The 545,966-nt window shown below is 38.7% G+C and overlaps 9 protein-coding genes, 2 non-coding genes and 1 pseudogene across 19 annotated transcripts; 2 read left to right on the plus strand and 10 right to left on the minus strand.

The window, feature by feature from the left end:
• The first annotated feature begins 74,331 nt into the window (after positions 1-74,331).
• Positions 74,332-274,151, plus strand: LOC132130318 (teneurin-2-like). Its single transcript, XM_059542002.1, has 28 exons — positions 74,332-74,464; positions 163,753-163,962; positions 177,572-177,797; positions 190,086-190,324; positions 220,600-220,722; positions 225,469-225,674; positions 227,909-228,104; positions 231,688-231,789; positions 240,932-241,126; positions 241,495-241,695; positions 244,836-245,021; positions 245,776-245,922; positions 259,435-259,645; positions 259,723-259,842; positions 259,936-260,197; positions 260,530-260,797; positions 261,146-261,289; positions 262,225-262,477; positions 263,014-263,034; positions 263,342-263,574; positions 264,411-264,565; positions 265,149-266,023; positions 266,963-267,138; positions 268,534-268,769; positions 269,046-269,342; positions 269,448-271,068; positions 271,181-271,311; positions 272,233-274,151. Exons 1-28 carry the CDS (start codon positions 74,332-74,334, stop codon positions 272,968-272,970), a joined length of 7,905 nt encoding a protein of 2,634 aa, XP_059397985.1. The 3' UTR covers positions 272,971-274,151.
• A 1,590-nt stretch (positions 274,152-275,741) lies between these two features.
• Positions 275,742-282,919, minus strand: LOC132130345 (cysteine-rich and transmembrane domain-containing protein 1-like). Its single transcript, XM_059542033.1, has 3 exons — positions 282,659-282,919; positions 276,532-276,779; positions 275,742-276,307 (listed from the first exon to the last, which is right to left on the minus strand). The coding sequence occupies exons 2-3, from the start codon at positions 276,770-276,772 to the stop codon at positions 276,201-276,203; spliced, it is 348 nt and encodes a 115-aa protein (XP_059398016.1). The 5' UTR covers positions 276,773-276,779; positions 282,659-282,919; the 3' UTR covers positions 275,742-276,200.
• Positions 282,920-283,756: 837 nt separating this feature from the next.
• On the minus strand, positions 283,757-289,807 carry mat2b (methionine adenosyltransferase 2 non-catalytic beta subunit methionine). 4 transcript variants are annotated; one of them, XM_059542032.1, is made up of 7 exons: positions 289,661-289,807; positions 286,779-286,973; positions 286,526-286,640; positions 286,299-286,445; positions 284,779-284,972; positions 284,525-284,638; positions 283,757-284,257 (listed from the first exon to the last, which is right to left on the minus strand). In XM_059542032.1, the coding sequence occupies exons 1-7, from the start codon at positions 289,688-289,690 to the stop codon at positions 284,081-284,083; spliced, it is 972 nt and encodes a 323-aa protein (XP_059398015.1). In that variant the 5' UTR covers positions 289,691-289,807; the 3' UTR covers positions 283,757-284,080. The 4 variants fall into 4 exon arrangements, with proteins under 4 accessions (XP_059398015.1, XP_059398014.1, XP_059398012.1 ...); XM_059542031.1 differs by having other exon boundaries at positions 284,779-284,975; XM_059542029.1 differs by lacking the exon at positions 289,661-289,807 and adding an exon at positions 288,887-289,139 and having other exon boundaries at positions 284,779-284,975.
• Positions 289,808-290,100: 293 nt separating this feature from the next.
• Positions 290,101-290,173, minus strand: trnav-aac (transfer RNA valine (anticodon AAC)). Its single transcript has one exon. It is a non-coding gene; the product is annotated as a tRNA-Val (tRNA).
• Positions 290,174-291,054: 881 nt separating this feature from the next.
• On the minus strand, positions 291,055-291,127 carry trnav-cac (transfer RNA valine (anticodon CAC)). The gene has a single exon. It is a non-coding gene; the product is annotated as a tRNA-Val (tRNA).
• Positions 291,128-291,457: 330 nt separating this feature from the next.
• On the minus strand, positions 291,458-396,258 carry LOC132130534 (collagen alpha-1(XXIII) chain-like). Its single transcript, XM_059542257.1, has 30 exons — positions 395,606-396,258; positions 395,138-395,207; positions 329,702-329,737; positions 315,199-315,206; positions 314,467-314,493; positions 305,959-305,985; positions 305,798-305,824; positions 302,960-302,986; positions 302,769-302,795; positions 300,913-300,972; positions 300,136-300,243; positions 298,402-298,428; positions 298,243-298,269; positions 297,442-297,495; positions 297,300-297,362; positions 297,129-297,164; positions 296,965-297,039; positions 296,849-296,884; positions 296,704-296,748; positions 296,541-296,630; positions 296,404-296,457; positions 296,260-296,316; positions 296,111-296,137; positions 295,956-296,024; positions 295,796-295,858; positions 295,666-295,692; positions 295,530-295,583; positions 294,854-294,940; positions 292,831-292,869; positions 291,458-292,677 (listed from the first exon to the last, which is right to left on the minus strand). Exons 1-30 carry the CDS (start codon positions 395,888-395,890, stop codon positions 292,675-292,677), a joined length of 1,635 nt encoding a protein of 544 aa, XP_059398240.1. The 5' UTR covers positions 395,891-396,258; the 3' UTR covers positions 291,458-292,674.
• A 1,252-nt stretch (positions 396,259-397,510) lies between these two features.
• Positions 397,511-405,667, minus strand: LOC132130354 (dual specificity protein kinase CLK4-like). Of its 2 annotated transcripts, XM_059542044.1 has the most exons (13): positions 405,553-405,667; positions 404,652-404,809; positions 401,234-401,453; positions 400,718-400,808; positions 400,358-400,424; positions 399,642-399,758; positions 399,391-399,557; positions 399,196-399,290; positions 398,718-398,847; positions 398,545-398,627; positions 398,367-398,446; positions 398,146-398,236; positions 397,511-397,835 (listed from the first exon to the last, which is right to left on the minus strand). In XM_059542044.1, the coding sequence occupies exons 2-13, from the start codon at positions 404,807-404,809 to the stop codon at positions 397,689-397,691; spliced, it is 1,446 nt and encodes a 481-aa protein (XP_059398027.1). In that variant the 5' UTR covers positions 405,553-405,667; the 3' UTR covers positions 397,511-397,688. The 2 variants fall into 2 exon arrangements, with proteins under 2 accessions (XP_059398027.1, XP_059398028.1); XM_059542045.1 differs by lacking the exons at positions 400,718-400,808; positions 404,652-404,809; positions 405,553-405,667 and having other exon boundaries at positions 401,234-401,372.
• Positions 405,668-409,630: 3,963 nt separating this feature from the next.
• On the plus strand, positions 409,631-422,230 carry LOC132130985 (rho GTPase-activating protein 24-like). 3 transcript variants are annotated; one of them, XM_059542913.1, is made up of 8 exons: positions 409,631-410,362; positions 412,184-412,300; positions 415,947-416,154; positions 419,152-419,281; positions 419,430-419,503; positions 419,667-419,788; positions 419,950-420,943; positions 421,397-422,230. In XM_059542913.1, exons 1-8 carry the CDS (start codon positions 410,311-410,313, stop codon positions 421,632-421,634), a joined length of 1,935 nt encoding a protein of 644 aa, XP_059398896.1. In that variant the 5' UTR covers positions 409,631-410,310; the 3' UTR covers positions 421,635-422,230. The 3 variants fall into 3 exon arrangements, with proteins under 3 accessions (XP_059398896.1, XP_059398895.1, XP_059398897.1); XM_059542912.1 differs by having other exon boundaries at positions 409,633-410,362; positions 419,149-419,281; XM_059542914.1 differs by lacking the exons at positions 409,631-410,362; positions 412,184-412,300 and adding an exon at positions 414,592-415,652 and having other exon boundaries at positions 419,149-419,281.
• On the minus strand, positions 422,224-443,627 carry LOC132130986 (mitogen-activated protein kinase 9-like). 2 transcript variants are annotated; one of them, XM_059542916.1, is made up of 12 exons: positions 443,358-443,627; positions 433,378-433,529; positions 432,831-432,960; positions 432,110-432,168; positions 430,203-430,341; positions 429,132-429,297; positions 428,967-429,038; positions 428,522-428,704; positions 428,307-428,431; positions 428,103-428,166; positions 427,752-427,823; positions 422,224-425,154 (listed from the first exon to the last, which is right to left on the minus strand). In XM_059542916.1, exons 2-12 carry the CDS (start codon positions 433,491-433,493, stop codon positions 425,015-425,017), a joined length of 1,266 nt encoding a protein of 421 aa, XP_059398899.1. In that variant the 5' UTR covers positions 433,494-433,529; positions 443,358-443,627; the 3' UTR covers positions 422,224-425,014. The 2 variants fall into 2 exon arrangements, with proteins under 2 accessions (XP_059398899.1, XP_059398898.1); XM_059542915.1 differs by having other exon boundaries at positions 422,224-425,157.
• Positions 443,628-478,102: 34,475 nt separating this feature from the next.
• On the minus strand, positions 478,103-499,885 carry LOC132130519 (glutamine--fructose-6-phosphate aminotransferase [isomerizing] 2-like). Its single transcript, XM_059542240.1, has 19 exons — positions 499,739-499,885; positions 498,078-498,185; positions 497,697-497,792; positions 497,479-497,604; positions 495,682-495,740; positions 494,351-494,485; positions 491,455-491,516; positions 487,016-487,095; positions 486,457-486,574; positions 486,075-486,238; positions 484,575-484,670; positions 484,073-484,170; positions 483,603-483,723; positions 483,021-483,178; positions 482,167-482,281; positions 481,947-482,074; positions 481,680-481,847; positions 480,999-481,160; positions 478,103-479,162 (listed from the first exon to the last, which is right to left on the minus strand). The coding sequence occupies exons 1-19, from the start codon at positions 499,743-499,745 to the stop codon at positions 479,118-479,120; spliced, it is 2,046 nt and encodes a 681-aa protein (XP_059398223.1). The 5' UTR covers positions 499,746-499,885; the 3' UTR covers positions 478,103-479,117.
• Positions 499,886-510,333: 10,448 nt separating this feature from the next.
• Positions 510,334-517,740, minus strand: kiaa1191 (KIAA1191 ortholog). Of its 2 annotated transcripts, none has more exons than XM_059541765.1 (9): positions 517,565-517,740; positions 516,897-517,029; positions 516,521-516,630; positions 516,179-516,372; positions 514,699-514,810; positions 514,483-514,607; positions 514,267-514,370; positions 514,013-514,173; positions 510,334-511,333 (listed from the first exon to the last, which is right to left on the minus strand). In XM_059541765.1, the coding sequence occupies exons 3-9, from the start codon at positions 516,546-516,548 to the stop codon at positions 511,122-511,124; spliced, it is 936 nt and encodes a 311-aa protein (XP_059397748.1). In that variant the 5' UTR covers positions 516,549-516,630; positions 516,897-517,029; positions 517,565-517,740; the 3' UTR covers positions 510,334-511,121. The 2 variants fall into 2 exon arrangements, with proteins under 2 accessions (XP_059397748.1, XP_059397747.1); XM_059541764.1 differs by having other exon boundaries at positions 513,992-514,173; positions 517,565-517,739.
• Positions 517,741-519,998: 2,258 nt separating this feature from the next.
• Positions 519,999-527,060, minus strand: LOC132130322 (uncharacterized; annotated as a pseudogene).
• Between the last annotated feature and the right edge of the window lie 18,906 nt (positions 527,061-545,966).

Genomic DNA, 545,966 nt, shown 5'->3' on the forward strand with positions numbered 1-545,966 from the left:
CACAGTATTACTATTTACTGTATTTCTGATTATATATATGCAGCCTTGGAGAGCTCTTCTTTCAAAAACAATAAAAAGTCTAACTGACCCCAATCTTTTTGCATCTTGCCTTCCATAAAGAATGAATCACCATAAACACGATTTCCCACTCGGTCTAACTTCTTTTGCTGCCTTAATTACATCTTTTCTCTACTGTTTGCACTCACTGAAATGACTGCTTTTATGAATAATCTTCATCCATACATGAGCATCTGCTTTGTGTCCAGCTGTGTTTGTAATTAGCACACAAGTAGCAAAATGACGTTTTCGTAGCCACCTGCCGTCTCACATTCTTGGTGACACAGGTTCTTAACTCGGGTAATGGACACCTGAGTCACAGCATCCATTAAAGAAAAAAGTAGTTTAGTTTGATGCACTTGGCCTGTGGGCAGCATCGGTGGCCATTTTGACACTGTGAAAGACATTCACTGCAGTAAGCTGGGAGCAGCTTGCTGTTCACAGAAGAATCGGTTGCATTGTTTCCACTGCTGCTCTGAGCCACAGTCGTCAAACACCCTTGTGGTAGCCCACTGATCTTTGCTTTTCTCTTTCTTTTCCGTTCTGAACTTCCCTTTCAGAGCCACAGGCAGAAATTGAATCCCTCTGTCCTAAACTCCACCCTTTCTTCCACCTACTGAGACTGAAGTCTACGTCTGTGTGGGTTTCTTTAATGCACCAATGTTTAAGAAGAAAAAAAAAAGAAGTTTCTCCATTTGTGTGTATACTCAGGACTCTGACCACAAATAGATTTTTACCATGGTAGCTAATTAAAAGGGATAGTCACAGAAGTGAGTCCTGAGGCACTGTGTGCAGCCACTATGCACATGAAGAGCGTGGCATGGTGATATAATAAAAACGGCACCTTCAGGCAACACTTACACTCATTAACACTCACTTTTGTTGGCATTCACGGGTCAACTTTCAGCGTCAAAGAAACGCCCGTCCGACATTCCCGGGCTCCCTTTCCCAAGTCTCCTTGCTCAGATCTGCCCTTCTTCTGTTGTTCGCTGAGCCTTGGTTACTTTTACAGACAGTGGGTTCATGTCTGCGGCGGATTACAGCTAAATGATTAGAGAAGGGGTGCTCATTAAAATGCCACAGTTTGCTCATGGTGATGTTCGCATTTACCCATTAACAAGTCTAAGGACACAAACTTCATCTCTAGGGAGTCATTGTGCATGTTATGAGAACTTGTAGCAAAATCAACTGTGAAATGTGATAAAGTTTGACCAAGATGATTGCGTAATATGAGTATGCACATTAACCTTCTGATGCATGAATTATTAAGTCACAAAGGCAAAAAAAGTGTTTCTGTTTACTTTAAAACAAGTATATAATTATTCACACTCTTATTTGTTTGTACTATATTACTCTAATGCTCTCTTTTGCATTATTTGGCAACACTTTATCTTACATGTACTTATTATATTAATAACAGTAGATAATGCATAATAACACGTACCTAACCCTAAATCAAACCTAAGTACATGTTGTTTATTAATATTACTCAGTACTGAAATGTACAAACTAGGGTTGCCCCCTAATAATCGAGTAATCATAAGTTACCAGAAGATTAGTTGCTTAGTCGTATAAAAAAAAATAGCAATAAATTAATAAAATCCACAGGTGAAGTCACGCAGTTTGTAACTGACAGATCAATAACAGCTGGTCTTTGTGGTAATACAGTACATCAGGCAGGACATCCAAACACTTGCCTATCATTTTTCGATCTCTAATATGGCTAATCATATGAAATAAGTAAGTATTAGGAACTTTACATGGCTGCTCAATCTAATGTTAACTTAGAGAAATGTGCGCTATTATGTCTGTAAGGAGTGTAGAATCTGAACAGTAGTGTGTGCACTGCATGAAAGATTGAGGCACTGGTACACTTACTCTTAAAATAGGCTGCTCTGTAATTTTTTGTCATTAAGATAAGAGCAATACATCTTTCAAATCTATATAGACTCCGTTTATTTGTGTGCATGCTTTTGTAAAATAATGAAAGCATTTCAGTCTATCAACTTGATCACGAAACTCCGTGTATATACTGTATTTGCCTTACAGACATTTAAAATATATACTAAGGCTGATGGCAACTTTTTGAACAATGTCGTCGGGCAACTTTGGCTAATGTTGCCGTCCAAGGGCAATCAGGTGAGACCCAGGGCTGACGACTGATCTAAAGTATCCATATAGAAATTTGTTACCCTTTCTTAATGGGAAAGTGCCCAAGAAAGATTGCTCAAAAAAAGTTGCCAGGCAAAATTGCTCAGAAAGTTGCCCCATGTATCATAAGCCAGAGACAGGGAAATGTCTACTTTTAAATGAACCAATTCAAATGGAAAACAAATATTCTCATATTATGTAACCCATATGAAACAATGTGCATTCACTACTGCGGAGATGTTAGTGTCGCCGAGATCTCTTAAACCGAGAACAAATAAAGCACTAGTTTATCAATTTATTTAAATGTTAATGCAGTCTCCTTACTATTTTTATTTTTTATTTTTTGTTTTACTTGCTATTAGTCGACTAATGTTTTAAATTAATGACTACTAGTTGACCAGGAAAATCCTTAGTTGAGGCCAACCCTTGTACAAATACAATGTAACAATCATGGCCGTGTTCGTGATGGGAAGTTGGATTCTTTTCCGTGAATCGGTTCTTTCGGACGGTTCGATTCAATAAACCGGTTGAAAAAAACGGTTCAGCGGTTCTTTTACGCTCAACGTAATGACGTCATTGGCGATGTGTCAGGGTTCGGGGCTAATCAACTGCCTTTTGGGGTTGTGAATGTGTGTTTGGATGGTTTGACAGCTCACTACGTCTGCCTGTTTGATTTGAGTTTTCCCCGCCCTCCTTGTTTCTCCGTTGTTAACCTTAATTGTTCACCACCTGTTCTCAATGTTCTTCTTTTTCCCTTCATAATTCCCTGTGTTTCTCTGTTCATTGCCAGACTGTTGTAACTCTTACCAATAGCTCGAGCTGGTCTGTGTACTTTAGGCTCCAGTGTCTTTTGCTGTTTTGCTCTGTCTTTTGTTCTCACGAATACAGTACTCCAAGAAGATTCCAGCTCTCATGTCTCTGGTATTCGGCTATCGAACGAGCTAAACTGTGGAACGATACTCATCTGTCTGGTCTTATTTGCTTTCAATCAAGCTCAGTGTAACCCGCAACTGAATCCAGCCCGTTTCACCTGACACAATGACGTAATGGCGTCACGTCTATCAAACATTCACATATATAAAGTCAGTAATCATAACTTTAGTCAGTTAAAAACCTCATAATCATGAAAAGTTTACAATTAAGTTTTGCAACAACGCACCCAAATACAGTAACAGCAATAATTTGCATACGAGGATTTAAGTCTTGAAGATATAAAGTAAATAAATTAGGTGTCATCAGCGCAGAAACCATGATCCACTTACTATACATAATCCATTGCGATGTATTTGTTATTAAATGAACTTATGTTTCGCCAGATTGCCCTTCATTCAAGCTTTCGGTTTACCCGTGCTCATAACATTAGCACAGAATCAGTTTAGAATCAATCACCAAAGGAACCAGTTCGGTTCAGATGTGCTGTGAGTCAATTTGCTTCACACTGAATCATGCATGTGCAGTATCATCAGCTCCTCGGTTCTCGAATCGGACACGTCCAAAAGAAACGTTTTTCGGTTAAGTGTACTGATGATCCGAAAACCGATGCAACCGGTTCTTGACTCAAGAACGAGAATCGCTCTAACCGGCACGTGCTGCAGTTCAATATCATCAGCTGCTCAACTCGTGTTCATGTTCTGTTTACTACAAACTCAATTTGTGAATCTGTCATCATTAACTATAAATACAGTACAGATATTTCATAAATCATCCCTTATTCCAATTAAACATTTTAACGACTGGTGAAAGGAGTGGCAGGAAGCAATTGCGAGATAATGAATATTTAATTATAAGAATGACACAGTACATGAAGATGGAAACACAGATGATACTTGGCCGGGATACACAGTCCAGGAAGAGACAGGTGAGTGGAAGATCCAAAGTGCGGTGAAGAGTTGGCAGCAGGAGAGGGTGACACAGGAACTGCAGGGAAGCGAGCCGAGAGGTAAGTGATGATCCGATGGTGTGATGCGAAGAGTGGACGGGGTTCCGGGGAGACACAGGCATCCAAAACACAGAAACACACAAGAGAGCAAAAGATCAGACGAGTAACAGAAAACAACACTTTGACAAACACAAGACGCTAGACAGGGCAATATATAGGGATGAGTAATGAGTGACAGCTGTTGCTGATTACAATTAGCGGAGACGCCCACAAGAAACAATCAGTGCTGATGCGTAACACACAGACTTCACCCACATAGTGAAAAACCCTGAGATCACGGTTTAACAACCGTGACAAACATAGAGTCTTTAGAGTCTTAATTATTGTCTAACTTCCCTGAAAACCCCTTTGGCCTATACACAGTGTTGGGAAGGTTACTTTGAAAATGTAATAGGTTACAGATTACAAGTTACCCTGTTTAAAATGTAATAGTAGTGTAACTTTTTCAATTACTTTATTAAAGTAATGTAACTAATTACTTTTGAGTACTTTTTGATTACTTTTTTAAATTTGTGAAAATTAAAGAATAATAAATAAAAGCATATACATCAACTTAAATACAGTTATCTAATAAGCATGTGACGTATTCTTTGTACTAAACTCCTGAAACATTGGTGTTTTTTTTAAACTGCTGTCTCTTTGTATATGATTATAGTTTTCTCAAAATAAGTAAAATGCACATGAAGTGACACAGAGCACTTCTAGAAATTATGTTTATGTGCTCGTGTACTCCTATATTGAGATGGTAGAGGTTGAAAACACTGCGAGCTTCAGTAGGCCTATATATGTGTAGTAAATGAAACCATGTCTTTGCCATTAATTTACAGGAGGGGCGGACTGGGAAAAAAATTCAGACTGCAAAATTCAAACTCATACAAACAAATTCATGGACAAAAAATTTTTGTATGGACCTGACATAAAAAAGGTTTAAATCTTTAATTTGGGGACATGCAAAATAATTAAAAGTTCTCTCCTGAACTGCACCTTCACTTCCATTTTTCTCTTCAGTCTCTTTATTTTGCCCTGTTATCCATCTCTCTCATTACTTTAATACTTAAGATTGAACAAAACTATACTTTACAATACTATACTCTACAATACTACAATATCTTTATAGAAAAATCCTAATACTGTACACGAGTCATGTTTTTCCCTTACAAAAATTAACCTTGCTTTTATTAGCCTATATAAAAGTAAAATAACCTTGTTTTGTTTGTTTTGTTTTTTTGCAAATGGATTTGTATTTATTTTTAAGTAAATACATTTGTAAAATAATTTTACATTAAACAATAGTAAACATTTTCTCTGGATTTATAGTTAAATATTAAAATGTTAATTTTCGTAAGGGTTGTGTTGTTGTCTGTATAGCTCCCCCTAAACCTATAAAAAAAACGGATTTTTTTTTCAGCTAAATTCCTACTGTAACATTACAACTGATAATAATGATGTCCTTTATATAGTATTTTGAGTGATGACTGATGAGCAACGTGCTGCTGCTTGATTAAATAAATGAAAAAACAAAGACAAAAAAGCATCTTTACAGATGAATCTGACCTGAAACCCTGAACAGTAGTTCTGCTTCTTTGCTCCAGCTGTGCACTTCTACAGTCCACTCTCTCGCATTGATTACTCTGAGTCTGATCCAAACCGTTTGGCGGAGGCGTGGAGAGCGCGCGAGTCACGACTAACACTTCATGACTTATTAGAGATTTAATTCTCAAATGGCGGATTCGCAAATGATCGCTTTAGTACATTCGGCGTGCAATTATACAATTACAATATTAAAATAGAGGGCAATCCTTGAATTGCCCCGTTTCTCCTGGTGTCCAGTCCGCGCCTGATTTCCACAGACACGCAGAATGTGCAAGTCATATATTGCATTTTTGGGGCTTAATATTGACAGACACTAGTCCATGTCATGTTTTGATTCAAGTGTACTGACCTACTTTGGATTTAGTCATCCAAAATGTGCAAGGGCGTAGATTTGGTTTGAACATTGGGGGGGGGGGGGGGGGGGGGTTGAACGTTGTATGCTGCCCGTTTTTTTTATGTGTATTGTTATTGGATAATTTATTTCTTCCTATCTATCTATCTATCTATCTGGCAACATGCTTTAACTGATTACAAATTCAACATATACAAATATGAAAGAGACAACATTTAGACATTTATTTTAAGATTTTTACATTCCACCTTAATGCCTTTTAATTTTTTTTCTAAAGAAAAACACATCTTTAAAACATTAAAGGCATTAATGTATAGCCTAACTTTACAAAGCTGCTGTTTTTCTATATTGTTTCCTATTTTATTTTATTTTATTGATTGAATGGCATCTTCTTTACCTGATCACCTGCTCCTCCTCTCCCTCTGCTGACTTTTCTACCCTGCAGCTATATTTACCTCGAATCTGTTATAAAAACATGTTAAGAGATTATACACCTCATAACATTATGAAATTTGTGTATAATCCTCATTCATAAAATTCTAACATAGTAGAGATTATCAAAAGAAAGAAATTAAGTATTGAAACCCGCCAGTAGGCGGCAGTGTTTCACTGTTTTAATGAGTTAGCCACTTAAATCGTTAATTCATCCAATTCGTTCAAAAGTCAGATTAATTTAGGAATAAAACAAACACCGATGTGAATACTTTTGTCGTTGATAATTACAGACACTATCGAAAAATATACTAGCAAAACAGACAGCTGCTTTGGTAACTTGTTATACTGATAGTTATAGCTAAATATATTGCAATGGATTAGCTAGCTAAAATATATGTGGTGTGTACTAACTATTACACAATATTCTCATACCTCATTCTCAGTATATGCTTTTTATTTTCTTTTTTTTTGCATCCCTCTCTGACCAGCAGTTAAATATATCCGCTGTGCAGCGCTTCTCTTCATTTTTGGCGTTAACATTAACCGTGTGCTCTCCCATTCAAACACCACTCGCTTGTTTTGGTGAAAGTGCGACTCATTGGTTGGGCGTTACCAATCGGTTCAATGGAGGGGGAGTATTTTTTGTCTGATTTATTATGACATACTCATATTTGATTAAGAACAAAATAATTTTTTACTAAATAAATGAATTCTATTTTTTCATATTATATTTTTCATTTGATCTACTGTGATTTTCATGTTGAAATATTGGGGGGGTTGTAACTGATGGATTTGAATATTGGGGGGGGTTATCTCACCACCAGATCCCCCCCCCCCCCCCCCCCCCCACAAACTACACCCCTGAAAATGTGGCATATTCCGTCCGCGTTAGGCATTTCGTTTTTATGACTGGATCTACGAACCAGACTGTGTTTCCGCATCCCGGAAATTATTAGGGCGGTATGTCTCAGAATAGTCAGTGCAATTTGGGAAAGAAAACAGTTAAATCTGTATGTGGATGTGTGTAAATATTCAAATGTAATCCACTTTGTAATCGTTAAAATTTCATAAGTAACTGTAATTTAATTACTTATTTTTTCGTAGTAACTGTAACTAATTACAGTTACAATAATTTTGTAATTAAATTACATGTAACTAGTTACTCCCCAACACTGCCTATACATTATCTACAATATACAGATTAGAAACATTCATCTTTAAAAAAAAAAAAAATATATATATATTTATTTTATCCCACTTTCCAATGTTTAACAAAATACTTAAAAAAAATTACATGCATGCGCAGTATCATCAGTTCATCGATTCTCAAATTGGGCGCGTCCGAAAGAAACGATTCTCGGTTCATTGTATTGATGATCCGAAAACCGATGCAACCGGTTCTTGACTCGAGAAAAAGAACTGCTCCAGTAGTGGGCGTGTTCGTTCGTCATCTGGCTCGGCTCGGTGTTCATCTTCAGTTCGGTCTTCACAGCAGTTCAGTCAGTGTACTGTTTGAGTAAATAAATTACTCCGGGGTATTGGTTTATTCTGACTCAGAGGGAGTGTCAGTCACGTTAAAAACGTTAACAGCTTAAGTAATTTGTGGATTAATGCTTATTGGAGACGAGAACCGTTTCAAACGATACATGTGAACTGGTTCAACCGGTTCACTAAGAAGAACCGGTTAAATTGAATGATTCGTTCACGAATCGGACATCACTAGGCCGATGGAAACTAGGGGTGCTGAGGGTGCTGCAGCACCCCCTGCAGACATTTGTTTTACTGCACTGGAATCTAAGATGACACTGCTTGAATTTTTTTTCTATGTTTTTAATTTTCCACATTTGTTCATAAAATTACTCTAAAGATTATTTCATTTTTATATGTTGTTGAAAGTGGTTTATGACTTCTGGATCAGAGAGCTTTTTGGTCATGATATGATATTTATTGCAATATATATATATAAAAAAAGAAAAATGCAGACTTGGAAAAAAATGCCATAAATGTGGATTAAACTATGATTGAACAAAACAATGATGTACAAATTATCCGTCATATCCTGTCCTCTTTTTTTATTCTCTAGTCATAACTGTTGCTTAGAGGTATGAGGTATAGTATGAGATTGGTGAAATGACCTAAAACTCCCTTTTATAAAATAATTGCACCAGTCTGACCTTGGCAAAGGTAACGTCTATTATTTTTTATAACACTGGTTCCTTTATTTATTATTTTTGTCCCAGCTGGATTTTGAAGTGGCTCTTCGTGTCGGTTAGTTATATTATATTATTATATAGTCAGTTATATGTATTTCACTGCAGTCTGGCAGTGTCTGCATATCGTTTTTTTGTCTTCCTGTCACCTTTTCTCCTTTCTCCTTCCTTTTTTCTTTCTTTCGATGATTTCAAGACTATTTGCTATCGCAATACCACAATAGTTTATATGTATTTATATCTAGGGCTACATAGCCATGGCTACAGCATGGTATTGCAGATGATAAACGGTGCATAATTTAGTGGTTAATATTTAGTAACCCCCCCCCCCCCTTTTTTTATTTATTAAACTAAAACCACAAAAGCACAAATAGATATTCGTTCTCATATAACTCTGTCTTCATTCATTTGTATCTTCATCTATAAGTGTTTTGGCTTATTAATATTAGGATTTTGTTTTTTAAAAAAAACACCACGGCCCCACTCCCTAGCACCCTTAGGCACCCCCCCAGATAAAATATGTTCCTGCGGCTATTGTAAAAAGGACACCATAAAATAAAGTGTAACAATTATTTCTAAACAATCTAAACATCAGTTTATAAATTGTTTCAATTATGCATAATATTGTTTAATTAAAGGGATAAATCCCCCCAAAATGAAATTCTTTCATTCATCCTCGGTATACAAGATTTTCTCCTTTTCTGTTCTTTTTCATGTTGGTGGCAGAAATAACACTATAACACCTGTCATTTCTTAAATTGTAAAAGGAAATGAGTAATAAAACTGAAGACAGTTAGCATTTAATAAACACCCCACTCCATATATGTTTACAGGTATGCTGACAACAAGACCTTTTAAAGACTTATCGCAGAGCTTTGGTTTCCATGACAACAGGTGAAACCAAATAGAAGGAGTGTTTCGGTGGGGAGGTCAGCGTTGAATATGTGTGCTGTTTCTGATTTGTTTTCGAAAGTGTATGTTTTTGGGATAATTGGGAATGTTTTTATTTTTTAGCTGTAATTATTCAAAGATTCTGACCTTGATGTTCTAAAATTAATATTCCATTTTCAAAATGGAAATGTTGTTGGTTGGTTTGTTGTTGTTGTTGTGTGTAAAGGTCACATAGGCTGTTATGGGGATAATGATCCAGATAAGTACACAATTAAAATTAATCCAATATATACAAAATTAATGAACCAGAAAATATTTACCAAACATATCATTCTTTTCATGGATCGCAGAACGTACCAAAGGAAGGGACCCCCTTCTGGGTGATGGGGTTGCAAAAACTTCGCACACTAGATGAGAAACGGCACTATAAAGGCCCATTCACACCAAGCACGATAACTATAAAGATTAACTAGAAAGATAACGATATTAGCGTCCACACCAGCGAATGATATCAGCAGAATGGATTCTGATTGGCTGTCAGTATTTTAATTGTTCATCAGATGGAAAAAAATCGTTCTGATAGTGAATCCAATGATATAATTTTTTTCTGTGCCTTTATCATTATAGTTGGTGTTGACTCTGCTATTCTTTAATATTGAGAAATGTTTTTAGAACTATCTTTATCGTTATCCTTATAGTTATCGTGCTTGGTGTGAACAGGCCTTAATGCCTTATAAATGTACCAAATCCTTGTTGTTGTACTGTAAGTCTCTAAGATTGTACACTTTACATACTAGTCTACATTTTAATAGGCTATCAGAAACAGTAATAATAATAGGCTATTAGTTTGATGCAAGATATTATTTATTAAGCTATGACTCTGGATAATTTATTTTTAGAATAGAGATCACTGTTCTCCCTCGATTCTGAAAACAAAACATTAGACAAAAACAAAATAATATATAGGCTAATTCATTTAGGTTTCTTACAATTTTGTTTATTTATTGTTATAAATGAGTATAAAATGTTATAAATTAGCATATAAAATAAATATATATATATATTATTATTATAGTTTTTTTTAAATGAATGTAAGTGATTCATTCGTTTTTGAACGAATCTCTTGATTAAATGAATTAAACACTAACTGCATTTTAACAGTCACTGGTTGCTATCTACTGGCATAATGTAACATATAGGCCTAAAATCTTTATTTGAAGCGTAATGAGTTTTAAAGGTCAGTTTCTCATTTTAAATGGGGCTGTCACAGCATCAGCTATATCCAGACTATAAACTATTATCCCATGTTCGTTATTAGTAGTTAATGTGTGTGATGCGTGTGCAATCGCGATCATGATCTTTTAATGATTAATCCACATGAGCCTATAGCCTATGTATTTTTGTATGTCATCATTTGTACCAGACCTCAAAAGTTACCTGGGCCCAGGTCCGGAACAAGTGGCTCTACCTTTTGTATTAAGTGTTGTATAAATGCGTGTCCTGTCATTATTAATCTCTCCTTTCACTCAGCAACTGTGAAGGGAGCAGGACAATCTTGTTTTGGATACTCATCCACAGGCAACCCTTTTTGGGGGCGCGGGAAGGAGCTTTTTTTTGCGTGATAAATATGAGCAGCACAGCCCAGCAGTTTATATGTATATTTATCCATAAACGGGTAAATATTAAAACAAATAAAGAAACCGTGTAGGAGAGTAGTTATTATGTGCAAACAGTGAGAAACGTACTCCCTGAGATATGGAACGAGTACTGCGTATGGAGAAAAGCTCCTTTTTTCCTCGATACTGAAGCCTTTTTTCAATAACGCAGTGCAACTGCACTGCCATTGGTTTAATCTGTAAACTTTTTTAAACCAATGACAGCGCTGCGCAGCTGCGCGAGCCTGTGGCGATGCAGGGCACCAAAGCCCGCCAAAATGGGCAGGGTGAATGGCTATATAAGCAGGCAAATCGCCATAGGAAATCAGGTCATACAACTGAAGCGACGACACTGAAGCCACAGCCTTGTGGCATGGCATAAAACGCAGTATTCATTTCTCAGGGAACTGAGGTTACGTTCATAACCGAGTACATTCCTTTTTGATACTTCACTCATACTGCGTATGGGGAACGAATTCAACCACGCCGTGCCACGGTAGGGAATGCCAAACTTATCTTGAACACCTCAGGGTCCAGGGGATAAGTGAGAAGGCCGGAGTCGTCGAACCCTTAACGCTACACTGCTAGGGAGCTAGCTCCCTGGAGGTGGCATGATGACTAGGTCTGATAGAAGTGGACAGCGAGTGGACCAGCTGGCCGCCTCACATATGTCCTTGATAGAGACACCACTAGACCAGGCACAAGAAGAGGCCATCCCTCTAGTGAGGTGGGCTCTTACTCCTATGGGGCACTCAAGGCCCATGGAGGAGTAAAATAAATTGATAGCGTCGACTATCCAACTTGAGAGGCGTTGCTTTGAGACCGAAGACCCTTAATGCGGCCCCCAAAGCACACAAAAAGCTGGTTAGATTGCCTGAAAGGCTGGGACCGCTCAATGTATATCCTCAAAGCCCTCACTGGGCAGAGTAAATCCAGCTCTCGCTCACCTGACAAAGGAGGCAGAGCCGTGAGGGAATTACCTGTGCTCTGAACGGCGTTGAGACCACTGTAGGGACGTAGCCATGCTTGGGGTTTAAAGTGACCTTCGAGTCATTGGGCCCAAACTCAAGGCATGCAGTACTCACCAAGAGGGCCTGCAGGTTGCCAACATGCTTGACCGGTGCTAGAGCAAGTAGCAGAACCGTTTTGAGCATTAGGGGCCGAAGGTCAGCTGACCGCAGCGGCTCAAAGGGAGGTCTCATTTTGAGGCTCACTTATTTCTATAAAACTGCAGTTGTTAAGCCCCTCCTGAAAAAGAGAAATCTTGATAACACCATTTTGAGCAATTATAGACCAATATCTAATCTTCCTTTTATAGGCAAAATTATAGAAAAGGTATGTTTAGTCAGCTGAACAAATACTTAAACTCAAATGGATACCTGGACAATTTTCAATCTGGTTTCCGACCGCATCACAGCACAGAGATAGGTAAAATATCTGTGCTGGTATTGCTAGATCTCAGTGCTGCGTTTGACACTGTCGATCATAACATACTACTAGAGAGACTGGAAAACTGGATCAGGCTTTCTGGGATGGTACTCAAATGGTTCAGGTCATACTTAGAAGGGAGAGGCTATTATGTGAGTCTAGGAGAGCATAAGTCTAAGTGGATGTCCTTGACATGCGGAGTCCCACAAGGGTCAATTCTTGCACCACTCTTGTTTAGCCTGTATATGCTCCCACTAAGTCAAATAATGAGAAAGAACCAAATTGCCTATCACAGCTATGCTGATGATACCCAGATTTACCTAGCCTTATCTTCAAATGACTACAGCCCATTTGACTCCCTCTGCCAATGTATTAGTGAAATTAATAGTTGGATGTGCCATAACGTTCTTTCTGGTTGATAAAAAGTAAAGCCCAAAATTATGTTTGTAAAACACTGAAGGAGGAAACTGTTACAATTATAAGTTAGGTAGAGCACTTTCAGCTGTGAGTTGAAGTTTTCAAGGTGAATGCATACCTTGACTCTAGGGGTCAAACAACTAAAAATCAAGTCAGGAATCTTGGTGTGATTCTGGAGACAGACCTTAGTTTCAATAGTCATGTCAAAGCAGTAACTAAATCAGCATACTATCATCTAAAAAACATTGCAAGAATTAGATGTTTTGTTTCCAGTCAAGACTTGGAGAAACTTATTCATGCCTTTATCACTAGTAGGGTGGACTATTGTAATGGGTTCCTCACCGGCCTTCACAAAAAGACCATTAGACAGCTGCAGCTGATCCAGAACGCTGCTGCCAGGATTCTGACTAGAACCAGAAAATCTGAGCATATCGCACCAGTCCTCAGGTCCTTACACTGACTTCCAGTTACATTTAGGATTGATTTTAAAGTACTTTTACTCATTTATAAATCACTCAATGAGCTAGCCTATGACCGAAATATATTGCAGATATGTTCACTGAATATAAACCTAACAGGGCCCTCAGATCACTAGGATCAAGTCAGTTAGAAATACCAAGGGTTCACACAAAACAAGGGGAGTCCACCTTTAGTTACTATGCTGCCCACAGCTGGAATCCGCTTCCAGAAGATATCAGATGTGCTAAAACATTAGTCACATTTAAATCTAGACTCAAAACCCATCTGTTTAGCTGTGCATTTATTGAATGAGCACTGTGCAATGTCCGAACCGATTGCACTGTATTTAACGTATTCACTGTATTTTATGTAAAATCATTTTCTTTTTTTTAACTGTTTTAAATTCATTTTAAATAAGTCCATTTTTAAATAATTTCCAAAGTTTTAAAATTGCTTGTTTTTATTTTTGTTTTATTATTTCTTCATGACTATTTTACTTTCTTTTATGTTAATATTGTGTTCGAAATGTGCTGTATAAATAAACTTGCCTTTCCTTTCCTTATCTGTCCCACTTTCACATCATTGCTGTTATTTTATGATTGTTTACAAACCATTAGCATTTGTATGGCTCTCAAAAAAACGTGTGCACAACTATTCCATCGTCTCCTCACAAGGAGAAATAGACTGTGTGAGAAGTGTTAATAAATAGACAGTGTTCAGAGGTGTCGTCTGCATCTGAGTCACTGTACAGAGCATGCTACTGTGGTTTAATCTGTTCCCGCTTTTGCCACCTCAAAGCATTCACTTTGTAGAGTGAAGTTTCTAAGTTCCAGTTTGCTGCACAGTCTCAACAACAGCAGCAAAAGCTGATGATGCTAATGCCGGAGTTCATTTCCTATGCCTGCAACATGTAAAAGGTGCCCTAACATTTTTCTTTTTAATAAATGCAGAAATTTATGTTAATTTGATAATTATGTTTATGTAATGTTAAATTGGTTCTGTTGAAAAGAAATTAATACAATCAATGTAATTCTTCAGAAAGTAAACTGAAATAGCACCAAAATCCAAATACCAAATTTGAATGATGTGAAAGTTAAAATCATTATATATATACACTATCTTTCTTTATTTTGTACAGCCCCCGCACCTTCATTAAAACATTTCTCACGAATTCCCTTTTTTATGAGTAAAATAATGTCGGTAGTTAACATTGTAAAAAAAGGCATTTTGTGAAGAAACAAAGTGAGCATTTGTAGAGTGATTATTGAATATTAATTAAATATTTCCCACATAATATTTAAACTCTTTTCCACTGCTAATATACAAGCTTATTTTAAATATCAAGATAATATACATTGAAATTCTGTTTTCTTTATAATAACACATTTAATATTTAATAGTTTATACAAAACAATAATAGAGCCTTCAAATTTTAGAAGGGTCTCTTGCAAAGGATTCTTCATATTTGAGAGCCAATTGCATTAAAAACCACTGTAGAAAAAAAACTGATCTAGGTCTAACTATTATCAGATTTTATTTTGGTTATGGAAAAAATTAATATTTCATAAAATAAACCATGTTGGGGTGTGTGATAATGGCAAACAATGATGTCAATATTTTTTTGAATTTTGTCAATAACAATAATTAGAAAATATTTTGCTGAGCATGTTATTGTGTTTGTATTTTTGCAGGTTTAGGACTTGGATAGCTGATTCCCATAGCTTTTGATATTATTCATATTCTTTGCGGTGGTTAGTTTTCAGGAGTAAGAGGAATTAGCTTTTCCAATGAGTTTAAATAGATTTTTACCTTTTATGGGCATTTTTACCTTTATTGTGTATTGGGAAAAATTTAGTGTTTTGAGCATGGCAAGAAAATTTGTCCGTTTACATTCATGCTCTTATTCAGAGGATGCTCGTGCAGAAATAAACAGCGAGGACCTCTTTGTAGAAATGGTCTACGCAACAGGAGAGACTTAAGTCGTTGTAGCAGATAAAAATTCCACTTTGGTGGCTGAACAAAAAAAAGGCTTGACGCTCACTTTCCAAAATTATTCCATTGTCCACAGGATAGATTTCCAAACTGAAATAATATTTATTACAAAAAAGTATGTTTATACAAAATCAAAAAATCAAACTCTCATATAAATAAAGGATTGAAAAGATATAAGGTGGATTGAATCAATCTGTTTCCTATGGAGTCAGGCCGTGAGGTCAAAGACTGTTACTTCCGGTTCTGGCCACGCCCTCAGGTGAAGTCACAGGTCCTTTATTTCCATCTCCTGCTTCAACCCCTAGGTTGTGCCAACTCACATAACATTGGGTGCAATAGTTAATTATTTAACAAACAAAAATAAACCTTATTTTAGCTCCTACAGTCGTAATACTTACCCCATTCCAGTACAAGACATTTAGGAATTGTTGTAGATAGGCGCAAATTAAACAATGGCTGAATAAACAAAGAAAAAAGCATATTATTAAGACAACAAATACCGTACAGTGTGCTAGACAAAGCATATTTTACAAAAAGGAATAATGTGAGCAGCAATCTGTATGAGTAAAAGATTGTAAGCCTTTAATAACGAGCCTCAAAATGCCTCATTATAAAAGAGTTGTTCCAAACATTGAATGTATTAGTTTGACCAACATTTTAACTATGCAGTGCTAGTCTGCTAGATAAACAAACAATCACGCAACACCAAGCACTTTATCTTAAAGATAGAGACCGGCAGCCTTGTTTCCAACTGCAGGCCCAGAGAAACTTTGTGTGAGCGTACAGATTAATATTTTGTAGATTGAGACCGAGCAGCGCCGATGCGACAGCTCGGAAAGCACCAGCTTTGCCAAGTCTGCGTTTTTTCCACGGAATTGGGCTATTTTAACACTGCTGCGGGTTGCTTTTCATTTCCGCGGGTTGAAGCGACCCCAATAATCTTATACTTAGCACCTGGGATGTGACTTTTGCGACTGGGATAGTTTTGAGTAGCAATTGCGTTTTGAGAAAACCTGGCAACCCTGGAAAGCACTCGGAACTCCTCCTCCTCGGCAGTTCTTAAAAACTGAAGATTCCAAATGAACTCTGTTATTTTGACAGGAAAATACAACAAAGAATATTGTTTACATGTAGTGCGTCATTTCTACATGGAATGTAAGACTCTCTCGATCTGTCTCTTTTTTTGCATGTGCGTGAAATAAAGTGTCATGAGCCGTTACACTAGAGTTTATGGTGAGTCAAACACAGGTGCGCTGCACATCCATGCAGATGAACTGAAAAACAGCACTGATCACTTGACAGAGAATAAAACTCTGATAATTTATTAGCCAGTGGTTAATATTAGACATCATTTAGTCACCCAGAGTGAAGATAGTCGCATATGCGAGTGATTTACTCGCAATGAAGAGGGTTGTTTTAGTATTATTAATATGTAAATAACAGATCTTTGTTCGTTGTTGGCGGCTGTACTGCGTTTGAGCTCCGTCACTATATTCTTTTCATTGACTATTTTTAACTCAAAAATCAATTTTATACATCATCGTTTCCGTTTATATAACGTGTGGATATATCCTCTATTGTATTCTACAACAAAAACAATCAGAGCGCCTCGCTATCACTAGTTTTATTTTGATCTCCCGGGTCCGCTATTAGCTTTTAGCCCGTTAGCATCAGCGGCGTGGTTGCAGCTAACTGCGCTAACATTGCTAATACTCTATTCACACACATTACCACTGCTGTACTCACTGTTACTTGCTTTAATGGCGGATGAATGTCTCCACTCTGTGCAGCTCGAGCTCGAGGCCGTGGGAAAGCAGATTCGCGACCTGGAGGTGAGGCAGGCCCAGCTGAGAGAGCGGAGAACCGCGCTGGAATCATCCCGGGCTGACGCTCACAAGTCCGGGGTAAGTATACAGCGATCTGCTAACAGTCCCACCACGTCTACTCCGTGTGTTTCTCTGCACAGGCCCGGTGCACCCAGGACGCGATCTTCCCAGATGTCCTTCACTGCGACGCCGGGACACCACGGACCCTGGGTGCATCCACAGCGGAGGACGCGAGCCGGGTCCCGGGCGACGACTTCTCCCCCTCCTGCCTTTGACATCTCCATCCGGAACCGCTTCGCTCCCCTCCGCGAGACAGGACGCGACGCTGTGATCATCGGAGACTCCATCGTCCGACACGTAAGTGCTACGTTAGCCGAAGGTAAAGTGCACACTCATTGTTTGCCTGGTGCTCGTGTTCTCGATGTTTCTGCGCAGATACCCGCGATCCTGAAGGTCGACGAGAGCCCCAGAGCGGTCGTGCTTCACGCCGGGGTTAACGACACCACGCTGCGGCAGACGGAGACGCTGAAGAGGGACTTCAGCAGCCTGATCGAGACGGTTCGCAGCACGACGCCCGCGGCGACGATCGTCGTGTCAGGACCACTGCCCACGTATCGACGAGGACACGAAAGGTTCAGTAGACTTTTTGCTTTAAATGAATGGCTGTTGTCATGGTGTAAAGAACAGAAACTGCTATTTGTTAATAACTGGAATCTTTTCTGGGAGCGTCCTAGGCTGTTTCGCGCTGATGGATTACACCCCAGCAGAATCGGAGCGGAGCTGCTCTCTGACAACATCTCCAGGACACTTCGCTCCATGTGACTAGTAAGACAATTCTCTAATAACTATTATGATGAGTTTTGTTCCACCCGCTTAAATGATAAAAGTACTTGTGCTGTAAAAACTATTAAGACTGTGTCTGTTCCCCGAATAGTGAGGTCAAAATATAATGTAGGATCTAGAAAAAATCTTATCGTAATTAAACCAGAAAAATGTAAAGTAAATGAACAAAAACAATTTTTAAAGTTTGGGCTCATAAATATTAGATCACTCACACCCAAAGCAGTTATTGTAAATGAAATGATCACAGAAAATAGTTTTGATGTACTCTGCTTGACTGAAACCTGGCTAAAACCAAATGATTATTTTGGTCTAAATGAGTCTACTCCACCAAACTACTGTTATAAGCATGAGCCCCGTCAGACTGGTCGTGGAGGAGGTGTTGCAACAATATATAGTGATATTCTCAATGTTACCCAGAAAACAGGATACAGGTTTAACTCTTTTGAAATACTTCTGCTAAATGTTACACTGTCAGACATGCAAAAGAAATCTAATGTATCTCTTGCTCTGGCTACTGTGTATAGACCACCAGGGCCGTATACAGAATTCCTAAAAGAATTTGCAGATTTCCTCTCAGACCTTCTAGTTACAGTTGATAAGGCGCTAATCATGGGAGATTTTAATATTCACGTTGATAATGCAAATGATACATTAGGACTTGCGTTTACTGACCTAATAAACTCCTTTAGAGTCAAGCAAAATGTCACCGGGCCCACTCATCGTTTTAATCATACACTAGATCTAATTATATCGCATGGAATCGATCTTACTGCTATAGATATTGTACCCCAATGTGATGATATTACAGACCATTTCCTTGTATCGTGCATGCTGCGTATAACTGATATTAACTATATGTCTCAGCGTTACCGTCTGGGCAGAACTATTGTTCCAGCCACAAAAGACAGATTCGCAAATAACCTGCCTGATCTATCTCAACTGCTATTTGTACCCAAAAATACACATGAATTAGACGAAATTACTGACAACATGGGCACTATTTTCTCTAATACATTAGAAGCTGTTGCCCCCAGAAAAACGTACTGTGCCATGGTATAACAGTAATACTCACTCTCTCAAGAAAGTAACTCGTAGTCTTGAACGCAAATGGAGAAAAACTAACTTGGAAGTTTTTTAAATTGCATGGAAAAACAGTATGTCCAGCTATAGACAGGCTCTAAAAACTGCTAGGGCAGAGCATATCCACAAACTCATTGAAAATAACCAAAACAATCCAAGGTTTTTATTTAGCACAGTGGCTAAATTAACAAATTACCAGACGCCACCTGATTCAAATATTCCACCAACGTTAAATAGTAATGACTTTATGAATTTCTTCACTGATAAAATAGATAACATTAGAAATACAATAGCGAATGTAGATTCTACAGCGTCTAACACTTCAGTTTCATCCATCGCACCCAAAGATAAACTGCAGTGCTTTACAAATATAGGACAGGAAGAGCTAAATAAACTTATCACTGTATCTAAACCAACAACATGTTTATTAGATCCTGTACCCACTAAATTACTAAAAGAGCTGTTACCTGTAGCCGAAGAACCGCTTCTCAATATCATTAACTCGTCGTTATCTTTAGGTCACGTCCCAAAACCATTCAAGCTGGCGGTTATCAAGCCTCTTATTAAGAAACCAAAACTAGATCCTAGTGTACTGGCAAATTATAGGCCTATTTCAAATCTTCCATTTATGTCTAAAATTTTAGAAAAAGTTGTGTCTGCTCAATTGAGCACCTTCCTGCATAAAAATGATCTGTATGAAGAATTTCAGTCAGGTTTTAGGCCCCACCATAGCACAGAAACTGCACTTGTTAAAATTACAAATGACCTGCTTCTTGCGTCAGATCAAGGCTGCATCTCATTTCTAGTCTTACTTGATCTTAGTGCTGCATTCGACACCATCGATCATGACATACTCATAGATCGATTACAAAACTATACAGGTATTCAAGGGCAGGCTCTAAGATGGTTTAGATCCTACCTGTCCGATCGCTACCATTTTGTTTACTTAAATGGGGTGTCATCTCATTTATCATCAGTAAAATATGGAGTGCCACAAGGATCCGTCCTAGGTCCCCTTCTATTTTCAATATACATGTTGCCCCTTGGTAATATTATTAGAAAATACGGAATTAGCTTCCACTGTTATGCTGATGATACTCAGCTATATATTTCAACGAGACCAGATGAAACTTCCCAATTATCTAAGCTAACAGAGTGTGTTAAAAATGTAAAAGATTGGATGACAAATAATTTTCTCCAATTAAATTCGGATAAGACAGAGATATTAATTATTGGACCAAAAAACACCACACAGAATCTTGTAGATTACAATCTGCAACTAGACGGATGTACTGTTACTTCCTCTACAGTCAGAAATCTGGGTGTTATATTGGACAGCAATTTGTCTTTTGAAAATCATATTTCCAATGTTACAAAAACCGCATTCTTCCATCTTAGAAACATTGCCAAGCTACGAAACATGTTATCTGTTTCTGATGCAGAAAAGCTAGTTCATGCTTTCATGACCTCTAGACTGGACTATTGTAATGCACTTCTAGGTGGTTGTCCTGCTTCGTCAATAAACAAGCTACAGGTAGTCCAAAATGCAGCAGCTAGAGTCCTTACCAGGTCAAGAAAATATGATCATATTACCCCAATTTTACAGTCTCTGCACTGGCTACCTATTAAGTTCCGTATCAGTTACAAATTATCATTACTTACCTATAAGGCCCTAAATGGTTTAGCTCCTGCGTACCTAACTAGCCTTCTACCACGCTACAACCCATCACGCACCCTAAGGTCACAAAACGCTGGACTTTTGGTAGTTCCTAGGATAGCAAAGTCCACTAAAGGAGGTAGAGCTTTTTCACATTTGGCTCCCAAACTCTGGAATAGCCTTCCTGATAATGTTCGGGGTTCAGACACACTCTCTCTGTTTAAATCTAGATTAAAAACGCATCTCTTTCGCCAAGCATTCGAATAATGTATCTCTTAAATTGTGAGTGTAGTTGCATCTGCATTTTTATTCTTTAGCTTGGGTTAAACTAATTTTACTTTGTTGGATCAGCAGCTATGCTAATGATGTCTCTATTTTGTTTCTATGTTTTGCCACGGGATTTACATCCCGTGGTAACTAGGATTTACACAAGCTCCAGTCTGGATCCAGAACACCTGAGAAGAGATGATGCTGACCCTCAGAGGACCCCAGATGATGCTAACCTTGAATCAACAAACAGAACTAACAATTATTGCTACATGTGTGACTGCATCCTATAATTACTATTAATTAATAATATTGATAGTTCATCATCTAGCTGACTACGTCTTGTATTATTATTATTATTATTTTTATAAAATCCTGTCAAACGTGCACAAACTACTAGCTACTACTAAATATTGTAGAAACATAATTTTCTGTAAAGTTGCTTTGTAACGATTTGTATTGTAAAAAGCGCTATACATATAAACTTGAATTGAATTGAATTGAGATCTAACTCAATTTTGTTGTATTATGCTGGCGTAATTTGTTATTTGTTATTATGTGTTTGCAATGCAGAGGTGGCACAGAAACTGCATCTGAAGTGGCTTGTAGTTACACAGACTGTTTAATGCAGGACATGAATGTAGTTAACTTGCACCAATGCATAAATAATATTTTGATGTTTTAAAAACCAAACATTCAATAGTGATTTTTAAATGATTTAAAAAAAAAAGAAAATATACTTTAAATATAAACAGAAAAATGCCAGTAGGTGGCGTCAAATCACTGCATGAGTCAGTCATTGAGTTAGTCATTCAAGTGATTCGTTTAAATGGCTAATTGATTCAGTAATGAAACACCATCATATGTTGCTCAGAGATGCAAAACGGTTCTGCAGTGGATTTGATGGAAACTATTTTCATAAACAAAATAGAGCAAACATTTTATTTAATTTAATATCTGACTCAGTCATGAAACTGTAGATAAATTTAATCCTCCAACTCCCCCAGCTCCTGTCACAGTGTCTGGGTTGTGTCCCTGGGTTTCCACTAGATGTCCCCCTTTCTCACGGTGTCTGTCACCTTATCACTTCCTGTTCCCTTATTTTGTCACCTTCCTCCTTGTTGAGTAATTGATTGTTCCCCACCTGTCTCCTGTTCCCTCATTATCCTTCTGTGTATTTATACCCGGTCTGTCTGAGTCTGTGTTACGGAGTCCTTGTTTAATGTTGATGTTAATTCATGTCCGTCAGCAGTGTTGGGAAGGTTACTTTGGAAATGTAATAGGTTACAGATTACAAGTTACCCTGTTTAAAATGTAATAGTAGTGTAACTTTTTCAATTACTTTATTAAAGTAATGTAACTAATTACTTTTGAGTACTTTTTGATTACTTTTCTAAATTTGTGAAAATTAAAGAAAAATAAATAAAAGCATATACATCAACTTAAATACATTTATCTAATAAGCGTGTGACATATTCTGTGTAATAAACTCCTGAAACATTGGTGTTTTTTTGAAATTGCTGTCTCTGTATATGATGATAGTTTTCTCAAAATAAGTAAAATGCACATGAAGTGACACAGAGCAGTTCTAGAAATTATGTTTATGTGCTGGTGTACTCCTATATTGAGGCAGCAGGGGTTGAAAACACTGCGAGCTTCAGTAGGCCTATATATGTGTAGTAAGTGAAACCATGTCTTTACCATTAATTTACAGGAGGTGCGGAAGGGGAAAACAATTCAGACTGGAAAATTCAAACTCATACAAACAAATTCATAGACAAAACTATTTTTATATGGACCTGACATAAAAAAGGTTTAAATCTTTAATTTGGGGACATGCAAAATAATTAAAAGTTCTCTCCTGAACTGAACCTTCACTTCCATTTTTCTCTTCAGTCTCTTTATTTTGCCCTGTTAAATCCTTATCCATCTCTCTCATGATTGAACAAAACTATACTTTACAATACAATACTCTACAATACTACAATATCTTTATAGAAAAATCCTAATACTGTACACGAGTCATGTTTTTCCCTTACAAAAAATTACCATGCTTTTATTAGCCTATATAAAAGTAAAATAACCTTGTTTGTTTTTTTTTGTTTTTTTGCAAATGGATTTGTATTTATTTTTAAATAAATACATTTGTAAAATAATTTTACATTTTTGGTTATCACAGTTAAACAATAGTAACCATTTTCTCTGGATTTATAGTTAAATATTAAAATGTTAATTTTCGTAAGGGTTGTGTTGTTGTCTGTCGTAGCTCCCCCTAAACCTATAAAAAAAAATCGGATTTTTTTTTCAGCTAAATTACTACTGTAACATTACAACAGATAATAATGATGTCCTTTATATAGTATTTTGAGTGATGACTGATGAGCAACGTGCTGCTGCTTGATTAAATAAATAAAAAAACAAAGACAAAAAAGCATCTTTACAGATGAAACTGACCTGAAACCCTGAACAGGAGTTCTGCTTCTATGCTCCAGCTGTGCGCTTCCACAGTCCTCTCTCTCTCTCTCTCTCTCTCTCTCTCTCTCTCTCTCTCTCTCTCTCTATTCTCTCTCTCTCTCTCTCTCTCTCTCTCTCTCTCTCGCATTGATTACTCTGAGTCTGATCCAAACCGTTGGGCGGAGGTGCGGAGAGCGCGCGAGTCACGACTAACAATTCATGATTTATTAGAGATTTAATTATCAAATGGCGGATTCGCAAATGATCGCTTTAGTACATTCGGCAGGCAATTATACAATAACGATATTAAATAGTGGGGCAAAATCGGCTGCCAGGCCACCGGGAATTGTCCCGGTTCTCCCGGTGTCCAGTCCGTGCCTGATTTCCACAGACACGCAGAATGTGCAAGTCATATATTGCATTTTTGGGGCTTTATATTCACAGACACTAGTACATGTCATGTTTTGATTCAAGTGTACTGACCTACTTTTGATTTAGTCATCCAAAATGTGGCATATTCCGTCCGCGTTTTTATGACTGGATTCTACGAACCCGACTGTATTTCTGCATCCCGGAAATGATTAGGGCGGTATGTGTCAGAATAGTCAATGCAATTTGGGAAAGAAATCAGTTAAATCTGTATGTGGATGTGTGTAAATATTCAAATATAATCCCCTTTGTAATCGTAAAAAATTTCATAAGTAACTGTAATTTAATTACTCATTTTTTCTTAGTAACTGTAACTAATTACAGTTACAATAATTTTGTAATTAAATTACGTAACGCCGTTACATGTAACTAGTTACTCCCCAACACTGTCCGTCAGCTTGCCTTGCCTTGCCTTGGTGTTTTGTTTGGATTTGTTGGATATCGACCCCTGCCTGGACTGTTTATTCTTTGGATTGCCCCTTTAATAAATACATACCCGCAATTGGTTCTCTCTCCTGTGTTTTCTGTAACACCGATCGTGACAGAAGGACTCTGTCACTGCAAGAGCCAGCGGTATGTCGGCTTATGTCTCCTTCCCAGCCACAGTGCGGGAGAGGAATGGATGTGAAGGAACTCGCCTGGTGGTTTTCCGGGGAACCAGAGGAGGTCGCCGAGGAGGGAGTGGTCGAGAGGATACTCAGCACCGCTCTCAACCAGGGCCGCCCTTCGACCCGGGGCTCGTGTGGGATGGATTAGAGCCACCGTCTCACCATGGCGGACGGAGAGGAGAGAGGAAGCGCACGTCCGCCACGGTGGCGTCACTGCCCATGATGGCCGCTAGTCCAGCGCCACGAGGCAGGATGGACGCCAACACAGCACCACAACACAAGGCGATCACCAGTCCAGCGCCACGAGGCTAGATGGCCGCCAGCTCAGCGCCAACGCCCAAGATGGCCGCTAACACGTTCTTGGATTACTTTTCCACACTGTCAAGGATCTTAGAGTTTCCCAAGACTGTTCACGTCACAGCTGATGAGCCAGCGCCACAGCCCAAGATGGTCGCCAGCCCAGCACCACAGCACAAGATGGCCGCCAGTCCAGCGCCACCGCCCAAGATGGCCGCCAGACCAGCACTACAGCGCAAGATGGCCGCTAACCCGGCGCCAAGGCCCAAGATGGCCGCTCGTCCAGAGTCATGGCCCAAGATGGCCGCCAATCCAGCGCCACACCACAAGATGGCTGCCAGCCCAGTGCCACAGCGCAAGATGGACACTTACCCAGCGCAAATGCCCAAGTTGGCCACCTATCCAGAACCAAGGTCCAAGATGGCCGCCCGTCCCGAGTCATGGCCCAAGAGGGCCATCAATCCAGTGCCACAGGCCAAGATGGCCGTCAATCCAGCACCACAGCACAGGATGGCTGCCAGCCCATTGCAACAGCACCAGATGGCCACCTGTCCAGAGTCATGGCCCAAGATGGCTGCTTGCCCAACGCCGCTGCACAGGATGACAGTCACAGCTGATCCTCTGGAGTCGAGTCAGGTTCCAGTTGACCCTCCAAAGTCGAGTCAGGTTCCAGTTGACCCTCCAGAGTCGAGTCAGGTTCCAGTTGACCCTCCAGAGTTGAGTCAGGTTCCAGTGGACCCCCCAGAGTCGAGTCAGGTTCCAGTTGACCCTCCAGAGTCAGGGCTAGTCACCAATGACCTTCCAGAGTCAGGGCTAGTCACCAATGACCTTCCAGAGTCAGGGCTAGTCACCGCTGACCTTCCAGAGTCAGGGCTAGTCACCGCTGACCTTCCAGAGTCAGGGATAGTCACCGCTGACCTTCCAGAGTCAGGGCTAGTCACCGCTGACCTTCCAGAGTCAGGGCTAGTCACCGCTGACCTTCCAGAGTCAGGGCTAGTCACCGCTGACCTTCCAGAGTCAGGGCTAGTCACCGCTGACCTTCCAGAGTCAGGTCTAGTCACCGATGACCTTCCAGAGTCAGGGCTAGTCACCGATGACCTTCCAGAGCAAGGGCTAGGTACCATGGACTCTCCAGAGACAAGGCTGGTCACCGTTGACCTTTCAGAGTCAAGTCAAGTCACTGGTGATCTTCAAGGACTGAGTCAAGTCACCGGTGATCTTCATGAACAAAGGCAAGTCACCATTGATCTACATGAGCAAATACAAGTCACCAATGATCTTCATGTACAAGTGCAAGTCACCGATGGTCTTCATGAACAAATGCCAGTCACCAATGATCTTCGCAAGCAGAGTCAGGCAAGCACCAATCTTCTGGAGTCCAGTAAAGACACCAGGGGATTACCAGAGTTTCGTCATCCCGTTGGTCCGGCCGCATGGAGGTCTGCTCCGCCTTGGGGGGCTCTCGTGCTGACCACATGGCTGTGGTGGTCTTCTGCTCCGACCTGGGGGACTTCCGCCCTGACCACACTGTTGTGGTGGTCTTCTGCTCCGCCCTGGGGGGCTTCTGCCCTGACCACACGGTTGTGGTGGTCTTCCGCTCCGCCCTGGAGGACTTTGGCTTCGACCACAAGGATGTGGTGGTCTTCTGCTCCGCCCTGGGGGGCTCTCGCCCTGACTACACGGTTGTGGTGGTCTTCTGCCCCGCCCTGGAGGACTCTGGCCTCGACCACAAGGACGTGGTGGTCTTCTGCTTTTCCGCCCTGGGAGGCTTCATGTTGTTTTTAGTTTTTTGTTCTTGTTCACTCCTGTCCCTGTTCCTCTCTGTCAGTCTGGCCCTCCGTCCCTCCCCCTGAACCTCCTCGGGACCTCCTCCCTCCTGGTGTCCCTGTTTGGTGTTCACACTTCCGGTGTCTGTTCCCCATGTTTTTCTTTTCTGGCCCTCCGTCCCTCCCCCTGAGCCTCCACCTGTCCGCCTCCCTCCTGGTCTCTGTTTTGTGTCTGTCGTGGAGCGTCTGGGAGCCGCTCCGTAGAGGAGGGGTACTGTCACAGTGTCTGGGTTGTGTCCCTGGGTTTCCACTAGATGTCCCCCTTTCTCACGGTGTCTGTCACCTTATCACTTCCTGTTCCCTTATTTGGTCACCTTCCTCCTTGTTGAGTAATTGATTGTTCCCCACCTGTCTCCTGTTCCCTCATTATCCTTCTGTGTATTTATACCCGGTCTGTCTGAGTCTGTGTTACGGAGTCCTTGTTTAATGTTGATGTTAATTCATGTCCGTCAGCTTGCCTTGCCTTGCCTTGCCTTGTCTTTGTGTTTTGTTTATGTTTTGATTTGTTGGATATCGACCCTTGCCTGGACTGTTTATTCTTTGGATTGCCCCTTTAATAAATACATACCCGCAATTGGTTCTCTCTCCTGTGTTTTCTGTAACACCGATCGTGACAGCTCCACCTGTCTAGAACTGCTATGGGATTCATAGTTTGAATACCTATTGTTGGAACAGCAACATTGTAGTAATATGCCTGGCTAAGAACTTAATTTGGACAACTTAAAATTTTAAGCATCCTCTGATTCCAGATTTTCAAGTAGTTGTATCTCAGACAAATATTGTCCTATCCTAACAAAGTAAAAATATTACAGTATTAAAAAATATTCTGAGAGTTATCATGATTGAAATACCGTTAATTAATTTCTGTTGATTATTAAGCTAAACTTTTGTTGATTATTGAAGTAGAAAGACTTAAAAATTTAATTGGCTCTGCCAAAAGCCAGTTATAGAAAGAAAAACAAATTAGAAGTCTTCATGGGTCCAAAAATTCATGCCTGAACCCGAAAGAGACCCGTAATGTACTACACCGAACCGACCCGGACCCGTCTAATATTTCAAAAGCTGGACCCGGACCCGTGTAGATCCGAGAAATACCTACCCGGACCCGACCCGGACCCGTCTATTATTTGAAAGCTGGACCCGAACCTGTCGGGAGGACACAGACCCGACTGGACCCGATTGTCACATATTCCACCTTAAATTGCTATTACAAGTCAATAAACCTGTTGCGAAAAATACAGCTTTTTGTTTTACATAATTTAAGGAGCTGTAGTCTCTCTACCTGACTGCCTGTGATGCATTACAATCCTCCGACAAGAAAGTTATCCATGTTATTCCTCTCGTTATTCCAAGTCCAAGCTTAATCCACTCATTATTTCAGCTTCAAAAGTCCTCTTGATGTCACGGTGACGGATGACAAATGCAACTGTGCACATGTACATTCTGACTCGAGTTAACTCGCATAATAACCTCAACTGTTTGCCCTTTTGAACTATAGTAAGATAAACGATAGCTTGTGCAATGCCATGGCCACTGATGTTATTTATTTGCTAACATCTCTTTGCTCTCTGCTCTGCGTCGAGTCTGAATCTGACCAATAAAACTTTAAGATTAAAAGGTTCATTTATATTATTATAAAAATGGACGAAAATGTAAAGCGCGGTTTGGCGGTCAAAGTGTCCCTCACTGGTTGCCATAGAAACATGAAACGCAATCGAGACTGCACATGCGTGCTAGCTGTATCAACCTAAAATATGCTTTAACGCAATTTTAGCGTCATAGAAAACATTCATGTGACAGTTCACCTCAGATTGTGTCGCTGATTTTAAATATATTAAATATTAGTGTGTTAAGTCTGCAAGCATTATCACCATGCGTGCACTTGCATTAACTCTCAGTCTGCGCGCTCTGCTTCTAAGGGCAGAGAGAGAGAGAGAGAGAGAGAGCTTTTTTTTTGGCTCACTCTTTTCTTTTCCTAATTTTACAGGTTGCAAGTTACAAAAAACACAAGCAGTGTTTGATCACGGCTGGGTGTTCTCCGAGTCCGATGACTCCGATCACATGGGTATTACACACAATGTTAAACAGACCCGGGACCCGAGGTAATAGACTCGAACCCGACCCGGACCCGGCTGATCATTTAAAATATAGACCCGAACCCGTACGGGTCCCGGGTCAACGGGTCTCGGGTGCACTGTGAAGACCTCTAAAACAAATAGCAGGTCATGCGATAACAGACTAAGTAATATAGTATGTGCTGGTGATCCAGTGCTCTATTGATCTGTTCTATTTGCATGTTGCAATCTTCAGGTTGCCTCATAGACACACTATAATTACAGTTTCTGTGCTTACATGCTTTAGTCTACAAATAAATTACCTTTAAAAAAAAAAAAAAGAACTACTGAGATTTCTGTTTGTTATTAGTTCTTTGATTTTCAGGGTCTTATATTTTAGTTTATTCTCATGTGTGTGTTTGTGTTCTTTGTTTGTTGTTTGTTGTTTTATGATTTACTTGCCTTTTGAATTTGATTTTATTTTTTATTACAAGCATACTTTGATGACAAGGATATGAAGAACTGTTTGGTGATTACTGTTTAATTAAGCTACATATGTTGTCGTGTGTTTGCTGTGTGTGTGTGTGTGTACTGTATGTATGTGTATTCAAGTGATTTTGTGTGTAATGGGAATCACTAGTACCATAAAACATCTTTATTATTTTAATGTTTGTAAGAAAGCTTTGGTTTTGGGGGGGGGGGGTCTAATGCTATTTCATGCATTCTAAGTTATCAACACTGTTAAAGAGTTGTATCCTCATTCTAAACATGACCAAAGTATAAAAAAAAAATAAAAAAAAAAAGTGTAATAGGACTTTCTCAAAGAGGATGTCTTCAAATAAGTGTGTTTTTGGTTGAGAGGGATAGATGTTAAGGGACCAATGGATGCATTTTGTTTGACAGCAACGGAGTTGCCTAGGTGTTTGTTTGTTCGCGTCATTTCAGTAACAAATGTTTTATAAAAAAGGCCCAGTTCGACCCTGGATTTGCCGATTGTTTGATACTGAAAGATTAAGAGGTATAAATAAAAGATCATGAGTCAGAACCTCAGGCAGTGAGAATAAAATGCAGATGCAGGTGGTAAATCTAATTTCTGTTTTTTTGTTGGCAATCGGCACGTAAGTGCATTTAATGTAAACAACACTCCGCCCATGGCACGCCTCCAGGAGCTTGGCTGTTTTTCAGAGAGAAGCGTAAAGCAGTATCTTTCTTTTACCAATCTGGTAAAACTAAACTCTTAGGAGATATGAATAATGCAATATTACTTTGTAAGTACTCAAGATTAACATGAGATTGGCAGAAACTGTGTTTTCTGTCCCTGTAAAATTGTTTCCCCTTCTAGGGAACTTGCGCTGCATCCTCTAGTGGACAATATGGGAATGCTGCCAGCAGAACCGCGCCTGAAGCATGTAAGAAACATCTCCAACCTTGTTGGCCCACTTAGCCCATGACGTCACAGGTGGGCACCCAGAAGTGTAAGAGGGCACCTGCAGAACACGTCAACCACTTTTGTTGGTTTATCTCAGCTCACGGTGATTGCTTTGATCTGCGGGATCCGCATATGATCTGAGGATCTTAAGCCCCTTTCACACTGCACGTCGGACCCGGCATATTGCCGGAACATTGCCGGGTCGCCTTCTGTGTGAAAGCAAACACGTCCCGGGATTGATTCCGGCATTGAACCCGGGTCGGGGACCTAGTAACATTGCCGAATTCAACCCGGGACGAGCGCTGTGTGAACAAAAGCCAGATCTAATGCCGTGTCGAAGTGATGACGCATGTTATCGCGCGACTCTTTTACCGGCTGTTTTGAAGGAAGATTAAAGTTTGCGACGAAAAAATATGTGCAAACTGTAATTAAGCAGATATCAGTTAGTTCCTCATTTTCCGCGGTGACGCCGAGATCGTTTGCTTGCTTCAGTTAAAGTATAACGTGCCTAACGTTTTCGACTCGTACATTGCACGTCACACCCTGATGTCACGTGTCGTTATGGGATCTTTACGGGTTGTATGTGAAAGCACGCACATATCCCGGATAAAAGTGTGAAAGTGCAAAATCTAGCGACCCGGGAACAATTGCCGGAACACTTTACCCGTGTATTTGCCGGAATGGCAGTGTGAAAGGGGCTATAGACAGGGATAGTGAGCCAGCACTCTCCTGTTCCTCCCCTTTTTGGGAGTCAAGCAGAGAAGATGATACCTCACACCCCCTCCAGAGCATTTTCTCATGGGTAAAAAAGTTAGGCATTCTCCCCTGATTTAAGGGGAATCTTCCAAGCGGGGCGGTCCTCCTGAATCCCACATGCTAAGTATGGGCTTTCCCCCATTTGTTTTTTCAAGTGGATGGCCCATTGCTGGAACATAGTTGTTTGAAGACAGCTGTATTCCTAGTTTGATTTTGGGGAATGTCTCTTTCTTTGTTAAGCTGGTAGGGTTTAGGAGAGGGCTTTCTTCCCCAGGTCTCACTGTATTTTAAAGGGGGCGGTCCCTCTGAATCCTGCATATTAAGTTGGGCTAAGTAAACTGTTCCTTATTTGGCTCTGGAATATAGCAGTATGAGGGCAGCTGTGTTCCAGCCTGGTTTCTATGACTAGGTTGGGTTCCTCTTAGAACAAGCCCTCTAAAGCAGGTACTGAGTCATTAGCCGCATTTCCACTGTCGGGCCAGTGTGAGGCAGGGCTTAAAACGGGCCGGGCGGGGCTAATAGCCTCGGGCCAGTAGCACCAAGGCCAGAATAGCGCAGGGTTTCCACAGTCAGGGCCTGAAGCTCTGCTGTGCGTCACTAAAACACGCCCTTTACACGCCCTTTAGAATGAATGATAATATCTCTATTTTAATAAAAGCTCCCGAACAAAAACATTATTATATTTTTTATGATATGCTAAACTATTACTAAATTACTACTATTACTAGTTACTAAATAATTACACGATTGTGATAGAGAATAAGAAGCTGACGTCTGATTTCTTCAAGTGGTCATATTTACATAGTCTTTTACATCGCTTAAAATATTTCTGCCTTGTTTAGGTGATTATAATCCATATCGGATCAAGTTATTTCAAACACTCGCTGCTGACTGAAAGTGAGTTTTGAGCTCAACTTATTTTAAAGTATTTAATGCTGGTGTTAAAGCTGTTAGCTTTCTGAAATGATCCGCAGCGCAGACGCTCTATTTTTATAAAAGCTCCCGAACAAAAATCATTATTATATTTTGATGATATATGCTACGTGGAGCTAAACTCTCGAGACGAGACTTATGAAAGATAAAATATGTTAAATAAATACACAATCGTGATAGAGAATAAGAAGCTGACGTCTGATCTCTCCTGGTTGCATTTACCATGTTTACTATGGTAACGTTATTAATGTTTAGCGTGCATAATCTTTTACATCGCTTATAAAGATTTCTGCCTTGTTTAGTGATTATAATCTACATCAGATCAAGTTATTTCAAACACTCGCTGCTGAGTAAGAGTGATTTTTGAACTCAACTGATTTTAAAAAGTCTTTAATGCTAAAGTTATATAGCTGTTATCTTTCTGTAATTATCTGCAGCGCTGATGCTCTCCAGATGCAGAGAAACTCCTCTTTGTTCATAACCCCTCCTCTAGCCCCAGCTGGCCCGCTTTGGCCCAAGGTTTTCGTGTCCAGTGGCTTGGCCCCATTTGGAGGTAAGGTTAAGTGTATGTTTGTCCCTTTTTTGGTGCTCTTTCACAAGGTGGACAGACATGTACCGTGGAATGGCATAGTTGGCATTTAGTTCCCCACAGTTTCCACTAGAGGATGTAGCAAATTCCCTAGAAGAGGAACATCCTGGTGTACGCATGTAAGATGCTGTGTCCCCTTACCATGACTTCGGCCTGCTTGTTTCACATCTCCTTCAGACAACTAAGTTGGTGACATGTCCTGCAGGCACCCTTTTATACTTCCAGGTGCCCGTCTGTGACGTCACGGGCTACATGGACTAGTAGGATTGGAGTTATTTCACACTTGCTTCAGACACCAGTCCTGCTGACGGCAGTCCTCTTAGTGTCCGCTAGAGGACACAGTGTCTTGTTTCCTCTTGGTGAACCATGGTTACAGGAGAACCTTTTGTGTCAGTTGAATTCCTGTCTTCAAATCACCTCTTAACTGTTCATTTCTATCCCTGTTGAGAGCTGCAGTCACCATCTGACAGATTGCCGCCTTCATCATAAAGCTCTCATTAGAAACTTCATTAATCACAATGCCTTAAACAAACCCAAGGCCAATTAGCCTCACATGGCATAAAGCCAGTCTCTTCAGTCCATTTCTCTCAGTAACATAAGCAACTGTCTTTGAAAAAGTCCTTTTATAGTGACTTTTTGTAGACAACATTCAAAACCCTGGAAGGCATATTTCACAAATAAAATTAACCCATTAGATCTTTTGTCTCTGTGTGTGTATACTTTATGTTCCCTTGAATATGACTTTCAAAACACATGCTTTCCTGTGATTCTCGTATTAATAAAATTCTACTTTCCATATTTTGAATTCGATATTTGTTTTCTCACATTTAAACAAATTTCGCATTTGTCCTCAATATCAGTGTGAATGAGGTTATGAATAATATCCTTTCATAATGGCGTCTGAGGTTAGCAGTCAATTATAAAGAGATCTCAGTCTCATTATCACCCCTTCTACAGTGAGATTGTTAGGCACAAAAGCGAAATAGCTTCTTAAGTAGATTTAAAGAAACACCTGCTGCTTGCATCATCAAAACAGCAATTTCCTTGAAACCATTTTAAGTTAACTTACAGAATGCTCTTGTCAGCTGCTGACAGTATTCATTTACTAGAAGAAAAGATGCCTTCTGGAATGATGACATCTGCGATGTGCGAAGACATGATTAATGTTTGTCCTGATAAATATGTGAAATTAACTGAGAGCTGCAAGATCCAAAGAATCTTTATGAGCACACAATACTTCACCAACCATGATTACTTTAGAGTTCTCAAGCTATTTTGACCAAATCTGACCTTACTATAAAGTTGAAACAGTTAAAATGTATAAATAAAGCTTTGAAGAAATGGAGCTGCAGGGAGTGATTATGAATTACCAGAGAGATTTATGAAAGATACTGATGGCAGACATATGTTACAAAATTCCCACCAGAGCAGATTGGATTTGTAAGGGCCAATGAAGTAGAGTTTCTTTACTGTACACTGACTAATGCGCCATGTGATTCTTTGATTATATCTTTTTAATACGGTTTCGTATATGAAATATTTTCTCTGTTGCTCAGTTACCATCCTCCCTTTTTCTTGCTCTTGAGCTAACAGACACTCAGTGTATTCAAGCCCGAAGGTAATATGAAATGATAAAAGCAGGGCTTGTGTGACATACATTTTGAGTTCATTCTTCCCCAGTGTTATTGCCCAGGCAGCACATTAAAGGGTTCGGGAGCTGCACAGAAGCCACCACTGCATTCATCTGACTCCAAGCCAGAGAAAACATTAATTTGTGGGTTTAAATCTGTAGGAGGTTACGTAACATCTAAATATTCTATTTTGATATTTGTGCATTAGCCATCATCGCTTACACACTTAAAGGGATAGTTCACCAAAAAATGAAAATGTTATGTTTATTTGCTTACCCCCAGGGCATCCAAGATTTGTTTCTTCAGTAGAACACAAACAAAAAATGTTTAAACTTAAACTTAAAATTTAAATTTGTTGCCATCTGTCAGTCATATAATGTAAGTGGATGGGAATCACGGATTTGAGAGTCAAAAAAACAAACACAAACAAAACAAAATTAAATCCTCCAGGTCGTGACGATACATTGCAGACTATTAGTGCATTTCCGCCACCTATCTCTCAAATGACCATAGACACTCTATCTACAATCTCAATTAGGACTGTCAATGGTCCACTTGAGAGATAATGCACTTATAAGTCTGGGCCATGTGTGGCAATGACGGCACGGTGGGGATCCGGCAAACAACATGAGGGCCGATTGTTGGTGGGAGGAGTGTGGCCCAGATCAGTCCAGTGATATGTGGCCCAAATCAGGCTAAGATCTGGCAGCATATTATGTGACCCATTATAAACAAGATAAATACAATATTGCATGATAATGGTTAAATGATCACATACATTTTAATGGAGTGTAGTATTGTTAAAATGTAGTCTTTGAAATGGCAAGTCAAAACAGAATGAAACATTATCATTTAAAAATTAAGCAAATCAGTCAAGTGCATTAAACTGCACTTAATTATAATTTAATTAAATGTTACATTATTATTCTTGGTACAAATAATCTTAGAATTCTTACATGAAAAGAAAGAGAAAGAGAGAGAGTATTCCCTTACGCAACAAAAATATATTTCTCAATATATTACGTAACAATATATTTCATGTGTCTCCATATATTGTGAAATTTACATAGTAATATATCATATGATATATTATATAATAATATATTATATATATGCAAGTTATATATTGCAATATATGGGACAATACTGCAATTATTGCCGTTTTCATATATTGAATAAATACATATTATTATACTATTTAATATATTGTTATGTATATTGAAATATATCCCACATTATATGAAATTATATATTGGAAGAGGCATTATATATATGTAAATATATATGTAAAATTATATGGGATAATATACCTCAATGTACAAGATAATATAATCAGATTTATATGGGAACATGTCTTAAATATGTTGAAAAATATACTGATTTCTATTACCTAATATATTATATATAATTATCATATTATATATTGTATACATGGTAAATATGAAATAATCTAATGTACAATGTCTGTCATATATTTTAAAATATAATAGATTGAATAAGACATCAATATAGTTCACATTAACTGAATGAGGTTTATTTCAAAAGACCTGAGAACAAACAGAATGAAAGGCATGTCACCATGGTTCCATCTGTACATAATGTGCTTGACAAATGGCAAGCTGGTTTGCTGGTAGGGATGTGCCATATCATAATTAGTTCCAGGCTATACTTTTTTTTTTTATGTGAATAGATCCAATAGAAAACAACAACTATAAATGAACAAAAATACTTAAAGGAATTAATAAAACATTTCCTAAAGGACAACTGTTCCTCATTGTAATAAAATAAAGTGCAATCTTCAGTGCAACAAAAACAGAACAATCCCTCAGTGGAAAAAAACAGGACAACAATACTTTAGTGCAGTGTTATGGATCCCGCATGCTAACTTATCAAGACCCACTCTGATTGGCCAGCCTTGGCCAGTCTTTCAGTTGTCCATGGACTTTTTCTTCTCCTGGTGTCTTAACTCACAGATCCTTTTGTTTATGGCCGTTCGTATGTCTGGAATCTTCGCCCCTGGGTGTTGCTGAACAACTGCATCTGTAAATAAGAAAGACATCCATAATGTTAGCCTCTGATTGTTGCAAAAGGGAGGTGAATTGGTGCTGGTGCTGGGATTTTAAAGCTGCTACAGGGGATCTATTTTAATGCTAAAAAATGTTTGATGTGTTCTGACTAGATAGAGAAATCGCTTTATATCTAAAAGAATATCAAAGCTGTTAAAGCTTTTTATTCGTCCATCTGTTTTGCTATTAGTTGTGTACATTTCAGTCCTAAAGTGTTCGTTACCCTTTACAATAACTTTGCAAAATATATTAATCCATTAAAAATAAATACTTATTGTCTTACTGAGTAAAGCTGCAAGCTTCTTGGGGTCCAGAGGCTGGCGTCTCTCTGCAGATGGATCGACCTTGTTGACCCCTCCCGTCAGGTTGGACTTCATTAGGACATCAATGCTGAACAGGCCCAGCAGGAGGGTGCGGGCCATTCCTTTCGCTGTAGGTTGTGCTCTTGCAGTCTCCCAACAATGGGCAGACACTCTGGTGGAGTCATCATTCCCTAGTGGCACCTAATTAATTGTAAGAAGGAAAGACAAACCAGAATAAAAACAAAGAAAATCACCAGTGACACAATGTTTTATGTTTTTAATTGACCATTACAAAAATGTACTTACTGATGTTGGTTTGGGAGATGTGGGTTGAGGAGGTGATGGTAGAGCAACACTGGCCTCAAATTCGCTTTCACCTCCATTGCTTGAGCTCTCTGTGATCTTGTCCGAAATGAGGGTCCTCACAGCTGCTAAGAGTGATGGAATTTCTGGAAAATATGGCCCACCGAATTTACCACAACAGGACTCCAAACAAGTTGTAAATACATAACATGTAAAAATCTAAATACACCTCCGCTCATTTTTTGTTGTCTCAAAGTGTAGCAAAATGAGTTAGTGAGGAATTCTGAAAGCATTACAGGGTTTCTGCCAGACCAATTTTGCGTCAGTGGCGCTACAGTGTTTAGCCCTAGGCTAAGTTTTTCCTACAGGAAACCCTATACTACATCAGTAGATATCCCTTAAAAATGTTACATCTCTAACAATAACAACAAAAATAAGGAGACAGAGATTTATTCAATCTAAAAGAATCACTATTTTAATCTACAAGAGATAGTTGCCTTTAACTGCCATTTTGCGTAGCCTGGCGTTCTCCTTATGTAAAGCCTTGACTTGGGTCTCAAGATCTTTACTGGCTGCAGAAGATCCTACACTCTGCTGGTCCTGCAGTCTTTCATTCTCTTCCCTGAGGGCCCTGATCTCCTCCTCAAGTGCCTCTAAAGCAGTCCCCACTGGGCTGAGGATAGGTTCTTCTTGAGGAAAAACCTCTAATTCAGACTGTCTTGCAGCTATGAGTCTGTAGTTTTTCTGTTGGGTAAAAATGATCAAATCAATTATGTATGAAACAATACACACAAAAGTTAGGAAAATGAAACCAAAAACTGATTAAAATGAATCATTAAGTTTAATAGGTTCCATGGATAGACTCTGTTTAAATTCATAGCTGTAGTACTATAGGTCCTTTTTTTTTTTGCCAGGAACGTTCTTGTACAACCCAGCAGCGCTAACATATACAGACACACAAACACCTATGGGCAATTTAGAGTCACCAATTAACCTAACATGCATGCAACCCTTGGCCTGTGGGATGAAGCTAGAGTACCCAGAGAGAATAGCAAACTCCACACAGAAAGGCCCCAGCCAGCCAGCGGGTTTGAACCCAGAACCCTCCCAGCAAGCAATAGCCGTCATTTCACCGTCTAGGTTAACTATAGACCCAATATAGTCCGGCAATGATTAACACTTCTAGGCAAAATAACCTTGAATTTGGTTACATGTCGCTTCTGCCAAAATAACTTGTGATATGTATGATATTCCATTATGTACGCAAAGTCAACAGTGATTACAAGGTGTTTGGTTTCATTTGGTCTATTAAATTTTCACTGACAGCCCAAATTTTGCCTTGTTTTAGCCTAGACGTTTGGACTCTTTTAGCCTGTGTTTGGATGGCTATTAGACGTCTTTTAAACACAAAATTGCTTGCTGGGCTCTTGCTGTGAGGCGACAGTGCAAACCATTGTCAGAAATGTACAAATACAGACAGAAATGTAAAAATATATTATCAAAATAGCTGTCATGAAAAGAACCCTATTACCTTTTTTGGAACTTGTTCTACAGTTTCTTCCTGTGTGTCAAGGTAAAGTTTGTTGGGTACCCTCTTTCTCTTCTTGCTTTTTGGTAGGTCCTCTTGCAAGAGTTTCTGCTCAGCAACCTTAAGTGTAGACTCCTTTTCTGTTAGTAAGAAGTAGTAGCAAGACAGAATTTAATGGCTAGAAACAAAACTATGTGGCTTACATTACATCAAATACTGTATTTTACTGTCAAATTTTGTACTGTTTTTACAGTTTTTTGTATCGTTTTCCCCCTGTTTTTTTATAAGTTTAGACTGTTCATTTTAACACGTTAAATTTTGCTGTCATGTAACTTACAGCAGCTAACTGAATTTCCCTGACAATGTTGACAGTTAAGTATTCTTATTAACCCAAATCTCAGCTGACAATCTTCAATTTAGGACTTTTAAAGTATGTGTTTAATTAATGTTTCACTTCTAAATAAAAATTCATACTCATGTGACTATGGCCCTTTGGAAGTTCAAATTAAGCGCGGGACTCACGTGACGGCCGTTAGCTAGCTCGTCACTGTCCCGAAGCTAGCTACTAGCCTACAGCGAACGTTACTTGGCCAATAATGCAAAACCTCAACAGGATAATTGCTATCAATAATGTTGCATGACTAACCAAGTAAAACAATATAAAAAAGCACTGTACTTGCCTGCCAACTGCAAAATGTGTGCTGTTTCAACCGGCCACCCATTTGTAGGCCTCTTGCCACCGATGCTGCGGCACTCGATAAGATACTCCTTTTTAGAGTTTTCAGGATCGAAGTCTACAATCCAATTTACGGGGACTATACTGAGAGCATCTTTATCCTTCCCCTTTGACCAGCTCACTAGCGCAAACTTCATCTTTTTTTTTCTCCTCTCACCGCTGAGGCACGTACGCACAGACGCAGAATAGCGGTGGTTAAGCCGCTTAATAACGGATCGTGCAAGCAGAAAAGTGGTACCGACATTGATCGAGGGTTCCGTTCCAGAAGAAGAGAGGCATGGACGGAAGGAGAAGAAAATACACTGCCCCTGGTTCAGAATATGAGATTCCATCAAGAACAAGGAGATACTGGAAAAGGAGGTTTGTGTTTTACTCCAGCCTAGTTAAGTTACGTTATTAAACAGTTGTTCTGTATTTACTTCTTTTTTCTTTTTTTTTTTTACTAAATTTCGCTTTGTGAATATGATATTTCCCTAAAATGATCAATAGATTAACTAGGTATATTTCTTTCTGTTTTTTACTCTTGTTATCATGGAAGCCAAACAGTACATTTTTCCAAAACAAAGAAAAATCAGCAATAAGATTAACAGTAATGTATCGGGACAGATCTTTCCAGAATGTGATGGCATAGGGACATTGCCAGAACAGATGTACCATTGTTTCTGGACATATTCCACAAAAAGAACAGTTAACACATATGTCAAGCTTAAACCTAAGGAGATAATGCTTAGCAGGATAATACCTATGTATGATTTTGAAAGAGACTTCTCTTACTTTATTCGTAAGGAGATATTTGTAAGGAAGGTATATTCCCCCAATTCAGGTTGTTAACAAAGTTAGACCAATAAGGAACAACATTAGGTATGCTGGTAACATCTTTCTGGAAGTTGTTCTGTATTTACTGTTGTAGTTTCGTGTGGGTTTTTACAAGCTTGCGGCTAAACGTAGCTAGCATGTAGCACACTGGCTCGCAAATAGGGTTGTGCCGATGGACGATATCAACGTCGATATCACCCGATGACACGAGAGGTGAACTAAGTTACGTTAGGCCTAATCTGCAGCCTTAAGACCCAGCCAAGCAATTCATTATTTCTGTTTCTCATAATAGTTTTTTTTTAATATATATATATATATATAATCAACATTTGCATAGGTAGGTACTAGATGTGTTGGGGAATGTATCATGTAACATTTTATTTATATCCAGCTATAATGAACGAAATGACTTGAAAAAAGATTCGTTAATTTTGCTGAACGAGATTCAAAGATCCGAGTCAGTAAAATGATCCGAACCAATCACTGATTGTGCTGTAGTGACTGTCTGATACCCGTAAGATCCAATAGAAGAAGTGGCGCATTCAGATCGCGCCTGCGCCGCTGTCAGTGTGAGCAGGGTAGACAGTCAGATGAGAGCAGATCTGATGAAACAGCTGGCAGCAGCACGGAGCATTTCTTGGAAAGTTGGACTTTGGATGCGTTATCTGGAGTGTTGTCATCGGAGAGAGAGAAGTGAAGTGAAAGTCAGAGGAAGCGCTGTGAACAATCTTCCTTAAAGGGATAGTTCACTTTAAAATGAAAATTCTGTCATCATGTTGATTCAAACCTGTAGGAATACTATGGAAGTCAATGGGACAGAAACTGTGTGGTTACTGATATTTCGTCTAAATATCTTCCTTTCTGTTCAGCAGAAGAAAGAAATTCATACAGGTTTGAAACAACATGAGGGTGAGAATGATTCAGAATTTTCATTTTAAAGTGAACTATTCCTTTAAATGACTATATGATAATGTCGCTTTGGTGAGTGAAATTTCAGATATTATTCTGATGTCATTTGGGAAACATGTCAAAGTCTCTGAAACGATTCAGTACAAGCTGAGTTTGAGTATGTCGCGAAATAAAATAACGAAATTATAGTGAAGTAGAAAAAATATATATGTATGTAAATTAAAAAATGCTTGCCACACCCTACGCCCTGGACAGCCTCTGACAATAGATATTATTTAAAATAAGGACATTTTTTCATTCTTATCGCAGGAAACTGACTGAGGCCATCAACATGCATCAGTCAAACCAGGAAACGGTGAGTCATGAACATGACCTTTTGTGTGTATTTTGTAGACCTAGACAGTACGTTGCACTAAATGGCCACATTTTATAACCAGTTCATTGAAATGTAATCCTTCTTGATTACTATCTGTTAAGAAAATTGAGCAAATAAGTAGTCCTGGGTCAGACCAAATGTTGAGTGGGATAATTGGAAAGCCCTCCATTTGAGCCATTTGGTGGAAAAATCTTATCTTGCCATCCACTTTGCAGGCGGTCAGCATTGGACACTTATCGTCTTCCCTTTTTTAAGAGAGTTCCATAGAGTACATTTTTGCTAGGATTTATGAAATATTGGTATATGAAATACAGCCTAATTATAATGCATATCAAACATACACCAGCAGAATATATATATATATATATATATATATATATATATATATATATATATATATATATATATATATATATATATATATATATATAATATATAATATATGAAGAGTTATTTTCCAAAACACTATATTTCCATTTTCAAAAATATTCCAAAATGATGGGGTTTTTTTGTGCTTCTCAGTAAATATCAGTAAAAGCAAAGTTTTGTTGTCTGAATTGGGTAAGGACAAATCAGATAACATTAACCCAATTGCAATTGCTATTCTTACACAGCAGAACCTGGATCTGGATTCCTCCGACCACGACTCTGACAGTGGCTCAGAAGACGCACATGATGGTGGTGGGATTACTGTAAGGAATCTACTAATATTTGCTACTACAACTAATCTACTGTTTTCTGTGTTTGACTATTTCACTGAAAGCACTTCCTCTAAGACTTCTCTATTCTTACACAGCAGAACCTGGATCTGGATTCCTCCGACTACGACTCTGACAGTGGCTCAGAAGATGCACATGATGGTGGTGGGATTACTGTAAGGAATCTACTAATATTTGCTACTACAACTAATCTACTGTTTTCTGTGTTTGACTATTTCACTGAAAGCACTTCCTCTAAGACTTCTCTATTCTTACACAGCAGGACCTGGATCAGGATTCCTCCGACTACGACTCTGACAGTGGCTCAGAAGATGCACATGATGGTGGTGGGATTACTGTAAGGAATCTACTAATATTTGCTACTACAACTAATCTACTGTTTTCTGTGTTTGACTATTTCACTGAAAGCACTTCCTCTAAGACTTCTCTATTCTTACACAGCAGGACCTGGATCAGGATTCCTCCGACCACGACTCTGACAGTGGCTCAGAAGACGCACATGATGGTGGTGGGATTACTGTAAGGAATCTACTAATATTTGCTACTACTACTAATCTACTGTTTTCTGTGTTTGACTATTTCACTGAAAGCACTTCCTCTAAGACTTCTCTATTCTTACACAGCAGGACCTGGATCAGGATTCCTATGACAACAGATCTGAAAATGCACATGATGTTGATGACATTACAGTAAGTAATTTTAACAGTGCAATGATCTGATTTTCGTGTCTTCAAACTTTAACTATTTCGCTTTCCTAGCCTTTTTTTAAATTAACCTAAGCCTTATTTTTACCCTGTATACAACAATGCCACATCTTTAATATTTTTGTCAAGTTTTAATTTTGTGCAAAATTCCTAGTGTTTATGCTTGTCAACTATGCCTTGGACTTACTGTATTTTCCCATTACAGAGCCTGCACGCAGACCCTGAATCCAATGAACTACCACCAAATTTGAGCCTAACAACAGAGTCATCAATCTTCAGTTTTGAGGACAGTGTTGATTTTGGTGTGTTTGAACCACTATGGCAGTCTTTTACTGACTCTGAATCCATTGGCAGTGGAGAAGAATTTCCCATGGAAGACAGCACTGACAAGTCAGTAAATGAAGAATCACATTTGGGAGTAGGCATTAATGAAAGGTTTCCTCCAGTAAATGATGAGCCACTTTACACAGGCTCACAACTAACCAAAGCTCAGAGTTTTTTACTTATCCTTTCATATGCTTTGAGACACTCACTTACTGGTGTGGCCCTGTCTGATCTTTTAGATTTGATTAATATCCACTGTCCAGAAAATGTTCTAACTTCAAAGCATCTGTTCTTAAAAGAGCTTAAACCAATACAAGGTCACCTAGAATGTCACATATACTGTCCCAACTGTGAATATTACATCGGCGACCAAGTCACTGAAGGGCAGTGTTCTATATGTAACTCTACATGGGATAGAAACAGCTCACTGAAGAATGGAAATTTCTTCCTATACTTACCCATCCAAACGCAACTGGAACATCTTCTTCAAAGAGAAGATATTGCATCTTGTCTTAAGTCAGGAAATGGCACATGTAATTCAGACGATTATGATGACATATGTTGTGGTAAAATGTATCATAATCTGAACAAAGATGGCGGCCCACTAGATAGTCCTCATGCATTCTCCTTAACATTAAATTGTGATGGAGTTCCAGTATTCAAATCATCCCAGTATGGAATTTGGCCATTACAAGGGATGGTAAACGAGCTTCCTTATCTTGTCCGTAAAGAGAATGTTTTACTTTTTGGCCTATGGTTTGGTACTAAAAAGCCAAATGTTAATACATTTTTAAAACCATTCACAAAAGAGTGTCAGTCATTGTCAACTGTTGGCTTCAAGTTACACAGCAACAACATTGTGAATCATTGTAGAGTGATAGCAGCTGTTATGATGTGTGATTCAGTTGCCAGGCCCATTCTGCAAAACATGACCCAATTTAATGGTCATTATGGGTGCAGCCTCTGCCTACATCCTGGTGAACAAGTTCCAAAGGGAAATGGAACTGTTAGGGTTTATCCATACAAAGAAGTTCCCAAAAGGGATCATGCTTCAACCCTAAATGATGCAAGGGAGGCTGTGCGTACCACACAATCTGTGAGGGGCATTAAAGGGCCCACATGTCTTGTCAACATCCCACACTTTGACCTCATATCTGGAATGCCTCCTGACCATATGCATAATGTACATCTTGGAGTTGTTCGGCAAATGACAAGCATGTGGCTGGATAGTGAACACCATGAGGAGCCATACTATATTGGTAATTGTGTTCCTGAGCTCGACAAACAACTCTTGAGAATTAAACCACCTTGCAATATCACAAGAGTGCCCCGCTCTTTTCAGCAAAGGAAGTTTTGGAAAGCCAGTGAATGGCAGAACTGGTTACTTTTTTATAGCATCTTTGTGCTAAAGGGAATACTACCCCATGCATTTTACCAGCACTGGTTAATCCTTGTCACCTTCATGTTCTTGCTATGTAAGGACACTGTCACATCAGAGGGGTTAAAAAGATGTGAAAAACTAGTTGTTGAGTTTGTCAAACAGTTTGAAACACTGTATGGAAAGGAAAATGTGTCATTTAACGTACATTTATGTCTTCATTTGCCGGACTCTGTGAGAAATTGGGGACCTTTGTGGGCACATTCAGGATATATTTTTGAGTCTTTTAATGGGGAGATACTGAAGATGTTTCATGGCACCCAGTGTGTTCCCTTACAAATAATGAAACAATTCACATATAGACAAGTGTTGCCTCTTTTGAAAAACAATGCACTGAGAAATGCTGTGCCTAGATGTATACAGCTGTATAACAACTTGACTGGTGAAAAAAAGCTGAAACAGTTTGAAAGAGTAGCAGATCAAGTTGTGACGCTTGGTTTACACTATGTACGAAAACTTACTAACGAAGAGATACTGGCTATGAGAGAGAAACTTTCAGTCACCACGGATACAATTGTGAAAATATTCAGTAGAACTTTCGTCAAAGGAGAACTGTATTACTCAGAGCAGTTCACTAGAGTAATGAAAAGGAACAGCTTCACTGTTTTGTTGGATAATGGACACATAATCACTGTATATTATTACATTGTGGTAGAGAGACTTGATGACAGAAAATGTTTTGCTGTTGGAAGACAGTATGACAAATCACACAGTTCAGTGCTAAATTTAGAAAATGTAGTTTGCTTGAAAAGAGTGTTACAGGGCAGGAAAAAGGTTTTTGATGTGATGCAATTCAACAGGAAATGTATGTTAGTTGATCTGCCACATTATGCCAACCTTTATGCATGTATACCTCCACGTTGCAGTGTGGAGGACTGAAATGTCATGTGGAGGAATAAAATGTTGAGGATGAAATGTCATGTAGGAGAATAAAAAGTGGACTCAAAAAAAAAAAATGTTGTAATTGCTGCTGTTAATGATAATTTATTTTATAATACTCTCATCTACATTTTACAATATATGAATCAATACATAGCCATATATGGTCCATCCATGGATATATAATGTAAAATATAATGAATGTGAATGCAAAAATTTGATTTGGACTATTGTTAATCAACCTCTCTGTAAACCTATCCATGAGCTTGCTTAACTCATAAAAAAAATTCTTTGTTTCAATAAACATACATGCAATAATGTAATACAGTTTTGTTTGTATATCAATGTATTTTAATATATGAATCAATATATAGCAATAGGTTGTCCATCCATATATTGCTATATATTTTCAAATATATGAGGAAGTTTCTGATACATTGAAATATATTTTCTAATGTATTGCAATATAAATTCTAGTATATTGCAATATATTTTTGTTTCGTAAGGGATGTGCCCTAACCAGAAAATATGGTCATTTCTAATTACATGCCGTCACCAGTAGGTCATTAATCATTAATTCAACCGATTTGTTCAAATCACTGATGCATTTAGCAACACAAATAGTGACTGCTGTTATGAGTCATTGAGTCATTCATTATAACAAATAATTCAAAATGCTTATTCATTCAGAAACTACATATTGTCTTACATATTTGGATTCACATACTGTCAGGGCCTGGGCAGACCCGGTCCCAGCCAATCATCAATGCTCACACTCCCCTGAGTACTAACCACCAGCACCTGATCTCCATTACCCCGGCACTATAAAACACTCACCCATGCACCAGTTCACCGTCAAGCCTCCAACAGGAATCGACCTCACGATCTTGTCTCCAACTCACCTTGTCTTCACGGAAACACCAGCAGTAATGTATACTTCCATTTAAGAAGTTAACCTGTGTGTCTTTTTTCTCCTGTCTCCAGAGCACTATCTGTGATCTGAATTCTCCTACGTACCTCGATATCTCCTGAGTGCCCATGTGATTGTTCGAGCATTGAACTCCCACTGCAAAGAGAAGAGACAAGTATTGATATTCACGTATTGTGTGGCTTTGACGTCTCGACAGGTAACGAACTCACCTGGCTTTCACAGAAGCGAAATCACCTGGCTTCCACGGACACGAACTCCACAGAACTCGCACCAAGATTACACTTACTTACCTCTCACGAACCCTTGTCTAAATAAAAAAAATTCTAAATAAATGTCTAAATAAAATTCACTTACCTCTGCCTCCGTGTGCTATCCTGACATACTAATTCTTGTTTATTGCATTTTGAAATAGACTAAGGCTAATTACTTTTTGTCAGAACCTCTTGTCATGCTTTGTTGCATTTTCATTTAAGGTAATATATATATATTAGTAGTTGGAATAGATAATTTTTTTTAAAATCTAGATTAATCTCACTGTAATCTTGGAATTAATCTAGATTAAAATGGCTCATTTGAATTCTGCCAAAGGCATTTAGAATATGTGTGCTACCCAAATAAAATAATGACTAAAAGTAACGTTAAGTCTTTGAGAATGGGTTTCTCAATTCCACATTGCACAAGGTGCAAACAACCTTATGCCTGTTTCACACATTATCCGTCTGCAGTGCGTATGCGTTTCATATTTTTTTTACGCACCCATGTTAACGGATTCCAGCGTTCACGCAGTTGCGGCCCATCAGTGCATTCTAGGAGCATTGCGTTTGCAGTGCAGCGATCATTTAAGTACCGAGGAGCGGACTGCAAACGCATCCTGTGTGAAAGCACAATGAGTATGAGTCCGTGCTGCTTCAGCACCACATACATAACGCACACGGACTGCATAGGCACTGCAGACGGAGTATGTGTGAAACAGGCATGCGTCTTGTAGAGGTTTCCATTGGGAAGCTTCTTTAAAAAAAAAAATCCCTGAAGCAAACCCGGCAGCATCTTAGCTGCATCCATGTTAGCACGTCACCTTTGATGTGGTAATTTCACAGTAGGCATACACACAGGTTTTATATATATATATATATATATAATTTTTTTTTTTTTTACTGAACATATACTTGATTTTCTCAAACAATGCAAACATTGTACATACTTGTTGCTCACATATTTGTTGAAGAACCAATTATAAATAGTGTAAAAAAAAATGTGTGTACCTGAAATAAGTGTCAAGGGAAAAAAAAGAAAATAAAAAATACCCCAGACTCCGAAGGAATAAACATGGTGTAAATAAATGTTCACGGCCTTTCCAGATTTAATCAAAATTAAACTAAATATGTAAATCTGGTAAAAATAAACCCATTACTAAATTGCAGTCACCCGCTTGGAGATCAACACTTCTAGCCACATCTGAATCCAAATTAATTTATTGTGCAATGATGTTACAATGAATATTTAGAAATATATGAAATTATATTTTGTGAGCGAGCCTGTTTTTAAAGATGAGCATCTGCACCTGCGATCTTCTGACATCTGTTGTGTTTACAGCAAATTTGATGCCTCAAGGCCCTGTTGTTGTTTTCGTTCTTCATTTGGGGTAAAAATAAGTTTGAATAGGGTGAGCGATGGTATACTGTTTCCAAACATTCTGACAACCCTGCGGTGCTGGAGGCAGGGTGTAGATTAATGTAAACATGACTTGCGACGCTCGTGCATATGCCGTAAACACAACAACAATGAAATGGCTATCTAGGTGTGAGATGGGCACCAATGGTCAGACTATTATAGATAAAAGAATAATGATTAGCAGCAGTTCAGAGTCAAGTATCATGTTTGCAATACAAAAGAACCATTCTTTAATAATATAATAAAGTGACGTGACATATGGCGACCCATACTCAGAATTCGTGCTCTGCTTTTAACCCATCCAAAGTGCACACACACACACCGTGAACACACACCCATAGCAGCGGGCAGCCATTTATGCTGCGGCGCCCAGGGAGCAGTTGGGGGTTCAGTGCCTTGCTCAAGGGCACCTAAGTCGTGTTATTGAAGGTGGAGAGAGCATTGTACATGCACTCCCCCCACCTACAATTCCTGCCAGCCCGAGACTCAAACTTACAACCCTTTGATTGCGAGTCTGACTTTCTAACCATTAGGCCACGACTTCCATTTTCATAATCAGTCCTTCATGGGAAGTGTGAATGTCTCATAGTCTGAAAACTTTTGCATGATTGCATGAAAAAAGAATTGGAGTCAGTTTGTTACTTTTTTTGTCACTACTTTTTTAGTGTTCTTTTATTTTATTGAATTGAATAAATTGTTACACATTTTTATATTTTATGTGGTGTCATGATTTACTTTTGATAAAAACAAAGGTTTATTATTGTATGTTCGTTTCATTTATTGTCAACTCTTTAAATGTGCTTATTGAATGAACAACAGCAGCAGCAGCATGGTGTTACATTTATTTGAAACACATGTATTTGGTACTTGCTACCTTATATCTTTACTCTTTCCTTTCATTCTTTTCATGGCTTTTGAAAAATTGTCTCAGATGTTTCTCTGCATCGCTTTTTGCATAACTCCGGGTTGTCGACACCAAGCTTCGTTGCAATTTCTTTCTAGGAATTAAATGCTTTCTCTGAATCTTTAAAGACTGTCTTACAGGTGCGGATATATTTGTGCCAGCTCATTTATTCGACACTCCAGTGTGTTCATGTTGATAGTGACTAGGCCAGAGCTATTGTTCTCTTGTCCGAGATACTTTGAATGAGAAGCGAATAGGGAAAAAAAACGCACGTCAAAGAAGGTGGAGTTTCAGAACACACCCACCGACTGTGTGACCGTCATGGACCAATGAAAGCTCAAAGATGTTTAGGAGCCAAAATGAACTGTCCCAGAAAGTTCGCTTTGGTCAGCTGTTTCGAACTGCCAAAACAAACTCAAAATGAACTTCATTTAGGCCTGATTTTGTTCTAAATGACGTCATATCAGTTCATTCTTCAATTTGTTTTTAAGTATATTAAGGCCTAAAAGGTCTGAAAGGAATGTGACTAATAATGAAAGTTAGTAGCTATGCAAAATATGCTTTATGTGCAGTGGTTCTTATGATGCGCATCCTTCATGCTATTTTTCTTAATAACACCAAATGAACAATACCATCCAAAACAAAAAAGATAAAGTTATGTTGTTCTCTTTTGTTATAATGTGTACCAGCTCTCCAGACTCCAGTAGAACAAACAGCAAAGTTATTCATCAGATTTGCTATATAGGTCCTTCTGTAGAAAAATATCAGTTTAGACATCCACCTGATCGACCCACAGCTCTACAGGTGTGTCCGGCCATTAGTCAGCATCAGCCACCAGACAGAGAACAATGCTGCCTTCTTAAAGAGCTTGTCTTCTGAGGGGAAATTTATCCATTAATTGAATTCCCAGAGCTCAGCGCCACATAGAGCATGGGGTCTCACTCTTTACGCCTACATCCTTGGCACACATTTGATTTTTTCTGCTCAATCAAAAAAAACTGTTAGAAAGTAAAAAGAAAGAAAGTGCATTGATGATTGTTGTGAAAAATAAATAGAAGACAATGCATTTGATGGAAGATAATGAGAATGACTGGCAACCACCACTGTCATTTGGTGAAGGGCTCTCAAAGATCAATGCCACTTTGTCTGCAATGATAGGCCGGTGTATTGACAGGATAATCAACCAATCAGAGCACTATTGAGACAATGCCTACCACATGTGTTTTGCTGTTTGTTGTTATGACCCTTTCACATGTCTTATATCAGCAACAACTCAAAGTAGCGATGCATCATGTCAAACTCCTGTCTTTTGTTGTTTTTTTTTTATTCCAATTAAATTAAATGACACTCTTAAATGTAATATTTAACACACAAAAAAAATCTAAATGGATATCCATTTTCATACTGTATAATATACAGGTGCTGGTCATATAATTAGAATTAGAAAAAGTTAATTTATTGCACTAATTCCATTCAAAAAGTGAAACTTGTATATTATATTCATTCATTACACACAGACTGATATATTTCAAATTATTTTTTCTTTTTAATTTTGATGATTATAACTGACAACTAAGGAAAATCCCAAATTCAGTATCTCAGAAAATTAGAATATTACTTAAGACTACAAAGAAAATATTTTTAGAAATCTTAGCAAAATGAAAAGTATGAACATGAAAAGTATGAGGATGTATGGGGGTCCTTTTGCCTGAATTACTGCATCAATGCGGCGTGGCATGGAGTCGATCAGTCTGTGGCGCTGCTCAGGTGTTATGAGAGCCCAGGTTGCTCTGATAGTGGCCTTCAGCTCTTCTGCATTCTTCGGTCTGGCATATCGCATCTTCCTCTTCACAATACCCCATAGATTTTCTATGGTCAGGCGAGTTTGCTGGCCAAACAGGGATACCATGGTCCTTAAACCAGGTACTGGTAGCTTTTGCACTGTGTGTAGGTGCCAAGTCCTGTTTGAAAATGAAATCGGCATCTCCATAAAGTTGGTCAGCAGCAGGAAGCATGGAGTGCTCTAAAACTTGGTATATAGCTGTGTTGACCTTGGACCTCAGAAAACACAGTGGACCAACACCAGCAGATGACATGGCACCCCAAACCATCACTGACTGTGGAGACTTTACACTGGACCTCAAGCAACGTGGATTGTGTGCCTCTCCTCTTCCTCCAGACTCTGGGACCCTGATTTCCAAAGGAAATGCAAAATTTCCTTTGATCAGAGAAACATAACTTTGGACCACTCAGCAGCGGTCCAGTCCTTTTTGAAGTGAGACGCTTCAGACGCAGTCTGTTGTTCAAGAGTGGCTTGACACAAGGAATGCGACAGCTGAAACCCATGTCTTGCATACGTCTGTGCGTAGTGGTTCTTGAAGCACTGACTCCAGCTGCAGTCCACTCTTTGTGAATCTCCCCCACATTTTTTGAATGGGTTTTGTTTCACAATCCTCTCCAGGGTGCGGTTATCCCTATTGCTTTTACACTTTTTTTCTACCACATCTTTTCCTTCCCTTCGCCTCTCTATTAATGTGCTTAGACACAGAGCTCTATGATCAGCCAGCTTCTTTTTCAATGACCTTTTGTGTCCTGCCATCTTTGTGTAAGGTGTTAATGGTCGTCTTTTGGACAACTGTCAAGTCAGCAGTCTTCCCCATGATTGTGTCCCCTACAGAACTAGACTGAGAGCCCATTTAAAGGCTTTGCAGATGTTTTGAGTTATTTAGCTAATTAGAGTCTGGCACGAGGTGTCTTCAATATGATACCTTTTCACAATATTCTAATTTTCTGAGATACTGAATATGGGATTTTCCTTAGTTGTCAGTTATAACCATCAAAATTAAAAGAAATAAACATTTGAAATATATCAGTCTGTGTGTAATGAATGAATATAATATACAAGTTTCAGTTTTTGAATGGAATTAGTGACAAATCAACTTTTTGATGATATTCTAATTATATGACCAGCACCTGTATTGTATACTGTGCTATACAACATATTGTTTTAATATCTAATTCCACTTGGAACACAGAAGCTTGACATGATTTTTGTAAAATCTTTGAATTCACATGTTTTGGATTTTAAAAAGGCTTAGAAATATGACACAAAAATCTATTTAGTTAAATGTAACATGTAAAATGTTGATTTACAAAAGGCTAATGTTTTTGTTATTTTCCTACCATTTTTCTATTCTCTACTATTTTCTATAATAAATCATCCTAAAAATAAGAATAAAATTCACAAGATGGTCTTTTTAACAGCCCAGTACACCAATTTAGGAGCAAAATGGCCAAACATGATATATGCTATAAAAAAATAAAAATAAAAATAAAAACTATTGAATGTTTTTTGTTGTTATGTAACTTCTGTAATTCTGATTTACAAAATTCATATATTTTTGTTATTTTTCTTCCATAATTAGCCATCTTAAACTAGCATTACAATCACAAGCTGTCTTTTGTCTCCTTCTGCACTCCAATACTCTTTCATTTGCTTTCAATATTTTACATTTTTACTCTGTACACTCCCTGCTGTTTTGCTGGCTGGCATCCTCGTAAATTTATCCTTGCGTCATGCTCTGTGCACTGTTACATTTAATCATTTAGCAGATACCTTAACAAATACCTGCCACTTGTGTTTAGAAGTGCACTGAAGCCATGGTGCGAGTCATGTGAAACAACCTTTATATCTCACAATTTCAAAAATATTTTCTTATTATTGTGACTTTATACCTGTCAGGGTGTCAAAATGGGATTTTATATTTCACAATGACTTTATATAACTCAGTATTTCTCAGAAGGTGACTTCATTTTTTTTTTTTTTTTTTTTTTTTTTTATTAATTTGAAATTAAACTTTTTTTTACTACATACGGTATAAGCTATATGAAAATCAACATCTGGCATATTGTATCGGACTCACTTAGCTTCTGTGAATAAAATTAGCTGACTCTGAGCAGTAGAGGAAGTCTCTACACAGCAATGTCCTGTGGTCAGACCCTTCTCCTCTCCCAGAGTCCAATTAGATGATGAAGCTCCTGTGAGTTCTTTGCTGACAGCTTATGATAATGTGCCCTTGTAGCAGGTTCTTCTTCTTCTTCTTTTCGTTTTATGGCAGATTGCAACCATGACTATAAAGGTGCATACCGCCACCTACTGTATAGGAGTATGTAACATGAGAAAATATTATCATGACTATATCATCAAAAAAAAAAAAAAAAATTATATACTACCTAAATCCTATTATATATTCCTATATTTTTCAAATATTGTACAACTGCTTTCTGTGCATCCTTTACCCCATCTCCTGTTGTGCCTAACAAACCTTCAATATTCCACTTTCTTTCTACCTGACTTATCTTTTGATTTAGTCTCATCCTCTCATCCCTATATTTCTTACAATGCAATAATACGTGTTCAACATCTTCCTTGGACCTACATTCTATACATTCATCAGATTGGCTTTTACCCATTAAAAACAATGTTTTATTTAATCCTGTGTGATCAAACCTTCGCCTGGTTAAAACACTCTCCTCTCTTCTGTTACTTCTATTCACCCCTTGTGCATTAATAGATTTTTGCAATCTGTAATATTTCCTTCCACTTTTATCCACATCCCACCTGTCCTGCCATTTTTTCATCATTTCTTTTTTATTATTGCCTTAGCCTCTCCTTTTCCAAGGGGTATATTTATTGTATCATTTGTCCTGGTTGATTTCTTGTAGCAGGTTGATATTGGTCGCAATGGTTTCAATCACACTGATTGTAACAGGTTGATTGGTCGCAGTGGTTTCAATTACACTCTCTCTGGACCAATCAGGACTTGGCTGCATGCTATATAGGCAGGGGTTCCCTATGGACACTCCTTACTCTTTGTTGCCAGAGGCACATTTCGGCTCTTGACTCTTTGCGGTGCATTCACGGTAATTTGACAGGCAATGCAGGCCTTGTGTACGTTTACAGTGTGCAGTGTCTTTTTGCAGTGTCTCCTTGTTATAAACCCGATCATTCCTGTGACGGAACCGGTTGACGGTTGAGTTTTGCTGCTAGCTCAGTGTAGCTGTATTATCGTCACTATTGGTGTGAGACTCCTTGATTGGTACGTATGTATACTAGTTGGCATTACGTGTATATTTTAATCACAAACTGTTACTGACTTTGGTTTGTTTGTGTACATCAGCGTTGTAAACCGCTTCGCTTGTGCTGGTATCTGCACCAGCCCCTCCTTTCCCTGTCACGCTGCTGTTTTGTCTCAACTATTGTTTTAACTGTTGACTGCTTAACCAGTTATAGCTACAGGAGCACACTCCAAGCTCTGAACGCCGCTACGTGCCTTCCAGCACCAGGACCTGTTGCCCAATTGGGTGTCTGGCAGGGCTGTATTTGAGTGATTTGTGATACAGATGATAGCTTTGGCTATTTTTTGGACTGACTGTGCTCCTTAATGTGTGTGGAGATTGGGTTTTTTGTTAAATTACGATTAAGTGATTCTTTTGGTTAATTTATATTTAAGTTTTGATAAAGACTTTCATTTCTGCTGAAACTTTGATTTGTTAAACTTTGGTTCTTTTTGTTAGGCTCTAGGCAGCTATTAAGTCTTCTCTGCCAAGAAATTGTCTTAGACTGAAGTTGCTTTTTTTCATATATTTTTGGTTTATTGATTTATTTCCCCTTCCTCAATAATTGCTGAGTGCCGAAAGTGGTGGTGTCGGTGTCCTCGGTGGTGGTGTCTCTTTTCCAGAGGTGGAAAGTAACGAATTACATTTACTCGCGTTACTGTAATTGAGTAGCTATTTTGTGTACTAATACTTTTTAAAGTAATTTTTTAAATTTGTAATTTTACTTTTACTTAAGTGTATTTTGATTGAAGTATTGTACTTCGCTACATTTTAAAACACATTAATTACTGAGTAAAAAATAAATAAAATAAAAATAAAAAAAATAAATCGCTCCCTGGAAACTACGGCAGTAAATAATAGGCAGGAGGGCAAACTGGCGCTAAAATCACAAGAAAGATGCAGACGGACAAAACAGGCGTTAGTGGTGCAGACACCGCTGAAAACGAAACCCCGTCATATTCTGAAGTTGAACCCGAAGGAAATGAAGTGAACCCCTGGCCATATGTATGCTCTATTATGCAGTGTAAGCTGTACTTGCCTAGGAAGACCAAACTAGCAGCTTATAAAATCTCGACAAGACATCAACCCTTCGCAAGAATGTAGAGGTAAGCTAAATAATTGCATTGGTGGTTAAAATGAAGCTTTGACATTTTAGCAAGAGGTTTTGCACAAATTAGCCAAAAAGACAGTGGTGAGGAGTGTGCTATTTTTGTTTTAATGATGTGCGCGCGCATTTATAGTGCGTTCTTTCACTGTGTGATTCAGTCTCCTAAAATGCATTTAGAATGATCACAAAATTGAAGATATAGGGGCAGAAAATTCACATATTAATATAATTTCATATATTAAATCAAAATCACACAAAAAATGCCATCTTTTCCTCCAAAAATTATCATGAATATATACATACATATATATATATATATAACAGTTCAGTAAACAAGTTAATTAAGAGACTTGCGTTTTAGACACCATATTGCCTTTTTTAGCTCTATTTCTACAACAGAAAATAATTCCAAACACAGCCACCAAAGCACAGTTTTGCGTCTCTGAGCAACGTGACAGTGTTTCGTTTCTGAATGAATCAAACGTTTAAATGATTCGGTTCAATCTCAATGACTCACTTATTAACAGTGACTTGCTGACACATAGCCTACTGGCCATTTTAATTTCACATTTAAAGTAGGCTATCTTTTGATTTTTTTTAAAATTAATTTCTTATCATTTCAAATGAGTATTCAACATTTTATGTCTTGTATATCAAAACATTATTCATGCATTTGTAACTGCAGGTTAAATGCATTCTTGTCCAGCACTACACAGTGTGATACATCTAAATGCCACTTCCAATGAATCTTCTGCATTTCCTCTGCATTAAAAGATGAGTTTGTTGATACTGATTTCCCTGGCAACAGCCCAAATGTATTATTATTCTAAATAACTGATTCCTTTAATTAAAAACAACTACAACCCGAATTCCGGAAAAGTTAGGACGTTTTTTAAATTTTAATAAAATGAAAACTAAAAGACTTTCAAATCACATGAGCCAATATTTTATTCACAATAGAACATAGATAACATAGCAAATGTTTAAACTGAGAAAGTTTACAATTTTATGCACAAAATGAGCTCATTTTGATTTCTGCTACAGGTCTCAAAATAGTTGGGACGGGGCATGTTTACCATGGTGTAGCATCTCCTTTTCTTTTCAAAACAGTTTGAAGACGTCTGGGCATTGAGGCTATGAGTTGCTGGAGTTTTGCTGTTGGAATTTGGTCCCATTCTTGCCTTATATAGATTTCCAGCTGCTGAAGAGTTCGTGGTCGTCTTTGACGTATTTTTCGTTTAATGAAGCGCCAAATGTTCTCTATAGGTGAAAGATCTGGGGCCTCATTTATAAAGCGTGCGTACGCACAAAACGGGGCTGGAAACGTACGTACGCCAGTTCCCACGCAAAGGTTGTGATCTATAAAAAACAAACTTGACGGGAGAATGTGCGCACCTTTAAGCAAACTTTGAGCCGTGCGTACGCACATTCTGGAGACAAAGGGAATTGGCGACACCGATGGTGAGGTCGTGAACTGAAGTTAGATTGTAGAAAATAAATGTGAGAAGAACGATTATAAGAATGAATGACATTTAATTTTCACTCCATTTCATACGTTATATCCACATTATCATGAAGATTAAATCCAACAGTGTTATTTGTGCCGATTGTTTTAGGCTATATACATCTAGTAAAATCCAAACGTAATTCAAAATGTATTAAAAGTAAAATAAAATAATAATCAGCGCTGCCTTACAGTCACATTGTCCACAACGGGAGCACAGGAGGACATGGCGCGATACATGTGATAGCCTACAGAATAGCATGAAATACCCTTTTATTAGAGAACTGCAGAACACAGTGTAAAAAGGAAATATTTTCCTTAATGTACATAGCCTATATCATAAAATGTCAAAGTCTGCAAATACAGTCATGAAGCACAATCGCTACTCATCATCGGTCCTAACTATTACGGTGTTCATTACAAAACCGTCAAGAAGCATGTGTTCACTATAACATTTTCGTCTTAAATTTTCGCCCACAAATTAATTAAGTGATTTTGTCAAGGTGTTAACGATCAGTCTATTTGCTAGAAACATATAAATTCTCCGGTGACCCGGGTATGTAATGCTTCATGATGGCACTCCTGGCACTGTTGGAGGATTACGCTAATGGCAGAATAAGGAGAGAACGAGTTTTCAGGGACCATGATGATTTCCTGGCCCATGATGATGACTGGCTAATAAGCCGATTTAGATTCCCTAGAGCTGTGCTCTTGGATCTATGTGCTGAATTGGGTCCAGTATTAGAGAGGGCAACACGCCGGAACCATGCCATCCCAGTCCAAATACAAGTCCTCACCACTCTGGGGTTCTTGGCAACCGGCTGTTTCCAGCGGGAATTGGCAGACAGGTAAATTAATAATATAAAAAAACTATAAGTAATCCTCAAATTTGTCTCTAAGACCTTTTTGTATATGAAATAATTCTATTGGAATCTATCATCTCACCCTATAGGTCTGGTATATCACAGCCGTCCCTGAGTGCCATAATATCTGTCGTTTTAAATGGTATACTTAATATGGTTAGTCGATACATCAGGTTCCCCTACACTGTGCGAGAACAGGCCGAAATTAAAACGCAATTTGCAGCAATGTCTGGTTTCCCAAATGTAATCGGCGCAATTGACTGCACTCATGTTGCTATAAGGGCACCATCTGAAAATGAATTTGCTTATGTTAATAGAAAGCATGTGCATTCTATTAATGTGCAAATCATATGTGACTCCAACATGACCCTCACAAACATTGTGGCACGCTGGCCTGGTTCAACACATGATTCCTTTATCTTGACACATAGCAGTGTAGGGAACAGACTAAATGCAGGCGCAGTACGTGATGGCTGGCTTCTTGGTGAGTTTAACAATATTAAAAAGTAGAAACTGTAACAATTTTGTTTTTAATATAATTATAACCTGCAGGCGACAGTGGCTACCCCCTGAGACGCTGGCTCCTCACCCCATTTTTAAACCAGCAGAGCGCAGAGGAAACTCATTATAACGAGGTCCACTCTCGTGCCCGCGCAGTTGTGGAGCGTGCCATCGGCATCCTGAAATGCAGATGGCGTGCTCTGGATGCCTCGGGTGGCAGACTTTTATACCATCCAGCAAAAGTGTGCAAGATTGTCAGGGCGTGTGGTGTTTTGCACAATATAGCACTGAGAAACGGTATTCCTCTCCCTCCTGATCTCCCTCTACCCCAGCATTACGACCCCGAGCCACAGCCCCCTGGCCGACAAGAGGGATATCAACGAGGTGCAAGAATCCGTGAGGATGTCATGCGGCGTTTGTAAAGAAAGCCAAAACTCAAGGTTCATGTTTTAACTGCATCTTTTAATGATTGTGCAATTTCTTGCATCACTTCTCTCATCTGCCGTAGCTCATCTGCAACCCTGTTGACAGCGTTTATTGTCTCTCGCTGTAACTGCAGGACTGCGTCAGTGAGTACCCGACCACTTTTGGACGTGCCAGACGCAGAAGGGGCACTGCTTTGAGCCGGACGCTGTGCATCTGCATCTGAGAACCCCTCACCCTGAACCTCCTGTTCATTTACAGCTTCAGACTCCGGAAGGACTGGAGGACAAACAATTGGCAACATTTATCCATTTATCACCCCACACACTCAAATGTACAGCGTTAATGATTAAAAATCGGTTTAACCTTGCTCCTCTGTGGTTTCAGTCACGTCAGTGTCTCCCTCCTTTTCCGACACAATACCACACACGCTGACCTCCCCAATTATAGCCGCGATTTTGCTGTCCACTGATGTGAGATCAGCTGTACATGGGCCCCCACCAGTTGCAGCCACGCTCTGGCGGTGGGAGGACAGTTTTCTCTTTGCCTCCACCTTGAATGAATGAGAATCTTTATTTCACATATTTTGCATACTGTAAGCACATGTAAATAAAACTTTTTGAAAATCAATATTGCTATTTATATAGGTATATAGCCTAATAAAACACAAATGTAATATGTTGGTAAAAAAAAAATTTGTATACCTTCAGGTCGGACCATTTTTTCTTTAATTCTGCAACTGTCCGTTCTGTCCCACTGACACAATTGACGGCAGAAGCAATACTTTGCCACTCGCACTGCTTCTTTTTATTAGTGACCCCACTGCTGTGGCCACCAAATAACACAGTTTTCCGAGCCTCCACCTCCCCTACAAGTGTTTCAATCTCAGTATCTGAGAAATTACGTTTTTTTCCTCTTTTCTCACCTGTCGCCATTATTAAAATTAGGCTAACAGAAATGCACGTTTTCACTTTCTTGGATTAATTAATTGGCGGGTCGCATGCCAGTTTTCCAGGTATATATGGGATTCCACTCTCATTTACATGCTGATCAGCAATCATGAGGTGATTTGCATTGACTATTTATGGTTAAAAATGGGCGTGTACAGGGCGGGATATGAGGCTGGTTCACGTACGCACATCTGCGGGTGATCTGTGATTTATAAAGGGAACATTGCTTACAGGTGTGCGTACGCACGGTTTTATAAATCGGAATATTTTTTGGCGTACGCCATTTTTGGCTTTTGGGCGCACGTAAACTTTTAGTAAAGATCCTACGCATAGTTTTATAAATGAGACCCCTGGACTGCAGGCAGGCCAGGTTAGCACCCGGACTCTTCTACGACGAAGCCATGCTGTTGTTATAGCTGCAGTATGTGGTTTTGCATTGTCCTGCTGAAATAAACAAGGCCTTCCCTGAAATAGACATTGTTTGGAGGGAAGCATATGTTGCTCTAAAACCTTTATATACCTTTCAGCATTCACAGAGCCTTCCAAAACATGCAAGCTGCCCATACCGTATGCACTTATGCACCCCCATACCATCAGAGATGCTGGCTTTTGAACTGAACGCTGATAACATGCTGGAAGGTCTCCCTCCTCTTTAGCCCGGAGGACACGGCGTCCGTGATTTCCAACAAGAATGTCAAATTTGGACTCGTCTGACCATAAAACACTATTCCACTTTGAAATAGTCCATTTTAAATGAGCCTTGGCCCACAGGACACGACGGCGCTTCTGGACCATGTTCACATATGGCTTCCTTTTTGCATGATAGAGCTTTAGTTGGCATCTGCTGATGGCACGGCGGATTGTGTTTACCGACAGTGGTTTCTGAAAGTATTCCTGGGCCCATTTAGTAATGTCATTGACACAATCATGCCGATGAGTGATGCAGTGTCGTCTGAGAGCCCGAAGACCACGGGCATCCAATAAAGGTCTCAGGCCTTGTCCCTTACGCACAGAGATTTCTCCAGTTTCTCTGAATCTTTTGATGATGTTATGCACTGTAGATGATGAGATTTGCAAAGCCTTTGCAATTTGACGTTGAGGAACATTGTTTTTAAAGTTTTCCACAATTTTTTTACGCAGTCTTTCACAGATTGGAGAGCCTCTGCCCATCTTTACTTCTGAGAGACTCTGCTTCTCTAAGACAAAGCTTTTATAGCTAATCATGTTACAGACCTGATATCAATTAACTTAATCACTAGATGTTCTCCCAGCTGAATTTTTCAAAACTGCTTGCTTTTTTAGCCATTTGTTGCCCCCGTGCCAACTTTTGAGACCTGTAGCAGGCATTAAATTTTAAATGAGCTAATTAAGTGGATAAAAGTGTAAAATTTCTCAGTTTAAACATTTGCTACGTTATCTATGTTCTATTGTGAATAAAATATTGGCTCATGTGATTTGAAATTCCTTTAGTTTTCATTTTATTAAAATTTAAAAAACGTCCCAACTTTTCCGGAATTCGGGTTGTAGTTTGAGATTAATAGACCTATCCCAGGGGTGTCAAACTCAGTTCCTGGAGGGCCGTAGCCCTGCAGAGTTTAGTTCTAACCCTGCTCCAGCACACATATCATGTAGTTTTCAAATAAACCTAAATGATTAGATTAGCTGGATCAGTTTTGTTTAATTAGGGTTAAATCTAAACTGTGCAGGACTGTGGCCCTCCAGGAACTGAGTTTGACAACCTTGGCCTGTCCCATTTTTGACTCCCTCCCACTGTTAAAATGTAACTAAGTAATTTTTACTCTGAGTAAATTTTAAATGAGCTACTTTTTACTTTTACTTGAGTAGATTTTTAGACTGGTACTTTTACTTGTACTTAAGTAAAATTTCATTAATGTAATGGTACTTTTACTTGAAGTAGAATATTTTTGTACTCTTTCCACCTCTTGCTTATTTTGGGCTTTTTTTATCACTGTGTGTGTGTGTTCATGTGTGATTGGGGAATCTTCCCCTGAGATCCCACACCCCTTGACCCTACCTCTCCACTGGTAAGTCCTCAGTACTCATTTCACCTATTTTAGTGTATGGTATCTTATACTTTTTTTTTTTTTTTTTTTTTACTAATTGTATGAATAAAATTATCTTTTAACGCAACTACGTCTCTGGCTTCATGCATAATTCAAACCTGTGTGCTTTTTTGTATTTTGGTGGTTTAACTATTGATTTAGTCAAATCCTATTCTCGGGGTGAAATTCCCCGGGTGGCGTTGCCGGTAAAAGTTCTACTCGCCACAATCTGGCGTAGTCGGCAGGGTCTTGTGCATTTCTGAAAGCCACAGACGTTTGTTTTCCGGTTTTATTGTATTTGTATGGTGTGACTATTGTATTGTGGGTTATTGTGTTTAAATAAAAATAAACAAAAAAATAAAGTTAGACAAAACAGCAGCTGGCTTCACCCTTTTGCGGCTTTTGACGAACTGCTGTTACTTTCCTTTTCGGTTCCATTGTACCAGTAGGGCTTAGTTATGGGTGAAGAGTTACAGGAGTTGAGGGAGCTGGTTACACAGTTAAGAGCGGATAATGAGAGGATGCGCCAGGAGCAGAATGTTAACGCTCCTGGTCCCAGCTCTGCAGGCCCTACTACTGCCATGGTTAATGCCCCTTTTACTGAGCGACTTATTGTTTTACCTCAAGATCGAAAATGTCCCATGTTCCGGGGTAGATCAGGTATAGGGCTCATAGAGTGGCTTGATGAGGTGCAGGTCTGCATGAGGGCACGCCACCTGTCTGTTTCTGATCAGGCCTTTTTCTTGTTTGACCATTTGGAGGGAGAAGCGCGTGAAGAAATAAAGCATCTGCCCAGTACAGAGCGAGGTGATCCAACCAAAAATTATAGCGGCATTACAGGAGTTGTTTGGCTGTTATGAGTCCTACGTAGCCCTTCAGGAAGCTTTCTTTTCTAGACTGCAGCAGGAGGGAGAGACACTGCAAGAGTTTTCACTTGCCCTGATGAGTCTTATGGCCTCTGTAAAACAGAGTGCCCCCAGTGGCATGCCAAATTCCAAAGTATTGTTGCGCGACCAGTTTGTGGAGCACTTGGTTGAAGGTGCTCTCCGCCGTGAGTTAAAACAGTTTGTGCGCCGGAAGCCTACAGCGACTCTGCTTGAGGTTAGGGGCGAGGCCATCCGGTGGGAGCGCGAGGGTCTACCTGGGGGTGCTAGAGGCCGAAGTCATTCGGTCCCCTCTGCCTTGGGCATGCAGTTTGGAGTCCAGTGTGGTCCTCAGGGTTTGAGTACTTCCATCCAAGCGTCTGATCTGAGTGAGATGCGTGAAATGTTGAAGCTGCAGCAAACGCAATTAAACCAGCTTACTCGAAGCATTTCCCTCTTACAAAATTTCCAGCTGTGCAACCGGCCATCTTATAAGGGTTCTGTTATATGTCGGCGCTGTCAACAACCGGGTCACTTTTCCAGGGAGTGTGAGGGGATACGTGCCCCACCTCACACTCAGCTTGTCCTGCTTGCCCTCCAACAGTCTAGTATTCAACCGCGTCATCTTCCGGCTTCGGAAAACTAGCACCCACTGAATTGCAGAGTCACAATTTGGTGGGGGCAGCCACTGGCTCTGAAGTTATTCCAAGTGTTTTGGAGGAAGTTCCTAAGTTGATTTCCTCTTGTCCACATTTGGACATGACTATGGGAGGGGTTGATGTCCCTTGCTTGGTGGACACTGGATCCATGGTGTCTACAGTTACAGAGTTTTTTCCTCCAGCATTTTGAGCCGTGGGGTAGAGAGAAACTCCAATCTTGCCACTGGCTGCAGCTCAGAGCAGCCAATGGGCTGGCCATCCCTTATATTGGCTATCTGGAGTTGGATGTTAAACTTTGTGAGAAGTCCGTGGCAAGGTGCAGTGTACTGGTGGTTAAAGATCCCCCCCGGTGATATGACACTTCATGTCCCCGGTGTGTTGGGAATGAATATCATCCGCAGGTGCTATAGAGAGCTTTTCGGCCAGCATTGCCTGGCCTTGTTCAATCTGCCCTCAGTATCTAGGGCTCCAGAACCTGTTGTGAAGGCATTGCAACGGTGTTACCAGGCCAGCGAGCAGGCTCCCCACGTTTTAGGTAAGGTGACGGTTCGGGGTAGGAAGTCCTGCCGCATCCCTGGTGGCATGATAAAGACCATCGCTGCAACCTGTTCAGTGCAGTATTCTGAATGTACTGTACTGTTCGCGCCTTTGGACTCTGGTTTGCCTGCTGGACTACTGGCTTCTCTGGCCCTGGTTCAGGTGGTCGGAGGTACTGCTTATATACCCATTGTGAATGTTGGGGCCATCGATCTGGTATTGTACCCTCGCACTGTTGTGGGTACCCTGGATAAGGTCAGTGTTGTCAGCTTGCCTGCAGGGGTCACCGAAGTGTCATCTGTTGTTGCTGCGGTAAGGTCCCAAACTGTTCCTCCTGGGGTGCAAGACCAGATTGAGGCCATGGACTTGTCCTCACTGCCTGCTGAAGAGCAGAGCCGGGTTCGGTCCTTTTTGCAGGACTATACCCCTGTCTTTGCCACTCATGATGGGGAGCTGGGTTGTACAAACCTGATTTCTCATGACATCCCTCTTATGGATGATGTCCCTGTCCGGCAACGCCATAGGCGCATCCCTCCAGAGTATGAGCTGGTCAAGGACCACATCAACCAACTCTTGGAAGAACAGGTAATGAGGGAGAGCAGCAGTCCCTATGCCAGTCCCATTGTGTAGGTAAAGAAAAAAGATGGGAGCTTGCGTATGTGTGTTGATTACAGGCAACTTGACGACAAAACGAGGAAAGATGCTTTTCCTCTTCCCCGTATTGATGAGTCTCTGGATGCCTTGACGGGTGCCCGCTGGTTTTCCTCTTTGGATTTGGCCAGTGGCTATAACCAGGTCCCTGTTTCTGGAGCAGATCGATCCAAAACGGCATTTTGCACCCCATTTGGCCTCTTCGAGTGGAGTCGTATGCCGTTTGGGCTTTGCAATGCGCCAAGCACTTTTCAGAGGCTGATTCAATGCATATCTGGTGACCAGCAGTGCCAGTCATTGCTTTTGTATCTTGACAACATTGTGGTCTTCTCTTCCATGGTCGAACAGCATCTAGAGAGGTTGGATGTAGTGTTGGGGAGGCTTCAGCAGCAGGGCCTAAAGGCAAAGCTTAGCAAATGTGTATTTTTCCAACAGGAAGTGCGCTACTTGGGCCATCTCATTTCGGAAAACGGTGTCTCCACAGATCCCAGTAAGGTGCAGGTAGTAGCGAACTGGCCACCACCTACCACCATCTCAGAGTTGCGGTCGTTCCTTGGTTTTGCCAGTTACTGTCGCCGCTTTGTAGAGGGGTTTGCCAAGTTGGCGGCCCCGTTGCATAGGCTGGTTGCTGAACTGGGAGGCTCAAGGTTGAAGAGAAGAGCAGAGCTGTCTGTGAGGGGACATTGGATGGAGCAGTGCCAGTGTAGTTTTGAGGCACTTAAGCTCAAACTCATTACTGCACCTGTGCTTGCTTATGCCGACTTCTCTTTGCCATTCATCCTTGAGGTTGATGCAAGCTACGGGGGACTTGGGGCAGTGCTCTCCCAGGAGCAGGCAGGCAAGGTTAGACCAGTGGCTTATGCCAGTCGAGGTCTGAGGCCCACTGAGCGCAACATGCAAAACTACAGCTCTATGAAGCTGGAGTTTTTGGCGCTCAAGTGGGCAATGACTGAGAAGTTTAGGGAATACCTGCTGGGCCACAAATGTGTTGTCTTTACAGACAACAACCCCCTTAGCCATTTGTCCTCTACAAAGCTTGGTGCTACTGAACAACGTTGGGCAGCACAGCTGTCGTCCTTCGATTTTGTAATCCAATATCGATCAGGGAGGAGCAATGGAAATGCAGATGCTCTGTCCCGTCAACACCCACCCGGCATACAGGATCTAGAGGCCATGGTCCCTGGTACATTACTCCCAGATTCTTTACAGCATGCCCAGGTGAACCAAGTTGAAGCAGTTCAATCTGCTATTGTTGCCTTACCAGAATATACACCTTTTAGATCTCAGTGTTTTGCAACCGGCAGATCCGGTCATTAAAGAGGCTCTGGTCTTCTGGCGGAAAGGTAATCGTCCCAATCGTGAGGAGCGAAAGGCAGGCTCACAGCCTGCCTTGGCATTGCTCCGCCAGTGGGATCGGTTGATGGAAAGGGACGGGGTCTTGTATCGCCAAGCCTTCCGCCCTGATGGCATTGAGGCAGTGTCCTAGCTAATTTTGCCAGCTTCCTTAAGGGAAGAGGTGTTGACCAACGTTCACCAAGACCATGGTCATCAGGGTGTGGAAAGAACATTGGAGCTTTTGCCTCGGCGGTGTTACTGGCCGGGTATGTCCTCTGCAGTTGCACAGTGGTGTCGGGCCTGCGAGAGGTGCCAAGTGGCTAAGGACAACCAGCCTGCTGCTCGCAGCTTCAGGGGGCATTTGCTGGCTTCAAGGCCAAATGAGATCGTAGCTATGGATTTCACCATGTTAGAACCGACTTATAACGGGTTGGAAAATGTCCTCGTTATGACCGATGTGTTTAGCAAGTATACGCTTGCGGTTCCCACCCGTGACCAGAGAGCCTCCACTGTGGCTCAGGTTTTGGTGACGGAATGGTTCTCAAAGTTTGGTGTTCCTGCTTGTATACACTCGGACCAGAGCCGCAACTTTGAGAGTTCTCTGATCCAGCAGCTCTGTGGGCTCTATGGCATAGAGAAGTCCCGTACCACTCCATATCATCCAGCTGGTAATGGTCAGTGTGAACGCTTTAATCGGACCCTGCACAACTTGTAACGCACCTTTCCAGTGTCTCGGAAGCGGGACTGGGGTTCCTGTCTTCCGCAGGTGCTGTATTCTTATAACACCACCCCTCATCAGGCCACTGGGGAGGCCCCTTTTCTGTTGATATTTGGGCAAGAGCCCAGGCTCCCAGTTGATTTCCTGTTAGGTAGAGTACAAGATCCTCCCTGTGGCAGTACCCATGAATGGATCCAGGAACATCAGACCTGCTTACGGATAGCCTTTGAGGGGGCTGGGGAAAGGTTAAGGGGTGCGGCCGAGCGTCGCAAGAGGAATTTTGATCGGCATGTTCAAGACCACCCTCTGAAAGTAGGCCAGTTGGTGTGGTTACGGAACTTCAGTACCCGAGGTCGTCATAAGATCCAAGATCTGTATGATCCCGTTTCATATAGAGTTCTAAGGGCACCAGCCGAAGGTGGAGCTGTATATACCATAGCGCCTGTAGACAATCCGACTAAGTCCAGGCATGTTAATCGTGCCCTGTTCAAGGCTGTGGTCAGGCTAGACCCTTCTGGTGGTCCTGCTACCTCTCTGTCACCCCCCTTAGATTACTCTGAATTGGAGGAGGAGTACTTTGGTGACTGCGATCTGCTGGTTCTCAGACAGCAGCCTCCTTTTGGTAGTACAAACTCAAACCAACCTAGTGTCCCCTGTTTTGGACCTTGTTGGGGCTCCCAGCTCTGCGTACACGGTTTCATCAACTTCCTATTCTGACACCAGTGAAGTTGCGGTCCGTCGGACAGCCCGGCCAACAGCAGGCCACCATTCTAATATCTAGAAATTGCCTTAGACTGAAGTTGCTTTTTTTATTTATTTCCCCTTCCCCAATAATTGACTGTTCTCTCTCCCACCGTGCTGAGTGCCGAAAGTGGTGGTGTCGGTGTCCTCGGTGGTGGTGTCTCTTTTCGTGTGCTGTTTTCCCTTGTTTGCTTATTTTGTTGTTTTTTTTTATCACAGAGTGTGTGTGTGTGTGTGTTCACGTGTGATTTGGGAATTTTCCCCTGAGATCCCACACCCCTTGACCCTACCTCTCCACTCGTAAGGCCTTAGTACTCATTTCCCCTATTTTAGTGTATGGTATCTTATACTTGTTTTTTTTTTTTTTTTTTTAGTAACCGTATGAATAAAATTCTTTTAATGGAACTACGTCTCTGGCTTCATGCATAATTCAAACCTGTGTGCTCTTTTTTTTTTTTTTTTTTGTATTTTGGTGATTTAGTCAAATCCTATTCTCGGGGTGAAATTCCCCGGGTGGCGTTGCCGGTAAAAGTTCTACTCGCCACACCCTCTTTATGGAGGACGCAGAAACTGAGAAGTTGAAGGCACTGAATAAATTGGAAAATTGTAGCATAATGATTCTGTCCGCTGGCCTGTTTATGGGGCTGAGGGGACAGGAGAGAGGGAGAGACTTAACAGGCTTTCTCTAGAGAAGATATACTCCGTCCCCCACAGAGAAGCTATCCTGTCAGCGGCTCCCTGCGAGTCTCCGGCATTGTGTGAGGCCAAATAAAGCCATGCACAATTTGACGGCAGTTATTATCGAAATGGAGAAGCTTGTGAAAGATTAACTGGCGAAACTTAAACTTATCACCTCTTCCTTCACCTGAGTGAAGACTCCATGGGCTGCCCTGGTGCTCTGATTTCTGCCTTACATAAGCGGCCACCCAATTGCAATGGCCTGATAAGAGCCAGAGGGGCAGTTCAGGCCTCGTACTTGCTCTTCCAGGCCTGGCATTTGCAGAAAGATAAGTGTTTCCCCAAAAGAGCAGGAGGAGATGAAGGCCATAGTAGACACATTCCCTTCAACGGCATGATGTGATAAGCAACAGGATATTTTTTTTTTTTCACAGCTCGGTTTCTATTTCTGCAGCGTTGTGCTGAGTTGCCCCACCCAATGTGAAATTGCATTGGTCCAAATGCTTCCTTCATATAGCTGTGAATAAAAGTCACAAAAACCACCATTTCAGAACATGTCAAGTATCACCACTAGAAGCTGTGGAAAAAGATGCATTTTAAAAACATTTAAAAATATATTCAAATAGATAACAGTTCTTTTAAATTGTGATAATATTTCACAATATAATTTTTACCAAGATTTTGATCAGAAACATAAATCATTTATTAATCCAAACTTTATTATATATATATATATATATACACACACACACACTATTACTTTGAGTTTCTGGAACATAAAATATAATTTGAGAAATGTCTTTTTTTTTTTTTTTTTGTCCATACAGTGAAAGTCGGTGGTCACCACACTGTTTTGTTACCAACATTCTCTAAAATGTCATACAGGTTCGGATTGACATGAAGTTGTGTAAATGCGGCTTTTATTATTATTTATATAACATTCAAATATTTTATATAAAAATACATCTTAAAGGGACAATTCACCCAAAAATGAAAATTGCAGTTAGAAGGGGACTTCATTTTTTGTTTTCATTTAAATTTAATTATTTTGAAATGAAACTTTTTTTTTTTACTACATATGGTATAAGCTACATGAAAATCAACATCTGGCATAATGTATCGTACTCACTTAGCTTCAGTGAATAAAATGAGCGGACTCGGAGCAGTAGAGGAAGTCTCTACACAGTAATGTCCTGTGGTCAGACCCTTCTCTCCCGGAGTCCAAATAGAGGATTTTAGGTAAAATAACTGTTACATTATTACACAATGTCTGTCAAGTTCTGATCTATTTCTTGTGCAATTCCCCACTTGAAAAGGACAGTCTCTCCACATGAAGCTTTTAACTGGATTTCACTCAAACAGCCATGGGAACAGTTGTTTTTTTATTTACCATTCCTTGCAGGTGAAAAACCTCAAAAGAGATTACAAATACAAGTTATTATTTGAGTTGACAGCCAAATTAAACAATTCTTCACATTCACCCCAGATAAACACAATCCTGTCATTATAAAATACAAGGTTTCCACTTTTAAGAAGTATTTTCATAGTAAAGAACTATTCGAAGGCATCATTGTAGCCACACAACTAGATATGCTTTTCAAAAACAAAATAATTGGTATTTTAATTTTCAGAATGTTCTTATCTTTTAACCAAGTATCTTTAGCCAAATAATTTTAGACTACACATTTTTAACTGAATTAAGAATTTGGTTTATTAAGATTTCTACAAAGTTTAAATTACTTTTAACCATTTCAAACACATTCTTTGTCAAACAATGAATTTGGCTTTTCTTACTTTTCCTTTACAACCCACAAACAACATTTGAATTTACAAATACCACTGCAAAAGCCCTATCAAAGTCAATAAGATTTAAGAGTTTGTGTTTTCCAGAGTACCATTAGCACTGCACTGTTAAGTCAGTCTAGCCAAACATGGCTTACTGCCAATATGGTGCTTACCGGCTGTCCTTCACAGTATCGTGGAAGGCTTGGTCTTGCACAGTCACCTTGATGACAAAGATGGTTTCCTTGGTCTTGTGGTGCTTTAAATGCTCCTTTGACTGCGGTTTAAAGACAACAACAGAGCCAGGTACTGGCACACTCAGATTACCTGGAAGATTTGTTCCACCTGGTTCACCACTGATTGAAGGAGGAGGAGTTTCACCGCTGAGGAGCTCCCAGGCAGTTTGTCAGCACAATGTCATAATGTATATGCATGTGTATTATTAAAGCACCCAATAGTCATGCGAGTGTAGGAAAAGTGTATGTTTTACAAGCATTTAAAGTAAATTAACTAATCTTAAAAAAACTCACCTTTTTACATTAACCTTCATTTGATTGATCGGTTCATGGATGCTCATCAGTTCCTCGCTAGTCCAAACTATTTCCTCAGTTCATTGTTGGAGTAACTGAAGCGCTGAATGAGCTGAAAAAAATGGCCAGCTCGGAATGTCATGTTTTCTCATGTTATTTTGTTATCATGTTATTAAAATACTTTCTGAAATGCTGGGATTGTCCGACATTACACAGCAGTTTTTTATTCGCTTTAGACTGAGAAATAACCATTTGAATGGTGATGAAGCAAAATGAGTTTAAGGCCTAGTCCACACGGACAGGGGTATTTTTATAACCGGAGTTTTTCCTTCTGCGTTTAAAAAAAAAAATCCCGTCCACATGAAAACGCAAAAACATGCTATCAAGCGCTGTCAAGAGCATGCCACACCAGCAGGCGGCGATATAACCCAAATTGTAAAGTCACCTTGGCCAATCAGAAGCAGTCAGCGGCGCACAATCTGACGTCAAACACAGCGGATAACGGCGCACACTCTGACGTCGCAAGGCAAAAACCCTGGTTATACTGTCCACACGACAACACTGCAACCGGCGTTTCTGAAAATGCTCACCCTGGCCGTAGTTTTCAAAAATGTTCGGTTTCGGTGCCTTGAAACTGCGTTTTCGTGTGGACGAAAGGCGGAACCACGTAAAAAAGTCACGGTTATAAAAATACCCGTGTCCGTGTGGACAGGGCCTAAACCTCTACTCTATCATCAGCGTCTGGGCCTTCAGTTAATCACTTGATTTCATTGTTTAGCCCTGCCCACTGTGAAATTTAACTGGTCCAAAATTCCATATAACTGTATAATTAACATAAATATCTTCTAATTGACCTAGATTGTGTTTTTGTCCATGTGTGTGTGTGTGTGTGTGTGTGTGAGTGTGCACAGACAAATTGTTTGTCGCTGAAAACTTGTCGCATTGTACACAGTTATGTCACAGTGTAAGGAGACAGCAAGATTTGTGCAGTGTAATGTACAAATTTGCCCATTGCTGCTATGATGGACTTAATGGAGCATTACAGCAACATTTTACTTGGCAGCAGGACCAAGACAGAAAAAAATATACTCAGGATTACTCATGATGCAGATGAGCTGTGGTTACATAATCATCCTTCTTTCCCAATCTCAAATGAGGATCATTTTGACACTGTTTACTGTTTCCTTCTCTTAACATCTGTCATGAATTCCTCACATCCACAAACCCTGAAAGAAGATGGATTCCAAACAAGCTTGTTTAACTCAACTGTTTGCATTTGGGTGCCGATTCACAAGCCCATACGGACTTTGCATGCAGACTTTTTTTGCATTTCCTCTGCTGATTTTTTTGTGAAAAATATGTGGAGTTCAGTGGAATATATTCAATGTGTTAAAAAAGATATTTACCCAAAATTAAATACAGTAAAATAAGTAATAAACAGATAATAATAAAATGTACACTACAGTTTGGAGTCAGTAAGATTTCTTTTTACATTTTTTTAAAGAAGTCACTTATGCTTGCTTAGCCTGCATTCATTTGATAAAAATACAGTAAAAATAGTAATATTGTGAAATATTATTTCAGTTTATAGATTACTGTTTTCTATTTAAATATAATTTAAAATTGAATATTTTTCCCTGTGATTAAAGCTGAATTTTCAGCCATTTTAACAGTTTAACAGAAATGTACATCCTTTTCAATGTTTGTGCTGCTTTATATTTGTGTGGAATTTTTTATTTTTTTTTAAGATTCTTTGATGAATAGACATTAAAAAAGAACAGCTCTTTTTGCAAAGGAAATGTTTTGTAACAATTATGTTTATAATGTCACTTTGTTGACATCTATTAAATACAACCTTGCTGAATAAAAGTTTATGGTTATATGGTTTTGGATTAATTGCTCCTTCAAATACATTTAAATCCATGAAATTATTATTATTTCTCCTCATGTTATTTCATACCTGTATGGCTTTCATCATTCAAAAACAAAAGCTGAGTTTTTTTTTCTTTTTCTCTTTTCTGTATAGTGAAAGTGAGTGGCAACTGGATGTAAAAAGTACAACAAAAGTAGTTCATATGACTCATTCCCTATATTCAAGGGCCTCTAAAGCCATATGATAGCCTTGTGTGAGGACAGACAGAAATTAAAGTTTTCTACAGATTCCATGTATGGCTGCTGATCTGTAAGTGATGTGGTGCATAACCCTATCTCATCTACTTGATGTGGGACACAGTGGGCTGTGACCATGCAGTGGCCCAGATCTGCTGTTCAGTCAGTCCAGAGAAGAGACACAAGGATCCACAGGAGCATTTAAAGCCTCAACAAATGCGCTCTGTCCTGGGGAACATCTCACGATTCACACCCCATTGCTGATGTGTACCATTAAAGATAGTGCTGGTACAGCTTCATTGTGGAGAGCAGCCATATCAAACAAGCTGTGCACTTGAATCCTTATTTTTCTCTCTTTTCTCTCTCTTTCCATCTCACTTTTCTTTTTATGCCTGTATTTTCACTCACACCGTTTGATATGTCTGCCAAAACGCACTCTCTCAGAAATCACAGGGATCACAGGTAAAGAGGCAGTGGGAGACAAAAAAGTGTACTGCACACAACTGCTACCAAAAGCGTAATTAAGTCTCGCCAAACACTAGACAGTTTTTTTTTCCCCCGTTGATGGTTTTTTTTTTCAGTCTCAGTCTAATTTTAGTTGCTTTTTGAGCAAAAGGTTATTTTTATTCTTCATCACTTGTGCTGTTTTTCATTCAGATGCAAAACCAAACAGCTGCAGCTTGATTGTGCTCTTTAGAGTCTTGTGAATATGTACTGACATGTTAAAACAGTACGCTTCAGACAGAACTACACAGTGAGACATTATTAGGTTTGAACATCTTACTGAGGCACTTCAAATAACTGATTTAGAGCCAAACATCACTGAGAATATGCAGGACCATTTGTTTGTTTTATTTCTTTAAAAAAAGTGCATTGAAAATCTTCCTATTAATTCTTTCTATTTGTCTTTGACAATTTTCTGTCATTCAAATTAGTTTTTGTAGATTCTCTTTGTAATTTCAGCCTTACACCATGTTCTAACAAGGCATGAAGATAAAGTGAAAACGTATAATCTCTTCCATGTTCATTTCTATTTCTGCAACATCATGCTGGGAATCCCCACCCATCAGGAAATCTCACTAGATCAAACGCCCTAAATTAACAGACCACTTCTCGTGAATATTAAAAAAAAAATATTTAAACTTGATATTTTTTTTGCAGAATTTAAGATTACATTTTGAAAATCTCCAGTTGACTTACATCAATAAAATATTTGCAGCTTAATGTAAATTGCTAAATTTGCATACTTAATTTTTTGTTTTTGTTTTTTCAGTTATATGCATATTAGCTAGTGTTAGACAGGGTTATACTGTGACAATATCAAATAGAAAAAGAAACAGATTTGGGGGTGGGGGTGGTGGTATTACAGAGGATAGTCCAGTTAGCGTATGTTGTTGAATGGCCGTTGACTGATTTAATGATTTCCTGCTGTATATGCACATTTCACTGGTATGAAGAGCATTGCACATTCCCATATAAATAAAGACCTATATTAATCAAGTATATCCTGATTAACTGAGATTGTCACATCATGCAGCAGTTTGAACACAGTGTTGTCAGACAAATTACTTGCAAAGCCTCTTTAGCTTAAAGCATTGACCTTTTCTTTTTGAGCTTGCAAATCTAGTCTTGTTTTGCTTTCTCCATAACATTCCCACCACCGTCATATCTGAAGTTTGATTGTTGTCTGCATTTGAGAGGGTGAGATACATTAATGCTTTAGTAGATGGGTTGGTCATTAAGTGCTAAATGAAGAGTGATGTGTAGTTGAGTGCGAGTAGGTTTGCTGGTTGAACAGGGCCATGGAGAAGTGCATCATTATGATTGATTGAAAGCCCGTCTCTTTGTTGTTCTCTTTTTAAAGTTCACCGCACTGCGGAGGTGTAGCAGCCTCTGCTTTGAAGTGATTGATGACCGCTGCGAGATCTTATACCTGAGCTCCCTGTCACTCGCATGCCATAGGCCAAGAAAACCACCGTTTCCATGGATACTGTTCCAGAGTTCTGCTTGTTATACCCGACTGGTCGTGCCCTGCGCTGGGTGGGTTGTCCTTGCCATTCAGCCATCTGGCTGTGGTCCGCTGCTCGTGTTTGAGGAACCGTGGACACGAGAATGAGTCAAGTTCTCCGCAGGGGTCTCAGAGGAGCTTCATGGCTGCCTGTCACATTGCATCAAATCTCTGGATCTAATACCGAGCCAGTTGCAAGAACGCCCGCTCTCTATCAATCACCGAGATGCAAAGACAAACAGAAATGCATTGACAGAAGGAGCCAGAGGTCTCTGTTATGGCCTGTTGGTTTGAATCCTCCTGAAATATTTGTGCTAGCGAGAAGCATGGCAGAACTGTTTCCAGATCCCGGCAAGGTTCTGGTCTGGAAGTGTCTGGAACTTCAGCCTGAGGAGCTCTTAGTGTCACAGCGAGAAAGATGTCCTGTCAGTCAGCAATACCGCGAGGACACACCAGCACGTTTGCCTGAGCGTGCAGTGGCATGCACATCATTACGCAGGCAGGCGTTGATAGCAGGCATTTCTTCCTGACAAGTCTGCTTTCATTTTTCAGGCTGCTGCAGAAAGCTGGCTCAGCCTGGAGTTCGGCGTGCTCTCACCTTGACAACGGGCAGGGAAGAAAACTGATCGTTTCTGTCGTTCCAAACTGTCGTTTGGATTCATTGACTTTCTCTCTTTCCCTCTCATGTACACACAAATGTAGTTCTCTTACGAGAGCTCTCTCGTACTGCGTCTTAGCTAAGACGCTACGGGAAAAGTCTCTTTTCACGAAATACTGAAGCAAAAAATTATCCTTAGTTTTGTATTTTTGTAAAGCGCATTTGCAGCAGTACACAGCCATAGGCGAGACGGCTCGTTCGCTCATTGGCTTGTTCTGCGGCAACTGCACAGCCTATCGAGCGCGGGCTGATGCAACATCAGACCAATAAGGGCGCTTCGCGCCCTTCTTGCCACTTCCCGCCGAAACGGGTGTGGCCCAACCTATAAAAGGAGCTCGAAAAGGCTGACTCACCTGATTTTTCATCTCTTCAGCGAAGCTCACGCATCGCTGGATCACGGAGGAAGCAAGCGCCGTCTGAGAAAGCACATCAGCAGGACGAGCCATTCTGAAGCTGCTGGCATCGCCGCCTTCCATTGCCGTTCCTGCTGCGCTATCCGGCGCCTATATCCTTTCAATCCTGTTATATACAAGCTGTTCTTTATGTGTGTGTGTGTGTTCGCCCTGCGACACACACTCGTAAAAGAGCTCGCGTCTTTTTTAAGATGCCTTCCTGCGGCTCGTCAGAGCCCCACTCAGCGAGGGAGACCGGTACGTCATCTGTGTCTCCTGCCTGGGTGAAGATCATGCAGCGCTCGCTCGCTGACGGCGGATGCCCCCACTGCGAGCTGTTGCCATGGTGACTCTGAGGACTCGCCTGGCCTTTTTCTCTGAGCCTGCATTCTCCGCTGCGCTGAGGCGCCGTAAAAGCATCGCTTCCAGCGGATTCCAGAACCGTCTTCAGCTCAACCGAGCTCGCCGGTTCGCCCTGCTTAACCGGCCCCCCCTGCATCGCTTCCCGGTGGGCAGCGCCCGCTGTTTGCCGGCGCGTCGTCCGAGGAAGTCGATCTCAGGGCCGCGTCGGGGGAAGAGGACACGCGCTCTCTGCTAGCTTCGGGCAGTGAGGGCTGGGCGAGCTCCGAGGATCTCGCGCCTTCTGCTCAGAAGCCCAGCAGACGAGCTGACATCGAGAAGGAGCCGGGGCGAATGATCGTGTTGGCCGCGATGAGTCTCGGCCGCGAGTGGTTTGCACCAGCGCCCCCCCCTCTCGTTCCCGGCTGGATGGTATTTCCCTTTCGGATGAGCGTACTTCTCAAAGCCCGCCTCATTTCTTCCTGAGCTTCACGAAGAGGTGGCGAAGGCTTGGAATGCTCCATATTCAGCACGAACTCGTTCGTCTGTCTCACTAGCATTCTCCACACTGATGATGCTAAAAACAGGAACTACCACTCACTTCCGCCGGTGGAACAGGCGATAGCGACGCACCTTTGTCCGCCCTCTGCTGGACGGCGGCAAAAGCGGTGTTGCCATCTAAAGCCTCCTGTGTGACGCTGCGTCGGCGCTACTAACGATGGCTGCTTCATCGAAGCGCAGGTGTACGAGTTCCGCTGTGGCCGAGCTCTCACCCAAGCGCGCCGCTGTTTCAGTTCCAGGAATTGTGACTGTCTCAGCGTTTTCTGCAATGCGCAAGCCTGCACAGTTGCCCGCTTGCCTGCACACAAAAGCCGTTATCACAACAGCTTCAGCAACGCAGCTCGAGACCCCCGTTCTCGCTCTACTGGCCGTCGCCCCGCGCCGCGGGGACCGCGGCAGAGGATTACGGTGAGGCCGGGAGCCCCGAAGCCATCCTGGGAAAGCCATCTACGCATGCTGCATGACGCTGCGTCGGCACTACACACGATGGCTGCTTCATGGAAGCGCCGGTGTACGAGTTCCGCTGCGGCCGGGCTCTCACCTAAGCGCGACGCTGTTTCAGTTTCCAGAGATTGTGACTGTTTCAGCGTTGTTTGCAATGCGCAAGCCTGTACGGTTGCCCGCTTGCCTGCACACGAAAACCGTTATCACGGCTACCCAGATATTTCCCGAAAAAGGTGTAATTTCTGGTGTCCCGGCCACGGCCGATGGTGCTATAAATGTAGTGACGATGCCCACTGCTCAGTGCCCATCTCCGCATATAAGCACAGCCCTTCACACAGGGCTCGCGCCTATAAAAGCGACTCAAGTCGATCACGCGCACTGCATAGTAGACGTGCCCACTCCTCAGTGCCCACAATCACTATGTCACACGCGTCATGTGGTTTCTGTAAAAACGAAACCCGTGCACGTTCGTCCGGCCACGGCCGATGGTGCTATAAATGTAGTGACGATGCCCACTCCTCAGTGCCCATCTCCACATGTAAGCACAGCCCTGCACACAGGGCCTGCGCCCATAATGTCGACTCAAGTCGGTCGCGCACACTGCATAGTAAACGTGCCCACCCCTCAGTGCCCACTATTACTATGTCACACGCGTCATGTGGTTTCTGTAAAAACGAAACCCGTGCGTGCTCGTCCGGCCACGGCCGATGGTGCTATAAATGCAGTGACGATGCCCACTACCCAGTGCCCATCTCCACATATAAGCACAGCCCTAAACACAGGGCTAGCGCACATAAGATCGACACAGATCGGTCGAGCGCGCCGCATAGTAAACGTGCCCACTTCCCAGTGCCCACATACACTATGTCACATACGGCGCGGGGCTTCTGTAAAAACGAGGCCCGTGCACGTACATTCTGCACAGGCAGACAGCGAGTTTAAAGTGGTAAAAGTGCACACATGCAGCCCACGGTTACTCGCAGATATATCGAGTCCCACGGGACCCGCTCAGCCTCCCTCCAGTCGGTTAAGCGCCGGGACGGGGTCGAGGAAGAGCGATCTGCCCGCTGTGATCAGCGCGCTCCCCGCCTCAGATGCGCAGCACACTCGAGCGCCGCCGTTGCCCAGTCAACAGAGCGCGTTTCGCATCCAGCCCTTAGCCATTCATGCAAATGCATGGTCAGTGCTTCCAGGGGTTTCGGATTGGGTGCTAGGCATCATAAAGAGAGGCTACACGCTACAGTTTTCTCGACGCCCACCGTGCTTTTCAGCGCGCGTCGAAACTACGGTCAAAACAGAAGTAGCACACATACTTCGGGCCGAAATATCAAAACTGTTGAGCAAAGGGGCTGTAGAGCCTGTGTCTCAAAGCGAGGGGGGGCTGTACAGCAGATACTTTCTGGTGCCCAAGAGAGACGGGGGTCTCCGGCCCATACTGGATCTAAGACAGCTGAACAGGCATTGATGAAACGCAGTTTCAAAATGCTCACGACCAGGAAGCTCCTCGCGCAGATTCGCAGAGGGGACTGGTTCATGTCAATAGATCTGAAGGACGCGTATTTTCAAATACAGATAGCGTCAAACCACAGGCGATATTTGAGATTCGCCTTCGAGGGCCAGGCATACCAGTTTGCAGTCCTGCCATTCGGCTTGTCCGTAGCTCCTCGTACGTTTACGAGGTGCATGGCTGCAGCGCTCGCTCCTCTTAGACTCAGAGGCACACGAGTGCTGAATTATTTGGACGACTGGCTGGCTCTGGCCCGATCATGAGCGGAGCTCATGGACCACAGAGCCGTTTTACTCGATCACCTCGAGAAGCTCGGCCTCAGTGTCAATTGGGTGAAGAGTTCGCTGAACCCCAGTCAGACGATCCTGTTTCTGGGTATAGTTCTGAACTCGTGTTCCATGACGGCGCGGCTGTCATCACAGCGCGCGATGGGCATTCAGCGTGCAGCGAGTTCTTTCCGCTGTGGCGCGACTGTGTCGCTCAAACACTGTCAAAAGATGCTGGGTTTCATGGCCTCAGCATCTCCGGTTCTGCGGCTGGGCCTGCTCCGGATGCGCCCCCTGCAGTTCTGGCTGAAGGCTCGGGTGCCGCGCAGAGCGTGGGCGTCTGGCCGGCTGCATTTCAAGGTCGATCAGAGCTGTGTTGCGGCTCTAGCACCTTGGATAGCGAACGGCTGGTACCGATCAGGTGTAAGCCTGGGGACTTCCCCGAGTGTGAAAATGGTGTCGAAGGACGCCTCCACTTCGGGATGAGGAGCGCTGCTCGAAGGCAGACCGTCCTTTGGCCTATGGTCAGAATGGGAAAAGCTCCATCATATCAACTGCCTGGAAATGCTGGCAGTGGAGAACGCGCTGACGCGCTTTTGTCCCCATATCAAGGATCACCACGTCATAGTCCGTTCGGACAACATGTCCGTGGTGTCCTACATAAATCGCCAGGTCGGTCTCGGGTCCCGAAACCTGTGCAGGCTGACGGAACGCCTCCTGATTTGGGCTCAGCGCAACGGGTGCTCGCTGAGAGCAGTGCATGTGCCTGGACTGCAGAATCTGGGTCCAGACAGGCTGTCCAGAGGCAATGTTCCTACGGGCGAATGGTCTCTACACCCGCAAACAGTCCGGCTGTTGTGGCAGAGATTTGGCATGGCGGAGGTGGACCTCTTTGCGTCCCACGAAGACGCTCACTGCCCCGCGTTCTTTTCCAAGAACGAAAGCGCGCTGTCACGGAGATGGCCGTGCTGCCCGCTTTATGCGTTCCCTCCCGTCTCCCTCCTTCTGCAGGTGATAGAACGGGTGAGAGAAACGAGATGGTCAATACTGCTTGTAGCACCTCTTTGGAAGAACCAACCATGGTTCCCAGATTTGATGCAGTTAGCAGATGTCGCCCCGTGGCCGGTACCATTGAGGAGAGACCTCCTCTCGCAGGCCAGGGGCTCGATTTGGCACCCTCAACCGGAGTTGTGGTCCCTCTATGTATGGGCACTCAATGGTTACCCGCTGATCTCGCAGTGAGAGTGCTAAATACCATCACTCAGGCTAGAGCTCCGTCGACACGACGTCTGTATGCCTCGAAGTGGTCGGTGTTCTCCAGCTGGTGCACAGCTCGAGGTTATTCACCCCTTAGTTGTGAGGTGACGGAGGTCCTCTCCTTCCTTCAGGAGCTGTTGGATAAGGGCAGAGCCCCATCCACGCTCAAAGTTTATGTGGCTGCCATCGCGGCGTTTTCTGAAACGGCGTCCGGTCAGTCAATAGGAAGGAATGATTTAGTCATCCGGTTCCTCAGAGGAGCTAGGAGGCTGAATCCTCCCAGACCTCCGTCAGTCCCTATGTGGGACCTCGCGGCGGTTTTGGAGGCCTTGAAAGGTCCCCCTTTCAAGCCTATCCAATGGATTAGCCTTCAGCATCTGTCGTTCAAGACAGTATTCTTGTTGGCTCTCGCTTCTGTGAAGTGTGTGGGTGATTTGCACGCGCTCTCGGTGAGCCAGTCGTGCTTGGAGTTTGGGCCCAATGACTCAAGAGTCATACTCAAACCTAGGCACGGTTATGTGCCGAAATCCCTCAACACACCGTTTCGGGCTCAGGTTATTGCCCTGTCTGCCCTGCCGGTGTCAGGGGAGGATGGAGACTCGAGTCTTCTTTGCCCTGTCAGGGTTTTAAGAGCTTATGTGTCTCGCTCTGCTGCCTTTCGGCAGACGGAGCAGCTATTTGTCTCGTTCGGTGGGCGTTCCAAGGGAATGGCTGTTTCGAGACAGACTCTATCCAGATGGATAGTTGACGCCATAGCGTTAGCTTACGCTTCCAGGGGCCTTCAGTGCCCGTTGGGCGTCAGAGCACACTCCACAAGAGGCATCGCCTCGTCGTGGGCGTGGTCTACTGGGATCTCCTTGCAGGATATATGTATGGCGGCAGGTTGGGCCTCGCCGTCTACATTTATCAGGTTCTATAACCTGGACGTTCCCGCCTTGCAAGCAAGGCTGCTGTCGGTATAGGCGAATCAGGGCCCTGAGGGGAATTCTGAGTTCACGAGCGCTATGCGCTGCCGACTGTTATATGGGCAGTATTGCGTAAGACCCGCATTGCCACATTGGTCAGGCCTTGCCTCGGCTGTGTGACGTCATATTGCCGCATCTACGGATGCTGCTAGATATGGGACGGAGGGCTTTTTCCCTTTTCTGTCCTGGACTCTCTGTGAGTCCCTCAGGTGACTGTGCACTGTAAATCCTGGGCGTTGCTTCAGGTTTATTGGTGTGTGATCCCTGCGCGCACGGCGTTTTACACTGGGTTCCCGTAGCGTCTTAGCTAAGACGCAGTACGAGAGAGCTCTCGTAAGAGAACGTACTCGGTTACTAAACGTAACCTCGGTTCTCTCTAGAAGAGCGAACGAGTACTGCGTTCTCTGCCGTGCGCACGATTCACTCTGGTTCGCTTCGGCGATGAAATAAATCAGGTGAGTCAGCCTTTTCGAGCTCCTTTTATAGGTTGGGCCACACCCGTTTCGGCGGGAAGTGGCAAGAAGGGCGCGAAGCGCCCTTATTGGTCTGATGTTGCATCAGCCCGCGCTCGATAGGCTGTGCAGTTGCCGCAGAACAAGCCAATGAGCGAACGAGCCGTCTCGCCTATGGCTGTGTACTGCTGCAAATGCGCTTTACAAAAATACAAAATTAAGGATAATTTTTTGCTTCAGTATTTCGTGAAAAGAGACTTTTCCCGTAGCGTCTTAGCTAAGACGCAGTACTCGTTCGCTCTTCTAGAGAGAACCGAGGTTACGTTTAGTAACCGAGTACGTTTTCCATGTGGACGCCTGCATGCCTCACACAATAAAAATTGCTTGGATATGCAGAGTTAGTTTTAAAGTTGACACCTACAGCACACACTTGAACAGCAGAATATCGTAGCAGCCCAATTCAAAATAGAATAAGCATGAATGAGATTACTTTTACTGTAAATTATAGATAATTTATATCACTCTTTATGTTTGATTAGGGTGGACATCTAAACATGTTTTTTGAACACAAATTAGATTTTTCCATTTTATTAAGAAAATACAAGTGGTGGGGATATACGATACCACATATTTTCCTTTTTTCACAATGATAAAAGCCAAATACCGATAGGACAAAATCCGTTATTACAGACATTTAAAAAGTTATTAAAAAGGTCTTTGTCTTCCATTCATTGTCATTTGTAGAGCATGATAATTAATTCAAGATTTTCTGAAATTTTAATATACTTAGTATATTAGTATATGTTATATATTAGAATATGAGCCTGTTCACACCAAGAACAGTTTCTATAAAAACTACTGTAATAATAACTACATTATTTGTCTTTTTTTTTTTGTAAGAGCAAGCTGCAGTTACATTGTCCACTACATTAAATTCTTAATCTCTTTAAATTCAGGTGGATTTTTGATTCGCTGTCTAACGCCAAAAAAAAAGTTCTTTTACTGCAGTATTATGTACCTCCGTAATAAAGGCATGTTAATGCTTGCTATAAAGATTAAAGATAAGTGTTCTGGTAACTACATTTATTAGACAGACAGTACCTTTAGTTTTATTAAATGCATTCAGTAGGGTTTTTTAAAATGATGAATATTTTAGAAATCAATATTTATATGCCAGTATTAAAGTATAAGATTTCACAATAAAGTTTTAGTGGTGTCTGCCCAGCAAAACTCACCTGTTATATCATCTGCCAAGCAAAATTAGTAGATCTGATCAGTTCTGTGGAACATTTGCAGACCTGTAATGCATAAATACAACTTGCATTAATGCTCTCCTGATCTTTCATTGTTCTGTTAAATAACACTTGTGAATACAATCTCTTTTTTAGCAGTGCTGTAATGACAGTGCCTTCCACCATTTGACCTTGATGTGTTTCAGAGTGAGTGTGAAGAGGGGGAAGAGAAAGCTGGCTGATTATGTTCACAGTTTGAGCTGTAAGCAAAAAAAAAAAAAAAACTAAACTAAACTAAACAATAAAGACAATGTGAATAATCTTATTTGGTCAGCAGTAACTCTTTCTGTTTACAAAACACACAGCAGTGGCACATTATGCTATAGCTGGAGTCTGCAAAAGCACATGTGATAGATAGACAGGCAGATAAAATGACAGTCTTTATTGATCTTTATAATTTCATTTGCAATATGAAGCTTGAAGTGTAAGAATTAAACTCATAAACCAGAGCCCTAATTCACAAAACATTTTATCTTACCACTAAGAGTTGCTAAAATAGCAGTTAAAGTTTTTAGCTAAGAGTTTTCTCTTAAAACCTCTTCACAAGGCTGCCGAGACCAACTTTTACTTTGGAATAGACAAAAGTCTTAAGCTAAGAGAAAGGTTGGGGTAGACCTCGTGGCTATGGTTTATGTAAGCTTGCTTACTAACTATGCCCACAGTGATTAGCTGATAGTATCTGTCAGAGATTTATTCATAGAAATATTGAAATATTGAAGAATGCAATAATATGTTGTTAAATTCAAATAAAGGTTTAAAAATAAAACGAATTGCCACATTCAAATAAAGAATTTAAAATGCAGGCTGCGTGCCACTAATTAAACAAGTATATGTTCAGCTAATTGTCAGCCTCTTAAATTTGTGCTTCTCATAATTAGGGAATATGTATATAAACAGCCTTTTAATTAACAGAGTAGAATAATCATGACTGATAGTAAGGCATGCAAACGTAAAAGAAAGCCAAACTGGACACAGTTGTTACTTCTTGCCCAACTGGTTAATAAAAAAAATTATGTAATCAACCCAGACAGCAACCGGTGTCGGCCCAGATCCGACCCACATCTGACCCACATGGATTTCTGATCTGAACATTATGTTGCTGTCTAGGAAAGAAAAATTTGGAGTTGGGATAACCTTCAAAACCAAAGTTGATACCTTTTTAAAAGCTCATTATCGTCAAATGTGATATCGTCAAATGGTGAGGCGTGGCCAAAGCCAGTGAAAGTACTTAATTAGCTGTTTTGCAAGCACTTGTCAGAAGAAACAGTCGAGCAACAGAGAAGAACAGCAGCTTGTGAGTGTTTTGTGTCGTTTTCTCATTAAACTACTGTGTGATCGTCATTGCTAGGAAAGTTTTTGGTTTAAATTGTGTGTGTCTTACCCTGGTAAATACGTGCTGAAAGTGGCGCTTGGTTTTGCGTTTGACTATCACGCGACTGCCCAGTTTCGATCTGCTAAATAGTGAGGCGTGGCCATCTGACTTCAATCACAGGTAATAAGGCAAATACAAAAGCATTAGGTTTCACCACGGCAGCGGTCGCGGCAGCCCTCGTGTGAATCCTCCTCATGTGAAGACCGAAGAGTGTAAAGACAATCGACTCTACCTGCGCGACTCCACCGAGCAAGGACACCGACAGGGCACTTGAGTATTGCTTTTTTCCTCTTTCTTTACTTTTTGTATACCTTGTTCTCAAATATCTCTTACACTTGTAGTCACTATGTGCTTTCAGATCTCTACTATCACTACTAACACTCGGAGAGCACGCTATGTATGTCGCAGGAAGGCCTGTCTGACAAACCTACGGCCTGTCCCTCTGACCTCTACTACTACGCTCTCTATTCCAGTTGGTCTCTGGAACTGCCAGTCTGCAGTTAACAAAGCAGACTTCATTTCTTCTCTTGCTACTCATTCCGGTCTCAACCTCATGGCACTGACAGAGACTTGGATCAAACCTGAAGATACTGCCACCCCTGCAGCCCTCTCCACTAATTTCACTTGTTCCCACACTCCTCGTACCACTGGGAGGGGTGGAGGTACGGGAAATTCAAAAGAATGGAAATTTGATCTTCAGCCATCACCTACAGGTACTGGTTCATTTGAATCACATGCCATTACTGTAACCCAGCCTGTTAAAAACCACTTTGTGGTCATTTATCGTCCCCCAGGTCAATTGGGAAACTTCTTGGAGGAGTTGTATGTGCACACCGCAGACTGAGGACAACTTCACAACGACCGACGCACACTCTTTCTCCTCCTTCTCCCCACTCTCAGAGATGGACGTCTCCAAACTTCTCCTGTCCAATCATCCTACTACTTGTCCACTTGATCCAATCCCCAATTACCTCCTTCAAGCAATCTCTTCTTCAGTCATACCTTCGCTTACTCACATTATCAACTCCTCACTCTGGAACATTTCCCTCAGCATTCAAGCAGGCTCGGGTAAGCCCACTGCTCAAGAAACCATCTCTAAATCCAGCGCTTCTTGAAAACTACAGACCGGTATCCCTTCTTCCATTCATTGCAAAGGCACTTGAGCAAGCTGTGTTCAACCAATTTCTATGTTCCTTGTACAGAACAACCTCCTGGACAGCAACCAATCTGGCTTCAAAAGTGGCCACTCAACTGAGACTGCTCTGCTCTCGGTTACTGAAGCCCTGCGACTAGCAAGAGCAGCTTCAAAATCATCTGTACTCATCTTACTGGACCTGTCTGCTGCTTTTGACACTGTTAATCACCAGATTCTCCTGTCCACCCTCAGAAAGATGGGCATCTCTGGAACTGCACTCCTGTGGGTTAAGTCCTACCTTTCTGACAGATCCTTCAGTGTGTCTTGGAGGGGTGATGTTTCAAAGTCACACCACCTTGCTACTGGGGTTCCTCAAGGCTCAGTACTTGGACCACTTCTCTTCTCCATCTACATGACATCATTAGGATCTGTCATTCAGAAGCATGGCTTTTCTTATCACTGCTACGCTGATGACACCCAACTCTACTTCTCATTCCAGCCAGACGCCCCGACGGTAGCTGCTTGCATTTCAGCCTGTCTGAGTGACATTTCTAGCTGGATGAATGACCATCACCTTCAGCTTAACCTTACGAAGACAGAACTCCTGGTGATTCCAGCTAACCCATTGCTTCATCACAACTTCTCTATACAGCTGGGCTCATCAACCATTACTCCTTCTAGGACAGCCAGAAACCTAGGAGTTGTGATGGATCATCAGTTAAGCTTCACAGACCACATTGCTACAACGACCCGGTCCTGCAGGTTTGCCTTATACAAGTTAACGCTCTGCAAGTGAACGACGCCTTGTGGTGCCATCCCAAAGAAGTTCAAAATCACTCTCACGGACCTTTTCCTGGACTGTGCCCAGCTGGTGGAATGACCTCCCACTCTCAATTCGTACAGCTGAGTCTTTACTCATTTTCAAGAAACATCTAAAGACTCATCTTTTTTGCCTGCACTTAACCAACTAACACTAGCACTTTTCCTTTTCTTGTCTTTTCATTTATTTAAAAAAAAAAAAAAAAAAAAAAACCTGGCTATGTGTTCTATACTAGAATAATTGAGACTTGTCATGGCACTTGTATACTGTAGTTGTTCTCTTGTTGACCTGACTGATTCTATTGTTCTCATTTGTAAGTCGCTTTGGATAAAAGCGTCTGCTAAATGATTAAATGTAAATGTTTCTACATTTACATTACATTTATGCATTTAGCAGACGCTTTTATCCAAAGCGACTTGCAGTACATTCAAGCTATACATTTTTTTTTAAAAAATCAGTATTTCTAAAATGTTTACGTTCCAAGGCAGATTGCCGGCAACAGCCATTTTAGTATAGTTTGTGGTTTGGTCTTACTTAGGAGTCCTCTTCACTACTTCTAAGATTTCACAGATTTAGGAGCTAGCTTTAGTGTTAAAACACTTTGTGAAACACTCTTAGAGCAAGAATTTAGGACTGGCACACCCATTATTCTTAAGATTTTATGAGCTACTTTTAATCTTAAGATGTTTTGTGAATATGGGCCCAGGGCTGGTTTTCTTTGCTGAAATGGTGTACAGTTGTTTGTGCAAAGAAAAATTTCAGTCCCACTTTATACTGTGTACTTACATTTTAATTAATCATTTGGTGCAATGCATTTATTGTGTACATTAATTTTTTCATTGTACTTATATTTAAAAAAATGCCTGCATGTAATTACATCTGTAATTAATTTCTGTAATTACATTTAAAATTACACTGTTGACCCATCCCTTACACCTTAACCGACCTTTAAACCTACCCATACCACCAAACCAGTCCCTAACCTTACCCATATCCCACCTCAATAGTAAAAAGTGTTTTGTAATACAATATAATCCCAATAAGTACATTGTACTTTTTTTATGTAAGTACAGTACAAACTTTTTCGTATAATTTTCTGTATTTGCGAATTTCCATAATCATGTAGAAAAGTGGGTGCAAATGACACAAAGTTAATGAGACATCTGTGAGCTGATTACCCTGTAAAATCACATATTTTACCAACTCAAACACATCCAGCTAACCACCCCCTTGTGACAGTGGCACTTTCCCCCTGAAGTTGTTACTAATTAGGCATTTAATTACCATGTAAAATCCTGCGACACATGAAAATCGTTAAAAGTGCATTGAGAGGCTCTCGAATGTAGAATTGCGGGCCCGTGTTTTCCACGGTCAGCCCAAAGGCATGTAACAGATAGTTTGTCAGAATCACCGTCATTTATTGTGCTAACATATGGAGCATCTGTCAATTTATTTCAAAGACGAGACTGTTATATGATTATGAAGACACAAGGGATCTGGAATATGTGTAATTCCTTGATGCGTGTTCTATGATAAGCAGCAAAGTGTTTTTAGAATTTTTTTGTGGACATGGTGTTGCAAAGGACAAAGAGAAGTAGTTACTCTTGACATAACTGTTCATCAAAATATCATGCCAACACCAAAGTGCTCCAATCATGATGATTTAGCAGAGAAGCCAGACACAGCAGATTGTGATTGTGAAGCCAGACACACTTTTTAAAGTAAATGTTTTAGTTTGCTAAAGAAAAACAGTATGCTGAGATTTATGCCATTACCAAAAAGCCATTAAAAAGTCTTTATAACTGTTTTACATGTACACTACAAATCAAAAATTAGGGACAGTAATATTTTTCAGTATCTTTTAAGATGTCATACTCTCACCAAGGCTGCATTTATTTGATCAAAATTCATTAAAAACAATAATATTGTGTAAAAGTCATCCTTTAAAATAGTTGTTTCTACGTGAATATGTAATATATTTTAATATATTTTGAAAGTAATTTATACCTATGATCTAGTCTTTGGTGTTATTGTCAATGTTTGGATTCTTTAAGTTTGAAAGGAAAGCATTTATTTGAAATAGATTTGTTTGATGTAAAAGTCTTAACTGTAATATATCCTTCTGGATGAAGGTTTAACAGAAAAAATAAAAACATACATACTCAAATCAAACATTTAACCTGTTGTGTATTTAATTAATCTGTAGTGTAATTAATATGAAATAATCTCATTATTTTGCAATAGCAAATTTTTAAATTGCACTTATTTCTTTAAATTTTTTTACTAATTTAAAAAAATGCTAATTGAATCATTAATAAACCAGAACTGTTATTTACGATTTACATCCCTTGGCATGAATGACTGCCAATAACTTTTTCTTATTGGCCAATATAATATCATCCGTATATAGTGCCAGTTCACTGTTAAAAAATCTTATGTTTCTCACTCAGTGAAGCGGGGTAAATGCAGTTGCTCTTACTGCACCTTAAACTACAAGTCTGATTATGGCTCAGCTTTATCATTTCACAGGTAGCATTTCACCCTCTGCTACAGATCTTTTAACCCTCACAATGAAATGATAATAAACTGTCGTCATTAATTGATGAGGGCATTTAAAATGAGTTGGATATGGACAGAAGGATACAGTGTAGGCGAAGACAGAGGACCAAAATCCTGCTGATTTTCTACCACCAAGCTTCCCGCTAAATTGGCAATACCCAGATTAATGTCCTTTCAGCTCCAGGTTTCCACCACGATGGTCATTAAAATCTAGACGGTGCTCATTTGAAACGTAGGGGGTGACTTAATAAAATAATGTCTGAGCCCCTGGATGTTGACATTCTCTTATATGCAGGTAGATCACCCAGCAGGTGTTCTGAAATCAACACATCCTGTTTTGCAAGCTGTGCTGTGTACCTGCCTCCAGTGATGATGCTTTAGTATGGTTGAGCCTAGCATTTGTCGGCTGTAGCCATCCGTGTCCACATGCAAATGTTTCTTTTCCTCCCCTCACATGTTAGATGCTAATTAGCAAATATCTAATTAGTGTTAGAAGATTAATCACTCTTGGGAGAGACGGCTTCACTGATGAGACGATGTGATGTGACAAAGATAGTTTCAGAGCTGCTCCTTGCCAAAACACAAATGGAATAAATGGAATGAGCCATAATGTCTGATGTTCATGGATGTTCTTTAGTCAGTTTAAAGGTGAGGCCGACACACAGACTTTCCTTTAGCGTTCAGTATTGTAAGCCTCAGAAAAATATTATATTGAATCATCTTGATAGCATTTATGAGATAACTTATCAGAAGATAATGGTTAATGATGTTTATGTTAAAAGCATATTGTGCAGTCCTGTCTCAGTCCTAGCTATCAATTTCACAGGAAGTTCGGCAGTAGCGCTACAGAAAGCTATACGAACACTGAAGAAAATAGACGTTGCTATGGAAATTATACAGCATTGGTGTTAACTGGTAGGTAACACTACTAGTCAGATTGTGCAGATGAATCATTTGTTTCCTGTGGTCTTGTCTCGGTGGTTGTCTGAGACAAGGTCTTTACAGGGGATCTGTATCTGGGGCTCTAGATGTACTGGTCTCCGCTGTCTTTAATGGTGGTGGATGAGGAGATACCCCCAGACTATGTAAAAAGTTCTTTGAGTGCCTAGAAAAGCACTATATAAATGTAATGAATTATTATTATTATTATTATTATTATTTCAGGGATGTAGAGGTCCTTTCTAGGTGCCGATCCACCATCTGGTCTGGATGCGTATTGGATCCGGGTGACTGCAGTGACCCTCTGATCTGGATACAGACTGGATCTGGTGGCTACGGTGACCTCGGAATAAGAGAGAAACAGACTAATATTAGCGTAGATGCCATTCTTCTAATGATGTAGCAAGTACATCGGGTGTTATGGGAAGTGTTCCTGGTTCCGGTTTACCTAATTAAAGGGATAGTTCACCCAAAAATGTATATTATGTCATTAATAACTCACCCTCATGTCGTTCCAAACCCGAGAGACCTCCGTTTATCTTCGGAACACAGTTTAAGATATTTTAGATTTAGTCCGAGAGCTCTCAGTCCCTCCATTGAAACTGTGTGTACGGTCTACTGTCCATGTCCAGAAAGGTAAGAAAAACATCATCGAAGTAGTCCATGTGACATCAGAGGGTCAGTTAGAATTTTTTGAAGCATCGAAAATACATTTTGATCCAAAAATAACAAGACTACTCAGCATTGTCTTCTCTTTTGGGTTTGTTGTGAGAGAGTTCAAAACAAAGCAGTTTGTGATATCCGGTTCACGAACGAATCATTCGATGTAACCTGATCTTTTTGAACCAGTTCACCAAATAGAACTGAATCGTTTTAAACGGTTCGCATCTCCAATACGCATTAATCCACAAATGACTTAAGCTGTTAACTTTTTTAATGAAGCTGACACTCCCTCTGAGTTTAAAAAAAAACAATATCCTGGAGTAATTTATTTACTCAAACAGTACACTGACTGAACTGCTGTGAAGCGAGAACTAAAGATGAACACCGAGCCGAGCCAGATAATGAACGAAACATTGACTCGTTCTGATCTGATTGGTTACACCTCACGAGTAATAGCCTATCAACACTTGCGAGACGGTTGAAGCCGGTCCGCTGGGCAGTGGAGTTGCTAACTTGGCGTCTTCGCATAGACAGTAAAAGGAATGGACACAGCGACCCCATTGGATTCAACGGATACAAGTGAAGTCAATTAGAAGCACTTACTTCCTGGGGGTCAGGCGTACTGCGCAGACTCAAACTGAGCTTGATGACGTAGATGTCACGTGAGCAACCTGTAAATCTTCTAATCGCTGTGCCAAGAGAAATCTGAATCACCCGCCGAATCTTCCAGAGAAGACAAGTGTGAACTGGAGCAAAGTTTGGTAAGTATTCTGATTAATTATCTCCCTTGACTTCATGCCTCCACGTCCCCCCGATTGCCTCATAGACAGTAAAGATTGCCTGCGAGCTTCTCCTCCTGTACATATGGTAATTTCTCTACTGTGCGACAGAGAGTCGCTGGTTATGGCGCAATCGTTAGCCTATTTTTTACAAAAACTGCTTCTACGGGACCATACCTAAAGATACAAGGTAATGGAGCCTTTTATACATTTTCATGTTTCTTTAGAAATAATTAAGGGACAAATGGAGTCTTTAAACACCTCAGATGTAAAGTTATTCGCTGTCAAAGTGACGCCAAAATGAATGGGAGTCAATGGAATGCTAACAGCAGGTGGGGGTCCGTTAGCCAATGGCGGCGCCCAGGGATGCTTCAAAAAAATATGAAACCCTGACCCCTTTGTGTTCGTTGCTAGATTTAGCGAATTTTTTTATTTATTTATTTTTTTTCAAAAAGCGACTAGTGACAAATCTAGCGACTTTTTGGGCAATCATTATTTAGTCTCTGAGACTCTCTGGTGCTGCCGCACGAGCGTGAAGTCTCTCTTTCCCAGCGCGAGCCTCTCTCTCTGCTTCTGCTGTGTTCAGTGAGTGCAGAGAGGAGCAGTATTTCAGTTTAAAAAAAATAGATATTCTGTTGCTTCTAACTCTATTTTACAAGCAAGTATATATAACATCAGTCACAGCACAACCACTGACTTTATCGTATGTGTATTTGATTTCATTAGTGCAGATTAATGTTTGAGAGCTGGTTATGTAGTCTTAATGGACCACGTTTCAGTCATTATAATATTCATTCCGTTGGCTGACAACAGAAACATTAAAATATAGTAATAAAAACAGTTTTATTGAGAATTTAATTAAAAGGCTAAATTAAATTGCAGTATGTGAGCATAGGGAGGCAATACAATACGACGCACTTACGTAATAAATATGCTAATTAGTGCATGACGTCATCTAGTTCATGTTCTCATGATTTATTTTTTATGAATTAAAATGTTTCAAAACATTCCCCCCTCTGTTTTTTCACAAATCGCAAAACCCTGGTTATTCCAGAGTTTAGGCACTAAATAGGAAAAGGATCTGCCGCCCGCAGTTGATTTTGATATTCTAGGTATTATCAAATTGCCTGATTTTTGACAACGCAGCGGACTTGTAGGATTATAATGTAACAAAAGCTAGTTCAAATACTGACGTGCTAAACTATTCAGGGCTTTATAAGTAATAAGCAATATTTTAAAATCTATATGATGTTTGATAGGGAGCCAGTGCAGTGTTGAAAGGACCGGGCTAATATGGTCATACTTCCTGGTTCTAGTAAGAACTCTAGCTGCTGCATTTTGGATTAACTGGAGTTTGTTTCAGAACAACCACCTAATAAAGCAATACAATAATCTAACCTTGAAATCATAAATGCATGGATTAACATTTCTGCATTTGACATTGAGAGCATGAGTTGGCAGCAGGAGAGGGTGGCACAGGAACTGCGGGGAATCGAGCCGAAGGTAAGTTGTGATGCTTGTGGTGGTTGCGAAGAGTGGACGACGTTCCGGGGGAAAGACACGGACATCCAAAACGCAGAACACAACAGAAAGCAAAGCACGGTTAACCAACATGAAACAACGCGCTCACAAACACAAGACGTGAGACAAGCCATTATATAGAGAGGGTAATGAGTGACAGCTGCTGCTGATGACAATTGACGGAGATGCCCACAAACTAATCAGTGCAGACGCGTAACACACAGACTTCACCCACAAAGTGCAAAACCCAGAGATCACGGTTTACCAACCGTGACAGAAATGCCTAAAAATGTTGCTATTAAAACTCTACAGTACTGTATTCCATGGCAAATTCATGTCTATTTATTATGGCCAAATATGGACAAGTTGTGTAACATGGTCTCATCCTAGAAAATGTTGAGCAAAATGCCTAAATTAAAAAACACAACACATACTACATTGAAAATAGGTTACCTGGTTTACTGCTTGATGTCCAGTGTAAAACTTTGGTCCTAGAGGGACATGATCTCTTGTAGATATTCCTTTCTTCCGCAGAACATCACATACATGCAGGTGTACTGGAGGTTATTCTAATCAAACCAGTCTTGCTTTTATCGACACAATGAAAGCTGCTTCTCATGTAAAAGAGAATGCGAGAGCTGGACACGAAGCGAGGCAAAAGGACATAAGTAATCCCTCTGCCATTGATAGCCTTTGTTCTTCCTCTGCTGGAAGGAAATATCTGATCATGGCCACCTCTCTGAACCACATTCAATTCACCATCAGCCTTATAAACCCAAAATGTGTGCTATAATTAGTCTTCCAAATTAGTCTTGCTATAAAATCGTCTTCCAAGTCTCAATGTGATCTTTGAGAGAGATAAAAATGGGAAGGCAATTCATAAATATTGCTAATTTCTCAAGTAAGTATACATCTCAAGTTTGTCAGAACAATTTGACTGTCAAGACTGTCAAGTGAATGGCTAGTGGCATTTTACTGCTACATAGCCAAGAGCATCTACTGTGTAAGCAGCTTTACTGATAGCCGTTGGCTTCACGGCCTGGCAGGGAAGGTGAACGTCTGCATTCTGTTTTGTGCTTAATTGGGGACCTCGGCAGTTAGGCACCGTGCTGGAGGAAATCTTGAAAAAAATGTATGGTGGTTGCTGTGAGTCTGTCTGATTGGCTCTGAGCTTGGGAAGGAGTGTGAAATTACATCTGATGCTATTGGCACAAACCCATCCATGCAAAATGACACTGGGTTGGAAGATTCATTCAGCAGAGGCAACGGCATTTAAGATAATTAGCATAACGCAGTGAGCTGGATGAGTGACAGTCACAGGCAGACACCTGTGCAGTGATTAGCCTAAACCATGACAGACTGCAGAGTAAGAACAGAGATGCATGAGGGAATGAGCTGCTGCGTCTCAAGAGACGTCTTTTTTTTTTTACCTTTTGGAGAGTATTTTATGTGTGCAAAGCACATTTGCATTATGTGCTTGTGCTTATTTCTGACCTCATCAATAAAAATAATTATAATTTATATTACTAATAAAACTATCACTGATTTTCTCTATTAATTATCCTCAAAATTTCCCATTAATATTTTGCTCTTGCTTCTGTAACATGGAAGGAAAATTTGAAAAATCATTGGTCATTTCATAATATATGTGGTATTTTCCACTGTTTCTTCTTAGTCATTTGTCTGTATTTCTCCTGCTTTTCTTGAAATTTATCCCATAAAAAAGAGATGAATTGCTGACCCAATTGTGTCTACCTTGTGTCTAGCCTTGCATACAGAAAAAAATAAATGAAAAAATAAACACCTTACAGTGTTAGATATAGACCTTATATGTGTGGATGTTGTCAGACAAAAACAGGTGCTGTTTACATTGTATAAAATGTCTAAAATCTTGAGTGTAGTAAAGATTGCATATAAGGCAATAGTGTAGGGTAAGGTGTAGAGGTGACGACAATGAGAATTTTTTATTCAAATTATATCAAATGATCTGATATTTTATAACAGATAATAATGCTGATAATGCAGAGTTGATGATTATCATTTGATCATTTTGATATGATAATTATCTATTATTTTATGTAACCCCACCCTCCCCACATGGTAACTGGACCACATGACTAATTTGGCTTTTTCATATATACTGTATATATATGGATAGATGTGGACCCAAAAATGTCATGTCATTGACCCCTTAACTCTGTAGGTGACCTACAGTGGCTAAATATGTCTGGTAAAAAGCTAAGAGAAGCCATATTAGTCCATCATCTACTCACATACATACTGTACAAAGGCACCAGCCTCTGTAAGTACCACCACTTGGGACCATTGAATAATTCCACTAACCTAAGTGCTCCCTATTGGTTTGGAAATTGGACAGCTCTCATATATCCCACAAGTATTCAAGAATTGATCCTGCATTCTAGTTATAGACCATGTTAAAAGTGAAGTGCCAGCATTATAAGCTGTTAGATGGTATTTTCCAAACTTAGACTCTAGGCACAGGACTGGTATCTGTTCCTGTTCCTCTGGACGTTCATGGGCACTGGTCAGAGAGCAGCTTTACTCAGCTTTACTTTAGGCTCAGAGTCAGAATGGGATTTAGGTGAGCAGAACTGCTCATAGGTCAGCATTAAAGGAGGGGTTCTGTAGTAGGTTTTTGCACAGCAGGAACAGGAAGCAGACCCATATGGGAGAGGATGGAGAACAGCAGGCTTAGCTTGGCTATGTGAAACCAAGCAGGCACAGGGCAACAATGTGGCAGCTTGAAACTTCATAGGAGCATTGGACATCTAATGGTCAGTTATGCCCTTACGATCACCACCTGAACAAGACTTGATCCTTTTGATCACATTTAGTGACTGGTCTTTGAAAGCTATTACAGCACTTAGTGGGGTGGTTTTTTGTTTTGTTTTTGTTTTTTGTAGTCTAAGTCCGGGGTTTTCAAACTTTTTGATTCCAGAGACCCCCACTTAGCTTTTTATCATATATATATATATATATATATATATATATATATATATATATATATATATATATATATATATATATATATATATATATAAGAAATGATGTTGCTTTTATGTTATAAGTAATAAGCGGGTAATTATAAAGCTTTTTATGTTGTTTCTGTACTGAAGGTAAACATATTTATATATCATTTCAAGGTATTACATTTTCTGGAAAATACATACTTTCTGGAAAGTACATGATATGTGTCTTGTATGTTTTTATATTTTTTCCTACCCACTATAATTTTAGATGTACGAGCACAAAGAATTTTTTTTTTTCAATTCAATTATTGTTTTTTGTATAATACAAAATTTTTCCAAATCAGTTTTACGATACATGTAGATAGATAGATAGATAGATAGATAGATAGATAGATAGATAGATAGATAGAAAAGAAGAGACAAATATGTATCTAAAAAAAGCTCAGAAAGCACACCACACATTTTATGAAACAATCATTAAGGGAAAATTTTCTTTATATATTATACAGTAACTTATTCAAATACTTTCCGATAAGGAACTATTCACATCATCTATTAGCATATAGGTGTTAAAATGGTAACATAGAATAGTAACAGACTGGGTGTCTCTCTTTCATGCAAATACCATCCATGTAGGAGTTACATGAAAAATAATCGTGATATTTGACTAACGTGAGTAAAGCTATCCCTAACTCTCTTCTTCATGAACATTACGGCCACATCCCACCCCTCCCTTCCAATCTGAGCTGCAAGCATCTGCTTTGTGTGGAGTAGAGAGCAGGCACAGTTTCACTCTGTCTCTCCACAACTAGCTACATTCTTTTGTTCCAGGAATGCTCTCCTCTGTTATGCATTTTCATTCATGTAACGTTCTGAACGTTTACCACCAAAACGAAGCAAAATATAAGAAACGGAGATGAATGCGAGTGGCGTGTAGAACTGTCAACAGAACGCTGTTGCTGTGGGAAGATTTAATATATCGTTAAGTTTCGCTATGTGCAGATAGACTATCAAACCTTCGAAGTTTTAGGATCCGTTTTTCCCTGTTAAAGATTTCGGACTGACTTCACAGCCGATAGCAGCGGCATTACGAAAAGCCGGGGAGAGATGCACCGCCCGGACATACACAGGGCGAAAGCGCTCCACCACAATCCAGGTAAGATCAACCGATTCACTCTGTCACTCACATCAGCGCGTGAACACTCGGCAAAGACGGGCTCGTGAGGTGCGCGCCCCAGATGAGATTAACGTGGACTTTCTCTGTCATGGCCATGAGTAAATTAACTGGTATGCTGGTCTGTAAATATAATAAATATATATTTCACATATATTCCTGTATTTGCATATATATCCTATAAATGAAAACATACAGTTAACAAGCGGTAAACCCGCGTATCGTCAAACAAACCCATTTAAGCTTTTGAGTGAAATAGAAAAGGCTGTATCTTGGTTTATTGTAGAAGAAAATGTAAGCTTCAAAATTGAGTTAGTTGTTTTGTTTTTGTGAAAGACGATGTCCACGAATCATCATTTTATTTATCATAATTTTGTCATCATTCCTTAATTTTCAAGTTACAGAACACTGACCAGTGATTTATGGCACAAAAATCGTTTAATTATTGGTTTACTGAGACTTGGTTTTGCTAACTGTTTTTATTGAAAAGAAGACAAGGATAGTTCACCCACAAATATGTATTTTAATTATAATTTAATGCATATTGAATGTTTTTGTTGCTCTACTCTGTACAATGAAGTGTATTTGATAGGCTATAGACCTACTGTAAATTATATAGTGAAAAACGACCTGTTGAAAAGAAAAAAAGAATATATTATAACTTAAAACATTTTAAAGCTTTTGCTTTAAGGCAATGAACTGAATGATTTGAGTAGGCTGTAGCATGGCTAATTACCATGACTAAGCAATACCGTTCCCAAATGTGTTTTATTTTCATTCTGTATTTGTTTTAGCAGCATTAGTATGATTCATCCACATGCTGTGAACAGTGGCCAAGAAATAATATAGTTAATAATGTGTCACATTGAGCCATTTTAAACTTTCATTTTGATTCATGCTTGGGAGATTGGAAAATGAGCTTTTTATATGCCACAAGTCATCCTAAGCAACTTACAGTACATTATGAAGCACTGTTAAAATTTTATCGGAACTACAGTGCACATTGATTATAAACACTTACAGAGCAAAACTCAATAGATGTGAGTTGGATTCACTCATATTTAGTGAAATGATGGAGAGGCCACACACTGAGAAGACGGCTGGATAAATCGCCCAGAGGTCCAAATAGAAATTAAATGGTCTCCGCCAAGACAAGTCCAGCAGACGCTTTGGTCAGCGTATGTGTGTGTGTGCATGTGTGTGGTAAAAGCATGCTGTCTCCTGCAGAGAAAGGAATCCTTCTTCTTCATCTCTATATGAGAGCGTAGCTGTGCACTTTAGGGAGCTGGGAAGAGAATGTGAGTGTGAGCAGCATATCTCTGCTTTTGCAAGCTTCTTAAAATTAGACCGGCATAAAGCAATTTACCTCAGCACAGGCCTCTTAGCCCACAGATGCAGGAGAAAGAGAGAGAAGAGGGGGTGATTGAAAACCGTCCTGTCCAGAATATGTGATCAATGGCAGACAGTTCCACCCTCCCCTTCACTGCCTGTCTCTATCAATTCAGGGCTCAGTAGGCAATCACCCCTCAACTTCAGCTCCATCCACCTCTGTCTCTTACAGAAAGACACTGCAGTGTTCAAAGGCCTGATCCCACCTCATCCACACACCCCTGTTAGAGAAGGCCATGGCTATAGCATCAGTGTTCCTGTTTTACATCGTGTAATCACAAAGCAACACGAGCAGCTGCACTTAAAACACATGGTGGGGTAAGATATGTAGAGTTTGCAGGGGGAAAATAAATCCTAGATCAGTAAATATTTGTGTAAAAAAACCCTAGAAGTGTATGTGGAGCTGCTTGCCTGTTTTTGACAGTCTCGTTAAGCTCTTCTGAGCCGTCGCTGTCTAATTAGCAGTACTTTTTTATTGGTTCTTGAGCTAGAGGAACCTAATTTTTAAATAGAAAAATATGGAATCCATTAACCTTGCAGGCAAGGGCCACTTGCTGTCATCTCATTAGAGGTGAGGGAAATTGAGCAACACAGAAAAATCTATTATTGTTTGTTAATTTACAGGGTCTTAAGTGTAACTGCAATTTTTCATCAATATCAACTTAATGGATTAGGCACATTGGGAGCAGCTTAAAGTGTTTTGGATAGCTACAATAAACACTGTGCTGATAGATACACACATATATACACAGCTTGTGCTGTTTTAACCAGGTTTCTACTGCACCAGTGTACAGCCTGTTTCTGAGTGCCAGGTGATGTTTCTTCTGTTCTCATTTTTGTGGGCTGTCAACCACAGATATGAAAAATAAGGCTGCTTCAACCTCTCTCATTAGCAGTGATTGGCATCACTACTGACAGGTACGGATAAACGGATATGGATATTCTGGTCGCAAAAGATAACAGATTATGTATGTATGTATGTAATACACTGTATGTATGTACTTATTTAACAGGCAGCCAATAACTACAGTCTACAATTTTACACAAGTATTATAAATAAATCTATAAGATTAAAAAAAATCAAACAGGAAAAATGTTGATGCTTCAAATGACAGCAAGTACAATTTTAAAACAGATTCAACTGCAGAAAACAATTTCTTATCTTTCAACGTGATCTCATGAGAATACGTGTGCATTTTTACGTTTTTATTGAATTTATTGAAAGCAGTTTACTCATCTACTTAATGCTGCAAACTCCTTTCGGGGGATTACATAATGTTTTCTCCTATCCAATGACTGACAATACAACCATAGATACACAAAAGCACAGCATAAAACATCACATCCATTTTATTTGTTTGCTGTACTCCAGATCTTTAGAATCCAGATGTTTGCAAGGAACATATCCAAATTCAGCTCTTTATCAATCGATCTTCATCTTCATTCTCAGCAACAGCGACCGTCACAGTCAAAGCCCGCGCTCGTTATGATTCGAATTTGAAAATAGCGCCAGTGCGCCACCCTCGAGAAACGTTACGACATGGTTTACGGCACTGATATCGAAATCTCATTGGTTCTAACCTAATTCGTCACAGATTGCGACATGCTGTGTTTCAGTTGATAGACATTTGAAAGCCAGCGCCCCTTCACGGAGAGAAGACAGATACATAATTTCACGGATTAATAAATTAAATTCTGCTCTGTACCCTATAAAAACTTACCTCCAGAAAGGACTGCGAATGGAACTCATTATCATTTGAACTACTTTTGGTACCACTTTTGATATTTTCGCAAAAAATAAAAGATTAACATTACATTTGCTTGTCTGTTTTTTGTTTATTTATAACAGTAATGTTATGTAGTTTTAAGAAATGGTTATGGGTAGGTTTAGGTGTAGGATTAACGTTAGTGGCTCAAAATAACGTTTTAATGTTATATTTTTGCTAAAATTGTGTTTCATTATGTTTTATTCTTTTAACATTCTTTATAAAATGAGTAGGTTAAGGTTCGGGTGGGGTTTAGGGATCTTACATTTATAAAAATAATTATAAAAAGGGAAAATATACATAAATATAAAAAAAAAATAATCAGATACGTATTGAAAAGCAGCTTCATGAGCAAATTTCTATGGATAACTGACTGGTCAGAGAACACGTTCTATCTGTACATATTTGAGGTTGTTTTTACGTAAATTTAGATACGTATCGAACCTGTAATTACGTCCAGATCATACGTAAACGACACTGTAAATACGTAAAGGCACATACGTATTGGACAGTTTTAATTTACGTCTAAATATGTACGTTTTGATTGTGAGATCAGGCTGTATCTTTTGATAATTTATGTAGGCCTGTGTAAATTATACATGTCTTTTGGCCAACTTTCTTTCATTTTTGTTTAATAATAGGAGAGCCAACTATAAATTATGTGTAGTTCCATAAGTATTTAGGTCTTATTTACTGGCTTTTATATATGGACCAGTTGAACAATACCTAGTATGACTTCTGATACATTGGGGATCTGTATTGATAGCCTTATGGACTATTTTAAACACATTTGAGTGGCCACTGCATTTATTGTATACAGTGGATGTGCACTACTCAATGCTTTAATCTTGGTGTGACGATCACCATCCCATACCTCTGTCACTCAGTCTTGGACATTCATTTCCCATAATCATTTGCCCAGGACATATCAGCACTCACTAGCTTTACATAGAGAATGAGTCAATCTTTCGTTCGTTATCTGGCTCGGCTTGGTGTTCATCTTCAGTTCTCTCTTCACAGCAGTTCAATCAGTGTACTGTTTGAGTAAATGAATTACTCCGGGATATTGGTTTGTTTTAACTCAGAGGGAGTGTCAGCCACATTAAAAAGTTAACAGCTTAAATCATTTGTGGATTCATGCTTACTGGAGACGCGAACCCTTTAAATGATTCAGTTCGATTTGGTGAACTGGTTCAAGAAGATCCGGTTACATCAAGTGATTCGTTCGCGAACCGGATATCACTACACTGCAGTGAACGTGCTCACAACAGACCCGGAAGAGAAGACAATGCTGAATAAAGTCGTAGTTTTTGCTTTTTTTTGGACCAAAATTTATTTTAGATGCTTCAAAAAATTCTAACTGACCCTCTGATGTCACATGGACTACTTTGAAGATGTTTTTATTACCTTTCTGGACATGGACAGTATACCGTACACACACTTTCAATCGAGGGACAGAAAGCTCTCAGACTAAATCTAAAATATCTTAAACTGTGTTCCGAAGATAAACGGAGGTCTTACGGGTTTGGAACGACATGAGGATGAGTCATTAATGACATAATTTTAATATTTGGGTGAACTAACCCTTTAAATAATTGAAGCATTTCAATAGAGTTTATTTTGTGGCCATCTAGTGGTCATTAATTGAACGCCTTCCAAAGTGCTGAGTTCCATTACAGGCCATTTCCACATCTAATTCTACAGCTGATTTTTTTGTTTTATTTTATTGTATACACATAATGGTCATTGTCAAAGTCATCCATTTGTGTCTGTGTGCTGGTACTAAAATAAGTAAAATAAATGAAACATAAAATAATAAATTAAACCTATTTGAACTATTCCTCAGTCCTGTTATTTCATAGGCAAAGTTCATTTGAGCTAAATATTGAAAAAAAAAAACACAACAACAATGCTAACGCATTATAAAGTAATATAACGTAAAGGAAAGCGCTGAGCTTCAAACATCATAGATCATGTGCTTTTGGTAAAATTAATCAACCTTCGATACCGTGCTTTAATGTGAAATGTGTTTTTTTTTATACACGCTCCAGAGCTTCAGTGTCGAGCATAGTATCCCTAACTTCCTGCGTCTTGTGTTTGTTTTTTTTTTTTTTGTTTTTTTTGCCCCTTGTTCTGGATTAGTCTTTGTCTGTGTTTCTTGTTATTGTTTGGACTGTTTTGCTGGTTTATGACTTTTGCCTGTGTTTGGATTGTAATTGTGGATTACCCTCTTAATAAACACTGAATTTGAATCCTTAGCCTTCATGTCTTGGTGCAATTCATGAAATTTATTATTATTATTATTATTAATTAAAGCATCAGACCACAGTATGTATGTGTGAGTGCTCACCTGCACCTCTGCTGCTCTCATTGAGAAGTGAGTGCCAAGTTCATCAGTCCCATGGCTGGCCTTAATTAACACACAGATTAAGGTCTCACTGCAGCAATGCCATTGATTTATTGGATCAGTCATTTGGCAAACCCTCAAATTAATTTGGAACAATGGAAAAACTAATAGATTATTTAGGGTTTATTGATGATTTGTTGTCTTGACTCAGTGTTTTTCTTTTTTTCTTCTTTTTTTGTGCATTTTAGCACTTTAGCAGTTTTACTTCATATCAGATATCAATTTAATGCTTGTTGGACACTGAGAATAAATATGAGAAGTCATGAGGTGACAATAGGGATTCAGTGAGGGGAGAAATGACACCAGAACTGTGGGAAAGTGTATGAGAGCAGGCTCTGAACACTTATTGTGTTAAACTCGCACATTACAGCTGCTGTTGCAGGGTCAGACTGGAGAGGGTCAGAGACAGTAAGATGAGAGGGAAGAAAATAATAAGGGCTGGAGAGTTTTGTTGTGATGAATTGATGTAGTGTTTCTGTGTGTGTGTGTGTGTGTGTGTGTGTGTGTGCGCGCGTGCTCTCACGTCCTTGTAGAGTCTAGGATTGAGATGTAGAAGAGTGTTACATGGCTGTCATTCCTCTGGGACCTTTCCATGCTGAAGGACATAGCTGCAGTGTCAGTTGAAACATGGTCCAGTCTGCCCTGTATGTTCAGTCTCTTCCACCCATGTTGTCTTTCTCACTCTCTTTGCTTTTTTTTGCATTTGGAGAGTTCCTTATGAGACCTCGTCGTCTCTTCTTCTTGTCTCATTTCCTCTTCTTTTTTTTTTGCTTCACTCTTTTTCTTCTAATTTTGTATCTCCTCATTTTCTCACTTCTTTTTCTCTTCTCAATTTTGTCTCTTTTCCCTCCATCTTGTCTCCCATTTTCTTATCTCTTTTCAGTTTGTCTTTTCTCTAGAGAAGACAATTTGTTGTGCCTGGTGTCATGTTTTTTTTTTTTCTTCACATTTTCCTCTTTTGCACTCTTGCTGTTTTCACAAATTGTTATATAATTGTGTCTCCTTTTTCTTGTCTTTTCTTTTATTGTCCTCCCTTATTTCTCTGTTGCAGTATCGTTGTCTCATCTCTTTTCCTTTTTACTTCTGTTGTTGTATTGTCTTGTCTCATATCATGCTTTCTCTGCTCTTTTTCCCTAATTTTCAGTTCTCTTTTTTCTGCTCTCGTCTTATTGTTTCAAAATTCATCTCGTCTACACTTACTACACTGTTTTCTGCTATTGTCATTTTGTCTTTCTTTTTCATTTCTCTTCATTTCATTGCTCTTGTCTTCTCTATACCCATTTTTCCCTTTCTTTTCTACTTATCTTCTATTATATTTTTTTCTGGTCATTTCATCTTGCCTGGGGTTTTCTCTTCTCTACTTCTATTCTTCTGTCATATCATTTCATCCTTTCTTTGTTTTACTTCTTGTCTCATGTCTTTCTTTCTACTTTTAACTTTGTCATTTTTTATTCTCAATTTGTCTCTTTTCTTTCTCTGTTCTAATCACATTTTGTTTCTTCTCTTTGTTGTTTTGTCCTCTCTGTTCTTTTATTTTATTTCCATGTTAATCACTCTCAATCACACAGGTGAGAGCGGAGGTGAAAATTATATGCGATCATGTCTTTGCATGTTCTTTTCCTTAATGTTCATACGGTTGTGTATTCACTTGTTGAAATTCTGCTCTGGATTTGCCCGAGGACACCAACATATGAGCATGAATGTAAAGTGCTATTTATGGAAGAACAGATGAACATGTGTATTTTAATATCTGAAGTATATAACACTGTAAGGGCAGGTGGACGCCAGTGATAGTGAGATATTATATAGTACAAAGACTCGGGGCAGGACAACAAGCAACATGGATCAAGGAGCACATTAATTTTCAGATATTCCATCCAGCTTTCCCTGACTCTGGCACTGAACGCTCACTGCGACGAAGAGAGGATTCAGTGGCTGAATGATATTTTGTGTAGTTTTAGTGGCACCATCTTGTTTTGTAAGACAGAGATAAAGTGGGGCTTGATCCTGTGGTGAGAGCTCTGGCCCACTGATGACAATGACAAATAAGCAGCGGTAAACTTTGTTGGGGGGGTGAGGCTTGGGGTAGAGACGAGTGCCCTCCTCATCCATCACTGGCCTACTCACACAACAAGCATTCTCTCTCTATCTCTCTTTCTCTCTCTCTCCCTCACTCTCAAACACACACACACACACACACACATACAAACACTCGGAATCGTCACCTTTGGGAGAAAAGTTGTTTACATCTCTTCTGTCTCTGTCTCATTCATTTGTCACAGTGATGGAGACTGACCTTCATCAGACCCCTTTGTGTCTTCTTTTAGCAAAAACAGGAGTTTGTACGTGCACATGACTCAAATGATGCTTATATAAAGTGTGTGTTTGTGTGTGAGACAATCTCATATGTGGGCATCAGTAACTTTTTTTTTTTGGAAAGAAATTAATATGATATGTATGTGTTATTAGTGTCAATACTGTTTAGTTTAATAAAATCAAAGTTCAAAAGTAGAGTATTTTTATTCAGTTGTATTAATTAACCCATTAAATTAATTAAAATTAAAATGACAGTGAAATATATCATTTATAATGTTACAAAATATTTAGATTTTAATTTTCTAATGAGCAAAGTATCATGAAAAAAATCACAAAAATATTAAGCAACACAACTGTTTTCAACATTGATAATAATAATAATAATAATAATAATAATAATAATAATAAATGTTTCTTGCGCAACAAATCAGCTGTAATATATTGTCCACTGGAGGCAAGAGTAGTGAGAAATCAAGTGCAGTTTATTGAAATCCAAACCATAAACAAACAAAACGATGATGAACTCAACTTGGCAATAAACATATTATAACATAACATGAACTAGACTTGACCATGAACAGAACTCACAAAATGAGGGCTATATACACGGTTGCCCGGTTTTCACAACAAAACCCGCCCATTTGCTACTCAAAACTACCCCAATCGCGTTTCGAGTGGGGTCCCCCTTGAAAAATCGCATTCCGGGGGTAAAATACAGGTTCTGTAGTTCGGGTAAAATTCGCATTACAGTGGCTAAATATCACGTCATTGGGGTCACTTCAGCCCACGGACGTGAAAAACAGCCGGCTGAAACAGTGTTAAAATAGCCCAATTCACTTGGCAACACTGGCTATCTGTATTAAACAATATGAGTCACATGACACAATCCAACCAATGAGAAGCAAGACACATGACTAGCTTAAGAGGACATGACTGTAGAAGAACTACAAAAAAAGTTAAAAAAATAAATAAAATAAAATGCTACTGACCCCAAATTTATATATGTAATATTTACATAATTTGGTTATGATTTTATTGCTGATATCAAACTTGATAAGAACGGTTGTATAGAAATTTCCTGTATGTGCCATGTTTACATTTTGTCACTCCATTTCTATTTGTCTAGAAGTGACGTGGTTTGTTGATGATAGGTGCATGTGCTTTGGATTTCAAACAGATCAATGAAGAGAAAGTGAGAATTGAGAAGAGGAGTGAATCTTATGATATCTCTCGTTATGTCGAATGACAGCCCGTGTCTGGGGTTTAGAGTCAAACTGTGTTGCATTTTTCTCTTCTTCCCACGTAGGAGAAGAGCCCAGAGTGTCTGCTTTCACACAGACTTCAGAGCATCAGTGCCAGGGTGTCATTTTGCAGGAAAATCTGCCTGTGTCTGATAGTTAGAAGTGTAGACTCATGGGTCTGTGGGACTGCAAAAGCATTTCTCTTTGTGTCACACTGCGTTCTGTCTGCTCATGATGCTAACTGGGCATCAAAAATAGAACATTACACAAGGTGATGTCTATGGGTGCGGTCCAATTACTCAGCCCGGATAAGTGGGTGTTTGGCCATCTTAAGTGAGATTCCAAATCACAGGGAGAAAATACATCACTTCAGAAGGTGGAGAGGAAGATGTACCCACCAGTCCCTGCGCATCACCCAAGAATGCTGTGAAATTTGACTAAAACACAAACATATATATTTCATTTATTTGAATCATTCTAATATGCTTTTGTGCACAAGAAACATTTCTTATTATTATTAATGATGAAAACAGTTTATTATTATTATTATTATTATAGTTCACACAACATCCTTTATATAAAATAGAAACATTTTTTAAAATTAAATATCTTAACTGTCACTGTCACTTGATCCTGTCGTTATTTATAGAAGTATTTTACTATATTATATAATATATGTTATATGCATTTTTTTATTTATATCTTATAATGTATTATTTGATATATTATCTAAATAAGTAATTATATTATATTATATTATATTATATTATATTATATTATATTATATTATATTATATTATATTATATTATATTATATTATTTGTTTCAGGGTATTACATGTCAACTCATTTTATCATATGAACGCATTTCACAAGTGTGTAGTGAGCACTGCGTAGACTGAAACACAGCTATGAGTCTTTGCTTATAAATAACGTCATTTAGCTGTTCAATTCTCTTTTGCCTTGTGATGATTTAATGGTGTTTAGCAATAATGTAAGGGTTAATAGAAGCAGCCTGAACACATGTCAGTCAAAACAATGGATGATGGATGAGCGACACATAGGCTGTCATTCATGTCGCTGGATAATTATTCCTGTCATTAACTTAATGATTACTGACACGCTTCCACACCTCCAACAGGTGTGCTGTTAACACACACACACACACACACACACACACACACACATGTACAAATACATCAATCTTAATGCATCTATGATATCACAGTTTTAAATGTTATCTTTGCCTTTTCATTTTATAGTCTGTTGCTTAGACAAACCAGAGGCTTGTGGTGATGGGGGGCACATGCTGTCACATTTCCATGCCAACAGGGTACCGGGTCTCATTAGCTGAAATGTAGGGGGTTTCTCTTAATTATGATTGAACCCTTCCTTTCCCTGTGGTCTTCGTGATATGTCTCCACTTAACATTCTCTGTATGTCACTGTGGTCTTTACAGAGACGCTACACTTTGTTGATAAAGCAGATGGCTTTGTCCTGGTAAATACTTAAACACCTGAGTTGTCCTGAAAAACTGAGTGTGTGTACGCGGCAAGCAGTAGGCATGTGGTTCTGCCTCTTTGTCTTTGGGCTGCCCATGTCGCCCCCTGTCTGGGTCCAGGAGCAGGCACACGCAGGGGTCCCGGCCACTGCTTTCTTCTTTTCTCGTCTCTGAAGTGCGTTTAGAACCACTTAGCCTTGTGGGAAGCATGTGACACAATCGCTGTAATCTGCATTTGACTTCCAGGCGAGGGTGAATTGTGCCACACACACATAAGATAATTTCCCCATGGGTTGAGATTTGGTATCTGTGGGATCTCTCTGCCTGCTTTTAATGGTGAACTTTTGAATAAGAAAATATTTTAAAAGCATATTTTTTATATTCCAGCTCCTCTAGCCTATAGTTGTGCGCAGTGTGTGCAGTTTAACTGGCGGTATTGATTCTCACTAACAGCATGAATGGAGTTTAATTACCTGAGCTGCTTTGTCTGCCCTGTTTTTCCCTAAATGCCCTCATACAGTGATACAGCTGTATGTACTCCAGCCCATCTGCCTCTTTCTATATGTCTTTATGGGTTTCTGCCAGTGTAGGTCGGGCTTTCCAAATGCTTGCGGTTTACTATAAATTGATCCAGCCACTCATTTGTGCATCCTTCGGTGGCTCTGATATCAGAACATATGTATGGCAACTGATGTAATGTATATATAGAGACATGCGAGACCTCTTTTGGGTTCTGAAACATAATATAGCAAATGATGTGAGGCTGAGTCAAATGCTTATCCCTGACTCAGAGGCCTTACTCTAATTAAAAATGCACACTTGTAATTGCAGCACATATCTTGTTTAGTGCCTCTCCACTCGAGTTAGAAGAGGGCCTGATGTTTGATATTATGGCCAGTTAATGCCTGTCCAGCAATGTTATTTCTGGTACCTAAGAGTGATATCAAATGAGATGAGTAAACATCGCCATAAACATTTTGCAATGTAATGTGACTTTCTGCTCAGAAAAAAGTAGTTTGTTCAGTTTTTCTTTTGCACGTTTTGTGTTTAGATTGATTAAATTAAGTGCAATCCACTTAACTAACACAAGCGAAATTAACAACCTCACAAGTTCTACTCTTAACAAAACCTTCAACAACAGAAACTCTCCTAAATATTCAACACAATCTATATGACAGGGCTTCCCTATCAATCAAAAATGCATAAAGTAGCATCTTATTTCAACATTAGTGTTCCAAATACTTATACACTTAAATAAAAATGTAAGTGTAGTTCACCCAATTTGTATTTATTTAATTGTTATTTACTCACCCTCAAGTTGCTTCTATTTATTTTTCTTAATGTGGAACACATTTATATAACGACAGTTTATGGTGACCACAGCCCTCGCTATAAAAATACTATTAAAATATTATAAATGTATTCTAAATAATTTTTGCTCTATGTCCCAAATCATTTGGTAGCTTCATTTGAAAAAGTAAGATAATTGAGGCTATTCAAATGGCTTTCATGGTCTTATTTTGACGTGTGTGGAGCTTGCCAGACATTGAACTGTATAAAGACTCTTCATAATGTTAGTGGTAGAATTTAATTTTCTTTAACAAAATTTAATTTTTGATTAGCATTATAGATCCCAAAAATCATCATTTCATATAGATCCCTGTCATCGATTCATGTTATTCCAAACCCCTGAGACTTTTCATTTATCTTCAGAACCTAAATTTATTTATTCAGAAACTTTTTATTATTTTTTTTTTTATGGAACCTGAAAGATTTATGTCCTTTGTTTGAAAGTCAGTTTTACTAAAAGCTTTGAGGCTTCAAAAAACTCATAAAAACGTTTTAAGGTTATTAAACAGCTTGAGAGTTGCAATGGGGAGGATCATAAATCTTTAAAATATCTTACATTTTTTTAAAGATTGCATTAAAATATCTTACATTTATTTTTCAAAACAAAAAAACTATTTTAAAGCCTTTGAGTGACATGAGGGTGAGTAAATGATGACAGACTTTGTATCTCTGTGTGAACTATTCCTTTTTGTCCACATGATATTAAGTGGGGACAATATTGTATTGAACACAAAATGCTTATTGAAACCCAACAGCATAGCAACACTAATAGCACAAAGGATACTGTTCATTGCTTTAGGCTGCTAAGATAAACAAGTAAATCCTCCTTGTTGTCTCTGCATGATATTTAGTGTTTGTAGAAGAGATGTCGGGTGAAGATTCAAGAGATTGTAAAGTGTAAAAGTGTAAAGTGCAAGTCCTTTGATTGTAGTTTGTGTGTTGTTGTGCACAAAGATATTGATTTCTCTAGTCCGTGGCAAATTTAGATAAGTTGGGTCTTGCTTCTGCACAGGATGCTGATAAGATCTGAGCTGGAGACTGAAGACCCAGACTGTGGTTTGTAGCTGACTGCAAATGTTTTTACTTAGGATTTACGGTGTGGTGTGCCATTAAACTGCAACAAGTTGTTTTTAAGATTATGTATGTGTGTGTGTGTACCTATTATATTTTAATCCTTGCTGTGATTCACTAATTCCTGTCATGCAGAGCTCTACAGACAGTGCACACTGACGACTTTTAGTGAAACCACATAATGATTAAAGTAATGTAATGGTTTGTGTAATGTAATGTAACAAAATAATACAATATGTCATCTTTCAACAGAACAAATTTTGGCTTAAAGGGATAGTTGCCCTAGAAATTAAAACTCCTGTCATCATTTACTCACCCTCATGTTCTTACAAACTTATAAGGCTTTCTTTCTTCCATGGAACATAAAATAAAATATTTTGAAGTCTCAATGTTTTTGCATATAACATTAAAATCAATAAGAACCAGTGTTGTGTTAGGTGCAATGTTTGTGACCCAATTGACAATCCTTGTTGACAAAAACATCAAAATAACGTATTTTGTGTTCTGCAGAAAAAAAAGAAAGTCACACAGGTTTGAAACAATATTATATAAATTGTTAATGTAAATATTATTTGCTTATTAATTTGTTTTATCATATTTTTTTTACAGTTGTCCCCAAAAATCATCCATTTTTAAATCATCATAAAAGGTGCATCTACTAATTTTAAAGGCTATTCAGTTTTCGGTTTCAAAATATCTATCTGTTCATCCATCAATTTGCATCCATCCATTTATTAATGTTCATCTATATGTTCCTCCATTCATCCATGTTCATGCATCCATCCATCCATAAACTCTGTTTGTGTTCATCCATTCATGTTTATCTATCCAACCATCCACATATTCATTCATGTTCATTCATCTATCCATCCATCCATCCATCCATCCATCCATTTATCCATCCAAAATGTACTGTAGCTGTACACTATCCCAGAGTCTCAAGCATCACAGGACACCAGTCATAAGGAGTATAAAGTGAATTTCAACTAAACATAATATTAGGGTTAAATAAACTAACTTTCAATTTGTGTTCAAGCTTGTGTGCTCCAGAATGATATGGATGATTAATTCAAGGATAGTCACTGGGATATTACATGGAGGACAAGAGAGGATGAATGCATGGGAAAGTGGTTGAATCTCGGGCAGTTTAGTGTGTATGTTTGTGGGAGAAGGTTCTCAGCCCATCAGCCATCTCTCGGTTTACCCTTTTTCATTGCTGAAAACAATAGCTGATAATGTATACATATCATTCATGCCGTCGTAAGATGAATTCCAACATTATTCCAATCTCAAATAACATTAGGTTTTCTTCACTCAACCTGAAAAATCACTCAATTCAAACAGCCAAAGCACAGTCATGATGACATCTCTCACTCATGATGTGCAATGTGAGCCTCCAACACAGAAATCCTAATCCTATTTCTATTTGACAGTTATTGTCGTTTTGAGTAAAACATCTCATTTCAGTGGCCTGACAAGGCGAGATTTACAATGAATCCTCCCGATGTTTGTTGATTGTCTAAGCTGATTGGATGCCTTGGAAGAGCAAAGTCATCTTTGGGAGTGGTGCCATTCATCTCTACTGAGCTGTAGAAAGCCATATTGTTTCAGCCACACCCAATTAGCTCTCAGTTTGAGTGAAGAAGGCTTGTTTCACAGTCTGCTGCCTCTGCCACACTCATAAGAGTCTAACACGCACACTCATGCATGACAGCAAGACAGGAGGAGGAGGAGCTGCTCCATCAAAGAGTACTTAGCTGCCAGTTAGTATCCCCAGATTCCCAAAGCACAACCCACAGACTGATCTAAAAGATTAAAATAGATTGTAAATAACCAGAGTTAATTCAGTTCGCAACTGTAGTGTTGTGTAGGGCCAAATATGTGATGATTGATGTGGGTTTTATTGAGTTTGATGGTTGTGAACTGTGCCCACTGTAGGCTGTTACTGAGCACATCAACTGAAGCTCGTCTAGGGGGAAGTGAGACTCAGTAACTGGGATATTTTTTTCTCTGTTGGAATGATTATGCTTTGACAAGGGCTGTCAAAGTAACATTAATTAAATGTGATTATTCATATCACAGGTGTAGGCTATATACTACCATCAGAAAGATTTTAAAGGAAATTAATATGCTGTATTACATCAGGTGAAATTAAATGAAAGTAAAACCTTCAGTGTTACAAAAAAAAAATCTATATTGATTATTATTATTATTATTATTATTTTTAAGCTATCTGTTAATCACAAAATCTGTGTGTGTGGTGCTGGGGAGGGGGGGAGGGGGGTCATTTACACGTATCACGGTTTCCAGGGGAAAAAAAGACACTGTTGCTGTTTTTTCAGCAATGTTGATAATGTTTCTTGAGCACAAAATCTGCTAATTAGGATGATTTATGAAGTATCATGTGACACTTAAGTATATATATATAACTTTTTTTTCAGCAAATATTGTTGTATTTTGTAATATATATGAAATGGGACATATAAACATTTAGTCTCAATCGATTTGCAGCCTAACCACTAACTTCACTATTGATGAGCATGTCATTGATGAGTTCAGCAATCTTCCCTCCTGGAAATCACTTTTTGCATCCTCCTCTTGATTAAACCCTCTCTTTTTCCATGATGCAAACACTTTTCCAGCACAAACAGTGAGCAGCACGGAGTGCTAAGGCTACCAAACACACGGCAGGTGTAATTGTAATTCTCCTGAGGCAGGAGCAGGAAATGAATGTGACAGGATCAGAAGGCTGTGGCCTTCTGGAGCAATCTCAGTTACAAACAAGTCCCACGGGGGAGGGAAAACTCCTAGATACTGACATGAAATGGTAAATAAAAGATTTATGAATATAAGTAGATGAATAAATGAAATAACACAAAAACTCTTTTGAAACAATCACTACCATCTCATTCTGGGCCAAAGGTACAGCCATGTTGCTCCTGTGAAAAATACCACAATTGACCTCTTTTTAAATAAAAATGAAAAGGAAAGATTCAATCAGGCCCCATCTGGATTAGATGAACAATTGTGTTTCATGCAAATTACAGACACAAAGTCACAGATCGGTCTGAAATATGAAAATAAGAGAGGTCTCTTAGCGCACATTAGAAAGCCTCTCATTTGGAAGTGTTTGGTTTACCCCATTTCACCACATGGCTGAACCCTGAAATGAAGCATGATGGGAATATTCAAATGAGCCACAACGAAGGTGAGGCCAGCCTGTCAGGCCAGTGCGTTCTTTTGTCGAGTTCTTTTTTATGCCGCTCGGCGCAAGGGAAAATGGGGCCAATTCATTCCTTTGTTAAATACCATAATAAAGCTTCCATAAGGCTTATCGGTAAGACCCCGGTTTTGTTCACAATTATGACTAAAACGAATGATGAGTGAACTTAAAAGCCTTGTGGCCTAATTGTTTTTGGATGGTGGAACGTGTCACATTGAGAGCAGGGCGAGAACATTTGTTTTGAGTCTTGGAGATGCTAATGTGCATGTTTGTCACCCCATTGAACTGCTGAATTTGCATGCTAAACTTTGCATGCTAACCACTCCGAGCGACTGGCTCCCTCACATCTGTGAGTCTGTGTTGTAATCACCGCCTCTCCTAATACTCTTAAATCACGTCACATTAAGTTACAGCTGTCACTTGGTATAGTGACAATAATGACAACATCTCAAAGCAATAGCGAACTTACTTGTTACATCACAAAATGGATAGCCATATGCTAATGAAACTTGAGTCGTTTTAAGAATAATGTGCTGTTTATAAGATTCTCTCAGAATGTCATGTGGATCCAAAGAGCATTTGAATCCCAATATTTTTTTTTTTTTTTTATAAATCCATCAAAATGGATTGCTTGCATTTTTAAACCAAACTCTTCATCTATACAGGGTTTGACATTAACACCCACCAAATGCGGTTTGTCATATCACTAGCCAATTTGGCAGGTTACTTTTGTTCACTCATTAAATTCTTGTGGAAGTTAATGTAGGCCAAATTTGCACAGACTGTGGGCAAATATTAAACTCATGAGTCATCATGATATAATACAGCCTAATTGAGCATAAGTGCATATCTGCTGTAGCTTACTTGAACATACCCTTCACTACGTAACAAATAATGGCATACTGGTTTCCTTTGCATTAAAGCAAAAGTGAAGACTCAAAAAATGACTGAAAATTCAGACACTGTGATTTTCTTACTGTCCAGCTGAACTCTACTGATATCATGCACTTTGATCCCAGCAATGTCTTAAATTTAGTTATATCAAATTTAAGCCTAGCTAACAAAATTTCGTAACTGTTATGTCGTGTAAGCAGGGATGCATAATAGTCTTAAATGGTGCAACATTTAATAAAGTCTTAATTATGATCTCAAGAGGTCTTAAATTTGGGATATAGATTAAAGGGGTCATATGACGTTGCAATTTTTTAAAAATATTTTGTTAATTTGGTGTAATTATATTTTTTATGCTGTTTAAGGTAAAAAAAAACATATAATGTGAAACACGTAGATTTTTACAAGCCTCATCATTCTGAAAATCGAGGTTTACCCTGATTGGCCAGCTATCCAGTGCATTGTGATTGGCCAAATGCCTCAAGCGTGTGACGGAAATGTTATGCCCCTTACCATATTGTGATGCCGTGTCCTGGCGCAAAAAAAAGAAAAAAAAAAAAAGAAACATAAACTAGGCATTTGTTGCATCCAGTGGGGACATAATTACTGATTATAATAATGACTTAAACTGTCTTTTTATGAGTTGCATGCATCGTGCCACGTAAACATAAAACCATTTCTGCATTTGTGATTGGAGAAACAACAAAACAACAAGGGCTACTCTACACTGCTCAAAACTCGTGTTTGAATCATCAGTGGCAATTCTGTTAAATATGAAAACGTACTTACAGGCTGTGAGTCAGAACACCTGGCATTATAGGCTACTCTCCCAGTTTCAGGAAACAGTCCTCTGTAAAATGCTTTGCACACACACAAATATTTGATTTGACCTGTTCTGAAACGGTGTTGTAAATACAACTTAACCTCTGATTTTTAATTGTGTTCTATTTTGGAAGTTCAAACTAAGTATTTCCGCTTTCACAATGAAACACACATCATCTCCACAACATGGCGGGGACGTCAAAACTAAATCGAGAATCAAAGTTATGCCTTCTTTGCGTGAACATTTGGGCAGTGTTATGCAAATCTTCAAAGACAGTGATGTAGACATGTGGGGCATTTTAGGAGGGCGTGAACAAAGTTAGCTTTTAAATAGAATATATCTTTGGGTTTGAGACTTTAGTCTTTGCAAACTTGAAATCGCATCATATGACCCCTTTAATGTAATGATTAAACTTCAACATGCTATGATTTCAATAAATAAATATGAGCGCTGCACATTTCAAAGTCAGCTGCTGCACTGCTACATCCGTTACTGTGGAAACTGCTATATTCTTCGGCTCCAAAGTGCCACCTGCTGGCAGACAGGATAAATTTGCATTTTAAATAAGATGTTTTTGTGCAGACCATTGAGTAAATCATTGTAAATGTGAAATGCTATATCAACAAGAAGCTAATGCTAATGCACTTTAAAAATCTAAACAATTAAGCCATTAAGATATATTTATATGTTATTAAATTAATATAATAATTGATTGGTAATAATTGTTTAAACTAATGTAATATACTTTTACTCATGACTCATAATAATACTTTGACTCATCTCTTTTCTTAAAAATGGTTTAAAGGCTGAACTTTTAGCTTGTGGTACCTTTTTTGTGTGTGTTCTATCCACCATGAGAGTAAATAAATGATGATTTTAAGTGAATTGCCCCATTACATGTTCCATGTCACTGTATCATTTTAGAGTACACTTTTCATTTATTCATGGGCCTTGTTAAAGCAGAGTCACCATATAACTTAAACATCTAGCCACTGACTAGGCATGTGGTGATCAAATCTGACCTATACAATTCAAGCCTCATATTAAAAGGAACATCTGGCAGCTTTCCTTTTTCTGAAAAATTCAGTATACCTTGTTTAGAATTTGTCTGTAAGGGGGTTTCATCTGCTCTGACTGACACAAACTGGCATTGAGCAGCTCCTCTTCACAGCCGGCTTCACAGCGTCCCACTCTCCCTACATGAAGAGCCTCTTCTAAACTGAAAAACATGGGTCTGAGCACTAGCCACTGAAGTTATTTATACTGGATATTTTTCTCCTTTTGATGTGACTCACAACAGTAAATCTGGTGAGACTAGGGCTTTCCACCCCCAGCTGCTCTCTGTGCTGAGAAGAATAGCCCTCAAATCCTTTTGGGAAGCTAGCAGTTTTTGTTTTCTCATCCCCTGCTACATTTTTATGTTTACAGAGGATAATCCAATACTGTATATTTCCCTCTGCTTTGGAACGTACAAGCGATTTAGTGTCTGTCTTCTCTCAATTTTAAGTCAGCATATTTAGGTTGAAACAGTATCAAACATTACTCTTTTGAAATATAAGACTTTGATTAGGTTTGACACAAAGCTACTTCTCTAGCCCGCCTACAACACACAAAACTAAGCTGTACATAATCGTAAAGATTAATTTAGAAACTGTTATGGTTATGACATCACAAGAGCCCATTTAGGAGGAGGTATGCCAGTGATTAGCCTAAACATCTTCATATGTATATACAGTGGGTACGGAAAAGTATTCAGACCCCCTTCAATTTTTCACTCTTCTGTTATATTGCAGCCATTTGCTAAAATCATTTAAGTTCATTTTTTCCTCATTAATGTACACATAGCACCCCATATTGACATAAAAACTCGGAATTGTTGACATTTTTGCAGATTTATTAAAAAAGAAAAAACTGAAATATCACATGGTCCTAAGTATTCGGACCCTTTACTCAGTATTAAGTAGAAGCACCCTTTTGATCTAATAGAGTCATGAGCCTTTTGGGGAAAGATGCAACAAGTTTTTCACACCTGGATTTGGGGATCCTCTACCATTCCTCCTTGCAGATCCTCTCCAGTTCTGTGAGGTTGGATGGTAAATGTTAGTGGACAGCCATTTTCAGTGCCTTGTTTCTAAAACATTCGTCACTCAATGACCAGAACACACAAAGGCACTTGATACACTCCATTGCTGCCCCAGAAAAACAAACTGCATCCACTGTTCATGTAACGCTGGGTTCTTGGGGAAGCATTCATTCTTCAGTCATTCTTCTAAATTATTTTTTTAAACTTTGGCCATGTTTCAATTCAATTCAATTCAAGTTTATTTGTATAGCGCTTTTTACAATACAAATCATTACAAAGCAACTTTACAGAAAATTATGTTTCTACAATATTTAGTAGTAGCTAGTAGTTTGTGCACGTTTGACAGGATTTTAGAAAAATAAAAATAATAATAATAATACAAGACGTAGTCAGCTAGATGATGAACTATCAATATTATTAATTAATAGTAATTATAGGATGCAGTCACACATGTAGCAATAATTGTTAGTTCTGTTTGTTGATTCAAGGTTAGGATCATCTGGGGTCCTCTGAGGGTCAGCATCATCTCTTCTCAGGTGTTCTGGATCCAGACTGGAGCTTGTGTAAATCCTAGTTACCACGGGATGTAAATCCCGTGGCAAAACATAGAAACAAAATAGAGACATCATTAGCATAGCTGCTGATAAGTAAAATTAGTTTAACCCAAGCTAAAGAATAAAAATGCAGATGCAACTACACTCACAATTTAAGAGATACATTATTCGAATGCTTGGCGAAAGAGATGCGTTTTTAATCTAGATTTAAACAGAGAGAGTGTGTCTGAACCCCGAACATTATCAGGAAGGCTATTCCAGAGTTTGGGAGCCAAATGTGAAAAAGCTCTACCTCCTTTAGTGGACTTTGCTATCCTAGGAACTACCAAAAGTCCAGCATTTTGTGACCTTAGGGTGCGTGATGGGTTGTAGCGTGGTAGAAGGCTAGTTAGGTACGCAGGAGCTAAACCATTTAGGGCCTTATAGGTAAGTAATGATAATTTGTAACTGATACGGAACTTAATAGGTAGCCAGTGCAGAGACTGTAAAATTGGGGTAATATGATCATATTTTCTTGACCTGGTAAGGACTCTAGCTGCTGCATTTTGGACTACCTGTAGCTTGTTTATTGACGAAGCAGGACAACCACCTAGAAGTCCATTACAATAGTCCAGTCTAGAGGTCATGAAAGCATGAACTAGCTTTTCTGCATCAGAAACAGATAACATGTTTCGTAGCTTGGCAATGTTTCTAAGATGGAAGAATGCGGTTTTTGTAACATTGGAAATATGATTTTCAAAAGACAAATTGCTGTCTAATATAACACCCAGATTTCTGACTGTAGAGGAAGTAACAGTACATCCGTCTAGTTGCAGATTGTAATCTACAAGATTCTGTGTGGTGTTTTTTGGTCCAATAATTAATATCTCTGTCTTATCCGAATTTAATTGGAGAAAATTATTTGTCATCCAATCTTTTACATTTTTAACACACTCTGTTAGCTTAGATAATTGGGAAGTTTCATCTGGTCTCGTTGAAATATATAGCTGAGTATCATCAGCATAACAGTGGAAGCTAATTCCGTATTTTCTAATAATATTACCAAGGGGCAACATGTATATTGAAAATAGAAGGGGACCTAGGACGGATCCTTGTGGCACTCCATATTTTACTGATGATAAATGAGATGACACCCCATTTAAGTAAACAAAATGGTAGCGATCGGACAGGTAGGATCTAAACCATCTTAGAGCCTGCCCTTGAATACCTGTATAGTTTTGTAATCGATCTAGGAGTATGTCATGATCTATGGTGTCGAACGCAGCACTAAGATCAAGTAAGACTAGAAATGAGATGCAGCCTTGATCTGACGCAAGAAGCAGGTCATTTGTAATTTTAACAAGTGCAGTTTCTGTGCTATGGTGGGGCCTAAAACCTGACTGAAATTCTTCATACAGATCATTTTTATGCAGGAAGGTGCTCAATTGAGCAGACACAACTTTTTCTAAAATTTTAGACATAAATGGAAGATTTGAAATAGGCCTATAATTTGCCAGTACACTAGGATCTAGTTTTGGTTTCTTAATAAGAGGCTTGATAACCGCCAGCTTGAATGGTTTTGGGACGTGACCTAAAGATAACGACGAGTTAATGATATTGAGAAGCAGTTCTTCGGCTACAGGTAACAGCTCTTTTAGTAATTTAGTGGGTACAGGATCTAATAAACATGTTGTTGGTTTAGATACAGTGATAAGTTTATTTAGCTCTTCCTGTCCTATATTTGTAAAGCACTGCAGTTTATTTTTGGGTGCGATGGATGAAACTGAAGTGTTAGACGCTGTAGAATCTACATTCGCTATTGTATTTCTAATGTTATCTATTTTATCAGTGAAGAAATTCATAAAGTCATTACTATTTAACGTTGGTGGAATATTTGAATCAGGTGGCGTCTGGTAATTTGTTAATTTAGCCACTGTGCTAAATAAAAACCTTGGATTGTTTTGGTTATTTTCAATGAGTTTGTGGATATGCTCTGCCCTAGCAGTTTTTAGAGCCTGTCTATAGCTGGACATACTGTTTTTCCATGCAATTTTAAAAACTTCCAAGTTAGTTTTTCTCCATTTGCGTTCAAGACTACGAGTTACTTTCTTGAGAGAGTGAGTATTACTGTTATACCATGGCACAGTACGTTTTTCTCTAACCTTTTTCAATTTGATGGGGGCAACAGCTTCTAATGTATTAGAGAAAATAGTGCCCATGTTGTCAGTAATTTCGTCTAATTCATGTGTATTTTTGGGTACAAATAGCAGTTGAGATAGATCAGGCAGGTTATTTGCGAATCTGTCTTTGGTGGCTGGAACAATAGTTCTGCCCAGACGGTAACGCTGAGACATATAGTTAATATCAGTTATACGCAGCATGCACGATACAAGGAAATGGTCTGTAATATCATCACATTGGGGTACAATATCTATAGCAGTAAGATCGATTCCATGCGATATAATTAGATCTAGTGTATGATTAAAACGATGAGTGGGCCCGGTGACATTTTGCTTGACTCCAAAGGAGTTTATTAGGTCAGTAAACGCAAGTCCTAATGTATCATTTGCATTATCAACGTGAATATTAAAATCTCCCATGATTAGCGCCTTATCAACTGTAACTAGAAGGTCTGAGAGGAAATCTGCAAATTCTTTTAGGAATTCTGTATACGGCCCTGGTGGTCTATACACAGTAGCCAGAGCAAGAGATACATTAGATTTCTTTTGCATGTCTGACAGTGTAACATTTAGCAGAAGTATTTCAAAAGAGTTAAACCTGTATCCTGTTTTCTGGGTAACATTGAGAATATCACTATATATTGTTGCAACACCTCCTCCACGACCAGTCTGACGGGGCTCATGCTTATAACAGTAGTTTGGTGGAGTAGACTCATTTAGACCAAAATAATCATTTGGTTTTAGCCAGGTTTCAGTCAAGCAGAGTACATCAAAACTATTTTCTGTGATCATTTCATTTACAATAACTGCTTTGGGTGTGAGTGATCTAATATTTATGAGCCCAAACTTTAAAAATTGTTTTTGTTCATTTACTTTACATTTTTCTGGTTTAATTACGATAAGATTTTTTTCTAGATCCTACATTATATTTTGACCTCACTATTCGGGGAACAGACACAGTCTTAATAGTTTTTACAGCACAAGTACTTTTATCATTTAAGCGGGTGGAACAAAACTCATCATAATAGTTATTAGAGAATTGTCTTACTAGTCACATGGAGCGAAGTGTCCTGGAGATGTTGTCAGAGAGCAGCTCCGCTCCGATTCTGCTGGGGTGTAATCCATCAGCGCGAAACAGCCTAGGACGCTCCCAGAAAAGATTCCAGTTATTAACAAATAGCAGTTTCTGTTCTTTACACCATGACAACAACCATTCATTTAAAGCAAAAAGTCTACTGAACCTTTCGTGTCCTCGTCGATACGTGGGCAGTGGTCCTGACACGACGATCGTCGCCGCGGGCGTCGTGCTGCGAACCGTCTCGATCAGGCTGCTGAAGTCCCTCTTCAGCGTCTCCGTCTGCCGCAGCGTGGTGTCGTTAACCCCGGCGTGAAGCACGACCGCTCTGGGGCTCTCGTCGACCTTCAGGATCGCGGGTATCTGCGCAGAAACATCGAGAACACGAGCACCAGGCAAACAATGAGTGTGCACTTTACCTTCGGCTAACGTAGCACTTACGTGTCGGACGATGGAGTCTCCGATGATCACAGCGTCGCGTCCTGTCTCGCGGAGGGGAGCGAAGCGGTTCCGGATGGAGATGTCGAAGGCAGGAGGGGGAGAAGTCGTCGCCCGGGACCCGGCTCGCGTCCTCCGCTGTGGATGCACCCAGGGTCCGTGGTGTCCCGGCGTCGCAGTGAAGGACATCTGGGAAGATCGCGTCCTGGGTGCACCGGGCCTGTGCAGAGAAACACACGGAGTAGACGTGGTGGGACTGTTAACAGATCGCTGTATACTTACCCCGGACTTGTGAGCGTCAGCCCGGGATGATTCCAGTGCGGTTCTCCGCTCTCTCAGCTGGGCCTGCCTCACCTCCAGGTCGCGAATCTGCTTTCCCACGGCCTCGAGCTCGAGCTGCACAGAGTGGAGACATTCATCCGCCATTAAAGCAAGTAACAGTGAGTACAGCAGTGGTAATGTGTGTGAATAGAGTATTAGCAATGTTAGCGCAGTTAGCTGCAACCACGCCGCTGATGCTAACGGGCTAAAAGCTAATAGCGGACCCGGGAGATCAAAATAAAACTAGTGATAGCGAGGCGCTCTGATTGTTTTTGTTGTAGAATACAATAGAGGATATATTCACACGTTATATAAACGGAAACGATGATGTATACAATTGATTTTTGAGTTAAAAATAGTCAATGAAAAGAATATAGTGACGGAGCTCAAACGCAGTACAGCCGCCAACAACAAACAGGAAGTGACAGGACAGGAATGTTTAGCATGAGAATCCATCTCTTTAACACTGTGAACAACTCTGAATACACGAAACACCATTGTCAACTTTTAAACACTTATTATCATATTAATAATGCATCACAATATAAAGATCTGCTTTTATTTGTATGTAGGGATGTGCCGGTATTAGTTTCGGTAACGAATGGTTCCAAATGGAAGTGATCATGCCTATCCTCTTGGAGTTGGGACTTTGTAGTGAGAAGGACACGTGCGTGCCATTAAGTAGTCATTAGGAATGCACTTTACAAAAGGAGCGACAAAATTTCCTCATTATCTGCAGCTGGGATGTTCCCGTGACAATGCGTCCGTCAGCAGATGTCGCTATTTTACTGTCACAAATGTCTTTTTATTGTTGTTTGCATAACGGTTGCAAATAAACATACATTTTATATTTTAAAAAAGTTTAAAAAAAACGCTATATAATAAATAAAAACTTTTTATTGATTTTATGTCGGCGTCCATCAGCGAATCTGCTGACAGACATGTGCTGCATTGTCACGGGAACATCCCAGTTGAAGATAATGAGGAAATAATGTCGCTCCATTTGCCAAGTACATTCCTAACCACAACATAGTGACACGCACGTGCTCTGCTCACTACAAAGTCCCCACTCCAATGGGATAAGGATGATCACTTCCATTTGGAATTCGGCCAGGAACCGTTCGGTGCCTAAACTAATAATTTAATTTAATCCTTATTTGTATGCACTCACAATGAAAACAAAACGTTGTGCTTTTGTGAAATAAAGAAAACAAATAGGATGTTGCTTTCTGCCATTTGAGTTTCCTTTCCATGACCAAATTAAGCCTGTCACAAAAATTTACTGAAACCCGAGTCTTGACCGCAACACCACAATCGCCATCTTCCCGCAATGGAAACATGTCTCCATGACATCCATGAACGCAGTATCAGCATGCTTTAAGCTCAGGCACATGATACAATGATCATGACTGTCAGAGGGAGCCAGAAAGCAACCGCACCCAGAAACACACAGGTAGAATGACATCTTTAAAAAGACACAACCTCACACCCTTGCCACTCTGTTAGAGGAATTCTCTTTTTTATAGAAGCACTCAAGCGCACAGGGGAGGTCGCAACATGACTGATAGTTGTTTATAACTGCAGCATGCTCTGGCAGGGCCGGATTAACCATAAGGGCAACTGGGCAATTGCCCAGGGGCCCAAGACCTCTAAAGGGCCCAGGGAAGCAAGGGCACGAGCAAAATACTGTATCTGGTAATCTCGCTTTATATTAAACAAACTGTCAACACGGGCTTTTGCGCTGCACAGAGAGACGCTGCGCTGCCTATGACTTTGAACGTGAGTTGAGAGCGGTTGAGAGTCAGTCTCATGTGGAATGACCAATGAAGAGAGGGCCTCAAGTTAAGACCCTCTCCTCATTGGTCAGTCCGCATGAGGTGTGTCAAATGTTACGCCGAGCGGGTTACGTCAGGCGTTGCTACAACAGATAAAAATCTGACATGGAGAAGCTAAGTGGGAGCGCGAAGCGGAAATTAAAAAAGGAAAAGGACATCAGAAACGCAGAAAATTTTAAGTATATACCTAAAATAGGTCATTTCTTCACTCCTGTTAATGTTGCCGACAGTTCTGTTAAGTCAGCTTCCGTCAACGACGAGGACAACTCAGCTAGCCAGGACTTTTCTTCAAGATGCCAAATGAAAGCAAACATGCACTCCCTAATTATTTTGGATTAAAATTGTGTGTTTTGCCAGGTTTTGAAGTATTTATTTTTATCTTTCTATTTTAGCTATTGGACATGAACTTGTTAGTGGCCTTGATTTGGAAGATGTTATACACCAGTTTGCACAGTCAAAGTCCAGAAAAAAGCCATTGTAAGATGTGTTTGCCAAATGAAGGCATTTCAAATTCAAACATGCACTTCCTCATTATTTAGGACTAAAATTGTGTGTTTTGCCAGATTATGTAGCATTTATTTCTGTCTTGTCTTCTTCAGAGAAATTGACAGATTTCTAAATGTTTATGTAGCACTAAAATGTTTAACTGGTTAATTGTGCTGTGATATGTTGTTGTTCTATTTTAAAACAAGTTAAAATGAGCTTAGGATAAAAATGTTTATGAGCAGATAATAGTGATACTGCATTTTATTTATTTATTTTTTCCTTGAGGTGTCAGCTTTATTAAAATGCTGTATATTGTTTTGGAGGGATAACTGGCAGATTTCAAATTGTTTGTGTTGGACTAATAACTTGATTGCCTTGTTGAATTCTGAGGGGACAGGGTCACCCTGTCAGGGTGATTTCTGCTTAAAATGAGCTGAGGACCAAAATGTTTCTTGATGTGTTGTCTGTGGTCTTCTGTTATAGCTCTATCAATTCAATACATTTATATTGGGAATAAATGTTGTTAAATAAACAATGGTTTGAAAGTGGTTGCTTATTTATTCATTTTTGTGAAAATGGAGGATATTTCCCTCCCTCTCAATGTAGTGGGTCAATTTTACCAGATTATACAGATGCTGATGTGTTTTGTTTTCATAGCATTATATGTGAGTGAATGTCTTTGATAGGGGACATAGTAGTGCATTTGTAGTTCTATGAGCATTTAAATATTTGTAAATCAAAATACACCTGATGACAGTTAGAATTTGAAGTATTGAGTATATTTACTGTATATTACAGTAATATATTCTGTATATGACCATATTATGGTGATCCCGGGGTCGTGATGATGGGGCCCTTGAATATTGTTGCCCAGGGTACAACAAACTGTTAATCTGGCCCTGTGCTCTGGAGTTATCTCTCAAAAAGCTGCAGCAGCACTGGAACATGTGACCACCACTGACATGCCGTGACACAAACACTTGTTTTCTCATTCTGCTACTGACTGACTGTAGGCTTGAACACAAACATTCGGCTCCGAAACTAAAGCTAAATGTCTGATTGCATGCATTCTTCCTTATATACCCACTTTGCAGAGCAGAGTGCGTAATGCAAATCTTGCGCACCTATGTCCATTCGCCAGTCTTGCACGCCAATGCTTATTTTCATTACAATGATGTAACGCTGAACGTGACTCACTGAAAGGGAACATTCATATTCATTATAGAAACTTTTTAAGTAATATATTGTAAAAAATGTATTGTTCCATATATTGTATTATTTGGATTAATAAATATACAGCTTCTCAAACAATATCCATTATTTATAAAAGAGAGAACAGCATACAGAAAGAGCGGGGTAGAAAGAGAGAGAGAGAGCAAGGTGGAAGCCTCACTGTAAGACACCGTTATTGTTCTGTGTCTGCCTGGTGAATAGCACTTGTCAGAGGTGAGGTGGTTTTTTACTGCAGCTTTTCTCCGCAATATGTAAGCCTGGTGTGAGCAGAAAGTTATGCTGTGACTGAAACACTAATGAGGCAGCTCAGTCTCTCGCTTTCGTTCTTTTCTCGTTCCCTTCCTTTTCCCCTTCCTTTTGCCCCATCTTTCTCTCTCGCTTTCCCTCGCAGAGCAAATGAATTTCAGGTGTTAACATTATCTTGGCTTTTTCTGTAGCTCTGCGTCAGTAGAGAGCTTCTCTGCAGGTGTCCGCTGGGAGCGGTGTGTGGGGCATGCTTGCTAGCCCATAACCTTGGTGAGGTGTTAGGGAGAGAGAGTGTGGCTCTGGAATCTCATTAGTCCCGGTGCCAGGCTGGCTTTAATTGCTTAGCACATCCTCACAATGCCTGTCTGTGATGAGGCAGTGGGATAGAAGAGGGGAAAGAATAGGAGCATGTGGCGGTCAGTGAACTGAAAGGAATGATATGGCTTTGATTGTAGATGTACTTGTCAGGGCGAGTAAATGGGTTCCAGATATTACAAGATAGAACCCTTCGTCATCCCATTAGGATCTTCAGATCTTAACTTGAATGTGGGGTTGCTCACTTTCCACTAAAAAAAGTGTCAAAAGGTCTAGATCCACTACGTTCCTCGTATTGTAGTAGTGTTCATTAATGGCAAGGCATGTCATGACTGCTTTCAAATATTGTATTTGTCCTTCATTGTAGTTTCAAATGAATTTAAAATGAATATGTGAGTAAAATTTATTTCTGTACAAGGCTTTTCTAATTTGCATTCCTTTAAAAGGTAAAAGAATGTGCATGAAACACAAAAAGGTCACCAATATGATTAAGAAACAAAGCATTAAATATGATTAAAATATTGCCTTTAAACAAAAATAATTAACTATATTATTCTTTTAATGTATTATTTAATTATATTAATATATATAATGTATATCATTAAATAAATTATGTAATATAATTAATGTTATGTATTTAATAGATTATTTGTAAAAAGCAATTCAATTCACAAAGGAATTATATATTAGCAAGTAGAACAAAACATAAAAAAAATTATGATAATGGCATAAAAAAAGATAATCATTAAAAAGTAATTAAATCAGTCATCAAAGGTCATTTTAAAAATGTTCACTACGTCAGTGTGAGTGCTCAAACTCCCCAATTGCCGTCCTCAGACACGCTAGTTTTTCTTGGTTAAACTACTTTAGGGCCAATTGACAATTCCCACACTGCTCTGTAAGCCACCCCATTCGCTTCAAATAGACATAAGAGTCACTTTCTTTACACTGCAGTAAAATTGTTGATTTGCCAGCATTATTTACACTTATTTACACATGACCTCTAAATGGAAAAAACGCTGTTAAATTATAGGAAAAAAAAGTGCCTAAGGTGTTACTCATCAGAATAGTTATTCTTTTCATCTGATTTGATCAGAATGTTTTTAAATATATATTTTTTTATCTTTTTTTCTCTGCTCTTTTGTACTTTTTTATTGTTTCCCCACTCACTATGTATGTTTTCTTATTTACTTTCATTACACTGCAATTAAATTTGCTGTCAGTTTGTCTAAGATGTACCATCTTTTTTTAATATATATATATTTTAAGTCTTCTCAAAAGTAAAAACTTTCGTTTTTCGTTTAAATTCATATTTGAGTCAAAACACAGAATTAAATTTAGCAGACAGCACAAAGAGCGGTCAGATAATTCAGCTTCACCCATGTCACACTTCTCCATTCAGCTGCCCAGGAACAAGAAACACGAGTTAGGGATCCCTGTGGTAAAGCCCCACTTAAACCTCAGCAAATTAATTATTTCACTCTTTGACGGTGCTATGGAGGTGTTGTTGACACATAAACTATTCTGCAGAAATAGCCGTGCTGCTTGTTATTTGCAATTGCTCCCATTGGCTTTTCATTTTTTGGCCATATAGAATGATTTTTGAAGTGGCTGTTGAGTTTGAATGTGGTAAAAGCTCCAATAGCTTTAAAAGCTTCAAAAGCCCCAGGTTTATTAGATGATAAAAAAGGAAATCTGTTCTTTGATATACAAAACAATACTTCGGGATCTCTGACTATGCAAAGTCAAATACAGTCTCTGCCAGTGAAAAATCCAGTGAGCATTTCTAAAGCGGCTTCAGCTAGAAAATGAATCCTAGCTCTCTGTAAATGTGGTATTATCATATATTAAGATAAAAAATACCAAGCTTGTTACACATGCCAAGATAGGAGTAAATCCCTAAGAAGGGCTCAGTGTAACGTTTTAATATTCATTTTGCACTGCATTTTTTTAAGGCATTGTTAGTTCATGTTAGCTCTTGTCCATTAATATAAACAGATACAGCTTTTAATGTATATTTATATATATATATATATATATATATATATATATATATATATATATATATATATAGATAGATAGATAGATAGAGAGAGAGAGATAGAGAGAGAGAGAGAGAGAGAGAGTTAATTAGTTAATGTTAACTAATGTTAACAAATGGAAACCTATTTAACTTACTGTATTTTTTTTATCTTATTTATCATAATTTCTCATTATTTAGGTATTTTTTAAAAGCAGGGTTCTTTTGCCCTTTTTGTCATCTTTTTTTGTCATGTTTTCGTTTTCATCATCTTCTTGTTCTTCTTTTTTTATTGCCATCAACAGACCTACTGTTGTATAGTTGTGTACACATAATATAGATGTAATGAGGTTGTCAAAAGTAGGTGTTACTCCTGTAAATAACTAAACTCAGTGTTATAAGATCAGACATTCACAACTGGAGTGTTCAACTACCAACATGGCCAACATCTGTCACTGTTTGTCCTCTGCTCAACTCACCTCAGATGCATGAAGTTGCATGATCTAGACAAGTGGAATGGTAAAAGGAATGGTTGGCAGTTAGCTGTGGATTGACGTAAAACAAGCCTGGTCAGTGCTTACGAAAATGTTCACTTGCACTGTAGTATTTAATCTTTCTCCCCACTTACGATTTACCCTACTGTTGCAGGTAATTAATGTGCACTAGTTGTCTTTCTCCTCTCTGTAGTGTGTCTTTTTCTGTTTAGGTTACCTGTAAATGGTGACTGGGGCACAGTGTTTGAGACAGAAGTGTTCCAGGCAGATATTGTCAAATCATAAATCAATGGAGCTCTCTTTGGGATTTTTTCTGACAGCTCTCATTTAGACAGGATCAGGCCTTTGTTATGGTTTCACAGTCTCTTTCCTCAATATGTCTCAAAGAAGCCCCTATCATCCTCTTCCCAGCTCTCTGTCAGCCCTCTCACCTCCCTTCCAGATAATCGATAGGTCACCTCTCTCATTAGAGTGGGTATTTATTTTAGCCTTTCACAAGTAAGCAAGAGTGCGAGCTCTACAGCATCTTGTCTAGCTTGTTTTCTGATGTGCTGTCTTCTTTGCACATTGTTTTACCTCCACAAGTTCTTCAATGTTTGTCTCACAAACTTCTTTTGTCTCGCGCCGCCTTCTTTTTGAATGTCGCGTTTTTGTTTCTTGCTGTTATCCAAATGCACCATTTGCCTTTACCTCCTAAACACAATCTCTGACATTCTTCTCTCCCCTCATCCATCCTGAAAGGAAATAGGAATGTGTCACTGTATGAGATTGACAGTGACAACAATACCGATAAATATGTTTGGTTTGTGCAAGATATCTCATCATATTTCCTAGTTTCCCTTCTGTTACAATATTTTTGTGTGCAACAGTAACAATATTATTTCCAGGTAGAGAAGGATTTTACTGGATTTTAAGTAGGTGTTAGAAAGTCACTGGAAATATATATATATATATATATATATATATATATATATATATATATATATATATATATATTTTATAACTTTTTGTAGTTTTCTTTCTTAAAATCAATACAGAAGTTGAAAGCCTTGGTGCAGCAACTTGCGCACATGCTCCTGATAGATTGAGCTTTGGTTCATATTTGGGTAATATGGGTTCAAGCCAATGTTATTTTAGTATCAAGATACTGTAACAGTTTTTGTTAATATTTTGAATTAGTTTTTATTTTAATATTTTCCATTTTCATTGTGATAATAGTTAAAGTTGTAGTTTCTTTTCTTTTTTTTGATCATTTTGTTTATATCACCCTGCAGCCCAAGACGGGTTTCCCTCTGAAGCTAAACAGGGTTGAGCCTGGTCAGTACCTGGATGGGAGACTTCCTGGGAAAAATAGGTTGCTGTTGGAAGAAGTGTTAGTGAGGCCAGCAGGGGGTGCTCAACCTGTGGTCTGCGTGGGTCCTAACGCCCCAGTATAGTAATGGGGACACTATACTGGCTAAAAGCGCCCTCCTTCGGATAAAACATTTGAGGCAAGTTGTCTGCCTCCCCGCTAATTATCATCATCACCCGTCCCTTAATCACCACCCTTCACCAGGCTCCCAACAGGAGTGTGTGCGTGAGAGAGGAGGGGCGCTGAAATGACCTGGGCTGACGAGGTGTGATAAGGCACACCTGACGCAAATGGAGCCTCATCACTGCCACTGTTTAAATGCCGAGTGCGCCTCTCCTTGGGAGACTGGTCTCTTCCCCGTGCATTCATGCTGGTGTCCTCGTGGGTCCAGGAAGGGTGCGTAGAGGGACTCCCGTGCTGTTAGAGATATGAGCTGCCGGACCTGCAGTCCGGATGAGAACCACACCCATTACACAGTCTTTGGGCCAGGATGCCGGGCCATCTAGTCCCTTCAAGCACTGTTGCCAGCAAGATGGATGCAGCCTGTGGAAGAAGCTGCCACCCCTCACACCATGGACCGAAGAGAGGTGCACGTGCGGCCACCGGACTCCGCCCCTTACCTGGACCCTTCCTTCCAGAACACTACCTGTCCTTTACAAACCTCATAGCACAACAAGGATACCAGATCCCCTGTTTATTTTGAACAATTCCCACTTTTGACACTTTTATTCCCTGTTTTGGTTATTTTTCTGTTAATAAAAGCCTCTCCGAGGCCTGACACCACCCCCACTGTGTCTGTTGTTTGCTCCTCCCGCCACACATTAAACTTAGGTCCTGACTTCTCTGTGGTCATTAGGGGTGTACTCACACTAGGCATTATGAATCATGCCCGAGCAAGTTTGACCCCTAAAGCACGGTTCGTTTGACTAGTGTGTGAGCTCCATGCCATGCTCGGGCGTGGTTTGTTTAGCCGGCCTTGGCCCAGTTGGAGGGTGATAGAAGCCGTGTTTCCATTGTCGAGCTTAAACTGGGCGTGCTAGTGTGTGCCAGGGCCAGTCGCGTTTCCACTGTCACTTCCGGGGCTTGATCATGCCTCGTCGGGGCTTCCTCTGGGCCAATGGCCAGGGTTTTTTGCCCCGACGAAAACCTTGGGCCAAAGCGGGCCAGTTGTGGCTAGAGGAGTGGTTAAGAGCAAAGGCGGAGTTTCTCCGCATCTGGAGAGCGTCAGCGCGAATCATTTCAGAAAGATAACTCCAGCATTAAAGACTTTTTAAAATAAGTCTTAAGGGGGAGAGTTCATAAGAGTTAAAAAAAAATCAGAAGCGAGTGTTTGAAATGATGTGGACTATGAGCACTAAACAAGGCAGAAATATTTATAAGCGATGTAAAAGACTGTGCATGCTAAACATTAACGTTACCATAGTAAACATGGTAAATGCAACCAGGAGAAATCAGACGTCAGCTTCTTATTCTCTATCACAATTGTGTATTTATTTAGTAGCTAGGCCTAACATATTTTATCTGTCATAAGTCTCGTCTCGAGAGTTTAGCTCTGCGTAGCATATGTCATAAAAATATAATAATGGTTTTTGTTCGGGAGCTTTTATAAAACTAGAGAGCGTCTGCACTGCGGATCATTTCAGAAAGCTAACAGCTATAACACCAGCATTAAAAACTTTTTTAAATAAGTTGCTCAAAACTCACTTTCAGTCAGCAGCAAGTGTTTGAAATAACGCGATCTGATGTGGATTATAATCACTAAAGAAGGCAGAAATATTTTAAGTGATGTAAAAGACTATGCACGCTAAACATGTTATCATAGTAAACATGGTAAATATGACCGCTTGAAGAAATCAGACGTCAGCTTCTAATTCTCTATCACAATCGTGTATTTATTTAGTAACTTATATTATCTGTCATAAGTCTCGTCTCTAGTTTAGCTCCACGTTGCCTATCATAAAAAATATAATGTTTTTGTTCGGGAGCTTTTATAAAAATAGAGATATTATCAATCTTTCTAAATTTTACGTACTGTGCTACAGATAAACAGAAACAGGCTCGACTGAATAAGCAGGGTATTTTCATAAGCGTTAAAAATAAATAAAATAGAAATAAGTGTATTTCTGTGTGATTAATTTTGAGTCCTGATAAATTAATTAATTATGATCAATGTATAACTTATTCTATAGTAAAACATCGATGCTTTAGAATTTGAATATTTAACAAAGCATGCAAACAAATGGCCGCTTTTATCATGTTCGTGTGTGATCGTGCATGTTCCAGTGATTTATTTCTTATTAGTTTTCTGATAACTTCTCTTTGTTGGTGAAATGATGGGGTTGCATGACGTTGTTCCTGAGAGGCGTGTAAAGGGCATGTTTTAGTGACGTGCAGCGGAGCTTCTTGTCGACTGTGGAAACCCTGCGCTATTCTGGCCTCGGTGCTACTGGCCCGAGGCTATTAGCCCCGCCCGGCCCGCTTTAAGCCCTGGCTCGCACTGGCCCGACAGTGGAAATGCGGCTAGAGAGAGAGTCATAGAGGTAGTCAAGTGGATGATGATTATTAGGAGGCCATGATTGACAAGTGCAAGTGGTGGCAATTTGGCCACTACACCGGGGTTACACCCATGGGCGAGGCTAGCCCCTTTTTAGGGGTGCTGAAGCACCCCAAAAAAGGAGCTCAGCACCCCTAAAACTTGGAGTAAGAAATTTTGTTATTCTAAAATTTTTGTTCGTCTTTTACACGGTTAAATATTGTCCAAAACATACTCCGTAGTTTGTGGTTTAAAATGTATGTGTTAAGGAGGAAAATGAAAACATTCCCGCATAGCAAATGGTGTCAACTTCTTCTCTTCTTCTACTTCTGTGTACCTGCACCGCTCAGCACGACCGTCATCCAGCGCGAAACACACGCAGAGTGAGAACCCGTGATGTAGTGTTGTGATCGGTTGTGGTGCAACTAAGTTCTGAAACCATATCGGTGAATACTGGAGTCAGTATCCTGAATCACCATGGTGGTACATCTATAATAAGTGTTTATTTTCAGACTATTTTAGTCCGGCGGGTCGCCGCCGCTGTGGAGTAGCACAGGACCTGGGTGACTCGTCCATAGTCATAAACGGAGAGAAGTAACGCCGGTTACAATGTTCTTCCGCAAGACGCATGCAGTTCTGTTTATTAACTGCTAGAGCGTGAAACAAAAACAGAAGAGCGACAAATAAACTGCGTACCTGTGTACTGCGTACGTGTGTCTCTGTTGTTAAAGTTTATCGTTAATTTAATACTCGGGAGTCATGTAAACATGAAGTCACGTGCGTCTTTTCTCGTCAGTCGTCATGGAAACATGAAGCCCTGGCGTTTTGAGTGAAAACACGTATCACTGAAAACACTCACTGTGGCTTTTTAAAAGAATTGTTATTAATTCCTAGATTTATATCTGTTATTTTTCAGTTGTGGCTGACAATCAAACTAGACAAAAGAAAGTTTCATGTTTTTCTTTTGCTGTATTTATTCATTCATCACACACAGGATTTAACCTGAACCAGGCTTAACTCCTGAACTCCTAGCATTACTCTCTCTCTCTCTCTGTGTGTGTGTGTATGTGTGTGTGTGTGTATGTGTGTGTGTGTGTGTGTGTGTGTGTCTGTGGCCTGGCAGTGAGCAATGGACATACGACAATTCTTTAAAAGAAAAAAGACAGATTCAGGTGAGAGACGAGACCGTCCATAATGACCTCTGTCTTGTTTTTTTTTTCTTCTGCTGAAAAGAGTTAAGTTAAAGTAACAGATAATGCAAACCCGCTGCTTTTGTATCAAATTACTTATCTAGGCAATGGTCCCCTGCTTTTATTTTTTATTTATTTATTTCAAACTCACAAGTTTCTCTTGTGAAAGGAATTTGTCATTTAAAAAAAGTTTCTAAGCCCAATAATAATAATAATAAAGACATTTAAAATGACTCTTGATATGAAGCTTGTTTTATTATTATTTATTGATGACATATTGGTTTATGAAAGTTCAGACAGGTGTGCATCCAGATATGTTAGAGATGGCCATTTGTAAATAATTTACAGAAGATGAATTACATTTTGTTGTCCAAGTACCTGTTACTTTGTTCAATGACAATAAAGTTGAATCTAATGTAACCAATCTGATGACTGTTGATACAAAAGGAGGCACATGGAGTTAACGGTCAGGAAAACCAGCTGAGTGAAGAAGGTTTTGTGTTCGTTACAGGGGGCTGTCTGTGTGAACTCTCACAATTAAGCTGTTGTTTTGAAAAGGTCTCAAAAAAAATAAAAATAAAACTGGATTTTGGAGTTAGTTGAATCAATGTTAAAATTATAGTTATTTTTCAATAGACATATTTTTTGTTTTCGTGTGAAAAGAGGGTGGGTGGAGGCATTGGGGCTCATTGGGTGCTCAGCACCCCTAAAGCTCTGACCCTAGAATCGCCCCTGGTTACACCCCTACATTTTAAGAGAAGTGCCATGGGATTCTTAAGCTGTGTCTCAAACCTAAGTGCATGGACTCCGAAGTGCCCATTTGAAGTGCGAATGCGTCACAGGAGCGCGACGAAGGGTGTCCCAAAGTGAAGTGCGTGGACTCCGAGGTGCGGATGTGAAGTGCGATTGCATCACAGCGTCACGACGTAAGCTGTCCCAAAGTCAAAATGCGCAATTCGAAGACTGCATTTGAAGTGCGAATGCATCACCGCGGCGCGACGAAGGCTGACGAATTTCGAAAGCGACTTGAAATGCGCCCTTCAGTTCCCATGAAAATGAAGTGTACATCTATGGACACTTCCCACTCTACCATATCCCAGAATCACTTGCGTGCATATGACGACGGTGGCAGGTGAGAGGTCTGTGGAGGACTTCACATTTGATATGTAAGTATTTCCATTCACTCAAATACCTAGCGAAAGTGTTAAAAGCCAGTTTTTTTTTTCCATTTAATTTTTTTTTACATAAAGCCCACAAACAATAAGACAGTCGCTATATAAGAGTGTTTTTGAAGTGCTGTCATGCAAGAGATGTCTACAAATGTTTTAACCAAACTTAAGCACTGCAGTATTTTGTGTCATATTTTCTATTGGTAAGATTACAAACCTGTCTTTATATTTTTCATAAGTGTTTCCATTTTCTCTTGTTTTATTACTATTCTGGAGCGAGTGAGCCTGCTGGGAAACTTAAAAATACAAAGTTAATAGTACATTTTTTTTGTTGTTGCTGTAATTCATTGTGCTGTTGTTGTTAACAGGCATGGTTTATTTGCTAAAGTGTCCTGGGACAGGTGAGGGAGCGAATGGAGCTGCTCAGGGAGGACATCAAACTACAGAGAATGAGAGAAGAATGCACGTTTTCTCTTCTTAAGGGAATGCATAACAAATACATTATTCATTAGCCAAGAGATAACAGTAGGAAAAAATGGGTATTTTAAAGTTTTTCATTGTCTTTTTTTTAAATCATATTGTCAATGGAAAAACCTAATTTCTCTAGTTTATTTTTGTAATGCAAGTTAAAAATGAAATGCATAAGTTGTATTTTTTTTTTGTGTGTAATTTGTTCATACATAAACCTGAGTACTTTCTGTACATTTTGTATTTTTGTTTTTCATATTCATGTGTAAATAAAAGAGAAGTAGGCTACTCATGAACATTGTAATTTTTTTAATGCAGCTTATAATTTTTTTTCACAAAACATTCTTTTTTGTGTTTATTTTTTTGTCGTGTAAATATTTTTTTACACATTAAAACTAGGGATGCACCAAATCCAGATTTTTTGGGTTCGGCCGAATCCGAAACAGAATACCGAATCCTACTCGCATCCTCATTCCATTATAACACAGTAAAACACATTAATGAAGTAAACAACGTCCACAGAAGTTTATTGTTCATTTTTATTTTAACTGTAAAAAAAAAAAAAAGATTAGCCAACATTATGCCAGGATGACAAGTGGGAAAAACTACTTTGACAAGTACCATAACCCTATGCTTACCCAAGTACAAACCAAAACCTTTCAATAAATGTGCAACAATGCAAAGAAAAGTGTTATTCTTTTCTTTTTTAAACCAGGATATGTTTGGTGACTTAACTCAAATTAATGTTATTGAACATTTACTCAATAAACATGGATAGTTGGCAGTTTTTGTTTATAACAGTAGGCTAGGCTACGATTAGAACAGTAGCCAAATATTACGAAAAATATTACGGAAGATCACACACATCTCCTGCGTCATAATGAAATTATTGTAAAACCTCTAACCTTTCACATGAAATGTGAAATTGCCTTTCAAAAAAACAAGATGCTCTGCATTAACAGGTGACAGCCGGTAGCGAGTGTGGGAACGAATGACCCCAGCAGTACTGAAAAGTCTTTCACGTAATCAACGGCCGTGTGACGTCGACCAGCGTAGCGCAAGCCTAGGGTTCGGTTCGGCCGAAACCGAACCCCATCAAAAAGCCCAGTATTCGGCCGAATCCGAATCCTGGATTCGGTGCATCCCTAATTAAAACAAATTGTTCTAAACTGAAAGTACGTTTTACAACCATTTACAGCATAGCTTAGGTTTAACATCAGAAAAACACCCTCAGTTTGAGCCCAGCGCTGCCTCCATGTGTTCTGGGGTCTTCAGGAGGTGAGTCTCTTGGTGAATGGCCAGCACATCCTCAGAGACTCGAAGGACAATGCTGTGGCTGTGGAACGAGGCACATGTCAAACACTCTGGAGACCACTCTTTATGATGTACCACTGGCAGACAGAAGAGAAACACCAGGCCTTCACTTCCCAGAAGATCTAGCAGCACTGTCAGGGCCATTAAACACCTGTCCAACACTGGCACATTCAGCTTCATCCTGCAGTACAGGGGTCCAGTCTGATTTAGAGAAAGAAGGAAAAGAGAAATTGTTTAGCGCTATGACAACATAATTATTAGAAGAAATATTGAGATGCTTAAGTAAACTACTTTTAGTAACTACCAATACCATATTGGGTAAAATCCTTTGGTCATGTTTAATACCCCAATAATGCAAATTACAAACCTGGAACAACTTAAGGGTGAGCAAAGGATCACAGAATGTTCATTTTTGGCTGAACTGTCCTTAAGTAAATGTATTATCTTGCATACTCTAATATACTTAAGGCACTGAGAATAAAAGTAAAGGTATGTACAGTAGTATTCTGAAAAATAATTTGTCAGGATGATTTTACATTAATATTATTTCTGCACTACTGTGTATGTTGCAGTTTACTTCTATATATGTTCAATGCTATTCAATTTAAAGTTGCCTAGTAAAAATACTGTTGGGTAGTTTAATCTACAGCAATGTATCATGTTGCAAAAGACCATATTTCTGTAGTGCTGATGTCCTGTGAGAAAAACAAAACGTAGTACTTTATATTTGTATGAGTAAACTTAACTAATGTACTTCCTTACATTTATTGTCAGAATATTACATTCAAACAGAGCACTGCTCAGTTGTGATTGCTGCTGTTGAACATTGAGCTTTACTACTAACTTTTTTCAGTTTTATTTTTATACTTTAACTACTTAAAAAACGGGTTGTAAACCTGTCTACATATGATCACCTTGGTCAAGACAATAAACTATATAAAATCGCACCTTTGTAACGTATCAGTCATCATTTGAACTGCTATGTGTGTGTGTGCGAGTTTGTGTATTAAGTAGTTTTTCATATGTATCATTACATTATTCAAGTAAGCTCCGAACCAGTACCTGCATTTAAAGTTGTAATCCGACAAAGGATGCAGCAAACCAGTGTAATTTACCTGGACTCGGTCTTGGCTGAGTTCCATCACCGTCTCCTCCATTATGATGTAAAACATAAATGCAAAAACGAGCAGTTCTGTCTCCATTCTGAGGATTGACATCGGTGCCATAGCTTGTTACCCACTAACAAAACCCTTCACAAACTTCACTTATATCCCCACTCATCCACTAGCTAGAAGTACTTTAAATCACCATCTCTTCATGCCCTGTCTCCTGCAATATCCATGAAATCCTTCACTAGGCACAGGGCCCATTGAAGCCATCCTCATCTTGATCTGCTTGTTTTGAACCAAAAATCTCTCACACTCTGGCTTTGTCTCTTGTTTCACACTTCCCATGGTGGCGTGACTGCAGGTTTTAATTAAACTTCCACATCTGGCAAGGACACATCAGATCCTATCTCATCAGTCCAGCCTCTCGAACTCCATAGAGTCCTGTAGGACGCATCAGCCTGGTGATTCGCTCCAGAGATGCCCAGAGCTTCGCCACCATGATTTTACCAGCTCTGGAGTCAATGGACATACCAATAAAGAGCCTCGACCACTCTCTCCCTAGATATGAAGCTAATGTTTGATGGATGGCATTTGCCGTAAAGAGATGGAGCTTTTATGTCTCTGAAGGTTTGTCTTAATTGCAGCAGAGAGAGGACACACTGCAGTAATGGGATAATGGTGGAGCTGGACTGGAGTCTCGAGTGGGGCTTATCGGATTCTCTACACTGTGCTTCTCCTGATTGTTTCACAGATCTGAGCCAGGCCTCTGTAGTTCTCAGGTTGTGTACCAACAGAATTACGATCACTGTGACACTACATAACTTGTGACTATACATTACTGAAACAGGACTGTGATTTTCCATTTATCTTGGTTGCTCAATCTCACTCTTGGAGATCTAATTTCCTGCAGAGTTTAGTTTGAACTCAATCAAGCACACCTGATGTCAGGGTCGGGGGGCTTATCAAGGTCCTTGGGTTCATTTAAAAATTACTGTCAGGTGTGTTGCCAGATGAGTCCACAGTGCAGATGAAATACACTCTGCTGATTTGGAGGTGTGTCTGAGCACTTTCAATGCTAGGTTGAAAAAGTCCTCAAACTCAGGATTTGGTAAAATTCTAACTTTATTTACAAATATTTATATTTAAAATATGAATATCTCGCTGTTTAAATATACTAATATCTGATTGAAAAAAAAATAATTACAACAATATCAAGACATATATACAGATGGATCAAATTCTGCAGAACACGTGTCAGCTGCATTAATCATTAATAATCATACAAGTGTAATTCAAATTTCTAGTCAGAATTCAGTGTTTATTGCTGATGCTAATGCTATTGTATTAGCATACGTATGGATTTGTATGAAATTAACCCGACTGTGGGTAAAAAAACACATCTACTGGGATCAATTCACATATACAAAATGCTGAATTGGACATTCTAGAATCACACACAGGTTCTTAATATCCACCGCTATGCTCCTCATGCGAGAGTCCAGTATCTCTTAAACGTTTTATTAAATTGTGCTGGTTTCTCTTGGGGAATTATATTACTTAGCAACACTTTCAAAGAAAATTTTAACACAGTCGCCCTGAATTTGAGAGGATATGATTTACAGTTTTTTAAATAGCTCTTAGATATTTTTTACTTGTTACTCACCATGAAAATATCCAAGGAAGCTGGCATTGCGTTAAAACACCAAACAATCAGCCAACCTATTATGATATGTATATAAATATAGCAAAACTCCAGCACTGTTGACAGCAGTGTTACAACCTTGGCTTGCCTTCATTTCACAGATATTGGCTGTTGTTCAGAGTTATTTGCCTCCTATTTGCATAAAGATGGATGCAGCCTGTGGAAGAAGCTGCCACCCCTCACACCATGGACCGAAGAGGGGTGAAAAAACAAAACTCTTGTTTCTCCAAGTTCGTCTCATAGAAAATATCACAGCATGAAATATGAGTTCATATTCTCTAATGTGTAAAAAGGAGGAAGATATGACTGCAAGTCTGCGATGTTGTTCTCGTGTTCCCCAGGTGCCATGATAATTAATTAGGGTGAAGTCAAAGGAACACTGTCAGCGGTTTTTTTTTTTTAGTTATTTTTCTTTTTAACTTGGAAAGGTGAGGTGACTCTCTGTCCAATTAATGGTCTAATTGAATGCAGAGTCTCAATAGGAGGCATTAGACTACATCAGACTAATGACCCCTAGCCTTTCTTCTTTTTTATTTATTTATTTATTTATTTTATTTTTTTCATGTAGGGATGGTTGGTACCCAGTTTTACCCTTAGGCGCTGCCTCTCCTGCAGGGTAAAGTAGATGTAGAATGTTTTGGATTGGAAACTTAAATTTTGACCTCTTTTTTTAAATAAAGGGTATGTTTAAATTAAATATCAGAAACAAAGGACACTCAAAAGGTGATATGGTTAGAGTTTTATAACTGGTTCCTTATAAATACAATTACTGTAAACTAGTTGATTTTGATTCAGGTTTTGTGGAAAGAAATACAGTATAAATGATAGGTGAAAAAAATAAATATGAAATATTCATAGATAAATGAAAATGTAAGTGAACAAATAAAAGGAATAAGGAAAATAAATTATATGAACAATAATAATATGAACATTCATGTTGATAAAAGTCTTTATTTAAATAAATTACAAAATGTACACTGACATTTGAATATTTGGGGTAAAAAAAATAATATCTTTGAATAAAGTCTTATGCCCATTGAGACTGTAATTATTTGGTGAAAAATAAAGTAAAAGAGTAAAATTGTGAAATATTATTAAAATTTAAAATAAATTTATTAAAAAATTTTAATTTACTCCTGTGATGGCAAAGATTAATTTTCAGCAGCCATTACTGAAATCTCCAGTGTTACACAATCCTTCAGAAATTATTCTAATATACTGACTTGGTGTTTTAAAAAAAAGAAATCTCATCACATTTGTAAAAAGTTGTGCTTCTTAATTTTCTTCGTAAAATCAATGAAATATTTTTTTTCCATGATTATTTGATGAATGGAAAGTTAATTTCTTTCTTAAAAAAGTGCACAAATAGGTTGAAGGAGTCTCTACTTTTGTCAAGTCTAGCAAGGCAGTGCTAGACATGTTTTTGGTCAGGTTCTTAAAGCCTGTATGCAGCATTTGCGGTTGATTGTAGACTGAGTTTTGTGGACCTAAAAATGTATTATAGTCTAAATTGTAACATGAAAAAGAATTTGTAATTTAATATTCAACTCATATCAACTTATGCTAACATCTGTTGTTTCTCTGTAGTGTCAGTAATGCATTTTAATTAAGCTTAAGTAAGTTATGACTTGTTCATCATAACTTGCTGCACAAACAAGTGATCAGTGTGTTCAGAGAATTAGCATCATCAAAACAATAGCTCATAGTGTCAGAGAGGACTATCAACAACTATGCCTGAAAAAATACAATAAAGTGCATTGCATTATTGGTAAGTGCAAGTACTGGGGTGCAGTGGTGGCTTGCTAAGTAGAACTGTTGCCTCACAGCAAGAAGGTCCTGAGTTTGAGTCTCAGTTGAGCCAGGAGGCCTTTATTTGTGAAGTTTGCACACTATGAAAATAATAAGGTACAAAATCTTTTGCTGGGGTTGTACCTAAAGGGTCCATATTGGCTTGAGGGTGAGTAAATAATGGGGTAATTTTTGGGTGAACGATCCCTTTAAAGGTACATATAAGACCCTAAAACGTACAAAAGTGTACCTTCTGAAATGTTTATGCCCCAATGACAGCTTTGTATCTGTGCACATGCACTCTCAGTGTTAGTGTGGATTTCCTCCACATCAATAGATTGATGGATCTACAAAAAAGAGCTAAATGAGTACTTACTTTAAAGACATATAAGTTTACTTACTGTGTCCCAAAGCAGCTTGTCACTCCAGATTAATCAGGATAGTACACTTTTTTTTTTTGATGGAGATGGGAGTTTGGTCTCGTATCCTTTTTTGGTGCACTTCAAGTACTATGGATTATTCAGAATGTCTCTCTTCTATTCAGATGCACTCCAGAAAACTTTCCAATAATTATGTCCTGAAAAAAATAGGCTGGGAATAGGCCTACATTTTATTTCTTGGATGAGTATTGACTACTGCAATTCTTGGTGCAAACTGATGCCTGTATCTAACAAGCAGATCCAGGTGAGGTTTAGGATGTTTTTTCCACTGCCTCTCTTGCCATTGGCTAGCCTTCTGAGAATGGCCTTTTATGGTGTGTGTTTAACTTTACAGTATCAGGTCTCCATTGTGTCCTCTTCTACAGAGAGCACCACCTGTTCTGTAATCTCCTCCGCAGCCTAGCAGGCACTACACACACCTGCCTTACTGAATTCTCAGCAGGTTGCTTACACACAAATGCACAGTTACTCTCCTGTACACATTTTCATCTCTGGGGCTTTTTTGTTGGCCTGATTCGTTGTCCAGCATTCAGTCGCTTTCAGTATTTCTCTCTCTTTCTCCTTTCATAAGTCAGGAGATGTAGAAGCAGCTTGGCAGTGCTCAGGGAAGCACAGTCCCACTGGTCCCTCTCCGTTCCCTCCTTTTTTATGAGGGGACGGCACAACTTGGTGCCAGTGTCCAGGCTTGTGTTCCACAGCTAAGTGAAATCTAAAGAGCGAGGACATCCACTTTATGAGCAGAAATCTGGACTGGGAGTGAGGTCCCCAGGGGCATACAACAGAAGAAACAGAAAGTGCCTCTTTTACTCTCTGACATACTCCTTGAGGATGAACGGAGTGGGTTTCTATGGCTCCTTCAATTAGAGTTTCAGAATGTAACATTACTGCTCCTGTAATGATGTCTGAGTGTGCAAATAAGGTTTTGAAGATGTAGTTGAAGGATATAGGTTATTGCCTGAGCGTAGTTCAAAAAAAACTTTACTTGGATAGTTTTTTTGAAAGCTAGAGATAGCAATTATATTGTCTGACATCTCTTGAGTGGTCTGAATTAAAATGGATCATGTTGTTCCAAACCTGTCTGACTTACAGTACCTGTACTTTCTTCTGCAGAACACAAAAGAAGATATTTTAACCCAGGCTCATTGGAAAAATGTGTCTGTGGCGACATTTTTGCAAAACACTATGTTGCTCCTTGCATGTTTTGGGGTGATTTGAAATTAAAATGTTCAGTAGAACCCTGTTCGGTTTTATTCAAAACAGAAGAACATGAATCTGATGACATTTTTTATGTTGGTTGTTGTTTGCATCGCAGTAGTGCAGTAATTAAATTTCTGGTGAGTGCCACTATAAATGCTCTATGTCATTTGAAAAAAACATACCACCTACACTAAACAAAAGAAAACGTGAGATAATATTTTATTGTGATCTGTGTTCACGGGACTTTAACCAGAGCACACATGTACAAGGTGAGCTACAGTATACCTAGTAAGTTTACTACATCAGGAAAGCCATACATAAGGAGCTGACCAACATCACAATGTATTAATATACGAATCATGGACTATGGTGAAAGTGTTTTGAGGTAAAAGTGTTTCACGTAACAGTATTGTGCAATGAACCACACACACACACAAATCTCACGTCACGTCTGTTCATTTCTGCTGGAACTTGCAGTGAATTGGTACATTTATGGTGTAGGTATTTTTGTACGTGGAGGTATGTTTTTATGTATTTTATTTTATTTATGTATAATGTAGGTAGAGGTATGGTTTTTCAATGAGCATATGTTAAGATATTTTAAATAATGCTTGAATTGTTTCTGTCTATAAAATGAAAGTCAACCTTTTTTATGTCGTATTTGTGTTCGTAAATGATAGGAACTATATGGGGTGAGTAAATAATGAAGATTTTCAGTTTGGTTTAGTTTTCTGCACTCAATGCTCTCTTTGTTGCACATAATACAATTCATAGGCACTCGCAACCTCAAACTCTCCCAAGTGCGTCAAATTTGGAAAATTATTGAGCTTTCATTGCTGCTCTGGACCCGTGCACAAAGCAGTTTAATTGTTTTAAAAAAACAAGAATGAGAGATCTATTTGCATTCAGCAAAAAATGAAATAAAAATGGGCACATAGAGAATAATAACAGCATTTTATTAGCTTGGATGGCACAAAGGCTTGCAAAAGTCTACAGCACCTGGCAGCTTGCAAATTTGGTTCAGGCGCGTGGTTTACACAAACAACGCTGGCGTAATTGCTTTCTGCTCACTGTCATCACAAAAGAACTGTAACACACGGCAAATATTGCTGCTCTGAATGAAAAACTATAAGATGTTGCTTGAAAATGTCTCCCCTGGAACACAACCTATTGGTCTATTGTGTTCCTCTCTCATTTATATCATCAGTTCTAGATGTCCCAGTTCTTAAACCTAGAGCTTGTGTGTACGAGTGTGTGCTTTGTATGTGCACAGCACCCTGTTCCTTTATATCTGCTCTTTTCTAAAACATTACTGATAATTGCATTTTGACTTCATTATGGGACAACCAGTAAGAGTCCAAATTGGATCTGTTTATCTGACGCCCGGTAGTGTGGAAAGATTCCATTTAGGGAAAAAATTAGGTTTTCTAAGAGCCATTTTTTTATAGGGGAGTGGTTCCCAGCATGGGAGCTTTGACATGGCAGGGGTGGACAAAAAGGGGAAATTACTTCACGTAAACGGGCCAAGCAGAAACAAACGAATCTTGGGAAGGAACGAAATGAAAAGAATGCAGTTCACAGTAAAAGAAAAGACTCAAGGCAGATAATGTGAATTTAAACAGAGACTGGTGCACCTTTGGGAAAGACACTTTTAACAAACCAGTCGCTGCAACCACAGTGACTTTCCCTTTATCTCTTTTTCTTTCCTCTGCGTCTTTATCATCTCTTTCGTTTATGGAAGGTAATAGATGCTTTAAAAGGCTGTTCTTTGCAGTATAGCCATTGATGCCATTTTGACAGAAACTGCTCCTGGAATGTGAATGTGTTTGAGACTCATACGAGGCGAGAGGAGACGAGAGGATGTTGCCACAAAATAGGCCCCACTGCCAGGATCAGAAGCATGAGGAGAAGCCTTGGCATCCCTGCGGAGAGACGTAGTGTGTGTGGAGAGATGGCAGGCAGAGAAGGGAAGAAAAGGCTTCACCTTTATTAGTGTGATGATCTTTTCATCAGAGGCCAAAACAGCAAAAAGATAAGACCATCAGATGTAGCTTCTTTGTACAAATGAATGATGAACTTTAGGTGTAGATTTAAAGTGTTCCTGTAGCTCAATTGGTAGAGCATTGGTTGGGGGTTCGATTCCCTGGGAACACATGATATGTAAAAATTTATAGCTTAAATCCACTGTACGTTGCTTTGGATAAAAGCGTCTGCTAAATGCATAAATGTTTAATTATTTTTTTTTATTTTTTTCATTCCAAACCTAAATAAATGCTGTTTTGATATATAACTTCATATAACAGTGATGACAGTGGAGTCCAAAACAACACTGAACAACATTGAAGTTCATTGTGTAGACAATGAAGCATTTTTAGTGGTAAATAAATTATGACAGAATTTTCAGTTTTGTGCGAGCTATCCTTTTCAATCTCTGGAAAAGTCTTTAGACATTCTAAGTTACCTGGCACAGATATTGTATTTTTTGGTACCATTTATAATAGGCCAGCATGGGAAAACCCATTCATATAATTGCACAGCAGTGTTGTTCCCGCGGGGGGTGGCTGGGATAATCAGTCTGAAAAAAAAAAAAAAATGCACTTCATAAGGTCTTTTGCAAGTATTAGTGTTTTTCATGTACTTTAAGTACTGATGCTACAATGGCGCTAGTCACTGCACTGCCATCTACTGACATGGATGAGCACGATCATCTCTGAGTTTTATGTAAAGTTACACTGATAGTAATGAGTCTTGGAGAGCATTCTTCACAATAATTAACTCCATTACCTGTCCAACAAAAAAAAGAAGCAACTAGGGCATCACTACTCAGGATTTTCTCCATCACCAAATCTTATCACCTTGTGTATGCCATACAGATGTTTATGTCATACTCTCTTCTGGCTTCAGACCTTTTCTGCTTCTTCAGCTATACCGGTACTGATTCTCCTGTTGTATTCATGGTGAAGTGCTATAATAATTTTTTCCCATTGTCTTATGTTTGCTCTTCACATCACCAAGCCCTATGCAAATAGAATTACCTCTATACACCTTTGTCTAAAAAAATAAATAAAATAAAATAAAACAAATTTGATGCCACTAACACTAACACTAACACTCAAATGTGATGTTTTTGATCATGTACCTTGCAGGACTCCAGGAAATTTTGTAAAGCCAGCCAATCAAATTTGAGCTGGTGATTTCATTTCATTTTGTGTGCTAACATATCATGCATTTAGTGTACTGTCTGTGGGAGGCTATTTGTATTTGTGTGAATAGCCAATGCAGCATCATAATGAAACACTTTAATTTTATTATACTTTACCAAGAGCTAACTGAGGTCAAAAATTGTTTGTCATATCTTCTGTTTCTACGTTTCAGGCTTGGACAGACAGCCGGTTATTAGAGAGTGTGTATTGGGGCAAAATGATCTTCCTTAGCATTCTGGTCAGCTCAGAACACCTGAGTGGCTCATTAGAGTACTTAATGTTCTGGTTCCACTCTCTGCGTTTGAGCTCAGGAAGATTCTACCCACTCCGCATTAGATCTGCCTTTGACATTTCTGCACAACTTGAGTACAATATTGCTCTGCAGTTCATAAATCGCGGACAGAATGAAGCAGGGTATGGATTTAAAACCAACATTTCAGCCAAATGCTAATACTTTTTGCATAGTGTGGGGTAATTTTGCTCATCTACCACCCTTGGTAAGACATGTTACTGACATTTGACAAGAAATCATGTTGCATAGATGCAAATATGTGCCTGAAAAAAAATATTACTATTATATACATATATATATATTTTTATTTTTTATTATAAAATAATAAAATAATTAATATGTGTTAATGAATATTTAATAATAATAAATAATTGTTATTAAAATGATTTATTATTGTTATTATTATTATTATTATTACATACATACAGTAGATACACATTCCACGGATTGTTGATTTTAGATAAATTTAGGTCAACTAAAACTAGAGCTAATTTTTCCTTCATTTTTTTCCTCTCCTTGAGACAAAGTCTGACAGACTAACTCAAAGCAAAGTTGCATTGATGTTTGCATGGGCTTGTTATGCATTTGGGTAGGATAATATTGAAGAGTGAGACTAGATTCACCATGCTGATTGACACAAATATGGTTGTAACTTTAGTAACTCTTCATCTGTCGTGTGCTGATACCCACGATGGAGGTAAATGTTTTGAAATAACATTATAAAGGTCCACCAGGAACTCCATTTTGGCATGGAGGAACCTCCAGCTGTCATTACACAGAAATGTGAATTGCATTTAGACATCAATAAAAGATGAGGATGATAGTCAGTGATGTCATTCATAGCCGGTAATGTAATTTTAAACTGATGTCAATCCTTTTAAAATAATTAGTTTGTGAGGGTAAGTTTCACATTTGTCTTACTCTTGGGCCAAGGTCTGACAGTTTATTTGTTTAGTTTGTATGTACAGTGCCTTGCAAAAGTATTCATACCCCTTCTCTTTTTTTCCGCATTTAATGTTGCTGCCTTAAACTGCTTTAAATAAATTTTTTCCCCTCATCAAACTGCACTCCATATGCCATAGCAAAAAAAAAAAGCAAAAAAAAAAAAAAAGGTTTTTAACATCTTTGCAAAGAAAATAAAATAAAAAACTAAAATGATTCCATTGCCTAAGTATTCATACCCTTATCTGGGACAGTTGAAATTTAGCTCAGGAGCATTCATATTGCTTCAAGTGAAGTTAACATGTGGCAAATTCAATTGAATGGGCATGATTTGGAAAGGCACAATAAAATGTCTAACAGCTGATAAGGCATATCGGAGCAAAAACCAAGCTCTGAGGTTAAAAGAACTGCCTGTACAGCTCAGAAATAGGTTTGTGTCATGCCACACATTGGGGGAAACGTTCAGAAATTTTTTTTGGCTTCATCGAAGGGTCACAGAAGCATGTAATATCTGTTACCCTTCATGGAAGAAGTTTGAAACAACCAGGACTCTTCCTAAAGCTGGCCTTCTGGACAAACTGACCAACTGATGGAGAAGGGCTTTGGTTAGTGTGGTGACCAAGAGCCTAAACGTCACTCTAGTTGAGCTCCATGATCATATTTGGAGATAGGAGAAATCTACAGAAGGACAAACATCACTCCAACACTCCACCGATCTGGGCTTATATGGTCGTGTGGCCAAACTCAATCTTCTCCTCAGTTAAGAAACATGAAAACACACTTGGGATTTACAAAAAAGCACCTAAAGGACCCTCAGACTCTGAGACACAAGATTCTCTGATGAACCTCAATTCTAAGCATCATGTTTGAAGGAAACCAGCTCTGCTCATCACCTGCAGAGTGGCATCCCAAAAGTAAATTGTGCTGGTAGCAGCCTAATGCTGTGGGGCTGTGTTTCAATGGCAGGGACTGAGGGACTCATCAGAGTAGAAGGAATGCTCTGTGCAACAAAATATAGAGATAGCCTTAATGAAAACCCAGTCCAGAGCATTCAGAAGCTCAAAATGGGTAGAAGGTTGACCTTCCAACAGGAGAATGACCCTAAACACACAGCAAGAGTAGCTTATAGACAACTCTGCTGATGTAAAGGTTGTCGCATCATACCCAAAAAGACTTGTGGCTGATAAGGTTCTTCAGCTAAATATTTAGTTAAGCATATGAATACTTATTCAATGTACTTATGTCAGGGTTTTTTTTTTTTTTTTTTTTAATAAATTTACAAAGTTGTGTAAATTCTGTTTTTGCTTTGTCATTATAGTGAATGGAGTGTAGATTGGTGTGGGAAAAGGTAATTTAAAGCAGTTTAACATAAGGCTGCTTCATAACAAAATGTGACAAAAAAAAAAACGAAGGGGTATGAATACTTTCGCAAAGCACTGTATGAAATGATGTATCAGTATGAAAAGTTTTCTGAGCAAATTTGCTAATTGAAGTTAGATATTTATGTGTAGATTTTTTGAGAGTGTATAAAGATGTTTCTGTCCATAGCTATCAGTTGAAACTAACTTTCTCTCCCCCTAATGGAGACTCATGAGTTTGGAGAGCCATACACTTAGTGAAACAGAACCACCAATGTAACTAAGTATTTCTGAGCTGTCTTTCTCTGTGTGTGTGTTTCATCAATATCGTTTCCCTTGTTAGCAAGACAGAGTTAGTTTCATGTAGCTATAAAAACTGCAAAATACCCTTGTTGTCCTCTATACGTGACAATATTGCAGCCATTTGAGCAAGTATTCACCCACCATGCTAAATTTTCCATTTGTTAAGATTGACATGGTGGGCATACCTCTAAAACAGTACACAAAATGTATGTCACCAACCGTTCAAGACAAGGGTTTTCTTAGAGGAGCTTCATGCCATAGCAGTGCCGACACATCTTCCACTATTTTTTACGTGGGTTTGTGGCGATTGCATACACAAAGTTGAGCTTGCCCTACTCTCTTGCTCTTTTAAATCTACAGTGCGCAGTCTCTTCTAGAATCTCATTCTCGTCCATTGTTCCTCTCTTCCTCCATCTCTCTCTTTCTCTTGTTTGTCAGAGTGCTGGAGCAGCAGTACTTGCGTTGTCTCTGGGCGGTTGGCTTCTTTGTGAGTGTTGGCAGCAAGGCCCGTGGTGGGGTAATGAGGACGGATGCCCGCGCGTGGGAAGAGCCGGCTGCTTTGTAGTGTGTCACCACACAATGCGAAGGTTCTTGGAAACGTCTAGGCATGGCACCGCAACACACACACACAAAATCCCCACGCCAAAGGAATTTCAGTTTTAGGCGAGACAGTTTGTCTCTGAATTAAGCTCTAATGAGATCACTTCTTGTGTTTGCAGCCGGTGTCTCTAAAAGGGAGGTTTTGCCTTCAAACTTGTCTTGGAGGAAAGTGACACCACCTGGCAGTACTAGAGGTTATGCATTGGTAATGTTTTGTGCTCTTTAATAATGTCTAACTCACACGTAATGTATTATCATAATATCCAGTGACATGACTGAATCCATAACATTAAGAGCGCAAAGCTGACAAGCCCACAGCGAGGGCACTGTGACATCCTGGAAATGCCTGGGAACATCCCAGTGAAATTGATTCTGCTGTCACAATGTGACAGCAAACAGAGCTTTTGGTTTTATTACTCTTGATTCATTCAAGTGAGTTTAAAACAGAAGTTAATAAGGAAGACTGCATTTACATGATTGTTGTTAATAAGAATCAGATCCGATCAACTTAAGATTATTACCTCAACTGACCCAACCTATTCATCCAGTTTCTGTTCCAACTGCCATCGATGTTTGTTTCTGAACTACGCGAGGCAAGACAAGTTCCCATTTTTAGGTTGGTCTGAGTGGTCAAACAGCACTCATCAATGTTAAAATGATTAGGATGCCAGTCAAATTTAAGAAGCTGGGCTTTACCGTTCACAGAACCCAAACATAAATTCCAGTCATACACTTTGGTTTTAACAGTAAAAGAGTCTGAGGTAAGAAGCAAGTAGTTAAATGTTTAATATCTGACAACCGATGTACAACAAAAATGTAAAAAAAAAACAGTGATGCATGCCACTTGCTTTTTTTAGACAAATTTCGCTGTTTTGATATTGTATTTAAAAATATAGGCTATAATTTCACTGAATTAATAACTGAATGTGACGAGACAAGAAACATTAACAGAATCATTCGACATATTAAGCATTCATTGAATGTGGGTATATTTTAAACATGCACACGTCAGGTTAGACGCCATATTGAATATAAAATGGATAAAACCGAGGCTGCGGGTGATAGACTTGCAGCCTTTTCAGTGGCATGCACTATATACATGTCCTAGATCACATAATTTTCACAACTTACAACTTCAAAAATTGCATAATGGAGTTTTTGTTTTTACTACAGGAAATACTTTTTTTTAATGCATTTTTTCAAACTAGTTCATTTTACTCACCCTTATGTTGTTCCAAAACTATCCCTTTATGAGGGATGGAATAAAAGTTCAGATAGTTTTAAATATAGTAGAATAAACTACAATATGCAACAGGTAATATATTGTATATATCCATTAGTATTTATATATTAAATCGCTTAAGCCGGATTGTAAAATCTCGATTGTAAAATCTTAATTTGCCCGCTAAGGCTTGGCCAATAATGACATTTTCAGAAAGACATTTAGCCTACATGCTTAGACCTTACTTGAAGGCAGCAGGAATGTCAAATATGAATCTTTCAGAACCTGATTAATGAATAACGATCTCTGGAAATGGTGTCAGTGATTAAATATCGATATAACACCACCGCGTATCCGATGCGATCAGTTTTGGTTTCTGAGGCGCATGTCTCGACACCGAAGCGCTGAAGGCGAGTGCATATTTTGGGAGGAGAATTGCCGTGAGGGACGCGCAGGAGGAGCCCTGATTCAAAACAAGCTCAAGTGACTGTTATACACTATGAGCTCACCCCACCAATCGTTCATTCGTCCGCGCAGCGTCTCCGTGAACCGCCCGCTGTGGCGCATCCCTCCAAGTACCGCTCTTTTTCAGCAACTCACACACCTAACAGTCCGTCCGCCGCCTTACTGACAAACACAAAGACAATACAGCACATGAATTCAAAATTCGCGCCGTTGAGGGAAAAGCGCTCGTGCCCTGCAGAACTCTTGCGACGGCATGACTGAGTGAGAGTGAGAGAGAGGACGCTGTGCTAGCAGTATGAAGAAAAGGAAAGGTAAGAGATTCTCATGTGACAAGAGCCTCTGATTTTGTCAGTGTCAGCTCCATTCACGGCTTACTGACACAGAGAGTTTGACTTTTAGCGACGTTTTCTTCTTTTCCTGAGGAGTGATGAATGGAGACGCATTTGCCGAAAAGGATGCTCGCGCGAGCCTTAAAATAATGCATTCGGACTCTATGCTGGGATGGCATAATTTTTGGTTTCGTAATAATTATGCTGAGGTAACTCATGTAGACATAAACATGGGTAGCACAGTTTGAAATGGGCTATTCACGCAAGCGTCTGGGACTCATAACGGATATGTATTAATCTTCACGACAGCGTAAACATCTCAGTGAATTATTTAGTAGTTATTTTATGAGGGCGCATATGTAGGCCTACACGACTGAATTAGACAACAAAATCCTCTTTAGCTCTCCAAGAAATGTCTCCAATTAAATATAACTCATAATCAAATTACAGTTCACCTTAACTAAGCATTAGTGTCGCGAGAATAATCGCTGCCTCTACAGTTAGTTGTCAGTGTATTTCTATTCAGACAGAAATTGTTCATCTGTTAAATGCAATTATTGTTGTCTGATCAGTCTGAGATGTATGATAGGGATAATTTATATTTGTCAAATTTTGATTATGTCAGGAGACACACCTATAGGCTAAGTAAAGTTTGACTTGTGGCATCCTGATTGCAATCAAAGTTTGCATCTGTGATACTGTAATTATCAGGATATCTCGGGCAGCTTAGTAATTGACATTTTTGGAGCTTTTTTTTTACTGTTTTAGTTTTGTTTATCAAAATTAAACATGCCATTGGCTGCACCAGCTAAACATTTGTGCCTTAGATCTTGTGCTGCCATATTTCATGATGAAAAAGTCATAGAGTCATTACCTCTGTGGATCCTCATTTTCCTTCCTCTCTTCCCTGGCCTACATTTCAACATCCAGGCTTAGAGACAAGGGAACACTCCCTCTCCCATCACTGTTGTCCAGCAGCCTCAGTCTTCCAGGGATACACTCATCTCTCTCATCCCTGACTCACTTGCTCCTCCACATGCTTTGAGTATCATCACTGGTGCTGTCGAAGAGGAAGTGCGTGAGAAATGGTGCCCATTTTCCACACACACACTCCTCCAGCCTAATGGCCTGTGTCTCAAAGGCCCACTCCATCATTACTAATGGACAGGAGTTTAGTCCGTCTGCCGTGGTTTCTCCTTTGTACAAGTTTTAGTTTTGGTTCTCGATGAGAAATTTGAATGAAACTATTGTATGATTGGAAAGCCATTGGTGTCAGCTGCATCTGAACTTGCTGTTTTGATGTATCCAGTATAGCTATAACCAGATGCTGTCCAGAAATGCTATTTGAATAAGTAGGTCATATGGAATTAGTGTTTGCTGTTAAATCCCCAGTCTTTTCTTCATGTTAATTACAGCTACAGTATGTGATTTTTCTGTTTCAGTCTCTGTTGAATATATGGAGCTTTACATGCAGAATAAAGACGGATGGTTTTGTAGCACTTATCATTGTTATGCTAATGTACAGCGTTCTAACCATCATTTTAATTAAGCATCTTATAGAGCAAGATTTTTTTTATAATTTATTTTTTTTTATCTGGAAAGTAAAACATGACTCATTACAATATTACTATTTATAAAGCCATTTTCATTTAGACTTCAATGCACACTGTTTTTTTTTTTTTTTTTTGTTAATACTTCACTGTTCCCCAAATAGAAATAGAACATGTTTTGCTGTGTTTAAATTCTTGATTCTGTTGTGCATTTGTACATTGCGTTGTTTTTTTCATCAACTGACCCATCACTAAGCCTGCATTTAAAAATGTTACTGACAGTCATGCCTTAGTAACTGTTTCCATCCGCCATTTTCTCGAAATGGCTTTTTCTCTTTTCTCATGTAATTTATGGAGCATCTGTGCATTTGGCTTGTTTTAATGGCTTGTTTTGTTGCCAGGTCACTTCTAATAGTGCAACATGGTACCCAGAGAGGATATTATTATTTTTTTTCTTTAAATAAATCTTCAGAGGTTCATGCTGTGGATTAAACTATTTATGATATTAGAAAAAGCAAAACAACTACACTATTAAAAATAAAGGTACTTCACGATGCCATAGAAGAACCTTTTTGTCTAAATGGTTCCATAAAGAACCTTTCACATCTGAAAAAGGTTCTTTGTGGCGAGAGAAGGTTCTTCAGATTATAAAAAGGTAAGAAAGAGGAACTTTCACATAGCATATTTAGGTTATAATAACATAAAAAAAAATAAAATTCAGGTTTTGATTTTCAAAGATTTATTATATATATATATATATATATATATATATAAAATCCCCAAAATGCAATACATCCATTTAATCTATATGAAAGTTATTTTTCATACTGAAACTGATGAAAATACACAACATAGTACTGTAAGTTGATCCACATATGACAGCCTCTGAACTTGGTCAATACTAATGTTATATACAGGCACTGGACTAAAAACGGGTCTCCTTGTTAATGCTATAAATTGATTACATGAACAAGAACATGAACAACAATATCACATTAGACCACAGAAATTCCAAAATGACATTTCCTTTACATTCAACATCCAAAAGTGCATTCATCTTTGCCATGTTACATTTATTTAGTTGACTAGTGCTATGTGCTGTATTCACAAAAACATAAATTGCATTAATAAAAAAACTAAGAGTGACAAGCTACGCAATATCGTGTTTATAATCGAATGTGATTCACCTAATGAACACGATATAGTGTAGCTTGTCACTGATCTACGGCTCTGTGTAGTAAATGCATCTGATTAATTTCCATCTGAACTGTTAACTGATAAGATGTGCATGGCAATCACATGTGATTTATCGTGCAGCCCTTGTTTGTTGATCACAAAGTACAGAGTAAAAGAGGAAAATTAGGATGCCGTGTGTATTCAAAGCACCGCCAGTACTGTCTAGAGTGCGCAGAATGGTGCACTGTGATTGGTTGTTACTTTTTAAAGTCTGTGGAATGGTGCACTGTGATTGATTGTGCATATATATCGCATTCTGCAAAAAAGGGAGACTGGCGTTTGTCACGTTTTGGAAAAAAAGGAGAAAACATGACCTAATAACTCTGTGAATAACGCATTTTGTGTAAAATTTAAAATTTACTTTTCAATACCGACCAGATACACTGATTTTTATATATATATAAATTATTTTCAGGTTGTTAAAAAGATTTTTGGAGAAAGTACTATTTGTGAAATTTACTAGCAATGTCTGAATGAAAATAGTTTTTCATTTTGATCAATTTCAAGTTAAATTAATGTTACTAATTTTATTTCATTTTATTGTGTTGATTGTAACTGAAGAGTCGCAGTAGTGACAGCACATTAGAAATGTTAGGAACAGAGATGTTTTCGCTTTTAATTGCTTTTAAATGAAGCTTTTTTATTTGACTGTAAGAAGTGTTTACCTTGATTCTGATCTCCATGTTTCTGTGCAATTTAACAATTTATTTCAAAGAAACATGGCAGATAAAAATACTTTGAAGTACTCGATTCTTTCAAGCCCAAAAAAGCTAATCCATTTTATCCACTTTGTGAACACATTTCCTGAAAGTCACACTCTCCAGTTCATTCAGATCATTCATAGGATATTCTACAAACATTTTCTGAGTTAGCAGCAGTAACTAAAGTGGCCAGATCTAAATAAAATACATAATGTGCTCCAGAAAAGCATGCTTTGAAAATCAAAGCCATTTTTGCTTTGTAACTTTCTGTTTGATTGCTTTTTCTTTTTAAGTGCATGTGTATGTTATAATAGCTCCCTAACTGTACAGGAGTTGCATCACTCCCAGCACTGATAATCTATTGGGGAGCTGTGCTGAACAACAGCCACTTCTCTTCTCCTCAGGGTCTGATGATGCAAAGCATTGCCGAGTTTGCCTCAGTGCAGCGTTCCTCAAGGCACTCAAGGCTTTGTCCGCCTCACGTGTCATCTGTCACAGCCCCACTTTGTCCAGTCTGATACAGGGCCGACCACCCTGCCCACTACCTCTCCTCACTAATGACCCAAGACAGCTGTTCCCTTGGGCCCTTCTCATCGCCTCTGGACACTGGCACTCACTGCTGTCACATGTGTCAGCTCTGACTGACATCTGCCTCCCAGCTCTCGAACAACCCTCATCTCCATTAGATTAGGCACAGTTTATTTCAATAATTCATCACTTAGACAGCTCTTGTTTCTCCAGTCTTAGCAGCAGAAGTTTAGGAATTGTCCATTAAGTGTGTGAGTCTCTGTCGCTAATGCTTGTCTGTGATATTAACATAATATGTTCCAAATGACAATATTCTGTGTTTTTAGAGACAAATATTAATAAAGATGTTGCTGATAGTCTCATCCTGCAAAGCCGCCGATTCATAAACTCATTACCGCTGAGACCTGCTGTGCAGAACTCTGGGCAATATGTTGTGTCTGTGACCAAATCTAGTGCACTAACTTCAAAGGCTTCAGTTAAATTTAGTAATCCCTATTTATGGATTAGAAGTACCTAACCGTCTGCGATGCTGAGAAAATAAACTGCTCAAGAGATAAAAACAACGAATCCTTGTTAACCTATGAGACAATGTGAGAGTGTAGACTAATAAATCGCATTTTGTTATGCCAGTGATTCAGACAGACAGACAGAAAAAAGTATGAAAATGGTGCGAGCTGATTGGAACGTGCCAAGTGTTGTCATGCAGAAAGGCGCATTCTCATTGGATAAAACTCATCCCTCTTTGATCCCTGGCAAGGCTGCAGAGTTCTTAAGATTTGAGACATGGGAAGGCACATTTGTGGGAGGATGTTCTATGGAGGAGAGGGGAGGAAGCTTTAGAGAAAGAAGGAAAAACAGAGGACAGGGTGAAAAAAGTAGGGCACTTTTGTTCTGTTCACGACACCTTTTAAGAATATTGTCTGTTTGTTGTAGCAGACGTCAAAGGCAGCTGCAGTCAGTGGGTTGGTTCAGTGAGTAATTCATGCCCTCGTAGAAGAGCCAAAAGCTGATGACAGAAGAGAAGTCCTAAGTGCTGCTTTGTGTTATATGAGAGCAGACTCAGCAGTCCACAAGCAGACTCTCTTTTATGATAAGCCCATCCAGATTGAATGATAGGTACTGATATTACCATGTATTTTAATACAGTAGCTTGCTAATTTAATCAGAGAAACATACTTAAAAGCTTCGCTTAGACTACAAGAAAGAAGCCTGCTTCAGAGCATCTAGTAATTGGAATTTTAAAAGCATTTTAGTACTTTAACTACAGGGATGCACAATATATCGGCACCTGTTTTGGTTACTGTTTGGTTGTTTTTGGCATTTCGGGATTTTTTAATCCATAAGTATTGGCTGATATTGTTATTTTTACATTTAGATGACCTTTAGCGTCATCTAACACTCACTTAAAGTTAATCTAAAACAGTGCTGCTAATTTAATTAAACTTATTACAAATGCAATCTTTAGCAAAGCTGAAAATGAGTATTAATTTTTCATATTATTCATTATAATGTTGAAGTGCCTAAATTCACTTGTAGCACATACAATTACAGATTTTTGTTTTTTGTATTTAATGTTTTTATTTATACACTATAATATAGCATTTTAAAATTGGTAATAACATTATAGCTACATCCACTACACAGCCAGCTCCTCCAGTCATTTTAGAATGGATTTCAAAGACTATAAATTATTAAAGTGAGAACATCTAGTGACAAATACAGACTATACCAGCCAGACAGTGAAGGATGATTCACTGAATAATTGTTTTATATGATTGACTTAGACTATAAATCAGCCATAGTATTACACATACCATGCAATTTGATAATGTTTATCACATGCATTTACAGTAATATATGTACTTTGCCAGAGGAGTATGCCCCCCAATGCCCCCCACTCTGTTTTTTTTTTTTTTTTTTTTTCACAATCTCCTTTGACTTTATCTATGTGGCCATTAGGGAATGGTTTTCTGATTTGAAGCACTATGTATTGCACTATACAAATGAACTTGATTTGGCTCATTGTTTTTCAAGTTTGTGACTAGTCTTGCCGAGAGATGAAAACAGAATATAGACGCTAAGCCCCAGATGCTTGAAATCTGATTGATCTGCCTTCAGGTGAGCACCTCAAATAAACTGAAGAGCAACAATGAACAACAGCCATAAAAAATAAAAAAAATAAAAAATTTGAGAGAGGAAATAGTAAAAGAGGAGTATGTAGTAAGAGGGAGCTAAATCAAAATCAAAGTGAGTTTCCCCAAACACTATCTCAAATAAATGCAGCCTTGGAGAGCATAATAGACTGAGTCTTGAAATGTGCTCAATGTTGGCAGCTCTAGGTTGTGAAACAGAGCCATAATGTCATATTTTGTGTGCATTTTCCCCAAAATAGCGAGCCCATCCCATGCTGCAAACTTCCCCCAGGGGCTTTAAAGAGAAAGGGTCAAATCTCAGTGACACCAGTGTCATATCACATTATCGCCAACTATCGCATCCTGTTAGAGTTTATTAGATCTCATAAGAAGCAAAGAACTGTTGAAGATGTGGCCCTGGTGGGTGATGCATGAGCAGCGACATATTGCACAGTGTTAATGTGAATATATATATACAGGCGACCTGAGTTTGAATCCAGCTTCTGCCTATAATTTCCAGTTTGTTTTTTACTTTTATCACTGAAATGAAAGCAAAGAACAGAAAGAGTTAGAAATGCACCAATTGCAATTTTCTTGGCCAATTCCAAGTGTGACCTGCCGATACAGATTTTTGCCGTTTTCTATTTTCTTTGTAATTTTTCTTTATAATTGACAGCATATACAAACAAAAAAGATTCTGGAAAGATTCAGAAATAACAATTAACTGAAAATGAGTTGCTGTATATAACAAAACAGATGTAATTTATAAATGGTGATTTTCCCCCATTACTTTATTAAATGTGTCATCTTTCACATCAAATTCTTGCATTGTTTCAGTAAATTCAGTTAGAATAATAAGAAACTGTAGAGTTGTTACCATTCAAATGAATTTTTTTTTTTTACATACAAAAATAAGACATTTTGGGGGAAATGCAATTCTATTTTTAAATATGAAACCCAACCACCAGTAGTTGACGGCACATTTTAATGAGTCATTTAGTCAGTCATTCATTCAACTGATTCATTCAAACGGCTGATTCATTCAGAAACAAGGCAAGTGTCTGTCTTTATGAATGGGTTACTGCCTGATTGACACACATTCATTCAAAAACGTGGATTGGAACTGTGAATGTTGCTTTGATTGAACTATTTTCGTTTGCGAAATTGAGCAAAAATCTGTCAAATTGTGTATAAAAAGCAAGTCACTTAATTCTATCTTCTCATCTACTATTGTATAAAATCAGTGTCACATTGCAATCGTGTTGTTATTCAGGAAAACATTTTGGTTGTGTATTGTTGCTTACCAAAATCATACATTATAATATATTTTTTTTCTTTTTCTAACGCAGTATGTCTCTTTAACTTTCTGCGAGTTACATTGTGTGTACTATTGCACTCATTTGTTTTGATTTCTGCATGAGTCTTTCTCTCATACTCAGACAGGCTGTGCGAGCCTCACCTGGCACAACATAAATACATCACCAGTTTACACTGAATGCAATAAAATCACAAACATTCTCTCCCAAAAATTTTTGGTGTCCAAATTTCAGTGCTTCACTGGTTATTTTTGTTATTGATGTTTTAATCAGGCTTCTTGTACAGTATGTTTGGCCATTAGATTATTTAGGGACTTGAAGGATTTGATGGGAGTGCTGTTTGACTGTTATTGATAAGGGCCTTTTATGGATGTGTATTGGTCATTGAAATCTCCAGGTGTTTCGCAATGCCAAGGTTACCATACAGATGAGCCATTTCAACAGCATTTTCTATGGTATTGTTCAAGGCTGAGTGAGATTTATTACACAGAAAACAGACACTTGGGCAGTCAAGAGCTCTACTGCATCCCACAAAACTGAAATGGAGTATCACTGTAAGCAAACAGACTGAGAGAAAGACGGAGAAACACAGATGGGCCAAGACAGACGGTGAGATAAAAAGGTAACTCCCACACCTGTTTTTTTTTACCAAACTATAAAAGAAAAGAGAAATCCTCACATACACCTTCACAGCTCTTGATATTTTCCTGCATGTGTTTGGCATTCCATTTTTCCCCAGATATTCTTCAAGTTTAACAACTTCATAATTACCCCCACACACAACTTCACAAAGCGATCCAGGAGGCTAAAGCACCGCACTGCTTTGAACTTATTGCTTACAGGTGTTATCAAGGGAACGTACTGCGGCCCACTCCATTTCTCTCCGATTTATCTGCAAACCATAGGTGCCCAGTCACCATGGGAACTACTGCACTTCTAAAGAAGTTACCCCAAAATAATTCAGTCCAGCTGAAAACACAGCCGACTGGTTCTCCAGCTGACCAGTGTGTGCTTGCTAGCACTGACATTCAGATAGTCAATCTTAGAGATTTTGAGAGGACCCACAGCGTGTTTTCTGAAGTTCAATGCTTATAGTTTTGAAATGGTGCTCAATCACTGGCCAAAATTGCTCTCCATCATTCCTATTTGCTTCTTCCACCTACATTTCCACTTGCTTTTTATAGCTCTCCTATATAAAAAATTTGAAATAAGATCTGATTTGCCTAGACAGCAATGAGAAATAAAGACTTTTGCTTCAGTCTTTTGCTCATATTTTTCACCTAAGAAAAATACCCTATTAGGGATATACACAATTAAAATTTTTGGGTGAACTATTTAAAAAAACAAAAGATGGTCCACCAAAACAATACTGTATGTGTTGTAATGGTGGTACATAATCTTTTTTTTCCATTCTCACCCGTTTCTATAGGGCTCGGCAACAAAGTATTTAACACATATAAAACCATAAACTTGCAGTGCAAATCAAACTTAAGATCTATTTACACTTATCCAAGCTTCAAATTAAACATGATATTAAGGAGCGGTCACAAGACTAATACCAAACTCCTGTCCTTCTTCTTCTAATAAAAAAATATTCACTGTTGCTAATACATGCATAGTCATGTGATGCAGTATAATTATTCAAAATATGCATATATATATATATATATATATATATATATATATATATATATATATATATATATATACAATTTTTGTGAGATGAATTTGTTTTACATATTCTGATAAGAAGGAATACTTTAACACCAATATAATAATAATAATAATAATAACTATATGCAACCAATAAACTTCGGAGCTCTGTTTTAGTATGTTATTCCTGTGTTCTGAGCCTCATGGCATGTTTAGGTGCAATCTGAAGAATTATTTTCTGTCTTTGAAATCTGATATATATTACAGAAAATAAAATGTCCCTTTTAGTATTCGTTTAATCCAAATAATTTAGAAATTTATCAAGATAAAAGTTAGTTGCAGCAAAATTCCCTTTAAAGCACCACTGCTACAATAATAATAATAAATTATAATAAATAAATAAATACAAAATAAAGCTAAATATTCTGTCTCTATAGTCATTTCACAGTTGTCTCTTCTAGAGTTTCATAAGAGATCTAAAATGTAGAATTTTTATCAAGACACCATCAAGTCTACAATCAAACATCTGAAATTCCAATAGCTCTACAAATTTACACATTATTTTTTTCTATGGAACACAATGAAACAGTAACCTCTGATGATTGCTTTTCCTTTTCCTCAATAACTCAGATCCTATTCCATAACTCCATTTCATTATAGAGTTATTTGTGTTTCTTTCTATGAGCTGCAATTAATATTGGTAAGCAAAATGGCATTACTGAGGTCAATTAATCCGACCAATTTAATCACAACAACGTGTTTCATCATGTTAGAGTTTATCTGAGTAGAATATTGTAGTTATTTTGGGAGTTCGAAGGCTTTGATTGTGTTCTGCGAGAAAATCTTGGCAGTGACATTTGTTTTGTTTGGCTCGGATGATGCATGACTTATGATTCCCCCATTTTGTGCGGGTGACGCTCAATGTCTCCCCCCCTCTATGCTCACAGCCCTCCTTTGCCTTTGTTTGTTGTGTTGGAAACTGATATGATAAATCTCCGCAAATGTCACTGACCAAACCATTGTGAACGCAGATGCAGCAGATCAAGAGGGAAGATGAGAGAGAGAGCGTAACAGAGGAAAGGGATGAGAAGAAAGAGAGAGGAAAAATGGAGAATGAGTGATAGGGCTTGAAAGAGGGATTGTGCAGGAGTTCCACTGTTTGCTTGAGTGGATCAGTCCTGAAACAGAGCTAACCGCTGCACTCCAGCCTGAAGAGCTGCCAGCTCACACTCGCAGAGGACAGTCGCCTGTGTGTGGGAGTGTGTGGTTTGCAGTTCTTGTTTGTGTGTGCGTTGTGTGTGTCTCCTGGCCTGCCACAGGTGTCTGCTCTGTGTACACGGCAGACAAAGGAGAAAGGGCGAGTGTGGTGTGAGTGATAAATTGCGCTTGTTAGGGGGTGATTTGTCACTCTTTTTCCCACAGTCTGACTGCGTCCTCTCCCGTCTTTCCACCTTTGATGGTGGACAATAAAGTGATTTTCTTTTTCTCATTCACTCATCTAAAAAACTAAAAAGGATGTGAAATCATAATCACAGGGTGACTAGCTGTGTGTGCGCACATATTTGTCTGTACAAATGATTTTTCACAGAAATGAGTTACTTCTTTACTTAGGTCAATGATATGACACTCATTTGTTTTTGTTTTGTGTCTTTTCTGCATCTGTTCAATTAGAAATACATAAAACAATTCCATTTATATGCACAGTTGCTTGAATATACCTCTTCTAGGATTCTATGATAATATAATAGAATATATTTTAATAACATTATATCATATCTTCATTAAAATTCCTTTGATATTTATGTGGGCATAAAGTAAAAAATGTCAGGTTGATTTAACTGTTCTGATATTAGGTAACATTTTAATAAATTTATGCACAAAGTAATTTAGGAATTATTCGAATTACTTTAAAATATTTAAGTAGATAAAAAAGATTAAAAAAAAAAAAAAAATATATATATATATATATATATATATATATATATATATATATATATATATATATATATATATATATATATATATATATTATGAAGAAAAAAGCCTTATTGCAACAATGGAATTCCTGAAAAGAAAACATTATTTTGTAGTTTGACTTAATTGCTTATTATTATTTCTTAAAAAATATTTTATTTTTATTAAGCCAGGGTTTCCAAAATACGGGTTTGTAGTTGATGAAAAGTTAATAAATTAACTATGTAAAATCAAAATGAATAACTTCACAATAAAAATAATTAAACTAAAAAACGTAATAAAAAAGATTCAATATTTTATTTGTTTACCTGTATGTCGTGTGACCATTAACTGTAATCAAAGGACCATGAACATGTGAATGTGTTGTTAATTATTAAAATAAAAACTTAAATTCTTACAGAATACTTCAAAAAACATTTTAGGCTAATCCCTGAAATTAGAATTTTAGGAATCCCTGTATTAAATTACTGTTTGAGGTGTTTTACGCAGGTGTAAGAAAGAGCGCTTGTTCATAATTATTAGTGAATCAGAGCCATTACATCTGGGGTGTGTGTGTGTGTGTTTTATGTCCACAGTAGGGCTGGATGGTATCGTAGACACAGACAGAGGAATTGATTAAATTAGTCACTGTAGACATGACATGGAGAGCCCTGATGACACAGTTCCACTCCGCACAGCAGTTCTTTTGACTGTTGGCTGCACACGAGTGCGGGTGGCATGGGGTGGTAAAATGTCCAGAATATATCAGCTGGCCTTGCTCCCAATCACAAACCCAGCATGTGCTTGATGGGTTGATCGTGTATCTGAATCCCTTTCTGCTTGTGTCATCACCACCATCAGCCAAACGAAGAGAAAAACACTGCAGCTCGATGTTGTATGCATTGAAGATTCATAATATATACACAATGACTTCAATGGCAATATAAAATGAACCAACATCTTGAATTTTGTTTTGATTTGATAGTTTTTAGTGCTTTTTATTTGGTCATTAAGCTTGAATGGTGTCATTAGTCTAGTTTCACAGTCTGTCTAGGTAAGATGGAAATTAATATCATCTCAGCTTTAAACGTCACTAGTGAAAACAGTGTTAGCTTCATCATTAGCAAATATTTACTGGATCCCTGTGTAAAAAAAAATATATAATATAATATATATATATATATATATATATATATATATATATATATATATATATATATATATATATATATATATATATATATATATATATATATATATATATATATATAATTTTTTTTCCCTAAACATTGCTGCTGTGTGATATTAAATCATTATGCTGGTGCACATAACTGAAATTTAATTATTGAATATATTTAAATTATTACATATTATTTATTTTGTTTAGAACTTTTATTTAGTACAAAGAATGCTCAGTTTTACTTTCTAAACATAATTCTTAAATGCCACTACATTGGCTACAGTGCTTGTTTGGTTAAAATAAAGCTCCCATTGACTGAAAAAAATGTATAAAAACTCTTTAAGCTGTTACATAAAGAATACATTAATATTGAGGAATATTTCAAAATACTGAATATTGTTTTTCGCCATATCATGGATACCTACTGCATATAGAGAGTATATTATATATCTATTTGTACATAGCCTATTCATTAATTTAAAAGCCACATCAAAGCTGACCTCCTTTCAGACCACGGCTTTTAGAGTTGAAGGTCTTTTAGAGCATCTCAAAGCTTCACATTTCTCTCTTTTGAATGTGGTATTTATTATACAAGCTTCTCAATGCTCCATTTCTGAGATTTGATCTATGTTTTCTTTAGTTTGCCTGTTTGCCTGACTCATGTCGCAAGTTTACTTGATGGGGTTACTTGAAACAGATGTGGAAGAAAGTGACTTTGGTGACATAGTTCAGAAACATAGTGTATAGCCAACTGTTAAAATAAGTGCTTTTGGGTTTATGCTACAGCTGATTTTATAATCAAGAAATTATAAAAATTGCATTTTGTTACTGAATTTGCACTAATTGTCTTATTCAAAAGTTTCTTAATATCAAGTATCAGTGACTGTAACATCCTGCAGCAATTGATAAACGGAACTGTTACAAAAGTCTGCAAGTATAGGTAACCAAGAGTATCTACATTTTTTAACAGCATCAGTTGTGTAAATTTAATTATTTGTCTTGTGGAATATAAATGCTAAACATCTAAGATGAGTGAGGAGAATTTACAAGCAGCCGTGAATTGAATAAAATGTTTGTGATTCACTTTAGTTTGTTGGAATTTCATCAGTTAGCAACGGTTTCACTCCATAAAGTAACACACTATTCGCACTGTGTGTGTGTGTGTGTGTGTGTGTGTGTGTGTGTGTGTGTGTGTCCTTCAGGTCGCCCCCTCCCTCCCACGCCTTCATCCAGTCTGCTCCCCCCAGCCCCTCCTCCCCCTTCCGCCCCCCTGCATCAGGCCGCCACCTCCATCAGGGAGTGTCAAATGCCCCTTTTGGACAGTGGCTCATCCCATGCAATACTGGACCCCCCTCCCGACGACGAGTTCTCCCCCAACTCCTACCTGCTCCGTGCACAACCCCCCACCACCGGTAAGAGTGTCTCACTGCACTGCCGCATTCTCCATCATAACCAGCACCCTTCTGTTATCACTCTCAGCCCCTCCCTCCACCGACACTGACCCATCCTACATATGAATCCTGTCCCATTGCCATAACCCAGATTTTAGAAATAAGGTGTAAATTAGATTAGGGTGATCATTAGAATGTTCTTTAAAGACTACCTACAATAATTATTTATCATTTTGAAATATTCTTAAAAATATTTTGAAAAACATTTCCCCATCAAAATCAAATGATCAATCATGGTCAGCTTAACAGGGAGATTTATTTAAAACATTATAGGTTAAATTTTTCACGAATCTGAACTGTGCACAAAAATGATTCAGGTTTGATCCCCACCTGGTGCTGATCAATGACCTGAGCATTACTAAAATCACAGTGTTCTCTCAGTGTTCAGCTTCAGATTTCTCCAGGGGTTTGCGAAGTGTTACATCACTCAAGTGTAATTCAGAGTTCAAAGTGAAGTGTGGTAACGTCAGGGGCGTAGATTACGCGGGGGACGCAGGGGACGTGGTCCCCCCCCCCCCCCCCCCCCCCACTTTCAATATAAGGGAAATTCGTCCCCCGCACTTTTTCGGTCAAGTGTGTTCGCATAGAGGTTTTCAAGAGCTAATGTGAATAAATTATGATTCAAACTCAAAGAGACAGGACCGTCTGCGCATGAAATTATATTTTATTCGGACCCAGAAGGCGAGATGAACATCACTGAGCGCTAAACTCTCCTGCAGTGTGTGTTTCATTCACAGTCGAAGCCTGAGGGCGCTCTCGCGCAGAAATTCATACCAGGAAACTCCTAATATGGACAAAAGCGTCCAGCTATGCTGTATGAAAACAGTTGTTTTCACAGAAAACAGACAATTTTGGAAACACGAACACATTAAACATACGATTGTGACAATGTGGTTTTTCAAGTCATCTCCAACAGGTGATAAATAAAGTATATGTACAATGCAGTGCTATTACAGTATAGAAACTATTCTGCCTTGTTATGTGAAAAAAAGTGTTTGTAGTGTATAAACAAATCATTATTATTTGTTATTGTCCAGCAGTTATAGATTTCTAAGCCAATTAAAAGCTAGAAATTATAGAAAAATGTAAGTTGCCTATACACTACCAATCAAACGTTTTTGAACAGTAAGCTTGTTAATGTTTTTTAAAGAAGTCTCTTCTGTTCACCAAGCCTGCATTTATTTGATCCAAAGTACACCAAAAAATCTAATTTTTAAATATTTTTACTAGCCTATTTAAAATAACTGATTTCTATTTGAATATATTTCAAAATGTAATTTATTGAGATTTCAAAGCTGAATTTTTAACATCATTACTCCATTCACACGATCCTTCAGAAATAATTCCGATATTCTGATTTGCTGCTCAAAAAAAAAAAAAAAAAAAAAAAACACATTATGATAATGTTGAAAACAGCGGAGTAGATTTTTTTCAGGTTTCTTTGATGAATAGAAAGTTTAGAAGAACAGCATTTATATGAAATAGAAATCTTTTGTAAAATGACGTCTCTATCATTACTTTTGATCCATTTAAAGGATCCTTGCTAAATAAAAGTATTAATTTCCATATTTTTTTTCTCCAAAAAATAAAAATTATACTGACTCTAAGCTTTTGAATGATATAGTGTATAATGTTGCAAAAGCTTTTTATTTCAAATAAATGCTGATCTTTGGATCCTTCTTTTCATCAAAGAATACTGAAAAAATTGACTAATATGTTTTAAATATTGATAATAAGCAAATCAGCGTATTAGAATGATTTCTGAAGGATGAGACACTGAAGACTGGAGTAATGATGCTGAAAATACAGCTTGGATCATAGGAATAAATTACATTTTAAAATATATTCAAATAGAAAACAGTTATTTTAAATAGTAAAAATATTTCATAATATTACTGCTTTTGCTGTATTCTGGATCAAATAAATGCAGGCTTGGTGAGCAGAAGACACTTCTTTAAAAACATAAAAAATCTTACTGTTATAAAACTGTTGACTGGTATATTGTAATGGCAGCAAAATGGATATATATATATATATATATATATATATATATATATATATTTGTAATTTCTGTCCCCCTCACTTCTGAAAAGATGGCTACGCCCCTGGGTAACATACATTTCCTGTATTATCATGCAACAAGCAATTTCATATTATTTTCACTTTCGAATTAGACACATTACATGCACTGATTTTGGTAGCTGGAAAAATGGCATCCAGTGTTTATTTACATTTGCTTTAATTTATATAATAAGAGACCAGTGTATTGTATATATTATCTAAATGCTATATATATATATCTGTGTTTATAAATTGGAAGCTATGTGGCAACCCAACACAGTATCAAAATTGTTGATTGAAAAAAAATAGAATAAGTATATTTCTGTAAACAAAATGATGATTTTTTTTTGTTTGTTTAAACCATTTTAGAAGTAATTTTTTTTGTAATTCTATCTGTAATTTCAAAATGTTTCTTTCATTTGAAGGTTTTTTTATGCTCTCTGCAGCCGATAATTGCACAAACAGATTGTGTTCTGCACAAACAATGTTTATCCTTTTGCAAGCACAGTATATAACTTTTTTTTTTTTTGTAAGGATGAGGGCATGTCATGCAACCTGTCTGTGTTTGCATTTGTTTTATTCTGCTGAACCATTTTTGGATCACAAGTTCACAACCCTTTCTTTAGCTGAGAACCACAGGTGCACTTTTTGATGACTTTGAACACAAATATTTAAGCGGTTGGCTCATATTATTATTAACACCCATTCAGCTGTTGTAAAATTATAAATAACAAATGTCAATAATAAAGTGTAAATAAATGTTACATTTTGTTAGAAGGTGCTCTATTATAAAAAGTATGAGCGTTTGGGTGGGTGTTGAGGTTGTGTACAGTAAATCGTCTGTCACGGGAACGAGATCTGAGACAATTCTGACACCCTCGGCCTGCCACAGCGGTTTTGTGCGCTTCCCCCTGACTACTTCTCTCTCGTGCACTCTCTCTTTTTCTCCTTACGCTTGTATTAACAGTCCTCCTGTTCTACATAACCTCTTCAACTAAATGTAGCGCTACTTCTATTTTTAAATGTAGATGAAAGAGAACCATCTGATTACACTGATAATCTTTATATATTTTTATTTTTTATTTCTAATACTCCCAAATACCCTGTTGAATTATAATGCAATTATTATTTTTATTATTATTAAATGTTGTTGTTGCTGTTAATCTGAAGTATGTCTTTTGTTTTTCTTTTATTTTCCAATACATTTCTATAATTCAGAGTACTATAATTATATTTTTTTTATTTGCCTGTGCAAATTCATATGTACAGACATACTGTACTAATTCGATCATAATACAATATAATTCTCATATTAAAGACACCAAGAATAGATTTAGTGTTGTAGTTTTCTGAAGCTTTATATGTGTAAAACCTGTTTGGCAGAGTTTTTTTTAATCCACAGTTTTTCAGTGAATGCATGTGTGAGAAATGGCACATTATTTCACTGTGAATATAATTTTTACATTATTTAATGTGGTCTTTTTTCAAGTTTTTTTTTTATTTTTTTGGTTATTTTTATTTTTTGCTTTATGTTTATATACCATAGAAGAATTCTTAGTGCATCTATACATACAAAAAAATAAATAAATAAATATATATATATATTCTCAAATGGCATAGATGTCATTAACATAAATGTGTAAATTAATTTCTTTGTGTGTGTGTGTGTTTGTGTTTCCTTTTGATCAGTTTTAGCTGTGTATACTTATATTACGTTCAAAAATGTTTGTGTGTGTTTAATCAAGTGTACTCTGATCTGTTGTAATACTTATGTAGGTGCTTCGCTGAGACACATCCGGAGCAACTTAATTTTTAGAATAACGCTTTATAATTATATTAAAATCATGTTACAGTTGGGCAATAAATCAATGAGCTCGAGACATGATGCAAGATGCAAGAACCTAACATAAAATAGTTTAGTTAATTTTATGAAAGCTGTAGTGATTTCTTTTAAGCTCTGAAACCTTTAAGTTGCGAGTGTTATAACTAGGAGTCTTTGAAACTCTTTAAAAACAAGCATAATGATAAAAACCTTTGAAATTTACACCAGTCATGTTTTTATCAGTCATCGTAGCAGATATAAGACAGATCTTACACCATGTGCTGCACCTTCGTGAAATGGGTCAACATTTTATAGAAGTGGAATTATAGGCCTATCTTTGTTTGCCTTTTATATTCAGTAATCCTTTCATAATGAAGGCTCACTACATGACGCCAGGCAGTCATTGGCTCCTATGTGCATGTAAAACACTTAACATTTAATTTTATATTTAATATATGGGTGAACATGCTGAACAGTTATTCCTTTAAAAAGGTATATCACGGTCACCTAAAAGCATGCATGAATTATCATGATTCGCCATCAGTATCGACAGTATCATTACTGCGCAGACTATTCATTCTTAATGCTCATAATTTGGCAGATATGATAGCTGATAATTATTATTTTTATTTTTATGTTTTAGACGATAAGAAGTATAGTTGAAATTTAATTTTTTTTTTTTTTGAAAAATAACTGAACTATTGTTCAGCTGTACTCTTGCTTTATCTCTATTCTTATGCAACAATATAAAAATTATGGCCAATACAGTAGCTGTTAATTATTATTTCATTGTTAATATTAACTTTATTACGGCTATAATATTTACTATATTAAACTATAATTTACTATATTTGCTTTATTACTAGCTTTGAAGTTAGTATATTTATTAACTTTATTGTATTGTGGCTACACATCAAAAGAACGTTTTCATATGCAAATTCAATCAAATATATGTGTGATTTAAAAAACAAGAATTTTTATCATGCATATATTTTAGATATTTGCTTGAATATATGCATGAAAAAACGGCTAATTATATTTAGTTATTGGCTAACATCTAAAAGATCAGCTATTGTTTGTGCCAAATTTGCCTACATGCATTTAATGATTTATAATTTTGAAATGTGTATGCCTAGCACTGAAAAGGACTTTTTAAAATGAATGAATGAATGATTGAATTCTGTCCAATACTAGTACTACTTATAATAATGGTCAGTACTGATATGTTGTATAAGTAAGGCTGTGGCAAACAAGCTGTTCAACATAAATCACCGATCTGAGGTGGCAGCAATGCTCACTGTGCCCCGTTCCTCCCACCCCTGAATTGAGAGTAATTGGTATGCACTGATGTTCTTCTCCTCAACGTGTATGTGTGTGTGATTATTCTGCAGTGAGGCGGGTAGTGCTCGAGCCTCTCGGTCTCAGAGGGTGTCATCCATGCGGGCGAGGTGTGCTCGAGAACCAGAACTGAACGTGCGTCTGGGAGACCTGTCTTGTCAGTTCACTTGCTCTCCGTTCCTCTCTCCCTCAGCAGTTACCTCTATCGCTCTCCACCGTTCCCGTCAGAGTTTCTGTGGCAGTCTCGTACTTTCCTCTCCATCCATCCTTCCTCTGTCATCCTCCCCCTCTCGAGTCATTCTGTTCACCCAGTTTTCAGCCCTCTGTGAGGCTTGATGCTCGCTGCTCCTGGAAAGAGCTTCACTCTTAGCGTGCTAATGCCTCAGATACATTATTCATATCTAGTTTCTGTCTTGTTCTTTTCGCTATTTCTGGAGTGTTTTGACGGTGGGAAAAACCGGTAATAAGGAAATCGGTGGAAGTTTGTGTTATGGCTTGAATGTTTGAGCTCTACGTTTTCAGCTGTGAGGAGAATAAAATGGTTTCATTTGTGTCAGTCAAGCAACTGAATAAATAATATATTAGGGTACCTAAACATTAACAATATGATTAGTGTAATTGTGATGTATTTGCCAAAGTGTGGAGGATGCGTTGGGTAGCATTTGTAATCAGAGTAGGATGTCATTACTCCCTAATTAGTGGAGGCAAGTGTCTGAAACTGACCAAACTATGTGTTCAGAATACCTAAAATGGCTCGCTTTCTTGCTCATAAAGTTGCATATTTTATAAAATGAATAAAAAGAATGACACTTCCGCCATCAGCCATTGTTCAGGCTGACATATAGTCCATCCCCATCCCCATTGGTTGAGCTGCAGCTGTTATGCTTGTTTTGATAGTGATAATTAATATATTGATATATAATTAATTTATTGAAATTAAACTTTTCAGGATAATCAAAAGGACAATTTATCCTAAAATAAAGAAGATATTTTGAAGAACAATGATAACTAAACAATTTTGGTGACCATTGAATTGAATTGACAATTCAACATTGTATTGAGACAATGTATTGTAATTCCTTGTATTGAGGGATTTCTCAAAATAACTTTCTACTAACTGTTGGAGTTCACCCAAACATGAAAATTGTGTCATTAATCACCCTCATGTCGTTTCAAACCCGTAAGGCCTTTGTTCATCTTCATAACACAAATTAAGATATTTTTTGTGGAATCTGAGAGCTGTCTTACCCTGCATAGACAGCAATGCAACTGAAATGTTCCCAAGTCCAGAATCCTATCAAGGAGATCTATGAATTAATCAATTTGACAGCAGTGGTATACGACTCTACGAGAATACTTTTTGTGTACGAAAAAAACAGTTGCGTCTATGCAGGATCAGACAGCTTTCAGATTCCATTGAAAAAATCTTGTGTTCCCAAGATGAACGAAGGTCTTACAAGTTTGAAACGACATAAGGGTGAGTAATTAATGAACGCATTGGGTAAACTCACCCTTTAAACCTACAAAATGTATATGAAATATCACCTGTATATTAAACTGGAATGGGCGAAATATTTAAAAATGACACAATTCAGCTTTAAATCCTAGAACTAAGATGAAGAGGAAGGAAAGGCCAGTTGGTGTCCAGCACTGAGCTATTTTTGTCCATTCTGAATCCTCAGTTCTTCAGTAGCACACTGAATCACACTGATCTCAGTGTATCTCTCTGCATGCAGATCTGACTTTTACTGAGAATAAAACCACTTCATATGTCAAGACAGTGTACTGTAGGAAACAGTGATAAGTGGCATGAATGTGTGTCATTTGGTATTTTGTGATTTTGCTGTACAGTTTGTATTGCACAGTGGTTCTGCAGTCCTAGAAAAATCGGGTAACTTTAAAAGTGTGATTTACATAATTTTTTAAAATTACGGTCAGTTTTAAATATTGTTTATATTTTATTTATATTATTTCTTGAAATACTCTTAGAGAGTTTGTTCTGTTAAAAAACTAAAGAAACCTTATCTAGTCTTCACAAGCAATTGAAAAAAATATGGGGAAAATAATTTAAATTAATTGGTCAGAAAGTATGGGAACCCAGTTGGGAATGATGTTACACTTAACATGTGAAAGTTTAAGAAGTTATTATCCAAGGGTGTTGAAAAGCAGAACGTCAGTATAGTTGTTGTCACTTGCCAAACTGATGTAAGTCATGTGTGTATGTTTTTGTGTGTTGTCTGTATTAGTAAGCCCATGAGGCGTATCCAGTAATAATTTATCATATCTTTACTTTTCTGTTTTTTACTGATGCTAGACTGATCATTCAAAATAATTTTCGTTTTTTGATGTGTGTCCAGTGAATTCCAAATATAAAAATAAATATAATCAAATGAGATGAGGTCCTTGTCAAAAAAATTAATAAATTGAAACAGAAGCATTACCACATGGTAATTAAACACTACCATTCAAAGGTCTCGGTCAGTAAGATTTTTTACTGTTTTGACATTTTGAAATCTTATGCTAATCAAGTATAGATTTATTTGATAAAAATACAGTACATGTCTTAAAGGGTTACTCCACCCCAAAATGAAAATTTTGTCATTAATCGCTTGTCCATGTCGTTCCAAACGCGTAAAAGCTTTGTTCATCTTTGGAACACAATTTAAGATATTTTGGATGAAAAACAGGAGGCTTGTGACTGTACCATAGACTGCCAAGTAAATTACACTGTCAAGGTTCAGAAAAGTATTAAAAGCATTGTCAGAATAGTCCCTCTGCCATCAGTGGTTCAACCGTAACGTTATGAAGCGATGCAAATACTTTTTGTATGTCTCATCTGTGTCTCTCCACATCACCATAGTGTCATTTTGGAGAATATGAGCTGAATGCAGGATGGATGGGCTGTTTTCTTTCAAATCAAAGCATAAATACACTTAGAAAACATATTTTGGCTGGTTGCGTTCAGATCATATTCTCAGAAATGGCGCTACGGTGATGTGGAGAGACACAGATGAGACAAATTGTTAAATAAAGTTGTTATTTTTGTTATATTTGCATACAAAAAGTATTCTCATCTCTTCAAACTATGCGGTTGATCCACTAATGGCAGATGGACTATTCTGACAATGCTTTTCATACTTTTCCGGACCTTGACAGTGTAATTTACTTGGCAGTCTATGTGACACGTTTTCATCCAAAATATCTTAAATTGTGTTCCGAAGACGAACGAAGCTTTTACGGGTTTGGAACAACATGGGGGTAAGTGATTAATGACAAAGTTTTCATTTTGGGATGGAGTATCTATCCTTTTAATGTTATCAACATTGATACCATTGTGTGGATTAATATTTTTGTGGAAACTGTAATAAATATTTTGGATTCTTTGATGAATAGAAAGTTCAAAAGAACAGCATGTATTTAAAAAATAGAAATATTTTTAACATTATAAACTCTCACAATAGATCAAAGAAAACCTTACTGCCCACAAACTTTTGAGTGGTAGTATATAAACCATTATTGGTTGAATTTCCAGGAAAATACATTACACTCATATCATGGTATATTGTAACATTTAGTTGCACCAAAATAGGGCATTTCTTTTTGCCCAGCTCTGAAAACATTAGCTTCTGTCTTTCAAATGCATTGCAGTTGCACATTTTTATGTTTTTATTATTATTTTTTTTTTATTATTAGTTTCAGATATATTTGTATATTAATTCTGTGTTCATACCTTCCAGTGACAGTGTGAACATGTTGTTGACAAGGTTCCCGTACTCCCACTCAGTGAAGCTCTGAAATATTGTTGGTTGTCATATACTGTCTAGCCAGATCTGTCGAGCGACAGAAAAAAAAAAAAAAATGGCGGTTGGTGCATGAAGAATTAGTCTGAGGATGGATGAACGACAGAAGGTGGTTGGCCACCAATCATGACACCTCATTGCTCTCTCCTTCTCTTTCTCTTTCCCTCTCTTTCCGTAAACACTCCACTCTATAGCACAGAGCTCAATTACCCCCGCTCTGTCTCCAGGCTCCTCCTGCCACATTTAGATTGTGTCTTTTATCATTCCAAATTGACATTTATGCTTTTACTCCTATTGTTTTTCCACCGTTCCCACCGCTCATGTTGGGCAATTTATTTTAATCCCTGTCATGGCATGGCCTATAGCCTTGCAAAGCTTGTCTGCAGTAATTTCACCATTGCCATGCGCTGGAAACAAGAAGCCACCACGCAGAGCTGTTGTCCCACGTCTCTGCCTCCATTCCTTTGCCTGTCTAACCAGCACCAGCTCATTTCTTCTGGCCCGTTCACTCTCTCTTGCGTCTGTCTTTCTGTTCTTTTTTTTACACTCCTTTTAGTAATGATCTTACTCAAGTTAAAGCTGACGTAATTTTTTCAACTTACTGTACAGAGTCAAAAAAATATATATAGTAAATAATATAAAATAAACAAATTAATATAATACAGAATTATAAATAGTAATAACAAAATAATAAATAGTTTATACAAAATAATAATAATTATTAATAATAAATAAATGAGTACTACTACTACTACTACTACTAATAATAATAATAATAATAAATAAATACATTGTGAGCAAATAAAATAAACTGTCTGTCTGAGCAGTAGCAGACCAACAATCCATTTTGGAAATAATCCGAATCTGATTGTTACAATATAATTTGCAGATTATGTAGGTATTTCTTTTGTTCCCGGTTCTGTAGATGTAACTGAAACTAGCTAGATATAATCTGTGTGTGTGTGTTTGTGTGTTTGGGGACGGGGCAAGAGACACACCATCTATTTTATTCCACTTGATTTCCGTATATATAAGCGGCTTCCTCTTTCGCTTGTGTAGCCAGACAGAGGAAATTATTTTATTTTTTTATTGGTTTCAGATTATTTTTGTATATTAATTCTGTGTTCATACCTTCCAATGACAGTGTGAACATGTTGTTGACAAGGTTCCCGTACTCCCACTCAGTGAAGCTCTGAAATATTGTTGGTTGTCGTTTCTCGTTGATATGCCTTGAATGTAAATGCATCTTTGTTTTTGTAGAACGGGCTGGCAGGAAGAGCAGGAAGTTTCGATTTAGGCAAATAGGCCTTTTTTGAACCCACAGTGTCTCTTTCTCTGTGTTGCTTGTCGCATATTTTGTCTGCCTCTGCCGCTCGCTCACTGAATCAAAACTCAGTTATTCATAAACACTGCTAAATGGTGAAGAACGGAAAGCTGAGGGAGAAAGAAACGTGAAAAGAGAAAGTGATGGAGGCTGGTAGGAAATAAATGAATGTCTGTAACGGAGGACAGAATAGCTTCACAGCTGTTTCGTGTCCCAATAAATCGAGCATTATGAAGCCCGTGTTGTAAGCGGAAGTTTTGAGAGGGAACGAGCTGCAGGAGAGCGGAATCTGTCACCTTGAGTCATGAAAGAGTTTCTTTCCCTGCCAAAATAAAGCTCTTTAAGTTCATTTTACAGAACTCAATCATAAACCACACCAGGGTGAAATTTTGTTATTGTCTTTATTGCAAAAGAAGAAGACCAACTTTAGATGCTTTTATTATTATTATTATTAGATTTTTTTTATTATTATTAGATTTTTAATGTAGATTGATATATTGATTCTAATAAACAAATAAATAAAATAATAGTAGTTGGCACTTATAGAAGCTATTGATATTGACAAAAATCTGTGATGATAGTTGATAGTTTTCATTTTATTTCATATAAACCATGTTTTGCTGTGCACTTGAGGGTTTTACTGTATAACAACAATTAAAAAAACAAAAACAAAAAACACAACACACACCTTTTAACAATATTTTTATATTTTACATAAAACATAAACATGGTAAATTATATGAATCTCAAACATAGGCATGATATAACTTAGATATTAGGGCACATGGATATTCTGTGTAATATACAGAATGCTATCTAAAATGTTAACAAAAATGTTTTTAATTATATCAATTGTTTTCTCCCTCCCTTTCTTGTGCATCATTCATATATGTCATGACAATAAAATATAAACAATTGTTAGTGTCAATAGTGATAAAGCATTTTTACAAAACATCTTCATGGTTAAGCTATTATCCCGAACTATTTTATATTGAATGGGCTTTTTTAAATTCATGCTATTAATAAAAAAAACAACAACAACTGATTCATCTGTTATCAACCTATTCAGTCATCAGCCCCTTTTTAGTTATTGTTATTGGCAAAATCCACAGTTGGTTGACCTCCATTCCATAGTCCACTCATTTCTGTTCAGTTTAGTTGTCATATCATTGCTCTGAGTAATGTTCCAGACAGCAAATTCATAGCTACATACCCTGGCAATCAATACATCTTTCCACGGGCGTCTTAAACGACCCCCTGTCTTTTACCTCCTGCTTGGGTAAAATGTGCACATTACAGTGAGAGATTTTGTATTTAGGCTCTTTCACGTAACTTTGTACCAATAACAGTAGTCGCCTGTAATCTCTGCATTACTGTACTGACTTTAGCTCTGTTCTCAGGCTGTGAGCACCACATCCTGTATAATGGAAGCACAGGAGCGGCCCATTGTCCCTCTGTGATTCCAGCGCTTCACACTGAGACCCCTGGCGTGCCGTTCTCACATGTGAGCAAGAAGACAATCCCACAAGCGGCATTCTTTATTTGCCCATTGAAGACCACTGTCACAGCACCCATTCAGAAGGCGCTTCTTCTGCGCCTGTCGCATCAATTTTGGCCGACTATGCCAGGTCGCTTTGAAAAACAAGGATTGACGCTTCGTTCCTTCCTGCCTTTGTTCCAGCATATGAAAAGTGGCCGGCTTGGTTTTGATGGGCATGTCATTGGGCGATAATCCAGTGTTTTGAGCACCATTGTTGGAGCCGAAGAGTTCCTCCAGAGTTCCTCTGGCGCTGTTAGCTGAGAGAGCAGGGCTTTGTGCCCGGCTGGGTTTTGTCGCGCTCCGTTTTTAGAGTGCTCTGACACACTGCATGTAGAGAGATTACACAGCCCTGGCCCTCAGACCGTAGCCGATCTCCCGTTGGTCTAAAATCCTCTCTCATCTCGGAACCTCTTCTTAAGGGACACAAAGGCACTTTTGAATCCCTTGCTTTCCCCTCTTTACACAGGTTCCTGGAAGAATTTGCTTCCGTTTGACCTCATGCGCCATTGTTGAGAGATGCGGCGGAGGGTGTGAAACGCATTATCATATTCACTGTGTTATTTGCAACCGTTACGTTGAAGAAAAACAAATAAAGGTGGAATATATGACAGAAATAAACCCAGGCCTTTGTGGTAGTTCGTGTGGATAATTGAATTTTTATGTTATACTCTCAGGAACATAGACACATCTGTTAAACCTCTAGAGACGCTTGAATACAATATTTATTCAGAGACCGTCAGGTGCTGCAAAGATTTTTGTTTATTTTGTGCTGTGAAACCTGTGAAATTGCTGTGTATCTCAGTTGTTAACATGCTGAGAAGTTCGCACGATAAAACACTAAATGATGTCATTAAAAGTTTAGAAAATGAACATTTTTACATGTCTAAATTTTAAAAAACTGGACTAGGCTAATTCTCTTATTATTGCAATTTTTTTCTAAATTATGAAGGTTTATTATATAATATTATATTATATTTAGAATTCATATTATATATTGGTATATATTACATATTATGAATTAATATATTATAATATTATACTTTTATTTAAAAATTGTTAAATTGTTATATTTATATTCTTAGGTTTCTATAAAATAGTTGTAAATACGATATTGATTATTTTCACGTGTTTCTTGAAAATAAACTGTACTGTAATAAAATACAACTCTTTGATGACTTTTCAACATATATATATATATATATATATATATATATATATATATATATATATATATATATATATATATATATCACTGTATTAAACTATAAATGTCACTTTTTTTGTAGCAAGCATGTCAGAAGCTAGAAGGCGATACAAATGTATTTTTATTTTTATACTCTGAGATTTTAATTTAATAAAAAACAGACATGTTTTATTTCTCCACCTAACAATAGATTTGATCAAAGTCTTATTTTTTTGTGTCTGCTTAGATCTTATTAGCCATGATTGATCCTTCTCTCTGTTGCAAAATGTCTAGCATTTCCCCTCTCCTCCTTTCAGTTACAAGTGTTTCACGCATGACTACTGAACAGTAAACAGATTACGGCTCCATTGAATCAAAGTAACCTGAACAACTTGATGTTCGGAATTTTGGTCTAAAAAGCATTTTACAGACAGCATCCTATAAGGGACCATAAAAGAAGAGATGTTCTATGATTAATCTCCTTTTTCTCTCTCTCTTTCAGGTGCGTCCAGTCATCACAGTCAGACCTCCCTTCGACCTCCTCTGCCTCCCCTGCTCAACCACCACCAGTCATCAGCTAATTCCCTCAATCGCAACAACCAGGCCAGCCGGCGGAACCCGCAGAGCCACGCACCTACTGCCGCCCCGCCAGATGGACCCTCCACCCCTGAATCTGTCCAGCTCCAGGACAGTTGGGCTCTCAACAGCAGTGTCCCGCTGGAGACACGGTAAGTTTTACTAAAACACCAAAAGGCATCTGCTAGAGTTTACATTTTTTTTTTAGAAAGTTATAGAGCTTTTGTAAATCTTTATTGACTACATATTATGTGTTATGTCGATAAGCATACATTCTCCTTGTTGTTATAATCATTAATGATGATCCTTCTGTTGTGTCTTAATTAAGGGGATGGTATTGTCATATTTGTTTTAGTTTTTCATCTGCATATATTACAAAAATATGTTATAGAATAGGACTAAAATTATATAAAAATAATAAATAAAACAGTTATTATTAAAATGCATTATGAATTATAATTATGTTGCTATATTAATTATTTCATATAATCTATTTGTTTGGTGACTAATCATATTTTAATTGTGTTAAGTTTTTTTATCAAATAAAAATATGTACATCTAAAAGGATGGATATAAAAAAATAGTAAATGCTCACTTACTACTTATAAAAAAGCTTGCAGACTTTTTTTTTTTACAAAATGATAGTTTTACACAGTATATAATATATATACATTATATTTATTTATATTAATCATTATTTAAATGCATTATTTTCATTTATTCAGTTATTCAATTTTCATTACATTCAGTTATTTTTTTTAATAAAATTGCATACAATAAATATAATCTAGATTTGTTTTGAGACTAATTATACAGTACTTGTCTTAAATGATATATCCCTAAATAAAACTGCATATACATATGTAACCCTGGACCACAAAACCAAAGTCTTAAGTCTCAGAATAAATTTGAGAAAAAATATTATAATGTAATAAATAATCTTTCCATTGAGGTATGGTGTGTTAGGATATGACAATATTTGTCCGAGATATAACTTCTATAATTTCTGGAATCTGAGGATGTAAAAAAAAAAAAAAAAGAAATACTTTGAAGTTCCTAGCAATGCATATTACTAATCAAAAATTAAGTTTTTAAATATTTATGGTAGGAAATTTACAAAATATCTTCACGGAGCATGATCTTTACTTAATATCCTAATGATTTTTGGCATAAAAGAAAAATCGATAATTTCGACCCATACAATGTTTATTTGGCTATTTCTAAAAATATACCCCAGCGACTTTAGACTGGTTTTGTGGTCCCCGGTCACATATACTGAACAAAGTTAAAAAAACTAAAGTGAATGAAAAATTCCACACTGTTGTTTACTTAATGGTGTTAAAATGCAGTGACTGCCAAAATTGTATATATAAATGTGTATATACACACACGCACACACACACACACACACACACACACACACACACATATATATATATATATATATACTTTATTTTGGCAATCACTGCATGTAATTATAGCTCCCAGTCTACAGCGCACAGAAACAAAATACACAAACCCTTATTATCCACCCACCCAGAGCTAAACATTTAGTTACAGCCTGTCATACTCACACACATTGGATTGTTTCTGCTGGGTCCCCGTGGGTTGTATTTTTTTGTTTGTTTATTGTGTAGTATAGTCTATCTCTTTTTGCAGGACTGCAGGGATGCTCCCCTTGACTCAACAATACTCTCCTCTATTGCTGTACGCACTATTTATGACACACACACTCTTGAGTCTATTTCTTGTTCTCTTTCTCTCTCTCTTTCTCTCTCTCTATTCTTATTTTTTAGGTTCCCATCCCCCTATCGTTCAGATGTTTTATTCATCAGGTGCTCCAACACGCAACACAACCCAGGTCCTTTAGTACCCCACCCAACACCATGTCGCGTGTCCAATACCGTGTCAGCACATACGTCTCACCACAGAATCCATGAAGAGCCAAGCCACACATGCATAAACACACATTCACACACACTCCACATCCATCAGTGCCAGTCACCATCCATTTCCACACAGATCCCTTCCCCTCTCTCTCTCTGTCTCTTCGTCGCTCTCTCTCATAAAAAAATGAAATAAATAAATTGACACCCACTTTCAGATGAAGCAAGCGCCGCCTGAAAAATAGGTCATGCAATGGCACGCATGCAAAGCAGGGCTGCAATGCCATGCACGGGATACAAAAATTTCTGCTTTGACTGCTAGAGTAGTAGCGAGAGAGAGGAATAGGGCCATATGGTGACAGATTGGTTGAGAGTAACAGAAAGTGAGGAATGTGCAGCTGTCACATTAGATGAAGTGTCTCCGTGGTTAGGAGTCTGGACCCGAGGGGACCGCAGGTGGAGCAGGCAGGAGTTCGGAGAGAGTTTTTACCACCAGTGCATGCAGCTGCATCCCAGTTCATCACAGTTTTGAACTTAACAATTGATCGAAAATATTTTTAAACGATGTAAAATAATTAAAAATATAACAATATATATAAAAAATATTCAAAATATACAACATAAGCTGCTAATACAAAAAAGCTCAACACATTTAAGGCAACAATATATTTTATTTTATTAATATTCACCTGGAATATTTGACATGAAACTTGGTTTAGGATGAATGTTTAGGGTGGTAGAATCTTACATAAACTAAACTATTAAAATAAAATAAAAAATTACTGAAAATGAAAAACTTAAAAATTGATTATAAAATGGAAACTTTTTTTGCTATTTAACTTTTTTGCTATTTTACTGTTTGTTCAATAATATTCACTAAACATCAGTATTAAAATAATAATAAAAAACAGTTAACATTTCGTGATTATATTATTGAGGGATGGCTATTCAATAAGCAAAAAAAATGAGCCAATTCAGTGAGCTGCTTTGCTAAAAAAATTTATAAAAAAACAATGAAATAATTCAAATAATAATTTAAAAATAATAATAATTCCAACCCACCTACAAATAAAAAGAGGAGTGTTTCATTAGTCAAAGCATCACTTGTTGGAAAAATGAGCTTCTTTCTGAAAAAAAAAAATCCTATTTTGAAAACAGCTGAGCTACTTTCACGCAAAACCTACTGCACTAAAATATGTTAGTTACGCTAGAAGCATTATAAATTTTAGTTTCAATTAGTGCCAGGATTTTTTGTTGCATTGTTACTCTATGTGTAATCTTAAATCTCTTGGTAACTGATGAAAATAAAACATTTTATTGTGCTGGTTAATCTCACAAGTATGTAGGTCCACATTAACGAGTCTTACAAGGTTCTGCTGAGTTTCTGCAGCACAGAGAGAAAACTCCAGATGCTCGAAGGTTTGAAAAAATGGAGGCTCACAGTGTCTTGCTATGCAAGACTAATTATCTTATGAAATATGATCTCCATCGTTATCTCCCGTCAGTTCATAAGAAATTGCCCAGTTCTGAGGAGCAGCAGAGAGATGAAACATTTTTTATTCAGAATGTTTTCCTCCGGGACGCTGCACCACCTGAGCGTTAGCATGAGTGTGTGTTAATAGCGCACACAGTATCAGAATGCACTGAACACTTGAGCTCTGGGAACTCTCCTCCAAAGTCTTAAGTTTCCAGCCTCGCATTCAGGAAGCTCAGTATTTATCCATAAAAAAATCTGGGCCTGCCACAGAGATGGAGCCCAATTAGAGGTGGTTTACTTGGGCTAAAACTTCTGCAGTGCCCCCCCTGAGCTGGAGCTAATGACGGTGTGCTCCATCTTAGTGGACGGAAATGGGAGAAGATTCTCTATTAGGCACCAGGGAAGTGCTTGTGTGTCTGCCTGCTGTCTTTTTCTTTTCTTTTACGCTTCTATCGCGCTCCCCGTGGGCTTGTTTGAAACACCGATGTCATTTCTCTCACTTGTTCTGCACATGACTTGTCATCACCTAACAGGCTTCTAACTTCTCCGCACAAAAATACAGAGAAGAAATACCTGCTCTACTCTGAATCTCAGCCGTCGCTAACTGTTTTTTTTGTTACTAGATATATTTACATTTACATTTACATTTAATCATTTAGCAGACGCTTTTATCCAAAGCGACTTACAAATGAGAACAATAGAAGCAGTCAGGTCAACAAGAGAACAACAACAGTATACAAGTGCCATGACAAGTCTCAGTTAGTCTAATATAGAATTAATAGCCAGGTTTTTTTGTTTTGTTTTGTTTTTTTTTATAAATGAAAAGACAAGAAAAGGAAAAGTGCTAGTATTAGTTGGTTAAGTGCTGTCGAAAAAGATGAGTCTTTAGATGTTTCTTGAAAATGAGTAAAGATTCAGCTGTACGAATTGAGATTAGGAGGTCATTCCACCAGCTCGGCAAAGTCCAGGAAAAGTCCGTGAGAGTGATTTTGAACTTCTTTGGGATGGCACCACAAGGTGTCGTTCACTTGCAGAGCGCAAACTTCTGGAGGGCACATAAGATTTAACCAGTGAGTTTAGGTATGTTGGTGCTGTGCCAGTGGCCGTCTTGTAGGCTAGCATCAGTACATTGAATTTGATGCGAGCGGCTACTGGTAGCCAGTGTAACCTGATGAGGAGCGGAGTAACGTGAGCTTTCTTTGGCTCATTGAAGACAACCCTTGCTGCTGCATTCTGGATCAATTGCAGAGGCTTGACAGTACATGCAGGAAGGCCCGCCAGGAGAGCATTACAATAGTCCAGTCTGGAGAGAACAAGAGCTTGGACAGGAAGTTGGGTGGCTTGCTCTTACAGGAAGGGTCTAATCTTCCTAATGTTGTATAAGGCAAACCTGCAGGACCGGGCCGTTGTAGCAATGTGGTCTGTGACGCTTAACTAATGATCCATCACAACTCCTAGGTTTCTGGCTGTCCTCGAAGGAGTTGATGAACCCAGCTGTATAGAGAAGTTGTGATGAAGCAATGGGTTAGCTGGAATCACCAGGAGTTCTGTCTTCATAAGGTAAAGCTGAAGGTGATGGTCATTCATCCAGCTAGAAATGTCACTCAGACAGTCTGAAATGCGAGCAGCTACCGTCGGGTCATCTGGTTGGAATAAGAAGTAGAGTTGGGTGTCATCAGCATAGCAGTGGTAAGAAAAGCCATGATTCATAATGACAGATCCTATTGACGTCATGTAGATGGAGAAGAGAAGTGGTCCAAGTACTGAGCCTTGAGGAACCCCAGTAGCAAGGTGGTGTGACTTTGAAACATCACCCCTCCAAGACACACTGAAGGATCTGTCAGAGAGGTAGGACTTAACCCACAGGAGTGCGGTTCCAGAGATGCCCATCTTTCTGAGGGTGGACATGAGAATCTGGTGATTAACGGTGTCAAAAGCAGCAGACAGTTCCAGTAAGATGAGTACTGAGGATTTTGAAGCTGCTCTTGGTAGTCGCAGGGCTTCAGTAACCGAGAGCAGAGCAGTCTCTCGGTTACTATATAAATGGCCCAGGTGGAATCTGCAGACTTTTATGCACAGCTTTTGGTGGTGGTGGTGGGAGAGGGGATCTGTGGAAAGGATCAAACATGGTAAAATGTGTTAAGCTGAAAGTACTACAATGGTAGCAGAAAATATGTATACTCCTATTTAAAAGTTTGGTCCCTGTAAGATTTTTTGATGTTTCTGAAGTATACTATGCTCACCAAAACTGCATTTGTTTAATAAAAAATGCAATAAAAACAGGAATATTTTGATGTATTATATTATTAACATTTTAAATAACTGTTTTAATAATCTATTTTAATATATGTGACCCTGGACCACAAAATCAGTCTAAAGTGTACTGTACATTTTCTAAAACATAATTTGAAAGGTGAATAAATAAGCTTTCCATTGATGTATCATTGATATTTATCAGACAAAAAAAATCTAAATACTGAGAAAATCACCTTTGAAGTTGTCCAAATTAATTCTTAGCAATGCATATTACTAATCAAAAATGTAGTTTTGAAATTTATATGAAGAGTTCAGATGCAAAAGCCTCTAAGTGCCATCTGAAATTTTCATCTAAAATTAGGATTTTTATCAGGCTCCTATATATATGTTCAGTTATTTCACTTTAATAGCCTGGAAAAGGACCTGCACATTGCCATTAAAGTAAAATTACTCAACCTAAGCATAGAAGCTTGATAAAAATCTAAATTTTAGATAAAAATTTCAGATGGCACTTACAGGCTTTTGCATCCGAACTCTTCATATATATTATATTGTAAATATGGGTTTACATTTCATCTGAGCTGAGCATTATATCGTTTTGTGACATTGTTGTGTATTCAAAATGCATTTTCAGACTCACTTTAACTGCTGTTTTTCCCCACTCTCAGTGGCCAAAGTGTGGATGTTTCAATTCCCAAATGGTACAAAATGGAGACGTGTTGTTTAACATTTTTCTTTTTAAGTGGATAGGAATAGCTCTTATCTAGACACTTCACTAGCTAGAGACGGATATGAATAAAGTGTACTGAGTGTAACAAACTCAGTTTGAGGTTTCTGAATGCTGCCCACTGCATCTTATATTGAGTATGGCAGTAGATCGATGTGTTGAATGAGAGAGAGAGAGAGAGAGAGAGAGAGAGAGAGAGAGAGAGTCTCTAGCAAGCTCTTTCAAAGGACCTCAACATAGAACCACTTGTGGTTGGCTGGGCTTCCTGTAGACATTTATCATATTTTGAGTTTGTGCAAATAAACAGCAGACTTGCATCTATAAAGTGACCATATATTTTGGTCATTACATGCAAACAGCAAAGGACCTTGACCCTGCAAAAAAAACTATGTCACCGAATCAGAAATCCCAATTAGGCTGAATGTTTTGGACAGTTTGGACTGGAATACTATATTTGTGGAATACTAATTCACCTTCAGAAATGTTTGTGTTTGTGTTCTCTGTTAAAGCTCATGTTTGCTTGTTAATTGCTCTGGACCTTTCCTCCTCTCCCACAGGAGTAGAGAAAAGGTGTTTACTGTGAAAGTGAGATTTTTTGCAGCTTTGCCTTATTTTTGCTTATTGCCGTGTTTCTCGGCCATGCTCTGTTTGTGCTGGTTGGTTGCTTGGTGAGATGTCCCAGTAGGGCAGGCATTCCTTTATTGGCTCACTGCTGTTTATTCACTAACATGTTATTTATTTTTTTTTTTTTTTACAAATACAAATGTACAAAAACTTGACATTGGGAATTTTCTTAAAAGTGATTAGAAGCATCGTATGTACAAGAGGGACCTTTCAAAATTGTAATTCACTGTGATGAAGAAGCTCTAGAAATGACTATCCTGGCTTAAACTGTGATAAATAATGATAGACAAATGTAAGGACATCATCTTGAGGAATTATTGTGATTTTTATGGTAGATGTTGAAAAAAGCCTATCTATCTATTCATCCATCCATCCATCTATCCATCATCTGTCTGTCTGTCTCTTACAGTTTTTTCTGATTGCTTAAGCACATTTTTTGTAACTATTGGCTTTTTTATGCAAAACTCTACACACAAAAAAAGAAAACCTTTCACCCAATTATCAAAACATTGTAGTTCTCTTGCAAAAGCGAACACAGCTAGATTAACTCTTCACACCTTCGTAAAAATGGTGTTTTCGTATCAAATAGTAAACACAAGCCATCATCTACTAAGCACCCAATGTGCCAACTACACACTGATGGTATAAATACAAAACACATCTGGCTTTTGCTTTCTCTGTGTACAGATGTCAATTTGAGGTCATACTTTTGTCATAGTGTCATGTAAACATACAAGGATCCAAACTTCAAGTATTGGTGTTTATTCACACTCATCAAAACCAAGACAAAGTCAGAACACAAAATAGTAATTTCACAAAAAAAGAAGAAAAAAAAAGACAATCAGCCTACATCATGTCATCTTTCTGGGTCCGACCACAAAATTTCGTCCACATCGCATGCGATATCCTCCAGTCCAAGGCACCGGGGAAAATATCTCCTTGAATGCCGTATCCAGGCCTGACATGATGCTTGGTCAATATCTCCACATGCCTCCTCCATTGCCTGTAAAAGGGCTACCTGTTGATGAGGATGACGGTCGTACACTTTCCAAGCACCAGGCAAAGAAGTTTAAGAATGGAGAGTATGGAGGGAGGTTGAGTGCCATGAAGGATGGGTGGTCTGTAAACCAGTTGCGGACCAAAGCAGCCCTATGGAAACTAACATTGTCCCATATGATGACATATCGGGTATGCTCTGGTCTCTGAACAGTGAGCATTTCATGTAAGGTGTTCAGGAATGCAATAATGTGTGCAGTGTTGTATGGGCCTATGGTTGCATGATGGTGAACAACACCATTTTGGCTTATAGCTGCACACATGGTTATGTTACCACCATGTTGTCCTGGGACATTGATGATGGCACGGTGTCCAGTAATGTTCCTGCCACGTCTCCTGGTTTTTTACTGAGGTTAAAACCGGCCTCATCTACAAAAAGTAGCTCATGTCCCATGGCATTTGCTTTTAGTTCCATCACTCTCTGGACAAGACAAAACAAATGCAACACATCAGGCCCATGCACAGCACTGCAGTGTGCACTTCCAAATTCAGAACCAATGACTCTATAGCTTACCTGCACATAGTCATATCACAGTTGCTTTACACCTTCTGGGTTTCTCTCGAAAGGAACTCTGTAAATTTGCTTCATTCTTATTCTGTTGCGCGCAAGTACATGACTTGCATGACAGAAATGCTTACACTGTGTATATTTTGAAAGATGGTGTCTTTATCAATTATGCACTGCTGTATTTCGCGCAGTCTTATTGCATTATTGGCAATCACCATGTTCACTATATGGGTCTCTTGCTCTGGAATGAACATTCTTCCTCTGCCCCCAACATCTGGACGTCTAGCAATTCTGTAAAGTAACAATTTCAGTATTTTTGCATGTATGATACTGTTGTGTTTCTCATTAGAGTATGGCAGTGCTACAAAGTACTTACCGATTCTCATTTCGAAATGTCCTAATGATGCTTGCCGCAGTGTAGCGGCTCAAATTAGGCTGAACCCGTTGGCCAGCTTCCCTCAGGGTCATCCCATGGTTGATGACATGGTCCACTATTGTAGCTCTGATGTCATCAGTTATTCTATTTCTTACTCTTTTTACCCTTCCTCTTTCCCCTCCTCGTCCTCTTCTTGCTCTTCCTTGTCCTCTTCCTCTAACTTCCTCTAACCCTCTCGCTTCTTTACGTCCACGTCCTCTTCCTCCAACTTCTTCACCTCCTAGTCCTCTCCCTCGGCCTCCTCGGCCTCCTCTGATTCTCCCTCTTCTCACTCTTACTGCTCCTTCCATTGTACTCCACACAGACAGCTTACCTGTGGCTTATTTATAGTGCTTAGGCTGATGGCAAAGTGAACTAATTATCTAAAACAGTTTTCACATGTGAAAGTGTGCCAGACAGTTGGCAAAATAGTGTTAATGATAGCCATACATGTGTATAATTTTGCTAGGAGTGTGTTGGAAATTTGGTAATTGAGTGTAAGCAGTGAGTTGTGTTTAAAGTTCTGCAAAAAGAATGTTGTGCAGTGAATTGTGCCTATAGTTTTGCAAAGTGTGTGTTACAAAATTGCAAACTGAGTGCGAAGCAGTGTTTGTGCTTTTAGTTTTGCAAACTCAGTGAGTGGTTTTGCTATACGTATTAATAGTTTTAGAAATTGTGCTACAAGAATTACGATTAGCGCTTAAGCATTCAGAAAAAACTGTAAATGCTATATAATCTTCTTGTGAAAAGCACAACAATGTGTAAAAAAGAATAAGACCGAATACCAATTAATTTAGCTACTGCATGTATTTTGCAATTAGTGTCCGTAAGAGATGATGCAGATTTGAGTCGCATGCCTGATAGTCACAGGGTCTGTCCTGTCTGTCTTTGTATGTGTGCTCGTTAATCACTGTGTGTGTGTGTGTGTGGGTCACAGTATGAATATGTTGCTATTCTAATGCTTTTATGGGCCGCTTAGTTTTCCTTCCTTTTCGGTCTTTCTCCATTTATCCATCCCGTCTCTCTTTCACACATTTCTCTTCAGTCTAATGTATTTTGGCCTAGAGGGTCGATTATTCACATAGACCCCGATGTCTGGCTTTAACGCTTCTCTTAAGTTGATTTATCTAACACGTCTATCAAGCCATATGATGAAATATATTTGGACTTCAAAGCATTATTCTGGATATTATCTGCTCATTAAATATAGATTTTGAACTGCACTATTTATTTGTAGGGTTTTTACTTGTATAATATTTCAATACGATTCAGATGAATCGTAAAGGCTTAAATAAGTTGCCTTGAGCTTGTCCACAGATGACCGTGACTGCACGGCAAGATTGCACTGTTTAGTGTGAGGCCACACTCACAAAGTAAAGCAGCGGTATAGGGAGAGATTTTCTCTCTACCCACTTCACTGCTCTCATCCAGCTTAAAAAAACTGAAATGAGCAACCAAATGCAGAAAAGAGAACAATTCAAACTAAAAATTCTATAATTTTTTTCTCACCATCATGCCTTTCCAAATTCATTTGACTTTCTTTTTCTCTGGAACTGATCAGGAGAACTTCAGAAGAGCAGTTCAAAATCAGCTTTTTTCCACGTGTAAACTATAAAGGGCCTGACAAGCTCAAAAAAAAAAAAAGAAAAGAAAAAAATGCTATTGAAGTACAATAATCTACAACTTTCTAAATCCATACAATATATTTTTGTGAGAAACTGGTGAAAATTTAAATAATTATTCAATCTAAATCTTTTCAGTAGCTGATAAATCTCATTCACACTTCTAAATCACATTTGTTCTGACTGCCATAGGTTGGTAGTGTTAACCTGTCTTGTCCCACTCAGGGTCCAGTGCTTGTAGCTGCAAGTTTTTTCCCTGCACCCTTCTGTGCACTCAAGGTTCTCAGCATCCACCGTCCCTGGGTCTCTGCAGACTCTGTACCAGATTACTCTGCCTCTCGCTTGGATCAGTGAGCTGGCTTGCCAGCTTTGTCTCTGCTGCAGCAGTCACGGCTTCTGCCAGTTATTGTCTCCCACCCGTCCGGGTGGTTGGAAAGTCTACGTTTGCACAAACTGTCAGCTGAAGTGTCACCACTATAAAGCCTCAGTTATACCTGCATCTGAATCAGCCCTAGTTCCTGACAGGTTTCTACAATAATATTAAGCAGCACAAGTTTTCAAAATTGTTATAATAAATGTTACTTGAGCAGCAAATTAGCATATTAGAATGATTTCTGAAGGATAATGTGGCACTGTAGAATGGAGTAATGGATGCTGAAAATACAGCTTTGCATCACACAAATAAATTGCACTTTAAAACATATTAAAATATTTAAATTAAAATAATACTTCAGTATGTGTTATCAAATAATGCACTCTTAATGAGCATAGTAGACTTTAAAAAAATTGAAAAACTTATAGACTCCAAACTTTGAATAGTACTGTAGAATAACATGATCTTGAGTATGATGTCAGATGTAATTCTAGACTGTCATGCAAGTTCAGTTCAGATCTGCATGCCAGTGCTCATGGGTTGTTCTGGATGTGGGCAGCAGTGAGCAGTTGGATGCCTAGCAGGGGAGCGACAGAGAGGCCTGTTGGAGTCAGAGTGGACCGCCTGTCCCGAACAAGACACATGGACAAAGATCTGAGGCTGGTTTAACATAGGACCTCAGTTTGAGCCAAACCTAGTGCTCATCAAAGCTTCCTGGTCAACTGTCATCTGCTTTCATCCCCTTCCTGTCTGCCCCCTTCCCCAAACACGCTTTCACCATTTCAGTCCAACTTTGATCCCGTGCACTACGGATGAATTACCAGATCTGGCATTATTTGCAATAGCATTGCCCTCCACGTCACAGAAAAACTGTTGCTTTGCTGACCACTTTATCATCACCATGACCTTTCATGTTATGTCTGATGGTGATAATCTTTTAAATTATAAAGGTTTGATGCGGTCCAGGGTGCTCAGAACTGTTATTCAGTATCCTGCTGAGTCTTAGCAACCACAGGGATTTAACAACAAAAATCAATTCTTTCTGCTGACCATTCGATTTGAGTTGTCTGTATGATGAATTCAGTCTTCACTGCTAGTACACAAAGTAGTAGTCTAATGCCTAATACTTTTTAAATGATCAGAGCAGTGTTAAATGAGCCTAATTTAAAGCCATTATTGTACAAATTGAACTGGTTTTTAGAAAAACTACAGCATGAGAGCAAAAATGAACAACACGAGCTTCTGGAAAATGTGAATTAAACAAATAGCCTACTTCCCAGAGTAAGCCATTAAATAACCTTTAAATGGCTTTTTTTTTAACTCATTCATCTCATTAAAGAAGATTTTTATTAGATTTATCAAAGTCCAGTAAAGCCGTGGGCATATTGACAATTTTCAGAACATTTAGTCTAGAGATAAGATAAAGAGATTGTTCTTCTGTTGGTTAAAAAGGTGCTGACAAATGCTGTGTTATCTTTTTTTCTTTCTTCTTGTAGGCACTTTCTTTTCAAGACGCCATCTGGGAGCACTCCTCTGTTCAGCAGCTCTTCACCAGGCTATCCCTTGACCAGTGGTACTGTCTACTCCCCACCACCTCGGCTCTTACCCAGAAACACATTCTCCAGGAGCTCCTTCAAGCTGAAGAAGCCCTCCAAGTACTGCAACTGGAAATGCGCTGCTGTGTCTGCAATCGCAGCTGCTGTGCTGTTGGCCGTCCTTCTCTCTTATGTCATAAGTATGTTTTTCAAATCACCACCATCATTAATGCCATGGATTATTTTTTTCCCAAATAATATGCAGCTGGAATCCACTACAGAGAAAGAATCTCCAGTTGTTCAGGAGGTGTTTTTATTTCATTAGTAGATATTAAAATAAGTTGCAATCTGGAACTCAATTTTGTTTTGCTGAGTGATTAATTCAGTTTTGATCAGTGGCAGAAAAAGTATGTTCTGTACCATACACAGCTGTGCATCCACCTCCTGTTCATTTACTTGTCCCATTTCAGTGAAATCAAAAATGAGATAAATCTTAAATGAACCACGACCATAAATGTTTGTCCATAATCTTTGCACTGTGATGTCCTTGAGAATTCATGCTTCAAGAAAAAATAAAAAATATAACTTTTTATAAGCATGAAAGTAACTTTTTAAGCTATTTATCATGATGCAAACTGTGATGTTTAATTCACATTTTACAATTCAGTCATGCATAATTGGGTCCTGAACTGAATTCATGGATCCATGATGGATCATTTATTCCTGTCTAAACAATAAGTCAGCAACCACAGCATGATAAATCAATTAATTTAATTGGACACTCCTTAAATGTCATGAGCATGAGTTAGTGTAGTTAGCAGAGGGTTTGCCGGGCCGTGCTCAGTGTCCTCTAGCACACCATGGCCTTTTAAAGCTCAAAGAATGACCCTTAGATGACTCACTCAGAAGAATGACATTTATCACAAAGAACGAAGCGCTTCAAAGCGTCTTTGATAAACCACTGATGTGTGTTATTGTTGTGGTACAATTGCAGCAAAGTAAATACCCACGCAGAGGGGAGGAAGGAGCCTCAGCATGTGGACGTTTACTTCAGATGGCAACATGTGATTCATCTGCCGTTTGATATGAGCTGTGATTCGGATGTATTTGTGAAGGAGGGTTTTGTCTTATCAAGGCACCTCTCTGCAGGGAGTACTGCTTAGTTTCAAATCTTAAGATCCTCTGGTTTTATAACAACAACATTTAGGTTCAAGATTTAGGTTCAGTTCTTAGTAACTGATCAGCAGTTGTTCTGATCTATACTCAAGTGAATAAAATAAAAAAAGAAAAAAGATGAAACAAAAACACGTTTTTTGTGTATTTTCGTGGCTGAGAGTTGCACTTGAATAGTCAGAAAAGGTGGCACTGAAGGCGTAAGAGACTGCATGTAGAGTCCAATAAGAGTTGGATCGCTTCCAGAAACACAGTTGACGGTAAATGTCACCAAGCACTTTGAGTCCTTGCCAGTCTGCGAGAGAGTTGCACCTTTAGAAAGCAGTGAAGAAAACAACAGCCTGTTTTTTTCTGCTTGAATAATCCGCCCATTTGCAATTTCAATATCTCATTTTTTTTCATTGTTTATTTTGCTGGTGTACTTGGCTTCTGTCTTATTTTTGGATTTTTGTGCTGATTGCAGAACCAGGTTTTGCCTCAGTACTGTCCAACATTATTAAATGACGTTTTTATTAACAAGATTCGGGAGAAGCGCGTCAGATACTTAGCCTAATCAACACAGGTGGACCATAATCCCATTGTATAAATATCGCTGATTTACCTCTATCCTTTGATGGTTTATCAGCATCCCTCCTCCACCCCATCTTCTCACGTTGAGTTCACTTTATAGATAGACGGGGAAGGGGGGGTACTCTAGGTTCGGGCCATTCCCGAGCTCGAAGCCCTTCCCCGGACAGCACGCCAAATACGCATACCTCAGCTAATTATATGTAAGCGTGAACTAGTGAAATACACACACACACATACAGTACTCTCAATGTACACTCAAGGTACTTTTGATGTGAGTGAGATTTTAAATGAGAGTGCATTTATCTTATTTATCTATAGGTAACTAAGATGGCGGCGCGTCCACACGCAGTGGCTTTTCTCTGTCCCGACAGAACGGTGTTTTTGTGTTTTATGTCTTGTGAGTCGCAGTGTTTTTGTACGTCGTCATCGCCTACCTGTCTGTCAGCGCGCATACAGTCGCGAGTTTCTGCTCGATGTCAGCAGAACTGCATTTTTACAGTTAAACTCCATGCACGCGGAACAGCTACGGGATCTCGGTCTGCTACGGAGGCCTTCGCCATCACCGACCCCTACTACTGCATCTCGCCCACAGCGGAGGCGCCACAAGCGATGTGAGAGGAAGCAGAAGAGGGGGAAGCGCGGAGGTATCCGGGCTAGGCTAATGACTAACCCACACAAGCCATCTATCCCCACCATCGTACTGGCTAACGTACGCTCGTTGGACAATAAACTGGACTACATTCGATTACTATGCTCAACTCAGAGGACTGTAAGAGACTGTTGTGTTTTTGTGTTCACGGAAACATGGCTCAGCAACAGCTTTCCAGACAGCGCTATTCAGCTCAACCAGCTGACGTGCTATCGAGCGGACAGAGCTCTTGTCGCGGGAGGAAAAACCCGCGGCGGCGGGCATTGTGTTTACATCAATGATGCGTGGTGCCGCAATACTGTTTTGATCAGCATACACTACTCACCCCTGGTGGAGTTTATGATTATTAAGTGCCGGCCGTTCTATCTGCCAAGGGAATATACTGCTATACTGCTCATTTCGGTGTACATTCCCCCGTTCAACATTATCAGCAACAGGAACGACGCACTAAATGAACTGTACCAGCACATCAGTGAGCAGCAGACAGCACACCCCGATGCTTTTCTCATCATAGCTGGGGATTTCAACCATGCTGACTTAAAGAGTGTGTTTCCAAAAATACACCAACACATTAACTTTCCAAAACGAGGTAATAACATTTTGGACTTTGTTTACACCACACAGAGAGGAGCTTATAAAGCCCTCCCCCTCCCACACCTCGGAGCCTCAGACCACATCACTGTCATGCTAATGCCTGCATACAGACCACTCATTAAAGTCGCCAGACCAGTTCACAAACAGATTAAAGTGTGGCCATAAGGATCATCAGAGGTTCTTCAAGACTGCTTCAACACTACTGACTGGGACATGTTTAAGCAGGCTGCCACATTCAATAACACCACTGACCTCCTCCAGGAGTACTCGGAGACTGTCACTGCCTACATCAACAAGTGTATGATGATGTAACGGTCACAAAAACCATCACTGTCCGGGCCAACCAGAAGCCGTGGATGACAGGGGAGGTCTACAGACTTCTGAAGACACGGAACGCTGCCTTCAGAGCTGGAGATGAGGTGGGCCTGAGAACAGCCAGGGCCAACCTGTCCTGCGGCATCAGAGAGGCTAAGAGACAACACTCCAGGAGGATAGCTCATCAATTCAGCGACAGCAGAGACACTAGGAACCTGTGGCAGGGGATACAGACCATTACGGACTACAAGCCCCACCCACGGACAACAACATCTCTCTGCTAAATGAGCTGAACACCTTCTTCGCTCGCTTTGAGCAACAAAACAGCACCACTGCACAGAAGACTCCACCTCCTCCCGGCGACCAGGTGATAACGCTGACCCCAGACAGCGTGAGGAGATCCTTCAGCAGGAGCAAAGCTCCGGGTCCTGACAACATCCCTGGGCGTGTACTGAGAGACTGTGCAGCAGAACTCACTGATGTCTTCACAGACATTTTCAACATCTCACTGAGTCAGGCTGTTGTTCCCACATGTTTTTATACCACCATCATCCCAGTTCAGAAGAAGCTATCTCCATCCTGCTTCAATGACTACCGTCCCGTTGCACTTACCCCCATCCTCATGAAGTGCTTTGAACGGCTAGTCATGCACCACATCAAGTCTGCCCCCCCCCTCCCTGGACCTCTTCCAGTTTGCATATCAGTCCAACCGCTCGACCGATGATGCCATCTCCACTACCCTCCACTCAGCACTCACACATCTGGACAAAAAGGACTCATATGTCAGAATGCTGTTCATTGACTTCAGTTCAGCATTCAACACAATCATCCCTTAACAGCTCATTTACAAACTGATCCAACTGGGGCTCAACACTTCGCTGTGCAACTGGCTGTTGGACTTTCTGACTGGAAGACCTCAGGCAGTACGGGTCGGCAGCAACACATCCAGCACCATCACACTGAACACTGGGGCCCCTCAAGGATGTGTGCTGAGCCCCCTCATCTTCACTCTGCTGACCCATGACTGCACACCTTCACACAACTCCAACCTTTTTATTAAGTTTGCAGATGACATAACTGTGGTGGGTCTCATTAGCACCAAAGATGAGACAAACTACAGGAGTGAGGTGAGCCACCCGGCCGGGTGGTGCAGTGACAACAATCTCTCTCTGAACGTGGAGAAGATGAAGGAGATTGTTGTAGACTTCAGGAGAGCACACACTCAGCACGTTCCTCTGACCATCAACGGTGCGACTGTGGAGAGAGTGAGCAGCACCAAGTTCCTGGGTGTGCACATCACAGAGGACCTCTCCTGGACTGAAAACACAGCAGCACTGGCCAAGAAATCAAATCAGCGTCTCTACTTCCTCCACAAACTGAGGAGAGCCAGAGCCCAGCCCCCCATCATGTACACCTTCTACAGAGGCACCATCGAGAGCATCCTGTCGAGCTGCATCACTGTGTGGTATGGCGCCTGCAACGCGTCCTGCCGAAAGACTCTGCAACGCATAGTGAGAGCAGCTGAGAAGATCATTGGTGTCTCTCTCCTCTCCCTCCAGGACATTTATGGAACCCGTCTCACCCGCAAAGCCCTCTGCATCGCAGGTGATCCCACCCACCCATCACACAGCTTCTTCAGTCTGCTGCCATCAGGGAGGAGACTGCGGAGTCTCCAGGCCAGGACCAGCAGACTGAAGGACAGCTTCATCCACCAGGCTGTCAGGAAGCTGAACTCACTCCCGAACTTGCCCCCCCTCCCCTCTTCTGCCCCAGGCACCACTGAAATATGAACCCCCGCTCCCCCAGACCCCGCCTCCCCCACTAATATATGATGACATGCACCAGTCACTTTGTGCATCATTGGTCTGCTCACTACCTCATTCTCCATGGAACTGACATCATTCCACTACCTCATCAGTCAGTTAAATAAAATAACTGCTCTTGAGCCCTTTGCCACTTTAATCAGACTTAATAAGCTTTTGTTTTTGCACTAAATAATATTTTATCTGCACTGTTGTTCACTTCATTGATTTGCACTATATCTGCCTTTTGCCTTGCGCTGCTTTATTTTACTTTATTTTTAATCTTATTATGTCTTTTTTTAACATTCCCTTATTGTATCTACATTTTATATTTTGATCTAGATTTTTAGGCTTTAATGTTAATGTTATCTGTGTGCACCGGGGGTCTGAGAGTAATGCAATTTCGATTCTCTGTATGTATGTACTTTACATGTGGAAGAATTGACAATAAGTGGCCTGTAAAGTGTTCTGTCGACTATTCCAAGACGGTAAAATTGGACTCTTAATTCATATGTGTGGCTGGTCCACTGAGCTGTAACTACCCACTGAGCAACACTGTCAACTGCTTAAATCACATGCAGTATGTTCTTGAAAATTTTCCACAACTTTCCACACAACACTTTATTTTTGAACACACACTCGGACTGAAAGCTGCAGTTCTTCTGGTTCATACGGTAAACCACAATGGAACTTGATGGAGTATATTTATAATGATATATTAATTTATTTGAAACAAGTCTTTTGTAACATTATAATTTTCCTTAATGTCACTTTTGATCAATTTTAATTCATCCTTGCTGAAATTTTATTTATTTAAAAAAAAAAGACCCTAAACTTTTGAACGGTAGTGTAGCTTAAAATGTTTTGAAAATAAACTTTTCCTTTTTATTAGATGGTTAAAATATTTCTCAAAATGTCATACAAGATTTTCCAAACCATGTGAAACTACATTTAAAAAATACGTTTTTCTTTTATTTATAATGAACCCTCATATATTGACCAACTAGCAATCAGCAGAGTTGTTCTTTTCACATGTCAAGTCAAGTCACCTTTATTTATATAGCGCTATAAACAAAATACATTGCGTCAAAGCAACTGAACAACATTCATTAGGAAAACAGTGTGTCAATAATGCAAAATGATAGTTAAAGGCAGTTCATCATTGAATTCAGTGATGTCATCTCTGTTCAGTTAAATAGTGTCTGTGCATTTATTTGCAATCAAGTCAACGATATCGCTGTAGATGAAGTGACCCCAACTAAGCAAGCCAGAGGCGACAGCGGCAAGGAACCGGAACTCCATCGGTGACAGAATGGAGAAAAAAACCTTGGGAGAAACCAGGCTCAGTTGGGGGGCCAGTTCTCCTCTGACCAGACGAAACCAGTAGTTCAATTCCAGGCTGCAGCAAAGTCAGATTGTGCAGAAGAATCATCTGTTTCCTGTGGTCTTGTTCTGGTGGTCCTCTGAGACAAGGTCTTTACAGGGGATCTGTATCTGGGGCTCTAGTTGTCCTGGTCTCCGCTGTCTTTCAGGGTAGTAGAGGTCCTTTCTAGGTGCTGATCCACCATCTGGTCTGGATACATACTGGATCCGGGTGACTGCAGTGACCCTCTGATCTGGATACAGACTGGATCTGGTGGCTACGGTGACCTCGGAATAAGAAAGAAACAGACAAATATTAGCGTAGATGCTAATGATGTAGCAAGTACATAGGGTGTTATGGGAAGTGTTCCCAGTTCCAGTTTACCTAATTAATGCAGTCTAAAAATCCTTTAACGGATTTGGATATTAAAAGCATATTAGTATGTTATGTGTAAGCCAACTGCAAGAGTGTGTCTGCCTCCCGAACAATGTTAGGTAGGTTATTCCAGAGTTTAGGCGCCAAATAGGAAAAGGATCTGCCGCCCGCAGTTGATTTTGATATTTTAGGTATTATCAAATTGCCTGAGTTTTGAGAATGTAACGGATGTAGAGGATTATAATGTAAAAGGAGCTCATTCAAATACTGAGGTGCTAAGCCATTCAGGGCTTTATAAGTAATAAGCAATATTTTAAAATCTATACGATGTTTGATAGGGAGCCAGTGCAGTGTTCACAGGACCGTGCTAATATGGTCATACTTCCTGGTTCTAGTAAGAACTCTTGCTGCTGCATTTTGGACTAGCTGTAGTTTGTTTACTAAGCGTGCAGAACAACCACCCAATAAAGCATTACAATAATCTAACCTTGAGGTCATAAATGCATGGGTTAACATTTCTGCATTTGACATTGAGAGCATAGGCTGTAATTTAGATATATTTTTGAGATGGAAAAATGCAGTTTTACAAATGCTAGAAACGTGGCTTTCTAAGGAAAGATTGCGATCAAATAGCACACCTAGGTTCCTAACTGATGACGAAGAATTGACAGAGCAACCATCAAGTCTTAGACAGTGTTCTAGGTTATTACAAGCTGAGTTTTTAGGTCCTATAATTAACACCTCTGTTTTTTCAGAATTTAGCAGTAAGAAATTACTCGGCATCCAGTTTTTTATAGCGACTCTGCATTTCATTAGTTTTTCAAATTGGTGTGTTTCACCTGGCCGCGAAGAAATATAGAGCTGAGTATCATCAGCATAACAGTGAAAACTAACACCATGTTTCCTGATGATATCTCCCAAGGGTAACATGCACTTGTGATCGATATGATACATCTTCATTCACTGCTACGAACTGATGGCGGTCATATAAGTATGATTTTAACCATAACCATTTTAACTGTATTTAAAGTGCTAGAAAAGAGAGAGTCCATAGTTTCTGTTACATCATCAAGTTGTTCTGAGGTTTTGGATATGCTAAGGAATTTGGATACATCAGGAAGATAACTTAAAAAACAGTCTTTTGTGGTAGAAGTGATGGTTCTTCCATACTTGTAACAAGAAGTAGAATTTACAAATGTGGCTATATGAAGTTTGCACAAAACTAAATAATGATCTGAGATATCATCACTTGGCTGCATAATTTCAACACTATCAACATCAATTCCATGTGACAGTATTAAATCTAGAGTATGATTTCGACAATGAGTAGGTCCTGAAACGTGTTGTCTAACCCCAATAGAGTTCAGAATGTCTATAAATGCTGATCCCAATGCATATTTTTCATTATCAACATGGATATTAAAATCACCAACTATTAAAACTTTATCTGCAGCCAGAACTAACTCAGGTGTAAAAACATGTGTCTGTGGCAGTAATAAACTAGCTTCAAAACACATTTCCATTAATAATAGAAGTATCATGCCCTTTTGAGCATAGCATCCAGTCCCAGAATTCCAAGTGTGCTCCCATTAAAATCCAGCATTCCAGTGCTTTGTCCACTGCTCACCCGTGGCATCATTACATCGTCAAGCTCTTGCATGGCTGTTCCAGTGAATGTTTGTCTTGTCATTCTTGTGTCAGAGCCAGCATCCCTTGCCTGAGATCTGGATGCAGGTTGCTAGGAGACAGGTGCTTCAGTCCTGATGTGGGAGGGAGTGGGGAGGTGGGGGTTCAACATCGGGCATGGTGTCTGCGTCTGGCTGCCATAAGGCCACTGTGACTAATCTGGACTAACTGGTGAAAGATGATGAAAGAAGGAGATGAAAGAAGGAGAGATGTCTAAAGGCTAAGTCAAGGATTCTGCCCCCACTGCCTCCACGTGAACTTAGACGCAGTGGATAGCTGAGTGAGTTGCGTTCTGTGCTCATGAATATCAGTCGTAATGAAGAGTTAAGTGAGAGCCGCAGTCTAGATGACCTGAATCCCTCAGGGATTCAACTGCTTGATTAGAAACAATTAAGGACAATATGGAATGATATTCACAATGCATTTCTGTTCCATAACATGATGTGTTTTTGAGTGATAGTAAATGTTCATTGGCAAATGATGCAGGTGAGGCTAGTATTGGCTAATGCCGATTCACAATTCTTTAACGAATGATTTTGAATTGATCCACAAAAATGTATCTGAATGTAAATTAATTATTAATATTTTTTGTGCGTAAATCAGCCTTCAGATGAGGCTGAATACACTTTATTTTACAACGGACCAACCAAAATTCTGCATGGGGCAGACAGGAGAACATATAGCCTGTAGTCATGGAATCCACTGTCAGTCCCACTGCAGCTTGGAGTGGTAAGCCAAGCCCAAGCCTGGTTCTATGGGGGTGCTAAATAACCTCTAACGAAAGCAAAAGCCCCCTCAAATGAAGATCTGGCAAACTATCCAGTGCATATTTTTGTTTGTGCTCTGGACAGTGTCAAAAGCTACTTTTTATAATGTGTTTTTGCAGTTTTGAGCAGTGTAGCCAATCACAGACTTATCTATTGATTTCTTGAATGCATTGGCCAATCAGGAACATGGATCAGAATTCATGCATTTATTAAAAATTCCAGAGCTTTTGTTCAGTGCAGTTCAGCAGCCTTTTGAATCATCTCATAACAAACAAAGCGGAGATGTGATTTACAAATCTGTGTTAGTGAGCACTTCTCTTTTGTCGAGATAATCCATCCATTTCCCAGGTGTGGCATATCAAGATGCTGATTAAACAACATGATTATTGCACAAATGTGCCTTAGGCTGGCCACAATAAAAGGCCACTCTAAAATGTGCAGTTTTACTATATTGGTCCAGGGGGGTCCGAAAGTCACTCAGTATCTGGTGTGACCACCATTTGCCTCACGCAGTGTAACACATCTCCTTCACATAGAGTTGATCAGGTTGTTGATTGTGGCCTGTGGAATGTTGGTCCACTCCTCTTTAACCCTCTGGAGTCAATTCAGGCGTATACGCGTTATGAGGCATTTTGTCATGATAACCCAAGAAGAACTTAAATTACACTTTCAGTTTTGATCGTACAAATAAGAGCAATACATCAATCAAATCTGTAAAGGGTCTACTTTTTTTGTTTACAGACATAATAACAACAAAACTTTGTGCATTTATAAAATAAAGATAACAAACAAGGTGTGGTGTCTGTGATCTTCATTTAGAAATGCGTCATTAAAATGAACTGTAACTCAGTGAATACTCAACGAAGAGACATGAGATTGTAACGGATATGCAGTTCATCGATTCATTGGTTCTGAACTAATGAATCACGGTTTGTTGAATCTAAAACAATGCAAACCCAAAGCTTGTAGATTTTGAATTCAGGCATATAAACCCAACTCTCTCTAAACTAAATGCTTGGCCTGGTGCCAGCCTGGCTGGATTTAAATTATTTACGACACTCTGGACGAGAAACGTGAGCAGTTCCACAGTCACGTGAGCAGCCTCAAAGGAGAAACGAAACACCCACATTCCTAAACACACACACAAACTTTTCTTTACGCTCTTTATGTAAGTCCTTAATAAGATTTTTTTTTTTCTGATAGGTTTGTGTGTTGCATAGAATGGTTAATCCTGTTATGCGAGGATTATAAATTGCTGACTTGTAAATTGGAAATGCTTCTCCTAATTTAATGTTCTCAAATAAGAGTCATGATTCTGTAACCCTGCTCCTGACCAGCTCATAAAACTTTATGATCCCACTGGGAAAACAGGACAGTTAAGCTAACTCTTAGGAAAGAGAATAGTACCCTTTTATTTTCTCAATGTATTCTAAATGTATTGAGTATTGCCTTTTTGTGCAGTAGATGTTTTCCATAATCAAAAATTGGAGTATCTACAATTTTATCGTGTGTTAATCAAACTTTAAATGTGTGTAATTCTGCATATCAATGTAACGTCTTGTTTCTATCAGTTATATATGTCATTTTTGGTGTCTGTGGAATCGTCATGTTGTGACCAAACTATCCACCTATAGGAAAGGTGTGTAAAATGTATTAATCTGGAATTACGAACTTGCTAGAATATCACTGCTGAAATCTGATAAGCCATAATTTATTAGAGTGGGTGGTTCCCCAGAGACAAAGGAACGTTTTTCCCGCTTCAGATCGTGGACGTTCATTGGTTGTTCACGCAAACAGAGGCGTGAACCAGTCAAGCCATAAGAACTGACCCAGGAAGTCTTCTTCTTCTTCTTCTTCCTCTTGCTCTTCTTCGCGCTCTTGGTCCGCTCTTCTATCGTTTCTGATCTCAGCACGGCGGCTGAGAGAACAGCCTGTTCTCATGCCTTTTTCTTTCAAGAGTTACTGTCTGTGAGTTTGCATAACTGAGCGCGTAATTCTGTGATCACGCCTATTCTCTCATTCATCCTCTCTAACTCATTCTCTCTCTCTCTCTCTCCCTCATTTGGATTCCGTTATGTCTTGTACAAAGTTACTGTCTGTATTGTCGTACGTGTATTTACTCTGTGTGATTTGTAGTTTGATGTATTATTAGTTCAATTATTAAAAACCAATATATATTCATGATTGCCTCTGTCTAGGCCTCACATTAAGAGTAAATGAAATGTCTGATCTTTAGCTACAAGCTCTTTACTTTTTAGTCACCGAAATTTCATAATGATAGGATAATGTTTTCATGGCCAGAGAATATTTTTCCTTGAATTATAAGAAGTGATAACTTTATTGAAAGTTGATAAGTTAATCTTACTGCCGTTTGCTGGACAAACCACTGTTTGATTTGCGGTAATTTACAGTAAGATATATCACTATAATTGATATGAAGAATGTAATATTGACATATTAATGAGTAAATTACAGTGCCCTGTAATGAGTTATTGATATATACAATTGACCTACAACCCGAATTCCGGAAAAGTTGGGACGTTTTTTAAATTTTAATAAAATGAAAACTAAAAGACTTTCAAATCACATGAGCCAATATTCTATTCACAATAGAACATAGATAACATAGCAAATGTTTAAACTGAGAAAGTTTACAATTTTATGCACAAAATGAGCTCATTTCAATTTTGATTTCTGCTACAGGTCTCAAAATAGTTGGGACGGGGCATGTTTACCATGGTGTAGCATCTCCTTTTCTTTTCAAAACAGTTTGAAGACGTCTGGGCATTGAGGCTATGAGTTGCTGGAGTTTTGCTGTTGGAATTTGGTCCCATTCTTGCCTTATATAGATTTCCAGCTGCTGAAGAGTTCGTGGTCGTCTTTGACGTATTTTTCGTTTAATGATGCGCCAAATGTTCTCTATAGGTGAAAGATCTGGACTGCAGGCAGGCCAGGTTAGCACCCGGACTCTTCTACGACGAAGCCATGCTGTTGTTATAGCTGCAGTATGTGGTTTTGCATTGAACCTGCTGAAATAAACAAGGCCTTCCCTGAAATAGACATTGTTTGGAGGGAAGCATATGTTGCTCTAAAACCTTTATATACCTTTCAGCATTCACAGAGCCTTCCAAAACATGCAAGCTGCCCATACCGTATGCACTTATGCACCCCCATACCATCAGAGATGCTGGCTTTTGAACTGAACGCTGATAACATGCTGGAAGGTCTCCCTCCTCTTTAGCCCAGAGGACACGGCGTCCGTGATTTCCAACAAGAATGTCAAATTTGGACTCGTCTGACCATAAAACACTATTCCACTTTGAAATAGTCCATTTTAAATTAGCCTTGGCCCACAGGACACGACGGCGCTTCTGGACCATGTTCACATATGGCTTCCTTTTTGCATGATAGAGCTTTAGTTGGCATCTGCTGATGGCACGGCGGATTGTGTTTACCGACAGTGGTTTCTGAAAGTATTCCTGGGCCCATTTAGTAATGTCATTGACACAATCATGCCGATGAGTGATGCAGTGTCGTCTGAGAGCCCGAAGACCACGGGCATCCAATAAAGGTCTCCGGCCTTGTCCCTTACGCACAGAGATTTCTCCAGTTTCTCTGAATGTTTTGATGATTTTATGCACTGTAGATGATGAGATTTGCAAAGCCTTTGCAATTTGACGTTGAGGAACATTGTTTTTAAAGTTTTCCACAATTTTTTTATGCAGTCTTTCACAGATTGGAGAGCCTCTGCCCATCTTTACTTCTGAGAGACTCTGCTTCTCTAAGACAAAGCTTTTATAGCTAATCATGTTACAGACCTGATATCAATTAACTTAATTAATCACTAGATGTTCTCCCAGCTGAATCTTTTCAAAACTGCTTGCTTTTTTAGCCATTTGTTGCCCCCGTGCCAACTTTTTTGAGACCTGTAGCAGGCATTAAATTTTAAATGAGCTAATTAAGTGGATAAAAGTGTAAAATTTCTCAGTTTAAACATTTGCTACGTTATCTATGTTCTATTGTGAATAAAATATTGGCTCATGTGATTTGAAATTCCTTTAGTTTTCATTTTATTAAAATTTTAAAAAATGTCCCAACTTTTCCGGAATTCGGGTTGTATTTTTCATCTTCAATAATTTTAATGTAACTGTCATATGAGATATATATATATTAATCATATTCCTGATTAATTATTAAAATTCCCTATATATCATTTGAGTTAATTATAATGTACAACCCAGTGCGGCTACAAGATATATATCTATAGAAAGCCTGACATGTCTACTTTTAAACTAAAGTGCTTCCGAAAACAAATATTCTGTGATAAAGTAATCCATATGAAAACAACGCAATGTCCAGTCTCCCTTCATTATCTCTAATGTGACCACGTCCACGCACTGAACGCTATTCAGATTCTAATGTTTCACTGAAGCACGCAGCTTCAATACGCTCATACAACAGAAAACAAAGCAGCGAGACTGTTCTTCAAGTTTTTTATTTTACTGTTTGCTTCGCTATGAGAAGAATAAGACATAATTCATCCCAAGAAGATGTGATGAGGATTACCTACAGGATTTGAGATTTCCTCAGAAAAAACGAATGAAGCGCTTTATTCAGCTGAGATCATAAACATGAGTAAGTCTTTTTTATTTATTTATATACTTGTATTAGGTTTCACATAATGTTTAATCATTTTACTAGTTAGACTTTTTCCAAATATAATTCCTGACTAAATGTATAATCAAGTGAAACGTTATGCAGTTTTAATAATATACAATATACCATACAAAAGCTGGATGTAAATAATATAAATGTAACAAATAAATGTAACTGTAACAAATGTAACAAACATTGCTGTTCTTTCAATTTATCAAAAAAAAAACTGAAAAAATATTCTCAGCTCTTTTCCACATTAATATTTTTTTTTTTGTAGAAAATCAGTGTGTGGCTGGAGCAATGATGCAAAAAATTCAGCTTTAAAATTTAGCTTTGATTGTTCCTCATAAAATGTTTAACTGGACTCGCAAGTGAATATTTAATTATTTTGTGGGATAATTAAATATATTCTAAACCACAAACATAAAAAGCTATACATTTATTTTGTCCTCACATTCTTTCTTGTAACTCTTCCCTCTCAGTGACACACAGCTGACTGAAAGGCTCATTATTCGGCTCATTATGCAGCTCATTATGCGGGTCTTTGTCTTCTCAGGTGTAAATCACAACATAATGCTGATAGTACACGCCCTCTCGCTTAGACCCTTTCTACACAAAAAGTGTCTTAGAAAATGTAAATCAATATATTGTTTTCTGTGATTGAGTAAACAAGATGATTTTCACATAATTTAGTGTGAGTCCCGGGAACCAATGTTCTGTATTTTATGGCCTTATTCAAGTGATTTACAATTTTTTGGTTTTTCGGACACATACTGTACACACTGCAAAGTTTCGAGAATGACATCTTCATATTTATGCTGGATTTACTCTCAAAATAGCAATTAGATAGCAAAAAGAATGATTCACCATTCCAGCTCCTGCCAATGAGACAGCGACTTGTTTATGAAAACAGGTCAAGTCTCCGTCAGGTCTTCTTCGATATCATGCTGTATGTCAGTCAGAATGAGTCATTATGTGTCCACTTACCAGCGCTATCTGTCAGCAGGGGCTTTTACTGTCACCTGCCCATTTTATATCTGTCCTCACGCACACCCTGGCAGCCTAGTGGCACACTCTTCTGCCCATACGGTCATGCAAACAAACCCAGCAATCAGTCACACACCTACACACCCCGAGATGTTGGAGATGCTGTCTCGTGGAGATAATATGTTCGCCAGCCAATCTCTAAGCCCTGCACTGTCTGCCTGACTCAAATTGACACTCACCAGTGTACATGCCTGAAGATGATTTAAAATGACACTTTTCATTTTTTACTTTCACTTTTATATTTACTTTTTCCTTTATTCCATGTTTTTTCTGACATCTGCTTAATATTAAAGCCACTGAGTGACAGGAGAGCGAAATAGTTTGATTAAAGCTTTGTGAGCATACAGTATATGCTCGGATCGTGGGACAGAGATTGTGGGATCCTCGTTGTCACACTATACCTGCAATAAAAAATGCTGTCAGTCAAAGCATCAGGCTTTCTGCTGGTGCATAGGACTGAGAGAAGGAGAAGAGGAGAATTTGCTTGCGAATGTGTGTGCGTTTATACCATGGGGAGTGATTGTTGTGCTCTGAGTATTTGACAAGCCGAGTGGAATAGATTGGATCCATCTCGTCATGCCCATGCAGGAGGTTCAGGGAGCTGTGTTTGTGTTAAACTCATAGACCTTGCATGCCTGAAGCAATATCCATGATTTTTTATTTATTTATTTGTATTTTTTGATCACATATATGTGTGTGGCGTTTTGGGACCAGTTTTATCTAGGGATTGGAAGTTTTCCAGGGTGCTTTGAGAGTTTTTTTTGGTCAGCAGTCAAGACTGAGTGAACTGATGTAATCAAATGGAGCTGATCCTGGGGTGTGCTGGTTCACTGTAGCCTTTCATTTATATTCAAAGCAGCAGGACTCAAATCAAAACACACACACACACACACACACACACCACTCCAAGGAGATCAGCAGCAATTAAAACAACAGTTTCACCTTCAGCATATGGCTGATTGTGTGTGTGTGTTTGTGTATTTTTGAAGGTAATATGAAAGACGGGGTGTTTTAGGTTTTGCGTTCCTCTTACTTGGTCAGTCAGAAAGTTTTTAGGAAGACAGGAGGAGAGTAGGACTACATAATCTTTTCACAAATCATATTGTAATTGTTTTGCAGTAATACCATTCATTGTCTCAGTGTTGCAGTAATAAAATTGTCTCAAAATCTACAAGAAACATGTATTTGCTTTCATACCACCTGCAAATATACCCCTCCACCTATTCAGAAAACTGCTTTTTCACCATTTAAACAAACCCAATTTTTAGATACATTTACTCTTAGACTGCTACTTATCTGGAAAACAGTACACATGAATATTATATTTTTGTAATATTAGTTATGCCCAATACAACAGCATACTGTCTGTAGATAATAATTATAATTAATTAATTATTGTTATTATTGAATATTACAGTCACATATTCTATTTTATTCAATTTGATTTTTGGCTAACACATTTTATAATAATAATAATATTATTATTATTTTTAAGAATAAAAACAGCAATAAAAATATCAATACTTGTTAAAATTTAATTTTTATTGTCATTATTATCGTTGTTGTTGTTCTTGAATGTTAAGTCAATTATTTTTAAATGTTTTATTGTTTATTTTATATAATATTTATGATGACAAATCTCTTAGACTCTTTATTCTCTTTGCGAACAAACCTTTTGTGTGGAGATGTCACAAACTGAGAGTAGCTCTAAAGACTCATGAGCTCCATGCAGGTTTTAAGTGTGTAATGCACAACTGACAGAACAGAGTTCACTTTAAAGCACCCACGGCATGCAGACTATAGAACAATTTAATTAAACGGCACTAGACAGCAGTGTGATTATGATTGTATTTTGATGAATTTGTTCAGCTCTTGTGTAGACTTTAAACGAACCTTCTTTAACATCAGGTGAAGATTGCTGTGAAGTTGCGTCAGGTTGATTGAGATACAACTGTGTGTGTGTGTGTGTGTGTGTGTGTGTGTGTGTGTGTGTGTGTGTGTGTGTGTGTGTGTGTGTGTGTGTGTGTGTGTGTGAGCTCACGGGGACACACGTGCATGACTGTTTTCATTCACACATCTCATTCAGGTAGCGACTGCTCCCGGAAAAAGAGAGGGAACAATGAAGCTCTGGGGGTTTTTACCCTCTGGTGAGCTCTCTCATTGGGCTCACTGACCATCTCACTGTCCTCACAGCCTTTGTAGCTGCACTTTAAAGCTGCTTCTTATTGTGCGATTTATTTTCTTTTTGCTGGAATGGTGCCCATAGGGAGAAGCCTGTTTCATCCACTCATATCCTTTGTGGGTATAAATGCAACACCAGGCCTAATAAATAATAGAACGGTGGGCAAATATCAGTAGTTTTTGGTCTGAAGCGTTTGGCAGTGAGTCGTGTTCCAAAGGGGTGGCAACACAATAGTTAATGGAACTGGCTTTGCTGGCTGTGCAAACTGCACAAGTGTGTTTTTGACTTTATGGACCATTGGTGGACCACAAATCCTGGCGTCTCCCAAAATAATCATACGAGGCCCCGCAAACAAATTGTGACCTCATGCACAAGAGTTTGTTTTGAGGGTGGAACAGTTTTGCTAATAGAGTCAGACAGTTATGGTCTTTAGGGGAAATATAGCATTTGTTTGTTTGTCATAGTGCCTTCCTGAGTCTATTTCCTTCATTTTTAAATGTTTGAATGTTACTTTTCAAATGTCCTGCACACTCATCCTCATCAAGGTTAAAAAATAAAGTAGCATGTACTGTCAACTTTGATAATTCATGAACACATAGTTTTTCCTATTGTTTTAACCCTGAAGGGCAAAGTGAAAAGTGATTTTTTTTAAGTCTCTGCCTAAGTCTATGTAAATTCACCTACATTTTCTTCTGTTTGTAACAACAAAAAAAGGAAAAATATGTTCCTTTTATTGTTATTACACAAAGCAATAAAAAAAATCACTAGACAGATAAATAGATGAATAAAACAAGAAAATTATACAGTTATTTGAAAAAGCAGTTTTTTTTTTGTTTTTTTTTTGATGGCAATAAATATTTAATAATACCAATAATTATTATTATTTATTTATTATGTAATACATTGTTTATCCCATTGTTATTCGTTTGATTTAATCATTATGTTCAGGTGTGTGTGTCTCGTTTTCTTCACTATTTAAGTTCTGTTCAGTTTGAGTTCAGTGTTCAGGTCTGAAGTTAATGTAGAGTTGTGTTGGACTGTTTCTGTTTGTGGGTTCTGCTTTGTGGATTATTATTATAAGTCTGTTGGAAATTCATCTTCATCGCTGTGCGTTTGTTTACCCAAAACACTCATGATAGAAGTAGGTTAATGCTGGAGATGTACATTTAAATCTGTTCATTAAACATTTCTCTAAATGAGTGGAAAGCTATTCTAAAATGGAGCTCTGGTCTAAAATCCTTCCGTCACATTAGAGTAAGACAGGTTATGGACAGCTGCTCCATCATGTGAGTTAGCATGTGCTTTCTGTACATTGAGCACCTGACCAATAATTACCAGTCAAACACATGATGTACGATCTCCCTTAATTTGAATTCTATCCAGATACTTTTAGTGTCTGTGCAGCATCAGAAAATCTGTGTAAACACAACCTTTTGCTGTGGCTTCTGTGCAGTGCAAAATCATGATACTATAATGCACTCAAACAGACTTTCACACATGCTGTCAAACCTCCAGAGATTTTCTGCAGAGCACCTCACCAGACCCCTTATGGACAACCAGTGGCTTTAAACACCACACACATCTTGGCAAAGCAGTTCATTTTGGATGAGCATGTCAAAATAGGTGTACTTTGGTAACAAGTACAGTAATGTAAGGATATCAGTCTTTCTGCAGTATCATGAGTGCCAAGTACCAGACTGACCAATCTCAAAACAATTATCCATTTTTGTGATGCAAAAATTCACTTAAAATGAATTAATTATAAAATACTGACCTCAAAATATTTTAACAGTAGCGTTTATTTAATATATATGTTTTAACATTATATATTTGTATTAGTTATTAACCATAATATAAAAATAATCACAAGCTGATCATATCTGCCATAAGTTTTTGGTGCATCTCTAATGTAAATCCAGTTGGTTATGTCATTAAAATTAATGTAAAGATAAAAAAAATAATAATAATCTGAGTCATATCAAAATATCAGTTCATTAGACCCTCTTGTATAAGCAAGATCTCACCATGAAGCATCTCATCATTTGGTCAAAAATGCATTACGGTTCGAAAATGGATTGCTGAAGAAAGAGTTCCACTTTTGCAGTGCTGCTGTCAGCACCAACTCAGCTGTACAGCTCAGTGAAATATTTTGCAGCTCATGTCGGTTATAGATTTCATTTTATCAGTGTGCTTTTAAATCCAAGAAGAACTCAAGACTGAAGATGCATACTTACTCAGGTAAGACAAGGGAATACTGTCACCTGTATTCCTGTCTGTTCTCTCACTCTTTCTTTTTCTTTGTTTCTCTGTCTGTGCTTTAAGTTGGTAATATTATTCATCACTTTGAAGAAGTGAATTACACATAGAGATTACATAAAGTGAGATGCAGCATCTCATGAATTTCACATCTAACACATTTCCTCTTAATAATAAATGCTTCTTGCATGGACCGAAAATGAGTTCTCCTCCAGATATGATTAGCAAAAAAAGTGCAAACTGACACTAATGGTAATGCTAATTCTGCCAGACATTAGACTAGTGTGTGGCCCTTACCTGACTCATAGCCATGCCCATTCTTTCACAGAAGACCTACAATTTCAAGATATTTCCTGTTGTTCTCTAGATGGATGCTCAATAAACCTGCAGTATTAAAATTCATGTTTTAGTTATTTTAATAATATTTATTTATTCCACTGTTACTGTGGTTCCTGCTGTTACTTGAATATCCTCTGCTGACAAATAGTTGCATTGTTAACACATTTGCAGCAAATGAAAACTTGTAAACATGCTGTTGAATGGCTTAACACATTGAAATGCATGAGGTACAGTACTGGCATACTTTAAATGAATTCAGTAATTGAGTCAGAGATTTAAAGAGGTTTGCCTGAACATAAATACAGATTTCCTGCTCACCATGGTGAAAATAATTTGCTATGCATCCTCCACTTTGTATTGAAACCATGCTTTAATCTCTTTTTTGTTGGCCAAATTTGCTCCACTAGAAGAAAAACTGATACTAAAAATGCTATTCAGTGATATTTAAAAGTTGAGTGATTTTTTTATTCTTCTTTTGTGATTGACTTCAAAAAGGTTTCATAAATGTGAGGAGAACAATCAATTGGCTATTTTATTTTAATGGCTGTTGCTCACCTGTTCTTGTTGCCCTGTAAGTATACGACCTGGAAACTGGCATTTTGCCTAAAAAGAACTCCAGAAACATATTTCACTGTAAACCTGAATAAGTTGAGAAAAAAATGAGGTAATCAGTTACATTCGCAGTTGGTGCAGTGTTTTTTTTTGCCAATTAATCTCTTTGTGGCTGTTATGTTTTGAGCCCAAACTAACTCAGATAAAAATTAACCATTTAAATTAATTAAACAATTTAACTACATGACATTATAATACTGTATAAAACCAATGCTATAATGAGATAAAGGTATCAAACTGTAATATATTCAGAATATTATTTGTTATAATGCACAAGGCTTGGTTTTTCAGATTATGCCTTTATTGTTTTTATATTGTTTTATTTTATAAAAGGATTATGCAAGCACTTTAATTTATCCCCCTTTACTCATACTGCACAAAAAGTGGTTCAATAATATTGAATGTTACAGGGACCGATTTTTGCAAATGCAGATCCCACTGTGTTCTGGTTAAACAATTTGTATTTATTTATTTATTTATTGCTAAGGGTTGCATATGGTGGTGTTCTTAACCCTCTGAGGACTAAGGGTATTTTTGGGGCCTGGAGAAGTTTTGTCATGCCCTGACATTTGTGCTTTTTTCAGTTTCTTTTTCTACACATCTAAATGGCTAAAGTCTCACTGTAATCAGCACAAACTGGGCTATAATAATATGTGAGCAGCATGTATGTACATGATTGTGTTTTTGAGAAAAAAAATTTTATGCGTGGTTAGTGAAAAACTAAAAATGTTAAATCACTTGAATAAGGCAAAAAAACACATAAAGAACATTGGTTCCCGGGACTTTTGAGAACTGGAGCTTGTAGCCTAGAATTTTTCTTTCTAAATTATGTCAAAATCATCTTGTTTACTCACTTACAGAAAACAATATATTGATTTAAATTTTCCAAGACACTTTTTGTTGGTAAAAGTCATATGCGAGTAGGCGTCAACTATCATGAATATCATTGTGATTTACACCTGAGAAGACAAGGGCCCTTATAATGAGCTGCATAATGAGCCTTTCAGTCAGCTGTGCCACTGAGAGGGAAGAGTTACAAGAAAGAATGCGAGGACAAAATAAATCTATATAATTTTATGTTTGTAGTTTATTTAGAATATATTTAATTATCCCACAAAATAATTTAATATTCACTTGGGGGAGCAGTTAAACAGTTTATTAGGAACAATCAAAGCTGACATTCAAACAAATTTTTTGCACCATTACTCAAGTCACACAATCCTTCAGAAATCCTTTAACAATCTTATTTTCTACCAAAAAAAAAAAAAAAAAATTTTATTATTATTATTACAATTATTATTATTATTATTAATGTTGAAAAGAGCTGAGAATATTTTTCAGGCTTTTTAGGGGGGATAAATTAAAAGAACACATTTATTTGTTACATTTATATTATTTACATCAAGCTTTTGAATGGTATAGTATTGTATATTGTTATTGAAACTTCATAATATTTCACTTGATTATACATTTACAGGAATTATAGTTTGGAAAACTAGTAAAATGTTTACACGTTATGTGAAAACTAGTACAAGTATATAAATAAATAAAAAGAGATTTACTCATGTTTATGATCTCTGCTGAATAAAGTGCTTCATTCTTTTTTTTTCTGAGGAAATCCATTTCTCAAATCCTCAACCACATCACATCTTTTTGGGGTGATTTATGTCTTATTCCTCTCATCGCGAAGCAAACAGTAAAATAAAAACTTGAAGAACAGTCTCGCTGCTTTTTCTTCTGTGTGGGCGTATTCAAACCGCACGCTTCAGTTTGAATCTGAATAGCGCGTTCAGCGCGGGGGCGTGGTCACATTAGATATAATGAAGGGAGACATGAAAAACGGACATCGCGTTGTTTTCATATGGATTACTTTATCACAGAATATCTGTTTTCGGCGGCACTTGTTTAGTTTAAAAGTAGACATGTCAAGCTTTCTATAGAAATCTCTCTCATGTCTCTTCGTTGAGTATTCACGGAGTTACAGTTCATTTTAATGACGTGTTTGTAAATGAAGATCAGCGCAGGCAAAGGCTGCAGACAGCACACCTTGTTTGTTATCTTTATTTTATAAGTGCACAAAGTTTTGTTGTTATTATGTCTGTATCCAAAAAAAAGTAGACCCTTTACAGATTCGATTGATGTATTGCTCTTATCTGTACGATTAAAACTGAAAGTGTAATTTAAGTTATTTTCCGGGTTATCAAAAATGACTCATAACGCGTATCCGCGTTAATCGACTCCAGAGGGTTAAGAGAAAACGCCAATGAAAATTGGCTAGTGGATTTAACATAGTAGAGTAGTTGATGTATCTAGTCTCTACAAAGCCTTCATCTGTGTGTTCGAGAGCTGTTCCTGGTCGGTGTGACGGCACAGTACAGCGGTGTCCCTGTGACGGCGATTCCACTGGGCGCTTACGCTGAAAGAGCAGTTTATAAAAGCGCAAATCACGGACTATTCGCGTCTTTTTCAAGATGCCGTTTTGTCCGTGTCCTTCTGGATGCGGTCGTTTCCTGTCTTCCTCCTAATTCTCACCCAAGATGCCCCCTTTCACCAGCGGCCAAGAGGTCACGGTTCGGAGACGCAATGCCCTCCACGCGTCTCTGGCCAGTTCCTCCGGGAACACGAGGAGTGTGGGTGTGATGACTCGGTACGCGATGCCTTCTGGGCTATCTGACACAACTTCCCATCGCTGCACCACTGCGGGTATGTCGACTGTCCCTTTGGTGACACTTGTACGGAGTTTGGGAGCGTGGCTTGCACTGCTCAACCCGTCACACTTGCTCATTCGGACGGTCCGACTCGGTTACGCGATTCAGTTCCCCCCGTGACCTCCCAAGTTCAATGGCGTGCTCGAGACTTCGGTGGCAGTCCGGGATGCCTCTGTCTTACATGAGGAGATTGCTGTCCTGCTGGGCAAGGATGCAATCGAGGCAGTCCTTCCAGCCGAGATGAGGACAGGATTTTACAGCCCTTACATCGTACCCAAGAAAATCGGTGGCATTCGGCATATCCTGAATCTGCGAGTCTTGAATCGGGCCCTGCACAAGCTCCCGTTCAAGATGCTGACGCAGAAATGCATTATCAAATGCGTTCAGCCCCAGGACTGGTTTGCAGCGATCGACCTGAAAGACGCGTACTTTCATGTCTCGATCCTCCCTCGCCACAGACCGTTTCTGCGGTTTGCATTCGAGGGTCAGGCATGGCAGTACAAAGTCCTCCCCTTCGGGCTCTCCCTGTCCCCCCGTGTCTTCACGGAGGTCGTGGAGGCCGCCCTTGCCCCACTCTGGGAAGTGGGCATCAGGATCCTCAACTATTTCGACGACTGGCTCATTATGGCCCGGTCCCGAGAGCAGTTGTGCGATCACAGGGACTTGGTGCTCCGGCACCTCAGTCAGTTGGGGCCTCAGTCATTTGGAAGTTTCGGCCACTGTTGCTAGACAGGCACGTGTTGGTCCGCATGGACAACACTGCGGCTGTTGCGTATATATCAACCGGCAGGGCGGTCTACGATCACGTTCATGTCTCAACTCTCAAATCTCCTCCTCTGGAGTTATACACGGCTCAAGTGTCTGTGCGCTATCCATATCCCGGGGGAGCTCAATCGTGCAGCCGACATGCTCTCACGACAGCTCACCTTTCCCAGGGAATTGCGACTCCATCCCCAGACTGTCCAGCTGATCTGGAGTCGATTCGGGGAAGCCCAGGTAGACCTGTACGCTTCCCACGAGTCCTCCCACTGCCAGCTGTACTATTCCCGGTCCCAGGCCCCCCTGGGCACGGATGCACTGGCACACAGCTGGCCTCGGGCTCTACACAAATATTCGTTTCCCCCAGTGAGCCTGCTCGCACAGATGCACAGATGCTTCTCACCGAGAAGATCCCCGGAGATGCCCGGTCAGAGTCGTGCTTTCTTTCCTGCAAGAAAGGTTGGAGCGTGGGCTGTCACCCTCCACCCTGAAAGTGTATGTGGCTGCCATTGCAGCCCTTCACGATGCAGTGAACGGCCGGTCCCTGGGGATGCAAGACCTGATCATTAGGTTCCTGAGGGGTGCCAGAAGGTTACATCCTCCTAGGACACCCCTGATTCCTTCCTGGGACCTCTCTATTGTCCTGGCAGGACTTCAGAGGGGTCCCTTTGAGCCGCTGGATTCAGTCGAGCTTAAGTTCCTGTCTCTCAAGACAGCACTTCTGGTCGCGCAGGTGGTGAACCTGCAAGCGCTTCCCCTGGAGGAGGCAGATCCAGCCTTGATGTTGCTGTGTCCCGTAAGAGCGCTTCGCATATACGTGGACAGCACCCACACATAATGTTTCTATTTTATCTCTGTCAATCTCTCTGATATTTAGTGAAAATGAGTGCTGTCTGTCACTGTCTTTAATCAGTTCTGTGAATTACTGTATGGTCATTCTTTATAAAGTAGCAACAATGTCGTTTTTAAAATACAGTACTGTGCAAAAGTCTTAGGGACATTAGTACTTTCACCCCAAAAAAAGGGTTTTAAGCCAGTTATTTATATCTTTTACTGTAGTGTGTCAGAAGGACATATCAGTTTGCCATTAGTTTGAATAATAATAATCTAGTGCGATTTTGAATGCACAAGCAGTCTGTCAACGGCAAAATGACTGTTTGGAAATGTAAACTGATATTTTATACTGACACACTACAGAAAAATATATAAATAACTGGCCGAACACCATTCTTTTAAGTGAACATACTAATGTGCCTAAGACTTTTGCATGGTAGTGTATGTATAAAGTACGTATGATTAAATTAAGTATATTTAAATAAGTGGAGGAAACAGCTGTTTAGTGATGAGCGGTGACAAGAGAAAACTTTATAGTAGATGGGAAACCGACTGCTCCCTCGTGACCTTTTGTAAACTGTATTTATGAAAAAGAACTGCACAGATACGGATTGTCACGTTCATGGACTGTCTGTTTCCTTATTTGGTCTTCCTGTTCTAGTTTTGTTAATTTGTTGATTATTCCCCACCTGTCTCCAGTTCCCTCATTACCTTCTGTGTGTTTAAATACCCGGTCTGTTCAGTTCTCCCTTGTCCGTGATTGAATGTTAATGCTGTTGTTTGTATATGCCACGTAACTTATTTGTGAAGTGTAGTATATTGTCTGTTTTCTCTTTGTCATCCAGTAAACTCTTCATTTTGATCACTATCCTCCTCAAGCTCTTTAGTCTTTCGCTTAGAACACCTACTTGTAACAGAATCAAGGACCGAAACAGTTTAGTTAGCGGTGTTTTTCTTTCTTTTTGGTTTGTTTTCTTCCCTCTCCCGGAATGGCCATTCCAGCAGTCCGTCTCCTGTGCCTGGAGCAACTGGACCGTTCGCTGGAGGACCATACCAGGGACTTTTTAGATCTGGCGTGCCTTACCCACTTCCCCGACCGCTCGCTCTCAAACTTCTTCTACACCGGCCTGAGCGAGCAGTGTAAGGCACACCTACCAGCGAACGGTCCCCGAGAGGATTTCGCCGCTTTCGTGGAGTGGGTGCTGGAGAAAAATGGATCTTCATGGACCATCAGCACCGCCGAAGAGGATATCTCCGGCCCCACTCCCGACCCAGAGACCAGCCAGCCACCATCAAGCCGCACGGAGCCAGAGCCCACCGCAGCCGCAGAGCCCGAGCCAATCACCGACAGGGTGCAGGACCTCGAGAGCGCGACTGACCAGTTGTGTGAGCCGGCAACACCGTGCATCGTGGGACTCTTAGTGGAGATCGAGGGTGTGGAGGAACGCCCTGCCCACACTTCCGCGACTGAGGGTGAGCTGTTTTCGGTCTCGGGAAAGGATATGGAGCAACTTATGGATCTTATGGACTGGTCTATGGAGGTAATCCCTGAATTTTCTGTTTCTCCGCTGGTTCCGTCCAGCCCTGTTCCCCCTGTATACCCGCTCAGTCTCCCACTCCCACCTCCTCCAGTCAGTTCCTCTGCTCCATTTCCGCTGGTTCCGCCCAGCCCTAAGCTTTCTGTTTCTCCGCTGGTTCTGTCCAGCCCTAAATTTTCTTTTTCTCCGCTGGTTCCGTCCAGTCCTGAATTCTCTGTTTCTCCGCTGGTTCCGCCCAGCCCTGAGTTTTCTGTTCCACCGCTGGTTCCGCCCAGCCCTGAATTTCCTGTTTCTCCGCTGGTTCCACCCAGCTCTGAATTTCCTGTGTCTCCTGTGTTCCCTCCCAGCCTCCCTCTCCCACCTCCTCCTAGACCTGCCAATCCCTCTGCTCCACTTCCGCTGGTTCCGTCCAGCCCTGATCCTCCTGTGTTTCCTCCCATCCTTCCTCTCTCTCCTCCCCCTAGACCAGCCAGTTCCTCGACATCATCTCTGCTGGTGCCAGTCAGTCCCGCAGCTCACCCTCAGTCCGCGCCATCTGGGCGCGATGTTTGCCGCTGGACTGCCAGTCTCCAGCTCCGCCTTGGCGTGTTAAGGCCCTGTCTCCGCCTCCAGCTTCCGAGCCCTGGATTCCTCCTCAGTCCTTCGACCCAGTGGCTCCGCCTTGGCTCTTAGCTCCCTCGTCTCCACCGTGGCCTGGCATCCCACCTGCTCCACCGGGTTCCCTCGTCCCTCCGGCTCCACCTTGTCAGTCGTCGACCATCCGCCGCCACGGGACTCCATTCCTCTGGTTTCACCTCGTCACTCCATCCCTCCGGCTCTGTCAGGCTCCTCCTTCCCTCTGGTTCCACCTTCATCCTCAGTCACTCCGGCTCCACAGCGGTCTTCCAGGACCCCGCCTCCGCCTTGGTCCCCTGAGCCTTCTGTTCCACATAGGCCCTCCGGATCCTCGACGTCACCCTGGCTCTGCGGCTGTGCTGCTCCATCTTGGGCTCCTCACCCACCGGTGCATTCTCCGCCTGTCGGCCCCCTGGTGTCGTCAGCCCATTCTCCACCATGGCTCCTCCCGCCGTCGACTCCACCATGGATCTCCGTCCTGGCTGGTCTCTGGAGGACCATCTGGCTCCTCCTGCTCCGGGCTCCTCCCTCCATCCACTCCGCCCTGGTCCCTACCTGCATGCTCCCTCTTCACCTGCTCCTTGCCTGCTCCTCGCCCGCCTCCAGTACCCCCACCCTCCCTCCGCTGGTATTCCTCTTGCGGTGCGAGGACGCACCGTTCCGCTTTCCTCATTACCTTCTGTGTGTTTAAATACCCGGTCTGTTCAGTTCTCCCTTGTCCGTGATTGAATGTTAATGCTGTTGTTTGTATATGCCACGTAACTTATTTGTGAAGTGTAGTATATTGTCTGTTTTCTCTTTGTCATCCAGTAAACTCCTCATTTTGATCACTATCCTCCTCAAGCTCTTTAGTCTTTCGCTTAGCACACACCTACTTGTAACACGAAAATATACTAACAATCTATCGATAAACACATACCTTGTGTCCTATGTTTGTGTTAAAGTGCACTTACGCTGCTCCGCGCGGTCTGCGGATTGAAGAGCGCGCTGAAAGACGGAGAGGAGACCGGTCTGACGCCGGTTTCATATGAAATTCAAGGGGACTGACTCTGAGGCAATCGGATACCGGTTCCATACCCAACCCTACTTTAAAGAAATATATATATTTGATAAACGAACCCAAAACTGGCTATGTCCTTGGTGGAGTATAATGTGATTTGTGTCATGTGCGATGGATCGCGTACAAACCAATAGGGTGTCAGAATGGTATATGTTTATACTTCTCATCCAACCACAATCAAATTCACTCCATCCGGATGGCGCGATTTATCTGGATAGGTTTTTTTAGTTTTTTTTTTTTGTATGATGACAAGCCGGAATGAAACCAAGACGATATGAAATAGCAGTAATGAAGCTATTTTTAAAATGTAAGGAGTAGAAGTAAAAAGTCGGCTGAAAAATAATTACTCAAGTAAAGTATAGATACCCCAAATTTCTACTTAAGTAAGGTGACACCTCTGGTGGTGAGGCAGATAATAGTAATTCAGGGTTTATATTCAAATTCTTCCTCACGCCGGAAATCGGATTTGGAATCTGCCAATTTAAAAATTATGAATGAGTCATTTCAAATTAAAGGTTGAAATTTGGCAATTACTCTAAATCTATATGTAATCTCTTAAACAGTAGTTAGAAAGTCTGACTTAACTGTCAACAATGAGATGATATAAATAAAAATGTTAATTTCAAGGTCCTTGGATTTGTAAAAAAAAAAAAATACTTACAGCATTGCATGAAACAAGACCGATCTCCCATCTTGAGAAGAAAATTTTAACACGGTCAGTTTGCTTTTACATGGATGACCTCATACATACATACATACATACATAGACTTAAGTTAACAGAACTCAATACAATTAATTAGTTTGAGCATTAAGGTTTACAGTGTACCTGAGCCATAATAACTCTCTATACGGGAAAAACAAACATCTGTTTCACATGGAAGTCATAAAAGTCACGTTGTGAGATATGAAGTAGCATTGCAGAATATACAGTAAAGTAATATTTTGAGATATAGTCAAATTGCAATATTGTTTGCAATATTGTTAGAGAAAAGTCACCTTAATTTAATGTATTTTATTATTTTATATTTCATTTTAATTACACTTAAAAAATGGTGTTGGATTGCCATAGAAACGACTTTTGCTAGTACATTTCACAAATTAAAACAAAGAAACGGCAAGTAGCACACTGAATTGCGTGTGAAATTTTGAAGTAGAAAGGCTTCAGGAGTATTATTATTATTTTGTAAAACATACTCCAATTTTGGAAATGTATCAATTTTTTATACCTTTTAACTTTTTACTTTAAGATGGAAACAGGATCTTCATTTTCTTGCAGCTTAAACCCTCAAAAAAAATGTCACTGGTAAAACATAGTCAAATATAATGAAATATTTCCTCTTATGTTTTGCAATATCAACTTTGGATACAATAGATAGGAGGTAAATATATATATATTATGTTAAGAGTTTCCCCACAGCTCGGCTTAGTGTTACAAGATGTCTCAGGTCATAACAAACCATCTTTATCAGTGAGCACTGTAATGAAATGGATGAAAAAAAAGCAGGAAGGATGAAGGACACGAGAAGGGTGAAAACAACAATGAACAAGCAAGAGAAAAGGCTGATTAGAGTATAGAGAGATAAGATGAGGAGTAATGTGTGTGGGACAATGAGCTGCTGACATCAGAGCAACTGACAGCCTGAAGGAGTCAGCTTTTTCTTTTAACCCCTTTAAATGAGAGTGATAATGCACCCTCAGATGTCAGGAGGTGGGGAAAGAATGAGTTGGCATTGATTTTGCGTGGATGAGATTTAGGGAGGGATAGAATAACTAGGAGGCGGAGGTAAGGTGTTATGGTTGATACTGCGAATGTCAGCATTTTCTTGTGTGTGTGTATGGCTGTACTTGTTTTCCCTGGGGGCATCTCGTTTGTAATTTCCACCAGCACATCACAAAACTAACTTTTTCTGATCATTATCATATTTCTTAAACACAACTTGACATATTTGAATATTGCATATCAAGTGTTCTCCATTGGAGCAAATAGTCTCTACAAAGTCTTGGAAATGCTGAAACACTGATTATAGTACATATGGGGTGCGGAGAGAAGCGGGCGGCTAGCCAAAATTTTCTCTAGCGCACACACACAAAAATAAGAAAGTATTCCGAATATTTGGCATCTGCCACCAACTTTAAAATGTCTTCAGTTAATTTTTTTCAAGACAATTTTCTTGTCTTCTCAGACCTTATGCAGTATGAGTGTCAGTTCCTTCCAGACGTTGTATTGTGTTGCATTTAACATTTTGTGTTGCTAATGTACCACCAGCTTCTGTATGACATATTTATATCTACGGCAAGTTTAGTATTCCTGTAGCAGTTTGGATTAAACCTGGTCCAACTAAACCTGCCTGGGCATGGAGCCCAAACAAAGCACAGACTGTAGTCAACGTGTCATTGGCTATAATGAGTGTATTTGTATGCTAAAGTCTCCTCTGTCAGTGAGAGTTATAGTTGTATGGATGTCGCAGGCTCTCGGCTGTCAGGACGTGTCATCCGTGTGTACATAAAGTGGTTGGGAGGTGTAATGTAGTGTCATGTTCCATTTTTTAAATTCTCTCTTTCTCTCCCTCACAGTTCTTAATCTGCTGGGCTTGAATTGGCGACTGAAGCCCACTGAAGGGCATCTAGTGAACACTGGCCTCAGCATGAGTATTCCTGGCATTGGTGATGTGGCAACAGTGCCCTCCGGAGGCAGAGGTAAAAGCAAAAACTTGTGCAAAAACCCTGAAATATGATCAACATGAAATCCAAATGACCTGATGACATACAATGCAAAACCCCAGAAAAATATGAAGCCAAAATTGCCTTCTCTTTACACTTGTCCATCGTTTTATTATGCACAATTTCTGAGTGCACAATAGTGGGAGAAAAGTTTTATTATTCTGTAATTTCAATAACTATGTAATAGCATATTAATAAAAAATATTTCAGGATGAATATATATATATATATATATATATACCTGTATATTTAGTTTTCTAATAACCTAACAAAAACATCATAGCCCATGTTTACTAAGTCTAACCAATTTTTTCAAGCAGATTATTTAATTTCACCCAGAAATATGTCACAAACATGAAAGTTAAATGAATTGAGATTGCAGTTTTGTATTGACTTCAGCTCTTTCCACTGCCTCTTCTGCAGTTCTACATGATTATGGTAATGGTAATGCATTTATTTGAAGTGATGACTAGACTTAGTCTCTGCTGGCTTGTTATAACACATGTTAGTCTCTGTCAGCCTGAGGCTCTGTGAAGCTAGTGATTGTCCTGTACTGTATATTGAGAGTACATTAGTGTAAAATCACAGTCTTGTGTGCCTTTTTCTCACAGAAACCTTGATATACAAGGTTATTTAGATTAGACGTTTTGGATCTCACTGGACTTAGTGGTTAGTGGTTCAAAGATCTGGCTAACTCTCAGTGGCTCAGACACAAAGAATCTCCCTGTCTGTTGTGCGTTCACCTCAAATGATTTATCATTATCAGTGTCAACACGTTCAGAAGATAACGACTGCCGCTGACCTTTAGAGAGTGCTGGTATTGACATTTTTCACACACAGTACAGCTTCTAATATATTTAGATGGGTCTAAAAGAGTGGGTCTTTATGGAAGAGGACGCATAGGTTCAAATCTGAGTTTAACTGGAGAGAATGTGTGTGTGCATAATCATAAATGAATGTGTGTGTGCACATATACATACAATTCACTGCAGTTTCCAGTTCCAGTTGCAGAATTCCGTTATGAACTTGAAACACATTTTCCTAATATATTGTGTCATTTGCATCATATAACCAGCTCCACATATATGGCTTTTCTGATGTAGTAAACTTGCTTGGTAGCTCACCTTGTAAGTGCTTGCATGAGTCCTGTGAAATAGGAGTCACAGTGCTGAATAAGAGAGATCCCACATATGTAGAAGCAAGCTAAAACATGTTTATCTCATGTTTGCTTTTGTTTTGTTTGTAGGTGGTACAAATGCGATAAAGGATTTTGTGCCACTGATCAGACATTTAATTTCCAAACTGCCACAATAGCCTATGTACAGCAACCGATGTAATAAAACATTGTCACATTCACATTCATCTGTTTCAGATAAAACTGAACACACTTGCAGCATCAATCACTGGAAATTTTACTTTGAAAATGTTGCAAAATGTACAAGAAGCAATGTAATATCATTTAGCAGAAATGTCACAACAGGCACATGAAGAAGGGCTAACTGTCCTACAGAAATGCATGCACACAGACGCATGTGTTATAGTGTGCTGTCTGTGGGGGAGGGGAAGCAGTGTTGCCAACTTAGCGACTTTGTCGCTAGATTTAGCGACTTTCCAGACCCTCATAGCGACTTTTTTCCAAAAAAGCGACTAGAGACAAATCTAGCGACTTTTTTTGCCAGACCTTATTTAGTCTCTGAGACTCTCCGTTAGTGCCGCACGAGCATGATCTCTCTCTCTCTCCCAGGGCGCGCACACGCCTCTCTCTCTCTGCATCTGCTCTATTCAGCGAGCAGAGAGGAGCAGCACTTTCAGTTAAAAAAGATATTCTGTTGCTTCTAACTCTAATTTACATGCAAGTATAGCTGAAATCACAGTACAACCATTGTCTTAATCTTATGTGTATGTGATTTCATTAGACAATGTCGTGAATAGGATTTTAGTGCAGAGATTAACATCTTTGATAGCTGGTTATGTAGTCTTAATGGACCGCGTTTCAGTCATTATAATATTAATTCCGTTGTCGGACAACAGAAACATTAAAATATAATAATAAAAAATGTTTTATTGAGAATATTGGCTGCATTAAAATGCAGTACATGAGCACAGAAAGGGCAAGATAATATGACGCACTTACGTCATTAATATGCTAATTAGCATATGACGTCACCTAGCGGCATTTAGCGACTTTTCAGGCAGGGTTTAGCTACTTTCCATTGAAAGAAGTTGGCAACACTGAGGGGAAGCATGATTCTAGACTCAAGCTGTTCTCCGTTTGAATGTTGTTATGTGAATCTACAAGGCCCTTTCACAAGACTCATGTCAGGACTTCGGCAAACCTCTCAGCACAGGCATCATGTGCCTTTTTAACCTTGACATGAAAAGCACTTCTGAACGCATCACTGAAGAACAATTTTATGTATATAGCTTGTAAGCTAGACATAGAAAATATTGAAAGCAAACAAGATAGCTAACATGGATTTGAACTCTTGACTGGGAAAAATACATTGGTGAAACCTACCAGTTTCTCCATAGCTGGCTAAGCTGAAGTGCGCTATTTTATCAAACAGTTACGCTATGTTCAAAAAATGTCTGAGACAGTTTGGTCTGTGGAGGAAACATTTGCGCTTATTGATATAAAAAAATAACCTGAGTTCTGTAAGTAGTAGGCTTGGCCTATAGTATATTTTTGGTGTAAAAAAACGAACTGCTGTTATCCTCCATGTTAATCAGTAATTTTACACACAATAAAAACATCCATTTAATTTTCTTGGAAAATACTTGCGAATACGGAAGCCATGCAAATAAAAAAATAAAAAACATACAGTAGCCCAACCTAATAATAATTTGTCTATATTAAAAGTATTGCTCTTAACAGACCTGTGTGTTTTGTATCACTAGTGCAGTGTCCGCTTTAGGAGCATATAAGCGCTGCCCTCATGAGGCACACCGATTCTGGCTCGTGCTGTTCCGTAGTTTATTAAAAGTTGATTAATTATGAACGTGTCGTGTGTCCATATTGCACCAAAATCCAACACTGCACTTCTTTGGGTCAGCAGCAACACACCCGCCACACGTGAAGTTGATTGGATGAACGGTTCTTGACATAATAAAATGCAAACAGACAGACACAAAAAGATTCCTGTCTTTATTAGAGAGAAGAATATGTTAGGCCCCTCCCTACGAATCTTCGAATATTCAGCGTTGATTACTACAGAAGGTATTCTGACCAGCCCTACTAAGCATGTGCGCTTGCTATGAGGTGATTGATTCTTCCCGTTTTTTACTTAAAGCAACATTTGTTATTCGACTTCTGTAATGTGACATACTTTTGAGTGTAGCAAGGCAATAAGCCAACTAACCCTCTGATTGATGCAGTCCACTAAAAGTCAGTTTAATAATTCAGGATATGATGTTACATGTGACCAAACTGATCACATTTGCCCCTTATCTATATAATTTTATGGCATTCATCTTTACATGGCATATATAAAAACGGAATGTTCCCAGTGGGTTGTTGTGTTGATTATATTCCTAGTATATTCCTAGTACATTTAAGCCTTTTGTCAGTCCTTCAAACTTTTAAGATAAGTCATTTTCTGTTAGGCTGGTTTATGATTTATGATGTTATTTTAGAAGTTCATAAGAGTTATTTTAGGTTTATAAATTGCAGGATTTGAGGTGATTGACATAGTCATATCTAGACTAATAAAGAAAATCCATCTATACCAAGTCTTGGGTGTGAGCGTTCATTAGGGGAAAGTGTCTTTTTCAGTGGCTCTGATATTAGTAGTTCTTGTTGTAAAAGACTCTTCTCATGCACCCTCTCCAGGGTACTTTCTTTCCCCCTTTTTTCTGCTTCCCAATTTCTCTCTCTTTATCTATCTCACTTTTTACATCTCTCTCTCTCTCTCTCTTGCTCTCTCAGTGTGGTGCTCTCGTTCAGTGCCGAGCCATCCATCCATTCGTGTTAATGAGGGAGGTTGGTGTGGACTCCCACTGCGTTACTAGACTGGGCTTCTTTTTTAACCGAGCTGTCACCCAGACTTGACACTGCATGCGTGCGCATGTTCTCCTGCAAAAAGAAGGCTTGATCCATTTAGGGAAAGAGCTTGCTTGTGCTTGCTCAATTCAATTCCTCTCTCTCCATTACTCGTTTAAATGCAGCCAGAGGTTTTAGCAGACAGGGAAACAGATTGTCTCTGCTTATTAGGGCACATCAAACATCGAGAAAGCAAACTAGACTGACAGCTAACACCCAGCCCACTCGTGTTGCAATGGCCCCTCAGACACAAAAGAGAGAGTGTGTGTGTTGCTTCTGATACTATCAAAGCCCATTTTTCTGGGTTATTTTCTGATTGGTGTTGCTGCGATCTATTTGCGCTGTCAACACGGCAACAGTTTTATCTCTAGAGGACAGACTTAGCAGGTGTATTGGGAGGGGATGTGTGTATGTGTGGCCAGAGCTGTCATGCAGAGATATTATGATCTCAAGGGAGAAGACAGGGTTTGATTTAGGGTTGATGACTTTATCAGCCCACACCGCACACTCATTAGCACAGAGCTTTGTCTCAATGGAATAATATATGTTGATCTTTCTTTATACACACTGGAAATATTTTCATACAAAGTGGATGATATTCCCCTTTCCCCATGTCTTTGAAAGACTTCCTTTGTGTTTGTCCCTCAAACAAATCTTTTTTCGTCTCTTGGCGTCCATCTCAGGGCCGTGGGTGTTGAAGAACAGCAGTATAAACAGCGGGGAGCTGGAGCTGGGTCAACGTGTCAGTCAGGATGTTCCTCCAGGCGTCTTCTGGAGGTCTCTGATTCACTTGCGCCAGCCACACTTCCTCAAGTTCAACATTTCCCTGGGCAAGGACGCGCTATTTGGGGTCTACATGCAGAAAGGCCTGCCTCCTTCACATGCTCAGGTGAGCAAATCACCTTATGTCTTGTTTCTTCTCTGAAAGTAGCCAGGTACACTTATAATTAGAACTGAGAATTCAGTTTTTAAATACTAAAAAGCATGATTTTTTTATGATGTTCAGTTTTTGTTTTGTTTGGGTTGGTATACACAAAACTGAAAATTCTGACTTCATATACCCTCATGTCGTTCAAATAAGGTAATCAAATGTAAATGAACCCTGCATAGTTTTCACTGTTTGTATTAATATATCAATGCTTATTAAAGCTAACTTTATTCAGATTGAGAGCTGTGAGGGAATTCTCTTTGCATTTTATTGTTTGATTAACATTGATGGTCCAAGTGCCAGTCATTGCTGTCACTTTAAGACAATATATATTGACAAACATTGGATTTTCTCCCAACTTTTCATGTCCACTTGAGACATAAACTGTGTTTAAGTAAACACTCTCCAAGTTGGCCATTTTAACATATTTTTATGTATTTGATTGCTTGGACGTCCACACGAAGTTGCGGTCTGTATTGGAGCGCGTACAGTGCGCGCACACATTCCAGCCTGGGGAACAGCGTCTCTTGGGTAGATCTTTTTGCTTCCAATGTTTATTATCAAACATATCCCACAATTTAGCAACAGTAAGACTGCATTTACAACTACTTTTGTCATTAAGTTATTAATTATCATTAATTAACATTAATTATCTTCTTTTTTTATATAATCCTCAGAAGCCAAAATAAAAAAGGCCTAAATTGTTTGTATATTTTGTTCTCTCTATGATAATTAAACAGGGCTTTCATGTTGTGCACACTGTAGCTCCTCCGCGTGACCGCGATCTCGCTTCTGAATTGCGAATAGCAAAAATGCATCACAAACAAATGTATGAATATTATTGCATATAAAAACACCTGTCTTCTCTGATGAGATAGCAAGATGTCTATATAGCAATAACAAATGTAGGCTTTGTGTGTTTTCCTAATCTCTCTAGTAACGACAACAAAACTGTTACCATCAGAGCTTATTGATACTACCAGTCTTTCAAAATGTGATTCTGATTCTTATTAAAAGTATAAAGTGATTTCACTGCTTGAAATTATTAAAACAGCTTGAGGCACAAATCGAAACTGAACTAAAATTACAATCATCGCAGTACTACTGCTAGCTCATGTTGAGGTTTTTTTTTTTTTTTTTTAAGTATGTCACCACACATGAAAGATACATGATAGAGACATTATAGGTGATGTCATTTGACCAGCCACAGTCATCTAATAGTTTTAACATTATTATGAGGACATAGAAGATCCATAGAGGACATAGAAGACACATGCAAATAGAAAAAACACCAGCAAATTAAGAAAACATCTTTATCAATTTGACCAGACACTCACAGCACAAATAAAGAAATGTGCTGCAAATACAAAACAAACTAACAAAGAAAAAAGTCCTTAATAGCTTTTTTAAGAAATTAGAATTAGAATCTAAATCAGAAACATAAAAATCCTAATGATTTCCATTCTTAGTCATTAAGTCTTAATGGTTTGAAGCTTAAATAAACGGCAAGAATTACATTGTGTTATGTTTTAGGGTTGAATGTAATGTCTGTAAATGTAACGGAAAAGGTACTGGTAATTTGCTGCCAGGACATTATTTGTCTTTCTAAGGAGAATTATTTATTTATTTATTTATTTATTTATTTATTTATTTTTAAATAAAGTGTTATCCTCATTTGTTTTTCATGAGCGTGATGATATCTTAATCTAGTGTTTGACACTGTTATGTTCAGACTGACCCAGCAAATGCCAATGTGGTCAACATACTGATCTGACAATACCCAACAACCAGTGGAAATTGGGGCTGGTTGCCATTTGTTGGGCCAGTGTGTGAGCTGTCCTTTATAGATCAAGGAAATCTGGTTCTCTATGATATTCCTCCTTTAAAAGACAGGTTTTTGTTAATTACCATGAAGAGACCATCTGTGCAGACAGGCTTTTTTGTTCGCAACTTTTTTTTTAATGAATTGTAAATGATTTCCAAATAATCACTGCATATTTATCTGCAGAATTCTTACACTTGTCTTGTCACGTTCTAGAGTTGTTATCTTCGTTTTGATTTAATTTGACTATTTTGATTGTCATTACAGTTTTTTTTTGAAGATGATGTCCCGCAGCTACTTGCTTGTTTTCTCCCTCTCTCCTCACCCTTTTCTCTCCTTCTCTCTCTCTCTCTTTCTCTGTGTGTCTCTTCAGTATGACTACATGGAAAGGTTAGATGGTAAAGAGAAGTGGAGCGTAATTGAGTCTCCTCGTGAGCGGCGCAGTATTCAAACCGTTGTCCAGAATGAGGCGATCTTTGTGCAGTATCTGGACCCCGGCACCTGGCACCTGGCCTTCTACAATGACGGAAAAGAGAAAGAACCCATCTCATTCAGCACTGTGGCTCTAGGTAGACACCTCCTGCTTTTATTTACTCACAGGTCAATATTTAAAAGGAAGATGGTAAAATAGAAACTCGGTTGTTTGGAGACCTGCTGTTTAGAAGATGCTTTTCACTGCAAGCAACTTACACAGTACACCTTTTAAATCTACCCTTCATTTTATATTTCAGTTTGAATGAGAACAGTTGATCTGGGAGAGCTTCTTTTATTGCTTTCACTTACATTTCTCTTTAGGTCACAGAAGGAATAGTTGAATTTATAAAATAAAAGTAAACACTGAAATATGTTTGTTTAGGCAGTTTCTCTGCAAGGGTTGCTATAGTGATGACTTAGCATAAGCACAATGCCAGCTTCAAGACTTTCTTCTACAACAGCTGAGAGGAGCTGTCAGTGTGGGATGGAAAAGTGAAAATTTGGCCTCATGTCTGTCATAACACCAGGCAGTTATGCAGAACTCGTGAAGTGTATAGGAAGCCTTGCTGTATTTTACATATTGTTTTGTATATACCACATAAAAGTACCATTACAAAAAAAAAAAAAAATTGTGTGAGTAAAAAGTACTTGTTCAAAAAACTACATAAGTAAGAGTAAAAGAGTAGCTTATTTAAAAGTACTAAATGAGTAGTGAGTACTGAGCTTCGGATTCTACCCCTTTTTAATAAACACTGTACAGTGCATTGCAATTTAAACATTTAAAAAAATTAGCACTGTAATTCAAATTATCTTTTGTTGTTTGAAGACAATAATGAATATCTACCATCCGGCAGTTTTAATTTTGACTTCCAACTCTTTAAAATACATCAAAACAACATTTACTCAAATTGTTATGCTGATAATACTATTTGTAAGGGAAAGAAAAATGTATTTAAGTAGTTAAGTATTTCCAGGGAAACATTTTCAAGAGAAAACACACACACATTTATTTGCAGGGCCGCGGCATCATCATTGGTCCTCCAATTTCAGTGCAGTCATGGTAATAATTTTTTCAATATTTCCAAGCATTTTAAAGTGAGCCCAACACACTTTCTCCAAGTGACTTCTGCAGGACGCACACAAGGGAGAGACACGGCAGTGTAGATCACGTGTCTCTCTATACACTAAAGTAAATGGGAGTGGAATTTACCGCATTATGAACATGACACTTGTTATGTGACACATGACACTTATTTTATTAACATTAGCTGTGTTTACATGGACCCTTCTAATCCGATTGTAATAGGACTAGAAGCACAATCAGAATAAAAATGTCACATGTAAACACGTCAATCGGATTGAATTGGCTCTATCCGACTAAAATTTTGATCGGATTGTAAAGGGTGGTTTATCCCTTTTGTAATCCGAGTGAGGGGACATGTAAACACTTGATCGAATTGAAAACCGAAACTGGAAAGTACTGCGCATGCACAGTGACGTAGAAATAGCGTAATGACTTATTTGACGCGCGAATGAGGTGTTCTTCCTGGTGAATAAAGTGTCATGAATAAGTGTCCTGTCATTATAAATCTCCCCTTTCACTCAACGTATGTGAAGTGGAACACGACCATGTCCCACCAGTCCTCGTTTAAGACTCTCATCAACAGACGACTAGTTTTGAGTTGAGGTTTTACTACTTTTTTTGCTAAAGGAAAGTTAAGCAGCACAACAGTTCATGTGCTGGTCGTCGCCTAATTAGGACCCGAAGTAGATAAATATAACGTGTGCTTTTTAAAACAGCAGCGGAAAACTCTGTATATGCAGTGTGCGCATGTCGAGTCAATCCGATTAGAAGCTTGTGACATGTAAATGCACACATCAACCCGATCACTTTACTTACGTTCATGTAAACACTACGTTCGGATTCGTCAATCAGAATGAATTCATTCTGATGGAAGCAAAAAGTGTCCATGTAAATGCACCTACTGATAGGCTAGCAGTTCAAACTTTTTTGTCAGCCGAACCCCTTTGACGTAAATTATGTACTTGAAGTACCCCCTGATATTTTAAGTAAATATTAATAGTATTTTAGTAGTATTTACATAGCTATTGTTATTATTACACTCAAAAATTGTAAAAATTCATATTACTGTAATTTATAATGTAATTAATTTTTTTATAATAATAAATATATATTTTTTTTTTTCAGGGTTTCCCCAAAAGATAATTATTTTTTATCCTTTTAAGCTTTTACATTTACATCACATTTGTATAAACCTGTAACATTTCTTTGTACAAACATTTTAATTGATTTGTTAATTGTGTTAACTCGCAGGGATACACTGTGTACCAACTCACGATCCCCCTGCAATTCCCTCTTGAACCACCAGGGGTTCGTGAACCCCACTTTGGGAAACCCTGGGCTAGCATATACAGATCTTGTATACGACCACAAACTAATGTAAAATAGCAGAGTAAAGCTCTGTTTCCACCGCAGGAACTGGTTAAAGGAACCAGGATCTAAATAAAGTTCTGGGTAAAAAATTGCCCCTCAGAAAGTCCCTGCTTGAGCAGTAGTACTTTTTCACAGGTCCGGAACTTTTGGGACAGGACTTGGGCGCTAAAATAAATAAAATTAAAATATTTCACAGTGTTTTATTTGTTGTTCAAATAAATGCAGGCTTGGTACATTTTAACCCCCCAAATTTTAAACTGTATTATTTATTTATTTTATTTTTTGCTGACTACAAAAAACGAAACTGTTTGAGTAGGATACGTCACAACATTTTTTGCTGGCTGTCTGCTTTCTGAATAAATCCATAGAGAGTGCTAAAGGCTAAAGGCATTTGGGCACTTAAGCTACTTAAAATGAATGAATGCCTTTACATTATACATTATCAAACAAAGTGGTATTTATTTTAAAGAAAGACAGAACAAGCACGTTTTTCAAAAATTAGTGTGTTTGCACACTTTCTGGTTGTCAAGCATTAGTCAGACATTTTAAGAAATGCACCTGCAGCTGCTCTTATAGAACACCTGTGTAAACTTGAGAAGAACCAATTTTATACATCTAATCAAAATCACCCTGAGATCACTTGTTTACAATTCAATGCAGAAATAATTCAGAAAGGTGAAAATAACTCTAGCATTATTTGTTTGCAGATGCTACTTTGATATTATCAAATGCAATGACATTCATACATTTTAAGTGTCCAGATATTTTCTGGGTCAACTATATTAATAACAGTATGTATGATTAACAATTCAGTTTTTGGAGAAACACACACACTTATCATACACATTGTGCTCTTGAGGCCTCTTTGGTCTGATCACATGCTGTATGAATGTACATCTTATTCTGTTGAAGGCTACTGTTGATTTGAAAAGCATCATTTATTTTAGCATTTACCACAGTGATAGTGTTATATTTCCCAATAGGCTGTGGTGAAATGTGTCACAGTAATTCACACATTGCCAGTGAATCAATAAAGCTGGCTAAAAGTTCACAGTACACCTTGCTGTGTATAAGATTATTTCACAAAATGCAAGACAGGTTGAGCATTTTTTTTCAGACAGCAGGGTTTAAAGGTCACCTGATTTTCTGAACGTTGGGTTCAGCTGAACCCCATTAATAACTGAGGGTTGTAAAATGCACACGTCTCTTATGTGTCATATCAGATTCAGTGGAAGAGTGCCCCCAGAATTGCCACGCCAATGGAGAGTGCATGTCAGGAGCATGTCATTGCTTCCCAGGGTTCCACGGCACAGACTGTTCTAAAGGTACCATTTAGTGACGCACTGCTAGTATGTTTGCATTAAAAAATGATGTTTCACTTTGCAGCATTTGTCAAAACATTTTTGTAGTCATACAAAAAAAAAATGTGTTGTATAATAAAATTTTGCTCACTAAATCTTAACACCTTTCATATTTCTGAGGCCGAGCGTCCATCAAAGCATTTTTCTCAGAGGCTGGCATATTTTTTCCAGTTGTTTTTATTGGGAGAGCCGTGTATTTTGAAATGCCAGGAGCGGGCTGAGCTTCTTTTTCATGCTGAGTGCTCGGTCATTTTTCTCGGTCATTTTTCTCAACTAAACAACAATGGAAAAGTTAATATTGCTTGTCTCTTGAGTGTATATGTCTTTACCAGACAGAATTGCCAGACTACCATATTATAATGAAATAATGCTTGGAGAAATATTTCATTTGCGAAATATTTTCATTTACTTCAGCAACCAAAGCGTCTCAACTGAAAAATTGCTGCGCTCACAGGTGGACATTTTTAGAGCACCTGATGTTTTCAGCTGGCTAAAGAAACTTTGCTGGTCTAAATGCAAAAAAGTTCTCTTACGAGAGTTCTCTCGTACTGCGTCTTAGCTAAGACGCTAGGGGAAAAGTCTCTTTTCACGATACACTGAAGCAAAAAATTATCCTTAATTTTGAATTATTGTAAAGCGCATTTGCAGCAGCACACAGCCATAGGCGAGACGGCTCGCTCGCTCATTGGCTGCTTTGCGGCAACTGTATAAGCCTATCGAGCGCAGGCTGATGCAACATCAGACCAATGAGGGCACTTCTCACCCCCAATCCAAGTTACCGACGAAACGGGTGTGGCCTAGCCCTATAAAGGGAGCTCGAAAAGGCTGACTCACCTAATTTTTCATCTCTTCAGCGAAGCTCACGCATCGTTGGATCACGAGAGGAAGCAAGCGTCGTCCGATAGCATCTCAGCGGGACGAGCCATTCCTGAAGCCGCTGGCCAACGCCGCCTTCCACTGCCGTTCCTGCTGCGCTTTCCGGCGCCTATATCCTTTTCATTCGTATCCTCGTGTCTGTGTTCGCCCTGCGACACACACTCGTAAAAGAGCTGCGTCTTTTTAAAGATGCCTTCTTGCGGCTCGTGTAGAGCCCCACTCAGCGAGGAAGACCGTCAAGTCATCTTTGTCTCCTGCCTGGGTGAGGATCATGCAGCACTCGCGCTCGCTGACGGCGGCTGCCCTCACTGCGAGCCGTTGCCAATGGTGACTCTGAGGACTCGCTTGGCATTTTTCTCCGAGCCTGCATTCCCCCCAGCGCCCGGCTTCACCGGCCTCCCCTGCATCGCTTCCCGATGGTCAGCGCCCGCTGTCTGCCGCCGCGTCTTGCGAGGAAGTCGATCTCAGGGCCGCGTCGGGGGAAGAGGACACGTGCTCTCTGCTAGCTTCGGGCAGTGAAAGCTGGGCGAGCTCCGGGGATCTCGCGCTTTCTGCTCAGAAGCCCAGCAGACGAGCTGACATCGAGAAGGAGCTGATGCGAGTGCTCACGCTGGCTGCGACGAGCCTCGGCCTCGAGTGGTCTGCACCAGCGCCCCCCTCTCGTTCCCGGCTGGATGGTAGTTTTCTTCCGGATGAGCGTACTTCTCCGAACAGAAAGCCCGCCCCATTTCTTCCTGAGCTTCACGAAGAGGTGTCAAAGGCTTGGAACGCTCCATGTTCAGCACGAACTCTTTCGTCTGTCTCACCAGCATTCTCCACACTGGTGATGCTAAAAACAGAGGCTACCAGTCACTTCCGCCGGTGGAACAGGCGATAGCGACGCACCTTTGCCCGCCCTCTGCTGGACGGCGGACGAAAGCGGTGTTGCCATCTAAAGCCTGCCGCATGAGGTCATCTCTGCTTGCGCGGATCTTTTCTGCTGCTGGGCAGGCTGCGTCTGCACTACACACCATGGCCACGCTGCAGATATTCCAGGGTGATCTCCTCCGTAAGCTGGACGAGAGGGGACCTGAGGCTATCTGTCTCGCGGATTTGAGGAGCACTTCGGATCTCTCTTTTCGCGCTACTAAGTCCGCTGCACAGGCCATGGGACGAGTTATGGCTTCCGCTACGGTGGCTGAGAGGCATCTCTTCCTCCCGAAGTGCTCCGGTTCTGCAGCGAGTTGTGCTAGACCGGCCCCGCAAAGCTCTCAGCCACACCCCCCGCCGCCTGCTGCTTCATCGCAACAGCGTCAGCAACGCAGCTCGAGACCCCGCTCTCGCTCTTCCGGCCATCGAAGCCCCGAAGTCATCCTAGCACTCCTAGGAAAGCGCCGGTGTACGAGTCCCGCTGCAGCCGAACTCTCACCCAAGCGCACCGCTGTTTCAGTTCCAGGAATTGTGACTGTCTCAGCGTCTTCTGCAACGCGCAAGCCTGTACAGTTGCCGCTTGCCTGCACACAAAAACCGTTATCACGGCTACCCAGATATTTCCCGAAAAGAGTGTAATTTCTGGTGTCCCGGCCACGGCCGATGGTGCTATAAATGTAGTGACGATGCCCACTGCTCAGTGCCCATCTCCACATATAAGCACAGCCCTTCACACAGGGCTTGCGCCCATAAAAGCGACTCAGGTCGATCGCGTGCACTACATAGTAAACGTGCCCACTCCTCAGTGCCCACAAACACTATGTCACACACGTCATGTGGTTTCTGTAAAAACAAAACCCGTGCACGTTCGTTCTGCCCAGGCAGACAGCGAGTCAAAAGCAGTAAATGTGCACGCTTACAGCCCACAATTACTCACAGACAGCACGGGTCCCACGGGACCCGCTCAGCCCTCCCTCACTCGATTAAGCACCGTGGCGGGGTCGAGGACGAGCGATCTGCCCGCTGTGATCAGCGCGCTCCCCGCCTCAAATGTCACAGGCATAACGCCCATGTTACAGCACATCGAAGCGCTGCTGTTGCCCAGCCAACAGAGCGCGCTTCGCATTCAACCCTTAGCCATTCATGCAGACGCATGGTCAGCGCTTCCAGGGGTTTCGGATTGGGTGCCAGACATTATACAGAGAGGCTACTCGCTACAGTTTTTTCGACACCCTCTGCGCTTTTTAGCGCGTCGAAACTACGGTCAAAACAGAAGTAGCACTTCGAGCCGAAATATCAAAACTGTTGAGCAAAGGGGCTGTGGAGCCTGTATCTCAAGCCTAAAGCGAAGGGGGGCTGTACAGCAGATACTTTCTAGTGCCCAAGAAATACGGGAGTTTCAGACCCATACTGGATCTAAGACAGCTGAACAAAGCATTGGCGAAACGCAGTTTCAAAATGCTTACAACCAGGAAACTCCTTGCGCATATTCGCAGAGGAGACTGGTTCATGTTGATAGATCTGAAGGACACGTATTTTCAAATACAGATAGCGTCATGTCACAGGCGATACTTGAGATTCGCCTTCGAGGGCCAGACATACCAGTAAACAGTCCTGCTGTTCGGCTTGTCCATGGCTCCTCGTACGTTTACGAGGTGCATGGACGCAGCGCTCGCTCCTCTCAGACTCAGAGGCATGCGAGTGCTGAACTATTTGGACGACTGGCTGATTCTGGCTCAATCACGATCAGAGCTCGTGGAACACAGGGCCATTTTACTCGATCACCTCGAGAAACTCGGTCTCAGTGTTAACTGGACAAAGAGTTCGCTGAACCCCAGTCAGATGATACTGTTTCTGGGTATAGCTCTGGACTCACGCTCCATGATGGCGCGGCTGTCGCCACAGTGCGCGTTGGGCATTCAGGGCACAGCGAGCTCTCTCCGCTGTGGCGCGACCTTCTCGCTCAGAGAATATCAGAAGATGCTAGGTCTCATGGCCTCAGCATCACCAGTTCTTCAGTTGGGCCTGCTCCGCATGCGCCCCTTGCAGTTCTGGCTGAAAGCGCGAGTACCGCGCAGAGCGTGGATATCCGGTCAGTTGCGTCTCAAGGTCAATCAGAGCTGTGTTACAGCCTTGAAACCCTGGACAGCGAACGACTGGTACCAATCAGGTGTAAACCTGGGGACTTCCTCGAAAGTGAAAGTGGTGTCGACGGACGCCTCCACTTCGGGATGGGGAGCGCTGCTCGAGGGCAGACCGTTCTTTGGCCTGTGGTCAGAACGGGAAAAGCTCCAACATATCAACTGTCTGGAAATGCTGGCAATGGAGAGCGCGCTGACGCGCTTTTGTCCCCGAATCAAGGGCCACCACGTCTTAGTCCGTTCGGACAACATGTCTGTGGTGTCCTACATAAATCACCAGAGCGGTCTCAGGTCCCGAAACCTGTACAGGTTGGCGGAACTCTTCCACGAAAACGCTCACTGCCCCGCGTTCTTTTCCAAGAACGAAAACGTGATGTCACAAAGGTGGCCGTGCTGCCCGCTCTATGCTTTTCCCCCCATCTCCCTCCTTCCGCAGGTGATAGAACGGGTGAGGGAAACAAGATGCTCAGTACTGCTTGTAGCACCACTTTGGAAGAACCAACCATGGTTTCCAGATTTGATGCAGTTAGCAGACACTGCCCCGTGGCCAGTGCCGTTGAGGAGGGACCTCCTCTCGCAGGCCAGGGGCTCGATTTGGCACACTCAACCGGAGTTGTGGTCCCTCCATGTGTGGGCGCTCAACGGTTACCCGCTGATCTCTCAGTGGGAGTGCTAAATACTATCACTCAGGCTAGAGCGCCGTCGACTCGACGGCTATATGCCTCTCGCAGGCCAGGGGCTCGATTTGGCACCCTCAACCGGAGTTGTGGTCCCTCCATGTGTGGGCGCTCAACAGTTACCCGCTGATCTCTCAGTGGGAGTGCTAAATACTATCACAATACTATATGCCTCGAAGTGGTCAGTATTCTCCAGCTGGTGCACAGCTCGGGGATGTTCACCCCTTAGATGTGAGGTGACGGAGGTTCTCTCCTTCCTACAGGAGCTGTTGGATAAGGGCAGAGCCCCCTCTACGCTCAAAGTTTACGTGGCGGCTATCGCAGCATTTTCCGAGACAACGCTCGGTCAGTCAATAGGAAGGAACGATTTGGTCATCCGGTTCCTTAGAGGAGCTAGGAGGCTGAATCCTCCCAGACCTCCGTCAGTCCCTGTATGGGACCTCTCAACGGTTTTGGAGGCCATGAAAGGTTCCCCTTTCGAGCCTATCCGAACGATTAGCCTCAAACATCTGTCATTCAAGACAGTTTTCTTGTTGGCTCTCGCTTCAGTGAAGCGTGTGGGTGACCTGCACGAGCTCTCGGTGAGCCGACGTGCTTGGAGTTTGGGCCTAATGACTCAAGAGTCATACTCAAACCTAGGCACGGTTATGTGCCGAAATCCCTCAACACACCGTTTCGGGCTCAGGTTATTTCCCTGTCTGCCCTGTCGGTGTCAGAAGAGGATGGAGACTCAAGTCTTCTTTGCCCCGTTAGGGTTTTAAGAGCTTATGTGTCTTGCTCTGCTGTCTTCAGACAGACTGAGCAGCTGTTTGTCTCGTTCAGTGGATGTTCCAAGGGAATGGCTGTTTCGAAACAGAGCCTATCCAGATGGATAGTTGACGCTATAGCGTTAGCTTACACTTCCAGGGGCCTTCAGTGCCCACTGGGTGTCAGAGCACACTCCACAAGAGGCGTCGCCTCATCGTGGGCGTGGTCTAGTGGGATTTCCTTACAGGATATATGTATGGTGGCAGGATGGGCCTCGCCGTCTACATTTATCAGGTTCTATAACCTAGAGGTTCCCGCTCTGCAAGCAAAGCTGTTGTCGGTATAGGTGAATCAGTGTCCTGATTGGAGATCTGAGATCGCAAGCGCGATGCGCTGCTGACTGTTATATGGGTAGTATTGCGTAAGACCCACATTCCCACATTGGTCAGGCCTTGCCTTGAATATGTGATGACATATTGCCGCGTCTACGGACGCTGCTAGATACGGGACGGAGGGTTTCCCCCTCCTGTTCTAGGACTCTCTGTGAGTCCCTCTGGTGATTGTGCACTGTAAATCCTGGGCGTCGCTTCCAGGTTTATTGGTGTGTGATCTCTGCACGCACGGCGTTTTACATTGGGTTCCCGTATTGTCTTAGCTAAGACGCAGTACGAGAGAACTCTCGTAAGAGAACGTACTCGGTTACTAATGTAACCTCGGTTCTCTCTAGGAGAGGGAACGAGTACTGCGTTCTCTGCCGTGCGTACGATTCCCTCTGGTTCGCTTCGGTGATGAAATAAATCAGGTGAGTCAGCCTTTTTGAGCTCCCTTTATAGGGCTAGACCACACCCGTTTCGGCGGGAAGTGGCATGGAGGGCGCGAAGTGCCCTCATTGGTCTGATGTTGCATCAGCCTGCGCTCGATAGGCTTATGCAGTTGCCGCAGAGCAGCCAATGAGCGAGCGAGCCATCTCGCCTATGGCTGTGTGCTGCTGCAAATGCGCTTTACAATAATTCAAAATTAAGGATAATTTTTTGCTTCAGTGTATCGTGAAAAGAGACTTTTCCCGTAGCGTCTTAGCTAAGACGCAGTACTCGTTCCCTCTTCTAGAGAGAACTGAGGTTACATTAGTAACCGAGTACGATTTACATGCCAGTTTCTGGAATATTGTGATTCTTCTCACAAATGGTCAAAAGCTATTATTTAAAAATTAAAAAGCAAAACAAATAAGTAATAAATAATAATTATCCTATTTTAGAACCATTAGGTTTTTTTTCATTGCAACATTATTTTTAAGACAAGTAAGCACATCCACCAAGTAATATTACTGTTCAATAATTTATAATTAATTAAAATTATCTTAATATCTTATATCTTTATTCACAATATTATATAAATATATGTATATTAATAATAATATTAAAAAATGTATCTTTTATTTGTAGATGAACATGTCATTAACAAGCTAATTTAAATCATTAATTGATATCAAACTTCATTATTATGTAATTTCATGCTTTAGTTTAACTTTCTTATTTATTTATTATTTTAATGTTATTTACTGTCACTAACATTTATACCACTGTATTTATTTTAAGTTTTTTTTGATGAGTTTTTATTTATAATTTGCTTTAAGTTTTATAGTTGACTTTCAACATGCTGCAATTGTGATGCTGTTATAGATTTGTGAAGCAAATGTCAGAATTTTCCCTTGAGCTCAGCATTTGTCATAAGATCATCAGTGTACATTAGCTCTGGCTATTTGTTTTAATGGCTCTATGACACTGTCACATCACACTAAGATCCAGACGGATGAATTACAACATCTCTGATTAATCCCATCTCAGTTATGCCAAAATTTCTGATGGGTTTGCTGGCTTTACTGTGCCAGACCAATCTTTTTGAGTGATGAAATGCCCTTAGTGGAGGCATCGTGAAGAGAAATGTGTGTGTGTGTCTGTAAGAACTTACCTGAGGCTATAGACAGCTAATTTATTACTGTCAAATGCTGTCTTCTCTGAGTAGCAGAGAGTGCCTTTAATATTGCATCTGAATCTTTCACCTTAATTACACAAAGCATAGTCTGCTTTATCAACATATTCAGAGAGCTTTGGCAGTGTTTATGCTGCCTTTGAGGCTGAATAGCGAAAAATGTGAGGCATGATTATTTTCTTCCCTTCCTGCATTCATTCATTCACTCTAGCCAATTTTTCATCAAAAACTGTAACAGCCTCTGCTCAACTTGAGTTAATGATGGCTATTGTTGTAAAAACTATATAAAAAAAGTGAAACTTGTCAGGATAAAAGCTCATAATTTAAAGTAGTTAAAATCAGACTACTCTTTTGAAAAAGTAATTAACTGGTTGCTGATGAAAGTATGTGACTACTGTAACTTTGTTAATGGGAAATACATGATATCTATTGATTATACAATTTAGAGGGCAATATATGATATCACATTATAACATATATTTAACATTGTAACTGAATCACAACCGTATTTTCTGGCTCAATAACAGTGAGTGTTTTTTAATTAAATGACCTCTTGATTAGTTACATTAAACATACTTTAGATTTTTATATAAAGGATACAAAATTCCACCAGAGGTTGTTCTACACAGAGACTGGAATCGGTGAATAGTTTCTTTAATCTTAGGGTGACCAAATGTGCCATTTTCCCAGGAAACGTCTTGGCCAGGATTTCTATATTGCCTAAAATATCCACGCTTTGGCTTTGTCATACAACAATTGGTCTCCGCAGCACAATGTACCATGAGAGCTCTAGAGAGCAGATGACTTCTTGTGCTTTTGAATCACTCTCACAGTACTTTGATGTCATACACAGATCGGTCTTATGCTCAGCGCTGCTTCAAGCTGAACACTAATATGTACATGTATTTGCATCTCTTTCACCATTCTCTGTAGATCCCACCTTCTCAAGCACCACGATTGGTCAAATACATTCAATGTTTGCATGTTATTATTTTTTTGTTTTTGTTTTTTTTAAGAAATGTATATGTTTACTCAAAGTTTATTCATTATATTAATCAATAGTGTCAATAAAAACATTTATTATGTTACAGAACATTTATATTTTAAATAAATGCCATTCTTTCGTACTTCAAATTCATAAAAAAAAATGTGTCGTGGATTCCACAAGAAATATTAAGCAACTGTTTTCAACTTTTTATTATTATTATATTAATAATAAATGCTTCCTGAGCACCAATCAGCATATTTCTTTCTGAAGGATTATGTGACACTGAAGATTGGAGTAATTGCCATTAGGAATAAATTAAATGTATAATGTATAATAATGTATAATATATATATATATATATATATATATATATATATATATATATATATATATATATATATATATAGATATATATATATAGATATATATATATATTATATGACATAAGAGTTCAGGAGGGCACATTTGATTATTGCGAGAGTACAAGGACGTAAAATAATAGTGATGTAACAACACTGTCTGAAAACAGCTAAAAATAAAATTTTAGTAAATTACTCTAAATTCCCTTGACAGACAGTTTGAGGTGATTTCATACAGTTCAGTGTATTTCTTTCTAGTAACTCTATGCTTTATTTTTCTCTTATCTTACATTTCATATCTGAACTTCTCTCAATTAAGCTGGTTTTCACTAATTCCTCTAAAACTTCCTCTTCTTCTGTCCTTCCCTCACTCCCTAATATTTTTCCCTCCTGCTTCCTATCATTCGATCTCCGTTGCAGTGGCTTGTCCCGTGCTGTGCAGCGGGAATGGACAGTACAGCAAGGGTGTGTGTATGTGCTACAGTGGCTGGAAGGGGCTGGAGTGTGATGTGCCGCAGGGCCAGTGCATCGACCCCAGCTGTGGCGGTCATGGGACCTGCACCCAGGGCAGCTGCACCTGTGAAGCGGGTTACCGTGGCGAGTCCTGCGAGGAAGGTAATGAGCACATTGACGGCTTTTCTGACCATCTCATTTTCAAATCTCAGCACTCTCAGAAAAAACTCTTCCTTTGAGAATCTTGGTTTCCAAATGTCTGCTATAAAAGCATGCTGGTACAAGCATAATACATTTTATTAAAGTGATGAAATTCAGTCTATTGATCTGGCTTTTAAGAAATTGTCCAGAAATGGAGTCTCTAAGCACATTCTTATATGAGCTGCAGCTAGTTTTTGAAAGTGGAGAGATCCCAGAGGTGAGTTTAGAAGAGAGAGGTGAAAGATGAGGAGGAAAGAGAAAAGAAAAAAGAAAAAAAGCAAGTCGAATGGAAAAGTATTTTCAAAGTCTCTTTTTCTCTCCCTCTCCAGTGGATTGTCTTGACCCCACGTGTTCGGGACATGGCAGCTGCGTGTCCGGTCAGTGCCACTGTAAACCTGGTTGGTCCGGGCCCCTGTGTGATGTGTCCAGAGCCCAGTGTCCAGATCAGTGCAACGGTCATGGAGCCTACAGCCCTGACACGGGGCTCTGCAGGTGTGACCCTAACTGGATGGGCCCTGACTGCTCCACCGGTGTGTTCCCATCAGCCATTTTCACCTTCTCACTTACTGTCTTCTCATACTGTGCTGCAATATATTCTAATCTTTCACTTGCATCCATCTACACTCTCGGTGGGATTCACTCAGCCTGAATTGTGCCCGCTGATGGCGTTGTTTATTTGTACTCGCTGCGTGTGCTGTTTTAGCACACAATTCATATGCAAATCAGGTAACAGCACAACCCCGCCCACCCAAAATAGTAGCAGTTCCATCTTTAGAATAAGGTGCAATCCAAAATGAGCTTCAAAAATAAAATATTGTAATAATAATCTACAAATATAATTTACATTAAGGAGACCAATTTGGATTTAAAATAATTATAGTGAACTAATTAAAATACCCATGGTGCAAATTGCGCAGATAGTGATTTTTAAAAAAATTGATTATTGGTGATTAGTGAGTAAGATAATATTTAAGATAATTAATATTGTGAAAAATTATTACAGTTTACTATTTTAATATATTTTATTTTATTTTTTTTCAATGATGACAGATAATGTTTCAGCAACAATTACATGATCAGGGCTGTAGCTAGTGGAGAGAAAGGTGGTAACAATTATAGGGGTCCATGGCAATTAAAATGGGCTGCCGGGGCCAGCATGAAAGACGCTCTGGACAGTTGACTGTCAGCCTGATTGGGTCACTGCTGCACCTCATCACAAGAGTTTAGCATTTGCATGTGTTTTTAAGACATGCCTATTTAAAAATCCAAGCGATTTTAAAAGCGCAAGAAGACACAAAACAACTCAATTTAGTATTTGCAAGCTGCCGAGCTGTGTTTCTGACAATGCATGAGCCCACAATTTAGTTCTTTTTAGCATCTTCTTGCTCTTGAATGAACAAATACACCTTACCAATTTGATCCATGCACTGCACCTAATTTACTAGCTGCTGTGGGTTCCTTAATGTTAATCCAAGAAAAATTGAGAATGAGAGAAAATCACTCACTGCTCTTGACTGAATAACTTATGTAGCTTTAACAATGATTAATATATATTTAATTTACAGTGAAGACAATGAAATGCTGTTTTACATTCGATTATTTAATTTCTGTACCTGGACACGACAAACCTGAAAAAACTAAAGCATAATTTATTATTTTATCTATTTACACAATTTAAAACTTGTGTCTAACTTGGAAGCCCAGTCGTTTAAAAGAAAACGCCAGTGGGAATTGGCTAGTGGGCTTTGCATGCTGAGCCATTTCCTGTGCACACGGGTATATAAGGCGACAGCATGCATCCACTCATTAGGTTCAAGGTTGTGACATGGGGACATAACATCAGGGAATGCAGGTTACGTACATAACCCAGACATTCCCTATCTGTTGGTCACTACGAGTTATGTCATGATGAAAGCCCCAGTGCAAATTCACTGACCTTGGTACTGCAGGGGACCAATGGTCAGAACATCGCAGCTGAAGAAGGCCTTACAAATAAGGTCTTTCAACCTTCAGTGAAAGATTGCTTAAAATCTTCCCTGTTTGTTCCTTCAGCCTGGCAGAACGATGGGGAAGCAAACCTTCAGGAAAAGGTTGCTACTGAGACCAAATCCTGCACGTAGGGAGATGACATGTGGAGATACTGATATGGACTGACCCAGGGGGCAGTACTACATATGGAATGGACGGAACTTAATAGGTAGCCAGTGCAGAGTCTGTAAAATTGGGGTAATATGATCATATTTTTTTGACCTTTTGGACTACTTGTAGCTTGTATAAAGGTTCAGAGGTTCCAGAGATCTGATGCGGGTGCCATATGGTGCCCAGCCCCAGAGAAAGAAGGTTCTTCCTCAGGGGGTTGTGCCAGGGAGGGGCTTTTGCGAAAACCAGGTCTGGGTGGGCCAGTAAGGCTCAACCAGCAAGACCTGTTCCTCCTTCTCCCTGACTTGCACAGTGTCTGTGCGAGCATTCTCGCTGAGGGAAATGCATACTAGCGCAGAATCCTTAAACCAATCCTGCACTTGAACACATTTGATAATACGTTTCTGTGTCAACATCTTGAACGAGAGCTTGTGAAGAACCCGAATCAAAATTCAAGATCCAAGATAGATTGAAGGCAGCCATTTCTCTTGGGTACAAAGAAGTAAGGGCTGTAAAACCCCTTCCTCATCATCGTCTTCTTGGAGGACTTAGCAACTGGGTGCGATACGGGGCGCACCGCTCTCCTGCGTGGGGCTCGACGCACCGGCCTCAACGGTCCAGCCTGATGCTCACGGCTGACTGGGCAACCAGGGCCAACAGCTCCGGGTCCGATTTGACAGTGGCGACAACACCCAAGGGGGGCAGCCCCATTGAATCATCATCCTCAGAGGCCGATACCCCATCCCCCAATGCTGCAATCAACATCTGGGGGGAATAGGGGAATAGATGCTGACCACTGTAACGCGTCGTAACACCAACCAGGAACAGCCTCTGGCACACAAAGATTAAATTGCTTTGTAATAAGGTGGATACCATTATTACAGCAAAAATCTTATAAGTAGATACATGCTGTCGCCTTATATACCCGTGTACATGACCAATTCTAATTGCCATTTTCTCTTAAACTCAGAAATTATTGGTTTCCCAAGTTAGACCCCTAACTCGTAGTGACCGACAAATAGGGAACTGCATTTATGTGACATAAAAAATAAATTATTTTAGAATGTAACTCTTTACTGTCATTTTGAGTAATTTAATGCTTCCTTATTGAATACATTTTAATTTCTTTCAAGCAAAGATCTGGCTTTTCAACAGTAAAGTAGATAATACATATATTTTAATGTTCCATTTGCAAACCAAATGAAATACAGTACAATAATGCTATTTTTAGCAATGTAATTCTTTACAAAGCAGCTTTGCTGCGGATCATTAAAACAGTGCAAAGGCAAATAGCAAGTAAGTAAATAACAGAATTAAAAGAAACAATAATAACATTTTTAAAAAAAACTTAAATGAAGTAATTAAGAAGAAATATATATATATATATATATATATATATATATATATATATATATATATATATATATATCTTTAATAGAAATAAAAATAAAGATTAAAAGCAGCTTTCTCTCTCTCTCTCTCTCTCTCTCTCTCTCTCTCTCTCTCTCTCTCTCTTGCTCTCTTTCTCCAGAGGTTTGTTCAGCAGATTGTGGGAGCCATGGTGTGTGTGTCAGGGGCGTTTGCCACTGTGAGGAGGGCTGGACAGGCACAAGCTGTGACCAGAAACTGTGTAACCAACAGTGTGTGAAACATGGGACCTGCAGGGATGGCAAGTGCCTGTGTGAACAGGGTTGGAACGGAGAACACTGCACCATCGGTAAACACGCACACACACACACACACACACACAAACACACATGCTCTTTTCCTGCTTTGAAGCTTTGAGCTAGTCAAAGGCATTTCCCTTGGTTCTGTGACTTCTTTTACAACAGTGTTTTTCAAAGACTTTTCAGCTGCTGTTTTATTGTTTGGTCTAGATTGATTTGCTTATGTTTGCATCAGCACACATAGAGTAGAAAAACACATCTGTGTGGATGTGCATGTTTGTGTGTGTGTTGTCATTATTTTATAATCACATTCATAGCGAAGCAAATGGTCTTCACTGTGTGATCCGCATCTCTAAGAATATTAAATGACTTTTTGAGCTCTGGAGTCTAACTGGAAGATGAATACTAATGGATGCTTTGGTTGCATGTGTTAGGATGCTTGTTTTAATGCTAATGAGTACAATTCTCGCTCTCCATCACTGTTTTCACATCATTGTTTTCAGACAATTATAGCCAATGGATTTTGTGCACACAACATTTCTTAACGCTGAATTCACCAGCCAAAATGCAGCAGTCAACCAAGTCATCTAAAATGGTTTTGCTTGGGTTAACTGATAATAGATTTGCATCAGAATTTTTCTGACAGGTTTTTTTAGTGGTATGTGGCATGCATGACATAGGTATGATAATGAGTTTTTAGTGGCAAATAACATTTCTCCTTGTGTTTCTTATCGGCACCGAACAAATTCAGGCCAAATCCAATATAATCACACAATTGATTGATCTCTCCTTCCTCTATTGCAGATGGCTGCCCGGGCCTGTGCAATGGGAATGGGCAGTGCATCATGGGTCAGAACAGCTGGCACTGTGAGTGCCGCACTGGCTGGAGAGGGCCAGGCTGCAGTGTTGCCATGGAGACCTTCTGCAATGACAACAAGGACAATGAAGGAGGTGACAAACGCATGTAGAATGCAGAAATTGTTTCTATCCCCTTTGGCTTCACATGCATCACATCTGTCGGGACTTGGGGAAAAAAATGCTAAACTGATGAGAGGCAGAACTTTCGGTTAGGACAGTTGTTATCTCACTGTTGTAAAGGCCTGTTCACATGAATATTTGGTGCGATAAATGGCTGCTAATGTGTTGCTTCAGACTGGGACAAACTTTCATATTTTATTTCTTTTTATGAAGAGGTGTTCTAATCTCTTTGCCATCACATGTTGATTCAGCCTTTTGGTCTGAACAGAAAAACACATACAAATGTCTTACCGTGCATTTACTTTCTTTCTTTTTAACAGAAAATGTGACTATTGATACATCAAATAGTCACATGATCAGTCAGAAGTTAAAGAATCTATATGTTCTTCAATAAAAAACTAGAAATTGTTTTTTAAGCATTTTAATATATTGAGATTTGTCTATATACACAGTGCTGCTTTGTGGCAGTTTGTAAGGAGATATGAGAGATATGAAGATTCTCTGAACAGATGAATAGAGCAGCTCCAGTCATTCGTATGAAAAGGTGACATGTCTGTTGGCTGGCAGAATGATTATATACAGTAACAGGTGGATGTCCAGAGTCAGCCCTGTGCACTGAGCATCTCCCCTAGACCAGTTAAGAGCATAGAGAGGCTTTTGGAAAGAACTATTTGTTGTTTCTCATTTTAAAATGTTTTCATTTTCCCCGCTTCGTCTTCTCTTTTGTGTTTTCTCACTCTCTTATATACACGGGCAGGTTTTATTTTTTACAACGTATTGTGAAAATACTTTTGGATTTGCTATTTGAATATAGCAGTGAGGTCAATCTGTGATGTTTAGATGCAGGGCTGCCAACTCTCATGCCTTCAGCGTGAAACTCACGTAAATGACACAGTATTCTCACTCGCACCTCACACGTCCATTTTCTCATGCAGTGAAAAGCACCCTCAAATGAAAACAAGAGCTCCATCAGTTAAAACTGTAATGGGATATTGGCAAAACAGATCTGGTAAATGTTTCAGTGCATGTTCGTGTTCTGGAGAACATAAAAAGTTTCTATTTACATTATGTTTTTATAGCATTGAGCAATGTGGCCAATTACAGTTAATTTCTTGAACACCTATGATTGGCTGTACTGTTTGAGCTTGTTAGAACTGCTCAAGTTCTGTTAAATTTGATGGTGAACGTTTGTGGTCTGCAGTCTTCCACAGATTTTCATTGGGGTTTAAGTTTGGTCTCTGACTACGCCATGCAAGGACATTCACCTTTTTTCCCTTCAACCATTGTGAGCTCAGTTTTGCTGTGTGCTTTGGGTCATGTTGAAAGATAAACCTTTTCCCCCATTGACAACTTTCTGGCAGAGGGCAGCAGATTTTCCTCAAGAATTTGATAGTATTTGCCCATCCATTTTTCCTTTTATCCTGACAAGTCACCAGTCTCTTTTGCACAGAAACACCCACATAAATCTAGTCTCATCTGGCTCAGAATCTTCAAGGTGTGTTTTGGGAAAGCTCAGTCGTGACTGCATGTGGCCCTTCTTGAAGAGTGTCTTTTTCTTGCAACCCTCTCATATAAGCCACATTTGTGGAGAATTTGTGATATCGTTGTCACATTCACACAATGACCACTCTTTGTCATGAATTCCTGTAACTGCTTCAGAGTTGCTGTAGGCCTCTTGGAAGCCTTTGAGACCAGTTTCCTCTTGGCTCTTTCATCCAGTTTGGAGTGACATCCTGATCCAGGGAGGGTCTGTGTTGTACCAAACCTTCCACTTCTTAATAATAGACTTTACTGTACATCCAGGCATTGATAAAGCCTTTTAATTTTTTTGTATCCATCTCCAGACTTGTGACTGTCCACAACTTTATCCTGGAGATCTTTCAGGGATGTTGTGGCCTAATGGTCAGAGAGTTTCACTCCTAATCCTAAGGTTGTGGGTTTGCATCTCGGGCTGGCAATACAATGACTGAGGTGCCCTTGAGCAAAGCACCAAACCCCCAACTGCTCCCTGGGCGCCGCAGCATAAATGGCTGCCCACTGCTCCGGGTGTATGTTCATGATGTGTGTTTGTTCACTGCTGTGTGTGTGCACTTTGGATGGGTTAAATGCAGAGCATGAAGTCTGAGTATGGGTCATCATACTAGGCTGTATGTCATGTCACTTTCACGTTTGATGGTGTCTTGCCACCCATAGTTAATTTCTTGCTTCAGTTCCACTACCAAGGACTGAAATGCTCCAGGAAATCTATTTTCATGTTGAGCTAATCAAAATGACCACAGCTGTTCACAGTTGAAAGTCAGATGGCTTTGTGTTCCATTGAGAATGTGATTAGCTACACCCTATTAAAAGTCTTTTTTAGGAGACGGTGATCCTTTTCCTTCACTCAGTGATGTTTTTTATTTATTTATTTTTTCTGACATGATTGTGTTATATATCTTTCACTTGGATGTTATTCAATTCAAGTTTATTTGTATAGCGCTTTTTACGATACAAATCATTGCAAAGCAACTTTACAGAAAATTAAGTTTCTACAATATTTAGTAGTAGCTTATAAGTGGTGACTGTCAGTTTATGTGCATATGACAGGAATTTTCAGAAAAATTAATACGAGACGTAGTCAACCAGACGATGAACACTATTAACAGCAATTATTATATGATGCAATCACACTTGTAGCAATATTTGTTAGTAATGTAGATAATACAGCAATAGCAATATTATGTTGTTTCAGGGTTAGCATCATCTGAAATCCTCTGAGGGGTTGGCATCATCTCTTCTCAGGTGTTCTAGATCTTGACTGGAGGTAAATCCCGTGGCAAAACAGAGAAACAAATACAGACATAATGAGCGTAGCTGCTGTTCCAACAAAGTAAAATTAATTAGTTTAACCCAAGCAAAATAATAATAATGTGCATTTGATCAGATACAACTTCAGTCACAAATGTTGCATTAGATGAGATGCATTATTTGAATGCTTGGCGAAAGATATGTGTTTTTAATCTAGATTTAAAGAGAGAGTGTGTGTCTGAACCCCGAACGTTATCAGGAAGGCTAATCCAGAGTTTGGGAGTCAAATGCAAAAAAGCTCTACCTCCTTTAGTGGACTTTGCTATCTTATGAACTACGAAAAGTCCAGCGTTTTGTGACCTTAGGGAGCATGATGGATTGTAGCGTGGTATAAGGCTAGTTAGGTACGCAAGAGCTGAACCATTTAGGGCCTTATAGGCAAGTAATAATAATTTGTAACTGATACAGAACTTTAAAAGTAGCCAGTGCAGAGACTGTAAAAATTGGGGTAATATGATCATATTTTCTTGACCTGGTAAGGAGTTTAGCCGCTGCATTTTGGACTACCTGTAGCTTGTTTATTGAAAATGCAGAACAACCACCTAGAATTGCATTACAATAGTCCAGTCTAGAGGTCATGAATGCATGAACTAGCTTTTCTTTATCAGAAACAGGTAACATGTTTCGTAGCTTGGCAGTGTTTCTAAGATGGAAAAATGCTGTTTTTGTAATATGGGAAATATGTTTTTCAAAAGACAAGTTGCTGTCTAATATCACACCCAGATTTTTGACTGTAGAGGAAGTAACAGTATATCCGTCTTGTTGAAAATTATAATCTACAAGATTCTGTGTACTATTTTTATGTAATCTCTGTTTTATCCAAATGTAATAGGAGAAAATTATTGGTCATACAATCTTTTTCATTTTTAACAGTCTGTTAGCTTAAATAATTTATAAGTTTCATCTGGTCTCGTTGAGATATATAGTTGAGTATCATCAGCATATCAGTGGAAACTAATCCCGTATTTTCTAATAATATTACCAAGGGGCAGCATTTATATTGAAAATAGAGAAGACCTAGGACAGATCCTTGTGGCACTCCATATTTTACTGGTGATAAATGAGATGACTCCCCATTTAAATAAACAAAATTGTAGCGATCAGACAGGTAGGATCTATACCTTCTGTCTTATATCTAGTGGAGAAGATTTGTAATTAGATTAATGCTAATCTTACGTTCAATGTCTGCGGTAATAAATATGGGAAAAAATCGATTTATGACCTTTGAGAATCGATTTTAAATCGACCACATTTTAAAAAACGATTAATCGAAAAATCGATTTTTTTACCCAGCCCTAGAAGCATACATTGAAAAAACACCAACTTGTTTGCAAGCTACAGCCTCTGACGTCACTACCGGCGCAACTATAAACAGGCACCAGGAGAACATGTCATTCTCTTCTTCGTCTTCACTGACTGTTCTGTTTGAAGCGTGCATCTGAAAGAACTGGTAAGAGCGATCATGGCGACTACTAGCAAGCGTTTAAACAATGTGTGCATCTGTGACGGCGTTATTTGACACCCGTGAAAAGCACGCACACGATGTCTTTGAGGAGGAAATCGGCGTGTATTGTGAGTGTTTTTTCAAGGAAAAAGCTCCGCTCTCGTTCGTCTCTCTTACGAAAAAAAAAAAAAAAAAAAGGCAGTCATCTGCTTCCCGCGGTTCAGGACCTACCACTGCTGAGGCACGGAGGAGAATGATCTCGTGAGAATACAGGTGGGTCTGTTTGAATGTTTTAAAGAGGGATTTTCCCTTTCGAGCAGCTCGTAATGGCGGCGGATGAGAGAGAGCCTCGGGAGGATGATTTTATTTCTTTAACACTATCTGATACTGAGGTTAGTGCTCTGCTGGGTTTTTACCCAGGGAAAGCAGGATATATTTGAGGATGGTAAAGAAGCTGAGGCTGAGGCTTCTCAATTCCCCTGCCCTGCTTATGTAGAGCTGTTAGAGGTTATGGATCGCGCCACGGCAAAGTTGAACTTGCCGTGAAAATGCGCTAACAAGATGATGATGTAAGGCCATTAAACAATAAATAAATAAATAAACCCTCGATGAGTGTTTTCTTTCTGACCATAGCCCTCCAGCTCAGGTGATCCTTCCATTTCTGCATGAACTCCATAAAGATATCAAAAAGAAATGAAAGAGGCAAATTTCTTCTCGCATCCCTCGGTTTCGGCATTAGAGTAAATCTGCTGACATCGAGGTGATGCGTGGAAGCGGCTATGAGGGGATGCCCCCTGTAGAAAGAGATAAAAAAAAAAATTATTTCTGCGGGGGAGACATCCTCTCTTAAGCTCCCTCCTTGCCATCTAAGCCACTTCAGAAATTCATCTGGCTTAGATGGCAAGGCATACACAGCAGCAGGTCAGTCTGTGGCTTTGTTACACATGATGGTGGTGCTTCAAGCATATCAGGCTGATCTGCTAAGAGACCTGGGCAAGAAGCAAGGGCCTTTCTCCTGATCAGGTAGCCGCGCCGCACCACGGACCTCTCTCCATGCTACCAAGCAGGCCGCCGCCACCATGGGCGGGACTAGGGCAGCCGTGGTGGCAGCGGAGAGATGTCTATGGATGAACCTGGCAGACATCGGGAAGAAAGAAAAGGCTTTCTTCTCAATACTTAGGTTTCGCCTTCTGAACTTATCGATATTTCCATTGAGACGGTGATCGAGAAGTTCAGGGAGACGAAGGCGCACTCTGCTGCTTTCAGATCCTTCATTCCACAAAGGTCCAGGTCCGAGCCCGAACAACATAGGGTTCCTGGCCTGTCTCGATCTGAGGATCAAAGACGGGCACAGAAGGCTAGTGTCGCGACTCGCGCTCCTCCCCCACCTGCGGGCAGGGGTAAGAGGAATTGTGGATCACGTGGAGGTAAGCAGAACCTAATGGATGTGATCCAGATGAGGCAGCATTCTCGTCCGAATCAGAGTGATACCGAGGAATCTACTCATTCCCTTCAGGGATTTTTTACTTCTGCTTTTATCTTCCCCTTCCTAATTCCCCTGTCACCACCAGCTCTCCACCTGATTGAGGTTAGGTGGAAACCTCTCGCATAACAGTCTCCTATACTGGGCCTATAATGTTTTTGGTTGGTTTTATGTTCATAGCAACAACCTGACTGATGGTCCGGACAAAAAGGAGGCGCCCCTTGAGCGGGGCTCCAGCGCAGGAGGGTAGATGGGTATGTAACCCTCTCTGTATAAACTTATGTGTATTAAATTGCTGGTGGTTATGTGTATAACCTAAAAAATTCTGTGACTTTCCTTTGCAGTGCTCAATTACGGTGTTTACTAAACACTCGCCAGCACCAGCCATCCGGCTTCATGTTCCGGTATTAGGTGGCTGAGATCACAGGCTTCTGTGGGAGCCTCCTTGATCATCAGGCCTGGTACAGCACTGCAGGGAATTTCATGGATGTCCGGCCAGGTCACCCTGAGGGGTCTCCTGGCCGCTTAGTGGTGCTGTCGCATCTAGCGGGAAGTGGAGGTGGCAGTTACAGAAGTCTTCTTGTATATGCTGCCTCACGTGATGCTCTCCTCGCCGGAGGTTTGTAAAATTGAGCTTGCCTCTCCCGTGCGATTCAGCGCCTCTACGATGCTTAGGAACCTTTAGGTACACATGCTAAGCTTTGTGTACTTTCTCAAAACCACATGGTGGTCAGTGAGCATGTGAACACCTTGCACACTTTCTAAAATCCACATAAGTGGTAAGTGTGCATGCAAGACTTTGCGCACTTTCTGAATTCCTGTACGGTTGCGTGGGTTACGCGCTCCACCTCGTTCCCTTTCTTGAGATGATAAGACCTTGGTTCTTTGGGCTTCTTTCAGCCAGTGTGTATTTATTTATACACTTCAAGCTTCGCTTCCCTCAACAAGAGGGGCTATTTGGGCGATTCTCATGGTAGTTTAGCAGCGCTCCCCTTTTTCCAAAAAGGGTCACCTATGAGCGGGCTACTCTGAGCTTGGAGTTCTCATCTCATATGAGACTGAGTTCTCTGTTTTTTCCCCAGAGCGCTCCAATTATGTTTCCATAGATCGAGTTGATGACTCTCAATCATACTGTTTTGAGATGCAACATTCCATCTATGAGCTGCTCTATCAGAGTGCCACAAGAGCCCCTCCTTAGAACAGTAAAGGAATCTTTCCTGATTTCAAGCCTTCAGCTCTACCCTGGGCCGAGGCCCTAACAATTAAGTTGGGTATGTAGCTTAGGCCTTTGGTCGTAAGGGGTACTGTCACAGACAGCCGTCTAAACGTCCAAGAGGCAACTCCCGTGGAAATGGTAGAGTCGTTACTTAGTGCTCGCCATGATTCTGGCCTGCACTCCCCTCAGCATGGTGGCATGGGTATACTGTTCCCCATAGCGCCCCCTAGAGGACGCAGTTCTAAGTTCTCTTGAAAGGGAACATCTCAGGTTATGTAATGTAACCATGGTTCCCTGAGTAGGGAACAAGACACTGCATCCTCTAGCTCCCTGCCATGCTTCATACGCAAGCTTCAGTCGAAGAAGTGAATGACGTGTTCTCCCGGTGCCTGTTTATAGTCACGCCGGAAGTGACGTCAGAGGCTGTAGCTGGCCAACAAGTTGGTGTATTTTCAATGTATGCTTCAGACATGGGTCACGACGAGGTGTTCCCCATAGCGGCCCCTAGAGGATGCAGTGTCTCGTTCCCTACTCAGGGATCCATGTATACATTCCTAACCTGAGAAGTTATTTGTTAATTTAGACACTGTGCTAAATAAAAACCTTGGATTGTTTTGGTTATTTTCAACGAGTTTGTGGATTTGCTCGATCATGGCAGTTTTTAGGGCCTGTCTATAGCTGTACATACTGTTTTTTCCACGCAATTCTAAAAACGTCCAAGTTAGTTTTTCTCCATTTGCACTCAAGACGATGAGTTTCTTTAGTAAAACGCAGACATCTTCGTCAGGCCAAAGAGGATGCCTACAGAAATGGGGACAGATTCTTGTACAATCAGGCCAGGAACACACTGAACAAAGAGATTAGAGTGGCTAAAAAGACCTACGCTAAAAAGTTAGAAGACCAGTTTACTTCCAACGACTCAACTTCAGTTTGGAGAGGACTGAGAGCCATCACAAACTACAAGACACCATCCCCTTGCACTGAGGCTAATCAACGACTTGCTAATGACCTGAATGAGTTTTATTGTAGATTTGAAATCCCCAAAACCCATTCTGACCTACACAACCATTAAAACCTCCTGCAATCCCCCTCTCCATACCTCCTGCTCTTCAAATCTGTGAAGATGATGTGCGCCAGGTCTTCAGGAAGAACAAAAGAAGAAAAGCACCAGGCTCAGATGGCATTACACCAGCCTGTCTGAAAATCTGTGCTGACCAGCTGGCCCCCATCTTTTCACAGATCTTCAACAGATCCCTGCAGTTGTGTGAAGTGCCTTCCTGCTTCAAACGCTCCACCATAATCCCCATTCCAAAGAAACCCAAGATAACAGGACTTAACGACTACAGACCTGTGGCTCTAACGTCTGTCGTCATGAAGTCGTTTGAAAAACTGGTTCTGGCTTATCTGAAGGACATCACTGGACTCTTACTGGACCCCCTGCAGTTTGTTTACTGAGCAAAGAGGTCCGTGGATGATGCAATCAACATGGGATGGCACTTCATCCTGCAACATCTGGACAAAACAGGGACTTATGTGAGGATCCTGTTTGTGGACTTTAGTTCGGCTTTCAACACCATCATCCCAACAACCCTCCAGACCAAACTGACCCAGCTCTATGTTCCTAGCTCTATCTGTCAGTGGATCACCAGCTTTCTGACAGATAGGCAACAGTTAGTGAGACTGGGGAAATTAATGTCAAACAGCTGCTCCACCAACACTGGTGCCCCTCAGGGATGTGTTCTCTCCCCTCTGCTCTTCTCCTTGTACACCAACGACTGCACGTCTAAAGACCCCTCTGTCAAGCTCCTGAAGTTTGCAGACGACACTACAGTCATCGGCCTCATCCAGGACGGTGATGAGTCTGCTTACAGACAAGAGGTTGAGCAGCTGGCTGTCTGGCGCAGTCTTAACAACCTGGAGTTGAACACGCTCAAAACAGTGGAGATGATCGTGGACTTTAGGAGAAACCCCCCTGCACTTTCCCCACTCACCATCATGAACAGCACTGTGACTGCAGTGGAGTCATTCAGATTCCTGGGAACCACCATCTCTCAGGACCTCAAGTGGGACAATCACATTGACTCCATTGTGAAAAAGGCCCAGCAGAGGTTGTACTTCCTTCGCCAGCTGAGGAAGTTTAACCTGCCACAGGAGCTGCTGAGACAGTTCTACTCAGCCGTCATTGAGTCTGTCCTGTGCACTTCAATAACCGTCTGGTTTAGTTCAGCAACAAAATCAGACATCAGAAGACTACAGAGAACTGTTCGGACTGCTGAAAGGATTATTGGTGCTCCCCTGCCCACCCTTCAAGAACTGTATACATCCAGAGCGAGGAAAAGGGCTCAGAAAATCACTCTGGATCCCTCACATCCAAGTCACCCCATCTTTGAACTTTTGCCATCTGGCCGGTGCCTCAGAGCCGCAAATACCAGAAGAGCAAGGCACAAGAACAGTTTCTTCCCCCAGGCAATCTACCTCATGAACAGTTAAATGCTCCCCACTTATGCTTATGCAAAAAATGTGCAATATCCTTATATTTATTTGTTACCCCTCCATCCTAGTACATCCCTGCATCTTACTCAATCCTATTCGATTATCATTTATAGCACAATTGTTTATACACTTACTTATTTGCCTAAAGTATTTTTTATTTTTTTTGTCTGTGTGTTGTTGTCTCTGTGTACTGGAAGCTTATGTCACTATAACAAATTCCTTGTATGCGCAAGCATACTTGGCAATAAAGCTCTTTCTGATTCTGATTCTGATTCTGATTCTTGAGAGAGTGAGTATTACTGTTATACCATGGCACAGTACGTTTTTCTCTAAAGTTTTTCAGTTTGATGGGGGCAAAAGCTTCTAATGTATTAGAGAAAATAGTGCCCATGTTGCCAGTCATTTCGTCTAGTTCATGTGTATTTTTGGGTACACATGGCAGTTGAGATAAATCAGGCAGGTTATTTGTGAATCTGTCTTTGGTGGATGGAACAATAGTTCTGCCCAGACCACTTAATATCAGTGATACGCAGCATGCACAATACAAGGAAATGGTCGGTAACATCATCACTTTGAGGCACGATATCTTTATCAGTAAGATTGATTCCATGCGATATAATTAAATCTACTGTATGATTAAAATGATGAGTGGGCCCGGTGACATTTTGCTTGACTCCAAAAGAGTTTATTAGGTCAGTAAACGCAAGTCCCAATGCATCATTTGTATTATCAACATGAATATTAAAATATCCGATGATTAACGCTTTATCAACTGTAACCAAAAGTTCTTAGAGGAAATCTGCAAATTATTTTAGGAATTCTGTATACGGCCCTGGTGGTCTATACACAGTAGCCAGAGCAAGAGATACATTAGATTTCTTTTGCATGTCTGACAGTGTAACATTAAGCAGAAGTATTTCGAATGAGTTAAACCTGTATCCTGTTTTCTGGGTAACGTTGAGAATATCACTATATATTGTTGCTACACCTCCATCACGACCAGTCTGACGGGGCTCATGCTTATAACAGTATTTATGTGCTCAAACTTTGTTTTTGTTCATTTATTTTAAATTTTTCTGGTTTAATCACGATAATATTTTTTTTCTAGATCCTACATTAAATTTATATACATTTGTTACAAGTTGCACTGAGTAAATACAGCTGGATAAAACAAAAACTTTACTTCTTCATTTCTTCATTTCAGACTACAAAGCAACAAAATTATACGTGTTTATTTTAAAGGTGGGTGATTCTTTTCCTTAATGTTCTTCAGTATATTTATTATTAGAATAGAGAGAGGAGAGGAAATTATATATAGAGGGGTAAAGGGATTGGGAAGTGATCTCAATTTGCTTAATTATACTTCTTGTGGATTAAATTTTAAGGGTGATCACAAAATACCTGTCAAAGCAGGCATTTGAATTTACTCAATCTGACCCAAATACAAACAAGCGTTCTCCAGACATACGAACTGCCTGCTTCTTTCTTCTCTCTTTTTTGTTTACTTTTCATTTGGGGGTTACTTCACAAAAACCTCAGAGTTCAGAGACCACCAGGCAAAACAACATGGAACAAAAGTCTTAGGCAACAGGGGCTTGTTGTGAGTTTGTTCCGGATCAAGAAAGACCCATTTAGGGAGAAGTGTTGAAAGGGTGTGCATGTACTACAGTGAACTGCAATATGTAGCAAATACGAGATGTGAAAAAAGGGAGAGGAAGATGAAACAGGGAAGAAAGCTCTCAGGGGTGTGAGCGATGCCCTCTGTAACTTTGATGCAAGTTCTCTAAATGTGAATTCAAGAGAGAAAGAGAGAGAAACTAAGAGCATCATTCATTTTAGTGATCATATCCATCACTTGAGCTCATTACCCCAATGGGGATAAATGAATAGATTTGTTCAATTTAATTTCCATAATGATGAGAAGTTCTACATTTGAGCTTATTATGTTTTTTAATCATATTATTTGTCTCCCTCTCTTGACATCAAAGCAGCGCAGGGGTTTAAAATGAGAAGGGTTTATCAAAAGTACACATTCTGTGAAAAAGATGGCAGATGAACTGAGAGTTTTCAGAAGTCCCTTTAAACCATCTGCTACTATGAAACCATAAAACCGTGTGTGGTAAGGATGCCAAATGTGCCGGTACTTCCAGAACCAGGCGATACTTAGTAGTAAAAAAAAAAATATGGTCACAATTTATTTTAGGGTCCAATTCTCACTATTAAATAACCATTAACTATGACTTTTGGCTCAATTAACTCCTTATTTGCTGCTTATTAATAGTTTATAAGGTAGTTGTTAAGTTTAGGGTATTGGGTAGGATTATGGATGTCATGCATTATATGTACTTTATAAGCACTAATAAACAGCTAATATGTTAATAATAGACATGCTAATAAGCAACTAGTTATTAGTGTGAATTGGACCCTATACTAAAGTGTTACCAAATATATCAAAACCAATAAATAATAGGCTATTTTCTTCCCGGGTTTTGAGGCTGGCTCGAGAAATGTTCAGTTTTTATGGGCATGCCACATTGAAGACTTGGAAGAAAATATCCACTGCTGTGATTGGATAATAGTTTTGCATAGTAAACTACATTTCTGTGTGTCTGTTTGACAAGCTACATCCTTCATAGTTGGAGCCTTCTGTTACTTTGGTTAGACACATACACATAATCAGGACATATCAAGCGATCTATTACAAAGCAATAGTGACGTACTGCAAATATTTTTTACTCACATATGTGTGCTGCACTATTCCTGTCGGATCTGATATACTGTAGACTGTACATATTTGCTTTTTAATGTCAGTCTTTCTGCAAATCCAGCGTTGACCTGTGTCTTGTTTACAAAGAAATCCATGGTGGAATGTGAACAAGTGAACAAACGCTCAATATTTGACTCACGTGAGCTGAAACTTCATCAAAAATAAATGCATTCCTAATATCTGAATTCAAAAGAATTTTACGCAGTGACCATGTTCTTCCACAGCCAGGCACTGCACAATATTTTGTTATTTTCAATGACATGCTTATTGCTTGGTTGCTCGGTCTGGTTTAGGGTTTATGTGATTTAATGTACCTACTATGTCATGCACGAATCATTGGGCGGGGCTACAGAATTAGGCATTGATGTTCTTCTGTGGAGGTAGTGTTTAATATATCTATTATAGATAGGAACATTCCAGGAACTGGCATTCGCTGGGCCTGGTATCATTAAAAGCTTTTATTTCAGTAACAAGGACATTTTCAGTTCTGAAACTTATAGTAAATTATTTTAGCACGATGACCCCTTATATATCAAAAGCTCAAGTAAAAGCTGATTTACAATTCATGACCCCTTTAAGAAAATAAAAATCAGATGTGTGTAAAATTATCGGGTTTTTTATCGTTTTGAAAGATACTCAATAAAACGAATCAAAATAAAGAAAAAACTGTAAAAAAAAAAAAGAAAAAGAAAAAAAAGAAAAGTTTTTTTTTTTAATGTAATTTATTCCTGTGATGGCAAAGCTGAATTTTCAGCAGCTCTTCATTGTCACATGGTCCTTCAGAAATCATTCTAATACTCTGATTTGCTGTTCAATAAACATTTCAACATCAATGTTGAAAACAGTTGTGCTTCTTTTTTTAGGATTCTTTAATGAATAGAAGTTCAAAAGAACAGCATTTATTTGGAATACAAATCAATATTATAAATGCCGTTATTGTCACCTGTGATTAATTGAATGCACATTTGCTGAAAAAAGTATATATATTAAACAGTAGTGTGCGTTTTGAAAATATTACAGCAAAATTGCTGCTAAAATTGACTGAGACATATATGAAGTAAAGTATGTTCAATGGCATATATTAGATATGCTCTGGCATTTCTATCAAGTCCTGAATCTTTGGTATCGTGACAACCCTAGTGTGGGTTTTTTTCATACAAAATTCATATATCACATTGCTGATGCATGCTACAGACCTAAAGCTTATGACATGTGGTGACATCTTTTCCACTCAGATGGTCTGGTTGACTGTATGGATCCGGACTGTTGCATGCAGAGCTCTTGTGTAACCAATCCTCTGTGCCGTGGATCACGTGACCCACTTCAGGTTATTCAGCAGAGCCAATCAGAGTTCCAGAAAGTCCCATCCTTTTATGACAGAATCAAGATGGTTGTGGGTAAAGACAGCACTCACATCATACCAGGAATCAACCCATTCAATGCCAGGTACCTCATCTGCCCTGTGCTGTGAGAGACTAAATTACTAAATGTATCATGCGCTAATATTGTATTAATGCGTGCAGCCTGGCATCTCTGATTCGAGGTCAGGTTTTGACCTCAGATGGCACTCCTTTGGTGGGCGTCAATGTAACCTTTGTGAAGTACCCCCACTATGGTCACACCATGACCCGCCAGGATGGCACGTGAGTAACTTCACATTATTTAAGCCCCTTTTGAAATGTCAACATACAGTTGAGTATGTACTGAAATATATCTCCTGTGCTGGCTCTCCCTAGTTTTGATCTGGTGGCCAACGGTGGAGGCTCTCTGACTTTGCATTTTGAGCGGGCTCCATTTCTGAGTCAGGACCGGACGGTGTGGCTGCCCTGGAATCGCTTCTATGCCATGGACACTGTGGTGCTACAGATGGAAGAGAAAACCATGACCAGATGTGACCTGAGTGGTTTTGTCAGGCCTGATCCTGTGGTTCTTCCCTCCCCACTTTCTTCCTTCTTCAGCTCCAACCCTTCAGAGAAACACATCCTCCCTGAGAGCCAGGTGCCACATTCAACACCACTACCATCACTTTTCATTTAATTCACTTTCATTTAGGTCATTACATTCTTCCGTTGGCTTTTTATTTGGGTTTTATATTCTCCATTACTCTCCTTCTTCACTCTTGGCTGGTCTTTTGTTGTTAATCTTAGTTTTCGCTCTCGAACTCCTTTTGATTCATTCACATCCTCATACCTTTCTCGCAATCACGGTTTCTCTCCCCTGCTCACAGTTCATCTCTTTTATCTCCACTCTAAGGTAGTCTTCTAAGACTTTTTGATTTTTAGTACTTTTAGAATCCATTCACCCACTTTTCGCATCCTCTCACTGTCCAGGTGCTTCACGAGCAGGTGGAGATCCCTGGCACCGGTCTTAAACTTTGCTATTTGAGCTCCAGGACCTCAGGCTACCTCTCACTGCTCAAGGTGATCCTGACCCCAGCTCTAGTGCCTCTCAGCCTGGCCAAAGTGCACCTGATGGTGGCCGTCGAGGGTCATGTCCTTCAGAAATGGTTCCATGCATCTCCTAACCTGGCTTACATGTATATCTGGGACAAGACTGATGCCTATAGGCAGAGGGTCCATGGCCTGACTGAGGCTTTGGGTAAGTGGGATATGGAGTCATGTCAGGAAAACAGGTGTATTTTAACTGTTATCTCGTTTCTTGTCTATGCTATTGTCCTTTACCTTGTGTCTTCTCCTAATTTGAGCTCCAAAACACAGATAGTTTCGTATTTTAATGAGACTTTCTGTCTCTCATCCATTATGGTGTGTGCCAGCAGCAAAATCTTCCTGTAAGCTAATGAATTGTTATGTCTCCGCTCGGTGATGGAGTGTTTAATTAAGATAGCACAGCTTTGCTCTTCCTCTAAGTGTCTTCCTTCTCTGTCATTTTCGCCTTCATTCATCACATTTCTTTCCTGTCCCTCTTTCCATCTGTCAATCTCTATAGTGTCTGTGGGCTACGAGTATGAGACGTGTCCCAGTCAGATCCTGTGGGAGAAGAGGACAGCTGTGCTGCAGGGATACGAGCTCAACCCCTCAAACTTGGGCAGCTGGTCTCTAGACAAACACCACATGCTGAATGTCCGCAGCGGTATGATATGGAAACACCTAATGAAACAACTTCATATATGTTTCTTCAGACTTCAGCTCCATCTTTACTCAAATACACCTTTCTGTAATTTCAAGTAAGACTTATTTTACTGGTGGGTTTGATTTTGGATGCAGCTTAATTCTGCAGTGCAGTGGCCTTTGGGTACCAGTTTTTCCCATCCCTGAATTGGGAGTTGAAAACACACATACACAAATCAATCAGTCAGTCAGTCAATAAATCAATCAATCCCTCCTTAGTCAGGCTTATTACAATAAGCCAAGATGTATTTCCTATGAGACACTTGTTTTGTGAAATGCAGAAGGGACAGGTCATCCCTGCAGCTGATAGTTCATTCAAGCTTCTCCAAGAAAAAATTTCCATTACTTACTCTGTTTGAAATGTGTTGGTATTAAGCACCATTATAGAACAGAAGTTACTGCATGCTTTTTCACACCTGTTTAGCTTCAGGCTTTTGCAGCAACTAAATTTCTCCTTCCGAAGACTTATTCCCTTGCTTTAGGAGATAGGGAGGTTTGAGTTAAAAACAACAATTTATTGTGATTAAAGCTTGGCTAGTGGAAAGTCAAATAAGGACATAGAGCTGGAGAGCATGCCAGTGACCTATAAAACAACTCATATTTTGCCTAATATTGATATTTTTATGCACATTTGTCATTGCTCATAATTTCATTACTGCATTAGGGTGAAATTCTGTGTGTTTGAGGGGCAAGTAATTTTTTTTGGTTATTATGAGGTCTTTAATGACTGCTGGTTTCACACTATCGATCATGGAATGCAGTAAATATGTCACACTGTAGAAATTGATGCTTTCATTTAAGCATCACATTTGTGCATTTAAAGACCATTAGAAATTGGTTATGTTTGGAATCTCAATCAGTTGCGCTTAGTGGCAGTGTTTGATTTATTTCACGCAGGCATCCTCCATAAGGGCAGCGGTGAGAATATCTTCCTCTCCCAGCAGCAGCCGCCCATCATCAACAGTATTTTGGGTAATGGCCGAAGACGCAGCATCTCATGCCCAAGCTGCAGTGGGATGGCTGAGGGCAACAAGCTGCTGGCGCCGATGGCTGTAGCCTGTGACGGAGAGGGTAACCTGTACGTGGGTGACCTTAACTTTGTGCGGAGGGTCTATCCGTCCCTCAATACCACAGCTGTACTGGAGCTCAGGTAAAGCTGATAGGATGCACAGCTGACAACATTAAAACAGCATTTGTAATTAATTTCACCTCTATAATTACTGAGGTGCATTATTAAGTAGAACAGAATATTCTGCTGAAATAATAATTGGCTGGAGTTGGTTTTAAAAAAAAATGAGATCAGCAAATGAATGAGGCTTAAATTCCAAGATCCACTGACAGGAAAAGATGTCAGAAGCATAAAAATAATAATTAAATCTTGTCATTTGATATTGTTCTGTTAAATCAAGGGTTTCCCATGAGCGCCACAGCTCAGTATGTCAGAGCACCTGCACTGACCACAAAGTCAACAGTTGCTGCAGTTTGATGAAGGATAGTAATAAACACTTGACATGCATTGATGAATCATGCACTACTACACCAACGACATTCATTATGAAAATAAATGAGTTCAGTTTTGATTTAATGTTGTTTTTAACAACTTGAATAGCTTTTACAATAATATGTTTTGATAATTTATTCAAACCGATGCATTATTTTTCTCTTCTCTTCCCTTGCTCCACAAAGAAATAAAGATTTGAGACACAGGTAATTAAAATAAATGCATAATGCAAATAATATTTATCATGTCTGCATATCTAAATAGCATGCTAATGTGTCTGAAAACTAACATTGTGCTTGTGTCCTGCTCTTTTCTGCAGCTCATTGTTTGTAGCAGAATTTCTCTCTGGACTTTATTTTTCTTCTTTTCTATCAAATAGTTTTCTTTTTTTTGAGCTCCAATTATTTTACCAGCAATGAACTATTCACATTTCATCATGTTCACCAAGGTAACCATGCTGTTTTTCAGAGGATTTTATTAAGAGACATTCTCCCATTTGCCCTATTTCCATAGCAACAATCCAAGCCATAAGTACTACTTGGCAGTGGATCCGGTGTCGGGTTCTTTGTTCCTGTCAGACACCAACTCCCGGCAGATCTACCGCGTTCGCTCTCTGAATGGGGCGAGACCGCTTCTGGATAACGCTCAGGTGGTGGCAGGGACAGGAGAGCAGTGCGTCCCATTCGATGAGGCTCGCTGTGGTGACGGAGGAAAGGCAGTGGAGGCCACACTTATGAGCCCAAGAGGTGATGATTTTTAAAGGAAATATTTCGCTTTTCTTCTTTTTCTGTGAGTTGGGAGGGGCAAAAATTACACACAGCACTACACCTTACTATATACTACATCCTTCTTCAGAGTTAGCTTTTACGCAAGACAAAGCAGCATTTCAACGCTGTGATGCTTTACAATTACGACAGACGCATTTTTATTTTCCTTGAACCTAGAAAGCATCACCATTTAATCCCTTAGACAATTACCAGGTGCTGTCATTTTCTGTGCTATGGCAGACCTCAGTGACCTGTAATTGTCTAGGCTCCACACATCATTCTTAAAGCCCAGCATGGCCACTGATGTGAGGAAAATAAACGACACAGAAAGTAAATAGAGATCGTAAGGTTAGTAGACTGCACTCGGAGACCGACTCTGCCTTCTTATCTCAGAATAAAACGCGCTCTGACATGATCACCGTGAAAGCACGAATCAAACTGTAGCAGTCGAGCAGCACAGCGCCTGACTCGTTTCCAGGTCATTGCTCCTAAACACACAGACTACTAATTATTTTACCTTTAAAGACACGTTTGCGCTCTGGAATATCTGAATGGGTGGAAAATCAGTCAGATACTTGGGGAGCAGTTAAATTCTTTAGGAGAATCTGCAGTGACATTGACGAGACTTTCAAGAAGAAGACATTTACCATATTTAGACAATTATAACAATACATAATTCTGGCTCAACTGACCTTTTTTAATAGCAGGTGAATGTTTTCTACATTGTTGAAACACATACTACTTATAGCATGTCTTAATATGAGCTTTATCATGCACCAGTATTGAGTTTCGTCACCGTCCTTTCTTTCATGCAGGTGTTGCATTGGATAAGAACGGCCTGATGTACTTTGTGGATGCTACTATGATACGAAAAGTGGATCAGAATGGTATTATCTCCACTCTGATAAAGACCAATGACCTTACTGCAGTCAGGCCCCTCAGCTGTGACTCCAGCATGGACGTCAGCCAGGTTGTTATTTCTTTCCTCAACTCCTAAAAAGTTGTGCGTAAGTGCGTAATTCAGATGCCCTGTAATGCGTATATATGTGTAATGCATCTTATTTGAATTTGTCTACAGTGTGTGCAAGTTCAAATTCATTTCTTGAATGTCACATACAACTAATCTCAATGGGTATGAAAATGAATCAGCTTCATTTGTCATTTGTTTAGGTCATTTTTAATGCAGAAGCAATGAAATTTGTGTCCTTGCATAGAAACAATCCATTAAAACTAACACTGTTATTTATTAAGATTATTTTATGGAATCAGAGAGAGATAATTCATGTATAAGAGCATTTTATTTTTTAAATACCAGAAGGAAATAGACTGTCAGAAATAGGAAATGCATTCAGTTTGACCAGAAGCAAGGATAAAACAGATCCCCTTTGGGGAATTAAATGAACAGAAAGAGACATATCAGAAGCAAAGGCAGGGAAATCCCACTGGGCAAAGCTGAATTTACACTCTCAGACCACAACTGCTCAACATGCCCAATTAGTGTCCTTTTTTATGTTAACGTGCTCTTTTATGTTTCTTAACATTTGTTGTTTCAGGTACGTCTGGAGTGGCCTACAGACCTGGCCATCAACCCTATGGACAACTCTCTGTATGTGCTAGAGAATAACGTCATCCTGCGTATCTCTGAGAACCACCTGGTCAGCATTATTGCAGGGCGGCCCATGCACTGTCAGGTCCCTGGCATTGATTACTCGCTCAGCAAACTAGCCATCCATTCTGCCTTGGAGAGCGCCACAGCCATCGCCATCTCCCACTCAGGTGTGCTCTATATTGCTGAAACCGACGAGAAGCGCATCAACCGCATACGGCAAGTTAGCACCAGCGGTGAGATCTCTCTGCTTGCCGGTGCTGCCTCTGAATGCGACTGTAAGAATGACGTCAACTGCAACTGTTTCTCAGGAGATGAAGGCTATGCTGCGGACGCCAGCCTTAATTGTCCCGCTTCAGTAGCTGTGTCACCAGATGGTACCCTGTACATCGCTGACCTGAACAATATCCGTGTACGTTCGGTCCGCAGCAACTGCCCCAATGCCACAGCAAGTGGACAATATGAAGTGGGTTCATCTCTAGAACAGGAGCTATATGTGTTTGGTCCTGACGGCCTTCATAGGCAGACGGTTAGCCTCATTACAGGCTTGGCACTCTATAACTTTACCTACGGGCTGGACGGAGAGTTGGCAGCAATTACTGATGCCTCTAACAATACGCTTCGGGTGAGGAGGGAGGCGTCTGGCTCTGTCAGGCTTGTCCTATTGCCAGAGAACCAGGTGGTAACACTGGGAATGGACCCAGCCAGCAGCCTACGTTCCGTGTCCGCTCTCAGCCAGGAAGTGGCACAACTCGGTTATTACACTAACACAGAACTTTTAGCCTCCAAGTCAGATGAGACCGGATGGACAAACTTTTACAAGTGAGTATGAAATGTGCAGTGTGTTAATAGAACTTTGAGATAAATGGAAAATCTGGAAATCGTAAAGAAAAATTATAATAATAAAAAAGTTTCAATGAAAATAACTTACTTTTAAAAATGCCGAAAAGGCTAACAACAACACTGCATCTAGATGTGTTTGGTTATCGTCTGATTAATAACTGCTGCAATATGCAGTAAAACTCTTTTTATTAAATTTTTTTTTTTTTTTTTTTGTAATACATTGTTTATTGTGCAGTGTTAATAAGGTTATCTATATTAAGCCCAGTATACATAAAAGGAGGCTTCTTTGCAGTGAAATGATTGATATTGAGTTAATTTAAAATGACTTTGTGATGTTTCAGCGCATTTAGTATTTTGTTAAACTAAGTAGAGAATATAATGCAGATTTTTCAGCTAAAAATGCTGAGTGCAAAAGTTTGGTGACCGTGCATCCAGAATTTTGACTTCTGTTTCTAAGCACTGTGCTTTTCATCTGCCTAGTATCTTCATCTGGTGTCAGAGCAGAGGATGTTTTTACAGCACTGCTTTGGTCCTGCTTCCATCTAGTGTCTGTATGCTAGAACTGCTCTAGACATTTAAATAGATGTACAGTTATGTTTTATTGTTAACTATAATTGTTTATTTTATTAATAAAACACATAACAAAATAACTAAAACTTAAACTAAAATACAAAAGAGAATACAAATAAAATGTAATATATATATATATATATATATATATATATATATATATATATATTTATTTTTATTTTTATTTTTATTTTTATTTTTTTTTTTCTACTAAAATAGTATTAAAATAACATTGGTATCAAACACAGAAAACTTTTTTCTAAATTAATAAAAAATATTTCTGCGGACACTGCTGGCTATTTATTATATTAATATTAGTGAGTTTTGTCTTATATCTCTACTTCTCAGCTATGACAGTGAGGGTCGTCTAACCAATGTCACTTATCCCACTGGTGTGGTGACCAGTCTGCATCGTGAGATGGAGGAGACCATCAATATTAACATGGAGAGCTCAAACAGAGATGATGATGTCACAGTCATCACTAATCTCTCGTCCGTAGAGGCGTCCTTCACTGTGGTTCAAGGTACACAACCACAACACATCTACAGAACACATCTCAGTCCCGATCTCATGCTGGTTCCCCCCATTTTCCCTCTAAATTGCATCCATTAAGACCAAAACACACAGTAGGCAGGTTGACAGGGAGGCCACAGTTGAATGTGTGGAGTCCAGCAGAGCAGAGAAATAATCCGTTTATAATTTACTATAGGCCCCTTTAGGGGTTCTTTCTAAAAGCAAAAGCTTGAAGGCTTAAGCTCATCTCTTTATATCCAGTAGATAATGTGTTGATAGATTCTCTTGCACAACTTGCTTGTTACTTCCTGTAAAGAGTATGCTTTTGCTGTTTACTCAAGACAAATTACATGAAAACGTACCGTTTGGGTGCCTTCTGCTTGTTAGCGGTGTATCAAAATGCACTTGGATTTTTGTTATGACTTTAAAATTGTACTTGATTGTGTTTCCCAGGTACATTTCTGTGGAAAGCAGCATCTGATCCAATTATAGCTTGTAAATGGAAATAAAGATGTTTGTGCTGCCTTTAGCCAAAGCTAAATCTTCTTTATACCAAAAGCTGCATTATACAGATCCGGCCCACAGTGATGCGTTTCCCCTAATCCACAATAGACTGTCAGATCAGAATTAATACTGAAATTAAACGAGGCTGGATTTAGGGAACACTTCATATTAAGTCGCCCTTAATACAAACATTAAATACTTAACAGATAAATAAATTATAGTTAAAGTGCATCAATGCCATGAAACAATTTTTATATATTTTCAAATGCATTTCACTACCATTTTATCTGTCGGGACTTTTCTGGACTGTACAGTAGATGTTAGGATATATGTATAAAATAACACTTTTTTTCAGTGTGGATGCATTAAATTGATCAAAAGTAACAATAAAATAATTTATAATGTTACAAAATATATATTTTTTCTGTGATGGTTTTTAATATTCACATTTAAAATCATCACAGAATCCTTAAAAAAAAATTGTATCACAGTTTCCACAAAAGTATCCACATGTTCTAAGATTTATAATATGTAATGTTTCTTGGTCACCAAATCAGCATATTAGAATGATTTCTGAAGGATCATATGATCTTCAGTAATGATACTGAAAATTCAGCTTTCCATCACAGGAATAATTTACATTTTAAAATACTTTAAGATAAATAACAATTATTTTAAATGACTGTTTTTGCTGTATTTTGGATAAAAAATGCATGCTTGAAAAGTGCAAGAGACTTCTTTGAAAAAAAAAGTACCTAAACTTTTAAATGGTAGTGTATTTACATTCATAATGAGATGTAAAATATTATATAATGCTTGTTTATAATGTACTATTTAAAGAGTATAAAAAAAAGTATTTTAAAATCCTTGTCGACCTATATTCTTCTTTGTCTTTTCACAGACCAAGTGAGAAATAACTATCAGTTGTACCACAACGGCACACTGCGAGTATCCTATGCTAATGGAATGGGCATCAGCTTTCACATCGAACCGCACATCATTGCAGGATCAGTGAGCCCGACTATCGGGAGACGCAACATCACCCTACCCACTGACAGTGGCCTTAACTCTATCGAATGGCGCATGAGAAAAGAGCTGACCAAGGGCAAGGTCACAGTGTTTGGCAGGAAGTTGCGCGTAAGCTTTTCTTTTTTACCATTGAAGTCAGTTGTCAAGTAAAGTCCATTCTATTTGTGTTGCACTTTTCAAAGAAGCTTTACAGAAATTCAGAATGTTAATGTTTATTATAATGTCTTGCCTGGAAGTTTCTAGTATGAGTAAGAGCTTGATTAGCTGGTTCAGGTGTGTCTAATTGGGGTAGGAGCTAAACTCTTCAGGACACCGGCCCTTCAGGACCGAGCATGGGCACCCCTGGTTTAGATCCTTTAATAAACCTTAAATGTTTTCCTGCAGGTCCACAGCAGAAACCTTCTGTCCATTGACTATGACCGCAACACCAGAACAGAGAAGATCTATGATGACCACCGCAAGTTCACTCTGCGCATCATCTATGACGCCCAGGGCCGACCGGCCACCTGGCTTCCCAGCAGTAGCTTAGCCCTGGTCAATGTGTCTTATTCACCCACCGGCCGATTGGTGGGCTTGCAGAGGGGCAGCATGAGTGAGAAAAGCGAGTTTGACACATTTGGACGGATCCTGTCCCGAACCTTTGTTGATGGGAAAGTTTGGAGATTCAGCTACACGGACAAAGTGAGTTGACTCTTCAGAACCACAATAAAGCACTTGTTTTTCCTATAGTGTTCATGTATATACTAATTCTGTGCACCTTTTTTATTTTTCTCTTTCACACTTCAGTCCATGGTGTTGCTGCTCCAACAGAGTCAGAAACAGTACGTCTTTGATTTTGACACAGCGGGTCGGCTCACGGCGGTCACTATGCCCAGCATGGCCAGACACACTATGGCCACTCATGTGTCTGTTGGTTACATTCGCAACACCTACAACCCCCCTGAGAGCAATGCCACCATTATCCACGACTTCAGCGAGGATGGGCAGCCACGCGCTACATTCTACCTTGGAACAGGTCGGCGTGTGCTCTACAAGTACGGGAAGCTCGGAAAGCTCTCAGAGGTGCTGTATGACGCCACTGCTGTCACCTTTGGCTACGATGAGACAACAGGAGTGCTAAAAATGGTCAACTTACAGAGCGGAGGCTTCTCTTGCACCATTCGCTATCGCAAACTCGGCCCCCTAGTGGACAAACAGATGTACCGCTTCTCAGAGGAAGGAATGGTTAATGCACGTTTTGACTACACCTATCATGACAACAGCTTCAGGGTGGCCAGCATAAAGCCAGTAATAGGGGAAACCCCGCTTCCTGTGGACCTGTACCGCTATGATGAGATATCTGGTAAAGTCGAACACTTCGGCAAGTTTGGCATCATATACTACGACATCAACCAAATCATCACTACGGCCGTGATGACACTCAGTAAGCATTTTGATACACATGGCCGCATCAAAGAAGTGCAGTATGAGATCTTCCGCTCGTTGATGTATTGGATGACGGTCCAGTATGACAGTATGGGCCGTGTAATTAAACGTGAACTGAAGATCGGTCCATATGCTAATACTACACAGTACCGCTATGAATATGACGGTGACGGCCAGCTTGTTGGTGTCAAGGTTGATGACTGGTCCACTTGGCGCTACAGCTACGACCTAAATGGTAATCTCCATTTGCTTAACCCCGGTAACAGCGCCCGTCTGCTGCCACTACGCTACGATCTCCAAGACCGAATCACACGGCTCGGCGATATGCAGTATCACCTCGATGAGGATGGCGTGCTTGCACAGAGAGGCTCAGACATATTTGAGTACAATTCCAAAGGACTTCTCGAGCGAGCCTACAGACGCACAGCTGGGGGTTGGAGCGTCCGCTACCGCTACGATGGCTTGGGCCGCCGTGTCTCCCGTAGAACTAATGAAGGCGAGCATGAGCAGTACTTCTACGCCGACTTGAACTACCCCACTCGAGTCACCCATGTTTACAACCACTCAAGAGCTGACATTACCTCCTTCTACTATGATCTGCAGGGTCATCTATTTGCTATGGAGGTCAGTGGTGGGGAGGAATACTATATCGCCTCTGACAATATAGGCACTCCACTGGCCATCTTCAGCAGCAGTGGGCAGATGGTCAAGCAGATGCAGTACACAGCGTACGGAGAGATCTACCATGATTCCAACCCAGACTTCCAGCTCATAGTGGGATTTCATGCAGGGCTTTATGATCCTCTCACAAAGCTGGTGCACTTCGCTCAGAGAGACTATGACGTGCTGGCAGGAAGATGGATTGCACCTGACCATACATTGTGGCGGAAGATAGGCAAAGAGCCAGCTCCGTTCAACCTGTATATGTTCAAGAACAATAATCCACTCAGCGATATGATTGATGTGAAAAACTATGTGACAGGTGAGAGGGTGATGAAATGTTCTGCTTTGTATTTATGGGCTGAGCTTAGAGGTTTTATATCAATGACTCACATTGGTTTTCTGACAGCTTGTATATATTTTTTGTCTTGCAGATGTGAAGAGTTGGCTGGTTATGTTTGGCTTTCAGCTCAGCAACATCATTCCAGGGTTTCCTAGACACTCGCTTTATTTTGTTGACCCTCCTTATGAGGTTCTTGTCAGTCAGGACTCTGATAACACTCAGGTCAGTATGATTTGGTGATCATTTTTCAATTAAAATAATTTGCTTTGCCAGTTTTTATTCTTTTTTTCAAGATTTTCACTGACCACATAATGTTTAGAATTATCAGGTTATATTCCATGTATGTTTTATATATGCTATCAGTTTTATATATATATATATATATATATAATATTATATTATACTATTCTTAACCAAAATGTTTTTAACACATTTGTGAAGACACTTTTCTAAATATTCTTGTCACAAATATGTTCACAACCATTCAAAACTTTTGGTTAACTACTGTTCAACATTTTTTAAATTAACACTTTTGTTCAGCAAGTATGCATTAAATTCATCAAAAGTAAAAGTAATTTATAATGCTTCAAAAAACTTCTATTTCAAATAAGTGGTGAACTTTGTACTCCCAAAAAAGGCATGTGCGCCTATTATAATAAGAAAGCACCAAATTGAACACCATATGCTGCATATGATAAGGATTTCTAAAGGATCATGTGACACTGAAGACTGGAGTAATGATCACAGGTATAAATTACATTTTAAAATATATTAAAATGGAAAAAATTATACATTTTTGATTGCAATTATATTTCACAATATTACTGTTTTACTGCATTTTTAATCAAATAAATGCAGCCTTGGTGAACACAGGACTTTCAAAGATATTCTCACAAATAAGTCAGTGTAAGTACGTCATAAATAAAACGAGACATCAGTTTACTTTCAGGATTTGTTGTGTCTCGCCCCGCTGCAGAGCATCCAGTGTAGACAGCATCACTAACGCTCTGATGATGATAACCATGATGCAGACGTGGTTATGGTTAGACGCATCATACAGCCGAAATTGATTGTGACCATATGTATTATATTACTGCTTATACACTTTTGTCAGGTGTCACTTACTATTCATCTGTTTTACAGCTTTACACTGGAGTTCAGCATTCAGTGGACAGACACAACCAGGCCTTCATGGTTCTTGAGGGGAGGCGGCTCAACAAACAGCGGCGCACCAAGCGCGACAAGCCCGGTTACTGGTTTGGCACCAGCGCGCCTATCGTAGGCAAAGGCATGATGCTCGCTATCAAGGATGGTCATGTATTAACAGACCTGTCCAGCTCAGCTAGCGAAGACATTCGCAAAATATCACAGATCCTCAGCAACGCCATTTACCTGGACGGCACTCATTACACCATCAATGGTTGGGACTGCCATTTCTTCGTGAAGATCGGACTAGCTGACAGTGACCTGTTGGCCTTGGGTCTCAGCAGCGGCCACAAGACACTGGAGAGCGGGATCAACATGACGGTCAGCGGACGCTCCCGTCGGGGTGTCACTATAGAAGTCCACTCCGCTAAACTCACATACAGCATCCGGTACGGGCTGACAGCAGAGGTTCTGGAGAAGGAGCGGAGCCGCCTGCTGGAACAAGCACATCAGAGGGCGCTGTCTGGAGCCTGGGCCAGGGAGCAGCAGCAAGTGCGCGAAGACAGGGAAGGAGGACATGTGTGGGCTGAAAATGAGAAGCAACAACTGTTAGCCATGGGGAAGGTTACAAGCTACGGGGGCTACTACGTGCTCCCAGTAGAGCAGTACCCTGAACTGGCGGACAGCAGCACTAACATCCAGTTTCTCAAACAGAACGAGATGGGCAGGAGGTAACAGAGTTCAACTGTTGCTGACGCCATGCCGTCTCCTACGGAGAGAAACAACAGAGCGCTGCAGAGACGTTTCCCAAAAATGGAGAACCAACAGCCAGCAGCAAGAACACTATGACCCAATCCTGGAAAAACAGCACTTGTGAACAATGATTTTGTAGTGACTTTTTGACTTTATAGAAAGTGGTCAATATTTTTTGTGTCATTTCAGACTGGCTGTGAGTAGCAGACGTTAATGTGATGATAGTGTGATGATTCGCTTTGGTTTTTCATGACTGCATATCAAACCATCACAGAAAACCACAATCAGTTCACCGCACTCTCATGCCGCAGTACCCAATAAAACAGCATCACTTGCTTCCATATGTGTTTGTGAAACTAAACTGGAACATATTCAAAAGGAGCATCAGGGTCTCGACGCCTTCAGTCTCGTTCCTCGTGAATTTTCTCGCTATACGTCAATGCAGTGTTCGGTATTAAGATTTTAATCACACCGTCTGAGGCTGAGCTTTCTGATTGGCCTTCTCTTGATGTGTTAATCATCAGCTCACAGAGTCTGTCCTCTGTTCGCAATATATGACAATCACAGGGGCTGATACATTGATCAGTAAACTGTACATGAGCCAACCGTTTTGTATAATATGTAAGAGATTATTGATTGTCTGAGTTTTTTATTATTATTTTATTAATTTAACTTCAACTTGACAAGTGTAAACAGATGAAAGTGTAATATATATATATATCGTTTTTTAAAGTCTTTTAAAACTGTGAAACATGTTACACATGTAAAATATTCTCATTGACTTCGGATGTATCAAGTTGAAAACATTCCTTCGAGGAAGTGGTTTCATCATTACGTTGTGTGAAAATACATTGCAAGACTCATTGCAGAGGTCATTTTCTTTAAATATTACGAAAGCTAATGCAGCCGTTGACTTGCTTTTCTTGGTTTAGAATCTCTTCTGACTTTGGGAAGTCAGTGTGGATATGAGCTTCAACTAGCAAAGTCAGATTCATACACCTATGGAAGAAAATTCTTCTGAAATTCCATGAAAATAAAACATTTTTATTTGTACCTTTTGAATTGGAACGAGTCTTTAGAGCTTAGCAGAATGATTGCGGTCCATCAGTGCCATTAAAAGACAAATAGTTCCTAATTTCACCATTCACATAATGAAAATATAAGATGGTTGTTATTGTCTGTTATTTAATCTAAATATCCTCTGCTAGTCAGTAGACCAACCTCAATCCCAATGAATTTTTCTGTTCAAACAAAAAAGGTTATTGAAGTGTGAACTTTTATGTCTGCAATGTGACTTGGTCTGTTTTGTTTGTAATTAAGACTACAAAGACCAGCCAACATAAACCTACAAAAGTTTCATGAAAACTGCATTTTCTTGTAGATTCCGTCTAACGGACTAAAAACTAGCATAATGCTCTTCATATAGCAATTTACTCGAGTCAGCAGTGCCTTAAAATTCCAACATTGTGAACACATAGAGAACAATGACTTTCCCTGTTATTCCCTTATCCAGAATTGTAGTTAAAATGCCAGAGAAACTAGAAGTCAATCCCAACAGTGAAGTGGAATGACAGTCAGTTGAGAACATCAGAAAGTGTTTTGTAAAGATCTCTGTGGATGACAAGGACTGACATAAACCACAAAGAATTCTGACCTTTTGTAAACATTTCTACCAATGAATTGAAACAATATAGTAATTATGAATCATTTTTCTGTTATTTCCATGAGGTTTCAGAGTGAATGGCCAAAGATCAGACCGGCTGTAGCTGTCATTGTTGACAGCGAGTAAATGGTGAACACAGCTTTTTCTTTAAATAGCCTGTTGCAATGCAGGTGTTAAGTTTACACCCATGGGAACCACTTCCAGTGAAGTGCTGCACACTGGTGCTGGGGGAAGGGATCACTTTTCTCTCGAGATTCTGCTAAGTACATGTTGAAAAACTCAAAACACAAACAAGGGATGTCGTCAATTCATAAATGCTTCTTACCAGGAACTTGAGTCTTCTTGACATTTGGCCGCTTTGTGTATTTTAACAAACACCTACATAAGTAAAAAAAAAATATATATATATATACAAATCCAAAGCTTCAGCAAAGACAAATCAACATATCTAAACCACCAAATTAACATTGTTTAATTCAGATATCTTTATAGGTTTATTATTTATGAGCATGCGTACAACAACCTATCCTAGATTCCAGTCAGTGATGATTTTTGCCTTGATTAAATGAGAGTAGACAAAAGTGTGTTGTCTGTAGTATCTGAGAGGTGGAAAACTTTAGTAGAACAAAATAAAAAGCCAGTGGGATGTGAAGACTGAAAATAATGACTTATTAATAATGCATTTGCAGCTCAGCAAACAATTCCTAAAATAATTTCCAGTCAATGCTATCTCATTTGTAAATGTATTTTTTTTTGTGTACTAAAGGTTCAGGTCTGTTGCCTCATATCTTGTTTAAAAAGTTCAAAATATTTGAAAATTAAATGTTCAGAGTGGAATTTTGCCAAATGCTTCACTGGGGCATATATATATATATATATATATATATATATATATATTATATATATATGCTAAATTTTATTTGTGTTTGTAAAAATACAGCTTATCAGTTTAATATGCTGAAACTATAAATTAGTTTCCCCAAAAAGTGTAAACACTGTGGCTCTGTAGTGTTTCCTTTTTTTTTTCAAGTCATTATTATTTTTGGACATCCTACACAAAAAAGCACATTTGAGAAAACATAAAAAGTGATGACGTCTTATTTTCCATTATTTTATTTAATAGAAACAAACTTACTCCTTGATTGACATATTAAGACAGATCAAACATTCAAGGCCATATTTGATTATCAAATCTGGTCTATAAACAGGCAAGGGTTTTTACAAACAAAAATTGTAATGTTTGCATTCATTAATAAAGATGGCATCTGTATTATTTTCAAAAGACAAATAATAAAGACATTCTGTTTAATATGCTTCTACAAATAAGATCAATGCATGTAATCAGTCTCTCAGTGCATATCGTGCATCATTAAAGGAATAAAAATAGGGTGCTGCGAGTTGGACTACTGGAAATGAACGCTACAACAAAAACAGTGCTCTATATGCTTCTCGATTACTTTTTCAGTAGTCAGACATAAATAAGGATTAAATTGTGGAGTGAAAGATCTTTCCAAATAAAGGAGGGTCTCACAGTGGTTTCTTCATTATCTTAGGTCAACATGTCCCAGAGGCAGCAGCAACACAATGCCGTCCAACATGCAGTAAGACATGCCTGGTCCCCGGATTCATCCCGCCTGCCCTGCTCCACAACATACACTGGAGAAGAAACACAGTCCATTAGACATTAAATTTACACCTAATTAAAATCTAGCTGAATATATATTTATACTTTGCACAACATTTAAAAACCAATCAGGTCACAGTAACTAAAAAATAGAATTATGAAATAGCATTCCAGTCAGTGAAGTTAAGAGTGAAACTAACCCGATTAATGTGTAAATGCAAATGTGTTCAATGTTACAAGAAATCAAGGATCTTACCAGTGTTTTTAGGAGGTTCCCCATACACTGGGCCTCCATACTCTGGTTGTGGGTACCCCTGGTATCCCGGCTGCACCGGGTATGGCCCAGGGGGTCCAGGAGGGTAGTTTGGGTAACCAGGGTTGGGCTGGTCAGTATTGACTGGATATCCTTGGTATGGCTGTGCAGGGTATCCCTGAGGAGGGTATCCTGGAGCAGTGGGGCCAGGCCCTGTGTAGGGGGGAGGCTGCTCGTAATTCATCTGCACACTGCAATGAAAAAAATAAGTTATACAACATGCTTAAGACATGTGACATCAGGTGCACCTTTGGTTCTCTCATCTTCGTAAACTCACAAAATGTATTACTCAGGAGTTATTACAAAATCTTTAAATTATTAAGAAAAAAGTTAAAAAGTGCATTTGTCCTTTTTTGTTTGCTTGTTTTCAACAGCCTATACATGTTTCTAGTAGGCTTATTGCAGTTCACTAAAACTAGGCCAAACTAGCATTCATACTGTATATACAATAAAAATAGTAATATTGTAAAGCATTACAATTTAAAGTAACTGTTTTCTACTTTAATATATTTTCAAATGGAATTTATTCCTGTGATGGCAAAGTTGAATTTTCAGCATCATTACTCAAGTCACATGACCCTTCAGAAATTCTTATTAACATCAATGTGGAACACAGTTTTACTGCTTAATATCTTTTGTGGGGAACTGGGAAATTTTAACATTATAAACTTTACAGTGGGTAGAAAAATCACTCCCCTATATATATATATATATAACATTTTGTTGCTTTTTGATGAACAACCTTTTGCTTTAATTACAGCATTTAGTTTGTCGGTATATGTCTCTGGCTCTGCTGACTTTGCACATCTAGATCTGGACTTGCAGTATTTGCCCAGTCTTTTTTGCAGAACTGCTCAAGTTCAATTAAACTTGATGGTGACTGTTTGATTTTCAGTGAGGATTAATTCTGGCAATGCAAGGACATTTTCTCCTTCAACCACTGTTTTCAGTTTTGCTGTGTGCTTTGGGTCATTGTCATGTTGAAAGATAAACCCTTTCCCCCATTGACAACTTTCTGACAGAGGGCAGCAGATTTTCCTCAAGAGTTTGATATTATTTTGCCCATCCATTTTTCCTTCTATCCTGACAAGTCTCTAGTCTCTTCTGCAGAGAAACACCCACATAACAGGATACTACCGCCTCCATGCTTTACTGAAGGAATGCTGTTGTTTGGATGGTGAGCTGTACTGTATTTCTTCCAGACATATCATTTCACGAGTTCATGCTTACATATAATTAGCTGAGGTATGGTATGCGTATTTGGCTTGCTGTCTGGGGAAGGGCTCCGAGCTCGGGAATGGCCCAAACCTAGAGTACCTCCCAAAAAGCAAATGGACAAGAGGACAGCCGCCAGATTAAGAACGCCCCCCAAAATAGCATTGAGTACTGGCGGGGGCTGATTTTATTTTCTGAGAAGTCGTCTCGTTGGCGGGCCGGAAGAGCCTACGTACTCCAATGGGAGAGACTTAAGCGTTGGGAAGGTAGGCCCAACTGGCTGCAGGTACTGGACTATGTGGTTAGAGGCTCCCGGTCGGTAGTGTTTTTAGCCAATGCTTAACGGGGGCTCACATCGTTGAAACAGTGAGTCCTACCGGCCGATGAGGAGGAGCGGCGTGGTTGTATAGCCCGACCGGGAGGGTCTGAGTTGCCTCGACTGGAATAGGTCACGGTGTCGGCATACGGGCCCTACTGGCTGATAAGCCCCTGCTATTCAGAGGGCGAAGGGCAAATGGCTGACCGAGAGAGCCCATGAAGCCTCCGACTGGAGATTAAGACTCAGGACGACGGACTTCTGGGTCCTCTTGGTTTGGCAGATAAAAAGGTTTTTGGGCTGACCGACAAGGAGACTCTTGGGAAATCTGACGGGAGGTCGATACTCACGACATCGGATGGATGAGACTCGCTTGCGGCCAGCAAGTATGGAACCCGACCGGGAGAACTCTCGCCGATGTCTGACGGGAGCACACGCATCAGACGGGTAAGCCTCGCCGGACAAGGAGAGGAAAAGAAAACAATGCTGGGAGGCTCTCGCTGCATCCAATGGGGTATCAACTCGGATCATCGAACGGGTAAGCCAGGCGGGGGGAAAAGATGTGAGAGTAGCAGAGGTTTTTTTTTTTTTTGTTTTGTTTGACAGTATTTGACGGGAGGTTGAGACTCGTGGCATCGGACGGTTAAGCCTCGCCTATTGTCAAATGGAAAGGTAAAGTCATGTGGCCGGGAGACTCTCACCGACGTACGATGGGGGCTCACACGATCGAACGGGTAAGTCTCACCGACCATAGATTGGAAAGTAAGGTTGTCTGGCCAGGAGGCTCTCGCCGCTGTTCGACGGGAGCACACACAATCGAACGGGTAAGCCTCTCTGACCATAGAAAAGGAAAAGGTGAGTTTGTCGAGACTCTCGCCGACGTCCGATGGGAGCTTTTACTCACAGCATCGGACGGGTAAGCCTCTCCGGATGAAAGACGGAAAGGTAAAGTAGTGTGGTCAGGAGGCTCTCACCAGCATCCAACAGGAACTTCGTGCTCGCTGTATCGGCTGGGTCAGCATCGCAGGCCGTAGGATGGAAGAGGTAAGTTTGGGTGGCCGTGGGGCTCTCGCCGACGTCCAATGGGAGCTTGTACTCACAGCATCAGACGGGAAAGCCTCGACGACCATAGAAATGGAAAAGGAGGTTCTCACCAGCCTCCTGCGGGATCTGGATAGTACATGGTGGAAATGACAGCTTGCAGCTGTAAGGTGAAAGGAAAGGTAGTTTGGCTGGCTGGGTAAGCCTCGCTGGCCGAGGGATGGAAAAGGTAAGTTTGTCTAGCCGGGAGGTTCTCGCCGACATCCGATGGGAGCATCCTACTCGCAGCATCGAATGGGTAAACCTCTCCCGGCATAGAAGGAAAGGTAAGTTGTGTGGCCGGGAGGCTCTCGCCGGCATTCGATGGGACCACGTGCATCTAATGGGTAAGTCTCGCCGGCCGTAGGAAGAAAAGGTAAGGTTTACCTAGCTTGGAGACTCTCGCCGATGTTCGATGGGAGCACACACATCGAACAGGTAGCCTTGCTGGCTGTAGAGTAGAAAGTCTCGCCCGCATCTGGTGGGAGCTCTTTACTTGCGGCACCAGATAGGTAAGTTTAGATGACCGTAAAAGAGGAAGTTAAGGTTGTAGCTGGTAGGCTCTCACTGATGTACGATGGGAGCACACGGCATCAGACGAGTAAGCCTTGCTGGCCATAAAATAGAAGATGTAAGGTTGTCTAGCCAGGAGGCTCTCGCCGGCATCTGGTGGGAGCTCAATACTCACGGCACCAGATGGGTAAGTCTCGACGAATGTAAGGGGGAAGTTACGTTTGTTTAGCTAGGAGGTTCTCACCGACGTACGATGGGAGCGCACGGCTTTGAACGTGTAAGGTAAGGTTGTCTAGCCGGAAGGCTCTGGCTGGCATTCGGTGGGAGATCAATGCTTGCGGCACTGAATGGGTACACCTGTAGTCGGACATAAAGGCCAAGGATGCTAGACCAGGAGGGCTCTTGCAGCCTTTGACGAGAGTTCAATATTCACACACGGACGTGTAAACGACACCGTTAGTTGGAGGGAAACATCCACTCAACCTGGACAGCTCTTGCAGCATCTGACGGGTTTTAAATACTCGAGGCATCAGACGGGTAACTGCGCCGGTAGTTTGTCAGAAAAGGCAAGGTTTGCTCGACCGGGAGGCTATCTGATGGGAATTCAATAGTCACTGTATCGGATGGGTGAGCTTTGCCGGTAGTTGGAGAATTTATTTATTTATTTTTATTTTTAATGTATTTTTTACGCTGGGAGCGCTTTGCAGCACCTCACAGAGAGTTCAATACTCAGAGCAATTTGAGTTGTCTAAAGGGGATATGCTGATTAACCGTCGATGGATAGAGGTAAGTCAGCGATATTTATACTATGGGATTGATTACTAGATTGTGGTCCACCTGTGTTGATTAGGCGAAGTATCTGACGCGCTCCTCCCGAACCTTGTTAATGAGAACATCATTTGATGTTGAGGCCAAAGAATATAATTTTAGTCTCATCTCCCTCAGAAGGTGAGTTTTGGCTTTTTTCTTGCAACCCTCCCATACAAGCCACATTTGTGGAGAATTTGTGATGTTGTTATCAATTGCACACAATGACCTCTCTTTGTCATAAATTCCTGTAACTGCTTCAGAGTTGCTGTAGGCCTCTCGCTAGCCTCTCTGACCAGTTTCCTTCTGACTCTCTCTTTCAGTTTAGAGCGACGTCCTGATCCAGGGATCCTGATCCTGTTGTACCAAATACCTTCCATATCTTAATAATAGACTAATTCAACCATTCTTTTCTTCCTTGTCAGCATCTGCAGCCATTCACGAGAGTTCCACGATGAGTGTGTGTGATGCTGCTGAAGTAGAACATGCATGCGCTGTGCTTCGTTTACAAGCAGAGGAATGCACACAAAATGTGTTGTGGTACTCTTGTAAACATCGGCGGATGCTGACAAGGAAGAGAAGAATTGTTTAATAAACTCTTTATTTTTGTTTTCTTTGTGCACAAAAAGTATTCTCATAGCTTCATAAAATTACAGTTGAACCACTCATCTCACATGGACTATTTTAACGATATCCTTACTATGTTCCTGGGCCTGGGAACATTTCAGTTGTGTGAAATTGTAATTAATGATAGAACTTTCATTTTTGGTGAACTATCCCTTTAGAATAAAACACAATGGGGCAATGGAAACCATTTTTTTCAATACAGCAATAGAATAGAATAGAATAGAATTTCAATACAATAGGAACAAAAGTACAGTCATATAGCTATTTCATTCACATCAAGTTAAGTATAGCGTTTAGAGTAGAAGAAAAAAATGTTGTAATATAAATGCAGTCTCCTTGCTCCATTAAATATGATACACTGATCTGAATCAGTGGATGCATCATATTATGTTGAGTCATAATTTTTAAATATCACCTAGTACATGTGCCAAAAACACCTCTTTATATGATCACTTAATATCAAGCCTAATGAACAGGAATAGTCAATCACTGGAAATGGCATCAGAAATTACAAATACACTTACAACGGCGATGAGTGAACTGAGAGTTTGATCTAGCTGAAGTCAAATCAGCTAGATCAAGCCTCAGTGATGGTAAATTATTAACTTAATGGCTCTTAATGGAATGAGCTGGTAATGCATTGCTCAAACATAAAGACAATGCTGAATGAAATGTCTGATACACAGTGAGCAAATCCACTTTAATAAGGTATGTTTCTCTAAAAAAATTATTGCTGTGAACCTGGACAATATTGTCAGATAATCAGAATTCATTACTGTGTGTTTAACATCTACTTTGAAATCCCATGCATAATTAAACAGGGACATATCCACATCTCATTCTGATCATTTAAGGGCAAATTACTAATCAATGTATCAGAAGGAGCACAATGCACTCTGATAACTAGCTAAACTAAAATACGCTGACTCTGACAGAAGAACTGAACGAATGATGGAAAGTCTCAAGTACATCTATTGTTTTGGACCAATGCATTAGAAAGCATCGCTCTCTATGACAGTGAATGCAGTATATAGTGATACAGAAACTGCAGTAATAATGAGAATCAGGGGACTGCTCTGGGTCTGATTCAGTCACAACAACAAGACGATTGTTCACCTGCTGCCAAACCAAGATCAGGATCTCATTCGCTCTAGCGAATTAATGTGCGACACATCACTAAAACAGCAGTTTACACTACAAAAAAAAGCTGGAATACTCATTAAATACGTTTGATCTTCCATGTCTTACAATAATAGAACAGCGCCAGATCATCATAGAGAAAGACAAAAATATTATTGTTATTATTTATTATAATTATTATTTATTTTTTGTGCGCCATTCTATCCTTAAAGGAGGGGCGGTAAGACCCTGAAGACCAACCCTACCTTCAGTAGTCAATGTTTGACAGGACCACCAAACAAATCTATTCGCTAGCAAAAGACATTAAATAATATATAGAAATAGATAATTAATTAATTAATTAACGTATATTTTCATAGAAAAAGATTTTACCTTTGAAAGAAAAACGAGGTTCTTTTCAGCGAATTGCTCTGATACTTCCTCTGTTGTATTTCAGTCTCAGTGTTGTTTTATTATTTCGTCGCTGAAGTCGGCCGTAAACCGCTGAAGCTGCAACCACGAACAAAATTATGCTTCTCGGTTCCGTCGGTACGGATGCGGTGCGGTGATGTCACGTAGACAGCGGCGAGCGGGCTCCCATTGGAAAGTTTCACCCGGTAATATCAGCTGACTGCTTATACAGCATCGCGTGAAGCGCAACCCAGTGACCCCGCCTCTTTGAGCATACGTCACCACCACACAAGAAATAACATAGTCATCTGTCACGAGGTTTGATAACACAAGTTTAAAAAAAATAATGTTTCATCTTTAATATATTTTTAATGATAATATAAGATATTGTTAGATATCATACCCGACTATCAGAAATGCTCTGATTAATCTCAGGCATTTAAACATTATTAATTATACCTTGATTACACAATGGCAATTAATAAACATGTCTTTTGACATTTTAAATACATATTACTGTAATTTTATGTAACAGGATTGACTGTTTTTAAAGTTATACAAAACAAATAAAAAACAAAATTTAGAAACTGTGTTAGAAAATGCCTTTTAGAGGATTATGCAATTAAGGATCTGTTAGGTTATTTGTTAGGTAAAGGGATCTTATAAAAACCAGCAGGACGAAGGGAACTTTAATCATTTCATCAATTGTGATGGTTAAATTTGAGAAGAGCAAAACAATGGTCATAATTCATATTTACAGAATTTATGTTTATACAGTAATAATGAGGCAGGGTTACTGGCATACCTTTAAAGCCACAGTATCTTGACCCTGTGCTTGTGTAACAAAGTAATATCATGTTATAATAGCTACATTATCTAAAAGTGTTTGTAGCCTTATCTGTCCTTAAATGACACTCCTGTTACATAAAGAATTTATGCAATGATAAAAATAATTAAACTTTAATGATCAAGAGAGACAGGCTTGATTTTCTTGGTACTTCATTCATATTGCATTATTTTGTCCTCAGGTAAACATCTGCTTTTTTATTTTTTGAAAGGAACAACAAAAAAGGGACGGCATATCATCAGTTCCTTTATCAAACATTCATGTCTTCAACTTGTCATTTACATAAAGTAATACATTTTAGGAAAGAAACATCAAGTACAGTCGAGGCCAGACTTATTAACCCGCAGTGCGATTCGCAGAGAAACACATAAAGGTGAAATACCTGTTGGCTATAATAAATGTATACTTGAACATCAAATAAAGCTGCTGAAATTGTGAAAAGCGTAGACCTGTTTTAATTCAGGACTGTGAAATAAGATGCATGCTTCAGTGAAATAGTGAAATGCTAAACAATTTAAAGAGTGTGGCCCTGTTTTCTTCTGGATATAGTTGTTGCCTTAATGAAAGACAGTCTGCCTCCATCGTTTGTCATGCTGGAAGGGCCAGAGGCTGTCCCTTATGGCAGTCTTGAAAGGGGTGGGCTCCACACTCAGGCCAAGGAGCTCCAAACGTGAGCACTCTAACTGGGCGTTTTGTGGCCTTTGGGCCCCTGCTCCAGCAGGCTGCTCTGTCATCTACACACACACATATAGTACATATACCAGGTTAATGACCAAAAGTGATCAAAATGGATCATAAGGAAAAAAGTTAAGAGAAAAGTTGTGACTTTAAGGATGTCTTCAACCAGAAGGCAGCATGTTTACATGAACAGACCACATTCTACATATAGCTATGACATGCATATGGTTACAGGCAAGGGTAGGGAATGCACTGTATATACAGTATGCACTAAAGGACAGAGGATATATTAAGGGCATCTTTTCAGCTTTTTGTTTACTCACTGGTATTAGATGACTGCTGGGCAGGTTGAAAGCATCTGCTATTGCACAGGCAATCTCATATTTGGTCATCTGCTCTTTGGCAGAGTAATGGAAGATTCCACGCAGTGAGGAGTCCTGAGGGCAACAGAGATCATAAATCGTGGATTTTCTCCACAGAAACACCAGTAGTTACTCTGGTGACATTTCGTTTAATCCAGCTCTTGACCTAAACTGAGCTGACACCCCTGCTGTAAAGTCTACACCAAGCGGCTCACCTGTAGGGCTCTCTCAGCCATGTTCCGGCAGACACGAGCTACATCATTAGTGTAAGTGGGGAAGCGTTGCTGACAGTGGTCTATGGTGCAGCTCTCAGCTCCCTCCTGAACACGGTCCCACAACACGGTCACTGCGCTCTCTTCAACCTTCTCCACCTCTCCAAACAGAATGGGCACCCGTAGTACAGCTGCGCCTGCTCAGAGCAACAGACAAACAACAGAGATTTTTTGTTTTTAAAGGGAATATACATTTTATGCTCTCCTAATAATATACAGTAGTAGGCTTACCTCTATAAATGACAGACAATAAAGCCTACTGTATCTTATTTGATTTGCAAATATTTAAGGCCTCTAAATTATCAACATGATCAAAACTTTGCTGAAAAAACCGATGGTCAGAAAAAACTGATGGTTTATCCTTTTTGGAAGAAAGGGGCCTTTTAGTATAATTCTAATAAATATCACCCTTCAGGTTATGGTACACGTGCCTTTTTTGCGGTGAAATCATTAAAGATTGTTATAAAGTAAATGTAAAAATAACTTCTATAATAGTTCAAGACACTAACTGAGTTTGGGGGGGTTGTTTTTTTTTATACTATGGAAGTCAAAGGGGACCATCAACTGAAGGTGAACTATCACTTTATGTTTGGTTGATTAACCATACATAACTTTTGATGTAATATATAAAATATGATACATCAGGCTATTGTGAAATATTTTTTTTTATCTCTCAATTAACTTTGTATTGCATTGCATTATGTTTTGCCCCCACAATAAAACCTAGATTTGATCATAAAATATATATATATATATATATATATATATATATATATATATATATAATCTTATGTTGGCAAATTATTGGGAGACAGAGTGCCAACTGATATGCCATGACATTGAAATAGCCTGTTATGCTGTTGTAAATCTCTCTGATATACATTACAAGCTATCAGAATTCCACCTTACTTTTGGCCATATAAATAAGTTCTGCAACAAACTCCACATGTTTGATCAGTTTGGACCTCTGAATAAAACTGAGGCATTTTTTTCTCAAGTATGGGCCCCATATTTTCCTACATCACACTATATGGGCTGTCAAATCCTGATCAAAAAATACAAATGCAAACTTTTTTTTAAATAACTGTCTAAAGGTTTAAAGGACTGTTCATTAAAAAATATATATTTTTTTTTCTGACTATTATTTTATATATCAGGCTTTACAGGGTTACATTTATTTATGTTATTATTTATTTATTTTGCAATAAGGGTGTAACAAACCTTTTATATCAGGGCTGGGCAACTTTGGTCCTGGAGGGCCACTGACCTGCAGAGTTTAGCTCCATCCCTGGTCAAACACACCATTCCTGTAGCTTTCTAGTGATCTTGAAGACACTGATTAGCTTGTTCAGGTATGTTTGATTAGGGTTAGAGCTAAACTTTGCAGGACAGTGGCCCCTCCACAACCGATGTTGCCCAGCCCTACTTAAGATCCTTTCAGATGTGGCTGAAAAACATCATACCTGGGCAGTGTCTGAGAATCTCCCTTTCACCTTCTAGTTTGGACTTCCCATACAAATTCAGAGGATTGGGAGCATCGTTTTCTCCATAGGGAGGATTACGTCCATCAAAAACGTAATCTGTGCTGATGTAGATGAGGAAGATACCACCTGTGGGAAAGGATTATGAACTTTACTGAGCAAATGTGCATTTTTAACTATATATAATACAGATTTGTCACACTACTAACCTGCTTCTTTGGCCAGAGAAGCACAAGCATGCACATTCAGGTTCATGGCTGCTTCAGTATGACGCTCCACCACATCTGGCCTCCTCTCAGCAGCACAGTGCACAATGACATGAGGCTGACATTCACAAAACAAAGAAATTACTTATGACCCATCAAACATGTACTGTGTGAATAAATATTGCAAATAATAATAAATGTGATATTGGTAAAAGAATAGAAGTGGGTGATCTTACTGGTTAGGGTAATTAGTTACCTGAAACCCCTGAATGGCCCCTCGCACTGCATCTTCATCCAGGAGATTACACTTCAGGAAATAAGGCCGGGCACGGTTGTAGCCTGACCCCAAAGCATCCCAGTCATTGTTCTTGAACTCTTTGTAAACAGCACGGCCCAGTAGACCCGTGGCGCCAGTCACAAGCACACGCCGGTATGGAGTGTACACTTCATCCTAAATGACAGAACCAAGTACATTTACACAGCTATGTTTTGCACATTTTCATCTTTAAGATGTCAGATGTTCAATAAACATTTAGATAATGGTTTTAAGATGTTTATTGCTTAGAATGTATGTGAAACTACTTTGTTTATTAGATGTTTGTAGTAGACAACAGATGATTTCCAGATGAAGCAATCTGGGTGAGTGGCATGTTTCTTAATTTATAACTGTTGGGACAAATCCATTAATGCAACACGTTTCACAACACTTATGTTTCTTGTATCTGTTGGATGTTTGTAGTAGACAACAGATGCAATCGGGGTGTGTAGCATGTTTTTTAATACTCGATTGTTGGAAAAGTTAATCATTGAATTTTATTTTACATTTAAAAATAATTGTTGGAAAAGTTAATCAATTGGATGTATTTTAGATTGTTGAGTCTATGAGATGGTTTGATTTATTTATATATGTTAAATCCTTGATAGAACGATATCGAGCTGTTTTTAATATACAGTCTATGATGTGATTGACAAACTAAGAACCAATGAGAGTCGTCCCTCACAGACTCTGGACAAGCCCCTACAACATCATTCGCAGTTGATATCAATTCGCGGCAGTGTGGTGACACACAAAAAACGTTACTCATCGACACTGTTTTTTTCCCGTCATTAGAGCCCGTGCAAACAGCAAAACAATCGAAGATAGGTAAGATATTACAACGTTCTTGAGAAGTTGAGAAGTATCTATCGTCGTGTACGAGCTGTATTAGTGAAGTTAAAGTTTAGTGGAGTACGTGATACTAGACGGCAAATTACCTCAGATGTTGGATAGTCACTTATTTCAGTGTGTGAGGTAACTTATAAAGACATTGTCTTTGTAATTGAAATTAGCCATGTTGGTTGTTATTGTAAGAAGAAATTCCACTTTTTGGACCAAGAACTGGACGCATACATTACTGTTTTTATATTTGTATCAGAAATGACGATATTGTGTTTGTATTATACGATTGTTGTGAGCTTATGATACAGAAATTGCCTTGGAACTAGCATCGCTTTCAGCCTCATGCATGCAAACGCCCCTAGCCTTCCACAACCAGCTAACTTTAACCCTCTAAATAATAATAATAAAATAAACCAAAATAAGAAGAACCTTTTTTAATACAAATGTCGTATTCGTCATTTATATGATTTGCAGAGGCTTGAAACCTGCAGCCTCACAAGCCCACACTCGAAATGTCTCGATGCTGAAGCTGCTGCGCTCAGGTGTTTATTTAATAAGCCGCTGAAGCGCCACCCTCAGGACATTTAGTGGACTTTGGTTGTAGAAAGTTCTCTCATGTATGTTCACAGTCTATTTACACACGTTATTGGCATAGATGATATATTTGCTCTTGACAGACATGCATTTCTAATTACATTTTAATTATTGAAATTTAATTTGAACAGATGCAATTTGGTTTTCCATTGTTTTATATCTGCACGTTTAGAGTTTTAATACTGAAACCACTCATCTATAATATAGATCAGTGAATGCAACTCTAAATCAACTGACTTACATGGGATTTACCACCAGATGGCTTAAATGGCACTGTACACATCATTACCTCACATCAGTTTTAATATGCCAAAAATGAAAAATATCATAATAAGCACTATATGTCAAATTCTTCAGGTAGCACTCATATTCCTTATAGTTTTTGAAGTGCTAGTAACCAATTCAAACATATTTAGTTGCGTTCATCTGCTCGCAACTGAATTTTAACTATGCTATAACAATAACACACGATTTGTTTTTCCTTTTGTGTTAAACAAGAAAGTTATACAGTACGTGTCGCCTTGGATTATAAGGTATTCATTTGAATTAAAGTATCTTTTGGCTTATATACCATGGAGGTGCATCTTTAGAAAAGGATCAAACGGTCTTACCTGAACAAGCTCAACGTGGCCGGGTTTAAAATGTATCTGAAGCTCTTTATCTCTGATACTCATTTCAGTGTGGCTACAGTTATCATATCCTGGAGGAGAGACCTCTATTTCTAATGCTCCACTCAAACCTTAAACCCTTTTGGAACGGCTGGCTCGTGCTGTCAAATTAGGCCCGCGTCCGGTTTGATCTATAGAGCATATGCACGCAAGGCTGACACCTGTTTATGTTCTGCAGATTAGTGAATCTCTATGCCGTCCGTGCGGCGTAAACAGCAGCTTTTTTTCAAAACAAAGACAAGTGCTCTAGCGCATCATAGCTGCACACTTTTGCGCAGTCCATATGCAGCTGAGATTCGCGTTAGTAGCCGTTTCATCCACAAAGTCTTGCGGTATCTTAAGACTATCGTCAATATCACATTTCGGCATATTCGCATGTGAATATGTAATACGAATGGCAAAAAACAGAAACACTCTATAGGAGTAAAACTTGAAAACAGATTAACGGCAGAATAAGAACTAGTTCCTCGAAACAGACCGAAGTCCGCCGATACAAAGCTAATGTTTCCAAACAGCTTGAAATCGTACAAATTTCGTATTCACTCAGAAACGCAGATTTCTATAAAGTGAACGATGTTTTAATAAACCATTTACCAAAGAATATAATTAACTGTTTTAATAGCTTCTTACAGAGATGCAGCTTAACATTTCTAAAGAGCATACATTAAAGTCTACATTAAATCACACAAATGCAATTTAAATCCGTTTAAAATGTACCTGATCATCCCCGTAGTTAAAACCAGGCATATTTGGAATATATGCAGGTGTAGTGTGAAGCCTTTAGCATGAAAATGTTATTTCAAGTCCTTGTTCTGCAGCTACAATAGTGATTTCAGTATAAAAGTCCTAGTCCGTGTTTCTATAGAAGTCCCAACTTTTTATTTTCTATTTGTTTACTAATTATTTATTTTAATGGAAGATCTGTTTTTATCGGAGTTAAATTAAGTAATAAACAAAAAAAGAATATTTACAACACTATTCAACCCCCTATTTTTTTTTTTTTTTTGCTTTTTTTAGGGATAGGGTGGAAAGTGGTAGCAATTTTATTTATTTATTTATTTATTAAAAAAAATTTTAACTGGTTGACATTATATTTGTATGTTTAAAATGTTTCTAATCTGTGTATTTAACTGTTTTTTCTTAGGTGGGAAAAAGGTTGTTTCCGCCCGGTTTCGAACCGGGGACCTTTCGCGTGTTAGGCGAACGTGATAACCACTACACTACGGAAACCTTGTGCAAAGACTCATGGGTAATATGTTTTTTTTCGGTGTGTTTTCCTGTCCAACCACCCTACATAACACTACATTGTAATACACTTATTCTGACCAAGGCTGCATTTATTTGATCAAAAATATAATATATAATATAATAAAAACAGTAATATTTTTTTATATTAACCCTATTTGAATATATTTTAAATGTAATTTATTCCTATGATTCAAAGCTGTAGTTTCAGCAGCCAGTACTCCAGTCTTCGATTTCACATGATCCTTCAGAAATCATTCTAATGAATTCGAATAAGTCTTTTACACCAGTCATTACACCTGACATCTGAGCCGCTGAAGATGTAGTGGATTACCATTGTTTTAGAAGGGAATGCACCCTCAAAATGCTTAAATGCATTAATGTTCACCCTAATCATTTGTGATCCAGCTTCACTTACAGCGATGTGAGTAAAATGATTTTTATGAATCTTTGCAATTCCTACTAATAATTTGCTGTTAGCAAGTTTCGCGGTTAAATGTGGTTATAGTACGCAGTCTCTCATAGCAGGGCTCGCATTAGCATTTAACGCAACATGCAAAAAAACGGATAATTTAATAATAGAGCTGTTTTTGACCATAAAAATTTAGTTTTTTATACTACCATTTGAGAAATTTTAACCAACGTATGTTATAGAATTTTCATTAAGACCCTAAGGAGTCATATCAAATTGTGGAAAATGGCCATCCGATGACCCCTTTAAGAGACTTAAGCACAAACATATAAAAATATGAATGTTTTAAAACTTTTGACAGGTATTGTACTGTTTAATGTATGACTAAAGGTAGGCAGTAAAACAAAACGTTATGTAGAACATTTAAGGATGTTTTAGTGCAAGAAAAAGTAGTTGTTTCCGCCCGGTTTCGAACCGGGGACCTTTCGCGTGTGAGGCGAACGTGATAACCACTACACTACGGAAACTGCATGTTGAAGTCACTGCATGTTGAAGTCACTGCATATTGTGATATATCCATATTATACATGTATGAAAACAGTAAATAATTGACTTGTATTTTGATGTGTATTTTAGCTACACATGGAGTATTAGTAGTAAGACACTGATTTAATTAGATTATTATTTTCTGCATTTATAAAATATCCATTCTACTAGGAATTTAACACACTAAGGCCATAAAGATAGCTTACACTTGAATGCAAATTAGAATATTTGGCTATAACTCTATCAGTAGTGTTTGATTACTATGGCAGTAACAGACCTCAGTACTCAAGGGGGCGGTAGAGTTCAAAGAGTTGTTCTTGATATGATTTTATTCCAGATGTGGTGTTATTAAGGTAGTATAAACATTTCAAATTTAACTAACTTGTTTATCAAATCTGACACATTTGATAGCACAACACATTACACTGATTTGTATAGCTAGAAACATTTGCATTGTTGTATATGAATGTTAAATCTTTCTCTTCAAAAAACTGCTGTAATTAAACATTTCCATCTTTTACTAAATTGAAACAAAACAGTGAGGGGAAAACAACTGAACGTAAAACACAGTGCACGGTATTCAGACAATAAATCATGCAAGCCTTTATATGTAAAAAATAAAAATTTTATTTACACAAACTTTGTATAATGCTCATTGAGGATGCAGACAACCTCACAAAAACAATGAATAAAAGACCAAAGTTGTTTGAGTTTATGAGGGATCTTATAAAAAATAGACAAGGCTTACAATGACAACTTTACATGATCAGTTTACATGATCAGTTGTTATACTTTTTTCCACCTCTCCACTGGTGTATTTCAGTGAGAAATGGAACAAAAGACAGTAAGCTGTTTCCTGTTGACCAAGTGTAAAGAATTTCCCAAATACAGATTTGTCCATATGTACACCAGTACAAATCCAGTGCAACGTCCACATTGCGTTTCTCCCTGTAGTACAGGTGAGCCCTTCCGTTAGAAACATCCAGCTGAACTGGCAAAGCATACTCCCTCCATATATCCCATTCAGTGTCATTTAGGGATGAGATGGGTGCTTGGCTTTGCCCCCCTGCCCTGAAGCCTCTTGCTTTCAAAGAAAACATTTAGCAAAGAATGGATGGGGTTGGTTGTTTCAAATGAGGCCCAGGACAGTAAGACAGCCATTGAAGAAGTGATCATTTGCAGACACATTGGCCAGTCTGTTAGAAAGTCCAGGGTTATGTTCTCTTCTTTAGGACTAGAGCAGCATTCTCTGTGCATCCACAAGCATTGAGTTCATGTATCTTCCTAATATCAGTACAGTCTCAGTACCTATGATGCTCGCTTCATTGCTTTTCTACACTTGTTATTGTGGCAGTGGAGAGCCTCTCTTTTGTTAATGCAGCGATACAGATATTATTTTTAAAAGGGCTCCCATATAAAAACCCAATTTATTAAATAAGATATGATTTTTAAAAAATTGGGAGAAAAAGCTTATTTTACTTGCAAAATATATATCAATATGTACAAACTCCATGCTCCAGGTTAGTCATTACTGCAAAAAAAAAAAGCAATAGGAGAAAACTGTTAGATGACACAAAAAGGAAGCAATAGGAGAAACTGCAGTCATAATGCAAAATCCTCACTATTATGGTGGTGAGGATTATAGGATTATTATAGTTTTTTCACATCACATATATAATTATACCTTATGCCAGCATCCTGGTATGGGCAGCCCATCTCGGCCCTGCAAATAAAGAGAAGGAAATCAATGATTTCCAACAGCTCTTACTGATGAAGTAGGGAGGAATGAGGTGATCACACATGAAACCTGCCACCAATGATTGTGTGAGACTAAAGGAAGCACTCTAAAGACCAAAGTATACTTCGTTTTTTTTTCCAGTGTTGTGCTCCATTTTCTCCAAAATGTTTTACCCATAAAAATATACTTTTTCTAACTAAATTATTTGTAACTAAATTTGCAGCTCTCTCATAACTCTCTCAAACAAAGCGTTTGCCAATGCTGGTATCTGCTGTTGCTGCAGTCTCCAGTAATTTGTTATTGTTGTTCTGTCTCTTTAATTTTGCTTTCACTGTGAAACAACAGCCCAACTGATTAGTGCAAAACAAATTGTGTATGTTTAAAAACCGAAGTATATATTGGACTTTACCCACAGAGGAACACCTCTGGCAGTAAATAGCAGCAGCACATATTCACATTGTCACACTCTCTACAGCTCAGATGAACAAGATCACAATGCCAGGTGGGTATTATTATTTATTTCATGTGACCTATAATCTCATAGGGCAAGGCATAGATTCAGTCCACTTATATTGTAGTTAGAATTATAAATTTAATGTTTTCTTGATTGGTCAACTAGTCCACTGTACATGAACCAACAAATTAGTGATTAGTGAGACTGAAAAATATGGAAGTCCTAAGAGGCCATGGATTATTATTTTTCTTTCTTGTCTTCTTAACTTTCTCATGATCTCAACATAATAATTGCTGTTTTCTCGTTAACATGACTATCACGACATTTTTGTATTTTTACTTCCTGTTATTGTAGTAACAGATGGAACTTTCACACGCATCTGATCGGCAGATAAACTGTGCGCATTAATGTTGTGAATATTTCAGCAAAAAGTTTGCGTTACTTAATAATAACGTCTACACTAAATAAATAAATATAGGCTTCTCACTTAATTAAATTATACAAATTATATTAAAATACAATCAAGGACTTTTTTTTTTAATTGAGGGAATCAAGGAATTGTTATAGCCCTACTGTGAGTTAATTATATAACGTTCATCTGGGAGCAATGTGCACCATTCAGATATATAAGGTAAATAATTTACAAATTTCCACCAACACGGTAGAATACATAATCTTTCCAAATATGCTAAATGTTTGTCACGACTATAGAATAAAAGTTTAAATCCTCGATATGAGTTTGCATGTTTTGATGTCCACATGTTCTTGCTCAAGAAATGACATGTAGCATGTGCCATGTAGGCTAGCATTTTTATAAAGAAGTGGACATTTGAATTATATTGTTTAGACAATGTTAACCAGGATTATATCGCTCTGTAAAGTATAAGAACAATCGTCAGGCCATTGGTACCCTCTGTAGGCATTTGATAAAATACATAATGTACATAAGTTATGATTATATTGTTTTATTGCGTTATATATTTTTACTGTTTTGTTCAATAAAAAAATGTGATTACTTGCTTTTGATATTTTATTTGAACCAATTGTTATTCCTACTATGTAATTTAAGTCATTTTAAAGTCTATTGTTCACCTAGGTCTATTTTTATTACCACAGAAAATATCAGATTACTCAGTTAATCATCAGAATAATCAACTGATAACTTGATTTCCAAAATCTGGTCTATGCCAAGCCATCCTGAGAGTCAGATCTCATGGTTGTGGACAAGGGAACCCCAAGCACCAGGATGAAAATATCGAAATGATGAGGGCACACAAGAAAAAAAAAAATACCGTACCAAAGGGCAGGGGGCATCTGATGGAGCCCTTGCCTCCCCACCATGTTCTCTAAACCCACTGGTGTCCTGTCAGTGAAACCCATCCATGTCAAATTTTATCTGTTTTAAATTCTTTCAATGCACGCACACAAAGCTGACTTTGCCATACACTTGCATTGAAGAAAAAAAAAAAAAAAAAGAAAACATTGTAACAGCATTCACATGGTTTTATGACATACCACAGGACAAGGCTGATCAAGCCCTGGGGGTCCCTGCTCTCCCTTCTGTCCTTTCAGACCCTTTTTTCCTATTGAGCCTCTTTCACCCTGCATGAAGAGCACAGTGGAAAGGTATGCTTAAAAATGAAACTATTTTGAATAAAGCTGGTCAGATTGTACTAGTAAAGCATTAAGAACTTATTTTAAAATAATATACCATATATGTAACCGAGAATTTACATCCAGCCGAATGGTATGGCAGAATAACCCCCAACATCAGGGTCTTGAATAAAACTGAAGGGGGTTATTCTGCGATAACAACCGGCTGGATGTTCAATATCCCATTTATTACACGCCTACTTGCCAGATAAGTATATCATTTGACAAAATATTGATTTGAGTTTAAATATTTAAATGCAAAGTTTCCATGAAGACAGCAGTTGTGAGCAAGCGGCAAGTTCAAGCTAAACGGATATTTAAGGGAAATGAAGTAGTCAAACCACTTATTACACAACATTTTACCAAATAAATTTTTATGGCAATAAAAGATATTCTTTTAAGACAAAACTATTTTAAAATCTTACCAGTATGTTATTTTATAATCCATTACAGCGTACAAAACTATTCCAATAAGCCTTATTAAATGCATACAAAAAGTAATCACTGGAAATGAAAAAAAAAAAACCCATTTATTTACCTTCTCCCCATTGTCTCCTCTGTCCCCCTTTTCTCCTTGAAACCCTGGGAAACCCTATCACAGGAAAGCCAAGTTCAGTAAGAAAAGGCTTCATATACTTAACAGTACATAACTTAACAGCATAATGATTACTTACATCTAAACCTGGTTCACCTTGCTTCCCCTTGAAAACAAAACACAATGGCAAAAGAAACAACAGTAACAGGTTATTTGTAGTCAAATAACTACTTGTTAACTTGTCTTTTTAAGGTACAAAAAAACCTCACCTTTTCACCTTTTGCACCTGGCAGGCCTACCAAGCCATTAGACCCTGGAAAGCCTTGAAGACCCTAAGCACAACAAGCAGAATTGTATCAAACCAGCCTTTTCATATCTTTACAAGTCTTAAAGTGGTTTGTGCATATTGTTTTTTGCAGCAAATCTTACCCGCTGCCCAAGTGGACCTCTCTCTCCAGCATCGCCCTTTTCTCCTTTAACTGACTCACCAGGATCTCCCTGTGTTACATTTAAATTTGTTAGATTTATGTTAAATATTTCAGTTCCCATGAACAACAAATTTCAACAGTGCTTTAGAGTCTGACCTTGGGTCCAGGCAATCCATGATATCCCTGAAAGAAATGAAATGGAAAAAAATAAGTTAACTATTCTTTGCTTTCCTTGACAAAATTCTTCTAAACTTTTTTTTTATCCTATCAAAAATCAAGTTAGGAAGTATTAAACTATTCCGTACGGCAGGCCCAGGGGGTCCAGGTGGCCCTGGTGGGCCAGGCATAGAGATAATCTGGGCCTACAAGAGAGTTGTCAAGATTAATCCAATTAAATTACATCTGGATAACATAGGATCTAAATATAAATGTGTGTGTATTAAACTCACCAGACTGTCCTCAAGCCTAGAGTCTCCTTTATCTCCCTTTTGCCCTGCTTCCCCCTAAAATGCCACAACAAATTAACATATATAATGATCCTGAGGGTTGCCATAAACATGACATGTTGATTGTTGGTAATACTCACTGAAGGCCCTGTTAGCCCAATGTCACCCTTTTCCCCTTTGGCTCCTGCTGCTCCAGGCTCTCCTGCATTACCTCTCTCTCCCTTATGGCCCTGGATGAAACATCAAGCTGTTTATTGAGTACACTTGAATAACTAAGTATAATCAGACTGTGTATGAACAAACCTGCTTTCCTTCAGGTCCTGGTGCTCCAAGTAAGCCCATTTCTCCCTGTTACAAAGACATATTTGCGATATATCTGAATGGTATAGTGTCCCAGCAATGGTACATGATGTATGACAATGCAGTTCAGTGTAAATTAATAACTCACTTTTGGCCCTTGCTCCCCTGGAGGGCCTGGAGGCCCCTATTGGTACAAACAAAATATCAACACAAAGACTAATTACTGGAGAAAACAGAAGGGTACATTTTCTAACTGAAATGTACCTGTAGAGTTTTTAGTCTAACAGCCAGATCAGCATTCTCTATGAAGCCAGTAGCTCCTTTCTCTCCAGACAAACCCTGCGAGAGAGACAGACGGAAATGACTGTCAGCCATCTATGATGATCAAAAAGAAATGTAATGAATAAAAGATTTGGTTAAATATTCACCTGGGGTCCTGGATCTCCAACATCTCCCTTTTCACCCTAAGGAATCAGGAATATTGTATTGTTTTAAAAGGTGCACTAACTCATTAAACTGACCTTAATGCGACTACATCTCTTAAACACTATAACTCCATCTTCTTATTATAATTACCAGCTTCTCAAAAGACAGCTTACCTTCATGCCAGGGGATCCATCAGTCCCTCTCTTCCCTTCAGTACCTGGGGTGCCCTTATCCCCCTATATGCCAAAAAAACTGCATAATAATCAAGGTCGTCTTTGTGTATATGAAAACAGAAAAAGAGGGTGAAAATCTAACCTTTTGCCCTACAGGGCCCTGTGGGCCAGGTATGCCATTGACACCATTCATACCCTTAATGAGAAAACAATGGATTTTTATTTTGTTGTCAAATATTGTGCAATGAAAATAAATAGTAGTGAATATTACATGTACGTATAAACAGTATTTGGACAATTCTGAATACTTAAATCTGCACTGACATCAACATGTCGAAGTTTGTTAGTGCACATTCCTAGTCTTGAGGTTAATAATGAATCTGTTAAGTAAATCCACACAAAAAAAAGTTGTTGTTGATTTGGCAGTAGTGTGTGCAATTGCGTGGGGACCAGGAACACAATTTCTACCAAGGAGGCCCCACAGACAGCACTATGGCCTCCAAAACTATAAACACACCTCTGTCTTGGTAATCTTTAATCAAAATCTGAAAATCTGTTTGCACTCTGGAATGACATTGCCTTCTGATGACATCAATTTGATCATTTATTTATTTGTATTTATTTACTTACTTATTTCAACTTCTTTTTATCAAACTGGTACCAATAATGATTAACAGGTCCAAATATATTTTTCTTATTTTCGAATGACATAACTATCATTTTATTATTTGAAACTAGTACTTTAGTACTTCTAGTACTTTTTGTGTTTTGCTTTAAGCATTTAATTGTACTATTTTCCACTTGATTTGATATTTTGTTGTTTTGATTATTTTGATATCAATGCAACATTCATGCATTTTTAATTTTGGCTGAAGAGTCCAGATACTTAAGGGCCCACTTTATGTGATTCACATATGTTCGTAGGCACACACATGTATATTACCTGCATGCCTGGTGGCCCTCTTGGTCCCTGTAGGGAAAATGTTATTAAGATATAACATAAGTCAATCTCATTTAAGCAATATTACTTTAAATGATATTAAGTTGTAGATAAATAATAAAATATGAGTTCATAAAATATAGTGTGGGGGGGGGGTTCTACCTCATTTCCATCTTTTCCAGGAGCACCCTGTTATTTAGAGAGCAAACATAACATACAAGTTATATTTAAAGAAACAGGTTGTTGACTGTCCACTAAATGCTAGACCTTTTTAGATCTATGATGTATAGTATAACTACTTAAATCTAATCTTTTTCTTTTCAATCAAATTAATCATCAAAATGATCCAAATGTATCTAAATTATGTGATACAGATGGCAGCCCTAAAGTGACAAAGGTTCACTAAACACAGATGAGGTTATTCAGCTAATGGGAGGGTAACTTTAGAATACACCAAAACAACAGTAAACAAGCACACAATGATCTTTTAAACATCTATTTCAGGATGTTCTGGCAGACGTCATGTAAGCTTCCAAGGATGTATTCAAGCTATCTACGGATTCGACACTTAAGAAATATTGCATAACATTTGCCTAAAATCTAATTAATTTGTACATCTTTGTGTATTCCTGCAGACACTCAACAGAAACATCTACTGTCTGTTTGTCATGTTCCACAGCACTTCTGAGAAGGACAAGGCATGGCATCAGGCCTAATGAGGTGGTTTCACTTAGGCATATATAAATACAATTTGGGATACAATAACAGGAAATGGCCTTTGAGCTTCTTGACCCCAGAACATCTGCTCCCAATATGATGGAGAGCAGGGTGAGAGTATTTTTTGCCCTTCATCATTGCGCCATTCTTTATTTGGATTAGATGTTAGTCTTAAAAAGAAAATAAGGTGCAGAACATATGTTAAGATAAACTGGCTAAGTAAAACATTGGGAGTTTACTAGAAATGCATAAAGCATCATAGTTACATACTCTGGAGCTACAAGCTCAATCACTAAGTACCCCACCTCAGACTGTTATACTGTATAATGCATTACTGTGAACAGCATGTTGAGGCTTCTTATTTTTGAGGTGATGGAAGATGAAATAACTATAAACCTACAGTATATTGTTAAAGCAAGTATTTTCAAAGTTAAGGATTTTAAGGAGGCCTTGACTAGATAATATTAAAGAGACTTGGGGCTGAGCTCTTTGTACTTGGGTTAAGGCTGTGACACACCAAGCTGACAGCAAAGAACTAGATGGCCATGTCATTATGAAAACATTTCAGTGCTGGAATGCTCAGACAATATTATGTAAAATTAGAAGAGCCTTGTGTGTGTCTTTGTTGTTTGCTTGTTTTCATCACTTTAGGTTGTTGTTTTTTAGGTTTGCTAAGCTTCACAGCCAATCAAAGTGGTCGATCTCACCAATTCAACATGCTCAAACAGCTAAATAGCTGCTGATGGTGGTCCTACTAGTGCCAGCAGTGCAGAACACATGCAAAAATGGGGTCAGCATTAGCTGACAGCTGACCATTAACTTGGTGTTTCACAGCCTTTTCCCCCTAGAAATAACCAAGAACATAACAGCAACAACAAAGCAATGCACTAAAAACCTACTCAATACAATCAATGATGTATTCTACAGCTACCTGTCTTAAACAGTCTATGGATTTTTAAAACCAAGTCATTGTGATATGGGAGCATCTGCCAAGAAAGCAAATGCAGTATGTCTGAACCCAACACAGGGTTCAGCTCAGTGAGAAGCTGCACCTGGTCTTATGAGCAGGGTCTTCAGCACAGTGTGACTCATATAGGAGTCACAACAGCTGTAGAATGAGTGAGCTCAGTACAGACACAGGCACACGAGACCATGTGAGATAGAAAGAGAGTGTCTCACTGGTTCTCCTGGGTGGCCCTGCGGCCCATCTCTGCCGGTGTTTCCTGGAGGCCCTCTGGGACCAGGTGTTCCTGGGGGACCTGGGGGTCCAGCCTGACCTTGATCACCCTACAGAAAGAACATACTGAAACTGTAAGTTTGGTTGTGGCAAATGCTAAAATAGCTTTGGGGCCAAAGATTCAAGGAGCAGATATCTATGAAGAAATATCTGTTCCAAAAACAATTCTCAATTAACAATGCAAGACACTTTAATGGCTAAAAAAGGCAAAAGGTTTTTTTTGGCTTGATTATTTGCTGTGGTCTTTCAAACATGTTTTCGTCTCTTTTGTCAATAAACACAACAATTATCCTCTGTTTGAAATTCAAAACAGGCATGCACAACATTGTAAACTGCCAGATGAGCTAATTGAGGCCAAGGATACAAGAAATGGAGAAAACTAGAAAAGCAGCAATGCATGCACAAGTCTAGCTCTTTAGATGCCTGTGAAAAGTGTGGTGGTCAGCTGTAGCCAAGAGAAAGCCATGCTCAGTGAGGGAAGACTATCTGACAGCAGAGGAAAGGTAATGAGAAAGATGGACAGAGTAAATAAGAAAGAAAGCAGAGATGCGAGCAATCACAGCTGGAGAACCAGATATTCAGCCTGCACCATCTTCCCTCAGCGTAAAGGGTTGTGGGAACAAAGTAGAAGTGGAAAAAATGACATGAAATAAAGTAAGGTATGAAGGCACACATGTTTGTGAACATGAACAAGGGATGATAGGCTGGGAAGGACAAACCTTAACCGTGAGAATCTGATTACTGAGCAGGCCTGCAGAGGCAGCGTAGGCCGGTGGTCCCTGGGAGGTCAGAGGTCATATAGAAGAAAACGGAGGCAGGAAATGACATAAGTGAGAAAGAGGAGATGATCCGGAGAATGACACTGTTACAATACATATACTGGAGGGGGATGACATCTTGTATTGTACTTCTGTGCAGAACTGAGCTTCAGCTTGAAATTGAATCCTGTGAGAGATATTCTGGCTATTCTTCTGTTTTAAGAAACCAAGCCCAAATACACCTTCTGGATATGATTAACTTTCAAAGGGCTCACATGGCGATGAGGTTTATGTTTAGAGTTGCGGTTAGATAGGCCTGCAACTGATTCACAAAGAAAGGCTACTTTTTCCCAGGAGAAACTTTTTCTTGATTTTTCTTTCTCAGATTGTCAAGGGCTTCTTTTGTGTTTGTGCACAAAAACCTACTCTGCAGGAACTGTACTGAAATGCTGTAGTGAACAACAACAGCATGGCTAAACTACATTTCTACCTCTTCAGCAGAAAACGGGTGCTTGCCCACCCACTACAACTTACCACCATAATGCTAAAGTGATCTTCATGATTCCCAAGATATTGCCATGCAGTTTTTAATATGTTGCTCTTGTGTTCTGGGTGATTACTAGATGGCTTTTAGAGGTATTCTGGGTGTTAAGTATCTACGATGTGATCTCTATAAACCTTCAAACTTCAAGACTTTTTGAATTTTTTTCTCTCCAGAAATTTAAACAAGGCTTTATCAAGTCAACATGTAAAGTTCCTCTTCCTCTTGACAAACTTTGCTTTTCTAATTTAAAGATATGTGAGTTTCTTTGAAATTCAATTAATTGTCATTTTATTAGCTCACATTTAAATAAATTGCAATGCTGCATCCTGTTTGCTTCATAAATTCAAATCCAGGAACCAAACTGGAATTTAAACAGCATTCTCAATTCAGTTCTGTATAGCACACAACCCTGCATACATCTTTGCAGAACATTCTTTTCGGCCTCCTCAGATGCCACAAAGACTACTTTGTGAGTCCTGTCTGCTTCTTCTGTGTCTCGGCAAAGGCCAAAAGTCACAAGTCAGGAGTAAGCATAAGGTCAACTATCCACCTGCACTACAAACCCAAGTCTCGCCATCTGGAAGGAAACATGGCTTTAATCGACTTCCAGGTCAAGGGGTCCTTGTCCCATGAGAGCTTTAATGGATTTCAAGGGGTCATACTCCTCCTGCTAACTGCAGTTGAAAAAGCACTAATTTGGCTCTTACATCCACACAAAAAGAAGAACACAGCCCATGGGAGAGGCTGTTTTCCTTTTCTTGACTGTTCATGTCTCCACTCTCAGTGATTTGGTTCATTTTTCACCAGTCAGACTAATGCAATGAAGCAAAAACAGTGTAGCGCATACAACACATGTTCTTTACATAAAGAAAGAGAGCAGCCAAAGCACGTGTTTCTAATTGTGCTGAATGGTCATGAGGTATGGTGGAAAAGAAGCATAGGGAGCCAAATGATTTAAATAATATATCAAGTATATAGATAGAAAAGTAGTGCGATCTTCACTGGTAAATTCCTGATTTGTCAAGGCTCACGGTTTCGGTGGTGGCAGGGGTACAGTGATGGATACCACATTGAGGTTGTAATTTGAATTAGTTTAACAGATTTTACCTCTGTTAACACCGTAATGTAAAACTGCTAGCACCCAAGCCCTGCCATCTGGGAGGAAATGGCTTTAATTGACTTGCAGTTCAAGAGGCATCCTCAGATCAGAGCAATCAGGGCAGAGAGACTTCTTTAGAGACTGAGTATGATATTAGATGATTGTGACACTCACCCTGGGACCCATGTCTCCCTGGTCACCCTGTGGAGAGAGCAACTCTTAGCTCTTACTTATAAGTTTATTTGAATGTCATTAAGTAACAAGCTCAACATGCTTCAATTAGAGCAAATCTATCATTGTTATGACTTAATGGCTCCATAAATTGCACATTTATCATGCAGGAATGTTTTGTGGGGTGAACATACCTTCTCTCCTTTCGGTCCCGACATTCCCTGGCAAAAGAAGAGAAAGATTCAAAGCGACTGATTAAAAATTGTTCTTAACAACGCAGACTATTTCCATTGCAAACCACAAGTCAAACCTCTTACACCCTCAGAAATGACTGGCAGATGTTTGAGTGGTTGAAGTGTTTGAATGAATGATTGAGTAAATGAAAACCAGTATATCACAAACTATGAAAAGAAAGATATAGACAAGTAAAGATAAAACAATGTTATGGCATTCCATTCCTGTTGAAAGCAAATATTCTGGCATATAATTTTGAACGAGTGGACAGCTGGTTTGAGGGAACGAATGATATTATTCTGGTTTTATTCTGTACAGCGGTCTGCACAGGAAACTTAGCTGAAGACCACAAAAACAACAAGACACATTCTGATTATCACAGTTCCATCATGCTCTGTGATGTAGTGTTCACTGCAGTTCTTCAAACACTGTAATTTTGTGTGCTGTTTCATAAGTGTGACCTTCGTCAAAAAAAGCAATGCAGTGCTGTTGTGGTATTTTTCAAAATATGTTAAACGTGAGAGTCTTGTCCCAAGTGCTGTTCATGTTGACATGGATTTGTGGGTAGTTACGAAAACGTACAGCAGGAATCTTGGAAGAGTTTCTGTCACTTTTTATATTTTTAAATGGATTGGAGATTGAATAGATTTAATAGATTAGAGGGTGTTATTCTTGGACCCAACAATGACGGCAGTAGACAAATCACTTGATTTTATCCTCTGATGCTTTGATTGTGATGGAGAAGATACATAAGATGATAGTGATTCCAACACACAGATGGAGAACATTTGCATAAGGTTGAGATGTGCATCTCTCTTGTTATATAAAGTCATTTATACGGATCTTCTTCATGTATGCCCAGTCAAAAACACATCTCTCTTTCTTTAATCTTCAATGGTCCTTCAAGTAAACACTCAACTTTTAGTCCTTCCACTTTTAGCAAAAAAAAAAAAATCCTCTTGAGTGTGATTTAAACCGGTGACTCTAAACTTTGATGTAATTGGCAAAAACTGTTGGTGTTCCACTGATGTGCTTCACCAGACTTGTGTTTATTTCTGAGCAATTAATTGCTCCCATGTTTACCCTTCGAATGGGTTTTAAAAGAGGCATCAACCACGGAGGCCCTGCTGGCCTCCCCCATGTAAACATATACGGGTATAAGAACATTTTTACTTAATTTGGGAAGTTAGGTGCAGAACTGGGTTCCTAGTAACTGCTAGTAAACACTGTACTTAAAGGGAAACTCCACCCAAAAATGTAAATTCTTTCATCATATACTTATCTTAATGTTTCAACAGTGTTTTAGTGCCAGGTAAATAAAAAAATAACAAGATCGCAATGTGTAATATTTTGAGAATAAAGTTAAAACTATGAGAATAAAATCATAACAATACAAGAACAAGATTGAAATATAAGTCAATTAAAAGTCAAATTATTATGAGAGTACAGCCGTTACAAATGCAAATGCCCGGATTAGAAGCACTTGGAGAAATTCCTGGTAACTGATTTGAATATACAGTACGTGGGATTATTAGCAGAAATCATGCCATGAGTCATATACTCACAGAGTATATCAGAGTATATAATATTTCACGTCTTCAAATGCATTCTTTATTTGTAGTTGGCCAGCCACCCAATAATATCTATAAGCTTTGTGCTTTTGGTACTTTTAATATAAAACATTATAGTGAAATACAAACAGTTCTCAAAATATGACTTTAATCTCATATTGCTATGACTTTTTTTACTTTTTTTCTCATACTACGACTTTGATATCATAATGTTGCATGACTTTAGTTTCAAAATATTATGAATTTAATCTCATATTGCTAAGACTAAGTCATGACTATGACTTTATTCTCAAAATATAATTTTTTACTCTCAAAATATAATGACTTTAAGTCTTGTAATCTTACATCTACTTTTTTATTTTTCTTTTACGTGGCACTAAAACACTGTTTTATCATGTTGTTCCAAAACTGTATGAGATTTTTTTTAATACATATGAAGTCAATGGGCTCCATTGTTATTTGGTTTCCAAAGTTCTTCAAAGTATGACAAGAGGGTGAGTAAATGATGACATAATTTTAATGTTTGCGTGGAGTTTCCATTTCATTTTGATTGTATCATTTGTTCTTATGGCAAAACCTTAGTAAGTCACAAGACCTCTGCAATATGTAGTTGCGAAATATGATGTTTAACTTTATTAATCCAATAAGCAGTCTTCAAATTTGCATAAAGAAAAGACAGTGAATTTAAGCTTTTCTTGTTATTCTTTATGTTAATAAATGATATGTATTTAAAAAACAATACATAATCGTGAAATACAATAATATATGTATTTAAATATGTAATTCATATTCAGAAACTGTAACTAAGATAAGATAATGAGTAATAAATACTAAGAAACTTTATAATGAAAATCTTTAATGCTGCTTTCGTAAATTATTATTTAATAACGTAGGGTTACATTTAGTTAAGTTTAATATTTAGTAGTGGGTTAATTGTAACTCAGTGCCAATTTTCACCACAACTATGCTTTTTAACTTGCGCACAGCTTTTGCATCTGGCACCTGGAGTAACCTGAGGAATTAGATCTAAACACTACTTTCCAGCATTGCACTCTTGTGAATAGTGATAGACTGAAGTTTACCTGTGCTGTACAAACCAGGAGGTGTTTCTACCAGATGTTGGTGTTATGGCTTTGTTAGAAATCTATGGCCTATGAGTCCATGACAGAATTACACAACACACAATAATACAGTTGCTTTCAGCTTGAAATGATAAAAAAAACCTACCTGGCTGCCATTTGGACCTGGAGGTCCCTATAACAAGAGAGAAATTATCATTACTATTATTTCATTTTTACAGCTTAATGAGCATTGTGTTACAGTGTGTTAAACTCATCAGCCTACAGATGACTGGAGTTGTACTTACAACTCGATGATGTTGTACTTACAGGTTTACCATCCATACCCATTGGACCCTGAGAGGGAAAGAGACAGAAAAAGACTCAAATGAGTTTTTATGGTTATGTACTTGTACATTCGATTTGAATTTTCTACTTCGATAATTTCTTCCCAATAGTGATTGGTATCTGGGTAAAAGGGCTATTTGAATAAGGCCGGGTGGGGACTTGGTCCTATACATCGGATGTTTATTGGATAGAGGCAGATCTAAATGCAAGCCTGCTGTTGATTGTAAGAAAGGGGTGGAGTTTAAGCAGACTAAATGTCTAGAGGTGTCCGGCATACATCACCAGAGAGAAGTCTGTCATTGCACTTATGACATTCTTATAAAAAATTATGAGGTAAAAAAAGCACTTTATTTGGCCTTCCGAAAGTAGATGCATATATGAATCTTTAAGATTACTTACAACAGAACAGCAACGCCTTTTATGGACGACCGTTTCATGGAGGTAACGGAGGTAATTCTGAATCTGCTAAGACAATCTGCCACTTCTGAATCAGCTACTATAAGAATGTTTCGTCATTAGTTTAGGTATTTGCTACTGAATGTTCAAATGCGGTGTTTTGCACGTTTAAGAGAGATGGGGCATAGAGGACCTACAATAATGTACAGTATTTAAAAAATGTTTTTTTTTTTTTTTTTTTACATTAAATCATGTCAATATTCTGTTACACCAAATGCACAAAATTATGATCTTTGAAAAAGCATCATATGACCCCTTTAAAACAATGTGTCAATATAATATTTTATACACAATGTAAAATTAGACTAAAATCAAATTTTGGGATAAAGAGAGATTTCTGATCATTCTCTGACTTGCATGTCTTTATTCTTATCAACATGATTTTATTCTGAATCAGGGAATGCAGACAATAGATCTGTGTCTTGCTCTGGTAATGTGAGCTTGTACTTTCACAATGGACAAGTGACAAGAGAGCATGTTGCACATGTCAGTCTATTCAGCGTAATGTAGAAGAAACGGATGACTGGTGTGGTGATGGTTCTGAGTGCGGTTGGAAATCCGGCAAGGGCCACATGTGGTGCAGTCTTGCACACGGTTCAGTTGGAGCAGCTCTCTTGTTATGTTTGGAGAGACTTCACACAGGGCAATATTTCCCAGTTGATCTTTATGCGGAGAGGAGGCTGCCAATGCATGCAAATGATCGCATCTGGATTGCGATGGCCTGTCAGGGAGGCTTCAAGCAAAGCTATTGGAAAGAACAATAACTCTCTGTTCTGTACGAGTTGTGTAAGTGTAGAGGTTAAACAATTTGAGAACAACTTCTTTTATATATATAATAATGGAAATACAATGTATTTAAATAAGAAGATTTGATGTGATTAAAGGTGCAATAGGAGATCGTGGAAAATGCTAACATTAGCCCGATAGCATTAAAAGAGTTTCCCACCCTCGCAGCAATCGCCGTCCAAAGCCACTCCCTGTGAATACATTTCTGTTTACAGACCAGAATACCAGAGACAACATTACTACAATAGGCTACATCAGCTGTTAACAATTCCAGTCTATGTTAACAAAAAGTGAAGTAAACCCCTGCTAAGGGAGCAGGAATCAAAGAACACTGTGTAGGGATCATATCGATTGGAAAACAGTTCATTCTCGGAGTTCACTTCTAACGAGTTGTTTATCTGAATCGCGTGTGTAAACTAAGCGTGCCATGCAAAATATGTGCGCGGGGAGTGGAATTGGAAACTGCTGGGCTACAGCATGTGTCATTTACCAGCGAGAAAACTTTAAAAGTACTACAAAACCAGGAAGGAAGACCAGATTGTTGATGTTTGTCTGCCATTCTCGCTCTGTCTGCATAGCGTGCGTGAACGCGCTGATGATGTATTCTGTATGCACGAACAGGGTGCATAGAGGTATGCAGATACATACGCTGACAGGCAGGTAGGAAAGCTATTTACGATTGTACGTACATTTCTTGGTCCTACACCTTCGACAGAATATATAAATACAGATAAATACATTTAGACCATTTAACTTAATGATTGGTATCGGGATGTGAAAAGACTTTTAACCAGTATAACAAAAACATTTTCTGAAGACAATCACATATTGCACCTTTAAATTAGCTTATCTAATATTGATAATTGGAACTAATCTTTCTGAGGTTCATGTTTAATAGGTAGGTTATGCATACAGATTAGGGGTGTAACGGTACGTGTATTCGTACCGGACCGTTTCGGTACGGGGCTTTCGGTACGGTGCACGTGTGTACCGAATGACCGAATGCAATATTTTGTTTGCGGAACATATACATTTTCATGTTTCCAAACGAACATATTAAGTGGCGGAAGTCTCCGCGTTCAGCGCAAATCGCGCCCTGCAACTGATTCTAAGGCCGGTGACACACTGGCTGCGTGGCGTGAGCGTGGCGTTTCTGCTGTTTGTCAGTTGCGTGACACCTGCTTCACGTTTTCTGTGTCTTTACACACCAGAATGGTGTCTGACGCGGCGCTGACGCGCTGCTGCTACTGTAGGTGACAAAGAGGGATAAAGGGAGACCGCTGAGGCGCCGACAGACCAGGATCTTGTCTTCACTACAACAATATCTATACTTCGGTACGGTGGAAGTCGTGGCCTAATGGTTAGAGAGTCGGACTCCCAATCGAAAGGTTGTGGGTTCGAGTCCCGGGCCGGCAGGAATTGTGGGTGGGGGGAGTGCATGTACAGTTCTCTCTCCACTTTCAATACCATGACTTAGGTGCCCTTGAGCAAGGCATCGAACCCCCAACTGCTCCCCGGGCGCCGCAGCATAAATGGCTGCCCACTGCTCCGGGTGTGTGCTCACAGTGTGTGTGTGTGTGTTCACTGCTCTGTGTGTGTGCACTTCGGATGGGTTAAATGCAGAGCACAAATTCCGAGTATGGGTCACCATACTTGGCTGAATGTCACTTCACTTTCACTTTTCTTTCATGTTGAGCATAAATATAAAGCCTACTGATAAAGGGCACCGTCAACAGTATTGACGGTGCAATACGCCAGTGTGTCACCGGCCTAAGGTTTTCAAAAGGCATCACGCGAGTGTGAACATCACTACAACTAGGAAAAAAACGATTGTAATTCAAACGCCGCTCCCGTCGGTATTTAAACAGACCTTTGCTCTTAAGTCCGATCGGTCCAACGCAATAACGAAATCTGAGCAGGTCTAAAAACTGAAACTGTTGATGCTGCACTTTACACTTTGGAAAAGTTATATATATATATTTTTTAAATATGAGCAAGCTGGGATTGGTAATGCTGCACTGTAATCATAGTTATTTATTTATATTTTTCATTATATTTTATTATATGATATTGGTTTGAGACTGAGAGTATTTTATTTAGTGGAGAACTTTGCAGCAGTATTTTATTTCTTATTCTTTTTTTATTTTATATATATTTTATTAAAAAGTATTTTAAAAAGTGTAAACAAATTGTTAAAAAAAAGTTTATAGTAATAAACAACCTGCAGTTTAATGTTTGCATTTTTTTCCCTTACTGTACTGAAAATGAACCGAACCGTGACTTTAAAACTGAGGTAAATACCGAACCGTGATTTTTGCATACCGTATTTCGCTTGTTTTGTTTTCGCAGCATTCCTGTGTTTACAGTGGAAGTTCGAGGCAGCTGTGCCGGCGAATAACACACGTCATAACCAAACGTTATGTGATTGGCTAACAGGTACACCAATGATTTTAAACTTCAGACAAGCGCCCCCCACGAGAAAGAAAGCGCTTGTCAATTATGCTCTTCCAGACTCTGTCTATGAAGCAAAGCGGAGTAGCAGAGTTTGGTATTACCAGGCTAAGAAATGCTGTTAATGTTGGATAATTGCTGTAAATAACATAAAGTACGAGGACTGCTTCGCTATGTTTGTTTTCTGTTATTTTACAGGTTTGTTTATTTCACCCAGGGATTCCCCTTTGGTACCAGAGTACAGTATCTATGCTAAAAATGTTGCGTTAATTCTCTTATATTAAAAGACATAGAATGAAATAGGTGAAATAGGTATGGAATTAAAGATATAGATTTTACTACATGTTTATGGGATTTAAATCCTGCCATGATTCAAAACTGAAAATACAGTTCTGAAAGGTTGAAACTAAGTGTTTGAAAACTCAAAATCTTACAAAAAAAAGTTTTGCAAGATCGAAAAATAAGATTTGCAAGCTTGCAAAATGTAAAAAAAAATAAAAATATCTCTGCAAACATTATGTTGTTTTTGAGATTTCCTTCTTCAGAACTGCAACATTTTTTTTACGATGTTGCGCAAAGAATTTTTCAGAGTTTCAAATTTGTCAGTGTTCTCCCACTGTATTAGATTGTTTTCCAGGTTTGAAACCTTGTAAATGGTGATCTGAAAACTGGTGTGCGAATTTGTGAAATTGTTTTTTGAAACTCTGAAAACAGAGCTTTGCAGGCTTGCAAAGTGGTAAAAAAAAATTACATCTCTTCAAACGTAATTTTGTTATTGAGTTTTCCCTATTCAGAAGTGCAACACTCTTTTTAATGGTGTTGTGCAATCATTTTTTCAGAGTTTCGAATTTGTCACTGTTCTCCCAGTGTATAGTTTGTTTTCAAGATTTGAAACCTTGTAAATAGTGATCTGAAAACTGGTGTGCGAATAGGTGAAAAAAGTTTTGAAACTCTGAAAACTGAGGTTCGAAAGGGCGAAAGTTATTACGTTACATTACATTTGCACTCCTATTGCAGACTATTTTTTCAGAGCTGAGTTTACAACACCCACTTTGCGGAGATACGCACACACAGTTGCGAGCTTGCGACTCACGTGATTTGTGGCAGCGTTGTCACGCAGCTCAGCTCTGAAACTCTGAAACTCAGACTGAGCGAAAATGAAGCTTCGCAACCTCGCAACTAAAAAAAAAAGCCTGGAGGGAGGGCCTTCTGCTCTTGGCCAATGCTTTGCTGTCTGCTGACGTACAGTCCAATCACAAGTCGTATTTACTGGAAAGGTGGGATTGACCGACTGCTCCGCCAATGACAAAAGCGCACAGGATACGCAAAATAAACGGTCCTAAAATTTAAAATAAGATTACCGACTATGGTCGCTGAAATTCACCATATAATTGCCAGTAGCCACTGAGTTTACCACTGATAGTCCGGCGGTGCATCAGTATACACACTCACCTCACGCAGCGAACGACTCACTTTCCTCAACTCAGTTTCTTTTTCGGGGGGGCGGGGGGTTGGTCCTGTAGCTAATTTCACATAATGATTACAATGATTTTTTTTTTTGTGCTGGTAGTAGGTTATTGCTTGCACCTTTTCTGGTTTAGGCCTGTCATTGATAAATAATGATGACAATAAAAACGCCAGTAGGTGACAGTAGGCTATTTATTGAATCGTTCAAATCAAAATTTTTGTTCAAAACGGCTGATTCTATTAGAAAGGAAGCAAATTTGAATGGACTGTTGAACCACTGGCTCACTTGATTCGTTGAAAATCTGATGAATTCAAGGAACAAAACACCGTGTTAAGGGCCATTCACATGTCACGCCTAAAAACGTGTGGAAAACGCATCGCTTTCTCCTTTCCAAAGCGCTCGGGCAGTTGCGCTCCTATGCACTGTTGTACACCATTTTTTTCATGGCTTAAATTATAAGGACATTCTAACTGTATTTATTAATTCTAACAGGCTTCATTGCAAAGTGAATGCTTTTGGACTCTTAGGACGTGTTTTTGCTGGGTTTTTGCAAAGTCGGTGACTCAAAATGTCAGCTCTATCCTCTCTCAATCCATCACAAACAGCGTATGAGGACAAAGGAAGCAATAAAAAACAACAAATATACAAGTGCTATAACAAGTCTCAGTTAGCCTACACGTAACAAAGGCTTTTAAATAATATAATAAACTAAAGAAATACTGATAACAGATATAATAGAAAAAGAATAGAGCAAGCTAGAGTTAGAGGTCTTTTATGCCTTTGTTAATTGTATAATAAAAGAAAACCGATAGAATACAAAAGAATAGCAAGCTTAATATTAATCTTTTTTTTAAGAATAGTGAGTGTTAAAGTTAGAAGGTCAAATACATTTGGAAGAGATGTGTTTTAAGCTGATTCTTGAAGATGGATAAGGATTGAGTACAGACAATCCAGTAAAGATTTACCCAAACGAAGGTCTGAGATATCCTCAATGCATAAAGCACTCTCTTTCACACACACACAGTATCAATTTTAGTGATGTGGTGGAGAACAAATAGTTTATCACGTGTTTTAAACATTATATATTTATTAGCCTACTTATTTATGTTATAGTTATATATATATATATATATATATCTATATATATATACTACTTATATAATATATGAAAATACAGATGTTTAGATTATAATTCAGGTTTATTTTTTATTATTTTTACAAAATATAGATTTTAAAATGTCTCAATACATATAGCATAGTGATTGCAGAAAAAAGTTAACCATGCATTCATAAATTTGTAATAGGCAATTATTTATAATTTTACTGAAATATTTTAATAAAAGTAAAAAATACACTGTACACCTTTCTGAATATTTAAATATAATATCTAAATATTCTTTTGGATGCACTATAGAAGTCACTTTAATTGTAATATTCGGTCTCTACATATAGAGAGAGTCAGTGGTCCACTGCGTGAGGAAAGTGAGTCGCCAGCTGAGGAAAGTGAGGTGAGAGTGTACATACTGATGCACCGCCGGTCTATCAGTGGTAAACTCAGTGGCTACTGGCAATTGTATAGTGAATTCCAGCGACAAGTGGGTAACCTTTATTTTAGAACTGGACCGTGACGGGACCGCCTTGTGGCCAGAAATCTGTGCATCCTCTGTTTGCGTATCCTGTGCGCTTTTGTCATTGGCGGAGCAGTCGGTCAATCCCACCTTTCCAGTAAATACGACTTGTGATTGGACTGTACGTCAGCAGACAGCAAAGCATTGGCCAAGAGCAGAAGGCCCTCCCTCCAGGCTTTTTTTTTTAGTTGCGAGGTTGCGAAGCTTCATTTTCGCTCAGTCTGAGTTTCAGAGTTTCAGAGCTGAGCTGCGTGACAACGCTGCCACAAATCACGTGAGTCGCAAGCTCGCAACTGTGTGTGCGTATCTCCGCAAAGTGGGTGTTGTAAACTCAGCTCTGAAAAAATAGTCTGCAATAGGAGTGCAAATGTAATGTAATGTAATAAGTTTCGCCCTTACCTATTCGCACACCAGTTTTCAGATCACTTTTTACAAGGTTTCAAATCTTGAAAACAAACTATACACTGGGAGAACAGTGACAAATTCGAAACTCTGAAAAAATGATTGCACAACACCATTAAAAAGAGTGTTGCAATTCTGAATAGGGAAAACTCAATAACAAAATTACGTTTGAAGAGATGTAATTTTTTTTTTACCACTTTGCAAGCCTGCAAAGCTCTGTTTTCAGAGTTTCAAAAAACAATTTCACAAATTCGCACACCAGTTTTCAGATCACCATTTACAATGTTTCAAACCTGGCAAATTTGAAACTCTGAAAAATTATTTGCGCAACATCGTAAAAAAAAATGTTGCAGTTCTGAAGAAGGAAATCTCAAAAACAACATAATGTTTGCAGAGATATTTGTTTTTTTGTTTTACATTTTGCAAGCTTGCAAATCTTATTTTTCGATCTTGCAAAACTTTTTTTTGTAAGATTTTGAGTTTTCGAACACTTAGTTTCAACCTTTCAGAACTGTATTTTCAGTTTTGAATCATGGCAGGATTTAAATCCCATACATGTTAGCTTACTTATTTTGCATAAGCACAGGATTCAACCACACAACTTTGCGATGCTGCCTACGGATGTTCGTTGGAACCAGGGGCATAAATTTTGTCTAGCAGCAGGGGGGCGGGACAATAAACAACATTTTGAACGGGACACAAATAAACGGCTAAAATTGTACTTCTAAGGAAATTTGTAACTAGTATTAGTGCTGCAGGGAGACCATGCCAAATTACCAAAACTAGTCCAATCGCATTTTGAGGGGGTTCCCCAGTAAAAAAAATTAAAATAATAAATCATGTTTAGGGGGATAAAATACACATTTTTCATTGTGTTCGTCTGGTAAAATTTTCTACCTTTATTGGGGTCGCTTCAACCCACGGACATGAAAAACTTGTGTCAACAGTGTTAAAGTAGCCTAATCTGGGCTTTTCCACAAAAATGAGGTGATGTACAAGAGGAAAGCTGGCATTTGGACCAAAGCACTGTGACAGACTCAAAATGTTTCACCGTTTTTTTTTTTTCTTTAAGGAAACTCATCCAAGGTCTCATCTGGTAGTTTAAACCCAACCCAAATGGCACCAGCAGGCTTTATTAGCAATAATTTACCAATATGTCCAGCAGGTGGCGCACTATGACACTTAACACTGCCTGTTAGCAGAGGTTTACATGAGACCCCTAACTTGTTCTCTGTGAACTTGTAGTTAAAGCAGATGTGATCAGTTGACATGTGAGTGTACAACTGGAGTGACAATTACCGGGTAGCCATCTCGTCCTGGAGTGCCCTGTTCGGATTTAATAAAGAAAAAGAAACAGTATAATTAAAAACATAAAAAACATCATATCTGAATCTAAATTTTTTTAAAAAAAAACAAGTCTGTTTACATTCCAAGCCCCCAAAATATACACAAGAATGGACACTATTAAAGTGCCCCATATAGTATTGTTGCCATTGTCTTCAACAGTCCATTTGCAATACATAAACACAGCTTATGTGACAAATAGCTCATAAAAATGGAATGTGTTTGGGGCAACCAGACATGTTTACACACTCTTCTCCTTTATTATTGTGGCTTTCTGCTCATGTTGAGAAATGTGATGCAACCACAGCAATAAAAGCCGCTGTGCTGCTTCATTATTGCTATGATAAGGAGGATTGTACACACTCCTCAGCATGTACTAGTGTTTACTATGCATTATTTGTGAAGGCATGAAGAGATTTGAATCAGCTGTTGGATTTTTTTAAAAGGCATGCATGATTATTACGATACAGGCGGTCAGGATGTATGCCAGACAGTGAAAAATGGAGTGTGATCAATTCAGAAACTGTCTCCTGGAACATATATCGTCCATTCCATCTTATCTCACCTTATTTTGCAGGCTATATCAAGGTTGCAAAGCCATCATGGCATGCCATACTGTATCTGCCCACCTCCAGACCAACTCACATTTGTTCTGAATTAAAGCCTCAGTGATAACAGGGTACTTACTGGAATTCCTGAAACAAAGAAAAACAAACAGTTGTATGTAACATTAACAACTATTTGTGGCACTGAAGAACAATCATGTGCAAGACATTAATGATTTATTAATAAAATATACAATGATTAATTTGTCGTCTTGTTTATGTCAACTTGAGGAATTAAAATCATGCTCATGCATGTGTGTTCAGACGCCAGAATCGATGAGGTCAGTGTGTACATACAAACACAACGTTCCAGTATCTGCACAAGAAGAAACCTGGCTTTGGCTCATAATATTGATCAATCAAAGGACGGCGACAGATAAAAATGGACACTTGTTTCTTTTCCACTTCTGAAAAACTCCAGATTTGGCAAAAGTCTGTGTGTGATTAAAGACAGTAGATAGGTGGAACACCTCTGAGCAGCGCCAATAGGAAAGAAAAACGGAGGTGCAGGGCTTAACAATATGCATTTGAAAGGACCAGCACTTCAGATTTGTACTTGTCCTGCTGCAAAAAAAAAAACACACACACACATACACTCATCTAAAGGATTATTAGGAACACCATACTAATACTGTGTTTGACCCCCTTTCGCCTTCAGAACTGCCTTAATTCTACGTGGCATTGATTCAACAAGGTGCTGAAAGCATTCTTTAGAAATGTTGGCCCATATTGATAGGATAGCATCTTGCAGTTGATGGAGATTTGTGGGATGCACATCCAGGGCATGAAGCTGTTGTTCCACCACATCCCAAAGATGCTCTATTGGGTTGAGATCTGGTGACTGTGGGGGCCATTTTAGTACAGTGAACTCATTGTCATGTTCAAGAAACCAATTTGAAATGATTCGAGCTTTGTGACATGGTGTATTATCCTGCTGGAAGTAGCCATCAGAGGATGGGTACATGGTGGTCATAAAGGGATGGACATGGTCAGAAACAATGCTCAGGTAGGCTGTGGCATTTAAACGATGCCCAATTGGCACTAAGGGGCCTAAAGTGTGCCAAGAAAACATCCCCACACCATTACACCACCACCACCAGCCTGCACAGTGGTAATAAGGCATGATGGATCCATGTTCTCATTCGGTTTACGCCAAACTCTGACTCTACCATCTGAATGTCTCAACAGAAATCGAGACTCATCAGACAAGGCAACATTTTTCCAGTCTTCAACTGTCAATTTTGTTGAGCTCGTGCAAATTGTAGCCTCTTTTTCCTATTTGTAGTGGAGATGAGTGGTACCCGGTGGGGTCTTCTGCTGTTGTAGCCCATCCGCCTCAAGGTTGTGCGTGTTGTGGCTTCACAAATGCTTTGCTGCATACCTCGATTGTAACGAGTGGTTATTTCAGTCAAAGTTGCTCTTCTATCAGCTTGAATCAGTCGGCCCATTCTCCTCTGACCTCTAGCATCAACAAGGAATTTTTGCCCACAGGACTGCCGCATACTGGATGTTTTTCCCTTTTCACTCCATTCTTTGTAAACCCTAAATGGTTGTGCGTCTGGCACCAACAACCATGCCACGCTCAAAATTGCTTAAATCATCTTTCTTTCCCATTCTGACGTTCAGTTTGGAGATCAGGAGATTGTGTTGACCAGGACCACATCCCTAAATGCATTGAAGCAACTGCCATGTGATTGGTTGATTAGATAATTGCATTAACGAGAAATTGAACAGGTGTTCCTAATAATCCTTTAGGTGAGTGTATATATATATGTCTTTATTGTCTCTCTCATAATGTTATATCAGAAACTGATCAAAAGTGAGTGATAATAAAGGCATTTATAATGTTAAAATGTTCTATTTCAAATAAATAATGTTCTTTTGAACTTTCTATTCATCAAATAATCCGCATTTATCATGTTTTTCACAAAAATACTAAGCAGCAAATCTGTTTTCAACACTGATAATAATAGGTATTTCTTGAGCACCATATCAATATATGAATGATTTCTGAAGGATCGTGAAAATTTAGCTTTAAAAATTAGAGAACTCTGTAATTAATTTCTATAGTTACATCTAAAATTACACTGTTGACCTTACAGTACCTCTACCCCTTAAACTTAACTATACCACCAAACCTGCCCGGACCATACTCATATCCCAACTCAGTAGCAGAAAGTTTTTGCAATACAACATGAACACAATAGATACATTTGTACTAGGGATGTCAAAGATTAATCGATGATCGATTAATTGTCGATAAGAGATACAATCGATTAAAGCTATCGATGGTCGATTAACCTTTTTTATTTTAGGATGTGTGCGGCTCATGTGCACTCAACACTTGCGAGCAGCTGTGAGTGATGCTGACGGTAAATATCCAAACTTTGAGCTCTGTATACGCTCTGTGTCTCTTTCTCTCTCTGTCTCTTTCTCAATCTCTCTCATTCAGCTCAGCTCAAACAATGAACTGTTCAAATTATACACTTATTTTCACATAGCTATGAGAAGCATTAAACATGGATGCGCGTGCCGTTGCCATACTGTATTAAAGCTTTAATCAGGATAAAATCATATATTAAAAGCTAACATAACCAGTAGTATTTACAAATAACAGTGTATCTAAAAGTTTGAGACGACAAAAAACAAAGGCCTACCATGAAAAGCCATGCTTGCACAGGTTCTGCACAATCATCTTCAATAATATCATCTGCTTCTCAATCGGGTTCAAACTGTTGCCGCTCAGGTGAGGTTTAGACATGCACTAGAGGCGGTTTAGCCAATCACAACAAACTGGGCTAGCTAACCAATCAGATCCCATTGCCTATTTCTGAGGGAGGGGTTTCATAAAATCAGGAAATGTTCAGCACGTTTCTCAGAGAAGGGAAAGAGTGGTGTGGAATAAAGGTAAATTATGTGGAAAATTATTATTATTATTATTTTAAACAAAGCATTAACACGTTAGACTGCACCCCATAAACACAATCAAGCCTAGAAAAAAAATAGTGAAACAACCCTTTAAGCCTTCTTAGTTTTTAAAAAGGAAAGTTCTAGTTGAGCTTTGCACATAGTGGGAGGTTCTGCTTTAACATAGATATTTTGCACTTAGAATGCCAAAATGTTTCCAAACTCTACAAAAATACATGTTTAACGGTGCTCATTTGGAGCCGACTTAATAGACTCAGCAGTTTGTGAATCTAAAGAATCCTTAACGAATTCATGCAATCCAAAACATTCCAGTAGTGTGGGAATGATGCTGGTGCCCAAAAAAGCATTCTTGTGAAATAATTTATTCTCATTAATGCGATGGTGGGCAATCTACCATGATCAGTTTTGATTCAATGACAAGTGATTTCAGCTATACAAAATCATGTATACACAGTGCCGAATCATGCTCTCGATGGAAAATGGTGAGGTTGAGCTCCTGCAGTATCCCAAGTGTCAGAAGGATCACAAGTAGACATCTGGGTTGTTATTTCCTGTGCCGCACAGCTTCCCTCGCTCTTGATCAGTGCAATGAACATAATGCACAAGACACTCATTGGCATGCCTTTCTGCTCTGATGCCTGAGGGGTGTGATAGTAGGAGTGGAATGTGACACTGAATGGATCTGGAGACAGCAGTGGTGCTGGGAGGATCCAGACCTTCCCTGCACAGGATCAGACAGCCAAGTTAACAAGCCATAACTCCTACAAATGGCCATGGTGATAAGAGTGCTTTCAGTCACATGACCACAAGGGAGATTTGATCCTGTCATTGTGAATAGAGGAAAGGAGATTCCCACTGTGTCAAGTCCAGGTCACCCAAAGCCCTGCAGCAGGAGGGCAGCTTTTCATGGACACCAGGCTGTGTGTTTTGGAGGTTGTCAGTCCTCCCATCAACCTGCCAAAGTCATCACACACAGAACAAAGACACAATTCTTCTGGTCTGATAATGTGTTTGAAAATCTGTGTATATCTGAAGCGTGCATGGGGTCTGTACTTTTTGTCATGTAGTTAGTGCATCATATCTGCTTTGAGATCACTTCCAGTCTTTGCATGCCGAGCATGATGTGATGATGTGATGAATGTGGTCCATTAGTATTTATCTTGCATGATAATATACATGAACACAACAGTAAAACTGAAGATGAGGATGAGAAGATAAGACTTTTCACCAAATGTACTGCACCACCAGAGCAGCGGCCCCATGGCAGAAAAACTAAAAAACATCTCCCTTATCTACTGCCACCATTTACCCAATAATTAATCAGAAATGGGCCATTATGTTACACAGAAGGTTTCCAGATACAAAACAATCCAATTTATATCCACATATGAGAGACTATAAAAGCGGTTTAATTGACCAGAAATGTCAGTAAGCACAGCTGCACAATACAAGATTGTGTTCAAGCCTGGTTTGCCTGGTGCATGACTTCATGACCTCCCAGATGGAACAAACTTTAGGAAGCTGTTTTTCTTATACTTAGATATATAACCGGTCTTGTTATGAAATATCTATCAAGTAGATAACTAGCACAGCATAAATTCTGCACGCTAGTTATTTAGCTTAGCAAGTACATGTAACAATATTACTACTACTACTAATAATAATGTGTGATAATATTATTAAAATAGATTTGATAAATAAATTAGTTCAGAGGACATAATTAATATTATATTAGATAAGTATCCAAATTTGTATGTTTCTTCAGCCTAATAACAATATACTCACACCAACTAGGTATACCAAATCCCTTTTTGCCTTCATTACCACCTACATTTTTTTTTGGCATTGATTTGGCAAGGTCCTGGAAACATTCCTCAGAGATTTTTGCTAATATTGGCATGACAGCACCACACAGCTGCTGCAGATTTGTCAGCTTCTCATCCATGATGTAAGTCTTCCATTCCACCAAAGGTGCTCTACTGGATTGAGATCAGGTGTGGCTATTTGACAAGTCACAAAGAGATCAGGTGTGGCTACTGTCAAGGCTATTTGAGTATAGTGGACTAAGGTTGGGTAACGAAACCTGGTACCAATATGGCAATATGCCTATGTAGCCGGTATGTACTAGAACCGAATCAGAAAGCAGATTTCGGTGCCACTTAAATGCATGAGCGATTGTTTGAAATTTGTCCTGGTCCTCCGAAATGGACATAAGAAGGATGGTCGTTGCTAGGCCATTTTTAGCGGGGCTATAGCGATTAGCTCCATAAACTGTACACAAATTTGTTGTTCCCAACCACGTTTCTGGAGGTCCCCCAACAGGTTTCCCATAGCCACGTTTCCACTGCCGAGCCAAAAGCAGGCGTGCTAGTGTGTGCCAGGCCCAGTCGCGTCTCCACTGTCACTTCTGGTGCTTGATCGTGCCTCGTCTGTGCTTACTCAGGGCCAACGGTCCTGGTTTTTTGTCCCAACGAAAACCTTGGGGCAAAGCGGGCCAGCTGGGGCTAGAGGAGAGGTTATGATCAAAGGCGAAGTTTCTCCGCATCTGGAGAGCATCAGAGCCATAGATCATTTCATAAAGCTAACAGTTATAACACCAGAATGAAATATATATATTTTTTAAATAAAAAAAATCCAGAGCACGAATTCTTAGTATGGGTCACCATACTTGGCTGTATGTCATTTCACTTTCACTTTTTTCTTTTAAAAGACTATTCATGCTAGGCATTAACGTTACCACAGTAAACATGGTATGTGACCACTTGAAGAAATCAGACGTCAGCTTCTTATTCTCTATCACAATCGTGTATTCATTTAGTAAAATATTTTTTTAATATATTTAGTAAATATATTATCTGTCATAAATCTTGTCTCGAGAGTTTAGTGCCGCATAGCCTATGTCATAAAAATATAATAGGCCTAATGGTTTTTGTTCAGGAGCTTTTTTTTAAATATAGAAATCATCAATCTTTCTAAATGTGATGTATATAGGCTACTGTGACTACAAATAAACAGAAACAGACTCGACTGAATAAGCAGGCAATGTTCATAATGCTTTATTTCTGTGTAAGTTTCAATCCTGATTAAATTAATTAATTATGATCAATGTAACACTTATTATAGGAAAACATCGCTACTTTTGGATTTAAATATTTCTCAAAGCATGCAAACAAACGTCCGCTTTTATCATGTTTGTTTTGTGATTGTGTTCCAGTGACTTATTTCTTATTAGTTTTCTGATAACTTCTCTTTGTTGGTGAAATGAAGGGGTTGCATGATGTTGTTCCTGAGAGGCATGTAAAGAGCGGATTATAGTGAAGCGCAGCGGAGCTTCTGACCCGACAGTGGAAACGCAGCTCATGTCTCCTTAATCAAACACACCTGATTTAGATCATCAGCTCATTAGTAGAGACTCCAAGATCTAAAATGGGTGTGTCAGAGAAATGAGAGATGCAAAATTTGCAGGAACGAGGTTGGGAACCACTGCATTAGAGTAAGGGAAGCACAACTCAGGAAACGAGAGAATGTGAATGCTATGTACAGGTGCTGGTCATATAATTAGAATATCATCAAAAAGTTGATTTATTTCCCTAATTTCATTCAAAAAGTGAAACTTGTATATTATATTCATTCATTACTCTCGGACTGATATATTTCAAATGTTTATTTCATTTAATTTTGATGATTATAATTGAAAACTAAGGAAAATCCCAAATTTCAGAAAATTTAACTTAAGACCAATACAAAGAACGGATTTTTAGAAATATTGGCCAACTAAAAAGTATGAAAATGAAAATTATGAGCATGTACAGCACTCCTTTTGCCTGAATTACTGCAGCAATGCGGCGTATCATGTAGTCGATCAGACTGTGGCACTGCTCAGGTGTTATGAGAGCCCAGGTTGCTCTGATAGTGGCCTTTAGCTCTTCTGCATTCTTGTGTCTGGCATATAGCATCTTCCTCTTCCCAATACCCCATAGATTTTCTATGGGGTTAAGGTCAGGTGAGTTTGCTTGCCAATTAAGAACAGGGATATCATGGTCCTTAAACCAGGTACTGGAAGCTTTGGCACTGTGTGCAGTTGCCAAGTCCTGTTGGAAAATGAAATCTGCATCTCCATAAAGTTGGTTAGCAGCAGGAAGCATGAAGTGCTCTAAAACTTCCTGGTATACGGCTGAGTTGACCTTGGACCTCAGAAAACACAGTGGACCAACACCAACAGATGACATGGCACCGCAAACCATCACTGACTGTGGAAACTTATCTCTGGACCTCAAGCAACATGGATTGTGTGCCTCTCCTCTCTTCCTCCAGACTATGGGACCCTGATATCCAAAGGAAATGCAAAATTTACTTCAGAGAACATAACTTTGAACCACTCAGCAGCAGTCCAGTCCTTTTTGAAGTGAGACGCTTCAGACGCAGTCTGTTGTTTGAGAGTGGCTTGACACAAGGAATGCGACAGCTGAAGCCCATGTTTTGCATACGTCTGTGTATAGTGGTTCTTGAAGCACTGACTCCAGCTGCAGTCCACTCTTTGTGAATCTCCCCCACATTTTTGAATGGGTTTTGTTTCACAGTCCTCTCCAGTGTGCGGTTATCCCTATTGCTTGTACACTTTTTTTCTACCAAATCATTTCCTTCCCTTCGCCTCTCTATTAATGTGCTTGGACACAGAGCTCTGTGAACTGCCAGACTCTTTTGCAATGACCTTTTGTGTCTTGCCCTCCTTTGCAAGGTGTCAATGGTCATCTTTTGGACAACTGTCAAGTCAGCAGTCTTTCCCATGATTGTGTAGTCTACAGAACTAGACTGAGAGAACATTTAAAGGCTTTGCAGGTGTTTTGAGTTAATTAGCTGATTAGAGTCTGGCACCAGGTATCTTCAATATTGAACCTTTTAACAATATTGTAATTTTCTGAGATACTGAATTTGTGATTTTCCTTAGTTGTGAGTTATAAACATCAAAATGAAAAGAAATAAACATTTGAAATATATCCGTCTGTGTGTAATGAATTAATATAATATACAAGTTTCACTTTTTGAATGGAATTAGTGAAAGAAGTAAACTTTTTGATGATATTCTAATTATATGACCAGCACCTGTATATTTATTTTTGAATTTTCTTAATTGTTATCCATGTTTTTATTTTATTTTATTTTTTTATTTTTTTTGTAGTTCTTTGTTTTTAAAGTATCGGTTCAGGCACTGGTATCATAAAAATCCCAATTGATACCCAACCCTATAGTGAACTCATTCTCATGTTCAAGAAACCAGTTTGGGATGATTTGAGCTTTGTGACTTGTTATCCTACTATAAGTAGCCATCACAAGATACCATGGTCATACAAAATGGTCATAAAGGTAAGGACATACTCGGGTACACCAGGGGTTCTCAAACCTCTCCGAAGTACCCCCAGCACTGCCATTTTGTATGTCTCCCTATAATCTGACACACCCACTTCAGGTCTTGAAGTCTCCACTAATAAGCTGATGAGTTGGATCAGGTGTGATAGATGAGGGAGACTTACAAAATGTGCAGGACAGGTGGTACTCCAGGACAGGTTTGAGAACCACTGCCCCACACCATTACAACACCAGCACTAGCCTGAACTGTTGATACAAGACAGGATGGATCCATGCTTTCATGTTGTTTACACCAAATTCATTTAAATGTCACAGCAGAAATCATGACTCATCACACCAGGTAACATTTTACCAGTCTTCTTACTCAGATCTGCCCATGTGGCACCAACAACAACGCCATGTTCAAAGTCACTTAAATAAAAAAAAAAAAAAAATAAAAAAAAAAAATGAACTGATTTGGAAAAAGTATCACCTCTCTCCTAAAAATATATTATAAACTCAATCAGTTGTAACTAATCACCTTCTCAATGACACGCAAAGCCATCTGACTTTCAAGTTTCAACTGTGATCAGCTGTGGTCATTTTGATTTGCTCAGCATGAAAAGTGTTTCCTTGAGCATTTCAGCCCCTGGCATTGCAACTGAAGAAAAAATTCTACTAAGGATGGCAAGGCACTGTCAAAAGATCTTCAGGATAAAGTTGTGGACAGGCACAAGTCAGGAGATGGATACAAAAAATGTCAAAGGCTTTATCAATGCCTAGAAGCACAGTAAAGTCTATTAATAAGAAGCAGAAGCAGAAGTTATTTGGTACAACACAGACCCTCCCTGGATCAGGATGTCACTCCAAACTGGATGAAAGTCCCAGGAGAAAATTGGTCATAGAGGCAACCAAGAGGAATACAGCAGCTCTGAAGCAGTTACAGGAATTTATGACAAAGAGAGGTCATTGTGTGAATGTGACAACGATATCACAAATTCTCCACAAATGTGGCTTATATGGGAGGGTTGCAAGAAAAACACTCCTACAACTGAGCTCTGCCGAAACTCACCTTCTGAGGCAGATGAGATTAAAGTTAAATTATTTGGCCTCAACACCAAACGATATGTCTGACGGAAATAAAACAGTAGTAGGGACTGGAGCACTTGTCAGAATAGAAGGAAAAATGGATTTGCAAAATACCATCAAATTCTTTAGGAAAATCTGCTGCCCTCTGCCAGAAAGTTGTCAATAGGAAGAAGGTTTACTTTACAACATGACAATGACCCAAAGCACACAACAAAACTGACCGCACAGTGGTTGAAGGAGAAAAAGGTGAATGTCCTTGCATGCCCAGAATTAAACCTCATTGAAAATCACCATCAAGTTTAATTGAACTTGAGCAGTTCTGCAAAAATAACTGGGCAAATATTGCAAAGTCTAGATGTGCAAAGTTAATAAAGACAGAGACATATAACAACATACTAAAGGCTGTAATTAAAGCAAAAGTTGGTTCAACAAAATCTTTACTGGTGCTGAGCCATAGACGGACATGCTGAGCGCTTAATTGTCATATCACTACTCAGTGTTTTCAATAACACAATGCTTAATTTACATTTCAGACATCTAAATATAGATAAATATTAGCAAATCAATACATTTATAATTTATAAAATACACACCGATATCTATGGAATAATCCATTTAATTTTAATTTGACGACATGTTTTATTGATATCACATAACACATTGTGTAGGTCACTATAAAGTTTACCCTTCTCCCAGTTCACTGGAAACTTACTTTAATGTCTTTCGAGAGGTGAGGATAAATTTACGTGTTGACAGCTCTGATTTAGTGCGAACTAACATGGCGACGCCCATCACCCATTATAGATCAACAAACATGGTAATTATAAAGTTGTTTAAAATATAAAATACATTTATTTACACATTCGAGAATCAGAATATCAGATATTTCATAATATACTGCACACGTTAGTGAATATTTTGAATAAAGAATAAATAAAGAAATAAAAGTAATTGTGTCATACAGCACAATTTGTGGCTGCGGTGTGTCACATGACAAACGTCTCCATGGAAACAATAAAACGAAACATTCTAAAATAACAGTCACCTAAAAAAACTCATGCTGGGGGCTCAGCTAGTATATTAAATGTGCAAAAGGGTCAAAGGGATAGTTCATTCAGCACTGTAAACCCAGATTTTAATTCAACTCAAGAAATTGAGTTCATATTACTTAAATGTTTCTAATTTATTGACATTACTTGTTAATTCTGAGTAAGCTGAACTTTTTCATGTCCTTTCTTATTGTACTTGTGTTTTTAAGTCCAATCAGTAGTTTCTACTCAAACAAATTGAGTTTGTATTACTTAAACATGTGTCATTTCTTTACATTACTTAAGAATTCTGAGTAAACTGTACTTTTTAATGGCCTTTCTTATTGTAATTATGTGTTTGAGCTCAAACAACTCAATATCATCAAGTTTTGCCTGTTACTAACAAGACTGGCTGCAGCCTGGCACTTCCCGTCTCATGCCGAGGCATGTCCAATGGTTCATAGGGTCAAAAACAAAATATGAAATTGCGAATTATTTTCCATGGAGTCACGGGTAAATTTGTGATTTCCGGACTTTATTGTTGTGTCCTTGATGTTAACGTAAAATTGATGAAAACCTGAAGAGGTGCTGTACAATATTGTAATGATTGGAGGTAAAGAGGAAGATATTTTTTTTTTTCATCACAGCAAATTATCACAGCAGTGGCAATTCACCTGTCACTCAAGTGGCCACGCCCTTAATTATGCAGAACTTTAAGGCTTAATATAATTTAAACGGATGAGTTATAAAAAAATTCATCCCCTCACAGTTGTCATGAAGGGCAAAATTAGCTATATAGACCAAAATCATTTTTTGCACCAGGCTGAAAACATGTTTTTTTCTGCTGTAAAGTTGGGCATTTTAACATGGGGAGTCTATGGGATTGACTCTCTTTTGCAGCCAGCCTCAAGTGGCCAGTCGATGAATTGCAGTTTTAGTCACTTCCTTATTGGCTTCACTAGAGAGAGCGGGAGTTTGCCGCTCGGTTAATAGTCATATCCGGGACATTTGCTCGTGTGCACGTGCCTGACCCATCTGAAATACTTTTCATAGATGAAAAGTACATTTTCTTACAAAGTACTTTGTACGCCATTTTCTTTGCTCACGACGCGGCTCATATGAGGATGGAATACGGCGAAATAAAGTGTATAATCTTACTCATAAAATGGGGTTTGTAATATCATATCGTTTTATAATGACATTTATTTGCTGTGTGCGCATAAACCTTTCTCAAGGACATTTCCTTTCACTCCCGATGCGGAACAGACGAGGATGTCTTTTAATTTCTATATGGGAAATCTAAAAAGTAAGTGTTTTTATCTCATTTAAAATGTGTTTAATAACATCATATTGGTTTTTAGCGATATTTATGTGCTTTACTTTACCATTCATAGTTAATGGTAATGACTGAGATGCTGTGGTTTAAGCAGATAAATTTAAGCACTATAAACCTGATTAAATTGAGAATACATATGGACCAACGTTTTTTTGTGCCTTTGCACTGATTTGCTTTGACATTTTTTTAATTGTTGTAAAGTATGTTCTTTATATGAATTGAAAACACTGAATGTGAAGACATTTTGGTGCAGGGAAAAAGAATTACAATATTTCAGTTAAAATAAATAAGTGTAAACATACATTGTTTTGTGAATAAATCTATCTCTCTCTCTCTCTCTCTCTCTCTATATATATATATATATATGTGTGTGTTATATAATATACACACACACACACATATATATATATATATATATATATATATATATATATATATATATATATATATATATATATATATATATATATATATACACACAATGTTTTTTGTTGTTGTTGTGTTTAAAATACTTATTACAGTGTTGTTATTTAACTCTTAATAGTGTTACATTTTAACACCATAATAGTGTTGGCAATATCAACTACTTATTGCAGTGTTGTTATTTGACTCCAATAGTGTTACATTTTAACACTGTATTGGTGTTGCAAGTGTCAACACTTTTGAAAGTGTTGATTTAACACTCGTGTGGTGGTATCCATATATACACTGAGAAAGTGTTAAATTTAACGATTGGTGTTAAATTTCCGATTTCAAATTTGTAGTGTGCCATCACTGAGGAAACTACACACTAGAAACCTAGGCCATTGCTTTGTTTCTTTTATTGCTAAAAAAAAGACATGTTCAATATAAATACAATTGGATCAGTTTAATGTTGCAGGTATATGTATTTATTTTACATGGCTCTATTGATTGAAAAATATTTTGAGTTTCAGGAACTAAAAGTTAAGTTGGGTCAGTTACAATATACAATTTAGCTGAATTGGTAATGGAGTAATGCTAACTTAACAAGCTGAGTTAAATAAATGGGTGGGGAATGATTGTTTAAACTAAGTATCTTCAGTTACTGTAACTCAGTTATAAGTACATTCAACTTAAATGTTCCATTCCATTCCATTATGGGCTTAAGTACATTGAACGTAGTCCACTTCACTTATTCAACTAATGCTTCATTACTTAACATTTTTAAGGCAATGAGTTAGCTCAGTTTTTTAAGTAAATTCAACTTATCCGGGTTTAGAGTGAGACATTGCGGTCCAAATCAGAGGTAAAAAATGAAATACTGCTCAGTTTCTTGAACAGACCGATCATTTTGTGTCTTTACACAATCTATCAAATGTATCATCACGGATACTGTATTTTGATGCAGTTAAATTCTCAATGAAACTGTTTTTATTGATATATTTTACTGGGTCTGTTGTCAGACAATGGAATGAATATGAACTAATGACTGAAATGTGACCTATTAAGAATAAGTACATAACCAGCTTCCCCTTCCAAGGTGTTAATCTGCACATAAATTGTGATTTATAATCGAGCCGTCATCTGATGAAATCAAATAGACATAAGATAAAGACAATAGCTTTGCTGTGATTTCAGCTATACTTTCTTGTAAAATTAGAGAAGCAACATAATATCTGTTTTAAAGGGGTCATATGATGAAATTTCATTTTCCTTTCTCTTTGGAGAAGACTAAAAGACTAAAGTCTTAGATAGATAGACTAAAGTCTTAAGAGATATTCTTTATAAAAGTTAAGAGTCAACAACACCCTCCAAAAATGGCTCATTCTTACATGCCCCCACGTATATGACTGATGTGGGAAGATTTGCATAACGCCGCCCGAATAATCATGCAAAGAAAGAACGCATAACTATTTTTCTTGCTGTTGCCGCCAGTGCCATGTGGTGGAGATGCTGTGTGAAATCAGTGGTTAAGTTGTATTTACAACACTGTTCCAGAACAGTTTAGCCCACATATTCAGATGTGTACAGCCCATTTTACAGAGGACGAGGACTGTTTCTTGAACCAGTAGCCTAATGCCAGTGTCTGTTTCTAATAAAATGGGGCAATTCCAACTTTACAAGGACAGTCTGGGCCTTCTGACCAGAGCCGGCCCTCCCTATAAGTGAATTAAGTGGCTGCTTAGGGCCCCACAAACAGAGAAACACTTCTGGTAAAACATAGCTTGTTGGTTTGTTTCAAGGTCTAAAACTTTTTCTAATTTATAAAATTCTGTCTGGGGAGTTTGGCTCAGGGGTTAAGGCCTTGCCTTCTAATATTCAAATGAATTACAAAATGTACAACATGATGATGTACACTGCACAATATGTCTACAAATGCTAGAGGACAAAGTAATGCATCCTTTGAGTGTGAGGCATTGATTTCAGTTTAGGTTAAGCACTGTACATATGCAGCTGCCTCATAATTCTGATCATTTTTGACTGTTGGATCATAGTCGTCAACTTCAAAGTACTCTCAGGTTTCTGAGGTTAGAAGATCAGCAGTAAAACAAACAGCATGCTGGGAAAATTACTGAAGACAAGGAGAACCCTCTTCAACCCCGAAGAATCAACGTGATAGAAACCTCACCATGACTACCAAAGAGAAAAGGCCTTTTCCCAACCGCATAATATGAACAAATATTTCCATCTGTTCAGTGATTCCTCAAAGAAATACAAATCAAACATGACATGGAAAATGAAAGGTCTGGAACACATGAGAGGACCCTAACAGTCTTTATCCTGGAGAACAGCTGAAAATCACTTGGAATTTGTTTTAATGTAATTTTAGGTTAGGTTCAGGTCATTTTTAAACTATGGGATGTGAATAAATGTGTGTATCATGTAAAGGTACTTACCAGGGTTGCCTTTTCTTCCCCGTTTTCCCGGAGGACCTGTGAGCAGAGGGTAACAGATGGTGAATAGTATATATTTAATAACACTTTCTGATTTTGATTGGTCAATGACCACTACAGCTCTGGTCAAAAGAGAGAGATTTCAGTGAAATTTCACATGCAATAAATTCCATCCATTTACTGTCAATAGTGTAGTGATGTATGAAACCGCGTCCACACAGAGATCACTTTCAAACCAAGCAGCTTTCTATTGGACAATGTGGCAAATTCATTTGAATAACTTGAATATGAGCAAAACCTATGTGGGCAACTTTTAGAAAATTTTGTAGTGCAATTGTAAATTGACCAATTGACCGATTTAGTATATGTGATATAAACTCTTGTCTTTAGCAACAGGCTGTGCAGATGTCACTGATCCCTTCATAAATGCGAGAGGAACACATCCTTTTCCACAAGCTGGGCTGATAGTTCTGGTGGAAACTTCCACAGGAGTCTCCACCCCCAAGATAAGAGAGGTGGGAAAAGATGCTTTGTGACAGACACAAGGAAAGACAATCTTTGCAGTCCCCTTCTGCAGCATAATAGTAGCCAACAATGACATACAGGGCTACCAAACAAATAGAAAGACTTCTTACAAAGTAGAGTAACAGAAACAAGAGAAACATACAGTACAAAGGCTGAATTTAGCAGATCCCAGAAAAGGAAGCTTTTTGAAAAGTTGAATTACATTTGGCAGCACCATGCATTTTTGTTTGAGCTACAGGAAAACACTACAGAAGGTTGTGCACATTAAAATAATTTAACTACAATTTAACGTCCAACGTCTTGGAGAGTTTAACCTCAACCAGCTCCAGCACACTTGCCTGGAAGTTTCTAGCAGAGCCACCGGAAGGCAAAATATAACGGCTAATGCTAACCCTTTCCGCTTTGGTGGTACACAGGGAAGGAGTTTAGAGAACATTTTCTTTGAATATATGTCAATGAAGGAGAGGCTTTACTATGCTGGATAAACAGCTTTTTTTGAGGAAAAAGTTTATCATTTAATGAATCGACAGCCTATTGGCTAATCTTCATCATGTTTTACACTAAACAATAGTTCTGGATTGAACTGTTTTTAGAGTTTACAGATTTGTCGTTTTATATGAGAAGTCACAGACAGTCACAGGTTTGGAAACCCTTGGTCTAGACAATATAAATTCATAATTTAAGATGCCACCACTGAAACACAGTGAATAGAAGGATTGTTTGACCTGTGTTCATTTTTCAGATATGTATGATTTACTTCTGGCATTTTCATGGATTTCTCATCTACACAGGCAGGGCTCTTCTGAAACCTTCTGGATTCATTTTCTACACTGGGATGTTATGCATCAAATTGATCAAGTTAGTGGCAAGTGAAGTACAGCATTTCTTAATTTTCCAAACAACTGGGTGTGATAAAGATGCTTTTATCTTAGACAATACTGTACACATTGTTCCTTTACTGAAATTTAATTATTCTAATGCAAACAAGGTTTTATTTGTACGAAAAATACATTCTACCCTAAACCTTTGCAACAGGATGTTAAACAGTGAGGCATATGAATTAATTTAATAAAACTTTAAGATATTACAAAGTCTGAAAGTTTGCAACCATGTTGAGTATGATATTTGTCATATCATGCAAACACGTGATATTTGGTGCTAATTAGCATTTCACACACACACACAAAAAAAAGTTTAAAAATGTTTCATGAACAGAATGACTGACAGCCACAATGCCTGGTTTTGAACATGTGAGTATCATATGGAAGACATTTTGCACACTCTGCTCTACGGTCTGTGGTAATCTATACCAACACCCTTATAATGTCCCACATAAACATCAGCTCCCTCCACAGGGCATGAGCTGGGCGTGGGAGATTTATCACAGGGAAAAGCTAGGTCAGGCAATTTTTAGCTTATGCATCTTTACCTGTTGAAATGACCCCTTCCAAATATGCTTGGAGGTAGAGTTCACTTCCTGTTGTCCTAGTTGAAACCACCATAATCCTTATCAAGAAGTTCACATTAAAACCCAAACTGTATTAACCAAATCATGGTTTGCAAAACATACAAAGTAAGAATTTAAACATCTCAAAAAAAAAGAAACTAAGCCTGGTCAGTAAACATGGTGGTGGGCAATTGAACTGCATCCATAAAAGTATAGGCCTATGAAATAAATCCTCATAGTGAAAAACAGACGAGAGATTTTAATGTAAAACCCGATGTCTGATCCAAAAGCCTGTCTGTTAAGCCCTTTTGATACCATGAACAGCTCTCCAGAGATGCACTAGCCTCCAGCACCCTCCCGAAAAAAGCCTCCTCATGGTTCTGTCACATACACAAGCTCGTGTCTGTGACACAATCACCAAGACCCTATGTTAGTAACCAATACTGCTTTATCTAAACCCATACTACATCAAAATCTAGACTACTTCAAGTACACTTCTGCACTTTAAAGAAGTGTATATCTAAGCAATAACTTGCGCAAAAATGCAGCTGTTCCAAATTGAAACCAACAGCATGATTACAACTATGATTTTATAAATCATTCCAACAACACTTGTCGCCACCTACTGGCATAACAACAAAACTAGTCACAAAAACTTAGTACCTAAGGCAAAGAGTCTTAAAAGAGTCTTTAAAGCTAAATCAGTTTCATTAAGTGTAATACAATGAACCTGAATCAGATCTTCAGTATTAGTATTGGAATATGGATCTCATCAGAGTCACACACAAAGCGTTTGGGTCATTCACATATCCTGCAGCTACAGCCAGTAACTTTAAATGCAGCAAGTTAATGAAATCCGGCACATTCATGCAAGACGTTTCCTTCATGAATGCTTTGAGACCAACATGAATGCATTTAATAAGGAAGCCCTTGATAACTTTACACCTAGCTTTCAAAAAGACTTGACGTTAATGAATACCTTAACACTTTGATTGTAAAGTATTGTCAGGTGCTTGGATAAGGGCTTCAGCCCTCCATCATTGTTGTATTAGGAGCGGCCTGAGAATGTGTAATTAATGGGGTCTGTTATTCTGAATTCCTTGGGCATTAATTGAACAGGTGTTATATGTTAAGACATTAATTTTTAACACTAGAGAACAGGCTCATTTGGCAGTAAGGGTGTGAAAAGAGGGAGGAAAAGCCGTTAATTTCCCCCTTGTTATCCAGCCACCCACCCAAGATCAAATTCAGACCAGACTGAGATGAAGACGGCTTATCCACATCTTAAGATATCAAGGCTCTGCTGCAGACCACTGCCGCCCACACCAACCAATAGTCTTTACAGAATATGTTCTACAACAGAATCATTCTCTCCTTAAACCACGGATGTGCTTTTAACACCTTAATATGAAAGCATTTTTCTTGGTTACACTAAAAAGCGAAAAGTTACAGAAAAAATGTTAATACTGTGAACAGTGTATATAGGCCTACTCAATGTTCCATCAATTTTTTTTTTTGCTGAGCAAACCTTTTCTATATTGGGCAGACATTTCAGGCACCTGAGCAAAAACATATATAATAAAACAATATCATATGAAAATAAAAATAAAGCAGTTATTGCTCATGAATTTTCTTTTTGAGGTCAATTATTTATTAGGCTTATAATATAATAAATACCACCCCCACCAAAAACAAAAAACAATTGAACATGAATTATTTTGCAGTCATCTAAAACATACACATTTAGTAGAGATTGCATACTACATCTGTGTGTCACTGTAAATACCTTGGAACTTTGTTACAGTTTTGTGCCCATCATCCGCTATTTCCACCACTTAATAAAACTTAAAACAAAGATCAAAGACTGGGATTGAAAACCATGAATAAATTAACCCGCTAGACCTATCTGCAAAGAATAGAAGACTTAAGATTTATACAACAGTGATGGCAGATGTTCAAAGCACCTACCTACCAGGACTAATATGAATCCATTTCATAAGATCTGCCTATGGAATATATAGGGCAGGGGTGTCCAAACTTGTTCCTGGAGGGCCAGTGACCCGCAGAGTTTAGCTCCAACCAGCTCCAACACACTTGCCTGGAAGTTCCTAGCGAGTCTGACGATCTTGATTAGTTGGTTCAGGTTGGAGCAGGCTTGGACACCCTGATCTAGGGTGTATTTCTATTATGTAGTATTATGATGTCTTTAAAAGCTTCATAATGAAATAGTGAGCATGGTTTGGCTGTGAATCTTCATTGGCAAAAGAATAAACAGGCCTAAATAAAATGGACCCAGAAAATGCTTGTAAATTTCGCAAATAATTACAAAGAAACGGCAAGTATCCGATTAAATTAAAAGTTGTTGTTTTTTAAGTAGAAAAACTGAAATAGTATGTAGCACATACTACAGTAATCTTTGTTTTATTTACAATTTTGAAACAATTGTTAAAATTTTTACACTGTTATTTGCGTACTAACTGTATCCCCGTAGAAAACTGAATTTAGTCATATTATTTTGACTAGTAAAATTGTAATTAAACTTTTTAGTTTTATTTGTGCTGTTTTTTTATTGGATTTAATATGCATACCTTAGCCTATTAATGCCTTTTAAGGCCTTCATAGAATTAAAAAATAAATCGCCTTGCATTTTATTTAATATCAAAACATTCCTTTTTCTTTAAAACCCTTTAAAAATAATGTTCTTTAAAAATAATCTTTCTGACATATTTGACCAGATGATTTGATCACACAGTCTTTATCCGTATGTCATTATGTTTACACTTGCAATGATCTTATCAAGCTCAGAATATTATGGGAAAAAAGAAAAGTAATATATTTGTTACAGAAAATAAAAATGTTGGTTTTGGCACTAAGCAAAAATACTGAATTTGATTTGGTGCATTAGATGCATTTCTGAACTGACCTTCATTTTAACCCCACGTTGAACCCATATTAACCCAGTGATCTGCTGTATCTCTCTCCTTGGAAGAACTTAAGTGCAGATATCTGTCTCCACAGCCCTCTCTTCCTGCTACTGTCTACAGGCATCTTTCACGATAGATAAAAGACAATAAATCAAGTCTCTGCCTAGACGCTTATTTATGGCCGTTATAAATGGATTTCAAATGCTCAGACATTTTGCATGGAGCACGTTCTAGAGAAATCAGTATAACAGGACAGCCATGGTCCTGATTTAGATTTAATATGATCCATATAAGCTAGTCAGCTGCAGTTACACGTGGTTAAAGAACTGCAACAATGAATCAGTCCAGTGATTTAGTGTGCAGTCTTTCCTGAACTCCTCTAAGAACCTATGAAAACCAGCAGAACAGATGAACTGATGCTTTTAAACAACCCTGATCAAATCTAATCAAGCACAATTAGGTTCAGACCTAGATCTCTGTTATAAAGAAAATGTCAGTTGCACTTGCCTGTGAACAACTCACAGCTGTGTTGTCTTAAGTGACACCTAAACTCTTTTTGAGTGTTATCTCACTCACAGTGCCAAAGTGTATGGCTCGTACTTTCTTTCAGTGTAAGTCTATGGGGATTTTTTTTTTTATTTATTGTTTGTCTTGTACAGAATATACATTTGAATGCTAGCAGAAGTCTACACTCTTCAGAAACCGATGTCCCACATGGAAAGAACCTATATGTGGATATATGCGCATATATGAAACCTTTATGCAGTGTATATGCACATACAGTATATGCTGCATATATGCACATATATGATAATATATATGCTGCATATATGTGTATATATGCCACATATAGGCAAAATTGAGGTGCATATATGTGCATATACAGGAAATATAGGTCTCCTGTATTGCTTCTTCATATCCACATATAAGCCCTATACATACAAGATATGTCTTCTATATAGTTAATGGCAGGATCTGGTCATTTTGTAGCTCATATCCCATTTTTGACTGTCATACATGATGCCTAGCTCATATTATTTATTATCAAGCCAAAAACTAAGAATTAACGAAAAAAATTATGCAAGAACTTATGTATGTGCGAACACGTGAAATTGGTATCACATGTAATTGGCATGTTATGTAATTTAACTATGGCAATATATTAACATGATGTACAGAGCCGGACAGTAACGGAGTACATTTACTTGAGTACAGTACTTAAGTACAATTTTGAGGGATCTTTACTTTACTCGAGTATCATTTTTGGGGAGCACTCATGACTTTACTCAACTACATTTGAGAGGCAAATATTGTACTCTTTACTCCGCTACATTTCTATCCATAACCGTAAGTACCCGTTACTTCTTCGGCCCCGTCCACACGGAGACGGAACGCCGATCTTTTTTTCCCTCGTCTCAAGAAATATCCGCGTCCACACGAAACCGATGTAGTATACATGCCAGACCAGCATGTGGCGCTGTAATTCTGCCACAGAGATACACTTAAAACGGAGAAGAAGACATGGATTTGCTGCGCATGGTACACAAACGAACATGGAACAATACATTTATTAATCCGTGTTAATGTTAGCGTTCAGTGTTTGTTCATGTTTTTGTTGCTGTTACGTGATGTAGTGGTGTTTGACTAGGGGCGAGACGTGGGCTGATGACGCCATATTTTCAGAAAATGTACGGATTCGCCGTCGAGAAGAAACGCAAAGGCGGCGTTTTCAAATATATCCACTCTGGGACCTGGTTTCAAAACATCGGTTTCACTCTTCCAAAACGCCAGATCCGTGTGGATCCGTTTCCGCAAAAAAATTTATGCGCCGAAAAAAAAGAGGAAAAAATAAAAATCTCAGACACCCTATCAAACGTCATTGGATAGTGCAGGAAGGAAGAGGAGGAGGATGAGGCGCGTCATGACAGACCTTCAAAGAATATTAAAGATAATTTTTTTTTTCTGTTCAGTTTTTTGTCTTGTATTTTTGTCTTTGTTCTTGTACTATTTGATTGTTCTTGTAAATACATAATGTACATTTCTATATTTTGGACTTTTATTTATGTTGCCTAGCAGGTTTTTTGTCTTATTTTTGTTCTTGTACTATATTTTTTGTTTTGTACTATTTGATTGATCTTGAGTAAATAAATAATGTACATTTCTACATTTTGGACTTTTATTTATGTTGCCTAGCAGCTATGGATTTTAATTTTACTATTATAGGTGAACATATAGGTACATATATAGTACGTGCATATATGTACCTATATAGGTATATGTATGCACATATATATGTGTACATATATGTGTAAATATATGCGTGCATATATGTACATATATGTGTAAATATATGTGTGCATATATGTACATATATATATGTTCATATATATGTACATATATATATGTGTGCATATATGTACATATATGTACATATAATATAGGAAAACGGCCAATTTTATATATGTCACATATATTAAAAACATATATCAAAACCTATATTGACACATATATGTTTATATAGGTTTTTTCCATGTGGGGTAAAACACAAAAAAATAATACTCAATATCATATTTGCTTTTCAATAACCGCAAATATTTTTATAGAAGCAGTTTATCATAAAAAAAACTGGATGCAGATACATTAACAACAATAGCTGTCTTAGTTAAACCCAGAATGATTGCAGGGCAGAATGTCCAACTACAGAAAAACACTGCTGTTCTGTACCCCGGATGACTTCGAAAAACAGCATGCTTTAATTCCCTTCTCATTGTTTCAAATTACTGCTCATTGTTTCAAATAACCGATGTGGTTGGAAGGAGTCCGGGCCGCTATTATCTTATCATAATTGTTAGCGTATGGCCTAAAGAGGTGAGCAGCAAACAGTTTTACAACCTGATCTTTTAAATCACGTTTTGCTAGAAAATTCTAATGACAGGCTGGAACCCACAACCTGACTTACTGTGTGATAAGATGTTTACTTTGCAACTCACAGACAGAATGTGAAGTTTAATATAAAATAATCACCCACCGACAGGGTAATACCACCAAATCTGCTTCAATATTTACAAGTCTGGCCTTACTTTACTACTAATAATGTAACCTGAGTGTCAAAGTACATAATAATGTGTACAGCACTCACTGAAACGTGTCAGTTCCTGGCACAGAGTCTATAATGCATTGCCAAAATAGCACAATGGTATCTATATTACAGAGTACATTATGTTTGGCAATAATAACTGATTTGGACCAAGGTTGGATTCAAATTAAGCTTTATGGCATTAGATTGGAATTAACAGCTCATTTGAGCTGATGAGCAACAGGATTTCATTTTGACACCTGGTGTTTCGCTTCAAAGAGCCCCTGCAAAGGTTGTGCAGGAAGGTATGAGTGGCTCTGGGTTTACAGTAAATGCTCTTGATTTTTTTTTTAGCATAAAGCTCTGATGAGGTGAAAACTGCATTATGAAACTCCAACATAATGAGTGACGTGACATTCAGCCAAGTATGGTGACCCATACTCAGAATTTGTGCTCTGCATTTAACCCATCCAAAGTGCACACACACAGAGCAGTGAACACACACACACAGAGCAGTGGGCAGCCATTTATGCTGCGGTGCCCGGGGAGCAGTTGGGGGTTCAATGCCTTGCTCAAGAGCACCTAAGTCATGGTATTGCCAGCCCGAGATTCAGACCCACAACCCTAGGGTTAGGAGTCAAACTCTCTAACCACTAGGCCACAACTTCCCCTTCAATGAATCAGGAGAGAACTACAATACAAGGAAAAACAAGCTTCAGATCAACAGGTGATCTGATTTACTAAATATAAATCAAACAGATTGCACTGGAAAGAGGTTTAAGTCAGTGCACACTGAATTGATTGTGTTTTGTTATTTAGATTCAAACCAAAGCACATAAAAATTTGACTTCTGAGAATAGCATGACCTAGAGCTTTCATGAAATTATATTTAATATCCCTTTATTAAAACAAACCATGACAGCATTGTTATCCTTTGAGAATGTTTAAATCAAAGGCATATTTTTTGGTCTTTTATGGAATGTGCAGGTTAGGGTTTGTATAGTAGGTGTATCCACACAGCTGTAGGGTTTGCAATTAGAAAATAAGCCAATTTTCTCCTTATTGCGGTCAAATTTCCTGGAAAGTCATTATGCATCAAATTATAAGTTCACTAATGAAGCGCCAAGTCTTTTTTGCCTTGCAGTTTTTGGCTTAACAGCTGAAGGCATCAAAACAAACTGTCAAATAAAATGAGAGATATAAGTGAAGGAGAATCTTTTTCTCCCCTTTTTCATCCATGAGATAGAGGATAATAGCCTTTGGCGAAGGAGAACACAACCTTTTTTTGAGCTTGATATCATGAAAAGCATACCTATGATGAACGAGCCGAGCTTAGCCAAATGTTCTCATAAATTTATACAGACATACATACTGGAGGCAAATCCATTGAGTTAATATATGGAGTAATAATATTTACCTCTGGCCTCTCCGGTCACTAATGAGTTCATTAATGAGAGAATCAATGAATGTTAACACACCATTAACATTTATGAATTTGGCAGATGCTTTTATCCAAGAAAAGAGTTTTGCCTTTCATTTTGTCTCTTCATGCTTTGCCTGCAAAATTAAACACAGGACTTCAGCGTTGCTAGTGCCGGGTTTTGTAGGATTACTTCAGCTCAAACAGTAGACCATGGTGCTAGCAACACCATGGCTGTGGGTTTGAATGAAAGAAAGAAGAAAGTCGTGACATTTGCCAAGTATGGTAGCCCATACTCGGAATTGGTGCTCTGCATGTAACCCATCAAATTGCACACACACAGCAATGAACACAGCATGTTTGATTTCCTGGGAAATGATAAACTGCTAAAAATATCTTGAGTTTTTTTGGTAAAATCTTCCAAAAGAATAAATGTTTGAGCAACAGGAATAAAACAAAATATAATGTCTATTCTAGTGTATTTTTAAGAATAACATGCAATTCATTGAGAGGCCATCAGCAGTCAGCACATAAAAATGACTAGTTTCCTAAACCCAGGGCAACTGCATGCTGGAACCCCAGACTCCCACCTGATTTATCTGTTCATTATCATAAAAACCCCTTTTTCTTTGAGTACCCTGTAAATCTCCCGCAGTCTTAAGAATTCAAACCCCTGCAGTATGACACAGTAAAGACACTGAGCTTGATATCACATAGCCTTTATCTTACCAATCGTTTCCGGTCCTCCATAAAGGCTGCATAAAAAAAAAAAACAGCTTAATGGCACAAGAAACAGTAACTAACAGAGCCGAGGAAATACAGGGACAGCGTTTGTAATGTATCTACTACATGAGTTACTTTGGAGGCGGCTTGTTATTCTGAAAATAATGCTATTGTATATTAGAAAGCCTCTAGTGAAGGGAAAATGCACACCAGTTGTGAAAACATTCCCTCTGTTCATTATGCTGGCCACCGGCCAAAAGACTCTCCTGCAAGCCTGGGCTCAAAGTATGAGGAGAAAGAGAGGGGACATCAACAGGCCTCCGCTCTCCTAAACCAGGGGCACTAGCTGGTTACTGGGAGTATTTGGATAGAATCTGAATTTGCTTTACTAACCAACACACTGGTTATAAGCTGATACAAGAGAGATATATTTTTTTATTATAAAAAATATAACATTTATTTAATGTAATTATATTTATACTAAGTAAAAATGTATAATAATTATACATTATAAGTATAATAACAAAAGAAAATGTATTTCTACATTTAGAAGTTTGTCATCTAATGCTCAATTAAATGAATCTTTTCATATAATTCATATAATTAATAACTAATAATTTACTAGTACTGTTAGACTTAATCATTAGCCATCAATAATTTATCTTCTTATTATGAGTAGAATTTTTTATTATATAGTTGCACTCCTTAATATGACATACTTGTATTTCATTAATACAGAGATTCACTGCAAGGTATTTTTCTTAATGACTGGCCCTAAAACTGTCAAAACTTAGAAGATAATGATTTAATTGTTTATCCTAGTTTATGCGTCTGCTCGCCGAGTCTTTTTTATTTTCAGTTCACTCACCCTTAAGATCTCTGATGCAAAAGAAGCACAAAAAAAGAATATATTTTAAAGAATGTTATTAACTGTTTTTGTCCATACAATACTGTTTTTGTTTAAACGTTGGATTTGACCCTGCATTTTATTATTATTATTATTTTTTCACTTTAATAAACCACCTAATGGGATTCACTTAAACGCTGTCATTCAAAATGATTTCCTCTGACCGTTGGGTCATCGCTACAAGATCGCTAAAACAACATTGGAAAAACATGAAAAAAATAAAATAAATACATCACTGAATAACTTATTTTGTGTTCCACAGAAGAAACTAGTCATGCAAGCAACATGAGTTTTATTTTTGGGTGGACTATCGCTTTAATGCTAACTGATAGGGCTGTGGGGGTATGTAAGACAAAAAAAGGTTGGGGAATGACTGTAAGGTCTGCGTGTATCCTCCTGAAATCTAGAGAAGACAGACGCTGTGCATATGTAGACAGACTGCGGGAGATCTCCAGGTTGGGATGTTCAAGATGGCTCCAGATGTGGCGACCAGGTGTTTTCACAGGCTGCAAACAGCACTCCCATTGGATAGCCCCAGAGTCTGAGACATTTCTGTCACCCAGCTGAACAGACACAGCTAACGCTGATATGAAAGCTACCCAGAGGGGATCTCAGCAGGGAGGGTGTCATTGTTTAGAAGAGTGAAGACAGATCTCTGGCCCACAGAGGAAAATTAAAACTGTGTATCCTGTTTCTGTAATCTTCTGCTTTAGAGTTCTAGACAATATCAAGACTCCATGCAATACATGTCATGTAACTACTCTTTCTTTCGTGGATTATTTAAAAGTAGACACATGTAGATATACACTACAGAAGAAGGTTATAGTATACGGCTTCTTGTGTATTTGATGCATGCAGGGAAGTTAATGTGCACACACACACACACAAAATGTCTTATGTTATGTGTGCATATGTTTTGTGTTTTGAAAGACAAAAGGTCAAAAGAACCCAAGTGCTCATAACTTTGAGAATAATACCCACTGACAGCTCAATAATTATTCCCCTTCCATTAGGAATGAAAGATTGTTATTGTCATGCCACTATAAAGAGGGTTTGTATATGAAAACGTTATAAATCTTAAAATGTAAAAGATATTAAGCAACAGGAGGACAAAAGACTTTAAAAGAAACATAAACATTTGAGCAACATATGAAATATTAGAGAAGTCATCAGAAGTAGATCATTTACTCACCCTCATGTTGTTTCAAACCTGTATAATTATTTTCTGTATATTTTCATTAAGCTACATTATTACATAATTATTAAAACTTTATAATAATTATTATGAATAATGTAATATATTTTACAAATAGATCTTAAAAAGCCTAAATATAATCTATAGAAAAACTTAAAATAAATATCCATTTTAGAAACTTCAATACTGTATGTCTATATTCACTTTTTAAAAACAACTGATTTTAGTTTTAAGTGTTTATTTTTAATTTATTCATACAAAATAGTATACAATTTTTATATCTGCAGTTTATTAGTTATCGGCAATAACATTATCGGCCTGAGTTATAATATCATTGCATTCCTAATTACAACATGACTGTATTTAACAATATTGTAAATAGCTTTATGTATTGATATTTATATATATGTATATATATATATATATATATATATATATATCATATATCATATATATATATATGAATAAATATATATTATAGATATTAACACAAATGTATTATCTGAAAACAAATGTTAATAACTTATGCCATTTTTATTCTCAATAAATATAAATGTAAGAATACTGAGATATATTTACTTACTACCTAATATATACTATCGGTTTTCAATAAGACACTGTTTGGGATTCATCTTTGTGTTTGGCTGTTTTAAGAACATTTTGGTCAAGGATTTCTGCCATCAGAGAGCAACTCAAATAGTAAGTTTTCCCTTCTATTTGTCAACAGTAAAACAGCCACTTTCAATAGAAGCGCTCTGATTTCTTCTCCTGTGCTTGGCCATGTTCAACAGCATGTTTCCTTTGGCACAGAACACAGTAAAGTTTGGAAGTGCATCATTATAGTTTTACTGAAAAATGTGGTCTGTACGAGTTACTTGGTTAATAAAGGCATGGGGTGCTGGCAATCTTTCCTTGCATTTCATATCTACTGTATATTTAAAAATGATTCTGGAACTGATATCGAACTACAGAATTGATTTGTACTGAAAATGAGGATTTTTCAAAGGAGAGTTCAGGCCAGAAAATAAAAAATAAAAAAAGAAGAAGGGATAATACAAGGCTGCATGTATGTGAATAATAATAATAATAACAACAATAATAATAATAATAAATTAGAATTGTGAAATATATTTATTTCAATTTAAAATAACTGTTTTCTATTTTAATAAATTTTAAGATCTAATTTAATCCTGTGATGGCAAAGCCATCTCTCCAGTATTTAGTGTCACACAATCCTTCAGAAATCATTCTAATATGTTGAAATGGTGCTCAAGAAACATTTGTGCTGCATAAAATTTTTGTGGAAAGCTTGATACTTTTTCTAAGGATCCTTTAATGAGTATTAATAAAAATTAAATCTCTCTCTATCCCACACTACCTCAGACAAATGTAACTGAGTATGATTTGCCATTTTAAAGGAAGGAGGCAAATTGTTGACATGAATGTAATTGTGGGCAGGACCGGCCCGCGGTATAGGCAAATGCTAAGGGCGCCACTCATCCATAGGGGCGCCAGAATGAGTGAATGAGTGAATTTTTTTTTTATTTTTTTTTTTTTAAACATAAACATAAACATAATGTTAGCAGTTGTTCTGAGTTCTGAGTCCCCAGACTGTGATTTTGTACAATCATGTCAGTTTTAAGATGCATTTTTTATTATCACTTTTTTATTAATGTTTTACTCTACAGTTGTGCAGTTTTGGGGGGATACAGTACAGGCCAAAAGTTTGGAAACATTACTATTTTTAATGTTTTTGAAAGAAGTTTCTTCTGCTCATCAAGCCTGCATTTATTTGATCAAAAATACAGAAAAAAATGTAATATTGTGATATATTATTACAATTTAAAATAATTTGTTTTCAATTTATTATACTTTAAATTATCATTTATTTCTGTGATGCAAAGCTGAATTTTTAAGCATCATTACTCCATTCTTCAGTGTCATGAACTAAATCATGAACACAATGACAGGGTGAAATGGGCTGTGATGCATGGGGCGCCAGGTAAAATCTTGCCTAGGGCAGCAAATTGGTCAGGGCCGGCCCTGATTGTGGGCAGTTATGTATTAATACCTGGTGTCAGAATGTTGCAGAAAAGCAGAATGTGCTCTGTTGCAGAAGAGCAGAATGTTAATACTGAAAGTTAGCATTTTCACTATACAATGAACTCGTTTATCTAAAAGAAAATCAATGAAAACTTGATTTCTCGTGGTATGACCCCATTTAAGTGAGGTCATACGGATGGAAAACCCACAAATCTACTGACATATCATAGAAATTGTGAGAAGGCCGTTGTCTTTTTTAGGGAAGGGGCTTGAAATAAAAAGACTGAAGTATATCAGGATTCACGCAAGCTGCCAAGACACATCAAAATAAACCATCACGTCTTGTGGAGAAGATTACGACACACAGTAAATGGTATGATGTTTTCTGCAACTCGGAATAGCTATTTCTTTGGAATAGCTAGTACCTCTTTTTTTCTTTCTCACTCTCTTTCTTGTGCACACAAACACAAATAGAGCAGTGGAGAAATATGTCTGACCATATACAAACTAGATCTGGGATGAGTTGTCCACAGATTGCAGGACGGCCATCTGATCTTCCTGTCTCCTTCAGACACCCCGCTAAGAAATGACAGGCTTTTATAATTCAACAACAAATACTGAACGCCCCATAAAAGGCCCGAGCATTTTCTCCATCTTCTGATTTATTTGGATCTCTAACGTCCAGCAAAGCATGAATGGAGCCACATAATGAAATATGGTTATCTTTCTGAACAATGCTATCCATTGTGTCCTCAAAGACATACTTGACTATACTGTGTATAATTGTGAAGTATGTTTTAGTCTATGAACACATAATTGATTTCATTCCTGGTTCCAGAAGTGGGACAATGGGCTTTGCGTCTATCATGGGATTGCATCAAACTGGAGAAATGATGGGCTGTAAAGTCGACTCCATCTTACTGAAGGGTTTAGAGTGAAGGGGATATTTACATACATATCAAAAGAATATGGCCATTGTGCACTGATGACAATAGAGTCAGGCGAACGAATCTTCCCTTATACTGGAAAGAAAATGCTTTTTAAAACATAACAGGCTTTGAACTTAATGTCGATGACTGTGACATCAACATATTTTAGCAACAGTGTTGCTATGAAGAGGGCCCTGTAAAAGGGAAGTTATTCTGGACTCCAGATGGACCAACAAAATATGTAGTACACACACTGAAGCAGAAATTACACACCTTTAAGTTAAGTGAACAGGATCTCATTACTACAGTTTGGGCTGTCAATCTTACCATTGGTTTATTTTTAATTGCAGAAATGCAGAAACTAAAAATACAAACCCTGAAAGAACCTTTCAATTCTCATAAGAAAAAAAAACTGTTGTGATGGGTGTGATTTTTTTTTGTCATTCAGTCACACCCATGTCATTCCATTCTTGCCAAGTTCATTGTAACCAGAGGCTGTCAAGTCCCAAAAAGAACTAAAAAGCACCATATGCCACCAAGTCCATATATCTTGTGTATTATATTTCAAGTATAAGTAAACAACAAAAAAGTAAAACTTTCATGTTTGGATAACTGTTGCTTTTGTATTCGGGATAATTTGATCCATATATAAAAATAGTGAAACTCTGTTTAAAGAGTTTTCTTCTTCTTCTTCTTGACTTTTCTCATCCCTCATTTATGGTCATGAATGTACAAGCAAAGCTTGACACATAGATGTATTTTAGAAATTATCTATTGAATTATGTGACTATGATGGCTTAAGGGGTCAAATTGCCCTACATTAGTTTCCATGCAACTTGCCAAAAAATGTAACTTTGAAACACAAAAAGTCAGATATAAACATAAAACCTTTATTGTGTCTTGTTAAAGACTAAAATATGAATTATATATTATATAATTTGGGGACATATTTTATTAACACAGCAAGCTAAATTCTCTAAAAAAAAAGATATTTCACAAAAAAGTGACTCAAAGCTTTTTAGGCTGACATATTTATGTCAGAGCTCTAAGTGAAGTTTTCACACCCAAGAAGACATTCTTCCTGAAATCCAAAGATTTAAGTGCTGAGATAAGGGCCGGAATTAAGATAGTGAACATGAATAGAACAAGAAATAGTTTGCTTAATGACTTAATATACGACACAACTGAACAACATCTGCGATCCAATAGATCCATCCTACAGTTATTCTGACAATCAAAACATCTGAAGCATTTGAAGTTAGCTTTCGGGAAAAACATCACACTTCACAAGAATAAAGGAATGCTTTCTGGCAATACTTAAGAGAGCGGAGATAAAAACAACAGAGGCAGGTTGAGGACAAACAACATCCAAAATAAGAGAAACAAGATTTTTCTTTTTCATAGTAGAGTACAAACATTGATTAGCAACAGTTACGAAGTAAACTGTGTTTGTTGAATATGTAATGTGCTCATTGTTGGAAGTTGCCCCATATTGTGCCTGCCAGATTGACATATAACCCTAACCACAAATTTACTTCTAACTTAAACCATACTGAGTTTGTAAGGCTGATCAGAGGGGCCACTTGCGTATATTGTGGCACAATGAATTGCTTCCAGCATTACTATTTCAACATGATATATTCAGGAAGTAGTGTTGTTTCGTCAACGAAAATTATGACTAAATATCGTCATCAACGAACCTTTATCACGTGACGAAAACGAGAAGAGACGCAACGTAAATGCTGATCATGTGACGATGACTATAATTAAATCTATAATTTTTAAAAGGGCTGCATAAGGTTGCACTGCACAGGCGACATCACTTCCTCAAGCCGCACTTGCGGCATTATTTAAAAGACGACGACAACAAACAAAGTTAAGTCTGACACAGAGAAAGGGACCGATGTTAATTTTGGTTTCGTCTATACTGCTAGGTACTTATTGACTAGGTTAAACAGAATTGCATTACTAAAAAGAGACTAAAATAACGTTTTAGACTAAATGTCATCAGTTTTCATTGACTAAAACTAGACAAAAATAGTCATGGATAGTTCTGACTAAAATAAGACTAAAATGCTCAGACTTTTAGTTGACTGAAACATGATTAGACAAAAAAAAAAAAAAAAGAGTATGAACGTGACTAAAACTAATAAAAACTAAAATGACAGCTTTACGCAAAGACTAGACTAAAACCAAAATTAAAACAGGCCGCCAAAAACAACACTATCAGGAAGTAATTTGAAATGAAACATATAGTCATTGTAAATGATTAATAAAACTCATTGCCCCTTGTTACTCTAAAATTGACCTGACAAAGATTGTGACCAAAAAAACTGTGATTTTCATGTGCATTCACTTAAGTACAAGTAGAAAAATCAGTTTAGAAGTTCTGGCCTCATCAGTGAGCAAAGCAAACTGGTCCGTAAAGAAAGAAAATGTTTAAACAGAATAACACCAGACACCCAAGTGGATTTCCCAGAAGTCAAAAGTGGTTAGAGAATGACTGCATGCTTGCCCCATAGACTTCCATTGTAAGTGCATAATTGGCAACACATTTAGCTTCTTTTTACAAACCAACATCTATGTGGGTGAAATGATGGCAGGTCTCATCGTATGTTGATGATACATGCAAACCTACAGAGGTAAGTGTATTGGAGAATGGATGAAAAAATGAATGTTGATTGGATGAATTAGAAAATATTATATATATATATATACAGTATAATACAAAAATGATACCAACTTATACTACCAGGACTATTTAACTCTTGAGGAATGAGTTTAGCTCCAGTCCTAATCAAACTCACCTGAATCAACTAATCAGGTGACGCCTGCATAAATTACTTAGTTTTTAAAGTTAGTTAACTATTTAGCAGAGGTGGAAAGTAACGAATTACATTTACTCGTGTTACTGTAATTGAGTAGCTTTTTTGTGTACTAATACTTTTTTACTAATACTAGTAATTTTTTAAATCTGTAATTTTACTTTTACTTAAGTATATTTTGTTTGAAGTATTGTACTTTGCTACATTTTAAAACACATTAATTACTGAGTAAAAAAATAAATAAATAAATAAATAAATCGCTCCCTGGAAACTACGGCAGTAAATAATAGGCAGGAGGGCAAACTGGCGCTAAAATCACAAGAAAGATGCAGACGGACAAAACAGGCGTTAGTGGTGCAGACACCGCTGAAAACGAAACCCCGTCATATTCTGAAGTTGAACTCGAAGGAAATGAAGTGAACCCCTGGCCATATGTATGCTCTATTATGCAGTGTAAGCTGTACTTGCCTAGGAAGACCAAACTAGCAGCTTATAAAATCTCGACAAGACATCAACCCTTCGCAAGAATGTAGAGGTAAGCTAAATAATTGCATCGTTGCATTGGTGGTTAAAATGAAGCTTTGACATTTTAGCAAGAGGTTTTGCACAAATTAGCCAAAAAGACAGTGGTGAGGAGTGTGCTATTTTTGTTTTAATGATGTGCACGCGCATTTATAGTGCGTTCTTTCACTGTGTGATTTAGTCTCCTAAAATGCATTTAGAATGATCACAAAATTGAAGATATAGGGGCAGAAAATTCACATATTTATATAATTCCATATATTAAATCAAAATCACACAAAGAATGCCATCTGTTCCTCCAAAAATCATCATGAATATATACATACATATATATAACAGTTCAGTAAACAAGTTAATTAAGAGACTTGCGTTTTAGACACCATATTGCCTTTTTTAGCTCTATTTCTACAACAGAAAATAATTCAAAACACAGCCACCAAAGCACAGTTTTGCGTCTCTGAGCAACGTGACAGTGTTTCGTTCCTGAATGAATCAACCGTTTAAATGATTCGGTTCAATCGCAATGACTCACTTATTAACAGTGACTTGCTGACACATACTGGCCATTTTAATTTCACATTTAAAGTATCTTTTGATTTTTTTAAATAATTAATTTCTTATCATTTCAAATGAGTATTCAACATTTTATGTCTTGTATATCAAAACATTATTCATGCATTTGTAACTGCAGGTTAAATGCATTCTTGTCCTGCACTAAACAGTGTAATACATCTAAATGCCACTTCCAATGAATCTTCTGCATTTCCTCTGCATTAAAAGATGAGTTTGTTATTACTGATTTGCCTGGTAACAGCCCAAATGTTTTATTATTCAAAATAACTGATTCCTTTAATTAAAAACAACTAGTTTGAGATTAATAGACCTATCCCTGGGGTGTCAAACTCAGTTTCTGGAAGGCCGTAGCCCTGCAGAGTTTAGTTCTAACCCTGCTCCAGCACACATATCATGTAGTTATTTTTCAGCAACATTTGTTTTCGTCATTTTGAACAAGCAATAAGCTTGAACATTACACATCGTGTTTTGTAGCTGAAAACCTTTAACAATGCGTGCAAACAAACAAAAGTACAGATTAAAAAAGTGAACAAAGAAAAAACGTAAAGCAGCCTGCAGCAATTAGGCTATTGTACAGAATGTAGCTTACACTTAACTTTTAAACTGTCAGCAAATCTTTTTTTCTTTTTTTCTATTGTTTCAAATGTTCTTGTTAAGAAATACAGGCATATACCTAAACATGATTGGGGGAAAGTTGGCTCCTGTCTGTTAACAGTAAGGCTGGCCGCGGAGAAAACGCGCTCTGATGGCACAGACGTTGGCGGACTCACAAATAACGGTGTGCTAAGCGAATACGTTTTGTGAAGCGCTTCGTGTTTTCGTTTCACCACTGAATGGGATCGTCATATGGTGGAATACATGGCTCCATTAAGAACTGTTCCCACTCGTCTCGGCTGGACTCTCTGTAATCATCGCTGGAGACTGCATCCGCACCACTCGCATCAAGGAAATGTTCTTTTTTTTTCTTACTTCTCTCATGTTTTCATCGAGAAACCTGAGATGTTTGTGCCGAGGGTCTAGGGCAGAGGCGAGAAGAGGAGTTTTCACTGCATTCTCCAAGTTAGCGGTGTTTATTCGTTGCTTGAGAGATGCTGCAACAATGTTCTTGGATCACTTTCTGTGATTCTCCACGCCATATTTGAAGTACTGTAGAAGACCGCAGTTCTTTTAGGGGGCGTTCACATATCGCGTCTTTTGCATGCTCAAGTTCGTTATTTCCAATGTAGGCGCGCGGTATGCTCGCTCATAATGGAAGCGACACGGTCGCGATGTGCACGCGGTGCGACGCGTTCCCGTTTTTTCCAGGCGCGTCCGCACAGCATCGAGTTAAAAACATCTCAACTTTCAGAATGCCACAAGCGCACCGCGGGTCATGTGACAAGAACTAAACATTCAGCTTCATCCATTCCTGTAACAACGTTAAAAGCTCAGCCAAGATGAAGGAACAGCTGATCATAGCTGTATATGGATTGCCATTTTGAAATAAATTTAGTTGCAGAGCTACTGAAAGCGATTTTTTTTTTTTTGTGCTGCAAATCCATTTATCCTTTGCTGAAATTTCCGCGTCTTCATGGAGAGAACGCGTCGCCTCAGGAGCGCTTCTGCCCAAGCGCTTTGGAAAGAAGGAGAAAGCGGCGCGCATAGCCTTTTCCACGCCTTATTAGGCGCAATATGTGAATGGCCCCTTAATCATTCATTAATTATTTTTTGCTTGCATACACCTTCAAATATGCAGTGGAAAATCACAGAAAGTTACCAAATTAGGTTTTATTGTGAACTTTTTTTTTTTGCGAAATTCGAATATCATTTTTATTTATCGAATAATTAGAGCAGAACGAATATTCGAATGTTCGACTATCCGTGCACATCCCTAGTTAAAATGTAACTAAGTAATTTTTACTCTGAGTAAATTTTAAATGAGCTACTTTTTACTTTTACTTGAGTAGATTTTTAGACTGGTACTTTTACTTGTACTTAAGTAAAATTTCATTAATGTAATGGTACTTTTACTTGAGTAGAATATTTTTGTACTCTTTCCACCTCTGCTATTTAGTTATTTATTTTCCTTCAAGACTGATTATAACTTTTTTTTTAACTGAATGACTATTGTTTTTTAACAAGAATAACACACAAAATATCACATATCATAATTACATTAAAAAAAAATATTAATATGAAGTTACTACATTTTCCAAGTTATGTCTGCCTGGCCGTGCTCTAAAAATTCTTTAGTTGAGTCTGGTAAGATGGTAAAAAAGTAGACCAGATGCACATATATACAGAACAGTGTACTCAATGGTTTGTACTTACATTTAACAACATATCAACTGTTCAGCTAATGAAAAAAAAAAAAAAAAAACTTTTAGTAGAAAAAAAAAATTCATAAAAGAGTTCTGAAAATTGTGAGTTGTGAAAAAATGCAGTATGTGTTCTAGGACCTTTATACAGTGTGTGTGTGAGTAAGTCTATTCCTCACAGCCGCATTTTCATCTGCATTAAATTCAATATGGCGTCAAACCTGACTAATGTTGTAAACTGCCACCATTTTTGAAATAACATCAAGTGGCATTTCTAACTGAGGTGTTGACTGGATGTCTAGACTGAATGTTTTGGTCATAACGGCCACCATTAAAGACTCAAGTCAAAACACTTTCTGCAGTAACCTGGAAAATTACATTAAAACAAGCCCTATTAACAGTATGTCATAATAGTCTAAGTCTTGCTCTGATCATCGAGTGTTCTGATTTCGACTATTCTCACGAGGGTGGCCAAGGTTCACTCTCTCAGTGAGAGAGCGCACACATTTTTAATAAGCACCTATCTTCACCTGGTCATTGGCTAACACAGCAGTCATCACCTCAGTCCACTGGGCCCCAGTATAACTCACACAACTTGAGAGGAAACACAGCATGCAGGAAGCTCATGGTCCAACTCAAGCAACAGATCCCTACTGGTGTAATGAGGAACAGCATTTTGTGCTTACTGTAGCAATAATAATGCGGTCATTTAAGTAGTTTATCAATTCAGATGGGGATTTGTGTGGATTAAGACAATCTAACCAATCAAACTAAGTCGAAATGATCAACTAAAAGATGAAAAACATGTTTGATGATCCATTTGACAGGCTACCTCTGAGAGGCTCTTTAATTTGGAAATATCCAAAAGAAAACAATATGCATCCATCGCTCTGCTCAAAAAATATCTGTGAAATGCTGAGCTGGTCCAACCACGCAGGTCATGTGGAAATTTTCACTCTGTGATAAAGCTCTGCAGCGCCGGGGCTGTATCACTGTAAGCAGCTCTATGAATTCAGCTATGATCCGTCAAACATTTCTCATATCTGTGGCTGATTATGGTAAAATACTCCAGAGGACGCTTTAGAGGCGTAAATCTGGGAGATACTTTCATACAAAACAAGAGGAAGGTCAGGAGGTGTAATACTTCACTGAAAATGTTGGGAAACAAATGACAAGAAAGAGAAAAACACTTCCTTAGGACATGAATAATTTATTTTAAATCATGTGGCTTGTTGAGGAGATGTGCTACTACTTTTCTACATGATATGTAATAATGTTTTTCGGTCAAAAGGGCAGAAAAAAAAAAAAACATTGACTTTGATTGGTGGAGAAATCCAAACATATATATATATACAATACAGACCAAAAGTTTGGACACACCTTCTCATTCAAAGAGTTTTCTTTATTTTCATGACTATGTTTTTTTTTTTTTGTAAAATACCATAAATTTTGTAATAAAAATAAAACAAATAAAAATACAATATATATATATTCGAGTTGAGTCAGATTGGCTGTACAAGTAATTTCAACTTGAATTAGATTAAACTGACAAAAAATTGAGTTGAATATCCTTAACTTGATCGATTTATACTAGTAATGGAAAACAATACAGTCAGCATATTTTTACAGTGACTTTCTGGCTTCCAAAGCAGCCAGTTTCTACTATAAATTTAATTTGATATTTTTTCAAAAAGTAGAAAACAATATCAGATTTCAGAGTGGGCTCTTTTGACTTACCCCTTAGCAAGTAAGCATTTGTTCAAAAGCCTCTGTTTATCTTTGTGCTCCACTCACAGTGGTAAAGCCTTACAACTCCATGGGATCTCTGTGCAGATGTGCCGTAGTACCCCGTGAACTGTACACATTCCAATCTACACTGATATAACAAAGCTAACAGCATTGTAACTGAGTAAGCTTGTACAAATAAATCACCCGAAAACAGCTCTTATAGCCTTTTTATCCAGCTTTAATCCAGGAAGGCTTTACAGGTAGATCAGCCTCATGAACACTCTGCCTGCAGCCCTACCTTCTGACTGTGTGTCAACAGTTTGCATTCGGCCCACTGCAGTCTGACCATGTAACACACAGTGCTCTGGCCTGTGCTCTCATGATAGCTGCTTTCCATTTGCATCAGTGGACAGGTCAGTTTTAGAAACCTGAAAATGTTTAAAATTGTGTTACACATTCCACTTTCTGATCTTCAGGGGTCTCAAAACTTACATCATCTGTGCACACCTGGAGAGACAAGACACACTATACCTTGACCCCAGAGAGAGGAAGAGAGAATTAAAAATGTAAGTTAAAGTTTCGAAATCTTTTTGTTGTATTTGGGGCACAGCTTTGACATCTACCTTTGTGTAAATTAAGTGTGCTTATTTGTATTGAATGCTCACTGCTAGTGTATTTTTATTGATTCTGTTTAGGGAAGTTGTGGCCTAGTGGTTAGAAAGTTTGACTCCTAACCCAAGGGTTGTGGGTTTGAATCTTGGGCTGGCAATACCATGACTTAGGTGCCCTTGAGCAAGGCATTGAACCCCCAACTGCTCCCTGGGCGCCGCAGCATAAATGGCTGCCCACTGCTTTGTGTGTGTGTGTTCACGGTTTGTGTGTGTCCACTTTGGATGGGTTAAATGCAGAGCACAAATTCTGAGTATGGGTCACCATCCTTGGCTGAATGTCACTTTCACTTCACTTTTTTTTAGATGTAATTATACCAAGTATAATATGAATGTAATAAAAGGCAGCTTAAGTGCACTTTCATGATTCTTAACACACTTAAGTAAAAAGTGCACTTTGTAATGTCAAATATTTTTTTTTACTTTAAAGTACATTTTAAACGATTGCTTATATAATATTTAATAATGCTTTAAATTAATACACTTATTTTAATGCATTGCTTAAAATACATAAGCAAAACTAAATTCCTTGATTAAAATTTTAACTTTAGTGTTATTCCATATTATATTTCATTTTTATAAAAATTGTGTTAATTTTACTTCATTTTAAATGTACTAAATAGCAACTTCTTCATAACAAATGTGAAATTACAAATGCAGGACATAAATCAAAGTGCATTTTAGTTTACACAATATTTTACAGACAATATGTGTAATTGTGTAATTAGATTAAGTCCTACTTAACTTCTTTAAAAAGGCACTCTAAAATTCAGGTAACTGAATGTAATATAAATGTAAACTATGATAAATATTTAATTAATTAAGTATATGAAAACATTACATTCTGTCCTCATTTAAGTACATTCTTCAAAACTATATTTCATTGCTTTGATAAAAAAAAAGTATAGATAGCAGCCTGAAAAAATAAAATAAAATCTGATTAAATTAATGCAAAAATATATGTTATGATAATATCTGACATAAAACTCATTGAATGATCTTTACATCATTTAATAAATTGCCCCTTCTTTCTGAACCAAAGATGTTGTGGTAGATGTTAGGCTAAGTTTTTGAAGCGTCTATTAAACTCTGGGTAGAGTAATTGAGAGCAGATTGTGTCAAAAGCAGGACTCAGTGTAGCTGCAATGAACAGATTCCTCTGAGAATTACAAACAATTATTTTTCTGATTTCCAACCCTCTTTAGATGGCTCTAAGGACATCTGCATACAATATATTTGCTTTTGAATAACACTAAGTATTAATTATTCAAGAATTTGTATAATAAAGACACAAATCATCCGTATAGAGGCCTTTTTGTGTTGTTAATATCTCAAAATGTGCTGAACAACAATCTTAGGTCCTCTTCTAATTAGCTACAACTTATATCTGTGATTATACATCAAGCTCTTCCTGTTTAAGTTTGAATGTGTCAGAGCTGTAAGGCACTGGATAGTCTGTCAGTCAGTGGCTCTGATATCCTCTCACCTCTGTCGACACAAAGACCTTCTCCCAGCATCCACTGCTGGCAGGGTCATGACCTCTGCGCCTCCTGACCAGAGACCTGAGGTTGAATGACAGAGATGCACCTTGGGAGAGCAAAAAGATCACAGGTCCTCCACTAACAAGCCATAGCAAATCAGTGCCCACATCTGTTTGATGTTGTAAATGTGCATACGTGTCATCTAATGTAATTTTAAAAAATGTATTGGTATTATCCTAGATTCTGAAGTACGTTTATTAATTATTAATTAACCAAACAAATCAATTCTGTTGTTAAGAACAGCTTTATCAGCTGTGGATCATTTCCAAAACTAAAACGCTTTTGTCTTTCCAAGATTTAGAGAAGGTTATTCATTCATTACAACTTGCACGACTCCAGATGGTACAAAATGCAGCTGCAAGGATGCTGACCAAGGCAAAGAAATATGACCATGTAACCCAAATTTTGGCTTCACTTCATTGGCTCCCGGTCCATTTTAGAATTCAGTTCAAGATTTTGTTGTTTGTTTTCAAAGCTCTTAACAGTTAGCTCAATCTTATCTTAAAGATCTTCTTACCCCTCAGTCATCTATCAGACTGACAGGGCTCTTTTATCTGTCCCTCGTTCCCAGTGACAGAGCCTTTTCTGTTACTGCCCCCCCCCCCCCCCCCCATCTGTGAAACCAACTGCCTCTGGACAACTGCCTTGCATCTTCTATTAAAATTTTTAAATCGAGGTTTAAAACATATCTCTACTCCTTAGCATTTTAAATATGTTCTACTTTTCTATTCTCTGTCTTGTTTGGTCTTACCCGTTTATTATATATATATATATATATATATATATATATATATATATATATATATATATTGTTCAGCACTTTGGACAGCATTGCTATGTTTAAATGTGCTATATAAATACAATTTACTTACTAATATTAATAATTAAGTGTCTAATGCTCACTGGGGCTGCATTTATTTGATCACAAATACAGTAAAACTGTAAAATAACTGTTCCTATTTTAATATATTTTAAAATGTAATTTATTCTGGCAATGCTGAATTTCAGCAGGCATTAGTCCAGTTCCTCTTCAGGAACTCGAGCTGCGTCGAAACGCTTTGGGGAACGCGTTTAGCGTGAGCGACTCTGAATATCATATCTAATCTGTTTTATAGAAGAGCGTGACGTCACGGGCGGGGTGACGTAAGCGACCAGGAAGCTATAAAGCCACGAGCCTCGAAGCTGGCTTCAGCTTCGCGTATTTCAGCAAGTGCTCTGTGTGTGCATGTCATTCTGTCTTCTCAGATCTGCTGGAGGGTATGGAGATGGGCGTGTCCCTATCTCCTACCTCACCCGCCAGATCTGCCTGATCTCCGGGTTCGGAAGCCCGAGTGTTGCGGTCCTTCCCCCCGAGTGACCGCCGTGACACACCGCCTTTTTTTCTCAGAGGAGATTGAAACGGAGGGCTTCGATGAGCTCGCAGTTGCACAAACATAAGATGCATAAACATCAGTTGCACAGACAACAGTTACACAGGCATCAGTTTCACAAGCATATTATGCCTAACTGTATAACGAGCAGCATTAATGAGGAGCGCAGCTCACACAGTCAGCTCTCGGGAAAAAATAAGGGGGCTGACTGTGCTTCTCGCATATCTAAGGATCTCTGCCTATCTCCACCCATATTCCCTAGATTTAGAGTTCATTCTCGAGGTTCGGAAGCACGCGCAGGGGTTCCTTCCCCCTCTGTGAACTCGCAGCTGCAGCTACTCATCTCCGAGGAGATTAATATTGTTTGTGTGACTAAGCGCCTCGCATGTTGTCGAGGCAACGCGTGTATTACATCATTTTCAGTTTTGATGTGAATCTTACCAAAACCAGACCATCTTTACTCCTCTGATTGGTTAACTGCATTAATTCTGAGGAATTCAATTCAGTATCTATCTGACTATGAGAAGTTAGATATGAATTATATCAACAAGGCAGACCGTATTTACTCGTCTGATTGTTTGTTGGCATTAAATTCTGAGGAATATAATAACATTTATCTCACTCTGAGAAATTATATATACTGGTGGGGTTCCTGGGCGGGAGCAGCCCTCTCAGTCTATGGTCAGGACCGGAGGCTGAAGCAACGCTCTGAACCAGTTTTTTTACAGCCTAAGGCGGATCTGAGGGCCGTACTTCAGGCTGTGAAGCCCTCGGTTAAGAGTTCCTGACACGTTTCGGTCACGACTGCAGATTGCGGCCCCTATTGGGGTAGAGCGGCGTACACCGCATTACACGTTGCCCGTCTCGCCTCAGTGCCCTCTGGGGGCCGGTCTGCCAACCCTGCCAGAGTTCCAGGGTGCAGCGGCCTCCATTGAGCAATGTTCTCAGTATTTTCCGCCCGCGTGCGTAGCGGAGCTGAGATGCTCGCCGCCCCTTCAGGGCCTCTTACACCAGAGGTCAGTCTCGAGAGACTGATTCCCTTAGTAGATTATTTAGCAGCGTGGAAACTACTGCCAAATGTATCTCAATGGGTCCTGCATACAGTAGAAAAAGGAAAAAGAAAGAAAATTCAGTTCGGCTCTGCACCGCCGAGATTCAACGGGGTCATTCCGACGGTAGTCGGCCCCAGGCAGGGTCTGGTTATGGAATAGGAAGTGAAAACCCTATTAGAGAAGGAGGCCATCGAGGTGGACCCTCCTCAAGACAGCGAGTCCGGGTTCTACAGTCGGTATTTCATAGTTCCAAAGAAGGATGGGGGGTTGCGTCCGATTATAGACTTGAGGGTCTTAAATTGTTCAGTTATGAGATTTAAGTTCAAAATGCTCACGATCAAGCATGTTGTAGCTCAGATCAGGTCCGAGGACTGGTTTGTCACAATAGATCTCAAAGATGCACACTTCCACATATCCATCCTTCCACAACACAGGAAGTTTCTGAGGTTTGCTTTCGGAGGCAAAGCCTACCAATCACCCCGCACGTTCACAAAATGTGTAGACGCGGTTCTGGTTCCCCTGCGCATGCAGGGCATCTGCATTCTCAACTTTATCGATGATTGGTTGATTTTAGCTCAGTCAGAGCAGCTTGCGGCTCGGCATCGAGATGTCGTTCTCGCACATATGGGGGAGCTGGGTTTGTGACTGAACGCCAAGAAGAGTGTACTTTCTCCGTTTCAGAGAACCACCTATCTAGGCATAGTATGGGATTCGACCGCGATGCAGGCACGATTGTCCCCTGCTCGTATCGATTCGATCCTCATCTCAGTCGAGAGAGTCAAAGAAGGCCAGCCACTCACTGTCAAACAATTTCAAAGATTGTTGGGTCTGATGGCAGCTGCGTCCAATGTGATACCTCTTGGCCTGCTGTACATGAGACCCCTACAGTGGTGGCTCAAGACCAAGGGATTTTCCCTGAGAGCCAATCCACTTCGCACTATCAAGGTCACGTGGCGCTGCCTCCGTGCCTTAGACATGTGGAAGAAACCTTGGTTCTTGAATCTGGGCCCGGTGCTGGGAGCTCCTTGTCGCCGTGTATTACTAGCGACGGATGAATCCCTCACTGGCTGGGGTGCAGTCATGAGTGGCCACCCTGCCCATGGTCTGTGGAGCGGTCGCCATCTGACATGGCATATCGATTGTCTAGAAATGCTAGCAGTTTATCGTGCACTGAAGCACTTCCTCCAAGACCTAAGGGGTCACCATGTGTTGGTGCGCACTGACAACACATCGGTGGTCTCTTACATCAACCACCAGGGAGGTCTGCGTTCGCGCCCCTTGTACAAGCTGGCGCACCAGATCCTTGTGTGGTCCCAGAGCAAACTCCTCTCATTAAGAGCAGTATATATTCCTGGGAAACTAAATATGGGAGCAGACATACTGGGGAATGGAGGCTTCACCCCGAGGTGGTGAAGCAGATATGGAGAGTTTTTGGCAGGGCTCAAGTAGACCTTTTTGCGACTCAAGAGACATCTCAATTTCCCCTTTGGTTCTCTCTAGTTCATCCAGCTCCTCTGGGACTGGACGCTATGGTACAGACCTGGCCGAGGCTTTGTCTGTATGCCTTTCCCCCTATTGCTCTGCTCCCGGGAGTTCTGGCGAGAGTACGCCGGGACGGGGTCCGTCTGTTATTAGTAGCCCCGTTGTGGCCGGGCCGAGTAAGGTTCGCAGACCTGGTCTCGCTCCTCGACGGCTCTCCATGGGAGATACTGATCAGGACAGACCTACTCTTACAGGCGCAGCGCACGATAATTCACCCTCGCCGGAGTTGTGGAAGCTGTGGGTGTGGCCCCTGAGGGGGCACAACTATTAGCAGCTGGTCTCTCAACCGAGGTTGTTGAGACCCTCCTCCAATCCAGAGCTCCCTCAACGAGTAAACTGTACGCCCTGAGGTGGAAACTCTTCACTTCATGGTGCAGAGACCGCCAGCTAGACCCAGCAAACTGCCCAGTTTGTACAGTTCTGGAGTTTTCTACAGGCCAGGCTCTCTGCAGGGTTGACCCACTCCACACTGAAGGTTTATGTGGCGGCCATTGCGGCCTACCACGCCTTTCTCGATAGCCAGTCTTTGGGAAGACAGCCCTTAGTTACACGTTTCCTCCATGGTGCGCTGAGGCTGAGACCTCCAGTACGGTCCCGTATTCCCCGTGAGACTTGGTTGTGGTGTTAGAGGCTCTTTGCAAATCTCCATTCAAAATGATTCAAGATATCTCAGACAGACTCTTAAAACCACCTTTCTGTTGGCCATTACCTCTCTGAGGAGAGTAGGAGATTTACAGGCCCTCTCAGTGGCCCCTACCTATCTTGATTTTGCACCTGGCATGACCAAAGTGTTCATATACCCTCGAGCGGGATATGTTCCTAAGGTGCCCTATATCACACCACAACCTGTAGTGCTGCAGGCCTTCTGTCCTCCTCCCTTTCGGGGGCCCGACCAAGAGAAGCTAAATTGTGTGTGTCCAGCTCAAGCGCTGGATGCATACGTCCACAGAGCTGCCCTGTGGAGAAAAACGGACCAATTGCTTGTATGCTGCGGTCCCCCCCAAGAGGGGTTTTCCTGCTTCTAAGCAGACTATTAGTCGTTGGATAGTTGAGACTATCAATGCCAACTTGAGTCCTCTGGTCATCCCCCGCTGTCGGGAGCCAAGGCTCACTTTACACGTGGTGTGACGGCCTCCAAGGCCTTTCTCAGGGTTTCTGCAGGGTTTAATCAGTCAAATTTAAGACTTTTTAAGACCTTTTTATGACTATTAGGATTTGAATTTATGACCTACATAAATTACGATAAATAACTTCAGTCATTAAAATTCCTTTCAAAAGCCTTTTTTTATTATTGACTTTCATTGAAAGTAACAAGTTTTATTATTTAAAGAGTTATTCTTTTATTTCTTAAGATTAAGAAACTGAAGCCTTCGCCTTCTTTTTCTTGAGTATCAAGAACACAGGAACACTTAACAATTGTAACATTGTAAAGTAACATTGTAAATTAACAATTATTTTATGGCATTACTTTCCAAAATAACAAGTATTATTGGTGTTTGGTCACAGTATTCAACACCCACAGTCAGGGCCGTAGCAGGGGTCAGCGGGGCCCCGGTGAATGTTGTACCAGTGGGCCCTGTTTGAAATTGTTTAATTTGTATGTTCGTTCATTTTTATTTATTTTTGCTATTTACACAATGTTTAAGTTTTTTTTTTCAAGATTTTAGGTGTCCAGGTACAGAAACCGAATAATTAAATGTAAAATAGCACTGGATAGTCTTCAATGTAAAAATAAAATATACAATCAAACCAAAATTTATTCAGACACCTTCAACATTTCTCACATTATTACAGTTTATTTGCTATTGCTTCTAAAATGGTTCTAAAATATGACAAGAATTTAGAGTTAAACTCTAAATGAACAAATTCGTCTTGATAATGTCATGACTTTGAAAGAAATGTATGTAATGGATTACAATCAACCAAAACTACAGACAACTGTTATTATGACAATATTTACACAACTATCAATACTTTGTTGACCAATTATCAAGCAATGGTTAATTTTGTTCAGACTGTGGTGTGAAAATGTTGCATTAGCAATTCAGAAAAAAAACACATAAGCAATGCATGGTGCTTTATAAGGTGCTGAATAATTTTTGTTCCTAATTTTATATATAGATAAAACATTTATATCTATCTGTTTCACTAGTAGTTCACTGTATGAAGATTCTTTGGGTATAATATGTCACAGTTTGCTTATACTAACTTAGATAAATGTATTAGTGTCCTGTACCTACTAGTAAAATATGTATATCAAAAATTATATCTGGAGTCTGGATAATTTTTGGTTTGACTGTGCATAAATTATTGTTAAAACTACAAAGTAATGCAGTCAAGAGCAGTGAGTGATTTTTCTTTCATTTTCTTGGATTAACATTACAGCAGCTAGTAGCTAAATTAGGCGCGGTCACTTTAAGAGACGATGAATGCATCTTTTTCCTCAACTGTTTACTTTCACTTAAAAAAAAAAAAAAAAAAAAAAAAGTTTTTCCGAGCATACTTTCCGAGGCGGGTATTTTGTCGGCACAAGAGCAAAAAGAAGCAAATTCGGTGTACGGGCATTTTGAGACTGTCTCTGCGTGAGCCCTGGCCTGAACAACGTGGAACTGCATTGGGCTCTTTCACATCCTTTTGTTTGTTCAAAACTGCGATTAGTATTTTTTCGTTCATGTGCAGGAGGGACTGTCCGTGATACGCGGCTCTCTCTCCGCACCGAACACAGCGCGCGAGTAACCAGCTACTCAGTTCATCTTTTCCACGTCTTGTGTTTGGATGCTTGATACCGATTGTTAGCGACGGGCTTGAGCCAGCTACTAAACGCACCGTCTTCGAGCCATAGATCGTTAAAGGTACATTTTCCCATTGTGATAGCCAGGATGATTTCAATTAAGCTAAGCAGTGACTCAGTATGATACAGTATGTTCGGAGTTCGCACGGGTTTCTGTGAAAGTCCTTCTGACAAGTCTGTATGCTGCCGCATGGACCTTGTAGTTCTGGAACGCTGTGATACCAGTGTGATACCACCCAGATTCCTCATACAGAACTACAACAGGCGAAACAAATGAATGCCATTGCCGCTGCAAGTGCATTTTGATGGAAGAACAAATTAATGGACTAGCATATCAATTTAAGACGTGGCTAAATGTTTTTTATGACCTTGTATGGAAAATCTGGACGTTTTTATGACTTTTTATTGCCTTAAATTCTTATTGTTAAATTTATGACTTTTTAGGACTTTTTATGGCCCCGCGGAAACCCTGCTTTCTAGCAGGTGCGTCCATGCTGGACATCTGCAATGCTGCGGGGTGGTCCACGCCTTCTACTTTTGTAAGATTCTATGGCTTAGACATGCCAGTCACTCCAGGCACTTCAGTCCACTCGTCATAAGCTGTGCTTTTCGGATACACACTAGGCAGGGGTTTGGTAGTCTGGCAGCGTTGGTACTCGTTCCCCAAAGCGTTTCGACGCAGCTCGAGTTCCTGAAGAGGAACGTCTCTAGGTTACGTATGTAACCCTAGTTCCTCGAGGGAACGAGACGCTGCGTCTCGAGGCCATCCCCCTGGCACCCCTGCCGGCGCTTGCTGGTACTCGAAGCTGAAGCCAGCTGCGTGGCTCGTGCCTTTATAGTTTCCTGGTCGCTTACATCACCCCGCCCGTGACGTCACGCTCTTCTATAAGACAGATTAGATATGATATTCAGAGTCGCTCATGCTAAACGCGTTCCCCAAAGCGTTTCGACGCAGCGTCTCGTTCCCTCGAGGAACTAGGGTTACATATGTAACCTAGAGACATTTTCAGTGTCACATGATCCCAAAGAAATCATTCTAATATGCTGATTTGGTGCTGAAGAAACATTTGTAATATTATCAATGTTGAAAACAGTTGTGCTGTTTATTTTTGTGGAAGCTGTGATACTTTTTTTTTCCAGGATTCTTGACAAATAGAAAGTTCTAAAGAACAGTATTTTTTTTTTTACAAAATTCTATAAATTCATATAAATATCTTAACTCTCTTCACATCATATGAATTTAATGCCTCCTTGTTGAATAAAAGTATCAATTACTTTAAAAAATTAAAATCGTGCTGACCCCAAACTTTCGATCAGTTTGCATAAATAAAAAGTTGTACCAATTAACATGAGTGATTACAGAATATTACAATTTTAAACATTTACCATTATTAGCAATAACAATTTTCAGACAAAAATGTAATATTTAACATCCCTAATTTTAATATTTATTATCTCTGTCTGTCTGTCTATCTATCTATCTATCTATCTATCTATCTATCTATCTATCTATCTATCGATAAACTAAATATTGTCGCATATCAACATTCACTAAAACTCTTAAGTCTAAGTCTCCTTCCTCACAACTTTCCCAAACAGCTTGTAAAAGTTTTTGTCAGAGGTGAAACCCAGGTCTGCCATTTTCACTGACATTAAGTGTCCAGAAAGTGCAGGTGATTTATACAGCAAAACGTTCAGCTGTGCTGGTCTTCGTCAGGATCATTCATGGCTGACCTCTGCTCTCTAGTTTTTACCTCCACCCCAAAAACCCTCCGCTGGCTTCACTCATCACTCTGACGGCCGGCCACACGAGACACTGCAAGCTCAACAATGAAGCCTTGCTATTAGCAGAAAGTGCAGTTTCACACACATTGCCCAGCCAGCCAGTCTCTGATGCATGGGCTCCAGCTGGGTCTCAAACACGGGGAGAAATCTGCACATTCTTAAGTGGGGAATTCAAGAGTTTAAAAAGATTTTTGTTTTTTTAGAGTCTATTGAATTGGAGATCACAACAAAAATGGTCTGTTCCCCAGACTGCTTATCATAACAGAAAGCAGAGCCCATTTTTCTTTACAGCATATCATTATTACATAAGCCCCTGGTCAGACTATTTGAAGAGATGAGACTTGTGGTGCCTGTGGTCCGTGATGAATCCTCACAAGGCAACTTACTGGTAGAAAACCATTGAAAATAATAAGTCTTTGTAACTAACAGCATATATTTATCTTCAAGTGTTCATCATTTGGGGTTGACTGCAGTGAGAGAGGGAAGCTATAAAGAGTTTGGCCAGGCAATAATAAATGCATTCTTCACTGCTATTTTTCATATTGCTTTCTGAAAAGGTCAAAGTTTCTGAAAAGCTTGAGGGTTCATACAAGAAAGAAACCATACAATGAGTCTGATATCAAACAGACAGTGTGGTGTAGTGTTTTGAACTCATGTAATGGATGCTGGCTTGATCTCTGCAAAGGAGTGAGCCATGAATAGACCCCACATGGTGTGTGTGATTGAAAAAATCTCAGCAAATATCTCTAGAAAAACAACTCCTGTTGGTCATATAATTCTACAAATCCTTTGCATGTTTGCATTTTAAATATTGGGCTAATTTGGTTATGCCTTCAGCGACCAATAAGAGGGCAACAGTAATAGTTCTTACTGTAAGCAAAAGCAAACATAAAACATGGTCCGATATGCATAAATGACTCTTATGAGATGGTTCTTTTTAAGTGAATCAAAAACAGACAAAGCAAACAGTGTGGCCTGAACCAAATGACATTTATGAGACAGCTCTTCTAATAACCAGTTAAAAAATAAATTAGTTAAGGTACGGTGACATTTACATTTGTGTTTGAAAATCAGGCTTTTCGAAAGGAATCCATGCAAATGGGAATTTTGCGTGAGGGAAAGAGTTTCCTACACATATTTCCAAACGTTGGTCACTCATATTTGCCACAATGACAAAAAGAAATCTGCTTGTTTTAAAAGTGAATTTTGTGTGAGGTGTGCATCATACATTGCAACATTGACAAAAGACAATGGACTCATGAAATTTGGCTAATTTAAAGGTGTTCATTAGTCGGAGATATAAGAGTCAGAAACACTACACTGTATAATTACAGAAAAGCTTCTGAAACAGAATTGAATTGGGAAATATATCTCATTTTCCAGCGCTAAAAGAATATCTTTGGCTGTTACATTCTTAAAAGTAAAGGTTTTAAAGGGGTTTCACAGCAATGCCATAGAAGAACCATTTTTGGAAAGTGCAGGAGATTCATAACACTCAGAATTTATGAAGTGAAGTGAAAGTGACATACAGCCAAGTTTGGTGACCCATACTCAGAATTTGTGCTCTGCACAAATTTTTTCTCATTGTGAAAAATATTTTAACAATCCAAAGAACCTTTTCCTAACTATATTCCCAATATAAAGAAAGTTTTGTGGAAAGGAAAAGTTCCATGGATGTTAAAAGTTCTTAATGGAAAATCAATGCCAATAAAGATTTTTTTTTAGATATTTTTAAGAGTGTTCAGTGAGTTGTTAGGTTGATTAAAAATGTTTTATTTCACAGTATCTCATCACATTCAATCTGGATTTCCAGCTCACAATTCAGATAAAGCATGTTTCCTTTTCCAGATAATTTCTCTCACTCAGGATGATTAGGAAAGATCGTCCACATAGTGGAAGGAAGCATCAGCCAAATGATTCCTCAGTTACTTACAGTAAATGATCAAGGATGCTTTTAATTGGTGTGATGATAAAAAATGTATGCTCATGCTATATGTAACGATCGGCCTTATCGGCTGAATTACACTATGACCCATATTTCACAGTTCCAGTTCAGTTAAGAGACCAATGGGACTGAGTGTTTGCTCTCGACTGCAATCCACCAAGCCACAAAAGGGGTAGAGGAGTCAGAAGTCAAGAAAACAACATTCTCCCCTCTCGATAAATGACTGTGGACCAATAACTGTAAGAATCACCTTCTCTTTCAACGGTTGTACCTCAAGGGATCCATTCTTCTTAAAAAACAGCTTGCGTATTTTTGAACAGCTATAACACATGAGCTGTTTTAAGTAATGGCTGTGTGTATCCTGTCTTCACTGGAATGAAATCTAATGGGAAAAAAAACTAAGTAACCCTTATCACTCATTCGGTCAAGAGGCATGCCAGATATCATCTCTCTTCCTTGACAGGCCGGGAAAAAGGAAAAGCCTCGCTCACTGGGTTGGACATGTAATAAAGGATTGTCTTTTTTATTTCGGATTTCTTGATTTCCCACTAGACTGAGTCAATGTTGACAGAGAAAGCAGCCAGTCCTGATGCCACAGGGTCCGTGGAGGAAATTACAGTGAATCCCTGTGAGATTAACTCATGCTCAGTTCCCGGGAGTCCTGGAGAGGAGCCATGTCACAACCTTACAGTTGGAAAAACACACTATATGAAAAATGGACATGACAGTGTATAAATGAAGCTTTCCACATCAGTCAGCTCGGCTGACACTGGCTCCCCAGGTCACCTGTTTGCTCATGTAATGTGTCTTATTACGTAAACCATGAGGATTGTAAAAGCTGACGTTTGGTCATGTTTGTGCTGCCTTCTCTCCAAAATACATGGACTTTTACACCAAATACAACAGGAAAGGCCTATAAATCTAAAAGATTACACAGTGCTTGGCCCTGGTTTGTGACCTCTGACTCGTATTTATCTGTAGCTTACTTACTCTTTCTTTTCTCCGTTTACATCACAGCAGAGAACACTTCTGTGCATTGGGAAACTGTAAAGTACATTCTCAGTTTCACAAGAACATGGTTTAATGTCTTGATATACAACATAATGTCCTTGATCATGGCTCAAGCACTAGCATTTCCTGTGAAAGTTAATCACTTCAGAAAGCACAAAATCTTCCTCTAATGTGTTCCACCAGTAGGTCACAATCCAAAAAATGTCTTGCAGGTCTGTTCTGAGAAAAACATATCCTTTGGCTTTAGTTGTTGATTTCATTAGACTGGTATTAGGCTACTTTTGCTGTCATTTAACATACACTTCAAGTTAATCTTTAAAATCTTGAATAACTTGAACAATTAATAATTTAATTACCCTAACCCTAATATAATTTTTTTGGAATATTATTAATATTATAGAAGAACTTTGATATCAGTCATTTATATAAACCAGCCATAACATAACATGTATCCCTAACATTTCTGTTACTAGTTCTGGCACTGATTTGGTCATCAATTAATATCCAGTGCAAAATCTGGTTAAAGCAAAGACTGTTTAATCTAAAACAAACAGTATTAATGTTGTGTTGCAGCATTTGTAAACCTTAGGGTCAAACCATTAAGCTTCCTCAGAGCTATCAAACACACCATGGTTGATATGGTTGTCATCTCTTATGAGCCATTAGATAACCTAAGCACTGTTTAGATGTCGATTGTCAACAATGGTTCATTATGTGTGATGGAGTGTCGAAGGCTGTGTCAATACAGGCTCTCTATGGAAATTTTCTCACATAAATGTTTCTAACTGAACTTCTTGTGTTTTATACTATTTTCCATTACTTTCCGCCACTGAATAAAAAATGAAAAAGGTAATTATGACCCTTATATTACTGTACAATTGTGATTCCTTTTTTTTCTTAGAATTGCATGATATAAACTTGCAATTGTGAGTTATAAAGCCAGAATTGTGAAATAGAAAGTCAAAATTGGGAGAAATAAATGTAAATTTGCAAGATTAAAATTCACAATTGTAAGAAGAAGTCAGAATTGTGACTTTTTTTCTCATAATTGGGCTTTATAATTCACAATTGAGTTGAGTCATATTAAATTAAATTAAATTTATGCATTTAGCAGACGATTTTATCCAAAGCGACTTACAGTGCATTCAGGCTATCAATTTTAATCTATCATGTGTTCCCGGGGAATCGAACCCCCAACCTTGCGCTTGATAGCGCAATACTCTACCAACTGAGCTACAGGAACATATATATCTCACAATTCTGAAAAAAGAAGGCAGGATTGTGGGATATAAACTTGAAATTGTGAGAAAAACTATGGAATTGTGAGATTCAAATGAGAGGAAAAAGTCTGAGTTCATAGCTCGCAATTCGGACTTTTTTTCTCATGACTCAGAATTCTGTAAGAATTGCATCATATAAACTCAGAACAGCAAGAAAAAAGTCAGAATTGTGACTTTTCAGAAAAGTCTCAATTACAGGTGACAGAAACAGGCTTCCATAGTTTTCTACTTGAATGCATATTAAAATAGAATTTATTCCTGTGTTAGCAAAGTTGAATTCAAAGAAATCATTCTTTGTTCATCCTTGAAAAGCATTGGCAATTTGCAAAAAAAAAAAAATTTAATAATATATTGTCACAATGTCTGGTCTGTGTTTCCCTGGGTGTCCACTAGTGGTCTCACTTCCCCTTGGTACCCCACTGCAGGCACTACATTTCCCACAAAGCCTTGTCCCTTCATCACTGTTAATTGCACACCTGTATTGCACTCAGCTGTCTCCACTCTCTTCGTTATCGCCTGTCCATATATACCAGCCTGTCTCATTCTGTTTTCATGGAGTCCTTGTTTTCTGTCACCCGGTTTTCTCGCGTTACCTTGTGTTTTCTTGTTTCTTGTTTTTGGACTGCTTTACCCGTTATTGACCTCTAGCCTGTTTGGATTTTGATTTTGGATTACCATATTAAACACACTGCATTTGGATCTCTCGTTTCCTGTGATCAATCATAACATATATATATATATATATATATATATATATATATATATATATATATATATATATATATATATATATATATACATATATATATATAAGAATTTACATTATGCTAAAATGAGTTATGGAGAAAGTATCAAGAGACTGATTAGATAATTGGAAAAATAAACATATTTAGGGCTGCCACATAATGTTCATTGGACCCTCTACAATTTGCATATCGCAGCAACCATTCTACAGACGTTGTTATTGCTTTCACCCTACACACTGCTCTCTCCCACCTGGAAAATAAGAACACCTATGTGAGAATGCTGTTTGTGGACTACAACTCAGCATTTAACACCATAGTGCCTGTCACACTTGTTGCAAAGCTCCAGACTCTGGGACTAAACAGATCTCTGTGCAGCTGGATCCTGGACTTCCTGACAGGCAGAAGTCAGGTGGTCAGAATGGGCAACAATACTTTACATTACATTACATTTTACATTCATCCCTGCTGACCCTCAACACTGGTGCTCCTCACGGCTGTGTCCTCAGCCCACTCCTGTACTCCCTGTACACACATGACTGTACAGCCACACACAGCTCCAACGTCATCGTCAAATTCGCTGATGACACAACGGTGATAGGCCTGATCACCAACAATGATGAGACAGCTTAAAGAGAGGAAGTCAGCACCCTGAATAAATGGTGCCAGGAGAACCACCTCTCACTCAACATCGAAAAGACCAAGGAGTGGTGGATTTCTGGAGACACAGCAGAAAGCACACACCCATCACCATCAACAGGACACCTGTTGAGCGGGTAAGCAGCTTCAAGTTCCTCGGCGTTAACATCAGTGAGGATCTCATCTGGTCTACACACACTAATGCAGTGCTGAAGAAGGCACACCAGCGCCTCTTCTTCCTGAGATGGCTGAGGAAGTTTGGAATGAGCCCCAGCATCCTCAGAACATTTTACACCTGCACTGTGGAGAGCATCCTGACGGGCTGCATCACTGCTTGGTTTGGAAACAGCACCACTGGCAACCGTTAATCTCTGAAAAGGGTAGTGCGAACTGCCAGCCACATTGTTGGAGGTGAGCTTCCCTCCCTCCAGGACATCTACACCAGACGGTGCATAAGGAAAGCCTGGAGTTTCAACAGAGACTCTAGCCACCCATCCTACAGAATGCTCTCTCTGCTGCCCTCAGGAAGACGTCTCCGCAGCATCCGATCCCGCACTAGCAGACTGAGGGATAGCTTTTTCCCTCAGGCCGTCAGACTAATGAACTAATACACCCTACAGCATACTCCCACAATATGGTATGCCACACACTGCACTTTAACTTTAACAGTTCAACACTGGACTATACATACACACTACTTTTAATACAATAACCTACCCGTTACCACCGGATACCATCCGATGCACATCCATGACATTTCTGTATCCAGTTCACGTACACTCTGTTGCACCTTAGCATATTTCTTTTGCGTGTATATGTTTATTAAATGTTTCTGCAATTTCTGAAGCAAGCTCCCAATAATTTCACTCACCAAGGCACATGTGCTGTGGTGATGTGACAATAAAAGTGACTTGACTTGACTTGACTTCTGGTGCGTCGTAGAGTTGGAATAGACCTCGTCTCATTTGATACTTTCCCACAGTGTGAAGTGACATCATTTCTAGAGGAACTTTCACAGCTGGAGCACTGCTCTTATTTAGGTATGCCCCTTGTTTAGCAGCTCGAGCCAATAAGCCATCTCCTAAATAAAAGTGTTGACTGATTCACTGACACTGTGTGACAGGATGTGTGATTAATCAGAACAAGATCAAGGCCATGTTGTAACATCCCTGCCAAACTGTTTTCCTAACAGAAAATGAAATATGACCAGAACAACATGTTTGCACGGACTATAACAACATTAATGTGCCGTTTAATGTGTTGTGAGTGTAGAGACATAAACATGCACAAACATTCTCTTATGGGTACTTTTTTAATCACAACAAAAAAAAGCTTTCCTGTCTTTCTGCCTATAAAAACAATTAAAATTGTAATTTCTGTCCAACAAATGGCACCAAACAATGTTTGTTTCAACCACAGTCAGTAGAGAGTAATCTATCAACTACTTTTTATTCGTTTGGCGTCAGCATGATTTTTTAAAATAAATTATTACTTTTATTCTGCAATGATGCATTAAAGTACTCAAAAGCGTCAGTTAAGGCTTTTATATTGTTACAAAACATTTCTGTTTAAAAAAAAATCACCCATGAATCCCAAGAAATGTATCAACAGCACAACTGTTTATATAGCATATATATATCATAAGTATTAAAAAAGAAAAAAGAATTGCACCAAAAGCATTTAAACCAATGCAGAATTTTGGTTGAAAACGGCTTCTAATCTACTCTAAAATGAACTAATCAGCATATAACAAATATTAAATAAAATTAAATAAATATCAGTGTGAAGGATTTTTCTGAGATGCATGGTTTCATTTTAGACCCTTTTGTTTAGAAATCTTAAAAATGTAGGCCCTACCTTGACGTCAGACCTGACTGGTGAAATCCTTTCTTGAGAACACCTCTGATGCATTAAACCTATCTGATGACAAATCTGCTGGTAAATATTTTCACAGCAAAATTGCGGTCAAAAATGAAGTGTAGAAAGCAATTCTCTTTATGCTTTGATATTTATCCTCAAGTCTAAAACTAAAAACAATTTGCTGAGCTTCAAAGAATGTCCAAGCCATATTAATGGTTCCTCATCCTGCCTTTCCCATGCAAGCAATGCTTTACCCATGATCTTTTATAAGTTTTGAATTATTACAGACAAGGACCCCTAGTGCATCATGCCGCTTTGTTTTGATTTGTGCCACATGTCTTCCAGGGAAAATACAGCGGTGGAGGATAAGAGTTAGCATTCACGGGACCTTCTGCCCTCCAACTTTTCAGTGTTAGACATCTCTATTTGCCACGTCAAAAACAGATAAAAGACCAGCCTCCTGCCAGGTTTATACCTGTAACTGACACTTCAAAAAGAATCATGTTGCGTGTGCACAAATTAAACATCTTCAGTGTAGCTTTGAATGCAGAGCTAATTAAAAATAATAAGTACTGTATGTAGATTTTTTTATTTATTATTATTATTACAAAAAGTGTCATCTTTTTTTTTATTCCTCCTCAGATAATGACACCTCATTTCACCCTTTCCCTCTTATGTGACCTGTCAAGAAATGTGAAAGGTCAGAAGTTTTACAGATGTCTAATCAAATCCATCTGGACTGACGCTGCCATATCCAGTGATATATGAGTAGACACTATAGACTTCACTTACAGAGTACAGACAATTCTGCATCACAGACACAGTGAGGGGCATTCCTGCTTGTCTGTCTGCATCTCTCTCTTTAGACTCTCTTTTCATCCTTCACACTCTTCACTTCTCCTTCTTCATATGTGCAAATGAGTGATGCACTACAATGATTCTGAGATGCAATGTGCAAAATAATCTTTAATCCAATCACACAGTAGAGCTTCGATCACATATGCAAAACACACTCAAATAAGCCTTATTAGCTCTGAGGACAGATTCAGTCCTGACCTGAGAGAGAATAAATTAAAAACACATGCTCCACTGAGCATCCATACAGGAATCCAAAGGAAGTCAAATCTAATTCATACAAAGCTGGAAAAATGTGTCTAGCCATTTAACAGTGGTTATAGGGTCGATGATGTAATTCTCAATTTTTGTGTGCTATTAATTTATCAAAAAATACATAAAATGCCATACTGAATACCCCTCTTTTATGATGTTTTTAAAAAGTATATTAAAATGCATAATATAAAAAAAATTCAGTTTTGATATCAAAATGAAGAAAGACGACTTAACTAGCAAAAAAAATTATAAATAATAATAATAATAAAAACATCTTCCCTTTTATTCATTTAGGATTTTTTCCTAAACTAAAAAAAACAAAAAACTTGACCATGTCAATCTATAGGCCACCATTTTTTGTAACTATGCTTGAGAATGCACAGAATTTGGTACACATATTTTGTCACTGACCCTATTCAATTATTTCACTGACAAAAATAAAAAGAAACCAGGTACTTCTGTTGCGGAAAGATCTGTAATATAAGTACCTCGGTAATGAAAGTATGTAGCATGATTGAAAAATAAAATTTCCTGCTTTTTCAGTTTTCCAGCTTTTTCATTTGACACATGTGTGTGTGTGTTTATTTAAGATCCTTGCACTGTTTACAGTCTTCATCAATATCTTGGGGGTATGCTGGCATCCATTGTTCAGTTAAATTATTTTACCTTCTCAGTGAGGGTTTATGGTGGATATGTGCGGGAAGGGAACATATGGCGATAGTTATTTGTTTTCTTTCTTTCTCTCTATCCTCTGATGGGCAGAAAGCCACTGTGTTAATGTTTATTCTGCCTGGGTTCTCTTAACAAAGAAAACATTTAAGCTGTGGCTGCTGTCTATGCTGGACAGACGCATGCAGGATACCAACTGAGGCTCTCCAACAGGATCTTTTTGCATCTGTTGTCTCCAAATGTTTCCTAAACACAGAATGAAAATCCATTACAGTGTAAGTCAGTGCAAACACTGTGTGTGTTAGAAAACCACTGCCGTTATACCAGTTCCAAACCTACAGTAATCCACAGCTATTAGGAGTCCCATTAGACAAGAAGGAAATGCTTTCCACAACTGAGCTCACTTCCAAACTTGACTCCACCAGGATCATTCACCTCTGTAATCACAATGAATGAGAGCTAATTAATAATGGGTAGAAAGACTGTGCAGCTGCTGAAAAGCCTGCTCAGTAATTCATCTTATTTAGATCTATTGCAACCAAATACGGAAACTTGACACACGTTGTGTATAAACACAAGTAAGTTCAGTGGACATGGACCTTAAAGTCGTTGTGGAGTAATCAGCAGTGGTAATGATTCAGAGAAAGTGCTGCTAAATGCTTTGGACCAATTCGGCATGCCAGGCTGCAGGACAGCTGAGGTCAGAGGGTTCAGTGCCGTGTTCTGAAGCAGGCAAAGGGGCCAAACCATGACCCATGAAGTGCCTGTGATGCCCTAATAACAATTCAGCTCAAACTTTAACTTATTCATGGGAAATCTAGAGTGTAATACAAGAAAATGCAGACACACAGCAGTGAGCACACACCCGAAACAGTGGGCAGCCATTTTTGCTGCAGCACCCAGGGATCAGTTGGGGGTTCAGAGCCTTGCTTAAAGGCCCCAATATACTTCAATCAAAATCGAAGAACGAACTGATATGATGTCATTTCAAACAAAACAGGACAAAACAAAAACTGTTGTTGTTCTTTCAATAAGCGAATTTAAATGTTACAATAAATGAAATTCCAAACGAACATATAATAATAAACCTTTGTTTTTTATCAAAAGTAAATCATGACGCCACATAAAAAATAAAAAGGTGTAACAATTTATCCAGTTTAATAAAATAAATGAACACTAATAAAATAAAGTAACAAACTGACTCCAATATTTTTTTCCACATCATGCTAACATTTTCAGACTTCCCATGAAGGACTGATTATGGAAATGGTATGATTCTTTTGTATTGCAAACATGATACCTGACTCTTGACTACTGCTAATCATTATTCTGTTGTCTATAATATTATGAGCACTGGGGCCCGCCTCACACCTAGTTTGCCTACACTTCTTCATTCCAATGTTGTTGTGTTTAGGGCATACGCATGAGCATTGCGACACATTTACATTTATCTACACCCCGCCTCCAGCAGTGTGAGGGTGTTGGACAGTGCGGAAACAGTACACAGTCGCTCAGCCTTTTCAAACTTCTTTTTGCCACCAAATGAAGAATGAAAATGAACTTCGTTTGAAGGGTCAAACCTCAGTCATGGTATTGAGGGTGGAAGAGAGCTCTGGTTATTCACTCCTCCCACCTACAATCCCTGCCAGTTCCAACTCAAAGCCAAATCCTTTGGTTTACAAGTCAGACTCTCTAACCATTAGGCCATTACTGTCCCATTTTTCATATAACAGAAATGTTACTGAAAACAAAAATGTTAATATTTTACTTTACATGTACACATCATAAAATACATTATAAAATATTTTTATTTTGTATATATCCACCTTTTTAAAAAACTGTAAAAAAATATATAATAATTATAATAAAATTGAAGGCACCTTTCAGATCACTCACTCTACATCAGGAGCAATAAATAAAAACAATGTCAATGAATCATGAGAAAGAGAAGCAGCAGTTACAAACATGGGAATAAAATAAGAAGAAAAAATAATTTTACTTTGAATTGGGTACGGATTGTTAGCTGGGAGAGAATTCCAAAGGCACATGTGACACATGGTGGATAAATGAGCCAAATGTTTATGGAGGAGACTCAATGAAGAGGAATGGAGAGAGGTAAGATGGACAGAGCTTATGAAGAGTTTTGTAAGTGGGGAGAAGAATTTTGAATTCAGTGTGAAATTTGATGGGGAAGCCAATGAAGCTGTTAAAGAGATGTGTTGTAATGTGTTGTATAGACGGTGTCCGGGTTATGATACAAGCAGCAGAATTCTGAAATCAGCTGGAGTTTATGGAGAAACTTGTGCAGTAAACCAAACAAAAGAGATTTACAGAAGTAAATGTTTCTTTGTTTGTTAACTTGCATTTTAAAATAGTTATATTTATTATTATTTTTTCTCTAGGAAGCTTTGTTCTGTCTTTTGTAATTTACCAACTAGAAGAGAACAAAAGGATCAGTCTATTTCCCAGCTGTGCAACAATCTCTTCTTGTGTGTCAGTATTTCCCAGGAAGCGCTGTGCTTCATAAGAAAAAGATCCACAAGACTCAAAAGCCTGAAGACCAAAGTCCCTCAGAGCCTCAAAGAGAGAATTACACAAGATGTGTATTAAACATGGCCCTAAGAATATTATGCAAACTGACATTCTCTGTAGGTTACATATTCCTAGAGCAGTGGGGGAGCTGAACACAACAGATGGGTCACAGATCTGGTCAGTTTTTTAAAAATGATTATCAGATTATCATTCTTAAATACAGCAATCCTAATTAGCACTGAATTCATAGTCAGTGCTACCATAATATGTGCAAAAACTGTTCACTAACGCTGCCTAATGGTTAACAGGTGTTTCATATCTAAAACATGTGCACTTTGTGAAAAAAAAAGTACATTTACATTTTACTATCAGGAAATGAGAAACAAATAGCTTCTTAAAAGGACTTAATGGCATCGTCATGTTTGAAGGTATTTTGGGACATTTACATCGATAAAAACTCTCCAATTATTTTTATTTGTCCAGTTAAGGTCATTTGTTTTGCTTGGAGAATGAGATGGAGAAAGTGAGAGAGAAATACTTTAATGTTGCGCTCCTAGCAATGTAGTTATGGTGCAGCAGGTGCTGTGTTGCTCTCCTGCAGTGAAGGAAAACATTACACTGGGCTGGACATTGATCTATTTGCCATGCCAGGACTTCATACCTGAACTGCCCAGTTGCAGCTGTCCAAAGCAGCAAATGGCCAACATTCCAGACAGGTTTGGCTTTCGTCATGCAGGTGGAGGGCCACATTCCTCCTCAGTCTCTCCTTCTTCAGTAAAGGTCAAGCCATTTATTCTCTTCGACATTCACTGCAAAACGTACTTTTTTTGAACAAATTGCAATTGGAAATCCTATGTTATAGGGTTGGCTTTGCGCAGCTTTATCTTATATATGACAGATATTCACCAGATAATTTAATAAATAATGGTTGATTACACAAAACTACCATAGTCCTTCCACACACAAAATAAATGGTGACCTATGAATTACACTTAATAACAGAAACATTTGAGGGACAATTTGAAGTATGACTGTAATTGTTTGGAAATTGATAGCTTTGATGGCTGTAACAGCAGTGCTTTAAAGGGAATGAAATTAGAGACGTATCTTTCTGGAGAGGGATTCAGTGTGTTGACAGCATCACTTAGGGTATTTCAAACTTTATTATGCCAAGGACCCTTAAATAGGATACCATCTGCTAAAAACCTCCTTCCTAAAAATATAAAGACAACTATACATTTTCACATGTAAAGACCCCTTTATACTGTAGGAAAACTAGTAAATGTGAAAACATGGAAAAACATTGTTTGCACATTTAATTATTTTGCTTTATAATTATTGTAATGAAGTCAACATATATGAATAAAATATTATATTTACATTCAGTCATTTAGCAGACGCTTTTATCCAAAGCGACTTATATACTGTAAAAAAATAAAATCATCATATTACCCAAATAGATAAATATATTAAACCCCAAAGATGCAATGAAATGCACAAATGCCTCAACACACAAATCTCAAACACAGTAAGATAAATAAATGTTAATTCAATAAAAATATGAACTCTGAGCTGTATGACAGTAACAACAGCAGTAGCAGCATAAGGCAATAAAATGTAAAGCAATGATCATGTTTAAATAATAGTCAACTTACCAAATAATTGACTATTATTTGTCAACTAATAATAGTCAACTCCATTAATAAATGAGGATTAGAGACTCTATGATTAGGGACTAAATGAGGATTTTATTTCATATTAGGGCTGAAACAGAATAAAACAATTAAGATCAATCTCATGATATCCGATCTGATCTGACATATTCAGTGGATTCATTTGTGAAAGCTTCATCAGACTGTTTCAAACAATGGCTGAGTTTGTCATTTTGTAACAAGCGATTCTTTATCATGAATCAAACTGCACTGCTGGCCCACTATAATACTGTGTGCATTCAACAAGGACAATACAATAGTTTTGTTGTTGTTGTTGTTGTTGTTGTTTTTGGTAGTCTGCCTCGTTACACTCCTTATAAGGAACTCACTGCTTATTTCGTAAGTCGTTGCAACGTTGATTAAAAAAAAAACATCAATGGAAAGTGATCTGCTATTACATTTGCCTGTGTCTGCTGTTTTAGGTTTCATGGTAAAGAATTTGAGTCCAGTTAAAAGAGCATAAGCGGCTGTAAGCTGAGTTCAGAAATGCACGATAGCTTGAAGAATAAGTATACAAGAGAAGAACTGTCACCCTGTGAGTGATGGTTTAGATGAGTGGTCTGGTTACGCCACGCCACTGACAGAGGGTGGTCCGGTGTCAGCACCTGATGTGAGGAGTGCTGCAAACTGGGGTGAAAGGGGACCTTGTATTTGTGATGTATGCAGGGACAGGCATATGGAACATTGTTGCAGACAGGACACTTAAATTAGCTCTGAATGCAGAAGTCAGTCACTGTCACACAGACCTCAGCTACACCTACATAATCTGTCATTTGTGTGAATGTGACCAACTCCTCCTGTACATCACATTGAAGAACACTGACAGCACGCATGTGTTTCAGCCTCAGTTTCTGAAGTTTAGCAGACTCTCTCTTCATAAAGCTGCCAATTAGAGGCAGTGGTCACTGGTCATCATGCAGATTGTCTTTGTTAGTATGCTGCATTTATGTGCATAAAAGTGTCATTTCATTATTATTTTAACTTTAAAGTGATAGAGTCACTACATATATTTCATATAAAGAGGAGGAGCTGCAGGAGACAGTTTGTTAAAAGGGTTACTCTGAGAAGGTTTGGGTTTTTTTATAGACGCTAGTGATCTTGGGATGTCTTCCTGACACAGCGTGATTACCACAAGTAGGACATGTTCCCAGTCAACATCTTTGTTGTTCTTTACAAAACATTCCTGTCAACCAGCCAGCCCAACCAATTTTAGCAGTATAATTAGAATCAGGTTTAAAAGCCAGATTCTTATGGGAAGTATTTTAGAATTTATATACACTTCTGTCCAAAAGTTTGAGGTAGGTTTTAAAAAGGTTTTTGAGAGACAATGAACAATACATTTAATACAATATTTATTAATTTTTGTTCATGTAAATACAACTGTTCACTGTTAGTTCATGTTAGGTCAGGTCCATTAATTAATATTAACAGATAAAACTTTGGATTTTAATAATGTTTTAGCAAATGTTGCAATTAATATGAACAAAGATTAATTACCTTATTAATTTCAGTTCAGATTCTGCTGTCAAACAGATCTAAATTACAGTAGTGTCATTATTTTGCTCTAAGTAACTGTTTTCAACATTTAATATATTTTAAAATGTAATTTATTCAGCCATCACTCCAGTCTTCAGGTTCACATGATCCTTCAAAAATAATTTTAATATGCTGATTTGGTGCTCTGAAACATTTCTTCTGATTATCAGTGTTGAAAACAGTTCATATTTTTTGTGGTAACCATGTTTTTTTTTGTTTTTTTTGTTTTTAGGATTATTTGATGAAAAGAAATTTCGATAGGACAGATTTGAAATTGAGTTGAGAGTTGTTTCATTTGACAGCAAATAGACACAAATGAAATACACCCAAATTAATCAGAATCAAATCAAACTGAATCAAAACTGTAATCAAATCAAGAGTCAATTTTGAAGTTGACTCAAATCAGAAAATCTGTATCAATATGCATTAATTTTGTAGTAAAGCCAAAGTTCCTCTTCAGGAACCCGAGCTGTGTCAAATGCTATGGGGAATGCTTCCAGCATGAGCAACTCTGAATATTGTGTGCAATCTGTCCAATGGAAGAGCATGACACAGGTGGGGTGATGCAAGTGACCAGGAAGCTATAAAAGCACATGCTGCATAGCCAAGATCAGCTTTGTTGTCATTTAGCAAGGGCTCTGTGTGTGCATGTGTTATCAATCTGTCTTGTGAGTCTTATTTGGTTATGTCTGTCCTCATAAGCTCCACCATGTCAAAAGCACCTGGTAAGACCAAACATTTGGGCGATAGCAGATCACGTTTCAGATTGTGTGATCCTCCCTGGCCGCGCTACATTATGAGCGGGGATACACACAGTCTGTGCATGTCAGCTTGGGAGCGAAGCATGCCGAGTTGGCTCTCAAGTGAGCCCACTGTCCGCATTGTGGACGCTTCACTCCCAGAAGGCTCTCTTCGAGGGGGAAGCCTTCACCAGCATTCCCCACGCAGACGCAGGTGACGGTCACTTCCTCATGCCCCATTATTTAGAAGACGACGACAAACAAAGTTAGGTCTGATACAGAGAAAGGGACTGATGTGTGTATTTCTAACATGTTTGGTTGGTAGAATAAATGTTGTATATTCAAATCAGAGCGTCTTCAGTTTCTGGAATGGATGTATTCTTGAGTCTATAAGGTAACAATAAAATAAAAAGATAACCTTGTTTGAAATGGGTTTGGCTAAAAGGAAATTTTGGTTTCGTCTATATTACTAGGTACTTATACTATATTGACTGGGTTAAATAGAATTGCATTACTAAAAGGAGACTAAAATACAATTTTCATTGTCTAAAACTAGACTAAAATCATCCTTTTTCGTTAACTAAAACTAGACAAAAATAGTAATGGATAATTCTGACTAAAATAAGAGTAAAATGCTCAGACTTTTATTTGACTGAAACTTGACTAGACTAAAAGGAGAATGAACGTTACCAAAACTAATAAAAACTAAAATGATAGCTTCAAAGACTAGACTAAAACTAAAATTAAAACCGGCCGCCAAAAACAACACTACTGCACAGTGAGATTGCCAGATCATGGAATTGCCCATTCTCGGCCCGCCTCTCCATCCCCGCATCTGATTACTATGGCAATGTGGCAGGGCTGGGAGAGCAGACGCTTGCAAGCTATCTGTCTACTGGGGCTGCATTGTCTCTTAAGGCTCCGGTATGGCATTCCAAGGCATTCAGAACAACTTCGGCTTTAGTGGGCAAAGGGTATGCGGCAGCGGGTCAGGCTGCATGTCTGCACACAATGGCAGTGTTACAGGCGTACCATGCTGACCTGCTGAAAGAGCTTGATGAGGGAGAGGAGATATTTCAGAGCTGAGGCAGACCGCTGGTCTCTCCCTCCATGCCACCAAAGAGACAGCTCGCGGCTACGGGCAGTCGATGGCAGCTATGGTGGCCGTGGAGAGACACATAAAGGAAAGGTATACTAAAGTAAGTAAAGGTAACCAAGTGTGGGGGGGGTTCAAAAAGTTCCTCCCTCTCGCTCTCCTGAGGCATCTGGGTGGGAGATGCCCCCTCCGCATACCAGCGCCTTGTGCCGCGAAGCTCAAAAACAGAGCTTTGCCTCTCATGTGCCCCACAGTGGGACCGAGAGCCAAAGCTCCAGGCCGGGGACTTCTAAGCCCAAAACAGACCTTAGGGCAGTTATTGAAGCAAAAAAGTCCCTGGCCAAGAAGTCCTGATCCTACTGGGGTAGAGCAGTGTACACTGCATCACATGGTGCCCATCTCGCCTCAGTGGCCTCGAGAAGTCGATCTGCCAACCCTGCCAGAGCTCCAAAGCACAGCGGCTTCCAGTGAGTGTTGTTCTCAGTTTCTTCCGCCCACGAGCGTAGAGGAGCTGAGAGGCTCTCTACCAGTGTTGGGGGTAACGCATTACAAGTAACACGAGTTACATAATCAGATTACTTTTTTAAAGTAACTAGTAAAGTAATGCATTTTTTTTTCTAATAAGTAATGCTTTTTTCCCATGTATTAATTGAAAGATCTCCTGTCCTCTTGTTGAGAGAAATTGGGAGTCAAATTTTACTTTAGTTCTAGAATAAATGTGAATATGCATTATTTCATCTCACTCACAAAAAAAAAAGAAATAAAAGAAAATTAAATTTAGTTTTCCTCAAAATTAATAGAAACAGTTAAAAGCAACTCAGAATATGACTCAAAGCTGCAATAATTAAATGTTAAATAATACAAATACCCTTTATGTGTTTAATCCCATTTTGTTAACCAATTTGCAGCCGGCCTTCGATGATCCAATTAAACCATACTAATAAGCAAAAATTACACAAGATAAACTAAAAAAATTTTTTTCTTTTTTTATTGCTGAAGAATGTTGAACTTCCTTCTTCTGTGTAGTGCTTTACAGACGTGAATTTACATTTCCTTCAGCCTGAGGCTTTTGGTGTGAAAGTGCTTTTTACATTTGCCAAAAATATAACTTTTTATATTAAAAAAGAAAACAAGCAAGCCCAGCCCAGATTAAAAAAATAATGCAAAAGTAATGTAATGCTTAACGTAATTACTTTTAAAAGTAACTTTCCCCAACACTGCTCGCAATCCATTTGGGAGCCTTTATAACACCAGAGCTCAGTCTTGAGAGACTGATTCCCTTAGTAAATTATTTAGCAGCATGGAAACTACTGTCATATGTATCTCAATGGGTCCTGCACATGGTAGAAAAAGGTTATCATATTCAGTTCGGATCTCCACTGCCGAGATTCAACGGGGTTATTCCGACGTTGGTTGGACACAAGCAGGCTGTGGTTGTGGAACAGGAAGTGAATACCCTATTCCATCCGCATACTAAATTATATTGATGACTGGTTGATTTTAGCTCAATCAGAGCAGATAGCGGTACGACATCAAGATTTCGTTCTTGCCCACATGTGGGAACTAGGTTTGAGACTGAACACCAAGAAAAGTGTGCTTTCTACATTAAAGAGGACCACCTATCTAGGCGTAGTGTGGGATTCGACCACGATGCAGGCATATCTGTCCCCTGCTCGTATCAAGTCGATCCTCATGTCAGTCACGAGAGTCAGAAAAGGCCAGTAACTCACTGTAAAGCAGTTTCGGAGACTGTTGGGTCTGATGGCAGCTGCGTTCAATGTGATACCTTTTGGCCTGCTGTACATGAGGCCCCTACAGTAGTGGCTCAGGACCAAGGTATTTTCCCTGAGGGGGAATCCACTTCAAACTATCAAGGTTATGCTACGATGCCTCCGTGCCTTAGACATGTGGAAAAAACCTTGGTTCTTGAATCAGGGTCCGGTGCTGGGAACTCCTTGTCACCGTGTAATGCTAGTGACAGATGTGTCCCTCACCGGTTAGGAGCAGTCATGAATGGGCGACCCTGCCCGTGGTATGTGGAGTGGTCACCATCTGATGTGGCATATCAATTGTCTGGAGATGCTAGACTTGTTTCGAGCACTGAAACACTTCCTCCCAGACCTTAGAGGTCACCATGTGTTGGTGCGCACCAACAACACATCAGTTGTCTTTTACATCAACCACCAAATAGGACTGGGTTCGCGACCCTTGTACAAGCTGGCACACCAGATCCTTGTGTGGTCCCAGGACAAACATCTCTCATTCAGAGCAGTATACATTCCAGGACATCTCAATGTGGGAGCAGACATCCTGTCGGGACAGGGGCCAAAGTCTGGGGAATGGATGCTTCACCCCGAGGAGGTGAAGCAGATATGGAGAATGGCTCTCCATAGGAGATTCCAGTCAGGAGAGATCTACTCTCACATGTGCAGGGTATGATAATTCAACCCCGCCCAGAGTTGTGGAAACTGTGGGTGTGGCCCCTGAGGGGCAGCTCATAGTATGCGGTCTCTCAACCGAGGTTGTTGAGACCATACTCTTATCCAGAGCTCCCTCAACAAGGAAACTGTACGCCATGAGGTGGAAACTTCAAATCCAGGTTCTCTGCACGGTTAATCCACTCCATCTTAAAAGTTTACATGGCAGCCATTGCGGCCTGTCATGTCTCCCTCAGTGGCCAGTCAGTGGGCAGACACCCCCTAGTGACACGTTTCGTCCTGGTGCGCTGAGGCCTCCAGTACGGTCTCGTGTTCCCCCCTGGGACTTGGTTGTGGTGTTAGAGGCTCTCTGTAAAGCTCCATTCGAGCCAATTGAGGAGATATCAGATCGTCATCTGACTATAAAGACTGCCTTTCTGTTGGGAATTACTTCTCTAAAAAGAGTTGGAGACCTACAGGCCCTCTCAGTGGCCAGTACTCATCTTGACTTTGCCCCCGGCATGGCCAAAGCATTTCTATACTTGAGCGTGTTATGTTCCAAAGGTTCCCTCTGTCAACCCACTACCGATAGTGCTGCAGGCCTTCTGTCCCCCTCCCTTCCAGGAGCCCAACCAGAAGAAGCTTGTTTGAGCACTGGACACATATGTCCACAGAGCTGCCCTTGGAAGTCTGGCGGAGTGGGCACCTCGTTCCCCATAGCGTTCGACGCACTTGCTTCACTCCTCAAAGCTGATGCCGGCTGTGAAGCATATGCTTTTATAGCTTCCTGGTTGCTTACGTCATCCTTTCCATGACGTCAAGCAATTCCATTGGACAGACTGCACAGGATATTCAGAGTTGCTCACTCAGGAAGCATTACCCAAAGCGTTCAACGCAGCTTATCGTTCCCTCAAGGAACCATGGTAACATGTGTAACCGGAGACGTTTACCCTGTTTACTTTTTTAATACAAGTTGTATTGTGGTGTTATTGTGCAGAAATTCAATCCTACATTTGACATCATATTTTGTTGAACTCTTAACTCTAACTATTGTGGAGGTAAAATAAGCGGCTACTGTATCATGTTAACTTTAAGGTCATGGGGTTCACATCTAATTTCACAAACTTCTTTCAGTTTTTTGAGTTGCTTCAATTGTTTCTTGGTCAAAATTCTCAACCTTTAAATTAGGTGTTTACTCTATAGTCTATAATATGTCAAACAAATTAAACAGTGTGTAACAGACTCAGAAAGTTAAAAAAGCTCACAGTCTGAGCTGAATTACAACTTAAAGACAGAAGCTTTTAAAACACTCAAGATTTTAAAGATGATCATGATGATGAGCCAGTTCATCTTGTGTGGGGTTCAGGGCAGGTGTCTATTATAAAAAGAAACACACTGACAATGGATCAATGAGTGTCAAAATCCCTGACCTGATCTTCAAAGGTGGGCCAGAGCTGCTAATGAAGCATGTCCATCTGCACCTGATGTTAATGATCCAACGTTAAACACAGGAAGGATTTGGTTCTACTGGGTTTACTTTCACTACCTGTTCTCCCAGTCTGTTCTAGTTAACTGAACAGAATAACGACATTAACATATGCCGGCCAGAAGGCCTGTCGGTCTCCTGAGTTTCCTCTTGTATCTCTGCTGTACCCAGAGCTTACACTCTTTCCATTAGAAGCAAAGGAGGGAAGACACCACTCCAGAGAGCTTAAATCTTGACACGTAGTAATGAGAAACACAGGTCTTAAGTCTGGACTATATTTCATCAGAAGAGCTTTGCTACTGCTGTGCACCTGCACTGCGCATGATTTTTGAGGCTCTTGGAAAGCTGGGTGCTAAGAATCTTTTAGATTCATGGTAAATACAAGTCTTCAAGCCTTTTACAGAAGGAGGTCATCCTAACAGCCTCTTGCAACATTAACACACACAGCAGAGCCATGCTTAAATTTATTTATATATTGATAAAAGGCTGGCTTTTTTTTTTTTTTTTTTTTTACAATTTAAGTATTAAAAAAAATTATTTAACCAAAAGTAATTTCTTTTTGGCATATATTTATTAGCCTGGTAATGCCAAACTCTGCTACTTCGCTTTGCTTCGTAGACAGAGTCTGGAAGGGCATAGTTGACCAGCGTTTTCTTTCTCGTGGGGGCGCTTGTCTGAAGTTTAAAATCATTGGTTACCTGTAAAGTCTTAATGCTGCGAAAACAAAACCATCGAGCAAGTTTTGCTGCCTCTTTAACCTGATCCTGCATGAGAGTAACCAAGGGGGACACAATCTCAATTATCGCCCTGACGGACTTTGGCCTCCCCAGTTTCTTGCTGATGATCGGTAAAAGTTGATAAATTAAACTTAATTAAACTCGCGATTAGGGCCACAACATCACCTCCATTCAAAATGTAGAACAAACACTCTGCGAATAGCATCCCGTGTCTCTGTGTCCTCTGTCGTTTTCGATTTTCCTAACCTAAACTACGATCTTACATTCGGCGCTTAGCATCTACGTCATGGCTGTCATCCCGCCCTCTGTTCGTTGATTGAACGGCTGTTTTGAGGCCGGAGGAAAACTGGGAGACTGAGTACAGAAGCGAAATGAAATTTAGCGGAAGTACGAAGTCTGACGTAGTCAGGCTATATATTTATTACATCTTCATCTTTTTTTTTTGGTTGTAAAACTTTAATTTGGTAAAAATATTTGTTATATCAAGTATTTTAATTAATATTTTAATTGTTATATTAAATATTAATAAAATAAAATTCAATTTAATTAATTAATTAAATAAAAAAGTAAAAATTAAACAAACTAAATAAAATACAATTCAGGAATTGCATCCCACTGATACATGTTTGGATGACATCAATTTTTTTTGTTTGTTGTCTGACCTTTAGTTGACTTCGTGTGGACTGTGTCCAAGCTGACAGGGGAGTCGTTGGTCTAGATAATCCTGGTTTAACACAGTGTTGTAAACGTTAGTGCCTTCACATTGTTATGCTTAATCTATTGATTTCCATCACTTACTTAAAGTGCTCATTTCAAGCCATGACACAAATCCAGACTCACATTGTTTAGGCAAACCTCTTAATTATCCTAACACTTTAATGACTTCTCAAGCACGGGATGTTCTCTGTAAACCAGACTAAACATTTTTAATGTTCGACGAAAGCCATGTGTGAAAAAGTGGGGAAAATAAGGGGGTATTTATTTCTCGTTTTTTCGTAATCTGTCTTGTTGTTCCACTATAGAGTAAAATAAACAAACAAAGTAAAACAATGATGAGTGCTTACATTTTGTATGTACAGTATAGGTGGGAAAAACAGACCCACCTCTGTTCTCTAACTCACACTGACACATCCTTACCAGGACATGAACGCTAGGGGGACATCTGGAAATTAGTTTTTCTCAGTGAAGGATGAGAGGGATGCAGACAGTCTGTGATGTGAGTCACTAATATGTCTATACAGACACAAAAACAAACATGCACACAACACTGCATAGCACCTGCATTTAAGTGAAGATACAGCGTTAACAAGGAAATTCTGCATGTGAATCTTTAAACACAATCAGGACCCAGTTTTCCAAATTTCTCCTTGCCTTGCATATATGCATTTAATGAAGATAAAATATGGAAATAAAAAGGAATTGAAGTCTACATGGTACAATGTTTGTAATTAGTAGTTGAACTGTAAAAATATTTCAGGGGGGATGGTGTGGTCAGTTTCTTTTTTGGCAGGGCCGGGGGGTTTCCTATAGCTAATTTTACATAATGATTTCAACATTTGTTCCAAAAAGGTTGTTATTTAATGAAAAATTTGCCTTATTAAATGAAATATTATTTATAAACTTTTTTTCCTTATGGTGTTTCATCTTTCAAAATAAATGTAAAGACAGTTAATAATGTCCTTAGTTTGACCATCAGTTCAAGCAGGGCCGACCCAGGCTCTTGTGAGGCCTTAGAAGAGATTTTAGATTTCCGCCCCCCCACTAAAAAAATTCTGAAAATGCAGATTTTACTAAACTTAACTTAATATAACATGACATAATATGAAGAGACCAGACATGAGCTACTCCCACAACTATGCCTACAGTGACAAGTACTTATTACAACAAAGAGAAATATGAGCAATATGAAATGCATAAAATAATCTAACAGACAACAAAGGCAACAAAATAAAGGCCACATTTTGTAATTTATTTGTACATGTTAGCCAGCTAGCTAGCTAGTTAGTCTAATTATCATACCCATACCTTTCATTTCAGTTTTGTGCATATGTACAGTGTAAAATGACATACTTAAAATGAATTATTGACATACTAAAATTGAATTATTTCATATTATGAATTCTAGATTATCCTAGTCATGGTCTTGTTCAAAAGATATTTTGCCACTTTTTGGTGAATTAAAAGCAAGCAGTAGCCTATGTAACTGATATTGAAACAACATAACAGAAGCTTACATTTATTTGAGAGAAAATAAAGTAAAATTAAATAAGCAGTTTACTCAAGCAAAAACATTCCACGGTGTCAGTGTTGCCATTTACAATGTTCTAAAAAGGCTATTTCAAAATACTCAACATCACGATCTAATACAGTCATTTCACTTTTGTCGATTTTTATCTCTACATTGATATTTTTATTTCTCATCTTCTTCGCTTCCTACCTTGTGTACCAGATAAATTTATTTTTTATTTTTTAGAAATTATACTTTAAGAGCACATAACTGGCAAAATGTTTTTAACTGCGTGCGCCATGCATAATTAATGCGTTATGATGATGTATTATAATTGACCCAGAAAGTGTTTAAATTAGTCCAACATGACATACAGTATGTCATATCTTATTATTTTACGTTGATGTCAATTTTATTTTATTCTAACATTATTTTAATTAGTTTGATGATCGATCAGTACTAAAATTATGTAAACTGTCAGAAATTATTTTGCTTAATATATGGGTGTAGGAGCACTTCCGACAAAAAAAATTGCCATGGGCCGGCCCTGAGTTCAAGCCCGAAAGGGGAACAGAGTCGTGACAGACACAGTGATGAAGCTCGTATGTGTTTGCAGTACACAAGGCACGGACGGTTAAGACAGCTGGCTCCACTGTGTGACCGTCTCTCTCTCTCTCTCTCTCTCTCTCTCTCTCTCTCTCTCTCTCTCACACACACACACACACACACACACACACACTCCGCAAAACTTCGCATTTGAACAGTCAACAGCAAATACATAAACTAAAGTGGATTCAGAAGTGGCAAATTGTAATAGCAAAGTCAGAATGACCTCCTCTCCTAGATGCACGAAATGGTCATCCATAAAATGCATTGCTGTTCTGTTGCAAGTTATTTTAAAGATTTTTATATGCATCTACTTTCGGAAGGCCAAATAAAGTGCTTTTGCTTTTGTCTAGATACACACAGCATCTCCCTGACATGGTTGCTTCAAAACTAACTGCAGTTACTGTAACCACGCCTTCTTTATTTGCGTGAACATTTGGGTGGCATTACGCAAATATTTCCACATAGTGATGTAGAGATGTGGGGTGTGTTTGAATGAGGCGTTTCAGGGGGTGTGGACGAGTCTTAACTTAAATAAAGAATATCTCTTTACAGATTCTTTATGCATCAAGAGCTTGTAACACTCCAAAGAGAAAGGAAAAATTGAAACCACATCATATGACCCCTTTAAGAAATGTCTCTTGAATATTAGCTTATTAGAATGATTTCTGAAGGACACTGAAGACTAGAGTAATGGCTGCTGAAAATTCAGCTTTGCCATTACAGTAATTAATTACATTTTAAAATAGTCAAATAGAATATATTAATATTATAGATAATATTATATCACAATATTACTGTATTGTACTGTACGTACAGACTTGGTGAGCTTAATAATTCTTTGAAAAACATACAACAATATGTACAACAACACGCATAATTAGGAGATTACAATCCTCCCGACTGCATGCACCTCTGACTTAGTATGCAAAATAGTCTTTACACGAATTTGAAATCTTTCTTTTTAGATAACTAAATGCAGCTGCTCAAAACCCAATCCGCTTGAGGTTTGTTCATCAGACATCCCAGAATGAGTGAGGACAGCGGTCCACAGAACTGAGTGAGCATGAGTCACTGGAGGTCCACATGTACTGTTAAGAAGTTGTGCATGTCACTGAAGATCCACTTCAGCAGCGTTTCTCAACCTTATTTCATTCAAAAGCAGCCATGGTCTTTCTGTTGTTAACACTGTAAATGTTCAGATTTTGGAAGAAAAAATCAACAGTCATCTAATAATTTACAGTTACTAACCATAAACTGACATTCCAACATTCTGATAAAAGTTTAGTTTGAGTTACTACCAGACATGGAATAATGGGGAACCGTTACTGTCTTTCCATGGTTTGACATTAAGTTAAGCAAAATCTAGCCTAAAAAGTCAGATCTGAAAGCGGTTAGGAAAACTTTTTTCTTTTTTTAATCACTCAAGACCAGTTTCCAGAAAAGCCCCAGGTGAAAACGATGCAAAACAAACCTCACAGCTTGACAGTAAAAAATGTTGCAGGAAAATGGCAAGATCTCCCCATGGCACCAAAAAAAAGTGCAGCCCTGTTCAAAATCTCAGTCTAGGAAATACGTCTCCAAGTCTAGCACAGCTCCAAGGTTCTGCCATGAACCATGCAACCCAAGAGTACAGTCAGGGGAGAAGTTGAAAATGTGAAAAGACGTGGCATGTTGCCACACAGATGGGGGATACAACAGAGGGAGAAAATGAATTTGCTGGCTTGCTGTAGGCATTCGAGAGATTTGCAATTAAGATTAGGCCTGACAACACAAGGACAAGGATCAGGCTCCTTCAATACACATAACAGACGAGACCCCATAGAAAGAGCAGGAATGACTGGAAGGAAATGGATATGTGAATGAGATTATAATGAATGGCTCACTGGAGAGACTAGATTAATCAAAGGTGTATTCTCTGTGCCGCTTAAATTTCCCACCTTGATTTTGATTCACAAGCTCTTGATTCAATTTGATTCTGATTCATTTAGCTACATTTCACTATCCATTTTTCTTACATATAATGTTAAATATGTTGTAACATAAAAATGGCAGTGTTTCAACGTAAAAATGACAGGTTCCATAAAGGTGTTATGAGAACTCTCAATTAATGGCTTACTTGTATTTTAGATACAAGTGCTTGACAAACACTTATTTAACAAATTAAGAAACAAATTAAAACAGCAACAGCCCTGCCAACTTTTCAGTACATGCAAACCGAAACGTACAAAATGCTAAACCAAGAATGAGTAAGAACAATTTTTAACCACTAAAAAAAGATGTCAACAACGCTCTTATCATTTATAAATTGACATCATCTTTGAGATTAAAGAGAAAAGATAACATTACAAAGATAACATAGAATGTTTTTTTCAATGCATTTATCAAATAGTTTCAAAAGAACCCTGGTTTTATTTTACGGTAATTGGAGATTTTGAAAATCATCTAGGATTAAGCAAGAAGGTATAAATGTTCTCCAAATGTATAAATTCTTGTGAGGTGTGAGATGAGAGGGAGAGAAAAAGTGCGGGTCTACTATATGATCAACAAATCAAATATTTTTTCTGATAATCAGATCTAACACACCATAATTGCTTCCATATCTCCTCTCTATTTTCAGCGGGTGCATGGCCTCACATTTCATTCAAATGAAATTGGGAAATGTTGCAGCCAAACAGGGAGGGAGTTTTCACAGTGATGTTGAGAGTATGCCAGAATGCCCTCCCACAAACTACAGACAGATGCTTTTAATAAGTCGAGAGTACAGAACCCATACCGCTATTGCCTTTATTTTGTATTTATTTAGCTAGATCCTGATGGAGATACATTCTGACCGCCTATTTGGCAAAGCCATGCAGCTACAAACTCATGTCAAATTAAAGTAATAAGAAAAGTTTGTGCCACATATGTGCTCGCAGGCTGAACTTAAAGGATAGTTCACCCAAAAATGAAAATTGTGTCATCACCCTCACCTCATGTCGTTTCATACCTGTATGACTTTATTTCTTCTGTGGAACATTAAAAATATATATTTTGAATGGTTACCACTGACTTCCATTGTATGGCTGAACATAAAAAAAAAAATCTTAAAATATCTTATGTTCTACAGATAAAAATGCTTTTGGAAACACGAGATGAAGTAAATTAAGACAGAATTTTTTTTATTTTAGGTTAAACTGTTCTTTTTTTTATTTTTCATTTTTTTTATATATATATATCTGCAATATTATTTTTCGAGTCCCCTTGAGAAAGCAACACAATATGTGTGCTGGAGATTCAATCGCTAAAGTTGGACAGTCGTTTTTGGAAATAATATGAAATTTGAAAATATTTATTCTTTTTTCAGTGCATTTCCTCATCTGCAGGTTTGGAGAGATCCGCTTCTTCTCAGCAAAGTAAAAAAACCTTCTAACTTGGTGTGGAGAAACACACAAGCACCCAGTGTGCACGGAGAGGGCTAGATTTTCCCATTACCCCGCTTCATGCCTGCTTAAATCAAAATGAAAGTATAACATATGACTACACTTATGCACAAAGGGGAAAACTTAACATAGATCAGACATAAAAAAGTTCAATACAACACAGAGGCCAACAGATAATCTGCTGAAACCCTTATAGCCCTAAACAGCTTTTGGAGGAAGCATTAAAGCTTACTGCCTTCTCAATGGGTAGGCTAATAAAACAAGGGCAGATTACATTCTTAAGAGGCACGTTTATCCAAGAACGTTGAGCTGTTTCCAGAACAACCTCCCAACCTGAAAGAGGACGCAAGGTGTTTGGATCCGTGACGAGTTTGGATCTACATCAGCCTGAGGTTGGGGAATGGGGTCACACGGTTATGTGTAACATTTCGATTTTTCCTATTGTAGCTTTTCACAGTCACGCTCAGATTTTGTTTTTAAAATAATGCGTTTGTCTGTTTAGTGGGAATAACAGAGGTTTTCTGAGCACTGCCTAGAAGAGCTGCAGGCTCACTTGTGAAACAAACGCAGCTGTATTATTGGACTCTGTTATGAATGTGGTATCTATCAATAGAGACTCGCAATGAATGCAAACATCTGTATTCTGGTTATGTGGCTGAGATTCTAGCTGTTTTCCAATATGTAGACTAGAGTAGGGCACTTTGAATTGACGATTTGGATATATTTTATGTCCTTGACAAGACAATTCAAAAAAAAAAGCAAGTAATAATGATTATGACAAGTTGTCAAATGCTCACAAGAAAATCCAAAAGAGATGAATGTCAGCTGCTTTCAGCATGTTGATCAAAGAGATTCATGTGCAACCAAAAGAGGAGTGTTTTGAAACTCAAACTCATATAGACAGGGCTCAAAACTTGCATTTTATTACATACAGTCCTGAAATTCTTTTTTTTTTTATTATTGGCATCTATGGTTCCAAGGAAAATCTTTAACATCCTTGAAACCTTGGTAGACTCGTAGCTACAATGAATTCAAATGTCATAGGGAAGTGTCTAAGTGACTAATTGGTTCAGTCCCTCATTCATTTTGAGCACTAAGTGACCACCAGTGTGTCGTCATTTCAGATTCAGAGGAAGCCAAAGTCTGAGTGGCTTCAGCTTTCCTGAGGCCTGACTCTATTAACTGCTTTGTTGAGCTCATTAGTTCATGGTCCACAGGTCTAAGTCCTTTTGTGTCTCTGGTCCAAGTGTGTTTTCTGATGTCTGCCTCGAAAAGAAGCCCAATAAAAGCAAAGGAAGGAACAGCAAACTGCACAGACGGATGACTCAGGTTTAACAATCAAGCTTAAGAAAACAGTCCAATTGACCAAAAGCACCTGAGCCTTTAACTAGAGACAGGAAGTGCAACACAACTGAGGAAGACAAAAGGTCTATTCAAGGTAAAGAACTAAGAAACAATTCTTACTTTCAAAAAAGAAACAATTCTTATTTCCAACAAACCTTAATTGTATTCTTTAAAATAAAGTTAACATATGTTTTGTGTATAAGCCTCTTACCTTTTATTACAATGATAACAAATACCATTCAACTAAAAAGCCTAGTTTTGAGTAGCCTATATTTTGAGCAGAATAACATTATATCACAGTAAATAACATGCTTAAATGTCCATATTATACTAGCCACCAGCCTATAAATTATAGATACAAGTGTGATCAAATAATGTGTGAGACTGCCAATGAAAACCTCCCATGAGCATCATAATCCCCCGGTTTCATAGACCAGGCTTAAGCCTAGTCCCAGACTAAAATGTAAGTCTGAGCTGTTTCAACTGAAAGGAATTTGCACTGACTGATCTTTAATTATATCAGTGCCTTTGTTTTGTCTCAAGATGCAAACCAGTAATGTTTTCTCTAAGGCCCATTTATATATAAAAAAATTACTTACATTTCCTAATTTAACTATGGCCTAATCCTATTTTAGTCTAAGCCATGTCTGTGAAACCAGGCCAATAAGGGCTGAATTTGACTTAAATGGCACTATTTATTATTTTGATGTAAACAGTGAATTATCAAATGTAAATGATCAAATACTAACCATTAAAGATCATAAAACATATCATGAAGCTCTCTGTTAATGTGATCAGTATTACCTTCTGGTTCCTAGTTGTGGCTCCTTCAGTGTGAGTATATGAGATTGTTTGCCTGTTATGTAATTGTCTAGGTGTAAATCATACTTTTGATTGTCCAGAAAAGGAATAAATCATCTTTTGTGTTTAATACTAGTAATAATGGTGGTTGCCTTACCAAGCACCAGTAAAAAGAACATCACAGACAAGTATCAAGTATCTGATGAATGTTAATGCGATCTACACAAAACTCAACATGAAGTAATGGTTCCTCCAAAGACAAACTGATTAGCAACAATCTGAAAAGAATGCTTAAAGATATCTATTTTAAAAACCTTAAATAGATCTCATGTTTCTTCAAAATATCTGCCATAGGAGGTAAAACAGATCTCTTAGAAGATATGAGATGATGTACGGTTTTAAGTTATCAATGTTCACTGTTCTTACAAGATGTATTTCCTGTTATTTCTTCTGTTCTTTTATCCTCTTAGATATTCAATATCAGGGATGAAAAAGACTGGATTGCGTTTCTAGCTACAATACCTCAGGATGATGATATTAAAAGCAAACCTCTACCAACCGAATTTCTAATATGCTCTTTGCTCATGGCAAAATTTTAAACATGTAAAGGAACGATGTGCATGATAAGGTTATAGATATGAAATCAAATTTTGAAAAAAGATAAAAGAGCTTTAGAGTTGAGTTGAGTTTAATTTAAACGGTGTTTTCCTATATGGGATACATTTTAGCAACAACATCAGAGGATGTAAGGGAGGCCCTCTTTCACCATGCATAATTACACTATGCCCTGAGATGTTACGTCTCATAAACAGTGCTAGAGTAAACCTCTCTTTATCTCTCAGGCAACAGCCAAATTTCCAAGGACTAAAATATAAGAACAAATTGATGCAAGGTTAAGTATCCTCTGTCTATCCCCTACTTTCCACAGAGAGCTGGCAATTAATTTTAATGTCTCGTAGCTTACGCAATAAATCTGTGGCATCCACCAGCCTCAGCGGACAGAGGAGATCCACTCTCATCTTTATAACTTCCACATGTGAGTTATTTAATTCAGCATGAAGTATATAAGCTGTGGTTCTGCATGTGGTCACACTGACATGCCGAACACTGACACTTGTCCAGCCTGTAAACAATTATCATCATTACAACATCTCTGTGTCCATCCACTTAACTTGTCACAATAATTGCTGTCGTTTCATATAGATTTTTATGAGTTTTTCAGAGTTTTTTTCATCTGGAATTAAATTCATACTTTAGGTTATAACTGTGGCATTAAACTTAAGTTTGAAAGACACTGCAGATTGCAATGATGAGATGCAACAATGATTAATTTCTTCTTCCCAAGTGCTTAATTTAAAATATATATATTTATTTAAAAATCCAAATCAAATATAAAAATATATACACTTAATGCTTTAGTGGGATAAAGTACAACTGAAAACGGTTTACAAGACAAGTCCCTATTCAGCTGAGCATTCTTATCAACATCACATGCTAGCAAATCACCTGCTGCATCATTTATATAGACCCAATTTAAGGCATATATCAGTTTTTTAGATAAAAAAATAGAATAAATATGCCTCAGTTGATCGTTTTAGGAAGGCAAAGGTAAAAACATCTCAGACTCATGCAGAGGAACAAACCTGGAGGACACGAGCACTCTTGCGCTGCTTCTCGAGCTGTGCGAATTTTCGATACTCCCTCTTTGAGTCTCTGAGAAAACAAATATATATTTATATGATATAGATGTATACATTGATAAGTGAAAATTACCAGGATATTTTCGTTATGTTTAAGGATGTTTCATTTAATATTTATTTTTTTCCTAAAAAAAAAAATAATTGCTTCAAGACAGTGCGTAATTCAAAATTCTGGGAAAACACCTATGAAAAATCAATAAGGAAAATTCTTTCATAGTTTTTAGTGTATGCTAAAGTATTAACAGCCATTCTCAAATTTCACTTCATAGGCTACTTTACAAATAAAAAAATATCAGAACATAGTACGTTTTATATAAACAATATAAAAACAAACTGAAAGCCAGATAAATTGACTTGTTCGTAGTAATGCTTATAAAGGCAGCAATAAAGTTGAAAATAAAGTCGCCTCACCTCTTGCACGAGTTTCTCTATCGCGTCCCGAAGGGTCGCGTTCGCATCCAGTGTCGCGTGCACAGGTTCAATCACAGACAGTCGCTCCATCTCCAGAATCTCCATTTTACGCTCAAGATGAGATGTTTTGACGTTCATAAACAGACAAACTGCCACCGAAGACGCCGACAACATGAAACATACGAGGGTCGTTAAACAATGAAATATTTGTGATGTGTGATGTCCATTGCTCTGTGATGACTTTGACAGGTCTTTTGAATCCCCGGTTGAAACCATTTTTGGCATTATGGTTAAAATATGATCCTTGTTCTTGAATCTTCTTTGGAGACTCGGGTAGACCTTTAATTCATCCGCGGCTGACAGAGACGCAACGATGTGACGCACACTAGAAGAGAGCGTGCAGTGCTGAATGTGTGCTGCGCGAGACAAGCTGGCGGTCGCGCGCCTCTCAGTTTAAATGGTTTCCCTCTGAAGTGTCTCGGAGAATCCAGCCAGTCCTTTTTCGCCGCTGAACTGCAGTCAACAAAACTATGTAAATGACAGTGCGAATTGTGTGTTTGTGTGTACGCATGGTCGGTTTTGCCCACTCTTCACTCCAAAGGTCGGAAGTAAAAACAAAAGGTTGACGGGGGTCTTAAGAACATCTGTTCTTTTACTATATGTTTCAAGAGAGTTTTCAAACGTTAGTAAACACAAAGGTGAGATGAGGCTATAAATGAGTCAGGGTAGACTAATGAGCAAAGTTGCTGTGCCAAGTAGCTACAACATGTTCCTGGAACAACATTCCAATCAACCAATCAGAATGGGATATAACTTTTCAGAAAATGTCAGTTTTATGATTACCGTCAGGGTTAGGTGCTTCTACACTCTTGTTAATCTGCTATCATTTCCCACCGATTTTAGCAGATTATGGGTAGGGTTAGGTTTAGGGCTAGGTATTGGGTTAAATCTATATTTTTGGGCAATAATGTTGATCCAGCATCATCAAAGATCTTGATTCAGGAACATGTCTTAGCTACTTGGCAAAATCACGGCGACCGTTAGCTGCTCAAGTGCTTTCGAAAAACACTTCATGTATATATACATATATAATTAAAAAAATACTTAAATGCTTAAAAAAAGTAACACTATAGGCTACGGTTTTCGTTGTTAAAAACTACATTTCATACATGAGTGAACACATCAAAAACCAAACTGTTGGACCCTGATTCACTATAAGCTGTCGGGAATCGTATATTTCCCTAATACGTCTCTACGTCTTTACATTAGGTCCGTAAATATAGAAAACAGGGTCAGACTACAGTTTTCTTTATATTTATTTTTTTCACCCTCAAGCACAGAGAAAATGCATGTATAGCAAATAAAAGATCCGGCTACTATAGTGCATGACAGAGAAGGCTTGGTTGAAACATAGGCCTATGATTTAGGATATATCTTTTTCTTTCCCTTTCATTTTTCTTTGTTTGTGATGTAACGCAATCATTCAACCAAGCCAAACTCAAGTAATTGCCTAAACAATTGTTCGTTTTTAAGTAATTTGTAGTTTCATGCTTCAACCACTAGAGGTCCAGAAGATAACTTTTGTTTCCTCACTGCGCTATGTGCGACGGAACACAAATTTGGATGGCGCAAATTAATGCAGCAAAGATTACTTGCTTTACATCCTGCAAAAAAAAAAAAAAAAAATTGTACCCACATGATGTCCATGTGCCCTTTCCAAAAATACACCAGCACTAAAGACTGCAGAACTAGAAGAGCATTTGTAAAGAATAGACCTTTTGGTGCCATCTGCAGGACAGACATTATAAAGGCAGTAATAAAAAATGAAAAAATGCATTGCTATACACTAATTGATCTGAACGTCAGTTAAATATTAAAAACAATGACAAAATAAAGACACAAATGTTGTGCATTCAGAGCATTCAAGTTTAATTTGCCAAAAGTACAGAGGAACTTGGCCCGTATTATCAAACTGACAATAAATATGGACAGAGGTAATGAAGCAGGCAGTCTTAAAGCAGACTGATACAGTCAGCAGCAGTCTCCCTGGGAGCAGTAATGTTCATTTTCTGTTGCCTCCAAGTCACTTTCTTTCTTTTCTTAACTGGTTGAAAAAGGGGTGTCCAATGGCCTGATCCAGTGTGATTCGTTTCGATGAATCATACTCCATCATCTTCTGCAGCAGGTCAAAAAGCAGCTCGTGCTCCGGGGTTTTAGAGGACATGTATTGCTGAGTAAGGAGCAAATATTCAACTATATTATTTTCATCGGGGCTACCCAAACAGAAATACGTCTCAGTAACATACCAGCATCAGTACATCTCCAAAATCAGTAGTCCACAAGACTTGTAATTTAAATATTAAACATACAGAGCAAACTACTACAGAGAAAACTACCATCATTTCAGAAAAAAAAAATAAATAAAAAATAAAAAAAAAAATATATATATATATATATATATATATATATATATATATATATATATATATAATTTTTGTTTTAATTCCAAAACATTTTTTACTTGTGAAATAAATCTTCACCTTTAGAGGTTTACAGTGTTTCCTGACGTATCTCCCTGCGGAGCTGTGCTCATCCCAGTCCAATTTGTCATGATGCACAAAACGCCGTTTCCTGACAACGAAGCATAGTCAGACATCAGACCATGAAAAATCCAAAACCATGTCATTTCTTTGATCATGTAAGATACTTTTATTTATAAGCAAGTGACACCAACTCCTAGTCTCAAGTTATGATACTTCACCTGGTTTTCTGGAGGAGGTGTGCAGGTATGGGGCCTAGAACCCTCTCCATCATTGCCAGATGCTCCTTACTGTCATGAGTCTAAAAAAGAGGGAGTTTTTGTAAGTATTTTGAAGCCAGTAAATGAAGCCACAAGGCATTCAGTGGAATAATACAGCCTTGTACACATGACTTTGCACCTGAAATAACGTTAATCCCAGATAGAACTCAATCAGGATACAGCCCAGACTCCACACGTCACATGCCTGGTTCCAGCCCAGTTCTGCCAGCAGAGATCAACATTTTGCAGTGTTCAAAATCATGACCACATTTAAGTGAATTAAGCAACATCATAACAGTGCAAAGAGTTCACCTAATATAACTTCTGGAGCTCTGTAGTGGCGGGTTGACACCAAAGAGGTATGATGCTCATCGTCATAGGTAGCATTGCCAAAGTCCACAACTTTCACATCCAACCTCTTCAAGGTCCTCTCATCTCGCTTCTGTAATATATTGACCAATATGTTCACCATCCTCTCCTCACTATAATCCAACACTTGTTTTCTTCTAGACATACTACTGTTTAAAGGTTTGGGGTTGATGCTGTTTGTTATTTCTGTGGAAATCATAATACATTTTTAAGGATTCCTTGAATAAGAATGAATAAGTTGTTCAAAAGAACAGCATTTATTTGAAATATAAATATTGTGTAATATAGAAATGTCTTGATGAATTTAAAGTGTCCTTGCTTAAAGTTATAATTTACTTCAAATAGAAAGAATCTTATTGACCCAAAACCTTTGAATAGTTTATCTCTATAGTTTATGACATTTCATTATGCTCTTACTTACCATCTTGAAGTTGTATTTAATTTTGTAGTTTGAGTCCACAAATAGAATGTTTTCAGGCTTAAGGTCGGTGTGCGTCAACTTATTTCGATGCAGAACTGGTGACAAAAAAGTGATTTATCTATATTAAGAAATGATGTATAACATTGATTTGTAGCATTGATGCTGTTTAGTAAAAATGTATGCATCTATACTCACAGTGCACAGCTCTAAATATCTGGTCTGCCATGCACCTGATCTGGTTCAGTGTGAAGGGCATAAATCCATTCTCCTTCAGGAAGTCATATGTGCTCAGTCCCAGCAGCTCAAACACTATGCAGATGTGGCCATGGTGATCGAACCAGTCTAGCATCCGCACACAAGCACTGCAAAGAAGTAAAAGGGAAGTTATTATAGCCAAAAAACCTTATCGTCTATCAGTCTACACTGAAATACATTCAAACACTCACAATCGCTTTTCTTCATCAAGCGAGTTTATCCGCTCAAGCACGTCAACTTCTGACATGGCTGCCTCACGGTAGCGCTCAATATTTTTGATGATCTTCAGCGCCACTCTTGTATTACTCCTGCAAAAAAAAAAAAAAAAAAAAGTTTAAATGCATTAATTTTCATGAATTCTAATGAATACAATCCAGTTTCAGATTTTGAATGTTCTGTTTTTTTATGAACCCTAAATCTTGCATTTTCTGATTTGCATTTCCATTTATGCATTTCAACAAATATTCAGTGTAAGAAACAAAGGCTTGATGACATACCTAATGGGAAAACTGAAAAGTGTTTTTTTTAGCAAATATTTTGTCAATATACAGTCTATTCCACTTGCCTGTTTGTCTTCTAATTTTAGATCTCATTAAAAAAGGCCTTTGGTAAACATAGGCAAAAAGGCACTGGACATATGCGCAAGGTATTTTTTAATACACTTGAAAAGACCATTGTATTTAAACATTTACATGCATATATTTATTGATCATATTATTTCAGGTCTATAACACTCCTTTCAATATGACCAAAATTATATTCCGACTGAGCTCAGTTGGGTAAAACTGAATTATTTACATGAAGGCTTTTCAATCAGATTAAATCATCAATATTTGGGTGCATGTAAATGGAGTTGCAGTAAAAAAGAAGTTAAATTAAATAGATAAAAACACAAAAGCAGGCTTACTTTGAATGGTCGAGGCACTCCACCACTTTCCCAAAGGCTCCTTCGCCCAGAGTCCCTACAATCTCATCTATAAACAGGATAAAGATGCAGTCGTAAGTAAAGCTTTGGTACAGGAAAATGCAACATACAAAAGCACAGATTTTACAGTACTAACTTAGACTTGACAAGTTCATTCCAGTTAAATCATATTCATTGATTATAAAAATCTGTGCCAAATTAAAGTTTCACATGATTGGTAATTTCAAAGTGGTTAATATTAGAAGTCTTCAAAAGTCCCCTTATAATCCCAAAGTGTAGGCTGAATTGTCCCACTAATAGACACAGAACAGACAATTATAAAGAGAAAGGTTTGTTCTATACATCTTGCTCTTAGCATGTCTCCATTGTGATAGACCAGGTGACCCTCCTCATCATCCTCAATACTCTTGGTTCTTTTCCTGTGATGACTTCTCTGGAGTAGGGGGAATCACCATCACCATCAAACACCAGTCAGAAACAGGCCCGTATGCATCATTCATTCATTCAGCGAGGGGGGAGGTTGATGAAAGGGAGGGAGTGATTTGGACCCCCGTGCCAGGCCACGGCGGAAGCAGCAAATTCAAATTCATCGCCAACAACGGCACAGGGCCACCATAGTGTGTGTTACAGAAGAAAGACATGGCAACACATTTTCAGACAGGATACAACTTTCTTTGAAGTGCACTTAAGAACAGCTAATTCTGTTCAAGACCCTCATCCAAAAAACAAAACCAAGTGATTCCTTGACCACTTTACTGCAAGTTAACAGCAGATGGTTTCTATGATAAATCTGGACTTTAGAAACATTATCAAATACATAAGTTCAAGTAAAAATCAACATATTGACAAATCGTTTACCAAGTCTGAGCAGGAACTGCGGTGGCGTGATCGTTGGAACTCTCTGCTGCTGTGTCGACTACGTCCTCTATGTGCAGACGACTGGCTGCAATGATTCCCGTCTTTCTCCCTCTCCGTCTCCCAGACCGTGTCCACCTGACCCTTATAACCTCCATGTTCCAGACTGGCCTCTCTGGCCTTGTGCTCTCTGCACTCCAGCCTCTTTGAGCTAATGTGACACCTGTAAACAACACACATCAGACGCTGAGGAAAAACAGACAGTTGTGCATATGATGACAATGAGATCTTTGACAGATAATTTTATAGGTGGCATTCACTTTGCTGCAATTAATCGACCCTTTCAGCAGGGGATAAGGAATGCTGAATCATTATCTGCTGGGTGCTGAAAGCATCAAGTGTCTTCTCGAAAGGGACGTGTCGAATGAGCAAGCTATACTTAGAAAAAGCCACAGAAACAAGCTCTGAGAGAGCAGTTATGAGTGAAAGCGATGCTTTAACCTGTCAAAGTTGCAGCAGTAAATCTGTTAGGAAGATGCCTGAGTGTTGTGTTTGATTTCAACAACTTGCGATCCAAATCACAGCTGTCAGCATATAGTACAGAAGAAGAACATTCTGTATTCCGCCAACTGGAAGCCATTAGGATTCATATTACGAAAGTCAAACTTAAACAGTCTTTAAAGGGGTCTGTGATGGGAGGAGCACAAGACAGACTCCGTGGGCGTGGCGTCAGGCCTCGGAGAGGCTTTTATTAACAGAAAATCAAATAAAACAGGGGATAAAGGTGGCCAAAGGGGAAGAGTGTCCAAAATAAACAGGGGATTTGGTGTCCTCGTCGTGCTGCGGGATTCGTGTGGGTCGGGCAGTGTTCGTGGAGGAAGGGTCCAGGTAAGGGGCGGAGTCCGGCGGCCACACGCGTTCCCCTCTTCGGTCCGGGGGGCGAGGGGTGGCGGCTTCCTCTAACGGCCGCATCACTCTCGTTGGCCGCGGTGCTGGCAGGGGATGGGCGGCCCGCCATCCTTGCCCGTCGGCCATGTAAACGGGTGCGCTTCCCATCCGGATCGCGGGTCCGGCAGCTCACGTCTTGGTGGCGCGGGAGTCCCTCAATCATATGACCCCTTAAACAACTTCTTTAAAGAATATCAGATGCACTATGCATAATATATACTTTAAAAAATAAATACCGTAAAACTTCAAATAATAGCCGAGTCCCAAATAGACGCCTGTCTCTTTTAAACGCCTGGTGTGACGACAGGTTTGGGTAAATAAAGGCCGGTCTCAAATAGAGGCCTGGTCTGTTTCAAGCGTGGGAAAAGCTGGATACGGAGCGGCTGAAAAATTCCTTTAAGGTATGCTTGCGCGCGCGTGCGCGTGTGTGTGTGTGCGAGGGAGAAAGAGGAGATAATATATTTCATTGACTTCGGGATGTTATCCTTAGGTATGTGGCCTGACAGTAGCTTCTGATGGAAGTGAGGATCACCTTATCCATTGTTTCAAAGAGGGAGAGCCGTGCGCATCTGGGCGAGAGCTGTTAGTGCAAGCAAGGCAGGCAGAGTTAGCGGAGGCTGGAGAGAGAGAAGTGGAGGAGAGCGACGTGGAGGAGGAATTCGCCAATGAACTTGTAATTGAGGATCGCGGGGATGATGATAGTGATGAATAGAGTAATTTTCTTTCACATGATTGCAGTTGTTTTACAGGGTAGCCTTCATTCTTTCTTGTTGATATGTTTCGGGAAACAAGTTCATATGCTCGATGGATTTTAGCGGTAACTTCTATTGTTCTGCCCATTGCTGTCACATCGTTTCGTTTTTTATGCTGCCAATAATCTTAGACATTTCTTTCACTAAATTATTTGTTAAACACATTTGTTTAGGGGTAACTTGTATTGCTCTGCCCATTGCGGTGACATCGTTTCGTTTTTTATGTTTTTTTTTTTTTTATGCTGCCAATAGCCAAAGACATTTCTTACATTAAATTATTTGTTAAACACATTCCAAATTAATTCTAAATAAAACGTAATATAATGTTGTAACCTCCTACTGTCATGCTTGAACATCTCAACACTAAATTAAAGGCCTGTCTCTTATAGACGCCTGTCTCAAATACAAGCCGGTGCAGTTCGGCGATTTGGGTAAATAGAAGCCCGGGCTATTATTTGAAGTTTTACGGTAAATGCAGATTTAAGGCCAAGAAGAGTTAAGGTTGTTCGCAAAAGCGAAACATTTGAAAGTGTGGGCTCAGTCACGTTACAAAACTAAGCGACACCAGTGTCAGATGCAATATATGCCGTAGAGTGGAAATATTCGATAGCTACAGCCCTAGTATAAAGTGAAAGTAAACAGTTGAGAGAAAACAGATACATGCACCTCTTAAAGGGACAGTACTACACATTATGCCGCTTGTCATTAAAGGGACAAAATTTAAATTGTTATTATTTATTCAGTAATGTTGTTTCAAACATGTATTTTTATTTATTCTTGTGCTGAACACAATCTTTTGTGATATTTTGAAGAATGTGGGTAACCAGCTGGTCTCCACTGACTTTAAAAGTAGGGGGACAAAATATGAAAGTCACTGGGGACCAGTAACTGTTTAATTTCCCAGATTCTTCAAAATAACATTTTATGTTCAAAAGATAAAAGAAACTCATTCAGGTTTAAAACAACTTGATTGAGTAAATGATGACAATTTAAATTTTTGGGTGAACTATTCCTTTAATGTTAATAAAATAAAACACAGAGAAAAATAACTCGCTGCTCTTGACTGAAGAACTTTAATACAGTTGCTAAAGTTCAGCATTAATAAAATAACTTTTTCAAATATTAACATTTTAACTTTTTTTTGCACCAATTAGTATCGATAGCAGTATTGATAAGTATCGTTAACGATAAGCAATATCGGTATCGATAAAATGTAAACGATACCCATCCCTAGTGAACACTGATAAAATTCTCATTCTTGGAGTGAACAGGAATTTACAAGCTCTCAGTTTGCATTTCAGAATGCCTGGGAGGGTCAAATGAAAACTAATGAAATTGCTGTTTACATTTTATACTATACTAAAACAATTGTGGACAGACATCGAAATCTCACTACAAAAATTTTGGAACAAATTCCCATCTAATGTCAGAAGGATTTTACATTGATGGGATTCTCTGAATTGCAAGTTCCAGTCAGGACCTTATGACAGGCCTGATTACAGCACTTGTCACCCTGACAGTTTGTTTCTGAATCCAAGAACATGTTACAATATATCAATATATCATTTCAAGGCACCGCAAACACGCAATACAAGCTGAGAGGGCTCAATGCCAACAACAAATCTAACAATCCAAGACCATTCAGAGTGAATATATATATATATATATACATACATACATATATATAGTGATAATTTTACAACTGAATAAGTCTTCCGTACCTCTCGTATGTCTTATAGTGATGAGTTCGCCCGGGCTGCCGCTCTCTTTCTCCGCTGGGCGAGCTGCGCTTCGGTCTCTTGTGCACCTCCACTCTCTCCTCCCAGCTGTACTTCGCGATCCAGCCATCTGGCGACCGCATCCGCTTAGTACGCCGCATCTGACCACACCAGAATTGAAAAAATGGTCCACGTCATAAAAGCGACGACAGGGAAACAGTATCTCAGGACATTCCCTGCACCCCGCTGTGTTTTAAAATTCAATACCGCCGAAGTGATGCCAGCCCTCCGCTCCTGATTTAGTCACTGAATTTCATGTTGCCGAGTCACAGTTGTTTTGACTTGTTAAATGTTCAGATTAACTAATATCTAATACCAGTAATATCACATAACGTTATCTTATTTACAGGGAATTAAAATCGCTAAATAAGTTTGGTTACTCAAACATGTATCCCAGCGCATGAACGCATTGTCCCTTATTAAATGCAGAAATACATGTGACATCTATAAAAACAAACTGTATTAGTGACATCACGACAGCTGTTTGTTTATAGATACATTTTTCGAATACCTGGTTGTCTGGTAACATACAGCTAATCACACTAGGGCTTTAGCCACTTATGTAAACAAACACAATCAAGTTACAAAGTCAAACGATTGTCTAATTGGTGGATTGTGTAACTATTTAAGTTCATTGTCAAAATGCTTAAAATTTTAATTATTTGTCAAAATCACTGCTTTAAACATTCGCTCTATCAGTCAATGTTTATCTAGAGAGGCTAGCCGGTTAGCATCCAAAGGAACGCAAGGCGCTTAGGCTTTTTGTCGGCCCTGTTGCCTCGAGGTAATTAATACACTTGTAAAATAAAGTTTTATGTTACATTTAAACTTAATATACACTCACCTTTCACCCGTTACTTTCAAGTCGTAAAACAAGACACTTTCGCTTTCCAGACGGATCTCCACCACCCTTTATGACTTCCGCTTTACACTCGTTTCCGGTGGCAGGATTTCTGGGGGACACTCAACAAATCACAGGTCTTCTTGTCATATTGTATTGTAGATTTTTATTATTTAACAGCAGTAGACTTAACGTTACTTATATGCAACAGGATAAAATATATTGTTAACTGTTATATAAAGCAGTCCAAAAGCACATCAGCCCGAAATTTCTATTTTAATTTAAGTGTATTATTGTCCATTTTAACTAAACATTCAATTTAAACATTCAGACGTATCTGTGTCAACTTCGTCCTGTTGCTTCCTCTGTAAATATTATACATATTTCCATTTATATGCAAAAAAGACTGCAAATTCAACTTTTCATTCTTAGAACTGTTAATAATAGACTACATCTGAATAATTAGTCTGTATTCACCAACGAATGGGCACAATCAAAATCAGTTTTTTTAACAATTATATTTATATTATATTATTATTTAAGACTTTACTCTTTGCAACTTAAAACAGATCTTCTTTATGCACCAAGAGCTTGTAACACTCCAAAGAGAAAAGAAAAATTGAAATAATATCATATAACCACTTTAAATAATAACCACTTTTACAATATTGTAACATACATCTTCTAATGACTAAAGGGATAGTCCCCCCCCCCCCCCCAAATAAAAAAAACTTACTCACCCACATGTCATTCCAAACCTGTAAGACCTTTGTTCATCTTTGTAACACATATTAAGATATTTTTGATGAAATCTGAGAGATTTCTTCCCTAGAATATGGGGTGGAATATGGGGTATATGGGGTGGTGTTAGCGCAGTGGATAAGACACATGTCTTTGGTGTGAGAGACCCGGGTTCGAATCCACTGTGAGACACCAATGTGTCCCTGAGCAAGACACTTAACCCCTAGTTGCTCCAGAGGTGTGCGGCCGACCTCTGACATGTGGCAATTGTAAGTCGCTTTGGATAAAAGCGTCAGCTAAGTGAATAAATGTATAGAATAGACAGCAATGTAACTACGTTCCAGAAAAGTAGTAAGGAAATCATTAAAATCAGTGGTTCAACCTTAATTTAATAAAAGAGAAGAAACGGTAGAAAATAAGTCGTTATTTTATTTTCTTTGTGCACAAAAAATATTCTTGTAGCTTCATAACATTACTGTTGAACCACTGATGTCCCATGGACTATTTAAACAAAGTCCTTACTATCTTTCTGGGCCTTGAACGTGAAAATTTAATCAAAAATATCTTAATTTGTCTTTTGAATATAAACCAGTTTTTTACAGGTTTGGACCGACATGAGGGTGAGTCAGTAATGACAGAATTTAAATTTTTGCATGAACTATCCTCTCAAAATTAGGGCTTTCAAACAGGAGTCTGTAGACTTCTAGGGGTCCATGAAGAAACTGCAGGGGGTCAAATGAGAAGACCTACAGGCATAAAACACAGACATATCTTTAAAGATTGTCATGGCATTTCCTAATTATATGATCAGGGTTTTTTTTTTTTATCAAAGTTATAATGAAGTGTTACTGAGAAAATCTTTTTGAAAAACGTTTTGTAGTGGGCCCCTGAGTCTTAACATAACTGATTCTGCTGAGAATACTTACAGCATGTCTTTATACTTTGTCACCATCCATAGATCGCTTACTGTGTGCCTGATTTATGAACTTAAGTGATTTCCCAGTCACAGGTCACAACAACTCTTTCTCTGATTAGTCCATATGGAATACTAAATCTGTAAGGGATTGGTAATAAAACCTCCAGAAGTACCAAACAACACTCTCTATAATGTAAAAGTCAGTGTTTTAACATAGTGATCATTTCATTAGGACATGAACTAATGAAGACTCATCTAAAATTAAAATCCCTGTTTCCTTCAGTAAAAGGGCCCTATTTTGTACTGTTAGATGACATCACCTTGTCATGTCCTTAGTGAATCATTTAATCATTAACGTTCACCTTCCCCATTCACACTCACCTTGACTGAACAATCAATCAAAAATCTTTTTGACATTTTACTCCAGTATTTCCCTGCATTATACAGTTTTTAACCTCAGCCGACCTGAATTATAACCCCAAGGTGCTCGAGAAGGATTGTCCCTGTAATAATTGCATGATAGGGTAAAATGAGGCAAGCTATTTTTTGTTCTCTTAAACATAGAAGGCACAAATTCTCTTTTCAACACATTTAATGAATTTCATCTGAATATGAACATTTGCAAGATTTAGTTTCATTTTGTCACTCGAGAATAGTTCTGCGACATTGTATTAGGTTTAATATCAACATTTGTTTTGTGTGTGTGTGTTTGTTTGCTAATGAGGGATTTGTGAACAAATTAAAGTTTATAGATTTGTGAAGAGAATTTTTTTTTTCATATTTTGAAGCAAAAATATAAGTAAAAAAGATAGATATTTAATTTAATACTTGTTAATTCATATGGTTATTATTTAATAATTTCATGAATGAGATGTGCACATCATATGTATATATATATATCATAAAAAAATATTCCCCCTATATAATATATATATTTCAGTCCTGCAGAGTTCAGCTTCAACCCTAATCAAACACACCTGAACAAGCTCAATCAATGTCTTCAGGATTACTAAGGCTGCAGGCAGGTGAGGTTTTTTTTTCAGGGACGGAGCTGAACTCTGCAGGACTGCGGTTCTCTAGGACTGAACTTGCCTACCCCTGCCCTACCTTATGAAAAAATTAACAAAGTTGTGTCAGAGAGTTGTCTATTCAGCTGTCAGGTGTCATTTTATTTTTCAGACTGTAGAGGGCAGTTTTGAATGGAAATACTATAAACTGGAACAAGGAATACGTTTTATACATTACATGCAAAATTTAAATAGATCGATTGTTATAATACCTTGGTGTGAACAGATTTAGCAAAGTTTCAGGCTGTGTTTTGTTCTTTTGTTGGCAGTGTCAGGAAAAGTGATTGATTTATGTTTGTATCTTATCAGAGATCACTGATGCAAAGCAAAAGCTTCTATGTAGATTAAAAACTAGGGCTGCCCCTCTCACATTTTAAGTTTCCTAAAGCCCTCAATTTCAATTACAGTAAAAAGAGGAACCTGTCTTGAGATGAATTGTGTGTATGCATGTGAAAGAGTGCTAGTGTGTAACTTGTCTGTCGGACAACTTTCATTTCCAGAAGAGCCTTTGCTCAGCACAAAAATGTATATGGAGCTATTGACACAAGAGGAGAAGAAAGCTCTTAGTGATAATTGGAAAAGGCCAGCCACTGTGCAGTAGGGGTCAGAGCGTAGAAACCAGAGGGCTGAATTCGTAGGGTCTGTGCCAAAATTCTTTCACACATTCCAGTAGGTTTGCAACAGTCAGAAAATCATTTCCAAAAAGATGTAATCTGCAAATGAGAAATCTGACACTGCAGATCTGACTCAAACTGGTTGTTTCCAGTCCATCATTAGCTAGCTCAGGGGTGCTCAATCCTGTTTTACTTTTGGTTATTGTATTCTTTATTAGTCTTCATTTTTGAATATTATCTTAATTAACAATGTGTAAGAATCTTTTGTTGGCCATAGAGCTTATTTTCTGCAATAATCCAAAAGCCACTGGAAAAATCTTATTGGCTCTTTTTATCGAGGCAAGCAGGGTGATGCTAACCTCTGGGTTGGTGTTCAAAAATACATCATCACTGCAACCCTGTACAGTGGACCAATGATTCTAACACCACCAAGAGCCTTGACATTACCAGTGATCCATGTTTCAATCAATGTACACCAAAGATCATCTGCAAAACATGTACATTTGCCCAACTTATCGAATAGTATAATTCTGAAGAAATTATTGTGTGAAAATGTCCAAAGTACATCACTGGGGTCTTGTGTATTCTGTGTGCCTAAGAATTCATGACAAACCAGTGGCCACATCAGTACAGCTACTTCTACACTTGATGGGATGTGTAAAGCCTACTGAAAAGTTCCATTCCTCTGGCCAAATGAAGTGAGCTTCTTTCATCAAGATCAATATATGCCTGGGTTCCTGCCAGACTGGGAATCATAAATCTGACTTGCAGTGAGAAGGAAAGCGAGCAAGAAGGAGAGAGAAGGCAGATGGGAATGGGAGGATGAGCGAGACGATGGCTCCTTAGCCTAATGGAGGATGGTTCAAAAGTTTAACGCACCAGCCACTCGCTCACATCTTTATTACCTCTTTGAGTCATTGTGTGCGGGTGAGGGCCGATCACATCGATGGCCATTAAACCAAATGCTGGGCTGGTCTGCAGGGGAGGGGGGTTTGTGTATGGTGGATGCATTAGGGAAATTGGTTCTGACTGCCTGAGACGGCATACTGTACTGAATTAATTACAGTTTGTGGAGGGATGCTGAGGCCAGTGTGTGTGTATGCATGCGTGTCCGGAATAGTCTACTGCAGAGGGTCCACGCCCCGCCCTTCCATCTCCCCCACCTCAAAGCTGCTGCCAATGGGATAGGGCTGGGGCTTTATTGATGAGATGGATGATGAGGGAGATAGGGATAGAGAGACAGATGGGGCTTCTGTCCAGGCCATGGCAGTGCTGGGGAGCCTGCGCTCGGGGATGTCGCCAGCCTGGTCAGCTTCCACTGATTAGCAGCTGCAGGAGCCCCAGCGCCAATGATGATGGTGATGTACACCCATAGAGGATCAGAGCTCGGCTGAGGCATCTCAAGAGACTTCCACCTGCAGGGATGGGACTCACCTGCTTCAAGTCCTGGAAGTACAACAGTGCTGTACAGAAAGGTGAGCGAGTGCTGCGCTACTTCCCAAAGGTGTGTTAGTTGTTCTGTCAGTGTGAACTTCTGAAAACTTGTGTGTGTGTGTGTGTGTGTGTGTGTGTATATACATTATATATACACACACACACACACTCACATTTGATTATATTAAACGTTATATAAATAGAGAGAGAGTATACGGAGTTCAATCATCAAAATTAAGATAAACTATGCAAGTAGAGCAGTGCTCATAACTAGCAACTTAACCTCAAAGGAATGGTTAGCATGAGTTTCTGGGTCAATCGATTACTTCAAGTGCTTGAAGGGAAGCAGAACATGAAGGACAGACCCCATGCTGCGTTGACCGAGATTTCACTTATGTATACAGTAAAGCCAAAAAGAGACAGGTACATTGCTGGTATGGCTTAATGGACAGGAGGGGCATTCAAAATAATGAGTTGGAAAAGACTAGGGCAAAATAGAGTGACTCTAAATCAGCGTAATTTAAAGAGAGATCTGAAAATGAGGATAAATAACATGAATGTGGAAACCTGAAGTGGCTGAGGAACAGCTCTGCTGCTATATTTATTTGCCTGTTGCAAGTAATGTTATTGCTACAAATAACACCTCCAACAGGGAACTTAGATGAGTCATAAATGATAACGTCCCACGTTGTACCATGGATAAAAAAACAAAAAACAAATATATATATATATGTATTTATTACTCTTGGTGTGTTTCCTGTATGACACTCTTTTCCTCCATGGAACACAAAAAGAGATGTTTACAGCCTTGTCGTCATGTTTGCAAGTTTTTTTTTTTTCCCTCCAGTATTTTTGGCAAGTCCTACTTATCAATGACTGTCAGAGGACTTGGTCCCCACTGTGGCGGTCACTGCCCTTGCATGGTATTTCAGTGCTCTCCTTTTAATATCATTATTGCTCAGGCCAGCCTCAGCAAGTGCTCGGTATTGATAAACCACTTAGCTGGATTTTTACGACTTTCGTCTTGTTACAGATAGTGTCCCCTTTGGAATTAATTACTGCACTCTACCGGCAAATGTGAGTGGAATCTGGGGCATATTTTAATTGTGACCGAGACCCATCTTGTGATTAATATTGTCTCTAAGAAATGCAAGAAGGGGAAAAAAAATTGCAAGAGTTTTTAATTTAATTATGAAAATGAATGCTCTCCTTTTCCCCCGCTGAACTCTTGCAGTACTTAAAGATAAGAAATAGTGATCTGATTTTTCTTGGGCTGCCTTCCAGTTAACTCACTGATGGACTTGAAGGACACAGTGACCATTTAGGTTCTACAGAGATTTTTCACACAGTAAAGAGCAATACACTGCACTTAACATTAGCCTTAATGTACTCTGAAGACAAAGAATTGTGGTATAAAAAGACACATTTTATCATCAAAAACACTTTATCATAAAATCCACATCTTCAAACAAACATTGTAAATTCAAACCCCCAATTTCCCGGCACCCATATTATCGTCATACTGTGACAGGATGTAAAAAAGTGGCAGATTATGAGTGTGTGGATATGTCATGTCAGGTTTGGTTGCTGACAAAACCAAGGGAAACATTCAAAACCTTGTATTGGATTTTAAAGAAGGGAAAAAAATATATGTGACCAGTCCTTTTGTTTTGCTTACATTTGATCTATAATAGTCAATAATGTGTTTGTTAAAACATATTTATTAGTACATATGGGTTGTGTGGAATTACGAAATAGGAAAATTTTGCTGCAAAATTCTACATGAACTTACTTGGGTATTATGGAGTATTATTTGGGTAATATAACTTTTTCCATGTATTCTAACACTGTCTTTCCATTAGGGGCAAACAGGGATGTACTGGTTAGTCCTGGCTCATATTTCTTCCTGTCAAACAGCTGTGGTCAGGGGGAGGAATGGCTGAAGAGCCTAAATAAGGGCATCTGGATTCCTTTTACAGGTACGTGTACACACACACACACTTTAGTTTAGGACATGAAAATCGGACTAATTTTGTGTCTACACTCTGTGGTCCAGGCCTGTGCAAGTCATTCTTATGATGAAACACTTGATAGTTTAACATTCAGTGTGACTTGACTGTCTGAATAGAATGAAACAGCAGATCCAATCAGTCTTTAGGGCTCTAGTCATAGACATAACAATCCATTCACACAACACATTCCAGTCATTTCCAAATCATGGGCCATGCATTACACATTTAATGACTGGTCTCTTCACAGACTTCGCTTTGTCTACCCTGTTGCAAATCTCACAAAATGACAAATAACACATGCCGCTTCAGCTGATATCATTCAAAACAGCTAACATTGATAATGTTCCACATGATTTTTGCTAAAAACATTGCAAACAAAGTTGGCAAGTGTTTTTCAGCCATTGTCATTTAGAGTTTCAAGCACCACCTAATGAACTTTTTTAAGAGGTTCAGTCTTTTCCTCCTCTATTACTTGCAGCATACGTTGGAATGAGAGCGTGAGGGGTTGTGGGATGCAGCTGTGTGTCCATCTTGGCAGTGTGCATTTGCCCCAATAGCAAAAGTGGATAAAAATCCATGTTTCAAAAAAAAATTTTTTTTTTTAATTTTTTTCACAGATAGATTTATGATCATATCTGTGGAAACATATGATCACAATCTGTCAAAGGGTCTATTCCAGTAGCAGCAGCAGCACAATCCTGCTGCTAAATCTACAGCCCTATGGCAAAAGAAGTCATATTTTATCTGAGTTTGAGTAAATGTGATAATATAAACTGGTTTCATGCAATAACACAGCGCAACCAGACCGTTTCACAAACAAAGGACTCTGGTTCTGAACTGGTTCTTTTTAGTCAATCAAAACAGCCTACACTGCAAACAGAATAAGCCCATTAACGAACAAACAACTAGCCCTTATGAAACAAAAATATATTGCAGTATATTGGAAAATATCATGTAATATATTAGGCATATATTCTTATATATATTTATTTTTTCCAATAAATTGCAATATATTGAAAGCGGCAATCATTTGTATATTTTGCAATATATTATGTAATATATGTATCATCAACATATTATTAAATGTATTCAAATATATAATATTTTAGAAAATAAAAAGGGAAATTAATATATTACAATATATCACAATATATTTTAAGAAATATATTGGTAAATATATTTTCCTTTCGTAAGGGAGTATGAGCTGGTCTTTTTAATCATTCAAAAAGACTTTTCAGTTTAGTGTCGAATGGATTTTCAAATTTAATTTTACTTTAGCTGGTATACATAGAGCAGTTTGTTTTGTGTTGATTGCATCTGTAAGAAATTTTACAGATATAATCTTTGATTTTGGAAAAAACATGCTGTAGGATTATGATAAAAAGCTTTAATTATATCTGTTAAACAGTAATTGAATTACATACTGCAGTTTGTGCTCTGTTGTTAGTTTTTTAAATTAATATTTTTTAATGTACCAAGTTAGAAGGTTCATTGTATGATTTATAGCATAAATATATAGAGAATTTCTCACATATGCAAGCAAAATGTTTATTATAACTGTAATATGTCAGAATTGAAGTATTCATCAATTCATTCTAGTATTCATCATTATAATGCATTGAACAACAATGGTTTTAACTAATATTACCTATACACCCAGTAGACACAATCTGTAAAGTCTTGAGTCCCAATATGAAAGTTTATCCCTGTACATGCAAATCTGACCTGAAAGCAGAACTTGAGCTGCAGAGTCCATTTTGCTACTTATTTCCCATGCAGGAGAGATTAACATTCCCAATGAATTCCCTACATTAGCTCTCCAACATAACTTTACACAGCTCTGGGGCTCCTAAAAGGTGAGAAAAAAAGGATCTGTTTTAGACTGGGATTCTCATCAGAGGCCAAGTTACTGGGCAAAATAGTATAAAAAGGCTTTGAAGGGTGTACTCAGCTGGAAAAATGGTGTCCAATGGAAAATTCTTGGATGCAAGCCATGTGAGGTACACAGGGACCGAGAGAATGAAAAGGAGATATAGCAGAAAGTAACCAGCAGAAAGTTCTAGCTCATTTTATTTTTAGTCAATCTGGGTTTTTTTGTGGTGATAATGATTCATGTTGAGCGGACAGAAATAGGGAAAACAGAAGGTGTTGGCGCCACCTTGGCCACACTCCAGTAACACTGCAGTGGAGTAGTTTCATACAGGCAAGAGCTTGGAAAAAAGCAGACAGAAAACAGACAAAGAAAGAGAGAAAGACAGAAAGTGTAACAGTCTTTGAAATTCAGTTAGGGAGTATGACTTAATTTGACGGTAAACTGAAGAGGTGCTGACTCTGGAGACTTTGGACAATTAAGTCCAGACAAATTTAACCTCCCCTCAGAGGCGAAAACAGACGTGTCTCTCTTGATTTCACCATCAACAATGGCATAGGACTGAGACCACTTCAATTGGCGGTGTCACAGGGAACATCTACTTTGATCCAGACTTCTTTCCATTTAACTGAAAAGCTCTTTATCAATGAACTCCCAGAGGAAGAACCCTGGACCGTTATAAGAGGTTGAGTGCTGGATGGACAATTTGGAGTTATGGAGAGTGATTCCATAACTCTTCTTCGGGACACATGTTGAATTGCAACAAATGTAATCTGCTTTCTCTTTTTACCAGGACTAAGGGCACCAAATTTATTAACAAACACTTTACTTTTCAATAAACTGTTAGCTTTGCTAAGCTCCTGCCCTTCAACTTTTGAACTCTTAGAATTGACACTGAAGGAATATTTTTTATAGAAATGTGCTTAAAATAAGAGGTGTGCACTTGAACAATGCGTCCTCTTTCAGAATGAGGACTGTCATCTGATTTGGAATGTTGATATATCTGATAAGCACGGATTTCTGCGCTGAAGAGTCAGTGTTACACATCAGCTGGAGAGAGAGAGAGCTTCGCTTCGGTGCATTAAGCTTCATCAACTTACCTGCAGACAGGAGAGTGAGAGAGGGGGAGGAGGAAGAGTAAAGTAGAAAGAAACATCCAGTTCTAGACCAAACAAGTTTGCAAAACATGAGCTAAAGGGATTTAGGTTCAGTGAGGACATTGGTTCGATGCCAGTTTCAGGATCGCTACAAAGACTGAAAACATCCCAGGGTGAGGTCAGGATAGCGGATTTGTGTGTGTCCTAAAAAAAGAAAGAAGACACAGCCATAAAGACATAATTGAAAAGACAGACAAGATGCCTGAAAACAAGCAGACAATCCAGCGGACTGGAAGCTATCTGTCTCACTCTGCTTACAGGAAGATAAAAAGGGTGCTGAGCTTCAGAAGACGTGAGTATTAAATATTAGGCAGGAAAAGAGCACACCATCACACACAGAGGTAGATTTTGGTGCAGTGCAGCTGCAGCTTGCATTAATCTTAAAGCTGCTTTTTAGCAGAACATTATTATTGTTTTACGCAACTGTCCTATTCATGCGGACTCAACAGTCTTCATTTTATGCTTTTGAGGATAACTGCATTTGTAGCAAGTGCTCTCACTATTTCAGCACATCGCAGTTAACAAAATTAGTTAACTAAGGAGCTAAATGGGGTCTGATATTGACAGCTCTATACCTGTATCACAGGTGTATTTGGTCAAAGGTTGGATGAGACAGTCCTGTATGAGAGGAGGTATGGGGATCACATGGCTCCATTGGTGGTGGAGCAGTGTGTTGACTTCATCCGAGAGCACGGTCTCACTGAGGTGGGACTCTTCAGGCAGCCAGGCCAGGCAACACTGGTTAAAGAGCTACAGGAAGCGTTTGATGCTGGGGAGAAACCATCTTTTGACAAGTAAGAGATTGACGTTAATGGAAATGACGTACAGCAGAGCAGTCAAAATCAGCATAATGCACATATATGCAATTCTTCACCATACATAATTGCATAACATAAGGTAACACAGCGATATGATAACTATACATGCTAATATTAGCATTCAGAATTCATCATACAGAATTTACTTGAAAATGTTTCAGGTACAACCCGAATTCCGGAAAAGTTGGGACGTTTTTTAAATTTTAATAAAATGAAAACTAAAAGACTTTCAAATCACATGAGCCAATATTTTATTCACAATAGAACATAGATAACATAGCAAATGTTTAAACTGAGAAAGTTTACAATTTTATGCACAAAATGAGCTCATTTCAATTTTGATTTCTGCTACAGGTCTCAAAATAGTTGGGACGGGGCATGTTTACCATAGTGTAGCATCTCCTTTTCTTTTCAAAACAGTTTGAAGACGTCTGGGCATTGAGGCTATGAGTTGCTGGAGTTTTGCTGTTGGAATTTGGTCCCATTCTTGCCTTATATAGATTTCCAGCTGCTGAAGAGTTCGTGGTCGTCTTTGACGTATTTTTCGTTTAATGATGCGCCAAATGTTCTCTATAGGTGAAAGATCTGGACTGCAGGCAGGCCAGGTTAGCACCCGGACTCTTCTATGACGAAGCCATGCTGCTGTTATAGCTGCAGTATGTGGTTTTGCATTGTCCTGCTGAAATAAACAAGGCCTTCCCTGAAATAGACGTTGTTTGGAGGGAAGCATATGTTGCTCTAAAACCTTTATATACCTTTCAGCATTCACAGAGCCTTCCAAAACATGCAAGCTGCCCATACCGTATGCACTTATGCACCCCCATACCATCAGAGATGCTGGCTTTTGAACTGAACGCTGATAACATGCTGGAAGGTCTCCCTCCTCTTTAGCCCGGAGGACACGGCGTCCGTGATTTCCAACAAGAATGTCAAATTTGGACTCGTCTGACCATAAAACACTATTCCACTTTGAAATGGTCCATTTTAAATGAGCCTTGGCCCACAGGACACGACGGCGCTTCTGGACCATGTTCACATATGGCTTCCTTTTTGCATGATAGCACTTTAGTTGGCATCTGCTGATGGCACGGCGGATTGTGTTTACCGACAGTGGTTTCTGAAAGTATTCCTGGGCCCATTTAGTAATGTCATTGACACAATCATGCCGATGAGTGATGCAGTGTCGTCTGAGAGCCCGAAGACCACGGGCATCCAATAAAGGTCTCTGGCCTTGTCCCTTACGGACAGAGATTTCTCCAGTTTCTCTGAATCTTTTGATGATGTTATGCACTGTAGATGATTAGATTTGCAAAGCCTTTGCAATTTGACATTGAGGAACATTGTTTTTAAAGTTTTCCACAATTTTTTTACGCAGTCTTTCACAGATTGGAGAGCCTCTGCCCATCTTTACTTCTGAGAGACTCTGCTTCTCTAAGACAAAGCTTTTATAGCTAATCATGTTACAGACCTGATATCAATTAACTTAATTAATCACTAGATGTTCTCCCAGCTGAATCTTTTCAAAACTGCTTGCTTTTTTAGCCATTTGTTGCCCCCGTGCCAACTTTTTTGAGACCTGTAGCAGGCATTAAATTTTAAATGAGCTAATTAAGTAGATAAAAGTGTACAATTTCTCAGTTTAAACATTTGCTACGTTATCCATGTTCTATTGTGAATAAAATATTGGCTCATGTGATTTGAAATTCCTTTAGTTTTCATTTTATTAAAATTTAAAAAACGTCCCAACTTTTCCGGAATTCGGGTTGTATTAAACATAATACAGAATTCAGAATTTGAATTACAGGGGTCCTATTATGCTTTTTCAACTTTAGTCTGTAATATTGCTGTTTGAACATAAAAATGATCAGCAAAGTTACAAAGTTCAAAGAGATATTTTATTTAACATAAATCACTCTTCAAAAACTACAATGAATGACTCATTTGGACAACAATGCATCTTTTCCGTGATATCACAAATATTAACTTATGGGACGAGACCTGGTTGAGCTGCACTAGAGAAGGCAACGAGTGTTATCACTATGTCGGACACACGCTAGTTTTCTCAAGGCAGACAAACTTAGAGTGGTTAAATCATCTGGGTTTAAATCATGCTCAAATTGATTTGATATTGACACAATATTTACAATGAAGCTCGCAAGCTGCTATGTTAAGGGACATTTCCCTATCAGGCGCTGAGTGTTGCCAATTACAACACACACTGGCCCAGCTAACCAATCACAGCACATTTCATATTTCAGAAGGCGGCCCTTCATTTGATACAGGAACTGTTCAAGCCATTAATGTCAGACTGGGGAGAGAGGTGTTGTAATAATGTAAAATATGTGAAAAATAATGTTTTTCAAACAACCTTGTATGAGAGCCTATTCTAGTACACCACCAAAACAAAATCAAGACTTTGTAAAAGAGCATAATAGGACCCCTTTAAGTAAGTATAGGAAATTCATATAACTGCAATAAGTAGGAATAAGTTCAATTCAACACCTAAAATTGAAAGGGAGCTGAATTTTCAAATCTAAAGTTTGCCCAACGGTGCTATATACTATATATTTTATTAGATAGAGGAAGGAGGGACTGATTTATTGTGTGTGTGTGTGTGTGTGTGTGTGTGTACTGGTATTCCCTACATGATATGGACCAAATTTCCTCACAAGGATAGTAATACTAATAAAAATACATGAAGTTTTGTGTGAGGGGTAGGTTTATGGTAAGGGTAAGGGAACAGAAAATACTCTTTGGACAGTTCTGACAGTAGAAAAAACATTACATTATTGTCAAACATTATTGTCCTCATAATGATACCAGTGTTTGTATGTGTGATATATAAATACAAATGAAATAAAATAATTTATATATAAAATAATTTAACAAAATTAGTAAACTTAACCACAGATACTCTGTGAGTGAATTCTCGAATGTACTCCTGTAGTAAATACATGTTTGCTCTCCCAGCAGCACAGATGTTAACACAGTAGCATCTTTGCTAAAGCTATACCTCAGGGAGCTGCCTGAACCTCTGGTGCCATTTTCTCGCTATGAAGAGTTTCTTGTATGTGGCAAAAGAATCCCCTCAGACAGAGAAAAGGTATAGTCAACCATGTTAACCATCAGTCACTTCAAAGAGGAGTACATTTATCTTACAAAATTAAACAAGAAATTTGTTAATACAATTACATTCTGGTCATTTAGGAACCAACAAATATTTTCTCTTGTAATCTTATCCTGTACTTCAGGGTTTGCAAGACTTGAGGAGGCTCCTTCATGAGCTACCTGTAGCGAACTTCAACCTCCTGAGATACATCTGCCAGTAAGATTGAAGTCCATTTTTTTTAATCCAAAGTTTATGGGGGTTGGTTTTCTATATATATTAGCATTTGGAGCTTTAGCCTAATGTGCAATGATGTGTCTAGTCTTAAAAATTTAACATGGCACACATTAGATAACACGGCTATGACACATCTCTATTCCAGATTCTTAAATGATGTCCAATCATACTCCAGTGTCAATAAGATGAGTATCCAGAACTTGGCAACAGTTTTCGGGCCAAATATCCTAAGGCCTAAAGCTGAGGATCCAGAAAGTATAATTGGAGGTAAGAAATAGGTCTCCATAAATAGGGTCTTTGGAGAATCCAGGTAAAGTTCCAATTTCAAAAATGATTTTGATAGCTCTCATATGCATGTGAGGTTATATGTTGCTGTTTGCCACAAATCTGTGAACTGTGCACTTACACATTTCCCTCGCTTTTACTAGGGGCAGCAGTTGTGCAACATCTAATGTCTGAACTGATCCGTGAGCACAACCAGCTCTTCTCCAAAGAGAACTGCAACATTACTGAAACATCTTTACAAATCGCCCACCCTATAAGACACAGTAACCTTGTGGAATGGGTGCACGAACCACCTGCCCACCTGAGAGAACCTCTGTTGAGCAAAAATCACATGGTCCTTCCAGATCAGACTGTTGCCTGTCAACATAAACACTCTCTACCACTAAACACAGAGTCTTTTCAAAGACCTTATAACAAAAACATTACCCATTTATCAGAGACGGAGCAACAACTTCAAGAGAACTCTTCACCAACCAGCTCTGCTCTGATTTATGACAACTGCAGTCAGCAAAGCTCAGCACAAGAATCTCTCCATAAAAGACATGTACCTTCACCCTCCACCCAACCACCTGCCTGCTCTTCTTTGAGCAAAGAACTGGAAGCTGGAGTTCAAATATCTATGCAGTCAAGGACCTGGCCAGACATGGAAGAACCCAGCTGGGGACCAGAGAAAGCATTAGAGGAAAGTGGAGGCAGCAGTGAAGCCCAGGAAATTACTTTATCTGTCTATGACAACATAGTTACTGAGGAGCAGGGGGAGCAATATATAGAAGACAGGGAGGCCAAAGGTACTGCCAGTGTGGTTGAGAGCAACAGCTCTTGGTCATCCTGTGAGATTGTGCCTTTAGATGGGGGCAGTGGAAGTGGTGGAACTGCAAATCCTCGCAATGTCTCCCCAGGACAGTTCCCCTCATTCAGAATGGACTCTAGAGAGGAACAACTTCATCCTAACTCCCCTGCCTCATCTTCTGCTCCTACAGATGCTTCTTTAAGCACTGGCAGCAGTGAAGCCTTTTTGCCAAATAATCCTCAAGAGCCCCTGATCTTTCCAGCTTCCCATGTAATGCAGTGCCTTGTTGCAGGTCTTCGTCAACAGATGACCAAGCAAAAGGCAGAGTATGACGCAAAAATCAACAGGTAAGATCACTTCGTCAGTAGTCTTAGTACCTGATACAAGGGGTTGAAAAAAGCAGTCTAATGGTAATGGAATAATAGTGATGGTCAAACAGCTCAAAAACAGGTTCAGCCTTTGAACTAAATTCGGTAAGTGAGCAATTAGATAAATGTTGGAGCAGTATTGGATCTGAATGTTGCAGCGTGGTAGCTCTCCAGTAGCAGGGTTGGCTACCCATGCATTAATGCAATTTTTCTTAACCCTGTTCCTGAATGCACACCAACAGTACACATCATGTAACCTTATATTTCAAGTCTGAGCATCTGACAAGCTGACGAGTGGGATCAGGTGTGTTTTATCAGAGTTCGAAAGAATTTGAAAATGTGCAGTGTTGGTGCAATGATCAGGGTTGAGAAACCCTGGATTGATAAATAAGTGTACCTTAACAGTATGTTTTTTCCATTCTCTGTCTCCAGGCTGGAGCAGAGGAACAAGGTACTTCAGGGGGAAGTTGCAGGGCTGCGTTCATCTCTGGAGCAGCATCGGCGTTGGGTCAGTGTGGCTGAGATCAAGATGAGAAATGTAGAGCGAGCCCGTGCAGATGCTGATAGACGGAATGCCACTCTGCAACAGGAAATGGAGCAGTTCTTCGAAACATTTGGCGAGCTTAAGGCAGAGGCCCAGAAAACCAGTCGCATTGTTCAGAGTTTTTGAAACATTTATGTGCAGCATATTAAGGTTTCGCTCTTTTAAAGCAATGTTTTCCAACTCTGGTCATGGAGTTACCCCCAATAGCATAAATTATTGATGTCTTTCTTATCTGATACCTCCATATGGGAATTTCTCTCAACAAACTATGAACTGAATTAGGGAGACATACAAACATGTTACAGGTCTGTACAAATGAGGATGCATTTCTGAGGGAAACCATTTCCCCACTTTCAGGTACAATTCTGTTGCCTAAACTACGGTGCAGACCAGCATGTTCAAAATAATATTAAGGCAATTTTTGCCATTTTAAGTGATCAAAGACAATGGAATGACCCAAAGTAGGATAATATTTTATGATGTCTAGTAAGCATGGATGCCATATTTGATTAAAGAGATTAATGAAAACTAGAACCTTGGGGATGCTTTTAAGATAAATGAGCTCAGACTTAAAAATGTTCCGCCCTGGCTGAGGGTCACTGTACATTTTTTTCAATTGGGTCCTGTGACACAGTCATACCTTTCACACAAATAAAATGTTCATACACTGAATGTATTTTTAACATATGAAATAAAACATAAAACAACCAAAACAATCAGTATTTCAAGCAGTTTATTTGGCCAGTCATTACAGATGTTTAATTTCTTTTTACTTTTCACAGAGAAAAGAAGTGTCACTCTATTACTGTAGATAGAGGATCATTAAAGGTTTTGCATATGTTTCAAACAAGTTTGTGGTTTGGGTAACTCCCATCATAGTCCATTAATGGGGCACCCCTATGTAGCACAACAATACAAAACACATGAAAGCTAAACAGACATTACTAGCAAAGAGCAGTTATATATCGAATCATTTTACAGTATTTGACTGAGATTTTGATTGATGACCATGAGAACGGTGTTCTTGAGGCCAACTCACAGTGCACGACAGACATGACAACCAAACACATTTGTCGGATCAGTGTGTTAACCCTGTCGGTGTCTGTTACCATTGGCCAGTGCTTGTTTTTGCCAACTGAGCAAATTAAATCTGCGTTTGTCGGGGGGTTGAATGTCTGAGAAGTGACATACTGTAATCGATTGGCTGTCAGCATCTATTAGTGGAGTGTGAATTGGCCTTAAGGAAGATAGTCTGAGAAATGAATATCTAAAAAGTTAATAACTCTTCAAGTCATTACTGATTCCACCTCTAGTGACAGATTATCAGTGACAAAAACAGTTGTTCACAAACACACACCCCCTCCCCCAAGGGAAACAGACACCTAAAAGAAAAGAAAGTAAGCCCTTGAGAAAGTAAGCCAGTTTTGTTCATTGACTTGAAGGTCTCAATGCCCCGGAGGTCCATCACTAGTGTTCATAACAGGAATCAATGAGTCCACACCAGCGAATCTAATGTACATGAGCTCCAAAATGAAAATGGAACACAACGCGCCATTGCGTTGTTGTAATTCATTATTACTGTTCTAACAGTAAGGTGAAGCGCCAAAATAAATATCACAATCCCAAGGAGACCAAAATAATGTGATGTTTGAGAAAACAGACAGTGGCATCGTAGTAGAAAACAATCCAGTCTGCTGAAAAAGAACTTAATTGTAGTTACATTACAATCAATAATTTTGTGATCTCCAGGCAAAGCTGTAGAGATGCTGATAGTGAGAACCTTAAGGCATGAAAATTATGGTGATGCATGGTCTCAGTCTATCAGAAGAGCTTGGAGGCACACAAACTCAACAATACACTCATATTATCCTCCAGAGGCTCTCCAATGATCTTCTACAACCAAAGGACAGGTTTCTGCAATGTCCTCAAGTCTGGGATGAAGAGAGCTTGTCGTATCATGCATAAAAAGGAATGTAGAGTACAGGACATATCATACATATCTACAACACTGGAAAGCAAAGAAAGCAGAAAGGTTTACAAAACTGATGAATGGGTGGGTTTCCATCCTGAATACACTGTTAAAGAATCACAGTCCAAAACAGGCTTGTAAGTGCATGGTTACCCACAGTACATCACTGAATCACAAGTCTGTAAACAGTAACCTAATGCTTTAGAGACACATATAAAGGAAATGAAATTATATGGCCTTGATAATCCATACAAACACGAAAATCCTTCAGTGTTTCATTGAAAGGACATCTTCAAGAAGAGGAAACTGAAGAAATAAAAATCCGCTGACAAGTCTATTTAAAAAAAAAGAAAGAAAGAAACCATATATTTACTTTGTACTACATTCTTATGGGCTTTTCAAGTTGGAGGAGATTAAAAAAGGCAATGTTTTGCATTAGCTAATGCAATTAAACATACAATCTTGTGAGATACATCACAAACTTGTCAGTGGTGATTAATTACTCTAGGAACGAGGAACAGGGCTTTGATTACGATGTTGCATCATTTTCCATTTGATATCTAGACGCAAGATTTTGTTAATTTTAAACAGAATATGCTCACTTTTAAACATTTCTTTTTAAAATCAATTTCAAGTTCCATCTACCTAGTTTGTTTTACAGTACATATGCTAAAGCATATTCAGAAGCTGTCAAATTCTTTCCACAGCATAAAGAAAGAAAAACTGACACAAAACATTTACACAAAATCTATGTACGTATATATACACATGACTACACCCTAACCAACTGAAAAGCATCATTAGGTTCTCTTTTAAAATGGGGGTTTGGTGACTATGTACAGAGGCAGGCACTATTATTCTGTTTCTAGGTGTGTTTAAGCATATTTCAGTGATCTGTAGTTACATTGTCTGTCTAGTAAGTGCTCTTCTGTTAATTTCACGCAACAATTTTTGCAACATGAACTCATTCCAAAAGGGGCTGACTAGCTATAAAGTTGTCCAAGCATTTATATCTGTGCTTCTTTTAGGTGATGAAATGAATGGTAATAAAAGCTACATTGCACAGAGAGAGAGAGATGGGACATAAATGACAGGGATAAATCCAGATATTACACATGCTGCAGCAAAAACGCTAGTAGATGAATTAATATTTGTTCATATGAAGTGAAATGTGAATGCATTAAAGCATAAACCAATGACCTATTATTTGCCCATTTATAAACAGAGTTATTTTAAAAATATAAAACTGTGAAGATGCAGTTAAACAAAAGAACTCAACAATGAAGTCGCTGTTGGTGTGTAATCTGAGGTTTAGCCACTACAGACTTGTCTAAAGGCTAGTATTACACAAATGTCTGTATGTGAGATGGGACAGAGGGAAAAACAGAACCTTAAAAGCAAGAGTGAAGGATTACGAGTGTAAACTTGAGGCTTTATAATCATGCACCCACAGATCTCTTCAGTCAAGACCACAGCATGGCCTACACAGGCGCAGATGAGGGATGTGACATAAGTGAGAATACAGGGGAGGTGGAAGTCACTCCTCTAACGGTCCTGTGAGGGTGTCAATGCAGGAGCTGTCGGTGTCTGAGGCCAATGTCTGCTCTGTCGACATGGACGAGATGTCGTTAAAAGAGGATGACTGGGAGGCAGTGGTGCTGCTGTTCACGGTACCATCTACTACACACAAAGCAATACATGAAAATTAGTGCTGCCAAAGGTAACTAACTTATGAGATTTACTGAATGTCTTTACATTTACTGAATGCAGATGACATATTTAACGGTTTTTGTGTTCCAAATGATTTCTAAAGAATGTGTTTCTCTTTAAATTAATGTTAACCCTCTTAAGGCAGGCGTACACGGTGAGATTTTTGCTGTCGTATGAGTTTGCATGCGATTTTTTTCAATCGTGTGGAAATCGTGTATGCTCGTATGGTCGCAGCTCGTATCATTTGCGATGAATTACGAGCCGAGCAGAGTGCCTTACGAGTGCTTCCCGACCTCATTTTTAAACATGTCTAAAAAGTTTGAATTCGTGACATGTGTGCGGTTGAACGAGCCGATTTGTTGATTTATCTGAAGTTGACCAATCACGAACTAGGAAAACCACAGAAGAAGAAAGACGAAGACGGCAGCGTCACGGCGAATGTGGACCAGGAGGATAAACTTCGATGCTGCGGTGACGTCACCGTACGGGAACACCTCATTTGGCCAATAGGATTGGTGGGATGGTATAGGGCTTCAGACATTCGCCACACCGACAGGTGTTCCCATACGGTGACTTTCACCGCAGCATCTCGTTCCCTATTCAGGAAACTGTGGTTACATATGTAACCGAGACGGTTCAGAAATTCTTTAGTTAGCTCTAGCATTGTTCTTTGTGTAGTTTATGTACCGATACCACTGTGATGTTAGGAGATGCACTGCCACCTATTGACATGGATCAGCATGAGCGTCTCTTATTATGTAAAATACATGACACTAATAGTCCAACACCTGTTAACCGCCAGCATTTTTGATAATTTTCACAAAAGTTGAATGGCTCCTTTCACCTTGTGTATGCCATACCAATGTTCATTTTCTGTCTATGTCAGCTTTTTGTTTTTGTTTTTTTACCATAAAGGTATGTACTGTTTCTCCCATTTTTTTCTGCTGGTAAACCACAATAAAAACTGTTCCACTGTCTAGTTTTCACTGTTTGCATGACCAAATTACACTCAGTTACTAGCTTATCTACAGAGATGGCAGACGATAAGCATGAGGATTCTCACCAACATTTAGTGAAACACTGCAGGTTGGATTTTACCATGGAAAAAATACACTGAGAGGGACAACCATATACATCAGAGATTGCAGAGCTCTGTCATATTCTGTAATTGTCTCTGAAGAGCGTGATCCCTGACACATTACGCTGTGTGAAGTACAGACTGAACGGACTGTCCACATCTGCTGTATGGCCAGTTGAGACGCAAACTACAGTTTCTCGACTGGATAAGCAGTCTCGCTTGTAAAGTTTTGATTGATGAAGACTGAAATCAAGGTAAAGATGATTGAGGTGGCATTCAGGAGTCATCCAGTAAGCAAGCATGAGTCCGTTATAATAATGCGTATACGAGTGCTCTTGACGCACTGATCGCACATTGTATTTATTTACAGGCACAGACATTTCCGTACATTCATGTTGTTTCCTCACACATTGACGATAATTAATGGATCGGTCTACAGTAGTAGAAAACTTTAATAATTATTACATTATATATTAAAATTTTCATGTAACGGCCATTATTTGTATCTGTATTTATATCTGTAACAAATCACAAAATTATTTGTATCTGCATTCGGATAAAACCAAGTGGAACGTTGTACAGTTAGCCTACTTGATAAGACTGTTAATACTATCTTTATTTCATAGTTATCACTGAAAAGTATGCCATATTAAACCAAAATTAATGATTAATTTCTAAAAATATATCCATCATGCAAGCAGAGAGATGTCATGACAAACGTTTAGTGTTCATTTGAACTTGACTTAATTAATTAAATGCGCACATTTTCATTATGCAGAACTCTTAAAGCGATTCTTTTTTTGAACTTCACTAAACAAATATGCGAGTGCCACGGAAAAAAAGCAAAAGATAAAGATGCAAAGATGTAGGCCAAGTATAAAATGTTTCTGTTTCTAAGATCATAGGCTAATAGTTTCTATTAGCCTATGAGAGAGAACTGGTTTGGTTTTTGAGAGACTGAAACGCGCAAAACGGCTGTTTGATTAGCCTATGGGTTAAAACATTGATTTTTAAATATATACAAATAATAGAATGTGTATGATGCATTATTATAGGTGATATTACGCTTGCCAAGCTCTGATTTCACAGAGAGGCAACACCAATGTGGTGTTTGATTTGCGCTCTTTTTAAACAAAGTTTACATTTATTCACTTCTCACACTATTGCGAGAATTTAGAGGTCTGTGTATAATATTGCGCTGATTCCCCGGGCTCAACTGTTATATAGCAAACTGTGACTGTGCCAACCTTAGCCGAATATTCAGGCAGAATCATTCCTTGTCTGTTATTCGTGCCATTCCGAATAAGGTATTCGGCTTCAGGCACACCCCTAATTATTACATTACATATTTAAATTTTAGTCATAGAATTTGCTATGGTAAATTTCAACCAATCCGAATAACTGCCAGATTTCCCACTAATCATTGTCAATTAGACAGAGACAGACACTTATATACATGGTTTTCACAATCATTCAAGAGACTCACCTAAACACTCCTCTTTCGTCAATCCGTTCTTGTTCCTCTCCTCCCAGTCCATTACTTCTTTATAAATCAACTCTGTAATGAGGGAAAAAACCCAAGAAACTATAAACAGAGTTTTGTTTCTTTACATCATTTTATAAATCACTAATAAATACTATTCCTGGCTTCAGCAGACATTTAGATCACAAACCTTTAGGGTCAAGACTCAAAAACTATTTCATTACTTAAGAATAAATGAGAATGCAAATGATCTTGGATAAATTCACCACGGTAATCATTTCTGCTTTTGGCATTCATTTTCTACAAGAAGCTTATAGCTCGGCAGGAGGTAGTCACAGCAGAGGTTGTTTGTACCTTTCCACTGCTCAATGCTGTGTTCCCGCTCCTCCAACTGTTTGTCTGATATCTGCGGAGGAGGCTGAACACATAAAACAATCATTTTACATCCTAGTCCAAGGAGAACATCCGTGGCATTTTAAAAATGTCCCTTGTAAAACAGTTTCAACTGGACTGGACAGGACAGGACAAAGAGACATGAAAGGATAGGGGTGCACTGACCGCATCGGCCTCGGCTGGGTCGTACCACACATGGATGTAAGGGTGACTGAGGGCTTCCTGCACAGAGATGCGGCTTTCAGGGTCGATTACCAGCATCTTGGACAGCAGGTCTCGCGCTTGACTAGCTACATTAGGAATGATGTAAAATGTCATGTCAAAGCAATTGTTTAAAGTACACCATAAACAGACGTGGAAGAAACCTCCGGATGTCTTACTTTTGATCTTGTCATGCTCGGTCTCTGAAGGGAAGGCCCAATCGGGAAAAAGATCATTAAAACTGACTCCAGGAAACTGGGGTTTGTTCATCACATAGTTCCTTACAGTCTCCATCAAATGGTTCATAAACTCCAGAGAGGGGGTTCCCAGAACCTCAATCACTTTATTCCACTGGTCAATATCTAAAATGAACTCAGTCAAGGAGATAAAAGTGAAAGGGGATAAATTCACATAAGATGAAAACAGCTTTCTTTCAATCACCAGGACAGACACTGGGATATATATATACATATGTACACACACGAAATACACATATATATACACATAAGCATAACACAAATGTACATACCATTAATGTTTTAATTTGCATTGAGAATGTACATTTATATAAATGCATAGTTTGTACATTTTGGAAAGGCTAGAGTACAAGAATAAAGAGGATACGATCAGTGCCCTGGAATATGACACTTCCTTTGACCATCTCACCCATGATGCAGCCCACCGACCAGATATCCACTGGCAAAACACAATCAAATATTAATACTACAATTTTATTTAGATCTCTCCACTGACTTCCTAGAGTATTATGAACAAAATAAAAAGTTTCACCATTCTCCTTATATTTCATGCCCAAGATGACCTCTGGTGCTCTGTAGTATCTGGTTACCACGTAGGGTGTCATCATGAAGTTAGTGCAGGCGGTTCTGGCCAGCCCAAAGTCTAAGATCTTTAAAGTGCAGTCAGACTTCACTACGATGTTACTGGGCTTCAGATCCTGAGGGGCAGAGATGTCAGTTTCAAACTGTCATGCTGAAAAACATCTCAGGTGTTGATGTATTGGAAGGTAAAATGATTTCGAGAACACAGTTGGTGATGTGTCATGCTGGATTTGGTCTTTACTTACTAAAAAAACAAAAAAACATTTGGTACAAAGCTTACCTTACCTTGGTCCGATTACATATGAACAGCATCTTATAAACAACTATAAGAGGACAATATGCAGACGCTACGTACAAATAAATAGTTTTGAAATGTTACTGCTTTATCAATGCAGACATCACTTAAACATTCCTACATTTAGAAGCAGTATTCCAGCAACATCCACGTTTTTTCCAGTAACCCAAAGTTACATATTACAACAGTCAGAGTCAGTCAACAATCAGACCCACAGAGTAAGGTTATTATAGTTTAATTAAATGTTCATTTCCATTCTATGTTCAGTTAAATTAAGCATTCATTCGTTTCTCAATTGTTTTTTCCTAGGTGTAGTTTTAGAAAAAGTAGATGAGAATGAATATTAACACATTAATCACTGTGCAACTGCTACATGGGTCTCTGGAATGTTTGAATCTGATCAATGGCAACGGCAGCATTCTTCTGAAGTTACATATTTTAGCATAATGACCACTGAACTGTATAATCAAACTTTTTTTTGTTTCACTCAAATCAATATTTCATTTATATTTACGTAGCTACGTTAATAAGCGGGATCATTTCTTTAATTTAATTTTATTGCTAAATTTTCTAATATAAAGAGCACCAAAAACTGAAATAAATAAAAGGTTAGTTAACATTTGTTTTTATTTTCTATTATTTAAGCTTTGTTTTTACCTCCTTACGTCATATGAGTTGTAGTTACCGATAATGAACTTGCCACAGAAGATCATGCCAACATCTCACCCTGTGAATGATGCCAGCTGAGTGTAGATGTCGGATGCCACACAAGATCTGGTAGAGCAGATAAGACATCCTCTCATGGTCCAGGTCCATGTGGATCACCTGACAAAGGCTGGCGTCCATCAGTTCCATTACCAAGTACCTGAGAGAAACCAGATTCTTCAGAGTTTCCTGTTCTCACATACGACTCAAATGATCTCTTACAAATCCTTACATACATAGTACCGACTAGCATATAACAACCCCAGACCCCAGGCTTGAAGGGTTAGTTCACCCAAATATTCAAATTGTCATTAATGACTCACCCTCTTGTTGTTCCAAACCCATAAGACCTACATTCATCTTCCGAACACTGTTTAAGATATTTTAGATTTAGTCCGAGAGCTTTCTGTCCCTTCACTGAAACTGTGTGTACGGTCTACTGTTCATGTCCAGAAACGTAATAAAAACATCATCAAAGTAGTCCATGTGACATCAGAGGGTCAGTTAGAATTTGTTGAAGCATCGAAAATACATTTTGGTCCAAAAATAACAAAAACGACGACTTTATTCAGCATTGTCTTCTCTTCCAGGTCTGTTGTAATCCGCATTCACGACTCCGCAGTGACGGGAAGTTCGGTTCTTTTCTATGAACTGGTTCTTTCTGACAGTTCGATTCAATAAACCGGTTGAAAAAAAAACAGTTCACCGGTTCTTTTGTGCTCGACCTAATGACTTCATTTGCGATGATTGCCCTTGATTCAAGCCTTCGGTTTACCTGGGCTCATAACATTGGCACAGAGTCAGTTCAGAGTCAATCACCAAAAGAATCAGTTCGGTTAAGACGCGCTGTGTGTCAGTCTGCTTCACGCTGAATCACGCATGCGCAGTATCATCAGCTCATCGGTTCTCGAATCAGACGCGTCGGTTCTCGGTTCAGTGTACTGGTGATCCGAAAACCGATGTAACCGGTTTCATTCATTATCTGGCTCGGCTCTGTGTTCATCTTTCAGTTCTCTCTTCACATCAGTTCAATCAGTGTACTGTTTGAGTACATGAATTACTCCGGGATATTGGTTTATTTTGACTCAGAGGAAGTGTCAGCCATGTTAAAAAAGTTAACAGCTTAAGTAATTTGTGGATAAATGCTTAATGGAGATGCGAACCGTTTCAAATGATTCAGTTCGATTTGGTGAACTGGTTCAACCGGTTCAATAACAAGAACCAGTTAAATCGAATGATTCGTTCGCGAACCGGATATCGCCACACTGCAGTGAACGCGCTCACAACAGACACGGAAGAGAAGACAATGCTGAATAAAGTCGTAGTTTTTGTTATTTTTGGACTAAAATGTATTTTCGATGCTTCAACAAATTCTAACTGACTGTCTGATGTCACTTGGACTACTTTGATGATGTTTTTATTACCTTTCTGGACATGGACACAACAGTATACCGTACATACATTTTCAATGGAGGGACAGAAAGCTCTCGGACTAAATCTAAAATATCTTAAACTGTGTTCCGAAGATGAACGGAGGTCTTACAGGTTTGGAACAACAAGAGGGTGAGTCATTAATGACTATTTTAATTTTGGGTCGAACTTACCCTTTAATACTTTGAGTCAGCAACACTTCTATATAACACAGCAACAGAAGTGCTGTTGTCAGGATTTGTAATTAATCTTGATTTAATAACATATTTTATTATATAAAACTCTAAAGCTATAATTATCACAATGCAGCAATAGGACAGCGTAATTCATCAGTCCCTTTTGAGAGTGCATTGTGGTCTCAGAAAAACTATGAATTTTAATAACACCGGGGGACAAGGGATCAATACACCTCAATACGGCCATACAAACTCAGCTTACACTAAATGATAAGGTCAGCACTCAGCATAAACGGATGGATTTATAAATTCAAAACTTACAAATCCTGAAACTCTTCCAATGACTTCTGGGGTGTGAAGACATTAAGCAAATGGATGATCTAGAAGGGAAAGGATGAGAAAATAAATCTAGACTAATCTGCACATAACAATCAGCTTGACAACAAAGGTCAAAGTCTCAAAGTCTCACAACCCATTTTTAAGTCATACGCAACAGTTACTGGCCAATTAACGGCTATCAAATGAATAATTTAAATCAAATAAGCTTACTGGTTGCAGATTAATCAAAATGAGCTCATGGTAAAAAAGGTCATGTACTTCATTAATAGTGCTTTTCAATTCTGCGTCGTTATAAAGTTTTGAATTATTCTGTGTTAAGTTATTATTAACAGTAATTAACGGTATATTAAATGTTAATTCATACTAAACATTTTAACTGTATTAAAATACAGTGGGCTGAATATTTAAGTATTTAATAATAATAGTTTTACAATACAATAGTAAAATTACAATACATACAGTTTACTTCATATTGATTTTTCAGCCTAAATGGGCCATTCTGTCACTGACAGGAAATTGGAAAGATATAGTTGCTCAGTCCATCACCTCTCTGATATTCTTAACCAGTGAGTGTGACAGAGCTCTGAAATCCCAGCAAAACCGGCCTGTAGGTGTGATAGCCCTGACCAAATCAGTTGATTGAGTGTGACGCAGCCTCAAAGTGTAATTCTGAATTGAAGAGTGCAATGTTAACGGAACGTACGTTCTTGTGATTAACACACTTGAGCAGAACCAGCTCTCTGTAAGCCCTCTTCGCATGGGTCTGGTTTTGAAAGGGCCGGCTCAGTTTCTTCACAGCGACTGGGATGCCAAGTACTGTGTCCAGAGCGGAGCTTAATGGGGCAGAAAAAATGGGCACGCTGATATGATCAAAATCTTCATTGTAGTTATCATCATTGGCTCAAGTATGATTCACATCTATATTCATGCATTTATGATGTCTTATGCCTCAATTCTATTTTAAATGCCCTTTTTTATGTCCTTATGCTATCAGACAACAATACTCCAAACAGTGTTTAGTATCCATCTCCTGCACTTTGGTAAACAATACAGACATGCAGCTAGCTGTAAAATCCCTCTCATTACAGCAGCTGTAAATCAGGGATCCAAATCTCTAATGGGACATTCAGGTCAATGACAAAAGCACATCTGCTGTGCTCCTGACAAATGGAGACAGGCGATGCCTAATGGGATGATGACATCATTAGTATGGAGGCAGATAAAATTGTTAATTCCAGCTGCCCACTCACCAGACGATACCCTGGGCACCGGATCCAATGGCGCGGAGCTGCTGGTACCTTCCGAGCACCGTAAAGGTGGAGTCACCCACCTGCACGCTGTAGAACTGCCCCTCCCCCTCGTCCATGGCTCCTCCCACTGCGTGCCTCTAGATAAATCAAACCTGAGAGAGAAAGAGCACAGTACATGAGAGTGATGAAGAGATGATGTGAGATGTAGCAGTGATGATTGCATACTGAGCTCACTCCCCCGTGTGTTGGGGATGACATTGCCGATGACTCATCCAAGGAGAATCAGATATAATGCATAGCCATACTGAATGACAGAGTATACCTACAGGATTCCATTAGAGAGTCAAGCCAGTGATCGAGCACAAAGATAAAAGCCATGGTCCACTGACAGGCCATTCTTAATGCATTTAAACAAACCCACAAACAAATGAGGTCTATGCTTCACACTTTCCTGAACTGAGCACAACTTATATCCTTCTCTCGCTTCTCTAATTGCCTAGAGTTAATTAAAGTAAGGGATTTGAACTAACCCCTAGGTGTGTAACAGTATACAAAAATTATGGTTTTGTACACACCTCGATTTTGAAGGTACAGCTTGGTATGTTTTCAGTACATCAGGGAGGATTTTTTTTTTTTTTTTTTTAAACCGTGGTTACTTTAATTAAAAAAAGACAACTGCAAAGACAACTGCCAATGGACTACAGACTCTGTGCCTGTGTGAGAGGACGTTACTCTTCATACCAGCAGGTGGAAGGAGTCTATAATGAGATTTCAGGGAAACCAGACTGTGGATATACAAACCATAAACAAAGCAGCTTACCATTTGTCCTCTTTGAATGTTCGCATGCTTTTGTCCCTTTTCTTCTCTTGGACTAGTTTGCCAAGCTAAACAGCCAATCAGAATGAGACCACCCATTCAACAATCTCAATTGGCCAAAAAGACAGATGGGAAGACACTGGAAAAACTACAATGACAGCCTTTAACAAAGTATTGATTTTCTAAATGATCAGATGCACAAATGCTAAAATGTTGGCTGATCAATGGTCAATAATAAAAATCTCTATATATATATATATATATATATATATAAAAAAAACAACACAAACAAAATGAAAAAATAACATTAAAAACTAAAAGAATAAAGAGAAACGATGAAATTAATTATTTCAAATGCTGTCTAAAATGAACATTTTGCTTTAATGCTTTTTATATCACTGACAATAAATGGGTGCCCCATTTTAATTCTGATGTACAACATGTGCTAAAATTGCACTACTTCCAACAACCGAACAAATTGATACGATTCCAGTGAATACAGCCTCTAGGCATTGCAGTGCTTTAACTTGGTGTAGGTACAGCCTGGTGTAGATACAGTATAAATCTAGTTACTTTTACACTTTACTTCCTCTCTTTATTTCAACGAGTTTTCCCTCAATGAACTGATGCAAACATCATCTTACAAACTCACTTTGGGCGTTGAATCTTGTTTTCCTTTCATGTTCTGTCTCTTTCTCTTCAGAAAGCAAAAGCAGAAACTATTATGCCATTGAATATCAGAAATATCATGTTGCCTTGTAAACAGGTTCTCCTGTGGGATTCATTCTTTCTGATGGACCGAATCCTCCCTCCGTTTTTTTTGTGCCATTTTTGTACAGAGCAAATCCTCAACGTGATATGAAACTTCCATTATGAAGCATTCAAGAAGGCAAAGTAACATCCCTTAGTGACTCACCAGTAAACAAAACCAGGCTAAGGTGAAGCAGACAGACCACTTTCACGTCAATAATAGACAAAGCTGGCGGTAGCACTGATACAGTAAAAAAAAGCTTCAATGACCAGGACTTTAAAATGGTTAAGCTGATCCCTTAAAGCCATCAGATCCAATCTCATCATGGGTAAACATTATCTGTTTAAAGCAGACCCAATAATCCAATATTGTAAGAGAGCGGAGATGCAGCATCATCATAGTGTTTAGCATGAAAACCCAGCCTATAGCACCTGACACAGGAATCAATGACTGTAGCATCACAATTTGATGCATGTTTACAATCAGAACTTACATGTTCCCTGTTACCAGGCACAACTCCATGTAGAACTACTATACCACTATTAGGGCTGTCACAAGATCAGATTTTTCACTACAAAATTACAATGGCCAAAAGAATTCACAATTATGAAATATGATATCTAAAGAAATCTAGAAAAAATAAATAATGCTGTAGACAAATTTATCTTTAGTTAGTTTTTTAGCCAGTAAATTGTACCAGTGCATAAAAAATGGAACAATTACACTTAGTTCTCCCAATTAGCAAAATTATGTCATGAATAACTCACCCTCGTGTTGTTCCAAACCTGTAAGACCTCTTTATCTTTGGAACACAGTTTAAGATATTTTAGATTTATTCCGAGAGCTTCCAGTCCCTCCATTGAAGCTGTGTGAACGGTATACTGTCCATGTCCAGAAAGGTAAGAAAAACATCATCAAAGTAGTCCATGTGACATCAGAGGGTCAGTTAGAATATTTTGAAGCATTGAACATACATTTCGGTCCAAAAATAGCAAAAACTATGACTTTATTCAGCATTGTCTTCTCTTCCGTGTCTGTTGTGAGAGAGAGTTCAAAACCAAGCAGTTTGTCATATCCGGTTTGCTATAGAATCATTCGATGTAACCGGATCTTTTTGAACCAGTTCACCAAATCGAACTGAATCGTATTAAACGGTTCGTGTCTCCAATACGCATTAATCTAGAGCTGAAACAACGAATCGATTTAATCGATAAAAATCGATTATTAAAATAGTTGTCAACTAATTTAGTCATCGATTCGTTGGTAAATAACTTTTATTTGCCGTTAACGGCTCATTTCGTGCATATTTCAAATCTGCGGTGACCAAAGTGTGGCAGTAATGAGCCACCGGAGGTTTTACTCAGCCAGTACAGCAGGAGAAGTTGCGAATAGCCAATAGCTGGCCTCGTTTGTGTCACGTGCTTCCCGAACAGCGTCTCTGCAGCATTCAGCAGGATGTGGGAGAACTTTACTTTGAGCCTTCAAAAAAGAAGAGTAACCTGTAAACTCTGCACTACTGAACTGTTTAAGGGGACGTTCACATATCGCGTCTTTTGCGCGCTCAAGTTCGTTATTTCCAACACCGCACCGCATCGAGTTAAAAACATCTCAACTTTTCAGAATGCTGCAAGCGCATCGCGGGTCATGTGACAAGAACTAACCAATCAGCTTCATCCTTTCCCGTAACAACGTTAAAAGCTCAGTCAAGATGAAAAGGAACAGCTGATCATAGTTGTATATGGATTTCCATTTTGAAATAAATTTAGTAGCAGAGCTACTGCAAGCGATTTTTTGAGCTGCAAATCCATTTATCCTTTGCTGAAATTTCCGCGTCTTCAAGGAGAGAGCACGTCATGGTTGCTTATCAAAGGCAGACGCCTCAGGGGCGCTTCTGCGCGAGCGCTTTGGAAAGAAGGAGAAAGCGGCGCGCCTAGCGTTTTTAGGCGCGATTTGTGAACGGCCCCTAAGACTTTCATTTGTGCAGATTCTCCAGTACAATGTTGTTTGCAAATGTTTAGTCGTAAAAGCTGATAACATTGCTTTTTAACAGTTAACATTAAAAGCTTTACAAACATGTTCTGTGATCAGTTTGTAGTTTACCAGTTCAAAATTCAGTCGTGCAGCCTAATTATGACTGAATGACAGAGGTAAATGTTTAAAGATATTTGAAATGCACTTTTTTTCTAAGTATTCACTGCTCTTTTTCACACAGCATGTTTTTTGTGTGTGACTGTCCAATTTTTTTTTCTGGACAACCTTCTGATGGATTTTACTTTAAATTGTGAGTTCCATTCAGGTTTCATGCCACTGGCACTTTATTCGAAGGATTGTTTACAATTTCTCAGCAAAAGCTATAAAGCTGTTTCCCAGTAAATAATAAAATACAATGCACTGCAATTTTATTCTGTTTTATCCTTATTCTTAGTGAAAATATGTTCTAAAAGGTTCCTTAATAAGCTTCGTTCGGGATGTTAAACTACTTTAGGAGCTCTTAGGACTGCCATGGTGAAAACATTATTTTAAATCTCCTTGTGAAATTTGCTAGAGTATGGGTCAGTGTTCTGATTGCAGAAGAGTTCGACAAAGGATTACTAACACAATAACACAACTCCAGGTATATTTTTGATTAGGATATAACAGGGCAAAATGGTTAAAATCTCTTAAAAATCTATGCTGAAGGATAAAGACCATTTATTAATAATTTACTTGGGGAAAAAATGGGAAAAACTAAAATATAAGTACATAAACCGATTAATCGTAAAAATAATCGACAGATTAATCGATTATCAAAATAATCGTTAGTTGCAGCCCTACATTAATCCACAAATTACTTAAGCTGTTAACTTTTTTAATGTGGCTGACACTCCCTCTGAGTTCAAACAAACCAATATCCCGGAGTAATTCATTTACTCTAACAGTACACTGACTGAACTGCTGTGAAGAGAGAACTGAAGACTCGTTCACGAGTCAAGAACCGTTTCTGTCAGACGTGTCTGATTTGAGAACCGAGGAGCTGATGATACTGCGCATGTGTGATTCAGCGTGAAGCAAACTGACACAGAGAGCGTCTGAACCGAACTGATTCTTTTGGTGATTGATTCTGAACTGATTCTGTGCTAATGTTATGAGCCCAGGTAAACCGAAGGCTTGAATCAAGGGCAATCATCGCCAATGACGCAATTAGGTCGAGCGCAAAAGAACCTGTGAACCGTTTTCTTCAACAGGTTTATTGAATCGAACTCTCAGAAAGAACTACTGGTGATCCGAAAACCGATGCAACCGGTTCTTGACTCGTGAACGAGTCAATCTTTTGTTCGTTATCTGGCTCGGCTCAGTGCTCATCTTCTGTTCTCTCTTCACATCAGTTCAGTCAGTTCAGTCAGTTCAGTCGCGAACCGGATATGACAAGCTGCTTTGTTTTGAACTCTCTCTCACAACAGACACGGAAGAGAAGACAATGCTGAATAAAGTCCTAGTTTTTGCTATTTTTGGACAAAAATGTGTTTTCGATGCTTCAAAATATTCTAACTGACCCTCTGATGTCACATGGACTACTTTGATGATGTTTTTCTTACCTTTCTGGACATGGACAGTAGACCGTACACACAGCTTCAATGGAGGGACTGAGCTCTCGGACAAAATCTAAAATATCTTAAACTGTGTTCTGAAGATGAACGGAGGTCTTACTGGTTTGGATCGACATGAGGGTGAGTTATTAATGACATAATTTTGATTTTTGGGTGAACTATCCCTTTAAGAGCAATCAGATATTGATAAACAAAAGATCCACAAGAGACAAGTATTTTTACTAAGGTCAATTTCAATGAAGGAAGTCAAGTATGTTTAGATTATCTGATTTAAAACTGGATCAAAAAACCGTCTGAATGTTTCCCGAAGAACTGAAAAGTATTTCTGATGCAACACCAAAAAATAACAGGATTTTCTTTTCTTTAAAATCATATTGTAGCATCTGCATTTTATTCAATTACAGATGTGCTACTGTTGATGATTTTATTACTCTTAAGAGTCTTATTTGAGGAATTTCTATGGCAGAACGCGGTCTGCTTCTAGTAAGAATGAAACATATTCAGCACTCTATAATGCACACATTTATTTGGGGTAAAAATAGAAAGGAAAAAAAAAGATTCCTCTCTAAAAATAAAGTAAACATATGGTAATTATTAGCACAATTTTGGACTAAAGGCCCAGAAGGACGTAAACAATAAAACAGACAGATATCTGCAGTTAAGAGGTTAATGTAGTATTTAAAAGTTGGCAAAATAGCAAGCACATGTATTTATTTTAAGATAAATAGGTAATGAGAAAGTTAAAAAGGTTAAGATGGTAAAGCACTCTTCAATAAATAGTGCTCTTTAAAAGTCAAATATCTGCCATAATGTACTGCTATTTAGTGTTAGATGAAAAAATCTATATAAAAACTAAAAAGAGGTAGAAAGGAGCACCCACAGATAAATATCTAATATCAACAAATATTGTTAAACAAATAAAAATCATTAAATATCATCTGCTAACCAAACTCTTATCAATATATTTTGAATCCCTACTATTAAAGAGATAGTTCGCCCAAAATGTTTAATTCTGTAATTAATTACTCATCCTCATGTAGGGCTGGGACAACGCGTCGATGTCATCGATGACGTCGACGCAAAAAATACGTCGACGCAAAATATGCACATCGATTCGTCGACCTGTTTTTATTTCTCTAAAAAACGTTTGCAAAACGTTTACCTTATGTGCGCTGAATATACGCGATGGCCGGATCAACATTCTGTCCAACGTTATATAACCAATCCAGGGGTTTTTCTGCATTGATCTTTTTTTTTGGCGGCTGTCAAAGCCTTATTTGATCGGTAACACGATAGAAAAAGGGCGAAACACCAAAGTTTCACGGGCACTCGCGCACTCACAGTCTTCAAACTACACGAGCGCTTCTTGCTCTCTCCCTCCCTTGTGCATATTAACCAAAATCATTAGACACGATAGAAAAAGGGCGGAACGCCAAAGTGTCACGTGGAGCATTCGGAGATTTTTTTTCTCCATGACAGGCTGCTGGCTCCCACTGTTAATTTTTTTTTTTTGTAAAAGCACTCTCTGTATTAGCTTAAAGCCCTCAAGTTTACATTTACATACTGTGTTCTTTCAATTGCTCTAAACAAGTATTTTGGGTGACCTTTTTTATTGAATACTAGACATCAAGTTGTTGTTATTTTCATCTGAAAGAACTTCTTTTTTCAGTAAGCTAGGCCCTATGTGTTCAGTAAGCTTGTTTCAGTAAGCTATGTGTTTTTAAGGTTTCAAGGTTTTATTGAATGCTATCTCTATACAAGTGCAAAGTAATGCATTCTTAGTCAGTCTTTTATTTTGTAATTTTAAGAGCAATAAACATATATTGCAATGTTAAGGAATTGATGTTTTTTTTTTCATTCAGATATGTAAATCAACATGTATAAATTGTTAGTAGTCAATTAATGGGGAGATAATCGAAATCAAATCGGTCTGAAAAATTAATCGTTAGATTAATCGATGCATCGAAAAAATAATTGCTAGATTAATCGCTTAAAAAATAATAGTTTATCCCAGCCCTATCCTCATGTCATTCCAAACCCATAAGACCTTAGTTAATTTTTAGAACACAAATTAAAGGGTTAGTACTTTATTTCACGTCTTCTGAACTGTTGACAACAAACCCCCACTTACCGCTATTGAAAAGCTTGAAAGAGCAAGGCAAATTTCACATACCCCTAGGATGCTTCGATGGTAAGTAGAAGATGGATGAAATTTTCATTCTTGGGTGAACTAACCCGTTTTTATAGAATCTGAAAGCTATCTTACCCTGTATAGACAGCAACGCAACTGCCACGTTCAAGGACCAGAAAAGTAGTAAGGACGTGGTTAAAGTAATCTATGTGACATCAGTGGTTCAACCATAATTTTATGAAGCTACGAGAATACTTCTTGTGCACAAAGAAAACTAAAATAACTTTATACAACAATTTCTCCTAAAAGCGTGTTCAAGGCAGTACAACGGCGCATTTGTGTGCATTCCTTGTAAACAAGGCACAGCGCATCCGGGTTCTACATCAGAACACCAGCTCCTGCGTCAGCAGCACCACACACCAATCTTCTGCACACACATCCCCAAACATCTCTGCTCCAGCTAATGTATTTGACAGCTCTTGTGATGTTGCATGACAAGAAAAAGCTTAAGCAACATGATGCTAGAACACTCTCCCTCTGCACAAACTCCACAGCCGCCCGGCTCTCGGTGGTACATGAGTCAGCTTGTGCCCAGCCTGAATTACAGTCATGCTGCTAGGCCGTGCTGTGCTAAATCACTGTCAAAATGGCCTGGCCTGCTTTAGCATGCTGCAGCCGACAGGACCACTATCCTGAATTTTATCTCTGCCCAAGAGCCGTTTCAGGGCCATGTTTCCTCTTACAGTAGAAAAGAGCATTTTTCAATGCATCCCTCCCTGACAATTACAACTGCACGTTATCCTAACATTCATGGAAAATGGGAGGATGGCTGTGGAGAGATGTGATCCCAGCAAAATGCGTTGAATGATGATCAGTATGTTAGTAAATGTATCTAATTAATTTCATTATAACAAATGCATGCATGCATTAATATAAAATACAATAAGATGCATATTCTTTTTTTATACTGACCCCCCAAAAATAGGTCACATGGGTCTATTATGAATTGGCCACAAACAAAAAATAAACACATTTATATAATCAGTGTTTAAAATGGATAAGAAAGATATGTTTTCTACTAGGGTTAGGTGATTTCTTCAAATTTGTCATCAGACGATATCTAAAGTGAAACATCACGATGGACGATGACGGGGACGGGGATTGGGGGAGGTGTGCCTGAAGCATTAATCCTTATAAGGGAAAACAACTAACTATTCCTAACAGAGTGTTTACACTGGATGCGAGCGGCATGACAAAATACTATAGAACCACTGATCTAGAATAATGATTCATTATATATAGATCAGTCAACAGAACTCAGTATAATCAGTGATGTTGTCTGCATGACAATAAAAATCCCGACAGTAAACTGCTGCCGCATTTTGTTTATGACGTGCTGACACAAAATTCAAATGATTTTCAATGGTCCCTTTGTCGTGTCAAGTGTAGACAGGCTTTAGCTAATGCGGCGCCACATGACAACTTTCGAGTCCAGTGTAGACACTGTGTAAGGACAGATGACTGAGACAATGGGGAATGATTTGCAGATCCTCAGTACCACTGACCAACATATGATCTTGTAAAATGTATGGTAAGTACTGCCACTCCATAGTACATTTTTCAAATTTATAATTTTTTTCTATTCAGCCAGTCATGTTGGAGTTCCAATATAACAGAAGTTACAGCAGAAATATTATTTTTTATTGTGTCATCCAAGTGTAACAGATTATTGAAAAAGACAATAAAATGTAGTGCAGGGACTTGGTTCTATTTATCAGATGTTGACTGGATTTTGAGATGTGGCCGTTTTTCTACATGACTGGAGAAGTCCATCTTCACATTTTCACCGGAAGATTGGTTTATGACTTTTTGATTAAAAAAAATATAGATCTTAATATAGCATTTAACATATTCCACTACATATGCTATAAATGGTGGGGGTGGGGGGTATTAAAGTCTGCTGACACTCATTTTGTAAACTAGTAGAATTCATTCAAAACTACATTTTCCCTATAAAACAGCAAACGTGTAGTGATAAATTCAAACTTCCTGGCGGGTGAAAAGATCACTTAAAGGAAGCCATATGAATTGTGGGGTTAAATTATCGTGGTAGCCTACTCTTGACCTGCAGTATGTAAACACATCATCTCATGCATCACAACACTGCTACTGACCTCATTCAGATACCCGCTCTCTTCTTAGATAACATATATTGAATTGTATGCCAATTTAAGAACTCCAAATACAAATCTAGAGAATGTCAAGTGAAGTTTCAATGTGTGTTTTTATACAGTCTATGGTCAGGCTGCATTCGCTCCATCACAGCAAGCTAGTTAGTCATCCAATAGCAGCTAGCTATATCTAAGCGAAAGATACACTAGCTAAGGCATAAAACTAAGGTAGTTTCTGTTATAAACGCTAGTCCCCAGCTTTTTTTGCGTGCCTGTCAGTCACTCTTATGACGGCCTGATCCAGCGCGAGGTAAGAACTTTGCAGCAGATATGTAGCGCGCGCGATAACTCCATGTCAAACTCCCGGCAAACTGCAGCTCTGCTCTATGACAAAACGAGCGCAGTAACATGCGCTTTCAAGTCGCTCGTTCCTAAAGACATTTATGCACGTGCTCATGGTCGCGAACAGAAACAAACGACCGTCTGAGGTTGGTGAATTTTCACTAGCTCGCTGCGTGCTTACCTCCTCCTGTTCTTCTTCTCCTTGCTTTCTCCACTTCACTCCCATACATACATAGAAACACGCGCAAGCACGCCAGCAAACAAATCCTCTGAACCGCGGAAGTGTCGGCGTTTATCGCTTCCACATTAAACACCGCCGTCCTAAATGCCGGTCAGTCCGATTTCTTTCTCTTTCAAGACGCTTGACAGTGAAATCCAGAGGGTGGCATGACTGCAGGGGCGGAGGGACAGTAATTTTTCGGCGTCTCTCTCTCTCTCTCTCTCTCTCTCTCTCTCTCTCTCACACACACACACTCACTCTGCCTCGCTGGGCAGGGATGACGTAATAGCGCACTCGTCAGGTCAAATTGTAATTTTGGATGCAGCCTTAAAAGTTGCAGGAATCACAGATGGATTCATTAAACTGCGTCCAGTCAAATTGAGATTGTATCGACAAATGATCTAAATGGAGCAGTGGTCTTTAGAATGGGAAAAACAAAAACGCTCTTCTTTACAAGGAAACAAATTGGAGCAGAGTTAGAGTTCAAACTATATTTATATGGCAAGGAGCTGGATAGACTCGTTCAGATTTTTAGGAGTGTGGTTCGATGCTAGGCTCACATGGAAGGTAGGCTACATATTGATAATGTCATAAACAAGTGTAAAAAGGGTTTTTAAACCTATTTAAAAATGTGATGAGATGTTTGGTGGGATCGTGGGGAGCTGACAGGTCTAGTTTGAAAACGATATATATATATATATATATATATATATATATATATATATATATATATATATATATATACATAGGTTTAATATGATCAATTATGAATTATGGATGTGTGGTGTATGGGTCAGCATCTAAAACCTCGTTGAAAAGATTGGATTTAATACAAGCACAATGTAGTGGGGCTTTTAAAACAACATCTGTGCCAGCATTACAGGTAGAAATGGGGGAAATGCCATTGGAGCTAAGATGACAGCAAATTATGACAACATACTGGGAGAATTTACAAGGGCATAATAACCATCCTGCAAAAAGGTGCTATTGAACCATGCTGGGAACATGGAGAAAGACAAACAAATAGCTTTGGATGGGTTGTTTGGAAAAAGGCAAGTGAGATGGGTATAATGGAGAGGAATTACTCTCCAGCTGTAGTTCTGCCTAGCTATACCTCCTTGTTTTTTACCACAGCCAGAGATAGAGTTTAGCCTCCTTGAATTGATGAGAGATGAATATGGGGGAAATGACAAGATATTTAATACATACATCAGAGGAAATTATTATGGTTATTTACAGATTTATACCGATGGTTCTAAAGATCCTAAAACAGGTAGAGCAGCAGCAGCAGTAGTAATCCCTGAGTTTAATGTTGAGTGTGGAAAGAGACTTACCGATTATATATCTGTATATGCATGTGAAATGATGGCCATGATTATTGCTTTGTAATGGGTAGAGGAGGTCAGGCCAGAGAGTGGTAATCACATAAGATTCATGTGCAGCATTAATGAGTTTCAAAATTTTGGAACTCCAGGAGTAGAGAGGACTTATTGTATGAAATAATACAATCGTTATTCAGAATTCACCAAATACATTTGTCTGTTAGGTTTGTTTGGGTCCTTGCACATGTTGGAATTGATGGGAATGAAAAGGCAGATAAAGCAGCTAAATGTACTTTGAAGAGTGGAAATAAGCACATAAATATTAGCAAGTCAGAAACTAAGGTGGTGATAAAGGGACAGATCAAAAAGATGTGGCAAAATCAATGGAACAAAGAAAGCAAAGGGAGATATTAGTTAAAAATAGTCCATTAGTTGGAAAGATGTGAACTGGAGGACAAAATAGAAAAAGGGGAAGGTTATTACAAGAATAATGAATGGTCACACGGGTCTAAACAGTTCTCTATACATGATTGGGAAACATAATAATGGAGAGTTTGAATATTGTGGAGAGGAAGAAACAGTAGACCATGTATTGCATTGCCAGAAGTATGATTCAGTGAGAGAAATTTTAAAGAATACACTAAGAGAGAATGGAGAGCAAAATATCAATGATATTTGTAAAGAATCTGCAGATGATAAGGGTTGGAGTCTACTTCTAGAGTATTTAGGATCAACAAGATTAATACATAGAATCTGAGAAATAGAAGTCTATTGATTTGATTTGAGTAGAGGTTGAAACAATTTAATTATTTTGGTTTTCCCCTTGTGTGTGTGTGTGTGTGTGTGTGGTGATTTAGATCCTTAGTCCAAACTCCAAATCAGTGGGTGGCAGTTATGCACCCGAAAGTTGTTTGCCAGCCGCCAATAAAAACAAAAGAAGAAGAAGAAATTATCTAAATCGCTATCCATAAAGCTCCTCCTAATTTGGCCATTTATGCTCAGTCACTGCACAGTCAGGCCTCAGCTTGTGTTATAAGATGTTATTGTTCTGTTATGCTTTAATGTTAAACAGAGCAGTACATTTTTCCCCTTAAAATATACACTTTTTGTTGGCATTGCTTTCTTCTCTTTAATCATTGACAATAATGTAGCTTTGAGCAGAGTCTAAAGTGTTGGAGAACATTTGTATGCATGAGTCCTATGAAAGTATTTTTGGTGCAAAACAACTGAGCGTTGGAATTTGTAGTTGTAGAGAATAGCCACACATGAGACAAAAGTTGCAAACTTGTAGATTTTTTTTCCTCTTCCACAAACACAACACAATAGTTACACCTTCTTGAATCCTTTACTGCAGGTGCACAAATCCTATTCTACGAATCACAAATCAAGAAACTCATACGCTCACATGTTTTGCTACTATTGCTGCAGTGAATATGGTGCAAAACACATTCACACACCTAAATAAAAAATGTGAAGTCATGGATGATATTTGTACATCCGCAAATCAGTATGTAAATTCTTGCAATGAGATTTGCCCACTTGTAGAATGTTGTCTTATATATCAGTAGTTAATATATTAACCTAGTTAATTTCAACATTTACTAATACATTATTAAGAACAAAAGTTGTGCTTGTTGACATTTTTTAATGGATCAGAGCTTACATGAACTAACAAAGAACAGTTTTTTTAACAGTATCAAAGATTAATGCATATTGTAACAAATGTATTGCTCATTGTTATTTAATGTTAATTTCAACGTTTACTAATGTTAACTAATGATACCTTATTGTAAAGAAACACCAAAACTCATATAGCTTATACCTAACATACCTGAAAATCTTCTTGGTTTTGATTACCAGCATTCTTCAAAGTATCTTCTTTTGAGAAGAAAGTCAGAGGTTTGTTAAAACGTAAATGACAGAATTCTGGTTAACTATACATTGAAGTGAATTAATAAACAGTTTTCACCAGTCATCGCTATACAGAAAAATAACTGTGAACCCTGAAAACAACATGAAAATAACATGGTGAAATGGTCAATGCAGACATTTTACTTACAACTTACTTTCTCATTGTCTCAAATGCTCCTTGCTCATTCAGAAGTATAATAAAGATGATGTCCACTGTTTTGGACTCAAAGCACTGCTCTGTGTTCACAGGTGTCTGAGTAACATCTGCCATTCCTTCAGCAATGACACTTCTCTTGGTAACTATAATAATTAATTTTGAGCATGTTATGAGAAATAATAAGTTACTCCTGTGTGTCTCTACATCCTGAGTGAAGAAGCAATAAAGTAGTAACAAAAGTGATGAATTGTGATTTTGTGTTTGTGTTGTAGTCATATTTATTTGGGCAGAGATGAGCAACTGTACATGTACAGTCTTCTTACATTTAGCAGTTGTAAAAGCAGGACAGAGATGATCTCAGACATACTGATGCATATATTACTGCAGTAGATTCTCCTTATAAAAATAACTGAAACTAGCTTATGTATTTAGTTGTGGTTATACACACTTAAACAAATCTTCACTTCTACATACTTTAAGAAATATGGGGGAAAAACTATGTTTGCTTATTGCAACTACATTTACAAAAATAAGAATGTGAAAGAATATTATCAAGACAAATGCTAATGAGTTATTGTGATTATGCAGTTGGGGTTGTAAAAAAAATGGTTTACAGTGCTGTATTGCAATTGGATTGTTTTATACAGGAAATATACAAATACAAATAAACTGAACAGTACTAACACTGACAATACAGTAATAATACTTTAAATTAAAATACAATAATAATACATCCATCTACTGTAAAATTTACAGCAATCTCTTTACAGTGTAGTTTAGGTGCTTATCAGTTGGCATCCGAATGAGCATGAGCAATCATCTCATATATGACACTCTAATAATAATCTATTTAATAAAAGGGTTAAAAATCTTTTATGAAGTCTCTTTGTGAGGTGAAGCAGGGATGGGCAAACTTGGTACTGGAGGGCCACTGTCCTGCAGTTTAGCTTTAACCCCAATCAAACACACCTCTACCAGCTAACCTAATTAGGATTACTAAAATGCTACGGGTGAGTTTTATCAGGGTTGGAGCTAAACTCATTTAATATTTAAACTATAAACAAATGTACAGTATAACGGTGAGTGATATCAGAAAAAGAGAGAAAGAAAACATACCTTGGTTTCCACTATCTGCTTCGGAAGATTCTAGCAGCTCACAAAGGTGTTTTTTTTTCTTCCTGCTGATAGGTGCCAAAACTAGCTCTTCTGATTGGCCAAAACTCTATGGTCTCTGAACAGTGTCCACTGTTTCCTACAGATCCCGAAATCCAAAAACTTGTCATTTGCAAGTGAAAAACAGCTTTGAGGCTCGTAGCAGCAGATTCTCGCCATTGTCGTTATGCACTTGAGTTTGTGCTAGAAAAAGCATTCAAGAAAAAAATATATACAAGTGCATCTCAATAAATTAGAATGTCATGTAAAAGTTCCTTTATTTCAGTAATTATACTCAAATTGTGAAACTTGTGTATTAAATAAAATCAGTGCACACAGACTGAAGTAGTTTAAGTCCTTGGTTCTTTTAACTGTGATGATTTTTGCTCACATTTAACAAAAATAAATAAAATAAAAACATTTAGTGAAGTGTTGGCCTTCTGGAAAGTATGTTCATTTACTGTACACGTACTCAATACTTGGTATGGGCTCCTTTTGCTTCAATTACTGCCTCAATTCGGCGTGGCATGGAGGTTATCAGTTTCTGGCACTGCTGAGGTGGTATGAAGCCCAGGTTTCTTTGACAGTGGCCTTCAGCTCATCTGCATTGTTTGGTCTCTTGTTTCTCATTTTCCTCTCTATGGGGTTCAGGTCTGGTGAGTTTGCTGGCCAGTCAAGCACACCAACACTATGGCCATTTAACCTAATTTCAGTGCTTTTCACAGTGTGGGCAGGTGCCAAATCCTGATGGTAAATTAAATTAGCATATTCAAAAAGCTGGTCAGCTGAAGGAAGCATGAAGTGCTCCAAAATTTCTTGGTAAACGGGTGCAGTGACTCTGGTTTTCAAAAAACAGTGGACCAAGACCAGCAGATGACATTGCAGCCCAAATCATCACAGACTGTGGAAACTTAACACTTGACTTCAAGCAACTAGGGCTATGAGCTTCTCCACCCTTCCTCCAGACGCTAGGACCTTGGTTTCCAAATGAAATACAAAACTTGCTCTCATCTGAAAAGAGGACTTTGGACCACCGGGCAACAGTCCAGTTCTTTTTCTCCTTAACCCAGGTAAGATGTCTCTGACGTTGTCTGTGGTTCAGCAAATTCCTTGACACGTCTGTGTGTGGTGGCTCTTGATGCCTTGACCCAAGCCTCAGTCCATTCCTTGTGAAGTTCACTCAAATTCTTGAATCGATTTTGCTTAACAATCTTCATACAACAATCTCTTGGTAGGTTATGCATCTTTTTCTTCCATAACTTTTCCTTCCACTAAACTATCTGTTAAAATGCTTGGATACAGCACTCTGTGAACAGCCAGCTTATTTGGCAATGAATGTTTGTGGCTTACCCTCCTTGTGAAGGGTGCCAATGATTGTCTTCTGGACAACTGTCAGATCAGCAGTCTTCCCCATGATTGTGTAGCCTAGTGAACCAAACTGAGAGACCATTTTGAAGACTCAGGAAACCTTTGCAGGTGTTTTGAGTTGATTAGCTGATTGACATGTCACCATATTCTAATTTGTTGAGAAAGTGAATTGGTGGGTTTTTGTTAAATGTGAGCCAAAATCATCACAATTAAAAGAACTTAAACTACTTCAGTCTGTGTGCACTGAATTTATTTAATACACAAGTTTCACAATTTGAGTTGAATTACTGAAATAATTGAATTTTTCCATGACCTTCTAATTTATAGAGATGCACCTGTATATGTAAGAAAACATTCTACAAGTGTAAAAATCTCATGCAAGAAATCACATACTGATTTTGCGGATGTACAAAATTTGTCCGTGACTTGTGAATGTGATGTGTGAATGTGTTTTGCACCATATTCACTGCAGCAATAGTAGCAAAACATGTGAGCATACAAGTTATTTGATTTTGTGATTTGTAGAATAGGATTTGTGCACCTGCAGTAAAGGATTCAAGGTGTAACTATTGTGTTGTGTTTGTGAAAGAGGAAAAAAAAATGACAAGTTTGCAACTTGTCTGTGTCTTCAAATTTACTGGTACACATGTGTGGCTATTCTCTACAACTACAAATTCCACTGTCACAGACGCTCAGTTGTTTTGCACCAAAAATACCTTCATATAGTCCGCTCTATCCCTGGTTCTGAGTAAAACATCTGTGTAAAATCAACAAAAACCTAAGTAGAGCTCTTTCCATTTGATAAAGAGAATGAAATATTGCGGAAAAACATTGTGTAATAACTGTCATGGTGCATTCCATTAATACCATACACATAGGGATTTTTTTCTCTGATATTGCTCAATCTTACGAATTTTGTCCTATTTCAACCTAATCTTGATGTTCTTGACTGCATCTAGCATTTAAAATAAAACACTTTTTAAAAATGTTGTAATACTGTAATTAAAACAGATTATCTGAGTATTTTATAAAAGTTTTTCAGTAATTCATTACTTGTTTCTTAATATCCCTCGATCTCCCTGGTCTTAGGGTGTTTACATAAATAAAAATAATAATAATAAAATGAATAAATAAAAAATTAAACAGACAGCAAGACCGAATTGGTTTTCTTTCTTTCTTTCTTTCTTTCTTTCTTTCTTTCTTTCTTTCTTTCTTTCTATTTTCATCAGGGATTGTAGGAAAAATGGCAGTGCCCTGTACCAGTTATTAGATGACACAAAGGGCTATTTTAGCATAACTTTCTTAATAAAACTGTAAAAGAACCATCAAAGACCATCCTGTTTAGAATGATATCTTGTTTAATATGTATTTTACATTTACGTTTACATTTATTCATTTTGCAGATGTTTTTATCCAAAGCGACTTATAGGGGAAAAACATAAAGTGATTCTTCTTAAAGAGGCAAACAGACACAGGAAGTGCTTGTAAAACCAAGTTTTAGTCATTGTTTAAATAAGTACAAGAAAGAAAGGTAAGGAATAAATAAAGATAAAGGTTTTTTTTTTCGGTTAGGGATTTTGCCCCTCTTTGTGATGGTACCACGAGGCATGGCTCACTAATGGATATTAGACTTCTGGAGGGGATGTAGATTTGTAGTAGAGAGTGGAAATAGGCAGGTGCTGAGCCTGTGGTTGTTCTATATGCAAGCATCAATGTCTTGAACTTGATGCAAGCCTCAACCGGTAGCCAGTGCAAGGAGATAAAGAGAGGTATAACATGGGCTATTTTAGGCTTGTTGAAGACCAGTCGTGCCGCTGCATTCTGAATCATTTGTAGAGGCTTGATTGTGCTTGATGGAAGTTCAGCCAGAAGAGCATTGCGGTGTTCCAGCCTAGAAATGACATATGCGTGGACAAGAAGTTATGCAGCTTGTTTTGTTAGAAAGGGCTTGGTCTTTCTGATGTTGTGCAATGCAAACCTGCCCTGGCCACTTCTGAAACCTGACTGGTTAGTGTCCAGTTTGTTGTTCTGTGAAAGAAACAATGATACCTGGTTAAAACAACTCATTCCAGAGTTTTCTCTTTGAATGGAAGGAAAGAGACAGGTCTGTATCTGTAAGTGAAGTGTGTAAATGTAGATTTTTGGAGCAGTGGGGTTACCCGAGCCTGCTTGAATAAGGTGGGGAAAGTGCCTGTGAGGAGAGCTGTGTCGATGATATGTGTGAGTGCTGGTGAGAGTGTAGGAGAGATTGCTTGGAGAAGGTGTGAGGGGATTGGTTCTAGAGGGCATGTTGAAGGATGGCTAGAGAGGAGAAGTTTTGATACTTCTGCCTCAGTGAGGGGACAGAAGGAGAAAATGGGAGTTTTAGTTTAGTTGGTGTGGTTGATTTGAAGTCCTGTGTGTTTGGGGCTGAGAATTGACTACTGATTGTTCTAGTTTTGTCTGTGAATAATGTGGCAAAATCATCTGCTGTTATAAAAGTGGTGGGAGGTGGTGAAGGGAGACATAGGAGAGAATTGAATGTTTTAAAGAAATTATTCTGGAGCACTGTTGATCTTGTTTTTATGAGGTATGAAGATTTTGCAGTATGGACTTCAGCAGAGAAAGACGAAAGCAAAGACTGATACATACTCAGGTCTGATGGATCTTTTGATTTGTGCCATTTTCTTTCTGATGCCCTGAGTTCGGTCCGATACATATTGGCATGCGATTATTGCATCCAGCTGCCGATGATCACAGCATGACACAGCATAACCGAGACGTTCCCTTTCAGTCACTCTCGACGTCACGTTGGTGAACAACGAAATTGGGATCCCTACCAAAGCGCCATGGGTGCTGCCCCTTCCAGTGCCCTGTGCGAGCCACCTGCGCCCCTATTAGGTATAGGCCGGAGCTCGGAACAAGTAGTTCCACTTACCATTGTCAAAGCACTACCTCACTGGGTGAGACTGAATAACACTGGGAAAACGTTCCCGTTCCACTTGGAACAGGGACGCTACGGAGGCCCCATCCTTCCTGAAGGAGTTTCCGGGAGCAAATACACATATAACATCCGTTTAGGTGTATATAGAGAAATTTGAGGTTATTAAAACCCTCTTGGGAAGGCAGAAGTCTGCTGGGGAAACACGGGCTCTAAGGCTATACCGTGGACTATACACATATGAGTACCGCTTAGGTCTAAATATGGAACCCAGCCTTCCACGGTTCTCACGGATTCATCATGAAGACCTGGCACCGGACATTCCGCCACATCCAGCTGCCTAGGATGATGGAGGATCTCAACAGGGTCTACAGTGCGGGCACTCTGGAGCAGTTTAAGCAAGCCGACACTAACCGGGGCATCTCAGTGCCACTACCCGTTTGAGGTGTTAGGGATCGCCCAGCCCACAGCTCTACAAATATCTGTCAGCGAGGCGCCATGAGCCAGCACCCAGGAGGATGCAACACTTCTAGTTGAGTGAGCTCGCAACCTGAACAGGCAGGGCACACCCTGTGCCTGATAAGCCAGGGTTATAGCACCCACAATCCAGTGGGCCATTCCCTTTCTGCCGGCCTCCGTAACAGACAAAGAGCTGGTCTGAGGCCCTGAAGCTTTGTGTCCGGTCTACGTAGCATCTCAATGCTCGGACAGGACAGAGCAAAGCCAGGGCTGGATCTGCCTCCTCCAGGGGCAATGCTTGCAGGTTCACCACTAGGTCTTTGAAGGGTGTAGTGAGAACCTTGGGCACGCAGCCGGCCCAAACTCTAGGCACGAATCGTCGACTGAAAATGCATGCAGGTCCCCTACTCTCTTAATGGAGGCCAGAGCAAGCAGGAGCAGAGTTTTCAATGAAATAAACTTTAGCTCAACTGAATGCAAAGGCTCAAATGGGCCCTGCTGTAGTGATTTAAGCACTAGAGTCAGGTCCCAAGAGGGTATAGAGGGGGGCCGGAAAGGATTTAACCTCCAGGCCCCCTTAAGGAAACTGATGATGAGGTCATGCTTACCTAAAGACTTCCCATTCACGGAGTCATGGTATACAGCAATAGCAGCAACCTGGACTTTGAGGGCAGAGGGAGACAGCCTTCGCTCCAGAACTTGCTGCAGAAAGGAAAGCATGACCGCAATCGGGCATCTTCGGGGGTCCTGTTGGTGAGAAGAACACCACTCAATGAACAGGTTCCACTTCAAGGCATAAGCGTGACTCGTAGACCGTGCTCTTGCTGAAGTGATGGTATTCACTACCTCTTGGAGTAGATCACCTAAAACCTCCATATACCATCCAGGGACCAGACATGGAGTTTTCAAAGGTCTGGACACGGCGTGCTGTTTGTTCGACCGAATCCAACTCATACCAAGAAAAGAGATCCTCTGCATCGTTGAGAGTTTGCTCTTTTCCCAGTTGACCCGAAGGCCTAACAGACTGAGGTGCTGGAGCACCAAGTCCCTGTGCTCGCACAACTGATCCCGAGATTGTGCTAGTATCAGCCAATTGTCTAGATAGTTGAGAATGCAAAAACCCTGGTCTCTGAGGGGAACAAGAGCCGCCTCCGCGACTTTCGTGAAGACACGGGGAGACAGGGATAGCCTGAAGGGCTGGACCTTGTACTGATATGCCCGTCCTTCGAACGCAAACCGCAGAAAATCTGGCCGCCGGGGCAGGATGTGTCAGATCGCCTCAGTCTGCTTCTGGGCAGCCGAGAACTGCTGGGCAAAGCTCTCGACTGCGTCGCCAATGAGGTCGGTCTGACTCGACGAACGCCTACAGGCCCGGGAAGGCAGTACTGGGTCTTCATGCCAGGAGGAGGCAGACTTAGGACAGAATTGCATCGCTATCGCACGCTCCACCGGCGAGATCGCCAAATACCCTCTCTACAAAGACGCACCCGTGAAGTTGGGACAGAGGCATATTTACAACTGTGTCACATCAGCTTTCCTTTTAATTACAGTGTTTATTTGTATACAAACTGTTAAAGTTTTGCAAGCACAATTTTTGTCCAGTCTCGCTTGATACAAGACTTCAGATGTCTGTGGAGTCTGTGATCGTTGTTGTCTGATTCTCCTTTTCATGACTGTTCATACATTTTCAATAGGAGACGGATCTGGACTACAGGCAAGTCTAGCACATTCCCTATGTCTATGAAACCATGCTGTTATAGCACATGAAGCTTTAAGGGAAGTCGTGGCCTAATGGTTAGAGAGTCGGACTCCCAATCGAAAGGTTGTGAGTTCGAGTCCCGGGCCGGCAGGAATTGTGGGTGGGGGGAGTGCATGTACAGTTCTCTCTCCACCTTCAGTACCATGACTTAGGTGCCCTTGAGCAAGGCATCGAACCCCCAACTGCTCCCCGGGCGCCGCAGCATAAATGGCTGCCCACTGCTCCGGGTGTGTGCTCACAGTGTGTGTGTGTGTGTTCACTGCTCTGTGTGTGTGCATTTCGGATGGGTTAAATGCAGAGCACAAATTCTGAGTATGGGTCACCATACTTGGCTGAATGTCACTTCACTGAAGAATGAGAGCTGACATTGTCTTGATCTAATAACCATGGGCTTCCCATGAAAGACTTAATCTTGATAGAAGTATGTGTCTCTGAACATTTCAATATATGCCACCATGTCAATGATACCTTCTCAAATATTCCAGTCTCCCATGCCGTTTGCTTTGCTGCACCCCGATACCAAGACAGATTTGCTTTTGCATCTGTCGCTGATGAAATTCTGGATGGTCTTTGGTCTTTGGATTGAGAACTCGATATCAGTTTTTTACTCAGAAACAAGTTGAAATGCAGTTTTATCTGACCACATCACACATTTCCACAGTCTTTTTTGACTATCTGAGATGAGCTAGGGCCCAGAGAACCCAGCGGCATCACTGCATTGAATTGAGGTATAGCTTTCTCCTGCACAGACTGAGATTTCTCTGGATTCCCTGAATCTTTTCAAAATATGTATAGTAGTTATAATTGGTGATTTTGCATTGAGAAATAGAAGTTTTGATTTGTGTGACACTTCTCATGAAATATGGCACAAAGTGATGAGCCATAATCCAGCTTTGCTTGCAATGATGCTCCTTTTATACCCAAACATGATACCCTCACCAATTACCAATTCACCTGCTGTAAACTGTGAAGTAATCACTGAATCTACTGATTTTGGCAAATTTGTTGATTTTATCAGATTAGGCTCTGTTATATGAACTTTCAGGTGGATGCGGTAGTTAAACTAAACATCTTAAGTAAAACGAACTTAAGAACATCTAGTGTATTGGACAAAGCTGTTAACACAAAAACAGTTTAATTTGGATATTCTATAATATATTAACTTTTATTTTTGCCTGTCTCAACTTTTTTGGAGTGTGTTACAGCTGTTAAAATCTAGCTAATATTAATATTAAACTTACAGTTCGCAATTTTTAGGTGTATTTTATGGTCTCCGAGTGCAAAAGGTGGAGATGCCAAATTACCTTTTATTGCTCTGTGACCTTCTTAATGACAATGAACACACTGTTGAATTGGATTTGTAAGTGGCTCTCTGTAGAGAGTGATAAGGGAGATTGGGGAGCTTAACCACCATCCCCAGTGCAGCTTCCCTCTGGTAGTTTTAAAACTTTTAAATATACTGAGCTCCTCCAAGTGCTCTTGAATCATAATTGAAACAAGGGTAACTAAGAGAAATATACATGTATTTGCATGTGCCTTATGTATAGGTTATCCATGTATCACTCTGGTCACAAAAGTTTCAAAAGGCTGCAACAGTTTGTTGGATTTGAGACCTGACTGGAGATTTACTCCTCAGGAAAGTGACAGATCCCACCACCACAACAGGGTAGAGTGAAGATGTTTGACAATTTTATGTTTCTCATGCCATCTAAAGACACTGAAATTAATCTTGCATCATGTAGAATACATCATGGATTTATCTAATCAGAAATACTGTACAAACATAAAAATTGTGATATTGTTAGTCTCTGCTCCATGTTTTGTTTGTGTTTTGCTCCCTATGTGCTCTTTTACCCATTTTCTGTCTTTTTGTATTGAGTTCATTAGTCCCAGGTGTTTCCTATGTTTATTGTCTCATTAGTTATAAGTGTCAAGTCAAGTCAAGTCACCTTTATTTATATAGCGCTTTAAACAAAATACATTGTGTCAAAGCAACTGAACAACATTCATTAGCAAAACAGTGTGTCAATAATGCAAAGTGACAGTTAAAGGCAGTTCATCATTGAATTCAGTGATGTCATCTCTGTTCAGTTTAAATAGTGTCTGTGCATTTATTTGCAATCAAGTCAATGATATCGCTGTAGATGAAGTGACCCCAACTAAGCAAGCCAGAGGCGACAGCGGCAAGGAACCGAAACTCCATCGGTGACAGAATGGAGAAAATGATGTAGGGATGTAGAGGTCCTTTCTAGGTGCTGATCCACCATCTGATCTGGATACGTACTGGATCCGGGTGACTGCAGTGACCCTCTGATTTGGATCTGGTGGCTACAGTGACCTCGGATTAAGAGAGAAACAGACTAATATTAGAGGAGATGCCATTCTACTAATGATGTAGCAAGTACATCAGGTGGTATGGGAAGTGTTCCCGGTTCCGGTTTACCTAATTAATGCAGCCTAAAAATCCTTTAACGGATTTGGATATTAAAAGCATATTAGTATGTTATGTGTAAACCAGGTTAAAGAGTTGGGTCTTTAATCTAGATTTAAAGTATGCCTCCCGACATACTTGCCAACCTTGAGACCTCAGAATTAGGGAGATATTAAAAAGGACCGGGGGGGGGGGTTGTTTGGGGTTTGTGTGTCGTCATATATATCACATACACAAACAATGTGTCGTCATATATAATATCACATACACAAAGGCAAAGAAAAATGTAATTCATTTATTTGACAAATTCAATTCCTTAAGGCCTCTCCTCAGGAGGTTAGACCCTAATTTGTTAGCTACTGTAAATGAAGAGATATGAAATAGCTAGATCTTATCAATAAACATTTATTAATTCCTAGCCTAATGCAACAATTACATAAGTAAACTCTCAAAACATTATAATTATGACATTTCATTTTTAAATTTTCATGTAAAAGTCTAAAGCTAAATAAATAGCTGTTCTTGCCTTTCATTTCAGACGTCTGCTTCTAGGGGCCGTTCACATATCGCATCTTTTTCGTGCTCAAGGTCGTTATTTCAACCGTAGGTGCGCGGCCGCGGTGAGTACGCTCATAATGGAAGCAACGTGGTGCGCTACTTTTTCCAGGCGGGTTTTTCCTTCTCATCTCCTGAAATATATCTAGTAGTAAAGCTAATGCGAGCCGAGGTGAGGCTAGAAATCAATTAATCCTTTGCTGATACTTCTTCGTCGTCATCATGGAGAGCGCAGTTTGGTTGCATAGCAACGACAGACGCCATGGGAGCGCAAGCGTTTGGTCTAAAACGGCGTCCAGTGACGGATGGTGTAGCAATATTGTTGTCCGGGTGGAAATCGGGAGAAATTCGGGAGAAAGGTCGGTCCGGGAGATTTTCGAGAGGGGCTTTGAAATTCGGGAGTCTCCCGGAAAATTAGGGAGGGTTGGCATGTATGCCTCCCGAGCAATGTTAGGTAGGTTGTTCCAGAGTTTAGGTGCCAAATAGGAAAAGGATCTGCCGCCCGCAGTTGATTTTGATATTCTAGTTATTATTAAATTGCCTGAGTTTTGAGAATGTAGCGGACGTAGAGGATTATAATGTAAAAGGAGCTCATTCAAATACTGAGGTGCTAAACCATTCAGGGCTTTATAAGTAATAAGCAATATTTGAAAATCTATACGATGTTTGATAGGGAGCCAGTGCAGTGTTGACAGGACCGGGCTAATATGGTCATACTTCCTGGTTCTAGTAAGAACTCTTGCTGCTGCATTTTGGACTAGCTGTAGTTTGTTTACTAAGCGTGCAGAACAACCACCCAATAAAGCATTACAATAATCTAAACTTGAGGTCATAAATGCATGGATTAACATTCCTGCATTTGACATTGAGAGCATAGGCCGTAATTTAGATATATTTTTGAGATGGAAAAATGCAGTTTTACAAATGCTAGAAACGTGGCTTTCTAAGGAAAGATTGCGATCAAATAGCACACCTAGGTTCCTAACTAATGACGAAGAATTGACAGAGCAGAGTTTTTAGGTCCTATAATTAACACCTCTGTTTTTTCAGAATTTAGCAGTAAGAAATTACTTGTCATCCAGTTTTTTATATCAACTATGCATTTCATTAGTTTTTTTTAAATTGGTGTGTTTCACCGGGCCGCGAAGAAATATAGAGCTGAGTATCATCAGCATAACAGTGAAAGCTAACACCATGTTTCCTGATGATATCTCCCAAGGGTAACATATAAAGCGTGAAGAGTAGCAGCCCTAGTACTGAGCCGTGAGGTACTCCATACTGCACTTGTGATCGATATGATACATCTTCATGCACTGCTACGAACTGATGGCGGTCATATAAGTATGATTTAAACCATGCTAATGCACTTCCATTAATGCCAACAAAGTGTTCAAGTCTATGCAAAAGAATGTTGTGGTCAATTTTGTCAAACGCAGCACTAAGATCCAATAAAACTAATAGAGAGATACAACCACTATCAGATGATAAGAGCAGGTCATTTGTAACTCTAAGGAGAGCAGTCTCAGTACTATGATACGGTCCTGACTGGAAATCCTCACATATACCATTTTTCTCTAAGAAGGAATATAATTGTGAGGATACCACCTACTTTAGTACCTTGGACAGAAAAGGGAGATTCGAGATTGGTCTATAATTAACTAGTTCTTTGGGGTCAAGATGTGGTTTTTGATGAGAGGAATAATAACAGCCAGTTTGAAGGTTTTGGGGACATATCCTAATGACAATGAGGAATTAATAATAGTCAGAAGAGGATCTATGACTTCTGGAAGCACCTCTTTTAGGAGCTTAGATGAAATAGGGTCTAACATACATGTTGTTGGTTTAGATGATTTAACAAGTTTATACAATTCTGCCTCTCCTATAGTAGAGAGAGAGTGGAACTGTTCCTCAGGGGGTCTATAGTGCACTCTCTGATGCGGTACTGTAGCTGACGGCTGAATGGTTACAATTTTATCTCTAATAGTATCGATTTTAGAAGTAAAGTAGTTCATAAAGTCATTACTGCTGTGATGTTGGGAAACTCATGCAGCTATGTTTATGTATTGGTTTTATGATTTCTTTGTTCAACTAATTGGTTATATAAAATGCTGGAATGTGGTGATTTAAAGATGTATGTTTTATGAGTTTGGTTAGTGTCAATATATATATAAAACCATATTGTATTATTTCACTGACCGTTGATACACCTGATTATTACTATTTTCTTTATATTTCTTTATTATTGTAAATGAGTAAATGTGCATTGTGAGCTCTAGCTGCAGTCTGCGGGAGGTCTGAGCAGAGCGAGCTATTGACAGGAGAAGGCTGATCAAATATGCACTACATTGAATGCAACAAATGATTACTGTATTTTTCAACTCATGCAGATAAAGAACCTCTAAACCAGCCATTGGACTCCAGTTTTTATTTATTACACAACACAACGCAGAGTCGTAGCCGAGTTGTGGTAACAGAGACACGCAAGCCGAACTGGCTACATTGGTGCCATGACCCGGATTCCCAGAAGGATCGGCTGTTGCTGAGTATTTCATATTTCGTTCTATGGACTGTGTTGAACCCTTCCTTTCCTGTCGAAGGGTTTTTTTTGTTTTTTGTAACAATGTCATATACTTACGTGGTTGAAGATGCACAGGATGAAGTATACTTTTAGCAATCTCGTTACACAGTTGGCTCATGAAATAGGACAGTCCATTTCAGTGCAGCTAAAGAAGGGAAATGAGAATGAGGAGAGAATGACTAGAAGCCAAAATGTAGGTTTAGAACCACTTTCTGCTGACTCTCATTCACTAACCATGACTGGTGTAAAATTAGTGATGCAGTCTGATGTGAAAGAGCCACCAAGCTTTCATGGAGATAGCACAGATAAACTTTCTATCCACGAGTGGGAAGAACAGATTGACCACTATTTAAGAAAGAGAGGTGTGCCTACAGGAGAACAGGCTCAGGAAATTATGACAAGACTTGGAGGGAGAGCGAGAGTGTCACAGATAAGGAGAGAGGACCCAAAAGCAGAAGGCAATTTGACAATGTTTAATGGTTGAGACACAGTTCAGGAAAAGAACACAGGTGGCCGTAAAGGCGTGATAATCCAACAGAAAGTCTCTCGGTATTAAATCCAACAGAAGATGATCTCAGCCAAAGGGAACAGAAAGTCTCTCAGCAGTAATGCAACAGAAATACACGGTCACCCCCGGAGGTAGAGAGAGAGAGGCTGGGTTCATTGAGAGCATGGGAACGCCAAACCATGGACCACTCACGTAGCTGGAGGATGGACAGAGCAGAGGCGAGGTAAACAATGCAGTTAGTCAGGTACATGCACCAAACAGGACACAACACGACAAGACTAGACCGGGGCTAGAAAAGCTGGCAACAGGTCCGTAACATCTGGCAATAATCTGACAAAGAACAAAGGAAAGGAAAGCCTAGAAATAGAGAGTCTAATCAGAGAAGGTGGGAAACAGGTGTAGGGAGAGTGAAGAGATGAGATGATGAGAAACAGCTGAGGATGAATGGGATAATGAATGAGGATGTGTGTGCATGGAAGGAAGTAATAATAAGTGTGACCAGAAGAGGGAGGAAGAGAGTAAAAGAAAAATAACAGGATCATGACAGAGAGATATAATTAAAATCACATAATACCCATCATTAAAACCTGGTGAAGACCCAAGAGTTATTATTGATATACTAAAGCAACACTTTAGTGAACTGACATACTCTTCAATGCCACTCACTGACTTCTACAATACCCTACCTACAGTGGGAGAAAACGCAATGGATTACTGGATTCGCTTGAATAAAGCTGTTGACGTGGCAGAGGAGTGCTTGAAGAGCCAGGGACGCAACCTTGAAGATCCAAGTAAGGAGGTAACCATGATGTTCGTTAAGCACTGCCCAGATCCAGCTCTTTCTGCGGTGCTGAAGTTTAAAACTGCTGACAAGTGGAAAGCTAGTGAAATTCAGGAACGACTCGATGATCACCAGACACAACTGAAAATTCAGCAGCAGCGAGCCAGATCGAAACGTGCAGGAGCTGAGAGATATGCTTCTGCAAATGTACAGGCTGCCGCAATTGATGAATCAAATTTGGTGGGTGCTTCAATGAGATCAACAAGGCCAAATGGACGCTGTGAGTGATGTTGGCACATCGTCTGATAATATCAGCCTTCAGTGTCTCATAGCTCAACTTGATCATGTGTTAAAGCAGAACAATCTAGCAGCAGTCCAGGCACCGTACATGTCAAGCGGATTCCAGTCTTTCAGAAAGCCATGCAAAGTTTGCAAAGCAACTGACCACTCTACTACCATGCATTGCAGGCCAGATGGGTTGTGTTTGTATTGCTGCAAAGCAGGACATTGGAAGAGAGCGTGTCGTAAGGCAGGATCTGGAGCCAGTGGTCCTGGTATGCATTCAAGCCAGGAACAACCACCGTTAAACTAACAAGCCTGCATATGGAGAGGTGATGTGTGGGTGGACAAAATCAAACCCTCGAACAAAAAGATGATGATTATGACTGGGAGCAAAGGTTTGAGCACACATCCCAATCGGAAAGTGTTCAAGTAGTTCTACAGAATTCCCAAAGAATTGAACTATTTAGTGAATTATTCTATGCTCCAGTGATTGTGAATAAGACATTCAGAGTCAAGGGAATGCTAGACTCCGGCTCCATTGCTTGCGCAGTAAATGAAGCAATTGCATCTAGGATGCTAGAAGAAAAAGTAATTACAACAGATAAACAGTTAAATGAGCAAGTCATCCTGGTCAGCTGTGGGGGTCATCAAACTCACCCTTAATGTGTGTATGAAGTGGAGATAGAAGTGTACGGAGTGCAGTGTATCGTACCCATTTTTTGTGGTTCCAGGGCAGAAAGATGACCTCATTCTTGGATCTAACGTCATAAAATTCATCATGCATCAAATGAAGAGCAGTGACGACTATTGGAGGGTGACCTGTCAGAGCTGTGACATGTCGTTGTCTTCTGATACTTCTCAATTCCTTGACATGATGGCAAGGTTGACAAGATGGCAGGGTGGCAATACTCCTAACAAGATTGGGACTGTGAAGTTGACACAAGCTGTAACACTCTTGGCTAGACATGAGCATCTTGTATGGGGCAAACTGCCGAAAAACACCCCCATGTCTCCCGGCAGCACAGTGGTTGTCGAACCCACATCTTCAAAATCCATGCCGCGAAACATTCTGGTCGGTCGGGTGGTTACACCCATGTGAGATATGTCCCAATGAAGATAGTGAATCTCTCTGATCAGCCAGTGACTTTGAAGAGGAATTGCAAGTTGGCTGATGTATCACCCTGTATGGCTGCCAAAGATTTTATGGTTTTACGGAACTCCAGTCAGGTTAAGGCTAGTGATCAAGTGATGAGTTATTCTGAGGCAAGTGGTGAGGATGTTGAGAAGAAACTTGCAGAAGTTGGTCTGAAAGATATAGACCTCAAGTTGTGTTAAATCAGTCACTCTCGCAAAAGGGAGTTAGTTCAGCTTTTAGTCAGCTATAATGACATCTTCTCGAAACATGCTTTGGATTGTGGTGAGGTAAAAGGCTTTTCTCATCGCATCCACCTGATGGATGAACGATCATTCCGCCCTTTCTTACCGGAGAGTTCCGCCTGCTCATTACCAACAACTGAGGCAGGTCTTGACAGAAATGGAAATATCTATTTCAGCACAAAGGACTTGACCTCCGGCTTCTATAACATTCCAATGCATGAGGAGGATAAAAAATACACCACATTCACAACACCACTTGGATTGCATGAGTATAATCGTATGCCACAAGGGCTGTGCAATAGTCCGGCATCATTCATGCGAATGATGAAGAGTATATTTGGTGACATGAACTTCACCCAGCTACTGTGTTACTTGGATGACTTGCTGGCATTTGCAGCCACTGAGAAGGAGGCCTTGAGTAGGCTTGATGTGGTATTCCAGAGACTCCGCCAACATAATCTGAAGCTGAGCCCAAAAAAGTGTCACCTTATGCGGACTTCTGTGAGATTTTTGGGACACATCATCGAAGGGGGTGGGGTTGCTGTGGACCCAGAAAAGGTAGGCGTGATTTCACGCATGACCAAAGATGATCTTATGTAGGATGACGGAGTTACTCCTTCAGTAAAAGGGTTAAATCTTTTCTGGGGATGGTCTTTTATTATCAGCATTTTATATCATGTTGTTCCGCCATTGCCAGATCATTGTTTGCCCTCACTGCTGGTCAGAAGAGGAAGGGAAGAGGAAATGTCACAAGAAATTCTGGTACTTTCAGAAAACTAAACCCCTCCGACTGGACACTGGAGTGTGAGGCAAGTTTCAGTGCTCTGAAGGAGAAGCTATTGAACTGCGCAGTCCTGGCACATCCTGATTTTTCAAGACCCTTGATCCTGTCCATAGATGCTTCTCTAGATGGTTCAGGGGCGGTATTGTCTCAAATACCCCTGGGTGAGGACAAAGCAAGGCCCATCGCTTTTGCGAGTAAAACACTTAGTGCTTCGCAGAGGAGATATCCAGCCCACCGTCTAGAATTCTTGGCCCTAAAGTGGAGTGTCTGCGAGAAATTTAGTCATTGGCTTAAAGGACACACATTCTCCGTTTGGACGGATAATAATCCTTTAACATACATAATGACTAAATCCAAGCTTGGGGTCCAGGATACTTTCCGACTGAAAGTTCAATGTCAGCAGCAGGGGTCAGCAACTGACCCAGGAGAGATCTTTCCAGTGACTAGCTCGGGTATTTGAGATGCTGGCGACGTTCATGCCATTTGTGAAGCTCATGAAAACTGGGAGCTGGCAGCGGAGTCTAGAGCAGCACAGTTGATCCAATCTGTCCAGCAGTTCATCCCCCCAAGTCTAGACACATTACCTGAATTCCCCCTAGAAGAACTTCAACAAAGAACAAGGAACAGGATCCTAACATATCTGTGGTTGTTCCTTTTGTGACTCGTAAGAGAAGACCTTCCAGAAGTGAAAAAGCAAACCTCAAACCAAGTGCTCTGGCCCTCAGCAAACAATGGGAGAGACTTACCTTCCTGGATGGCATTCTCTATAGAGTAATCAAGGACCAATTAAGTAAGCACAAGAGATATCAATTTGTGCTCCCTCAGAGTCTTAGAGCCAAAGCATTGAGTGGCATTCATGACCTCGCTGGACATCAAGGGCAAGCAAGAACGCTTCATTTAGCGAGGCAGCGATTCTATTGGCCAAAGATGGAGCAAGACATCAAGTTTTATGTTAAATGTTGCCAGAGATGCATTCTCGCCAAATCACCTGAGCCATCTGCTAGAGCCCTGTTGGAGAGTATCAGCACCCATGGAATTGGTATGTTTGGATTTCTGGAGTGCAGAAGACTCTAGGCAGAACTCTGTTGATGTGTTGGTGGTCACAGACCACTTTACAAAATGAGCTCATGCTTTTCCATGTGCAAATCAGACAGCTAAGCAAGTGGCCAGGAAGCTGTGGGACCACATTTTTTGCGTCTATGGCTTTCCTGAATGTATACACACCGACCAGGGTGCTAATTTTGAGAGTGGTTTGATTGCTAAGCTACTTAAATTGTCAGGAGTGGCTAAGTTGCACACCACAGCATATCATCCAATGGGCAATGGGGGAACTGAATGATTTAATAGGAATCTAGGAGCTATGTTGCGTTCTTTGCCTCTCAAAGCTAAACATCAATGGCCCCAACAAATCCAGACCCTAACATTTGCTTATAATGCCACTGTGCATGAAACAACAGGATTCTCACCTTTTTATCTCATGTTTGGCTGTGTGCCGAGACTTCCTGTTGATGTGATGTTCAAACAGGTACTCCGAGATCCTGTGGTGGTTGATTATGGTAATCACGCCAAGACACTACTCTCTCATCTCCAAGAAGCAGCAACCATTGCACAGCAGCATGCTGTCAAAGAACAGAAGAAACAAGCTCAGGGATATAACAAGAGAGTAAAAGGCACTCACCTAAGTGTTGGAGATTGTGTAATGATTGCTAATAAGGGAGAGAGGGGGAGGAGAAAACTTGCCGACAAATGGGAGTCAATCCTGTATGTTGTCATCAACCGGAATCCCTTGACCCATACCTACATGGTACAGAGTGAAAAAGGAACTAAGAAAGTTGTACATCACAATCTTTTGTTGAACATCAGCTTCTTACCCATTCAGACAGAACTTGGAGCAGCCAGTAACCCGTATCTCGAAGACTGTGATTATGATGGGGAGTCAGTAGCTCATCCGCAGCCCCAGGATTCTGCAGATTGCTTGGAAAGTGGAAGTTCAGAGAGACGGACAAGCCTCTGGGTATTAGATGAAACAGAACATTCCCTGGGTCAAAGCTCACAAAGTGAAACTGGATCTGTGCAATTCCATACTGAGGGAGAACAGCAGAGTCAAGATGGTGAATGTTCTGAGAAGCTTTGTGATGATGACAGTCATATTACAGAGTCTATTAATGATCAGATGGAAAGTTTTAGTCTTGATTCTGACAGAGCTAATCCCAGAGTGGAGGAAAGAGATATGCCCAATACAAAACAGCCTAGTGCAGAGACTAGAGACCGGGACACGTGCTGGAAGAGTGGTTAAGAAGGTCAATCGTCTTATTGAATCTATGACACAAAGGCAGTTAAAGATAAAATCACTTACAGACACATTGAGTAGGAAGTCCCAGTCACTACTACTGTTTTAAGAGTTATTCTACAGTCTAAGCTCATATTCTCTGATACACTTGAGCATTATCTCTGTAGTTCTAAAGTAATTCATTTGATGTGATTATAAATGTTATACATTTGCCTTTAAGATTTGTGGTTTAAAACCTGGTATGGTGTAAAAGGCATCATTTAATTCTGGGAGTTTTTTAAGGCCTGATCACCCTTGAATTTCTCTCAACCTTTTAAGAAGGTAGCAATTTCAGGCTGAAATAGGAAGAAACATTTTGGAGACCTCAGTCAAGTGTATAAGTGAAGTTGGTGGAGTCTTTGGGATTTTGGTGAATTCAGAAGGGGGTAAATGTAACGGGTATTAATTATAACATGTGTTTATTTTAAATTCACACAAAATCCAAATTTTTCTGCTATATATGTGTGGCGAGTGGGGCGGGGCTGAGGGACGTGGGAACAAGGAGTGAAGGATGAGAGAGGACCAGGCCTGGGCTCTTAGTTGTGTTTTGGTTTTATTTTGTGCGCATCAGTCGTCCGTGAGGGGCTGGTGCGCAGTTTTGTTTATTTTTTGATTATTAAAGTTTCATTTGATTGTCCGCCGGTTCCCGCCTCCTTCTTCCCGATGATTACGAAGATTAATGCATTACAATATGTAAGAAAAGAAAATAATTAATAATAAAGTTTTGCGTCCGTCACCGTTGTGACGTGATTGGCGTGTTGCGCGCTCTAGCTTCAGTCCGCGGGAGGTCTGAGCAGAGTGAGGTATGTATTGTGTGCACTCCTGTTCAAAAGAGTATAATAAGTGAAAATAATCACTAATTAAGTAATCGGTTTTGTTAAAATGTTGATGAGTATGCACAAGTATGTGATCCTGCCTGTTAAAGCTGTTTTTCCTTCATAAGTGAAAGTTTAACCGAGTGAATGCAGTATCAAGTCATGTTGTATGTTAGTGTGAAAGTTGGCCTGTGAAGCGTGTCTGCTGATCTCTTTTTTTTTTGGACGTTTTTTGTATTTTCTAGTTCGGAGAACAGTCACAGTCTCTATAGTGTGATATCTATGTGAAAGAGTCTCTGTGTGCTGAGAATTAGCTGACCTCTATGACGTGAGACAGCTAGCAGACGGTCGGTTTAGCCAGTCTGTCTGCTTCCTGACCTGGGCCCCAGTTGGTCAAGTATAAACACTAAGACTATTTGCCATATTTCTAGAGAGAAGAGTGGTGCCACCCCATGAGGGATGAAGACCATCTCTTTTCAACAGGTCAGGTCTGCCCCAAAAGCTCGTCCATTTGTCTATGAAACTTATGTTATTCTGTGGGCACCACTTAGACATCCAGCCATTGAGTGATAACAATCTGCTATGCATCTCGTCACCACGGTAAGCAGAAAGGGGACCAGAACATATTACAGTGTCTGACATTGTGCTTGCAAGTTCACACCTCTTTAATGTTATTTTTAGTGATCTCCGACTGGCGAAGTCGAACATCATTAGCGCCGGCATGAATAACAATCTTACTGTATTTACGTTTAGCATTAGCCAGCACTTTTAAATTTGCCAAGATGTCAGGCGCTCTGGCTCCCGGTAAACATTTGACTATGGTGGCTGGTGTCTATATATTCACGTTTCGTACAATAGAATCACCAATAACAAGAGCACTTTCATCAGGTTTCTCAGTGGGTGCATCACTGAGTGGGGAGAACCTGTTTAATGTTTTGATCGGAACAGAAGAGCGGTGCTATGACCCACAACTACGCTGCCTTACTGTCACCCAGTTGCCCTGCTGCAGGGGCTCTGTTGCCGGAACCGAATAATGTACAGGAATCCCTGAGCTAGGCGCATCCAAAGCCGTATCTAGAGCCCTAACATTCTAACTGTCCTCAATTAATGTTTGGATGCGTGTCTCTAATTCTGAAATCTTCTCTGTCAGCCTAACTATTTCCCTGCATTTATCACATGTGAATCCCTCATCTGCGACAGAGATAGATAAACTGTACATGTGACAAGAGGTGCAAATAACAATAACAGGAGAAGCCATTACTCACAGTGCTTGATGAAATATTCTTACCGCAGTTGTTTGATGAACTTGTGAAAAACTGGAGCGAGAGAGAGGAGAGGAGAAAAGAAAACAGCGATAGGTTCAAATGAAAACGCTAATGACAAGCTAACGAGTGCTAATGCAATGTCCATCGTCTTCCCCTCATCAAGTCCTGTGTATTTAAGTGAGTTCTGTTTGTAGTTCTTTGTCAGCCATCAAATGTCATTCTGTTTTCCAATGTGGAGTCCTGTTATCCCCAGCTTTTGGTAATAAAACCAAAAAATTACCCTAAAATGCACCAGTTCATTGCATGGCTTGTTTAGGGGGTTCCCTTTGTTGTCATCATTGCCGAAAATGGGGCTTCTCGAGGTTGCTGATTGGCTGAAAGTTAAGTAGATGTTGAAGTGACATCTTGGGAAGCTAATGGTTGTACTTTTGACTTAAGATGCGGAGTTGTGGGCAGGTTGAAGTTTTAGACGGGCACTCGAGGTCAAACTCAGAGACACGGCGATAGGCAAACCTTAACTCAGGACATGAAACTGTCAATGGAAAAAATTAACTAAAGTAAAAGATTAAAAGTAAAGTTTGACGAGACTAGATGGCGTTTCTCCTCATCGTGCCTAAGTAGAAGCGGGCATGGAGGAAGAAGCACGCTGGAACAGCACTCAAAAAATGCAAAAAGTAATGACAAAAAGCATGCCTGAAAGTGATGACTAAAAGCATAGCTACAAGTCATGACTAGGGCTGGGATAAACGATTATTTTTTAAACGATTAATCTAGCGATTATTTTTTTCGATGCATCGATTAATCTAACGATTAATTTTTCAGACCGGTTTGATTTCGATTATCTCCCCGTTAATTGACTACTAACAATTTATACATGTTGATTTACATATCTGAATGAAAAAAACATCAATTCCTTAACATTGCAATATATGTTTATTGCGCTTAAAATTACAAAATAAAAGACTGACTAAGAATGCATTACTTTGCACTTGTATAGAGATAGCATTCAATAAAACCTTGAAACCTTGAAAACACATAGCTTACTGAAACAAGCTTACTGAACACATAGGGCCTAGCTTACTGAAAAAAGAAGTTCTTTCAGATGAAAATAACAACAACTTGATGTCTAGCGTTCAATAAAAAAGGTCACCCAAAATACTTGTTTAGAGCAATTGAAAGAATACAGTATGTAAATGTAAACTTGAGGGCTTTAAGCTAATACAGAGAGTGTTTTTACAAAAAAAAAAAAAAAAATTAACAGTGGGAGCCAGCAGCCTGTCATGGAGAAAAAAAATCTCCGAATGCTCCACGTGAAACTTTGGCGTTCCGCCCTTTTTCTATCGTGTTTAATGATTTTGGTTAATATGCACAAGGGAGGGAGAGAGCAAGAAGCGCTCGTGTAGTTTGAAGACTGTGAGTGCGCGAGCGCGCGTTAAACTTTGGCGTTCCGCCCTTTTTCTATCGTGTCTAATGATTTTGATTAATGTGCACAAGGGAGGGAGAGAGCAAGAAGCGCTCGTGTTGTTTGAAGACTGTGAGTGCGCGCGCAGCCGGGGCTCTCTCTCGTACGCGCCCTGTCACTGTCACTCACCGATCAAATAAGGCTTTGACAGCCGCCAAAAAAAAGATCAATGCAGAAAAACCCCTGGATTGGTTATATAACGTTGGACAGAATGTTGATCCGGCCATCGCGTATATTCAGCGCACATAAGGTAAACGTTTTGCAAACGTTTTTTAGAGAAATAAAAACAGGTCGACGAATCGATGCGCATATTTTGCGTCGACGTATTTTTTGCGTCGACGTCATCGATGACCTCGACACGTTGTCCCAGCCCTAGTCATGACCAAAAAGCTAAAGAGCTAAAATACGAAAAAGCTAAAAGCAAAATTTGATGGTGTCCTGAGTATTTAAACCATGCTGTGGGACACCTCCCAAATGGTGTCTTAATCAATTAGATATTGTCTTTGCTCAAGGCATTGTATATTTCTCCTCCCCATTCATAAATCAATATGTGATCTTATTCTAGATCGGCTTAGCAAGCTTAGACTGCTACGCCGAGGCTGCACACCGGGTTCACTTGGAGCCACCGTGACGAGGAAGCATCATCGCCGGCGCTGTGACCGAACACGTAAGCGGGGGAAGCGAGGAGGCCTTAGCGTTAGGTTAAGGGCTAACCCCTGCAAGCCGGCATTCCTGTTGGCAAATGTTTATTCATTGGACACTAAAATGGATTACATCAGTCTTTGGAGATCGTTACAGCGTGGAGTACGGGATTGTTGCATCTTTGTGTTTACAGAAACATGGCTGACGGACAAAATACCAGACTCCGGAATTGAGCTAGCGGGGTTAACACTCCATAGAGTGGAGAGAGTGATGTCAACATCGGGTAAGCTCCGAGGAGGAGGCCTGGCAATTTACACAACCAGTTTGTGGTGCTATGATGATAGGACGATTTTTAAATTCTGTTCTCCTGATGTGGAGCTTATGACTGTGAAATGCAGACCTTTTTATTTACCACGTGAACTGGCAGCAATTTTTATTACTGCAGTGTATGTTCCTCCAAATGCAGATGTAAAGCAGGCTATGGAAGAACTTTACAAAACTCTGAGTCAGCTATACAGACAACCAATCCAGATGCATTTTTCATTGTTGCTGGGGATTTTTACAAGGCTAATCTCAGAGCCGGACAGTAACGGAGTACATTTACTTGAGTACAGTACTTAAGTACAATTTTGAGGGATCTGTACTTTACTCGAGTATAATTTTTGGGGAGTACTCATGACTTTACTCAAGTACAACCCGAATTCCGGAAAAGTTGGGACGTTTTTTAAATTTTAATAAAATGAAAACTAAAAGACTTTCAAATCACATGAGCCAATATTTTATTCACAATAGAACATAGATAACATAGCAAACGTTTAAACTGAGAAAGTTTACAATTTTATGCACAAAATGAGCTCATTTCAATTTTGATTTCTGCTACAGGTCTCAAAATAGTTGGGACGGGGCATGTTTACCATGGTGTAGCATCTCCTTTTCTTTTCAAAACAATTTGAAGACGTCTGGGCATTGAGGCTATGAGTTGCTGGAGTTTTGCTGTTGGAATTTGGTCCCATTCTTGCCTTATATAGATTTCCAGCTGCTGAAGAGTTCGTGGTCGTCTTTGACGTATTTTTAGTTTAATGATGCGCCAAATGTTCTCTATAGGTGAAAGATCTGGACTGCAGGCAGGCCAGGTTAGCACCCGGACTCTTCTACGACGAAGCCATGCTGTTGTTATAGCTGCAGTATGTGGTTTTGCATTGTCCTGCTGAAATAAACAAGGCCTTCCCTGAAATAGACTTTGTTTGGAGGGAAGCATATGTTGCTCTAAAACCTTTATATACCTTTCAGCATTCACAGAGCCTTCCAAAACATGCAAGCTGCCCATACCGTATGCACTTATGCACCCCCATACCATCAGAGATGCTGGCTTTTGAACTGAACGCTGATAACATGCTGGAAGGTCTCCCTCCTCTTTAGCCTGGAGGACACGGCGTCCGTGATTTCCAACAAGAATGTCAAATTTGGACTCGTCTGACCATAAAACACTATTCCACTTTGAAATAGTCCATTTTAAATGAGCCTTGGCCCACAGGACACGACGGCGCTTCTGGACCATGTTCACATATGGCTTCCTTTTTGCATGATAGAGCTTTAGTTGGCATCTGCTGATGGCACGGCGGATTGTGTTTACCGACAGTGGTTTCTGAAAGTATTCCTGGGCCCATTTAGTAATGTCATTGACACAATCATGCCGATGAGTGATGCAGTGTCGTCTGAGAGCCCAAAGACCACGGGCATCCAATAAAGGTCTCCGGCCTTGTCCCTTACGCACAGAGATTTCTCCAGTTTCTCTGAATCTTTTGATGATGTTATGCACTGTAGATGATGAGATTTGCAAAGCCTTTGCAATTTGACATTGAGGAACATTGTTTTTAAAGTTTTCCACAATTTTTTTACGCAGTCTTTCACAGATTGGAGAGCCTCTGCCCATCTTTACTTCTGAGAGACTCTGCTTCTCTAAGACAAAGCTTTTATAGCTAATCATGTTACAGACCTGATATCAATTAACTTAATTAATCACTAGATGTTCTCCCAGCTGAATCTTTTCAAAACTGCTTGCTTTTTTAGCCATTTGTTGCCCCCGTGCCAACTTTTTTGAGACCTGTAGCAGGCATTAAATTTTAAATGAGGTAATTAAGTGGATAAAAGTGTAAAATTTCTCAGTTTAAACATTTGCTACGTTATCTATGTTCTATTGTGAATAAAATATTGGGTCATGTGATTTGAAATTCCTTTAGTTTTCATTTTATTAAAATTTAAAAAACGTCCCAACTTTTCCGGAATTCGGGTTGTACATTTGAGAGGCTAATATTGTACTCTTTACTCCGCTACATTTCTATCCAAAACCAAAACCGTGGCAGGTCCGAGAGACGTGGGAACAGGAGCGAGGCCGGTGGAGTGATTGGAAATGAGCGTCACCTGCTTGACCCACCGGTCTCGAGTCCCACGGAGGAGATGGAGGGATATAAAACCAGAGCGACGACAGTGACGGACGAGAGAGGACCAGGCCTGGGTTTTAGTTGTGTTTGGTTTTTATTTGTGCGCGTCAGTCGTCCGTGAGGGGCTGACACTCTGTTTTGTCTTTATTTTGTAATTAAATTTTCTGTTTCATTGTCCACCGGTACTCCCCTTCACCTTTACCAGTGAATATGTTCATATTCGTTTTGTTCATATTACATTGAGTTGTATATACACATTATTTGAATTAAATTAATTTGACAGACAGCATTCTGTCAACATCATTGGTCAACATCAGACAGCTGATGTTGACCAAGGTAGCGCCAACCAACGTAACCAGAGCTGCCAACTCTCAAGCATTCACCGTGAGACACACGCAATTGACTCTTTTCACACGCTTTCACGCCACACATCAATTTTCTCACGCACAGAAAAACCACGAAGCAAAGAGGACACGGAGACCAACAGACTAGACAGAGCAGGTTAGTTATGATATAAAAAAATACCAGATTCTGTCAATTTTATTACGCAATTCAAACAATACCGTTTTGGCTCTTGTAAATGTTACACGGCAGATCCCTAGCGCACGTGAACCGATCATCTCTACTATAGTAACAAACGCAGCTACGGTTAGCCATCGCTAACATTAGCACGTTTATCGAACAGCCTTCGATACATTTCTATGTTATAACTTTCCGAAAAAAATGCGCAAACATATAAAACAAACTTCTAGCGAAATACTAACAGCATCTTACTTACCAATCGAAAAGAAATGTTGCTAGTTCGGAGTCGAACCTCATTTCTTTCAAGTCCATCAGTTGTCTCCAGCGGTGGAAACCAGTGCCGATGTTTACTCTGGTTCAGCTCCTTTTCTTATCGGATTTGATTTGTGATTCCGAGCGCGGTTGTTTCCCTGTAGCGGGTGGTGGTGGTAGGGGTCTCTTGCCAAGGGCTTCAGCCATCCTTCCGCTCTCTTCCCTGAACTGAAATGAAGTAGTGGGTGGGCTGTACTTTCCACATGATTGACATCAGGTTCAAGTACGCCCACAAGCCGTGCGAGTTATTCGTGTATTGCAGGTTGGCTGGTGGTTATGTAGCCCGCATACCGCCTCCCATGGCCGAAACTGGTATTACGACACCTATCGGGCCGTGGCTAGTAATGCTAATGCTAATTAAGGTTGATATCTCTGCAGCACTATAACTTGACATTTTTTTAATGACATCACCCTTATTTCTTCTCATTCTTTTGATGCTTGTAGGTCATTTTTTGGATATTTTTACCTCAATTTTTACACATGGCACCTTTAATCATTATTATTTTCTCTTCTTTGCTCTATGCTGCGTGTATAACAAGGTCAGGTTCAGAGGTGTGTCAGAACATTGCTATATTGCCTTCTTTGCTGGTTTAGGTTTATTTATTTGTTTGATGAAAAAACAGAGAAACTCACATGTACACACAATTGTTAGCTGAATTTTCTTTTCTGATATTACACATTAATGTTAGCTGAGCATTTGCTGTGATATTCATGAGTATGCGGTGTGTTTAACACAGTCAGGTTCAAATGTGGGTGCAAAAAATCTATTAAAACTCTAGCAGAGGTTTGTCAGAGAGTTGCCATTGTGCGATTGTGAGAAATGTTCAATTCAATTCCTTTTACATTCTCCAAGGTATTAACATTTTTCATAACTTCATGTAGGACGTTTCTGTACATAAATGTAAGCACTGTGGCAGTAGTAATGCAATGTTTAGAAAATGTACTCTTGTACTCAAGTACTTTTAAAAACAAGTACTTCAATACTTTTACTTAAGTAGACATCTGACTGTAGTACTTTTACTTGTACTTGAGTAAAATTTAGCAAGGGGTATCTGTACTTTTACTCAAGTAATGAAACTGTGTACTCTGTCTGCCTCTGGCTAATCTGAAGTCTGTTTTACCTCATTTTTACCAGCATGTTACATGTGCAACAAGAGGAAAAAATACACGTGATCACCTATACAAAAACATGAAGAATGCATATGTTGCAGCACCATTACCTCATATTGGCAGCTCTGATCATTTGACTATTCTGTTGAAACCTGAATACAGACCTAGAGTGAGACAGGAGCCACCATTGGTCAAGGAAATTAGAGAGTGGCCACAGGAGGCTTTCTCATCCTTACAGGGCTGCTTTGAGTGTACACAATGGAACATTTTTAAGGAAGCAGCAACATCGGAGGACTGTACAAACCTAGAGGAATATACAGAGACTGTGTTGGGATTTATTAGCAAATGCATTGATGATGTGATGTTACAAAAACTGTCAAGCTGCGTCCAACTGATAAGTCTTGGCTTACATCAAAGGTTCGAACATTGTTAAGGCTTCGGGATGCTGCATTTAGATCCGGTGATACTGAAGCTTACAATTTACCAAGAAATGATCTAAAGAGAGCAATTTGAGAGGCTAAAAGAGAGTACGGAAAAAAGTTGTCAAGTAATTTTAATGATACCAGGGTCACAAGGCGGTTATGGCAGGGATTTCAGACAGCTATAGGCTATAAGCCTACAGTCCGGACAACAGAAAATGATCCCTCTCTACCAGATAATCTTAACACCTTTTTCTCTAGGTTTGAGATTACAGATGATTAACTTGCACAAAGGCAGGTGCTGCCTCCCATCAACCAGGCATTCCACCTGACGTCAGACAGCGTGAAGAGGGTTTTCTCAAAAATCAACCCTCGAAAGGTGTGCTGAAGAAATGTGCAGAACAACTGAAGGATGTCTTCACAGACATATTTAACATCTCCCTCAGCCAAGCCAGAGTGCCCATCTGTTTTAAGAGTGCAACTATAATACCTCTGCCCAAGATGCCAAATCCAGCCACCATGAATGATTATCGTCCTGTAGGCCTGACCCCAATAGTTATGAAATGCTTTGAGCAGCTTGTTATGAACCACATCAAATCATGCCTCCCAACCAGTTTGGACCCATTGCAGTTCGCATATAGAGAAAACCGATCAACTGAGGATGCTCTATCTACCCTGCTTCACCTCAGTTTGACACATTTGGAAAAGAGGAACACTTAAGCAAGAAATTTATTTATTGATTTTAGCTCTGCTTTTAATACAATTCTGCCACAACAACTTATTGAAAAGTTGCTATTGCTGGGAGTGGATCTTGGCATGTGTAGATGGATTTTGGACTTTTTGACTGAGATGCGGCAGACAGTCAGAATAGGTAACAAAATTTCAAAATATCTATATCAATTACAATGAGCACGGGATCACCACAAGGGTGTGTCCTTTACTGTTTACATTGTTGACAAGTGACTGTTCTGCTAGTTTTACAACCAATCATATTTTAAAGTTCGCTGACGACACCACAGTTGTTGGCCTCATCATTGACAATGATGAGTCAGCTTACAGAGAGGAGTTGGAACAGTTGACAGCATGGTGTAAAACACACAATCTTGTCTTTAACACCAATAAAACCAAGGAGGTGGTTGTCGACTTCAGGAGGACTAGTCGTCGGCACCATCTCCCACTGACCATCAGCAGTTCTGAGGTGGATATAGTACACAGTGCAAAGTTCTTGGGGGTCCATCTAACCAATGAGCTAACCTCCAGTGACAACACAACAGCTATAATCAAGAGGGCCCAACAGCGTCTTCATTCTCTCCGTTGACTGAAGAAGGTGGATCTCCCTATTCCAGCCTTGACCATGTTCTATAGAGGCACTATTGAGAGCATTCTCACATATTGCACCTCTTGCTGGTTTGGAAACAGTACGGCAGAGGAGAGACATGAACTGAACAGAATTGTGAGAACTGCTGAAAAAATCATTGGTGCTTCACTGCCATGTATTCAGGACATCTACACAGAGGGCTGTGTGCATAGAGCAAATAGTATTATTAAGGACTTTACTCATTTCTCACGTGACATGTTCATACTCCTTCAGTCTGGTAAAAGATACAGAAGTATCAGGGCAAGAACTAGTAGGCTACTAAACAGCTTTTCCCCACAGCTTTTAGACTGCTTAACCAGAAAATGTGATTTGAACTTGAAATTTATTATTGATTTTTTAAGTGTATTTTAGTATATTTATATTTAAACTGTGCTCTTTTCATTAGTTACTATTGCACTGAATTACTGAGTAATGGATGTGTGAAACACAATTTCGTTTTTTATGTACTGTACACCATGAAAATGACAAATAAAGGAATCTCTCAGATCAATCTCTATTAAATCACATGGTCCAAATTTTCCCGCTCTTGCAGAGTTTTGGCCTTGATTCCTATAACTGTCACGTACGTGAACACAGGAGAAGGAAGATGGACCAGGGGGAGAGACGGAGGGCCAGGTAATAGAAGGTAACAGAGACAGGAAGTGCCGAACCGACAGGGCAGGAATCCAGGGTGGAGCAAGGTGGAATTGGAGCCATGCGGTTGAGTCAGAAACCCACCAGGGCGGCGCAGAAGACCACCACATCCGTGCGGTCGAAACAGAAGCCCACCAGGGCTGCGCAGAAGACCACCACAATCGTGCGGTCGAGACAGAAGCCCACCAGGGCGGTGCAGAAGACCACCACATCCGTGCGGTCGAGACAGAAGCCCACCAGGGCGGCGCAGAAGACCACCGCAACCGTGCGGTCGAGACAGAAGCCCACCAGGGCGGCGCAGAAGACCACCACAAGGAGTTCTTGTTCTTCTTGTTCAAAGTGTTTGTGATAGTGATATCATGGATTTACGTGTGATGGACATGCTGTGCATCCCTTTGACCATCAATCTTGATTACTTGCCCCAAATTTGACAATCTCCTTTCTGAAATGGAATATTGGAATATAGACAATTGTACCTCAGTATAATGATTATCACAATGTGACTTTGGCACTCATAATTCTATCATAGAAATGATACAGCACTTCTAACACACCTCATATGTGTAGTTTATATTTATTCAAACTGAATACTATATAAAATTAAATCCTGAATGATATTTGTGCATCTATTTAATTATTATTTTCAGTTAATTAACTGATACATTTTTCCTGATTTGGTCCTTCTTGCTGCCAAATTAAACACATATTGGCAAATAAATTATATGTATTAATGTAAGCCAAAAACAATGGTGTGCAAATCAGTGGCCTGTTCAAAACAGACAACCAATCCGTCATGTTTCTGTCATTGTAAGTGCCTACAGTATATGCCGTCTATACAACAGCTCTGAAAAATATGCTTGTTCTGGCTTTTGTCGGTTTAATTCCATACTTTTTTGTGTGTTAACAAATCTTTCAAGGCCACAAAAGATATATTATCAAAATCATAAAACTACTATAACATCTGTAGGGAAATGAATGGATAAATAAATAAATGACAATAAAATCATATGGAATGAATAAAGTTACTGACACTGTTGTTGGTTGCATTGCTTTTTATTTACTAGCAATTATTAAGAAATATAAAGCATCTTTTTTATATTTATAGCTGCTCTTTATGGTATAACCCTCAACCCATAACTTTAAAAAAATATGATTTTAAAACTGATTTTAAAGGATGTATATGACAACTATACCAGGAAAATGCATACCAGGGAAAATATGTTTTAAACCAACCAGGAAAAGTCTCAAAGAATTTTGTCCCAGTAAGAAAGAAAAAAAAGTTATGATGAGGGTTTGAAATCTTATTTCGGCACAAAATATATAGATTAAAAAATTCATCACTGAAATAATTCATTAAAAAAAAATTAAATGCATGTCTAATAACACAATGATTTTTCCTACAACAAGTGCTTCACAGTCAAAGTAAACTAACAGTACAGTAAAATCTCCAGTGGAACCCAGTTATTTATATTATAGTTACGCTAAGATAACTGAATGCTAAGTTCATGTGATTAACACTTGCTTGCTCCAGCTGAATTTTTGGCATAATTTTCTGTAGTACAGAGAAATATGTGCAATGTAATAATAATGACAAATAGTGTTTCCTAGCAAACAATGGGTAATAGGACTTCATTTTAAAACCAATTCATACTTGCACATCCATGTGCTTCCACATCTACACATCACTTCCTTACCCACTTAACATAACTATGATCTTTGGTCCCTATGATTGGTGGCAAGTTTCTTGGACACACAGATTAATGTATTGTACTTCGGTTTTGTCAGAGGTAAACTTTTGACTTCGTTGTTATTCTACAGGATTGTTTAAGAGCTGAGAGAAAAGGGTGTAAGACACAGTTTAGGGTTCCCTTCATTTGCACTTGGATGTTGAGGCACTTGGACTTTAGGGATTTGATCATAATTCATAAATACCCACACTCCCACATTCATACAGATGCAAACAGACGTAAACACACACACTAGTAATTGCACTTTGGTGGTCAGAATTCTCCTCTTCTACTTTGATTAGTTCATATTTCCTGGGAGGAGTCACTCTACGGTCACAGATTTGGCCAGGTTTCTTGGGCAGTCCACCTGATGAGAATAAAAAAAAAATTATGATCTGTAATAAAAATAAACATGAAAGATTCAGCAAATAGCTCTTCTTTTTTTTGTATTGATTGTTTATTTTAAATGGTTCTAAAAAAAGTGACAAATGAATATATATATATATATATATATATATATATTACAATAAAAAACATTATAATAAAAATATAATTATACAAAAATTAGGGCTGTCAAACGCATCCAAAATAAATGTTTTTATAATATATTTGATATAATAATATATAATATAAAAGTGTGTGTATATATATATATATATTTTATATATGAATATATGAATATATATATATATATATATATATATATATATATATATATATATATATATATATATATATATGAGTATATAATTTGTATGCGATTGACATACAAAATACAATATTCTATTTTGAAATTACTCTAATTACAAAAGAATTAGCAAAATACTATTTGAAAAGGTTTATATTTTAAGGAATTATACAATTTTTATTAATGTCTGAACCCTTATTCTGACGACATTCACTGAAGCGGATCTGTTAGTGAGCAAGTCATGTAATACTACATTTTTTCGGTAACATTTTACAATAAGGTTCCATTAGTTAATGATAGGTAATGATAGTTAATGTAACTAACATGAAAAAGCAATGAACAATACATTTATTACAGTTTATTATTCTTTGCTAATGTTAATTAGTGAAAATACATTAGTTCATGTTAGCTCAGTGCATTAACTAATGCTAACAAGCACAACTTTTGATTTTAAAAATAAATTAGTAAATGTTGAAATTAACAGTAAATGAACAATGTACTTCTCCGTGTGACTTGCATCAAAGTTTAACTGTCAGCAAAAGTCCACTGAACGATAGCTGGATCCGAAATCCCCCCCATAACTTTATATAAGGCACTATTCAAGTGAACTCATTCAATCCCACAATGCACCACAAAAAACGAGTGTGCAACTGGTGCATGCTCAATGGCTAGAGAATACCCATAATGCACTGTGGGAGTCACGCGTCGAATGAATTTCCATGTCTCGCCAGAAGATGGCGCCCGCAGTTGAATAATCAATCCGTCCATATTACAAAGCGCTCAATACATGGCTTACAGCATAATACAACACAGGTAAAAAAAATAATTGTAAATTGATTATTAAATTGTTTAATTAGGACTTATACATCATTTCTGTGGCAGAGTTCAAGACAAATCCTTTAATCTTACTACTGGAGACGCTAGTTTCAAATAGTATACAGCCATGCACAAACTATGCAAAAGCGACAGTTCTTTCTGTGCACTCAAAAGTGGCTCTTCAATGTGCGGACATCTCACCTTCAAGGACTCGACAGATTAAATGAACCCAGAGAAGAGTTCTGTGTGAAAGAAGGCGGAGCCTCAGCTCAAACCTCCTATGACGTAATCGTCACGGACCAATGGTAGTACGATTGTGCATGTTCGAAATTACATCACATCAGTTCGTTTTTCGATTTCGCTTGAAGTACATCAAGGCCTTTAGTGGGACAACACCTTAAGCAGGTTTATATATATAAATCTTTGGTCACACTTTATTTTAGGGTCCAATTCTCACTATTAACTAATCATTAACTATGACTTTTGCATTAATTAACTCCATATTTGCTGCTTATTAATAGTTTATAAGGTAGTTGTTAAGTTTAGTGTATTGGGTAGGATTATGGATGTCATGCATTATATGTACTTTATAAGCACTAATAAACAGCCAATATGTTAATAATAGACATGCTAATAAGCAACTAGTTATTAGTGTGAATTGGACCCTATACTAAATGAATAATGGAAAGGTAAACGTACATCATATCCTCTGAGAACAGCCAGATGGAAGGATATGAGCTGCAGTGGAATGACACTGAGGATGCCCTGCAGACAGTCCACTGTGTGAGGCAGTTCAATGGTCTTATATGCCATTTTACTGATCTCTGGGTCGTCCTGGCAACATAGGATGATGGGGCGGCCCTAAAAGATAAAGTGTTGAATGATTGGACATATTTCCAGACAGGAAATTGATACTTCTATTCAGCAAGAATGCATTAAATCTATCAAAAGTAAAAAAAAAAAGTAAAGTAAAGTAAAAGTAAAGGCATAATGCTGCAAAAAAAAAAAAAACTATTTCAAATTTCACTTTCTATTAATCAAAAAGATTAGAAAACCTAAATCACAATTTCCACAATTTTCCACAGTTTTAAAAATGTATAAGAAATGTTCTTTTAGCATCAAATCAGCATATTATAGTAAATTGTAAAGGATCATGTGACACTGAAGTAAGACTGGCGTAATGATGCTGAAAATTCAGCTTTGCCCTCACAGGAAAAAATGACTTTTTAAAATACATTAAAATAGAGAACAGCTTTCGATTAAATAAATGCCTTGATGAATATAAAACACTTCAAAACCATTCAAAAAATCTCAGGACCCAAGCTTTTTATCAGTAGCATGGTTTACTGGTGGACAGTTTTATCACATTATGATTGTTACCTGTCTGGCAGTGACCTGTTGCAAGGCATTATGGCACTTTTGGTAGCAAGCATCTCTCATGATGATCATGATGACAGGCATATGCTTGTCAATCAACGCCAATGGGCCGTGCTTCAACTCTCCAGCCATAATGCCCTCTGAGTGCATGTAAGTGATCTCTTTTATTTTCTACAGGGCATAAAGACCAAGAAAATGTGATTGACTAAACAACACTTCTCTTTACATGATCAGTTATATTCCTCCAGCTATATCCTGCATCATACTCACCAGAGCCCCCTCTAGGCAGGTGGAGTAGTTGTAGCCTCGACCCATGACTAATAGAGACCTCTGATGGTGGAGCTCATCTGCAATGCTTTTGATTTTGTCATCAAGAGCCAGAACTTCCTTGATCAGCTCTGAATGGAAGGCGATGTCAAGGTTAATCTTATCTCAAAGCACATTTGAACTGCTGCATAAAATCATTACGGCAATTATGTCAAATACCCACCTGGCAGTTTCTTGAGGCCATTGATGATCTCCAGTCTTCTCTGCTGCATTGAAAGCCTGTCTTCACTCATCATCAGGGCAAACATGATCAGAGACACAAACTGACTAGTGTAGGCCTGCACATAATCAGAAAGACACAATTAATATGAAATTAGTAGCACACACACACATAAAAAGGACGGGTGAGAAACAAACAATGTATAATATAATATAACATATATTTTTTTAATGAATAGTATTATTTATTAAGGATACATTAAACTGACCAAACATGAGAGTTAAGTCTTTTATATTGTACAAAGGATTTCAATTTCAAATAAATGCTGTTCTTTTGAATCCTGAAAAACTTATACTTATACTTACAATAATATAATATAATATAATATAATATAATATAATATAATATAATATAATATAATATAATATACAATTAGTGCTGTGCAATGATTCATCGCGATTAACTGAATCCAAAATAAAAGTTTTTGTTCACATAATATATGTGTGTGTACTGTGTATATTTATTATGCATATATAAATACAAACAGATGCATATATATATTTAAGAAAAATATGTAATGTTTATATATTAAATATATTTATATATAATATATAAATTATATGAATATAAATATATATTCTAAATATATACTGTGTGCGTGTCTTTATATATGCATAATAAATATACACAGTACCAACATATATTGAGTAAACAAAAACTTTTTTTATCTGAATGCAATTAATCTTTTGACAGCACTAAAGAAAATAAATATAATATAATATGTTTATATATAAATTCTTTATTGATATTTGATATTATTAGGCCAAAATGTTAATTTTCATTGGGCTCTATAGTACCTTAGTGCTGGCAACTCCAACCTCAGGGCCAGCATTGATGTGAACTCCACAGTCGGTCTCCCTGCAGATGGAGCTGCCAACAGTGTTGGTGACTCCTACAGTCAGTGCCCCGCGCTGCTTACAGTAGCGTAATGCCATCAGAGTGTCTGCCGTCTCACCTGATTGAAAGAAATTAGCAATATATAAAGCAAACCACTTTTTCAGCATCATTGACATGCATGAGTTAGTGTCATCAACCAAAAAACCCTGCTGCATCAGTAACAGTATTTTACTCTACTCAAAAAAATGTAAGCATTCATATTCAAGTCTGACTTTTGAGCGCAGAATTTGACATCCTGAAAATTCGGAGCAAAGTTTTAGACATCTTGAGACCACTAAAGAAATGAATGTACTCTTCTTCTTTTTTTCTTGAGAAACAACCTGAGATTTTTTTTTCTGTCTTGTTGCCATCTAGGTACATGTATCTGGAGATTATATCACCTCATGCACTTACAGTTGTGTAATTCAGTGCCATATCAGTTCAAAGGTTATTATTATCAATGCTTTAATTGCTGAATAAAAATCATGAGAGCTGCACTTTACCCGACTGGCTGATGAAGAAACAGACATCATCTCTGAAAACGGGTGTGATGCGGTCTAGGAAATCACTGGCCAACTCGACCATAACAGGAAGCTCAGTCAACTCTTCAAGGATCTGACGTGTCTGCGCAGAAAATCAGAGGTAATGCTGAAATCATGTGCTCAAGTTAAGAAAAACGTACAGCCGGCTGGTCAGCGATGGCCTTCAATATACGAAATCGGTATGTTGCCATGGATGATGGATGACAATCAAATATACAGTTTACCAGTCAATTTATAGTACAAAAAAAAAAAAAAACGACTGTTCAGAGAAACTCTCTATATATAATGTTTTCAAAGAGCCTTGTAATGTAAATGGATAACACATAGCAAACACACATGCAAAAACAAACATCTCATTCTGCCATCATTTTCATCTTTAAAGCAATAAATTGTTCTCTGTTATGTTCCAGACAAAAAATGCTAAAACTTACTGCCACTGCTGCATGGTAACTGGTTCCACAGCCAATCAAGATCAAGCGTCTGCATCTCTTGATCTCCTTCAGATGGTCAGACAGGCCACCAAGAATAACTGTGCACACAAATGAAATTAGCCTCAAATGATCTGGTTATAAGATTCTTTTTTACAAATAATGTTCAGTTTCTTGCATTGACTGATTGTTTCTCTTCATAAAATGTTAATATATTGTCAGGAGCCATGAGTATTAATTTTGTGTTTACTCTCAAAGTTACGGTATCCATGCACTTTTTTTTAATCGCAAAGGACCATAGTTTAAGTAAACAATCTTCTTTAATGGTTTAATGAAGAAATAAATGTAATCTAGTAAATGAACCGCAAATGTTCATTTTTGGAGGCGCTATCCTTTTAAGAATGGCTCTAATTTTGCTGCACTTTCAGGGTTGCGCCACAAAAGATAATTTAATCTAATTTAATTTCACTTGGATGTTCTGGTAAAGTGGAAGGTCATGTTGTACCTGTGTTGCTGTCAAAAAAGATTCTGCCTCTCATGGTGTTGACGACAGATTCAGGCTGCTCAAAGATCTCCTTCTGCATGAAAGCCTTGAAGTTACCTAAAGGTATAAAACATTGTGAGCACAAAAACAAAACCTACTGAACTACTATACCAAAGTCAAGGTGACATTTGGCATGAAAAGTCATTACTATTAAAACACAGAGCTGATGGAGAGATGCCAATATGAACGGAACTTCTCCAAAATTCTCCTTTTGTGTTCCACTGCCAAACTAACAGCAAATGGGTTTGGTGCATTACTTATTACACAGTGTCAGAATTAATTTTTATCTGAACAAAAAACAATCTGTCAAAACAGTTTAGAAACGTAGAGCATAATGCCTGCAACACCAAGGTCATGGGTTTGATTCCAAGGAAATGCAAAGACTGATATGTACATACTTTAAAGGGAATGTTGTTGTTTTTTTAAATTGTATTTTATACTATATTTAATTCTTCATTTTTCACTTTCTATTATTTACTAATAAAATCTCAGTGGTCAGGTGTTTTTTTTAAAACGGACTGTTCACCAAAAAATTCTGTCATCATTTACTCACCCCCAAGCTCTTTCAAAAGACATTTTGAAGTATGTTTGTAACCAAACAGTTGCTGACAGACATCTCCATAGTATGAATTATAAAAAAAATAATACTAATAAAATTATATATATATATATATATATATATATATATATATATATATATATATATATATATATATATATACCAGCAACCGTAGCCATTAAAGGGTTACTCCACCCCAAAATGAAAATAAAAAATTGTCATTAATCTGGGTTGTATCAAGCAATGGGAAAACTTTTTGTAAGTGAAGAAAAACAAAAAACAAACAAATTTATTCAATAAATCTGTGTAACTCCATATCACTGTGCTGCGTGTGCTCTCCTATGTCCTCCGCGCCACAAGGATGCGCTATTTTATTTCAAATCAAAGCTAAATACACGTAGAAACAGGTGATATGGTGATATGGAGTGACACAGAGGAGACTGTTGACAAAGGAATTATTGAATAAAGTCGTTATTTTTGTTTTCTTCACTTACAAAAAGCTTTCCCATCGCTTCATATAACCCAGATTGCACATCTGATGGCAGATGGAGTATTCTGACGATGACTTTTCGTACCTTTTATGGACCTTGACACTGTTATTTACTTGGCAATCTATGGGACCGTCTCAAGCCTCCAGGTTTTAATCGAAAATATCTTAAATTGTGTTCCGAAGACGAACGGAGCTTTTACGGGTTTGGAACGACATGGGGGTAAGTGATTACTGAAAAAAAAAATCATTTTGGGGTGGAGTAACCCTTTAACTAAAATTCTTCCAAATATCTTTATTTGTGTTCAACAGCAGAAAGAAATTATTTTTGCTTGGAACAACATGAGGGTGAGTAAATGAAATGTTACATTTTGGGAGAACTATCCCTTTGGATGTTGTTAGTGTTATCTGGGACCTTTCATGATCTGCTGGAGCTCCATCTGTAGGGTCTGAATGACTCGGACGGAGTCTTCGCCTGCTTTACGTTTAATACGGCGCACATACAACTTCCCCTCATTCACCACGGCGACATCATCATCCTCAAGATAAATCACCTTGTTGGTATGCTCAATGATAGCACTGAGAGAGAGAAATAAAAGTAAACATATTTTAGTTGTACTATCACAATCACGAGTGTAATGAAGATATGTGGCCAGCAGGGGGCATTGCTGAACTGACATATTTATTCAGTTTCATCTCCATTTCAGTTAAAAAAATGGTATAAACTGTTTAACCTGGACATTTGCAATCTTTAGGTTTCTTAATGAGAAACAATAATGTTAATATTACACTGTTACCTAGCATCAGACGCTAAGTAAAACTCCACTGCCAGTCTGTCATCGACTGAGTGCAAGGCATTGGTACTGCCTCTTCGGTTCTCTTCGTTTTTCTCCTGTTCATTTGTCCTGGAATCACCTTAAGGAGAAAGGAAATGAATCCATACTTCTTAAAAAAATACAATAAAATTGGTGAAATATTAACAGAGAATCGTTGCTTAAAGCAGGAAACAAACTCGGGTGATTTAATATTATACAATTACCTGACTTTTCTGTTTAGCATACAGTCAAAGTCTTCATTTAATTTTTTTATTTCATAAAAAAAAACATCTTTAAATGTTTAAAACCAAATATTCACAATACAACAGGATATTTTATACTTCCACTATATAATCATCCTTTTATTATTTTATGTCATGATTAAAAAACTAAAAACATACTGACTCCAAATCTAGGGAGGTCCTACTCACTAATGATGCAAATGCAAATGAAATGTTCAGCAAACAAATACAGTATGGCTGTGGTTTTTGGGTGTTCATAACTGGTTTGGGGAGATAAACAGGTGAATGAGAAGACTTACCACAATTGTACTGGACAGGGATCTGCTCTGTGGAAAGCTCATACTGACTGCGCACACCGATGAGCAGTGGACTGCCCCTTCTGTTTGAAAAAAAGATGAGATATACAGATACATTTTCAGCTGACTACTTATGCAAAGCATGCTTTGTGTGTTTAAAATCGGACAGAGACAACAGATAAAATCTTAAAAAAAAAAAACCATGACATGACATTATGCATAAAATGTTTTTCTTTTGTTGTTTTTATGGATCAACAGCGCACCTGCTGGACTTTGCCCTAGTTTCAATGTGCAGTTTCTCTGCTCTTCCATTGGATGAATGGTGTTAGCGTAGCACTGCTGTAAACAAGACACCTGTGTTAAGAAGTTAAGGAGAGGTTTTTCACACTCTCTATTTAATATCCTTGTTAAGGTCCGCCCCACCTCCCCTCTGTTTGGGGAAATATTTCAGACCTGTCCTTTGCATGCACCACCTATCTTGCTCGGCGCAGCCCCACAGTCCCTTATGCTGACGTGCCAAATGGGTTCACACTAGAGCACTTTCTCAGTGCTTACTTTGTTTGAACTGGTTGGGCTGTTGCATTTCAGTGTGCGTAGCAAACAAAATGTTCACCATCCCATGAACTGTATTTTGGATTTTAAATCTGGACCAGCTGGTCAGAACAGAAATGTTGATAGTCAACACCCAACAGCACACCTTTTGAGATGGTTTTGCTTTGGGGGTCATGTGTAGTCAAATGACAGTCAAATGAAGGTGAGACAGGAAGTAAGAGAAAATGGAAGCGATGTGCTAATGTTATTGTGTTCTTTGGGATGGATTCTTCAAAAGAGCATATGAAAAATAAACACAAACTTTGAATCTATGATTGAAGTCTGACTACAGTTTTACATTTTTAAGGCCGACTACATTTTTACAGTTACAGTGGTTTATTTTTTTGTATTAATTATATACAATTAAAGTATTTATTGTAGAATTGGCTAATGTAGAATTATTGTAGAATTAGCTTTATTTTTATAACTCAGTATTTTCAGGTTTATCAGTTTTCATTTTATTTTTTATTTTGTTATGTGCTTTTTGTCCTGTTTATCTTTTATATTTCTATTTAGCTTTAGTGTATTTTTATTTCAGTTTTAGTTTCAGTTTTGATTTTTTTCAGTTAGTTACCAAATGAGCATTTATATAATTTTCATCTAATATACATATATTTTATATTAATTAATGAAAACATTACTTGGATTTTAGTATTATTTATTTTATTTTTTTTGTTTTAGTTTGCACTTTAGTTAACAATAATAACAATAATTGACTGATATGAGTGGTGCTTGTAAAAGTTACCTCTATGACTCAAGGGTGTTGTGGAAGCATTTATCATGGTGCTACTACTACTGTTCGTGCTCTGGATGGTTGCTAGGGTATACTTCTGAGTGAATTTATTTTAGGGCTATAAATGTTAGTGTTAATTTAAAGCTTATCTAAAATGAGAATTCTGTTATCATTTATTTACCCTCATAACTTATGTGTAACATAAAAAGATGCATCTTTGTGAAATGCTTCTGTGTGTTTTATTGCATACAATAAAAGTCACTGGGATTTGTGTGGACAAAAAGATCCTTTAATATATCTTCTTGTTCTATAGAAAAAACCCATTTAGGTTTGGGATGACATGAAAGAATATCATTTCGATAATGTTTTAGTCATTTGTTTTAGAAAAATCTAAATGGAAACATACTGAATTTTTTATATTACCCTAAATCCCTCGTCCTATTTGGGGGTTCTTGGCATCAAAGCGTTTCAAAAGCCCTTAGCATAAACTCTGTGAGCATATTCAAAGCAATGATGTAAAAACAACAAAAGGATTTTTTTCTTGCAACATGTCTTGCAACATGGCCTGTCCTAAAATGTTCCCTTCACAGTAGGACAGAATTGACCAAAACCAACAATACATTTGTTCATAATCAGAGACAGGAAGATGGGAATAATTAACTCCGGGTTTCAAAATTATATAGAGAGGGTCAGTGTACCAACCGAGCATGAAATAACCCTTCATAAAAACCTTTGTTTAATCCCTGACATTGGACAAGTCCAGGAGGCACCGCTTTTTGAGAATCTTAGTTCCTTGTCTTTAAATGTGCACATTGTAACTAATAATCATAAATCTTATCTGCCAACAGCGGATTGTAACCTTCTGGCTCCTGTACACTCCCTTAACAAAAAAAGAAGTATACTTCAAGTTTATTTTACTAAATATACTTAAGTAAAGTTCAAGTTTATTTTTAAGTATACTTTATGTAGCAAGTATACAAATATCAGTGTTCTAGTATTATAGGGTGGATTAGTGTAATGTGGGACACTGACTAATGTGGGACATCAAAGCTTCATTGCGTTTATCTCTTATTTCACAACATTAAAGTGAACATGATTGGTTTTGAATTCAAGCAGGGGTGTCAAGTTATTGAAATCACTTGACTTCCTGGAAATTATGTCAGAAATGTGGCCAAGAAAATCAACAAACCGGAAGCACCTCTTGTAAAGTTCACTGAAATGACAATGACATGGGATTTAGACTAAATTAATGTTAAGGATATAAATCTGTTCTAAATAAAACAATGTTCTAAATTGTTATCAAAACATATTTGTGATGAATTTATACATCAAATTTTGCAATCATATTCTTAAAATGTGTTGAGAAAATTTTTCTATTTTAAGAAATCTTTGTTGTCCCAGTTTAGAAAATTATGTTTCAAAATGGGACAGCATGTTTTGACTAATGTGGGACAGTCAAATATACTATGTTATTCAATTGATAAGAGGTGGATTAAGAAGGTTAAATGTCATACATGTAATTTTGTCTATTTTTGGGACTTATAATGCAGCAATATTATTTGTTTTAAGATCCAGATTCACAATTTAGCGACTAGAGGACAATGGGATCTTGGACCATAATGAGTCCATGACTGCCTTGGACTGCTTATTTCTGTTATGAAGTGTTTTTACCATTACAGTATGGCTAACATAAGCTTATAAAAAAATGCAAAATTTTATATATTTTCAAAAATTGTTTAATTATTTTGCTATCTTTATTAAGTTAAATTTAAAATTTTTGACTTCATTACATGGTTATTATTATTGTTGTAAATAATACAATAATACATTACATAAAACACAAAAAAACACAAATTCTTAAACAATTTGGCACAAGGAGCACTAATATATGTGCCATTTCCCTTTTAATTACAATAAATATTTCTTCTTATTTAGATAGGGAACATCTTGGGGTTTTCATAATGATAGAACATTTTGATGTATCATTTTGGCTTCATATGGAAATATGATGGACAAGTCAAAATGGCTAAAGGTATACCACATTACCCCAATCCACCCTACTTTTAAGTGTACCGTTTCAATACTCCTTGGGACTAAATTGGCCCACTTTCTAGTATATAAAGTATACTTTTAAGTATACTTTAAGTATAATAGTAGCAAACTTTGAGTATACAATTAGTTTACCTCTATGTTTGTAGTTTGTACTGCAATTATACTAAAAGTGAACTTACAGGTATACTGATAGTTTACTAATTAAATACTGTGTACACTTTGAAGTATAGTCCCAGTAAACTACTAGTTTAGTAGTTTTATACTTCAAGTATACTCATAAGTCATAAGTGAACTTTACATCATACCTTAAGTATACTATATGTCCCTATTCAGGTCTGAATTTGTATATATTTTGTTATTTGAATATCCGAACATACAAAATATCCAAAGAAAGAACTTTGGGTATCTGCTTGTAAACAAAAACATTTTATTCTAGCTTCATGCATTCTTTTTTAAACACTTTAATGTGGGTAAGTTTCATAAAAAATAAAGAAATAACATTTTGAACAAAAAGCTGAAAAAAGACTATGAACTGGATTCAGAATGATAATCAAAATGTAGATGGAGTCGATCAACCTCCCAAAACTTGACTGTAATTATTACCTCTTCATTTTATTTCATAAAGTTACAGTTTTGATGCTGTTTCATGTCAGTTGATCGTGTTAGATTACATGTGTTAGTATCTGTTGTTTCTTTTTTCTTCTTCACTTGTGTTTTTGTGGGGGGGAAATCTGTGCAGAAGATGTGTACTAGCACCCTCTATAGTATAATAATGTAAACATGGATTCTAGGAATAGCTCAAATATATTTAGAATTTTTGTAAGTATAAGTCAAGTATACTTAAATGTCATTTTAAGTATATTTCCGAGGAGTACATAAAGCCCATTTCTGATTTTTAGTTTAAAAGAAGTATACTAATAGCACACTTGAATAAACTTATCTTTCGTAAAGGTTGGCATGTAGAGAAATAATGGGAAAAGATTCATCTCAGAAGATGGATATAGCAAGAATGGAACAGGGTAACTTGAGTGTGTTACAGTTCAGAGAAACCATAGCTCTCACTGACCTGGTGGCAACTGCCTCTCCTGGGAAATGAATGCTTTTGAAAACCAGAGCAAATGCCCCTTCCTGGGGAAAGATAGAGAGAGAAAAAACGGTGAATGAGACAAATGTTCGTCGGTGAGGCACAGGAATAGCTAAGATACGGATCTAAATGGAAACATCATTATTCTATTGAAAAGGCAAAGGTAGGGTCTCGCGTTTCTTTGGTAGTCCCCCCCCTGTAGAGCAGCTCGGTATAAGGCATGGAGGCCCAGAGAGGTGGAGGGGGCACGGGGAGCTGAGAGGAACAGAGCCCCACAGTGAGGGTTGGACTGAAGGGAATAGGGACCCTCTGTGCTGAGAGAAATCATATTTGCCCCTACCTCCTCACTGAGCCTGTCCTGATTCGCTGCCCAGAGGAAAGCACACAGACACCAGTTCACACATATATAATCCAAAAACACTGATACGGGACTCACTGTGTAGACATGCTTTTAATTGCTCTATCTATCTATGCACACACGCACACAAACACACACACACACACACACACACACACACACACACACACACACACACACACACACACACACAGAGTATGTGTACACTACCATACGGAAGTTTTTGAAAAAGAAATTGCTCAACAAGGCTGAATTTATTTGCTTAAAAATGCATTGAAAACATAGACAAGCATAAAATATTATTACTTTTACTATTTATATATATATATATATATATATATATTTTTTTTTTTTTTTTTTTTTTTTAATGTCATTTTATGATGCAAAACTGAAGTTTTAGTAGCCATTACTCCTGTCTTCAGTGTCACATGATCCTTCAGAAATCATTCTAATATGCTGATTTGGTGATCACAGGCATTTTTTGCTTTTATCAATTTTATGATATTTCGTTTTAATATTTTACATTAAAAAGTTTATCTGGCGAAAGCGGATTGTAACCTTCTGGCTGGTCCTGATGTATAAAAATATATATGAAACATATTAGTTTAAATCATTTCTAATTATTTTGCATTACAATAATGATAATATTGGGGGAAATGTACTTAACTGACATAAAAATAACAAACAAATATGCTTTAATTTACTTCAGAGAGCAAATCATTTATTATTTACTGCGAATTCTGAAGTGAAATATGACATGAAAAGCTACTTGAAATTCACCACCAGGTACTTCAGATCAGTGTATTTAATGCTGATACTAAAACTTAATAAGAAAAAAGAAACAGAAACCTTTATTTTTAATGTGTGCGTGTCTTTCCTTGATTAAATACACAAGTGCCCGAGCCTGTTTTAATTAGTCTCAGTGAGACTAGTTTTTCCCCTCTCCTCCCTTTCAAAGCATGGCATTTAATTAATGTTCCTTAGAAACCTGTAGCTGCCTCATAAGAAAAAAACTGCACACCTTAAAAGTTATCATCCTTTTATCTCACAGCGTTCCATTAGTAAGATTGCTGCCAAAGCAGGTTAGATAGCGAGCAATTAAACATTTTTGTAATCAATTTACAGAAGCCATAAAAGATGGAAAGTTCCATAGAGATGGCGAACACTGTGAATGTCACAGAGCCATGATGCTGATAGGAAGGTAGGGTCTTTTATAAACCCATGATAAAGACTAGATTCATATGAAGAATATCTCAAAGGGCATTTCCCTCGCTCATACAACCTCACTGAACAATGTTTGGATAGAGATGAACTTCCCAGCAGAGAATATATTATGGCAATGACAGTAGTCCAAAGGTGCTGACAATGTATCATAAAACAAGCTCCAGCTATCTACATTTTAAAATCAAAGTAAAATCAGTCCCCTGGAGACGAGGAAGAGCCGTTCACCACACCATTAAGTGCTAATAAATGTTGCTATTGGTTATATAACTGACAATGAGTAAGACTAAAATCAATTTATTACAAGAGGCTTACAAGAAAAATGTATTAAAATGCAGTTAGCTGGTTCTTAGCTAACTTAGCTAGAGAAGAGGATAAATGCAGAAAAAGTGTTTGCTAATAAGCTTTTGTAAAGTTTTTATGTTTTACTTAGTGCTGCCAAACGATTAATCGCGATGAATCGCATCCAAAAGAAACGTTTTTTGTTTACATAATATATATGTGTGTGTACTGTGTATATTTATTATGTATATATAAATACACACGTGTCACGATTTGCCTACTGTGGCGGAGATGAGGAGACGAAGGAGCGTGGAAACCAGGAGGATTAATATCAAAGGGATTTATTTCCGAACACGGGCAGGATAACAAACGTAGACCCATGGGTTGACAACCAATACCGGACAAGGGAAAATAAGAAACAAAGTGTTTATATTAAGCGACTAATTATGGAAATCAATGGGACAGAGCTGGGATCAAATAAACACAATCAGGGCAGGAACAGGAAGACCAAAAAAAAAAGGACATGGAAACATATGGGGAGCAAAACACACACCAAATATGGAACAGAGTCTGACAACAACCATGTATATATTTAAGAAAAACATGTCTTGTTTATATATAAAATATTTATATTTATATATAATATACATTTTATATATTTAAAATATATGCATGTGTGTTTATATATACATTTATATATACATAATAAACACAAACATATGCACTCGTATATTATATAAACAAAAACGTTTATTTTGGATGCGATTAATCGTTTGACAGCACTAGTCTTACTTTGATTATCTGTGAGAACTTTGAGGGACTGACTACAACTATCAAAAACGAGTAACTACCCCTCAAACAAAGTACGTCTGAACTTCTTTTCCTGAAAACGAGCAAGAACTGGCCTTTAACTTTCACAATCCGAGCAAGGGGTTCCCAGAGGCATGTGAGTAAGACCACCCCCCTCATCCCAAACACACACACACTCGCACACACATACACACTCGTGATGCTTACCAGCTGCTTGATGACGCGCTCCACTAGGGTGGAGAAGGACACATAATCATTCTCGCGGTTGTCATAGAGATACTTGATCAACTTCGGGATGACCTCTGTGTCTGTGTCCGACTCGAACTCATAGCCTTTAGAAACCTTCAATGGGTTGAGATGGAAAAGTCATGGTTACAGACACAAGGACAAAAACAAAAACAAAACATGGAAAAGAAATCAGAGATAAATTAAACTGAAAGAGAGAGAAAGTGAAATACTAAACATAATAGCTTTGAACATTTCCTCGTTTCTTATGAATTTCGAATTTCTCAAGTTGATCACACAGATGCCAACTCTACATCTACGACTAACAGAACAACAAACATCGCTACACTCCTGACAAGGGCCCTTTTTTGCCTGTGAAATCTGACCAGAATTTTGCTAATACAATCACACCCTTACAATCATGATGACATCAAAACCGACTAAATTCCACTCTAATTCGATGTGGTTTAATGTTTCTGTTTGTTATTTCATATAAATATAAATGTGACTATATTTAAGATTTTAATACATTGTTCTTTGACCAACGGCCGACGATTGAAATGACTTTTCTTTTCCGCGTTAATGTTAAGACTGTTTAGGCTACTAGATAATGTTAACCAGTAACCAAACAGATCTTTAAGGCATTGTTTTAGCAAACTCGCATTTGTTCTGGTTCCATTCTGGTACAGTGGGTAGAGAAAAGAATCACATTTTGTTGCTTTGCAGCCTGAGGAGGGATATCTTACAGGTTGCTCCAAACTGGATGAAAGAGTCTGGTCCGAGAGGCGACAAAGAGGCCTAAAGCAACTCTGAAGCAGTTACAGGAATTAATGACTGAGTGGTTATTGTGTGAATGTGACAATGATATCACGAATTCTCCACAAATTTGGCTTGTATGGGAGAGTTGCAAAAAAAAGCCACTCCAAGAAAGGCCATATGCGGTCAACAATTTGTCTGGCGGAAATACAATATAGTTCACTATCCAAACAACAGCATTCCTTCAGTAAAGCATGGAGGTGGTAATATTCTGTTATGTGGGTGTTTCTCTGCAGAAGAGACTAGAGACTTGTCAGGATAGAAGGAAAATGGATGGGCAAAATAATATCACATTCTTGAGGAAAATCTGCTGCCCTCTGTCAGAAAGTTGTCAATGGGAAGAAGGTTTACCTTCCAACATGACAATGACCCAAAGCACACCGCAAAACTGATTCTTTTCTATACCCACTGTATGTAGCACCTGCTTTCCACAGTCTAAAGTAAAATGGATGGCATGGCAAGGGCTCTAGTAAAGAGGTCATTAAAATACTGCTTACCAGGAACTTCTTCAGCTCCTTGTAATTTGTGATGATGCCGTTGTGGATGACAACAAATTCTGGAGAGAAACATAAGAAGCAGATGGAATATATTCAAAATGATTTAATTCATTTCCAGATGAATGAGAACTTGGGTGAAAACATGTAAGTAAAAACACAAATTATACAAGGGTCTCGATTCCCGTCCCTAGAGGGATACCTTCCTGAAATGGAATGAAGCTCTAACCTGTCTCAAGTTCAACCTGATAATCCCGAAGACCTTGATTAGCTGGTTTAGGTGTGTTTGATTGTAATGAAAAAAAAAAAAATATTGTAACTGAAACTATGCAAGATGAAACTCTGCAGGAATGTCATCCCCTCAAATATATCCAACATCTATTAAAGTTCATACATTAATTAACTTTTACAAGCCGTTCACGGATGTAGGCCTACATGCCTTCTGTTTCAAAGTGAAACAACCTTGAATAATGTCTGTTTGACAAACTGTTCATGATCTTTGCGCGGTGTAGTAATTTTATATAGATGCTATTGTTCAAAACACTGGTAAAAACATAAAAACATAGTAAAAAAACAAATTCTTTAGACACACCCATAGTTTTGTCTTGATCTTAAAGACCTAAAGGCGTATAAGTTTAATGTGACACACAATAGTGTACTCCTATATCAGTACATATCCAGACTGTTCAGAGTTTTTTTTTTTTAAAGAACAAAATAAAATTGATTTGTTTAATGCTGCTTTGTACGGATGTTCTTTGGATCATTCTCAAATCCAGCTAGATGACATAAACATAAGGTAAAACATAAATGAAAAATAAAACTTTCGAACCACACTGAATTTTGCCTGTAATATTGTTTCTATCTAGTGTCAAGCTGATCTGGAATCAGTAGCAAAGCAAACTGTGTGGCGAGGGGAACCTTCTGCTTCTCTACTTCTACCCACTACTTTAGGTGTTTATTTTCAGAGGTGAACCTCACATCAGAACCCTCATTTCACAGCATTATGGCCTTTGCTAGTCTTTCATTTACAAGCACAATCTAATGGCTTTAAAGCAACCTGTCCTCCAACCAATACGCTCGTATAGGTCGTTTGTCCAAATCCCTGAAATACGACCCATCAGAGCATATACTACAATTGCGCCCCTATCGTCAAAAGGACGTTTTCATATTAATGTTTTGTACGCTTTTATTTGCACTCTGGTTTGAGTTTCGTGTAGCTAAGTTGGTAGATTATTGCGTTATACCTTGATATGTAATCATGCTATCATGGGTTCGATCCCAGGGAATGGACGTGCACGAAAATGTATATGCTCAATAAATCATAATTCAGCATGATTTCTGTGAGGGTTAGGTTTAGGGGTGGGGTTAGGTGTGGGTCATTCGAACGAATAAGCCACCTAGTAAAATATGTAGGAAATACTATGAGATCGGTGTAAAAAGCCCACACATTGCATTTAAATAAACGTGCGTTTTGATTGGTAATGACGTTATACGTCATTTCATGACGACAGACGCAATGCGATACTGTCATTATTTTTACGCCCGCTAGAGGGCGCTTAACTTTAAAACGTAAATATAGGTCGTAATAAGGTGCTTGCACAAACGACCTATATGGTCGTTTTTTGTTGGAGGACAGGCTCCTTTAAAGCCTGTGTTGGCTACCCAGTCCTATCTTTTCTGGATAAAGAGCTCACGAACTGACGGCAACCTCAGCTTCTTTACTAATGACCCGATATAAAGCAGATGGCCATCATAAGGTCAGCTGATTTATGTTGTTTCCCATCTCGCTTTATGTTTTACCATTGTTCTTGTCAGATCGATGTGGGTGGCTGTTGAGTGAACTGGGCTCTCCATGCGTGGCCCAGCGAGTGTGTGCAATGCCAAAGTGTGTGTCCAGTTCTGCCTCGAAATCGATGGAGTTGTTCTCTGATAATACAAACAGTAAATAATCTGAGAGAATGAATCATTAAACCAAACACTTTAAAGACAAACACTGATAATAAAGTGGGATTACATACTGTAGATCTCTTCATCAAGAGCTTTCACCTTCCCTGTCTTCTTATAGAGGCTGATACTAACAGCATGATCTTTCCCTGAGCCGTCTACTGCAACACCTGACCAAAAACATCCACAGTTTTCATCAAAGAACAACACCACTCACTCTATGTCTATTTCGAATTCTTAATAAATAGGAGGCTGAGCATGCAAAAAACACGATTAAGAGCACAATAATCCCCTTCACACAAGTATCGACTGACTGCTTCAGCTACATCAGTGGAAGAACTGACACTCCAGGCCCTCTGTGCTGCCAAGATCCAAGAAACGAGGCCACTGTTCACGTCTTCAAGCAGTATCTGTTACCTGTGGAACACAGTGACATTACCCTCACAGAGTCTTACCTGCAGAGTCATAACCCCTGTATTCCAGTCTTTGAAGTCCCTTTATTAGGGTCTGTAAGATATCCCTCCTCGTCCGTGGTACTCTGTAATTCAGGTAGGCGAAAATTCCTGCCGGGTACAAGGTAACAAAGCTTGGAGAGTGTAGAATAGCTTACACTACACATGCTGTGACATTTTAAAGCATCCCAGACAGTAAACATCCCAAAAAAACGGTTTTATAGACTGAATGACAAAAAAACATATTAAGACAATAAATACAATCTTATCATATTGTAAATGATTCGGACAAACCAATTAACTAAATGAAGTTTATTCTTATTCAAACAGACAAATAGAAAACACAGACAGACAGACAGACAGACAGACAGACAGACAGACAGACAGACAGACAGACAGACAGATAGATAGATAGATAGATAGATAGATAGATAGATAGATAGATAGATAGATAGATAGATAGATAGATTTGTCATTTCAAAATTGATTGGTTAAAGTGTATTGCTGAATATTGACAAGCATTTGTGATAAACTAATATATACTTTGTCATTTCTAATGAAACTTTTGTATTTAAAATATTTAAAACATGACGTGTTTCATTAGTAATTACACATATTTAATGATGATGTTGAAAATGTAGAACTTTTAAAATAAATTAATTTTAAATGCAGAACAACACTATGGTTCAGTTTAACATTTGAATTACATTTTAAGTGCACTGAATAAAATTGAGCGTGCTTCTTTTTCACAAGGGCAGACGGAAAAACAGACAGACAGACAGACAGACAGACAGACAGACAGACAGACAGACAGACAGACAGACAGACAGACAGATAGATAGATAGATAGATAGATAGATAGATAGATAGATAGATAGATAGATAGATAGATAGATGGACATATTGTATTCAGAAGCAACTACTTTACAGAAGAGCTTAGTTCTTATTAATATTAATGCAACAACAGTAAATATTGTGATAATGTGCTCTTCAAAACAACTTACAAATCAGTTTTTTATAAGACAGTGGTTTCTGAGCAAACCCCTGTCTCTACTCATCATCACAGTTGTCTCCCCAATACAATCAGAGATTAGGCCTACTAAATTACTTTGAGGCAAGGAGCTTATTAAAATTCCCTGAGTGTCAGACATAGTGATAAAGTTTAGTTAACACACTTTTAATCAGCCACGTCGCCAACTGAAAGTTGTGGATCCAGATTGTGTTTGGATGCGTCTTAAAACGCAGTGTTTGCTGCTTCCTAGACAGCATTCGAGTGTGTCACAAACACATCAAGCCCAAACCTAGATATCAGGCAGCAAATTTAAACTCTGTAGGTTCGCTAGCGCCTATAGTGTTCAGAAACGCTGTCTGCGTAGGGAGCTCCGCGGGTTTTAAGACACCTCTGTCGCACTCCAAACCGGATCTGTCACTTCAGCTGTCACAACTCCGGTGAAGGATAGCCAGACCAACCAAATATTTACGCTGGCATGACATCTCAATATTGATTCACGTTCACACACACAGGCACGGATAGATTAAAACAGGCGACAACGATCTGAAGTACGATTGTTATGACAGTATGAGAATACATTTATCTAATCACAGCCATTAATTTACAGTATTCCTATTGCTGTAAAGTAATAATAATAAAAAGCTGAACTTACCGCACATCGTTCAAGTGTATTTTTTCTAATGTAAGGTAGTTTAGAGGGTCTGGTGGTGAAGTGGAGCGGAGAGAGTGACAATCCAAAGACTTCGAGGAGGAACTACGAACAGACGCTTTGCTTATACCTTATACCTCAGAACCTGCTCCACCTCTGCTAACCAGGAGAAAGTTAGCCCCGCCCACCGCTCACTGATTGGAAGGACTGTGAGCTTCATTCTTGCTCGATACTCAAGATTCCTGTATTTGATCATGTTTTATGTTTAGAAACTTTGTTCCATATATGATATTACAGACTACTGAGTGTAAATACGCCCTACACAGGCTGCGTGCTGTGCCACATATGTAAAATGTGTTTATCCAAATGGAGGAATTATGTAAATTATATATATATATATATATATATATATATATATATATATATATATATATATATATATATATATATATATATATATATATATATATATATATAATTGTAAATTATGGTGGAGAAAAGCAGAAATTTAAAAATGGCTGTTTTAATAGTAACAACCTTAAGAACGTTTATAATATTTATAAATGACTGAAGATAGATGAGAACACACACAGTCACACTCTTGTATATATGAGGACAAACCACGTTTCTATTGCTTTTGAATAGAGCTGAAAACCCCACCATACCCTATAAGAAGAACTTTCCAGTATGCCAACTAGAGTTTACGTGAAGAACTGACACTGTGTGAAGAGATGCAGGTATTCACTCCCATACAGACTTTAAGAGCATCAGTGAGGTTAATTGTACTGAATGTGCACTGACTGTTGTTCCAAACCTGTAGGCTATGACATTCTTTCTTCTTAAGGACAGAAAAGAAGATACTTTGAGAATTATCTGTGTGTGTGTGTGTGTGCTCTTGTTTTTGTAACATATCAGGACACAACTCTGTATAATGACATGGGTATGACACAGGTATTACAAGGAGAGGGTGACTTATGAGGACATAACCCATGTCCCCATTTTTTAAAACGCTTATGAATCATACAGAATGAGTTTTTTTGAGAAAGTAAAAATGCACAAAGTTTCCTGTGAGGGTTAGGTGTAGGGTTGGTGTAGGGCCATATAATATACAGTTTGTACAGTATAAAAAACATCGGATGTCCCCACTTTTCACAAAAACAAACGTGTTTGTGTGATTGTGTGTGTGTGTGTGTGTGTGTGTGTGTGTGTGTGTGTGTGTGTGTGTGTGAGTGCGTGTGTGTGTGTGTGTGTGTGTGTGTGTGTGTGTGTGTGTGTGTGTGTGTGTGAGAGGGAGTGTGTGTCTGTGTGTGTGTGTGTGTGTGTGTGTGTGTGTGTGTGTGTGTGTGTGTGTGTGCATGTTTATGTGGTTTATGAGGACATATATTTGTGTAATGACATGGGTATGACCAAAGACTAGGGCGATGGAAAATAGTTTGTACAGTATAAAAACCATTACGCCTATGGTGAGTCCCCATAAACCACATATACCAAAATGTGTGTGTGTGTTCCACAGAAGAAAGAGGTTTGAGACAGATGACAGGGCCCTATTCAATACAGTGGCTAAATTAACGAAAAATAAAGCCTCAACAAGTGTTGACATTTCCCAACATCACAACAGTAATGACTTTATGAACTACTTTACTTCTAAAATCGATACTATTAGAGATAAAATTGCAACCATTCAGCCGTCAGCTACAGTATCACATCAGACAGTGCACTATAGACCCCCTGAGGAACAGTTCCACTCATTCTCTACTATAGGCGAGGAAGAATTGTATAAACTTGTTAAATCATCTAAACCAACAACATGTATGTTAGACCCTATACCATCTAAGCTCCTAAAAGAGGTGCTTCCAGAAGTCATAGATCCTCTTCTGACTATTATTAATTCCTCATTGTCATTAGGATATGTCCCCAAAACCTTCAAACTGGCTGTTATTAAGCCTCTCATCAAAAAACCACAGCTTGACCCCAAAGAACTAGTTAATTATAGACCAATCTCGAATCTCCCTTTTCTGTCCAAGATACTAGAAAAGGTGGTATCCTCACAATTATATTCCTTCTTAGAGAAAAATGTTATATGTGAGGATTTCCAGTCAGGATTTAGACCGTATCATAGTTCTGAGACTGCTCTTCTTAGAGTTACAAATGATCTGCTCTTATCATCTGATCGTGGGTGTATCTCTCTATTAGTTTTATTGGATCTTAGTGCTGCGTTTGACACAATTGACCACAACATTCTTTTGCATAGACTTGAACACTTTGTTGGCATTAATGGAAGTGCATTAGCATGGTTTAAATCGTACTTATATGACCGCCATCAGTTCGTAGCAGTGAATGAAGATGTATCCTATCGATCACAAGTGCAGTATGGAGTACCTCAAGGCTCAGTACTAGGGCCGCTACTCTTCACGCTTTATATGTTACCCTTGGGAGATATCATCAGGAAACATGGTGTTAGCTTTCACTGTTATGCTGATGATACTCAACTCTATATTTCTTCGCAGCCCGGTGAAACACACCAATTTGAAAAACTAATGGATTGCATAGTCGATATAAAAAACTGGATGACGAGTAATTTCTTACTGCTAAATTCTGAAAAAACAGAGGTGTTAATATAGGACCTAAAAACTCCGCTTGTAATAACCTAGAACACTGTCTAAGCCTTGATGGTTGCTCTGTCAATTCTTCATCATCAGTTAGGAACCTAGGTGTGCTATTTGATCGCAATCTTTCCTTAGAAAGCCACGTTTCTAGCATTTGTAAAACTGCATTTTTCCAACTCAAAAATATATCTAAATTACGGTCTATGCTCTCAATGTCAAATGCAGAAATGTTAATCCATGCTTTTATGACCTCAAGGTTAGATTATTGTAATGCTTTATTGGGTGGTTGTTCTGCACGCTTAGTAAACAAACTACAGCTAGTCCAAAATGCAGCAGCAAGAGTTCTTACTAGAACCAGGAAGTATGACCATATTAGCCCGGTCCTGTCAACACTGCACTGGCTCCCTATCAAGCATCGTATAGATTTTAAAATATTGCTTATTACCTATAAAGCCCTGAATGGTTTAGCACCTCAGTATTTGAATGAGCTCCTTTTACATTATAATCCTCTACGTCCGCTACGTTCTCAAAACTCAGGCAATTTGATAATACCTAGAATATCAAAATCAACTGCTGGCGGCAGATCCTTTTCCTATTTGGCGCCTAAACTCTGGAATAACCTACCTAACATTGTTCGGGAGGCAGACACACTCTTGCAGTTTAAATCTAGATTAAAGACCCATCTCTTTAACCTGGCATACACATAACATACTAATATGCTTTTATTATCCAAATCCGCTAAAGGATTTTTAGGCTGCATTAATTAGGTAAACCGGAAACACTTCCCATAACACCTTATGTACTTGCTACATCATTAGAAGAATGGCATCTACGCTAATATTTGTCTGTTTCTCTCTTGTTCCGAGGTCACCGTGGCCACCAGATCCAGTCTGTATCCAGATCAGAGGGTCACTGCAGTCACCCGGATCCAGTACGTATCCAGACCAGATGCTGGATCAGCACCTAGAAAGGACCTCTACTACCCTGAAAGACATCGGAGACCAGGACAACTAGAGCCCCAGATACAGATCCCCTGTAAAGACCTTGTCTCAAAGGAGCACCAGGACAAGACCACAGGAAACAGATGATTCTTCTGCACAATCTGACTTTGCTGCAGCCTGGAATTGAACTACTGGTTTCGTCTGGTCAGAGGAGAACTGGCTTGCTTAGTTGGGGACACTTCATCTACAGCGATATCGTTGACTTGATTGCAAATAAATGCACAGACACTATTTAATTGAACGGAGATGACATAACTGAATTCAATGATGAACTGCCTTTAACTATCATTTTTTCATTATTGACACTGTTTTCCTAATGAATGTTGTTCAGTTGCTTTGACGCAATGTATTTTGTTTAAAGCGCTATATAAATAAAGGTGACTTTGACTTTGACTTTGACTATAGACACTCTCCATTTCAGTGTTATTGCTTCCAATGTTTAAGCACTTGTCCTGTTGCAGCTACAATACTGTGAAGTTTCTCTTGCCTAGGCATCTGTATCTAGTTAAGCAGAATAAGACACAGGCCCTGTGTGGTCCCCATGTGGGGGCTATTGTCAAGAACTGTGGATCCTCCCCACCACAGTGACTCCTAAGGAATCTCAAAAGGAATCCCATAGAAGGCGAGAAAAATAAGGTGAAATAATACGTTGTCTACATAGACGCTGAATGAATCATAGAGTTTAATATTTTGGTTTAAGGCCAAATAGGCCAAATCCAGTGAAAACAAATCTTAATGCTATATAAAATGAAATTCAAGGGAATTATGTGCTTCTGACTTCAGATCGTTCCTGTTCCAGAACAATAATGTCCCTGTGCCAAAAACAAGATCCATATAGAAATAATCTTTTTTTATTTTTTTTATTATTTTTCTGTGGATTAATTGACCTTACTGATCTTCACATCCATGTTCTAACATTCAGAGGAAGAGGACAAACCAGCTCATATTTGTGCTTATTTAAATATACATATTTTAGACCATATGCTGTGTCATTCAAGATGATGTCAATGATCTCACTGTAAAATGAGTCATAAATTGAAGGACTGTTTTGAAATAGTTGTAAATTACAAACAGATGGTTTTATGTAACAATAGATATGCCTCTCTCACTTAATTAACTTAATTACAAAAAAGGTTCAAATAACAGTTTTGAGCTGCACCAGAATCCTGTAATTTATCAAATCAACACATACAAAAAAAACAAAAAACAAAAAACAAAACACTAGCTATTAATATTTTAGTATGTGGTGTGAATTACAGTAAGTGTTTTCAGAGCTGTCCAGTATCATGAGTTGGCAGTCAGTGACCACTAAAGGGTGGAACGGGCAACAAACAGTCACACCCTCAAATAATTATTTAACAGAGCCAAAGTGCAGCTCTAGTGGCTGTGTTGAAATTGCTTTTATATCGTTTTTTTCTAATCTCACTATCTTATTTTATGCTTGCTTATATTATCTCATATAGCCTACTGGCACCAGTTCAGTAAGACAAAAGAGCACATTAAATGGGCAATAATTTATAAAAACATTCATAAACTTTAAATAATGTTTAACAGATCAGTAGTTATCGGACATTCGTGTGAGAAAATAAATACATAGGTGAGATTAATAAAAGCTTTATTTGAGAGATAAAAAAGAAAAAAGAAACTAAGCTTAATGTTTGCTACTTAGACTACTTAGTGAAAAATGAATTTTATTATGCAGCTTTACCGTTAAATAACCCAAAGTCTTAAAATCCAAAATAATTTTTTTGAAGGAATTTCAAGAAGATTTTTTTTTCATGACACATTCAGATCCTGGGTGAGTTAGCTTTGAGGTTGAACTTTCTAGTTCAGACAAAAAAATATATAACATAACAAACATAACATAACATAACATAACATAACATAACATAACATAACATAACATAACATAACATAACATAACATAACATAACATAACATAACATATAACATAACATATAACATAACATAACATAACATAACAACATACATAACATAATGTAATAATATTTAAAGTAAAGTCAAACACAAACACAAGAACATTTTGATCAGCTGACTGACTTTGGATCCTGCGCATTACTAATACAAACATTATTTATTCTTAACAAATAAAAAACAGAGTAAATGAATGACGTCAGAAAGCCTTGGTACCAGCAACAACATAGATTTATGAATTGGTATATAAAGTTATTTTATATAACATAAAAACATGGCAAATATTAGGAGGCATATTTAGATATTCATTCCCTTTTTAAATAAAGCTGAAACCCAAAAGTTTTCCAGAAATATGAGAAGTCCCTGAGATATTTATATGATTAATTATTATTAAACATGCTAAATAAATATTTAACTTGCAGGAAATATACACTTTATGTTTATAAAGCACTTTAACTTTAATGTAGGACTCCATACTGTAGAAGAAGTACACGTAAAATTAAACTATTTTATACATCTATTAATTTTTCTGCACTTTATGCCTAGAAAAATACATCATAATTCACAAACAGAAAAATTAATAATTATAGCACAGAATTGTTTATTTATAGCTAGGTTGTAATGTCATTCAATGGAGTTTTTCCCCACTGTATGTATTTCCTGAACACAAGACCATGGATTTAATAGTTCACTGCTCACAAACTTGGATGGGCAACATTTTTTCATTTGGAAACGATTGAATCAAGAGCTGTGGTACCGGATAACTGGTTTAGGATTTGACTTTTCTTGTTCATTGCCAATCAGACTGATAGGCTCAATACTGAGAGCGTCTGCCATGTGACAATGGAATGTACGTCAAGTGATTTAACTTCACAAGATCCTCTCATTAATGCATATTATGATTTCACCCTTCTGCTGCAAGTCACCTCCAATTATAGCACACACTGAGCGCTCATTAATGGAAATTACTATTAGTCCCATTCTTCCACAAGTCGATCAGGTTGATTATCAAAGGGGGTGCTCACCAACGCAAACTGTAGAAAACATTTGGAAAACTAGACAATTAGGCTGTATAAGGAACTCCTAATAAAAAGTCACTTCCTTGTGCAAACGTACAAACTTGTAAGCAGAAAAACAGCTTATAAAACACAAATAGTATAGAAACCCAAACCCAAAACCTGCAGCTTTTGTTTTCATTGTTCAAATACTAACTGAATGCAGTGAGGCACTGAATCTCAAATTATTCCCAGCTAAGTGAGCACATGTATTTTACTCAGTAAAACTATCTGCATTTTTAAAAAGGTAAGTGAAATATGTGTTTAATTTAATAAATAAAGCTCAAATATTCCAATAAGAATTATTTTGTGTGTGGGTGTGTGTGTGTGTGTATGTATGTATGTATATATATATATATATATATATATATATAGTTATAGCTTTGTATAGGCAATTGTGGAAGATAGTCCAAGATTAAATGCATTTTACTTTTACTTTTTGAAACATATTTTATCATTTAAATTAATATTCTTTAAATATATATATATTCAAATGACTTATGTATAAGTGACTATACAAATGACTATATATATATATATATATATATATATATATATATATATATATATATTAAGATCTGTATTATGATGTTTTATGTGCTTCCTTGTTGGAGTTTGGACACAGACTTTATCTTGTAAAGTTAATGTATAAATTAAGTACATTTACATTCATGTGCATGGGCATATTTTAATACATTTTAATAGTCACATTTGACTTTTTTTTAAAAGTTCATAAAAAAGAATGAATGAATGAATAAGGTGAAGAAGAAGAAACTAAAATAAATTACTATAGGTCCATGAATAACATGAATAGGTCGATATTATCAGCATTTTTCTGCTATATATGTTTAGTAGCATTCTATAATAATAATAATAATAAAATAAAATACCTTCACTGGCATGAATAATAATGAACCAATTCAAAGGCTTACTGATCTCATTTTATGTAATCCTAATCATGATTGTGTTCTTGAATCACAGCCTGACAGACAGTGAGTGTTTTATTAGTAATATCTGCGATTCAATTAATCTTTATAGGAACATGATACAACAGTGTGTTATCCATGAGCTCTGAACCCACATCCACATGTTGTTGTCAGACTGTGGTCTCAGTGTCTCACAAGCAACAGAGAGCCTCACACTCTGAGCTGGGTGGACCATGAGTCAACATATTACATCCAAACATCCCAGTGGGCACTGCCAGATGTAGGAAATAACCTACGATATGTTAGTGTGTAAAAGTACAACGTCACAGAGGGATTGGAAACATGCTCTGGGAAGAGGTGAAAGTATGTGTGTGTGTGTGTGTGTGTGTGTGTGTGAGAGAGAGAGAGAGAGAGAGAGAGAGAGAGAGAGCTGTTGGGTGGAGGGTCGTGGGGGCCGGACTTCCAGGAAAGCGTGTTTACCATGGCAGCATAAGATGTGAGGAGACTGCCAAAGGAACAGCATCTGAACAAGAGAAAAACTGGGAAGGATGAAACAAACGTTGGATGTTAGTTTCTGGTTTGATGTGACAAGGATCGTGTAAAGGATCTACTGCCATAAAAAGCTTTGATCTCTTATGTTGGAAAGACGTCTTTACAGCAAAGAAAACCGTCATTTCAGTTTCGTTTCTATTTCTTCCCCTGTGAAAGTTTCTATGATGGAATAGCTGACATGAGCTTCTACACAAAACGACAACACTTTTAGGAGACCACTGTCTCCTAGTGGCAGATAAATGTATTGCAAGAGGGAGGGAAGATGTCACCTGACCAGTAGTCTCAAGGTCTCAAGAAAACACACACACACACACACCTATCTAAAAGGGCACATTGCACAAACCTCTACAATTTTAGTTTAAGTTGGTTAAATAATATAACCTATCCTTAACAGAAAATAAACTGATTAATTGATAAATTAAGTTTTGATATATTTACAGTATTTACAGTTTCTGTGGTGAGAACACAATTAAATATTTATCTATCTATGGAGCTGTGGTGTGCCTAGTTTGATGTTTTGTTTCCATATATTTACAGTTAGAAATTTACAGAATATCTTCATGGAACATGATCTTAATGTCCTAATGATTTTTGGCATAAAAGAAAAATCAGTAATTTTGACACATACAATGTATTTTTGGCTATTGCTACAAATATATCCCAACAATTAAGGTTTTGTGGTCCAGGGTCACCTTTGTTTTTGTGACAGAAGCTTCCTGGAGAGGTTGACAAGTGACAAAACTCAGATATAAATAAATAAATAAAATAAGTGAGTAAACATAAATTTGTAAAAACAATAAACAATAGACAGTAGACAGTATATTGCATGTACAGATGTGCTGTATATACATTATATATACATTATGCAAGGGAATGTTGATAGATGTAAGATATATTAAATCAATAACATTCATATAATAAATATAAGTATAGATAGTTGGGTATTGCACATGTTTTATTGCACAGTGGCGAGAATATTTAACTGTTAAATGAGGCAAGATGGCCTGAGGGAAGAAACATTTCTTATGGCTGTTTTGATGCTCAGTGCTCTGTTGCGCCAGCCAGATGTCAATAGTTCAAAGATGAAGCTGACTGGGTGTGAGGGGTCCAGAGTGATTTTGCCAGCTCTTTTACGCACTTTGGATGAGTATATTTTTTGTAGAGTTGGGGAGGGTTATGCCAGTGATTCACTCAGCAGTCCGGACTAGCGGCTGCCATCTAGGGTCTAATTTGGTAGTTGAGCTGAAGAGGCAGTTATTGAAGTGCAGAGGGTGGATTGCCTAGTAGAACTGATTCAGCAGCTCCTGTGGCAAGTTGAACTTCCTTAGCTGGCGAAGGAAGTACAGGTTCATCTCAATAAATTAGAATGTTGTGGATAAGTTTTATTTTTTATTTATTTCAGTAATTCTACTCAAATTGTGGAACTTGTGTATTACATAAATTCAGTGCACACAGACTGAAGTAGTTTAAGTCTTTGGTTCTTTTAATTGTGATGATTTTGGCTCACATTTAACAAAAACCCATCAATTCTCATCAAATGATCAAAAATCTCAAAAATTTGAATACTAATTTTAGAATACTAATACTAAAAAAAAATTTTTTAGTGATTTGTTGGCCTTCTGGAAAGTATGTTCATTTACTGTACATGCACGCTATACTTGGTATGGGCTCCTTTTGCTATAATTACTGCCTCAATTCGGCGTGGCATGGAGTTGATCAGTCTGTGGCACTGCTGAGGTGTTATGGAAGCCCAGGTTTCTTTAACAGTGACCTTCGGCTCATCTGCATTTTTTGGTCTCTTGTTTCTCATTTTCCTCTTGACAATATAGATTATCTATGGGGTTCATGTCTGGTTAGTTTGCTGTCCAGTCAATTTATGCTCACCAAGGCTGCATTTATATAGTGAACAGTGAGTGATATTGTGAAATATAAAAAATATAAAACATTATCTTTATAATGTAAATTGTTCCTGTGATAGGAAAGCTTCAGAGAAGTCTTCAGTTAAACTTTCTACTGTCTTCAAGTGTCACAACTCTTCAGGCATCATCTGATTTTATTTTTTATAATAATAATAAATATAATGTACAGGTGCTGGTCATATTATTAGAATATCATCAGAAAGTTGATTTATTTCTCTAATTCCATTCCTTAGTTGTCAGTTATAATCATTAAAATTAAAAGAAATAAACATTTGGAATATATCAGTCTGTATAATGAATGAATATAATATACAAGTTTCACTTTTTGAACGGAATTAGTGAAATAAATCAACTTTTTGATGAGATTCTAATTATATGTCCAGCACCTGTAATGTAAATAAATTTAATATTAAAAGCAGTGCATATACACAATTTTTTTAATAAATGCATTTTAAACCAATAACACTGAATACTGAACACCGTTAAGTGCAATTAATAGCTTGCAATGCATGTGCCCATAGAAGATTAGTTTGAACTCTCTTTATCATTGCTATTACCAAAACTGTGAAGAGTGAATTGCAAGAAAGACATTCAAGAGCAAAACTGGCGATTATTTCCATTTATTTATTCATTCATGTATTAAAAGACCAAACGAGATCAAATTAAATACATTCAGCCTTTTGAGAAACTGAAATAATTTTAAACGTGTAACAAAAATATAAGACAACCTCTCTCCAGAGCTGTTACATTAAATAAAATTTCAGCCAAAGTTTTTTTTTTTTTTAAACCTTCAGTCAAATTCGTGCCCTCGTCATTGGTCACACCATCCTCAATATAACCGTATCACAACAATGCTTTAAACGGCATAATACACAACAGCAAAGACTTAAAGAATTAAGTTATCACTGAACCCATTGTGTATTGACAATGTTACACAGGAAATCACACCATTTATCAATATATGACAATAAGCTCTAGGCAGTTTTCTAACCTGCTATGTGATGGAACGAAAAAAACCCAACACATAAAAACACTGCTTTGGTTCACAGTTAAGCCATGAATAATTACACCACAGTACATCCGAAAACATCAAGGAATACACGTTCTCACACACACTAGCTTTTAGTTCACACACTTTAAAGGAAAAATTAAAAAGGCAAAATCAAGGAAGAGGCCAACAAAAGAAAACAGCACCAACATTAAGGCTGCTACGCACTCACACATCTTTTGAGGATAAACATTTATTTAGATGCTAGCAAAGGGATGAGGCTGTGATAGGGAAAAGCAATTACTGCAGTGATCAAGCAGCAAGAAAGCACAAAGGAGTAAGAGAGAGGGTAGACCAGCTACAGTTCACTATGTGTACAGCTGAGGTGGATGTAAGGAGTTCACTTAGAATCCAGAGGGTGTCAGGACGTTCATGTCCCGGCGTTTGAGTTTGTGAGGTCGGGTCATCTGTCTCTTCCCCTCCATGGTGGGGATCTCCATCTTTGGGGGAGCTTGGAAGTTTGTGGGATCTTCGGCCAAGCGGGTGGCCTGGGCTTTCATCACTTCCATAGGGGTGGGTTTTTGAGCTCCTTTATAGGATTGCAGGGCAAATCCCCCTGTGAACATAGAAGAATGACATTAGCTGTGTTGACACTGATGAGAGAGGTAAGGCCAAAGAACTTCTAACATCTGGAGCAATGAATGTGTAAAAAGCTCTCTGTGGACATTTAAAACATTTTATACAACAGTTAGTTCTGCTCCTCTAATGTGATCTGCAGGGGTTAGTACATACAGTTGAAAGACCCAAGATAAACAAGAGAAGCTGGCTGGTTTAAATGAAGTTAAGTGGGTTTAAAAGAAGTTTTAAAGAAGTTTTACCGCTTAATATTTTTAGGAATTTTTCAGGATTCTTCAATAACAACAAAATACAAAAATATATTAATTACAGCATTATAAATGTCCATGATGTTACTTTTTCAGCATTGTTGATATTGATATATATATATAGGGGTTGGGAATCACGGGGTACCTCACGATACAATACACAGCTCACGATACCGATAATATCACAATACAGCAGTTCTGTGATAATAGATATATTACCACAAAATCCTATAATGATACATCACGATATCTGGCGATATCTATGAAAAAATGCCTGTGAAAAGGTTAAATCTCTCTCTTTTTTTTTTTTTTTTTTTTTTTAAGTACAAACTGCTGAAAAATCTGCAAAAATTTTAATTCTGACATTTATTCACTCTCCAGTTAAACCTGAATAAGTTTCTTTCTTCTGTTGAACATAAAAGTTGTATTGAAGAATGTGGGTAACCAAAGAGTTACTGGTCCCCATAAAGGTTGGGTTTTGACACAAATTCGATTTGATTATCCTTCACATGCTTGTGATTTCAATATAGATTGTATCTCAAGGAAAAGTAATCTCAACTATTGCTTTAAATATACTTGAGAGTCAATCATATGGAAGGTTGAAATTGGCTGATTTTTACACAAACACTTAAAATATACTATCGTATTTTCCGGACTATAATGCTGTGTTCACACCAAATGCGAATAGAGCGTCAATGTTAACGCTATACTTACTCTTAACGCACGTTAAGCGCGAATGGTGCTTTTTGTGCATTTAAGCGTTTGACGCGAATTCTCGTTTGCCGCCAGAGTTGAAAAGTTTGAACTTTGCAGTCAATTCACACCGTGTTAACCAATCAGGAGCCTGCTAGGAGTCACTCATTCAACATGGAGGAACGACTGATATGTTGTCAGCTGGCAGAAGCCCCCCCCATGACGCGAATTCACGTCTGTTGTGAAGTTATTTTTTTACGCGCAAAATGAAGCGAATGATCTAAAAATGTTCAAGCGGCAAACTAGACGCGAATTTGACGCTCTATTCGCGTTTGGTGTGAACACAGCATAACTTTGGACCACTCAGCAGCAGTCAGTTGCAGGACCAGCCAAACTATGAAAAAAGTGTGACTTATGAGTTTAAAAAAAAAAAAAAAAAAAAAAAAAAAGCATACACGGGCGATTCTAGCCCGAATCTGTATCTCTATGCATGAGACTGTCTGAATACCGGCAGAATACACATTTCTGAGAAACATTGTGAAGTAGTATTATTTGCTGTTATGCGTGTGTGTCCGAAGCTGCAGTTGCTGTGTGACACGTGTTCCAAAAAAAAAAACCGTTAAAATCATTTTCCTATTTTTGTTTTTTCGAAACTTGTGTTGGTTGGTCCAATCGATTCATGCAATAGATTTTCAAACAAAGTTACTGTTGACACGGTCAAGGTTTTAGACTAGACAGGAGAAGGGATGGGGAAAGATCTGGGCACAGTTTTTCCAGAACTTTGTGCCAAGTTAAAGCGGTGTTGAGCTGTTTTAATGAATTTTTTAGATGTATTATGGTACCCAAACCCGCCAGTGACCGCGAAACATTCTCAACGTGGCCTTCATTTGTATGTAGGCCTAGGCAATTTATATATTTACAATACTTACTAAAATATAATTCATATTATTTTATTGCTTTTATATTAGTGGTTTGAAAAGTAAAAAAAATGTGTCGTTCTTAACACAAATTTACAACCGGCAAGTCAGTTGGACTAAAAGCAAAAAAAGATAAAAATTTGAGTCGGTCCTAAATTGACAGGGTCGGTCAGGTTACGGCAAACAAGAATATTTTTAAGGATGGCCTCAGCAAAAAGAGAGAAATTAATAAAGGTTTGGGACAACATGACTGAGTAAATGACAAAATTAGAATTTTTTGGTGAACTATCGCTTTAATGACAAGCGGCAGCATGTTTACTACAAGTGTGTCGCTTTCAGAGCTGCACGCATCCCATTTATGGTGTACAGACACGTTTCCTGTTTTCTCTCAACTGATTACCAACTGTTTATATGTAAACCTTGTGTGTTTTGACACATGGTCAGATGCTAGTTAACTTATGTTGACGTTTCCCATTCATGTGTTGAGCACCACCTCGAGGAGCCATTAAGTAACAATGCTGGGTGCAGGGAAATCTACTGTATTTAGAATGCCTTATTTTATTAATTAAAATATTGATATTAGGCACCAGCGTATCGATTCTCGTATCACACAGAGAAGGACAACGATATGATATGAGTGTTACATTAAATTCAATTGAGTGTTACACTAACTGTTGGAAAGGTTTATTTAACACACCTGGGGGTCATTAGGTTGTTTTCCAATTTAAAGAAAATATGGAGAAAGGATTGTCTTTGTTTAAAGTGCACCGTTTGGTTTACCTGTTATTGCTGGATCTGTACCTGGATCAGTTGTGGACTTGCTGACTTGAGGACGTGGTCCAAAAGCACCCCAGCGCTCTACAGGTCCATCACCCAAAGCCAGATCTATACTGGAGCTGGAACTGGTGCTCATCTCAGAGCCTGTGAGAGAAGCAGTGGAGCCTTGACTGCTGAACCACCCCCTTCCAAACACACACAAAATTACCATCTCATTTTTCAGTACAAACATGATTAATGCAAAAGAAAGGATGTGAAGCTGTTGACTATTTCAGCACCTGCGTCTTTGCTTTGGTGAGGACTGAGGGGTCCCAGCAGGCGTTGAATGACCAGATGATGGCTGTTTCTCCTCTATAGCTTCTGTGCTTTGCATTTGAAGCTTCTACAACATCCAAAATATAATTTATGCTTAAAAAAAAGACTCGTTTTGGAGATATCAGATCACAATCTATGCTTTGACATTTGAGCCTGCTGAACTGAGGATCTCTGCCTACATGCATTGACTCTGCCAGACAATGGTAGCGGGTCTCCTCTGCATTCAGGCCTTTATGTGGAGTGTAGACCGCATCGGTCAGTCCGGCTTGCTTCTCAAACTTGTGCATGCTCTCCTGGGTCTGCTCTGTAATGCAACATAACAGGTCCCATTAAGGCCACTGTTTTACACCAGTTAACACTTTGAAATCTGATGCATGATATCATAACATTCTTACTGATGATGAGCGAGTTCATGACAGACGAGGCTTTGGCTTTCACCACAGGGACTGGAGGTTTAGTGAATTCAAAGGTAGCAGTTTGTTTTACCCCTCCTTCTGACTCATCCTCCTAAAACACATACAGGACATTAGCATACAACAGCAGTTTTTAAACTGTGGTATGGATGGCCCCTAGGTGAATAAAACATTTAAAAATGAGAATGTTTATAAATAAATCTACATTCCTTTATGCAAATACATATTTTCATACTTTATTATAATTATCTGATTACAATTTTAATATCTTTATTAAAAGTCCACATTTTTACAACAAACGGTATTGTATGTTCCCTTTAAGTGGCACACTTAAAATGGTCACAGTTTTAAATTTTTGCATTATGCATGTTGTTAGTAAATCATTTATAAGTGACAAATTAAAAGGAGGAAATGTTTATTTATTTTTAAAATCCTGAACAATATGGTTAGTGTTTTACACTTAGATTAAAGTAAAAAAAAGTTTAATGAAATTATTAAGTCTAATGCTTCGTCAAATGCAACAGCGAAAAACTGTAAAAATGTATATCATAAAAACACACAAAGTTTGACAGGAAACACTGACCTACAACATCAAAACAGTGATTTTATCACGTATATCGAGTTACGTCACGTACGTCAATATCAATATATTTTTTATAAGCGATACGATATGAGGAAATACTGCCTATATCAATATACAGTAGTTTGATATGAGCGCATGTAAATAATAGCAGAGGACATCGCTGCTGCAGAGAGTGCATAATCCAATTTTTCCAAAACATGAGACATGCGTTATATTAAGGGCTTTAAAATAACTCGTAAGGTATAGTTAACACATATGGTTTAAAGCGGGTCAATCCAATCAGATGATCTGACAGAGATGCTACTTGTGATGTTTGTTGTGATGCATTCGAGATGTACAGTTTTGCTCAGTTCATACCTTAAATTTCACAGGTATATTCTCCATCTGTATGTTTGAACGTCAATTAAATATTAGGCTAAGTGTATTTTATGATAGCAGTAAAGCGCAAAGAGACTGTACTTTTTTATTTTTTATTCTTTTTTAGCCCCTTTTTTGCACATAATATATGGAATGGCCTACATGGTTACTTTCACTACATTTGTTTTCATTGTCCTTAAACATTGTTTCACTGGATTACATTGGGTAGAATGTATTAAGAAAAAAAAAAAAAAAAACATTTTAATCAAAATAGAATGTAGAAAATACAGAGATATATACTGTATCACAATTCAGCTAAAATAATACAGACATATGATTTTTTGGCCATATCGCACAGCCCTACTTTGTATTGAATTGCACTAGACCATATCTCAATCAAAGAAGGGCAGGGTAAAATTGAGACTGATAACAAGCATGCTCCAACCAAACTGGTCTATGGTGACATTCAGTCTGTATGTTGCTGTGTGCAAATTGGTCACAGAATAAGCAATGCACACGCACCTCAGCAAGTCGGGCAAACTTCCTCTCAGGTATAACAGGTCGCCTCCACAGGTTGCTAATATTAATGTCAGTTGGAGGTGGAGACATAGGGCGCTCAAGATTATCATCATAGCTGAGAGCTCGACGGGTCATCCCGACAGGGATGGACATCCCTCCGAGGAGTCCCTCTGATGAACCTGGACCTGCTTCCAGGGCTGACGCAAAAAAACAATGTACTCGGTCAATAACTTCTGAACAAACAGCTACTTCAAGAGCCATAATTTAATGCATTTAAAAGAGAGGAACTGTTGTCATATCGTGATGTCATCTGCACTATAAAATAAACAGGCCTCTCTCCTTTACCTGGAAGGTCTCCAGCTCTGGACACCATGGCAACTGATTGAAGCGTTTCTGATGGTCAAAAAAAGAGAAGACAGCCTGGACGAACCCAATCAGATGGGACTGGATCAAATCTAGAGAAGGAACAAGTAACATATTAACCAAGCAACATTTGAGTTTAAGGCAAAAGAACCAACCAATAGCCTCAGATTAATCATTAAAAGGCACATGTGGAGGCACTTTAAAGTAACCATGTAAGTATATCTTAAACGTTATGTTCTTTAAAGCAATCTTTTTTTTTTTTTTAAACATGAATAAACATTAATTCCAAGCTGGATGTATTTAACTACACATATGACACAAGCGTGTTTTAGTAAATAAAAAGTGACCATCAACTTACCAGTGAAGGGCGGTCAAAGCACCACTGCTAAAGCACAGGCTGATCTTGTTGACAAGCTGATGTTTGCATAGACAGCATTGTGGGACACCAGAAAGACTATGTGGTGTGGGACGCCAGTAAAAGACAAAGAGAGCTGGCGAAGAACCAAAACAGCCATTAAAACACAAGGAAGTTTTGACCGACTGCAAGACAAACCAGTTGACCATACAAACTGCAAATGAATCTAAGCACGGTCTACAATAACCATAAAGTGTTATTTAAATAATAGCAAGAGTGAGCAGTAAAGTCGTGAGAATCACTGCATGCTGGGAATGGGATTACGTCAGTTATGTTATGTAATGCTGCTAACTTTTCCAGTTAACGTTACTTCTATACTCTTTGACTGATCTGCTGCGCTAACGTTACGTCAAATGCTAACGCGCTAGCTTTAAACCAACAGCTCGCTTTTGTTATCAAACATTATTTCACTTAGATTTTAAGTAGAAAAATGAACAATTAATCCTTTACTGAATACAACAACATATTTTAACACATACTTGGTCATTTTTAAATGATATTAAATGAGCGGACTAGCTGTGCTCAATCCAGTTTTGGCGACCTGAAACCGGTTTGAGGGAGGCAAGGCAATCGATTGCGAGCTCAAGAGCACGCAAATCAATTGTTTTTACCTGCTGCAGTGTTCCCGCGCCTCCTCTACAGCAGCTAACGGTCCAGTAGAGGTACTTAGGGCATTTGCAACCAACTGGATAAATTACAAATCGCAGATGTTTGAGAAAAGTTAACCTTTGTATGTGCCATAACTTCCCCTTTTATTTAGGTCTCTGACAATAACCAACAGACGACACTGATGGTGGGGCTTAGAGTTCCCGTTCAGTCTCGCGATACTTTGGTTCTCAGCCGCTGCAGTACTTCAACTTGCCACACGCGACAGTAAAAGACCTATAAAGACCTCACAGTTCACCCAAACATTTATTATTTAGAATTAGTTATAATTTACTCAGTCATGAAATGTTTATTTTAATTATTAATACACAAACACAAACAAACTTAAGTAATGGCACCAAACTCCACACAACTGGCGTGTGATTGCAGTTTATTATGGCGCTTTTCCACTGCATGGTATGGCATGGTATACTGATAACTTTTGGGGGGTTTCCTCTGGGTACAGTCAGAGACAATTTATAAAGGACTTTGGTACAGTACCTGGTACTTTTTTTTAGTACCAGCTTTTGTCTGATTTAAACACATTTATGTGTTTATATTTATGTGTTTAAATCAAGAAAACAACACAATGATCATACAGTTTTATTTATTGCATTGTTGAATATCTTTTAAATAGTATATTTAATGCTTTGGTATAAAGACATAACTGCTTTATGTCTTTATACCATAACTATGTTATTGCATAACTTTAATGAAATATATGCTCTTCATTATTTTGTGTATGTTTTATGATTTTTATTTCATGTTGTGTAACTAAGGTTTATGGGTGAGGTGGGGTGGTATGAACCATTCAAGCTCATGTGATTAGAGAGAATAGGCCTAACCACCCCCTCTCCCATGTGTTAATCAGCTGTGTCATACCCCCCACCAAACACCAACACCATACACAGTTCCCCTTCATTCAGGGAGCTATTGGGCTCCCCCATGCACACACTCATCACTATTCTAGTGAGGCTCTAGTGATTACTTTCAGCATCAGGAGGTCCCGTGCAGGGTGCCTCATGTGAAGCCGGGTGCCAAATAAAAGGGCCATTTATACACAACACATTTATTTTAAAGAAAACATAGCCCTTGGGCAAGAAAAACAAAACTTTGAGCGCCACATTTTTATAACAACCTAGCAACCATCCAGAACACTCTATAAACCTTATGTAGCCCCGCCCCTTTTCGCACTGCGCTCATTGTCTTCTGCCTGCTGGTTTGTATTTCCACAGCATGAAGTTTGTATGTACTTGTTTTAAAATCTTCCTGGTTTGCTGACATCTGTTATGACATCTGCCTGAAACATTACAATGCTCATAACTTTATAAGTCTATAAGTACATTTATTTCACCAGCTAATTACTCTTTAATAGCGATGCTAGGTACTGCAAAAACGGAAGTTCAAAGACAAAATTCTAAAGATGGCTGCACACTTGTTTTTCTGATGCATAAGGTCTACTAACTGCATAGGAACCTCACATAATACCATAGCAACCACCTAGTAACCATCTAGAGCACCATAGCAATCTATCTATCATCTGTCTGTCTGTATTTTCACCTGATAGACATATACACAACCTAAACTGAAAGTTTTGCCATTGATCACTTACCCCCAAGTCGTTCCTAACCCATAAAAGCTTTGTTTGTCTTCGGAACACAATTTAAGATATTTTGGATGAAAACCGAGAGGCTTTTTACTGTCCCATAGACTGCCAAGTAAGTTACACTGTCAAAGTCCAAAAGAGTATTAAAGACCCCTAATATCCATTAGCTTTTTTCCATGGATCAATATAATTGATTTAAATAGATATAATACATTCTACTGTAAAAGTCATCAGGTTAACAGTCTGTGTCAGATGACACATTGTAATTTCTAATACACTTGAAGGAACAGGGGGATAAAACACAGAGAATTCATACATAAAACACAGACATTTTATTAATTAAAAAAGTACAAGTTTGCTGAAAATTTACAAACAAATTTCCTTTTCTCATATAGTGTAATATACAGTTTCTCTTAAATCATTACATACATTATAATAATTTAAAGAAATTTCATATGCATAATAGAAAATTTACAAATTCACATGCAACCATACTAATTAATCTTTTAACAGTAAGATGATCTTAAAAAAACTGAAACACCAAATCAAAGCAGAGAAAACAGGGTTTTCTGGGTGTGTACAAACAGTCTAAAATGATAACAGTGCAGCTCTACTTTGGCCTTTTGGCATAGTTCTGAATATCAAAATGTTATAGGTCAGATTATTTTATTGTATGGTCTGTTGTTAAACAACAGTGTTTCCTAACCAGGACATTCAATCATTTATCCTCCAACAGGACTATCCAGTTCACTCTAAAGCTGATTTTTGTGCTTGCAAGCTTTAATAACATGCTCCATTTTTAAATTACAAAAAAAGGGCCAGAAAACAAACATGATAGCAGTTTTCAAGATGACAAATTTTGTCTTTGTTGTCAGAAGGTGGCAGTGAATTATTATAGCTTGCTTCCTGAGCCATTCTGTTGCGAAATATCAATCTATTAATGTGAACAAAGAAGCACTTGCTTGAGACATTATATAGTAATAACAGTTGGACATAATATCTCAGAACATATTCCTGGTGGAAATGCATCCTAATCCTAGTCAGATTGTTTGCTGAACACGTTTCCCAAAACTCATAAAATGTTTGATAATGTCATAAAATGTTTGATAATATTTCAAGGAAGCATGGCAAATTCATTCTGCATCACTAGCTGCCTAATATGCAAATTTGATAAAACCTGGGACCAAATATAGCTGTGGACACATGCAATGAGATTCTTATCTGTGAATATTATGCATTGCTGTATCCTTTAAACTACAGTGAGTTTTGTGTATTAGAACTGCAATTTTAATGTTGCTTTTTATTTTTTAAACCTCACCAAACAATGTTAAAGGCATCCAACAATCAATGCATTTATTGATCACAACTGGACATTACAGGACGGACTCATTCATCATTGACATTTGGTATCGACACAGCATCATCTATAGGGTCACAAGTTTAAAGATACATCAAAAAATTATATGCATATAAACCTGAAGTGCAAAGTCATAATTTCACAATAATCCATGTTACTCTATGTGATATTCAACCTCACTGGAAAGAGATTTTCGCAGCCGTAGATTACTTCTCGGCAATGGCGGGCAGCATGCATGCACGAATGCGGGCTTCCTTCCATGCGCTGCGGCACTCTGAGATCCAGTGGGACACTATAGTCTGTTTGTCCATGCAATGACTGCTCTTTCCCCTCCAACCAGCAGGGGTCCCGTCAAACTTGTTGGGAATCCCACTCCGTGCAGCCAGGTTGCCTTCATCCAGCTTCTTCCTACTGAGTGGAGACCGCTGCAGGACCATCGCCGCAGGGACCATTTCAGGCAGACAAAGGTCTGGGCAGCTGCTTTTCCGCTGGACCTCAGGCACAGAGGAACAGCATGGGAAGGTGTCACTGCGTGGCCTGCGTGGGGGAATGCTGCCCCTTCTGCTGGGGAGCACTAGCGCACCTCTGTGGCTGTAGAGGTACTCCAGAGGATCTGCGGGGCCTGGGATGTCACCTCTGCATCCGTTGTCCTCCTCTGGGGCAGCCTGGGCCTGCAGCGGTTCTGACGGAGCAAATCTGGTGGTCTCTTTCTTTTTATGGGGTTGTTCAACTGTCTCGTCACTGCTTGTGGAGGTGTGGGGCTGCGGAGACTGCAGATGCTGACGCAGGCGTAGCAGTCGTAGGCAGGGTTTTGGTGAATCCAAAGGGCCGATGGAGAGGATGTCACAATCTGGCTCATGCAGAGGAAAGGTGGGCCGGGCCAGATGGCAGATAGAAAGTAAGTAGTCCTGTGTGGTGGTGTGCTGGCTGTTGGTCTGGTTCAGGTCCTGCACCAGTTCCTCATAGCCCTCCCTGATGGTGGGAAGGCCGCGTTTAGCCTGTAATCTGGACCTGGGACGCATGACTGTAAAAGGGGAAATATTGTGCCATTAAATAGATATATAAATGATGGGAAAAGAAAAATCATACCTAAGATTTCTTGATAGTTCTTTACAATAAGCTCCCATTAGTTAACATTAACTATACAATTAGCAACACATTTTCTAAAGTATTAATTAATCCTTGTTAACATTAGTTAGAAAAAAAATGTTAGTTCATATTAGCTCAAGTCCATTAAATTGTATTAAAAGATATGATTTTTGACTTAATAATGTATATACTAAATGTTGAAAGTAACATGAACTAAGATGAATAAATGCTTTAGAAGTATTGTTAGGTCATGTTATAGGGATATTTCTCCCCAAAATGAAAATTTTGTCATTAATCCTTTAAAAAAAAAAAGCTTTGTTCATCTTCGGAACACAATTTAAGATATTTTTTATGAAAACCGGGAGGCTTGGGGCTGTCCCATTAACTGCCAAGTAAAATACACTGTCAAGGTCAAGAAAAGTATGAAAGACATCGTCAGAATAGTCCATCTGCCATCAGTTGTTCAACCATAATGTTATGAAGCAACAAGAATATTTTTTGTATGGTGAAGAAAACAAACATAACAACTTTATTCAACTTTGTCTCCTCTGTATCTCTCCACATTACCGTAATGCCATTTGTGAGAATATGAGCTGAACGCAGGCAGGCATGGGGTAAGTGATTAATGACAAAAGTTTAATTTTGGGGTAGAGTATGCCTTTAATGTAGTTAACTAATATTAGCAAATGAAACCTTATTGCAGTGTTACTGATTCTTAAATATCTATAATAAATTAAATTAAATGAAATAAAATTCAAATTAAACGAAGAGTAAAATGGAGAGTTGTTTTAAAATTGTCTTGAAATATGACCTCATGTTAAGTCATTAGATTATCAGACCATTCTCCCTAGAAACAGAAAGAATTTGTCCTTTTCATCTCTGCCCCTTAAATATTTTATTCTTTCATCAAATCAGTTGCAGAGCAGTCATAAGCAGCATACGCACACTGAAGCAATGTTCAGCACGAAGCGCTGCCTCCACATATTGTGTCGTGACCATTTTCATCTCTCTGAAAACTGTTGCATTGAAATCGCAAATAAAATTCCACAAATATTATTTCTCTTCAGGCATTTTGGTCAATTTAAGTCGATTTATGAAACCTAACTGAAACTCCATTAATTCTCCTGATCTAGGAAAGCGCAACCTCCAAACCACAACAACAACAGTTTTCTCCAGGGAACTATAACACACATATCTGTAATTTGCAACCAGCATACACAATTATTTGGTAACACTTTACCCATTAGTTAACACTAGTTAATGCATTAACTAACAATGAGCAGTTACAGTATTTGTCTTTTTAAACATTAGTTAACAAAAATACAACTCCTAATTGTTCATGTTAACTTGGGTCCAATAAATAATATAAAAAATAGAATGCACTAAATATTGAAATTAACATTATCTCAAATTAATAAATGCTTCAAAACAGTTTTTCATTGTTAGCTTATGTTAACTAATGTTAACAAATTGTAATGTTATCCTACTTATAATGTGTTAACAATCCTTCTTACAGACACCAGAATACATATACTTTCACTCACAGACCTCTAATCTATCTTTTGTTGGCTTTGACATCAATGACCCACATTATTGCTCCATTCATAATTAAACAGCATAATTTTTTAAGTTGTTATTACCTGCCCGATCATTCCTTATTGATGCTCTGTACTGTAAATGCCCAAAATCAATGTATATAATGGGAGCGATTGGTTACAGGAATACATGCAAGCCCAGTCTCCATGGCAACGCCTCTTCCCATCACATCCCAGGCTGTGCTCAGATTTCATAGCAATCGGAAAGCACATACACAGAAACACATAAACACCCCCACACCCACCCACCATGAAACAGCTCCTCCCTACGCCCCCACCACCCCATGCCCAAATCATCTGAACACCCCTCTTTATTGTGGCAGACCAATGTAAACAACCCAGCACCGATTCCCAGCCTTCCATATATTCAACCGATTCTTGCTGCCTAAACCTGTTTGGACTTTCCCAGCCCTTGAATGCTCTTATGCCAATCTATGAAGGGAAAAAACACAATATACTTCAAGATCAAAGCAGGCCTTTCTTACACAGCCCATTACGATGGACATCTGGTCGTTTCTGACAACAATTGACGAAATTCAAAGAATCTCTGTCCTTAATCTTCATGAATCAGAGCCTAAATGGATTCATAATCTATTCTGAAAATATAATTGGAACAGTGTTATATGTGAAGACCTGACTTATGATGTAATCATTGTTCTGGTTTCTATTGAGGCCAGTGGTTTGTGTCGTGTCCCACCTGAGCGGGGTCTCTCCGTCTGCCTGGCTTTGCTGTTGCTCTCTTCTTCCTCCACTCTTCTTGTCTCGTCTCCTCTTCCTTGCTGCTGCCTCCACTCCCTGCCTCAGCTCAGAGCCTCCAACTGCTGTTACACACAAAAAAATAATGATTTTCTCCACCGTCTCCCTCCCTCTCTCTTTCACTCTTGCCTGTTTGCTTGCTCGCCCTCTCCCGTGCACTTCTCTCTCTCCTCCCTTGGTCAGCGCTAAAAATAGCCCCTTCATTCCCGTCCCTGTTGCTGTAAAGGAGCATTTGCAAAATGGATTTGACTGACGTGGTGGGGAGAAAGAAAGAGGAAAGGGGAAGAAATTTGTATGGCAGTGCAAGGAAAAAGAGACAAGAGAAAAACACCCCCCAGATCTGTTATCATATTCTGTGATTGATAGATAAAAAACAGAGTGAGATTGACACCCTGATTAAAAGAGACCCAAAGTAAAAAAAAAAAAAAAAAAAAAAAGAAGAACCCGATGGATATTGTTATTAAAAAATACATTTGTTAGCATTCTGTGGGAAACACAATTTCATTCCTGATATCAAATCAGCAGTTTTATTATTCATATATTATTTTTCCCGTAACCTGCATTGCTCTCTCATGGTTTTATCTATTTATTTTTAAAAATAAGAAAATAAATAAGTCAATCACTAATTTTTGAGATATGAGTTACTGAATAGTGTTCTTATCTTGAGTGAAGAGAATTGTTTGTACAGCTATATATAGCTCCATCTGCAGGTATACTGAGCCCTCAAAGACCTTTTATCATGGTCACGTTGCTATCATAAGGTGGAAAGGGCAGTAAACTTGTGCGTGTCAAAATAACAAACAAAACAGCAATGCAGGGTCGATCCTCCACATATAGTGCCTCAAATGTTTACAAGTGCATATAGACTGAACAAAACATAGTATATCTCAAGGCAAACTGACTGTATTTTCATTTATCTGCCTGTGAACCTACTGGATACACAGATTGAAATGTCATTAATTTAAATGTGCCAAGTCCTTTACCTGTAGATTGTCGCTCTGTATATTCCTCCTTCGTTGGGTGAACTGTTGCAGTTATCGGATGATGCTGTCAACATAGACTTCATAAGAGGCAGACTGTCGTGTTTAAGCCACAAACATCATGTTCACTCTTAGAAATGTTTTCTGAGAAGGGAGGGTGTGAGAAAAAGAGAGAGTGAGTGAAAGGGAGGGACATGTCAAGAGGGAGGAGGTTGTTTTGAAGGTGGAGCAGTTTAGAAATCAGCACATTTACAGACCAGCCCTATTAAACACAATATAATCCATTCCATGTAACTGATTTCTGGTCAGAGGTCATATGAGAAACTTTTCAGTCTGCTTGAATAAAATCACGGCATATTACGTTTTCAGTTTTCATTTCATATTCAGGTTTAGTCATTTTGTTGTGTGGTTTTGTAGTTTGTATTATTTATTTATTTGTTAACTATAAAAACCCTGCCTCAAGGATGGACTGGGCCAGGTGCACCTATTCCTAATTTAAAGAAATGTAAATGTTGCTATGCAGGACAGATCTCCATGAATGCATGCAATGTCCTCTAAAGGGATACTCAAAAATGAAAATTCTCTACTCACCCTCATACCATCCTAGTATATGACTTTCTTTCTTCAGATGAACACAAAGAAAGACTTTTAGAATAATTATCCATCTTTGAGTCCATATATGCAAAGACCCCCAAAGTTGATGCTTCAAAAACCACACAACCACACATGAAAGTAATCTATACATCCCCAGCTGAAGAATCCTCTAAAGGAAAATTGTGTAAAAATACTATTATTTAAAATAGTTTTAACTAAAGCCATCACCTCAGGCCAAATACTAATATTTTCACAAAAATACTTTGTGTTGATTTGAAGAAAGAAAATCATATAAATCTGGGATGGTGTGAAAGTGAGTAAATGATGAGTGATTTGATTTTTCATTTTTAGGTGGATTATCCCTTTAACCACCTCAAATTTCAATTAATGTCATTAATAAAGAAGCAGTGTCCAAATGGACTGCTTTTGTAAAAACGGAAAATAAAAACTTCATTGAAAATCGATGCCACTGGAAATCAGGGCCTCAAATAATAACAGACAAAGGTTTAAGAGGAAAGTGAGCGAAATATAGATGAAAAGTCACATGAGTGGAGGCAGTGCTTTAATTGGCTGATCAATGCAATAACTCACACCTGTAATTGTAAGCAACTGCTCACAAATATGGTCTAATTGGTCAGACTATTTCATTAGAGTTAAAAATGTACCCGTTCAGAATTCACTACACTGTCATGTCTACATCAAAATGAACTTGAAATGACTTGAAATAATGATCTGTGAGTGACTAAGGTATTTTTTTAATGAACACTCAGCTCACTTAAATTAAAACTGCACCTTTGTGCCTTTGACCATTTGCAAGGTTTTATGTGTGTGAGTGTATCCAGAGGCTGAAATGAAAATGAAAGGCAAAAAGAGGATGAGAGAAAGAGAATCAGAAAAAGATCAACTCCATTAACAAGAATAATAATCAGTCTTCTTGCTAGGTAGGTCGACCTGAGTCAAATGAAAAAAGGACAAAATGAATGACGATGGAATACAGGATAAATATGGAGCTTTCTCCACCTAATTTTCCCTGTAAAAGTGGGCGTGGCCATTTGTACATTTTATGTATCTGGCTTCCAGTCACATTCGCTTCCAGCTGTTTTTTAGCTGTACAAAACATCTCATTTTGCTTTTTGATATTGTAAACTGGTGTTTCTTACATAATTGTTTTAATGTATTATCTTAATTATGAACATACTGGTTTGTACTGCATAAAATTTTGCAGTTTACTGCATGTTGTTATTCTTCTCGTTATTTCCCTACAGTGGCTAATGAACTGGAAGTAAAAAAAAAAAAAAAAAAAGAAAATGGTTTACTTCCACGTTGAAATATAAGGTGGATAATAAAGACTGTAATAGCACAGGCAGTGAATGCTGGAAGACTGAAAACCATGGCAACGTGTGAAAATCATGCTAGGGATGAACTGTGTTGCCCTAAATGAACTGCAGTCCCATTGAGCTGATACATTTTCATACTCATAGCCATCTCGTGCTGACAGCCATTCTCAGCAATGAAGAGACTCACACGCTCCTGTCATTTCCAGAACAGAACTGAATCACGTATGATGATTGCTCTCATTTGTTTCAAGAGTCAAAGATCATATTTAAAGGTAATCCATTTAACTTCAACTCATACTTTCTGCTTAATATGCAGAGACAACTGTAAATAATATTTAAATTATTTGTAAATAATGTAGATTTTTTGTAGGTTATACAATGCATCACCATAGCGCTATTAAAACATTCCAACCTGTTTGAACAGCAGATGTATCAACATTGGGCCAACCAAGGTAAGTTTAGGGTGGGACTAACTGTTTGTTCAACTAAAATAGTAAACATGGGAAGAAGAAAACCTGTTTGAAACAGTATGCTATTTTTTTAGTGTTGCTAGAGGCTCAGAAATATCATGAAATACCTTCTTTGCACTTATTTTTGCTTTCTGAGTCAATTTGTGAACAGATTCACATTGTTTACCTCCATTACATTTATTTTAGTTTTACTAAACAGATTATATAACAGTTCTTTCCTAAAAGAAAATGTTTAAATGAATAATGTGTCATCTAATGTTTTAACGATCTGTTTGTCCATCATAATCTATTAAACACAAGCCCTTGTTACTTGAAATGGAGATATTTATTTTAATATGTACAAGCTATTATGAACAATCTCTGAAATCAAACTTGTAACTACTGGGTGAAGGAGTGGCAGGAAGCAAGTGGGAGTTAAACACGGTTTAATGAGAACAATGATACAGGACAACAATAAGACACAAAGATGACGCTGAAAGGAATACACAGTCCAGGATGGTGCAGGTGGGTGAAGGATCCGGATGGCGGAGATGAGTTGGCAGCAGGAGAGGGTGACACAGGAACTGCGGGGAAGCGAGCCGAAGGTAAGTGATGTTGCTTGTTGGTGATGTGCGTAGAGTGGAAGGGGTTCCGGGGAGACACGGACATCCAATGCAGAAACACACAAGAAAGCAAACATAAGTCACATACATGAAACAACGCTCTCACGAACACAAGATGCTAGACAAGCCAATATATAGGGATGAGTAATGAGTGACAGCTGTTGCTGATGACAATTAGCAGAGACGCCCACAAACTAATCAGTGCTGACGCGTAACACACAGACTTCACCCACATAGTGCAAAACCCTGAGACAGTACCCCCCTCCCCCCAAGAATGCCTCCTGGAGTTCCCAGAAGGACCTACCTGCTGATTGTAATCATCAATAAGGGAGTGATCCAGTATGTCCCTAGCAGGAACCCAACTCCTATCCTCCGGACCGTAACCTTCCAAGTCCACCAAGTACTAGAATCCTCGTCCCATCCGTCTAGAGTCCTGAATACGATTCACCGAATAAGTTGGTTCCCCATCTACAAGACGCGGTGGTGGGGGAACCGGGGTAGGTGGATTAATACGTGAATAAAACACGGGTTTAATTTTGGACACATGGAAGGCGGGATGAATTCTCCTGTACGCTGGAGGTAGTTTAAGGCGGACTGTCACCGGACTAATGATCTATGTGACAGGAAACGGGCCAATAAATTTGGGAGCTAATTTGTTAGAAACGGAGCGGAGAGGAATATTGTTAGTAGAAAGCCACACTTTTTGACCCACGACGTATACGGGAGGCTATGACCGGTGGCGATCGGCCTTGGCCTTAGTGCGCTCCCTCATCCGGAGCAGAGTCTTGCGGGCTCTGGTCCAGGTGCGGTGGCACCTCTGGACAAATGCGTGAGCAGAGGGGACCACGACTTCAGACTCCAGACTAGGAAAAACCGGTGGCTGGTAACCTAAGCTGCACTGAAACGGAGAGAGGCCCGTGGCTGGCACTGGTAACGAATTGTGAGCGTACTCCACCATAGAGAGTTGTTGGCTCCAGGAAGAAGTATTCTTGAAGACTAAACATCGCAACGTTCTCTCTAAATCTTGGTTGGCTCGCTCAGACTGGCCGTTACTCTGGGGATGAAAACCCGAAGACAGACTAACCGTCGCTCCTAACAATTTACAAAACTCCTTCCAAAATTTGGATATGAATTGGGATACCCTGTCAGAAACCACATCTACTGGGAGGCCATGTAACCGAAAGATGTGATCAAGGACAGTGACCGCTGTCTCCTTGGCTGAAGGTAATTTGGGCAAGGGAATGAAATGTGCCGCCTTCGAGAACCGGTCCACTATGGTCAAAATGACCGTAATGCCATTAGAGGGCAGTAACAAAATCTAGAGCGATATGTGACTAGGGTCTCGAAGGGACAGACAGCGGTTGAAGAAGCCCATCTGGAGGCCGGTTAGATGACTTACCACTGGCGCAAACTGAGCAAGCCAAAACAAAATCATGGACGTCGCGAGCCATAAGTGGCCACCAGAATCGTTGCTTAACTAAACCCTTGGTTCGGCTTATCCCTGGATGACAAGCAACGTTTGAGCAGTGACCCCAATGAATAACTTCGGACCGTAACTCCTCCAGCACAAATAAACGATTCGTTGGGCATCCGGGTGGAGGCGTTACCCCTTCCAAGGCCGTCTTGACCTTCGATTCGACCTCCCATACGAGTGCTGAGACGACTATTTTCTAAGGTAAAATACACTCAGGAGTCACCGGGCGTGCGGAAGGATCAAAAAGACGTGACAAAGAATCGGGTTTGACATTTTTGGAACCCGGGCGGTACGACCGAAAAAAAAGTGCCCACCGAGCCTGCCTGGAATTGAGTCTTTTGGCAGTTCTAATGTACTCTAAATTCTTGTCATCGGTCCAAACAATGAAAGGTACCCCTGACCCTTCCAACCAGTGATGCCACTCCTCTAAAGCTAATTTGACAGCCAACAATTCTCTGTTACCAATGTCATAATTGCGTTCAACAGGAGATAAACGATGTGAAAAAAATGCGCAGGGATGCATCTTATCGTCCGAGGCAGCACATTGGGAAAGAACTGCTCCTACTCCCACCTCTGATGCGTCGATCTCCACCACAAACTGCCATGTGGGATCAGGGGCTACAAGGATGGGAGCCGAAACAAAGTGGCTCTTGAGGTTGGTAATTGCAGTTTCGGCTGCATCCGACCACCTGAACGGAGTACTGGGGGAGGTCAAGGTGGTCAGAGGTGAGACTAGTTGGCTGAAATTATCAATAAACATCGATAAAAATTGGCGAACCCCAGAAACGCTGTAGGGCCTTACGGAAATCTGGAGATGGCCAATCTATCACAGCCTTAACTTTGTCAGGATCCATACGTATTCCCTCGGACGAGATGATATACCCTAGGAAGGGGACAGACTGTGCATGGAATACGCATTTCTCCGCCTTGACAAAATGCCCATTCTCGAGAAATCTCTGGAGCACTCATCTGACGTGTTGCACATGTTCCTGGAGAGATGAAGAAAAAATCAGTATGTCATCCAGGTAAACATATATAAACTGATCTAACATGTCTCTCAACACGTCATTAACGAGTGTTTGGAAAACCTCTGGCGAGTTGGAGAGCCCGAACGGCATCACCAAATTTTCAAAGTGCCCTCTAGGGGTGTTAAAGGCGGTTTTCTATTCATCCCCCTTCCTGATGGGGACCAAATGATAAGCATTTTGTAAATCCAATTTTGTGAATATGGATGCTCCCTGTAACCTCTCGAAAGCTGAAGACATCAACGGCAAAGGATAGGTATTTTTTATTGTGATGTTGTTCATCACAAGAAAACAGACAAGACTCATGACAACTTTCTCTCCACAAAGTGACTGTGTTGGAACCCCAATCCACTCGTGGATTATGTTTGACCAACCAGGGGTGACCTAAAACAATGGGAGCGACAGGGGAGTCCAGGAGGTAAAAGGATATGGTTTCACTGTGGTTGCCTGAGGTGAGTATGGGTTATGGGTTCAGTGTAGTGAGTAACATGTGGCAGTTCCTGGCCATTGAGTGCGGTGACATGGATGGGATGAGACACAGGAAGGACAGGAAGGTTCAAGTGATGTGCAAGGAGAGAGTCAATGAAATTACCTTCGGCCCCAGAGTCCAGAAGGGCGTGACAGTCGTGAGTATGGTTCTCCCACCGCAGTTTTACCGGAAGGAGAGTCGAAGATGTGGTTGAGGACTTCCCGGCGGAGATCCCACCCGATAGTAGCCTCAAACTTACTACCGGGCTGGCTCTTTTACCGGGCATGAATGGATGGAATGCTCCGAGCCACCACAATACAAGCATAGTCCTTGGGACTTCCGCCGCTTTCTCTCCTTCCGGGAAAGCTGAGCTCTACCCACCTGCATGGGTTCGTGATCATAGACAGGACCGACCATGTTCTCTCGACTCGAACGGCCCCGTTCCGGAGAGATGTAGTGACGTGATGGACTGGCTTGTTTACTCAGAGTGCCAGGTCGATGAGACCGTTGAGTGTTGGGGGCAGCTCGAGGAGGTAGATCTCCTTCTGGACACGGTCGGCCAGCCCATGCAGGAATCGATCCCAGTGCGCCGCCTCATTCCACTGGCATGCGGCCGCCAGGGTGCGGAACTGGATGGAGTAATCCGCCACCGACGATTTCCCTTGTCGGAGGTCCGAGAGTTGGTGAGCGGCCTCCCTGCCGGCCGCGGCTCAATCGAACACTCTTTTCATTTCTTCGGAGAGGGCGTGGAACGAGATGCAACACGGATGTCGATTCTCCCACACCACCGTCCCCCATGAGGCGGCCCTGCCAGAGAGTAGGGTAAGGGCAAACGCAACCTTGGACTCTTCTGTTGTGAAGGTGCGGGGCTGCAATGCAAATTGCATGGAACATTTGTTAAGGAAAGTCTTGCAAAAGTTAGGCTCACCGGAGTAGCTCTCTGGCCCGAAGTGGTCCTGGGAGGGCTCCCGGGGGACGGGCGGCGCAGGCGGTGTGGTGGGCGCAGTGGGAGAGGTGAGTTGATGGATCTGCTGGGTGAGCTCGGACACCTGAGTCACCAGCGCTTGGATCGCGCGTCCGGTGTTCACAATGCTCTCCTGCTGCTGATCCATATGGTTGACGCTGTGATGGATGAATGCCGAGAGTGAAGTGGTGCTCGCTGCTTCCATGTTTGTTGAGAGCGTTCTGTAACGAATGGGTGAAGGAGTGGCAGGAAGCAAGTGCGTGTTAAACACGATTTAATGAGAACAATGATACAGGACAACAATAAGACACAAAAATGATGCTGAAAGGAATACACAGTCCAGGATGGTGCAGGTGGGTGAAGGATCCGGATGGCGGAGATGAGTTGGCAGCATGAGAGGGTGACACAGGAACTGCGGGGAAGCGAGCCGAAGGTAAGTGATGTTGATTGTTGGTGATGTGCGTAGAGTGGACGGGGTTCCGGGGAGAAACGGACATCCAACGCAGAAACACACAAGAAAGCAAACATAAGTCACGTACATGAAACAACGCTCTCACGAACACAAGACGCTAGACAAGCCAATATATAGGGATGAGAAATGAGTGACAACTGTTGCTGATGACAATTAGCGGAGACTCCCACAAACTAATCAGTGCTGATGCGTAACACACAGACTTCACCCACATAGTGCAAAACCCTGAGATCACGGTTTACCAACCGTGACAAAACTTTGCAATAACCTATGTGTGATTAATAATAATATGCACTGGATGTATGTTTCACTTAGATTAGCACTTAGCTAGTTTTAAATAACTGTTATAACTGTTATAAGCCAGATAATTGTATATATATATTTAGTGTTTGAACAATAAATGTTTATAAATGCATGTCTGAAAAATGCTTACTTATTTTAACTTAAAACTCCAGTGTCTTAAAAGTACTTCTCCAGATATTACCAAATAAATAAGAAATTAATTATATATATAAATAAATACCTAGCGATATGAAAGTAGTTCTCCAGATATCATAAAAGAAATAATAAATTAATCCTATAAATAAATGTTCACCTAAGTACTACTAAGATTTCATCTATGAGCAGGTTTGTTTGTTTGTTAGTTTATTTTTGACTATTTTCATTTTAGAATAAAATATGAGTAATCGGCTGTGTGCTTAATGCCCTGCTGTGTCATGTTTATTAAGACATCTAAGGTGTACCGTGAACTGGAAAGTCTGGTTTATGAGTAACTGTGGGCGTCTTCTTTAGCAGGGGTAACATGTTAATCACGTGCAGGATAGCGACCCACTGAGTTCCTTTGAGAAGATGACCTTTTATCATTAACCCTCAGCACTAACAGCTTGTTTGTGACTAAAGATCTTTGCTCTCATGCAAAATGATACCTTTATCCTCCTCCTGTTCGTGACTGCTGGATCATCTCGATTACTTTAATAAATGAAGCATGTGGCATGGGATCTGGCATCAAAGGCTTTGATGGAGCTTATGGAAAGCCAAAAATAGCTTAGCCTCTTTTGATATTTTGCTAGTTATTTTTGAAAAACATTTTTTTTTTAACTGTTGAATGAATAATTAGCTGTGTCTCAAATACTTATATACTTAGCTGACATTTAAGGGCTTTGGTGTTTTGAGACATTGTATTATTATTATTATTATTATTATTATTATTATTTTTTTTTATGTACAGGTTTCACTTTCACTGGTTGTCTAAACAACTGCCAATGTTAAGCTTCTCTGTAACTTTGAGTCAAATTTTCAATTATGTTTAGTGTATTTTTTTTGGTACTATTCTAACTTCCAGATCATAGCCCTATATATTTATATATAAATCTATAAAATTTTAAGAACTGAAACACAAGTTTAGGATAAATATTTTTTAGAAATATATGTTAGTTCCCTATCTGTCATGGTGTTGTCACATTTGAGTCCTCTTTAAAAGAACCGGACCCAGACCCCTTAAATTGGACCAAGAGATGAAGCAAGTGAAAAAGAACCCAGTTTTCTTTATGTTATCATTGTCCCTGTTCCTGAAAGAGGAGTCTGATTCTCTTTCGGTCCACTTAAGCAGTAATGGAGTCTCACACCTCTTTGTTTTCAGACTGTTGCTTTTTGGATCTAGTCCATTTCAGTGTTTGATGGCTGACCCTATAGGGCTGGGTGATATAGCTAAAATTGTTATCACACTATAATGTCATTCAAAATCGATAATTACTGATTTTTTATAGTCTTTTTTAAACATCACTAGAAAAAAATAAAAACATTTAACCACTGTATTTTAAATTCGCCCAATTTATGGATATATATATATATATATATATATATATATATATATATATATATATATATATATATATATATTATATTTATATGATTATATGAACTAATTTCAGTTTTAACAGTCAAACACAAAATAAAATTGAAACAAATATCTCCTTTCTTATATTTTATATGCAGATCAAATAAGTGTTAAAGGGGTCATATGTGATTTTAAGTTTTCCTTTCTCTTCGGAGTGTTACAAACTGAATGTCCATAGATAAGATCCCTGAAGTTGCAAAGACTAAAGTCTCAAAACCAAAGAAATATTCTTTATCAAAGTCAAGACTGCCACACTCACCTAAAGGGGCTCATTCAAACACGCCCCCACGTGTCTACATCACTATGTGGAAATATTTGTGTAATGCAGCCCATATGTTCACACAAAGAAAGAAGGTATAGTCGGAGCTGAAGCTGCCATCTAGGTGAAAGCAAAAGCACTTTATTTGGCCTTCCGAAAGTAGATGCATTTAGGAATCTTTAAGATTACTAAGATTACAACAGAACAGTAATGCATTTTATGGACGACCGTTTCGTGAACCTAGGAGAGGAGGCAATTCTGACTTTGCTACCACAAGCTGGCTCTTTTGAATCAGCAACTCTAAGTATGTTTTGTTATTAGTTTATGTATTTGCTATTAAATATAGAATATTTTGGGCGTCATGTTTGTGTGTGTGGATGTGTGTGTGTGTGTGTGTGTGTGTGTGTGTGCCTGTGTGTGTGTGTGTGTGAGAGAGAGAGAGAGAGAGAGAGAGACATCAGTGGAGTCAGCTGTCTTAACCGAATGTGGCTTGTGGACTGCGAACAACTGTTCCCCTTTCCGGCTTGTACTTTTAGTAAAACTAAGGACATTATTAACGGTCTTTACATTTATTTGGAAAGATGAAGCTCACGATTATAGAAAGGGGCGTTACATTTCTGATGAGTGCTTGTGGTGTTTGGCCAATCACAATGCACTGGGTAGGTTGGCCAATAAGAGCAGACTGCATTTGTAGGAAGGAGGGACTTTGTAGAAAACGAGGCGTTTGAGAGAGGCGGGGCATAGAGGACCTACAATAATGTACAGTATTTGAAAAATAATGTGTTTTTTTTAACATTAAAGCCTGTCAACATATTCTGTTATACCAGGGGTAGGCAAGTTCGGTCCTAGAGAGCCACAGACCTGCAGAGTTCAGCTTCAACCCTAATCAAACACACCTGAACAAGCTCATCAATCCATTCAGGATTACTAAGGCTACAGGCAGGTGAGGTTTAAATACACATAGCCGTACATCAGTGACAAGCTACGATATATCGCGTTCATTAGATGAATCGCATTCGATTATGAACACAATATTGCGTAGCTTGTCAGTGTTAGTGTTTTTATTAATGCCATTTATGTTTTTGTTAATAAGGCACATAGCACTAGTCAACTAAATAAATGTAACATGGCAAAGATGAATGCACTTTTGGAAGTTGAATGTAAGGGAAATACCATTTTGGAATATCTGTGGTCTAATGTGATATTGTTCATGTTCTTGTTCACGATGAAATTTTATTTTATTGCTGTAATAAATTCATAGCATTAACAAGATGACCAGTTGAATTCATGTTGGAAGAGATGACTGATGAATTTATTTTAAGTCCAGTGCCTATATATAATATTAATATTGACCAAGTTCAGAAGCTGTCATATGCGGATCAACTTACTATGTTGTGTATTTTCATTATTTTCAATATGTAAAAAATAACTTTGATATTGCTTCGATGGATTTATAGTATTTTGAGATACTAACAATATATATATATATATTGTTACACGTGTCCCGAGCTCTCATCAGCGTCACCCTGGAAACTGAGCAGCCACACCTGCACCTGCTCATCACGGGCTGAGCGGCCACACCTGTGTCCCATCAGGCACCTGCTTTATAAGCCTGGAAGACAAACATTGAGGTGAGAGATGTCTCCAAAAGACTCGGCTAACCATATCCTCTATTGCTCCCGCAGAGAGCACTGTGTGACCACCAGCCCCGCCACGAAGGGAGATCACAGACCCACACAGCACAGCACACGAAAAGAGATGAGAGAGAGAGACGCCAAGCACAAAACACCAAATCGCCTCACATTAGTCCTTTTTTCCCCACCACCTCATCAATAAAAATCCACCCTTCGGGGAACTTACCTGCATCCTCGTGTCATGTGCTTCTTCACCCCGTCACACTGGCACCCCGTTATATATTATAATAAATCTTTGAAAATCAAAACCTGTATTTTAATTTTTAATGTTATTACAACCTAAAGATGCTATGTGAAAGTTTGAAACAGAAAATAGTGTTTTTCATCTTGCCACATTCTTGGTAAAGAATTTTTTTTTTCCTCAAATTAATCAAAATGGATTTATTGTGTTATGGAACCAAACTCTTCATCTTTTCTTGATATGGAGTTGTATAGAGTCGACGTGACGGCATGATAAACCAATGAACGTGCACAGTCAGTGCTGAACATATGGCACCTGCATCCTGACATGTGGAATCTCCAGTTATAGCTCCCTCTACCCAGAGAAATTATAGTAAGTTAAGCTAAAAATGAAATGTATATAAATAAGTACAATTAATTATGATTAATTACAATTATTGTATGAGCTGCCAGTAGTAACTGTAGCAGAGTTAAATTGACATCAACTAATCTGTTCGTCCAGCGAACATGTAATTTCATATAAACTCCAAGATACATATTAGAATGATTTCTAAAGGATCATGTGATAATGATCCTAAAAATTCAGCTTTGCCTCACAGAAATAAATGATAATTTAAAGTATAATAAATGTAAAAATAATTATTTTAAATTGTAATAATATATCACAATATTCTGTATTTTTGATCAAATAAATGCAGGCTTGATGAGCAGAAGAAACTTCTTTCAAAAACATTAAAAATAGTAATGTTTCCAAACTTTTGGTCTGTATATATATATATATATATATATATATATACACACACACACACACACACACACACACACACACACACACACACACACACAGGTGCTGGTCATATAATTAGAGTATCATCAAAATGTTTATTTCACTAATTTCATTCAAAAAGTGAAACTTCTATATTATATCAATTCATTACACACAGACTGATATATTTCAAATGTTTATTTCTTTTAATTTTGATGATTATAACTGACAACTATGGAAAATCCCAGTTCAGTATCTCAGAAAATTATGTGTTCAGTATCTCAGAAAATTAGAATATTACTTAAGACCAATACAAAGAAAGGATTCTTAGAAATCTTGGCCAACCGAAAAGTATGAACATGAAAAGTATGAGCATGTACAGCACTCAATAATTAGTTGGGGCTCCTTTTGCCTGAATTACTGCAGCAATGCGGCGTGGCATGGAGTCGATCAGTCTCTGACACTGCTCAGGTGTTCTGAGAGCCCAGGTTGCTCTGATAGTGGCTTTCAGCTCTTCTGCATTCTTGGTTCTGGCATATCGCATCTTCCTTTTCATAATACCCCATAGATTTTCATATGGGGTTAAGGTCAGGTGAGTTTGCTGGCCAATTAAGAACAGGGGTACCATGGTCCTTAAACCAGGTACTGGTAGCTTTGGCACTCTGTGCAAGTGCCAAGTCCTGTTGGAAAATGAAATCTGCATCTCCATAAAGTTGGTCAGCAGCAGGAAGCATGAAGTGCTCTAAAACTTCCTGGTAGACGGCTGAGTTGACCTTGGACTTCAGAGAACACAGTGGACCAACACCAGCAGATGACATGGCACCCCAATCCATCACTGACTTTGAAAACTTTACACTGGATCTCAAGCAACATGGATTGTGTGTCTCTCCTTTCTTCCTCTCTGGGACCCTGATTTAAAAAAAAAAAAGCAAAAATTTACTTTGATCAGAGAACATAACTTTGGACCACTCACCAGCAGTCTAGTCCTTTTTGAAGTGAGACGCTTCAGACGCAGTCTGTTGTTTGAGAGTGGCTTGACACAAGGAATGCGACAGCTGAAGCCCATGTTTTGCATACGTCTGTGTGTAGTGGTTCTTGAAGCACTGTCTCCAGCTGCAGTCCACTCTTTGTGAATCTCCCTCATATTTTTGAATGGGTATTGTTTCACAATCCTCTCCAGTGTGCGGTTATCCCTATTGCTTGTACACTTTTTTCTATCACATCTTTTCCTTTCCTTTGCCTCTCTATTAATGTGCTTGGACACAGAACTCTGTGAACAGCCAGCCTCTTTTGCAATGACCTTTTGTGTCTTGCCCTCCTTGTGCAAGGTGTCAAAGGTCGTCTTTTGGACAACTGTCAAGTAAGCAGTCTTCCCCATGATTGTGTAGCCTACAGAACTAGACTGAGAGACCATTCTTCAATATTGAACCTTTTCAAAATATTCTAATTTTCTGAGATTTTGTGAAATAAATCAACTTTTTGATGATATTTTAATTATATGAACAGCACTTGTATGTGTGTGTGTGTGTGTGTGTGTGTGTGTGTGTGTGTGTATGTATATATTAGTGGTGGGCATAGATTAATTTTTTTTTAATCTAGATTAATCTCACTGTGATCTTGAAATTAATCTAGATTAATCTAGATTAAAATGGCTCATTCGAATTCTGCCAAAGGCATTCAGAATATGTGTGTTACCCAAATAAAATTGTGACAAACAGTAAGTATTTGAGAAGGGGTTTATCAAGCTAGGTGGTGCATTAGAAAAGGGGCTCATCTCCTGTTTCCAAAATGCATCACAAAGTGCATGAAAAAAGCTGTAAACTAATTCCATACGCACTGCAGACGGAGTATGTGTGAAACAGGCGTGAGCAGGGCCATAGCTGGAGTCAGTGGGGACCCGGTGAAGGTTGTACCAGTGGGCCCTGTTTGAAATTGTTTAATTTGTATGTTTGTTCATTTTTATTTATTTGTGCTATTTACACAATGTTTACGTTTTTTCAAGTTTGTAGGTGTCAAGGTACAGAAACCAAATAATTAAATGTAAAATAGCACTGGATCGTCTTCAATGTAAAAATGAAATATACAATAAAATTTATTCAGAATCCTTCAACATTTCTCACATTATTACAGTTTTGCTATATATATCAAAAATTATATCTGGTGTCTGAATAATTTTTTGTTTGACTGTTAAAACTACAAAGTAATTAAGTCTATGGAATGATATTGCGGACTTTATTCAAAAGGAATTGCAAATTGTATTTGCAATTACGTTTTCAATTTGTGGATGCATAAAATGTGACATAATCCAAACGCAAATGCAAATCGTGCATCACCGTTTCCATTTTCGATTAAGTGAACGCACAGTGTCTGCCAAATTTAAAATGGAAATGCAAAGTCCGTTTGCAATTGTGTTTGCCATATCTTACGAGCTATGAGCCTGTCATATTTAAATAGCAATATTAATTACCACATTTGCCTTTTCACTCTCTCTGCACTGTGCATGTAAACTGCCAAAACTCAAATGGAATCACAATACCTTTTGCATTTGAATTTCCAACGTCTACACGGAAACCTGTCAATCAAGTGACAGGGGTGGGGCCATTTTATTGGGCGTGTTTGCATTGGGAAGTGACATCACTCACAGTCGACGGTAATAAATAATTATTAATTAATTTGTGTGGACTTTGTCATCTAAATACTTAATAACCAATAAGATTAAGGATGTGTCTTACAAATTACTTCATCTTTTCTGTCCTGTGAAGCTTTAAAAAATATGTTTCCTGCTATTGACAGACACCTTATGCTCTTTTTGTGGTGCTGAACACGAATCCATTTCTCATCTCTTCTGGGAATGCACATATACAAGTCTGTTCTAGTAGAATTTTTGTATCTTCGATCGTAGTAAAATGTACCATGTTTTTACTAGGGTAAATATGAGTTAACGATAGTGTTTATAATTAAGCCACAGTAGCCACAAATGTACAGTTGTCTGAGACGTTATGAAATGTTCTTTAACATCATGAACCATAAAATGTAGTCAGTGTTCTGCTATTGTTTATTTTCATAATAGGTAAACACAGGCCACAAGTTTTCTCACTGTATGATCGCCCGTTTGGCAGCTGAAGTTAGTAGGATAAACAAAAAAATAAAGAACGTCTGTGTTGGCCCGGGTTTCGAACACGCGCTAAAAGACAGTATGCCATGAGAGACGATAGCCACTAACCACTGAGCTACCAAGCTACTCTGAATCAACACTAGATCTCTAGATTCAAGACAGGACTCTGCTGAATCAAGGAAATGTGACCGTGTTAACTTGTGGCCTGTGTTTACCTATTATGAAAATAAACAATAGCAGAGCACTGACTACATTTTATGGTTCATGATGTTAAAGAACATTTCATAACGTCTCAGACAACTGTACATTTGTGGCTACTGTGGCTTAATTATAAACACTCATATTTACCCTAGTAAAAACATGGTACATTTTAGTACGATCGAAGGTACAAAAATTCTACTAGAACAGACTTGTATATGTGCATTCCCAGAAGAGATGAGAAATGGATTCGTGTTCAGCACCACAAAAAGAGCATAAGGTGTCTGTCAATAGCAGGAAACATCTTTTTTAAAGCTTCACAGGACAGAAAAGATGAAGTAATTTGTAAGACACATCCTTAATCTTATTGGTTATTAAGTATTTAGATGACAAAGTCCACACAAATTAATTAATAATTATTTATTACCGTCGACTGTGAGTGATGTCACTTCCCAATGCAAACACGCCCAATAAAATGGCCCCACCCCTGTCACTTGATTGACAGGTTTCCGTGTAGACGTTGGAAATTCAAATGCAAAAGGTATTGCGATTCCATTTGAGTTTTGGCAGTTTACATGCACAGTGCAGAGAGAGTGAAAAGGCAAATGTGGTAATTAATATTGCTATTTAAATATGACTGGCTCATATCTCGTAAGATATGGCAAACACAATTGCAAATGGACTTTGCATTTCCATTTTAAATTTGGCAGACACTGTGCGTTCACTTAATCGAAAATGAAAACGGTAATGCGTGATTTGCATTTGCGTTTCGATTATGTCACATTTTATGCATCCACAAATTGAAAACGCAATTGCAAGTACAATTTGCAATTCCTTTTGAATAAAGTCCGCAATATCATTCCATAAAGTCAAACAGCAGTGAGTGATTTTCATTTTCTTGGATTAACATTACAGCAGCCAGTAGCTAAATTAGGCGCGGTCACTTTAAGAGACGATGAACGCATCCAATATAATACACATCCAATTTTTTTCCTCAACTGTTAACTTTCACTTAAGAAATAATTGACAGTTTTTCGAGCATAATTTCCAAGGTGGATATTTTGACATATTTTGTATGTATTTGTCGGCACAAGAGCAAAAATAAGCAAATTCGATGTTCAAGTGTTTTTTTAGACGCCTTTCTCTGCGTGAGCCCTGAACACCAGAACACCGCGAGTACTGAATCTTTTTGTTTGTTCAAACTGCGATTTGTATTTGTTTGTTCAGGTGCAGGAAGGACTTAGAGGAGAACTACGCAAAAGAGAGCTCGGTTCAGTGTCGCTGTCCGTGATGCGCGGCTCTCGATCTCTCTTGTGCGCACCTTGTGCTGTTCAGCTTTTCCGCGTCTTGTGTTTGGATGCTTTAATGTTTAAATCGACAAGCGGTAAGGCTTAAAAACACGTGAAAAACATAAGCTTTCGTGACGATGTGCAGCAGTGGCCCTTCAACTGTCCTGAGCATCTTTTTAGGCTGGCCTCAGCCAGTCGGTTATATAAAATATCAAGGTGAAAGTCATCATAGCTTGCTTAGTATAAACCCAGCTCCCAACCCAACTTTGCAATATTTTTTTTTTATCGCCCGATAAGAGTCTCACGTTAACGCAGCACGTTAACACCACTAGTATATATATATATACATATATATATATATATATATATATATATATATATATATATATATATATGTGTGTGTGTGTGTGTGTGTGTGTGTGTGTGTGTGTGTGTGTGTGTGTGTGTGTGTGTGGATGTGGATGTTTGTATGTATTTATTTATTTATTTATTTAATCATCCATTTAATAATCATGGCAGTTTCAGTTAGGATCTCATTTAGAGCACTGAATTTTGCAGGTCTTAACTTAGGAAAAAAATATGTAATTAATTTCCATCACTATCAGAAATAATTATAGTGATAACACTGTAACCAGAACTCAAATAATGAATATTCACATCTGACAGCACCTTAAAGAGGAAAAATCATTAGATGATGCCACAGTGCCTCTCCCTATAGCATTCATCTTAGTTACGTCCAGAACGTTTCAAATTAAAATGAAATTGATTAGCACAAAAATGTGAATATGGTACCATTACAGAGAACAAAGATGGAAATTTAACAAAATGGGAAGTATGTAAATTGAGAATATTGTTCTTAGTAAACACTACATGTGATTCCACCTTGGACAACTTTTCATAAAAAAAGGTTTAGGTTTAAATTATAATTATACAATATAATTAAACATTATGAACATGTTCATAGTTAATGAGTGGACTTTTATAACATATATTCAGTGCATGTAAGTATTTTGGGGGCACCAGAAAACTCACAAAGAGAATGCAACTAAATCAAGCTTTGATTATATTTTATCAGTGACACTAAAGAACACTTTACCCCCAAAATTAAAATTTCCTGAAAATGTACCTGCTTGCAGACCATGGAGGATTATTGTGGATTATTGTGAAATTTTTATCAGCAGTTTGGACTCATTCTGATGGTACCCATTCACTGCAGAGGATCAGTTGGTAAGCAAGTAATGTTATGCAGGGTTGCCAACTCTCACACATCTGGTGTGACACTCACGCTTTCAGCATCAATCTCACGCTGAAGTCCAAGCGTGAGTGTCACGCCAGATGCTTGAGAGTTGGCAACAATGTGTTATGCTAAATTTATTCAAATATGTTCTGCTGATGAAAATAACTAATCTACACCAACTCATTAGGGTGAAGTTAGTCCATTCCTGTTATTGAAGAAATTACATGAAATCAATTACCTTCATAATGGATTTACCTTCTTCATGCAATCAAAGATTGATCAATGAGTTGACAATTTGTACAATTTAAAAGTCATTTTGTGAGAATTCTGAGGTTGGCACAGTTGATTTAAAAATCAAATTTTAACATGCAAATATCCAATATCTAATTATTTGTGTTGCAGACAGCTTGTTCTAACACATCTTAAGAGATGTGATTTGGTCACAACATTTCAAAGCTAACGTGATTCACAAAAAGAAAAAGTACACAACAGCATGTTACTTCAAATGAACACAGATAGCAGTTTGTCCTAAAAAACACCATTGCCAGATGTATTCAGGGTTGATTTTAAAGAACTCATACACGATGTGGTTATATAAAATATGACCAGAATTGCAGAAGTGTGAGTTAGTTGAAGGGAGATAATTGTTGAATTATTCAGGAATTTTTAAGAGCAAGTCACCTTCAGTAGAGCAGGACACGCAATGGAATGACCATTAAAGTTTCAGTGCTGCTTTCTTTGGTAAGAAATATGGTCATGAAATATTGATTGAATGACATGTATGGATTTGTTTGTTTTAAATGTTTTGTGTATACTGTATGGGAGTTGGAAGCCTGTCGGAACATTCCTGTTGATGTTCTATATACAAGAGGATCCATACAAAACTATGTACTTAATTAACAAGCTACAATTTAAAACATGTAAATAGTGTGCTGTATAATAATATTTGGTCATATTTACAACTGGTTATGAATCATGCATGCATACTCAGCAGGTAGCTGCTATTATTGTATCCTAAAAATTAATTTTGTTGTAGAACTATTAAAAGGCCATTTTAATAGCTCACATGATAGTATTTTTCTTATCTTGCAAGAATGGGTGAGTGTCAGCTCTGGTAAAGGACATTATTATTGTGATATTCTTAGTGTATGTACAAAATTTACATAATTACAAAAGCATGTGCCTATTATAATAAATCTAAAGTCTATTGTAGCCAGCAGCACTGCAACTTTGATAGTCATGTTGAATTTGCAGCACAAAATAGGCATACCTTCATCATTTCATTTGTCTACAGACACAAAATTGCTTAATTTGGAAAACAGTAACTTTGAGACCTTCACTACCCAAATGAAAGGAAAACAAAGTAGTTAAAAAAAATGCCACTATTGCCAGTTAAACTGTTGTTTTACTTATAAACTAATCTGTATGTGACCATCATAATGGCAGTTTAAATATTAAGTACACTGAGACAAATCATTTCAGGAAGTTGAAACTTTGAGAGATAAAGACTACTTACATCATACTGAAAAAAAAAAACTGATAGAGAGAAGCACTGCCATCTTGTGGCCATTAGTTGGTTTCTACTTCAAATCACTTCTCCAAACCTTTTTTTAAACATAGCTGAAATAAGACCAACACTGTTAGTTCATTTGCAGCTTTATTAAGTGAAGAATGTGATGAATCAAGAATGCAGACATCCACTTGTACCCTTTGAATCTAGAATGTAAAAAGTCATAAATGAAGAATGCATATGTCCACTGCCTTTTTAAAATACACTGATTTCTCAGTACAGTGCTCTGAATGCGGAGGAGATATCATTGGCTCTTGGATATGAGTTAGGATTGTCACTCATGCCGCATGCACAAAGAGGCACAAAATGTTCTGGGAAAAAAAAAAAAGAGAAAAAAAAAGAAAAAACGGCTGTGGAAGAAAGCACATGTACTTCAATAAATACAAAAATAAATTCTAGTTCATATTTACAACATTTACTAAGGGATTCAGATCTGCACATTTATTAAGAAAGAAGCCTGCCTTTTTTTTGCAAGAAATAGTCATGTGGTTACAGAATTAATATTTTGTTCCAAAATGTCAGTAATCCTACAGCAGTCATCCTAATGGGTTGTTCACACTAGCGTCCATCCGTGCAGTTTTTTCCCCATGTAAACACTGCGACATATTTGCGTGCTGCGATGCATCTTGCGGTTTATTCAGCCTATTGCTCAAGCAAGAACTAGTTTCCATTACATTATGCTGCATGTAGCTGATTTACATTTGTTCATTTAGCAGAATATTTCTGAACACATTATTTTTCAACATAAGGTTTGTAATATCTAGAGTTGAGGTGCAGTCACATTTAAGATGCAGTCAAATACCATTGTTGTTACAAATTTTCACAGGTGAAATCCAGTCATTTAAACAGAAATCCAATCAATGCAATCTGGAATTCCTTGTAGTGGTGAAAGATTTCCCAATGTAGATTTCTCAAGCTGGATTCACCATCAACAGAAAGCTACTTGGTTTGAAAGTGACTATTGTGTGACCTATGCTTCACATAGCACTACACTATATTAGCTGAAATTTGGCTAATGTGACCGCAACTTCTTGGCCAGTTACCTATATATATTTATACGGTAATGTAACAAAGATTTAAAGCAAGTTTAGACAAGATAAACCAGATGTTGAAAAATCATTGTATTGTTGAAAAAAAAAACATGCTAAAACCTGCTAAAAAGCTGGTTTTTCATAAAAAAAAAAAAGTAATTTAATTTAAGCTGGTCTAGCTGGTCTCTCAGTCTGGTCAAGATGGTATTCAGCTGGTTTAGCTCATCTGCCAGCCTCACCAGATGACATAAAACTAAACTAAAACCAACAAACCAGACCATCTATAACCAGCAAACCAGCTGATTTAATATTGTATTCAGAAGGGTCAATAAACCTTTAAAG

This window comes from Carassius carassius, chromosome 47 (assembly GCF_963082965.1).
Source record: "Carassius carassius chromosome 47, fCarCar2.1, whole genome shotgun sequence".
NCBI lineage: Eukaryota > Metazoa > Chordata > Actinopteri > Cypriniformes > Cyprinidae > Carassius > Carassius carassius.

Bases quoted from the DNA above. Each gene is read 5' to 3' on its own strand.
- LOC132130986 (XM_059542915.1), bottom strand. From the start codon at position 433,493: ATGGACGAGGGGGAGGGGCAGTTCTACAGCGTGCAGGTGGGTGACTCC. The intron at 427,824-428,102 runs GTACAAACAACC...CCCTCATTACAG, and splicing joins CAGCATTGAGCAGTGGAAAG to AGTTGATTTATAAAGAAGTA. The intron at 425,158-427,751 runs GTGAGTCTCTTG...CTTTGTGTGTAG, and splicing joins GACGAAAGAGGAGTGTTTAG to TAGATGGTACCGTGAACAGC.
- LOC132130318 (XM_059542002.1), top strand. From the start codon at position 74,332: ATGGCAGAACTGTTTCCAGATCCCGGCAAGGTTCTGGTCTGGAAGTGT. The intron at 245,022-245,775 runs GTAAACACGCAC...CCTCTATTGCAG, and splicing joins CGGAGAACACTGCACCATCG to ATGGCTGCCCGGGCCTGTGC. The intron at 267,139-268,533 runs GTACACAACCAC...GTCTTTTCACAG, and splicing joins GTCCTTCACTGTGGTTCAAG to ACCAAGTGAGAAATAACTAT.
- mat2b (XM_059542029.1), bottom strand. From the start codon at position 288,949: ATGAGTATCAGAGATAAAGAGCTTCAGATACATTTTAAACCCGGCCAC. The intron at 286,641-286,778 runs GTAACTAATTAC...TGTGAATGTCAG, and splicing joins GGGCCATTCAGGGGTTTCAG to CCTCATGTCATTGTGCACTG. The intron at 284,639-284,778 runs GTGAGCCGCTTG...TGTTGCCCTCAG, and splicing joins TGGCTGAGAGAGCCCTACAG to GACTCCTCACTGCGTGGAAT.
- LOC132130534 (XM_059542257.1), bottom strand. From the start codon at position 395,890: ATGCCAAAAATGGTTTCAACCGGGGATTCAAAAGACCTGTCAAAGTCA. The intron at 395,208-395,605 runs GTGAGGCGACTT...TTGTTTTCTCAG, and splicing joins TAGAGAAACTCGTGCAAGAG to AGACTCAAAGAGGGAGTATC. The intron at 296,138-296,259 runs GTACGGAATAGT...CATTTCTTTCAG, and splicing joins CTGGACCCCCTGGGCCTGCC to GGATATCATGGATTGCCTGG.
- LOC132130354 (XM_059542044.1), bottom strand. From the start codon at position 404,809: ATGCGGCGTACTAAGCGGATGCGGTCGCCAGATGGCTGGATCGCGAAG. The intron at 400,425-400,717 runs GTATAGAACAAA...TCCTGTTTATAG, and splicing joins AGACATGCTAAGAGCAAGAT to ATGAGATTGTAGGGACTCTG. The intron at 399,759-400,357 runs GTAAGCCTGCTT...TTTTTTTTGCAG, and splicing joins GAGTGCCTCGACCATTCAAA to GAGTAATACAAGAGTGGCGC.
- LOC132130519 (XM_059542240.1), bottom strand. The intron at 486,575-487,015 runs GTAAGTCTTCTC...TTTCTCCTTAAG, and splicing joins CCCTGTCCAGTACAATTGTG to GTGATTCCAGGACAAATGAA. The intron at 484,171-484,574 runs GTACAACATGAC...TTGTGTGCACAG, and splicing joins CTTTTTTGACAGCAACACAG to TTATTCTTGGTGGCCTGTCT.
- LOC132130345 (XM_059542033.1), bottom strand. From the start codon at position 276,772: ATGAATTACGAGCAGCCTCCCCCCTACACAGGGCCTGGCCCCACTGCT. The intron at 276,308-276,531 runs GTAAGATCCTTG...TTTCTTCTCCAG, and splicing joins GGAACCTCCTAAAAACACTG to TGTATGTTGTGGAGCAGGGC.
- kiaa1191 (XM_059541764.1), bottom strand. From the start codon at position 516,548: ATGGTGTCCAGAGCTGGAGACCTTCCAG. The intron at 516,373-516,520 runs GTAAAGGAGAGA...TTTTTGCGTCAG, and splicing joins CAGAGCTGGAGACCTTCCAG to CCCTGGAAGCAGGTCCAGGT. The intron at 514,371-514,482 runs GTAGGCAGAGAT...TGGATGTTGTAG, and splicing joins GTCTGGCAGAGTCAATGCAT to AAGCTTCAAATGCAAAGCAC.
- LOC132130985 (XM_059542912.1), top strand. From the start codon at position 410,311: ATGGGACTCACCTGCTTCAAGTCCTGGAAGTACAACAGTGCTGTACAG. The intron at 412,301-415,946 runs GTACGTGTACAC...CCTGTATCACAG, and splicing joins CATCTGGATTCCTTTTACAG to GTGTATTTGGTCAAAGGTTG. The intron at 419,282-419,429 runs GTATAGTCAACC...CCTGTACTTCAG, and splicing joins TCCCCTCAGACAGAGAAAAG to GGTTTGCAAGACTTGAGGAG.